Raw genomic sequence first — 576716 nt, forward strand, 5'->3', positions numbered from 1 at the left:
TGCATGGAAACTTGCAAAAAAAACCCAAAAAAACATTCATTTCTCTCCCTGCCCCCCAACCCCAAACTCTGCCCGTTTAAAAAGCTTGGCTAAACAATCCACCAGGTGGGGGGAAAGCTTTTCTATGTGGGCAGCTAAGTTTCTGGAGCCCATACCTTGGAAATTAGATTAACAGGAGAAATGTGAATAGCAAGGACCAAAACGCCTCCGCTCCCTTCATGCTTTCTACCATTTAGAGCACTTAACCCAGAGCAAAATATCTTGAATGGTGACAGTAAAAAAAAAATATGGATTTGTGAATTGTTCTATGCTGAAAATGGAAATGAGAGAGGATGAAAACAAGCCAGCTTTATTTTTTAGAAAGCAACACCAAGCGATTGTCGCACTTGGTTTTTTGAGAGAGGGGCAGAAGTTATACATGATCATAAATTTGCACTGTTGGTATGTTGATCAGCTTTGCAGTTAACTGGCTTCAATACTCTCTAATTCCTTTCAAACTTTCAAAGCTAGAGGACAGTGACCCCACAGTAATTCTTATCTTCCTGAATTGAGGAAGTTAGGGCTAACTTCTGTAACCACGATCCCTCTACAGGCTCTGATTTTGAGAAATCCTTTAAGACATATTCTAACTAAACACATGTATCAAGAATCTACTCACTTTGAGAAATAAGCAGTAAGAATTGAAGCAAATGAACATTCCCTCAGAACACTTACCTACAAGGAAAATTATTGGTTTTGCCAAATACCATTTATACTTTTTTCCAAAGCAACTTTCTTTCTGTTTATACCAAAGGAGAACATCTCTGTTTTCACATAAAATAGACTTCCATTTCTTTTTTCCAGTTTTTTTTTTTTTTTTAATATTTATGTATTTATTTGGATGCTCCAGGTCTTAGTTGTAGTAGGTGGGATCTAGTTCTCCGACCAGGGATCGAACCCTGGCCCCTGCATTGGGAGCACGAAGTCCTAGCAGGGAAATCCTTAAAATACATTTCCATTTAAAAGTTAAAGAGGCATTGAGGGAACGTGTTAGATTTTGGTCATTGATTTTCACTAGAAGAGACACTGTCTTTCTCTTTCATCTGAACATTGGTGTCTTTTCCAAATGTCTAAAATGTACTGCTTAGGGTCTGCCAAATAGATCTAGCAGCTATTTCAGAAATGTTGCTTCATACCATATTTTGACTCAAAAATAAGTGCAACTGCTTTCTTCCCTTCCCTTGGTCTAACTGTTCACCATTCATTCAACAAACAATCCTTCCATATCTACTGACTAGGAGATGTAGCACTTGGTTTTTTGAGAGAGGGGCAGAAGTAGGTTCTAAGTGGGATTCAGAGTGACCAGTGTGATTAAAATCCTCACCTGACATCCTTCCTATAACTACCATTTGGGGCCATTAGAACCTTCTCCTGAAAGCTCAGCTCTATTCAGTCCTGCCTCTTAACAGGAAATATCTAGGAAACTTCATGCATGAGCTTCAGGAACTCAGTCTCCCCATTGCTGTTGCCTTCTGCATGTGATGAAGGTTTCCAGGCTACCTTAAGAGACCCCTTGCCCCCGAAGTTCCCATATGGTTCCTCAGCCCCTTCCCAGATCACCTGACTGCCCAGAACATAGGATATGCCTTCCTCTAACCTAGTGATCTTCAGCCAGGGGGGCAATTTAACAGTGTCTGGAGACATTTTTCTCTGTCTGGGAAGGAAGAATACACTACAGGTATCTAATGGGTGGAAAGTGAAAGTATGAGTCACTCAGTCGTCTGACTCTTTGCGACCCCATGGACTGTAGCCCACCAGGCTCCTCTGTCCATGGGATTCTCCAGGCAAGAATACTGGGTTAGGTTACCATTCCTTTCTCCAGGGCATCTTCCCAACCCAGGGACTGAACTTGCATCTCCTGCATTGCAGGCAGATTCTTTACCATCTGAGCCACTCAGTTCAGTTTAGCCACTCAGTCTTGTCTCTTTGTGACCCCATGAACTGCAGCACGCCAGGCTTCCCTGTCTGTCAATTCCCGGAGCTTGCTCAAACTCATGTCCATTGAGTCGGTAATGCCATCCAACCATCTCATCCTCTGTCATCCCCTTCTTCTCCCGCCTTCAATCATTCCCAGCGTCTGAGCCACTAGAGGCTAGCAATTCTGCTAACCATCTTACAATGTACCACACAGCCCCCGCAACAAAAACTGAGGTTCAGAAATCTGGCTCTAAACAGCCTTAGACAACACAGACAGACATACTCTGGATCAGACCACCCTGGTCCAAATCTGCCTCTGCCAGTAAATTAAACGCATGATATCCTACAAGCTACTTTATACTTCTGAGCCTCAATGTCTTTGTCTGTAAAATGGACTTGTTATGAGAAGATAAGGAAATAATATGTATATAAAGCATTAGCACAGTAGTCACTAAATGGAAGGCATAATTTTTGTTGCAACTGTCTTATCTTTCCTAGAAATGCACCCCAATATCCAATCCCCTGATTCCTGTTATTTAATGACAAACTTTTTTTCTGTGAGCTTTCTCCTGGTAGCTCTCATAGTTCTCAAACCACAGATGCCATATGGAACATGGGTCTACAACTTCTGCCACCAGGTCCTGGAAGGCAATGTTAATTAAGAGCAGAAAACTTTCCCAGGCTGCTCAGAGAGGATCTCATCTTGTTATTATTATTGTTATTTTTTGGTTGCACCCCGCAGCATGTGGGATCTTAGTTTTCTGACCGGGGACCAAACGTGTGCCCCTGCAGTGGACGTGCAGAGTCTTAACCACTGGACCACCAGGGAAGTCCCCAGACATGATCTTAAAATCCTTCTCTACGTAGTAGTTTAAATGCAACTATCAATCAGTTGTACTATATGCACACGTACTGTATTTGCCACCTTTCATTAATATGTTACCTCACCAAACAGAGGTTACCTCTTGCTAGAAATAGTAAGCTCCTTATCACTGGAAGTGCTTAAGTAAAGTTACCATAAAAGGGGTTTTATTTTTAACATGTATGGCATTTTACACATGTTTGAATTACCATCTCAGAAGCCTGGGATCTGCACACCAGATCTGCAGCCTCTATGCCCAAAAAGCAAGGTACAAGGAAGGTATTTTGATGGATACAGTAGTCACAATAGGATAAATTCTCTGATAAACCCAAAATCTTATAATAAAAGCTTATTTCTTACTTTTGGCACTGTCCAATATAAGATGGGTGGCACTCCTCCAAGCCATGACTCAGGGGTCTAGGTTCATTCCATACTGTATCCCTGCCACTCCAACATATGGCCGTCATGTCCCAGTGGAAGGAAAAGTGAAAACGATTGTACATGAGAAACTTCATATGCCAAGACTGGAAGTGATCGCCATCACTTCTGCCAGCATCCCACTGCTAGACCAGAGTCCATGGCTCCATCCAACTGTGAGGAAAGCTAGGAAATGTGGTCTGTGTGCTCACAATGAGAAGAATGGATATTGGTGCCCACTGGCAGTATCGGTGGTGGTCAGCAAAAAATTTTAAAAACAGGAGAAAGACTAGTAACTGGCAGCTAGGAGTACTCATCATGGGTCTAGCTTTTGGTAAGGCACATTTTAAACACTTTGCTTTATTTGACACAAAGCAATAGACACTGTTGCCTGTATAAAGCCACACCCCTTTTCCTTTGCCAATTAGTATTTTCTTTGTTCAGAAATCTAACACCCATGTATTTCCAGGAATCTAGGAAGATGACCCTTGATCCATTTGATTAAAAAAAAAAAAGGTAATTCCATTTTTCTTGCTATTGACTGGCTTAGATTTGAGCACCTGGCACTATTCTGGCCAATGAGACCACAGTAGACATCCTCCAAGGTGGGCTTCTGGAAAAGACTTTTTTTTTCCTGCTGATAAAAGGAGAGGGAAGACAATAAGTGGACTCTCCTTCTGCAGGGTGTTGTCATCTTCACGTTGATGTCTGGAACTGGGGCAGCCATTCGACACTGTGAGGCAGCCAGCAAAAGAGATCAGTCAACACACTGAAGATGGCAGAGCAGAGAAAAAGAACCTGGATTTTGATGACATATATGAGAAAACAAATTAACAGACTCTGGATCTGTTATACTTCTGGAATTCTTTTATGAAATAATAATTTTTCCTTGTAGTTGACTCTATTTTTGGATGAGTCTTTTTGCTAACGCAGCCAAAATCATCCCAACAGAGGTGATATGTGCTAAGTACTTTATATTTACACTCTCCAAAATGGAGCCAGTGGAGAACTAAAGTTCATCTATATCTATCTCCTTTTGTCAGAGCAGAGAGGAACTAGAGCTCCCCTCACTCTGGGTCCCTTACCCTCACAAAGTTCACTTCTTTGAAATCTAATATCTACTTCTATGAATAAAGTAAATGTTGGAACTACTGCTTCTGTTTCTTGAGATGACTGTGAAGATGAGTTGATACATAAGCACTTCAAGCAATACCTGAGATTCTGTAGATGCTAAATAGGTGCTCATATCATCATTATTATTATCAAACATAAATACAAAGAATCATAAGAGACTACTGCATGCCAATGTAGTGGTAGTATACTACTACTACTATATGCCAATAAAATGGACAAGCTAAAGAAATTAACAAATTCCTAGAAAGGTACAACCTTCAAAGACTGAATCAGAAAGAAATAGAAAATATGAACAGACCAATCACAAGCATGGAAATGGAAACCGTGATTAAAAATCTTTCAAGAAACCAAAGTCCAGGACCAGATGGCTTCTCGGATGATTACTATCAAACATTTAGGGAACAGTTATCACATACCCTTCTAAAACTGTTTCAGAAAATTGCAGAGGAAGAAACACTCCCAAGCTCATTTTATGAGGCCACGATTACCCTGATAGCAAAACCAGATAAAGATATCACAAAAAAAGAAAATTTCAGGCCAATATCTCTGATGAACATAGACACAAAAATCCTCAACAAAAATGCTAGCAAACCAAATCCAACGACACATTAAAAGGATCATACACCACGATCAAGTGGGAATTATCCCAGAGGGGCAAGGATTCTTCATTACACATAAATCAATCAATGTGTTACACCATATTAACAAATTGATGAATAAAAAGCATATGATAATCTCAATAGATACAGAAAAAGCTTTTGACAAAATTCAATATCCGTTTATGATAAAAACTCTCCAGAAAGTGGGCATAGAGGGAACGTACCTCAACATAATAAAGGCCATACATGACAAACCCACAGCAAAAACATCATTCTCAAGTGTGAAAAATTGAAAGCATTTCCTCCAAGATCAGGAACAAGACAAGGATATCCACTCTCTCCATTATTATTCAACATATAATGGTTCTGGAAGTCCTAGTCATGGCAATCAGAGAAGAAAAAGAAAGAAAAGGAATTCAAATTGGAAAAGAAGAAGTAAAACTGTCACTGCTTGCAGATGACATGATACTATACATAGAAAATCCTAAAGATGCTACTAGAAACCTACTGGAGCTTATCAGTGAATTTGGTAAAGTTGCAGGATACAAAATTAATACACAGAAATCTCTTGCATGCCTATACACTAACAGTAAAAGATCAGAAAGAAAAATTAAGGGAATAATCTCATTTATCACCTCATCAAAAAGAATAAAATTCATAGTAATAAACCTACCTAAGGAGCCAAAGACCTATACTCAGAAAACTATAAGATACTGATGAAAGAAATAAAAGGTGGCACAAACAGATGGATACACCATGTCCTTGGATTGGAATAATCAGTATTATGAAAATGACTATATTACCCCAAGCAATCTACAGATTCAGTGCAATCCCCAATTGCCAATGGCATTTTTCATAGAATTAGAACAAAAAATTTACAATTCGTATGAAAACTCAAAGGACCATGAATAGCCAATGCAATCTTGAGAAAGAAAAATAGAGCTGGAGGAATTAGGCTCCCTGACTTCAGACTACATTACAAACTAAAGTAATCAAAACACTATGGTACTGGCACAAAAAAGGAAATACAGGTCAGTGGAACAGGATAGATAGAAAGTCCAGAGAGAAACTCATGCATCTATGGTCACCTGATCTATGCCGAAGGAGGCAAGAATATACAATGGAGAAATGACAGTCTCTTCAATAACTGTTGCTGAGAAAACGGAATAGCTACATGTAAATGAATGAAATAAGAATACTCTCTAACATAATACACAAAAATAAACTTGAAATGGATTAAACACCTAAGTGTAAGACTAGATACTATAAAACTCTTAGAGGAAAACAGGCAGAACATTCTTTGACATAAACTGTAGCAAGACCTTCTTCAACCAATCTCCTAGACTAATGAAAAAAAAAAAAAAAGCAAATGGGACCTAACTAAACTTAAAAGCTTTTGCACAACAAAGGAAACTATAAAGAAAACAAAAAGGTAAACCTCCAAATGGGAGAAAATATTTGCAAATGAAGCAAAATATATAAATAGCTCATGTCACTCAATATTTTTTTAAAAATAGCACAATCAAAAAGTGGGAGGAAAATCTAATAGACATTTCTCCAAAGAAGACATACAGATGGCCAAGAGAGGCAAATGAAAAGATCTTCAACATCACTAATTATTTGAGAAATGCAAGTCAAAACTACAATGAGGTATCACCTCATCCTGGTCAGAATGGCCACCATCAAAAAATCTATAAACAAAAAATGCTGGAGAGAGTGTGGAGAAAAGGGAACCCTCTACACTGTTGATAGGATGTAAATTGGTGCAGCCACTATGGAGAATAGTATGGAGGTTCCTTAAACTAAAACTAGGGCTACCATATGATCCAGCAGCCACACTTTTGGGGCATATATCTGGAGAAAATCATAATTTGAAAATATACATGCATCCCAAGGTTTACTGCAGCACTTACTTACAATAGCCAGGACATGGAAGCAATCTAAATGTCCATCAACAGAGAATCTGATAAAGAAGATGTCATAATATATGCCCTGGAATATTAGCCATAAAAAGGAATGAAATAATGCCATTTTCAGTAACACACGATGGACCTAGAGATTATCATACTGAGTGAAGTAAGTCAGACAGAGAAAAACAAATATATGATATCATTTATATGTGAACTCTAAAACAAAAAGGGTACAGATGAACTTATATACAAAATAGACATAGAGCTACAGATGTAGAAAACAAACATCTGGTCACCAGGAATAAGAGGTGGGGAGGGATAAATTGGAAGATTGGGATTAACACATACACACTATTGTATATGAAATAGATGACTAATAAGGACCTACTGTATAGCACAGAGAACTCTACTCAATACTCTATAGTGGCCTATATGGGAAAAGAACCTAAAAATGAGTGGACATATACACGTGTATGGGCTTCCCCGGTGGCTCAGCAGTTAAGAATCCGCGTGCAATGCAGGAGATGCGGTTTCGATCCCTGAGTCGGGAAGATCCCTTGGAAGAGGGCACAGCAACCCACTCCAGTATTGTTGCCTGGAGAAGCCCAAGGACAGAGGAGCCTGGTGAGCTTCAGACCATAGGGTTGCAAAGAGTCGGACACTGCTGAATGACTGAGCATGCACGCCTGCATGCATATGTAATCTGATTCACTTTGCTGTACATCTGAAACTAACACAACACTGTCAATCAATTATACTCTAATAAAATTGTTTAAATTTGTGTTCAAATTTTAATTTAATTTTTATTTTTATTTAAATTCTTTATGTATTTAACTAATTTGAATTTAAATAGTCCCACATGGCTGGTGGCTACTGAATTGGACAGGGCACTCTAGTTCTACACTCTGACTTTCTTTTCCGATAAGTTGGACATCTCTGCATCTTCTCTGAGCTTCCTGCTTTCTTTTAACTCCCTTTCCACCATAATTAACCAATTCTGATGCCCATACCTGTGTTGACTTTCTGTCTTATGTCAGCAGATTTTATACCTAAGACATAAAGATTAGCTGACAGGCACCAGTTTTTAAAGCAATTTTTTGCTTTCTGAACAACAGAATTTCTCTTAGTGATGAGTTCATTAACATATATATTTATATTAATACATACATATTTGTGTATATATTAATATATATATACATATTTATATAACATAAATATTTATACTTCCCTAAGGTCTGGGTGGGGATGTGCCAGAGCATTCATTACTTACACTGCAAAAATTAAACATTTACTTAATTTAATGCTGTGAGATCAAGAGTTAGTGTATTTGTGTTCATCTGAGCTTGGTTCCTGTGCTGTGGAAGTTGACTCTCTGTAAACGTAGTCAATTAAGCATATTAGCTAGTAATATCTAATAATGACTAACAATGCCAGTAGAAGTCATCAGCTAATCATTCAAATAAGCAAAGAGAACTGCCCTAGGAGTTATAAATGAAAATCACACAGTCTTTGAGAAAACCTGGGAGCTATCCCATTTGGTTACCATCTAGAGAACCCAACAACACAAAATGAAGAGCTAATAATAAGACTTTAGAAGAGGTTAGATGGAGAAGGCACTGGAACCCCACTCCAGTACTCTTGCCTGGAAAATCCCATGGACAGAGGAGCCTGGTAGGCTGCAGTCCATGGGGTCACGAAGAGTCAGACACGACTGAGCGACTTCACTTTCACTTTTCACTTTCATGCATTGGAGAAGGAAATGGCAACCCACTCCAGTGTTCTTGCCTGGAGAATCCCAGGGACGGCGGAGCCTGGTGAGCTACCGTCTATGGGGTCGCACAGAGTCGGACACAACTGAAGCGACTTAGCAGCAGCAGCAGCAGCAGCAGAAGAGGTTAGAAGAGAGATCAGTGAACTAACCACACTGAATTTTAAGCAGGAAAAGGCCCTTTGAAATGAGGCAGGTGAGTGCTCACGGAACTTGAAGATTTTATCACTCTGCACATATTCTCTGAATGCCTGCCATGTGCCAGGCATTAGGACACAGAGTCAAAGAACATGGTGCCTACCCTCAAGGAGTTCATGGTCTACAGGAGAAACAAATCCACAAATTACTCCAACAGGTATAGTTGCCAGCAAATAAAAATTCAGAATATCCAGTTAAATTTGAATTTCTGATAAACAATTTTTAGTATAAGTGTATCCCACACAATATTTGGGACATACTTGCACTAAAATAATATTTGCTTGAGACTCAAATGTAGCTGTACCTCCAATACTTTTTTTCTGGCAACTCTAAATAGAGGGTAATAAATGCAGTAATAAAGGTGTTAGGTACTACAAGAAAATATCCAAGGGGCATGGACCTCAGAGTACATCAGAGGAGGATCACAGAGGAGGTGAAGCTCAAGCCAAATCTTTCCCAATGAATGGAAGTCAGCCAGGTGTTGAGAGTCTAGAAGGATCCTCAAGCCCAAAGGCACTGTGGTTTGTGAGAGTGGGACATACTTAGGCAAGTGCTCAGTAGGGACAAAATAAGTAATGAGTAAAATTTCAGTAACTGTCTGGGGAAGAGCCGAAGGCAGAACCCAGAGTAATGCTACCATCTAAGGGCTTAGAGGAGAAAATGAGAGTTCGTGAACAGAGCAAGAAGGAACAGTCTGAGGAGGAAAAAAGAAGATCATGAAGCCAGAAGGGAGAGGTCCTCAGTGACAAATACTGAGGCCACATTGAATAAGAAAAGATCATTGACTGCCAGCAGGGAGGGCATCAGGGACACCAACAAATCCACCTCAGTGGAATGGAGTGGCAGCAGGTGAAGAAAGGTCATAGGGGTGGCAAGAATGGAAGGAAGCAAGATTAGGCATTACTCTCAGAAAGTCTGGTTGTAAAAGAAGTACCATGCTTCAACCTGAACAAACAGGGAGCTCAAACTGAGCCCTGAACTTTAGAGAGGGCCCCAGTCTGGCTTCCTTCCAGCTCCACCCATGTCCACATGACCAAGGGGACAAGCTCACCCACAGCCTATATGCTCCCTTCTAGGGTCTGGAATTCATTGTCCAAATGGAACCAAGTCTCTTTTCAAAGCCGACACAAGTCTTTTCCTAGGTCTATCTTCCCATGGGTGGACGATGTCACTAGGGTGCCTCTCCCTGAACCTGAGACATGAACCACATGTCTTTGGAGAGAGGTGCAGGGGGTGTGGATATGCGGACCAGGGGTCCAGACTCTGGGGTGCAGGACCTTCCTGATGTAGGATGGAGTCAGAGTGGGAAATGAAGTAGGGTGGGCCACAGGCTTCCATCTATAGTTTTGTCTCAGGCCTCACAAAAGTTAGAGGAAGTCTGTAAGGAGATATAATTAAAAATGGATATAAGGCCAAGGGAGGGTCCTTTTGAAAAAGCACAGTTTGAAAGAACCTCTGGTGAAGGGGAGATTGAAACTATAGACAGAAAGGACAATGGAGAACAAGGTTCAGTCAGGAGTTCGGCAGCAAGCATTTCCAATGAAGAAGCCACTTACAGAAGTGCAGACGGGGTTAAGGGAATAAGCAAGAGGTACTACTGCACCCAAAGCCTAGCAACAGTGTGAAGCCATTATATCCCATTATATCCCTATGTCTGAAAGGTCAGGAGGTCGACAAGACAATATTGCCAGGGCTTGGTGAACTTGGGAGCTGCAGTTACAGTTACTCACAGAAATGCAACAAAAACCAAGAAGGGAGTGGGAGGAAGAAATATCCCAACCTTTCTCTGCTATCCTTGAGTTGGTGCCATTGGCTCCCACTAACTGAAACCATTCTGTTTCTGTCCTTTATTGTGTCCATCTTTGCATGAAATGTTCCCTTGGATCTCTAATTTTCTTGAAGAAATCTCTAATCTTTCCCATTCTATTGTTTTCTTCTATCTCTTTGCATTGTTCACTTAGGAAGGCTTTCTTATCTCTTCTTGCTATACTTTGGAACTCTGCATTCAAACAGGTATATCTTTCCTTTTCTCCTTTGCCTTTTGCTTCTCTTCTTTTTTCAGCTATTTGTAAGGCCTCCTCAGACAGCCATTTTGCCTTTTTTGCAGTTCTTTTTCTTGGGGATGGTTTTGATCACCACCTCCTGTACAATGTCACGAACCTCTCACCATAGTTCTTCAAGCACTCTATCAGAGCTAATCCCTTGAAACCTAACAGATGCAGAAGATATTAAAAGAGGTGGCAAGAATACACAAACTATACAAAAAAGATCTTAATGACCCAGATAACCACAATAGTGTGATCACTCACCTAGAGCCAGACATCTTGAGTCTTAGGAAGCATGACCATGAACAAAGCTAGTGGAGGTGGTGGAATTCCAGCTGAGCTATTTCAAATCCTAAAAGATGATGCTGTGAAAGTGCTGCACTCAGTATGCCAGCAAATATGGAAAACTCAGTAGTGGCCACAGGACTGGAAAAGATCAGTTTTCATTCCAATCCCAAAGAAGGGCAATGCCAAAGAATGTTCAAACCAAACCACTGCACAATGCATTCATTTCACATGCTAGCAAAGTAATGCTCAAAATTCTCCAAGCTAGGCTTTAATAGTATGTGAACTGAGAATTTCAAGATATTCAAGCTGGATTTAGAAAAGGCAGAGGAACCAGAGATCAAATTGCTAACCATTGGATCATAGAAAAAGCAAGGGAATTCCAGAAAAACATCTACTTCTGCTTTATTGACTACACTAAAACCTTTGATTGTGTGAATCACAACAAACTGTGGAAAATTCTGAAAGAGATGGGAATACCAGACCACCTTACCTGCCTCCTGAGAAACCTGTATGCAGGTCAAGAAGCAGCATTTAGAACTGGACATGGAACAATGGACTGGTTCAAAATTGAGAAAGGAGTATGTCAAGGCTGTATATTGTCACTTTGCTTATTTAACTTGAATGCAGAGTACATCATGTGAAATGCCAGCACAAGCTGAAATCAAGATTGCCAGGAGCAATATCAATAACCTCAGATACACAGATGATACCACACTTATGGCAGAAAGTGAAGAGGAATAAAAAGCCTCTTGATGAAAGTTAAAGAGGAGAGTGGAAAAGCTGACTTAAAACTCAACATTCAAAACATTAAGATCATGGCATCTGGTCCCATCACATCATGGCAAACAGATGCAGAAACAACGGAAACAGTGACAGACTTTATTTTCTTGGACTCCAAAATCACTGCAGATGGTGACTGCAGTTATGGAATAAAAAAGACGCTTGTTCCTTGAAAGAAAAGCAATGACAAATCTAGACAGTGTATTAAGAAGCAGAGACATTACTTTGCCAACAAAGGTCCATCTAGTCAAACCTATGGTTTTTCCAGTAGTCATGTATGGAAGTGAGAATTGGCCCATAAAGAAGACCGAGTGCGGAAGAATTGATGCTTTTGAGCTGTGGTGTTGGAGAAGACTCTTGAGAGTCCCTTGGACAGCAAGATCAAACAAATCAATCCTAAAGGAAATCAGTCCTGAATATTCATTTGAAGGACTGATGCTGAAGCTAAAGCTCCAATACTCCAATACTTAGGCCACCTGATATGAAGAGTCGACTCATTAGAAAAGACCCTGATACTGGGAAAGATTGAAGGCAGGAGGAGAAGAGGACAACAAAGGATGAGATGGTTGGATGGCATCACTGACTCAATAGACATGAGTTTGACCAAGCTCCAGGAGTTGGTGATGAACAGGGAAGCCTGGTGTGCTGCAGTCCATGGGTTGCAAAGAGTTGGACATGACTGAGTGACTGAACAATAACAAATGAAACCAACCAGCAAGATACCTAGATTCATTTTGCTAGTCTCTTAGGGCAAAAGCAGAGGGAGAAGGAGTAGGAGGTAGATTTGGAAGGGCAAACAGGGATTAAATAATCAATATTTATTTATTAAATAACTAATATTTATTTATTAAATAACTAATTCTAAGGAGGCAGGAGATGTGAATAGAATGGAGAGTAAACCAGGGGGAAGGAAATGGAAGGCATTTCTGTCTGATGACTATCTTCTCTCTGCAGTTGGAGGGGAAAGTTGGTCATGGAGGAGGGTGAGCAGGCTAGAGAATGTTCTGCTTTTCCTCCGGCAGGTGGCAGCTGCCAGTTAGGCCCTTGTGCAATATAGGTAATACCTAAAGTAAGACTATTTTCCTCCATCCCTTCCCCATGTAAGAGGAATGTCACATTCTCTCATGCCTCCCTCCAACTTCCCTAAACTGATTGAGCAGAACTGCAGAGCAAGCAAAAGTCTTGGGGGTACTTTTCCTTCTCCCTTTCCTGCAATAACCTGTAAACCACCTCAGCCTCAGGCAAGTAAACCTCCAGCAACGTAAGAGTCCCACAAACTACAGAATACTTCCCTCTTAAGTATTGACTCATGGTTCCAACAGCTTCTCTGACAGTTCCCTCCTCTGACCAAAGCAAGACTCCCTATTTGTCAGAAGAAAAATAATTTTTAAAATTAACTTTCACATTATAAAGAACTGGAAGTCTTACCTCTAATCCTCCCATGGACATATAGATTTAAAAAAAAAAAAAAAAAAAAGACCTCTTTCCCCCAAGGGGCAATCTCTAAATTTCAAAGATGAGTTGAAGAGTTCGAAATGTTTAGCCAAGGATGTTCCCTCTCCTCCCCCTGCCCCCACCTTCTCTAACCAGCTGGCCCTAGGTCTACAATGACTCCGCTTCCTTCTATACTTGAGAACACAGCTTCTGATTTTTTAACATGAAGAGAGAAAAAAGAAAGGAGAAAGTGAAGCAAGATTCCGGTTTAGGAAAGAGGGTCTCAATCCATTGGCAAAAATCTTTGTCCCTTGTTCTTAAACGTTGGGCTAAGGTTTAATATTAAGACAACAAGCTCCCCAGAGGGAGAGAGAGCTTGAAAGATTGGTGCAAACCAGGCAGCATCTATTTCTCACAGCCACTCTTCTCAGAGTCCTCTCTTCTCCAAGTGCGTGTAGTGGAGGGCAATCCCGTTCACTTTTCTGGGATCTGCCACCCAACCAACTAAACCTCCAACTCCCTCGGGGCCACCTCCACCCATCCCACCCCACCCCACCCCCAACACAAACCCAGCCTCCCCAAGAGGCACCTGCTCCCCAGCCGTGAGTCCTTGGGCCTGGAAGGAAAAACAGAATACATTTCATATTCTCTCTCTTCTCTGTCCCACCCCTGACAAAAGTGGCCCTTTCAGGTCCAGAGAAAGATCCTGTATGATTTTCCACCCAGTGTGCCTGTCAGCCAACTTCAGCCTCTTTATCCAGAAAGATTCTGGGACAGGAAGTCAATAGTTCAGCTTGAGATAAGGAGAAAGAGGTGGGGGGGTGGGGACGCTAGGGTGGGGGCTGTGAGGAAATGGTTCATGGAGAGGGGGGCGCAAGGAGTAATTAGGCTGACATATGCACCGCCCAGGACCCAGGAGCCAAGCCAGGGAGGGTCACTTCCTGATTTACCCCTGGCGTTGGGGCACACCTCTTTGCCAGGGTAGAAGAGAAGTGTGCACTGGGAGCCACTAGGGTGAGATCGTGGGTGGGGTGCAAGGGCCCATTAGCCTAAGGGCTCTTAGAGGATCTCCAGATCAGAGACCTGAGGAGCAGAAGCCAAGTCGATCTGCCCTGAAGCCTCTAGCTCCCTCCACGATTCTTCCCTCCCCTCAGGCCTTGCCCCTGGTGCCCGGAAATGCAGTCTATGCTGTCTCCCGGGTCCTCCCTGCAGAGCTGAGGCCTGCAGTGGGCTGACAAAGAGCAGAGTTTTTAAACCTTAGAAGATCAGACATGAAAGGGACCTTAGAAAGCTTTCTAAGGCAATCACTGGTTTCCCACACAGGGACACCTAGGCCCAGGAGACAAGGACTTTCCCCCAAGACACACAGTCAAGTGAAACGGATCCAAATGTAAGTTAAAAGGATATTTAACCCCGCTGTCTTCTGAGAGCCAGTTAACCAAGGAAAGGCAAAAGCAATTTACTTTTAATGGGGGTGGGGGGAGGAGACATCAGCTTTGAAAAGAAGCATTATAAAATTAATTTCCAAGACAAGGAGGTTGGAGTAATGGAGAGAAAAAACACTCAAGGCTCAGCTCACCAAAATTTCATTTTCATTATCTTGAATGGGCACAGATCGCCTCTGTCAACATTTCATGGTGCTACTATCGCTTGGCTGCAGGGCCCAAGTAGAGAGTTAAACTCCCGCCAAGCCGGGCCTGAGCACAGCTCTGTTTTAAAGAGATCCCCTTTCTTTGGGTTTGGAAAAAAAAAAAAGAAAACACACACACACACAAAAAAAACCCACAAAAAAACACAACACACAGTTAACCACCTGTCAGGGCTGAGGATACAATGAGGCTCTTGGAAAAAGAGCTTTTCATGCATGCGTAATATATTTGTTCAGCTATTCACTTAATGAAGCTGATAAATGTGATGCAAGACAATAGTCAAGTTAATCTATTTAGTAAAATGTTTTTGAGACTTTCAGGCTACGTTAAGGAGGGGAGCATTCAGCGACATTTTCATTTAAATGCGCTCATCTCCCCTCTTAGGCTGCACAAGGGGGTTCAGGCAATCTAAGTGAATATAATTTCTTATAAATGTGTCTTTAATGGGTTTAATTCACCCTTGCCAGCTGTTTTGGGGGCTATTTTGTAAGAGCAAAACAAACCTTTCGGGCTTGGAAAGCTAGTTAAAATTAGTTTCGGTCAGCGAGGCCAAGCTATATTTCCTGCAAACCATCTGCTTGATTGGCACAATAGAAGGATTTTCAAGGAAAACGGGGGAGAGTGTGTGTGAAAGGAATGAAGGGTGGGGGGAGACGCTAGAAAGGGCTGGGGCAGCCGGTAGCTCCTTGTGGCCTATTCTGAAGGTGAACCCCTTAGAGGTGTCTTAATAGAGCGACTCGCCTAAAGAGCTGGGGCGGCAGGAGAGCTCTTTCAGCCCGAGCCTCGCTGCTCTCCTCCTTTGCCTCGCCCGTCAGCTCCTCCTTTTGCCCCGGGGCTCTAGAAGCCAGGAGGCGGGTGCTGATTCCGATGCCGCCGCAGCCCGCCAGCCCGCCAACTTGCAAAGCGCTCTTGGTTGGTAGCTCCCGTTGGGAGCTCCACGGCTTTGAACTCTGGCAAAAAGTGTGAACTTGGGGTCCCAGTCTTCCCGAAGCCACGTTCGTTATCTTTTAGGAGGGCAAGGAATCTGAAGTCACTCTTTACTTTGCAGACCCTTCACCTCCCCACGGGTGGCCTGTGCCTACCCGGGCTGGCGCTCGCGGTGAGACCCACTTTGGAGAGGGCGCGCAGCGGCCAGAGAGCTCCGAGCGTGGGGTAGGGACCGCCCTCTCTCCATGGCCCCCGGGAGTAGGGGTGGGGTGGAAACCCCAGACGGGTTCCAGGAGTCCTTTCTGCCTGCCCAGGGAGGCTCGGACAGCTTTGGCCGGGAGGCCCCGGGAGCCCCGGCTCCCTCTGCCGAGGCCTCCCCAGGCAAGCGGTGTGTCCGCGGCACAGACGAGGGCCTTCACCCCAATCCGAGCCTCCGATTCTCTCTTTTCCCCAGAAAGAGAAACAGACAGAAAACCCCGTTCTGGGAGAGAGGATGCAAATGACTTCTCTGAAATAAACTCGAAGATAACGACATTACAATGAATGGCAGGACGCACAAAACCCCGTGGGCCCAGGTCAAACGGCATTAGTCACAGGTCTTAGACGCAGCACCACGCCGCACCGCGCAGCCCCCTAGGCTATGGCGGAGTTTGAAAAGACGCGTTCAAGGAGATCACTTCAAGTAAGATCCTTTCGTCTGATTTCTTGCTTCCTTGGGATTTACTTTGCCTTTTCACGGGCGCCAGCCCTCACCCCGCCCTCACTTTTCCTCTTTGGCGCCTTAGGGATGCTTTAGGAAGCTATGGAGATGGAGCCCGAGAACACGTGGATCGCAGCAAGGGGTTGACCCACCTTCCAAAAAGTGTCAGGCCCCCCTTTTTAAAAGAAGAAACGTTAGTAGTAGTCAGTCTAGTGGGAGGCAGAATGGTCAGTGTGTGTGTGTGTGTGTGTGTGTGTGTGTGTGTGTGTGTGTGTGTGTAAGGGTGGGGATCAAGGAGCGGCTCTACGGGCACGATACTAATTGTAAAAACTACACCAGGGAAATATTAATACCCCAGATGGAGAAGAAGTTTAGAGAAGGGGGGAGGTTAGGAAGGCCCTAGACTGGCTTTGAGTCCTTTCTTCCCTCAGAACAAAATCCTGCAAAAGTAGACTGTCTCCAGTAGGCTGCAGTCAGAAGCTCTAGCTCTGAGCCCTCTTACTTGATGAGAAACCCAACACGGGGGTATGGAAGGAAGAAGGGAAGGAACACAGGAGAAGAGGAGGAAAGGACTAGAATGAAGAAGAGGAGAAAAAGAAGAGAGGTGGGAGGGAACGCACAAACCAGAGCTGTTCTTTCTGCTTCCAGAAAGCAGTTGGTAGGAGGGATGATATGGAATGAAAACTTTGTGACAATGTGAGAGCACAGATGTTCAAATACTTTAAACCCTTTTCTCCCCTATTTATGGCAAAATTTCTAAAAGAGGAACATTTGAAGTTTTTCAAATATGTCTCTCTTTCAATTCCAGGGGATTCCAGTTAACTTCAGCAATGCATTTTCCCTATTTAAGTAGCCATTTATTTAAAAGATGCTGTTTCCTGAGTGGTTTTCCACCTCCTGCTCCCCAGAATGCCTCCATAAACAGCCTTGGGCTCAGAAACTCCATACTTGTGTCCTCTTGGAGCATTAATTCGGCTCCAAGCCCAACTCTAAATAACTTTTTAATTTGAATCAAGGGAGAGCTTTAGCGGGCTCTATTTCTGGTTTAATGTGATATAAATCACAGATGCACTTTTATTGAATGGTTAAAGCAGCGACATGGAGATCATTAACACAAAACGCCCTGAACAAAACCATCGAGAGAAATAAAGCTGGTTAATAAGATTTTTGAGAAAGCTTTGTGTTAAAAAGCAAAAAGGAAAACCAGCTGAAGGTGACAGTTAGTTCATGGTTAATAGGATCAGGGCGGCCTGGCGGGGCTGCACACTTCTCTTTGGGGAGGTTCAGCCACACTAAAGAAATGAATGGGACATTTAACACATCTGTTATCTAGCCGAGGAACGGAATTGAGACTCAGCACCACCCCAGCCCCAACCCAGAGGAAAGCCAAGTGCGGTCTACAGGAAGATTCTGATTTGAGGTACCAAATGAAGTAAGAATCGTCTTTCCTCGTGTGGACCAACATTTTTGGGGACCTCACCCTTCGCTCTGTTTTCACTCATTTGTACATTGCCGTTGTTAAGAAGCAGCAAAACTATGCCCTGGGAAGTGCTGGCAATGGGTAGGACCCTCTCAGGACAAATTCCAAACTTCTGCTGCTGTGGTTTTAAAAGTCCATGCTGTGAGTTTCAAACGAAACTGCCAAGGGCTCCTAGAGGTTGGGAAAGAGCCAGCGGAGCACCCAGAGCCTTCAGGTCTCCTTGCACAAGGCAGCTTCCAGCAGAGGTAAGCCCTGGGAAATGGAACCCTGCCACCTTGCCCCTTTTCGAGGCTCCCCTCTGATCCTCCTCTGGGTTAGCTGTGGTTCATTCCTCTGTGCCACTTCTAAAGACAGGATACTGAAAATTGTTTTCTAAGTTGCAGGGGTTTGCAGGAGAATCATATTACTGTTCAGGTATCACCAACTCTCTCAATTAGTTTCCCAACATGAAATAAACCAAGAACTCCCTCTTCCGACCCCCGAGGGATGCCCTTCAATAGCTCCAAAGCATCGATTTCAAGTTTCCCTAGTATTTTAGAACAGCACTCCTCTACTCCACGTTTATTTAACCCACCCCTCACAGCTGCTTTATGCCTCAGCTGGGGTAATGTATAGGGAGGGCAGAGACCGGAGAAGGAGTATATTTTTATGTTCATTGACTTGAAATTTTTCATTGCCCTCTGCACAAGGGGGGAGGATTATTTTACTGATTGCCTGGAGATGAGTTTCTATGAATATTTATTGATTTATTTTACAGGCTCAGCAGGGGAGCTGCAAATAAATTTAGTGTGTTCTCTAAATAATTCCTTTTCTATAAGGCAAGATGTCATCTGAAACTTCTAAATAGGCATTTAATTAGCCCGGGTGTTGCTCCAGAACAAAAACTCCTGGCGAGAGCTTCGGGGGCGCACTGTATTGCAAAGAGGCGGTCGATACGCAGAATTGATGCGCGCCAGCCTTTGTTGCCGGCCCATTGTGCGGGCCATGCTTATGAAGACTAATCCAATCATAAATTGCACCCCTGCGCCAATCAGATCGCCCAGAGCCTCCGGCGAATGAAGCTCGAGTGGAGAACTTTGTTGAACTTCATTGTCAGAGCTGTCACTTTTCAAAGCGCTTTAACGGGCAGGCCACTATAAAACCATCACCTCGACGGGAGGACTACGGAGGACTCGCAGACGCCCAAGTAGGATCCTTCCTTAAAGACGTTTGCTAAGCCCAAGAGAGAGGGCATCACGGGGGTGGGAGGGGTGGGAAGTCAGGCATTTACCTCCTGGCCATTTGAAGAAGTTTTTCGGCCCGCCCTGCGCCTAAAATGATGTTCCCTGGCCTCCTCGCGCCCCCCGCCGGGTACCCCAGCCTCTTGCGCCCCACGCCCACCTTAACGCTGCCCCAGTCCCTGCAGTCGGCATTTTCCGGTCACTCGAGCTTCCTGGTGGAGGATCTGATCCGCATCAGCCGACCCCCCGCCTACCTGCCCCGAGGCAGCGTGCCCACCCCCAGTATGTCGCCCCCTAGGCCGGGGGCCCCTGCGGCTCTCACAGACACCGGAGCCTCGGACCTGGGCTCCCCGGGCCCGGGCAGCCGGCGGGGCGGCTCACCGCAGACCGCCGTCTCCCCTGCCAGCGAGCCCACGTTTCTGAAGTTTGGAGTGAACGCCATCCTTTCCTCGGCTCCCAGAACCGGTAAGTGAAAGCAAAACGCTGAGGGCTGTTCTGTTCTGGCCTCAGTTTCCCTTATGCAGCGGGTACCCACGCACACAGCAGCGCACACACTTAACACAAGATCCCCGAGGACCCAGGTCAAGCAATGTGACACGTAGGTCCAGACGATTCCCAGAAAGGAAAGCCGCCAGGTTCGCCCCACCCTCAGAATGAATGTGAACACCTGCAGTTTGAGCGCGCACAGTACCTGGTGCAGGGAAATCGAGCGCACGCCCCTGGGCCTCTGCGTTTCTGCCCTCCAGCTTCTGGAAGCCCGTTTCTTAAACCCAAGACAACATATTTACTAGCTTAACAAGTATTGTGGGTCTGCAATTCTTTTCTCCCCCGCTCCAATTCTACCCATCTTGTTTGCGCCTAGGATGATATTGGGGGGAGGTGGGTAAGTGACTGTGAGGACTATGGGGAGAGTTCCACAGATGAGACAGTGTTAGGGAAACATTTATTTTACTCTTTCATTGAGGAAGAAGCCTTTGAAACCAGCCTAAGATGTAATCATGTCATGTGTTCACTGTCCTGTACAATAATCAGGTGACCTAATCAAATTCCCTGTCTTCCTCCTTCTGTTCCTCCTTCCCTCACTCCCAGAAACGTCTCCCACCTTGCTCCAGAGTGTCCCTCCCAAGACCTTTGCCTTTCCCTACTTTGAAGGCTCTTTCCAGCCTTTCATCAGATCTTCTTATTTCCCAGGTAAGTCTCGTCCCCCTTCCTTTCAGGAGGCTGGAGTCACCCCAGCCCCACCCCATCGCTCCCTGCCCCGAAGCCATATTTCTCCGTCCACCCCACGGGGTTACGCTCTGGTTCAGAGGTTGCGAGACGTACAACATTCACGAATCCGTCGCGCCAATTTGATGCCCTATTTAGCACAAGCAGTGACTGCTTGACACTTTGCACCAATTCCCTGCTCTACAAATTAGCAGGAATTGTCATGGTCCCAATTTGAGGCGGTTCCCTTCCCGGCGCGGAACTGTTGGCATCCCTTCACGCCGCCGTTTTCCCACAGAGTCAGTGCACTTGGCCACGATTCCCCACAAAGGTTTCAGCACCATGACCAATTGGTCAGCTCCTCCGGGCAGCCACACACAGACCAGCCCTCGCCCCTCCGAGCCGAGGAGAGACACCTACCAGCCGGGGCTAATTTCTCTTTAAAACTCATTCAGGGCTTCGGGCTTTTCACAAGACCACATGGGGTGCCCTCTTGTGTGGGATGCCTGGGGTCGCCCGGGGGAGGGGGACTAGATCCTCCCACACCCCCAACCCTCTATTTCCAGCCCGACTTCCCAAATCATACCCTCCCCCCACCGCCAAACCGTTTTAAAGACCGTAGAACTCGTAAAATTGGAAGTCGGAGGGAGGTCCATAATTGGGTCCCAGTTTAAAGGAGAAACACCTTAAGCAGGTTCCACGAAGTTTTCATCCTGCAATCCCAGTGATGACTCAAAACTCTACAGCTGGTCAAGACTGAGGAGACGGGAACTCTTATAAAGGGAAGGGAGACTGGGTATGGTCGGGGGTGGGGGGCGGTGAGTAAAACCTCGACAGCACTTCCCAATATCAGCGAAAGAAACACGCAATTGATTTTTGAAAGGGGGAGAGAGAATTCACCAACCGTCCCCCCTCCCACCATTCATGCTGTTGCTGCTAATGGAATTTGCTCCCTTTCTCCCCCAGCTCAATGCTCTAACAAAAACAACCCGAGCTTTATAAATAGCTTTTCATGTCCATTTAATGAAAATGATTCGGGGAAGAGAAGCCTCTGCCATCAGTATTCTCCCAATGGTCTTGGCCTGCAGTTGTGTTTAGTTTGAAAGTGTAAATCTCTTTTGTCCCAGTAATATATGGCTTTCGCTGCTTGTCCTCAGTCTTTTTCTGTTAGTTCATTACTACACAATTACCATTCACGCTTCATTAGAGTCTCTGTTTCTTTTGGGGTTTTTTTTTTTTTTTTTTTCCCTCCCTTAAAGCGAAACTCTCCCCCACCCCCCTACCCCCTCCTTTTATCATGCCAATACCCATTGGGAAGCGGTCAATGTGCTAATTAGCTGCCACTTTTCATGTATTCGGGCCGAATTCTTTACGTTTTGCGGATGAGGGGAGGAAAGATTAATATAAAAAAGATGAATACTGATTGGATTTTTCCAAAAATAAAAAAATCCAAAGCGGATTTTCTCCTAACAAATCAGTAAAGCACCTCATTTTCATCCAAAGAATGCAAAAGCCACCAATGTGCTAAAAGCTTAGGGGGGAAACCCAAGGGGCCTCGGCTGGCTATTTTTACTTTTGTAACTTATTTTTTTTTTCTCCTGCTATATTAGCTGATGCACGCAGGTTTGGTTTCCCTGAGACCGTTGAATGGAAAAACGAAACAGGCTATTGTGGGGGTTGTTTTCTGTGTTTCCGTGGTTTTACCTAATCCGGGTTTGCACGGTTGAAAGGGAAAGTTATTTGGGCGGAAAGCGCCTTTCACTCTCGCAGGTTTGTAGGTTCGTAGCCTATTCTCCAGGGGGAGAAAAAGGAGAGCTTTAAAGAGACGAAGGATCAGAAAGGAAAACCAAAGGAAGCCGCAAAGGAGGGGCGGACGGGGCAGGACACCGCCCACTCACTCACCTAGCACTCCTGGCCTCCGCAGCGTCCTCCAGCGTCGTGCCCATCCCGGGGACCTTCTCCTGGCCACTGGCCGCCCGCGGCAAGCCTCGCAGGGGCATGCTGCGTCGAGCCGTGTTCTCCGACGTGCAGCGCAAGGCGCTGGAGAAGATGTTCCAGAAGCAGAAGTACATCAGCAAGCCGGACCGCAAGAAGCTGGCGGCCAAGTTGGGCTTGAAAGACTCACAGGTGAGGGCGGTCTCCCCGTAGCCCCTCCCGCCAGGCATGGTCCAAATGGGAGGGTTCTAGGAAACCGTTTAGGTCCCAGTGTACAGATGTGGTCAGGACTAGAGAGGATGAAAGGGGCGAGAGCCGGCTTCGCGGAGGCTCCTCGCGATAGATAGCCACTCTCCCTGCCCCGTCTCTCCCAGGCTCAGCAGCGACCCCACCCCCGCCCACCTCGGCCAGGTACCCTAAGACCCGGCGAGAGATGCGTGAAGTGGGTGGCGGGGATGAGATTGGGGGCTGAATGGAAAGTGCCACGTGGCGTCCCAACTCACTTTAAGGGGTGGGGAGCTGGCAAAGACGGTGGCGGGGGCTCCGCGCTAACCTCCCCTCTCCCCTGCTCTCACCCCTTTGGCCCCAGGTGAAAATCTGGTTTCAGAACCGACGCATGAAGTGGCGGAACTCCAAGGAACGCGAGCTCCTGTCTAGCGGGGGCTGCCGCGAGCAGACCCTTCCCACCAAACTCAACCCGCACCCAGACCTCAGCGACGTGGGCCAGAAGGGTCCCGGGGACGATGACGACGAGGAGGACGAGGGCCCGGGCAGCCCCCGCCCCCGCCTGGTCTATCACGCGGCCCCCGCCGACCCTCGGCACCTGCGGGACCCGCGGCTGGAAGCGCCGCTGCCCACCTCGCCCGCGCGCTCAGGCAGCCCGGACAAAGCTTCGGACTTCTCCGACTCCGAGGACGACGAGGAGGGCGAGGAGGAGATCACGGTGTCTTAGAAGCCCCCGCGCCCCCCGGGGTACTGATTACGAGTGCTTTGAAACTGAAGAGGTGGGATTCGGTGCGTGTTCACTCGGCCCGCTGCTGCTCGCTGCTGCAGAAGTCACCTTGTCCGAGGGCACCCTGGCCCCTTCCGTTGCCCCAAACGACATTTCTTTCCCCTACACCCCTCCCTCAACAGCCCTCTCCGCACAAGTTAAATTTAGGTCTTGGTCCCAGCCTTAACTCTTCCACAAGGGGTCCTGTCTATCGTGTTTTATTGCAAGCTATCTTAAACACAGTAGGGGTGTTCACTCCTACAGCCTGGCTTAAGCTGTGTGCCAGGCGCTACTGGCTGCAGCAGCAACAACCTTGTAAGAAAGCCTGTATGAAGTAGGAAACCGAGACAGGATATCTCACAATATCAAGCCTATAACTTCAAGACCCCTGACTTCCCAGACCCCTCTACATCCCCATCTTAGGTAGCAACCACATCCTAGCCAACTCCAAACTCTGGTGACCCAGTCTTCTATAGCAATGGCCTTAGAAAGCTCAAGAACTAAAAAAAAAAAAAAAAAACCCACAAACCTGTGCCTTCTGGTCTAAGCTACTGCATAAACACTAAATCTTTTCCGTGTGTCCTATTCCCAGTGCTCTCTGGGCAAAGAAGTGAGATCTCTAAATGGGAGGAAGAGTCAAGCTGTATTTCTGTCCGTGTGTTTTAAAGTATTTTCTTTACTATTTCAGCATCTATGGTATATGAACCAAGCATTCTCCCTTATGCCCTTTTATCATGACTAGGGATGTTCCACTGAGCATTGGGCCTGAGGTGAACAGATAGAGACCCACAAGCCTCTTTGATTTTTTTTTCATGGAACTTTGCTGTCTTTGCACAGCTTTTATGAACTGTACACTATTTTGTACACGTGTATGGATATTTTATACCAAGGTTATTATGAATGATATAAAGAACTGACTAGATTTCTTCTTTCCTTTTTACAATGCTTTTTAAACTTTAAAAAGGTAGCTGTTTAATTGCATAACTTATGAAGAAATTACTTATTTTGTATTTTTACTGTGTACAAATTTTTATATATGTATATATGTATTAAATGAAAAATGCCAAATAAAAAGTAGAATGGACACAATGATCAAGCAATATCCCTAACTCACAGATTGTTAAAGCTATTCCAGTCTGAGGAATGGAGCTATTCTGGTCCAAGGGCCACTGGAATTTATAGAAGGTATACTCATATTCCAGAGGGACAGGCACATGTCTAAAGCACCCAATTAGTTAGAGGTCAAGCTAGGACTAGAAGCCATTTTTGACTCCCAGGCCAGTGCCTTTTCTGCTTCCCTGAACCATTGTTGTTGTGTTATTAGTCAGTTAACAACTCTTTGCCACCCCATGGACTATAGCCCACCAGGCTCCTCTATCCATGGGATTTTCCAGGCAAGAATACTGGAGTAGGTAGCCATTTCCTTCTCCAGGGGATCTTCCTGACCCAGGGATCGAATCTGAGTCTCCTGCATTGCAGGCAGATTCTTTACCATCTGACTCACCAGGGAAGCCCTACCATAAAATAGCCAAATTCACTATGGTTACAAGTAAAATAGCTCCAGTGAAGTGACACCAACAAATTGAGTCTGGAGTCATCCTTCTCCCCTACTCTGGGGACTGAACTGATAGACTAAAATAAATCAATGAAAGTCACTTTAAATGGTTCAAGTTTGCAATGGTTTTTCTTTCCCTCCTTGAAGGCATATTTTCCTAGTCCCCAGGAAAGCTCGAAGCTGGTTTTGATTTTTGTGTAGGAACTGATTTTATTAGCAATATCATCTACAGGCAGTACTAGGGAACCTGATACAGGTTCTGGGACTCCCCACTGAAACTAAGTTCTTTCAAGATGGACTGTCAGCAACAATGATTTATTTAACCAGCAACCAGTGAATAGGATCAGTTAGAACTCTGGCAAAGGCTCTGTGCCCTTGGAGAGACTGATCTCTGCCATATGGGTCACAGACACACAGTTGGTTATTATGCTAACATATACTCTGACAAAAGTGAAGTGTCACAGCTGAAACTCCAATACTTTGGCCACCTCATGTGAAGAACTGACTCATTTGAAAAGACCCCGATGCTGAGAAAGATTGAGGGTGGGAGGAGAAAGAGACGACAGAGGATGAGGTGGTTGGATGGCATCACCGACTCAATGGACATGAGTTTGGGTAAACTCTGGGAGTTGGTGATGGACAGGGAGGCCTGGCGTGCTGTAGTCCATGGGGTCACAAAGAGTCGGACACGACTGAGTGACTGAACTGAACTGAACTGATACTCCGACAGCCTGGAAAGAAGTTGTCAAGCTTAAATTTCAGTAGTTTGTATTATATTTGAAATTTGAATATATTTCATTCTCAACTCTTTTCAAAAAAAAAAAAAACAAAACAAGCCCCCTCCATGCTAAGGTTAGGATATCCTCCCCTGCTGGGCCCATGCGTGACACTGGGGATCACTTCAGTGCCATGGGAATTTGGAGCAAAACTGATCTTAACTATCATAATTATCTTACTTCAAGAAATATCCCACATTTCCCCCTCAACACATATGAAAATGTTAGCATGGTGTCCTGCATATGGTAGGCATGCAATTTTTCAGACCAGAAACCCTTTCTCTCCTTTTCTCTGACCTTTCAGACAATTTTTCAGACCAGAAACCCTTTCTCTCCTTTTCTCTGACCTTTCAGACCAGAAAACCCTATTTTCTCCTTTTCTCTGCTGTTGCCCGGAGGGATATCTAGAGATGGAATCTTGACCAGAAATGCCCCACCTTTCCCTCTCTGCCAGTTCAAGCCTGCAGTTATTACTTACAGTGAAGAACTATTTGCTAGCATGGGGATGGATTCATGTCTACATCAAAGTAGTCTAGCAGCACACCCGTGTGCATACCAGCATGATCTTTAATAGTTAAGAGGTATTCGTGTTCACATCACTCCCATTATTCACAACAGCTTTTGCAACCCAAATATCTATCAATGGATAAATAGAGAAAAAGTGGTATACACACACAATGGAATATTATTCCACTTTAAAAAGGAAAGGAATCCTGTCACATGTTCTCATTTCAACATGAATAAATTTTAAGAACATTACGCCAAGTGAAATAAGCTAGGAGTAAAAAGGCAAATACCATATCATCATACTTATATGAGGTATCTAAGATAGCCACATTCATAAAAACAAAAAGTAAAATTACAGTTGAAGAGCTGGGGTCATAGGGAAATAGGGAGTTGTTCAATAGGTACAGAATTTTTTCAGTATTGGAAAAATAACTCAAATGTTCGAAGATTTAAAATTCCAGGTCAAAATTATGTCAGGCAAGTGAAAAAACTTGAGGTAAAAAATATGTGTGTGTGTGTGCATGTGTGTGATGTGGCTTGCAGGATCTCAGTTTCCTCTCCAGCGACTGAACTGATGCCAGGACAGTAAAAGCCCAGAGTCTTAACCACTAGGCTACCAGGGAAGTCCCTGAGGTAAGCAATATTATCATAAGGCCATATAAAATTCAAACCAAAAAGTATTCTGTGATGTAAATAAAGTTTTTTTCTATGTTAATAAAAGTTAACTCTTGGGGTAAGCAGCCCGAGGTGACCTCTAAAAATGATGTGCTATTCACTTGACCCAGAAAACCCCACAAAATCAAGCAAAGCAGAGGTTCAAATCCTTGTGTTCACTTTAAGAACACTCATGAAACTGCCCAGGTCCTTAAGGGTATCTGAAAAGTCACCAAGTATCTGAAGGATGTCACTCTACAGAAGTGACATATGCCATTCCATTGTCAGTAGGTTGGAGTAGGTAGGTGTGCACGGGCCAAACAGTGGGGCTGGACACAGGGTCTGTGGCCCAGAAAGAGCGCTGGATTTTTACTGCACATGCTCAAAAATGCAGAGAGTAAAGCTGAACTGAAGGGCTTAGATGTAGATTCTCTGCTCACTGAGCACATCCAGGTGAACAAAGCCCCCAAAATAGGGGCTCACGGTGGGATTAACCTGTACCTGAGCTCTCCCTACCACACTGAAACGATCCTAACTGAAAAAGAACAGACTATTCCTAAACCAGAAGAGGAGGCTGCACAGAAGAAAAAGATATTCCAGAAGAAACGGAAGAAAAAAAACTTACAGTCCGGGAATAATGTCACAAAAAATAAATGCAAATGAAATTTAAAAATAAAATAAAAGTTAAGAAAATCCAGAAAAGGAAAAAAAAATACTCTGGAATTTTTTTTTCTTTTAATGTATGCTATTCCTCTACATGCACAAAGTTTTACTTCCTGAGGATTACAAATGGCACATTTTTTTAAAATTTAATTTTATTTAACTTTACAATATTGCATTGGTTTTGCCATATATCAAAATGAATCTGCCACAGGTATACATGTGTTCCCCATCCTGAATCCTCCTCCCTCCTCCCTCCCCATACATATTTCAATGAAAATGGCACATTTTGGCTCTAAGTAATTCCTTTAGCAGAACTTCACAAGGGTGAGTACCTAGTGTTATGCATAGTCCCTAACACATATTAGGTGTTTGATATGTGTTGAGTACGTAAATAAATTAAAAGGAGGGATGGAGACCCTCTAGAGTCTAAACCATATGTCTGAAAGCTCTAAATCTTTCAAATGAGTTGAAGGGCTACTTAGACCAATAATAAAGTAAAAGAAAAACACTAAATTAACTGGTCAGATGTGTTTTTAAAAACCAAACCAGGGACTTCCCTGCTGGTCCAGTGGTTAACTCTCTCAGCTCCCAAAGCAGGGGGCCCAGGTTCGATCCCTGGTCAGGGAACTAGATCCCACATGCTGCAACTAAGACCTGGTGCAGCCAAATAAATGAATAAATATTTGAAAAAAAAAAAAACCAAACCAATTACTTTAGTCCAAAAGACTAAAATAGTTATAAACCGAAGAATAGTAAATATTAACAGGAAAATTTTTGTTTTGTTTTGAGCACCTGCGACAGGCATGCATTCTGCTAGGGGCCTTACATATTAGTGCTTCTCAAACTTTAAGGAGCATAAGATCACCTGGGGATCTCATTAAAATACGGATCATGATTCAGAGTATTTAGCATTGCTAACCCCTGTTAAGGGTTTACCTGACAGCTCAGTTGGTAAAGAATCTGCCTGCCGTGAAGAAAAGCCCAGTTCGATTCCTAGGTTGGGAAGATCCACTGGAGAAGGGATAGGCTACACACTCCAGTATTCTTGGGCTTCCCTGGTGGCTCAACCGGTAAAGAATCTGCCCGCAATATGGGAGACTTGGCTTCGATCCCTGAGTTGGGAGGATCCGCTGAAGAAGGAGAAAGGCTACCCACTCCAGTATTCTGGCCTGGTGAATTCCAAGGACTGTATAACCCATGGGGTCACAAAGAGTCAGACACGACTGAGCAACTTTCACTCACCCTTGTTAGTCCACAGATCACACTTTAGCAAAGATTTACAAGAAGTTTTATCCTTACAGTAACCCGTCTAACTTAGAAATTATTATCCCACATTACAGATGGATAAACTGAGGCCAGGAGTTTTGGTAATTTCCCCCTGCTTACCTCAGCCAGAATCCAAATTCAGGTGCCTCTAACCTTAATACACCAGCCTGCTTCCTTGACTAAACTGGTAAAAACCCATTTAACCAAACTCCAACCAACAGGTACACTTAATAGAGTTTTAGGCTTTTTAATATTCTGCAGTTATAAGAAAAAAATTAACGGCTATTTAAAAACTTTTCTTATCCACCTGAATCTCTCTTATCACTAGCCCTGCTCCCTGAACCTAAACCAGTGATGCTCAAACTGCAATGCCTTACAGTACCCTTTACACTGTTAAAAATCATTGAACATCTAACAGATTTTTTTTGTTTCTGTTTTATCTATTAATACTTTTGGTGTAAGAAATTAACACTGAGAAAAAATTTAAATGCTTATGTGCTTGCTGTGCTAAGTCACTTCAGTTGGGACCAACTCTGTGACCCTATGGACTGTGTAGCCCACCAGGCTCCCCTGCCCACGGGATTCTCCAGGTAAGAATACTGGAGTGTGTTGCCGGGCCTTCCTCCAGGGGATCTTAGAGTAACAAATGGAAGTAATAAATGCTTATTACTTCATTTTAAAACAATTTTGTTAAATAGTCATATAAACACTATATTTTACAAAAGGTAAATATTGATATATACAAAACAAAAAAGTCAGAAGACTGACACTTTAGATTTCTGCAAAGCTCTTTAATGATTGGCTTAATAGGAGACAGCTGAATTATCTATTTATACAATCTATTACAATAGGAATAAAACTTGGCTTCATAGAAATATGCAATTGGAAAAGAAGTATTTGATTAACCTTATGTGATTGTGGCTCTTTGATACAAGAGCAAAACTGGACAAGCGGTATTTTTTAAAGGTTAGTAGCAATTTGAAATCCAAATTCCTTTCGGGATTTCCCTAGCGGTCGGTGGATACAAATGTGCCTATAGGGGACATGGGTTTGATCCCTGGTCCATGAAGATCCCACACGCCATGGAGCAACTAAAGCCCTCGTGCCACAACTACTGAGCCTGTGCTCTGCAACAAGAGAAGCCATCGCAATGAGAGGCCTGGGCACTGCAGCTAGAGAGTAGCCCCTGTGCACAGCAACGAACACCCGGCACAGCCAAAAATACAATAAATCTTTAAAAAAATGGAGTCTTGGGGACTTCCCTGGTGGTCCAGTGGCTAGGACTCCATGCTCTCAAAGCAGGGGGCCTGAGTTCGATCCCTGGTCAGACAGCTAGATCCCACACGTCACAACTAAGACCCAATACAGCCAAATAAATATAAATAAATATTTTTTAAAAATGAAGTCTCATGAAGAACGTGGCTAGTTCAACCGCACAAGTGCTTTTCCTTAAGTAACCATCACATTTCGGGATGTAGCAGAAATGCTTCATGCACACTTCCCCTGTCATCATACAAGGCACTAAAAGGATTACAAGCATTGGAATTTGATAACATTAATTCTTTTTCCTGCCCCACCAAGCACATTCTTAATGGAAACTGGCTGTCTTTGGGCAACAGTCAGCAGAGAAAGCAATGCCCACTGGCGTAGTGTAGCACCCCTGCCTTGATTTGTGCCAAGGTGCCAGCACTTGTACCAACAACCAGCTTTGAGCTGTCACTAAAAACGTCAAGGTGGTGGTTGAATAAAACCTAAGATTCAAAAAGGTATTCAACACTTTAAATATTTCAGCAGGCTTTATGTCTGTTGTCAAGCATTTCCAGGTATTCTTTGATGATTATCTGTTTTGAATACTAAGGAATACAGAATAGGATGTCTGGGCAGCTGTGCAGATCTGTCCATTTTCAAAGCAAAGGTACAGTTTTGCAGATGGTTTATTAACTCTGTCTTTGATGAGTTACTCTATCATTGGAGATGGGCACCATCATGATTTCTTTTACTGACTGTTCATCCAGCAGGTGTTCAGCATTGTCGGCTTTACAGGGTTTTAATTAGTCTCTCAGCGGTAGAGGGTAGTTCCTTAGCTAATGCAAGACGCTAAGTTACTCAGTGAGTTACTCCAGTGGCCTTTCTGTTTCTAGTCTGAAAATCTGTAACAAACTGTTCTTAATTCTCAAACAGTGTCTTTTGTTTTTGTTTTAAAAAGGCAATTCAGTTCCTTTCTTTACAGTCTGAATGATTGATCTCAGAATGATGTACAATTTAATTGGAACCATCTATTCCCAAATGGTCTGTTGTATAAAACAAGAAAGGCCAAATATTACAAAATTAACTTTTACCATATTTTCTTTCTTTTTCTACTGTTTCATCCAATTTTCATTTTTGTTTTTGTGGGGAATGGGAGTAGTATATTCCTGCCTTCCTTGAACTCTGATATGTTATTTTTATCGGTTTTAGCATCTTCAGAAGTAGACAGTGCAGCAATGGACTGAGAAAGTGACTCTTTTAGTCTCCATTTCAAAAGTCAACAATTCACCCTTAAATATAAGAAAAATATATTGCACATTTTCTTTCATTTTAAAATAAAATATAAAATTATAAAATAATAGTAGTTTTTGGCAAAATCTCACAGAGTGGAACATTTTCCAAAAATTTAAAAATATTATTGCTAAACAAGACAACCACCTGTACTTCTTATGGTTCTGCATAGATGCAAGGAAAATATGGGAATTTCAAAACAGCAATTTACTGGATGATAATAAGGTTACAGATGTCATAGCAGGTATAACTGAAGACAGCTGTAAAAGCACAACAGAAGTACTGAGAAAAAAACTAAGTTAATCACTAAACATGTACATAAATCTAAAGTCACCGCCTTAGAAAATTCTAAGAAACACAAGACTCCCATTAGCCGTGAGGAGACACCACGGCACATGCAGCCTCTATTGTACAGAAAATCCCACTGTGTGCTATGGGAGGATCTCGGGGGCGCCCAAGGGTCCCACATCACACTTTGAGAGTCCATCCTTTAAACATACAAAGTGTTTTACTAGAGGAGAGATGGAAGGGAACTACTGGGTGGGGTCAAAAAGCTTGTTCAGGCTTTTCCGTAAGATCGTACAGAAAAACCCGAGTGAAATTTTTGGCCGACCTAATATTTGGCTAAGCTCAAACCACTCCCACTTAAAAACTCAGACGCAACCCCAGCTGGTGCCTTCCCCAGGTCCTCAGTTTGCTCACTCCTCTGTCAATTCTTCCCTTCCCTCCAGATATCCTCGATCCATCTCCAGCCCATCTTTCTCATTAGCACCTCCCTATCAGCATAGATACGTGACCTTCCCTGCAATGTGCCCTGAAAAATCTCGTTCCTCTTCTGTTCCCCTCTAGCTACTGCCGGATGTCTCTCAGCCCCTCAAGCTGGAGAAGCCTCATCCTTGGGCTCGTCACCCTCTGTATTTCTCTTAATGTAGATATTTCCCAAGATTTTTATCTTTAGTCCCTGATGCCACTTCCTTTATGAGTTACGCCAGTGATCTCCCCCTCTCTCTGGTTTGATGGGGCACCTGAGAGAGTCAATTTCCAGGGAGGTTGATAAGAAGTCCAGGGTTCCCCAGGAGATAGGGGTCTGGAGTTCTCAAGGAGGAGAAAAGGACAAACATTTTTTTCTACATTGCTTTGTCTTAGTCAATATAAAAATGTATCTTGCTCAAGGACATGTTTCTCCTTAACAAGAAACTTCTGACTAATCCTGTCATCTTAAAATGTAAATTGTGGGAGTGGGTCTAGCAAGATCTTTACAACCTTGAGACATTCTTTTGACTTATTGTAAAACCAGTTAAAAAGTATAGAGCTCCCTTGCTAAGACTAGACAGGGGGGGCACTGTCCGTCCCCCCTCTGATGTCTATGTCAGAAGCTTTCTTTGTCCCTTTTTCACTTTAATAAAACTCTGCCACACAAAAGCTCTTGTGTGATCAAGCCTGGTCCCTGGTCCCAAAGCTAAATCTTCTTCTTTGGAGATCACGAATCCAACATCTTTCACCATAAGCTATCACACCCCAACATGGCACTCAGACATCTCTCCCCTCAGCTCCAGACCCAGACAGTCAGCAGTCTTTGGATACCTGCCCTCAGGTATCCTAAGAACCTGTTAAATTCCACCATGCCCAGGACTACTGGCATATTTCCTAGTTGCAACACTCCATTCAAACAAAGCAAAAACAAAACAACAATTAAAAAACTTCACCAAAGTCTTGTCCATAACTCCAAGAAAGCCTTCATTTCTCTTGCTCAAAAATTAGAGACAAGTGCCATTCCCCATCTCTTCCTCTCATCCATTCCATACAAGGGATCAACCTCCAAGGTCTGTCCTGGTACGTAAGTCCTTAAGAGATTTTCTACTGTTCCTTCCATTCTCACTGCCTGTCTTAAATAAAAGCTATTATTGTTGTTGCTGTTATGCTGGTTATTTCAGAGGATCGTACTCTGTGCTAGATGTGGTGATTAGCATTTTATGTACATTATTTCCCTTAATCCACCATGACTACTTTAAATCCCATTTTACAGATGAGGGAACAGACTCATAGATCTTGGTTATCCCCTTTTCCCAGCATTGAGAGCATCTGAGAATGTTTTGTGGAGAAATCTGCCCCAGGTCTTGAAGGATGGTATGATTTTTATGGCATAGGAAGAGGAAACCATATAGAGGGAAGAATGTGGCTGAGTGTGTTTGTGGTCAGTGACATTAAGGTGTTTTTATTCAGCGGCAATGAACTGAAACAAGCAGTCCCTGAGTAAAACATTTCCAAAATGCCTTGCTCCCTTTCTTTAAATATAAAAGAATAACTGTAATGGCTACTGAGTCCTGGTATGCGGGGCATATTGCTAACACTTTCATTTACTTTGCAACTCACATTTACTACAAACCCCCATGGAAGCATCAATACCTGCATACAAAGAACAAGAAAATGAGGGTGCATAACTTTCACCTAATTACTGAGATGGCAGAGACTCCAGCACAATCTCTTTCCACTAAGGGCAGTGGCGCCACAGAATGCAAGCCTCCGCTCCTTCTCCTCACTCCACTACCAATCGCAGCCTCTACGTAGGGTCCTTCGGGTAGATATTCATGCTTTCTTTTAAAAAGTGTCTTTAGCTGGAGACCCACAGTCTGAATTTGGAAAGATGTTGTTAAATAACTATAAAAAGGTTTTTCTATTATCTTCCAATTAAAAACAAATAAATTAAAAAAAATTTTTTTTTATGGAACCTACCTGGCTGTCCAGTGGTTAAGACTCCACACTCCCAATGCAGGGGGCACAGGTTCGATCCCTGGCTGGGGAACTAAGATCCTTGCATGCTGTATGGTGTGGCTTAAAACACAAAAAAGAAATGGTTTTCCTGGCAAAGACCTGTAAGCCTGCAAACTTATGCTCTCAAAAAAAAACAAACAAACAAAAACAAAAAAAATAGTTTCCCTGTTTTTACATTTGTGTTTGGTTTTTTTTTTAATGACTTTGATGTTGATGTAAAAACAATCCCAGCCAGGGGAAAGATGGGGAGCAGGGATAAACTGGGAGTTTGGACTTGACATACACTTGTACTTAGTCATTCAGTTGTGTCCGACTCTCTGCTCTCTGTGACCCCATGGGCCGCAGCCCACCAGGCTTCTCTGTCCATGGGGATTCTCCAGGCAAGAATACTGGAGTGGGTTGCCATGCCCTCCTTCAGGGAATCTTCCCAATCCAGGGATCGAACCCAGGTCTCCCGCATTACAGGCAGATTCTTTACCATCTGACCTACCAGGGAAGCCCATACTACTACTGGAGTGGGGTGCCATTGCCTTCTCCAATTTATATATACACATACTACTATATTTAAAATATATAATCAACAAGGACCTACTGTATAGCACAGGAAACTCAATATTCCCTAATAACCTAAATGGGAAAACAATTTGAAAAAGAATATATACATGTATAAATACAACTAAATCACTTTGCTAAACACAGAAACAAATACAATATTGTAAATTAACTATACTTTCATAGAAAAATTTTTAAAAACATTTAAACAACAAACAAAAAAGCAAAACAATCCCAATCAAATATGATCCCAGGACAGAAAAAGGACAGTAGGTAAAACTAAGGCAATCTGAATAGAGCTTTGATTTTAATTGATAATAATAATAATATACCAATATCGCTTTTTAACTGTGACAAATGTACCATAGTGAGATGTTGACATTAGGGAAGATAAGTGATGATACAGGAACTCTGTACTATTCTTGCAGCTTTGTAGATATCTAAAACTATCCACCAATAAAGTATTTCTTTTAAAAAAATCCAATGTGTTTGTATAGATGTGTTGTGAAGGAGAAAACAGGACCACATTCTTTACAGTTTAAACAGCAGAAGTACTATTAGAGTAAGGTGATTATTAAAAGGAAAAGCGAAGTTTCAATTCTTTCTTTGGTAATCCACACAACAAAAGTGTGTACCCCACCCCCCTGCCCAAACCCAGTGGGGCTGATGATTCTATTATTTAACCCACTCATCCCTACTCCCCCTTCCAAGCCCCCCACCATCAGAGTAATGCCTCCTGGAATTCTTTTTGGCACCAACATCTTGTTTTAGGAACATGTTTAGACTGTGATTAAAAGAGGATTATTTACACCACGTAGGCATCCAGAGCAAAGGAGCAGGCCACCTCCTGCACTTTTCTTAACTTTTCTGTAAATACCACACCCCAGCCATCACCAGCAAACTAAGCCAAGCAGATCAAGGGGCAAGGAAGGGAAGGTTTTATTGTTCTTAGCAAAAAACTTTCATTTCAGCTAGCAGCTGCCACTAAACTCCTCATTCTTAATTCAAAAGGACTCATTTACTGAAACTGATGGTGTACGTAGCGCTAAAGTTTGTATGCCAAGAAAACCCTCCGTTTACAGCTGTATAATGGGAGGAAATGACCAGGAATCAACAGTTATTATTAACAAGGCCTTGGACAGACCAGTTTACAGAGGCCTACTTTACATTCAGGTATTTGAGAAAGTAGGTTCTCATTCTAAGTTCTCACATCATGTTTTCTCCACCTCCACAGCAAATTAACCCCTCACATTTGTTCATAGTTTAAAAAGTTGACCTTACCTCATCTCGTTTGATTTTCACTTCAATCCTATGAGATAATCAGGGCAGGCTTCATTTTCCGCATGTTCCCCATAGGCTCAGAAAGTTGATTGATTTCCCCAAGGTGGCACAGCCTGTAAGCAGTTAAGATGGTACTTGAACCAAAGTTTCTTAACTCTAAACCGGGGTTCTTTCATTTGACAGGTATTTACTGAGTTCCTTCTGTGTGTCTGGATCTCTGGTTGCTCCTGAGGATGGACTGATACTTGAAACAAGCAGGGTCCTTGGTTCTGGAGAAAGCAGGAGAGGGAGAGACTGACCAAGTCAGTGAACAGATGTATATATAATTACAAATTGTGATGAGGGTTATAAGAGAAATAGAGCACAAAGCGAGCTAAGGGAAAGCCTCTTTAAGGAGGTGACATTTTAGCAGGTACTAGTTGGGCACATCGGAGAAGGCAATGGCACCCCACTCCAGTTCTCTTGCCTGGAAAATCCCATGGACAGAGGAGCCTGGTAGGCTGTGGTCCATGGGATCGCTAAGAGTCGGACACGACTGAGCGACTTCACTTTCACTTTTCACTTTCATGCACTGGAGAAGGAAATGGCAACCCACTCCAGTGTTCTTGCCTGGAGAATCCCCGGGACGGGGGAGCCTGGTAGACTGCTGTCTATGGGGTCGCACAGAGTCGGACATGACTGAAGCGACTTAGCAGCGGCAGTGGGGCATATACTGTAGGAAGGATGCTCCAGATGACATATGACAGAGACAGCAAAGGGCTTGATGATGGAGAAAGGAATCAAGAGACATGCAGCGGTGAAAAAGAAGTGGAGTCAGAGGATGCCCCTCAGCTTTGTAGGCCTGTTAAAGGGCTTCAATTTCATGCTACATAAGGCAGGAAAGTACTGAAGGGTTTTTAACACAGACTGACATGGCTTGGCTCAGTTTTTTAAAAAAAATCATACTGAACACTAGGTGAAAAATGGATCGAAGAATAAACTGGTTCTACCTCTAGGCAAGAGTGGAAGCAGAATGATCAGTTGGCAAAACTTAGAAATTATGGTAGGGGAATTCCCTGGAGGTCTTGTGGTGAGAACTTGAAGCTTTCACAGCCAAGGTTGTGGGTTCAATCCCTGGTCAGGGAACTAAGATCTAGCAAGCCTCAGGGACCAAAATAATGACAACAGTGAAACAACAAAAAAATTTAGCTCTGCTACTCATTAAAAAAAGGAAAGAAACCGTGGTGCTGGAGAAGACTCTTGAGAGACCCTTGGACTGCAAAGAGATCAAACCAGTCAATCCTAAAGGAAATCAACCCTGAATATTCATTGGAAGGACTGATACTGAAGCTGAAGTTCCAATACACCAATACTTTGGCCACCTGATGTGAAAAGCCAACTCATTGGAAAAAACCTTGATGCTGGGAAAGATTGAAGGCAGGAGAAGGGATGACAGAGGACGAGATAGTTGGATGGCATCACTGACTCAATAGACATGAGTCTGAGCAAGCTCTGAGAGATAGTGAAGGACAGGGAAGCCTGGCGTGCTGCAGTCGGTGGGGTCACAAGGAGCTGGGCAAGACTTAGCGACTGAACAACAACAGTGGTGACTTGGACTAGGGGGGTGACAGTGAGGGTGAAGAGAGGGTGAGGGTCAAAAGGATCCACAAGCTGTAGGAATGAATGAAGTATGGAAGGTGATGAGGACCAAGGAGTGAACTGTATTGTTTAGTGAAAAAAATCAGCCACAGACTCATACATGAATTCACTTATGGGAAAGAAAGATACACGTGTTAATAAAGACTCCAAAAGGGTATCTAGCTTGAGCTAGGTCAATTTTGGATGTGAGAAAAATCCCAAATAACAAAGGTTTCACTGCCTCCTGTACAATGTTATGAACCTCCATCCATAGTTTTGCAGGGACTCTGCTGACCAGATCTAATCCCTTGAAACTACTCGTCAACAGTATGCATATTCCTCTCCTGTATACAAGTTCTTTGGGGTTGGAACAGCATCTCAGGCCTTCTCTGTCTTAGGGTCTCTGATATAATGACTTATAATAAGAAATATATATTTGGTCTTTGTCCCCCTTTCTGACACAGAGTTCCTAAAACCCTCACAATCTCCTAAGTGGTAAGAGAGTGTCTTGATATCTATAACAAACACCTTTCAACCACATCCGAGTTTATGTTAATAAGGTGACTTCTGGAAAATACCTAAGAATGGGACCGCAGGAACCAACCACGGCGATTAAAAGGTAGGAGCTTTAAGTCCCACTCCCACCTTTGGGGAGGGGAGAAGGGCTGGAGATTGAGTTCAATCACCAATAGCCAATGATTTAATCAATCAACTTACATAACAAAGCCTGCATAAAAGCCCAAAAGGAAGGGGTTCGGAAAGTTCCTAGGCTGGCAAAAAGCCTAGAAGATCCACACCCCTTTTTACATACCTTAGTCCGTGTATCTCTTCCATTTGGCTGTTCCTGAGTTGTATTCTTTTATAGTAAGTCAATAACCTAGTAAGTGGGGCTTCCCAAGTGGTGCAGTGGTAAAGAATCGGCCTACCTATGCATAAGACTTAGGTTTGATCCCTGAGTAGGGAAGATCTCCTGGAGTAGGAAACGGCAATCTGTTTCAGTATTCTTGCCTGGAAAATTCCATGGACAGAGGAGCCTGAAGGGCTACAGTCCGTGAGGTTGCAGAGTCAGACACAAATGAGCACACACACACTCTAATAAGCAAACTGGTTTCCTAAGTTCTGTGATCCACGCTAGCAAATCAATGGAAATCAAGCTGGGCGAGATGGGGACCTCTGATTTACAGCTGCTTGGTCAGAAACACAGCTGAAGACCTGCACTTGCAATTGGCACCTGAAGTCTTGTGGGGCTGAGACTTGCTCCTGGCAGCTGACATATCTGCATGTGAAGAGCATCAGCATTGAGTTGAATTGAAGGACTGCCAGCTGGCATCACACGGTTACTTCCTGTGGGAAAACACTCCCCCATATTGGAGGGTCCCAGGCAAAGAACTGATGCTTTTGAACTGTGGTGCTGGAGAAGACTCTTGAGAGTTCCTTGGACTGCAAGGAGACCAAACCAGTCCATCCTAAAGGAAATCAGTCCTGAATATCCATTGAAAGGACTGATGCTGAAGCTGAAGCTCCAATACTTTGACCACCTGATGCAAAAAGTCAGCTCATTAGAAAAGGCCCTGATGCCAGGAAAGATTGAAGGCAGGCAGAGAAGGGGAGCAGTTTATGGGCTTGGGAAGAGTTGGACACGACTGATCGACTTCACTTTTACTTTTCACTTTCATGCATTGGAGAAGGAAATGGCAACCCACTCCAGTGTTCTTGCTTGGAGAATCCCAGGGACAGGAGCCTGGTAGGCTGCCGTCTATGGAGTCGCACGGAGTCGGACACGACTGACGTGACTTAGCAGCAGCAGCAGAGAAGGGGAACAACAGAGGAGGAGATGGCTGGATGGCATCACCAACTCAATGGACATGAGTTTGAGCAAGCTCCAGGAGATGGTGAAGGACAGGGAAGCCTGGTGTGCTGCAGTCCATGGGGTCGCAAAGAGTAGGACATGACTGAGTGACACGAACATGTCACAACACCAAAGCGGACATGAACAACAAAGCGGCTGTTCTGGCAACCAAACTGCAGAAAGGAGCAAACAGGAGAAGAGTCGGTCTTTTTCTTTGAGGGAGTATCTCTGCAGTTGCACACACCAATTCCACTTCTCCATCTCAAGCCAGAACTCAGTCACACAGCTGCAGACAGCTGTGTGGGAGGGAAACGTTACCTAGCAAGGGCTTGCTGCCTAACACGCATAGAAGCCAATACCATGAGAGAGTGAAGTCGCTCAGTTGTGTCCGACTCTTAGCGACCCCATGGACTGCAGCCCACCAGGCTCCTTCGTCCATGGGATTTTCCAGGCAAGAGTACTGGAGTGGGTTGCCATTGCCAATACCATGGCACTGGCTTTTGAGAAAAGAAAATGCTTGATTAGGGGGTCGACTGACAAGGAGACAGGAGGCCGGGATCAAAGCTGTCTGCCCTATCCAGGGTTAAGTGAATTTTGAACTTGGAAGCTGACTGGCTAGTCTGGAATCAGTCCACCTATGGTAACAGAGCTACTTGTACTGCTTTGAAGCAGGACTTTTTTTTTTTAATATTGGAAGGACTTCTTGCTTCCTAAAGAACTCGGGTGGCAACATTTCTATTCTTTGAGTTCCCTAGAGAGAAGATTCTTGATTCTGGAATCATCCTGGAGACCTGGGCGGGGTGGGGTGGGGATGGGGTGGGGGTGGGGGTGGCGGTCCCATCTTGCACATGCGCAGTGCTAGCTCCGAAGTGACTCCAGGTCTGATTAATCAACAACCTATTTTTAAGGAAGCAAAACCAGTTGAAGCTGGTCAATGCTTTATGTTTCCTAATCTAACTTCTGAGCAGTTAGATTACAGAAGATAAAGGGGAGAGTGGATGGGGGGAGGGCGTGTGGGCAACTCACATGCTCTGCACTCCCCCCCACCAATAAATAGTCCACGTACCTCTGAGGGGAAGCAGAAAGTGAAAGTGAAAGTGGCTCAGTTGTATCTGTGTCTTTGCAACCCCATGGACATGGAATTCTCCAGGCCAAAATACTGGAGTGGGTAACTTTTCCCGTCTCTAGGGGATCTTCCCAACCCAGGGATCAAACCCAGGTCTCCTGCATTGCAGGCCAATTCTTTACCAGCTGAGCCACAAGGAAAGCCTGTAGGGAATTAGGTGATGGGTAATAAAAAGGGATGTGTTATGTTCCTCTTTTGGTTATGCCTGGCTTCATTTCTCTTCTTTGGAAACATATTTGTGTTCTTTTGTTTTTGAACCAAAGAGGGGTTGCAGAAGGAGGAGTGCTGGGACTGGGTAGAGCAGAAGGCACCCGCAAAGGAGATGGAAAGGGGGCAGCCCTCTTGGCAGGAGGAAAACCAGGAGAAGTAGGTTGTCCTAGAGTCAAAGAAGTATGAGGATGCCAATTCTCCCGAAACTTCTGAAAGGGCAGTAAAGATGAAAATAGAAACAACTTCACTAGACATAAATCAGGGACCCTGAGAAGACTGCTTTTAGTCAAGAGATGGTGATGTAAGCTAGATGGAAGTGAATTAAAGAAGAAATGCCCCTGAAACAGAGCCAATACACAAAACCTTGCTGTTTGATACAGAAGGCATTTCGTTCAATGGAGAGAGAGTATGTACTTTGATGAAGGATGTTGGGACAACTGTGTCCAAAATCCTATACACTTGCCATCCTGAGCTCACATCTTATGCAAAAAGTGACGTGAATTGAAAACCCAAAACTTAAATGTGACGTACAAAAATTTCAAATACTTAGAAAAATATATCTTTTTGTAGATGCAACATAGATTTAGTAGAAGTTTAAGAACACAGCCAGAATACAAGCTCAATTTCTGCTTCCAAAGAGGGAGCAAGAGAAAGGGGAGCTGGGTGGAGGCAGTGTAGGGGACATGTTTTTAAGTCCGAAGGACACATAGCAGTGTTAATATTTGTAAATTCTCAGTTGTAACCACAAAGTTGATTGTACTGTCCTTTGACCTTAAATATATTTAAACGTTTCTCAATGTCACAGTGTTAATAGGAGAAAGGAAGTGGAGCAACAGTTTAGGCAGTGTCTTAGTCTGGAGAAGGAAATGGCAACCCACTCCAGTATTCTTGCCTGGAGAATCCCATGGACGGAGGAGTTTGGTGGGCTGCTGCCGTCCACGGGTCGCAAAGAGGCGGACACGACTGAGCGACTTCACTTTCACTAGTCTGTTTAGGCTGTTACAATAAAAATGCCATTGACTGGGTGGCTTATAAACAACAGCAGTTATTTCTCACAGTTCTGGAGGCTGGACGTCTGAGATGAAGGTGCTGGCAGGGTTAGTGTCTTGTGAGGACCACCTCCAGGTATACAGTCATCTTCTCAAATGGAGAGGATGCCTTCTGCACCTGGAGGAAGTAGTGAAGGAGCTCTCTCAAGCCTCTGCTATAAAGGCACTAATCCCATTCATGAGGGCTCCACTCTCATGACCTCATCACCTTTCCAAGGCTCCACCTCCACATATCATCACCATGGGGACCAAGTCTCACATATGGATTTGGTGGCAGCAGGTAGGGTGGTGGGACACAGTCAGTCTATAGCAGTTAGTTAGTGTTTTTTTGTTTTTTTTTTTAATTGAAATGGCATAACATAGCATTGAATGGAATGGAAAGTCTCAGTGTATTTTCCATGAATAATATTTTATGAAATGTTTGTTTCTATTTCATATGTGTGTTTGTGTGACTGTATGTGTCCTAGTACATGTGTGTGAGTGTGGGTGATTGTGTGAGTGTATGTGCTTACACACTCTGTGTGTGTAAAGGACAGGGGTTGCTTTGTAAATTGTGTTTCTTACTATGGGTCATGATCAAAAAGTCTGAAAGTCCCAGGAGACAAGAATAGTCAAGTTTTTCGATCAGGTTGGCTATAGAAAAAAGTAGAGCAATGGAACAGCTGTTGGAAAAGGGATGTGTTGTTAAGGGAGGTTCTCGGTTTGCCTTTTCCTTTGTTTTTTAAGTCTGCAGATTCTGGAGTATGTTTGTGGGTTGACAAAAGATACATAAGGAGAGAAGGAGGGAATTCCCATGCAGGTCAGTGGTTAGGACTCTGTGCTTCCACTGCAGCAAGCTGCATTGCACAACCCCCACCCCCACCCCCACAAAAAAGGGAAAAAGAATTTGGTGATTAGGACTAGAGTTGGGGTGGGAGTGAAGATGAGAGGGAGGTACATGATTGAATGATGTTAGTCACACATCTAGCAGGCTCTGATGGGCACAGATCAGGTGTGTGTGTGGTGGGGGAGGATGCAGAGGAAGACACAGAACACGTTCCCATGCCTGGCACCCCATGCCGGGGCTCACAGTCTTTGTGATGTGACATGGCAGCCACTGAGCAAGTTGGCAAACAGGCAGGCAGGACAGGGCTCTGACAACAGGCGCTTCTGGAGTTCAGGTAAAAGACAAGAACCAGGAGTAATCTAGGTGGTGAAGCCTTCTCTGGATGAATGAACCTTGGGGTAAACTCAGGGATACATGCTGAATGGGGCCAAGGAGCGAGGGGGTATTAGGGAAAATGTGATTTCCCACAGAGGGGGAGTGGGGACAAAGAGGGAGTGAGTTTTGATAAAGCAAAGATGGGCACACTGCTTTGGATTCCAGTCTAGCGGCAGAAACTGGGATATGAAGGTGGACTTCTCTTATTTAAGGTCAAGGTTACAGGTAGACAGAGTAATAACATTTAAAATCTGCTTACTAGGTACTAGTCTACAAATAACCTATTTATTGCCTAAATTATTCCTAATAACAACATTATAAGGTAGATTCTATAATAAACTTAATTTTACACTTACTGATGGGCTTCCCAGGTGGTACTAGCAGTAAAGAATCTGCCTACCAATGCAAGAGATGTAAGAGATGTGGGTTCGATCCCTGGGTCAGGAAGATCTCCTAGAGGAGGAAATGGCAACCCATTCTGGTATTCTTGCTTGGATAAAACTGAGGCTCGGAGGTCGTACAACCATCAAGTGACAAAGCAAAGTTTCAAACCTAAAGAGTCTTGTTCCAGAAGCCATACTCTCAACCTTTACTAGTTTATACCACCTCTGGTAGTGACAACACAAACAAGTCATCAAGTAGCTCATCTAGGATGTGAGCTTTTGACCAAAACAGCCTTTGATCAAACATCATGTTTCCTCCTGGAGAAGGCAATGGCACCCCACTCCAGTACTCTTGCCTGGAAAATCCCATGGATGGAGGAGCCTGGTGGGCTGCAGTCCATGGGGTCGCTGAGGGTCGGACACGACTGAGCAACTTCACTTTCACTTTTCACTTTCATGCATTGGAGAAGGCAATGGCAACCCACTCCAGTGCTCTTGCCTGGAAAATCCCATGGACGGAGGAGCCTGGTGGGCTGCAGTCCATGGGGTCGCTAAGGGTCGGACACGATTGAGCGACTTCAATATCACTTTTCACTTTCATGCATTGGAGAAATGGAAACCCACTCCAGTGTTCTTGCTGCTGTCTATGGGGTCACACAGAGTCGGACATGACTGAAATGACTTAGCAGCAGCAGCATATTTCTTCATCAGGTGATCATGCCTGAAACATAGGTTCTCTGGCATGGCTTATCATGCTCCATAGGTAGAGCATTGCATGCTAATAACTTTATACTTTCTTACCACCTTGAATCATCAGCTTCCCTCTCTCATTTCAAGGTCATCTCCCACTGAGAAAGAAGAGGTTTTCCTCTTAAATTCTTTTCAAGTTGTCTGCTTGGCAGTGTTTCCTGGAGCTATAATGACTCAACTCCTTCCAGCAATCCTAAGGGTGACCTCTTATCTCTGTTGCTCATCATCACTTAGGATTCTTGTGTCCCTCTCCTCAACAGGATGCTGCCACTTCTCCATGGACCAGGCCACGCTTTCCTCATTGCCTTGTCTGTAGATTCTCCACTCCCACCATGCTTTTTGAAGCCTGGAACCATTAAAGAGACAACAGTAGCTGTACACCAAACATAATGTTTCCCCTAGTCCATGGGAACGGGATAAAGGGCAGCCTAGAGATGGTTTGTCCATCAACACATCATCAATACCATGCTCTTTTCATCCTTTTATTCAACCTTCCTTAGCACGTTGGCTTTTGAGTTTTTGAGTTTTTTTCCCCAATGGTGGCAAGATGCCTGTTGTATTTCCAATTATCACCTCTTCACATGACAGCATCCACATATTCTGTCTCATTGGACAGAACTGGATCCAGGTCCATGACCAAACCCATCACTAACAAAGGAGCTGCCGTTTTGGCTTTTGAACTGTGGTGCTGGAGAAGACTCTTGAGAGTCCCTTGGACTGCAAGGAGATCCAACCAGTCCATCCTAAAGGAAATCAGTCCTGAATATTCATTGGAAGGGCTGATGCTGAAGCTGAAACTCCAATACTTTGGCCTTGTGATGTGAAGAACTGACTCATTTGAAAAGACCCTGATGCTGGGAAAAATTGAGGACAGGAGGAGAAGAGGATGACAGAGGATGAGATGGCTGGATGGCATCAGCGACTCAGTGGACATGAGTTTGAGTAAGCTCTGGGAGTTGGTGATGGACAGGGAGGCCTGCCATGCTGCAGTCCATGGGGTCACAAAGAGTCGGACACGACTGAGCGACTGAACTGAACTGAACTGAATCATGGTTCACTTTCTGTGGTGGGGTACATTGTTGCCTGAATGAAGTTGGGGTTCTGTGAGTCAGAAGAAGAGTAGGATAATTATTGGGTGCACAACCACCAATGTCTTCTGCAGCATTTAAGAACTTAAACCCTTCACCTGCTTCCTAACCCTATCCCTCAATTCCGTCCCATCATTATATTTGGCCTCCCTTCAAAAGAGCCTCCCCGCCCCTCCCCACCCCAAAAAAGCCTCCCTCTTCATATATTAATCAGGAAGCCTTCCACTGAATTGTTTTGGAAAATCCTACTCTTTATGCCTAGGGAGTGGTCTCACTCCAGTTCAATCTACTTCTCCCCCTATTTCATGTGATAATTTCCTTCTCCCCAGAATGGGGGCTAAAGAGGAGGTAGCTGCATGATGTGGGGAGGGTGGTTGGACTCTGACTCCTAACGCAGACTCTAGCTCTCAGAGGCGCAGTTTTAAGTACCGGTCATAACTACTGATGACTTCGGGGACCAGGCAGGCGACACAAAGAGAAGGGGCCCAGCACTGGTGAGCCGCAGGACGCAGAGCCCATCCCAAAGTCTGCTGCTCTTTCCAGCTGATTGTTTCCATGCAGGAATGAGGGTCAGATTGCCTGGGGAAAGCAGGAAATCTGGAACTCTAGTGCAATTCCCATTTAAAACACAGGTGAGCAAATGCCTCCTCTCTCGCCCTGAAGTGGGCTTCCCTTGTGGCTCAGCTGGTAAAGAATCTGCTTGCAATGTGGGAGACCTGGGTTCAATCCCTGGGTTGGGAAGATCCCCTGGAGAAGGGAAAGGCAACCCACTCCAGCATTCTGGCCTGGAGAAGTTCATGGACTATATAGTCTATGGGGTCGCAAAGAGTCAGGGATTTTCTCTTCACTTCACTTTCACCATGAAGTCTCTTTGCTGCTGTTGTTATTATTCAGTCGCTAAGTTGTGTCCAACTCTTTGCCACCCCATGGACTGCAGCACACCAGGATTCCCTGTCCTTTACTATCTCCCGGAGTGTGCTCCAATTCTTGTCCATTGAGTTGGTGATGCCATCCAACCATCTCATCCTCTGCTGCCCCCTTCTCCTCCTGCCTTCAATCTTTCCCAGCGTCAGGGTCTTTTCCAATGAGTTGGCTCTTTGTATCAGGTCACCAAAGTATTGGAGTCTTTACTTCACAATATTATGTATGTAGAACTGTTCCTAACCTTTGTTTCCCCAGATTCCTCCTGGTGGTCTCTTTATGCCTTCTTGACAACAGAAGGAGGCCTGAGGCTGAACACTACACCTCTGAGTGGCAGCACTTTTAACCTTTGGCTATCTCCATGGATCCAGGGATGTTTGTCTTATTAAATTATGTTATGATGCATCAGTATCATTGGGTTTTTTTGATGCTCAGACTCAGCCACTGGGAGTCCCTTTAAGCTGGCCTCTGTGACCCTCAGATATGTCTCCAGTAGCTCTTGAGCGCCTCCGTGCTTTCTGGGACAACCAACTTCCAGGCTCACCTTGTAATTTTTCTGCCCCATACCTGGAATCAGCCACTGCTCCAAGAAGCTCAGGATTATTTTTTTAAATGGGAAACGGTATTTAGATATCAAGACCTGGTGGCTTAATGTGTTGCTTTGTACTGTAATATCATTGCTTCTCTGCCCTTTCAGGGGAGGGAGAGAGAGACAGAGAAATCATATTGATGATCTACAGCAGCACAGGGTTCCCTACTGCATGTTTTTAATCTCTCTTCTCTCACAATATGTGAGAATGATTGTTATCGCACACAATATATTTGCTTTAACCTACATGCATTGCTCACAAAACAGTATTGGAATGCAAATATCAATATCACAACCATCAGCACGCCTACAAGTCAATACAAGATTATATTCCACTAAATTATACGAAGTTCTATTATCAGTCTGATGCACTGTTAGGACTGCTTGCTTCTGCTGGTCACCATTTGTCAGCCGTTTTTCTATCCTTGCTGATGGAACTTTATCTCCCGAGCACACCTATGGAGTTTACCTTCCGAACTTCCTTGCACCTGGCTTCCTTCTATCTCAATTTCCTCCCCATTTCCTTCTCATTTTTCTGCCTGACGCAGAGTCCTTTAAACATCTGCATTTCCTTCTATCTTTCTTTATTGTCTGTCCCTATCGCCTTTACTGACAGGAGCCAAGTTCTGTGCCCGGTCCCAGAACCCCATGGTTGTCCAGCACACCTTCAGCTCACCATCTGCAGAGGAGACTCAGGTAACCGGCCATTGCAGTGGAGTGATGGGGACCATGCAGGGTGGGAGCAGAGGATGCCGGGAACACACAGGAAGCCTCTCACCCCACTGTGCCCATCACGGGCTTGTGGGTGGCACTCCTTAGCTGGTTGTCCTGTTGGGATGAAGAGACAATGCCTCTTAACATTAAGTGACTAATATTTACTATTAACTTATGTTAGTTAACTTTAGTATTAACTTGATAATACTTATCATTAGCACTGGGTTAATAAACTCATGTCATGGGGTTGCAGCGAGGATGAAATGGGAAATAGCACAGTGCCTGGCATGGGAAAGGGTTGAGTATCACTAACACGGTTGTGTGATGCTCTCCACAAAAATGCACTCACTGTGGAGGTTCAAGGTAAGGAGGCATTAGACTGGCACAGAGTTTCCACCCCTCCTCGCACCTTTCCCACTTCCATACTGATGTGGGCACCTGTCTAACTTTGCCCATGAGGCATCAGCCCCTCCTCTTGGTTAGAGCGTGTCTATTTGCCTCTGCCAAGCCAGTTTTCCCCACTCTCAGTCGGCATGGCTGGTTAACCCCACACCCAGCTCAGCGAATGGACTCAGGGCTCAGGCACATGAACCTAAAGCAGGCCACTCCATCATCAGCGAGGCCCAGGGTGGCATGGAAGGCCAGGGGCCTTTGTTCAAAATTCAGGAAGAATTTCAAGATGACAGCTGCGTTAAAACAGACTGCACTTCCCTGTGGCCCCAGGACTTCCGCAGTCAGCTCCTAACAGGAGCAGGAGGAAGGATCCTAACCCACAGACACCTGCCAAGTTCCTTCACCATCCTGGTACCTGAGGGGGTCTAGGGCCCACTCACATCTGGACACAGAGCAAAGACATGCCAGGGGAGCAATGGAAGAGGTCAGCAGTTGAAGAGCTCTCAAGGGTGTGGTCCCTCTCTTACATATCTGACCATACTGAGCCCAAAGATGGAAATGTTTCTATAAAGGTCACACAGCAAGTTTGTGGCAGTGTCTGAACTGGAACCCAGGTCTCCCAGAGTTAGGGAACCAGTAGCTGAAATTGCCCATCCTGGCCATGCATGATAATAACACCTCACATGAGTTGTCTCATAACAGGAGGTCCAGATAAAGAACACACTAGGTGGAGAATTTAGGAGGGGCCAAAAGGAGGGAGGAGACTCCAGCCCATAATATGTCCTACCAACCTCCTAGAAACCCTCATGCTGGAATCCATGGCGACTGAGAGATGCATATGCCACCAAAAAGGACCTGAGTCAGACCAAATATGGCACAGGCAAGATGAATGGCACCAAATATGGCACAGGCAAGATGAATGGCCAGAGACAGCCCAGAAAGCTAACCCCATCACCGTGAATCATACGACAGCGAGCTACATGGCAGAGCAGGTCTCCTCGGCTCCTTCACCCTAGGTCTCCACCCTGGCACCCCTTCCCAGTAAAGTCTTTCGCTTTGCCAGTACGCATCTCCTGCGACAATTCATTGCTAAGAGCTCACTCGTACACATGTGTGGCTGAATCCCTTCGCTCTTCACCTGAACTATCACAGCGTTCTTAATCGTCTACGGTGGTGGTTTAGTTGCTCAGTTGTGTCCGATTCTTGTGACCCCATGGACTGTAGCCCGCCAGGCTCCTCTGTCCATAGGATTTTCCAGGCAAGAGTACTGGAGTGGGTAGCCATTTCCTTCTCCAGGGATCTTCCTGACCCGGGGATTGAACGCTGGTCTCCTGCATTGCAGGCAGACTCTTTACCGACTGAGCTACCAGGGGAGAACTAATCAGCTGTACTCCAATACAAAATAAAAAGTTTAAATAAAAAAAAATCTTTCTTGGACCTCAGAAGGGGTCCCTCTTCTGGTGACTAGAAGCACTGCCATCACAGGTGAAGGTGAAAGTCACTCAGTTATGTCTGACTCGGAGAAGGCAATGGCACCTCACTCCAGTACTCTTGCCTGGAAAATCCCATGGATGGAGGAGCCTGGTGGGCTGCAGTCCATGGGGTCACTAAGAGTCGGACACGACTGAGTGACTTCCCTTTCACTTTTCACTTTGACGCATTGGAGAAGGAAATGGCAACCCACTCCAGTGTTCTTGCCTGGAGAATCCCAGGGATGGGGGAGCCTGGTGGGCTGCCGTCTATGGGGTCACACAGAGTCGGACACAACTGAAGCAACTTAGCAGCAGCAGCAGGACTATACAGTCCATGGAATTCTCTAGGCAAGAATATTGGACTGGGTACCCTATCCCTTCTCCGGAGGATCTTCCCAACCCAACCCAGGGATTGAACCCAGGTCTCCCGCTTTGCTGCCAGATTCTTTACCAGCTGAGCCACAAGGGAAGCCCAAAAATACTGGAGTGGGTAGCCTATCCCTTCTCCAGCCGATCTTCCTGACCCAGGAATCGAACCAGGGTCTTCTGCATTGCAAGTGGATTCTTTACCAACTGAGCTATCATAAACTACATTCATCATCACTAGGCAGGAGGTCAAAATAAATTCCAGCCTGCCAAGATCTTGGTAACCTTTTCAGAACAGCGATGACGATAGCAGCTAACATTTGAGCACTTACAACCGTGTCACACACTTCTGGGAGCCTCACAGATCTCAGCTCATTCACCTTTGCAGTAACCCTAAGAAGCAGGTACCATTACTGTCATTTCCATGTCACAGGTGGGGAAACTGAGGCACTGAAGTATTAAATGACTGGCCCAAGGTCACACACCTCTGATGTAAGTGCCAGAACTGGAGTTTAGACCCAGGGAGGCCAATGCGGGGCACAGGGTCTTGGCCAGCACTCCACACCGCACAGAGTATTTGGTGGTGTTGTCCCACGGTGGGCAAGCAACCCCCGGTGGAGAAGCAGCTCCCGTCGGTTTAGTGCTGGCAGCCACCAGGCGCTGCACTCGGCGGTTTACAGGACTCGTCACAGCGGGTGGACCTCCCTCAAGCCTCTGTCAGGCCTCCTCCCAGTGTCTACTTACAGAAACCTGGATTCCTCGGACTCCATGGATTATCTCATTTAACTGGGCGTCCAGAGAGATGGGGGACTCCTGCCACGGATGAGTCAGTGGCTGGACCACAGGACCCGGTTCTGTCTCAGCTCTGCTCCCCTCTACACTGCTTCATCCTCGGGGCGGGGAATAAGATGACTACACCAGGTTGGGGGGTCACCTTTCAGACATGACAATAGTCAGAGGAAGAGGAAGCGTTTCTCCCCTGAGGATCTCTCTTAAGAAATAAGAAACTCTCTCATAAGTGACCCCTTCCCCCAAAGACTTTCCCACAAACTGCATCCTAGGTCTATTTCTGACCCATGCCTTAGGAAATGGACCAGGGTCTTTACGTTAGACCATGACTCCACCATGGGATGGGAGTCAGGCTCCTTGAGTCACATGACCTTGTGGGGGGAGGGGTAGATGCTTTCGCAGTATCAGGGTGTAGTTAGGAAGGGGAGGAAGATGGATGCTGGGATAGGACACAGCATCTACAGGTGGGTATTTCATGTTTATTTTACAGATGAGCAAACTGAGGCTCAGGGAGTAACAGCTTCCTCAGGGTTACGGTTTACAAACAGGGCAGCTGGGATTTAAACCTATTCTATCCAACTCCAGAGCTCGTGTGCCTGATTTCTTCCCCAATTGCTCAGGAAAGGAGGCCAGGACACCTGGGTTCTTGTTCCTGTGGCACCGTTAGCTCAGGATTTGTTCTGGGACAATTTCCCTCCCCTCTCTGAGCTGCAGTTTCCTCCTCTGAGTGCAACAGGGCCTTCTCGGCCTAATATGCGGGACTGGGGTGGACACCAATGAGATTATGGATGTGAGCGTCTCAGCAGCTGCAGGGGGAGGGTGCCTTGTGGTGTAGGAGGGACGCTAAGCTCTGGAATCTGGCTGCCTGTGAGTTCAGATCCTTATTAGTGAGACTTTGCACAAGTCCCTTAAAACATTCTATAGAGTGGGGATGATGATACCAAGTCACACAATTGTTAGGCCACATGAAGGCAAATTACTTGGCTTAATAAGGTGTCTAACACACAATAATTTCTTTTCTTGTTCTCTTTATAGGGAATGCAGCTTCATCCTCCAAGCATAGGATACAGGGAAAATACTACTCAATTTTCTGAGGATAATATCCAGTGGTTTCTTTTTTTTTTTTAATGAGAGAGGGAGAGGGCAGGAGGAAGGAGGGAGAGAAAATTTTGCTGCAGTGCAACTGAGCCAATGCTCTGCAACTTCTAAGCCCAGATGCCACAACTAGAAAGTCTGTGAGCCACGGCAAAAGATCCACCCGACACAACAGAGATCCTATGTGCTGTAGCTAAGGCCTAATGCAGCCAAATAAATAAATGAATAATTAAAAAAAAAATAGATTCTTTAAAAGAAAAAATTTTTGCAAAGTCAGCTCCATTCCAATGGAGAATTGGCATTGCTTGGGCTTTGCTGCCCCCTGGTGGCCATTGTGAGTAAAAGTGAAAGTGATAGTCGCTCAGTTCAGTTCAGTTCAGTTCAGTCGCTCATTCGTGTCCGACTCTTTGCCACCCCATGAATCGCAGCACACCAGGCCTCCCTGTCCATCACCAACTCCCGGAGTTCACTCAGACTCACGTCCATCGAGTCAGTGATGCCATCCAGCCATCTCATCCTCTGTCATCCCCTTCTCCTCCTGCCCAATCCCTCCCAGCATCAGAGTCTTTTCCAGTGAGTCAAGTCTTCACATGAGGTGGCCAAAGTATTGGAGTTTCAGCTTTAGCACCATTCCTTCCAAAGAAATCCCAGGGCTGATCTCAGTCATGTCCAAATCTTTGTGATCCCATGGACTGTAGCCCTCCAGGCTCCTCTGTCCATGGGATTCTCCGGGCAAGAATAGTAGCGTGGGTTGCCATTCCCTTCTTCAGGGGATCTTCCTAACCCAGGGATCGAACCCAGGTCTCCTGCACTGCAGGCAGATTCTTTACCATCTGAGCCACAAGGGAAGCCCCGTGAGTAGAAACGGCTGCCCCTAATTGCCGCCTGGAATGGCAGGAACTGGGAGAGGCCTTGCCGTCCACACATTCTGATTCCCCACGCACTAAAGGGAGGCCGTGTGGTTCCTGGGCTAGGGGTAGTCAGGAAACACTGAGCTAGTTCATTACATAGATGGGAAAACTATGGCCTTGAAAATAGGTGGCCCTCATCCGAGGGAGACACCAGGACAGGAGCCAGGCACTCAGGGCTCTAGACAGCAATGCTCTTTCCACTGTGCCTCGTCTGAAGCAATCTTGCCAAGTAAGCTCCAAAGACCCCCCAAAACTCACCTGCCGACCAGGGCTGGGATCCCCCTGCTGCTGCTGTGTCAGGGGGTCCCTCAGCCTGTGCTTGCTCTTCCACGGTGGTGGGGCACTTACTGTCTTAGAAAGCAGCCTGGTCCCTATTCCTGACCTTCAGGACATTTCCCCTTGCCTGGGCTCCAGACGGGCCTCTCCGCCTCCTTCCATACTGGATCTGGTTCTGCCATCTGGCGGTGAGGCACTCCGTTCCCTGGCACACTGCAGAGACAGCAGGGCCAGGGGAGCTGGAGCTGGGAGGACGAGGAAGACGGAGTAAGTTCTTCGCAGCATGTGGCACCGCCAGATGCATCTCTTCCCTGAATCCTGCAGGACAGGTGGGGTTAGTCTCACATTACCTCCAAGGGGGTTGAGGTGTAGGGAACTGGTGTTACCCTGTGCAAGCTCACACATGGGTTAGTGTCAAGGTGGACACAGCGAATATCCTTGAGTTCTGGATTTGGGAACTTCAGTCTGCTCACGACCAGGCACATCATTCTCCACTGCCCTACGGCACTCACTGGGTGTTGTGGCCACACGGGCACCTGGGGTAGTGTCTACTTTGTACAAACTTATTGTGAAGTAAAACACTCACAAGAAAAAGTGCACAAAGATGCATAACTCCATGATCTATTAGAAAAGCAGCTGCTTGTAAAATCACCACCCAAGTCACCAAAAAAAGGATGCCGCCAGCAACCCAGAGCCTCTTAGCTTTCCTGACCACTATTCCCATCCTTGCTTTTCTTTCTACTGGGTTGGCCAAAATGATGTTACAAAAAACCTGGATGAACTTTTTGGCTGACCCAATAGTTTTACAAACCTACACGCGTGCCCACGCCTGACGGTAGTGTGACCCTTATGTAAATGGAATCACATTTAGCATCATTTTGTCTCTGACTGCTCTCATTCAGCACTCACTCAGCACCCACCCACAAATATTTTCGTGGCTGGGGGACACTGACATCACAATTTTGTCAGTGGATGTGGGAACTGTTCCCAGGTCTTCTTGTACTGACCATGATAACTGCTCTGAACATTTGTGTACATATTTCTTGGTACATATCTGAATTCACCCCTTCATGGATCACTGCCATGTCATGGTGAAGGGGCTTGCATAACTCAATGAAGCTATGAGCCATGCTGTGCAGGGTCACCGAAGACAGACAGGTCATACTGGTGAGTTCTGACAAAACATGATCCTCTGGAGGAGGGAATGGCAAACCACCCCAGTATACTTGCCGTGAGAACCTCATGAACTGTATAAAGGGCCAAAAAGATACACCACCAAAAAGTGAGTCCCTCAGGTCTGAAGGTGTTCAATATACCATCAGCCAATCTTAAGATAAATCAATCCTGAATACTCATTGGAAGGACTGATGCTAAAGCTGAAGCTCCAGTATTTTGATCACCTGATGGGAACAGCCGACTCATTGGAAAAGTCCCTGATGCTGGGAACGATCGAAGGCAGAAGGAGAAGAGGGCATCAGAGGATGAGATGGCTGGACGGCATCACCATGTCCATGATGCAATGGACGTGAACTTGGGCAGACCCCGGGAGATGGTGAGGGACAGGGAGGCCTGGTGTGCTAAGAGTCAGACATGACCGGGTGACTGAACAACAATAACAACATATGTATTCACGTATTTCTGTTGGGTATCTAAGTGTACTTCTTTCCTAGAGCTTCCGTAACTCAGTCTCTCAAACTGGGTGGCTTTAAAGCACAGAAAGTTATTCTCAGTTCTGGAGGCTGTAAGTCTGAAACGAGGTGTTGGCAGGGCTGTGCTCCCTCTGAGATTCTGGGTGGAATCCTTCCTTGCCTCTTCGCAGCTTCTGGTGGAAGTGGGCAGCAGCCATCCTTGCTTTGCAGCTGCGCAGCTCCTGTCTCCCCATCTGCACGTGGCCCTCGTCCCTCATATCCTTCTGCTATCTTCGTATAAGGACAGTGGGCACAGTGCCCTAAGGGTCACCCTATTGCAGTAGAACCTCTTCATTAATTACACTTGCAAAGACCCTGTTTCTAAATAAGGTCACATTCTGAGGTACTGGGGGTTAGGATTTCAACATTTTTTGTTGTTGTTGTTATAGCACAACATATATTTCAAGTGGACAAAAAATTAGTATCAGTTACGACCAAACAACAACAAGTTTCTTACGCTGCCTTTGATTGGGAGCTTCCTTTCCTGTACTTTGAGGTCTATACGACGCTTCTAGAAAATTTACTACTGTGGAAAATGGAGACTGCTTAAATCGAACGGAGGTATGGGGAGACCTGTGGTTTTTCTTTTTCATTAACTGCTGTAATACTGTCCTTCAGGGCAGCTGAAGAGGCTTCATATTTTTAGACATCATTAGGGGCTGGAGCTCTTACAGGACAGCTCTAATGCTGTATGAATTCTGCCACTTTGCTAGCGCTGATGTGGCTCTTGGGTCCACCACTCCATTAGAACTATTAACTCCATTCAGATTAATTTTTGTTACAGATCTTACAAGGGGCTTCTGGATATCTGGGTCCACTCTTCTATTTTAAGGCTGTATATTCGGTTTGCGTAAATTGTCTGAGCCCACGGTGGCTGCCATCTTACATCGCTGTCGCTCAAGATCAACATATGATTTTAGGGAACATAATTCAATCCTTAGTTACAACTCAGAGTGCAGATGCTAGTTGTCTTATCAGATCCCAAGAAAGGACTTGAGTGTAGACTGTTAATCTGTGAGGGAAGCACTTTCGAGGCAGAGGAAGCGCCTGAGGCACAGAGTTTAGGGTGGACTCATTCTAGTGCCCCAGGTGTCTCAGGGCACCGGCAAGGTGATAGGAGAGAAAGCCAGGGAAGCGTTCCTTGATTGCCACTGTGGGCAACTGGATCAATCAATCCCATTTGGGGAGCCTCCAAAGAGCTCTATGGTGCTTCCCCGTGGCTCAGAAGGTAGAGAATCCGCCTGTAGTGAGGGAGACCTGGGTTTGATCCCTGGGTTGGGAAGATCCCCTGGAGAAGGGAATGGCAACCCACTCCAGTATTCTTGCCTGAGAATTCTGTGGACGAGGAACCTGGTGGGCTGCAGTCCATGGGGTCACAGAATCAGACATGACTGAATGATGACATTTTCACTTTTCACAGAGCGCTGTAGAACATGCCTCCCACTCATCCCAAAGAGAGACGGGAAAGCTGGCCATTAATCTACTAACTACTGTATCTTACTGGTTTCAAGTTGTCCCCAAGGGCATAAATCCTCTGTGGGCTGCTCTGCACTTGAGTGGACAGGCTTCTGCGGCACCAGAGAAAGGTCTCAGAGGCAGGTCCTTGCGGTGGGATGCTGTCAGCCTCAGTTGTCCACTGCGGACTCAGGTGAAGCCAGGGCTGTGGATCGAGTCATCGACAGTGTCTGCTCCAGCGCGTGCCTTGTGATGCTTCTCCAGAGAAGACATGCAGATGGCCCTCAGGCACATGAAAAGATGCGCAACATCTCTAATTATCAGCGAAATGCAAATCAAAACTACAACGAGGTCTCCATAAACTAGGTCCTTTGGTCTGAGACGTTATTCACTACTCCATGCAGTAAAGCAAGAGTGTGTTGGGCTTATTTGGGGAAGGTCTATTCTGTTTTTTTGAGTCATCTGTGAGTTCTTGCACCATAGCACACGGACTTCATGATCTTTGAAAGTCCTGATATCTGGTAGAGAACTCTCTCTCTTCTTGGTCTTCTTCCTCATTGACTATGCTTCATCTTTTGCATTTCATTCCTTTCTGGTTTCCTCAGTGTGTATGCCCAGCAGTGGGATTGCTGGATCATAAGGCAGTTCTATTTCCAGTTTTTTAAGGAATCTCCACACTGTTCTCCATAGTGGCTGTACTAGTTTGCATTCCCACCAACAGTGTAAGAGGGTTCCCTTTTCTCCACACCCTCTCCAGCATTTATTATTTGTAGACTTTTGGATCGCAGCCATTCTGACTGGTGTGAAATGGTACCTCATAGTGGTTTTGATTTGCATTTCTCTGATAATGAGTGATGTTGAGCATCTTTTCATGTGTTTGTTAGCCATCTGTATGTCTTCTTTGGAGAAATATCTATTTAGTTCTTTGGCCCATTTTTTGATTGGGTCATTTATTTTTCTGGAGTTGAGCTGTAGGAGTTGCTTATATATTTTTGAGATTAGTTGTTTGTCAGTTGCTTCATTTGCTATTATTTTCTCCCATTCTGAAGGCTGTCTTTTCACCTTGCTAATAGTTTCCTTTAATGTGCAGAAGCTTTTAAGGTTAATTAGGTCTCATTTGTTTATTTTTGCTTTTATTTCCAATATTCTGGGAGGTGGGTCATAGAGGATCCTGCTGTGCATCTTTTGCATTTCAATATACATTATAAAACTATCTTGTCAATTCCATAAAAATTATGTCAATTCTTTGAGCAGGCTTGCATCAGCTCTGTAGACCTTTTTGGTTCTGGAGGAACTGACGTCTCCACACCATTGAGCCATCTAATCCATACACATTGCATTGTTGTTGCTCAGGCGCTCAGTCATGTCCGACTCTTTGTGACCCTGTGGGCTGCAGCACACCTGTCCTTCACCATCTCCTGGAGCTCACTCAAACTCATGTCCATCAAGTTGGCGATGCCATCCAACCATCTCATCCTCTGTCATCCCCTTCTCCCCCTGCTTTCAATCTTTCCTGGCATCGGGGTCTTTTCCAGTGAGTTAGCTCTTCGAATCAGATGGCCAAAGTATTGGAGCTTCAGTTTCAGCATCAGTCCTTCCAATGATTATTCAGGACTGATTTCCTTTAGGATGGACTGGTTGGATCTCCTTGCAGTTCAAGGGAATCTCAAGAGTCTTCTCCAACACCACAGTTCCAAAGCATCAATTCTTCAGCGCTCAACCTTTTTTATGGTCCAACTCTCACATCCATACATGACTATTGGAAAAACCATAGCTTTGACTAGATGGACCTTTGTTGGCAAAGTAATGTCTCTGCTCTTTAATACATGATGTAGGTTTGTCATAGCTTTTCTTCCAAGGAGCAAGCGTCTTTTAATTTCATGGCTGTAGTCACCATCCCCAATTATTTTGGAGCCTCCCAAAATAAAGTCTGCCACTGTTTCCATTGTTCCCCCATCTATTTGCCATGAAGTGATGGGACCGAATGTCATGATTTTCATTTTTTGAATGTTGAGTTTTAAGCCAGCTTTTTCACTCTCCTCTTTCACCTTCATCAAGAGGCTCTTTAGTTCGTCTTTGCTTTCTGCCATAAGGGTGGTATCATCTGCATATCTGAGGTTATTGATATTTCTCGGCAATCTTGATTCCAGCTTGTGCTTCATCCAACATGGCATTTTGCATGATGTACTCTGTATACAAGTTACAAAATAAGCAGGGTGACAATATACAGCATTGACATACTCCTTTCCCAGTTTGGAATCAGTCCATTGTTCCATGTCTGGTTCTAACTGTTGCTTCTTGACCTGCATACAGGTTTCTCAGGAGGTAGGTAAGGTGGTCTGATATTCCCATCTCTTAAAGAATTTTCCAGTTTGTTGTGATCCACACAGTTAAAAGTTTTAGTGTAGTCAATGAAGCAGATGTTTTTCTGGAATTCCCTTGCTTTTTCTATGATCTAATGGATGCTGGCGATTTGATCTCTGCCTCTGCCTTTTCTAAATCCAGCTTGTACATCTGGAAGTTCTTGGTTTACATACTGTTGAAGCCTACCTTGGAGGATTTTGAGCATGGCCTTGCTAGCATGTGAAATGAGCACAGTTGTGCAGTAGCTTGAACATTGTTTGACATTGCCCTTCTGTGGGACTGGAATGAAAACTGACCTTTTCCAGTCCTGTGGCCACTGCTGAGTTTTCCAAATTTGCTGGCATATTGAGTGCAGCACTTTCACAGCATCATCTTTTAGGATTTGAAATAGCTCAGCTGGAATTCCATCACCTCCACTAGCTTTGTTCCCAGTGATGCTTTCTAAAGCCCACTTGACTGCACACTCCAGGATGTCTGGCTCTAGGTGAGTGATCACATCATTGTGGTTATCTGGGTCGTTACAATCTTTTTTGTATAGTTCATCCATGTATTCTTGCCACCTCTTCTTAGTATCTTCTGCTTCTGTTAGGTCCATAGTGTTTCTGTCCTTTATTGTGCTCATCTTTGCATGAAATGTTCCCCTGATATCTCTAATTTTCTTGAAAAGATCTCTAGTCTTTCCCATTCTATTGTTTCCCTCTATTTCTTTCCATTGTTCACTTAAAAAGGCTTTCTTATCTCTCCTTGCTATTCTTTGGAACTCTGCGTTCAGATAGATATCTTTCCTTTCTTCCTTTGCCTTTTGCTTCTCTTCTTTTCTCAGCTATTTGTAAGGCCTCCTTCAACAATCATTTTGCCTTTTTGAAGTTCTTTTTCTTGGGGATGGTTTTGACCACTGCCTCCTGTACAATGTCACGAACTTTGTCTGTAGTTTTTCAGGCACTCTGCTGCTGCTGCTAAGTCGCTTCAGTCGTGTCTGACTCTATGCGACCCCATAGACGGTAGCCCACTAGGCTTCCCCGTCCCTGGGATTCTCTAGGCAAGAACACTGGAGTGGGTTGCCATTTCCTTCTCCAATGCGTGAAAGTGAGAAGTGAAAGTGAAGTCGCTCAGTTGTGTCCGACTCTAGCAACCCCATGGACTACAGCCCACCAGGCTCCTCCATCCATGGGATTTTCCAGGCAAGAGTACTGGAGTGGGGTGCCATTGCCTTCAGGCACTCTATCAGATCTAATCCCTTGAATCTATTTGTCACTTCCACTGTATAATCATAAGGGATTTGATTTGGGTCATTCCTGAATGGCCTAGTGGTTTCCCCTACTTTCTTCAATTTAAGTCTGAATTTTGCAATAAGGAGTTCATGATCTGAAGCACAATCAGTTCCCAGTCTTGTTTTTGCTGTTTAGAGCTTTTCCATCTTTGACTGCAAAGAGTATAGTCAATCTGATTTCACTATTGCCCATCTGGTGATGTCCATGTGTAGAGTCATCTCTCTCAGCTTCTTCAGCATTAGTGGTTGGGGCACAGAGTTGGATTACTGTGATACTGAATGGTTTGCCTTGGAAACAAGCTGAGGTCATTCTGTTGTTTTTGAGATTAGACCTAAGTACTGCATTTCAGACTCTTTTGTCCTAGGTCATTGCTATTTTTGATGCTCTTAAATTGGATTTTAAAGTTTTTTAATTTTAAATTCAGGTGCATATAGATATTAAATAAATTTACACTGACTTTGTATCCAGCAATTTTTTTCAACTTATTATTTCTAATCATTTATCTGTGAATTCTTTTGGGTGACCTAAGTACTGAATGCTCTCTATGAAGAAAAACAGTCCAGGTTCTTGCTTTCCAATCTTCAGGACTTACTTCTCTTGCTTCTCTGCACTGATGGGGTTTCTATGATGTTACCTGGTGAAAGGAGTCATCTTTATCTGTCTCCTAATCTGAAAGGGAACACAGTCAGCATTTTACCATTAAATATAATGCTTTCTATAGTTTTTGCTTTAAATATTTCTTATAAATATTTGAGATATGTCAAACACAGCCTTGTGAGGAACTCTGAGTTTCCCAGCCCCACCAAGCTGATCCATACAAACTGAGAGACGTTCGTTGTTTTAAGCTGCTAAATATGGGGGTAATTTGTTACACAGCTATAGATAACTCACGCAGAAGGATGTATAATTTTCCCCACAAAGTCCAACCTAAAGTGACTGCAGCATCGTGTGGCAGAAAAAGCATGGGTTTTAGAATCAGATAAACAGATATAGTTCTTAGATAGTTCTATAGATAGTTCTATAGATAGTTCTATAGATAGAATCAGATAAAGTTCTTTTGTAGAGTAAATTAATTATCACTCAGCGTCAGTTTTCTCCCTGGAAATGAGATAGCCATCCACCTTCCACCTCTTAGAGATGCTGTGATTACACGGGAGGAAGTGACATCTCAGTGCAGGGTCTGGCACACAGGGTAAGTACTTAAACGCCTAGCTCCCATCCCACCCATGTGACAAAGTCATCTAACTCACTGCGGCTTTTAAACATGCTCATTATATTTCCTGGATAACATCAGAGTATGTTGTGTAGCCAGGGGGTACAATTTTTCTTTACATTTTTAATTGGAGTACAGTTGCTTTACAATGTCATATGTTAGTTTCTGCTGCACAGCAAAGTGAACCAGTTATACATATACCAAATCCCTTCTTTTTTAGACTTCCTTCTCATTTAGGCCAACAGAGCACTGGGTAGAGTTCCCTGAGCTTTACAGCAGGTTCTCATTAGTCATCTATAGTACTTTATAAATAGCAGTGTGTATATGTCAGTCCCAATCTTCCAATTCATCCCACCCTCCCTTCTTCCCCTCGGTATCCATAAGTTTGCTCTCAACATGTGTCTCTATTTTTGCTTTTCAAGTAAGTTCATCCCTACTATTTTCCTCTAGATTCCACATGTTAAGTGATATTATATGATATTTTTTTCCTCTGACTTACCTCACTCTGTATGACAGGTTTATCCACATCTCTACAAGTGGTGCAATTTCATTCCTTTTTTGTGGCTGAATAATATCCCATTTTATATATGGGTAGAATATCTGACATAGAAAACCTTGGAAATTCAGGATATCTGGTTGACACACCATTGTACCAGCTCCCCTTCATTTTGACAGCTATTACAAACTGTGTACTCTCAACATGTAGATTCTTTATTCCGCCCCCCCCCCCCCCCCCCCCCCCGGTTGGGCCACTGCTGCGGGTTACAGTGAGTTGGACATTTCACGTCACCAGCAGTTGAGTCCACTGGGTAGGATCCATTTCCCAATGACCCCACATGCCTCACTTCAAGTCAAGCCTTTACAATTCTTGTTGTTGCTGGTAAAAGTGAAGGCCTAGATGTGATAACATCTCCCATTGCCTGTGCTCTGCGATGGGTATCACCTGCAGTGTGGAATGGCCCCTAAGGTGAGAAGCAGGATTTTGGGGTTGGAATACAGGGCTGAGACTCCAACTCTCTCACTTCTTAGCTTACAGGACCCTTGGCAAGTTGTTTTCTCTGAGCCATTTATCTTTTTTTCCTTCACTTATAAAACGGGAGTAAGAATATTTACCTCCTCTGGGTCATTCTGCAGATTATACTGGAGCATTCAGGAAAAGCACCTGGCCATCTGCAGGTACTCAATACACAACGAGGAGAGTCCATGCAGCAACAAAGGCCCAGAACAGCCAAAGATAATACGTGAACAAAACTATTAAAAAGAAATCTTTCCTGTGCCAAGGGGTCCACTGGGGGAAGGGTGGGGCAGCTGGATACTGATAGGGCTTGCCTCAAAGTGTAGTGTAGGACCCAAGTGTGAGCATCACCCAGGAGCTTATTAGAAACTAAGAATCACAGGCCCCACCCTGGACCTGCTGAATCAGGATCTGCGTTTCCACAAGGTCCTCAGTGACTCAATGCTTGCGAGGAACCCGAAGTCCTGCATTGCTAATGAGCTCCATGCAAGAAATAACCGAGGTGAGAAATTGAGAAGAGGCACGACATTGATGACACAGAGGCAAAGACGGGTTTGCAGATTTGGGGAGCTCTTCCTGTGTTTGCTGCATCCAAAGAAGGATGACTTCTCCCTGGCATGAAACTGAACTCTGATGAGGACGTTATCCAGCACAGAAAAGTCAAACCACTCATCTGAATAAATAAGCATCAATTTTATTGAATCATGAATAATTTAAGACTGGTACAATCATCAGCTTTATTCTCTATGACGTGGGGCATGATCTCCGGCAGATCATTGGCAAATCCAAAAACCTCATGATCAATGAAAATTAAATAGGGAGGGAGGGAGGGAGGGAGGAAGGAAACATACCGTACACAAAATACTCAATTCCTAGTTTTCTCTTTAAAAATGGCTAGAAAAAATTCATCAAAATGCAGCACTTTAATCAATTATTTACAATTTCTATGTTACAATGAAAAAATGTACATCTTATAGAACATATTTCATAAACTGCTCCACTGGAAACAACTAGATCAAAACAGCAAACCTTTCATTTCATATCCACAAAGTTGGATTATTTTTTTTTCTTTTGAAGTAGATTCGCCACGATCAAATCTGAATACACAGAATTTTGAAGTTTAAGCATCAACAATAAAATAAAAAAATGTCCCCAAGATTACAACAAAGATCTAGGTAAGTCTCGTTCCGTGTCCCACCCCTGTCCCACCCACCTCCTTAAATTAAAAGGAATTCCCATCTCATTTATGGCCTGTAAAATTCTCGGCAGTTTGGGAAGAAAACTTTTGGCTTCCATCGGTAACTCAACACAAATGTTGCATAGAATTTCAGACATTTTCAAAATTAGCCTAACTGTAGAAAAAGGCAAAAATGGAAGCATTTCGGACAGAGCCCTAAATGAGCACAAAGTCACTTTGTCAAAGGTGAGCGACACAAAAGGAAAGCAGGACTAAAGTAAGAAATGTGCATATCAGACAACCCTGCTTCCCAAATGTTAGGAAAGACACCGAGCTGTGAATGGTGCAAGGCTACGCTCCTGGACACCACCATGCGGTTGCCAGGCAGCACCAGGGACAGAGGTCTCGGCCCTGGGCCCAGCCCCGGTGGGAGGGGCAAGAAATAAAGAGTGAAGAGGGAGTCATCAAAAGAAACGTTTCAAAGGATATTGGCAGGTGTCTACTCACCAGGTGACTGGGAAAACTGCCCATGAGGAGGAGTAGTTCATTGTGCCTCCTCCCAAATTCACAGTATGAGCGTATAAGGTCATCGCCGGGAGACAAGACTGAGGAGGACTGTTCTTCAGGTTTACACAGAAGGCTCAGGGTGGTGGCCCCGAGGTCACAGGCTAAAATACATGCTTCGAACATTTTATGAAAAACAAAACAGTAAGACACACTCACACACCCAGATGACTCAGGAAGGCTTAGCAGAACCCAGTCTGCTAAGATTTTTTTAAATTAAGATTAAAGAAAAGAGCACGTCGAGAGGTTTGCCATTCACCTGTTAGTGGGACACAGTTCACTTTTCATTTTAAAGAGGAAGTAAATGGTGTCATCCAATGTCATGTGAGTGGTTTCAGGTCAAGCTCTTGTGGGAAGAAAATAACATGTTTGGGAGAGGGACGTTTGGAAACAGAAATGTGAAAAAAAAAAAATGGAGTTAAAAACCCTGATCATTAATAGAGAAACCCCCCCTAGGGGTCTGATAAAAATAAAACAGAAACAAATGACTCAAAGACTGACCACACTCTGTAGAGAAAATATCAGCACGTTGAAGACATGTACCAGCAGAGCATGACTCGGCAATGCCATGTAACACTGCGGGAACTTTTGCCTTTTCCTGCACAAGACAGACTGCTGTCTAGTCAGGGTGTTAGCTGATAAGAACCTAAAAAAAAAATTGATTTTTTTTTCTCCTTTTGCATTTTCCATAGTCGCGCATCCACACGAAAGAGTCTTTCAGATGAGAAAAGTCACATTAACTGAGTTCTCCTAGTGAGTACATGACTTGTTAGCCCTGTTTGCTCTGATGTGGAAAACAGAAAAACAGACCCCAGGCAGGCACAACACTCAACAATGATCACGGTGAATACAAAACCAGTAAGGCATCGCTTTGGGAAGGTCAGCACCGAAGAGGTCAGGCAAGACTCATCACCGGAGGCTGCGGCTTCTGGAAGGGGGCGGCCACCCCCCCCTGTTGACTTGTGTGATGTCCCGTTGGTACTGGGGAAAGTGCAAGTGTTTTGCGAGGTGACCTCCCACCCCGGCCCTGAGGCTGGGGGCTGGCACGCTGGAGGTGTCGACATGCGTCCTGTGGCCTCAGGGACGAGAAGGCAAGGCAAGGTCCCGCTCACCCACGCGCTGAGGATGGGGTCCTGGCCCCACCTTCAAGGGCACAGCGACCGCAGCCCCAGCAGGAGGCGGCGAGTGTGTAGAACCGTGAAGATGGACAACTGAAAACCAAAACTCAGCAGGACCAAACCAAAAGCTAACTCCTGCGGTTCTCACGTTCACCAAAGGATGGATTCTGACCACGAGGGGGAGGAGAGGGGAAAAAAAACCCTTCAAAATCAAGAGTCAGAAAGGAAGAAGTCGACCTCATTTTCAAAGGAGGTGATGGGTTCGCCAAGGTAGACCAGTTCTGACTGTACACAGTGTTAGCAGGAACAAGACTGGACGCGTTTCCGTGGGAGAAGGACTCGGACACATGCAGCTTGGCCTTTACAGCCGCGTCCACTCGGCCGTGCACTCTCGCTGGAGGATGAACCGGAGGCTGACAGATCTGAGAGGTGGGGGTGAGCTGGGACAGGCGGAATACCTCTCGGGTAAGGAGAGCACCATTTCGAAAACAAACAGAAGAGAAAGCACGATTTGCTTTTACTAAGGTCGCCCTGTGATGTGGCTCTGCGGTTTGCTGAGGGCGTCCAGAGCAAGGACCCCGGCGGGCACCGGGTCTCTCTGGGGCCGGCGGGGTGGAAGGGCGTCGGCAGGGTGGAACAGCATCGGCGGGGTTGGGGGTGGGGGGGAGGGTGGACCCGGGCTGCTGTCTCCGTTTCTAACTCTGCTTCCATCTCCGGGCAGCTCAGGGCAAGGAGGCTGCTTGGTCTCAGAGCTTCAGGAGGGTTTGTTGCTGCTGCTGTTTTCCACCCTCTCGTTTCAACGGTGATGGTCCTTTCCCGAGAAGTACCTTTCCGAGGTCACGGCAACAAGACAGAACCGTAATGAAAACGGAAGATAGGGCAGTTTTCGCTGTGAAGGACTCGGGCCCGAGGCAGCCAGCCCGGGGCGTCTGCACCCAGGTCAAGGCTGGAGGGCAAGGAGGGGCGTGGGGCTCCCCGCAGTGCTCACGAGGCGGCCGGGGGCTGGCTCAGGAGGGCGTCTTCGGGGGGCACGGGGGAGGCCGGTGCAGGGCGAGGAGGATGGGGGAGCTTGGACAGGGAGGAGGGCGGGCTCCGGGTCCCGGCCCCCGTCACAGAGTAGACTCCAGGGACGAGTCCAGGATGTCGTCCTGGTGGCTGGTGCTGTTGGAGTCGCTGTCGTAGCTCTGGGGGCTGGAGTAGTTGGCGGCCTCCTGCAGCCTCATGAGCATGTTCATCTGGGGAAAGAGCGAGGGGCGTAAGCGGGCTCCTGGTCTGCGCAGAGCCGCCCACCTCCGGCCTCTCCGAAGCTCACGCCCCATCCTCCAGACTCACCTTGGTGCTGTGGCCCACCGTAGAGATGGTGGAGCCAGGCTCCATGGACTCTTGAGCCAGGCTTCCAGGGTTCAAATCTCGGCTCCACCACCCTGAGCTGAACGACTGGGGCACGTGACTTAACCTCTACACCTCAGTTTCTTCACTGGTCATGTGTGAATAATTATACCTACTCTATTACCTTATGCTGTGGATGACCAGACACAGAGGTCGGAAAACCCAAAGCCCTCTATATTTTCACCCTTGGGAAGAGCACCTCACCCCAGTGTAGCCCTCAGCCTGGGTGAGATGCCAGCCAAGTGCCCCAGCTTCTGGAACGCAAACAGCGGCACCACTGACCTCGAGGCCCATGGCTCCCCTTCAGTAAGCATCCAGCCCGTCTGCACCCCCAGCTCTGTCCAGAGGGCTCCCTAGAGTCACCCGTGGCTTCAGCTCCCACCAAGGCTTCCATGGGGAGGGGGGACAGCACCAGCTACAGGTGGAGCCTCGGAGCCCACGGAGGCCTGGATTCCGACTCAGAAACCTTTGGGGAATTATTTAATATATCTCATCCATCAGTTCCTTATCTATAGCCTGGAGAGAATAGCAGTGCCCATCCCATCGGGCTGAAGGAAGGAACCAAACGATAGGATGTGTGCTAAACCCTTAGCATAGGGCCCAGCACATAGTAACTACTCAATAAATGTGATACATCTGCTATCACCACCATCATCACCTGTCCTAAGAGTTCAAAGGCAATGTTCTTGTATCTCCCCTGATTCACAGTCTGTGGGTCATCTGTGTTGACATGGAGATGGGGAACCGAAAGCGACTCTTATTTACAACTATAAATTGTGTGTGTATATCTTTTATATTGGATCTAGCAAAATTAGGAAGATAGCGTCTCTGAGCTATCTTCAGATTTGCTGCAGCCAGGCATGAAATCTGGCTGCCCCACTGGCCAGCCGCCCCTCAAGATGCCTAGCAGAGTACGCCTGGGTGAGCCAGTCACAGAAGCACCACAGGCTGGTGTCCATCCGCATGGCCACAAGCGCGATGGGGTGGAGCAGAAACGTGAAGGAAAATCCTTCACAGCCAGGATTATTCATTCACTCATCAAACATCCCCTGTGTACCCGCAGTATATGGTCTGGAGTGAAAACAACACAGTCCTGTCCTCCTGGAGTCCTTGGTCTCAGGAGGGCAAGAGGTCAGTAAACAAGAGGGCTATTAAAGCCAAGATCTGTGGCCCTGGGCAGAGAGAACAGGACTTGGGGGAAGCACCAAGTAGCTGACTTGATGTGCAGGGGTGGCCAGGCCGGCACAGATGACCTCTGGGGGCCAGAGGTTGCCAGGAGAATTCTGTGTTACTATTCTAAGAACCCTGGGTCTTACCTAAATGCTTTCTGTGTTTAGTGACACAAATATTTCTGGTTAAGAAAAGACAGTCCAGGGATGAGCTGACCATTCTATCCTCTAGATGTCCCAAATTCTGTTTTTATGTAACTTAGAGTGTATCGGCTTGAATCCACAGAAAGAGTTCTAGGACTTTCGCTTTTAATAATGGTTCCCCCGTGGCTCAGCGGTAAAGAATCTGCCTACAATGCAGGATACTTGCAGCAGATGTGGGTTTGATCCCTGGACTGGAAAGACCTCCTGGAGAAGGAAATGGCAACCCATTCCAGTGTTCTTGCCTGGAGAATCCCAGGGATGGGGGAGCCTGGTGGGCTGCTGTCTATGGGGTCACACAGAGTCGGACACGACTGAAGTGAATTAGCAGCAGCAGCAGCAGAAAGCTGCTAAGAGAGCTCAGGGCTGAATTTATAGCATGACCACGGTCGCTTAACCATGCAAGGTTCTGGTGTATGTGCTTCCACCTTCTTTTATAGGACTTCTGATGCAGCTCTAATTTCACAGTATGCCTACGCACGGGTCTTACATTGGCAGAGAGTACTAGAATTGTAGGGTTACAGCCTCTGGCCCAGGTTCTTCTTAAAGGGCCTTTATTGCTTTAGCATCTGTGGAGTAAAGATGCTCAGGCAGCGTTAAGGACTTAACTCATGTCACTGGCCTGGGGACCCACACTCAGGCCCCCTTGGCCTTTGCTCCACGAGCCCCTCCTGTCCTCAGACCTCCCTCTGCCTGAGCTCTGACACTCTGGTTCGAACTTCTGCCCTTAGCATGCTCTGCCTCTGCTCAGTCACTAGTGGGAGGGTCTAACGGCACAGGACCAGACATCGTAAAGGTGAACTCAAAGCAGAGGGCACGTTTAGGGGGAAAAACCAAATTCATAACCTTTTACCTGCAAACTTTCACGGGGGTCAAAGGCATTAGTGAAAAACTAAATACAAGGAAGAAAATATTGGCCAAAATGTCCCAAGCTTGGGATGGGTCTAACCTTCCTAAGCAAGACCGGGGCTCGGTCATCTCCAAATTTCCAGCACGCCCTGTATCACACCCAGTACACAGTGAGTGCTCAGTGAACGCCAAGCTGCTCTGGAAGCAGGGAACTCACCAGCGGGTCTCCTTCAGCGGCACTGGGGGGCATCTGCTTGCTGGTTGACCCCTCCCGAGGCATGGAGTAGCCGTCGAAGCCAACATCCTCGGGCCGGAGCTGCAGGAGAGGGGGCCACTCATGCTGCTGTGGGCTGGCTGCCCAAGGATAGGTGTCCATCACCCACTTGGCGGGATCCTCCCAGGGGGCCCGCCTTCCATACAGCTGGAAACAGACAAAGAAAGAGCAGTCAGGAGGTGGGCCGAGACCCCTCTGCAGTCCTGGTTTTGCAGCTTTCTGAAAAACTCTCCAAACCCAGCATCATTATGCATACCTTAATGGAGTAATTTCACTTGCAGAATTCTATCCTAAGGAAATCATCCAAGGTGCTGAGACCAAAGGTGGTGTGACCCAGGAGTAAGAACGCTGGAGGAGCCTGACCTAGGTCACCTCACCTCTGCCACTGGCTCACCGTGTCACCCTAAACGCTGAGCCTTGTGATCCAACTTGAAAATCTGATTTGAAGCGTTTGCCAGTTTCCATGGTATAAATACTCTCACTGTGGCCAGTCACTTATCAACGTGATGTCACTGAATGCGGAGCTTGAAAGAGATGCTCTCGTCCCATTGAGGAGGACCCCCACCATGGCACACAGATGGGGGTGCTGGGCATCAGGACCACAGGTGGAAACCACAATGGCCCTGGCTTAATAAGACTCCATTTCCTGAAGGGAGTCTGACTTTCAGGGGCCCTCTGCAGAGGTACTGGTCACTTTTAGAACAGGAAATTGTTAAAGGGGCTCCATGTGGGTCCTGGGTTTGCAACCATTTCTCCTCCCTCATGTATTTCTCAGAATTGTTCAAGACAACTGATTTCCTCTTAAAGAAGAAATTAACACAAAATTGTGTAAGACCAGTGCCATGCCTCCAAGCTCCTTTTCTTAAGTCAGAAATATCTAATAATACAGTGACTTCAGTGACTTCTCCTGGCAATTACAAGCAACATAGACATTCTTTTAAACAACAAAAACCTAGGCTGCACCACTTTCCAAGGCTCAGCTTGGCACATCATACAGACAGGCCCTCTCTGTAGCTTTCCTCTTCAAGGCCACCCCCTCCACCACACCTTACAGCTCACTGCACGCCAGGGATTGTGAGAAACACTTGACAAATATCTTGTTTTACCACCATGTGACTCCGAGAGAAAGTATCACTACCCAAGCGGGCTCCAGAAGGAGAGGAGGCAGAACTGGAATCCAAGTCTGTCCAGGCGTGTGAACCACTGGAGCCTGAGCAGGCATGGCAAAGTTGTGCTCATAGCCAGGATGAGATGTGCCCACCCAGGACAGTGCCCCCTCTGTGGCTCTGGAAGGGCACCCCTCTGTAGGGGCACAAAGAACCAAAGCCCTCTGGACCACCAGGTGTGCAGGGGGCTCGGGAGTGGAGTTACATGTGGACCGCAGCCTGTCTGTCTGTCCTTCCAGGACTCTTACAGTTGAGGCAGGGGGGAGTGTGGGAAGAGAGGGCTGAGAGTACAGCAGAGCTGAGATTTGACAGCTAGAACCACGTCTTTCCCAGGTCACAGGCTAACTCAGCTGGAAGGAACTGGGGTCACCTATCCCAACCCCTTCATCTACTGGTTGGAAAACTTGGGACTTAAAGAGAAGAGCCAGTTATAAAAGGTTTCAGAGCAGAGTTGGGATTCAGAGCTAGGACCCAGCATCCTTGTCTGAGCCTTTCCTTTCTCTACCCCTCCTGATGAACTCCACTCTGAACCACTCAATGGTATCAAGAGTCACGTGGCTCGGCCAAAACCGGCGCCAGGAGATGCAGGCCAGGTATCCGCCCGACGAGGACACGTCACCTGGGCTGGACCTGCTGTCCCTCTGGCCATCTCACCACTGCTAAGCCACCTCTGATCTCTCCGGGAAATGCCTGCCCTGCCCACACTGCAGACAGGCCCCCCTACCTCCTTTCATCCACAGCTGCCTCCGACTCCACTCCAGAGACACAGCCTCCTATGAGCTCATGGCCCTCAGACACCAGGGCCCCTCCCGTCTAGCGCCCTCCAGCCCTGTCTACTGTGAAATCTTCCTTAACCGGGGGCAGTGGTGACTCCGAGGCCGGAGAATTCAGTCTGGCATTCGAAAGGCAATTCACAGTCTGTGCAGCAGGGGATCACGTGAAGGTGCAAGTGTGCACATGTGCGGGTCAGGGAGGAAGGGAAACACAAGCACTTGGGGATTTTTAGAACTGAAGAAGTCTTGGCAGATTAGAAATATTTCTGCAACTTTTAGCTTCTCCCTCCAAGGTCTTTCCCTATAGAGCTCAGCTGACTTTCCCATGCCAGATTTCACGTGTGGGAGGCTGAACCAAACGTCGTTTCTGACAGTTCCTGCTTCTGTCTCCATCCTCCAAGATGAAGAGGAGACAGTCAGAGCTGCAGAATCACAGAGTCTAGAATCCAAGCTCAGCAAGTTCATAGAGAGTCTGGCCCCATGGCTTTTAAATTTTTGCTCTGTTCCCCAGACAGTATTACTCGGTAGTTTGAGGAGCTCTGTAGTTCTGCACAGCCAGGCTGAAAAAAATCCTGGCCCACACTTTTCAGGTTACAGTTGGGAAATCTCAGGTTTAGAGGAGGGAGTTCTACCCAGGATCTCAGAGTAGGTTGGGTCATCTGATCAATGATCCCTGCTCTCCCCTCTTCCAGCAGAAGTCTTTTGAATGACTCTGCAGGCTTTAGATACTTTGGCAAGTGTTAACATCGACAGCTCTAAAGAGGAACAGGGCTGGGCGCTGAGTCATAAGACAAAAGCACTCTAGGAGCATCTAACATCATTTGCAAGAACAAGGAATATTTTCACAAGTCTCCCCACTTGCTGCTAGACATGTTCAAGTCCAAGTGATGAATGGCTGGGTAAGTACCGTGGCAAGCAAAGGATCTATCACAAAGCTCCTTGGTCCCAAGGCAGAGCCCTGAGGCAGCTCTGGGAAATAGCAGACAGCTGTACACACAGACAGACAGAGAGGACATTCACTTTCCCCAAAGCAGGGAGGAGCTTGGCATGACCACTGGGTCAGGAATAGAGATCCTTGACATTGGAAACTGAAACCTCAGCCACTGACTCTGATTTATGACTTTCTGGATGCACATGTTTATCACACACGAGGGCATCAAGGTACAGATTGTGCAAGAACCTCCAAGCAATTGTGAACGCATGCCCACATGTGTGTGCACGCTCACACACAAATTTTATTGGGAAAAAGACTTAGGAGTCAAAACCTGCAATGATATCTGGTATCCACTAGGGGGCAATGCCACATCTCCTCTAGGCAAGGCAGTGCCCACTGAGGGGCTGACTGCAAGCCCATGGTGAGACCTGATTGCAGCGGGGTCTCTGTGTTGTCTACCACCATGGGTAGTCCTGCCTAAGCCTAATCTGGGGGCTTCACCCCTTCTCAGCATATGACCTTGGCCAAGGGCTTGCCTGCTTTGAACCACAGTGCACTCACCTCATGGCCACATCACTCACCTCGAAGGGTCAGGAAGGAGTAAATGGCCCACCAGTGCCCAGCACACAGTAAGCACGGGACTCCAGGTAACAAGCAGAGTGAGGAGTTTTGAATTTTTTTTTAAATAGGAGAATCTTTTTGTCAAATGAAATCTTACGTATAACTTCATGCTATGAAACAAAATACTTGGGTTCCCTGAGCCACCTGAAGCATCTAAGGTATAGAGCAGGGGCCTTAGGACAGCCTGGAAAATCTTGTAAGTAACTGAGAAGTTAGCTACAGGCCACGACGGTGGCTCATCCACACCCCAGCAAGTGAACTGCTGCTGCTGCTAAGTCGTGTCAGTCGTGTCCGACTCTGTGCGACCCCACAGATGGCAGCCCACCAGGCTCCGCCGTCCCTGGGATTCTCCAAGCAAGAATACTGGAGTGGGTTGCCATTTCCTGGGAAAGGGTCAAAACCTCCCGTGAGCCTTGGTTTCCTGTCTATGAGGTGCACACTGGGCTGTGAGAACTAAATGGGATCATGTCTGTCGGGCCCCTGGCACAGTGTCTGGCAGGCAACAGCCACTCAATAAATCTCAGCAAACTTTCCTTCAAAACTAGAGACACAAAGAACATCCCAAAGTTCCTCACGAATCTGCAGATTCTATGGGGTCTCCGGGACTAAAGAACGGCACGAAGTCACAGGTTTGGGGCAGGAGGGCTCATTTTTGAGCAACGTGGTATAAGGCTAACTCTGGCTACCTCCCTGTTGTGTCCATGTTCTTGCAAGACTGTCTGTCAAACGACCTCAACAGCATAAGGAGCGGATGACTTCTCTTGCCTCACAGAGAACGGGTGGGTCTCCTGAGGTGGTGCGTTTCTGTCCCTTGTCCTAAATGGGCTCTTTCACAGACACCCCAAAGCCCTTTCACCTGCAGACTCTTTGATCTTTGTAGGAAAGAAAACTACTGCCCTTATAACCAACTCATCAGCAACCTCTCCAGGATAGGCAGGGAAGATCTCACTGTGCTTTTATAGCTGTGCCCACAGGCCTTCTTTGAAGCTGAGGTCCAAGCAGCAAGGCGTTAGCACCATCCAGCCTTGGTGAGGACCAACGAGGGGCCTCTACCTTACAGCTCACGGCTGGAGCACAGACCGAGCTTCCGCCTCCCCGTTAGCGCCTCTTTCGGCAGGAAACCTTTACTCAACAGCTCCCATGAGTTTTTCCAAGCACACAGAGGATATATTTAGGTAAAGAAGCAAAGGGGAGAAGTAGGTGGTGAGGCAGAAATAGAAGGGACCTGCTTCTCCCTCTGCTGCAGTTCCTTCCGCTTCTTTCCAGCAGTTTGAGTTTCCTAGAGGTGCCTGCCTACTATAGTCCCTGGAAGCCCCTGATGGGAACAGAGAGAGGCTTCTGGAATGAAAAAGACTTCAAGATTCTAGCAGGGGCAGGGAATACTTCCACTGGCCCCAAAAAACAGGAGTGACAGGGTGGCCATTTGGGTTTGTGGTCCTAACAAATCCATTTGAGTAAAGAATACATGATGGTTACTTAACCCAGGCCAGTGAATTTGTCTACCTAGAGAGATTCCACTGCAGAGATCTGAGGTCTTACTCTTTTTTCCCTCATAAAATCCACCTTCAGCGAAATAGAAATGCTGCCATCAATGGGAGAAATAGCTGAAGGGAATACAAACTTTTAGTTGTGAAGTAAATAAGTCTAGTCAATAATATGGTAATAACTCTGCACAGTGACAGATGGTAATGAGATTTACCATGGTGTAATTTCATAATGCATAAAAATATCAAATCACTGTATTGTATATTTGAAATGAATATGTCAATTACAATTTTTAAAAAATATAAAATGCTGCCATTGATTAATGATCTTCAAACAAACTGATTTGGGACTGGTTAAGGGACTGCCTCATTTCTTGCTACCCTCTGCCTTCACAATCACTTGTGGCTTAAATCTGTAGCCTACATGCTCCAGGCCAATGAAATACCCATGACCAGAGGCACACCATCTTCTTTTTTGAGCTCTGGTTGTCCTGAGGGTCTCTGGAGACCATCAGTGCTGTTACACATTACAGGGATACAATGACAGGCTCAGCTGAATATACGCAAATGACAAACCCCACTAAAGTGTGCCATCACCCATATGCACACAGGTGTGCAAGTCCTGTGTGTACCATCACACGTACACGTGGGTGTGCACACAGCACCATCCCCTGAAACGGGTCCTTTAACAGTAGCATGTGTCTCCCGCTGCCCAGTACCAAGCAAACACAGCCCTTAGAAACCCAGCTGCTAAGCTGGTTTCTAGACCATTCAACTGTGTATGACACCTGCTAATTCCTCAGAGTGGTCCTGAAAGCTGACAGCCTTCTCAGGCTACCTCCAGACTCAACAATAAAACTACTGCAAACTCCGATTTACCGCTAAGCCCCTAGCATTAACCCCTAGGCTGAGTGAGAAGTGCAGGGTCTGGGCTTTCCAGCTGCAACTGGGCAGGAGGGATGGACAGTCACATGGGCACCAGAGTCATCTATCTCTGAGGGGTCCTGGTGTCGGGCAGAGAATGCCAAATCCTAGATTCTTAAAGTTTCACTTCCTGACCTTGGGGCAAGTCACTTATTTACTCTAAGTCATAATTTTTTCTTGAAAATCTCTTAAAACTGGAGATTAAAATAAAAAAACCTCTGCCCAAGCCTCATTATAAATGCTGAGCCTGAACCAAATAGCAGACATAAGACTACTTAAGCAAACTGTGAAATGCGACATATTTCCTTTCTTGTGCACTCATGACGCTGAGCACTTGCTGGCCATGATGTCACTGAACCCTGGCAACACTCTTTGTGGTGGGGTGTGATCGTTCTCTCTTCCGTGGATGAGGGCACCGTGGCACAGAGAGGCTGGATGTCTTGCTTAGGGTCACACAGCTAACAATGGCAGAGCCAGGATTTGCAGCCCAGTGCGTCCTACACTGGGCTAGAGGATGGCCTCACAGGTGAGGAGCGGCCACCTCACATCAGTCAGTTTTGGGTTGGGGGGAGATGAAGACAAGAGTGCTGGTCACGAGAACCGTCCTGGAGCTGAGGAGGTCAACGGGCAGGGTGCTCTCACCTGGAGTCCTTCTCTGACGGCTTCCAGGAGGTAGGGGATGATTGAGTAGTTCCACAGGTCAGTGAACCACACCCTGGAACCATCCACGTCGATGGGACACGACAGGAAGAGCCGGGGGCCTGGGGACCACAGGGAAAAGCCGTCCAATTGAAATGGGTGGGGAGCAGGAGAAGCCAGCCCAAGCACCCCTCACAGGAGGGACCCTGCATTTTCTAAGTGACAGCAGAAATACCAGCTGCCACGTGGTGGGCCCTTGGGCTCTCTAACCCTACCCTGGGATCTCGCGCCTGGTGGGAATCACCCCAAGGGAAGGGGAGACTTTCTGGAGAAATACGGTCTCTGTGGTATTGTCTAACCTTTGAAAATGGAAGCACGGCAGACGTCCATGAGAACAGGAATGATTAAGGAAGTGATGGCATACCCACATCTGACTATATCACAAAATAATTATTTCATCTAATTATTTTGGAGAGCAACAAAGAATACTCATGAGACAATGTGAAATGGAAAACAAAAAGAATGCATTGTATGTACACTATGATTGAGAATACATAAAACATGTATGGACACGGACAGAAAAAATAAGCTCAAATTACAATGATTATGTCAGGATGGTGGGATGACCAGTGATTTTCTTTTTTTTTCTTTTCTCTGAAGCCTAAGCTTCAGGAATGTTAGTAACATTATTCATAAAGCAAAGCCAATCCTACAGGGTGGCTTCCATCTGGGGGAGCCCCAGGCTGGGGGCCCCGCACCTAGCCTAAAAGTTTATACCAGCCTAGAGCTGGACACTTCTCTCTGCCTCTCATCAGTGCAGAGAGTTGGGCGAGAGAGAAGGGTAGAGACACAGTCCCAGGATGTGGGTGACTGAAAGTTTGGGGTCCGTCTAGGCTGTGGCCATCCTATGTCCCCTTCTCCATCTGTGTGGCCGGTGCAGCGTCCAGCTGCCAGGGCCCAGGGCCAGCCATCCGAGGAGGCCGGGGCTCCAGGAGCGGCAGTTCCGGCCCCAGCGTGCCCGCCTGCCCTGCCCCTACCTATGGTGACGTCCGAGGAGCTGTGCGCCTCCAGGAAGCGGTTGAGGTGATGCCAGACCTTGGGAATCCAGTCGATGATTTTCACCAGCTCCACGTTCCGCATCCGCCCACTGATCTCCGTCTCCATGAGCTTCCGCCGCAGGAACCGGCCCAGGAAACCCTTCACGGGCTCCGTGTGGTTGGCACAAAGCACCCACCTGGAAGGAGTCACAAATTTTCCACGGCAAAGCCCGGGGTCAACTTCATGAATCAAAGCTCATTAGAGCTGGAAGGTGAATATGCTAATATTGAAATTGGACTCCTCTGAACACTGCACAGATACATTTTTATTTAGTTTATTTTTTAATTGAAGGATAACTGCCTTACAGAACTTTGTTGTTTTCTGCCAATTTATCAACATGGATCAGCCCTAGGTATATAGCCATGTCCCCCTCCCTCCTGAACCTCCCTCCCATATCCCTCCCCATCCCACCCCTTTAGGCTGTCACACAACTCTGGTTTGAGTTCCCTGAGTCATACAGCAAATTCCCACTGGCTCTCCAGTTACATATGGTAATGTTAAGTTTCCATGTTACTCTCTTCATACCTCTCACCCTCTCTGAGGCATGTGGGATCTTAGTTCCCTGAGCAAGGATTGAACCCATGTCCCCTGCATTGAAAGTGCAAAATCTTAAGCACTGAACCACCAGGGAAGTCCCCACTGTATGTATGCTGCTGCTAAGTCACTTCGGTCGTGTCCGACTCTGTGCGACCCCATAGACGGCAGCCCACCAGGTTCCCCTGTCCCTGGGATTCTCCAAGAAAGAACACTGGAGTGGGTTGCCATTTCTTTCTCCAATGCATGAAAGTGAAAAGTGAAAGTAAAGTCGCTCTGTCATGCCCAACTCTTAGCAACCCCATGGAGTGCAGCCTACCAGGCTCCTCCATCCATGGGATTTTCCAGGCAGGAGTACTGGAGTGGGTTGCCATTGCCTTCTCCGACTGTATGTATAGTAACTCACAATTCCTCACAGCAACCCCACACTACAGATATGACCACTATCCATTTTACAGATAGAAATTCCAAGGCACAGATGGAAAATCTCACTTGTTCAAGATCAAACAGCTAGTCAACAATCTTAGAGGAAGAGCTAAGATTAGAACCAAGACAGTCCAACTCCAGAGGCTGAGCTCTGACCACTTAGCTAACTGCCTCCTGTGCTGTGCCAGGCCCTGTGCTGGGCTGTGGGGCTGTAAGCAATGACAGAGACAAGAGTTCCTATTCCCCAGGAGCTCACAGTCTAGCGCAGGAGGGAGATAAAAGAAATGAGACCTGACGAAACCTGGGGAGTCAGGGAAGGCTCCTCAGAGGAGGGGATGTCTGAGCTGAGACCAGAGGGGGCGGATGGAGCAGCTGCATGAGGCAAGGCAGAAACAGAAGGAAGAGCAGGCGTTGGGGTGGGGGTGGGGCGGGCGGTGGGTGGAGTGCAGGCTGCAGCACCAGCAGGGGTGTGAACAACAGCATGGGGCGTCTCGGAAAACTGCCAGAGGTGCAGTGTAACCAGAGTTTAGACTTGACCCGCCAACCCAAAGGGGCTTGGATTTTGTTCTGGGGAGCCATTCGAGGACTTCTCGCATTAGGGTTTAGGGTCAGGTTTGAATTCTAGAATGCTCACTCTAGCTGTCACTGATATAGGGGATGGCCTGCAGGTGGCCCAAGGTCCAGGTAGGCATACTTGTTGGAAAATGACTAAAACAGGATTCTGGGAGATGCGTGGCAGTGACGGGGGAAGGAGGAGGGGCAGGGGGGAAGAGAATGATCTTGAAGGACATTCAAGAGAATGGACAAGACCAGGACGTCCTGGATGCAGAGATAAGCCATGATCCCAGTGACCCAAAGGAGTTGGTATTTCTCGGATAATTACAGTTCAGGTCTACTTTCAACAGAGATGCCAGCAGAGTGGCCATGAAAATGACCGGAGGAGGGGTCTCATCCCGGGTGACAGCTGTTCAACCTTATCTAAGGGTCCAGGCAGGAGAGGAATATACAGAGCCAGCTAAGTGCCAGAGCAAAGGGCATTTTGCAGTGGCAAAGGCAAGCAGCCACAGCTGAGCATAACAGACCTCCCACCCTGCAGTAGTGGGGCAGTGCAGGACGTGGCTGGGGCAAAAGGTTCCCAGCAGCTGGAGCTTGAAGGCCAGAGACCCCGCCCAGTGGAGACACTCTAAGGAGCTCTCACCGCTCTGTGTCACTTGGGACAGAGAGATGAGCCACGGGTGACATGCAGTCCACTTCCCTATAGCCCCTGAGTAGAGCTGTCTCCCAGGTACCAACCGCTACCCCAGGACATAGCATACAAGAGACCCGGGTTCTGCCACTGACTGGCTGTATGACCTCCTCAACAAGTCAACTAATCTCCCCATTTGTAAACTTAGAAGGATAAATTTAATGACTTGAGGCTTTTGTGAGAGTCAAGTGAACTAAGCTGGGAAAAATAAGCATAGTTTCAGGCATGTAACAGGTACTTGAAAAGAGACACCTTACCTGAAGTTGTGATGAAGCTGCAAGTTGGGAGTAGAAGAGGTAGCCTGATTCATCGTGCCAATTATGTAAGGGCTGTGGAGGAAATGAAGGATGAAGGAAATGGAGAAGAGGGTCCCCGTGCACCTAAGCACATGGCTACCGGCTGGTGTCAGCCCCTCCCACAAGCCCCGCCCCAAGCCACGCGCATGCGCTGCTCTCCCGGGCCCGCGACGTCCGGAGCCGCCCTCACCATTTGTGGTCCTTGCAGTTGAGCAGCCCGTTGAAGATCTCGCCCAGGGAGCTGACGTGATGCAGATTGTCCAGGATGATGACGAGAGGCATGTCCATGGCGTTGTTCTCGCTGGCACATTGGTCGGCGAGGTTGGACAGATACTGGCGCAATTCCTGTGGAACCCAGGGGAGTAGGGGGGAAGGAGCTCGTGAACGCCCCCAGGAAGATGCTCGTGCTCGGGGCATCACCTGGGCCGGTACAGGCAGAGGGGTGCTTCCTGAGACCACTCGGGGATCACGTGCTGATCCCCGAGGCACTTCAAGGCCTCAGTCTGGGTGCAGAAGAATGCAGACTGGGGAAGTCTCAGCTCTGCCTTCTGGAATTCTCCAGGCAACAGGAAACCCGGCAAGAGCACTGTGAGGGTGCCCAGGCATGGTTCTGTACACGATCTATCACTCTCTGGAAGTGCTGCCCCTTTTCTCGATATTTCTTACTATGCCAGCCTCCCAGGAAGCTCCTTGAGGGCAGGTGCCTTATACATCTTTGTGCATCCACGGCACCACCTGAGAGCCGCTTATAAGCCCTTGACGAATCAACACAGCAAAGTTTGCCTCTCCGCCATGACCTGCTGATTAGTGTTGGGGCAGACAGACAATGAACAGGTGCAGGGAGGCCATCTCCGTGCACAGGGGGTCTTGAAAGGTCTGAGTGAAAGGATATGCTTTGGTCTTCACTGTGAAGAATGGGCAGGGCAGTGTCTGGAGCAGGGAGTAGAACACAGCCCAGCTCGGCTGGAGTGAGAGGTAAGTCCGAAAAGGAAGAAAAAGAAGAACGTGCAATGGGGAAAGGCCGAAACAGAGAGCTAAGGACCAGCCACTGAAGCCAGAACCACTATCTGATGGTGTTAGTGTCACAGTGACAACGGGCGTGACCCAGCGCCAGGCATGGCTTGGGGCCTCACACATACAAGCTCCTGTTGGTGGGTGCTGTGACCGTCTCCGTGCTACAGATGGGAAGCTGAGGCATCCCTCAGTCAAGTGACCCGCCTGAGACAGCACAGAGGGTGGGTGCAGGGCTGGGCCTCCCTTTTAAGTCAAAATGCGGCTTTTAGCAAAGAAGAAGCCCAGTTTTTAAAGTTACTAGCTATTTTCCCTTCTTTTAGCTTCTCCCCATCATGGGTCCTCGGCCTCAGGCGCCTGACAAGGACAGGGCTCCTGAGGCTAGGAGCCCTCCCTCCCTTATTCAGGCTTACCGGGTACAGCTGGGGACTGGCTGAGGGGAGACAGTGGACGCTGAAATCAAGCCTGGCCTGACAGCCCCAGCCATGTGCCTGGGATCCTCTCTCGCTGGTTCCAGGAGAGGGTGCCTTCCCTGAGCTTATTCTCAGAGGGTCTTGGTTCAGGGGGCTCTGACCACTTCTCTTAGCCCTGCCCTTGTATCCACGTCACTTTGGGAACTTGAGAATGGCATGGAGTCCCAGCCCCACACAACCCACTGAAACAGAACGTCTGGGCATTGCATCTTCAAGGATGCCAACTGATTCTTAAGGTGGAAGAGTTGCTTCTGATTCACCTTTGATCCCCCAGCCCCTTTGCACAGAGGCACTCAGAGTGAAACACCCAGAAACAGCCACTGCACGGATAATGAACAGGGTTGAGAAGACACCTCACAACCCTAAGCTGGGACCAAGGCAGACTGTCCAAGCATTTCCACTGCTCCCTGAGAGGCAGAACCAAGCCTATTTGTTGACTTTGGGGTTTAAGACATCGACTTGAGCCCCAATCCACTGCTCAGTACCATATGAGTAGCCTTAGGTACGTGGCCATCAGCCTCAAGCCTCAGTTTCCTCCTCTGTAAAATGGGATCATGACAACTACTTCCTTGAAGGTCCTGCTGTGGGGAGACCCCTTTCAGGGGCAAGCCATCTGTAAATGACAGCTGTTGTTCGTATTGTTATTGTTGCTCCACAAAAGAAGGTTTCATTTTGGGAAAACAGGAGAATCTAGTAGGCATGTGATGAATTCTTGGTAAAGTGAAATGGAAGCATCTGGGTTAAAGAACTACCAGCTTTGAGCATCATGCCCAACTCATAGCAGGGAAGTAAGAAATAAACTATTGGGTTGGGCAAAAAATTCATTCAGGTTTTTCCGTAAAACCCAAAATGTACGGAAAACCCGTAAACTTACACAGAAAACCTGAATGAGTTTTTTGGCCAACCCAATACATCAACTTACACGTGGAACTTCTTGCTGGCGAGTTTGGGGTCAGAGCCTTCCTTTCCGCTGGATCCTTTCTACCCTCCTTTCCCAGACTTTTATAACCAGCAAAGGTGAGCACTGTAGGAAACGCTGCTTTGCCATCAGGGTGGTGGTGGCCTCAGTAGCTCTGAAAGGGCTGAGCAGCAGCCTCCGAACGACCGCCTCACCTTGCTGGACTTGTGGTCCACGTTGAAGGTGGCGACGACCCCGTCGGTCAGCTCCCGCCCCTCCCGGAGCACCAGGTACTCTGACAGCCGGTTGGCCAGGTAGGTTTTCCCGGTGCCGCTGGGCCCCGAGAGGATGATCCGCCGGTGCTCCACGAGCAGGGACACATAGCGCTGCAGGATGGGCTTGGGGATCAGCGACTCGAACACCAGTGAGTCCAGGCTGTTTTCTGCGAGCCCTGTGTTTGAGAGAGACAGGAAGTGTTCACAGCCTGGCAGAGCGGGTGGCTCTCTGCCTGCCAAAACCCTGGGCTATCCCTTTTCTGGGCAGCCCCCTCATCAGAGACCCCCACCCACCCAGGGACACTGCAGGCTTCCTGCTCCCCAGCAGCCTGTACTCTGGCCCCTGCCTAGGCTGATGGTTCCAGACTCAGGTTTACCTTTCGTGTCTGGACACTTGGTTCTCATCTGTCCTCTGCAGAATTCCTAAGACGCTGCGCTTAGATTGTTTTTCAGGATTTACCGTTAGCGGTGGTGCTCGCTGAGATCTATTGTGAATCTCCCGTGTCTACCTGGACCCGTGGGCTGCCTCTTCACCCTCTTTCTTTCCTGCGTGCCCACACTGAGATACACCACGAAGGTATCAACACTTTTATTATTAAAAAGAGAAAAAATGCAAGCAGGGATCATTTGATTTGGGGATGTAAATACTGGCAGACCTACTCTGAGCCTCTCCCACGACATGAGGATCATTCCCCCTCCTCTCTTGGAACAACTTCATTACTCAGGGCTGTTGGCTTTCTAAGAGCTGTTTTCTTGATATCATTCTCAAGAGAGGATCCAGACAAGGTTACTTGTCCAGAACCTAAGGTAATTCTATTAAAAAAGCACCTCAACTTTCAACGGCTGAGTCAAAGATCTCTCTTGGTAAACGTCGCATTGCACTTGAAAATATATTGGTTATTTTCAAATGTCTTTTGATACTGATTTCTAACATAATTCCACAAGAGAACAGACTCTGTATGATTTCAATACCTTTAGACCATGACATTTTTGCATCTTGTTTTATATGTCCCTAGATATGTTCCACTGTTTCCTGGTTTAGTTTATGGGAACTTGAATAGAATTTATATCCTGCTGCTGTGTGAAAACTGTATAAATCTTAATTATGTTGAGTTGGTTCATAGTGCTTTTCAAGTCTACTATATCCTTCTACTTTTCTGCCTATTCATTCTATTAATTTTTGAAAGTTTGATATTGAAACTCCAACTAAAAACTTAATTTATCTGATTAAAAAATAATAGTAATATAATAGAACTACATATAACTTTGTTCTATATTTTCCAAGTCTTCCTGTAAATGTGTTATCATAATTTCATAATTAAATTTTTTTTAAAAAAAGTACCTCAAGAAACCATTATATATAGGAAAAAATAAATTGAAAGGAACTTATTTTGTTTTATAATAGCATTTTTCCATCTACATAATTAATTCATTACAAACAGATCCCCATAATGCAAGTATATGCTTGTTTCCAATCCTCCTCAACCAATGCAGTGACTATTCCAGTGGCTTCCCTGGTGGCTCAGTGGTAAAGAGTCCACCTGCAATGCAGGAGACACAAGAGATGTGGGTTTGATCCCTGGGCTGGGAAGATCCCCTGGAGAAGGAAAATGGCAACCCACTCCAGTATTCTTTTTTTACTCCAGTATTCTTGCCCAGGGAAATCCCATGGATAGAGGAGCCTGGTGGGCTACAGTCCATGGGGTTTTAAAAAGAGTTGGACACAACTTAGAGACAAAACAAAAAACAAATCACCCTGATGAAGGATCCCCAATGACATCTGGGTACAGGTCTAAAACCTTCCTAAAACTGGTCTCAATAGCGCCTACACTGGCTCAAAGCTTGATGCAAAGTATGGGGAAAGGGGTGGGGTCTCCTGTCTAAACTTAACAACAACACAGGGCAGGGATTAAAACACACTGAAACCCCTCTCTCTGCTCTTCAGTGCTGTTTCAGCCTCTTGCCATAAACTCCAAGGGAAGGAGTACTTTGCAGACGAACTCACTTCAGAGCACATAAAGCCACAGCCCCTGCCCCAGTACCACTGAGGTGAATCATCTGCAGCTCATGGATCTCTTTCAGCTCAAATCCTTTGGTGGTTTTTAGTGCCTTGAAGGCCTAAGTGTCAGGCACTACAGGGAAACACAGAAGACTCAGGTATCACTTAAAAACAAGCCCGAGCTCACCCCTGGAGATGCTGAAACAACCTCATGTGCTGAGAGCAGCACCACCTGCAACTCCACGGTGGGGTGGCCTGGATGGGAGGCAGATAATCCTGCCACTGTTTGGTCTGATCTAAGTAATGGGTCACTCCTTTTACCTGTCAGCATTTCCAGCGTTCACCTGCTCGCCAGCGTGGATGAAAGGCAATTTAAGGTCATGGCGTATCAGGCTTTCCTTAAAGGGTTCTCGGGGTGGACAGCTGTTGTTAGGGTGTGCTTGGCAGCCCTCCCTTCTCTCACTTGCAGTGGGGCTCTTGTAGGGAGTTCATTCCAGCTGTCCAAGCAGAGCTGACCAGCACCTGCATCTACCAAAGCTGGGTGTGTGGCCAGGCTGAGCCAAAGCCTCTCCCTGGTCCCTGTGACTGGTTTGGTAATGTGATGAGTATTTGATTCACAGTGGGCCAGAATCCCGGGTAGTGCTAGTGGTAAGGAATCTGCCTGCCAATGCAGGAGATGTTAAGAGAAGCAGTTTCAATTACTGGGTTGCGAAGATCCCCTGGAGGAGGGCATGACTACCCACTACAGTGTTCTTGCCTGGAGAATGCCACGGACAGAGGAGCCTGGTGGGTTACAGTTCATGGGATTGCAAAGAGTTAGACATGACTAAGCGACTTAGCTTGCACACACGGGCCAGAATCACCCCTAAGAATTTCCTGTTACACTTGTCCTCTTTTAAAAGCTTCCTAAGTTTAGAAGGATGAGTCAGGGCCATTGATCAGCCAGGTGCAGAAAATTCAATAAATAAGCAAAGCTGAGGTAAGCCTGGTCCTGACGGCATTGCTGGAGCTCCTGGTTCCACCTGTGCTTGAAGTCCATGCTTGGATTTTCCAAGTACCTGAGCCTGTGTGTTTCCTTTTGGCTAAAGCTAGTTTTTGAGTAGGTTTCTGTCACCTGCAGCCCAAGGCCACAATTGTGGAATGAATGCTAACAAATAAGGCTGTGTATGTGGCTCAAACAGGAACCTGCTGCTTGTCACCAGAGAAGCAAGACCTTCCTTCCTACTGATGAAGAATGCTGGGTGCTTTCAGAAAACCTCCCAACCAGGAGACAAAGTTTGCATCAAACAGCCCCCAAACTACAGTCAAAATCAGTGCCTTCTGGGGAAGATATAAGATGCTGTGAAGGTTGAGCTTAGAACAGTATTTAGCAATCTCTTCTTTAGGTGGTTCATAAAATATAGGAAAAAGGGGTTTTGCAGTCATATGCATTTGTATAAGATTGGATCATTCAGCCTTTTTAACAGTTAAGAATCAGGACATTAAAGTGGTAAGTGTTACTCAGTCATGTCCAACTCCTTGTAGCCCCATGGACTGTAGCCTATCAGGCTCTTCTGTCCATGGAATTTTCCAGGCAAGAATACTGGAGTGGATAGCCATTTCCTTCTCCAGGGGATCTTCCCAACCCACGGATAGAACCTGGGTCTCCTCCATTGCAGGCGGATTCTTTACTGTCTCAGCCACCAGGGAAGCCCCAGGACATTAAAGGACAGAGGTTTTAGAGAACCCATATGCCTGTTCACCACCCCCAAACTCAGATGGGAATAATGATTATTTGGCCATGAAATTTTTTCCCCCCACATACTCTGTGAGTCTAAAGTTCCAGAGAATACAGTTTGGCCTGAGGTGTAGCCTCTCTGGGTGATGAGGCAATCAGAGGGTTGAGTAGCATCTTGCGTGGGCAGGAGTGTCAGCGCTTCTTGGGGTTTTTCTGAGTGACTCCTCCCTGGCCACAGTGCCCTGTGGCCTCTCCCATCTGTAGAGCAGGACCGTGTCCAAGGCTTGCCAGCAAGAGTAACTCACAGGTATCAGCAGAGCCCCATTTCAACATTAAGATTCCATTATGTCAGAGTCCTAAGGCTAATGGGACCTCTTGTTATGTAATTTCAGCAATAAACTAAAATTGTTTGTTTCCAATGGCGGTTGAAAATGCTGAAGACTGTTGCTTAGGTAAGTGTAACTGTGGTGGCAGGGGGAAAAAAAATACAACCCACATTCACACACACAAATGAAATCCTGGCCACTGGTTTCTATGCCAAGTCACAGAACAAACAATGCAATTCTGGAATCTCCCCTCCTGCACGTGGCCGGATTACCTTTGACCGCCACGGAGATGGTCGTGTTCTCCCCCACCAGGTAGCCGCAGGGAAGCAGTTCGGGGGTCTCAGAGGTGTTGCTGCGCTTGACGTCCCCGATGCTGTAGCCAAGGACGCTGTCAGAGTTCAGCCCCAGCTGACTCACTGGGTCAATGTGAATGATGTACTCCTGGAAAAAATCAAATAAAGACCCCGTTAAAGATGTGGGGAAAAAATCTGTGGAAGACTCACGGTTTCATTGGGTGATTTATGATCATCTTCTCCTCTTCCCCAGCTGATGCCTGAGTTGAAACTGACCTATGGAATGGGGGGCAGAAGAGCTGACTTTCAATGGAGGGGGCGGTGTCCTCATATCACAGGCCCTCTAAAGCACAGATTTATGTGGTTAGTGATGGGAGGGTGGCAAACTCTCACAAGATGGTGAACGTGTAGTCTGGATAAACCAAGCAGAGAACCTATGGTGCCTTTCCTCTAAGTTCACCTGAAGTTTTAAAGACACTGGAGCCTGTGAATGGGGCTGGAAAATGCATGAAGAAGTGCATGAAATGCATGAAAATTCTGATAAGAAATCTCTCCACCAGTCCCTTCTTTTGGCTCAGGTCAAGGGCCATACTAAATGACAAAGGGAACAAAACTCCGGGCTGTTAAAAAAAAAGCAGCTCTAGAGTTTTACATAAACAAACGTGTTTAATTTGGAAAGTGTTCCAAATTAGATGAGTGATTGAGAGGTTTTAGGTCAGTGACCTTGGAACAAAGTCCACAGGCTCTGTGGTAGCCAAACAACTGAGATGGAATCCTGATAACAAGCTGCTGCCTTTAATGGTCTCACTTCTCACCTGTGACACGTCCCTGGCTCTTTTCAGCCTGATCTGTGGTCATTTTAATCCAAGGATGTCCCAACTGCCCACGAACAGAGACAAGGTTCCGGCCGGGGCAGCAGGCTTGGTCTGCCCTAAGCCATTTCCACCCTTTTACCCCGTCCCATTCTGCAGACTGGTCTGCCAAAATGGGAAGCAAGCTTGAGTCCAAGGACACAACTTCCTCTGTGTGAAGCCACCTCAGTCTAGATGCTGGGAAACTAGAGCGTACTAGGTTAAAAGTCAGATTTCGAAATCAGACCAACAACCAGACCAATATGGTCTCTGACACAGAAAAAATGTGGGCTATTATTAATACTTGGGGATGTGATGAATGAACACTCTGGTCACTGACCTACTTTAGGGCAATAGCCCAAAAAATGTACTAAAAGCTGCTTTCAGATCACCAATACATCAAGGTTCACCTAGATGCTCATTAGTTATTTCTCCTTTGGCGAACACCCACTCCAATGATGTGATTAGAACGAACAGAAAAGTAACTGTGCCAACATCCTTGACACTAGCCATGGGTCAGAAGTCAGTGTCACACACAGCACAAATCACAGACTCCGAAATGTTGGCACAGGACCCTGGGCAAGGTGGATCAGATCCCCTCACCAAAATGAAGGGTGGAAATGTGATGTCTTGGCCCCAGCCCCAGAACACACAGTGCAAGACGCACCCAACAGGCCGTTCTAAGGTGAAGACAGAACGTGGCCATTAGCAGTTCACTTTGAGAGGCTCGTGCAACGGTTCAGGGCTGGCGAAACGCCCCTCGCTGGCTGGCCGACCACTGCAAAGGGCAGACGTTCTCGTCTGTTGGTCCTGTCACCAGTCTGTACTTAGCATCCTCCTTGTTCCCTTGACAACCAGGCATAAGTCCCAGCAACGGAAGAATGTGGGAGAGGGGACACAGCCCAAGAAATGACCAGGTTCAGGAAACAAACCACCCTTTCCTTTCCCGAGGCCCAGGCCCCTACTTGGATGGCTGTCTCCACGAGGCACTTACTTTGAAGAGCCGTCTAACCACCCCATCAAGCACGTCCCACTTCGTCTTCCCACTGACTCCAATGCAGCCGATGAGGAAGAGGTGTGGTCTGGAATCCTAAGGGTGAGATGGCCACAGGTGAAAAACAGGTGGATCCTTTCTGACTCAGGCTAGCAGAGGACTCGAATTGTCTTAGAACGCCACCGGTGGCTTGAGAGGGGCTCATAGGTCCTATTTGCTTTAACACCAGATGTGACTTGGACCTAATGCAACTGTCTTAAACACTTTCCTCCTCTATCACAACCCAGGGGTCAGGAAGAGAGGGTCTCCTTTCTAGAATCTAGAACCTTTTACTGAACGTGTACCTCATGTGGATGTCGATCACGTATCCCCTGTGGGGAATACTCTCTTCTCTCCTTTCTGCCATCTCTCCCTTTCCAAATTTTACTTATGAACTCACCTCTTCCAGGAAGCCTTCAATGATTAACACACCAGGCTCAGCAGTCACACTGCTTCAATAGTTCTGTACACAACTTATATGATGATATAGTCTGTGCTTGTTTATTTTGAGGTATTTGTCTTATTTGTCTATCAAGTTTGTCTCCTTGTTATATCTTAAATTCCTTTGGGATTTTTTTCTTTTCTTCTATTTTTTAATGATATTGATTTCTTTTCTTCTAGTTAAAATTTTAAACATGCTCAGTTCTGAAAACCAGTAAGACTCCCAGAAGTTCACACACAAAAATAATATTTTTCTACTTCATTTGCCTCGCTGCCCACAGAGCTCTGCATAGTAGGGGCTAACTGATCACACTGACTAAAGGAAACCAGTAGAACATTCTTTTCTGTTTGGTTTTAAAATACCTGACATGCTGATAAGAATATATAATTAGGAGGGTAGAGAGAAGTGGGGAGAGCTGGGGGTATATTTGCCAGCTGAGCAACATGAGCAGAGAAGAAAGCACCTGTCTTGCAGTGCGATGATCTGGCCCCACCACTTGCCTTAGGTAAGTGATGCTGGGGTCCTGGGTTTGTCAATTGTAAAGTGGAGATGACAAAATCTGGGCAGCCAACCTCATCTAGATGTTGTGGTGATCCAGAACAACACCATTTTGGAAAGGGACAAAGTTTTATAAAGTGTTAGATCTGTTTGTGTTGATGATCATTAGAATAAAAGGCATTCACAGGTATCGTAAATTATAAGAATGACTTCCCCCTTGGTAATCTATCGCTCTACCAGCCGAGCTCTGAAAATGGAGTTATTTATTGGATCTTTCTAAACTAGATGATGCTCAGACCCCTAGCAGCTCCCCTCTTCAGTGAGGCTAGATGGCCACCCACATGTGGAATCGTCTGGCACAGAAGTCTGGCTAGAGACGCTGTGTTCTGATGGCCACTTTGGGCTCCCAAGATCTCAGAGCCTTTAATAGCATGTTGGCTAAAATACTCAGAAATAATAAGCAAGCAAAAACCTCAAGGGACTTACATTAGAGGCTCATGAGGCCTCTTACTTATGGGAGAGGTGGTCATTCTCAGCATCATTTGGATTTAATCAATGACTAAAAATCAACTTTGATTATCAACCCCTGCCCCCCACCCTAAAACAGTCTGATGAGGTTATGACCTCTGGACCCTGGAAGAGAATATATCACTCAGATGCCCCAGCTTCAGCAAATCAGGATGTCCTACCATCTCCACTGCCAGCACCTGTGTGCTCCTGGGCTTGGCCACCTCTGTCTCCCAGGGTCTACTTGGTCAGCAACCTCTGACGACTGGATAAAACTGGTGCTCTTGGTCAGCTGAATTTGGTCAGCTTATTTCTGTACCTTCTGTGCTAAATAAATGTGCTTAGCTGCCTTTGAAGAGTTTTGGGAACATACTAAATTCGGACAAGCCGTTTCTGATTGATGTTAATGTTTAGTTAGATACTTGAAAGTGGGGCAGCCTGGACCAATTTTAAGGAGTCTTTATAGAGTTTCCAAACACAAGAGATAGGGAAGGGCCGTTTGTTCACGTTTGTGGCATCAAAATGCTGCTGGGGATTTAGGGTTAGTTAGGGAAAGCGTTAGTACTATTTCTAAGTCACCCAGGCTCCGAGATGATGGGTGTGATGATGGAATCACTACGCTAGGCAGTTCTACCTGGGGAAGGGGCAGGCTGAGCAGGGTAAGGGATCCAACTAACCTCCTTCCACTTCATTTCCTCCTGAAAGCTGACAACTATCTTAACATGCCTGCCTCCTTCCTTCCGAGCCGAGCATTCACCAGCGTCATCCAGCAACATGTCTGCGAATGGAAAACATCGACAGCCTTAGGCACATGGGACAGCAAAGCCGGCCTCCTGACACCCCCGCTGCTGGTCGGCACAGCAGCAGGACAGACCGAGTGTCGCCGTGCAGGGGCCACAGGGTGGGGGCGGGGGCAGGGGAGGGGGCAGCATGGAGAGTGCAACCACAGAACCAACAGCGGGCCAACCGAGGAGCCAGCGGGCTGATGCACCTTGCTGAATGGAAGTGCGAGGGAGACTCAACCAGAACGATGGCAAGAGCAGCCTCATGGATAAGAAATCAAAAGCGTCAGCCTCGGTAGGCTTACAAAGAAAACCTAGATGGTGCTCGCTAATTATCCAGCCAGCCTAGAATCCAGCCCCAAGGCAGGAAGGTCATAAACCAAGCCGTCATCCCAAGTGGGACCGTTTACCACGAGGGGGTGGTAGGCAGCATACAGCTCGCAGGTCAGCCTCTTAGAATGGATCAAACACAACTCAGCATGGTGGGCGAGGGGATCCAAGCTCATGGCTTGGCGATCTTGGGGCACTGGAGCAAAGCATGACAGCAGTCTAACGGCTGGGCTCATGTTGGTAGCGGACGCACACCCACATACACACAGACACACACAGACACACACCCTAAGTGCACACACGCCTCTGCTTCTTCATTGGATCTGCTGATCTGCTCATCTTGGGGCTCCTGCTTAGAGACCAGAGGGCCAACTGCAGGCCCTGTGACCCCACTCACCCAGGCTGCTGGACTCGGCGAGATTCAGGCTGTGCTGGGACAGCCCCAGGGACTGCCTGGGGGAGGCGGACAGGGACACCTGGGAGGGCGCCCGGCTGCAGCCACTGCCTTGAGACTCTGACTTCAGCCGGTCATTCTCAGCCTTCAGCTTCTCTATTTCACTCTGTAAAGGGGAAGGCAGAAACTCACTCACTGGGCGGATATACTGTGACCAAGCCTTTTCTGGAGGAGGAATTTGAAAGTTCCCTGCAGGGATCAAATGTGCATCCTGGCCGAGGTAAAGTTACACTCTCAGAGACATTGTTCAACGTGGTTCCTTTGCTGTATACAGAAGGCCTCTCTGGCAGGGGAAGGTCTGAGAGCTGGCCTTCTTTGACAAAGGCCTCAGAAATCTTTCCCAGAGTAGGGGTGGTAGGTGGAAGAATTCATATCTAAGAAGTCTGAAAACCTCTGGGTTTCTCAACCCAGGCCTTTACTGCAGGACTTGATATCTCAGAGCCTTTAACGAGCTGGTACGCATTTTAAATCTGAGAGGCGCACAGAGCATGCAGTATCTCTCAAACAAATTTGATCAAGGAGCTTTCTTTTCACACAGCCTCTTGTGGAATGAGTGTTCCATGGAACCTCCTTTGGGAAACACTGCTCTCCAGTTGAGGTCCGATTTGGTAGAACCCACAGGGGTCTTTTACTCTGTATTTGTGAAGGACCTTCTGTGTGTTAAGAACTGGTGCTCACACATCCAGAGGAAGGGACTCAAAAGAGAATAGCTCAGAAGACGCAGATGCCTTCAGTCTGCATCAGAAGGTGAGAGGAGCCGGGGACAGAACAAATCTATAGGGATTCAGAAGAGGGCACCGCACTAACACTCCCAGCTGCAGGACTCGAAAGGGCTTGGCGCAGGAAGAGGCGTCAGGCTGAGCCTTGGGCGAAGGGTCCAACCCGGAAGTGCAGAAGGCTGTCCCGCGGGGGGGGCGGGAGCTTGGCAGGAACAGCTCCTCCCCTGCAGCCTGGGGCTCACCTGCATCCTGTTCATGGCCTCCCGCAGCTGGTCCAGCTGGTGAGCAGAGCTGAGGGCTTCCAGGCGGATGTCGGTCAGCTTCATCTCCTTGTCTCTCAGTTCGTTTCGGAGCTGCATGACTGTCTCAGCTTCGCTGTCCATGCACTCCGAAATGCTAGGGAAAGAGAAGTGTTGCTGACCAAGGTAGCTCTGAGTGCAGCTCCTCTGAGTTGCCCCCGGCCACTACATCATCAGGTTTGTTCAGGAGTAATCCTATATAAAAGGGGCTTCCCTGGTGGCTCAGACGGCAAAGGACCCCGTATATCCAACTCCCTGGTGCTTCCCGGAAGTGAAAGTGCAAGTGCAAGTTGCTCAGCTGTGTCCAACTCTTTGCAACCCCATGGCCTATACAGTCCATGGAATTCTCCAGGCCAAATAGCGGAGTGGGTAGCCTTTCCCTTCTCCAGGGGATCTTCCCAACCCAGGGATCGAACTGGGGTCTCCCGCATTGCAGGCGGATTCTTTACCAGTTGAGCCAAAAGGGAAGCCCAAGAATACTGGAGTGGGTAGCCTATCCCTTCTCCAGCAGATCTTCCCTACCCAGGAATTGAACTGGGGTCTCCTGCATTGCAGGTGGATTCTTTACCAACTGAGCTATGAGGGAAGCTTCCTGGAAGTGACAATAGCAAGAGCACCTGAAATTCACAGACTTCATTGCTTCTCTACACTGTTTGCAGAGTTCTGGCAATCTGAATGGTATGCCCTTTAGCCAAATTCCAGAGATTCAGGGATAAACAGAAGCCAGCCAAAGAGAACAGTAACTTGGGGCTTTGACACCCTCTGTGAAGTATACACAAGCTGGGCCCCTATAATGACACTATATAGCCCTTGATATCAAAACCTACTCAGAGAAACAAGGTCCACTGTCTATTTTAAAGATTAGACCCTCCAGGCGCAGATAGCTGAGGGTGATTTTTATTTGCCAAAAAGGGGAAAAAACCGACAGATACAGGTGGGCGATGTTAGTCTGTCTCTGGTCATGTTCTGAAGCCCATTCCTTTAAAGGTGTTCAGAGAGAGAAACATTCTTTCATTCCCCCAGCCGACACTGCTTAATAAGCCCATGGCAAGGAAGAAAAAAACATCTCAGGTCATTAGCAGAGAGGATGGTATGACATGAAAACCAAAATTTTATTTGAAACACAGTGGTGAGCAGTCCTACCCCGGCTGGACACCAGATCAGGGGACTGTGGGACCCCGTGAGTCCCTGTTTTAAGAGGTGGTGCTTCCAGACTGGGTTCCTTATTTGATTACTGAGGTCTGTCCTTCTGCTACCTGGCAAATCAGCACAAACTGGGAGATCATAAGAGTAGTGATGAACTGCAATGTTAGAAAAGACAGTTCAATTTAGAAAAGGTTCTGTTGATTTCAATGATAGGAGCTGAGGTGCAGGGTGATCCAGAAGAGCAAGCTTGGACATTTCTTGGACCGAAAACAGAAAAAAGAAAGAAAGAAAAAAAAAAGAAGCCCAAGTTCAGAAAGTCACAAAGCTGAAGCTGATTATCTCTGAATGACATGGTGAGCATGTGGTCTGCAGAAATAATCATGCGAGCCCTCTCTCCAGGACCCAAGCACTAGATGTGAGGTCAAAGCAAACCTGACCTGTGAAACCAGGAGAGAGACTGGACATATTAACTGCCAAACAGGAGGCCCGTGATCACTGTTAAAAGAGACGCAGTTGTATTTGGGGGACCGAAAGGACTAGAAGAAAAATTTAACACCTGAACAGGCAAATCTTTTTGTGGTTGTTTTCTTGACCTGCACCCTGAACTGTTTTGAGAGATACAAAACCACCTCTTTTTAAAAAGTTGTCAGCAGCCAATAAAACTTCACTTCAAAAATCTTCGGAGACCTCCAACAGACCCTTGAAAATCTCCTAATTATTCCCATTTCATACCTGTGAGAAACAGATTTGGGGCCCACAGATTTAGGACTAAGACAGATTTGGGCTAGAGAGACGGTAATGTCTTTAGAAATCATATCCTCCCCCTCTGCCCACTGCCACCCTCTCCCAGCTCTCTGTGACTGTGGTCTGTGGGGTTTAACTATATAGTCACATATATATAATATACATATATTTTTTTGGTTTGGGAGGTTTTCAAGGGGATCTTGGAAAAACTGCTTCATTCTTGAGAGAGGACTATGGTTTCCTGGTTTAAATGGAGTGTAAAGTCTGAACAAAATTCCACTGTGACACTCTGGTCTTAGCCAAACCCTGTCTCATCCAAACTTGAAGATTCCAGGTCATTGCAAAGAACAATCGGCTTTGGTTCACACTGTCTGTCTGTCACATGGCAAGGCATTTTGCTCCAGTCTCCTTCACATGGTCTGTGCTTTTCCCCAGAAAGCTTTCTCAGCAAAGAGAGACAACATTTCCTTGGCACCCGCTTTGTGGAATTTATCACATGCATTACTCTGTGAAGCTTGGCCAAACAATAACTTTACAAAGGAAGAAAGTCTGTTACGAGTAACCCTACCAAGAATTCAAGGCCGCCCCATGAACCTCCCTCCACCACCCCCAAATAGGTCACTTTTCAGAAACACAGCATGGCAAGGCTGCCCAGGAGGGGTGCCCTACAGCTCAGAGATGATGCTGAAAATGAGCCCCAACTAAGAGTCAGTCCCTGTGCCAACTGCCCACGCCAGATGTTCTCCCTGGTTCCCGCCTCCCCTAGACTTCTGCTGTGTCATCAATAATCGCTCCCTACACGACTGCTGACTCCTCTAGGACCAGGATTCTCGTCTGTTGCATCTGATCACACTGACCCCCACGTAACAGCTACTGAATGCATGGACCACTGCACTGGGCATCTGCAGCATACTATTTAATGTACTACGGATACTACCAACTTCAGGAAGAGGTGCTACAGTTATTTCCGTTTTAAGAAGAGGGAGACTGAGGCATAAAGCAATTGACATGCCTATTAAAGACGTGAGAAGCACAAAGATATCTGGTGGGTCTGCTTAACCCCAGGGCCATGCTCTAGAACTATATCCTGCAGGCACTCAACACACGCTCGTCCCCTCCGTGAACTGCTTACTGAAGCAACTTGATATTAATTTTTCCTACTCTGCCCCTAACACTTAATGCCACCATATTCCTGCCATCTTGCCCAGGAAGCAGGGTTGGGGGCATACCTAATTTAACACATCCCGAGTGTGGGAAGCGCTGCCTTCCCACATGGCCATTCCTTCCGCCCACGTTGTAGGAACTTTTCCGAGCTCCGACTCCTCTGCCTTTGGTATCTTCTTTGAACGCCCTCTCATGTCTAGATCTGCACATTCTTACAAACCCTTCAAGGCTGGAAAGAACCATTTGCTCTCTGCCCACCCTTTGGAAAACCAGACCCAAAACAAACATCTCCAGTGTGCGCGGATGCTGTGGAATGTCAGGAAAAGGCTGCCGAGCCAAGAGTGGGCCCCACCCGGTCCCTCTGGGGAAAGTGGTTTGGGTTTGGAGGGAGCGCTCTGGCTCTGGGCTCCAGGAGCCCCACAGGCTGAGTGCATGGCTGCCACCCTCGCCTCAACGCGCTTGGCTGCCTGGCAGCTTCTGGCCCAGTTACTCCTCCCTCCTCCAAATGGACTCTTCTCTCTGCCCCTGGGTTTCCACTCACCTCCCTGGCTGCTCTACTTTCTCTTCCTGAACGTCAAATATCAGAGAGTCCCAGAACTCAGTCCTTATCCCTCTGTCTCTCCCCCATGTCTATTCAATTCCTTAGAGGATCCCTCCAGTTTCCCAGCTTTTGAACCACCTGTGAGCTCATGTTTCCCAAATCTCAACCTTTAGGAACTTTAGGCCGGTTGGCATTTCCACAGGATGTCTCCTGGGCATCTCACACCTCACACGGTCAAACCACAGCTCCTGTTCCCCTCCTGGCCCAGTGTGTGTCTCCCACTCATCCCAGAAACAATACCTCCACATCCCCAAGTCCTCAAGTTGCAAATCTAGGAATATTCAACATTTCTTCTCTTCCCTTCACATGCCCCATTGCCGGGTGCTATCAGCTTTCCTTTCGGAATATATCCTAAGTCCACCCAGGACTCACCATTAGCATCAATTACTCATTCCACCTAATATCTGAATGCCTGCAAAACCAACAGGGTACCTAACTACATGGAGCTTCACCTGGAGACTGGAGAATTGGGGCAAAGAAGAGATAACCAAGGAGATGCTCCATAACAGCAGGTGATATCTGCAATGGTGAAGGGGACTGTTGGGAGTGCTGGCTGGGTGTGGTTTCACACGAGGTGCCTAGGCTGGGCCTTGCTGATAGGGTAACACTGAGCCGCCTGTGCCAGGCAGAGGGCACAGAAAGGGCAAAGGCCCAGGGGTGGTGACCGTGAGTGGCAAGTTCAAACAGCAGGAAACAGGCCAGAGCACTGGGGGGTGGCGGGGGCTGGGCAGCGAGGGGAGCGTGTTGTCAGCCTCTGCTGCAGTCTCCCTCCTCACACTCCACTTGTGAGATGTTAATTCAGACAATCTCACGTTCCTGCTGAAAACTCTCCAAGGCCTCCGCAACACACAGGAAATCAGACGCAAACTCACCTACAGCTTCAAAGCCTCACATGTTCTAGACTGGTGCCGCCTCCTCCCCACGACTTTCCACATGCCCACGATGCGGCAGCCACGCTGGCCGTACCCAGCTTTCTCAGACACACCAGGCCTGGCTCCGGGTGCCACCAGGAAAGCTGCCCTGCTGGCTGGGAGGCGGAGTCATCTACGTGTTCACTGAGGGCCCCCACCCCCACCCCACGGGGCACACTTATTTCACTTCTCCCCTCCCAGGTTGTAAGCCCTGCTCAGTGGTCAGTGGGAAGAGGCCCGGTGCACCCTGGCTGCCTGCAGGATTCCCACACTGTTCCCTCCCTGCCTGAGGCTGGACACACAGAGGACACGGGCCCACAGGACAGGCGGAGCCTGGGTGCCAGCATCGCCACGTGGCAGGCCGCCTGCTCAAGGCGGATGTCCGTGTTAGGTCTGGAGGGAAGCAGCGATCGATAGCCACGGGTGAAGCCTCTGACTTTGGGACTGAGTCTGTCAAAGCGTTACCAACAAGAACTAACCAGGGATCCCTCCTGGCACACAGGTCTTGGCTGAAACATCACCTCCTCAGAGGGGCCTTTCCAGGCCACCCTGTCTGCAGCTGCGGTCAAGGTCCTCTGCATCCCAACACACTGTTTCAATTCCCAGCATGAACCCTTCACACTATCAGATTCTTCTCATTTATCCAGCTTTCCATGTTTGACAACCGTCTCGCCCCCTGACACACGGGGTCTACAATGGAGTGGGGACTTGACTCTCTTATACACTGCTGTCGCTGGAGCCAAGAATGGCGCCTGGAACAGAGCAGACCCCAGGAGTGGAATCAGCTCCACGTGGTCATGTCCCCACGAGCCCTAATCCCCAGCGGTGGGAATTGGGTAACATCCTCTTTGGTGTCTCCAGAACCATCTCAAACAGTGTCCTGCTCACACAGGCTGACATATGAGAAGTCCGTATCAACCCACAAAGAACAGATGAGGGCTCTCCTATTCTCCTGCTCAGGAAACAACTGGACCGGGATGATGGCAGGTGAGCCATGGGCAGCTGGCCCTTTATGTGCCTCCTGGGCACCCTGCAGGGCAGACGGGACCGTGCTCCAGAGAACTGGTTTAACCCGTATGCCGGCACACAGGGTGCTGGGCAGGAGCCACGGTCCAACCCTCCGTGCTGCCTGGGCTTACACCTTTGCACAGAATGGAAGTGCCCATCCCCACCTTCTTGCCAGGGTACCCCCCACCAAGAGAAGAGCAGTCGCTGATTTATGTAAAATGGAGACCATTCTTCACTGGAGGGTGGGTTCATAAATAAAAGTCTGGGCCCTAAACTCTGCCTCCTCATTCCCACTGCCTGTCTTCCGTGTGGTCTGAGCAGGCGATGGGCTAGTCCTGGCTCACCCTCTCACCTGCCTTTCCTGTACCCGTCTGGGTGAGCTGGACTTGGGATGCTGGTGCAGGCCTCTGTCTTCTGTGGGCAGGCTGGCTGGCTGAGTGGGCTTGGGGGTGGCCCCACAGCCCTGGCCTCCTGAGACAGGAAGGAGGTGGCCCTGCATGCAAGGGATCTGACTCCCCCGCTCAAGAGAATCCAGTGACGGAGATGGAACTCATCCCTCTTTCACCAGTGAGGAAACTGAGGTGTCCACCACCTCACTCAGGTGTCTACTCCCCACCCACAACCCCTAGCTCACTGGCTGATCTGACCCCAACCGCAGTGGTCCGCTTCTCCCAGGCACTGTCTCGTCTCATGGGAACTGCCCTTGCAGCCCGCTTGAGTGCCAGTTCTTCTTCCATTTCTTGCCTGGTGACACCAAGGGCTCTGAGGGAACTTAGTCCTGTGGGGCAAGGGCAATCTCTCTTGCTGCTGCAGGGAGTCAGCTGAGCCGCCTTCTGAGCAGATACCCGGGTCCCCGCCTGTCTGTCCCAAGCCATTCCTGACCAAGCTTCTTGCCCCCAGAGTCTGGGCCTCATGTTTTGAGATGGGACACAGAAGTGTCTCCCTGCGCACTGATGGAACGATGATGAGTGGGTGCTCAGTAGAAACCATGGGTGCTTGTCTGGGCAAGAGCAGATGATTCTTCCTTTCTATGTAACTCTGTGTCAAGGGGAACGGCACCTAAGCCAAGGCCAAGTGAGCAATCGCCTGTCTCACTCAACCAGCTGTGTTCCCAAAGAGCTCTGTACAAACTGACTCATTTACAATCAACTGGGAGAGCTCAGGGTGTTGAATCATGCTACAACATATTGGTAAAGAGAATGGTCACTGAATCACTCTGTTTTTTAAACTTCTAGCTTTTGCGTGCTGACCTTAGAGAAAGAATCAACACTAAATTTTGATCCAAGAAGGAAAGTGTAGTCTCTCTCAGCCCTGCCACCCAAATGAACCAGAATTTCAGCCCAAACTGCCAACACTTATACCATCGTCCCCCCAACAGAGCATACCGGCTGCAGCTTTTCACATCTACTTATTTGTTCAATCCTTAGGACAGGATAAGGAGACAACCACTGTCCCAATTTGAGAGAGAAATGGAAACAAAGAGAGTTTAAACCACTTGCCCAAGACCAGCCAGCTAATTATCCACACCAATGCCAGCAGAATGAAAAACTTTCCAGTCCTGAAACATGGAAAGAACATGCAGAGTCCCAGGAATGCAATACACAAAGGACCCCAAAGAGCAGAGACAGCGTAGCAGGACTCCTAGCCATTGCTGTTGGAGAGAGCTCTCAGGGGCCAAAGATGACCAGAGCGACCCCAGCAGGCAGACTTACAGAGAATTGGAGTGAGAGTTTCGCAGCAGGGGAGTGGAGCCCGTGGATCCATTGTGTGGTAGCTTCGGTGAGGAAGGCAGAGAAGAATCCGTCATCTCCTCAATGTCTGAATGGGAGGACGCTGACTTGGGGGACTTCTTCTTCCCGAAGGCTTGCTTGAAGGAGCTGCGTAACTGAATACACAGGACTATCAGGCTGGCAGATGCCGGGCCCACCCCTCAGGCCTCAGCAAACAGACATGCAGAACAGCAAATTACTTCTCCCGCGCTCTCCTCCCAGCCATGGAAAAGGTTCCCCACAGCTCTCTTGAATCAGTGCATTAAGGGAAGAAGAGTTATCTGGTGTTGACAGCTCAGGGGACTGGTCCTGCGGGTGACATTCCATGCCTACTCTTGGGTCAAGACTAGATGCCAACAGCAAGACAGAGCCTGGCTCAGCAGACGATGTGGGGAGGAGGGGGTGACACGGCAACAAAGCGGGGTGCTCAGACACGGTGACGGATGCGGGTGAGGTTAGTCATATCAATGGATGGGTTAGCTTGGTATCTGATATTCACGTGGGTCTTGCTTACCTCATTGACCTGCCAGAGAAAACGCAAGCAAAAATGGGGAAGGGGGAGGAAAAAAGACACATTTTTAACAGAGAAAGCCAGAGACGGGGAAAGCTTCGGACTTTTCAGACATGGCATGGCTCATAATAAACACCATACAGAGAGGAGGTGTCTGGTAGGACCAGGGATCTTTCAAAGCTTAAGAGTTATCTTCTCCAATTATGGAAGGAGAGAAACAGCGTGTCTGGAGGTGCCTACAATCTAAGCTCTACAAACTTCTTTGGCTGGCTGAAATGACGGCCCCATCTTCCTACACTCCTCATTCTTTCCCACCTCTAATCAGTCATCTCTAAGTCTTTTTTTTCTTTTTTAAGCATGTCTTCTTTTCTCAGCAAGGGTAGCTTTATTGCTGCACCAGTCCTAACATGGCCGCATAGCTCTCTATGTACTCAGTAGCTCCTACTGTCCTTCTATACACATAGTAAAAGCAGAAAATTAGCCATGTCGATCCTTGCTCCAAAAAAAAAAAAGATATTTTAAAGAAATGTATTAACCATATTGGGAAAAAGGAACTGGTATATCACAAATTCCCTAAACCATGAAATGGATCTGAAAATTCTGAGAACATAAAAAAATTACAAGTATGATGTTTTCTCTGAAAGCCATGATAAGCACATACTTTCCTAGGACCAAAAAATACAGCTTCATCTTGAAAACGTTCTTTTAGAAAGTAAATTTCTTCTTCTAAAGTTTTTTTTTTCCTTCCGAAAACACATTCTGGGAGTTTCCTTAACCACTGTGAAATTCAGAAAACGGGCCGTTCAGAAATAATGAGAATTTTCTCCCATCAAAGTTTCACCCATAACAAACTGCACATCCAGCTTCTGGTCAAGTCTGGATCCCATTTCTCTCCCATTTCCTACTTCCAGTCTTATTTCCAGAGAGTAGTCAGAGAAACGGAAGGATCTGCGCACATCCACCTAAATCCTTGCTCAACCTCTGGTAAGATGCCAGGTAAAGGAGGAGCTTACAAAGATCAGACAACATTGACCTTTGGGATTAATGAGGACGCCAACTGCCCATCCTCCCCAATAGCACTGATAATCAAAAGCTGTCTTAAAAACTTTAAGTTTTATTTCCTTAATTAAGGAAAAAGGATAGTCACATTTTTTCATAGAAAATAATTCTCTCATCACTTTGATAATCAGACCATATTTAGCAACAGTGTATTAGAAACAAAGCATGAGTTAATTTTATTTAAGTCACAGCAAATGAGTTGACAAAAAGCCATCAGTAATGTAAGGAAAGATTTAATCAGAAAGATGAGAGAATCACCCGGAACTGGCCTTTCCGCTTGCCTCCAATGCAAGTCATTAATAATCAAAATGACTGAATCCTCAACTCCTCCATCACCAGACCTCGCCACCCATCCAAGATAACACAGAATGAATGAGAAGTGTATGGAATGGATGCGGACACTGAAGCTACTATGAACACACGATGCTGTGAGCATTGACAAACGGGGCTCTGTGAGTCCTGGCCAAGTTCAGATCAACCTGGGGTGTCCCTGCACTGAAGTCGGGGAGCAGTGAATGTCAATCGGAACTCCATAGCCGGTCAGCAGAACTGAAAATTGAGTGGGGAGAGGACAGTGGCATTTTCCATGAAGAATGGGAAAAATCGTTCAAGAGGCCATTGTACAGAAAGTCAAGTAGCTGGAGGGAGTTATGGAAACATGGAGAAACACTGCATGGGAGACTGCTTCTATTAAATTTGCTGTTTTGAGTTATGACCTCCGCCCCCCCTCCCAATTCAACCGCTCACTAACTGCTAACAACCACTTCATGAAACTTTTACTTTCAGCAAAGGGTCAAAAACATTTTAAACAGAAGGGTGGGTGATTTAATGCTCTCATAGGCAATCATGTAAATAAGTAGATAAGGACTACGGTTAATGATGGGATGGCCAGTGATACACACTCCAAAAAACACTTTGGAACTAAGGGGAAAAAACCACGTAATAGTAGCCCTGCTCTAGTATCTGGAACTTTGTGGCCAGCCTATGATGAGGAAGAAATGACACATATGAAATAAAAGACGAGCGCTTCACATAAAGTCTTGTGAGACAGTAAAACTACAAGGAGGCGGTTATTTCATGAATCCTAGTGCTTGGCTGAGCACGACACTGACTTTAGTAGAAACCTGTCCACAAGCCACTTCACTGGATCGACTCCCAAGGGTCTATGCTGTGAAGTTAAGAGCTTTATATCCGGGGCACACTGTTCCCGAGACCAACTCTGTTAGTCGGCATGACAGTCTTTGGAGGCACACTCACCCAGTTCTTTCTCTTCTTCTTCTTTGAATCGGTCTCTATGTTGCTGCCCACGCTGGAGTGGCTAGTGGCGCTGTTGATGCTGGAGACGCTGTCGGAGGAATGCTGCCTGCGGATGCGGAGGTCTGTGGCCTGGGAGCTTCCATTCCCTGGAGACCCAAGATCCAAGACGTCAGGAGCTGCTGACTTTGCCCTTTCCTTTGCCCCAGGATTTACACCCAAATTCACACACCCAGGGACTACTAGCTGTTTCCCATTAGACCTCACCTGCTGTTCCCAGATGCTGAGTTTAAGGTCCTTGAGTAGGTGGGGGCCATGCCCTCTTTGATCAGTTAAAGGAGAACTCTTCTCATTTTGCCCAACAGAAGTCAGGGGAGGCTCAGTGAGAATTCCCCCACACCTGCTCTCTTGAGCTTTAGACACGACAATGTGCCCCCAATTTGCAGCAACAGTCACTTGTGTTGTGAGCGCCCCCTCCTTTGCTCTCTCTGCTCCTGCTGCACCAGCTTTTTCATGCCCTTGGACATGCCATGCCCATGTCCTCTCACCACCTAACAGCTACTATTCTCTCTTCCTGGGATGCTCTTCTCCATCTGTTCTGCCTGGTCAGCTCTTATCAATCCTTCTCACGCCACCCCAGCCTCACTTTTCCAGGAGGCCTGCCATCTGAGCTGACACTGGTACCAGAAATAACACTGCCCCAAAAGCAGTGAGACCAAAATAAACCCTGCAGACAGTGTTCCCCACAAGCACAAGACGACACCAACAGCTCTGTCTTTAGAGCTGGTTTCAGGGCAGACGTGGGTTCTCGTCCCATTTCTGTTTCTTACATTCAGTGGCCTCAGGATGGGATCATCGGCTCTAAAACTCATTATTCCCCTCAGTACAATGTGGAGGGAGGACCAGCATCGCCCTCATAAGCATGTTGTGGACAGAAAACGGGTTAACGAAATCATTAAAACACCGAGCGTAGTGCTCAGAACACAGTGACTGTTCCAAAAGTGTCAGCTCTATCACCTATCAGTACTCTCCATTTCATTTTTGATGTAACTCCTCATGCCTACCTTTTCCCCCACCACCCCAAGTAACATACATAAGGACAAAGCAATTCCTTCCAAAATGTTTCCCGGGACAAATGAGGGATGAACCCATTTCAGGCAGCCCCACGTCAGTAGGCAGAGTACCAAAGAACAGCAAAGAGAAATAAGAACGCCTTCTTAAGTGAACAATGCAAAGAAATAAAGGAAAACAGTAGAATGGGAAAGACTAGAGATCTCTTCAAGAAAATGAGAGATAACAAGGGAATATTTCATGCAAAGATGGGCGCAATAAAGGACAGAAATGGTATGGACCTAACGGAAGCAGGAGATATTAAGAAGAGGTAGCAAGAATACACAGAAGAACTATACAAAAAAGATCTTCATGACCCAGATAACCATGATGGTGTGATTACTCACATAGAGCCAGATATCCTGGAATGCAAAGTCAAACGGGCCTTAGGAAGCATTGCTATGAACAAAGCTAGTGGAGGTAATGGAATTCCAGCTGAGCTATTGCAAATCCTAAAAGATGATAATGTGAAAGTGCTGCACTCAATACGCCAGCAAATTTGGAAAACTCAGCAGTGGCCATAGGACTGGAAAAGGTCAGTTTTCATACCAATCCCAAAGAAAGGCAATGCCAAAGAATGTTTAAACTACCTCACAATTGAGTTCATTTCACATGCTAGCAAAGTAATGCTCAAAATCCTTCAAGCGAGGCTTCAACAGTATGTAAACCAAGAACTTCCAGATGTACAAGTTGGATTTAGGAAAGGCAGAGAAATTAGAGATCAAATTGCCAACATCCGCTGGATCATAGAAAAAGCAAGAAAATTCCAGAAAGACATCTACTTCTGCTTCATTGACAATGCTAAAGTCTTTGTGTAGATCACAACAAACTGTAGAAAATTCTTAAAGAAATGAGAATACCAGACCACCTGACCTGCCTCCTGAGAAACCTGTATGCAGATCAAGAAGCAACAATTAGAACAGGACATGGAACAACGGACTGGTTCAAAATTGGGAAAGCAGTATGTCAAGGCTGTATATTGTCACCCTGCTTATTTAATTTATATGCAGAATACATCATGCAAAATGCCAGGCTGGATAAAGCACAAACTGGAATTAAGATTGCCAGGAGAAATATCAATAATCTCAGATATGCAGATGATACCACCCTTATGGCAGAAAGTGAAGAGGAACTGAAGAGCCTGTAGATGAAAGTGAAAGAAGAGAGTGAAAAAGCTGACTTAAAACTCAACATTCAAAAAACAAAGATCATGGCATCTGGTCCTATCATGTCATGGCGAATAGATGGGGAAACAATGGAAACAGTGACAGACTTTATTTTCCTGGGCTCCAAAATCACTGCAGACGGTGACTGCAATCATGAAATTAAAAGACACTTGCTCCTTGGAAGAAAAGCAATGACAAACCTAGACAGTGTATTAAAAAGCAGAGCCATTACTTTGCCGACAAAGGTCCATATAATCAAAGCTATAATTTTTCTAGTAGTCATGTACAGATGTGAGAGCTGGACAATAAAAAAGGCTGAGTGCCAAAGAATTAATGCCTTTCAAACTGTGGTGCTAGGGAAGGCTCTTGAGATTCCCTTGGACTGCAAGGAGATCAAACCGGTCAATCTTAAAGAGAATTAGTCCTGAATATTCATTGGAAGGACTGATGCTGAAGCTCTAATCCTTTGGCCACCTGATGAGAAGAGCCAACTCATTGGGAAAGACCCTGATGTTGGGGAAGATTGAAGGCAGGAGGAGAAGGGGACAAAAGAGGATGAGATGGTTGGATGGCATCACTGACTCAGTGGACAGGAGTTTGAGCAAACTCTGGGAGATGGTACAGGACAGGGAAGCCTGGCGTGCTGCAGTCCATGGGGTTGCAAAGAGTCCGACACGACTGACCAAGTTAACAACAACAACACGTCAGTCTGTAAATATCAAAGCATTAGTGAAACTAAGGCTGTGGAATACTCTGATACTTGGTCAATAGAGATACATCTTCTTCCATTTTGAGATATATCAGAGAAGAGGACAAGCCAGAACAGCTCTCTTCCTAGAAGCTGTAATTAACTGGATGCACCGTGTCTTCTAAGACCTGTCCAACTGACACAGACTCCCACCCTCTGGAAGGGTGGTTGCATCATATGTTGTCAGGGGAGGGTTCCTAAGGGCAGGCAGGTCTCCAGACTGAAAGCTGTTTTTCTTCCTTTACCTTTGCAATTGAGCTCCGGGGTGTTAATTACTCCATTAATGGCAGCCTGGGCAGCTGCGTTCTGTTTCTTCAGCAACTCAATGGTTTTTCTTAACTCATTCAGTTCTGAATCCTGAGGAACAGAAAAAAAGACTGGTCATCCCCAAATCATTCTGTACTGAGTTCAACTGAAGTCAGCTTAGCATCAGCTTAGAGGAGAGGAGAGAATGAAGGAGCTGCAGGAAAGCTTTGTCACAAACATTAGCCTGGATCAGTTTTCAACAGGCGTTTGTGAGCACAGGAAAGCAAATAGGACTAAGATCTGTTGCCAGTGCAGTTACCACCACTCCATCCAAGTCATATTTTCACTCAATAAATCCTGTTCTTTCAGATTCAATTCCAATAGTCCAACAAGCACACTACAATCTATACAGTTTCCTGGAATAAAACAGGATCATGTTTTTAGGTCTGTTAATTCTAAGCAGGGAGGGAAGAAGCACCCTGTTTTACCTTCTGCTCAGCCGTCATGGTTAAGCTCTGGAGCCTGATGGTCATGTTTCCAAGACTCTGCTCAAAGGCTGCCACGAGGTGAGCCTAGAGGGGAAAGACACATTTCCCTGCGGTTACATTATCTTGCAAGGTTTGCTGTTGCTGTTTAGTCGCTAGGTGGTGTCCAACTCTTTGCGACCCCACGGACTATAGCCTGCCAGGCTCCTCTGTCTGTGGGCTTTTCCAGGCAGGAATACTGGAGCAAGTTGCCATTTCCTCCTCCAAGAGGTCTTCCTGAAACAGGGATCAAACCCATGTCTCCTGTTTGGCAGGCTGATTCTTTACCACTGAGCCAGCTGGGAAATCCACCTTGCAAGGCAGGCCTGCCTAAACGGTGCCAGCTCTTAAAGAAGGAAATCTTACCGGGGCCACGTGGGTGAGCTCCTGTCGACTTCTTCAGCCTCTTAAGCCCCCACTCCCCACCACTCTCTGCGATCTGGTTACTCTATCCTTTCACGTTCTCCAACATCCCGTGCCTCTTCCCACCTCAGGGCCTTTCTGCGTACTTTCCCCTCTGCCCGGAATGCCCTTCCCCTAGCTGCCTCCCCAGCTGATTTTTACACACACGTCTCGAGAGAGCTCAGCACATGTCTTCATGAGACTCCCAGATTGGGCTGCTTCCCTCCTGTTCACTCACACAAGCACACTGGTCTACTGTGTACTTTGTGGGATCACAGTCACACACACACACACACACTTGGGATCACTAATTTACGCCGGTCTCTACTACACTGCAGGATACCTTTCGTTCCCCAGGCACCGAGCTCACAGTAGAGGCTCACGTTAAGCATGTTTACAGAATGGACGAACAAAGTGGTTGGCAGATGTTGCCTGTTATAATCCTGGTTAATAAAAAGCCACCAAAAGGCCCATCTGCTACCACCTCAGAGAACCTGCCCCCTGTTCCCCCTGGAGTGAGGACTTTCCCTGGGGCTCCCCTGCACTTTTATATATCTCTGTAGAAGACAGCATCAGACATGCCATTATCCTATATATTACAAAGACAGCTTTAAAAATGCTGCCAATTATAGTTGAAATATGCATCCAATTTTAAGAGATGTTAGAAACATGAAAAAAAAATGTGTATCTTAGAATTGAGAGATGTGATGCTCCTTTGTCTGCCCCTTTCTCTGGGGCAGACAATCCTCTTCAAGGGCAAGATGCAACTCTGTGTTCCAACACTAAACCTTCTTCCATAGAGCAGTAGGTGAGAGAGCAGTGAGTTGACTGAGGATCCTGATAATATTGTTAAAACCAAGGATAAAGAATGGATAAGTCATCTAACCCTGCAGGCCTCAGTTGTTTCATCTGTAAAATGGGAGCCGCATCTCTGTTCCTCCCAGGGTGATTCTGAGCGTTGAGTGACACAATGTGGTTGAAAATGATCTATAAGCTGTTAGGGAATTGCAAAACACAGGCATGACTAGAGACTGCGGGAACAGATGGGGTTTGGGAACAGATATTCTGAGAACACAGGTGTAGAGAGATGAAGAAAAGGTCCTTGGAGTGGGGTGGGTAGATACACAGAAGGTCACAGGAGGAACCAGAAGGACCAGCAAGGTACCTGAGTCTTGGGAGAAGTGAGACCTTATGGTTGTGGAAAATTCTCGAGACAAAAATGATAGATGCACAGAGTGAAGAAGACAAGGGTGGGAGAGGAGCCATCACCCTAGACTGTAAGGGGATCAGGGTCAGCACACATTTCAGATTAGGGAGGAGAGACTTGAGGGGTGAGTGGGAGGCCTCTGTTACTAGACTTCATGAAACAGGGAGATTGAGGATAAGACACCTCTAGGATCAACTGTTGAGCCTCTTTTCCACTGGCAGTAGGAGCTGGCAGGGGACAGGAGCACTTGTGATACAAATGTTAAATGGATTGGCCAGCTTCTTTCCGATTGCATGCCCTCTCTCATGAAAAACTGAGAAAATGCCTTTGCATTTTAAAATAAAGTGATACGCTTTAGTCTGCTCTGGAGAATGTGGCAGGACAAAAGCCAACCAGATTGGAGACAGTCACATAGTGAATGAAGACAGGGCATGGAGGTGAACAAGTTGACTGCTACCCCAGCACTTCAAAGGAATGACAAGGTCAAATGTAAATGACTGAATTTCCATTTATTTCAATTCCTCATTTGACTGCCACCCAAGATTCTATTTGTGGGCATGAAAACTTTTTCGTTTAAAACAAAAGCGAAAACCTGACCCCACGAAGACTGCTTATCGAGAGAGTATTTTTGCAAACTCAAGAAGAAACCACATGTGCTCCAAAGAACCAGAGGATCGCATTTTGCTGGTGAGCAAAAGGACTGAGTCATGATCTCAGTTATGAAAATACGGGCCAGGAGGCTGGTCCAGAGCCGCACAACAGCCTTCTCAGCAAGCAGCATTCTCACATTCCCAGGGAGAACAAACACAAGTGGGATGAAAACACCCAGAGAAGGTGGCTTTGAGGAGTGTGTCCCAGAAAAAACAAACACGGCTTGGCCTGCGAGAAAGATGGCAGACAGTGAAACACGTTAGCACTGCCTGTGGTGTGTGGCAAGACTAAATATTTACTTTAAAACAATATGGGATTCAGTGGCTTTTATGAGGAGCAAACCGGATTAGTGAAATAAGAGTAATGTGAGGGATCTCACTCTTCCTCTTCTGGATCACAGAGGAGAGTTCCAAATGGCCCAGTGAAAGGTCCCTTGGGGGCAGCATGAGGTCACTGGAGGAATTAATCAAGTTCATTGATAAATAAATGACTATTTTTCAATTAGTAAGGGGCAGTCATTGACAGCTGTAGTTCTTAATAAGGGCAGTATTTCCAAATCACCTGCTGTCAAACCTCATGTGTTTCAAGGAGACCCCTGGCTCACTGGTTCTGGTTTGCAGACATGCATCTGATTCCTGAGATAATGTCTCAGTCTTTGAAAAAGACTCTAAAACTCAAGTTCTAGATCTAATATCAATTTCTGATCTTTTTTGTGTGTATTTATTTATTTATTTGGCTTCACCAGGTCTTAGTTGCAGCAAGCAGGATCTAGTTTGGTTCCCTGACTGGGGATTGAACCCTGGGCCACCGGCATTGGGAGCATGGAGGCTTAGCCACTGGACCGCCAGGGAAGTTCCAAATTTCTGATCTTTTAGGATACAGTAATAGAGAAAAAAGTTAAGAAAATAAAGAAGGATTAGAAAAAACACACAATAGCCTAGTATACTAGGGTTTAGGGGAAAAAAAGCCAAAAAAAAAAAAAGTGGGGGGGAGAAAAAGCAAAAAAAAAAAAAGCACAGATTTCCAGAAATGTAAGAAAGCACAGGAGAATGACTAGTTCAGAGTAGTTAGCAATTACTGAGCCTATAATTAAGGTCTAGCACTCTGCTAGGTACTTCATGTGCAGACTTTAAAATGAAATGGAAAGTTTCCCCGAGTCGACTCAGGCTCAAACCAGGAATTACATGGGCAAAAGCTCCAGATATTTACTAATTACAGTCCTGGTCCAAGGAAGACAGCTTTTTGCTTTTCATTTTAACAGCGTGCTGGGATCACGCAGGTGGCTTTCTGACGGGCTCACACTCACAATCTATGGTCCTAGACGGGTTGTGCGCTCCCAAGCAGGAAGCCCTGCCTCTGAGGCATCTCAGCACCTTCCAAAACCTCAGGCTCTGAGCCGCAGCCCTGACGACTCACAGCCCTGTGGCAGGGCACCTTTACAGACTGGTCTGATGTGGTAGGAGATCTCTGCCTCTACTCTGACCCCGCAAATCCTGTAACCACATCACAGTTAGGAAGCTAACTTAACCACCTAACAGATGAATGTGTTCATGATGTGGCCTGACCTTTGCCCTTCTTCCATGCTGCCCTCATTCCCACTTCCTTCTCCCTTCCACCCCAGCCCTCTTCCCCCACATCCACGCCATCGATTCTAAGCACACTGAGCTTCTTATAGTTTCCAAATGCAGCAACATCTTCACCTTGGGCTTTTGCACAAATTACTCTCTTTGGTTAGAATGCTGTCCTTCCCATACATCCTCCCCTACCCAGCAATCTTAAGATGTAACCTCCTCCAGGAAGCCTTTCCTGACTTCTCCCAGCCCCATCAAAACTGATCTAGGCATTCCTCTTAGGTATTCCCACAACCATCCCCCTTTATTGCTATCATAACAGCTATCATGTCATAGCAAAACTGTTTTGTCTCTCTGCTGTACCACAGAAAGAACATTAAGATGACAGTGATTATGCTTGTTTTGCTGTTGAACCCACATTGCTCGGGGCATAGTTGGCACTTAAACAGCTGCTGAATTGAATGCTGGTTGGCAGTGCCTCCTGAACACGTAATTGTGTATATTATATAATAATTACAGAGCAGTCAGCCATTTATTGTGGAGTCTTAGATTTTCTTCTTTTTCTCTCTTAAGATGAAAATTTCCAGAAAGAGAAAGGAAAATGAACCATTTTGAGCACTTAATCTATTTCAGGTACTGATCACATTACGCCCCTGAGAGCTGAGTATTATCATCTCCCAGCGCACTGAAGAGCAAAGGCAGGCTCAGAAGTGAAAGAGTCTGCTCAAAGCACAGAGCCAGTAAGTGTCAGAGCTGACACTCACACCCTCGATACCAGAGCCCGTGTCTCTCTCGTTACACCACTCTGCCTATATAATGCTCAGGGGCGACAACGGCTACCGCTCTGGGTCTACACTCACATTTGCTGTCAGCTGGGTGGTCAAAGCAGAAACTTTTTCTTGGGAGGCATCCAGTTCCCGCCGTAGTTTGCGGATCTAAAGATGACAAGGAACAGAGTTACTTGATTTGGGAGTCCACTTCCAGGATGAGCTGGGAGAAGGAACTGACCATAGTGAAAGACGAAATCCAACTAGCAAAATGTTCCTTACCTCTGACTGGCATTTTTCTTCTGGCTGTAAAGAAAAACATAGAAGAAATTAGACCAGTTGAGGAACAACTGGAGGGCCACACTTGGACACTTGCAGCAGTCTTAAAGATGCATTAGTTTCTTTTCCAATGAACTTCTCTAAATAAACCGGTTCAATTCATGTGACCAATCAGAAAGGCCAAATACAAAAAGTGTATTATTTTAAGAAATTAGGAAGAATTAGGAAATACTCTAGCTATGTTGGTTGTGAGGAGCCCCCTGCTTCCACGTGGAGATGACACGGAGACGGGGTGATGAGAAGGGGATAAGCCAGGGGAAGACTTGCCAGATTTAGCAAATTAAAAAAAAAAAAAAGAAAAAAAAGAACAGGGCACCCAGTTAGATTTTTTTTTCTTTTAGTTTAAATATGTTCCATGCAACAGTGAGAACACACTTATACTAAAAAATTATTTGTTGTTTACCTGGATTTCAAATTTAATTGGGCATTCTATATTTAATCTGGTAATCCTACCTGGGAGACAGGGAGGACAGCTCATAGGTTAATTCTGCCCCATTTTATTCCTCCCTCTCATCTCCCTAGGGCACTGAAGCAGAAACAGCAGCAGGGCAAGAAGGTTCCAGAAGTGAAGGGGACTGGGAGGCCCCATCAGCCAGCCTGAAGACTCCCCAGCTTATAAGAAGGAAGATGGCCGGCATGTTCCTGATGCTCCATCTGGAGCCCCCAGTTACCTGTGACCCTGGGGAGTAAGGACAAAGCCTGTAGACTCTCTTACTGGAAAAACATTCCATCCGGAGCCCTGGGTCTGTGGTGACACAGCAATCAACCAGCCAGAGACTATAAGCTACTTATCTCTTCCCATAGGGGGAGCCCATGTAGGTTGGGGGGAACCTATTGCAGGGGGAACCATTCTTTCTCTCTTCTGGAGTTCCTGTAGGGGCACATATAAGAAGAAACCCACAACCTCCAACACAGGCTTTCTTGGAAATGTTGTAAGTGTCCAATGGCCTTCTCTCCACACGGCACATCTGTACTTTCTTGGGGTGGAGCAGCCAGGTAGGTGAGTGAAGATCAGTAAAGACTCTATTATGTCCTGAGTCCTCTATGTGTGTCCTAATCCAGTTTCACTAGTGGCAAACCCATTACTTTTAAAGATCAGCATCTGACTCTGGTGTCTCCTCCTGCCGGTTAGAACGCAGAGGGGTATGATTCATCAGGCCCTGCAGTTTCCTATACCCATCAGCTGGGACAAGTGGGTAGCTGGTCTGACCGCCCCTCACACCTTGCTCCCCACCTGTGATCTTGCCCCAGAAGGCCCTCTCTCCAGGCTGATTCCCAACAGCAGAAACTAATTTTTAGGTACACTGTGACCAAGTTAGTTAATCCTTGCAGTGACTCCACAAAGTAGGATGGTATTCCTTTTGAGGTTCAGAGAGGTTAGGTATCTTGCCTAAAGTCACACAGCTGGACAATCTCCTTATCTAAGACATGCTTTCAGAAGGTTGGGAGATGTCCTCACTGCTTACTCTTCCCTCTCTGATACTACTCAGCCATCCCTCTTTGTCTGCCTGCCTGCCTGTCCATCAATTCATCCCCACCACCACTACCTATCAAATATTTACTGATTTCCAACTATGTGTCAAGCACCGTTTTAATAATCTGGGATACAGCTATGAACATGACCAAGTCCCTCATGTCTCATGTTGTTTACATTCTGGTAATAATAAGTAGCATTTTATTAAACACTTACTATATGGCAAAGACAGTTCTAAGCACTTGACATTTATTATTCATTGAATGCTCATAACAACCCTTTGAGAAGGTACTAATATAATTTGCCCATGGGTGACAGCTGATAAGTGGTAGAACTGGGATTGGATCCAAGGTAGTCTGGCTCCAGAGCCTATGATCTTAACCAGCACATACTCCTGGCTCTTTGACTATAGTGACATTCTCCTGGAGGCCTTCCAGAAATAAGGCCCTGGCTTCTGAGTCTGATCCAAAGGAGAAAAGTGAATAGTGATAACGTCACAGCTATCTAACATTTGGGAGGCGAATGGGAGGTCTGTTAGCAGGCTGAACCATCCACAGAGGACCAGCCCTACTTCTAAGCACTTCTATCAGCAGAACTAATGCTCTTTACTCAGGCTGCTACCACTGTCTGTCCCTGTGCCCACTTGTCTCTGGGGTTGGGCCCAGGGTTCACAACAGCAGCCTGGAGAAATCGTGCGTTTTGTATCTTGCCCCCAGCTGCCACCGCATTAGTGTACATCTGGGAACTCGGAGTGAAGCTCTGGGTCTTGGAGCTTCCACTGAGCAGTTCCCCTGGGAACTCAGCTGCCGCTCCCTACTGACCAAGAAAGCAAGTCTAATGCCAGATGTGCCCTCCGCAATTTTTTTCTATTCTGAGAGCTGGCCATGACCTCTCTGTGGCATTTGTTTAGCATCAGGCTGTCTTTTCTTTCCTTTGTAATTAAAATTACAGGCAAATTTCAGCCAGAATGAACATTCTTGAGCATCTAAGAATTAGAGATTTCGGGGGGGGGGGGGGGGGGGGGGGGGGGAGGGGCCGGGGGGGAAGCATGTTATCATTCAATAAGAGCCCTTAAAACACCAGGGTATTAAACAGACTCTTTGGTCTGAGTTGGTGGCAACATAACAGACTCCAAAGATTTCTTTCTAGACAACAAATACGAACTTGTTTACCTTAACATTTGCAAAGGCGCCTAAGCATCTGTTTCAGCATTTCATCATCATCAAGGAGCTAATAATAGATAAGGGACCACACACCACTGTTTGGTGGTAGCAGTCTGGTCAGACTTGAAGTTTTCCTTGGAATGAGCATCCCACTCCATCAATGAAAACATTCAAAGGTTAGACTATTTTTTTTTAAGTCTGCAAAAGCAACTTATATCCTCAGAGAAGGCTCATGGAAAGGACAGTACATGGGAACCCTTGACTCACTGACCTCAGAGACCACCTGGCCTAGCTCCCTGAGGCCAAGGGTAAAATGGAGAATAAAGAGGTAATTTGTCCAAAGTCATACAGTAAGAGAAAAAACTAGGGTTAGGCCTCAGGTCTCTTGCTATCCAGATAAACATGGAATTAAAAAGTATTAGTATTATTAGGTCTTTGGTAATTTGTGAATTTATATCAACTCCAAAAGGACAATTTCAAATTTCATGAAAACACCAGCTTCAGGTCCACACACCAGAACAAGAGCTACCGAAAGAGAGCCTGTGGCTGGAAGAACTCCCAGTGGTTGGCATGAACGGCACGGAGGGGCAGCAGCCGGGAACTGCACGTGATAGCTTCCTGCCGTCGAATTCTCACAGGTGAAGAGCTCCTGTCCTTTTTGCTCTGAGGCTGGCTGATGCAGGCCAGCCCCTAAGTGTTGCTTTTCTGAGTGAAAAACGTGTGGCCAGGAAACCCTGGGAAAACTTGGGGCTTCGGCACCAAAATGTCTGCTGCAGCAACACCACACCAAGCCTGTGGAACTGGAGTCCCACGTCCCCTGCCCCGTGCCTTCCACGCCTCTGGACTCTGCTTTCCGCAGCAGGCTACTATCCCCACCTCAGAGAGGAGGGGAGAGACCTCAGGGCTCAGCCCAGAGCCCAGCATGTACTTGGGGCCAGTAAACACTGTGCAGGAAGTGACTCCAGGTCTGCAAGTACCCTCTCTGGTACCCACGTCACAGAGCTTCATTCTAGAGGGGAAGACTCAGAGGCCTCAACTGCTGACCGTTAGAAGGCCATCCTTGTGCTTTCCTGGATAATGGCTTGAATGACCCCTTTCCAAAGTTACTATATATAAAGCCTTTAAGATGAAAGCCCAGACTCTGATAACATTTCAGACAAGATGACGTAGCAGAGGAAAGAGGTTATTTTGGAGCTGGAGGAACAAGGTGGTAGGAACAGAAGAGAATGTTTCTAGGTCCTTCAACTCACACCACGTCAAGAACCACTGAAGTCTGTCTGCTCGCTGCATGCCCAAGAAGGAACAGTCAGGCCCTGGGCTCTTTAACTTGATTCTGGGATGGCCTTTAACTTACAAGGGGCTATCTACAGTTTGGCCCACAACATAGCCCAGATACCTGGCATTACCGAAATCTGAGTTATTAAAACATCTGTCCTTCATGGAATGAAGGTCTAAAGAACCCCCAATTTCCAATTAATCAAATGTTTTTTTCCTTTATATGAATTCCCGAATGAAAGTTTTTAAGATAAATAGTCACGCATATAGCTACAGAAAGCATCCTGAACAAATCCAGTACTACTTGGTCACATGTGGCTTTTTTTCAGTAGCCCTCTCACGGCTGACAGCTGTCACTTATGAGAGCTGCCTCTGTGCTGTGTGCATTCTATTCACTGCTTTACCTGCATTTTCTTATTTCATTCAAACCTGTTCTTTGAACACTATGTGCTAGGCCCAGTTCTAGGCACTAGGAATAAAACCAGAAAAAAGTCCTTGTCCTCCAGGAATTTATGTTGCAGTGAATAGTAATCTTCATATATTTAATTCTCAGTACAACTCCACAAAGTAGGGACTTCTATTCTTTCTACTTTACAGACAAAGAAACAGGGAGATACAAAGTTGAAAAAGCCATCTTGGCACTTCCTTGGTAGTCCAATAGTTAAAGAATCTGCCTTCCAATGCAGGAGAAGCGGGTTCGATCCCTGGCTGGGGAACTGGAATCTCACATGCCACGGAGCAACTATGATTGTGTGCCACCCTAGAGAGTCCATGTGCCACAACGAAAGATCCTGAATGATGCATGCCATAACTAAGACCCCATGCAGTCAAATAAGTGAGTAAATATTTTTTTAAAAAAAGAAAGAAAAAACAGTAGAAGGAATCTCATACATTCTAACCAGTTACTACCTGAAGCACAATGCCACTTTAACAAAAGTCAGCCTCTGATTTATTGGTTGGTACATTATAATCAATAGCTGTTTGTAAATTTCAAATTGTGTTCCCTAACTAATTGATCCCCTTATGATGGAAATACTTTCTCTAGGAGACATGCTTATATTTTATTTTGACACACATAGCCATACAGCATTGATTTATACTCACTGTAGAATAAATTGATGACGTGCTGGAAACCAAGGAGAGTGAGGATCCATGAACTATGAGAAAAAGAAAAAGAAAAGGTCAATTGTACAGCTGGCTACTAGGCAGCCCGAAAGTGGAAGGGAAGGAGAAACTAGGCATCAGAAGACACACCAGGCTTGGAGCAACAACCTCACCGTGACCCAACCTTGTCTGGTTCGGTGATAGGTCAAAGTCAAGTAAGGAATAATTTTCTATGGGAGTCATTTTTCTGTTGGCACATTTTATTTACTACAACCTTCTAAATACTTTCCCCTTCTGACTATCAAAATAATACATAATTAATAAGTTAAATGTTTCAAGTACAGAGAAGTGTTAAGAAGCATATTCACTGCCATCAATTGTGTGACTCAGTTCTATTACCCAGAGGCAAGTGCTACCTGCTTTGTTCCAGCAGATTTTATCCCTTTCTTTTTCCTTATGTGTCCCTTAAGGTTAAAATTGTGTGGCAAATGTATTTTATATTTTGCTAGCATCCGTCCTTTGTACAAGAAAAAAGATGATGAGCTGACTATTCTGAATATAAGAGGCTGGCTGTTGGCTACAGTAAATTCATTCAAGATGATCATGTAGTAGAACATTGGTTAGAAAACATATCCACTGAAACTTAGGTTCTTCCTCTGATTTTTGTCATGTTTACAAAGTGTCCTCTTCCTTGTTTGTGACTGGACTTTGGGACTTAGAACCATCCTGTACTTTCCTCCTTCACCTCCTGCCCCCCACGCTCCCCTCTGCCCCAAGCCATGGAAACATTTTATTATCTGTTTTCATATAATTTTAAGCCACGGTCTTTATCAGGACTAGGTATTCTGGCTGACTTCTCTTCTTGGAAACCAGACTCTTTAATGACATTTTCCTAGTAATCTCCCAAAAAACTGCCTGAAAGATAGAAATATGCCTGTGGAGAAATCACAGACCTTTGCATTGGTCACAGGCTCCCTGATCAGGAGTGGAATGGCCCTCCCCTCCCCACCACACTGCACTCTCACCTGTGATCTGAGAGTGGGAAGCTGGGGAGGAGCGCACATGTACTAAACAGCTTTCACTTCCCACCCAAGGAGTGACCTCAACTCGGATCGGCGGTCAGCGGAAGCTACCTGCCCACAGATGTCTCATGAATGGCTGCGCCAACCTCCCTGGTGCCTCCACAATGTATTCCCAATAAACGTCCCGATCCCCAGCCTTCCTTCAGGCTCTCCTATCACACTCTGAATCCTGCCCAGCTCCCTCACGCATGACCTGTGAAGTTCTTTGCCATCTCACAGTCTCTTCCAGGGCAGCTCCCTTGGTTTAGGAAGTTTCCCATCCCTGCCCATTCAGATCTCCAGCAGAATCAGCTCAAATGTCATCTTCTCAGGAACCCGACCTCATTTCCCAGAAGGCCACCAGGGCAGCCTCCTCTCTCCTCGGACTACACAGATCCTGGGCTTGCACTTCTGGTCCTCTCCTCTCTCAGAAGTTGCCAGCTGCCCTAAGGCCGTCCCTGCATTGCTACTTACATCCACCCTCCTCAGCAATGCCTGGGGTTCTAGATCTTTCCCTCTATTCTTCCTCCATCTATCATTTACCTGGCCTGTGCCCATAAAAAGTCAATTTAAGGTGTTAATGGCCAATAATGGCTTTCAGTGTTAATATGTCCACACATTAAAATAAGTCTCTCATGCCCCAACCTAGTGGTCTAATGATCCAAAAGGGTAAGTTACTTTAGCCCCATGACACAGACACTAGGGGGGAAATGACAGTGGAGGCCAAGTTGGAGGAAGAGATGTGAGTAGCATGGAGCCGCCCTTCCATCACACTGCCCTGCCAGACGCTGGCTCCAGAGGCCTGCACAGGGCTTCTGTGTGGACTTTGGCTGCTGAAAAATGGAAGTCTGTCTCTTATTTCTCTCCCTCATACACATGGATTCACTGACACTGCCTTCAGCAACATCTCAGGGCAAGCTTGGGGCCGCACGCAGAGAGAGGCACATCTGGCAGGCTTCGGGTAGAGGTAATTATTTTTCTCTATAATTAACTCCTCTTACTCATAACTAGTAACAGCAAGGCTGTGGTCCGAAGGAAGAGTCCTTGCTTTCCAGATCAACCCTGAGCTGAGTGTGGCTGCCTGAATCACTGCAGCTGGCTCTCCTTCAAGTACGCTGAGCCAAGGCAGAGCCTGGGTTATGCGGCTGGGATACTTCTGGACAACAAAACGCACACAAGACTTAAAAAGCCCACAGCAGCAGAGGCATGCCCTGCAGCTTCCTCCCTAGACCTATACTTCCCAAAATCTGAAGGTACAAGGAACCAGAGAATATCTAGGCTACCTCTGCCACCGACTATCTGAAACCCAGAGAGGGTAAGCGACCCGTGTAAGGTCCTACAGCATTCAGGAACAGGATCTGCGGACCAGAAATCTGGAGATGGCTTTGCCCTTGAGTGACCTCATTTACTGGTTTCTGAGGTTTACTTGTCTGTTTTTGGTAAAGCCTTCTGGTATATTTAGAATGGTTTCCTAAAGCCCTCATTCAATCTACACAGGCACAAGCCGGGACTAAGCAAGCACACAGAGTGTGTTTGAGAAGAATGTGACTTCACCCCAACCTAAAGGACAGATAGGAGTGAAATCACATGATGGAATGACAACTGGGCATATGCTAGCCAACAAAGCAAACAAGAGCCTCTGCTGTCACACTTGGGCATCACACATATATATATAATGTACATATTCAGCTTCATACTAATCAAAGCACTCTCACTTATACTACTGTTTGAAGTGATCCTCAACATTACAGAGAATGTGTAGGTAATATTCCCAGTAGGGCAGGAATTTCCACCCCTAATGAACGCAGGAGTAAACTACGGTCCAGAGGGGTTAAGAGATGTGGTCAAGCACACACAGGTAGTCAGGAGTGGAGAGAGAACGCGAATCTGGCCATCGCACTCTAGATCCCCCTCTGCTACTGGGGGCTGTGGAAGGAGTCAGTGAGATGAGATGCGGTTCTCGTGGCTACTGGGCCACCCTCTCAACCAGCTAAGAAAGCATAACTGAGACCACACTGATGAAGGTTCATGTAAGAGAGCCCAGCTATGGCCAAGGAAAAGTGTAAAGTAGGATTGAACAGAAAAAACAGAGGGCTCAGAGTTCAGGAGTTCAGGACCTAGTAGTCTGGGCTGCAGAAAGTCCCCAAGTCACTTCTGTTCAATTTTGCCATAAACAAAACAGGGTTGAAATGGCCCACGGGGAGAAGGATAAAACAAAACATACAACTGTTACAGTAGCTACCACTGACTGAGTACTTACTAAAAACCCCTTTCAAAGTCATTCTACCAAATGCCTTCCAGGATTTATGTCACCTCATCTTCATGTCAGTCCTTTGAAGTAGGTACAATTATTTTCCACATTTTAGTGAACAGGAAATAGGCTGACCAAAGCAAGTCCCTTACCTAAAGTCACTGTGCTAACAGTGGAGGTACCAGGACTTGAATCCAAGTGTAACTCAGGGGCGAGAAGCACAGGAGAGCTGCAATACAGGATTTATTTACTAATAAGTGGCTTTGTCTCTGTGGGCTCCAGATAAACTGGTTTAGACTGCACCAGTTCTTAGGGATGATTGGTAAAGTTCTGGATTTTTTTTTTACTCCAAAGACATTCATTTGAAAAATGCCTCAAGCCTCTCTCTAAAGTTCGCTATTAAAGCTGACTTGAAGATTGCATAATGTGCCTGATGGAAATTAATTTACCTGAAATAACTTTGAAAGGTTGCACCTGGGCCGTGCTTGTACTCATCTACATATTTATAACTTTTATTTCCTTCAAAAGGCAAAGTGTTAATTAAATCCTACAAAAACCTCACACAAGGACTTGTGCTAATTCTTCCTAAATTTCTATTAATATTTGCTTTCTGGCATATGATATACCTAACTGCCTCTTATGAGGAGGTTCTATTTGGTTCAAACATGAGATATGAATTTTTTTCCCAGATGTTTCTGCAACACCAGGAGTTTATATATTCAAGAGGTGGGGAAAAAGTCTTCAGCCAGTGGAATTAAAAACACCTAACTGCATGAGCCCTATTTTGCTTTTGTAATTTAACAGCTTTGGAAGAAATATAATCAATCTGATATCAAATTTCCCAAAATAGACATCGACAACAGCCCCTACTCCTTCTCCCTGAATTTGACTTTACCTCTGCATGTGAGTTCCACGTCACCATGAATCATCAGGGTTTACAAAAGTCTAGACACTGCTTGTGGGCAAGCCCTTTTTATCAATGTCACTTTAACATCCCAGATATCCCACAGTTGTGCTGCCTGACAGCAGCTTGATTCCAGATGGAATAAATAAAAGCCATCTGATGATGACACTGTAATGGTCCTGGACCTTTTATGAGATGAAGTGCGCTTGTTTGGACAAGCTGCAGGACGGAACACTGTTCACTCAGCTACATACAGGACAGAGCAGATGAAGAGGGCACACTCCAGACTCGAGTCATCATCAGGAGGGTGGGGAAATGCTTCGTGGCCATGCTCTGCTCGCCCACTCAGCAGAAAAAAGTTCAAGACAAACGACCTACTCCTTCACCTTAGGATCAACATGCCCTCCTCTATGCTCTGAGTGGTTAAAGCACTGATTTCTAGCTCTTAAATCCAGCAAAACATTCTCAGTGACTCAGGCTCCACTCCTCCTTAATCCACCATCCCAGTGGGTTCCCATATATGGATTTACAGACTAGTTAGTGTCTGATCCCTGGATGCCACTGGATGCAAACGATACAATCAGAGTGGAGAGAACGAAGGAAGATCAACCAGGGGGCAAGTGCTCTGTAACTAAACTCTAAAACTTTTGTTAAAAAGAACCCTGGGCAGAGCAGAGACCAACGTCCTGCATTTCTCCCCCTCTGGACTTATTTAGGCATTTCCTCAACAACCACAACTTCATTTGTTCTACCTGGAGGACGCTGGGCACATTCTCCCACTCTCACAGGGGCTAGGAGCAGAGGGATGTGCCTATGACTCCCCTCTCCATTCTGTCGCTGGCAAAGAAGGTACAGCCAGGGCTAGGGCTCTCAGCCTCGTTTGGCCCTCCTCTGGCTGGGGACTTTCAGCTGCCAGGACATCAATGCTGAAGCTGAGTGTTCAGGCTACGACAGGTACTAGCAGTATTGGATTAACATTTATAAATATATATTCTTGTTTAACTCTCAGAATTTCAGGACCCAGGTACTCCTAATTTTTATCAGTGAAAATACAAAGACACAGAGAGGTGAAGTTAATTTGTCCAAGATCATATACCTAAGAAGTAGTGGAGCTGGAATTCAAACCCCAGTAGTATTACCCCATGTCCTTAACCATGTTCATCACTGGTAAGACACCAGGGATGATAAGACACAAGTATATTATCAACTTCACCTTTGCTTTTTGGGAGGCGGGTGGGGGGACGTGCCTGACATTTTGGCTGCTGACTCCCCTAACTCACACCTTGCCTGAAGGAAGAAGAAAAATGATTTGAAGTAGGAAGATGGCTGATGAAGGTGCCCACAGTAGTTTTCTCCCCCAAATTCTGATTAAATCGAACAAAACATAAAAATCCTACCCCAAATATTCCCAGTTAGCAAGCAAAGAAGGAAAAGGGCAAAACTGAATGCAACAAACTTAAAAAAAAAAAAAACTGGTGCTTGAGAAAAGAGATAGAAGATTCTGGAGAGAAGTGGAGAAGTATGGCAGCCCACAGCTCCCCAAAGTGATCCAGGTGCGTCGGCACAGAAAAATGAACTTTCTTGTAACTGGTGTTGCCAAGATGGTGCGCCAGCAGCTGAGCCAGAGCCTCACAGTGGAACTCAGTGAACTCCAGGGCTCACCAGGGTTTTGTCAGCAGCCTCTTCCCTAAAGACCTGCAAGGTTAACTGAGAGTCAGACCCTACTGTTCAGATCTCCCCAGCTCAAGTGGGTGACTTGGAAACTCAGGTGGGTGGGCTCTTGCATTGACGACGCGAATTCAGCCTAGAGGACCGCTAACCACTCTGCACGCCAGGAAAGAGGGTGAACCTCCTGGCTTGCTTACCTTCCTCAAACCCATCCCGGAATGAGCCTGAGCGGCTCATGGTTCTGCTCTTCTCGTCCAGGGACATGGAGCTGTTGCGGAAGCGGGTGTCGGTGTACGGGTCATACTGCCCATCGGCATTGGAGAGGCTGTGGGTCCTCAGCATGGTCGGGTTGGACAAGCTCATCTGGGTGACGGTGGTGGGACTCGCTGCAAGGAAAGGAGTCAGTCAAAAGGTTGGAGGCTCATGTCCCTAAAGGGGATGGAGAGGAGGCTGCTGACGATCGGCCATCTCTGGCTCCGTCAACTCCTCTCCCTTTGTCTGTTTTCTCAAAGGTAGTCACATCAGCATTTGAGAAACACACTTAGAGCTAAAAATAAGGGAGGAAAGGTGGGTCAGTTCCAAAGCAAGGCTCCGGGCCCCAGCTTTCCCACTTGGCACGTTCAGACAAGCTAGTGTCACCTCCCAGCCATGAGCTAATTACTCTCTGGGCTCATCTGGAACAATTCTCTCTAAAGCCAAAAGCCCAAAATAGTTCAGCTGGGCTTTTGATCAGATGGGAAGCATTTGTGCATGACAAGAAACTCTTGCTTCAAAGAGTTACAGCTGAGAAAAGAACAACAGGAACACAGGTCTCACTGTCTCTGATGGGGAGATTTCATAGTGGTGCCTGCAGAGCTTCAGTGCAAAGGGGGTGCATGTACTTTAGCTGAAACTGGCTTTCTTATTAAACTCCTGTCCACTCAGTAATGTAAAATAGTTTAGAAGTGCATTCGGTTCATTAAAAATGAAGAGTTAAGCCTTCCTTGATTAGAAGTCCTTAAAGACTGAGTTTCTTATTCACAATAATCAGAAAAGGCTGCCTCTCTGAAGAATGAGATGAGACTGGAAAAAAATACTTCCCTCTGTATCCATCTTGGAAGGCTCAGCTCTCATCCTGCCACCTCCATGTAACCTTCTTCAGTCATTCAAGCCAGGACTAGTCCTTCCTTTCTCTCTGTATAATACTTGCTATTAGATCACATTCAGTTTTTACATGATTTCACATAAAACTTTGTGAACTATTCTCATTTACCTGTTGATGAGTCTGTGTGGGTGTCTGCCTTTCTAAAAAATCATCCGTTGACATGCCAGCAGGGACTGTGTTACAAATTCTTTTCCTTTCCTCATTGTGCCAGTCAAAGCCTTATGTCACCAGTAGGCACTTCCAAGAATACTCATTCAATCAAAACTTGATCTTTATTTCCGGTTTAATAAAGCAAGGAGGATGACCAAATATGGGATATGCTGTGGAACGTACTTCTTCAGAGATATTAGAATACATGCTTTTCATTCCATGGATAGTCTGCCCTACCTACATCAACCATGTAGAGAAAATAACTGGTAGAGAAGCAAGAAACCTTTCTCTTTCCTTTTGGTATCAATTGCCTGTAATCAAACTTCACTGCTGAGGGCTGATCAGATACTGAGAGCTACATGACCACATGTCTCTCAAAATGCAAGATAACCTCTTCCCCAAGGTGCCGATCAGCATCGTTAAATGCCAAGTGGCTACTCACCCAGCTGAGAAAAGTTGAATCTTGTTCCAGAAGGAGAAGTTACACTGGAGCCAGAGGAGAAAGGGGAGTTGGCGGTGGTGTCCTGCAAGCCTCCTGCAGAGTGGGACCGTAACCATTCTTTTGCGTCTTCTTGTGTGCGGAGCTGGGAGGTGGGGGTGTACCTGGACAGACAGAAATCAGGCTGGGATTAACTAGGAACAGCGTTCATGAGAATGAGCGTCCTGGAGCGGATAATAAACATATAAAAAGAAAATGGATAGCCAAACATGTAAGAAGAAAGTCTGAGGTTTGAAAAATCAGATGGCTACACATTCTGCAACTCACAGATTTTCTCCAAACCTTTCTGGCTACTTGGCTGTCTTTGGGGTAAACGGCAGTTCCTAAAGGGAACTACATAAAGGGGACGAGATTGGTAAATGCTCAAAGAGCCATCCCTGGGCGTATCTGTAACATGTTGATTCATGACGATGTCATTTCAAAGCCCCCACCTTGACAGGACTGAGGCAATGAAACCAGCTGCTGTCAGAGCTTTGAGGAAGTTTTAATTAGATAGCTCCTGGCATCTGCATTCTGAAGCGCAAATAAGCGGCCATGAATCACAGAGAATCAGAAAGCAGACACGGAGCAGAAGGTGTGAGACCAACATTGACAGCAGCGGCTGTAATCTGGCAGAAAAGCGTCTTCAGAAGGGGACCCCAAATCACTGGGTCTCACACGAGGCCCACCTCCTCGTTGCTTCTGAAACGAATTTGGTCATGATTTACTGAATGTCTCCAACACGCCGGGTGCCTTCAGAGACATTATCTCGCTGAAGCCTGAGACTCGCCCAGCAAAGCAGGTGCTATTATTCCCGTTTTACCGAGGTGTCAATCCATATGCGCCTGGTCCCCAAACCCATGCTCTCTTCATTATGCCCACAGGCAGCATCTCAAATGTCCAAAGTGCCCAAGTGACCAGAGTGCTCTGGACTTATAGACAGATTCTGGTGGGATGACTACCGGATATGTGTGTATACAGAGTGGGTGAGCCAGAAAGGGAGCCCCAGTGAGAATTCAGAATATAGACATGGTTGTTCCTTAATGTTTTTACTAGATTGGACTTTCCAGGTCCCATTAATTGGCTGAGGATACCATGTCACATATCTCCATTCTGAGTTAAGAAAAAAAAAAAAAAAACAATTTTTAAAAGCTAGAGTTACATAATTTTATAGGATAGATCTGCTCCGGAAATATACGCAGGATTATGAAATGCTAATATTCAGAAGTGAGCTTCCACATGAAGCAACAGTGGGGCATCAAGGTCAAACTCACTTGAAGAGTGGATATGATTTAAACACTAGCCCGAGTGCCAACAAGTAGCTCTCACAGGCATGATGAAAACTGTTAAATACAACAGGCCTTGCCAGCTTCCCCCTCGAAGGCCACAGGCTGAACCTTCCTCCCTCGGGAGGCCTGCTGGGGAGTTTACAATACTTCTTAGGTTCTTAGATTTGGCTGCACTTGGAGCTCCTGTTGAAAGGAAGCATTGATACCTACCTTCCATTACTGGTCAAAACGCTCTCAGCCTTAAGAGCTGCTGGATATTAACTACCGACATACATGACAGCAATGAAACATTTCATTCCAACTTCCATGTTTCGCGAAAGCTCTTAATGCTTAGTGCGGGGTGAAGCTGATGCTACAAAGAACGAGGTGCGTAGAGAGCGAGAGAAATGACAGCTGCAATCACATGACATTAAGATCACGGGACAGGCGGTGGGACTGAAGTTCTTCTGGGTGGTAAAGTGAGGTGAACGGCGTGAGCAGTGGTGACTTATAGCATCTTGTTACACCAGGACCAGAGTCAAAAATGAGCCATCACTTATAGTGAATGAGAGGACACTCCCTCTTGGAAAGAAAGTCTTTTCTTTCTTTACATTAAAAAAAAGATCACCCCATATCTTGTGGAGCATTGAAAACTGGCCTGGTTTTTTATTAGAATATTCAGACAAGTGCAAAGCATTTGTCCTTAGCAACTTTCTATGGGCCAAAAAGTCAGAAATCCTCAAACTGCAGGTGGGGAGGGAGGGGAATATTTCTCTCCTTTGCTCATGTCCTGGCTGACAAATCAACATGCTACAAGTCATATCCTTTCTCTCAGAAGACAGCCCGTGGATGGAATGGTCATGGCGAAGTGATCAGCGATTAAACCCACTGGCCCCAGAAGTAGCAGTAACTGCTCTCCGGGTATGCTCAGGGATGGTTGTCATGAGATGGTTTGACCACAGTAAGCCCGAAAGAGCACAGCCCCTGCTCAAGCAAAAGAAGCCAACAAATGGAGAGATGAGAACAAGAGGGTTGCAGGGAGAGCCATAGTCCACAGGGTCCTGCCGCATGGGCCAAAGCGGGGGCCCCCAGCCCACCCGCACCCTGATCAGCCATGAGCGAGTCACACAGCCAAGCCCCAGAGCCACAGCAGATGGCACGGATGCAAGGAGGAAACACAGATACCTGAGTCCTTTTTTAGGCAAAGTGTTCCTATCAAGGTGCGGGTCACTGTAGGAAAGTTAAAACAAACGTGAGAACCTCGGAGAAGCACAGGGAGGGCAGGCAGCGTGAGGTGGGAAAGGCTCAGGGGGGCCAAGAGATCTGGAGGAAGAGACTCACTTCACCGGGGAGAAGTCCACTGCATGCAACACAGCCACAGCGACAAAGGAAACCGAGGCCCGTGCTCACACCTGGGCGCCTCCAACCCCGGCACCAGGGGGCCCGAGCCACTCGGCCCCGACTGCTCCTTCCTTTTCCACAGGTTCAGAGCCGAACCCAGGGGCTGCCCCCACCTTGAAGCAGTGCCCACGCCTTCCTCGGCCCGTCGCCCATCGGTACCGCCAGCGCTTAGGGCTCCCTGCACCCGTCACCACTCTGGCCCACCCCCAGATGCCTCCGGTGATGACTTCAAGTGAAAGAAGGGATTTGGATGGTTTCAAGAGGCCAGCAGTCTGCATATTTGGAATTCATCTGTAACAAGTGGATTCCGGATCCCTCTCAGTTTTCGAGGCCCTCATTGGGTGGAGCTAGAAGCTGAGCCTTGGGCAGAGTTGGGGCATGTTACAACTTGCTGGCTGACAAAGTCACAGCATTCGGATTTCCAAAGACGGAGGTTTAAAGGCTTGGTCTCTGAGTCCGAACAGAGCAACGTTCGGATTTCCAAAGACCGAGGTTTAAAAGGCTTGGTCTCTGAGTCCGACCAAAGCAACGTTTTTGCTATTGACATGGTGAAGAGGGTTTTCGCTAATTTTTTTTTCCCCTAGCATGAAACAACATCTGCTTATTATGTTTGGCCAAGCCATGGCTCCCCCACAAATTCAAAGTCAATAATCCATCTCTGAGGCCCACCCACAGGGCAGCTGGGGGCCAACAGTACTCCCCATGTTCTTCTTATCTTTACAGAAAATGGGCACCCAGAACACAACAGCCCGCGAGACACAGAGCCAAACTGCAGCAAAGGCCTTGGAGAGGGCAAAGAGCCAGCTGCGTGGGGAGAAGGGGCAGAGGGGAGACAAAGGTGAGGGCCAAGCCGCGTGGTGGGTGGTAGATCATGTCTGGGCCTGGAAGGGGAAGGGAGGGAGGCAAAAGGGCAGGAAGCCAGGGAGCAAGGAGCATGCCACGGGGTAGGCTGACATGCCAGTGAGAGCTTTTGCCGCCCCTTTCCAGGTGGCAGGTTTGAGGTTCCTTCCCAAGCTGGGAGAAGAGGGGCTGGCCCCAGTGCACCTCTTCCCGAGCTCTGTGGACAGCGGAACTCACCCTCACGGGCATGTCTCAGGTTGGGGGTTGGGTCACAGAGTACAGCGGGGCCACGAACACAAGCGGAAGCCACAGGCCAACAGCCTCACACAAAACATCCGGCTCGACACAGGGTGGGGCAGAGGATGCTAGAGGCTCGGTGGGGTCCCCGGCCTACGATGTCATTACCTGTCCTGTTTCCGGGGCAGAGTACTTCTGCAGAACTTAGGGCTAGCGGCAGGGGAAGAGAGAGGGCTAGAAGGCCAGGCAGGTGGAAAACAAGAGAAGCAGCATTAGATCGGAAGGAAGGGGGCAGGGCGTCACACACAATGACCAGAACATTTTCCTCATTCCCAGGGCTGATACTGGCTTTCTTCCCCATGTGGAGAAGGCAGATATGTTATCACTGCTACAGTGAGATTCGAAGCTCTGGGGAAGACTCTGGGTGCGTAATTTCCTATCACTCTGCCCAGCAGCCCTGTGGTAGGAGGGTGTTTGCCACGTCGACTCAGCTGCTTAAGGAGCACCCCACCACACACTCCATGGATGCAGCCGCCACTGATTCAGCCCGCACCATTCCAAGGGCAGGGAAAGAAGCAGGTGATGAACAAACAGGATAAAAAGGAAGGATCTCGCAGGTGGAATGCCATTTTAAAACGGAAGCATGAAATCTGCCCCCAGGAGACTTGCAGCAACTCCACGCACTGAGAGTAACCACAGTGAGAAAGATAACAGGAAGCAGAGCCCAGCTTACTCCAACCCAAACTGGCTTCCCCCTGGAGAGACAGCAGTGATCCGAAAGAGAGAAATCGCCCAGCAAAGGTAAACAACACCTGGGCTTCCTAACATAATGTCTGGACTCTCGGAGGGGCGTCTTTCGGGGAGATAAAGGCAGCCAAACGCACAGCACCAACCTTTCCGACAGTGTGGTCTTCACACTGTTGGTTCTGACAAAGGGGGTGAGGGTGTCGTCCTTGGAGGCAGCGATGAGGCCGGTGGAGGAGTTGTGACTCAGCGCCCCTCCGCTGCCCAGGGAGATGTCAATGGACTCGCAGCTGGTGTGGAGGCTGCTGACCGACTGGAAGCCCAGGCCGTCCTTGCTCACGGCCGAGGAGCTGCTGGCGTTCGTGCCCCAGGTGAGGCTGTTGGAGGGACCCGAGTGGGCAGAGCTGGGGCTGGAGGCCAGGGGGGACTGGGTGCTGTCCACGTTCTTACTGTAGAGAGGGCTGCTGCTCCCGCTGCTCAGGACACCGCTGCCCGAGGGGGACTCTAAGTTACCCTGCTGGCTCAGGGTGGCATGAGGGTTGGAGATGACCACCGAGTTTTTCATGTTTTCGGCTGTGGCGATGGGCACTTGCTTGGTAGGCTTCCCACCAAAGAGTCTGCGAAGAGACAAAGGGTTGTGTGGGTTGAACACCCAAGGCCAGGGGGCGCTGGGCTGTCAGAGTAGAGTGGGGCGCAGGAGCCAGTGAGAGTCCCTGGGGAGGGAGGTGGGGTCCTTCCCAGGGCTGGAGGTGGTCCCCTGGGAAAGATACAACAGGCCAGGTGCTGGCGAAGCAAAGGCTCCACCTTCAAGTTCTAGGCTGCCGCTGAGACCCTGGATCTGAGCGAAAGGGAGACGGGCAGTAATCTTCTACTGGCCTATCCTTCGCTACTTCAAGATCTTGCTTCTCTTTCTTTACATAAATAAAGTAACTAGAAAACTGCCCCTCTCCAGGGAACATCTAGAGGGGAAACCAGTTGTCTTAATCATCTTTGTATCTGTGACCCCAGGCGCAAAGCACGCCCTCATTTATGACAGTTCAGCTCCGAAGGATTTGGTTTTTCTGATCTCTGAGCAAACAGGCAGCATCAGGAACAGGAGTCTAGATCTGGAGGCAACCTGGGCAATGTATCCTCCAGATTCATTCTTGCATGAAAGCCGGGCAAGAAGGAGGTGTCTTTTAGGGCCAGATAGCAAGTGCTGCCCAGTGATATGCACAAAACCTTGCGGGGTTCACAAGATGTCAGACCAGACATGCCAGGTGTGAACGGTGTCTCTGAGACAGACACACAGAAATGCCCTTGCACGTCATCTCCCCCACTGCTCATGACCAAAAGTGTGCTACCAAGGACAGAGGGAATGGCACAAACACTCCCCTTTTCCGTAGGCAGAGAGTTCTCTGGTAGGATGGAGCAACTACCTTAAAGTCAAAGCACAGTCCATGCTCTTATAACAATGGCCTGATTCCATCCGCTAAAACTCTTATGAAACAGGCATCTTGGAAAAGAAATGAAACCCACTACATACTAGACAGGCTGCCTTCTACCCAGCTAGTCAAGTCATGTAAATTTGATCTTCTATCCTCTCCAATGGAGAAGGAAATGGCAACCCACTCCATTATTCTTACCTGGATGGACAGAGGAGGCTGGCAGGCTACAGTCCATGGGGTCGCAAGAGTTGGACACAATTTAGCAACTAAACCACCACCACCCTCTCTAAATAGTCCTTGTTGTTTAGTTGCTAAATCGTGTCCAGCTCTTTTGCGACCCCATGGACTGTAGCCCGCCACACTCCTTTGCCCCTGTATTTCCCAGGTAAGAATACTGGAGTGGGTTGCCATTTCCTTCTTCAGGGAATCTTCCCACCTCAGGGATCGAACCTGCGTCTTCTGCTTGGCAGGCAGATTTTTTTTTTACCACTAAGCCACTGGGAAGCCTAAACAGTCCTTACAGATCTCAATTACTATAGAAAAAAATAAACATCATCCACCCTCACTACAATGTCTCGTGACAGGAGAAGAACACTTTCTGCCTGGTGACAGAGAAAGAAGTATTCTGTTGCAGAACCTTGGCTTTAGACTACTCACATGCCTGCAGTGACAGGGCCCTCACTGCTCTACTCCAAAGGCTAACTGGCTTCACTGCCAAGCACTTCCAGTTGTTACAAAACCAAAATCGAATCCACCTTTTCCTGACTTGTACGCATGGCTCCTAATCCTATTATATGTAACTACACAGAAAAAGTCCAATCTTTTTTCTGCTAGTCCTTCACACCACTTGAAGAGAGCTATCACACTTCACCTAAGACTCCTCTCCTTCATATTCATGCACAATGAGAGAATTCAGAACACCTAATTTAGGAAAAATGTAATTGCTTGGAATGGGCTGCAAGGTGCTCAGTTCAGAACCTAAGAAGCTGCATGCATTTTCAAGTGTTCTATTACACTAGCCTCAGGGCCTAGTAAAATGCCTTTGTAGCTACTAAAGGAAATCTATAATACCAAAGAGAGAATATTACATATAACACTTGAGGCAAGAAGCAGAGAAAATTTTCATTTACAAGGCAACCTGTTAAAACAACAAAGAACAGCCCAATAGAACCTTCCCCTGAAAAAATAATCATTACTGAAATTCTAATAATCAAGTCTAGACAAAGAACAGTGAACTGCTTCATTATACCCTTCAAGTGGAATGCTTCTTCTGAAGGCTCTGCAAACATTCCTATCCATTCCCAAATATGTACATGTGCACATAAGTTTTATTTTTCCACTGCTAAATTTTCTATCCTCGGGATTTACTCTTTCCTGAAAAGGTAGGATGAACGTGCCCTATGCGGCTGCAGTTCTAAAGATGGCCCACTGTATGTTATAATGTGGCAAAAAGTTGTGTAAACTGAAAGGAAATTCTATTTTTCAGAAACGCTTCTGCTGTTAAGAATTGTTTTTTTTTTTTCTTTTTTGTAAAGGAAGCTAACATTTCAGAGACTAATTTGGAATCATGCATGCAGTATAAAAAAACGTGTGTGGGGGGATACTGGATTATTTGGGGAAAAGATCAGGCTAAGATCACTATCTGGCATAATGATGAGGAATCTGAGTTACAGCTTTAAAAAAAAAAAAACCCTATTTTCCTTGACCTCCTCTTCTAGATCTAAGGGTATGTTAGGAACTCTTCTTCGATGGTAACTAACTTTTACTGAGTACTTACTATGGGCTAAATATGGCTACATAGATTAATGGTCACAGGTAGGTATCATCATCCCCATTTTACAGATGAGGAAATGGAGGCAGAAGTATTAAGAGAGGTTACATGGTGGCTACCTAAGGTGGACCTAGGATTCAAACGCAGGATGATGGATTTCAGAGGCTTGTGTTTTTCACACCAACACGGGAAAATACTCAAAGCTGCTGGCAGCATCCGACCAAACAGCTTTATTCGAGGACTGAAGCAGAGAAAACCAGAGTTGGTTTCAGCTAAGAAACAGGAAATTATGAATCCGGGATGCCATTCCACATCACATATTCCAGTTCCACTCAGTGCTGTTCAGCCACTTACCTGCGGAGCGTGGGAGAGGCCACATCAGGGTACTTGGCCCCTGGCTGGAGAGTGGCCTGAGCCACACTGGACACAGGCTGGGGTGCCGGGTTCACCTTCACCGAGTTACAGGAAGCCACGCTCTCGTTGTCGGAAGAGATGCCTTTCTCCTTATCGGTCTGGTTGACCAGACCTGGCAGAGAGCTGCCCAGGGCTGTTTTGGAAGGCTCCCTCAGCTTGGGCACCGGCAGGCCGGCTGACTTGCTGCTGATGTTGGAATCTATGCTGCTGGTACTAGACCTGTTCCCGGCCCCGTTCCGGCTGGTAGACTTGCTGGGCCTGGGCAGACTCCGGTACTGTAAGTTCGTCCGGGAGCTGAGAGACAGATACCCATCGTCCTGATTCTGAGCCCCGTCCATGCTCGTCTTCCGACCAGTGGACCGACCGACAAGCGCGGATGACTTTGGGATTTTGCCCAGTGTGGCTGACCTGCTGGTGACGGTGGCCCCGCTGGCTGTGATCATGGCCAGACCAGCGGCAGAGCCACTCTGCTTCTTGAACCCAAAGCTGTTGGCGTTGGCGGTGGGCGTCCTGGAGCTGCTGGGGAGGGGTTTCTTGGATTCATCACCACTGCTGCGGCCGGCATCTGATGGGGAGCGCTTCACCTGGGCGGCTTTGGGTGACAGCCTTCCTTTCTCAGACACTTTTGCATCGTCTGTTTTTCCTGCGACAGAAATCAGCAAAGTTAGCCTCCATATTAAGAAGCCAGCTCAGTCAACTCAGACTATTTAAAATTCTCCCCTACTCCAAAGAACTACTTTGCTTTCTCCTGGGGAAAGCAGTCCCCTTGGGAGACAGAGGAGAGAGCTTTTTATAAAGATAATCTCATCTACGACTGTCACCATGAGCCTTTAGGAGATGTCAGTGATTTTCCTCATTTGCAAAGCAGTCTACATTTACCCAGAATAAAGCAAAGCCAGCCAATCACTGACACATCTGGGAAGGAGACCTTGTCTTTTACTGACCATTCTCCCTCTATCCATTAAAAAGCTATCCCTAACATTTTCAGTGGGTATCCTGCCTTCCTGCAAAAACTCTGCCCTTGTTTATACACATCCTTAAATCACGGGCAATACTGACTCAGCATATCAACAGCTCATAACCATGTGCCCTTGAATAGTCTTCACTGGGTACCTTAACTCAGAGCCTGACCATGCTTCAACCAATTGAACACGTCTCAGCAGCTGAACCGTCCTCAGATTTTAAGAGGCTCTCATGCTCACAAATTTCCACTTGGAAAAAGGCAAAGATATGAATCTTTCTGAAAGCTGGCTATGAGCAGAGTCCAAACCCTAAGAAGTAATACCTGAACATTTACAGGGACTTGAAAACATCAAGCCCTGCTAGCGTGACTGCTTTCCCGGTTTTGAAACTGACAAGTGCGCATGCGAGAAAGCGCGAGCCTCTGACTCACCGGTTCCGGGGGTCTTGAGCGTGCCTGTCGGGGCAGCCGGCTTCGTCCTTGGCATGGTGATGCCGACCTGAGCCGTCATGCCTCGCCGCCACGAGCCTGTCTGTGAGATGACGGGGTTCTTCTTGCCTGACGTGCTTTTGTCGGACTCATCAGACACGTCAGACGGGTTCCGCCTCCACTTCGACCCGGGCTCCATCTTTATGCCGCTGTCTGAGCCCCCGTCTGACTTCTTGACATCCTCGCTGGACCACAGGGAACTCCTCTCCACCTGTGAGTGTTTCTCGGCGTCAGTCTGTGAAGGAGACCCTCTGAATCAGTCTTTCTCAAACCCCAGGCTAGGGAGCCCCTCACTCCAGAGCAAAAAGGCCCATGCCCTGGACAAGTTAGGGGGAAAATAACACATGCCCACTTTAAAATGTTTAAGCCTTTGTACTGGTTATCTTGTTAGGAAGCCTGATCTGTTGGGTCCAAGGAAAGTGAAGAATATGAATATGTCTGAGAAGGGAGGGGGGAGGAGAGTAAAAGGAGCCAGAGGAAAAAGAGAGGGAGAGTTCCACGCAGGAGAACCAGAGGACGGGGCTGTGGCAAGAACTGAGGCCCCCAGCTCTGCCCTTGGCGACGTGCCTCCTCTAACTCCAGCAGCCCGAGCTCTCTGCAGCTCCCAGTCCCCAGCCCAGGTCCCCTTTGTTCTGCCAGCTCCTGAGCACCACAGTCTATCACACAGAGAGTCTGACACAGAGAGTGAGGAGAGACTGAGGCCGCTAGCTCCCCTCGAATCAGGGACAGAGAGGGGCTGAGAGAAGAAGGGACTCCTCAGAAGTCACATCCCCGGGTGCTACAAGCCAGAGGGTGCCTGCTCCCAGCCCAGCTCCATCCATCTGCCACGGCTTGCTCCTCTTGTGGGATTCTGTGCAGACAGGGGATATAATTAGCCAGCTTTCTTTGGAAGAGGCCTGACCTCCTGGCCATTGAGCCCAGGAGGGGACAGAAGTGTGATGTTAATGATTTGCTGCAGTTAAAAGGCGTAACTTGCTAACCAGAAAGCAAGCTTTGGGGGCCTCCCTTGGGGTTGGGACCAGTCCGAGCAGACTTCAGCAGGGCGAAGGAGTGCACTGACCAGGGAAGGGAAGCGAGGTCAGAAACACTTTGGGGTGGCTCCCCTGAGATACAAGTCCCGTACGTGCCACACTTCACAACCAAGAGTGGGCAACATCTGCAAAGAAGGAAATCAGAATGACCCCCTGGCAAGAATCTGGCCCGATGCCTGTCATTTGAGATCGGTACTGATGGCTTCCTCCAGGGAATACACTGGCTGAATGGGAACAAAGCTCCATACAGACAAGCAGCCCAAGTTCAACCACCTCTCTGTCACCACCACAGCCGCCCCTCTCTCTCCCTCTGCCATCTCACGGGTGCCTTCGGTTACTCGACCATTCTTTAAACATGCTGAAGTTCCCGCTAGGTACGAGGCATGGAGAGAAGAGGACAGACACACTCCCGGGCTATGAGAAGCTCGTCATTCAGCTGCGGCAAGGGACACAGACAGAGGCATGTCCCCAGCAAGTGAGCAATCAAGGCTCGATGATTAAATGAGTGAAATCAGTGAACACATGCTTCTCGAGCTATCGCACACTTTAACAAAATGACCTCATCCAATCTGGACCACCACCTGGTCAAGGAGGGTAAGAAGGTAAGTATTACAGAACTGTCTTCATCTTCATCCGTTTTACAGAGGAGCAGAAACTCATGGGACTCGCTCCGTGTCCCAAGCACCCCAGCCTGCAGTCCTTCCTTAACCTTCCAGTGCATTCATTCAACCAGAATTTCCTCCATACCCATGGTTTGCCAGGCACCATGGTAGGTCTGAGGATCTGTGAGTAAGATTGGATCTCATCCCTCCTGAAGCTTGGAAATACAAGACATATAAATGGAAAAGGACAAGGAGTCTGAGAGAGTATTACAAGCACTGATGTAATTTAGATTATGACGATGGGGATAGGGAATGGCAGTTTGGTAGGGCCTTTTTGAAGATCTGTCCTAAAGAATGAACAGAAAGTTACTGAGAGAAGAGATTAAGGGAAGAGCATACCAGGTAGGGGGCAGAGTACATGCAAAGGTCCTGAGGCAGAAAATATCTTGGCTTTGGAAACATTCACTCAATAAATATTTACTTGATACCACAATGTATCAAGCAAGTTTTTAGGTACCAGAAGTACTATGCTTAATGAGAACGAAGTACAAATCATTAACCTCCTGGAGCTTATGTTCAAATACATTCTAACACATTCTTTTATACACTAAGAGGTACTAAAAACTTAGCACAAACCACATCCTGGGGTACTGCATTAATTATTCTTTTAATGTTCCTATACCTTATTTTCTCTGATCAAATTATAGTGATGTTAATAGCAATAGCAATAACAATTAAAATTTATTACGCATTTACTGTGTGCTAGCACTGGGCTAAAGTGCTTTACATGTATCGTTTAATCTTCACCAAAAAAACCCTGTGAGGAAGTTTCAGTTCATGAGAAAGCTGAGGCACAGAGTGGAAAAGAAGATTGCCCAAGATCATGCAGTGCAAGGATTCTGGGGAGCCTGCGTGCAGAGCCCGTATTTTAGCCACCATGCTATGCTGCCTTCCCAAATGATAAGCCCAAGGATGAGGGGATGCTGCATGGCCAGGGTGCCTAACACATCACCTACTCTCAGAAACTTTTCTTTCCAACCTGGTTGGTCAGTGGTTCCCCAAGTCCAATTCTCGAGCAGTTCCTGCCTCTGGGTGGGACCCCCAGAATTCTGATTCCCTACCAATGGCAGAGAGAGTCTACACATGCCCAGTCTAACTACAGCTTGAATACCCCTCTGGAAAGAACAGTCATCCAACCATCAGAGCCCCAACACGGTCCAGGGTGGAAGCTATCCCAGCTGCTCTCTGCACTGCAGCGTGTGCCCCCAGACACACTGCTGGCTTTGAGTTCACATCCCCTTCCGAGCTCTGGGCCAGATCACATGGTGGCACCAGGAGGGATTAAAAGACGAAGAAGGGCCAGCCTCTCTGTTCCCAGAGCTTAACACAGGAGGCCCAGCAAGACGGCCACGTGGAGACGCACCCTCCCCTTTGCCAACTGTTCCCTTCTCAATCGGTACCTCCTTTAGATAGATTTCCCTGCGGCCCCTACCTGTAAGTCCACTTACTCATTCAATAGTCAAGAGGGAAGTGGAGAGACCCATAATCAAGGAGGAAGGGAGAGAGCCTGGAAGATGGGAGAGTTCTTCCCTCGAGAGCCCAGGCTCCTGAGGGACTGTGGAGAGGGGGGTCAGTCTTCTGAGAGTGAGGGAATGGAACCCAGGCACTGGGGAGTGAGGTGCGGCCGTGGGGCGGGATGTGGGGGGAAAGCAGGGGGTTGGGCTCTGACAGACTTGAGTTCAAGTCCTAGGTGCTGCCACTCCTGTGCGTGTGTGACCCTGGAGGAAGTGGCTGAACTTCCCTGAGATTGCAACCTTGTGCGTGAAACAGGGATGGTAGTCAGACGAGTGTCTCAGAGAGCTGACAGTGGTTGCCAGGAGCTCAATGTGGAGGGCCCAAGAGTAGCTTTCTGTCACCAAGTGTCCTGCCTCTGAAAATCTCCAGCATGTTAGCATTTAACCTAGTTCTGTCTTGCATGAAGGTAAACAGGGAATTTGTCTCTCTATTATTAAGTTTGGCTCCAAGAAAGCATGTTCAGATAAAGTATGTCTGTATCTCTCTCACACTCACCCTTCAAGATAAGTCTTAATTACTGTGATTTTTTTTTTTTTTAAATGGATGAGGAGGCAGAGGTTTGGAGAGGTTGAGCTCATCCAAGGATGTCACAGAGCTGGGAGCTCAACCCTGACTTCAAGGCCATGTTTTTTTTCCCTGTCCCTACAAGCAGACTCCCCAGCTTTCTTGGAGAAAGTCAATCAAGAGGCGGTCAGAGCTCAGGCTGGGGGACTCTCTGCCTAGCACACTGAGGAACAGTGAGCAGAAGTAAGTGCTGGGTACCTGGGCATGGGTGCCCCCATCAAAGACCCTCCCTGTGCTCCAGCACACTGGAGGAAACAGTCACCCACAGACAAAGGGGATTTCCATCCCCAAGGATCACTCCTCCGGGACCCAGCTCCTCTCTGATACAGCTAAATGAGGCTGCTGCGTAGGCTTCCAGGCGATTGCTTCCCTGTTCCTTAGATGTTGGCTGGTCCTCAGAGGCTTTTCAAACATGAAAACCTAGGCAGGCAACCTGTCCTCAACCTGCTTTCCCGACACATTGGACCACTTCTCCCTGCCTCTGGGATGGTCTGTGCTGCCCGTTTGTCCAAGGAAACCAGTGTGTGACGGGAACCTGAATGAGCCCTGGGAGGATGGCAGCAGACACGGTCCCGCTGCCTGATGCTGCCTGGAGTGGAGTAATGGTCCTTAGCCTTCCTCAGAGTGGCACAGGGGAGGAGAGAAGGAGGTGATTTATGTGGATCAGATACTCAGGGATGCTCCCTGGACAGAGACAAAGAGATACCAAATAAACCAGCTCAATAGGAATCTTAGTAACTGTGGTTACAAATCTACATTTTATTCTGGTATCTACTTAATTTTACTCAAATATTTTAAACTCAGGTAGTTTTGTAGCAAAAAAACAAAATACAAAAAACAAACCCAGTCCAATGAATCGTAAACTCCTTACAATACTCTTGACATTAACTTTCTGCTCTTGATCAAAAGATATGCTTGTGTCATATCCTTGAAGCTTTTCTGATGTAACCTTTGCTAGATGAAAGCAAAGAGCTGATCAGAGAGGAGGGGGTCTTGGCATTAATCAAATTCAAATGCATCATTTGTAAACTCCAGATGTTTACTCTGTGTCGGTGTGGAAAATAGATTCTAATTCCAGCTCTGTGAGAAGGGAACAAAGACAAGGAGATTGTTCTGACAGTGTTCTGTTGGCTCAGCGAGCATGTCAGGAGCAAGCTTCTTCCTGCCTTGCAAGTGAGCAAATCTACTTTACAAATCGTTCTCTCTCTCCTCTCTGTCTGTCTGTCTTTCCTTCTCTCTTAGTTCCACAGCTCAGTTTCTAAGGACAGTCTAGAAGCTTGATGGTGGTTACCTTGAAACTAGAAGGAGTCTCAAAAAAATCATTTAGTGTCCACAAAGAAAGGGAAAGGGTAGGTATTATAACATTTGGCAAGTGGTAGGCACACAGTCTGGCTTGGTGTCTCTAATCTGTATCTAATAACTAAACACTCATCCCTTGAATGGTACGGCTAGGTTTTTTTAATCAAGTTTTAAAAATTGAGGTATAGCATTCATACACTAAATGGACAATCTTAAGTATATAACTTGAAGAAATTGTATGAAATTAACATATTTACGTAAGGACCACTCAGATCAAGACATGGAACATTTCAGCACTGCTTCCCCAAATCTTTATGCTCCCTTTCATTTAGGCAGCTTTTTTTTTTTTTTTTCCCCTTAACAACCACTACAAGCCTCCCTCGTTCACCAACAATAATTAGAAACTTGGGCTAAAAATGAAAACTCAAGAAGTCACAGGCAATCCCAGAAGCAACACCTCACAGATTTCATCAGGTGGCCAGTGTTTACATTTCTGTGGGACAGAATGACTCCCACACTCTGACACATCCTTTATTTAGCCCTGTCCTCAAAGAAAAAGATACCTTTGAAAGCAGAGAGACTCTGAAAGAGGCTCCTATCTGTCCAGCAGAGAAAGGAAGCGGATGTGAAAGGAAGGGAGTTAGAGAAGGGGGATGTGCCATCTCTGCCCTCGCGAGGCCCTCCTGGGAGATTCTGTCCCCATCGGACCTTTACAGGGGTTCACCTGAGGCCACAGCCCCCACAGGTGGGAGGGACTCATCATGAAGAGGGTCCCAGCCCACGTGTTCCCGGGTTACCACAGCCGGTCAGTCCCAGCGCAAGCAACCAGGTGTGAGGATGGTCACTTCACCTGTCCACTAGTAAATTGGGCTCATCAGAACCAACCCCTCTGACCGCCAAGGGATGCTGTGAGCGCACACAAACACGCCCCCACAAAACTGCTTAGGAAGCACTGCCTCTGAAACATTAGCTCTGAGAGTTTAGAGCAGGGGTGGGAAACCTCGGTGACTCGGCACAGTTAGGCAAGGGTGCAGCTGGCCAACACGCTGGGGCATGGGTGCCCTGTCCAAAGCGTGTGTGTATGGGGTGGGGGGATGCTTGGACACTTGTTGGTTGTGGACAATGCCTCAAAGAGGCAATACCGTCTGATTTTTCAAGACAAATCAGAAGCTCACTTTTTATGTGAAATAATGAACTTATAAAACCTTGAGTGATACTGTGGCCCAAATAAAACACACTGGCAGGATAGGACCCACCAAGCAGCAGTTCCCAACCTCTGGTTGGTACGTACTGGTCTTCTGGGCCAGGGCTCTAGCCCTGCCCCCACCCCGCGGCTCTCAAGGCCCACCCTTGTCCTGTGGACATACATTCCACGCTAAGAATGGCCAATTGAGTCCAATATCCCTGTTGCTGTTGTTTTCTAAATAGATGATGAAACTGAGTTCCGGGAAGGAAAGGTGATTTCTGCCAAGGCCACCGCTGTGAGAGCAGTGAGTCCCCCCGACTCCTATTCCAAGCACCCCGCTGCCCACCCCCCCTCTCCCTGCAAGGAGAGGACACAATCAGGAGACAAGACCACAGGCAGTGAGCAGGAGGCTGGGCCTCTTCTCACGGACCTGGGGACTCTGCCCACCCTAAATGGCTCCCGTGGCCCACAAGCCCAAGGCTCTCCACTGGCAGGGGCCTTGGGGGAGCCTGGGAGGAACCCTGTTCCTTACCTGCACATCCAGGTTCTTGCGCGAGGAGGCAGGCGTGTTGGCATAGGAGCTGATGGAGGAGCTGGTGTTGATGTCATCCGTGCTGAGGTTGTCTATGGTGTCACTGATCCCGCTGCTGACGGAGCTGCTGTCATCCCAGCTGCCAAGACAAACACACCCTGAGCACGTCACGCCGCACCAGCTCAGCCTGACGATACAGACGGACGTGTACCATCCCCAAAGGCTCCTGGTGCACAAAGCCCCAGACAAAGCTCCTTTGCCTCTAATGTGACTCATCTTCAAGGGTGACATCCAACTGCTTTCGTCTGGCAGCTGGGGAAGTGGGTGTTATGTGTCTTCCCCTAAAAGGCGGTACTTTCCTGAGCAGAGGTGACTAAACACATACACACTACCTACCCCATCCTCAACATCACCTGGGGAGCTTTCAAAAGCCAAGGGCCACCTCCAGAGACAGAGGAGGAGCAGGGAGTTTGGGGAATGGAGCAGAAAGTGGGCAGAGAATGAGTCAGCAGGGGTGTCCTCCCTGCGGCTCAGAGGGGGAAGAAGAGCTGCTGTAGGATTCTCTGGACCCCACTCCTGGCACAGAAAGCCAAGAGAAGGGAAGTGCAAAAATCGGCAGAAACCCATCAACCCTATTGGCAGTTCTAACTCTAATAACTGGAGAAGGGAATGGCAAACCACTCCAGTATTTCTGCCTGGAGAATCCCATGGACAGAGAAGCCTGGAGGGCTACAGTCCGTGGGGTCGCAAAGAGTCGGACACGACTGAGCGACTAACACAACACACACAACTCTGATAATATCTCAAGATGCATCAAAAATAGAGTCCTTCATTTCTCAATCCTCAAATCCGTCAAGACCCTCATCCTGCACCACTCAAGTCAAATCTCTGAGCAAAGATTCCTCGTTTTCCTTCTACCATCTCCTGCTTCCCATTACCAAGACATCCGGGCCACCCCCTGGTCCTCCTGCCTCTGTTTGCAGAGTCTCTCCCAGTGTGCACGGCTGCCCCCACCCCTGCGCCCAGAGGTTCTGGCTGCTTCTGCCCTGCCTGGTGACTGCCAACAGGCCAGCTGGGCTCCAGGCTCCTCTTCTGGTCCCCAGCCATCTAGTTTCCCCACAGCAGCCAGAACGGTCTCTGTAAAACGCAAGTCAGATCTATTGCTCCGCTGTTTCAAATCCCTCAGGGCTTCTCAGGACTCCCTACTCTGGCCCTCAAGACCCTGTGATCCAGCCCCTCCTCCAGTCAGTCCTGCCAAGGACGCCCATCTTTACTGCTCACCAGCTCTGGGTTTTCGCTTTCAAGGCTTTGCATTTACTGTACCTCTTCCTGGATGCCTTCCCCCTCCTCTCTGAAGAGTCACCTCCCCAGAAGGCTTTCCCTGGTCCCTCTATCCGTAGCGTCCCCTCCTCCCACCTGCTCCCTATCCCCGGCAGCAGGTCTGGTTGCAGGGTGGTAGGTACACAGCAGGTGCTCAATAAATACCTGCTGATTTAGACACATAGAGTGGGAAGTTAAGGAACCTACAAAGTAAGCTTCTAGCATAAACCGTGACACTGCTCTACTTGACGGAGTGGAAATAGCTAAGTATTACTGTCTTTCTAGGCCACAGGTAGGGAAACCAAGGCTGAGGAAGGTATGCCACCTGGCACAGAGTCAGACAGCATGCCGGGCAGGACCTGAATCCAGCTGCCCCTCCTTCCTGTGACGACACACGGCTCTCTATTATGTCCACTGTCAGTGCGCACGGGCAAACGACAGGGCCCACTTCCCCGGGAGGAAGCCCAGGCTCGGGAGCTGGCGTGTCACGGAGCAGGAGTGGCAGGGCCAACATGTGCATCCGGGGCTGTGTGATGATAAAGCATTGACGTAACCACATTTCTCCACCACTCAGCCCTCCACAGGGAGCTGTGCCTCACCGAAAGGCCCGCAGAGCGGCTCTCTGATGCCTCAGAATGCCAGTGTCAGAACAACTCCACTCCTAGGTATACATCCAGAAAAACAAACATAGTAATTCGAAAAGATACATGCATCCCAATAAAGCTGCATTATTTACAACTGTCACGATATGGAGGCAACCTAAGTGTCCATCAACAGATGAACGGATGAAGAAGATGTGGTATGTACACACAATGGAATATTACTCAGCCATAAAAAAGATCAAAATTTTGCGATTTGCAACAACATGGATGGGCTTGGAGGGCATTATGTTTAGTGAAATAAGTCAGAGAAAGACAAATGCTACAGAATATCACTTACATGTGGAATCTAACAAAATACAACAAAGAGGTGAGACAACAGAATCTCAAAATACAACAGAAAGGGATAGACTCACAGAACAAATGATGGTCACCAGTGAGGAGAGCGAGTAGGAGAAGGGGCAGGACGGGTAAGGGATTAAGGGTACAAACTATGTATCAAATACATCAACTACAAGGATATATTGCACAGCATAGCTAATACAGCCAACATTGTATAATAACTATAGATGGAGTATAATAATCTTTAAAAACTGTGGCATACATTATATATATATGCATATATACACACATACACAAAAAGAAACGCCCCTGAGACTTAGAAAGTCAGGAGCATCCCAAACCACCGCTCCCAAGTAATGAAAAGGAAGTTCTGATTTGTTCCGCCAGCTCATAGGATGCCTATCTGAGCTCTGCTGATCAGGCAGGAAGACGAAGCTTAGTGGAAAGCTGTCTTCATCACCTTTCCCTTCAGCCCACCAATTTGGCTTCTAAAGCCCACCTGGAGGGTCCCACACAAGTGCAGCGGAAACATGCAAAGGTGGTTCTCACGCAGGGAGGGTAAAGGCGGGCAGGGTGGGGGCTCAGGGGGAGGCTCACTAAGCATGAATTCGCAGGAACTGCAGTTCCAGGTCTCAGGCAACTTCCTGCCTGTGATTCCACTGGCTTGGCCCGGCCTCCATCCGGTCCCAAATCCTCCTTTAAGGCCTTCTCCAAATATTCCAGCCCACCCTGACAATCCCCTCCTCTGAATTCACAGTCTGCCGCATTTGGGTTCATTCTGCACGCTCTTGCAGTTTTCCAGTCGTTCTCTCTTTGATGGTCTGTCTTACTTTCTAAGCACCCGCAGGGATCCGCCCAGTGATAGTAAGCAGTGCATCCTGGGCATCAGGCATCGGGCCAGGTGCTTCCGATACGTCGTTTCTATCTCCGCTCTTCACATCACACCTGCAAGGGACCTGTTCCCCTCCCCAGTTGATGGGTGAAGGGACCAAGGCTGAAAGAATGAGTATCTTGCCCAGTGCCCCCCTTCAGTCCCCTTTGGAATTGGGTTTAAGGCAGAATTGTCTAATTTGAGAACACGTGCTCCCTCTGGCCTGCATCACCTGGCCGTTCGTTGAGCACTTGCCAATGCCAACTCTTCAGTACCTGCACGTATTCTCAGCCACGCTCCTATTCCCTCACGGGTGGCTTTAGCTTCCTAATGAGGACACAGGCTTTGAGAGCGCCGTCCAGGGCTCTCAGCAAATGCAGGGCAGGGCTGGCTGGGAAACTCTCCCTGAGCCCAATGCCCACCCTCCCCACCACCACCCCCCAGGGCAGCGGTACAGCAGCAATGCCAGCCTCCCCATCCCCCATCTCCAGGCATACAGCGTGTATGCAGGCCAGGCGGGGCACATTCTGATGCAAAGGCAGCCCCAGCAGTGGGTTCTGAGCCCGCTTCCCTCCCACTTTGTGCTCTGACATGTCACAACCGCTGTGCCTCAGTTGCTCTATGGGTGACACACGGATGTGGATGACACAACCTAGGCTGGCAACCGTTTAAGGCTCTGCTGGGAAAAGGGTGACAGCACAGATGGAAAAGGACTCCGACCACTCATGATGAGAAGAAACTCCCGAGTCTCTAATTGCATCTGCTCTCCGGGGTTAGCCACTGAAGGTATCTGAAATTTCCTATAATCCAAGGATGAAGAAAGAAGACATGCAGGAGAGGAGCGTGGCTGGAGAGGAGGAAGGGGGGAAGTTAGTAACAGGCGCCCACGAATCCAAGCTCCAGATTTCCTTGCCTTGAAACTGTACCGGCTCTTCCTCTGTGCCCTCTGAACACTGAGATGCTGTCGCAGGGGGACATGCGGCACTCCTCACGCACACACTTCTCCCATGTCTCTGCACAGAGCATCACGGGGCCACCCTGAGCTGATAGGGGTCCTAGCAACTAAGTCAGCCCAGAAGGGGCAAATCAAGGATCTACCCCGCAGAGAAGTAGGAGTGGGGAGACTGAGAAGGAGGATGAAGGAGCAATGGCAAGAGAGGTCTATGCTGAGCACGAGCTGCCCTGGGGTCCCCAGCGCTGTCTGTGCACCAGAAACAAGAGCTGTCCCCGAGCTCAGAAAACTAGCCACGTCCCCCTCACTTCTGGCTCTCTGGGGACACTGGCGAATCTCTCTAGATATAAAGTCACTTAGCTCCAACTTGTCCCTTCTCTAAAATTCAGGATATTTGAAATGGTCCTGGGCCACCAAGATCACTGTCAGGGAGTTCCAAGAAGCATCCTAAGGAAAACTAGTTCCATAAGATGCTCTGTGATAACAATGTGGTCCCAAGAAGAGAATGCATGGTATGCTAGCCCCCTCTCAGAGATTCAAGTTGCCCATGAACTTCTTATAAAGTGCTGGCATAATCTCTTCAACGTTGCCTAAAAGAGCAGTCCCCACACGGCAGATGCTGAGAATGATGCATAGTCTGGAAGAAAAGCAAAGGAAGCCTAAAGCTGTGGCTGGGCCCTTCATCCTTGGCTGCCTCTTAGGCAGCTAGCAGGGAGGGAGGGAAGCAGAAGCAAGAGCAATGACACCACATGAGCTCCTGCATCCAGCAGATTAGAAGTCAGAAGCCACCTCTGGGAGACCAAACAGTGAGATCTAATAAATGTCTTTCTTTTACTCAAAACTAGCTTGCTTATGCTTTTGTCACTTGGTACGCCGGTGCTAACTAATGGGGGATTGCAATTTGTTGGTAAAACGACTCCAGACGCGTGGCTGAAAGTCAGATGGGAAAAATGTGGAAAGCATGTAGAATTCATTCAGGCAGTAAGAACATTCGTTGAATCCAATCAAGCGGCAAAGGAAATTAGGTACAACGTGGGACAGGGTATAAGTCTGTTGACCCAAGTCAGAAGATAAATGTTGAAAGAGGTTACAAAACCTGATTATGGCTGAAATTTTAAAGTAACTCAGAGGATTTGGGTTTGCAGTGTCGTGACACAAAATTCCAGTGAAGGGGATCGAGAGACGGAAAGAACTGCAGTGCACTCAGCCATGGCCCAGAACAATCATTCTGGAAATGCTTTGGCCATTCCTGCACCCTGCTCGTGAATCTGATTGTGAAAATCCACGTGAGGGTTTTGAGCCCACTCGGTAGGATGAACTTCCTCCCCTCTGGGGAGTAAAGTGATTTTAAATCCTTGGAACGGTCTAAAAAGATGAAGGGAGATAATGAAATAAATCCTAATATTAATGCTTCATTTTATAGAGTAAAAGCTTGGTGATCATTGGGATAATCTATATAATTTATACTATTTTTAAAAATATATGGCATGTTAGAGAATCTAAAAATGTCTTGTGCTTTGAATCTAAATGAGTACTGATTTTTCATTTGAGATTTTTAAGACGAAAGATTTAAGAATTGGATTCAGACTGTACAAAGAATTGTTTTGGACAAAGTGAAGTTACAAATGTCATAAGTTATTTGATTTGCAAAGGTTGTTTAAGTGCTTAGAAAGATTTTGCTTGTTAGGCTACTAAAGTCTATCCAATCCAACGTTTGAAGAACTTGAGGAAGCCAGGTATGTTAAGTTTACAAATGTGATCTAAAGTATTTCAGGAAATTTATCTAGATTCGCAAATAGTACTAATCAGTCAAATACAATTTGTTAAGTTTGAATTAATAAAGTACTAATCAAAATAACAGGTGGAAACATTCTTACTTTATGCAAAGTACTTGACTTACAGATAAGATTTGTAAGAAAACACAGGTTTAAAATTAAAGCTTTAATAAATTGAATAGTAAAACCTAATTAATTCTAAGACACTCTCTTTGGGTACAAAAGTGTTCCTCAGACATTGAGAAAAACATTAAAGAAGATTTCATTTTGTGAATGAATGAATGATTTTTATATATGAATGACCAGAAGAATAAATGAACACAAGACAGATCTATTCTCTTTACCAGTTTTTCCTGTTCCACTTCACCTTCACTCTATATTGTAAGATTGCCAAGATTACTCAAAACTGCTCCAAAAGTGTTAGTGGAAACAGCACTGTGGTCAACAGCCTTGGGAAACAACCAGAAGAGCCCCGAGGGCCTCCTCCTCCCCAGATTCTATAACAGGAAACTACAAGGGGCATAGGGCCCACAGCTTGGCTGGTTTCCCTTTTTTTTCCCAAAACAGCATATGATGTTTATGCCCTATAAATTCTTTGGCTGGGACATCTAGAGAAATGGCAAGAAGATGCTTCTGTTGACTTCTCAGAACCATCAACAAAAAGCATCATTTCCTACCCAGATCACGGCCGCGTACTTTTTTCTCTACTCAATGAAAAGTCCTCCACTGGTGGTCATACGTCACGACTACAGGCATAAGTGATCAGACTGGAAAACGACCTTCACGTATTTTTGCCAATGGTGGGTGGAAAGAATTCCATCAAATACTTGCTATTTTTCTTCAAGACTCCTGAACTCCAGTGTTTTTGAATCCGGAACCAGGGACCTTGAATTTTGTTCATCTCACCCTGTCAGCCAGCACCCTCTACGTGCCAGGCACCACGCAAGGTATCAGGGATACGAAGATGACTCAGTGGTCCCCACCCTTGATCGCAAAGCCGGTAGATGTGGCAGCCAAGAAGGCAGAGCTCAGAGCCCGAGGAAAACGTAAAACAGGAAGGTAAGCAAAGGACACCAAGCGGAAACTGCACCGGTTTCTGACACTTCTACAGATTTCAACAGCCCCTCAAACCACCAACCAAGTGCCAGCATAAGGCGCCAGTCGGCAGCGTGCCAAAGCCCAGGCCCGCTGGCGCTCTTTCTCTCCTTCAAGGCTTGCAGGTGGCAAAGCCAAGGAGCCAGGAGAGCCCGGCCCTGGCCCCTGCCCTCCCCAGAACTGCCTCCTAGAAGACTTCAGACACCTCACTTACCCTCTAGTTCTCTGTCTCCAGTGAAGGAGCTGGACACAGCGATCCCAGAGGGTGCTTTCTAACCAGCATCCTGGGGGGGTTAAGCTCAGAGAAAAGCTAGTAGAGGCAAAGGGCGCTGAAGGTCCCCACTGATCAGAGCATCTCCTTTCGTTCAGCAAAAGCTGCCAAAGAGGTCACTACACTTTCTAGTCTCTGGGTTTCCTCACTGCTGATTTCATCTCATAGTGATTCTTTTTGAAGCCCACGCTGAGTCTTTTCAATATTTGGGATAGGTGTCGATATCTTACACACAGGAGGACTTAGGGATGAGTTGTAACTGCCCTCTATAGACAGACCTCAGCTTTCCTATTTGACACCACCCCAACCTGAGCCTTTGTACTCATACAGGCTACTTGAATTGGAGCAAGCTCGGGGAGATGGTGAAGCACAGGGAAGTCTGGGGTACTGCGGTCCATGGGGTCGCAAAGAGTGGACACGACTGAGCAACTGAACTACAACAAGGCTACCTGATTGACCCCATAATACACAGGCATTACAACCCAATCCACAATAGAGGCTCTGCATGACCACACTATCCACAAAGGAACAAGATGCAATCTTACCTAACGTATAAAGCCACCACTGGCAGTGTTTACCAAATGCCAGGCACTATACTGGGCATGGTTTGTGTGCGTTGAAGAGTCATCCAACGACTCATGAGAGGGAGAGGACACATACGTCAGCTTTGAAATCTCTGTCTGCTAACCAGCCTCGTCTGAAAAGAACCTCCAGTGACTGACAGCAATCACGCATAATATCAGAGAGACCCTGTGTGGGCCAAGACACAGCATTTGAACCACAGTCAAGGCTCTCGAAAGTGACCAGAAAATTTATTCAAAAATGGAAAGGCCCATAAAACAAGGAGATCCAGTTTCAGAGTCTTACAAGAGATGCTGACATCACTGTGTCAGGAATTCAAATGCCACTCAGAGGACTTAAAGCACAATTTTAACAGCCCAAACACAAGCTATCAGCTATGAAAAACGCAGGTGAAAGAATCATAAATTATTCCAGCCTCTCACACTCCCTGTTTCCCTCACTGTTGTGGGGAGTTAGCATTCCACAGAACCTGCTTTCACCAGGCTCCCCTGAGAAATCACCTCTAATCTGGACAAATTTTTAATATCAAGCTCTTCTGGGGAGTCTGTAGATACATCAGGAATCTGTAATGGTTCTGAATTCATGTGGTATTGTATTTACAACTTCATCTCAACAGCAGGAATCTGCAATGGTTCTGAATTAATGTGGTATTGTATTTACAACTTCATCTCAACAGCAGGAATCTGCAATGGTTCTGAATTCATGTGATACTATATGTACAAATTCATCTTCCATGAAGTAAAAAGGCAAAACCGAGCCCCAAGGTTAGAAGGATGATTAAACAGATTTTTCCACTAGGATTTACACGCCCAGGCATGAGGAATCCTGGCTTTCAGCAAAAGACTCTTGCTCTGAGAAGAGGAGTTACTGAAGGATCTGGAGGGTCATTAGACTTTCCAAATGGACTCCCTGTGAGATAATGTTGTTTATGCAAGGGAAAGACATGCTTAAATGATGTTGTAAAAAAAAAATCGGCTTGTAGAGAAATATTCGTTCCCTGCTCACTAATAAACCACAGAAGGTTAGAAGAGATGAAGTACTGTAATTCTGGTCCTCAAAAGCAGCCTTCACTAAGCAAGGGATCTTAATCACCCTCCACCCAAAACCCCCATCCAAAGACTGGGTCTACTCCAGAAGGCCCTAAACATTCTCAGGAACTGTCTTGGCCAGCCCCCGCCCTCCCGCCTGCCCCTCTCCTGGTGACTAAACTGTAGAGCCACCCAGGGCTGGGTCGCGGCTTTACCTGCTCACTTTTCCAGTTCTGCTCCGGAATCACGGCAGAACCCATTTCCAGGGCCCCGTGCCCCCTGCCAGACAGCTGCATTCACTTGCAAAACCCCAGACTGGTGGAACTTGTTTTCTGGCTATTGTTCAAGGCAATTGTTCCCGTGAAACCCCAGGGCCCAGCGGAATGAGATCCTTTGGTGTGGATGAGTGAGCAAGTCCAACCGGGGCTTAGCAGTAACCCCCGGGGAAGGGAAAGGGTTTGGCTACCTTCACTTCCCACCAGACAGGTATGTTAACTATTTCCTCCCCAGGAGCTTTTCTCAGGAGCGTCACCTCCTCTAACCACTGCTGGGGCCCCTTAAGAAAATCCACCTTCAAAGAATCCAACAGGACTCCAGCAAAATCCTTTTGCTGCCTATCTGAGAATGATAAGAGCCAACTTTAATTGAAGTTTAAAGCTGCGCCAGACTCCGTGCTAATTATATTACTTGCATTCTTTCATTTAATCCACCCAACTCTATGATAAAAATAATAACTAGTGTTAAGGGCTTACCTATATTTTCTCCTGGGTACCATGAGATTGAGACTAATTCTATACCCATTTGAGAGATGAGACAACTGACCCTTGGAAAGAAAGGCCCAAAGGTCATACAGCTAGGAATTGTTGAAGCTGGGATTCACATACAGATCCAAGAATGCGCAACCATCTTGTTTATCTATTCAACTGACACATTTTCATGAACACTTGTCATGTGTATTAGAAGGGCGTTCAAGTTTCCCACATGAAAAAATATTAGTAAATAAAAGAGAGCCACTTGAACAAAGCTATGAGCAAGCAAGTCGCCCTTCAGGTTTTCCCCCTGCAATCAGCCTATACAGTTTGCTGTTGCAGTACAAAATAACCCAGAACCGGAGTTCGAGTGAAAAGCCAGGACAGAGTTAGATACTAATCCAAATAAATTAAGTTTCATCCAGCAGTGGGCCAGGGTACCATAAGCCTCTGAAGCTCTAGATGGAGGCAGCACATGCTCTGAAGAAAAAAAAAGTAAAATATTGGGCTGACCAAGAAGTTTGGGTTGTTCTGTAAGACGCTTTGGAAAAACCCAAATGAACTTTCTGGCCCATCTAACAGATCTCGGTGTGAACCCGGGCCCTGCCATTCACTTTGTCAGTATCTTCACCTCCAGAAGACCCAGACTTCCTCCTCTGTGACCTGGTGCTGATCAACACCCAGGCCCCTGAAGCCTTTCCTGGGGACCAAACCAGAACTCCAGGCACAGAGGAGATAGCCAGCTCCTGTCAGCTGCAGGGTGGGATCCAGGGACTCTGCAAAGACCACAAGAAGGAGAGGCAGGCCCACAATATGAAAAAGATGATGAACTTCTAGTGCAAGAGCTCGCTGCCATAAATGGGCAGGGTCCCGGGGGAGAAGCAGCTTCTACAGACGGTGCCAGGTGCAAGGCCAATCATTTGAGGTGGAGAGAGGGAAACAGGAACCCCATAAAGAAGGCTCCGAGGGGATTTAGTAGCACTCAGAATGTCAGGGGTTGAGTTTCACCCCACGGCACCTTTGTCCCATTTTGGTAACTCATTCCCTCAACAAGTAGGTGGTCCCCTGAGTAAGCGTGAAATTCCTCCTTTGGCTCCAGGGGCTGGTTGAGCTACCAAACCCAGGGCTCTGGTCCGGATGCCCTCTACCCTCATTGTTAGCATAGGCACCAGCATGTCTGCTGGCCTCAGCTGCACAAAGGCCTCTCTCCTCCAAGGCTCCACCAGAGAAAGCTGCTGACACTTGGTCCACAGCCGCCTGGCTTTTGCCAAAGATTGCAGCAAATTCTGGGATTCTGCTGTTCTGTGTACCAGAAGATAAGAGTACCCTAAACATCAACAGAATTCAGCATATCATATACAGCTCAGCCTATCAGATGGCTCATGAAAATACTGGCGAACAGAAGCTAAAAAGCTATAACAGTGGGCTCCAGGGATTTTGCTAAAGCACTTTACATTCATTACCCCACACACTTCTATTAGACTATAAGGCACAAACCACTGATGTTCCCTTTTACAGATGTGAAAACTGAGGCTTACAGAGGCTATGGTGACCTGCCCACCGTGCCAGAGATAATAAAAAGAGCTGGATTTGAAGCTAGATTGGCATGGTTCTAAAACCCAAGCTCTCATTCTATGTAAGAGCAGAGGCAAAGAGGCTTTCAAGGAATTACAGTCAAATAAGAACTCAGAACTCCCAACTGCTATGCATAAAGCCCAGGACACCTTTTTTTTTTTTTTTTTTTAAATTTTATTGTCTTGGAATATAGCTGATGAAAAAGTTGTTATAGTTTCAAGTGAACAGCAAAGGGACTCAGCCATACATATGTATGTATTCATTCTCCCTCCAAACTGCCCTCCCCAAACCTGGGACACCTTTTAATGGAATCAAAGTATTCTCCATGTAATTATAGAAAAGCTGGGGTAGGGAAGAAATCCCAGACTGGCTGCCCTAGGTCTAGAGTTGTTGGTGAAGGAAGATGTGGTGGTTCCATTACCACCACCCACCCACCCACACATACTCCCAGTCACCTCCCAATACATCTTAGGCGTCTGGAAACCTGAATGCCCAGGATAGAACAACAGTTGCCTCACTCAGGGCAACTTGTCAGGGGCCTACCCTTCAGCTACCCTTTCTAAGGCCGATGGGATGGGAAGGGAAGGAAGCCCAAGTCAGGAAACAAACACTCTAAATCAGCTCTGGGACCCAAAAACAGTTCCACCCTAGCCAACTAGCCACCCCAGGCACACATGTGAGCGACTACTGCCAAGCCTGGGTGAGCCTTAACACGCCGGGGTGGGGACTCCGGGACTCCAGCAGCCCCAGGCCAACTTCAAGGCTACTGACCTTCCCACGTTTGACTTTCACTTGGGCTTCCGCCTCCTCCCTCAACCACATATAAATCCAATGAGCAACAAATCCAGTCACAGATTTATTTAGAGTCCAAAAGCCTCAAAGAGATTAGCAAACTCTCAGGTAGGTCTTGCTGCCAAAGTGCAGTTCTTTTTGATGCCACCCCTCTCCAGAAATGAGCCGAATCGGAGAGGCCCAGGCAGGCCATGCTTGCAAGTATCATGTGTACATTGGCACGTCCTCCACAATAAAAAGTGCCCTTCATCCAGCTGAACCCACATTTAAACTTACAGATAAAACCATCCTGAGCCATCCGCCAAGCCCAACAAGGAAGGCAGAGTGGTGGCCAGTCCCACCTAGTGTCTGTGTGACCCTGAGTGCATTCCTTAGCCTCTCCTGGCTCCCACTGCCTCACCTCAAATTAAAAATAATATTGTTGGCTTTGCAAGAGAAATTAAATGAGACAATGTCTGTTAGATACCTGGCCAGTAGTAGGTGGCAATGAACATTGTTTCCTCTCCCCCTTGTCCGACTTAAAAATAGAAATGTTCCTCTTTGGGCAGCTTTAGAGCAGTCCTAACAAACAAGAAAAGGACTCCTACTTAAATCTATGCCATCTTTCCTGGAGCCTAGTTTCCAGAATAATAAAAAAAAAAAGGTCCTACCCGGTAATTTGCAGTATTAGTAAACACAACCACAAGTTCACCCGGCTTCTTAGATTCCAAACAAAACCAACTGCAAGTCGTTTTAATCAGAGCCCTCTGCCCCACCAGCAGTCCTTGCCCGGGGCCCAACGGTGTCTCTCTCCAGTTCTCCCGTCCCCCCACCCCACCCAGGCTCAAAGGTCTCCCCCTAAAAGCTGAAATACGGACCTAAAAGAGCCAGTGTTTTGGTCTCAGCAGCTTCATTTGATAAGATGGTCTGGAATACACTGACATTACCCAAATGTCCAGGTGAACCAAGGACATTTGCTCCAGCTGCCTTTAGGACTATCAAGGTTAAAATAAAAAGGGATGGGGGTGAGAAGGAAAAAGATGATGAGTTTCCAGACCCGTGACCAGCCCCCCCAACTACGTAGCCCACGGCAATTTTGGCAGCCGTACCGCTGGCTGCTCTGCCCACTCTCCAGTGCCACCCAGGGCAGCAGGAGCACCACACCCTGCCCCAAGCCCTAGGAGTTTCAGAATATCGTCCTACCTTGTCAGGTTCCTAGGCCAGAGCATTCTACATTGTGATCCTCGGAGGAAGCAGACAAAGAAGCTGAATGAATCTCACGATGGCAATTCCGTCAGCCAGCCAGCCAGCCAGCCAGCCAGCCAGGCAGGCAGCCGAGCCAGCCCACACCGGGCCAGGGAATCCCAGGCACCAGCAGTCGGCTACTAAAGTACCAGCTTCAGGGGGATCTCCATTCCCCTGCCCAGGAAAGAAACCGGATCCACCAACAAAATTAACCCCTAAAGTGCCAAAGGAGCGAGAGGTCAGGCCAGAGTGCTGGTATCAAGTCAGCTGTGAAAAGTTTCAGCAAAGCAAAAGCTAACACCAAACTTGGAAACTGTTACCGTAAAGCACCTAGTGGAAGGGCCCTCATACGGTCCCAAGGGAGCCAGGAACAGTTGGTCAAGCTGAATAAAATCTAGACGTGAAAGGATATTCTAAACACCCGTGGATTGTGCTAAAATGTTAGGAAAAGTCTCTCCGCCAATGCTGCGGCTATTAACGATGACACAGAAATCGCTGACCGTAACATTTCTTAACTAATTCCACCCACAACTGAATGCGGAGCATTTGATAGAAATGATTAGCCTACAGAGATAACTGCGGAACCTGGGAAGGAAGAGACACCTATTTGTACAATTAACAATGACGCAAATTATTTCTGGTGATGTCAATTTTGAGGCAGTGCCAACAAAAATATGCATTAATTTCTTGGTTTTTGTTTTTTTAAAGGAAGCTCGGTGTATGCATGGCTACTTTAAACATTATGGTATATAAGCTGGGAGGGGAGGTGGGATGGGAGAGAGTTCCAGTTCTGGGATGGGAAGGGGTTGCACCAACTAATCCCTATTAAAACCTGTAATCAAGGAATTCAGGAGAAACTATGTAAACAGATGCAGAGAACAATGAACAACTGTTTTACTAGTGAAAATTCAAAAGCAAAATAATGTCAGAGCCACAAGTCTTTATTTTAAAATGAAGGACTAAGATGCTCTCCAAAAGCCCTATTCCCTCTCCAAATATCCTACCAGTTGGCTCCCGGCTGCTTTCAAAGGCTTTCCCAGAGAAAGACTCTCCCCCTGGCCGGGCTGCCTCTCCAATCAGAGTTCAGGGTCGGGGGACTTGGGGAGGGGGTAGGGGGTTCTGTGTGAGTGTGTGTGTGTCTGGGGAGGGGAGAGGGTAGGCAAGGAAGCAGTAACTGGCCCAGAGCAAGGTCTCAGGGTGGTCAACATTTGTTCAGCAAACAAAAGCCTTTCAAAGGGGGAATGAAGAGCCACCCCCACCCCAAAAGGGGGACAATAAAAGGTCAGCTCAGAAAGGAAGTGAGGGTCTAGTGGGGCTTCCCAGGTGAAAGAAAAAGCAAGTGTGTCCAGGAGCCGAGATTGTAATCTTGAAGGAGTCTCGACCAAAGTTAATCATTCACCTCTCATCCCTTAGGGCCCTCCCCCAGGTGAAAACCTGTGGCCAGAGCCTGTCTCTGCAGTGGTGAGTGGAAGGCTGAGGCCGGGACCCGGAGGGGTGGGTTCAGGGGAGGGCAGTGTAGCCTAGATTTACTGAGACAAAGTCAGGATGGACTCAAACTCTGGCTGACAAAGATGCTTTAAACCATCCCTGTCTCTGAAACTGAATTTATCTTTACAACATGACTTATTTGAGAATCTGGCTGACCTCTGGGTTACTTTAGGTGGAATGAGACTACATATATGGAGACATACATACAGAAAGACACATATACATACACACAAAAAAATTTCCACTGTTTGCTGCAGTTGTTCTTTGTTATAAGCTAATATAATATGTAACCATCCACATTAATTGCCAAGGTAACTAATTTATTCATTTAACTGATATTACCAAGACCCTGCTATGCAAATCAACAAAATAGACAAAACATTCCTTACTCAAATGGAACTTACTGTTCAGTGATAGAACTACACAATCAATGAGACAAATGTAAATTATAGAGTATGTTACAGTGATCAGTGCTAAGGAGAAAAAAGTAATGTAGGAAAGAGGCTGTGATTTGTCAAGGAGGGTGTCTGAAATTTTACATAGGGTAGCTAGGGAAGGTCTCCGGAACGGATGAGTCCTGCAGATCTGAAAGAAGTGGGGCAGCTGGTTAGGTGACTATCTGGAGGTAAGAGCCTTCTGAGAGAGGGAAAGGTCAGCGCAAAGGTCCTGAGACAGGATACAACTTACACATTCAAGAACCACGTGTAGCTGGAGTAGAGTGAGCAGGGAAGCAAAGGAAACCAAGGAGGTCAGGTCAGAGGGTTAAAGGGAGGGAGGAGGGTCCCTGAGGAGAGCCTGGCAAGTCAGGCTTTTCCTCTGAGAAAGGACGCACTGGCAGGGGAATAAAGGAACCTCCTCTCATGTACAAGTTTCTGTAAATCTCCTTCAGCACTGAATATATAATTTCAATTATGCACAACTTTTTCAAGGGTGACTTTACTACATGAGACAATGCAGTTTAAAAGGGTCTTGGTCCTCTCCCTGCTGTTAAAAGGTCCCATCTTTAATACAAAACGCTCTGAATTCTCTGCATCTGCAGGGTAAGGTTTAGGTAGGGCTTTCCCATGCTCTGAAAGGCAACACACACTATAGCTAAGCGTTCCAGCAATAGGAGGAGATAAGAGAGGAAGGCAGGTCAGCCAACCCTGTGGGAGCAGATGCCCTTTGACTCTTTCCAAAGAGCCAGTCTTCCCCTGTTATTTCTGACCCTGGTTTCCAAACAGGCCAGATTCCAAAGACCTTCTAGGACACATAACATTCTTCTCCACAGAAACAATGTTATCAATGATGTGAAGGTTCTCAGGTTAACTTACAGAGCTATTTTTTAAATCAAAATGCAGCTGATCAACTCTACCCAGGTATCAAAGAGCAGAATAAAACTGCATTCTTAGAATATAGCAGGTAATTACAGAAAACAGAAAACCACTGAAATGAATCTAAAAAAGATGTTCACTTATTTCTATAAATACTTTTATTAAAATAATACTAATGAGTCTACTTTGTTCATCTTCAACATCATCCGTTTTTGCCCTTTTTACTGGCTCTTCCCCACTAACTGGCCAAGGAAATATATCACCTATTTCATCAAATAAAATTTTCTTTAACCCCACGTCCATATTCTCCTCCACGACTATGTTACAGCAGAACACGTCAAAGAAGCTGTCTCCATCCCAGCTTCTATGGTCCACTGTCTCCTCCACCTGCCAGGCAGACTTGTGTTCCCATTACCCCACTGAAACTGTTTTGTTTCTCCCAAGAACATCAGTGGTTTAAGTTTTGCCAAAGATCCTTCTGCTGCCTAAGTGTTCAGCAGCATGCAGCCAGGTTTGGCAGCGTCTTCCTTCTGGAACGGGTCTCTTCACAGGTTTCCATGCCATCATCTGCACCTGGCTACTTCCTCCCTCACTGGCTGTGCCTCTCTGTCCTTTTGCTCAAGCTCCTCCTCTCCAGACCCCTCGGGCTCTGTCTCTTGTCCCCTGCTCGTTCCTACCTAGCCTTTCCCTAGGTGATCTCATCCACAGCTTCAAAGACTAGGCACAGACCACTCTGAAGTTTGCTTCTCTATCCTGACCCCCTTGGGTGCACGCAACACATCTCAAATCTAACGCATCTCAGGCGAAACGATTGTTTCCAACTTCTAATTGGTGTGCATTCCACTCCCAAATCGGAATCCCCCCCTTCCCAGTCAATGTACCACTACCCATCAGTCATCTCTTAATCAGTATTTCCTTCATAGCTCCTATAAAATCCCCTAGCAAGTTCTTTGCCTATACGTCTCCAATACACCTTGAACCTGATCACTCTTCAGCATCTTCTGTAAGATAACCTTGGTCCAAGCCACCATTGCCTCTCTCCTTCAACAACCACCTCCCTGATTGCTTGGCCTTCCCTCTTGCTCTGCTAGGATCCCTCACCCACACGGTAGTGACAGTGATCTGACTCAAGGAGACATCGGGTCAAGTTGCTTTTCTTCCTAAAACCCTTCAGTAGCTTCCCTGGGAACTCAGAATAAAATCCAAATTCATTAGGATAAAATCCAAATTTGTTCCCTCAGCCTAAAAGGGATCTGACTCCTGCCTACTCCCTCTGCCACTCTGCGCCTCTCCTTCATTAACTTCAAGTACAGGGCCCACATGGGCCTTGGCACATACGAGGTCTCTTTCTATTTCATAGGCCCTGCGCTGAGTTCCATTTGCCTGTGATGCTCTCCGTCCACATCTCCCCATGTCTGCCTCCATCTCCTTGTTCAGGTCGTGGGTGGAATGTCACCTCCTCAGGGATTCCCTCTAGACTCTGAGCCAGTTACCTTCCATAACACCCCATGGTACTTAACCAGTCAGCGCATTATTTGTTTATTTTTAAAGAAAAAAAAAAAAACAACCAGTAAGCTCCTTGAGGGCAGGAGTACTGTCTGCTTTCCTCCTGAGAGATCTCCTCCCAGGGCCAAGGGTAAGACAAGATGTTACCCATTAGTAACAGGTGATCCTGGTGCCGTATCAGTGAAGGTGCTGTCAGTCTGGAGATGTTTCCAGTGTGGCTTAACTCCTCCATTTCCCCCAGTTCTTTGCTGGGGCTCAGAATCTATCGGATAAGTGAAAAATCTCCCTTTCCTGCTGAGGGGCTTATGGCTTATTCTCTGCATTTACAGATAGTGGGTCCCACTCTCCTTTTCCAGGGAAGAGGATACTTGAAGGCTACTATCCTTCAATCTTACTATAAAGACAGAATGAGCCACATTTCAGTGTCGGATGTTTTATCTTGAGGGTCTGCAATTTCTGTTACCTTCAATTTGCTAATTCTTGGGGTTTGTCTGGAGCTCACACTTGTGGGTCCTCATACGCGAAAGCGCACACACACTCCTCTGTCTCTAAACAAAGGGCTTCATTCACCAGGAAGAGTACCCACTCTGTTATCTGTGTTTATCTCCCTCCCATTCTGAATCTGAAACTACAGGCTTGTTAGCAAAACCCTGGACAGGGGAGGCTAGAGAACATGACCCCAGGTGCCAGCATCTTTGGCCTAAAATCATAAACCTAGACTTTTCATCCTCGATCCAACATCAGAGATGCCTTTTCTAACAGGGTGCCAATCAACAACAAACCAACTCCCAAATGGCAGCATTTCCAACAAAAGACACACGAGGTCAAAGCTATTTTCAATGATAAACAACAATTCAGATCTATACACTTTACTGTCTATACATCTCAATTCTCATAACTAGGTGGACACATTCATTATTATCTTTATGTCATAGAAAAACAAACTGGAACTCAGATAACCTAGTTGTCTTGTTCACAGTCAAAAACTATAAGGGACCCATAGCCTCAGAGGACAAATCCTGCCCATTTTCCATGACCCCATGTGCTCAGAATAGCAAACATTTCCAGGTCACTGTGCCAACAGATGCCACTACGACATTCAGTGGGTCAGGGCCACTGTTAACAGGTGACCTGGAGTCCTTTAGCTACTTCTAATGTTGTTGGGCTTGGCCCAAATTAGACTTTTACCAAATACTATGACATCATGGTTTCCACAAGGAAAGTCATTCTGGATGCTATGGGAAAAGTGATAAGATAATAAACAGGGTATAGGAAAAGAGAGTCACCGGAGGCACTTCCTTTAAATAGAGTGGTCAGAAAAGGCATCTCTGGAAGTGATATTTAAGCTTTTCTCCTTAAAATATCGGCTGGGTGCTGACCTTTATGCATCAGGCACTGTGCAGGGGAAGCAGCAGTATGAAAAAGAGAAATGGTCTCCCTCTCTTCTTCATGGAGGTTATAGTGAGGTGTTTGTGGGGATTTCAGACATTCAAATAAAAAAACACATGCATTTAGTTGCAAGCCGTGATACATGACATGAAAGAAAAGCATAGTAAGCTGTGGAGCACATGAGAGGAGAAAAGAGATTACTGCTTATAAAGCCAGAATAAATCTGTGCCTAGGCTGCCTGTACAGGAATGCTGTGCCATGCTGAAAGTTGACAATTTGGTGCAACATTTTAAATTTGTGCCTATTTATAGCTTTCCACATAATAAAATCTCGATCATCCGATAAAACACCATGCCAAACACCCTAGGCTAATAATAACAGCCACAAAGATTCCTGTCATTATCCCCACAGCCAATAAGGAGTAATAGCAGACTGGAAGGTTAGTATGTCTGGTGTTTGGGGAATAATTCAGTTAGGCCTTCCTGCATCTGTGGTGATGGTAATAAATCCGGTTACTTAGAACAACAACAAAAAAAAAACCCAAGAAGCAAATCCACTTGATAATTTGGTCTTTTAAAAAACAAAGCATTAAAGGAAATTGAAAACAATACCATTGGCCATAAGGGGTTGGATGCATAGGGAAAACCCCAAGAGTTCAAATATTTGTTTTTCAGCTGGGATATCATCTATCTCTATGAAGATGGATGGGTAACAAATAAAATGTTTCAAAGCCACTCTGGCCTTTTTTTAACACGTGTCTCCAGCTGCAAGGACATCCTTGAGTGTGTCCGGTGTAGGGTGAGATAATGAGCCGGGGACGGGGAAAAAGCTGGAAAGGGAACACATAGGGGCTAATCACAGGCAGCCTTGAGCGGCTGGGATTTAAGCCAGCGGTCGGTTGGGAGACTCCAGTCTTGTTACTCCACACACCCAAGATGCTCCCTCTGGCCCCAGGTCACTCAGCTCTCAGGCTGGAGGTGTCCCGCAGAGCAGCAGAGAAGACACTACTCAGGGCCGAGTGCAGCTCAATCACTGCCTGATGGAGGCTCTCAGATTGCTGGCCTGTTCAGTGAGCTGACCACCACCTCAGATGTTCTCTAAGACCCCTCTAAGCAGGAACACTTATGCAAGTCTACACCCCTAGATCTCCTGCTGAAATCCCTCTGCAAGAAAAAATTCATTCGCCTTGTGGATTTGAGCTCCCTCTGTGTCCTGCTGGGGACAGCCCCTGAATGGACTGTAGACTTTCTAGGTGTCAGGTGTTATCCTCAACGCTGTAAAAACCTCATCCCATAGAACCTTTCTCACAACCTTGAGTCTCTTGTAAGAAGAGCTGTCCTGGCCCTTAGTTTGGTATGTCATTGTTTCCCTTCTGAGTTTATAGGGAGTGTAAAATAGGTTCACAATCTCTGAACCACAATCTTGTCTAAGTCAAAGGGAAAATAAAAGGTTTGGCCAAGAGCCCAACTCATTTGCCTAGTGGAGAGGGTAGCTAAAAAGTTAGAGTGGTTAAGAATTACATTCTTTCCACTTGACCATCAGTCTCTCAGAGGAAAACTGTTTTGAATGAGGGAAGAGAAATAAAACAGTTACTGGCATATAGTAAGTGTTTACAAATTTTGCTACAGGTACTGAAAACCAACTGTGTGCCACGGATGTCCACTGTTGATACCAAAACTCAAAATAGTCTAGTAAGATAGATTTTTTTTTAAATTATCCTCAATTCACAGACGGTCTACAGCTCTGCCACGTGAGATAAGCTATGGAAGGCCATAAAGCTAATCAGTGCTGAAGAACAGGTCTGCCATATGCCTAGGTCAGTATCCTTCTTGGGATTTCTTTTTAAGCTCTCATTTTTATTGAATTCTTATAATGGCAGTCAGGTGCTAAATTCTCCAATCTTATCTTATTCTTCTGACATTCCCTATACAGTAGGTATTATCTCCTATGTACTAGGAATTACTATCCCTAAAATACATAAGGATGTTGAGAAGCAGTGGGGTAAGTAACTTGCCCAAGGGCACACTGCTGCTAAGACCCTATTAAGCAGAGGCCATGGTTGAAACCACCTCATCACCTCTGAGTTTTGGCCTTGAGCCTGGTACTTGGCACACTGGGGAGAATTTTCTTCATCACCAATAGCCACTTCGCCCATCGAGTATTAAGTACACTGACAATAGCCTATACGATGGGCCCTGTATTTTCTCCCCCTCCTCCTTCCCTTTTTATAGGAGTAGTTGGCTCCAAGGGTAGAAAGCATCATAGGAGATCCCAGTTCTGTACTCTTCTTGAAGTTTAGAGAGAAAGACAAAAACACTCATTCAATTCAGAGCATAGTACAGGCTGACACTAAATTTGCAGGTTCAGCTGCAGGCAGCTAGCTGCACCCAGACAGAAACTCCATTCTTCAGCCAACCTTTCCCCAAACATGGTACCAGGAACAATGGGATGCGGGGACGAAAAGTGTGTGAATGGTTCAGGGCAGCCCCATCACCAGTAGCCAGAACATACTTAAGACTATGTTCTTCTAACAATGCCCAAGAGTGTCATCTGCATGCACAAATGTCAGAATTATAAGGAAAATATAGAATACAGTCTTTATTTGCAGCTCACAGTAGAATGCAAACATTTAGCTCCAAGAATGGCCTCTGCATTGTTCTTTGTGATGACAAAAGGAGTGGGACACCCTGAAAAACCCTCAGTGGGGAAAGAGTTCATCTGATTATGGCTCCACTATTGAATGGAAAGCTGTCAAAAATGATGCCGATGGATCCTGATATAAAAAGGTGTTTACACGGTAGTGTCAAGCTACAAAAGTAGAAGATAAAAACTCTTTTCATTTTTTAGTTGTTATATAGTACAGCAGTTAAAATTAAGAACTATAGAGTTACAATCCCCAGCCACTTCTAGCTCCCTGGCTTTGGACATATTGCTTAAGCAACATATAGTGGACATATAGCTTAAGCAACATAACTCCTACTCCTAGAGTTACTGTAAAAATTAAGCAATTCAATATAAGTAAAGAGTATAGAACGGCACCTGGCTCATAGCAAGTGCTCAAGAAAATTCTTTTTTTCCCCAAAAATAAGATGAATAAGGGCTTCCCTGATGGCTCAGATGGTAAAGAACCTGCATGCAATGAGGGTGACCTGGGTTGGGAAGATCCCCTGGAGGCCGGCATGGCAACCCACTCCAGTATTCTTGCCTGGAGAATTCCATGGATAGAGGAGCCTGGTGGGCTACAGTCCATGGGGTCAAAACGAATCAGACACGACAGTGACTAAGCCCAGCACAGCACAAGATGAGTAAGCTGCTTACACGCACAGAAAAATAGTCTAGACATCATCAAGGTGCTGAGGCTGCCTCTCACTGGGTCATATGTTATGATGACATTTTGCTTCCCCCCCTACTGTTTGCTTGTCTGTATTTTCTATTTTTCCATAATAAAACATGTTAATTTTTTTTAATAAGGAAAAGAAAAATTTTTTAATTAAAAAAAAAAACAAAACAAAAATCTGATCTTTATTGAGAAACAGAAACCTCACCCAAATGTGTTTTTTAAAAAAGCTGTAGACCAGGCCAAGTAATTACAAAACCTGGAGTCTGGAGAAACCGCATGGTATTCCCTGGTCTTTTCTAGTTCAGTGCCCTAATAACAAGAAAGATTTGCACCCCAGCACCTCTGCAGAGCTGGGGAGAGGAAGAGACCAGAGAGACAGGAAAGCCTGGTTTCATTCTTAGCAATCCACTTAGTTTAAAACATCAGGAAGTTTAGAGGATTAAAGGTATTATAGCCGCTATTCATAAAGGTGTTTTGTTAGAACTTCCAAATAGCAATCTGGTGAAATAAGCCTTGCACAGCCTTAAATGAAAGCCTGTTACAGAACTTAAAGATTCCTAGAAAAGGCAAAAGAGCCCCAGGTATTAATTTACCTAAAGAGCAGCTGCCTGGAAGATACTGTAATGTATCGTATGTAGCCAATGTTATAGGTTACTAGTCACAGACCAGGAAGTTTGAGTCCAGATCACTCCGTGGAGAACTGCAATTAGCAGTAATGAGAGGTATGTCTGTGTTCTGATAAGAGCCACCGCTGCACACATATTACAGACTTGGGTCCCTTCCTATAAAGTCCAAGGACATTCAAAGCTGCTGGAGGGACTTTCCTGGTGGTCTAGTGGTTAAGAATCTGCCTGCCAATGATATGCTCTGGGGCAACTAAGCCCGTGCGCCACAATTACTGAAGTCCTGACGTCCGACAGCCTGTGCTCCACAACTAGAAAAGCCGCAGCAATGAGAAGCCCGCGTACCGAGAAAGTAGTCCCCACTTGGCGCAATTAGGGAAAAGCCCTCGCAGCAGCAAAGACCCAGCACAGCCCAAAATAGATAAATAAGGCTGCTCGAATCCAAAATGTGCACACACACACCCCTCCCCCCAACAACCAACCAACCAAAATTGGTGCTGGAATCCAAAATGCGCGTGTACACACAGACACACACACACCAACCAATCAAAAAAGTACCTAATACCTAACACAAACACATCTGGGATGGGAAGGTCATGGCAAACTCTCGGGGGATAACAGCCTATTACTGAGCCCTGTTAGCACGGTGGGCTCTGCGCTGTTCATGTCAATCAACGTTAAGTTTCCTCGGGTCCAGTCTTACACATGGAGCAGAGTCTTGTGAGGCTCTAAATCAAACATCTGAGACACAAATTCCATTTTTTCTCCACAATTTGTTTCTTATGAGATTACAGAAGATGTCTCAAGAAAAAGAAAGTGAAAGTGAAGTCACTCAGCCGTGTCCGACTCTTTGCAACCCCATGGACTGTAGCCTACCAGGCTCCTTAGTCCATGGAACTTTCCAGGCAAGAATACCGGAGTGGGCTGCCATTTCCTTCTCCAGAGGATCTTCCCAACCCAGGGATTGAACCCGGGTCTCCTGCATTGCGGGCAGACGCTTTACCGTCTGAGCCACCAGGGAAGTCTGTCTCAAGAGAGGTGGACTTTAAAACTAGGGGAAGAGGGGGTCAAGGTGAGAAGTCTTAGAGCAGAAAAGAGGTGGGGTTTGGAGACGAGCAGCCCTGGGAGTGATTTCTGGCTCCACGGACAAGCTGAGCTGGGTGAGCTAACACTCATCTACCTAGCTGGTCAGCCTCTCATTTGGGCAATGAGGGTATGATGGTAAGTCAGGCCTGGCCCTCAAGATGCTTGGAGTACAGGTGAGGTGACAGGCAAGCAGCAGACATTTTATAATATGCTGTGTTTAGTGCTCCAATAGGGCAGAGTTCCAAGGTACTAAAGAAGCAAATAGGAGGATCAGCTAATCTGGCCTTGGGAGTTGGGGTGGTTATGGAAGGCTTCCTGGAGGAGGTGACACTTAATGTGAGCCTTGAAGGATAAGAACCAAGCTGTGGGTGTGGGACAGAGATGGAGGGAACAGCCTCTGCAAAGCAAGAAAGGATCATTTTCAGAGAATGGCAACCAGTTCAGTGTGGATGCAGAGGGGAGCGGTGAAGGGGCAGTGAATAAAGGGAGCTGAGGCTCACAGTAAGCCCAGTAACAGAGTTTAAACTTTACCCTTACAGGGACTGGTAAGCTCAGACACCTTCAGTGCTTCTGGAAAAGCTCTGGGAAGCAGGGATGCAGATATACCAATGGAAAGTTACCCAGCTCCACTTCCCAGTTCAGAAACCTCCTTAAGTGGCTTGCATTTTATGTAATTTTTTTTGACAAGCAATTATGTCCAGCCCATGGGAGCTCCAAGTCACACCAGGATCTCCCAGCTCATCGGTTTTAAGTTCTGAAGAATTCTGTTCAGACTTTGCTGAATTCAACAAGCACCCACCTCCATGCAATTCATCTGTAATCACCAGACTCCAAATCTTACACAGGGTTGGCTATCTGATTAAATGAGGTCACTCTAGAAGTTCAGATCTGAAATGAAACTTATGTGCCATGTGGCTCAGTTCTCTCACTTTAGGGGTGAGTTCAGGCAGAGAGGAAGTAACTTGCCTGAGATCAGAGAGTTAGTTTACTGACAGATCCAAGGTGAGACCTCAGATCTCCAGCCCCCAACCCACATTCCGCTTTACTCCTCCCCACTCCATAGCTCTCTTCTTATAGACCAGGGATCCCCAGTTCCCATCCCACAATTAGGGAGGTCTCACAGACACCTGTGCAGCCAAGCGGACCCATGAAATCTCATTTGCCAGCAAACGTTGCAGGAAGGAGCAGAAAAGATGGCTGAACAGGATGGAAGTGATAAGAAGGGAAGCTAGTTAGAGTGAGCTTATCCATTAAAAAAAAAAAAAAAGCAGCAACACCACAGCAGTCGAGGAAAAGAATCAATTCTATTTACGCAAAGCACTTTAAGGTAATGAAAAGAGCTTCCAGCATTACTGTATTTCAAAACATTTATCAGATGCCAGGGAAATTAAGCATGTGCCGACACACACAGCTCTGTGCAAACGGTTTATCTAGAAAATAACCAGGGGGAAAAAGATCTGAGGAACTTCAATTTTCAACTGCCAAGGAGATCAAAGACACAAGAAGCAGAAAAAGAAATACACAAATCTAAATTTAGTCATCTCCACAGCGCTGAACTTCTTTTCCAGAGTGTGTTGGCTACCCGGTGGACATGGTGTGGTGTGAATGATTTTCATCTGAGCCTCTGTCTTTGCCTGAGCAGAGTCCTGTGTGTAGCACTGAAGGTGCTGATTTGCAAGCATGCTTTGCTTGTGTCCCTGAAATCTCTGTTGGCTGTCAAGGGGTCAGGGAAAGCTCTGGAAGGTTTTATACCTCAAGAAATAGCTGAAGAAAGGACAATAAAGGTGAGAGACAAAAGACACCGAGACAAATGAAGACAGACACACAAACTTTAGTAAAATGAAAAGTCACTATGAGAGAAAACTGAACATTTTAATACACATTTAAATAAGGAGGCCTACCTAGTAATGCAAAAGCAGATTAATTGAGTGAGGCTTCAAATACACAGACTAAGATTTCTGAAACATCTGGGTTCTGCTCTCCTGCCTCTGGGCTTCCTTCGTAGCTCAGGTGGCAAAGAATCTTCCTGCAATGCAGAAGACCTGGGTTTGATCCCTGGGTCTGGAAGATCCCCTGGAGAAGGAAATGGCAACTCACTCCAGCATTCTTGCCTGAAGAATCCCAGGGATAGAGGAACCTGGCAGGCTATAGTCCATGGGGTTGCAAGAGTTGGACACGACTTAGGGACTAAACCACCACCACCTCCTGCCTCCATGAAACAGGGCTCCAGCACTGACGCATTCTCATAAGACCAGAGCAAGGAGTAAAGCACAATGATGCTCTTCTCCCATTCTGTGGACAGAAAACATTTTGACAAATTCTCAATAGCACCGCAAAGCCAAGATCCAAAGTTCGGGGCTGGGTGGAGTAGGCAGTTACCCTAATGCTGGCTGATGGGGCAGACCCCAGCAGAGCCGCCTCCCCGTACCCAGCACTCCTGCTGCAGCCGCTGATCCACAGGCTCACATGAATCAATGGAGATAAATACTGAACCTGACTTAGGAGAACTGATTTCTTTAAGGACTGGCTTTTGTCCTCCAGCCAACCTGTCAAACCTATCTTTTCCTGGTGACCATGAATACCATGAATACACTCTGCTGCCTAAATTTAGACTTTGAGAGCCTTTTCTAACCTGTCATTCACTCCAGAGAAGGGCAGATCTCTTTCTTCAGTGATAATAACACTGCCAGCCCCATCGGCATTGGAGAGATGTGGCTAGGTCCCAGGGGAGCTCAGGGGTTCCTGCACGCTTGCCCTATGAGTGAGCGAAGGCACTTCAGTTGTGTCTGACTCTTTGTGACTCTGTGAACTGTAGCCTGCCTGCCAGGCTTCTCTGTGCATAGGATTCTCCAGGCAAGAATACTGGAGTGGGTTGCCACTTCTTTCTCTAGGGGATCTTCCTGACCTGAACCCTTCTCTCTGGCACCTACCTGCACTGGCAGGCGGGTTCTTTACCACGAGTGCCACCTGGGCTCATGGGTCCCTGCACCCTTGCCCTACAGCTCCAGGAAAATTCCTTTTACACACTCTGTGCATGTGGACAACAAGTCTCATTCTAAAGATCTCTAGGAAAGGAAGGGCCACCATTTTCCTTAATAATCTAATTCTTCTGTATTCTACAAAGTGCTTGCTAGTGCTTTCTCGAAAACAAGAAGAAAAATGGTCTATGGAGACCAGGGTTCCAGTCTCAGCTCCATCTCCAACTACAGATTATTTAGCAACCTTGTACCTTACTTTCCTGCTCTGCAAAATAAGCATACCTCAAGCATACCTCATTGAGGCCTAAGTGAGGAGATTTCAGTAAAGCACCTGCCTCATAGTAAGTCCTATATAAATATTAGCGGCTGCTATTACTTCTTCTAATGTTACTGCTGTTATTACTGCTACTACTATTATTTCTGCTGCTGCTACTATAATATGATTAACCCAGCTCCTCCAGCTGTCTGACCTCACATAAGTTCACCTCTCTCCACCTCATTTAAGTTTCCTGACGTGAAAAGTAAAGGTCACACTGACTTTGTGGGAAGGAGTTTGGCAGGATGAAATAAGCTGAGACCTGGAGCCTTTAGCCTGCCATCAGGCACGCAGGAAATGCTCAGAAATGTCAGTTCCCTTTGCTGCGTTCCTCTCCAAATTGAACAGCTCTCAGTCCAGAAAGGACTCATTTCCCCTTGTTCTGCTTTTACAACACGAAAGCCATCTATGGTGGGATATTTTACATCACAGAAATTGGCAAACTCTACAATTCAGGATTTGGTTTCTTGTTTTGTTTATTGTTTTGTCTTCAGAAGTGATGGAGAAAATGTTAATAAAGTAAATTTAAAAAAAAATAAGCAGAGCCACTTGGCATTGAAATTATTTACAGACATGGATGGGGCTTCTAGAGCGAGACATTTACCTCCCAGGACCTGGTTGTTAAAGTGTTAAGACAGACACAGAGGGTCTTTATGGTCAGAGGCTCACAGTCTAGCAAACATACAACAGAAGGTAAGTTCTTTCCTGCCCTGCCTTGGAGCTGAATCTTCCTTCTGAATAAGTGCTCTCAATTATTGGGGTTCTCACTGGTGGGTCTCACACCAACTCCATTAAGAAGGGCCTCTAATTATTTGTAGTAAGTTACTCTAAGTCATTTGGTTAGCAAGTGGCTAAGCAGGGGTTGGGCTATGCAGACCAAATTATTTGGGTGATGGGCTATTCCTCTGCTCTTAACCACTACATTTTGCCTCGGGTTTGAGGTCTTGAATCCAAAGAAGCATGAGAGTAAAGGAGAGGCAAGTGAGGAACTCTGACTCCCCAAAGCCCATCAGAAGGCACCTGGAGAGGGGCCAGTGCAAGTTTGGGGAGGAGGGAGCTAAAGCTTATAGCCTGTAAAGCAGCCCAGTGGATTTAGATGCTATCTTCTTTCAGCACCACCTCAAGTTACACTCAGGCCCCGGGTCAGGGAAAGGGAATTTATGAGACTAGTAATAGTAAGACTGTGCCTCCCATGGAAGGAGGTTCTGAGAGAATTAACTGTAACCTGATCAGAGCATCGACACTGCCAGCCCTCAGCACATCACTTCATGTTCCATTAGCACCAAATCTCCTCATTGGCAGCAGGGAGGGTCCCGGCTGCTCTGGTCAGAGCCCTACTTGGTGAGCTGCACGGGAGAGGAGACCCCAGGACGTCATACGCCCATTTCACAGAAGGGAAAGCAGAGTGCAAAGGAGGAGTGGATTACCCTGGAAACACCGGTCCTCTGAAGGACACCTAAGCCTGGCGGGCTCCCCTCCGACACACAGCAGGAACAGATTAAGCTTTTGGAGGTGCTGCGGGGGAGAAAGTAGGGTCGGCACAGTGACCACCGCTGCTGGGAACCCAGCTGAGATCCTGGAGAGCCAGCAGGCGGCTGTGCCTCTGGGGTGCAGAGCCCCACACTGTTTGAGACACACTTTCAGGGCTTCCAGGGTTTGCCAGCAGGTGAGGCTGGATGCATTTCTGGATGTTTTCTTTTCAAATATCTCTTAACTCCACTCGAGTTCTCTATGGGCTTAGTACCCACTAGACACTATTACCATTATTGTCGTTATTAACAATATGACAAAACCAGAAGCTAAAAACCCTAAATCCCATGAATGGAATGGTAGTTTTACTCATTGAAGAATGGGAACAGTGGATTCTAATAAATCAAGATGACTGGTGACAAGTGGGCTTGTTGAGAGGGCTTCATTCTCATCCCCAGCTCTCAAGAGGCTTCATTCTCATCCCCAGCTCTCAAGAGGCTTCATGCCTACAGCCCTGGTCTGGCCCTTCCAAACCACTAAGAAGCGTGTGCACAGGAGGTTGGGCGTGAACCCCCAACGTTTCCCACCAGGAAGTCCCAGTGGCCTCCTTCCTGGAGAGTCAAAAGGCAGAAACAGGTACAGGTGTGATTCTTTCTCCTGCTGGGCTCAAGTGGTAACCTAGAGATAGTAAGCAGTGGTTACAGATAGGAGAGGCAATTTCCCACACCTGGCCCTTTGAGTCCCTTGACCCCCTCCGAAGAGTGGCTGGGGGCAGTGTGTGGTCATTTGAGATAATGAAGAGGGCTTGTGCACGCAGGCCAGATGACCTGGGACTAGTTCTGCTTGCTGTGTGACTCCAGACAAATGACCTAGCCTCTCTGAGTCAGTTGCATTATGAGACTCGAAGGTGGTGGTGATAGTTTTCCCCTCATAATGGGTATGCAGATGAATATAACATAAGACCTCATTTGAACCCAGCCCCATGGGTTACTAGCTCTATTTCTCCGTCTGCAACACGAACTTACCACCAGGCTGGGATGCACACTGATGCACACTAATGCGTCTAACACAGCAGAGGGGAGGGAGGCACTTGTTATTTTCCATTCTCAGTGACCTCTGAACCCCACCACTCCCTCGCCCCACCTCCCTCTTGGTGGCAAGTGAAGTTCTGGGTCTGTTCTCTGGGTACCTGCCCCAGGGCTCGTTGCTTAGGGCAGAAAGCATTTCTCCAGCCTCCTTTCCTCCAGTTGGTGGGACAACAGCTGTTGCTCCCCTGCCCCCGCCCCAGTCCAGGGTTTACAGCCCGTTTACGGCGGGACACCCTGGTCACTGGGTGTTTGTGTAGTGTTTAATCATTAGGAGGAGGTCAGTTCTACTACGGTGAGCCCCAGGGTATCTGCAGATAGGTCAGCTATTGCCTCAGTCTATCAGCGTCTGTTTTCAGAAAGCTCCTCTCAAAGGGCACAGAGATGACCTCTGCTGCAGCCTGGAGCTGGGAGAGGTGACTTCTGAAGGGCACAGGGGGACATGGCTACTAAAGGTGAGGCTTTCTGTATTGAAGCAAAGCACTAGCCAGCCTGGAAAACACACAGTCAGCCTGCAGAGACCGGACTTCCTTTCCCTTCATCCCATTTCCCTCCCTGCCAAATCTGCTGCTGCTGCTGCTGCTGCTGCTAAGTTGCTTCAGTTGTGTCCGACTCTGTGCGACCCCATAGACGGCAGCCCACCAGGCTCCCCCGTCCCTGGGATTCTCCAGGCAAGAACACTGGAGTGGGTTGCCATTTCCTTCTCCAATGCATGAAAGTGAAAAGTGAAAGTGAAGTCGCTCAGTTGTGTCCAACTCTAGCGACCCCATGGACTGCAGCCCACCAGGCTCCTCCGTCCATGGGATTTTCCAGGCAAGAGTACTGGAGTAGGGTGCCATTGCCTTCTCCGCCCTGCCAAATCTAGATGGCTCTTTATCCTCCTCACCACTCAGATACCCAACTTGTTTTCCAAGATCCACCTAAACGTCCCCTCGACATTCCTCTGCCTACATCGTCCTTTCATGAGCTGGTCTTTGAGATAATGGAGAAGCCTTTGGTATTTTTAAAGAAGGCACCACTCCCGACCCCTGGGTACCCATAGGGTCAGCCCAGAAGCCCACATATGCTAAGTTCCCTGGTAAGTGCTCCACCGGATGGAAGGGACAGCCATGCCTGAGTCATCTCAGTCAGACTGGCACCTGATCTTCGATGAAGACCTACTCTGTGCCACCCATGCTGCTAAGGGCTGAATCAGCACTCAGGAACAAGAGAAACAACCGTGTCCATAGTGAAAAGCCAAGGTCTCCGGCTGGGGAGACGTAACTCATCTGATTAAAAAGCAGGAGTTCAGTTCAATAAATGTTGACTGAGCACCAACTGCATGCCAGACACTATATTATCAGGTCCTAGAAACTCAGCAATAACTAAGATAATCCCTGTTTTTCAAGTTTAGTACATTAAAAAAAAAAAATAGTCAAGATTTTGTCAGAAGTTAAAGAATTGCACAGGGCCGTTTGGGAGCTCCTTGTAAGGAAACTTACTAAGTCTGAGGTGCCAAGTAAGGAAACATTGGAAATGAATGCTGGAAGATGTGTATGTGTTAGCCTGGCAAAGCGGGGTCAGAGAGGGCATTCTCAGCAGAGGGCATCCCATGGGCAAAGGCACAGAGACCTGGAACATTGTGGAGTGTGCGGGCGGCTGTGAAGGTTTGGTGCTGCACGGGTTACGAGGCTGGCGTGGCAGCTGGGGCCAAGGCTGGATGAACCATTCCAGGTGCTTCTCGGCAGGTGAGTGGTGCACACGATCAGATCTGCCTTTGGGGAGATCACTGCGGCTGTGCTGGGACTGATGTGTGGGGTAACAGCATAGCGGCCGTGAGAGCTGAGGGTCAGTGCCAGGAAATACAGCATGGGAGACCATGCCATGAAGTGGTTGGGTGGGGGTTGTGGAGAAAGGGGCCCGGCTCTCTGGCTCCAGTGGAGCTCAGATCTGAAGTCTAGGATTGACGTGGGTGGGGGCGGGTGCTAGGGACGGAGTGGTTGGTCATTAGCATGATAAACACAGCTTGTGGACAGAGGCCTTGGGCTCCAGCTCCAGACTTCCTGCAGGGACATTCAAGGCCAGCGCCTGCATTAGCTCTACCAGCTTGCTGGCTTTGCTCTCTAGCCTTTTATTCCAGATCATTAAGAGCACAGCCCTCTGGGAGGCTATGTCAGGCCTTTGTTTAAAGTGAGAAGCAAGGGCATTTAATTGCCTCAGCTCGACACCCTGCCTTACTCCCCGGTCCCCTCCCCTCCATGCACCCTGCCTGGTCTGTACCCCAGGCCCTCCCACCCACAGCACCTAGGGCCCACAGCTTGTCTTGAAACATAATCAGTGTGCCTTCTGAGGCCCTCCTCAAATTATGGCTCTGATCTTTACTTCTAAAAGCAGAGCCGGAATTATAGCTTGGCTTAGAGAGACATTTAAATCCCCAGGGTCATAAACCCTTTCAAGTTCTGTTTCAAGACCTTTGCTGAGGATTTGAACAGGTTTGCACCTCTGATGTTGTTCTACTGTGGTGAGGCTGCCAGTTTCAAGAGTGAGACCTCTTGTCTGGGCATGCTGACTACTTCAGCTTGTGCCAGTTTCTCATGGCAGGGCTCAGGCCTTAAATGATATCTTCCGCTTTTCCTCCTGCCAGAGTTCCTCCAGGATAGGAGAAGCAGGGACACGGGAGCTGAGACTGCCCCAAAGCAGAATCACAAAGAGAAGGGTATTCTGCAGGAGGGAGGTGATGGGGGCAGGGGGTCACAGTGCTGCGAGGGGGCCTGCAGGACCTGTGCTCACATCCTGGGCCCGCAGCTGAGGCTCTTCAACCTTCCTGTGTCTCTCATTCCCCATGTGTGTGACTGGCACTCTAATCCTTTACAAACCGGTTGCTGTTCATGGAGGGGATTTAACTGGGCTCAGGCACTGTGCTAACATTACCCCTGCACGACAACTCGACAAAGTGGGCTCATTATTTCTATTCTACAAACGAGAGCACAGGGGCTCAGGATGGTTAACTGATCTCGGTCATGTGGCTGGGAGGTGGTCAAGTTGGAGTCTAAACATGTCAGGGGGTCATAGGTTTGAAATCTTTTTCCAAGAAAGATAGTAGGCTAGGTCGAACCATTTGGTCTCCCACCAGAGAACCTCCTGGACACTAACAAACCCAATTTTGAGTCCAGTTTGGGGCTGTGGTTAACTGAAGACTGGACAAGGCTGCGTGGGATGGATCACTGTAAGCCACAGCTCTAGAACTGATTTGTATCGGCGGTTAAGAGCTGTTTACTGCCACTGATACCTCATTCTGATTGATCAGTGCCTGCCCTGGTCAGTTGGTGCCTGCATCTCACTGGTTTTAAGTATTCTGCATATTGGCCCTGCATCACAGAGCCAGTCAGTCAGTTATTCACAAACATCTATAATGAGCACCTTCTGAGTCAGGTACTGTGCTAGGTAGGAGATTCACTTGCCGACAGAACTAACCTAGTTTCTGTTGTCCTGATACACACAGCCTAGTAGGAAGACATAGCAGACAAATAAAGAAAAATCAGCACAAATGCCATCAAGGGGTGTGAAATAAACTGGATGCTGCAAAAGACACTAACAGCTGAGACCTTGAGAGAGTGGTCAGGAGTCATTTCGGAGAAGGGGGTGAAGTATTTGAGTTTAGACCTGAAGGATAAGAATGAGCCAGCCTTATAAAAAGGGGGGAAGGTGAGAAGCACATTCCAGGCAGAAGGAATTGCATATGCAAAGGTTCTGAAAGGAGATACTCGGCAAGTTCCAGGACTTGAGTTGGGGAGAGAAAAGTGGAATGAGGCCAGAAAGATGGAAGGGGTTGGGCTTCCCTGATGGTTCAACAGGTAAAGAATCTGCCTGCCATGCAGGACACTCAGGAGATGCGGATTTGATCTCTGGGTCGGGAAGATCCCCTGCAGGAGGAAATGGCAACCCACTCCGGTATTCTTGCTTGAAAAGTCCCATGGATAGGAGCCTGGCAGGGTACAGTGCAAAGGGTTGCAAGGAGTTGGACACGATTGAGCACGCATGCAATGGAACAACAGAACGCCTCCTACTCTGGAGACCACGCTAAGAAGTCTGCATTCCATTCTATGTGCAGGGGAAATCCACTGAGGTAGTTAAAGGCAGGGGTAGTGGGATCTGTGTTAAGAAGGTCACAATGGCTGCTGGGTGGAGAAAGCACCACATGAAGGTCATGGAGGAGACAGTGAGCCCAGTCAGGAGGCCAGAGTGAGCGTTCAGAGAGAAACCATGGCAGCCTGGGCCCATGTGATGGCAGACGAGATAGCAAGCAGCAGAGAGATTTGAGAGACCACTTGAAGGGACTATGCCCAAGACTCACCCATAAACTAGATGAGAAAGAGAGGAAACCTAAAGATTCAGTAAGTCTTATTAATCATTCTTAGGATAGTATTAATTAACTAATTATACAGCAAACATCTACTACTGTATATGCCAGGCCTGTGCAGAGTCCAGGAATGCTAAGTAGAGTAAGACAGCATTCTGGTTCCTCCCTTTAGTTTAGCGGGGGATACCATACCTGTGAGTGCTCAATCACTCAGCTGTGCTTGACTTTTTGGGACCCCATGGACTGTAGCCCACCAGGCTCCTCTGTCCCTGGGATTTTTTTCCAGCAAGAATACAGGAGTGGGTTGTCATTTCCTCCTCCATGGGATCTTTCCAATCCAGGGATAAAGTATCTTTCCAATACAGCGTCTCCTGTGTCTCTATATTGCACTGAGACACTGGGAAAACACAGCCCACACCTGCTGCTGCTAAGTCGCTTCAGTCGTGTCCGACTCTGTGCGACCCCATAGACGGCAGCCCACCAGGCTCCCCGTCCCTGGGATTCTCCAGGCAAGAGCACTGGAGTGAATTGCCATTTCCTTCTCCAATGCATGAAAGGGAAAAGTGAAAGTGAAGTCGCTCAGTCGTGTCCGACCCTTAGCGACCCCAAGGACTGCAGCCCACCAGGCTCCTCCATCCATGGGGCTTTCCAGGCAAGAGTACTGGAGTGGGGTACCATTGCCTTCTCCACAGACCACACCTAGGAGCAGACAATTCCAAAGGCATGTTAAATGCTACCGGAGAGCAAAACATAGGTTACCGGCAGACCCGGATGGATGAGAGGTCCCCAGAGGACCCTGTCTGGGGTTAGAGAAGGAGAAGAGGGGGCAAGGAGGCCTCCTAGGAAAGACAGGGCTGGGGCCAATCCTGGAGCATGAATGGGGGTTATGCAGGTAAGGGAAGCCAGGAGATCATTCCCGAAAATTGCAATACCCAGCAATACCCATAACTACTCAGCACTGGCACACCCTCCTCCTTTAGAGACGGGCAGCACAGTACCCCAGGGAGAAGATGGGGTTGGAATCTAAGCTCTTCTGCCACTCACTGCCCATGTGCCCCCAGGCAAGTCACTTAGATCCACTGACCCAGGACTCATCTGTGAAACGGGGCAAACTCCTCACTGGGTCCTCTGGGAGGTTAAAGCATTTAGGGGGAGAATCCCTAGAAGCGTAGCCATTGTTGACAATGAGGCTCAGAGGCCAGAGCCACAGACGGCAAACTAGCAAGAGTCCGAGGGAGGAGCTGTGACAGCCTCCCAGGGGACCTCCATCCCTGGTGTACCCAGAGCCCTGGTGAGCTGTCCCACACCACAAATCGAGAAATTATCATTTCTTCCTGCAGGAGCTCCTGCAGAACAAGGCAGCGGGTACCTGGAGACCCACTTACGTACGTCCGCATGGTACTCGGGCCAACAGGAGGACACCCTGTAGGACTCACCCTCTGGAGCCACCTGTACCTGTACAGGATGACACCCCAGACTCCTGCCCAAGCCGAGATGCCCTGCGGGTCTGCTGCTCGCTTCCTCTAGGGCTTAAGCCACTGCACCCTCGTGAGGGACCCATGGGTCGTGTCCTGGAAGCCCACAGAGGCAGCTAGGGAGGATTATTTTTTAAGCCTCATTTTGCCACCCAAGGGTTTGTGAGTCCCTCTCCCCACATCTCAGGGTAAAAGCTTAAACGGAGAGGCAGCAACAGAAATCCTCAAGTCAAGGGCCCTGAGCCCACCGAGCCATGCAACCATCTCATTTCCCTCAGTCCCCATTTAATCTCCACCACACAATCTTGCAACATCCCTCAAAATGTCAGAGTCCCTCTTCAGATCTCATTTCAGGCAATTTTACAGGACTGAGCACCACAGATTAATCAGGGAGATACATCAAAGCACGCAGAAGATGAGGGAAAACAATAAGGCTGTAGCTGGCTCGGACAAGGCCGGCCTCCTCTTCCTGACGTCCTGAGACAAAAGCCACCGGGGTCCACGGCAGAGGCCACTCCCGGAGGAGACAGACCCCGAGGGCCACTAGGTGTGACCAGCAGGACCAACGCAACTCTGAAACCTCTGCTGGAAGCTCTGGAACCAAAGAAGTCAGATGTCCCTAAGAGGAAAACATCACTCCCATAGCTTCAAGCATCCCTATACTCTGCTGAGGGAAGGGCTAGAGTTTTGGCTTGGGCCACACCCTCAGGCTTTCTTAAGACTGAGCCTCCTGGTGGAGAAAATCAGACTGGAAAGAGCCCTGTCTCAAAGGTCCCCGGGCGGTCACCTTTACAAGCACCCTCAGCCGGTGTAAGGTCCTAAGGAGATGATCACCCCTCACTCATGGAGCCTCCAGTGAGGGTCCCTTCTGGAAGGATGGCATCGAGCCTTTGAACAAACAGGGAGGCAACCTGGATGATGGAAAGCAAAGGTTTCCGAATTCAAATCCTATCCTTGCCCCTTACAGCAATGTGGCTTTGGGAAGGAATGTCACCTTTCAGAGCCTGTCTCCTTATCTGTAAAGCTCATGGTCTTGTTCAAATCCACTCCTAGTTTTGCTCTGCAGGACTCTGGTAGACCATACAAAGCCTGCCAACTGCATGAAAAAATCATAGTGCAGGAAGTCCCCCCACCCCCCAATGGCTCATCCTCAAGGCAGCCCACTCCCCTCTAGACAGGCAGGGCCCCCGCTAGTGCTGATTTAGGGAACAATGTCCTTCCAAGTCTAACTAAGTCCTGAGTCAAAACATCCACCAAAATAAATACAATTCATGGCTTATCAGTCACTTGGAATTTTATCTTGATGAAAACAAGACGACAGTCCCATGAACTTCAGCTCCTAATATAGTTTTGGTGACGCTCCAAGTTTAGAGCAAAACCCATTATCATGTATAATGAACGGATTTTCTCCAAAGTGTCAGGAAGGTGCAGGCCCCACCACTTCTGATCACAGCTCTGTCTGCCCTGCCTTCCCCTTTTGCAAGATGTCATTTGGTCCTTCAGCCTGTGCCTGCCATGAGCAACACTGCTACCCGCCTCCCTTGCTAAGTGCCTCTTGGCTTAGCCTTGAAGCACAGTGAGGATGGACCTTGAGGCTTTTTCTCCTCTGGAGGAGATCTGCTACATGCAGAAGAGGGGTCTACACACACCAGGGACCAGGGGCGAGCACTGTATTCTTACTCGAAATGCCATCACACAACAACAGCTGTCATCGAGACCATCAGAGCTGAAAGGTTGGTGGGGTCCCGGCCCTGTGTGGATGAGCACAGTCCTGAGTCATTCTGTACTCTGTCCTTCAAGTGACAAACAAGAACACCAAGTCTGGGAGCTCAAGGACTTTAAACATCAGTAGGTCAGACCACGTGGATGAAGGAACAGGGGTGCAGGGAGGGGAAGCATCTTACTCAAGATGCTCAGTGATGGCAGAAGAGATCTAGGACAGTACTCTTGATTCCTAGAGCACTCCATCCCTTCCTGCATGGACTGCATTCATCTTCACCTAAGAGATAACGTGCACTTTCATCAGTTACTTGTTCATGCTCTCCAAACTCTCGCTGAGGCAGCTTTGCTCCCCAGAGCCTGGAGGACAGAGTGGTCACTGGACCTCTAACAATCTCCCCCGGCCTCGATTTCCTCATCGGCAGAGTGAGAGGGCTACAGAGGGGACCCTCTCATGCCACCTTGCACGGTAAGCTTCTCTTCGAAGAGGCAGTGCTGGGAAAATACGTTAGAATGCCAGGTAACCTTGAACAGAAACTCTGAGCTGGCACAGTGTCCCGTATTGACCAGCCTAAAGGCTACACTTAGCCAGAACACTTTCTACAGCTGGCGTAAGGACTCCTTCTACACCAGGCTTATTTCATCAGCTCTTATATTTCAGTAACAGAAATCACAGCTAGGCTGCTCTTCAAACATGACAAAGATATTAAAGGAAACAAAAGGAAAATCCCAAACAGATAATAAAATAAGCAGGCCTATTTTGACACTTGGGTAGTATTTCTAAAGGATCTCTCAAATCATCACTGACAGGAAAAGAAACCTCTTGTAGCTTATTACAGTAACAACAAGTTCCCGTCACAGGATGACATTTAGCCCCCAGGGATACTCCAGTCCTTCCAGGTCCCATAAATCTCTTTGGCACTTAGCATGTGGCTTACTGAGGCTCTGCTCTCCTCAATTTGATTGCAAGCTTCTTGAGGGCAGGGAGCAGAGATGATGGTCTGATTTCCCTTTGGATCCCCAGGGCCTAGTGCATGGGAGATGCTCCATCAATATTAAACAACCATCAGCATTTTCTATAAACTGTCATGTATCAAGACACAGTCCAAATACTTTGCTGAAATACAACTGACCCATAGCATTGCCTAACATTCATCAGCCAATTCAGTCAACGTGGTCCTCATCTATGTGCTCACGCTCTCCCATCTGGTTGATAGTCAAGGCCATCAACCAGACTAGGCAGCATGGTGCCCAGCTTCTGATAGGTATGTAGTAAATATGTGATGAACTGCATGATTTGGAGTTGGTTACATAATGGTGGGGTGGGGCTGGCATTAGGCTCAGACTGCCACTTACATGTGATACACAGTGATGGTCACTAAGCACTTCTCCCAGGTCCCCAGCAAAAATGTACTCTTGATCTCTGTATTTAAGTGTAGCCCTGTGACTTCCTTTGGCCAAAGACAAATGAGTGGAAGTTATGGAGGCCATTCCCAGGTAGGAGCTTTTAAGAGAGAGCATGTCTTCTCTTTGCCATGGGGATGGTCAGTCCTCTAAACAGTCATCTCTTTGGCACTCTGGGTCCTAGGGTGAGAATGATGTACATTACAGTCTCCCACTGACATACAGTGGCTAGATACTGAGGGCAGGTTTGGGGAGTTGCTTGTTACACGGCACAACCTAGCCTATACTGACCGATGTAAAGACTTGTCTAGGTACTCGGATGGAAACATACTATTTTCTGTTCCAGAGCACAGGTGTAGTCAGATTCTGACCTGGGGTGGGGGGCCTATGCTTCAGGTTGCTGGGGGAGGAAGCACAGAAAAAGGTGCTCCGTTTGGACTTTTTTCTTTGACCTCTCTTGCTTTCATATTGCTAGATATTATCTCATCCATAGACAGAAGAACGATCGAGTCTCCAAATTACCTTTAAGCAACTACTGAAAAGGAACCACTTTTGGAAAAAGTACTTTGGAGAAGCAATTGTCCTTTCCATCCCCCAACACACACACACTCCACTGTGCTTCTCCTATGGTGTAACCTGGAACAAAGCTATGAAGTTGAGCAACATTAGGGAGTGAAATTGTGGGGCCACTATACAGCTTTTTTTTTTTTTTAAGTGAAAACACTGCATACATGAGAAATGACACCCCGCAGACACTGGATGAATTCTTTCTCTTCTCTTTACAACCCCCTGGGAGAATTCCTTTGTAGCTTAAGGAGCAGATGGCTTGCTTCCTGTCAGCACTAGCCCCCTGTTCAGCACACGTGGCCTCTGCCCACCCATTCCACAAGCAGACACTCTCCCTTAAAAAGGAAGGTAGTGGTACCAGCAGAAAAGAGGCACCTGGGAAAAGCCAGTGCAGTAATTATTACCCTGTTACCACGGAAATACAGGTTTGCCCCTGAGGCTCCTTTAAGAGCTTTTAGATTAAAATGACTTTCACTCTCTCCTAGTTTCTGTTCTCTTGCTACACACAGGGAGGAGAAAGGGGGAAGGGGTGGAAAGCAAGCACAGCGGAGATCCCTGACGCTGGGCACTATGCTAGAGGCATCTCCTCTCCCCACGGAATGGAGTACAACCCTGGAATGCAGGAGGAGGAAAATGCTGGGCGCACTAGTGGACACAACAGGCAGCTGTAAGGCAGTAAGAAGGGGCAGGCCAGCAGAAGGAGAGAGGAGAGGGGAAGGGCTGGGGTGACAGAGCGATCGAGAAGGACACAGAGAGATCAACTGACTGTCGCGAGCAAGACAAGACAAAGACCGGAAAGGTGGTGGCGGAACAAGGCAAAGCTCATTTCACTTAGGCTGGTGGGAAACTCCATGGTGAATTACCACGAAAATATGCAACCACGGAGGACCTTATGTACACCTGTATTCTCAATTTTCTCCCTTTTTTGTATGTCATATTCTCACTTACACTCCCCTGCCCTGTCCTAATGCTTCATTATTTTAATTTACGATTGTTCTTTCATTATACATCGTTACTCTAAGCTGTTATAGAAAGAAGAGGGCTTAACTATTAAGTAATTAAATATAAAGAAAACAGAATGGCAGAGGGGTAGAGCCCAGATTGCCTGGAATGGCTTGCAGGACTGAGGAAAAATCAGTGCATTTATCTTTGTCTGGTACTTCTTAAAGGACTCTCCCTACCTTCACCTCAGGCCCTCCTTACAATGGTCTTGTGATGCACATACCACAGTGACCCCAACTTATTTGGCACCAGGGACTGATTCCATGGAAGACAACTTTTCCATGGATTGGGGGTGACAGGGGATGGTTTAAGTGCATTACATTTATCGTGCATTTTATTTCTACTATAATGCTGCCACTGATCTGACAGGAGGTACTAGTCCGTGGTCTGGAGGTTGGGGACCCTTGCATGTGAATACTGTCCTCATTTTAGAGACAAAGCCATGAAACTCAGAGGTATTGTCTAGCCACTTGGTCCGTCCACGGCAAACCCCACAGCTGCCTCTAGAAATAGCAATGAGCTGGTTTATAGTAGCACTACCCAAAAGAACTCTCTGCAGTGATGAAACGCTGTCTATCTACTGAAGAGTGTCTGTGTTTTCCAACAGCGTAGCCCTGAACCATGTGGGACTTGGGAGCACCTGAAATGTGGCTCACGTGACCAAGCAACTGACTTCTAATTTGGATTATTTTGTGCTGCATGGCCATACCCTCCTTGGGGCTTGAGAGTCCCACCGGGCAGTGGGGCAGAGCAGGTCTTAAGTCTCTCACTCCCACCACTTGGATGTGGGGAAATAGCCAGAGATGGCATGAAATGTGATGAGATAAAAGTAGGCGAAACTTTGCCCCTTTGCCTTACTTGGTGACGATGGGAAGATTAGGAAACGACAGCCACAAAAGACACAGAGGGGAGAGAGCAAGGGGAAGGGAAGGAACATTTTAGGGGAGCTCTCCTTAAACCACGGCTCCAGCCATGCACCCTTGCAGACCCCCAAACTCTGGGTAGATGAACTCCAGCCATGCTGCAGGGACTACAGTGGTAAGTCAGGAGCAGGGAGAATTCTTCGAATGACTGCAGATTCTCTGTAGATTCTGGGGGCCCTGGTTTCTGGGATCACTCAAGGGAAGGACAAGCCTGGCCGGGAATCATGAAATTGTGGACTCTGGCAAATGGCACAAGTGGGCAGCAGGTCGGAATCCACAAACATGGACCCCTCCTCCAAACCTGCAAGGAGACCAAGGGGTAAACTGGCCCAGCATTGTATAAGAGCAAGCCTTCTCAAACGGAGATGCAGACACAGAGAATGGGCTTGTGGACGCAGCAGGGGAAGGAGAGGGTGGATGAACGGACATATACACAGCACCGTGTGTAAAACAGACAGCTAGCAGGAAGGTGTTTAATGCAGGGAGCTAGCCTGGTGTTCTGTGACCACATACAGTGGTGGACGGAAGGGTGCATGGGAGGTTCAAGAAGGACGGGATATATATACACACACACACACACACACACATAGTTATAACTGATTTGAGTTGCTTCATGGCAGAAACCCAAGAGAACGCACTGGTCATAGCAAACACTCTCTTCCAACAACACAAGAGAAGACTCTACACATGGACATCACCAGATGGTCAATACGGAAATTAGATTGATTATATTCTTTGCAGCCAAAGATGGAGTAGCTCTATACAGTCAGCAAAAACAAGACTGGGAACTGACTGTGGCTCAGATCATGAACTCCTTATTGCCAAATTCAGACTTAAATTGAAGAAAGTAGGGAAAACCACTAGACCATCCAGGCATGACCTAAATCAAATCCCTTATGATAATACAGTGGAAGTGACAAATAGATTCAAGGGATTGGATCTGATAGACAGAGTGCCTGAAGAACTATGGACAGCAGTTTGTGACACTGTACAGGAGGCAGGGATCAAGACCATCCCCAAGAAAAAAAAATTCAAAAAGGCAAAATGGTTGTCTGAGGAGGCCTTACAAATAACTGAGAAAAGAAGAGAAGCTAAAGGCAAAGGAGAAAAGGAAAGATATACCCATTTGAATGCAGAGATCCAAAGAATAGCAAGGAGAGATAAGAAAGCCTTCCTCAGTGATCAATGCAAAGAAATAGAGGAAAACAAAAGAATGAGAAAGACTAGAGATTCAAGAAAATTAGAGATGCCAAGGGAACATTTCATGCAAAGATGGGCACAATAAAGGACAGAAATGGTATGGACCTAACAGAAGCAGAAGATATTAAGAAGAGGTGGCAAGAATATACAGAAAAACTATACAAAAAAGGTTTTCTTGACCCAGATAATCACGATGGTGTGATCACTCACCTAGAGCCAGACATCCTGGAATCTGAAGTCAAGTGGGCCATAGGAAGCATCACTACAAACAAAGCTAGTGGAGGGGATGGAATTCCAGTTGAGCTCTTTCAAATTCTAAAAGATGATGCTGTGAAAGTGCTGCACTCAATATGCCAGCAAATTTGGAAAACTCAGCAGTGGCCACAGGACTGAAAAAAGTCAGTTTTCATTCCAATCCCAAAGAAAGGCAATGCCAAAGAGTGTTCAAACTACTGCACAGCTGCACTCATCTCACATGCTAGAAAAGTAATGCTCAAAATCCTCCAAGCCAGGCTTCAACAGTATATGAACCGTGAACTTCCAGATGTTCAAGCTAGTTTTAGAAAAGGCAGAGGAACCAGAGATCAAATTTCCAACATCTGCTGGATCATGGAAAAAGCAAGAGAGTTCCAGAAGAACATCTACTTCTGCTTTATTGACTATGCCAAAGCCTTTGACTGTGAGGATCACAACAAACTGTGGAAAATTCTTCAAGAGATGAAAACACTAGAACATCTTACCTGCCTCCTGATAAATCTGTATGCAGGTCAAGAAGCAACAGTTAGAACTGGACACGCAACAACAGACTGGTTGCAAATAAGAAAAGGAGTACGTCAAGGCTGCATATTGTCACCCTGCTTATTTAACTTATATGCAGAGTACATCATGAGAAATGTTGGGCTGGATGAAGCACAAGCTGGAATCAAGATTGGTGGGAGAAATATCAATAACCTCAGCTATGCAGATAACTCAACCCTTATGGCAGAAAGCGAAGAGGAACTAAAGAGCCTCTTGATGAAAGTCAAAGAGGAGAGTGAAAAAGTTGGCTTAGAACTCAACATTCAGAAAACTAAGATCATGACATCTGGTCCCATCACTTCATGGCAAACAGATGGGGAAACAGTGGCAGACTTTATTTTTGGGGGCTCCAAAATCACTGCAGATGGTGACTGCAGCCATGAAATTAAAAGATGCTTGCTCCTTGGAAGAAAAGCTTTGAGCAACCTAGATAGCATATTAAAAAGCAGAGACATTTCTTTGCCAAAAAAGGTCCATCTAGTCAAAGCTATGGTTTTTCCAGCGCTCATGTATGGATGTGAGAGTTGGACTATAAAGAAAGCTGAGCACCAAAGAATTGATGCTTTTGAATTGTTGTGTTGGAGAAGACTCTTGAGAATCTCTTGGACTGCAAGGAGATTAAACCAGTCGATCCTCAAGGAAATCAGTCCTGAATATTCATTGGAAGGACTGATGCTGAAGCTAAAGCTCCAATACTTTGGCCACCTGATGCGAAGAACTGACTCATTTGAAAAGACCCTGATGCTGGGAAAGATTGAAGATGAGAGGAAAAGGGGACGACATCACCGATTTGATGGACATGAGTTTGAGTAAGCTCCAGGACATGGTGATGGACAGGAAAGTCTGGTGTGCTACAGTCCATGGGGTCACAAAAGAGTCGGACACGACTGAGCGACTGAACTGAACTGATGGCAGAAACCAACACGACATTGTTAAGCAATTATCCTCCATAAGTAACGAAAGGGCCTTCTCCTTGAGGCCTGAGATCACGACAGGATAAAGGATGAGGGTCAGCCCATCTGCAGCGTCCCTGGGTGCAAAGTCTGGGATGCAGGGAGAGCAGGTAAGAAGCATCTCCTCTTCCCTCTAGTGCAGACTGTTGTCCGTTGTCCCTGAAGGATGGAGTTCACCTTTCCAGCCATCTGGGCACTGCTTACATTTTTAGTGAGCAGGGCCTCATTCAATGAGATGACACCGAGAGAAGGGCTAGAGCTAAAGAGGAATCCACGCACAGGGGGCTCCCTGAGCGAGCAGATGAGTGGGCCAGATGGTAGGTGGTTAGAGCCTTTGGCAGTGGAGGGGTCTGCTGGGCCTGGGTTTCAGTCCCAGCTCGGACACCAGCCAGTCAGGTGTGCATGTAACCTGCAGTGAGTTTACGAACCCTCTCACAGACTCAAGTCTATGAAACTAGGATAATAACTCCTTTCAAAGGGTCAAGGTTAAAAATTAATGACCAAATGTTTGTAAGGTGCTGGACACAGTTCCTGGCATATAGCACTCCATCAGGAAATGGCAACTATACCTGTTATTATTATTTTCTGATAAAAGTTTGTATTTGTTTTCCATTGTTGCTATAACAAATTATAATAAACTTGGGGGGGTTAAAATAATAAATATGTACTATCTTACAGTTCTTCATCTGAGTTGAGTCCCAACGACTGAACTCACAATGTCAGCAGAGCTCAGGTCATTTCTGGAGGCTTCAGGGAGTATCTGTTCCTTTGCCTTCTCTGTATAGAGGCCACCCAACCTGTGTTCTTTGATTGTGGTCCCTTCCCTCATCTTCAAAGCTAACCAGGATGGACGGTGTACCTCTCAGACCTCATCAGTCTGCCCTCCTCTCCTGCCTCTTCCACTTTTAAGGATCTGTGATTACACTGGGCCAACCTGGATAACCCAGGGCAATCCATCTAAAACGTCAGCTGATAAGCAACCTTACTGGGCTTCCCGGATGGCTCAGTGGTAAAGAATCCACCTGCAACACAGGACACATGAGTTTGATCTCTGGGTCGGGAAGATCCCCTGGAGGAGGAATTGGGAACTCACTTTCATATTCTTGCTGGAGAATCCTATGGACAGAGAAGCCTGGCAGGCTACAGTCCATGGGGTCACACAGAGTCGGACATGACTGAGCATGCACGAAGCAAACTTATTCCCTTGGCCACAAGTCATAAAATATTCACAAGTGCTGGGATTAGGTCTTGGGTGTCTCTGGAGGGGCTGTTTTTCTCCCTATCCCAGGCTTGAAAGGGAAGACAATGGGAGAAGTTCCCCTCGGTGCTCCCTCCAGTCTGCATATCCCAGCAGGGGCGATGCCTAAGAAATAGCTCACCTCACATGGTGAGGGCGCCTACCAATTCCAGCTGCTGGTTGGGGAGCTCTGTCCTGGATTCACCTTCTCTCTCCAAGTCGGGCCCGAATCTGTGAATGCACTTCTGGGTGCCAGGAGGCCAAGCTGTCCCACACAAATCACAAAGCCAAGCAGAGTCCTGGGCTTGAAGATCCTGCGACACTCCCAGTGAGGGAGGGGGGCCTGGCTTGGCAGGCTGGTCAGATACCAGGTTGTACAGTCATATCCTCAAATTGCAGGACTCCCTGTTCAAGCTGAAGCTGGGATGGGTCTGAGCACTGAGGCCTGGGTCCCAAATGCACAGTCAAGTTGTACAATGACTGAAGCCCAACTGAAAAGCCATCTCCATAAGTAAACTGTACAGAATTTGGAGGGCAAAGAAAATCTTGTAATTTAACAAGAAAAAAAACAAAAACAACAAAAAAAAATAGTTTCTCCTTTATGTTTGGTGATGTTAGAGGGAAATTTTCATTTTTGTTCAAGTCTCAGGCTGATGTTTTACCATATGACATTAGTTGGTTTTTTTTTTTCTTACTACCTAAATTGTAGCTCAGTCAGTCAAGAATCCATCTGCAATACAGGAGACCTGGGTTCAACTCCTGGGTCATGAAGATTCACAGGAGAAGAAAATGACAACCCAGTCCAATATTCTTGCCTGGAAAATCCCATGGACAGAGAAACCTGGCAGGCTACAGTCCATGGGGTCAGAAGAGTCGGACGTGACTTAGTGACTAAACCAAATGAACAAAAGCAATTGGTGTTTTAAGGGTTGAGAAGAAAGTTACCAAGTAACTGCAAAGTCTTGCTCGGGGTCCACGTGCACAGGAGCCTGGCTTCTGTCTTCTGCGTGCTGTCAGTGACAGGTACGTGACCTTGAGGGGAGCATCTAACTGCCTCAACCCACTGCACACTACGGCACTATGCATGCAGGGAAGGGCCACAGCGTGCTTTCAAGGGACAGAGAAAGGGACCTGAGAATGGAAACTTTCCCAGAGCTGAGCTTTAATATTTGAAAGCACTCAACCTGCTGAAGTTCAAGAACTTTCGACGGGTTCCCAGGAGACAGCAGTGCCTGCAACTGGCCTGAGTTCCACAAACCCTGTGACTGTGAGCTCAGCCCCTGGGCCCTCCTTGTCGTATCCCTTCCTCCTCCCAGCCTGCTAGTCCACAGACCTCCATGTCACAGCTCTCTTTACGTATCTGTCATCTGGGGCCAAGAGCTTGTAATAAGCCACCTCCGTTTGTCCCTTTTGATCCTTCCTTCAGAGCCGGCTGGCTCTAGTTTGCTGAAAGTCTCCCCGATGACTATCAGGTCAAAACGAGAGCCCACGGGTGGCAATCCTAAAGAGCGACAGGAGATCAAGGGCAGGCTTGGCATCCTGAATTTACGATCGTCATTTATTATTTCTCAGAAGCCGGCTGGTGACATACGAGACTCACCAGCAGACATGGTCTCTGTCTCCCAGGCTCCGAAAGTACACATTCCTATCAGTTACTTTTAATAACCCTGAAGATACCCCAGCCACATCCTGCCGCCAACAGCCTCAGCCTGCCTGGTGAGTGGGTGGGTGGGTGTCCTTCAGGGCCTCCCTGGGAGCTGTCCTCTGGGGCTGAAGGGCCAAGGTCAGTGATGTTCTTGCTTGTAAGTGATGGCACAGTGGGCTTGCCATCCCTTTGCTGAGGTCTCATCAGAAATCATCTCTTAGTTTGTTTCCTATTTCTTTTGTAGAATTCATGTAATTTACTGCTTGTGTGTGAATCCTTAAGGACTGGGCTTTTTATTAAAAAAAAAAAACTCATGGAAGTATCTTAGCTCTTTTTTTAGGTTAGAAGGGAAGACTTCTGGAAAGGTTCTTTGCATTTTTTTTTTTCACTTGTCTAAATTACTTAAACAACATATTTCTAGTTAGGGATAGGAACAGGATGACCTAGCCTGCAGCCATGTGCATGGTACTTTTTATTTTTTAATATATCTGCACACCATCTGTGATATTATTCCTTGATATTTTACATTAAATTGTTCCAAGTGTACACTATCGTGACCCTAAGAAATGTGTGTAAAATCATAAGTTTGAGATGCTAGTTGCAAGGTTTTTGTTTTTTTTTTTTTAATTAAAATGTAATTGTTAAAAAGAAGTATTTCCCTATCTACCATTTAAAATTATTTCTGTACCAATAATGTTAGTCTTGCACTTTGTGGAACACTCATTAAATGGCAACCCACTCCAGTATTCTTGCCTGGAGAATCCCAGGGATGGGGGAGTCTGGTGGGCTGCTGTCTATGGGGTCGCACAGAGTCGGACACGACTGAAGCGACTTAGCAGCAGCAGCAGCAGCAGCATTTAGAACATAGTTTTAGGAAGATTTACAAGAACAGGACCTCCCAGGTGGCGCTAATGGTAAAGAACCCATCTGCCAATGCAAGAGATCTAAGAGACTCGGGTTAGATCCCTGGGTTGGAAGATCTCCTGGAGGAGGGCATGGCAATCCACTCCACTATCTTGCCTGGAGAATCCCATGGATAGAGGAGCCTGGCAGGCTATAGTCCATAGGATCACAAGGTGTTGCACATTACTGAAGTGACTTACTATGCACATTTACATGAAGAATTTGGAAGAAACCAATCTACTACTATTTCAACTGAGCCAAAGCTAAAGCATTATTACAGCCTGTTTACACTAACTTTGAAAAAAGTAATTTAACATATCCAAGAATAATATAGGAGCTTCTCTGGTGGTCCAGGGGTTAAGAATCCACCTGCCAATGCAGGGGACACAGACTCGATCTCTGGTCCAGGAAGATCCCACGTGTTGCAGAGCAACTAAGCCCGTGCACCACAGCTACTGAAGCCACGTGCTCTGGAGCCTTGTGCTCTGCAACAAGAGAAGCTACCACAATGAGAAGCCCACGCATCTCAACCGCAAAGTGGGCCCTACTCATTGCAACTAGAGAAAACCTGTGTGCAGCAACGGAGCCCCAGCACAGCCAAAAATAAATAAATAAAATAAATGGTAGTGCAGTATTAAAAAAAAAAGAGTAATACAGAATATCTCACTGCCTACAGGTCCAAACTTACATAAAATAGAAGATTTATGAGCATTACTAAATCTTTTTTTTTGTAAGCCACCTGAATTCTTTCTTTAAAACTTGGCTCATTATCCATTTAGTCTTAAATGATCACATCTGAGCAATTCCAGTTTGGGGAAAACCAGAAGACACTGTTGTCTGTTTTGTTAACCGTGGAGACTGAGCTGGAGCAACGAAACAAATGCCGCCCGTCTTTCAGCCCAAACCCAAATCTCCCACCTCCAGGGGCAAAAGCAGGCTCAGCTGTGATCCGTAATCATGTCATTAACCCTGCACTGAAGCATTAAATTAAACTGCCTGTGCAGACACTGCTTTTGCTACAAGGGGAAATGTACCTTGTAAGGCCATCACTTTATGCTAATAGATTTACCGAGCAATTCCATGTTTACAAGAGAATACCAATAAACAAAATAATTTAACTAGTTGTGAACGCTCCAATGGGGGTGTTACAACAACTGATTTTTCTTTTGCTAATATTTACTCTAAAGACTTTGGTCATAGAGAGTTTTAGCCTTAGAGTAGTTCTCAAATGGTTTGTCTTTCTATAGAATTTTTAAACCAATACTTTAAATGAAATCACAGGGGAAAAGCTAACTTGAATTGGCACTGTAGTGGTAAGTCTCTAGTCCTCTCCGGTATAAATCATACCTTGGAGGTGGAGGAGACTCTGAGAAGGACATGGTTGAGTTGGTAGTTGAGCCTAGGCCTTGGGCAGGTGCCAAGTTCCTGACAGCTAATTCAGCACTCTTCACACCAGCCCAAGCCTCCAAGTCTTCCCCAAGAGAAGGTGAAGATTCCTTTTCAGCAAATTCCATTTCCGGGGGAAACTTCAGGGTCTGTCTCTTTAATAATGCTGCCCTATTTCTCTGAAGCCAGGGAACTACAGAAGTCATCTCACTCTCTGTTAGAAACTATGTCCTGCTAAGAGAAATGCAAGAAGCTGGTTTGGTGCAACAAATATTTGGCCTTCTGACACACGAGTCTTCGCCTCCAAAAAGAACAGAGTGATTTCAAACCGCTCACATCTAAATTCCATGTTCTGTCTCATCAACCCAGATGTGGCAAGGGGTCAAGTATGCCAGAAAAAATCCTTCAACAATCAGATCATTAAAGGGTATTGAAATCCAGAAATACAGCACATCAGAGCTGGAAGGGATCTTGGAAACCATACAGCCTAAACCCCTTCCTTAACAGATAGTTCATAGTCACAGAATCGGCTTGTGTCAAAGACTAGAAACTTGTAGGCCAAATGTTCTTCTTTATTACAGAATTTTCTGACGCTCTTCTTTGTTTCTGAAGCAATGAAGACTGGTCAAGCCCAATCATGACAACCACTCAGCATGCAGTGTATAAACTACATGGTTAAGCCCTGCCTCTTGTCACCAGGCAACAGAGAGTTAGGGGGAAGCCTGCTCAGCCATGGCCAGGGGAACTCTCTTCTGCACACAGACCTTCTGTGCATCACCAGGGACTCTGTTCCTGCCAAGATGCAATACCTAGAAAGCTGGCTACTGGAGGAAGCAGAGCAGATCCCCAGGGCCTGCTGAACTGATAAAGATGCAGTAGCAACAGTAAAACAACAACAAAAAGTTTCCCAGCCTGAACTCCCTGGGTTCTTGCTGTCAGAACCATCATCCACCACCTAGAGGCAGGATGCGAGAGCCGGTCAGGAGCCCTCTTCCACCTGCTGGGCCAGCTCCTAACCTCAGGCCTGGCTTCAAGGCCTCCCAGCCTCTGGTAGGTTAAAGCAGCACACGTTGGCTCTCACTATGACTGCCCTCGTTTCTCAGGCCCCACTGGAGTCACCTCCACATCTGGGCCACCCCAAGTGGAGCAGGCTTACCTGTCAGCGTCTCCGAGGCCCAGGGAGGTATTTCTTTGCAGGGTCTCTCGCACCACAGCCATCCCATCAGGGAGCCGGTTCAGGCGGCGGGTGTAGAGGCCAAGTCCACCATCGGTCATGTACCTTTGAAAGGAGAAAGGGATGATGCAAATATCTGGTTAAGGGCAACTCATGGACCATCTTGCCGTTCATATCCAGAAGCCCTGCGTGGCCATCTTGTGCCCTAAGACAGAAGGAACCAAGGCTTTCCGGAGGTTCTGTCACTGATCACAGCCTAGAGATAACTCAGCTGATTCAACCCAAAGGATCACCAGCTTGTTGCTGCTGCTGCTGCTAAGTTGCTTCAGTCGTGTCCGACTCTGTGCGACCCCATAGACGGCAGCCCACCAGGCTCCCCTGTCCCTGGGATTCTCCAGGCAAGAACACTGGAGTGGGTTGCCATTTCCTTCTCCAATGCATGAAAGTGAAAAGTGAAAGTGAAGTCGCTCAGTCGTGTCCAACTCTTAGCGACCCCATGGACTGCAGCCTACCAGGCTCCTCCGTCCATGGGATTTTCCAAGCAAGAGTACTGGAGTGGGGTGCCATTGCCTTCTCCACACCAGCTTGTTAGCAAAAATTAAACTCAGATTGATTAACCCAAACTCACAGGGATCTATGGAGCAGAAGGGAACTAGTGAAAAAATGCATTCGTGACATTCTTTTTAATGTCAGCAATTACAAAAGCAGGTGTTTTACCTAAGTACTCTGAAGGGAACTGACAAGTCACTGGCAAATCATAGGGGAAAATATTACAGAACAGCATAGGGGAAAAAGCAGGCAAGATTTTAAGAAGGATGGTAAGAAAAGATGGAGGATACAAGAGCCAGCTTTGTCATCATGGGCAAGTTCTGGATTTTTCATCTAAACTCTATGAATATCACAGTCTTCCTGTGTCACCAGATGGGCATGGGAATTAGTAAGATAAGGAGTATCAAAGTGCTCTATAATTTGTAAAGGATCACATAAACAGAAGATGTTATTAAAATAGTGATTATCTTAAAGTATGTGCAATGGTAAATTTCACCTTTGATACTGATGTCTTAGGGGAGTGTCCCAGCTCTCTGAATAACAGTAATGTTACTTATCTAAACTTTAGGTTGATGCCACAGAGCTATGTTCCTATGAAATCAGTGTTGTCATGGGAAGGGAAGACCCCTCGAGCCTTTCTGCATAGATAACTGACTATCCACCAATCAGATCAGCTCCTGAAAGATTAACTACCAGTAGCAAGTAGTTTGGCTCCCCAGGTGGTTCAGTGGTAAAGAATCTGCCTGCAGGAGATGAAGGAGACATGGGTTCGATCCCTGGGTCAGCAAGATCCCCTGGAGGAGGAAATGGCAACCCGTTCCAGATTTTTTGCCTGGGAAATCCCAAGGACAGAGGAGCCTGGCGGGCTACAGTCCATGGGGTCGCAAAGAACCGGACATGACTGAGAGGCTGAGCATGCATGCATGCATGCACGAGGCAGTACTTCAGGTCCAAAGCAGCTCTACTTCATCCACCCTGGTTACTCCAAGACACCCCTCAGAGGAGACTGCTTGTGCCATCATCCCCATCTCCAGAGGAGAATGCACAGCAAAACTTGAGCAGAGCCAGAAATCAAACTCAGAGCCCTTTAATTCCCCCATGGGCCCCATCAGACTTACAACGCATCTGAAAATACAAGTGATTTACTTTTTAAGTCCAATAACAGGGCGTGAGAAGACCAATGAATGAGTGATTATTTTGCTGCAACAGTCAGCTGAGCTATCAGTACATCATGGAATGTTTCACTGCCTTTGGTATCTTGGCTTTAGAATATATGGGATTGATCCTGAGGGTTCTCAATACTTGAGATTCTTCTATGTCTAGCTTAGGAACTTCCTGGAATATAATCTTAGAAAAATGGACTTATAGGGTGCTGTGGAAGTTTTCCAGAACCAGTAGGGTCACAGAAGAAAGTTCTCACAGGAGCCGTCTTGGGTGAGGGCTTCTGCTTCGGGTCACGAGAACTCTCCCTTAGGGCAGCGTCCAGGATACCGCATCTGAACCGACTTCTCTGGTGGCCCCTTTCACCCCTATTTGTGACATTAATGATCACAAAGCCAACATAACGGAATATCTGTTGAAGTCGGTCAAACCAGTTGTTTGTGGTTGAATTGTACACTTTAAAATGATGAATTTTAGGGACTTGCGATGGTCTAGCGGATAAGAATCCGCTTGCCGATGCAGGGGACTGGGTTTGATCCCTGCTCTGGGAAGATCTACTATGCCGAGGCGCAGCTACTGAACCTGCGCTCTGCAGCCCGTGCTCTGTGACAAAAGAAGCCATCACGGTAAATAAGCATCCTGCACACGTGGCTCAGACGGTAAAGCGTCTGCCTGCAACTGCGGGAGACCCGGGTTCGATCCCTGTGTCGGGAAGATCTCTAGAGAAGGGAATGGCAACCCACTCCAGTATTCTTGCCCCCTCCCCAAAAGGGGCTCAAAGAAAAGGGCTTCCCTTGTAGCTCAGTCGGTAAGGAATCCGCCTGCAGTGCAGGAGACCCAGGTTCGATCCCTGGGTTGGGAAGATCCCCTGGAGAAGGAAATGGCAACCCACTGCAACCCACTCCAGTATCCTTGCCTAGAAAATCTCATGGACAGAAGAGCCTGGTGGGCTGCAGTCCATGGGGTCGCAAAGAGTCAGGCACGACTGAGCGACTAACACTGCACACCACAAATAGAGAGCCATTCTCCCTCGCCAGAGCTAGAGAAAACCCATGCACAGCAACAAAGACCCAGTGCAGCCAAGAATAAAAAATTTTTCAATTAAAAAAATAAAAAGAATTTTATGGTACTTGACTTAGGCCTCAATAAAGAAGAAAAAAGAAAACCCAAAAAATTCCAGCCATCATAGCTATAGTTAAATAATGATTTGTGTAATGACTTTAAACTTTTTTATTTATTTGTTTTTGGCTGTGCTGGGTCTTTGCGACTGCAAGGGTTTCTAGCTGTGGTGTGAGGGCTTCTCATTGCAGTGGCTTCTCTTGTTGCAGAGCACAGGCTCCGGGCACTCAGGCTTCAGTAGTTGTGGTATACGGGTTTAGTTACTCCACAGGGTGTGAGCTCTTCCGGGATCAGGGACTAAACGTGTATCTCCTGCACTGGCAGGCAGATTCCTTCCCACTGAGCCACCAGGAAAACCCTGTGTAATGACTTTTTGATTCTTGGTTCCCACACTAGATAGTAAGCTCTTTGAGAAGGGACTATTTTATTTTGTTCAAATCTATTTTCCACGTCCTAACACATACTAAGCGCTTAACAAGTATTGCTTTTGTTGAATGAAATCCAAAGACACTGTCATAGGGCGAAGTTTAGCAAAAACGTGTTGGGAGGAAACCAATTACAGGTTTTCCTTCCTCTTAAACGTCAGAAAATTTGACATCTAAGTCATATGGCAATTGAACTGTCTACCTGCCAGTCAGGGGCTTCCCACGCAGCACTAGTGGTAAAGATTCTGCCTGCCAATGTAGGAGATGTGGGCTCGATCCCTGGGTCAGGAAGATCCCCGGGTCGGGAAGATCCCCGGGTCAGGAAGATCCCCTGGAGGAGGAAGTGGCAACCACTCCAGTTTTCTTCCCTGGAAAATTCCATGGACAGAAGAGCTTGATGGGCTAAAGTCCATGGTGCTACAAAGGTTCAGACACAACTGAGCACCTGTCAGTCAACCCATCTGTCCATCCATCCACCCACTACCCAGTAGATACAGTGGTGAGCTCCATGTGTGCATCCTACAACTAGCCTAAGGAGGAACAAAAGGACCTACACCAAAATGCAGTAACTCTGCCAGAGGCTAGACTTTCTAGATCAAATGTCCTTTCAAGGAGATTTCGGTGGAAGCTGTTCAAAACACAATCTACTGCACCATTAAGCAAGGCAGTTAATTTCGATTTTAGCAAAGCCTGCTCAGCCATAGAGATAAACAAAAATTTTTCAACTGGGGAGATCTTGTCAAAGGACAAACAAACTAATTAAAGCCTGCATTTCCCTGCTGCATTTTTTTTTTACTGCTGGTGAAACAACACACACGGTCGGGCAATCACACGTACCTGGACATGTAGATGGAGGCCTGCACATATATAGCCCTGGCTTTCTGTGAAGGCCAAGAGCAGAGGTTGGTGCGCTTCCAGAGCTGGAATGCTGAGATGTGCTGCAGCCTCCAGCCTGGTATTGCCAGGTGCAAGGTGTCAAAAACTGACCACTGATAAAGGTGGGGGGCCTTAGAGAGATGTGACTGTGTGACCGAATAGGCTAATTTAGCTTGGCAGCTGCTACTGGGAATTCTGATCTTGTTTAGGCAGAGAGATGACTCCTCCCCAGTGGAGGAGTCAGGGATAAATCAGGATCCTCTGCCTTCTCAAATGGACCAAAGACTGGAAGCCAGAGTTGAATGCTACCAGCGTGATACAATCCAGTTTCCTTACAAATCTATTCCATTCATTTTATGGATGTATGCATGTGTATGAGAGAAAGAGAGAGGCGGGGGGAGGGAGGAGTCAGGAGAAGTGGTTAAGGAAAAGAGGGAATTTACCTCATCCTCCATAGGTTTGTAAAAATGTATTAAATCATAATTTTTAAAATAATATTCAAAATAAATTTTATGTCCTCTCACTGCAAGTTAACTAGCCTCACACTCAAGAACTTAAATTTCTTATTTCTATAATTATGATTCCACCAAATACAGTATAAAAAGCCCTGAATATATCTTTAAATAACTCTTCTGGTCTCAATAAAAAATACACATACTTTGGTTCAACCCAAATTTCGTACTGAATACATTAATATAGACGTTCATCAGTTCAGTTTAAGGAAGCATAATTTAGAGATGACGCAGTCATTGGTGTGTTGCACTAGCCCTTGAGCAGAAGGGTGAAAAGGTTTGTAGTCCTGAAGGCTCAGGAGGCTGGGTGGGATGGCTGGGTCCCATCTTGCGAGCTTTATCAGAGGCTTGCATTGGGTGGAGATGCAATGAGTTGCCTGAGGTCACAAGGAAGGGAACCAGCTGATCTAGGGACCAAATCCCTGAGCATCAGGGCCACACTTTCCTTCTCCTTGGGGAAATAAATCATTAGTGCGGGAGCCTAATGAGGTGCTGGTAACATCCTAATGTTTGCTTGCTGGGGTCCTGGCTAAGCCACCAAGCACCTGCACGATTTCAACACTATCCTCCACCTTCTGCTGCTTCCCCAGAGGTCCCTGGATGGAGCGGAGGGGCCTCTGTTAAAGAGCCAGGGTGTCTGTGGGTGTTTTTCTTGCTTTTCAAGGCTAGGGTGGCTCATGAACATCAGAGCTGGGAGCATGGCTTGTGTCATCAGTGAGTCCTGGGTTCAGTCTCCCCAGCCTCATGCCAGCTGAGGGCCCTTGTGTGCATCGCTATTAGCAAGTACTAAGGGTTACTGATGCTGGCTGGATGCTGTGCTAAGTGTCTCACAGAAATCCTGACATCTTCAAAAGAGTCTTAGCAAGTGTTAATTTTATCTCTATTTTTTAGACAAAGACAATGAAACAGGTCAAGATCACCGTGCAGGTAGATGGGTTCAAATTCCAGCTTTGTCACTTTTGGGGGCAGGTAATTTCTCCAAGTTTCAGCTTCCTCATCTGCAGGATACTTGGAACTACTGATTAATCCCACAGGGCCACGGTGGGCTGACTGAGACATTATAATGCTCAGGGTCTGCTACCTCAGGAGCCCTTTAGGAGATCAACCCTGAATATTCATTGGAAGGACTGATGCTGAAGCTAAAACTCTGATACTCTGACCACCTGATGCAAAGACCCTGATGCTGGAAAAGAGGGAAGGCAGTGGGGAGAAGGGGGCAACACAGGATGAGATGATTGGATGCCACCAGCGACTCAATGGACATGAGTTTGAGCAAACTCCAGGAGATGGTGAAGGACAGGGAAGCCTGGCGTGCTGCAGTTCATGGGTTCACAAAGAGTCAGACATGACTTAGCGACTGAACAACCGTTACTCTAAGCAGCAGTGACGGCCTGTGTCGCTGAGTACTGACACCGCAGTCCCTCCTCCCCTCCAATTCCACAAATGCTGTGTACCAGGCCCTATGCCAGGCTGGGATTACAGAGATCTCACTCCTGCCCGGCCCTGGTGAAGCTCAAAACTGACAAGGCTCTCAGACACGTAAGTAGGCAGCTCTCCTACCACATGATGAGCGGCAGTAGATAGATGGACAGTACAGACAGATGCACAACAGGCTCTGCCCACACAGGGGACGGAGGTCACAGAGGGATGCTGTTTAAGTTGGCCTTTGAAGGGTGCACAGGAGTCTGCCAGTCAAAGGAGGAGGATCCATCTAGGCACATAGATGACAAGTACAAACGCTGGGAGGAAGGTAAGAGGATGGCAAGTAGTTCACTGTTCCCAGAACAGCAGGAACAAAGACAGGAGCTGGGCTGCAAGGGGTCTGGGGCCCAGTCAGGAAGGGCTTGGCGGCCAGGAGGGGCTGAGACCTTTGTCTGGAAGCTGGGTAAGCCATGACGGTAGTAAGCTCATGAATAATGGGTTCAGGCTTTCGTTTGAAAGAGAACACTGACTTTTCGATACCTCCATCATTCAACACTCTATTTTTGGTGAGCAATGTCTCACTGATATTTCCTCCTGTAGATTTTCCAGAACATGCTACTGGTCTGGATCCCATCTGAGGCACCCCAGACCTTCAGGGAATGATCAGCCTTGCAGAGTAGACCTCACCATCCCTCAAACTGAAGGAGACCTGCGAAGGCAACATGCCTAGGACAAGGAACTTTATCAACAGAATAGGTGCATCCCGAGTAACTGACGGGAGCTATGAAAAAGCTCTGGACTCTCATAGGACCTGTCAGAACAAATACGCTAGATTCTGATTCCAGCGTTGTCGACAGATCTCGTCACCTTGAAATGTGCGTGGTGAGGCACCAATGTCGAACAAGTGAAACTGGCATGAGCCACCTTCAGAGCGGGGGGAACAGAGGACCCCTCGATCCTGAAGTTCCCAACATGGAGCATAAGGAACACAAAGGGGCTCTCAATAATCACAAAGGAAATCACTTTTTGACAAGAATTGGGGGAGGTAAGAGAAGGGAAGGGAAAGCAATTTGTACATTGACTGAGTCCAGTGTATTCCTATTAGAGCACAACATAAAAAAGTGAAAAACTCTCAGATGCAAAAAATGAAAGCAATACAAACAGAAAAAAAAAAAAGAATCAAGCCTAAGTGATTACTTTTCTTCAAAGACATGGCAGCGTGTCTGTGTTTTTTGGACACACTTTTGGTTTAAATGTGAACACAGCAAAGAAAAATGGAATAAAAGAATTGCATACATAAAAGCTATTCCCTGCCAACATCAATATAAATATATGAACACATGTATCAACACATACTTTGTTGTATAAGGTTAAAAAAAATGATGTGGGCTGCTGAAAAGTCCTTGCATTTGAGTTTTGGCAGCAGCCAAGTCCTCAAACAACAAATGCTTTCACAGTGCTCTTCACTCCATGACAAAAGGCCTGACATTTATATTTGAAGTTTATTAGGATGTAAATTGAGTTTCTAGACAAACCTGTAAAAGGATCCCTTTAGTTTAGAGCCTCTTAGAAGTGCGATGAATAAACTCCACTCTGGGTCATAGAAGGACAGACCAACAAGTGAGTCTAACAAAGCCGCCCGAATCCTTTTGAAGAAAGTTGATTTCATGACAGAAAACAATCTGCTACGTTGAGCTGAAGCGGAGACATATTTGAAACGCAAAAATATGGTTGGGGAAAAAAAACCAGATTTTTAAATTTTTCAGTGTTCTTTTTGGGAGACTTATGAGAGTTCAGTTTTCCTCTCGAGCAAAATAAGAAGACTGAAGCACTAAAATTTAGGCACCTAAAATGTTACTATGGGAACCACTTTGCCCTCAGTTTTTAGGCATAAAAGCTGAGACAAATATCACACATTTACCAAGCCACCCCCCACTGCTTCCACCTTCAATGACAAGAAACATATCACAGAGCAATTCTCAGCTCTTAGCCACTACACAGCTTTAACACAAAAACCAGATAAAGGTGAATCCTAATCAAAGAACACGGTGCTGCTGCTTCTCTATCGTGTGTGTGTGTGTGTCTGTGTGTGTGTGTGTGAGTGTTAGCTGCTCAGCTGTATCTGATTCTTTGTGACCCCATAGACTGTAGCCCTCCAGGCTTCTCTGTTCATGGAATTCTCCAGGCAAGAATACTAGAGTGGGTTGCCATTCCCTTCTCCAGGGGATCTTCCTGACCCAGGTATCAAACCCAGGTCTCTGGCATTGCAGGCAGATCCTTTACCATCTGAACTACCAGGGAAGCCCTATCATGGATCATCCCAAACTGACATGCAATGAAACAAAACCCACGGCAGCCTCTGGAGAAAAAGTCTAAGGTTCGAGTGTCTTTCTTGGTTAGGTTTCCCTGCAATAATAAGATTTGATGCATAAATAATACAGATAGGCAACACGAATAATCAAGAAACATTTCTATGGTGTTCATGTCTTTTGGGGAACTCCTCCAACAATCCTGCCGGCAGAGGGGAGGAGGTGCAGATCCACAGGACCAGTTTCCTACCTGTTTGCCCAGCGCAGGGATGGGGCACCACCTCCCACTGTACTCTAGGACGGCTGCTTCTCCAGGAAATCCCCAAGCTGTATCTTGCACTTTTAAGGAGGATAGGAGACTTCAGTTTCCCTCTCTAGCAGAATCTGCCATTATTCGCTCACTCCTAGAGTGCCCACCTGGGCTCAGAGCACAGAACAGGGCCATGGCAGGCAGACATCACTTTCACTGCAGGGAAGTTCCTTCAACGGCCAGCAGCCGCCGACCTGGAGCATCCACAGCTCCAGGGGCACCCGCTTCTTCCATGGCTCATCTGTATCTCACTCCATCTTACAGAGTCCGTCCTGGCTGTGAAGCGAGCCAGAAGTCCAGGCTCAATTCTCTGACCCTGGTGCAGCAGGAAAGCAAGCCTGTGACAGAAGTGAGTCGGCCTCAGGAGGTCTGAAGCCTACACTGGCTACTTAGTCACCAGAGCACACCTCTCTGGGGAGTGCTGCAAAGATGTTGCTAAGCTAGTCAGACAAGAGCTCAATCCTGGCAGGCCACGGGGACAGAGGTAAGAGCAGGAAAAGGCAGGCCTGAGGGAAGGAGGAGTCAGAGAGTCCCAGGGGGCCCAGTTAAGCGTCACTAGGGGAAAGTGATGTCATAGACTGTATTTCCAAAAGACAGGTGCTGCGAAGCTGCTTGAAGAGAGAAGAAGGCACGCTGCGGGGGTCATGCCACAAACATCAACACCTGCTTCACCCTCTACCCACCGCTGAACCAGCAGCTTCAGCATCACTTGGCAACTTACAGAACCATGGTACCCTAGTCCTCCTGCATCAGACTCTGCAGTTCAACAAGTACCCTAGGAGGTTCTAATATGCATGAAAGAATGGAAAGCAACGACCTCAGGCAGTGGTCTCCCTAGTGGGGGGCATAAGATGACCCACAGTGATGAAAACTAAAATGCTCCTGTTTTCTTTCTTATCATGTCACTTGTAAATCCTGGGTATAGGCAGGTATCACAGTATACACAGTATTTCAGAGAGAAAGCACATATATGTTTAAAAAACAAATACAACGTCTCACAGAGGAACAAGCTCTTTTTTGACACAACCAAAAATAGTCTAGAGATCATTATCTAAAGCAGAAATTTCTAAATCTTCTTGAGTTGTGGATTCCTTAGAGAAACCGGTGAAAGCTGTGGAGGTCAACCTCACATATACACAAAATGAGTATCCAGTTCTAGTTAGCTCACCCACACCCACCCCAACCTGGCCCCATGTTAGTGGCCCCTCTGCAGAGTTAGAGCAGAAGTGGATCCCAGCTGGGTCTGTCCCCTCAACATATATAGTTTACAAATAGCAAAGTGTTCACTTGTCTTTGCTGTAAATGGACACAGCAGTGGCACATGGCATCGCTATAACTCACAAGTCACCTTGAATTTTAGCATACAGACTCTACTTTATCACTGCAGTGGGTTTGGGCTTGCCCCCACCAAACTTCCAGCGGAGGAGAGACTGAGCAAGTGGTAAAATTCCTGCGTGGTGATGACAACACGCTGTTATAGTTCTTGCATCTTCTGCAAGATGCAACGTGGATTTTCACAAGCTTAACAAAATTCCATCTAGCGTGATTGCCAGAGCATTTTGGTTTAACTTGCCTAAGGATCCTGTAACTGTACTAATAAAATATACAATCACACAGAGAGCCCAGGATTACAACAATTAACCCTTATTTATCACTCCTATTGAAATAAATTTTTGTTGTTTAGTCGTTAAGTCATGTCTGACTCTTTGCAACCCCATGGACTATAGCCACCAGGCTCCTCTGTCCAAGGGATTTCCCAGGCAAGAGTACTGGAGTGGGTTGCCATTGCCTTCTCCAAGGGATCTCTCTGATCCAGGGATCAAACCCATGTCTCTTGCACTGACAGGCGGATTCTTTACAACTGAGCCACTAGGGAAGCCCACTGAAATAAATACACACATAAATTTTCCATTACAACCTGTAACTATGCTTGTTTTAAATGGGCGTTGGCAGGGCACCCTCCTGAAGAAAGGCTGCATGCTTTGGAAATTTGACAGTCCCCATGTCTGGAATTTGGTCTGGCCTGAATTCTCTTTATTGTGGTTCAACTGTCAGTGTGGGATCGCAGCAAGTATTTCTAGCACAAGCAGGAAGCTTTTTGTCCACCTACTGAAAGATGAAACACATTCTAGCACACAGGAGACAGCTCTCTAGACAAAGCCCCTTTAAGCTCTTTCTTGGAATGAAACAGATGGTGAAAGGAGATTGACTGATATCCAGGAATTCTCAAACCTGAGAATATACCCAAATCATCTGGGGAACCTGAGAAAAATGCAGACTTCAAGGCCCCAGCTTCACAGATGCAGAATGCCATTAGTGGGGCCCAAACCCTGCATTTTTAAATAGACCTTATATTTTAAGAGCATTTTGAGGTTTACAGAGAAATTTCACGGAGGAAAATACAGAGTTCCATTAAACTCCTTCCCCTCTACTACCAGTTTCCCCTAACATCTTGTATCAATGTGGTACATTTATTAAAACTGAAGAACTAATACTGACACATTATTATTTGATACTAATAATTATTTGATACTAACAACTAACATTATTATCAATCATATCGATATATTATTAACCAAAGTCCATAGTTTACATTAGGGTTCACTGTGCTCTCAGGGTTCTGATAAATGCATAATAATATGTATCCATCATCACAGTCTCATACAGGTAATGTTGTATTGCCTTAAAGATGTCCTGTCTCCCCTATTCATCCCTTCCCCCAAACCTATATTTTTAACAGATATGTAAGTAAATTTCTCTCCCTTTCTCCATCCCTCCTTCTCTCCCTTCCTTCCTTCCATACTTCCTTTCTTTCTCTGGTAAATAATTTTCCTGTAGTCAGGATCAAGCTTTCAGAAATGCTGCCTTAAATCTGGAGCCCTGGATGGAGGAACTGTGAGCTAGACTGACCTCAGTTTCCCTAAGAGCTCAAGAGTCACCAAAACGTGACTACAGTGTAACAGTAACTTAAATTTCTAATCCTCACAGTAACTAGTCTTGGCCCTGCATATTATGGGAGCGCGTGCATGGTTAGTGTACCCGATTCCTGATTCCTAATGGCCTCTCCATCTCAGATCAATGCCTGATAAGAGTTTTTAGAACTTTACGGCCCTTCTAAAATATTATCACTTGGTTGTGGACTTGCAAGCCTAAGTCCAACTGTGGAAGCCCAGACAGGGAAGGGACAGGAGAGAACGCAGAGGACCGGGGCCATCTGCGGAAGGCTCAGCAGGGGCATCATAACTAGATGCCCTGACCCTGAAACAGCCTTCTGCTTGCTCAAGAGAACCTGTCTGTCCTCCTAGGCACTTCTTATGCACTGGGACATGCTTGCCAATTTTCTGGCTGCTGCTACACCTTATCATTCCCATGATTTCTGACATGACTCCCGACCTCTAAAGTTCTCTACAACACAAATTCACTTGTCACCTTAAGTCGGTAGAATCTGTGCCAGCATTCTGAATTGTGTGTTCCTTTCCAAGATAACTAGAGCTCCTGGTGGTGGGAATCAGACATCCAGAGTCTCTTTCCCTTTTGGTTCCTGGTAGACACCCCTTAGTAATAACCAGAGTTACCATCAAACTGAGGAGAAGCCAGCTGGCACTTGAATTTCGGTTCATGTACGTTTCACTTTGTCTTACCTAGACCCCACCCGAAAGAAATGCCCAGCAATACTGAGAACAGGTGGGGCTTCCTTGGTGGCTCAGACAGTAAAGAATCTGCCTGCAATGTGGAGACCTGGGTTCGATCGCTGGATTGGGAAGATCCCCTGGAAAAAGTTACCCACTCTAGTATTCTGGCCTGGAGAATTACATGGACTGTATAGTCCATGGGGTTGCAGAGTCAGACGCAACTGAGCAACTTTCACTTTCACTGAGAACAGGAGGACCAAGGTGACTAATGTAACTGGGAGGCAAGCTCTTCTGAAGTCTGAGGCATAAAGCAGGCCTTGGACTATCACCCAGCCTCAGCAAAGATTTCTGCAAACAGCTGGGGGGCCACAGGGAGCACCACACTAGAGCCATATGCAGGCTGCTATCCTAGACGGTCCCGCTTTTGAGCTGGTTTCATTTGTTTAATAAATATTTATGCAGCCCCTGCTGAAAGGCTGGTGCTGGCCTGGGTGCTGGGGATACAAGAATCAGATCCACTCCTTGACCCTGAGGGGCTCAGTGTTTGGGTGGGGGAAACAGACGTGTGAATGTTTACATGGGCTTCAGCAAGAGCCAGGCCAGGGCGCGGGGCCAGAAAAGGCTTCTTAGAGGAAGGAACCCTCGAGTGGCAACTTGTAGGATGAGAAGGTATCTGCCAGGAAGCCTTGGGTTGGAGCAAGTAAATTAGTTCACACAGACCTCCAAGTGCCACTACAAAGGATCTAAAGTGTACAGTGGGGTCTTCCTTGGCGGTCCAGTGGTTAAGGATCTGCCTTCCAATGCAGGGGACACAGTTCCATCCCTGGTTGGGGAATTAAGAGCCCACATGTGGTGGGGCAACTGAGCCCGCGTGCCACAACTGGAAAGTCCATACACCACAACGGAAGAGAAGCTGTGCGTGCTGCAAGGAAGACGCGATACTGCCAAAAATAAACAAATAAATATTTTTAAAAAGTAAATAAAATGTACAGTGGATTGATTCACTGTGTGGTCTTAGATGATAAATTTCTACCAGGTAACAGTTTCATTAAGAAACTCATTATTCTGGGCACTCACTCTAAATGGAATTCAATACATATATTTCCAACCACAAAGAAATATGTATATAGGCCTCTGGCCTTCAAACACAGGGATTAAGCCAAAACTGAGTGTCTACAAGGATACTCGAATTACCTGCCACTAAATCCGGCAAGCTCAGTAGACACAACAGCTGACAACACAGGATGCCCGACCCTGTGCACTTTTCCATTTGTCCATGAACACCAGTCACCTTCAGAATCAGAACCCAGGCAGCCTGGAGCGGCGGCTCTCCACGGGAGTGGGCCGCAGCTGGGGTGGGGCAGGAGTTTGAAAAAGCATATTTGATGTTATAAATCTACCATTTTAAACAAACAACTAAAAAGGCCCAATGTTTTTTATAAAGTATTCTATAAAGTTTGGCAGAATTTTGGTTCATGTGGAACTACTAAAGAGACATTGATTCTCTAAAGACACACCTAATCTTTTTCTCACACCCCCTCTCCTCTCAATTCAGAGTGTGCTGCCTTTACATTAACGGATATTAATTTTTTTTTAACATCCAAAAAACACTGAGTTAAAGTTTTGTGAGGAGGGGAACCAGTCATTTTCTTTCTGGAGAGTTCAGACTGAAGTGTGTAAGCACCAGCCCTCCATATTAAGTGAGGTCATCTAAGCATGCGTTGCACAGTCCCAACAGTAGCCCCGGATACATTCACATGGAGAGAACCAGCCTGTGGCTGAGAGCACAGAAGGGCCCTCCCTGCCCTGAGCCATGGCAGGCAGATCTCATGGCTACCTCTTTGGGGTGCCACCCCTTCCCCCCAAACAGCTGCAATGCATAATCCTTTCCTTGGGTAAATCACTTAAACAGGGCATGTCGAAATTCTCAAAAACCCTAAAAACAAAACAAAATCCTAAAGTGAAAAGGCTTCATGTACAAACTAAGGGCCACTGGGAAAAAAAAAAAGGGAGCCCAGCCCCCACCTGAGCATACCCCAGATAATACCTGAGTCCCTGAGCCACAGAAAAATGCCCTTTTCTACCAAAGCTCGTAAAAGTCTATCCTACTCCAAAATGTGCCTTGGGGTCCAACGTGGTACAAACTCCAAAAAACAAATGATGTGCTCCTCAATGATTAAAACACCATGCTTGAGTTGCCATATGATTCAGCAATCCTCCTCCTGGGCATTTATCTGGAGAAAACCATAATTCAAAAAGATCCGTGCACCCCTATGCTCGCTACGGCACTATTTATGATAGCCAAGACGTGGAAAGAACCTGAGTGTCCATCAAGAGAGGGAGGGATAAAGAAGACATGGTCCATATATACAGTGGGATACTCCTCAGCCATAAAAGAGAGTGAAATAAAGCCATGTCCAGCAACACAGATGAAACTAGAGATTATCATACTAAGCGAAGTAAGTCATAAGGAGAAGGACAAATACCATATGATAACATCTGTACGTGCAATTGAAAATATGACACAAATAAGCTTATCTACAGAAACAGACTCTCAGACACAGAGAACAGACTTCTGGTTGCCAAGGAAGAGGGGCACGGGGGAAGGATGGCTTGGTAGTTTGGGGAGAACAGATGCAAACCATTATACACAGAATGGATGAACAACGGGGTCCTACAGCATAGCACAGGGAACCGTATTCAATATCATGATAAACCAGAATGGGAAAGAATTTCAAAAACCCCTGTGTTCACCTCTACACTGACACGCAGCGGTCTCATTTCACCATACTCTGCCTTCTCTATCATCTTGGTGTTGAAATATCCGATGTTTTTTTAAAAAATCATCTTCCCCACCTCCCACTTAGGATACCAACCTGAAAAGGTTGTACCTCTAAAACTTTAAATGCAACCAGGCATTAAGAAGAAAACCTGTAATACACAGTCTTACGGAACAACAGAATATTAGATCAGGAGTTGGGGGGAGGTCCGCAAGATTACTTGGTTTGAGGATTTCTCAGATGAGGAACTGACACTCAGAATTTAAGTGATTTACTCAAGGAAACACAGCTAGGAAGTAGTCACTGCTGTGTCTTTTTGTTTTAATATATTTTTGCGCTCAATAAATTTATCATGTTCAACAAATCTTTTATAGTAAAACTGAAGTTTGGTTTCCCTATTTTCCATTTTGTTACAGCTGTTTTATCTATTTATCTCCTTGTGTTCCAGTCTCTCAACAAGTTCAATAAGTGTAGGACCAGTATTATTATAATTATGGTTATCATAATTATTATTTTTGAGCTTATATTTTTGCTTCACTGCCCACAGTCCCTAGATTGTGATTAGAACTCTTGAGATAGGTACCTAACAAATGTTCTTCGTGGACTAAATGAAAGAATAAATAACAACCCAGAATTAAGTTGTTTTAATATAAATAAAATATGTGTCTTAAGGATTTAGAGAATATAAAGAAGTGAGACATCCTTGAATCTATTTAGAGAAAAGTTAAATATATTCACAGAGGCTAGGTTAGCTAAAGGCTTCAAGGAAGACTTCTAGGAAGTTGGGGGCCCCCCACGCAGGGAAAGCTAGTAAGAAAGGCTTGGAAGGAGGGGTCACAGGTCCCATTATAGGGACAGCATGGCATGAACAGAGTTCCCCGTGTAGGGAACAATGTCAGTGCCACTCTCAGTGACTCCTGAACCGGAGCTGAAGGCAGTCATGTTGTCCCGTGGCTGAATTCCCATTGTCTGTGGTTTTTCTAAAACGGAGTAAAAAGTGAAACCAGCGGAGCAGGGAGTTCAGTTGGAAAGGCAAAACTACCCCTCGAATTCAACATGTATGGACCTGGACAGTGCCACAGACATGTTTGCACGAAGGACAGGGGTGCATCTTCCCCCAGCGAGGCAGCTGCTGGAGCTCAGGGGGTCACGTGGGCAGGAGATACCCAGGAGTCCAGCATCCAGGCAAACGGGCCAGCCTGGGGACAGACAGAGCCGCGGGTGGTGCGAGGAGGGAGGGGCGGGGCACCCCCTGGGCAGCTGGAGCTCGCTGCTGGGAAGGGCGGGCCTAGAGGGAGCCGGAACCTGGAGCAGGGACCTTCGGAGTGGGAATCAAGCAAAAGCTGGTTGTCTACAAGGATACTCGAATTACCTTCCATCACGGCTGTAGGAGCCGCAGTCACAACAGCTGCACAGACAAAGGAATGGGGTCCCTGACTTTCTGAGGTTTCCACTTGTTCAAATGTTTCTACTTTCATAAGAATGAGAGATGGATAGGCTGAAATAGTCATTCAAACTGAGCAGGGGCAAAGCAGAGACCCCCAACCTTGCATCCTTAGAGCGAGCTTACTCCATACTGTAACCTTTTTACACTTTAAGAACCTGTTGATTTCATTACACAACCGAGAGAGTGTGACTCTAGGGAACATCTGGGCAGGTGTGCAGTCGCTGAGCTGACAGTGATTCTCTACAGGCCCTCCAAAAGCCGCCAGTCCAGAACCTGCAGACGGGGAAGGAGGCGGGTCTGATTTCTGAGCTTATCTGAAGGGGGCTTGTGTGAGAACATTTTCAGAAGGAATAGCTTTGGTGCCGGCTACCACCCGCAGGCCAGCGTGACCTGCGGAAACCTGGCTTGTCAAAGAGACCTTCTCCTGAGCCCAACACCCAGCTCTGCTCCATCCTTATTAGAACCTCAGTGATTTCCATGGGAACCGAACACCCTGAATCTTACGCTGGGAAGAACTTTTACAGGTCCCTTCTCTCAGCTTCTCATCTCATGCAACAATTCCTTCTGCAACGCGTGGAAACAGGTTTCCGGATTCTGCTTGATTACTCTCAGGAACAGGAGGCTCACGTTCTTACAATGAGCCCAGCCCACTTTGGATAGCTTTGATTTTCGGCATGTTTTTTAATGGTCACCTTTGTGTTTAGGAAATAAAAAATGGAAGTCTAACCTACAGTCTCAGCTTGGTCCTTTTGAACCTGTTGCTCTTCTAAGCATTTTCCATGTCAAGCAGATCTAGCTTCTATGAACATGTCTATGACATTCAAACCCTTTTCCTTGCTTGTCACCCTTCCCTAAACAAACCCTTGCCTGATTCTGAACTTCTTCAAACCTGGCACCAAGAACAAAAGAGACACTGTCTAGCCAGCAGATACTCTGTCACTTCCCACATTATTATCCTACCAATCCAGCTGAAGGCAGGATTTATATCTTTATAGAGAGATATCTTTATAACCTAAAACCCAGCAGGTGGCAGCACCAAGTCCTCAAGCTTCCTGAAAATGGCTGTATTGCTTAGTAGCCGGATGACCTCGGACAAGTGGCCTCTTTTATCCACATTTTCCATGTGTATAAAATGGGGATAATAACAGTGTTATCGGCCTCCTAGGATTTCTCTAAGAATTCAATGATATAATGCCTGAAAAGCACCTGCCACATTAAAAGCAATCCACTGGGTGCCGTTATTAGCAGCAACAGCAGGAGCATCAGTACCAGTGGTACCACTGTTATAATTACCCTCTTTCTCTCTCCCTTCATTCCAAACACATCACTAAGCATATACAGCAGGTCTGGCAGGAGATGTTAGAAATGCAGGTGTGAAAAGACACAATTCCTCTGCTCACAGATATACTAATCTAGGGGACAGACAGTTATACAAACAGACAAAGCAAAAGGAACCGAGATGAGCCATCTGCAAGGCATTACCAGCTGTTTGGGACCCACCGGAGGGAAGCTGACGTCTGCTGGTATCGTCAGGGAAGGCTTCCCAGCTTCAGCAGATTCTTAAAGGACTGCAGCAGGTGGGTGGGAACGGAGCAGGGAGGGATTTATGGACAGAGAGAGAGCAACCACGTGTAAAAGGCACAGAGGTCTGAGCGCATGGTACATCCACCAAGGAAAAGGTCAGTGGTCCAGAGTGGCAGGACCAGAATGCCAGTGGGGGAGGAATGGGCGTTCAGGGGACAGTGGAGAGGACAAGACGTGGGCCAGGGCAAGCAGATCCCTCATTAGTTCCCCATGAAAAGGAGGGATTCCTTTGTGCCAAGCACTGTGCTGGGCACAGGAGATACGTGGTCAGTGAGACAGACAAGCTCTGTCTTCACAAAACGTAGCCTCCAATGGAGGACCATGGAGGGCCGGGTGTCTCAGCATGCTGGACAAGGCACGGGGTGGGATGGGGCAGATATACTTTCCAAAGACGGCTCCACAACGTTGCCACCCCGAATGGTCTTCTTCAGGGTGCCCCTGAGAGGTGGGATCTACACTCCCTCTAGTGAATCTGGAGGCCTGTGACTGCTTTGACCAACACAGCTGGGTGAAAGAGACACTCTGCAACTTCCAAGGTAGAGGAGAAAAGGCCACCTTTGCTTTGCTCACGGTAACACTTGTCCTTGGGGCTTGGAGGCTTCCAGGTTCAAAGGAAGCCAAGCCACAGAGAGAGGTACGGGTGTCCTTACCTTCAAGTTGTCCCAGCCTAAGTGCCAGACGTGTGAGTGAACAAGTTTTGGAACAGCATGCTGCTGCTGCTGCTGAGTCGCTTCAGTCGTGTCCGACTCTGTGCGACCCCATAGACGTCAGCCCACCAGGATCCTCCACCCATGGGGTTTTCCAGGCAAGAGTACTGGAGTGCGGTGCCATCGCCTTCTCTATGGAGCAGCATGGACCCCCACTATTAAGCCAGGTCCAGCCCTGGGGGCCTCCCCACTGAGACTCCAGACGTGGGGAGCACGGACAGGCCGTCTCGGCCGTAATCTTGTCCCAATCCTGAGACAGAGACCTGTGAGCATCATCAAACACTGCTTTCCAGCTGCCAGATTTTGGAGTCATTTATTAAACAGCCACAGAAACTCAAGAGTTTACCCGCTAGACAAGGTGGAGCCACTGAGAAATGATAAGCAGGGATCATGTAATCAGATTAATACTCTAGAAGGAGTTTTCTCACCCAAGAGTAGGATGGACTTGTTGGATAAGCACTGGGATCCGAGATGCAGAAAGCAAGCAAAGGGCAAATGGAGTCATCTGGGGGAGAAACACGAGCAGAAAGACTGGAAGAAACCACGGTAAGAGACAGTGAAGAGAGCGAATCCACTGTCCCTGGTGACCAGCCTTCCAGGAACAACAGAACAGAAGAGTCTGAGATTCTTTCTGATTTTCTGGCTGTGGAAGAGAAATGGATATGGAAATATAAGAGGAGAAGCAGGTTTGGGGGGGAGAAGAGGGGTTAGATTTTTAACATGTTTACGCAGATTACAGGGTTCTCAATGAACACCCTGAGACAGGGTGGATGCCCTTCTGCTTTGCAGTCAGGTGTGTGGGAGTCCCGGCTCCCTAACTCACCAGCTCTGTGACCTTGGGCAAGATACGGATGCCCTGCGGGTCCCTGCATCCCTGTTGGGAGGAGCGGACGACCACATGGACGACAGTGAGGCTGACAAGAGACAAGGTGTATAAAGCGCCCCACACCAAGCCAGGCATTTAGAAACGCTCTCTAAACAGTAATACAGGGTAGCCGCTATTTTTATCACCATGATCCTTATTGTTAACTGTTCTGCATACTTGGTCAGAAGCTTTGTGCGCAGGAGGCCTGGCTGCAGGGCATTAAACGAAAGCCGTTCCCAGGAAACCTCACACACACCTCTGGAGAAGGGTTTATTCAACCGTAAAGCCTATGTCCACCTCTAAAATAGCTGCACCAGCCTGCCAAGGCGGGAGGGAAGCCCGGCTGTTAGCTGTCTTCAATCTCTCTGTCTCCCTCCCTCTCTTCCAACTCAACGGTTGAGTGGTTTTAATTAACAACTCCCACAGCGTAAGGCAAAAGTCACTCGATTAATAAAGCTCTAACGTGCCGTGCATGGTTCTGGGGTCTCCGGGTGGCGCTGAGCTTGTAATTGTATGTTTTGTTTGGGTTTGCGGCGGGTGGGAGGCTACACGACTACAATTTCCTCAGAGAAGTTCACGTATCACATGCACAAAGGCTGGAAACCGCCAGTGACTAAAACGCCCACTTTGATGAGACTTCATGGCCTGAAGCCACATTGCAGTGAGGTGCTTCAAGAAACCACCATGCAGGAAGGGCTCAAACTCTGAACCTTCCTGACTCTGACCAGCTCACTGGTTTTTGTTTCCAAAACACACACATCAGTTTTGCCCCCACTCACTCACTGTCTGCGGGCCAGTACCTGGAGACTGTTGATACAAGTGTTTCTAATGCTATAGCAAAACCTGAGCCATTTAATTGAAAGGAAACTCAAAACAATGCTTTTGAGGCAAACAAAAGTATCCATTTTTGCCCCCACCTCAGCCACAGCCTCTTTGGTCCTTCCACAAGCATTGGCCAAGTGAAAGTCTGAATGCAGCTCAACACTCCAAGCCTTACCCTTTGAACATCACCCTCCATCTGTTTATATGGTTTCAACACTCCCTAATATGGCACAGGGAAAACAAGGGTTTGTAATGTTCACAGACGCCCACTCCTCCTTTTTGGTCTTGCCCTCCATATAATTAGAGATATAGCAAGAAGCCATACTACAGCGTTCTGGAGCACAGGCTCTGAATTCAGCCTGGTTAAACACTTGGTCCCATCAGTTACTGTAATAGGGAAGAACAAACGTGACTCCATATTGGATCTGTTTCTTTTGCTTTGTGTTCTATTACTTTTGCTATAAGTTGAGAATGTTGTCTATAGCCTGAAATAGACAGGATACTTCTCAAGGCTCACTTTTCCATTCATATAGAGAAAAACAGTTGTAGAACAGAGGATAACATGTGTCTTATTGAGGATTACAGGAACATAGCATCTGACTGACAGTGGGCTGCTGCTGCAAGAGCGAAGGATTCTGACCTTAAGAAGTCTGCACCAACCAATCACGTGCCCTCTCTTTCAGTGTAAACAAAGCCTGAACTCCAATTTGGATAAGACGGTTCTTTGGGACACTAGTCCACTATCCTCTCCATCTGCTGGCTTTCTAAATAAAGTTGCCATTCCTTTACCCAACAACACATCCCTCAATATATTGGGCTGCTGTGCAGTGAGTGGTACCAGTCTGGACTGAGTAACATTACCAGCTGTGTGACCTAATCAAGTAACCTAACCTCTCTGAGCTTGGTCTTCTCAATCATAAAGAGAAGATGAAAAGCAGCCCTTATCTCAAAAAACTGATGTACAGGACAAGTGAGATAATGCATGTAATGAGCTCCACTGAGCGCCCAGCCCATGAGAGAGACCCCAAAGCAGCTTAGCTGTTGTGAATTCCGGTACCACTGCTGCAGGACAGGCAAAAAGCCGCATGCTAGCAGGCGGGCTGGTTGACTTCTGTGGCCTTTTCCCATCTCAGCAGAGCCAACATCACATTTACTCTGTCCCACGTTCCTAACAACTTGAGATGACTTTACCCTTTAAACTTCATTGTCCAAGTATGTGAGATTTCTCATTTCAAAACAGATGCCTGCTCAATGACGAGTACAAAGCTCTGGGAACTGGGACACGGACTCCAACGTTGCAGCAGAGAGAAACACAGACCCCCGTCTCCAGCTTGTTATAAGATCAAGAGGTGAATATGGGCTTGATTTATAGCTGGAAGATCCTGGAGACAGATGTGGGCCTCTCCTCAGACTCTGAATCCTATTTTACTCTGGAGTCTCAAAAAAAATCATCATCCCTCCAGAGGCGCCCATGTCAGGATTAAGAGGAAAGATCAAAACCTCTACTTCTCGGGGAGATTTCTTATCAGGACCTGGGAATTCTGGAGGGGGTGTGATGATTTTCCAAGGCATGCACAGACTCGTGATTTGTGGTCATATCCCAGGTAGGATGTTTTAGCCTCGAGCCCTCACAGATGTTTCTACAAGGTGTGTTGCTCTTTGTCTCTAGACCACAGGTAAGCTGCCTCCTGACCCAGATGACTCATTCCTACTGATCACACTACACAGCCTGCTGGCAGACTGTAATGGTTAATTTTATGGGTTAACTCAGCTAGGCTGTGATACATAGACACTTGGGGAAATATTAGCCTAGATACTGCTGTGAAGCTGCTTTTTAGAGGGGATCAACATTTAAACTAGTACACTTTGAGTAGAGCAGATTTTGCTCCAAAATATGGGTGGGCTTCATCTAATCCGTTGAAAGTCAAAAGAGAATAAAAGACAGATGTTCTCAGGGAAGAGGAAATTCCACCTCTAGGCTGTCTTTGGGCTTGAGATGCAACACCGTTTTTTCCTCTGACGAACCCTAATACACAGACAGACTCTCACCCACTTAGCATGTATCTGGCTATCGTGCTCAAGAATAAGAAATGGTATTACCTCATCTTAATTAACATTCTAAGTAGGATAAAAGAGCAGGAAAGCAAATAGAGGCGATGATTCCAAAACCCCAAAAGGAACGACCATTCCGTATGTGCCAAACGCTTTCAAAACACTATCTCCTTTCTTTTTCTGTACACTGAAGAAGCAGGCTATCACTGAATAAGTGGGAAACAGGCTTAGAAAAGGAACCCAATTTGCCAAGGTCACACAGCTGGCAAGCAAGGAATACGAAGGTCAGATCTTCTGACCACGAATCTCAAGTTTCTTCCATTCGACCATGTCTCCAGAGCAGCATGGTGAGAGGATCATGAGTTCCCAACAAAATTTCAGTTTCTTATCTTGATCTCAGTTCAGGCACATATGGTCTATTTTAGGGCCAAAATACTCCCAACCTCGTCCAAATGGTTCTTTTCATCTTTACCTCAACTCGAGCTTGGTGGCCTCCAACCTTGCCATCATAAATCTGTAGAGCCACTCTGTAGCTGCTGGGCCTTGCAAAATAGCTGGAAAGGGTGCTTTCGGTGCTCTATAAGCTGAAGACAAAGATAAATGAGACTGGGTTTTCTAGATGAGAGCCATGCAAAGGCTAAACAGGAAATACAGAGGACCTTCGGGTCTACCTGTGACACAGATCTCTCCACTCAAGGTACGCGTGCAGATCTCCCTGGTCCATTGTTCAAGAATCTGCCTGCCAAGGCGGGGGACACAGGTTCGATCCCTAGTCTGGGAAGATTCCACATTCACAGGGCAACTGGGTCCATGTGCCACAACCACTGAGCCCGCCCTCTGGAGCCTGTGAGCCGCAACTCCCGAGCCCACGTGCTGCAGCTTCGGAAGCCAGCTCACTGTAGAGCCTAAGCTCCGCAACAAGAAAAGCCACCACAATGAGAAGCCCGTGTATCACACCTAGAGAGTAGCCCCTGCTCATCGCAACTGGAGAAAGTCCACACACAGCAACGAAGATCCAGCACAGCCAAAAATAAGTAAACGATTGAACGAATTTTTTTAAAAAAGGTACCTTTGCAAAACACTGAGTAGAGACAGAGGAGCCTGCAGACTCTACTAGAGAGGGTAGTCCTGAAGAAAGCAGAAAATACTCTACTAGAACAAATAGAGGAACCAAGATCACAATGAAATGCCGGCACACGAAGGGAAAGAAGGGAAGGGCAGCCATCTGTTAAAAATCTCGTTCATGGGCTTAAAAGCAATGAAGTTAACAATCAGCCTCTTGGCTCTTCATTTTTCTTATTAGTAAAATGAAAACATCCTATAAAGTTCAGGAATATATATAGTACCTGGCACACAGAAGATGTGTGATATACATTGGCCCCTACTCCATCATCCATCGAGAGCTGCGGAGTAGGCATATGTTTTTCCTGCATGTGTAAGCATCCTTTGGTAACTGTGAGCTCACAGTCCCCGCTTTATCCTGACGAGGACCTATATTGATCAAAAGTGAGATCGCAAAAGAAGGAGTACCACATGGTCAGCCTGAGAACTGATCCTGTCGGTCAGAGACCCCAGAGCAAGGCCTGGGATGGAGGAGACCCTCGTTAAAAATGTGTTGACTTGAAATAATTAAAAATGCAGTCTCTTTGCAGCACAGATTAATGGAGACTTTCCCTTGGTTGGATACGTGGGGCTGATCTGAGTAAGGCCAAAGCGGCTGCGTTGATGATGCTCACCAACGAAGAGCCCTGTGAAGGGCAGGAAGTCTGTTCCAACAGAAGGGCAGAAGGGAATGGGATATAGTGCATACTGTTACCCCGCACCAGGCTCTGAACTGGGTATTATATGTGCATCCTATCCCATTTAATCTGGGCAACACCATCACTATTATGAGAACGGTGTGGAAGGGTCTAGCAGTTCTGCGCATGTCACCTCATTCAATCGGTCACCGCAACTCCAGGCGTTAATATTCTCATCTGTAGATGAGGGAAGCCTGGTCCCCAGAGAAGAAAGTGAGAACAGAAGAGGTCCCCTCGGGGCCTGCCCTATTGTCAGACCCCCCACATCTTGCCTCCCACTGTGAACATTTACCACCATCTGTCTTGGGTTAGACTTAACTACTGAGCACAGGTCAGCCTCCCCCTTGGGCCTGGAGCAATTCTCCAGGGCAAGAATTGGAAGGCTGTGGGAGTGGGGTTTTCCTAAAGCCCAGGGAACTACATTCCAGAGGCTGCCACATACTCTGCTGAAACACTCAGCCGGCCCTGGTCCGGGGGTGGCCTGGAGGCCTGAGACAGTCTAAGGGCAGTGAGCGGTGCCAAGAGGCAAGAGGGCAAGCTGGCAAAGGATGGACAGACATCAGCTATTTCAGACAGTGCCGCGCAGGCTGGAGCCCGGGAGCTGGCCTTGACTCTCTGGCGCCTCCATGCCCCCAGGTCAGGCGGAGTTTTAGAAGAGAGTCTCTCTGACCCCATGTCCCCATTCCTGGGGCCTTGGCCTTACCCAGAGCTGTGTCACCCGACCCTGGGCTCTGAGAGCTCCTGGCCCGAGCCCACCCCCACCCGTCTTGAATCTCCAGCCAACCCACCCCCAAACAACGCACCACTCTTACAGAACTACACCCCGCACCCATTATGTCTTCATGCCTTCGTTCTTGACCTCGGTCTGCCTGGCTGCTTGCTTATCCTTCAAGGCTCAGCTCACAGGTCCTGAAGGAGCTATAGCTGCTGCTGGTGGGGGACACCACACACAGTGCTGAGTGCTCTGTCCACGCAGACTCTGGGCCAAGTTCACGGGCATGAACTCACTGAAGCCACACAAGAGCTCTGAGACGGGCCCGGGAGCGTGCTCCGGGGCACCGAGCCCAGAGCAGAGCAGCCAGGCTGGCCTTCGTGCCACGGCCCCCAGCTCCCAGCACACCCTCGTCTCCACTCACTGTCCTCTTGGAAGGCACTGCAGCTTCCCTTCTCCGGAGCTCCCCGCCCTGACACTGACCTGTCACCTGCCTGTTCCATGAGCATCCTCAGGGATGCTCTGCATCTCATTCATTTCCCTCAGCCTTCCTGTCTTCGGCACAGTCTCCAGTACACAACAAACTCCGTAAACACTTTTTAAATGGCAATTTACTGCCTTTTGCCTGGAGCCTCCCCAAAAGGCAGGCCCCAGGAAGGGTTTCCAGGTCCAGGGGAGCCCATGTGTGGGAGGATGTCGCTGAGGATGGGCGAGCAGGCGGCGGGCAGTCCCTTCAGAAGACTTTCTTCTCTCCAAAGCGCCCACTTTCATTCACTCCTCCCCTTCCTTCCCTGCAGGATTCTGCGGTCAGGGGTGGGAGTGGGAAGGGATCAAATCTCAAAGCAAGCTAGGAATTTCCCAAGCAGTCGGGGCCCAGTTTTCCTAAGAAGACAAGGCACCCCTCTCCCCCCACTTTTTCCCCCTCTCTTCCCCATAAATTACTAAGCCAACATTTGCTCTTATGAGTAACGGTCTGAGCTGCCCATGTCAAAGTTGGACCACACTTCATTTCTCCACAGGGCTGTTCTCCAGGAAATCTTTTTTGCGTTCTGTCCTCTGCCTGCTAAATCTATCGTCACTGCCGACAGTGGCGCGAGCAGGCTTGGGAAGCTGGAGAATTTCTCTACTTTCACCATGTCCTGAGCTCAACTGTTCTTTCTCCTCTGATTAAACTGCCTGCTCAGCTGCCTACAAGGGCTGAGTGATTGCCCACACTCAGTAAATCAAGCAAGTCTGCGGTGTGGGGAAGAAGACGTGCTCAAAAGCGATGCCACCCCAGCCACTGGGGACAGACTACTCATCTTGGTAGCCAGGGCCATCAGTCCGCAGCGCTGCCCGGGTCAGATGACATCACAGCCAGGTGAGGAGAGCTGGCGTGTGCTCACCGACACTTCGGGAAATGAATCCTGCCCGCTGCACGACCCCCTGTGCTCGCTCACTCTGCCCAGGGAAACAGGGGTCACAGGGTTTGCCTATGATTTTTAACACCAAGGAAAGTATCAGAAGGGGCCAAGCATTCCTGGTTTCTGTGAATTCATACACTGCTAAGACTTGTATAAATCACCAAGGGAAGTGAGGAAACACCAAGGGAAGCAGGGAGGAACAGAGAGGCTGAAAGACTGGGAACTGGCCCAGTTCCACCACTGGCACACTGGGCTACCCCGGGCCCAAGGCTTCACGCTGGAGCACCACTGCAATTTGTTTTTGTTTTTTGACATCACATGACTTGCAAAATCTCAGTTCCCTAACCAGGGATTGAACCTGTGCCTTCCCCACTGAAAGTAAAGAGTCCTAACCACTGGCCCGCTAGGGAGCTCCCTGGATTTTTGATGTGTGAGTGTGTATAAAAGGAATGCAGGGCATTAGGGACAAGTGGTCTGCCCAAGGCCCTACAGATCTGTCTAGACAGCAGTCTCCACCTTTCCATGGCAGTTCAGCCTCCTGAACATCACTGAGACCTGACCAGTGTCCGACGGGAGACCTGGAACTCCCAAGCCTTCCAGGAACCCCAAAACCAAGATCACTTCAGAGGGATCAACCTGGAGAAACATGAGCCCACCTTTTCAAGTCTCAGAGGTACCTGCCACATCCGCTGGACCCTATCATGACTTAGCGCCTTTCAGGACAGCCTCACCTAAAACTGTTTCTCTAGGCTCTGGCGTGCATTTTGGCCAAAAGGAGTGTTTTGGCTTCCTTCCCTATCAGTTTGCCAGGAACAACAGCCTGTCAAGGTGACTTAAGGTCTGGCCTGGAAAGACCAAGAGAAACATTTAGCAGAGAAGAAACAGCCCGGCTGTATCCTATGCTGACTTGATGAGAAACGCTTCCCTCATTTGTCCCAAGACGGTCTCTGAAGGAAGGAAGAGAGGAACAGGGCAACTTCGCTCCCGTCCCCACTGCATACGGCCTTCGTACTTTCTTTCCCTTGCACTGTGGGTGTCCAACTCGCTGGGATTGAGGGAGGCACAGGTTTGGAATAAATAGAGCCATGGAAAGGAAGACCATGTGGCCAGGGCGTCAAGCTCAAGGGGCTTCAACCTGAGGCGCATCTTCTTTCAGAGGCCTGTGACCGCTCTTGTTTCACTGAAGGTCCCTGTAGCCTTTAGTCAGTGGGTATCGACTGGTCACTTACTATGGAACAGGCACTGTGCTAGCCAATGCAGACAGGGGAGCCCGTAAGACAGACTGCACTTTGACCTTTAAGAGCTGGTAACAGGCATGGGCTCTGTCCGTTTCTCATAATCAGTGTACTGAAACAATCTGAAAATGTGTTTTGTATGGATGCCTGGTTTGATTTTATACACACATTATATATGTGTAATAATTCTGGTGCAATGCTGTCAGTGCTATTACAGGTATGTCGAAGATGATCAGAGCCCAGAAGAAAGAATCACTGGCTCTGCCTGGATAGAATCGGGGAAGGCTTCCTGGAGGAGGTGACCTGGCAAGCAATGATGGGAAAGGCAACACAGGGTGCTATGCATGAGAAGGATGCACGGAAGCATAAAACACCCTGTGTGGTTAAATGTCTGTGTTTCCCCCACCCCTGAAAAATCATATGGTGAAGCCCTAGTCACCAGTTTGATGGTATTTGGAGATGGGGCCTCTGGAAGTTAAATGGATTTGAAGAGGTCACAAGGGTGGGGGCCCCCAAGTGGGATTAAGGCCCTTAGAAGAGGAAGACACTCCAGACCTGCTTCTCTCTGCTTTGGGAGGACCATAGCAAGCCAGCAAGGGGTGCTCACCAGAACGTGACCATGCTGGTACTTTGATCATGAACTTCCAGCCTCCAGAACTATGAGAAGCAGATGTCTGTTATTGAAGTCACTCAGCCTATGGTATTTAGTCATCACAGCTGGAGTGAAGACATGCCATGACATTTCTATGGAGGGGTAAGGATTCGTGAGGACGGGTTCCTCAGCTTCAGAGGGGTGAAGTCTCCCAGCAGGCATGTGTGGCATCTGTTGATGGAGTAACCCCTGACACCCAGCAGAGAAGACTGCCATCATCGAAAAGCCAACTCTGAAGACGTACTTGCTCACAGCCCCGTGTTCTCTCCTGCACTAGACTTCTGGCCAGGCCACATTCAAAGAGGAGCCAACCACTACACTCTCCACTCTCTCAGTCTTGAATAACACCAGCTCTGAGTTGTAAACCAATAAAATGATTCTTTGAGTTAGAAGCAAGCAAAACCACTGCATCACACCCTGTATGCGCCACTAGGTGGAGCTATGCATTGCGCTGAAAAGAAATACCAGAGGCTAAATTGATTTTCTCTTGAGTGTTCTGTAAATAGAATGACTGCCTAACACAGTTGGTGGTGGCAAGTTATATAAGCCCAGAGTCCTGTGAGGGTAGGCATGAAGGACAGACCATTCACAAAATATTTGTTAAATTCCTACTTGTGCTAGAATCTGAGACAAATCACGGGTACTGCCTGCCTTCTGGGAGCTCCACGTGTGGCGGAGGACAGACACGCACACACACGTTGTGCGTGACGGTTCTCGAGTATCCGGGACTCTCCCAGGCGATCCTCAGGGTCTGTGTCTAATTCTCAAATGAAAACTTGTTCTTAGTTCATTTGGCAGAAGTGAAAGTCGCTCAGTCGTGTCCGACTCTTTGCGACCCCATGGACTATACAGCCCACGCAATTGTCCGGGCCAGAATACTAGAGTGGGTAGCCTTTCCCTTCTCCAGGGCAACTTTCCGAGCCAGGAATCAAACCAGGGTCTCCTGTATTGCAGGCAGATTCTCTACCAATTGAGCTATGAGGGAAGCCCTCATTTGGCAGAGGCAAGTTTAAATCTCAAATCTGCCTGCCTCTCAAGACCATACTCTTTCCTCAACACAGTCCCCCTCAAACACTTCCTGTGCAAAGCAAAAGATTCAAGCGCAAGGTTGGGTGTGGATCAAGGCCACCAGAAATGAGGCAGAGCTGGCTCTGCCTGAGGGAGTCTAGGAGTGCACCACAGAGGAGGTTTTTCTGTTTTGAAAAGTCAGATAAGCTTGAGGGGAAAGAAATTCCAGGGAGACAGAGACAGGTCCTATGGCACAAGGCTTTGCAAATGCAGGAGACGACCGTGGGTAACAAACGGCACAAGCCGGACACTGGGGAGTACCGGGCACCTGAGGACCGACGTGGCCAGGGTGCAGGCTGGGAGGGCGGCTGAGGGAAAGACCATCAGCAGCCTCCCTGTTAAGAAGTTGACATTTGTTCCCACAGGCAATGGAAAGCCATCAAAGGCTCTTAGAGAAATTTCTGATGTTGAATTTAAATGGTCTTTTCTTTTTTCCAGGAAGGGAGGTATATTCATAGTATGGAACATTATTACAACTCAACGACTCCTTTGAAAAGAAAAAAAAAAACTTTCCAAACATATGGACTCTAAGTCTGTCCCTTTAATTTCCCTCTATACCATATGGTGCGCTGAAGTTTGGGAGGATGAGTAGATGGATCGGCTTCACAGACCAAATCTTAGTAAGAGACATCTACGTCTGTTACTTTTAATTCCTTTTCCACTAACCACAGCTGAATTCCAATTTATCAGTCTAATAAAATGAAGTGGTGAGGTCAGGCGGTTTCTTATAAAGTACTTAGACATGCCTGGCACATGCTAAGTGAAATAGGAGGGTTTAGTGAGTACACGCACACAGAGGCCAAAGGCGTGTGCCCTTAGTTCCTTAGTAAACTCCATGGAAATCACGTAACGTCAGCCCCGCCTTAGGGAAACCCTAATGGTACACAGGTGCGCATGCGTTCATATCCAGGAGCAACAGGGAGCTGGAGACATCAAAAAACAGCTCTTCGACCAAGCTGAGGTCCAGCGTCATTTTAAAAACAAAGGCCATGGGTTTTCCGAAACTAGAATTTACTTCCACATCAGTCTTACTAAATAAACTTGCTGTAAACTTTTACAAGAACTTTCCTCAAAGAGCCTCCACACTGATTTATAGAATACTCATGCATCAAGGCTGCTTCCACTAAGTCAAGCAAACATCTGGGTGAAAACTGTAGTCATTTCACGGTTCCCAAGTGCTGGGATCTTTGAGGCTGATATGACATCTGAACGCTGTCTGAAACTGTGTGTCTTCATCAGACATTTGCCATTAATTAGATAAAACCTCAAAGAGAAATCTAACTGCAGAAGGTTAGAAACGAAATTCATTGTAGTGCTTCAAGGCTTCGGGAAGCTAACTAACGAGCTTCAGTGTCATAGAGTTCAGCAGTGGTAGAGCGGGATTCAATCTTACCTGATATTCGTCTGTTTTCTTTCCACTACACCAGCTGCCTCAGCAATCTGGCTTATTGGGCAGATTCTGAAGCACAGACTAAAGGGCCGGTCCTTCAATATCTACAGCCTTGTCGTGTTTATAAAAGGAAAAAGAACGGAGTGCAAAGGACATTAAATGGTGTGCCCTGAGCTCTGCATATAAAGGCAAGCGGGTAACTGAACCTCAAAGGAGAAACTCACACGCACTTCCATAGAGTGGAGTTGTGCTTCACTAGTGCTCTAGAATGTCACGACTAGGAGGAGTGTGAGATGCCATCTGGGCCGCCTCTCTTCACTGTGCAGGTAAGCCTCTACATTAAAAGTAACTGGTGGGGGGAGAGGGAGGGAGTTGAAAACAGACCAGCGTGCTCCGATTTCAATAATTGGGTGGTTTGCTTACATTTCCACACTTGTATCTACACTTGCTCTAAGTGCTATCTCACTTGCTAAAAATGTAAGCTTCCCAAAGCAGGAAGTGAAACGTAAACATTTGTGCTTTTTAGCAGGCATAACAGCTCTGGTTTGAATAGCTAAAGAGACTAGGAATGTCTCCCTGTAACATCCCTAAGGTTCAGTTTAGGGTGTTTCAATGTCGCCACCTTGTGGAAACTGTTGGTAGTACATGAAAATAAACATGCCTTCACTTATTAAAAGACTGACCTGACAAGAGAATAAATGTTTCTTTAAATAAGAAAATCTCAAAATAATCCCAAAATGTTTGGTTGTATATCACAGTAGGAAGTGATAAAGATAACCCTGACACCATGCTGAATACCAATGGTCTTTTTAACAATAAGAATTAAAATAATTATTAAATAAATTTAACTATAAATTATTTTAATTTTAATAAAAATTTAATTGTAAATTATTAAAATAATTTAAAAGATTAAAGTATATGCAATTTTAGTAATACGTATATATTACTGTTTTCATGGGCTTCCTAGCTGGCGCTATAGTGGTAAAGAAGTCACCTGCCAACGCATGAGACAAGAGAGATGTGGGCCAAGCCCTGGGTTGGGAAGATCCCCCTGGAGGAGGGCATGGCAACACACTCTAGTCTTCTTGTCTGAAAAATCCCATGGACAGAGGAGCCTGGCGGGCTCCAGTCCAGAGGATCGAAGTTGGACACGACTGAAGTGACTTGGCACGCATGCTCACGCACACTGTTTTCCTGTTCATGTAAAACTAGAGACACGAAATGATGCTCTAAGTTTACGGGATCATTTGATTTACCGTTAACTGTCCCAGTTATGAGGGCAGCAGAAAGCTATTGCATAGTAAGAGTTTGGAGGCGCCTGTCTTCCAAGATTTCACCGTGGGATGGTTCTACAAGCAACAGGCAGAAAGCCAAAGTACCCCTATCTCGAAGCTTTAAATAAAAGAACACTTCTGGACAGACAGGTAGAACTAAGTAAATCAATTCTGAAATAAACTCAAGTAGCTGTGCTATTTCAACACAGCAATGAAATCCTGGAGAAGATAGGCCGGTACACTGGTTAAGGAGCTGCGTTCAGGAGCACTAGCCCTGAGCCCTGCCTCTTAACTACTCAACTTGGGCAAGTGGTTTAACCTTCCTGAGCCTCAGTTTACTCTTCCATAAGATGGTGATTTATGATATTACCTACTTCAAAGGATTGCTGTGAGGGAAGAAGATAATATATATAAAGCACAATGCTTGGCACGTAGTGGGAAGACGAGCTATTATTAAGAAAATACTGACTCACCCACGGGGTTCTTGATCACTACATTCAGGAAAATGAATGGCATGATCATCATGCCTGATTTTTATTATCTGTAATTTTACCTGTTAGAATGTTAGAGGAGGGAAAGATCTTGAAGGACTTCTGGGCAAGCCAGGTTAACAGATGAAGGGATCACAGGCAAGCGGGGTAGATGAATGCTTGTTCAGCTTCCACGGGGATCTGCAACTGGGGCAAATGCAGGAAGCCAAGCCTCAGGCCACACAGGGTCACGGCCTGGCTCAGACACCACCTCCTCACTCCCCTTATCTTCGCATGTTACAGGGAGGTTGGGCTTGCTCCTTCATCCATGCAGCTGTGTGCTTGCCAGTTCAGCAAAGTTTATATACTCCTACCTGTACAAGGCACTAGGGATTCAGTGGTGGGCAAGCCGGATTCTCCTGCTGCATCATGGCACTTACTGCTGTAAGCAGGAGCAGGCGGAGAGACAATAAAATACAAACCCATCCTGACAATAATCACATGGACGAAGGAGCCTGGCAGGCTACATACCATGGGGTCGCAAAGAATCAGACACGAGTGAGTGAAACACACACCCAGGATAATTCTTAACACTGATAAGCTTCCAAATGAGTATAAATACAGTGATGGAGAATAGGCCTGGGACAAGTCACATACAGGACTTGAAGTTGAAAGGTCAAGGAGGACCCTTTAAAGAGATGCTGGCAGAGCAGCCAGAAGGAACCAGTATAGAGATCTGGGCGACAGGACTGAGGCAGAGAAACAGTGCAAAGGCCCTGCAGCAGGGAAGAGCTTGATGAGAAGGAACACAAAACCAGCTGCAGCAGCAGGAGAATGGAGAACAGCCAGCCCTCAGAGGCAGGTACTGACCTGCCTCCTGAGAAACCTATATGCAGGTCAGGAAGCAACAGTTAGAACTAGACCCGGAACAACAGACTGGTTCCAAATAGGAAAAGGAGTACGTCAAGGCTGTATATTGTCACCCTGCTTATTTAACTTCTATGCAGAGTACATCATGAGAAACGCTGGGCTGGAAGAAGCACAAGCTGGAATCAAGATTGCCGGGAGAAATATCAATCACCTCAGATATGCAGATGACACCACCCTTATGGCAGAAAGTGAAGAGGAACTCAAAAGCCTCTTGATGAAAGTGAAAGAGGAGAGGGAAAAAGTTGGCTTAAAGCTCAACATTCAGAAAACGAAGATCATGGCATCTGGTCCCATCACTTCATGGGAAACAGATGGGGAAACAGTGGAAACAGTGTCAGACTTTATTTTTCTGGGCTCCAAAATCACTGCAGATGGTGACTGCAGCCATGAAATTAAAAGACCCTACTCCTTGGAAGGAAAGTTATGACCAACCTAGATAGCATATTCAAAAGCAGAGACATTACTTTGCCAACAAAGGTCTGTTTAGTCAAGGCTATGGTTTTTCCAGTGGTCATGTATGGATGTGAGAGTTAGACTGTGAAGAAAGCTGAGCGCCGAAGAATTGATGCTTTTGAACTGTGGTGTTGGAGAAGACTCTTGAGAGTCCCTTGGACTGCAAGAAGATCCAACCAGTCCATTCTAAAGGAGATCAGTCCTGGGTGTTCTTTGGAAGGAATGATGCTAAAGCTGAAACTCCAGTACTTTGGCCACCTCATGGGAAGAGTTGACTCATTGGAAAAGACCCTGATGCTGGGACGGATTGGGGGCAGGAGGAGAAGGGGACGACAGAGGATGAGATGGCTGGATGGCATCACTGACTCGATGGACATGAGTTTGAGTGAACTCCGGGAGTTGGTGATGGACAGGGAGGCCTGGAGTGCTGTGATTCATGGGGTCGCAAAGAGTCGGACACGACTGAGCAACTGAAGTGAACTGAACTGAAGGGCCAGACCCACCAGGCTCAGGGGTCTGGATTCTACCCATACGGTTTGCTAAAGGACTGACACAGTATGGTCTGGAGCCTGGTTGGGACCACCCAGCGAGTTACCGCCAGGCTTGGACTGCAGCCCAGGTCGTGTGTCTCTCGGCCCAGAAGGCTCCCCTCCACAGCACACAGCCTTCGACATGGACAGGACATGAGGAAGGCAGTTTGCTCTCCCCCAGAGAACATTGGACTTCCCTGGTGGCTCAGACGGTAAAGAATCTACCTGCAGTGCAGGAGACCCCGGTTTGATCCCTGCATCAGAAAGATCCCCTGGTGAAGGAAATGGCAACCCACTCCAGTATTCTTGCCTGGAGAACTCCATAGACAGAGGAGCCTGGCGGGCCACAGTCTGTGGGGTCGCAAAGAGTCAGATATGACTGAGTGACGAACACCTCACTCCAGAGAATGTTAGGAAGTCCCGCAGAAGAGAAGGCAGGTGCCAGGCCGCCACTCCATGAGAAGAGCAGCAGCACAGGTACTCACCCGCTGGTGATGTCGTCCGCCCGCATGTTCTTGCTCAGCACATCCCCGTCGCTCATGTACCCAGGCGCATCCACGCTGATGGCCTCCAGGTCCATCTCATCTCCCGCCTTGTCCGAGACGTCCACGTGGCAGACACTGCTGCCCCTGGAGGCCAGCTGCCTCCGCAGGGGGGCAGAGTACACGTAGCGGCCTGACTCGGTGTTGATGAAGCGGCTGGCGTTGGCTCGGGGAGGGTACCCATTGCCCATCGAGGGGGCGTCTCCCGCCTGCAGCCGGGGGCTGGACTGGCCGAGCCTCCAGGCCAGGGGAGTGGGCCTGCCCGTCAAGCTGAGGATACTGCGCCCGCTGATCTCTGTGGTGACGTTGGTGTCAAACGTGGTTTCCAACGTGCTAGAGACATAAAATCGGCCTTGCGTTAGACCCCGATGTGCCCAGCGGTCTTTGTGTTTACATCCTCTTTAATTTCTTTTCTAGAACCACGAAATACTTCCCATATACAAAACAGGATCAAAAAATAAGGTACCAACGTACCACCCAGTGTAGTTCTGCTGTTAAAAATGAAAAGATGAAGCTGCATGCCTGAGTGACATTGCGAAAAGCCCAGTGGGGACTTTTCCCCTAAAACGTGGTACAAGTGCCCACGACCAGTTACTTCATTTTTTAATATTTACTTTTCATTCACTCATTTGCCGGTGCCGAGTCGCAGGTGCAGCACGAGGGATCTTTAGTTGCGCCATGTGGCATCGAGTTTCCTGACCAGGGATCGAACCTGAGCCCCCTGCATTGGCAGCATGGAGTCTTAGCCCCCGGACCACCAGGGCAGGCCCCCAGTTACTTTAAAGAAATGATCTTAACCAGTCTTCTTTGTAACCCAGGAAGGGACACAGACCATGCTGGACTGATAACGATGGGACATAGCGCCTGCCCGCTTGTCCTTGGATGCTGCCTTTCATCTCTTCCTTCCTAAAGGCGGGAGGTACCCGTCCTCCCCGGGGTCCTAAGACATTTCACGCCCTCAGCTCTCTCCAGACCGAGCAGGTGGGGAGGGCCCTGATTTTCTCACTCTGTAACATGCATTTCCCCCACACATTTGCTTCTCCCCTCTTTTGTCCAAAATGACAATTAAACTTTGGGGGCAAAAGACCAGAAATGAGAGATGAGTGTCTGGGCTGGTGACGCATGAAACTAGCTGGGTCTGAATCTGCCAGGAGACTGAGCTCGTCCCGGGTCTTGCCACACCATCAAGATGAGAAACACGGGGTCTCTTAACAACTAATCGACCAGAGAGGTATTAATACGTCTTTGGTTACCCGAACGTTATTGATGGGAGTGTTTCGATATTCACTGATGTAACAAATCGCTGGCCACAGGTGCTAGTTTCTACAAAAATCCCCCTGTCAATAATGTGTTAACTAGGCAGAGAGAGTGAGAGTCCTTTCCTACAGAAGAAAGCATGGACGCTTTCCCTCCTCTCATGATCAGCATCTTAGCTTGAGCCGAGAAATCCACCAAACTGCTGGAACCGACTTTCAGTCAGTCTCAGTGATGATGGTGGAAGGACGGAGGTGACTTATCTCATCACAGAGGGGCAGGCCAGTGCCTGGCTCCAGGCCAGCACCATCCCACCCCGGGGTACTCACCTCTGAAAGGAACCAATTAGGTACCCCAGCTGCTTTTCTTTCCCTCCGATCCGGGAAGCAGCCTGCCTGACATTTCTCATCTTGGGAACCCCTGCGATTTAGGTGGGCTTCCCAGGCAGCACTAGTGGTAAAGAACCTCCTGCCAATGCAGGAGACATAAGAGACGTGGATTCCATCCCTGCTCAGAAGATCCCCTGGAGGAGGGCATGGCAAGCCACTCCAGTATTCTTTCCTAGAGAATCCCATGGACAGCAGAGCCTGGTGGGCTACAATCCATGGGGTAGCAAAGAGTCGGACAAGACAGAAGCGACTTCACATGCATGCAAGGTTTAGGCCCTGGTCTTCAAGAACCCATGGTGCTTAATCCTATTCTGCCAAAGCTGCAGGCAGAGGGGGAGCCCAGCAATCTCCCGCTGTGTTCATTTATCAAAAAGACTGAAACTGAAGAAGCAAAGGAGACCTCCCTGACCTGGGAGCTCACAGGGGTAACTAGGCCTCTACCTTGATCGTCAAGGCCAAACACAAACCGTAAAACCTGGTTCTGCCCAAATCATGAAGGATGCCCAGGGCTGCATCCTCTTCACCTTCTCGCTCAACAGTGAAAAGAAGCTGATAAATGTTTCCAACGTAATCCTAGAGTTCATCCAACGAAACTGTGGTTTAAACATGATCCTCCGCTTTTATAAATATTTCCGTACGTGCTTTATACACGTGCATGACTAACAGCGTTACAGAGTGCTGGGGATCAGAAGAGAGGCAGGAATGCGAGTTACTCATTTTATCACACAGGTCAAGTACAGTTCACCTGCTCATTTTAACAGCCCAATATCATTTTGGAAAACGCAAGCAAAGGGAAATTTCAACGCAGCTGGTCTGCCACATCCCTCCTGCTTTGGGAAGGAATCCGTCTCTATGGATTTTTGCTCCTGACACTTCTGCATGCCATCTGGTATGCTCAGTGAATTTCAGCACATTGGCAATCCAGGTTATTTATTCCATTATTAACTAAATCACTTATGTGGCTAGAGCAGGAACACACCACGGCAGGAGCAGCCATGTGATAATCAAGTTACCAGCCGACTCAGGGAAGTGATTCACGCTCCAGGTACCTGTGTGTAACCTGAGTTCCCCGTAAACTGGACATGGTCTCCTCCAAATTCTGCCGCAGATCAGCAATATTCTTCACCGTCCGCAGTCGCCGAGCCTCGGGATCCTCCCCTGGAGAGACAAAGGTGAAGACTGTTTAAGTTCTCAGGTAGATGGGGAGATTCATGGGAACAGCAGTCGTGTCCATGACCATAACCATGCTGCCTGCTCGGGACCTGGCTCATCACACATCCTCAAGAAGGATTTGCGAGTGAATGAATGAATGGATGGAGGAATACCCGAAGGAAGGCATTAAACCTAAGTAGAGAAGTCTGTCATCTCCCTGCAGGTCCCTCCAGCAATAGGTGAGGTCTAGCTTATGAGACAAAGACAGAGTCTGAGACAGTAAACACATTCCCACACTGTCTCCCATAAAGACAGACACATGTTAGGTCTGAGCCCTGCCCACAGAAGTGGGAAAGGCCTTTTGCTTTCTCCTCCATAGTAGGCGCTGCTATCTACTGACCCAACATTACTTATTTATGTATTTTGGGCTGTGCTGGGTTTTCACTGCGGCTCAGGCTTTCTCCAGTTGTGGTGAGCAGGGACCACTCTGTGGTGCTGTGCAGGCTTTTCATTGCCGTGACTTTTCTTATCGTGGAGCACAGGCTTCAGTAGCTGTGGTTTCTGGGCTTCGCTGCCCCGAGGCATGTGGGATCTTCCTCTGGGAAGGGATCGAACCTGTGTCTCTTGCATTGGCAGGCAGATTCTTTAGCACTGAGCCACCAAGGAAGCCCTGATGCAACATTATAGATGGCTCATTTGTAGTGGCTAAAAGATCTGCACCTATTGATCATTAATATTTCTACAGAGAGAGGTTTGCCTTCTTGGCCTGATTTGTTACGTCATCTCGAATTCTGGCTCCTCTCCTCCCTGGCTGAGTGGTCACAAGGAAGAGGAGAGGTCACCCTCTCTGCCCTTCACACGCCACGGTCCTAACAGAAGACACTGGCAGTGCTGGTCTCAGTGGACTGTGGCAGGACTAAATGAAGATCCCGAAGTGCAGCGCCCACCTGATCACGCCAGCTGGTGCTGCCGAGTGGGCAACGTTCCAGAAGAGTCAGGCTTCTCTCTGGGGGACGAGGGACTTCCATTCCTGGGCAACATTTCCCACTAAATGTTCCCAACAATTCCCACTTCTCCACTGGTCTGGAGAGGTGAAGCTGGCACAAACAGCCCAGGAGAAAGAGGCCACATACAAGCTAGGAAGCCACACCCCCTCTCAGAGAAGCCTCGGCCTGGGGGTGTCTGGCCATTCTGTCTTGTTTGGGCTTATGGGGGGAGAAGAAAAGTTGAATAACTACAATAGTGATGAGAGGAATCACACATCTTTCCCTCAGAGTAATTTCAGGAGAGCTGAGAAGACCACCATCAAGGGTCTTTTAAAGCTGATGACTATTTCAAGTACTGAGCAGTATTTCTAAATTAAGCTCCATACAGAATATGGTACACATGGGCGACAGCAAGTGGGATTTCAGCAGACACCAAGTGGAACTTCCAGCAAGTGTCATCAACAGGGCAACAGGCAGCTAAGAAAAAGCATAGAATTAACTCTCCTTCTGAGACAGATGACCACTTCTTAGGTTATTCTCAACACGGTGGTGCCTGGAGGCTGGGTTCAATGATTGATTCTATGAAGAAATTTGCCATAGCAAACTCTCTGGCCTTGAAAACGTCAGTGTTTTCAATTTTCTCCCCGCTCCTAACCAAGAGAAATTTGAAAGGCATTTTTCCCTTATCTGAAAAGTAGTCAGACCTGCATTTCCCACCCAGTTCTTTAAAGTACATACGAACGTCCATGTTTTTAAACGAAAGCAGTGATGAATGTCTACTTTACCTTCCCCTAATGGCTTTGGAGGAATGTAATTGCATCTATCCACAGGGCCATCAATTAAATATCTTTCACTGCCAGTTTGGCCACATTTTATCTGTGTAAAGGCTGCCAAAAAAAGGTACTGATCTTTTGGATGGCTCCAGGCCCTGCAGGGAACATTTATTATGAAGCTAAGTCTAGGCACCAGTTTTCAAATTATCTTCATTAATTAACTTAATCATGCACAACAGTATAATAACTATGTTTACAGGCACACCTTGTTCTATTGTGCTTTGCTGATACTGTGATCTTTACAGACTGAAGGTTTGTGGCAACCCTGCTTTGACCGCGTCTGTTGGTGCTGTTTTTCCATCGGCACTCGCTTACTCCGTGTCTCTGTGTCACACTTTGGTGATTCTGCCAATATTTCCAACCCTCCACCAGCAAAAAGACTATGACTCATTGAAGGTTCAGACAATGGTTGGCATTTTTTTAGCAATGAAGTATTTTTCAATTAAGTACGTTGTTCAAAAGAGTACGTTGTTTTTTTAGACATAATGTTACTGCATACTTAATAGACTAGAATATAGTGGAAACACACAGCTTTTCATGTCGCTCAGTTGTGTCCGACTCTTTTGCAACCCTGTGGACTGTGGCCAGCCAGGCAGTTCTGTCCATGGGATTTCCCAGGCAAGAATACTAGAGTGGGTAGCCATTTCCTTCTCCAGGGCATCATGCCTGGGATTGAACTTACACCTCCTGCATTGGCAGGTGGGTTCTTAACCCTCTGAGCCACCAGAGAAGTGCACTGGAAAACCAAAAAAAATCTGTGTGACTTGCCTTCTTGCAGTCTTTACTTCACTGCAGTGGTCTGGAACCAAACTGGCAATGTCTCTGAGGCAGGTCTGTATATGTCCACGTCCCTACTGACGTCTTAATGACACATTTGCCTGTGTTAAGTCTCCTAAGACAAAGGTCTTTGACACAGAGTTGTAACTCACCTTTGTTCGTGGTAACCCCCACACAAATCTAGATATGCTCAAGAAATATTTATTGCCCCAAAAATGTCTGGTCAGTGTAGGGTGAAAGAGAAAGGACAGATTGTGCACTCCAACAGATAAAGGTTTGCACAGTGGCATTGCCACTTATTAGCCACTTGCTGCTGCTGCTGCTGCTGCTAAGTCGCTTCAGTCGTGTCCAACTCTGTGCGACCCCATAGACGGCAGCCCACCAGGGTTCCCGTCCCTGGGATTCTCCAGGCAAGAACACGGGAGTGGGTTGCCATTTCCTTCTCCAATGCATGAAAGTGAAAAGTGAAAGTGAAGTCACTCAGTCGTGTCCGACTCTTAGCGACTTGACCTTGGACAAATCACTTATCCTCTCTGAATGTCATCTGTAAAATGGGGATAAAAGTCCTTCCCTTAGGTTAGAATGATCAGATGAGATGACACGTGATATCCCTAAGCAACTGACCAAATAGTCCCATAAACGTCCATCCCTAAATACATCCATTTGTTGTCATTTCAAGGAACTGGCTGTAGATAAGCTGGATTCAACCTCATACTTACAAGCTACGACGTAGTGTCTCCATAAAATTATTCACTGTACAGCCACACACATGATACAACCACACACATGAGTTTCACCGCTTAAATGTAGGGCTCATTGAATCTGAATGAACTGTTTCCCCCGAGGAGTCCCACTGGGAAATATATGCTCCCCTCAAAGATTCCAAGGGCAATGTAGACGCACAGACTAATAATCCACCTGCCTTGCTCAGGTGATGATGTTCTAAACTGCCCATTCTGCATGCTGGAAGATGGGCTCAGTATAAGATCTCCGTCCCAACTCACTGTCTGAACAAAATAAACACACGGCGTGCCCCAAGGGAAATGACTGGGCCCTTGAAGCCCATCTACTATGAACCATTCCATGTTTACCCGTGACTCTCCTCACCTGCCCAAGGCAGTCCCCTCCCAAGCCAGGCATTACGATGGAGAGAACAGCACGTTCTAATCACACAGAGCAGATGTGAGGATGGCAGGGTGTTAACATGGGGAACACGGATAGGACTGGGAGTTTTTACTTGGAAGAGGGAGGCTAGGGGACACACTGCTGCAGGAAAGGAATGGAAATTGTCCGTGAGCTTCAGGAGGCTGGATTATGTCCAGTGATTTAGAAATGGAAGGATAAAAGACTCCATTACCAGGTAAAGCCAGCTAGGTATGGAAGGGCTGCCTCATGAAGGAATAGCTTTTCCATCACAAGAAGTATTCCAGCAGAGGCTGAAAGACAACTCGTCAGTGAATGACAGAAGGGATTCACGGACTGGATAAGGAGTGGGTGTGGTTCCTCCTAACGCTACAATCTGAGCTGCATATCTCACCTGTAACTGTGTGAATGGTAGAGCACCACAGGACAGTCCACCTACTTGCATGAGTAAGGGGAAAGAACTAAGCAACAGATCAAAGAGTCTCATAAATGGCAATTCCTGGACACACACATTTGTGGTCATTTCAAGCGACTGGCTGTAGATAAGCTGAATTCAACCTCATACATGCACAGTGCTGTGTGATGTCTCCACAAGACTATTCACACACATGACACAGCCACGCGTGTGAGTTTCACTTCTTACATGTAAAGACAAGTTATCCCGATTCAGAAAGTTTCCTTAGCGACTAAAACCCTTCGACTTCACACCGAAGAGTGCTTGATTAGCCATGACTGGCTGCACAGTTCTGGTCCCCAAACCCATAGACAGCATCTCAGGCTTTCTGAGCTCTCACTTGGTTGCTGTCCTGATGCACAGGAGACATGGGGAGGAAAAGAAAAAGGACTGAAAAGATCACAGGCTGCCATCCGTCCCTCTGAAATTTAAGTGTTACGTGGAATGGTCTCCGGCTGCCGCCCTCACTTCTCAGATGTAAATTTCACTGAGCCCCTGGGTCTGACATGAATCCACACTCCTCCACAAGACACACGTCTGACCCATGCCAGCTGCTGGATCACTGGCCTGACTCTTTTGATGTGTGCACATATGAACACGATCTGGAATGTGTGTGGAGACCTGAGCAGTCATTAACCCCCATACCCTTCTCCTGAGAGCTGACCCTTTTCCTGCACCATCCAGGTTCTCACATGCAAGGGAGCTAAAACCTGAGAGAGAAGGAAATGTAAAATCAATCCCAAATGTGGGGCCCCAAACCGCTGCAAGATGGATCACTTACAAATGGCTGGAAACTTCTCTGTCTCCTCAACGTGCCCGGCCAGCAAGAGCCAGAGGGAAAGAGCTAAACCTCTTAGATCCTCTGAAATGAACACTCAGAGTTAATGGTCAAACGGGTGGATGAGTCGATCATACGGGCTGCATACCAACTCCACTGCTGTGCCATGGCTATTAAAATGGGGCGGTCACAGATACTTAGTCTAATAAATGGATTTTAAACATGGATTTAGTTTTTAACCCAACCCAGGAAGTGGTATGATATGCAAAGAATAACACAGCCACTGCTCAGTATATGGCTTCCCACTCACTTCCCTGATTATAAGTTGCTGGGACGCAGGGCACAGAGCTGGGAACAGGGATAAGCACAGGGAGAGCGGTGGCTCAGAATGCGCTGCAGCAGGAATTCAATTCTGATGCTACTTCTGTGTCTTTAAATGAACACTGTGACGGTATAACGCTAATAAATATTTGTGGAATTAACTGTATGACAACTGCAGATTTTATGTTTTTATATGATATGACATCCTTTAATCATCATTCCTGTCTAGTGAAAGTGTTAGTCGCTCAGTTGTGTCTGACGCTTTGCGACCCTGTGGACTGTAGCCCACCAGGCTCCTCTGTCCATCGAATTCTCCAAGCAAGAATACTGGAGTGGGTTGCCATTCCCTTCTCCAGGGGATCTTCCCGAACTGGGGAATCAAACCCCGGTCTCGCACATTGCAGGCAGATTCCTTAACACCATCTGAATGATTAGGGAAGCCGCTCCTTGCTAGGTTACATTTAAATAAAATTTAGACTTTTGTTTTTGGTAAAAGAAATATGCTGAAATCTTCTTTCCAACTGTCTGAGGATGCTCAGAACAATTTTCAATCAGTGTTTCTAGAAAGGAAATTTGAAAAAAGTCAAAACATTTTAGAGTTCTAACTCTTTTTGGAAAGCAACTCTATCTGAAGACTGAACAAGGAGATTTAAGGTGAAGTGTCCCAAGCCCAGAGCCCTACCATAAGTGGGGTGGAGTATGGCTTAAAGCAGAATTCACCAACAGGTAAAAGACTTTTTATAGTCTGGGAAGGAGGGAATAGTGAGAGAGAGAAGAGGGGGAAAAAAGGAAGCAGGAAGACGGAAAATCAGTCTGGCTCATCAATCAAAGCAACAGTGAAGCAACTTCACGACGAGCTGGGTTCAGCACTTCCAGCGGTGGTTGCTTGGGAGGCCTCACTTCCCCGAGACAGGGAAGTTCCAGGGCTCTGTACTCACCAGTGAGTTCCTCCAAGGCAGGCTGTCCACTCTTGGTGTAGTGGCTGGGCTCCATGGTCACACCCCCTGAGCTGGATTCGGCAGTAACATTCCCTTCGGTGTCTGTCTGGGACCTTCACACACAAACCAGAGCAGACATACTTGTCACAAGCAGTAACTACCCCATCTGGACCACTGTGCTCTGATCACAACCCCTGTGAGCCCCTCCTTTGGTGAGAAGCTTTAGAACAGAGCAGACCAGCAGACAGATTCTAAATAATTCATCGATGCACATGGAGCGATGTCCCAGAAACAGAGAGAGCCACCGAAGTGTAAAAGATGAAATATTCATCACCCAAATGGAGGGTCTGCAATCCTTCACTGGGGAACGTGTCTCTGCGTCCCCTTTGGGGAGCTAGATCTAGCCAGCGAAAGGCTGGCAAGTACCCGACGGTTTGGATCATTTAACCTGTGCCAAAGAGCCACTTCTAAGTAACCAGCGATGCCAGCAAGCCAAGCATGAAGATGATTCCACTGGCAGCCCCGTGCGCCACCCCCGCCCCCCGCTCAGATCCTCCTGACACGGCTGTCTCTGGAGAGGTGACTGTACAACCGGCCAGGAGTGGGTGCCAAGCAGGTGTGTTTGCCCTCCAGGTCTGATTCAGAGCTCAGATCTCCTGAGATGAAAGGTCTCACTGATCATTATTTCAACACTTGACTGAAATCTGTACTTCCCCAAACCTTCTCCATGCCCTTATTTGTCAAGCAAATCGAGACAATCAAGCAATGTGCTCTAGCCACAATTACCTCTGCTTATTCAGGCGTGCCAGGCAAATATAATTACATTCGGATACATAACCCTGGGTGTAATGTTATTCATTCATCGGCATCCTCAGCTAATTCAACCAGATTTCACTCTCTATGAAAAAGTGTTTGCCAAGAATGTGAACTGCCTAAAACAGACTGTGGGGGAGGTACCGATAAGCCCCACATCATCCATCTACACTCCCCCCAACCTCTGCCTTCCTATTGACGCCATCGGTTCCCCATTCCCATCATCTCTGAATTTAAAGGATTTCCATGCTCTCTGTGTTCCTCTCCTTCTTTTGACCAGAATCCAAGCTTTCATCATCTCTGCCCAGGCCTGTGAACAGGTATATTGCCTCCAGCCATAGAGCTTACAAATGACAGCCAGATATAGAAACCAGCCCACGGATGATTCTTACTGGTCTGCCTAGTATCTTTCAAAGCTTTTGAATTCATGTCCACATTTAAAACTGGAGAGAGGTCACCAAAAAAATCTGGATTTCTGTCCTTTTCTCAGTAAAAGCAAGTCTGGAAGGACTGAGCTCACTTTCTTGCAGGGCGCCACCTGCTGGTGAAAAGTGGTGGCGGTCCCCTTTGGGGAGGCGTGAGGATCCCTTTCCCGGAGTCCCATTCACCCTGAACCACTCAGGGTGCTGCTTCTGTGGTATCACCTCTGCGGGCCCAAGCAGGCACCTGAACTGTGATCTCTGTTTTAGACTGTTTCCAGGTCTTGTCCACCCCCCATTCTATTCTCCACTGACCTCAGTGACCCTGATGTGATCTTTCATCTTTTGATTAAAGGCCTCTAATGGTTTTCCGTTGCCCGCAGAATAAGACCTAAAGTCCTTATTGTGATAGAGGATGCGCTACTTCACAGGATTCTTCCTCCTTCATTTCCAACCCGTCTCCTGGCGCTCCTGCCTTTACACACGGCCCTGCCCTGTGCTCCACCCACATGTGGCTTCTCTCCAGTCCCAGCTCATACCCAGCCCTTCACAATTTTGTCTTTGTAGTCACTGTGCCCTTTGACTGAAGGCTCTTTTCCTCTTTCTTCCTTAGTTTGCTCCTGATCTGCCTTGAAGGCACAGCCCCGGTGTCATCTTGGTTTGGAAGCTTTCCCCAATTCTTGGCCAGCGGATGACTCCACCTCTTGTGCGTTTCTGTTCTCCTGATGTCTACTTATTACAGTAAGATCTAATTAATAAACCTTTCCTCCATTAGATTAAGAGCTCTCTGAAGGCTAAGACTGGCTCTTTTGATGTGGGCATTTAAGAACACTGCTCCAATTCATATGCTAAGCAGGCACTCAGGTAGGGTGTGCTGAATGGATAAATGAGTTTTTAAGTCTAGAAAGATTCGGGGTAAGAGAAGGAGCATTGGACTTGGAGGTCTGAACATGGAGCTGGCTGGAGTCTGCAGTCTTGATAGCCACGTACATCTCAGGAAATCACTGCACCTTGTAGAGAGGCGGGACCCTTATCTGGACATGGGATTACAACAGCGACCTCCCCTGGCTGCTACAAAACTCACAGGTGAAGCCACACAAAAGCACTTAGCGAAGTATAAAGCAACAGAGGTGTCCAGTGTGTCTTCTGAATTGGTAACTATAGTTCATTCCAAGTGATTTTTTTAAAAAAATGATTTATTTTCCTTTTCCTCTTGGTAACATCATTAACATGAGAGGTTCTGGGGGGAGCACTGTTAAGTAATAAACAGTGAGCTGTAAACTTGAGAGAGAGAACCTGGAGCATAAATGGAGTCTAAACCACTTTCTAAAATCCTCTGATCTAGTCCTGTCTCCTCAATTTACAGATGAGGCTCAGCACGAGGGAGTGATTTACAGTCAAGACTATTTCATGGTTAAGTACTGGGTCCCTCTAGGTAGAGAGACTTGGCTATAAGCACGAGCTCTTCTGACTACCAGCTCTTTGACGTAGATCAAGTTATTTAATTATTCTAGGCCTCAGTTTGCTTATCGGAAAAATGGGGATAAAAAAGGTAGCCAGCTCGTGGAGTTGTGAGAACGATCCAATGATCTGGGTTTCTGCACACATGTGGTGCACACTCAGCAGCGGTGCCTGCAGCCAGGTCCCAAGGCCACACAGGGACGCACAAGTGAACAAAAGACCAAGTCAAGCAACCTGACTCCTATCCCAGGGCTCTTCTCTCCAGCCCCTTTCCAGGCTCACCCAGAGGAAAGGCACCTCAGAGGAGGAACAAGGACATCACACGGGGTGAACACAAACTTCTGGGTTCAACACACGGGAGGCTTTCTCCCTCCCATCTGTTGGACTTTAGCTCTTTACCATTAAGAGCTTTTCCTCTCATAGAAAAATCTTGAAATATTAAAAGAAAAAAAATAGAGGTTAAATGGTTTAGAATCTTTCAAATGATTACAGCCAGGAAAAAAAACGGAGAGAGTGGAATTGACCGTGATCAGACTGTCACATATTTTAATTCTGAAAATGCAAATCAAAAATCTGGGAATAGCAGCCTGAATATGCCTGACTTTAAGATTATCCACGTGACCGCAATAATAAAAATTTCACGGCAAGCAATTCAGTTGCCTCCACGATCAGAAAACAGTTGTATAAAAAGTTGAGCATGGAGACCAGTGCTGAATCATTATCTAAGCCTTGGTACCCTTCTCAGGACTGTTAGCCGAGCTGATGACTTGATTTAATACAAAGATGACCACCTCCCATTTAAAAAGATCTGGTGTGACCCTCCCTGAAGGGGAGAGTGAACAAGGAAAAGGAAACAGCTTCTCGTCAGAAGCCTGACCTTCCCTCACGGGCTGGATGCTGTGGGCTTGACTCTGCAATCAATCGCTTGAACCAGTCTTCCTATCAACTCTTGGCAGGAATGGTAACAGAACTAGAACTCACCTCAGGCAGAGAGAGCAGAAACATCTAATTCACTGCGGAACCATGCAGACTGAGGAAGCGGAAAGTATGGCCATGAGTCTGTGCATATGAACAGGTATGCGAACACACGTGTGAATACATGCATAGGTGCATGCACATTTCATGTGTGAGTGTGTACTTGTGTCCTTATTTACGTGTGACTGACCATGATGTGCACTCACGCCTATGGGTATATGTGTGTGTGTGTGTGTGTATATAAGCTGCGTAGAAGCTGTAAAGGAAGAGCCTGGACTGTGACACTAAACCATTGGTCCCCTCGGTGCTATAGACGGCTCTTAGTTATCACTCAGCTGTGCAGAGTGGCCCACTGCCTGGCAGGTCTCGAGCACAGGATCAAGCTGAGCACTGTGAACAGGGCTCTGGGACCCCCAAGAGCAGGGCTGGGTGGCTTCCATCTGCCCAGACAGGACTCATCGCAAGAATCAAGCATCACACAGAGACGATGTCCCCCATCCTGTACAGGTGCGTGGTGTAACCAGAGGCTCTCACAGGCCACAACACCCAGAACAACAGCACCGGGCTCCCCGTGGTCTCCTGTGGTCCCCTGGATGTGCCATCAGAGACAGGCAGAGGGACTGACCATGGAAACACTCAGGCTTGTCACCCCAAATACAACCCAGGTTCTCTGGTCCTTCTAGAACTAGTCCTTCCTTATGGTTACCCTTCTTCCTCATCCTGTTCTCCCCTCTGAAAAATCCCAGCACGTAGCAGGGACTGAAAAAATATTTGAGTTCCCTGGTTGCCTAGTGGTTAGAATTCCGGGCTTTCACGGCTGTGGCCTGGATTTAATCCCTGGTTGGGGAATTCACAATCCACACAGTATAGCCAAAAAATAAAAATAAAAAAAATTTTTTAGAAGAAAAGAAAAAAAAATACATGCAACGGGGTAACAAACTGAGGTTCTGGAAGTTCAAGATGAGCCTCTCTGTGAGAAGTCTCAGTTGCGCAGCAAGGTGGTTTTGTGTTTCATCGTTTAGAGTACATTCAGGATGCTTTAGGACTGACCTCGGAGCCTGTCAAGTGAAACCAAACCACCCTCCTAGCTATTGTTCAGGCTGCTTCTGCCAAGTCCCTGGGTCCCCGTGTGCCTGGGCCACTCCTCTGCATCTTAGGATCACTCACATTTTCCTTCCTATCTTTAGCTTTCTAACCTACCCCCACGCCCCAGCCACACTGAATTAACTGTCCCTCAAGCACACCACATATGTCTCTATCAGGAGCTGATCACGGGGCCCCTGAGCTGTCAGCCTCAATGTTCCCGGAAGACCCCTGCCCCCGAAGACCCCTTGCCCAGGGCTGGGCAGGGCCGGGGAGGGGGGCAGCTGCTCCTACCTGTACAGGAAAGGCGCCACGGTGGCAGTGTTGGGGTGGCTGTATTGCTGCTGGGGCTGAGGTAGCTGGACACTGACAGTATTGCTTCCTATGGTCTGGGTGGTCCCCACGGACGCACTGACAGTCTGGCTGCTGATGCTGTGGTTCAGGCCGGTCCCTCCGGGGCCTTTTCCTTCCGAGGATGCCAGGCTGGAGGAGGAGCTGGAGTGCCTGCCGTCCAGCGGGGGCTTCTGCTGGGGGAGCCCCGAGCTCGGCTTCCCACCCCGGGCTCGCTCCCCGTCCTTGGAAGGCGTGGGGGCACTTGGGGATTTCCCAGGCACGCTCTTCATCCCTGGTTTTGGTATCCCGCTGTGGGAAGGGGCCGGGGCCTCCTTCTTGGCACTGTTGAGCTTCCCCCCTTTGGGGATGAAGCTGGCGATCTTGGAGGACTTTTTGGGCATCTCGGTCAGGGCGGCCCCGCTGGGGTCTTCTCTCGGCCCCTCTCTGAGGTCCGGCCTCTCTGTCACCGAGGCTCTCTTGGTGAGGTCCTTGCTTTTCTCCTTCTCACGCTGTTGTTTCTCCTTTTCCTTCTCACTGCCTTTCGGGGAGCTCTTCTTGTTGGTCAACGCCCGGCTGAAAGTCCTCTGGGCGATGCCCTTGAGGGCGATCTTGGGGCTGTTGGACGGGGGACCGGCCGCGGACAGCGGGCGTCCGCCCGCCTCCATCTCTTCGCTCTCCTCGAAGCTGGGCAGGATCTCCAGCCGCTCGCAGCTCGTGTCCCGCGACCCCGGGCCCTCGCCCGCCTTGGAAGCCCCCTTGCTGTTGAAAAGTTTTAGTTTTTCCAGCATGGACCTCTGATTGTTGGGGGCCGGCTTCAGGGCTTCAGGGGCGGGCCGGGGGGGCTCCGGCGTGGGCGGCTTGACGGAGAGCGCGGCGGCCGCGGCGCTGTGCTTCACGCTGACTGACTTGCTGCGCCAGGGCTTGGAGGCCGAGCCGGGCTGGGGGATGGCCGAGGAGGCGCCGCAGCTAGCAGGGCCACACCCGCCGCCTCCCTCCAAAGCAGCGGGCGCATCTTCGCTCATTGCGGGGTGGGAGGATGCAGGGCTCGCCAAAGGCTCTGCGGAGACGGGGAAGAGAGGGAGACCTGAGTTACATGCATGGACCTGCACTCATCACGAGAGGGCGTCGGCCACGGCTGGGCGGCCGATCGCTCCAACCCGGATGCCACGCAGCTCCACTACCTGTGTCTCAATTTAAATTCCACCTTGACTTTCTCCCACGCTCCATCAAGCACTGTTCACATCCCCTCCTCCCCCCCTCCCCCCCACCCACCCCCCACATTTTGGCATATGCTATGTGAATGCACACCGACCTTAACATCCACATGCATGTGGCACAATTAAGCACACACTTCATGGGAAAACAAACAAAAATCCACACCACCACTGATTGTGCGGGAATGGTACAAGAAATATCTCCTGTCTTGAATGATTCAACCCATAACCCGGTTATCCAACTAAAGGGAAACAATGGAGGATTATCCAACTTTAAGAAAACAATGTATCAGAGACAAACAATGGAGGATTATCCAACTTCAAGTAAACAATGTACCAGAGACATTAACACAGAACAGATTCCAAAAAAAAAAAAATCCAGAAAAAAGAGAAACCAAGGATAATCTTGACAGACGTAATTACCCACAGAAATTGCTAAATCCCATCAAAGCATATACGTTTTCCCTATGTTGGCACTTTTAAAAGAGTTACCAATGTGGTGCAGGCTGGAGTTTAAAAAAAGGCTTTCGAGCTTAAGAGTATGAACTGAGCACGAGGCTTCACCGTCAGCAGGAAAACACGCAGGTTATCTCAAAGTCAAGGCTTCCCCCTTGGCACACAGGGTGTAGTTTCCCAGCCAGCCCCTTTTCTCAGAAAAGCCTCAAAACATTTCCAAATTGGAACTGGAATTATTCGGAGACGGGCAGGTTCCAAACTGGCACTCTGCTAGGCACCGAGGCAGCCTAGATTGATGACCTGAACGTCAGAGCTCCCTTGCTCAGGCAGCAGGCAAAGCCACACAGGGCCATCCTCCACGTAGGGACAGCTGTCAGAGGGAAGGGGGCCGGGACACAGCTGTGAGCCCATCCCCGCGCCCACCCACGACCACGCCTGCCCAGCGCAGACAGGGTGCAGCACCTCGGCCCCCAAAGAGCCCGTCCCGGCACTTGCAAAGTCACAGGGACACGACTTACCCGGCCGCAGTCACTTTCTCCCGCAACGATTCCCTAAGAAAACTTCTCCAACGCGAGAGGCTGTCCTTCCGATTGTCACAAGTGTTTTCGGTTAAACTGCTCATGTTTCTAATTAACTTTTGTCATCCGCAACTGCTCCAGTGCCCAGAAGCCTGGCGGGATTAACGGCTGCTTCTTCTGCTCTTTTTTTTTTTTTCCCCCTTTTTAAATACCTACGTTCCACCGCCTTCGAGCAGCAGAGTAAACTGTGTATAAGAGCGGCTTTTTATGATTTAAAAGTCAACGGCCGCCAAAGCCGAGCGAAGGCAGCCCCTTGTGGGACACGAGCCGGGAGCACTCCCGGCAGACGAACTGGCCTCCCTTCCCTCTCAGCTGCTCCGGGGGAGGGGGGGCGGTGCGGCGGGAAGCCGCAGCTCCGGGGTGATCCAACGCAGACCTCCCAATGTTTTAAAACACATACATCTTCCTGACTTCCCGGGGATTCGGGTTTGGAGCAGGGGCTGCTGTGCGATCCTCCCTTACAAAACACACGGCGCATTGCTGGATCTTTTCCTGGGGAGAGCTTGGGGACTGGCTGGGAAACAGGCTTGCGGAACCCACCCACACCGCCAGCCCCTCGGAGGGTCTCCTCGGGTGGGACACGCTGCTCATGGAGGGCCTCCTGGCCTCAGGAGGTATCGTGCTAGGCACTCTGAGAAGAGGGGCTCACTGCCCCAGTCTGAAGAATGGGGAGACTGAGGCTTGGAGAGGGCTATGACTGACCCTCCATCACACCACAGGAGATGGTCCAGTGTGGGATTTGGGCTCAGGTCTCGCGACACAGTGCTCTTTGGGACTGCATCCCAGCTACCTCCCGCGATAAAGAACACTAAATGACAGCCACTTAGATGACCAGAGGACTTCAGGGCATCTACCTCATCTACTGCTTGAGTATATTCACGACATCCATGGTGGGGAACAAACCAGCCCAGCCACTGGATAGGAGGCAGCCTATGCCACGGAGGCCAGCTCTCTGGAGGGCAGCAGTGACCCTCCAATCGCGAGTTCTACCCTCTCAGGACTGCTGTCCTTCCCTTTACTTGGGCTCAGATCTGAGGCAGAAATATTCATTCATTCGTACATTCAGTATATTCATTCATACATTCAGTAAATTCATTGATATCAACATTCAAAGATGGGTCGTCCCTGGTGGCCCAGTAGTTAAGAATCCCTCTGCCAATGCAGGGGACACGGGTTCCCTCCGTGGTCTGGGAACTACGATCCCACATGCGGCGGGGCAACTAAACTTGAGCCACAGCTAGAGAGCCCTCCTGCCGCACTTCTGAAGCCCCCATGCCCCAGGGTTTGTGCTCCGCAACATAAGAGGACACTGCAATGAGCAGCCCGCACATCGCAGCTAGAGAGTAGCCCCCGTTTGCCACAACCAGAGAAAGCCCGAGGACAGCAATGAAGAGCCCACGTGTCACAACGAAGACCCACGGCAGCCAAAATAATTATTTTTAAAAAATTAAAAACAAATCTAATGAGTGCCTAGTATATGCCACACGTTTTTCTAGGCACTGGGATACATCAATGACAACGCGGAGATCCCTGCCTTCATGGATGTTACACTCTAGCGGGGAGGAACAGATAATTCATATAATCAATACATACATTTTATCACTTGGTAGAAAAGAAGTCCCAGAGAAAAGGGTTTTGAGTGGGGCATGGGAGATTGCAACAATGTCCTTATAGGAGCTACAGCAAATCGGGATCAGAGGTTTGCTCTTCTTTTCTAAAGAAGTTTCAGAACTACTCCCTACTGAGCAGAAGCACATGCATCACTGTGACTTCTCTGCTCCCACACATTCCCTGGAACTCTTACAAAGCTCGCCTGAAATAATTTGGACAAGAAATGCCCCTGCCTAGCATTTCTGTGTAATTTTAAATCTTAACATGCACAGCTAGCAATCAGTTGTTACGAACCAGTTAGAGACTGATCCAGAGTTAACCAAACACCTGACTTGTCTAAGAGAAATGTGTAGGCCAATCAAAGACGTGTGTTTCCTTCAGGAAGGCTGCCAGGTGCAAGAAGGGGCTCACATGATGGATGCATCGTCACTTCCCAGGCTGTCCCCAGATGGCTCCCAGAAACTCCTGTCTTTCAAACCCCAGCTCAATGCCTTCATCCTTTGTCAAGCTCCCTGAGACCCTCGGGCTGAATGAACTACCGGGTTTGCATCATCACCTGGTATTTTTACCTACTCTGCTTCTCCAGGACACTGTCCAAACTTCCCTTTTTATAAAAGCATTTGGAGGGCCACCTACTTACACCAGGCACTGGGAATATAGCCCCTGGCCTTTAGGAACTCACTGTTCAAAGAGGCAGCAGACCTCAAAACAGAGCACAGAAGCAATGTCAAGGCTGTAGAGGGCGGCACATAGTTCCGGGAGACCCGAGGATTGGGATCTCCTGATTCTCCCCAGAGACTCTGGGAGAGCTTCATGGAGGAGGCACTATGGGTTTGCTTGTTCCCCTGGTCTGTGAATCCCTCCAGAGCAGAGACCTGCCCCCATACATCCTTGTTTCCCTAAGCCTGCCAGAGCATAGAAAATACTAAATGGTTTCTGAATTGTTGGTGGGTAGTTGTAACATTTGCAAGTCACACTTAAGGCAAGAGAGACTCAAAATCTGTGATCAGTCATTAGGGTTTTATTACAACCTTTCAGTCCAAACTAAGGATTAGGACTCAGAGCTTCAGAATTTCCACTTGGCATTTTGCCTGGGTTCCCCTTGTTATAGGATCTTGGGGACATTTCAAGGCTGCTCATTATAGCTGTAAGACATAGTCCGAGGGGATGGTTCTGAATTTGGTTTCTGGAACAGAAGTTCCCTGAGTAGGGCTACTGGGCACCAGAGCACCATCAGACCATCAATACTTTAGAATTAGGTCACAGCCAGTTGCTGCTGTTGTTCAGTCGCTCAGTCGTGTCCGGCGTTTTGTGACCCCGTGGACAGCAGTATGCCAGACTGCCCTGTCCTTCACCATCTCTTCCCCTAAACACTGAAGGGGCTCCAGGTCATGAGTGGTCTTGTGCAGGTGAACTGGACACATTTCTGTCATTCCTGGGGTATCACACCTGTGACCTCAGACCTTGGCTGAGGTGGAAAGCAGCCATTTCTAACACTAGGCTTCTGTGATTCCTACCAGGCTTCTGAGTGTGTGAGATAAATGCAGGAGAGGCCCGGGGAGGCAGGCAAAGTGGCCAGTGTGATACCAGCTGAGGTATACCACTCCGCCCCTCCATCCCCCATTTGTAAGAGGGTAGGCTTTTCTCTAGAGTCCTTTCAGCTCTGCTTCCATTTGAATCTCAGTGAGTCTCCAAGAGGCCTGGAGAGGCTGGGCCCCAAGAACACAGCTAGGCTCACTTGCTAAGTTCTATGGTTACCGCCTGCTATGACATACAGGTGTGTCTTTAACTTCAATCATTTCCCTTACCAGTAAATGCAGAAAATGGGCCGGGTCAAGGTATACTCAAACTTTTATTTATTTTGGCCATGTGGCATGCAGGATCTTAGTGTCCTGACCAGGTATCAAACCCACGCCCCTGTGCCCTGGACCACTGGACCGCCAGGAAAGGCCCAAGAAATACTCAACCTTGGATGAGCTGCTAGTGAATTAAAATCTGGTGTTCCAGGAAGACAAATGAGGGAGAGGGAGGGTGGGGTGAGTCCTTTAAAATTAAGAACACTTCTCTCTCTAATAACTCTAGAGAGAGAAAGGAAGAAAGCATGAAAGAAATGCTCTGACCACCAGCATTCTCCCAACAATGGTATGTGGTCCACGGAAGGAAGTGAGATGAACACTTCTGATGACACATGGATTCACATGTTTATATTTTAAAAGTTACCTATTTATCTGCTGCATATCATAAAAGACAAGCAGTTCACATATAAATCAGCAGTTTCATGGGACGGTTCAGACGCAGATTTAATTTGAGTTGATTTAAGGAAACTATGAAACAAATAAAAACACAAGCAGTTTACTGATTTGGCAAGACTCGCACAGCAAGCTTGTGAAAGACTAAAGTTGGGGAAACACTGCTTCATTAAATCAGAAATACTGATTTTATATGTAAAATATATAACTATTTTTAAAATATTTATTTCATACTCAATCTATTCTTTTGATAAATGCAATCAATCAAAAGGAAAGTGAAGTCGCTCAGTGGTGTCCAACTCTTTGCGACCCCATGGACTGTAGCCCTACCAGGCTCCTCCGTCCATGGTATTTTCCAGGCAAGAATACTGGGGTGGGTTGCCACTGTCTTCTTCAGGAGATCTTCCCGACTCAGGGATTGAACCCGGGTCTCCTGCATTATAGGCAGATGCTTTACCGTCTGAGCCACAGGGCGGAAGGCCCCAAAAAGGACTAGGTTTAAAACTAATCTGAAATGGCTACTGTTACAGCTTTATTTATTTATATGTATTTGTTTAGCATGACATTTTGCTGGGAATTGGTCAGATCTGGGAACATAATCAGGTCTTTGTGCCAAAAGTAATTCTAAGGATAATGGTCTTAAGTTTCAGACTACTGAATATAATAAGAATAATACATTACATCATGCCCAATAAACATCCCAAATATCCATATGCAAAATTCCATGACTTATTATATGTAATAGATGTTGGTAAATTCTGCCCTAGTTTGTATTTTATGTTTTGCTACACCAGGTCTGAGTTGCAGCAGAACTCTTTGTTGAGGCATGTGGGATCCAGTTCCCTGACCAGGGATCGAACCCAGGCCCCCTACATTAGGAGCATGGAGTCTTAGCCACTGGACCAGCAAGGAAGTCCCCTAGTTTGCACTTGGAATGCTGATCACAGGGCCCCCGAACAGAGTTTGTGAACCACGCCCCGTGGTCTGATCTCAGCTTTAAAAGGCCAGCTCACCAGGTTCACCCACCACCAACTGACAAACCACCGCAAAAAGGAAAAGTCTCATTTGAAATGCTGCAGAAACAGGAGGGCTTTGAAGAAGAGAAAAGGCTTTTTGAAGAAAAGAGTTTAAGGAGAGCATTAATCCTCCTGTGGGTAAGGGAAAATTTGGTTTTTCTGGCAACCAGCCTTTAACCTTCCCTGACAGTAACCAAAACACTTTCTAAATGAAAATACTGTCCAAGGCAGATAAACAAGTATTTCTTCCTCTCTTCCTCCACGAGGACCAGCAGTGGCCCCTGGTCCCTTCTGTCCCCAGCTTCCTAGTTAGGGAGATGTTGGTGGTCTGGCTGGGGCAACAGGCACCCAGGGAGCACAATCTAGGTCAGCTGATCTTAGTTCCTGTCACCCTACTGTGATTTTAAACCTGCTCAGAGGTTGGGTCTAGCCTGAATCTTCAGGAAAAGGTCTGACCATTGGGCCTATAATTTTGGGCCTATACATTGGGCCTATACAATTTCCTATAATTTGTTAAGATGTCAGTGTTGAGTATACAAATTTGTTAGGATAACTGAAACCAGTTTTGTTTGTTTGCTAGTTTGTTGTTAAGTGCATGGACTCTAGCCACACAGGCTGGAGATTACTTTCAGAGTTGCTCTTGTTAGTTTCTCTACAACCATGTTAGCCACCAGACCACAGAGGGACACGTAAGTGGATCTCGCTCAATCCACTTAGTGGTTCTGCAGGATTTCTGTAGCCTGGCCTGAGAAGCCTTCTCAATACTGCTGTAATCAATGTCTAATATTAAAGGCATGGGCTCAAATATAGTTTCTCTCCAACTCCTCCCTGGAGAGGAGCCTTGGAGGTACAGAAAGATGGAGAAAGGGGTCAAGAGAATTGCCAACAAAAGTGGTCAGAGAGGGGAAAGGCATGGAGTAGAAGGAGCTGGGCTCTGAATCCATATTTTCTAAGGATCATTTTGTGTCTATAATTCCATAGGCTCCCAACATCCAAGTTAGAATAAGAATGATGATTTATATAAACAAATATTTTATTTAAAGTTGCTCTGTTAAGTTAGTCCCTAATAAAAATCCCAATGATGTTTTTGTTGAAATAGAAAAATCCATACAAAAATTCATGTGGAATCTCAAGGGACTCTGAGTAGACAAAGTAATTCTGAAAAAGAACGAAGTTGGAGGTCTCATACTTTCTGATTTCAAGCCTTTCTACAAAGCCATCACTGCAATACTGACAAAGGCAATCATATAGACCAATGGACAAGAGCCACCAGACACAAACCTTTGCGTATACGGTCAAATAATTTTCAAGAATATTCAATGGGGTAAAGGTCATCTTTTCAACATATTTTCTGGGAAAACTAGATGTTCACATGCAAAAAAATGAAGCTAGGTTCATACCTTATACCATATTAAAAAATTAACCTAAGATGGATCAGACTTAAATGTATGAGTTAAAACTATAAAACTCTTATGGGAAAAACACAGGGCAAAAACTTCATGACACTAATTTTGGCAGTGATTTCTTGGATATGACACAAAAAGCAGGAGCAAAAAAACAAGTAAGCTGAACTTCATCAAAGTTAAAAAAAACTTTTCTGCATTAAAGGACATAATCAACAGAATGCAAAAAACAACCTGTGAGTGGTAATAACTGCAAATCATACATCGGATATCCAGAATATATAGAGAACTCATATAACTCAACAACAACATGATATAAAAATGGGTAAAGGACTTAAACAGACATTTCTCCAAAGAATATATACGATTGACCAATACACACACAGAAAGATGTTCAACATCACTAGTCGTCGGGGAACACAAACCAAAACCACAGGAGGATACCACTCCATACCAATTAAGATGGCTATTATTTTTTTTAAAAAGAAAACAGCAAGTGTTTCTGAGGATGCTGAGAAATTGGAACTCTCGTGCATTACTGTGAGAACGGAAGATTGTGCAGCCATTGTAGAAAACACAATGGCAGTTCCTCAAAAAATTAAACATAGAATATGTCCTACCAGTTCCACTCCTGAGTATATACCTGAACGAGGTGAAAGGAGGAACTTAAACAGACATTTGTACACCCAGGTTCCTAGCAACATTATTCACAATAGTCAAAAGGCAGAAGCAACCCAAATGTCTATCAATGCATAAACAATGGATACTGTTTGGATGAATGAATGAATCATCTAAGTGTGAGATATATCAATGTCTCTTTCTTTATACACACACACACACACACACACATACAATGGAGTATTAAATTCAGCCTTCAAAAGGAAGGAAATTCTGACACCTGCAATAATAGGGATGTCCCTTCCATTAGGAAGCTTCTACAAGCCCCTTATCCTTATCCATCAGAAGGCAGACAGAATGGAAACCACAATTACAGAAAACTAACCAAACTGATCACTTGGATCACAGCCTTGTCTAACTCAGTGAAACTATGAGCCAGGCTGTGCAGGGCCACCCAAGACAGATGGGTCATGGTGAAGAGTTCTGACAAAATGTGGTCCACTGGAGAAGGGAATGGCAAACCACTTCAGTATTCTTGCCTTGAGAACCCCATGAACAGTATGAAAAGGCAAAATGATATGACACTGAAAGATGAACTCCCCAGGCTGGTAGGTGCTCAATATGCTACTGGAGAAGATTAGAGAAATAGCTCCAGAAAGAATGAAGAGATAGAGCCAAAGCAAAAACAACCACAAGCTGTGGATGTGACTGGTGATGAAAGTAAAGTCCGATACTGTAAAGAACAATATTGCACAGGAATCTGCAATGTTAGGCCCATGAGTCAAGGCAAATTGGAAGTGGTCAAACAGGAGATGACAAGAGTGAACATATCTGCTGCTGTGGGCAAGAATCCCTTAGAATAAATGGAGTGGCATTCACAGTCAACAGAAGAGTCCAAAATGCAGTACTTGGGTGCAATCTCAAAAACAACAGAATGGTCTCGGCTCATTTCTAAGGCAAACCATTCAATAGCAAAGTAATCCAAGTCTATGCCCCAACCACTAATGCTGAGGAAGTTGAAGTTGAATGATTCTATGAAGTTGTACAAGAACTTCTAGAAGTAACACCAAAAAAAAAAAAAAAAGATGTCTTTTTCATCATAGGGAACTAGAATGCAAAACCAGGAAGTCAAGAGATACCTGGAGCAAAGGCTAACAGACTTTTGCCAAGAAAATGCACTGGTCATAGCAAACACCCTCTTCCAACAACACAAGAGACAACTCTACACATGGACATCACCAGATGGTCAATACTGAAGTCAGATTGATTATATTCTTTGCAGCCAAAGATGGAGAAGCTCTATTCAGTCAGCAAAAACAAGACTGGGAGCTGACTGGCTCAGATCATGAACTCCTTATTGCCAAATTCAGACTTAAACTGAATAAAGTAGGGAAAACCACTAGACCATTCAGGTATGACAAATCCCTTATGATTATACACTGAAAGTGACAAATAGATTCAAGGGATTAGATCTGATAGACAGACTACGTGAAGAACTATGGACGGAGATTCCTGACGTTGTACAGGAGGCAGTGATCAAGACCATCCCCAAGAAAAAGAAATGCAAAAAGACAAAATGGTTGTCTCAGGAGGTCTTACAAATAGCTGAGAAAAGAAGAGAAGTGGAAGGCAAAGGAGAAAAGGAAAGATATATCCATCTGAATGCAGAGTTCCAAAGAATAGAAAGGAGAGATAAGAAAGCCTTCCTAAGTGATCAGTGCAATGAAATAGAGGAAAACAATAGAATGGGAAAGACTAGAGATCTCTTCAAGGAAATCAGAAATACCAAGGGAACATTTCATGCAAAGATGGGCACAATAAAGGACAGAAATGGTATGAACCTAACAGAAGCAAAAGATATTAAGAAGAGGTGGTAAGAATACACAGAAGAACTACACAAAAAAGATCTTAATGACCCAGATAATTACGATGCCGTGACCACTCATGTAGAACCAGACATCCTGCAGTGTGAACTCAAGTGGGCCTTAGGAAGCATCACTACAAACAAAGCTAGTGGAGGTGATGGAATTTCAGCTGAGCTATTTCAAATCCTAAAAGATGATGCTGTGAAAGTGCTGTACTCAATATGTCAGCAAATTTGGAAAACTGTGGTGTTGGAGAAGACTCAAGAGTCCCTTGGATAGCAAGAAGATCAAACCAGTCAATCTTCCACCTGGGCTTCCCTTCCTCCACCCCCATCCCTTTAACTCCCTTCCAAATTCAGAAACATTCAACGTAAGGGCGGAAGTAGAGAAAAGCAGAGACATTACTTTGCCAACAAAGGTCTGTCTAGTCAAAGCTGTGGTTTTTCCAGTAGTCATGTATGGATGTGAGACTTGGACCATAAAGAAAGCTGAGCACCAAAGAACTGATGCTTTTGAACTTTGTGTGATGTTAGAGAAGACTCTTGAGAGTCACTTGGACTGCAAGGAGATCAAACCAGTCAATCCTAAAGGAAATTAGTCCTGAATATTCATTGGAAGAACTGATGCTGAAGCTGAAGCTCCAATACTTTGGCCACCTGATTCGAAGAACTGACTCACTGGAAAAGACCCTGATGTTGGGAAAGACTGAAGGCAGAAGGAGAAGGGGACGACAGAGGATGAGATGGGTGGATGGATGTTATCACCAACTCAATGGACATGATTTTGAGCAAGCTCTGGGAGTTGGTGATGGACAGGGAAGCCTGGAGTGCTGCAGTCCATGGGTCACGCAAAGAGCCAGACACGACTGAGTGATTGAACTGAACTGACAACAGGGATGAACCTTGAAGATGTTACGCAAGTCACAGAAGGCAAATACCATTTGATTCTACTTATAAGAGGCCCTTGAAAAGCTGAATTCATAGAGACAGTAGGTAGAAAGGTGTTTAGGGTCTAGGGAGAAGGCAGGAATTTTCACACACACACACACACAAAGAAGTCTGTAATTGGGTCCAAGTAACAGAATTCTGATCACCACAGCCTAAATAGATGAGGGGTTTACTCCTTCTACTTCCAGTGGTTTTAGCACAGGGTCTGGCACACAATTTGTTGCTCAGTGGCTCAGACGTGTCCAACTCTCTGTGATCCTGTGGACTGCAGCGGCACACAATAAGAGCTCAATAAATATTTGTTAAAGTTTCTCTGTCAGTTTGATGGTTAACACATCACACAAAAGTACATAATTTTGATTGCTTTACAAGTATTACTTTATTCTACCTTGGAAAAAATAACATCTACTTCAAAGAAGAGTGATCCTTCTGAAGAAACTGCAGCAAATTACACCACTAGGCTTTTTCCTCCTCACATGGGCCATCACTGACTCCTTGATGAAGCTTCTGACTGCAGTACTTCCTTGCCCCCCTCACTGCCCCATATCCCTACCTAGACATATCCCCCCCAGTCTGTTTCTTCTAGGAAACCTCCAGAAACCAGAAGCCATCTCTTTTCATCTAAAGATGCAGAAGGCTCTGCCAGGCCTTCTCTGGGGTCCTAACCCTTGCTGCCCCATGTTGCAGTGAGTGGTCACACTTAGCTTAAAAGAATAACTGATGTGCCAGGTCCCAGAAATGCTTGTTGGAAATTCATGCCTTGGTCCCTTTTATGACTGACCTGTTTCACTTAGCATAAGTGGTGCAGTGACGGGTGCCCAGATGTTAATAAACAAACGACAATGATCACCCACACTGAATCCCTCCATATGGCTCCAAGTTAAAAACCAGGCATGCCTCACTTATCCCTCTTGGCTAACCCTGCCAGTTTTCTCTTACAGCTAAGTGGACTCAGAAGACTAGAATCCTTGGTGATGCTTTTTCTCCCATGAATGGTGAAATTTTTGCTATACCAAGTCACCAAAGAGATTGTGTTCAAATAGGCCAGTACCTTATGAGGGTGTAACCAAAAATAAATGTGTGGAAGGTAAAAATGCACTCTCCTAGTGACCTGAAGCCAACTCTGTTCCCAGTTCCCCCTCTGTGACTCTCCCCCCAGAAGAAATAGAAGAAGAGGCCCTTGACAGTTGCCACCATTACAGTTATGTTCTGTTTTAATGTATGACAAGGTAATTCTTCCTCTTCAGTGGCTTCCTTTGGGTAAAACCAAGTGAAGCTATGGCTGTGCGTGCATGCATGCATGTGTGCTAAGTCACTTCAGTCGTGTCCAACTCTTTGCAACCCTATAGACTGTAGCCCCCCAGGCTCCTCTGTCCATGGGATTCTCCAGGCAAGAACACTGGAGTGGGTTGCCATTTCCTCTTCCAGGGGATCTTCCCGACCCAGGGATCGAACTCGTGTCTCTCATGTCTCCTGCACTGGCAGGAGGGTTCTTTACCACTAGCACCAAATGGGTAAAGAGGTTATTTGTTTCCCTAAATGGAGCTAAAAGGAGTCTTATTTTCTTATAAGAGAGTGCCATTTTCCTGCATAGTTATTACCACATTTTCTCCAGTTTCACAAGGTACATTTTCAAATCCTACTTACTGCCTTAAAGAACTGGAAAACTTAACAAAAGTTAACTTGCTGGAAATATTAACATACAACTGGGCTTATGGTTGACCTGGTAATAACACCTTAGAAAGAGAATAAACTCTTAAAATCTTTCTCTCCCTCCCATATATCCTTTACATCAAAAGATGCCCCAGGCATATTTGTAAATCCTCCCACTCCACTGGGTAAGGAGACAAATCATTTGACTCTTGACACTCAAAGGAAGATCTCTTTAAAAATAAAAAAAAAAGGTCCTATTTTTATCTTTCGCATCTTAAAGCCATATCACCCTCAAAACAACTCTTTTCTCTCTCTTGAACTTATTTGTTCAAAATCCTAAGCAATATGTTTCAGAAGAAAGCTTTTGTTTTAATTTGTCAAGCCATTTCTCTATCTTGTACCATATATGGCTATAAGAACATACAAAACTGGCCGTAGAAAGCCTTCTCCCTTGCTTTAAGGGTGTATGAAATTTCACAGAGACGATAAACACTTTATGGGGGCAAATCTCATTCTCGCAGGCCACTATCCACAGCTAACAGCTCTTGGCAGAACGCGATGGTTGTATGCTATTATAAATACACTCTTCCCACCTCTGCCCCCCAAGACAGAGCTGGCTAAAGAATGTTACAGGCTCTCCTTGCCTAAGATGCTGGTCCAGTCTTCTTGGTTTTTCTTGGAGCAAGGGATGGGCTCTTTAAAACAGGGGCCTCCAAACCAAGTATTAAACCAGACAGTACAAACAGGCAGCAACAGAGAGAGGGGCCCTCGGCTCAGGTAAGTTTAGAAAACAGATGGCTAAAGAGCAATCAATGTTCTTGTCTTAGGACTTCTCAGAGCCTTAAATATGCCCACTTGCCCTGGGGATATCCAAAATGATACAGGATAGTATGAATCCTGTATGTATTTTTGTCATAGAACTGATCTTATGGGATAGCTTAAAGGAATAATAGCCTTATCACAGGATGTATTCTGGTAAACTGCCCTAATGGAGGTGGGCAGAAGATAGGTACATAACCCAAATCAGACAAGACAGCAGTCCAACAGGTAACAGTCACTAACCAGGAGAGCTACGCACAGGAGAGGGGAGAAGAGGCGTCTTTATACCCCCTGGGAAGCTATAATCTAGTAGACTGCAGAATGTTCTCATGCAATCATGAGATTTGTGCAGTGACATGCATTTCTGAACACTAAATATCCTTAATAATGTACCTGTTCCTTTTCATTTCAAAAGGATTAGGATAAGGCTTGGCACTAAAGTCAAAAGGCTACATGAAAACAGGAAGCAGCAGTCATGGCTGTGAAGGGGGACGTCAGAAAAGATTTCTATCCACAGGCTCACTATGGCTCAGTCCTGACACACGGCAGCCACGAAAACTGATGTGATCTCGGCTTGTATTAACACAGGGATGGCATTCAGAACAAACAAGGTAAGGGTCTCGCCCAGCTGTGCACAGCTCAGACCAGAGCTAGAACAGGGAAAACTTTAGATTTTGGACCTGGACAGGCTTCTTAGAGATCACTACCTCAGTCCCTCATTTCTGCAAAAAGGAACACATCCTTGGTCAGGTAATGACTTCTCTGAGGTCTCCCAATCAGTAAACGTTATAGCTGGCATTGAACTTAGGACTCTGGGGCTTGTTAAATTAAGCAGCTTTGCTGTCCCTACCCCAAACCTCCCAGTTCAGAATCTCTGCAGAGAGACCCTTCCAAACGGCTGAAGGCCTAACTAGCTTCCCAGGTGACGGGCATCCAGCTATTAAAGAATTCATCTTACTACAACATGCTGGAATTTTTAACTTGCCCAGGATAAGGACTAGAATCTGAGGATGACCGTGAACCATTTTCAGCAAGGAGTGGCCAAAATGATGGAGACGTTCAGCCTGGAGAAGAGAGGATCTGGGAAAAGGCAGAAATGGGAGACACCTTCTTACTCAGGTAGCTTCCTTTCTCTTTGCTTTTCTGGCCCACTGACAGCAAACCATCAGAAAGGGTTACAGTGACCCCAGTCAGGGCAGGTCCGGGACTCAGGTCTGCTCTGTGGACAATGAGAGGTCAAAGACCCAGACAGCTTGGAAGATGGGGGCCCTCGGGGCTCCACGGCCAAGCAGGGGAGTGGACGGGGGAGGGAGTGTTCCCTGCAATTGTGGAAAAGGGGAGCTGAGCCAATCTGCTTTTATATGTTCTCTGCTCCACTTCTACCAGAGCAGCTCTCTTTACGTGTAAGATTTTATTTGACGAAAGGTTTCCATTAGAAAAAAAACCTTTAACAACGTTAATAATCCTATATTAATAAGAATAATAGCCAACACTGACAGGTCTGCACTTTATGCAGACACCATGCTAGAAAGCATTTTTATTGTATTGACTTTTTTCATTTACCTTAAAAATCTAATGAGATAGATAATAACGATTCCACTTTGCCAATGGAGAAATTGAGGACAAGGTGTTCAGTGCCTCAAGATCAAACAGATTAGCACCAGGCAATTTTATTTCAAAGTTCACACACTTTGGCTACACTCCCAGTCTACGTGCCTGAACATGAGACCCTAAACTGGACTGTCAAAGTACATGCTCCTTTTTGGGTATAAAACAGTGGTATTTTCATCAACTCTTCTGTCAACAGCTCTCAGAAATGCTACATGGAAATTCTCTGACCTTTAACTCCTTCCCAGAGGAAAGAGAGAATTTTTCTCTCTAGGAGGTTCTTTAAAAAAAAAAAAATGGGAATGTCAAACAGCTGGGCAATAACTTAAGTATGGCTTTTGTTCTTCAGAATTTAGGATGCTGGCAAAATGTAATCTTTTTGCTGTTATCTTTTCTGCCAATCAAAATCAGCCACCAACCAAAGGACTAACTTATTATATTTCTCCAGGGGAATCAATGCAGAAACTGAGAGCTGAATTGGACTATTATTCACTATCTATGATTGTATATGCCCAACATGTAGGAACAGGAGGGGAAAAAAGCAGTCATTTATCCTGATTCTGCCAAGTATGCAGACACGTGGTATCAGATAGATCAAATAATTCCGGGGCTTCGTGGCCATCGCTGATCTACGCCCAGCTCTACCGACTTCTGAGCCTTTGCACCTGACAGTCGCCTTCTTAATGGAAAAATGGATTTTTTTCTTCTGGGGGGTGGGGGGGAAAGACACCCATGGAGGCAGAAAATGTCCCTAAAGACTGCTCATCAGCTTTATTCACCCAAATCGGGAAGTGATTTCCTCCAGGTGTCTATTTAGTTCTATACAGCAGGTCTAGCTGTGACAAGCTGGGGGCAGAGACTTCAGTTTTTGTAAGTGGAGCACTCATTTAGATAAATCTAGTAACTCTGCTGTAAAGTTGAGACATTTTTTCAGAACAAGAGAATCGTGATGCAGTAGCAAGAATGGGAAAGTAGTTGTTTTATTCTGCTCTGTGCTACTCAACAGCACCCTTAGAATCACGCCGGACAGAATTTAATGAATGGGGTCAAATCCAATTTCATAACCTTGACCTAGTCATTTAGTTTGGTTGAACTTCAGCTTATTCATAAGTAGAAACAGAACTAATGTCCCTAACTACCATTCACTGAGTGCTAACCAAGTGCCAGATATTGTACTAAGTTCATGCAATATTGGGTGGGCCCAAAAGTTTGTTTGGGGTTTCACAGCCCAAATGAACTTTTGGGCCCACCCAATAATTTCATTCACCTAATTCATTTAATTAATGATTTATTTGATTCACACACAAGCATCTTATGAACCAGGTTTATTGCAGTTCAGAGATGTTAGCAACTTGCTAACATGGCTAGGAAGTGACCAAGCAAGAATGTGAACACTAAAGTTCATGCTCTTAACCCGTGCACTCCACTAAACAGAGATGGTGACCGAAGTTCTCTTCCTTCACTATGAGGAGCAAAGGAGTAATGATGGGAAAACATTTTGCAAAAATACCTACATACATATTCACGTTTATCCCCCTACTAATATTGGGCTTTCTTGAAGTCAGGGACAGCCGTAACCAGTACTGGTGGAATTACTGTCTTCATAAGCGGAGCGGGACCAGGGGGCACCCTAAAAGCTCTTCCTGACCCAATTTCATAGAGAGAGGAAAAAACTGCTTCCTGGGCCCTGTGCATTCCAAAGCACCCAGGGATGGCAAGAAACTTCCCACGGCCCCATCCAGGCTGACTGCAGACCGCTGGCAAGCTCCTTCTGATCTCTCCGAACCAGGGCCCCGTGCAAGGCAGGCCTTGGCCTGTGTACCTCGTCCATCTCCCCAGGCTCGCTGGAGACAACCCAGTTAATACACAGCTCTCACTGTCTTCCATGATGACTCAGACACTCCTGGCAACATGTACTCTGTTTCTGTAAGACTCAAAAGGCTCTTCACGTGAATGACGGTGAAAAGGATTCAAGAAGCTTCTTACCCGCGTGCAGAGCTATGATATATAATGTGGAAACCAGGCTCGCTCACGAACTGGCTTGGAGGTTTTAGCACACACTTACACATGCCAAAGCTTATTAAATGTTGTTCCAGGGGATCTTTGTCATCTTGAATAACGAATTCTGGAGGTACAGTAACCAGGGATGTGATTGAGGCTCAAAGTTATTTGGTGATGTTTCTACTTGGAATCCTAAAACAACCACAACGTGTAGTATCTGTTCCTGCATCCATTAGATCCCATCCCATCCCATCCCTCCAACATTTCTGACTCTTCTAGTCCAGGTCATTTCCCAGGTGCTAGAGATAAAGCAAGGGACATAAAATCCATACCTTTAAGGGGTTCTAATTCTTATGAGTGAAACAGACCATAAAGCAGAAGTAACAACAAAGTGTGAAGTCACTGTGACAGGAGAATGTTATAGAACTCTGGGTGGCAGAGTGGGTTACTTCACTCAGTCTGGGAGCAAGAGGCAGTCCCAGAAGTCATGCAAACTATGTTCTGTCACCCTTGCACAGAACTTTAATTTTTTCCCCACATCTTTTAATTGTTTAAACTTATTTTTGGTTGTGCTGGGTCTTCAGTCCTTTGCACGGGCCTTCTCTAGTTGCGGCTAGCAGGGGGCAACTCTTTGCTGCAGTGCGCGGGCTTCTCATTGTGATGGCTTCTCTTGCGGACCACAGGCTCCAGGCACATGGGCTTCGGTAGTTGCGGTGCGTAGGCTTAGTTGTTTTGAGGCATGTGGAATCTTCCCAGACCAGGGATCAACCCCATATCCCCCGCACTGGCAGGCGGATTCTCATCCACTGTACCACCAGGGAAGTCCCTGGATGGAACTTGTAGAACTTAATTCTTTACAAAGTATTAAAAGGAAATAAAGTGTCCAGGCACCCAAACCAAATGATTAAAATTAAAATATATAGATTCTTCACGTGATCAAGGTAAAATCTGGTCAGCCAAAGGCACTCATGATACTAATTACAACCAGGAGTTCCGAGGGCATAGCCATTGCCTCTGGGCATAATGAAAAATGGGACATATAACTCAATCAGAATGTTATCCCTCTCTGCTCACCCAGCACACACGTACTCCCTTTATTCGGCGCACATACTGAATTTATTTCCACAATGAAGGCTCCTTATAAGTCATTTCTCAGTCCACGCTGGAAAAAAACAGACATGCAGACACCATGCTCATTCTTCGTGAAATTTGGCTGAGAAGCCAAAACAAAGCTGATGGTCTCAAATAATCTCAAACCAGCTACTGATCAAGTCCCTCCCAACGGTCAGTCCAGAAGCCACAAGTTGAAGGCAAATGGCTAAACTTCCTCTATCAAGAGACATGTAGCACAGTAACAAAGATGTAAACGAGTGACAGAGACCCAAATGCAAATTTATGCACCCCACCTGGGGCTTAGCGGAGGACATGAGGCAGGAAAAGACAACTGGCGTTAGCCCCATACCACCTAGGACCAAGCTTGGCAATGAGATTTTCCCCCTGAGTTTTCATAACGAGGAGAGCAGTGTCGAGTCTATTTCACAAAACAACAAATCCGGCTCAGGGAGATCAAGTCACTGGCCTGAAAACACACAGGCAAATGCAAAGATGAAATTCAAGGCAAGGTCTAACGTAGAGGCTATAGCTGGCAGCCCCACCCTCACTGTCCGTCTCTCTCTCTCTCTCTTTTTAAAAAATAGCTTAATTAATTTATTTCTTTTATTTGCTTCGTTGGCTTTTAGTTGCATCAGGTGAGATCTTTCACTGCAGTGCATAGACTACCAAGTTGTGGTGTGCGGGATCAGGAGTTCTGGTGCAAGGCTTAGTTGCTCTGCTGCCTGTGGTATCTTAGTTCCCTGACCAGGAATCGAACCCACATCCCCTGCATTGCAAGGCAGATTCTTAACCATTGGACCACCAGAGAAGTCCCCCATCACTCGCCTTTGAAAAATTAATAGACCTGGGTTCAAAGCTCTGGAGTCAAGGGTGGGTGTGGGATAAACAGTGGGTAGTAGCCTATTTCTGGGAAGGCGCTGTCTATTAGGGTAAAGGGAACACCAGAATTTTTGTTAGAATGGGAGACTGTATCTGTAGGGAGATTTTCCTTAACAAGCTACCTGGGCCAGAGGCTGAAGTCCTAAGGGAATCTGTATATGTTGCAGAAGATAAAAGAAATAATTGCTTGGTTCCATCAAAAAGAGAAAAAGAGGGACATGAAGTGGGCAGGAGAAGCAAGCTAGGGGACACATGATGTCAGCATGTCATTCCCTGTGACATTACCATAAACTGCCAGAAAAGCTACTAAAAAACTGGAAATGTTTGCTGTAAGTAGGTGTTTCTTGGAAGCCAGCAAGGAAACAGGCTTCAGTGTTGAGGCTGCAGGTAAAACAGAGATAGCCTCCCCAGGGAGCATCTGGGGCGATGCAGTCTCCAGGAACTCACAGAAGTCCTCAGGTGGGTTCCAGGAGGTTCCATCAGCTCTCCCGAGAGCAGGAAGTTCTTTGCCAGGATCTGTGCTGGTTAGTGCAGGTCCGGGACAGCTGACCCCGGTTACCCCAGCATCACCTACTTCGGCATCAAGCCACGCAGCTCCTCCTCCTGGTCTTGGTTTGCTCTGTTTTACTCACCCAGCACTCCCACTTCTCCTACCCATGGCTCCCGGTGAGGCTCACAGTTCAGATCACCCTCTTCTTATCTCTCTATCCTTCACAGGTCTTAGCACTTGGTGCTGACCTCGCCTGGTCCAGACTCACCTCAATCTAAGTACCTATCTCCTCTAGGACAGAGGGCAGCAAACCAGGGCCTGATGGCCAAATCTTTTATTTTTTTTAATTAAAGTACAGTTGCTTGTTCTCTAGCCTTTTTGCACCAGTTCACACTCCCACCAACTGCATAAGAGGTCCTACTATCCCCACATCCCTGCCAAAACTTGGTTGCCAATACTTGGTATTCTCAGCTTTATTGTTTTTGCCAGCTTAGTAAAGTAATATCTTATTATTTTAAAAACTTTGAATTATTCTGATAAGTAGTAAGTTTGAGTAAGACAGTTCTTAGTTATAAGTCATTGCATTTCGTGGCCAGCAAGCCCCACTTCTGGATATATGTTTCAAAAAAAATTCCACTTAAATTCACAGGATGACATCACTAAGAAGGTTTATTCCACTGTTTGTGGTGGTAAGGAGCTAGAGGTGACCCAACTGCAAAATAAGAAGGAGTACTGTACTACAGTTAGAAGCAACAATTACACATACCAGAGCAATATGCATCACGCCAAGTAAAAACAGGAAGGAAATAATGAGACTTAGAGCACATATCACTTATATAAATAAATATACCATACCCAACAGACAATAACATCTTACAAGAACACGTACAACTGAAAGAAAGCACATACACTGAACTGGATGGTTTTCTGTAAGGGGAAAGAGGCAAAGACCTATGGGAAAACATTAAACTCACCAACATTCTCATTATAGGGGTCCCAGGAGGACAAGAGAGAGAGAGAAAGGACCTGAGCAGTTATTTGAAGAGATAATAGCTGAAAGTTTCTCTATCGTAGAAAAGGAAATGGTCACCCAAGTCCAGGAAGCACAGAGAGTCCCAGGTAGGATAAACCCAAGGAAGAGCACACTGAGACATGTAGTAATCAAACTGACAAAAACTAAAAGCAACAAGGGGAAAATGACAAAGAACATTCAAGGAGACTTCTATAAGGTTATCAACTGATTTCTCAGTGGAAACTCTGCAGGCCAGAACAGAGTGGCATGATATGTTTAAAGCGATAAAGGGAAAGAACCTACAACCAAGAATACTCTACCCAGCAAGGCTCTCATTCAGATTTTTTTGAGAAATCAAAAGCTTTACAGACAAGCAAAAGCTAATAGAATTCAGCACCACCAAGCCAGCTTTTCAACAAATGCTAAAGGATTGCCACTAGGCACAGATAAGACTAGCAACTTAAAATAACCTTGCACACATATAGACTGCTATATCAAAACCTCATGGGAACAGCAAACCTCAAAACTACAATAGACACACACACAAAAGAGAAAGCAACCCAAACACAACATTAAAGATGGTCATCAAACCACAAGAGAAGAGAACAAAAGAGGAAGAGAAGGAAAAAAAGACCTACAAAATCAAAGCCAAGGGACTTCCCTGGTGGTCCAGCAGTTAAGAATCCACCTTCCAATGCAGGAAACACGTGTTCAATCCCTGGTCCAGGAGGATCACAAATGGCCCATGCATCACAACTACTGAGCCCATGAGTTGCAACTACGGAAGCCCAAGCACCCTAGAGTCTGTGATTTGCAACAAGAGAAGCCACCACAACGAGAAGTCTGAGCACCTCAAGACAGCCTTCATGCAGAAACAAATTATTTATATTTTAAAAATAAAATAAAATTAATTAATAATAAAAATAAATAAAATGGATAACCAACAACAACAACAAAAATAAAGTACAGTTGATTTACAATGCTATATTAGTTTTAGGTAAAGCAAAGTGATTCCATTTTATGTATATAATATATATATATTCTTTTTCAAATTCTTTTCCATTATAGATTATTATAAGACACTGAATACAGTTCCCTCTGCTATACAATAGGTCCTTGTTGTTGATGCCTACAACTTTGTAAATAAAGCTTTATTGGAAAACAACCATGCTCATTCTTTTACATATTGTCTATGGCTGCTTCCTCAGTACAATGACAGAACTAAGTATTTGCAACAGAAATCCCATGCCCCGTAAAGTCCCACATATTTACCATCTGGCCATTTAAGATATGGTTTGCTGATCTTGCTCTAGAATGCTAATTCCTCAAGGCCAGGGGCTCTGTTTCACTCATCTTTTTCTCCTCAGTATCAGATACAGGATAAATGTTGCTTGATCAAGTGGTTGAATGCATGCATAAGGATTAGATAAACATCATTCGGTTGTTACTGCAAAGATGCTAATTAGAAATGCTTTAAATAACTGAAGAGAGATATTCTAGCTAACTGTATTTACTAGTTAAGCCAGTAAACAGCAGAAACAGAGGCTTTTATGTTTCAGTGCTTATTGATTTGGTTTTTTCTCAAACGCATGTTATCCCATTTCTCTTCCTTAGGACCTGGGTCTATCTGAAAGCTCCATGTGATGCTTCAAGCTGCACTTGTAAACATCAGTATCTATTACTGAAGAATCACAGACATAGCTTTAAGTGTTATCTGGAAAGAGGATAATTTGCCTTCCAGTTAAATGCTGAAAGTTGTTGCATTTTGATACATATACCAAAAAATATCAGTTTACTTCCTTATCATTTAACGCCTCATGATTTAGTCATTAAAATAGCTCAATAGGGACTTCCCTGGTGGTCCAGTGGTGAGACTCTGTGGCCCCAGTGTAGGGGGCCCAGGTTCAATCCCTGATTGAGGAACTAGATCCCACATGCCACAACTAAAAAGATTCTGTATGGTGCAACCAAGACCTGGGGCAGCAAAATAAATATTAAAAAAAAAAAAATCCCAGCTCAGTAACTTATTTAACATATATTGTATAAAAGGCACTAATCTAAGTAACTGACTTTCATTGTCTAATTTACCCCTCACAATAATCTGAAACAGTAGATCCTGCAACATCCCCATTTTACAGATGAGAGAACTGAGGCTTGGAAAGATTACGTAGCTGGTCCCACGTCAAAGGAGAGGTGCACGTCTACTGGCTCCAGTGTCTGAGCTGTAAATGATTATCTTGTAGTTGAGTCATGAATTCATTCATTTACTCTATGAACAAATATTTATCTAATGTCTCTGGATACCAAGTTATGTGATGGCAATGGACAGAAAGGAGAATGCAGCTGAGTCCCCACCTGCAAAGGAAGGATGGACAAGATAACCACAGAGCATGATGACCACTGGACAATACAGTAGGAAGTTAGAGTCTTAAAACAAAACGTGGTCACTGAGGAAAACAACGGAGAATGCTGTGGGAGCACAGAGAAGGGGGTTCTCACTCAGCCTAGCTAAGGCTTTCTAGAGGAAACAAATCCAAGCTGGAACCTAAAAGGTGAGATAGGTGGGGGTGGGGGGAAGAGTGAGAACGAGGAGGGCAGAAAACAGCACTGACGGAGGCTGCCTACTTGAACAATAAAAGCCCCTGCATGAAACCGCTAGCTATTCCACATGGCAAAAGAGCCAAGTGAGACGGCAGGCGAGCTCCCTCTAAACAATCAAACACGGGAGAGACGGTAATGACGTGTTCCAGGTTTCACTTACAAGTCTCCCCTTCTCAACACAAGTCATTTTCTTCATGAAAATCAGATAACTTGTGATCTCGGACTCCCTCCCACCACAAACTACGTCCCCGATGGACTTCATGAAACCATAATGGTAGAAAGTCAACACTCAACACATGCACCAAATGAATGCACTAAATTGACACAGCAAAGCTGTGCACCAGCTTAGAGTTAAAAGGAATTATTTTTATTTTTTAAGATAAGAAGTGGATTATTCAGAGATACACATTCCATAGGCAGAATGCGGTCTGTCTCGAAAGGCAAGAAAAGCCCTGGGAGAAACCCACTTCACAGAACGTGGGCCATCTTGGAAGGTGAGAGGCCAAAATGAATTATTAACTGGAGGTGGTTAGCTCCCAGGCTTTGGAGATGGAGGAATGTGAAAAAAAAAAAACAGTAGGATTTTAACAGCTGGTACCAGAGTTCGTCTTAGAAGCTTTGTTTAGGAAATATGTTGGATATGGGCCACCCTGAGTGGGGAAAATGCGGCTCTGGTGTATGGTCTGGAAGGAGCCAAGAAAACATTTAGAGATGCACTGCTCAGCACAGGAGAGGAGGAGGACAACTGAACAAGAGAGTAGGAAGCTAGAGCCTCAAAAACAAAACAAAACATGGCCACTGGAAATTGCCAGTGGCAGGGAAGCCAGAGGGCTTTTTAAGAATAGGAACATCCAGTTTTCAATTTGAAGGTGTTTGTTTGTATTACAACACCATAACCCCTCCATGGCCCTAAACGTTCAGAAAGAAAATCTAGACCCAAAGCCTTATGTCACTCTTGAAGACAGAATGACTGGGGGGTGGTTCCAGTGCTAACAGAGGGATACTGAACACAGGACGGGGAGACTCGTGATCCACAAGCTCGAGTATGTCAGCAAAACAGGAACTCCGGAGAAACACTGCTGACCGACAGCAATGTAACCCCAGCCTCATCCCAACAAAACAAAATCAGCAACACGTAACACTTTCAGAAAGATGACGCAGGACTCTGGGTCTTCTTCCACCCGTGAGTCGGCAAATCAGTTGCCTCTGAATCCTGTGGTAGGCTAGTGAATATCTAACAACTCTGGAAGAAGACCAAAAAAGTTCTGATTTACAGTGTGTGCTGGTTTCTGCGGTGTAAATACTACCATCATGGCAGCTACCGAGCTACTGACATGACAGTCAACAGTCCTGTGAGAATCCTAACAATTTCTAAGTCGGCTCTCCGGCATGGGTACAAGTTGGGTCATTGTGCCCACACAGCTGGTATCCAGGTTAAATGGCAGTTTGTTCCCATAGGCGAAGTCCCTGCTTTGGCTCTGATAAGAAAAAGTTTTATCCTGAGCATTATTTGCTTTGGGAGACCAGGCAATACCTACATTCGAGCTGACAGGCAAATGCTCAGTCGGCTGGGGTGATGCCCTTTTTGAAAGAGGAAGAACCTAAGGTCTAGTGTACATGATTGATTACTGCTCAAGGTTACTCGTCAAGTTAGTAGCTGACCTTGAACTGGAACTAGGGTTGCCTGCCTCCCTCTCCTCTGTGCTTCAAAGTCCTCTTCTCAGGGAAAGGCAGGCATGAGTTGGGTTTGCAGTGGGGCAGGCACAAACGTGGGCAGATCTGGCTAAATTTTTACTAGCTTATTTTCCTTTGGAGAACTTCTGACTCTCTAGATGGAGAGGAAGAGCTCTGCCAGGGATCTGGGTGAGTTTAAGAGATCCAGGAAGCAAAGACCCAACTAGGGTGGCCAGCAGCAAAGCTTGGAGCAGACAGAGTCTCCAAGAATTTCCAAGAAGGTGGGTGGAAGCAGAGGGTGGACAGGATCTTTCCAATTGTGAAAGGATCCCTCCTCATTCCCATGCTGGTCAGCAGGAAATAGGAAGGGCAGAAAGGGAGGTCCTTTTGTCTTCTTAATACGTCTCCAATCACAAAAACAAACAATGTACCAGACAGTGTCACCCTCTTATTGAAAAGTAGATCAAATTAGGCATTGTCAATGTTTTTCAAATGATTTCTGACCTGGTTATGTTACAGAAAACAGGGCAGAGTGATTCAAACCTGCTGTCAATACAGAGTAAAGGAGAGAAAAATGCCAGCTATTCCACAGCTGTCCAGGAGAATCCTGGAGGAGCTGCTTTCATGACAACTCTGATGAGCAGAAACAAGCCAATTTCCAGAGCAGGAGTTAAACCAAATAAACCTGAAGGATATCAGTTTAGGAGGAGAGTCTTAAAATAGCAGCCAGGAATGCATGGTTTCCCTTGGACAACTCAAATTACATGACTTGTCCCTGTCTTAAATAAAACTATGCACTCAAAGTGTCTGCTTCATCTAAGTTTCCCTCTGAGATGCCAATAAATTTTCAGCTCATGGAAGCCAGTCTGGAGGCAAATATGCTGGGTGAACAAATGCACAACGTGATGGTCCTTGCAAAGGCGGGCAGGGTACAGGGAGAAGGAAGAAACAGCCTGGATCCCCAGAAAACCATCCTAGGGTTAGGAAGAGACACAGCCACAGGGTCATGTTCCCCAGGGGAGGATTTCCAGTTAAACTAATGGGATGGTGTTCATGAGGATGGGCATTTAAAGTGGACTCTCCAGAAAGGGAACCCTCCTACACTGTTGGTGGGAATGTCAACTGATGCAGTCACTACAGAAAATAGTATAGAGGTTCCTTAGAAAACTAAAAATACAGCTACCATATGATCCAGCAATTCCACTTCTGGCCAAATATCTGGAAAAGTTTATCTGGAAAACTCTAATTTCAAAAGATACATGCGCCCCCAATGTTCACAGGGGCACTAGTCACTATAACCAAGACACGGAAGCAACCTAAGTATCTATCAATCGCTGAAGGGATAAAGAAGATGTGGCATATACCTATAATGGGTCATAAAAAAGAATGAAATATTGTCACTGGCAGCAACATACTCGAACCTTGAGAATTACACAATAAGTGAAGTAAGTCATACAGAGAGAGACAAGTATTACATGATATCACTTATATGTAGAATCTAAAAAATAATACAAATAAGCTAATTCACAAAACAGAAACAGACTCACAGAAAACAAACTTATGGTTACCAAAGGGGAAATGTCGGGGGAGGGCTAAATCAAGAGGACGGGATTAACAGATACACTTTACTATACATAAAATAAACACCAAGGTTCTACTGGAGAGCATAGGGAACTATATTAAATATCTTAATGCAGGCAATGCAGGTTTGATCCCTGGGTTGAGAAGATCCCCTGGAGAAGGAAATGGCAATCCAGTCCAATATTCTTGACTGGGAAATCCCATGGACAGGGGAGCTTGGTGAACTACAGTTCATGGGGTGCAAAGAGTCGGACACAACTTAGCGACTCGACAACAACACACACACACACATATACATACCTACAACTGAATCACTTTGTCATACACCTGAAACTAACACAATACTGTAAATCAACCATACTTCAATTAAAAATAAAACAAAATGAACTCTGCAGGACACAGTAATTCACTGAATGAGTATCTTCTGTGCCAGGTTATAGGAACACAAAGAAACACAGTGACCAATTTGGTGTGGATAAAGAGGCATTCTAAAATACTACATTTAAACACACTTCTGTTTTACTTAACACTTCAGTAGCAGTATAGACACTGAAGTCCACATATGTTTAAGGGGAATATAAAGATCTGCTCCATGCTGTGGGCATTTGAAAGCAGAATAGCCTTTTCCAAGAGATACAGAAATGCACGAGCATCACGCTTTTGCAAACAAAGAGGCCAAAATGTCCTAGAATCCAGATATAAATTTTGCTTCTACTTTTTTTTATCTCAAAAACATTGGCCCTAGCTCATCTTGCTTTTGACAGTTAACTCATCTTTCTTTCTCCTCAAACTTAGACATTTTGCTCAGAAATTAGAATGCAGGCACTAAAGAAGCCCTTTGGTTGAGATCTCACTGAGTAGAAATTCACTGATGAACCCTGCAACCCATCATCTCACCCATCAGGACCGCCACGGTTGGCTGCAGAAGCCATTGCGTGTGTCCGCAGACACTGAAACTCATTGGGATTTAGCTGGCCTGGGATGTCACCACCACCCAGCTCGGTCACGTTCCTTGTGTCCACACATAAAACCATCACTGGACCACAACGTGCCTTCTCTTTCACTGAAAGCTCATCAGGTCAGCAAAACTCCTTGGGCGGCTCTGCCCCCATGCTGGGATTTCTTTGGCAGCAATGTTATAAAAATTGATTTCTGTCCTGACTGGCCCAAGTCAGTATACTAGGTCATTAAAAGGATTTGAATACTAATTTCAGTGTGAGTGTGTTTGTGTGTGTGTGTGTGTGTGTGTGTTTGGATGGGATTCACCTCACCTCCCAGCAATTCTCTGACACCAGCTGGGTGTCCTACTATTTAACTCAATTCTAACACTATCCACCCGGAGTTAGTGATGGATTCCACACGTTAAAGGTTCAACCCCACCAGACTGCTTCCCACTCCAAGCCGTCTACCAACCTCAAACTTCGGTCACAAGCTTGCATTTCTGACTGGCCGGCTAGATTGAAGGCTCCCACAACGTCCTCCTTGGATTCTACTAATTGGCTAGAGCAGCACACAGAACTCAAGAGAAACATTTTACTTACAAGATCACCGGCTTATTATTATAAAAGGATATAATAGCCAGGTGTTAGAGACACCTAGAGCAAGGTACCAGGAAAAGACCAGGAGCTTCCATGACCTCCTTTCTCCCCATATCTCTATTGGGTCACCAGCCTGGAGGCTATCCAAACCCTATTCTGTTGGGTTTTTATGGTGGCTTCATTACAGAGGCATGATTGATTAAGTCCTTGGCCACTGCTGCTTGAAATCAGTCTCCAGTCTCCAGGCCCCTCCCCTCCCTGGAGGCCAAGGATAGGACTGAAAGTTCCAACCCTTTAATCCAGAGGTTGGCTCCACTGGTCACCAGCCCCCATCCTTAGTCACCTCATTAACATAACAAAAGACACCTTCAACAGTCTCAGAATATAGGAAACTCCAAGGGGGTTTTAGGAGCTCTCTGCCAGAAATAGGAATGAAGGCCAAATAAATATTTCTTATTATAAACCACAGTATCATAGTCACCCACTGTCCAAGACCAATTTGGAATTGTCCGAGAGTTCAAGAGTAAGAAGACTGCCCAGAACACTACACAGATTCAGGAAACCTGGGTTCTGATCCCATTTCCACCACTAGCTGTTCTTTTGGCAAGGATTTCTTAAACATGAGGCATGTTCCCTGCCTGCTTGGAACTTAAGAGTCTAGCACTGATCTGCTGGGTAGAATTAAGATCACTGTGCCTGCTTCAGAAACATGCAGAAAGCTCTCAACTTCTGTTCCCTTGATTCTGTCACTCTCTCTCTCACCCACCCCACCCTCCCCACCTCTGCAAGCTGTTCCCTCTGCCTAGGTGGAGAAGACTCTTGAGAGTCCCTTGGACAGGAAGATCAAACCAGTCAATCCTAAAGGAAATCAGTCCTGAATATTCATTGGAAGGACTGATGCTGAAGCTGAAACTCCAATACTTTGACCACCTGATAACAGCCAACTTCACTGGAAAAGACCCTGATGCTGGGAAAGACTGAGGGCAGGGGGAGAAGAGGGCAGCAGAGGATGAGATGGTTGGATGGTGTCCCAACTCAATGGACATGAGTTTGAGCAGGCTCTGGGAGAGGGTAAAGGACAGGGAAGCCTGGTGTGCTGCAGTCCATGGGTTTCAAAGAGTTGGACGCAGCTTAGTGACTAAACAGCAACTGTCTAGAATGCTTTCTCCCCTGTACTTAACTTGCAACTCATCCGGCATGTGCTAGTTTTGGTCATAGCAGCAGCTCCAGTAATTTGCACAGTGTCTGCTATGTGCCTAGTCGCTCAGTTGTGTCTGACTCTTTGCAACCCCCTGGACTGTAGCCCTCCAGGCTCCTCTGTCCATGGGGATTCTCCAGGCAAGAATACTGGAGTGGGTTGCCATGTCCTCCTCCAGGGGATCTTCTCAGCCCAAGGATCGAACCCAGGTCTTCTGCATTACAGGCAGATTCTTTTACCGTCTGAGTCAACTTGCACAGTACCTGACACAAAAAGGGTCTCGTTGATTGGTGAATTTAGTCAAAGCTAGCTTATATGAGAGCACGGTGATTAAAGGCAAAATACCAGTTATGAAATCAAGCAGATCCTAATTCAAATATTCACTCTGGCCCTTCCCAGCTGCATGACATAGGCAATCTATTCCACCACTCTGAGCCTCTGTGTCTGTATCTGTGAAATGGATCAGACACTGACACTCCCTGGTAGTGTTGTGAGAGACTAAATGAAGCTATGCATGCAAAGTACCTAAAACACTCATAGGCACAGAAGAAAACCTGAAAACCCAGCAGCTGCCCCGACTGTTATCTTCATGACAATTGTTAAGAGGTCCTTTTCTGTTCGTAGTCCACCGTCTCACCTACACCAAAAGCAGGCCCCGGAGTTATTTATAAGGCAGGCCTTTGTAACAGCTGCTTGCTGACACTCAGGTAAGGCTTTCTGACAGCCATGAAGAGGAGGCAGAGGAAGATAACAATTACTTCCTCTCCTGTCTCTGATTTTAGACACTTTGACAGGCCAGTTTTACAAAAGCCCACACGAGAGGTGGGAGAAGAAAAAGACCAGCACAAGCCTGCTCCTGAAGAAATGGACTTCCCAGAGACACCACAGGCTCCCCTAACCACAGACCACGGAAAGCTGCCGGGCATTTCACAACCAGGAATCTCTCCTTGCCCCTGCGGAATCTGTGCACTCGCCGAGGGTACGGAAACCTGTTCCTGTGCATTAGATCAAATGACAACTCAAAGTTACCATCGGCTTTTATCTGGATCAAAGGCAGAAAGATAAATATCTCAGCCATGACTTAAAATTCCTACTCCAGCAACCAAAAGCTTTCTACATTGTGGTTCCAGAGAGAAGAGACAGAGCAGGCTGTTCTGCTACCCACCTCAAAGCTTGGCTCACTGTCTGGGGCTCTCCTGAAACTGGGGGAGCTTCTGGAACTGGGTTCTTAGAAGGTGGGGGCTCATTCTCTGTCCCAGGGATCAGCCCCTCTGACCTGGATTAAAGCTAAATAGATACAGGGAAAAGAGGACTGGAAAATCTCTTCTGCTTTACCCTGGTGGCAAAGGCAATACCCTTATTTTATTGAGGGCAAACAGGCCCAGGAAGGGGAAGGTGCTTAACAACAAAACCCACCGAGCAGGAGCAGAGCTGTGGTCAGAACGCCTGCTCGAATGTGGAAAGAAAGGAAGCCGTTTCTTAAAAAGCCACTTTGTGTGCTTAGTTACTCAGTTGTGTCTTACTCTTTGCGACCCCATGGACTGTAGCCCTCCAGGCTCCTCTGTCCATGGGGATTCTCTAGGCAAGAATACTGGAGTGGGTTGCCATGCCCTCATCCAGGGGATCTTCCCAACCCAGTGATCGAACCCAAATCTCCCGCATTGCAGGTGGATTCTTTACCATCTGAGCCACCAGGGAAGCCCATGAATACTGGAGTGGGTAGCCTACCCCCTAGAGAGACATAATTCATGATCTTTATATTTACCCACTAAAAGTGTGTAAGTCACTGGTTTTTAGTATGCTTATGAAGTCGTGCAACTAATCTTGAAACATTTTATTATAGCAAAAAGGAAGTCTGAATCTATGAATAGTCACTCTCCACGCCCCCTGTTTGCCTCCACCCTGATCCCTAAGCCCAGGCAACCACACAGCTACTCTCTGTTGCTATAGACCTGCCTACTCTGGACATTTCACATAACTGGACTCATACGATGGTCTTCTGTGACTAGAAAGCCATTCTCTCACGATGCACTTCAGCAGCAGACCCTCTGGTGGCTCCGTGAACTAGAACCCAGAGAGGTGCTTGCAGTGTAGCTGCTAACCGCATGTGGGCGTCCAAATGATTAACAGTGGATATACTAAAACTTCAGTTCCTCAATTCTCGGCAGCCACAGTTCAAGTGCTTAACAGCCCCCTGTAGCTCCTGGCTATCACATTAGACAGCACAGATGTGAAATACCACCATCACTGCAGAGAGTTCTGTTGGACAGAGCTAACTCCAAGGATACCCAGGTATTTGCTCCTTAACCCAGTGTCTCCGAAATGCTTGTTTCTTCAAGTGTTGAAAAGTTATCTTTGCAGATGGAGAGTGAAGGTGAGAAAGAGGTAAGGGGAGGCGGGGTGGTGGTGGAGGGGCCGGGCAGCGGGAATACGGAGGAGTTGGGAAGGGAGGGAGGGAGAGAGTGGTGTGCCAGGAAGAGCCAACCTCCTCCTCACACCTTCCCCCACCACCTCAGTGTTATGCCGGGTGCCCAGGGAGCTCCCCCGGCCAGGACCCAAACCTGAAAAGCTTTCTGTTTAGTGAAGTTCATCCAAAAGGCAGATATGCCAAAGCCTTTGGAAGCGCTTCAAGGAATCTAGCTTCTACCTCAGCTGTTTGATGATTTCTGAAGTGTTTCATGCCAGGGGCTGAACTGAGGGACTCCTTAATGAGCGTGAACAGTCCTGATCGATTTCCGGCCAGCAGCAGCTACTTTGGTTGCCAAGATGTGACCACTACGGCTGATGGACACCCCAAGGCTACAGCCATGGAATCTTGGTATGCCCGGACAGAAGGGAGCCCAGGCTCTGAGTTCCACTCCTCTCCTTGGGTTGTCACTAGTTCAGCTATAATGTCTTTCTTCTTATTCTCCAAAGATGTCTCAGTCACTGGCTCCCAGGAGCAGGGCAGCAGGTTATTTCAAACTGCTGTTTTAGATGCATTAAGATGATCAGACGACCCAGACTGATGGATAAACAAAAGGAAAAACAGAATCACATTCAGCAAGAAATCCTTTACCGATCCAAGGGTCCTTTGTTCCAAAACACTCTGCAAAAATCATCCATCATGACCTTTAAAGTTGTTTTAGAGGAGTATTATTAAGTTGGCTAATGTCCTTTTGCTTAAAACTCTGCTGAAAGATGTATCTTCTTTCCCTTTCTTTAGTAGTCAATTTATTTAAAAAGAAAGAAACAGGCAACCTAATGAATGTTTCTTCCAATGTGCCTGCTTGTCTAAATCAGTAATTTTGTCTTAAATTGCCCCTCCTTCAATGAGTGGCAGTGGGGGGATTTAAAGAATCAATAGACTATATTTCTAAGATACCAGGACCAAAAGAGAACCAGGTGAATATTCACCAAGCTATGACAAGAGTTCATTTGCTAACAAGCTGTTCTTTCAGGGAAGGGTACTGCGTGTTTCTTGGTCTCTTGGTTTTCAGAAACATCCTTCACCATGGAGATGTAGCTAAGCAGGAAGAGGTTCTATGAGGGGGCTTTAGACTTTTGATCCTAAGCAACAGACCAGGTGTGAAGAACCGGCTCTCTGGAGTTCTCAGTTCAGCCACTGCCATTACTCTGCCCCTTGAAGTCATTCGTGACTTTCATGACTTCACACATTCAGTGAACATTATATCCATAATTCAGGGTGTTTTCTCCCCTATGTTTTAGCTCTGGTAATCCTCTCAATAACTTTGCAGTTGGTGCCATTCTTTCTTCCATCTTAGAGCTGAAGAACTGGAAGTTTAGAGATGTTGAAGAAGCCATCAAAGTCACACAGCCATCAAGAGGATTTGCTAGGGCCAGACTCCCGGTGTCTTGCATCCTAGGCTGACATTTAGACCATCTTCCTTATGTGACAACTTGTGCCAGTTGGTATGGAAAAGAGAAAGCAGAAGAGCAAGGGGATGTGAAGATCAGGGATCCCAGAGGCCTGAGAACAGGCTTAGGCTGTTACTTCACAGGTAGTTTCTACTGTGGGCAAAGGAGGGGTGGGTCTCATAAAGTAAGGTGGCTTTCATCCTTGCAGTGAATGGCTTGTGTCTGCTGGTCAGAGAGAATTTCCATGGGACTAAATAACCAAGGATGCTTCAGCCACTCTCCCCCCTGAGAGTTTGCAGAACTGCGTGCCCTCAGCTTTACCTTTAATGAGGTCACCATATTCTCATTTTCTTTCTTTTTTTTATTTGTTTTGTTTTTATTTTTATTTATTTTTTAACTTTAAAATATTGTATTGTTTTTGCATGTATCAACATGAATCCGCCACAGGTATACATGTGTTCCCCATCCTGAACCCTCCTCCCTCCTCCCTCCCCATATCATCCCTCTGGGTCGTCCCAGTGCACCAGCCCCAAGCATCCAGTATCATGCATCGAACCTAGACTGGTGACTCGTTTTATATATGATATTATACATGTATTTTCTTGTGATTGCAGTATAAGTTACCTCGACAAGTCAAATCAATCTAATTAATATCAATACAGATAAATATATACATATTTATATGTGTGTGTGTATATATATACACACACACACATTAAAACTTACATACTTCAACTTATATAGTGTGGGACATTGACTGCAAAGACAGCCTTAGGTCTCCAACCCTCTCTGGATCCTGTATGTTTTGCAAGGTGATTTCAGAGCATCTCCTCCTTCATGCACCTGGGTAGACTGGGTGGCCTGCTTTGGCCAACAGAGTGAAGCAGAAGAGAACTGAAGTTGTTTTTCAGAGCTTAGGCATCAAAGGGCCTTGCACACGTCAACCCTGTCTCAGAACTTGCCCACCATCATGGAACAGCCAGGACAGCCTGCTGGAGGACGAGAGACCAGCAGAGAAAGTTGGTTTGGCTCAGCCAAGGCCAGTACAACCCAGCCAACACCACAAATACCAGCCAGGTGGCCTCAGACGTGGGAGCAAGCCCCACCAGGATCACCAGAGCCTAATGACGCCTCAACAGAGCTGACTCATCGACCTATAGGCTTGCAAGCAATAATAGCTATTATTTGAAACCAGAACTTTTAGGGCCAGAGGAGATAGGAGTCCAACCAGTCAGAACCTGCTTCACCAACCTGATCAAGGCTAACGTCCCGAAAAAGGTTCACTCCCACAAGGTTTAGATCCCACATGCATTTGAAGATGCTCCTGGGGAAACAATCACTGTTTCTGATGGGAGGGTTTCGAGACCAAAATTGCTCTGAACTTGGCTAAAAGAGCAAAAGCTTGGAGTCAGGCAATCTGGGTTAGACTCCTCACCCGAGCACTTGAGTCCTACGTGGAAAAGTCACTCTGCCCCCAGGGGTACTCACTTGAGACCAGATGAATTTAGTATGAAGCAAAGTAATCCTGGCTGGCTAAGGAGGTTTATTACCAAAGGGCCAGAGCCTCATTTGTGCATGAACAGGACAGAATGAGTCTCAGGTGCACAGAATTCTTAACAAACAGGGCTCAGGTTCTTCCTAGAAGGTAGACTCTGTCTCTGGCTTTCCCTAATGAATGCTGCCCCCTACAGCACATACATAAAATAGGCTTTAAAAAACAATTGTGCAGGGACACCTTCTATCTTCTGTCTCAGCAGAGGGATGGAAGAGCCTGGTAGGCTGCAGTCCATGGAGTCGCTAAGAGTTGGACATGACTGAGCGACTTCACTTTCATGCATTGGAGAAGGCAATGGCAACCCACTCCAGTGTTCTTGCCTGGAAAATCCCAGGGATGGGGGAGCCTGATGCCTGCTGTCTGTCTATGGGGTCACACAGAGTCGGACACGACTGAAGTGACTTAGCAGCAGCAGCAGCAGCAGAGGGCAAAGAAACGGAAATGAGTTCAATGTTAGGTGGCTAAAACCAAGCACCCATAACTTCTCACTCGGTGGTCACAGCTATTTCCATCTGGCAGGGATCCTCGTCTGTGGCCTCTCTGATGGCCTCAGAACATGAGTTTGGCCAATGTATCTGAAGTTAAGGGAGAAATCTTCCCCAAGTATGTGAATGGAGTAATGGAAGTCATCGCAAATCACATACAGGCTGTTATCTGCATGAATGCAACTTTTGCTCACTAATGAACCCTAAAGGGTAAGCAGCATGAAGAATAAAGCATATGGCTGGGATGAATGGAGATCTTCAATGGAACCAATCCAAACGTGGGGCTTTGGAAACCCCAACAACTGTGGGGGAGCATGTGTCACTACCAGGCCCCTCTAGGACCTACTAAAATCACACCAACTTTACCCTTTGCCTAGGATCATCAAATCCTCTCTTTTCAAGGGATCTTAGGGAGGATCTGTTCCAATCTACCTGCTAATGTAAGGAATCCTCCTTATAAACCTTAGGGAGTGATGACTTAGCCTCCATATCTGTTGCCCTGGAGTCAGGGGACTCCCTATACCCCAGACAGCCTTTTCAACTGTGAGAAGACAAGAGTGACAAACTTTTTTGTTTTTAAAATGAAACCCAAGTTTGCCTCCTTGTCTTTTTTTATTTCTGCCCTCTGTGGCTCTGTGTGTGTTAGTCACTCAGTCGTGTCAGACTCTATGACCCCATGGACCGTAGCCCGCCAGGCTCCTCTGTCCATGGGATTTCCCAGGCAAGCATACTGGAGTAGGTTCCATTCCCTTCTCCAGGGGATCTTCCTGACCCAGGGATCAAACCCGGGTCTCCTGCACTGTAGGCAGATTCTTTAGTGCCAGGGAAGCCCTGCCCTCTGTGGCTAGAGGGAGAAAAAAAGCTGGTCCAGTATACAGACCATTTCTAAAAGGAAACCGGTCTCTTTCCATAAAACAGGTCCCTCTCCATGAGATTGTTCCCTATAACACCTTTGTTCCTAACTGTTGAGTGGGTGAATGGATGTTCTGAGCAAAGAATATCTCTCTGGGTCTCACACTCTGATGAGGTTCTGCCTAATCCAGAGACTTAGGTTTATTCTTCCTACACTCTTCCTCATAGCTCTTCTCTTCTTCTCAAGAGCCAGTATCACACGGCGTGATGAGGCCACCTGGGCTATGTGTAACAGCTGTCTCTTCTACCAGACTGTCGGTTCCATGAAGGCAAGCATCATTGTCTGTTTTTTCACTTTCAAATTTTCAGTTACTAGCGTGATGCCCAAGACAGAGGAGGCACCTGAACACATGCTGAACAGATGGAAGAGTTTCAAGTACACGAATACGCAGCCAAATAAGAAGAGGGGGGACTATTACTCCATACTGTACAGTCTGGCTGGAATTCCCCACCTCTTAAAACTGGAGCCAAATCTAGCATAACTTTTCTTGCAGCAAAAAGCAGCAAGTAGCTTCAAAGACCCTTATCCTTAGGGTGAATCCTGAGTCTTGAATCCACCAGCTGGTGGCCCACTGGAGGGCGAGAGTGGACATCCTTGCGGAGACTGACTTCAGTGCTGGCCTGTTGTCAGCTCCTCACCACTGGAGAGGAAGCTTTCCCACCTTACCACAGCAACCTGATCACGCCACGATGTGGGTTTTATTCAGTCCTCATACATTCTACAAAACTGTGAGAACAACTGGTTGGAAGACTCTGGAAGAAAATGTTGAGACAGTCTAGAGTCACCCTCCCCCTAGACTCGAACACGATACAAAACCTGGGCAGTAGGGGGCAGCAGAGACTCACTGTCCTGGACTATTCTGAGCTAAAGGACTTTTTTCTGTATCCTTGCTTTATTCAAGGTGAGTTATTACGGATCCCTGATTGCCTACTCCTTTTCATCTTTCATAAAAATGCTCTGATTCTCCCATTTTGCAAAAGGCGGAGGGAGCCTCAGATATGGAGAGGGCTTCTTGACCTTTGCTCTTATGAAGGAAGTAGGACAGGCCGCTGATGGAAATCTCGAATAAGAGATTTCACTGAAAAGATCTCTGGAATCTCCACTAAGTCTGGGGAGCCTTGCCAATCCCATGAATCGACACGGCTGCCACCGTTGATGGCAGGAGGTCCTGGGACACTAAGAATGTAAACTGTGCCCACAATGCCTTGGCATAAGCCGCTGTGTGGCACAACCATTTATCTCCATGGGGTGGCACCGGCTGATGGCCCATGCATCACTTCCACCACAGCAGAGATGGACTGTGACCATTATGCCGGAGACAAATGTTCTCAATTATCCTCAGTTGACACCCTCATCGGAAGACGGTTCTCTGACATGTGATGGAATCCTAATGAAATGCATAGACTCGGAAGCTTGCAGACAGCAAGCTGCTGCTAAGAAAGAGGCATTTTATCTGTCAGGTTCATTTAGGCCTGAGGATGCCACGTCCTCAGCACAGAGGCAGCCACACGTGTTCACAAGGAACTCCTCACCTAGTTGGTGCAGCTACATGAGCTGTCAAGGCTTTTGTTTTTAATATGTATTTATTTGGCTGTACAGGGCATTAGTCACGGCACACGGGATCTTTTTAGCTGCGGCAAGTGGGATCTAGTTCTCTGACCAGGGATGGAACCTGGGCCCCCTGCATTGGGAGCACAGAGTCTTAGCCATTGCACCACCAAGGAAGTCCCAAGCTGTCAAAGTTTTACTGTTCAGGAACAGTCCCTGTTCTAACCAGCATTCTCTTCTTATACTGTGCATTGTGAATACAGTCCCCATATGCTCATAGAAAAGTTAATCTCATTTATCCCTACTCATATTTATCTTTTCATGTTAATAAACACTGTCAAATACCTAACTTGGTGAAGGAAAATATTTTTCTAAAAAAGAAGAACATTAAATGAACAACTAAACTAAGCCCTGGCTGCAGATGACACCTGGATAAAAATGACCAGGGGAGCCCCCAGAAACATAAATACTTTTCCTTACCAATGATCCTTGAAATTAAATTGAATCTGTGTGTGTGTGACACTTTCCACACAGCAGATGGAAGCGAAAGAAATACTGAAATTCATCACCTGAAGATGAGATGAACATCCACCAGTTATTTTCAGTTCCTGACATAAGACCAATCAAATAGATCTTTCATCTTCCTAAATGGTTTCTTTTCTTTTTCTCGACTCATTCATTCTGTAACAAAAATCCAGGTTTATCGTATTTTTGAGGAAGGATGTATAGCAGAACCATGAGCTCACGCATGGCTTTGAAACACATCCATATTTAGAGAAAAACAAACATGGTTACATCCTTCTTATTCTTCTCCCTGCAAAAACGATGGCTCGAGTATTATTAGTTTGACACTTTGGAGGGACTGATGCGTCTCCTCCTTTGAAGGCTCTTCTGAATTACACAGTAGATCAAGAAAACAGCTCCCGAAGGTGGCCAGACAGAGTGCTTTCACCTTCAGGTCTGACTTTAGTTTAATGCTAGAGGTGCAGGACCGAAGCGAGCACGGAGCATGTGAAGGAAGGAGCACCATAAAGGCTCCTCCCCAGGTGGTCCTGCTGGCACTCACCCTTCCTCTCACCAGACATATATGAGTACATGTCCTATACTCTTATAAGAGTTATATGTCTTATACTCACCAAGTAACACCAGACTCTCCAAGTGCAGGCAGACAAAGAGCCAGAAGATGATTCTCCACGCAGAGAGCGGATGAGCCACCGGCTCCCTGTGACCACCTCCTTGCCCTGAGTTCCCTGTTACTGTATCTAGATTCCACAGGGGCAACTCTCCTTTTTATATTTCCAACCGAAGTCTGGGATCCAAATCCATCTCCTTATTTTCCATTAGCTCAACTGAAACAAGGGAGCAGTGAATGATTTTTTTTTTTTTTTCTAAATTAAGAACTTCACTAGAGATTAGTGAGGCAATAGCAAGAAATCAAAAGATCCAAAGACCCTGTGCAAGGTAGGTAGGTCTACAAGTATAACGTGCTAACTCCTAAGACTAAACGTGAATACGTGTACAATAAAAAGCACGCACATCAAATAATTCTAATTACATAAAAGTGTCCTGCATACTATAAAGTGATATTCAAATGTGTTAGCAAGTACTAAGACCATGTGTTTTTAGCTACATTTGAAGACTTTCCTGGTGATCCAGTGGTGAAGACCTCTTGCTTCACGGCTTCGAGCGCTGATAAGGGAACTGAGATCCTGCAATGCCAGTGTAAACGGTTCCCGATGAACTGAGCTCCTGCTATATGCTAGGCATTAGTCTGGGTGTCTTCCTGCGCTCATCTCTATTACCTATTAACAACACACAACAAAGTAGTTGCTGACAATTGCAGGGCAGTTAGAAGGTAGCTTGCCCTTTAATTGCCCGACAAAGGGGACCCATGAATTCCCCCTAAGAGAGAGGTTCTCAAACTTCAGTGATGTAAGAAGGATAAGGGTGTAAAATCCAGACTTTCCGACTCTAACTCAGAAATCTGACCTAGAAGGACTAGGTTTGTAAAGCTTCAGGATTTCTCTCTTAAGCAACGACCTCAAAGGATGCTGGTGCCGGAGGCCCATTCATCAGACCTTGAGGAATGATGGAGTCTTGAATTCACGGTCCCACCAGACCATGGGACGTGAGCTGTTCACCTCGGACTTAACAGAGAGACCATGTGGGGCTTGGTCCCTCTCCCATCACACCAGGGCCATCTGCATACACATGTTGGAGCATAAAAATGCCACTGTGGAGGCACTATCCTGGAAGAGGTGCCATGTGTTTTAGGACTTCTCATCTCTTCAATTAGGCAACGTCGATAATTTGTTTAGAACAAGAGGGAACCAGGGTGTGAGATGCAAACTAGAAAAATGAAACCTGCCTTTACTGCAGGAGCCATAACCTCCACCCTCTGACCTGTGAAAGGGCACCGTTAACAGCAAACCAGCTGACTCCACAACACTGAGAAAGATCAGAAGGCATTAACTGTTTCAAGCCACGTAAATGAGCACGATGCCAATAAACTCCAGCTATTAGGAAACAAGTCACACCCTGCATACAAACGTCTTCAACCAACAGAAGAGACAAGGAAAGAAAACTTGAACTGAACTCTACAAAAAAGGAGGAAACAAACACTTGGTATCTGACTTTCTCCCATCACCAGGGCTAGGGCAGCCTGTTGCTGCTTCACAGATGAACATATTGAATCTCTGCCAAGTGAGGTGACTTGATGTTGGGAAAGGATTAACAAAACCTTTCCCTTTCTGCATGAGAATTTGACCTTGCGTTGACCTTCTATCTCTGTTTCCCCTGGAAACTTGATAAAGATAGAATGTCAGCTATGTTACTAAGCAACACTGCTCATGATAAAAATGACCCTGGATAGTTACACTACAACTGGACAGACAACAGCTGTAAATGAAGACTAAATGCCTGTTGGAGGCCACCATCATTTTGGACTTCTCTGAGTGCTATGACTACCGATCGGGCCCAAGTCTTGCGGGAACCCTAGAAGTTAGGCAGATGGAGCTGTCACAGGAAATACTGGCTCCTGTGGGACACGCAGCTTTTAAGCTAGAGGAACTCCTCCACCTGCCCCCTGTGGATCTTGTTTCTTCACACCTGAGCTGTCACCCGAGGTAGGAGGGGGCAGTGATGGGCCCTGGATGCTGCGTGGACTGCTGTCTACACTGCCGGGAACAGAAATGGAACATGGAACAGAAATGCCCACACTGCCCTGCTTACAACCTTCCTGACAGTCTCCAGTGGAGTGGAAGGGTGCCAGGTGTGGCCTCTGATGGTCTCAGTGAGACCCTGAGCACATGCCCCGGTGAGCAGTGCCCTTGCCCAAAGCCACACTCCTGGGAGATGACAGGGCCAGAACTCAGTCAGCTGGCTGCCTTCAAGAGAAACACTTTCTGTTTAATTGCAGGGCCCAAAACTTTTCTCCTGAAATAACTGTATTCTGGCCCAAGAGACTGGTGCAGCTGGTGCAAGGCCCTGCCAGACCTGCTTTTCCCCTTCAGTGCCACGCGAAGTCCCTAGATTTGGAAGCATCTATTTCATCCTGCCTGCCCACCTTAACAGCTGAGTCACTGAGCTTCACTGCTAGATGGTTCTCTCAGCTCTTTGCAGGAAACCCCCTCAGCAGGAAGCCCCTTTTCTTGTCACTTTAGCAAAGTGACATTGTAACTAACTTTTAAACCCAGCACCCCCATGACCTACTCATCTCTGGCCCGAACACAGTTTTCAGATCTATTGATAGATAGATAATACTCTGCCTAACATGTTGGTGGTTTCTGTTGATCAAAGAAGTAGGAATGAAGAATAAGTAATTAACGAAGCAGATCTCTGCCCTAGCTTCCCCTTCAGTAATCTTCAGAAATAACTGTGTGACCAAGATAACATCTAGAGGAAGACCACAAGGAGTCGACAAGGCTGCACACAAGTCTGCGTATGGGGGGATGGTGAGGACTCTGACCCCCATCTTAGTGATTAACTCAGGTTACTTCCTTGTTTCCCTCTAAAAGCTTTCAAGGCTTAGCTGAATCTTCAGAGGTGGGTTTTGGGGGAACAGTGAGTCAACCATCTCCCCAGATTGCTGGCATTCTGGTCAAAGGTACCTTTCCTTTCTATCAACATCTGTGAGAACTGATTTTGTAAAGCAGCGAGCAGTGGAACCTGACTCATTAGGTAACAGGAGAGACTTCTTTAAACACAATGATACCCTGGTTCAAACCTTTGAGATGGCTCAATGATGGCTTCAGGCTGAAGGGTAGTGGTGACGTCACATCTGATCCCCAAACTGAGGTGACTATTACCCATGAGCCCAGACAGGTACTCAAGCTCTCCCCTTGTCTGGGGTGACAGCTCTGGCATGGCAGGGGTCCCCTGATGACCCCTACCCCAACACTGAAATGATCTTGCAGAAGTTTCCCTCTGCAGGACCTTGTGAGGCTACTAAAACGTGAGGCTACTAACACCTGAGCCCACACAGGTCCTCCCGACCGGAACGGTGGATGCGTCATTCCTTCCCAAACTCCCCTTCCTTTGCTCTCAGCAAAAATATTCAGATGGAAATCGGGACAAATGATATTGCCTCTCTTCCTCAGCCTTCTTCTTCACAACTCTGAGCACATCCCTATTATACCACAAGGAACTGTGGTGTTGGAGAAGACTCTTGAGAGTCCCTTGGACTGCAAGGAGATCAGACCAGTCCATTCTAAAGGAAATCAACCCTGAATATTCATTGGAAGGACTGATGCTGAAGCTGAAGCTCCAATACTTTGGCCACCTCATGTGAAGAGCTGACTCATTGAAAAAGACCCTGATGCTGGGAAAGATTGAGGGCAGGAGGAGAAGGGGGTGACAGAAGATGAGATGGTTGGATGGCATCACCGACTCTATGGACGTGACTTTGAGCAAGCTCCAGAAGATAGTGATGGATAAGCGTGGTGTGCTGCAGTTCATGCAGTTCAAGACTCAGACTCGACTGAGCGACCGAGCAACAAGAGTAAGCACCACCCCTCCCTCAAGCGGTCCAGCACCCAGTCCTCACTGTCACAACCTCCAGCCCAAAGTTGGGCACAAATGGTGATGAATAAGGCGACATGAAACACGGGCACAGCAGCCATGCGCTCTTTTGCGTGACCTGGACCACTGGATCAGCTTCATCTAAACTGTAATTTTAGGTCAGTATCTTGATTAACAGCAGAACATGGGCCACTTTTTCGTGCTTCCCTGTCCCATTCACTAAGCCTGATAAAGAGCTTGCCTTGCCAACCACCAAGTGACAAGTTTATCAGTTCAGTTCAGTCGCTCCGTCGTGTCCGACTCTTTGTGACCCCATGGACTGCAGCACGCCAGGCCTCCCTGTCCATCACCAACCCCCGGCGCTTGCTCAAATTCATGTCCATAAAGTCAGTGATGCCATCCAAAGACCCTGATGATGGGAGAGGTTGAAGGTGGGAGGAGATGGGGACAACAGAGGATGAGATGGTTGGATGGCATCACTGACTCAATGGACATGAGTTTGAGTACACTCTGGGAGTTGGTGATGGACAGGGAGGCCTGGCATGCTGCAGTCCATGGGGTTGCAAAAAGTCAGACTTGACTGAGCGACTGAACTGAACTGATTCCGGTCCATTTTAGTTCACTGATTCCTAAAATGTCAGTGTTCACTCTTGCCATCTCCTATTCGACCACTTCCAATTTACTTTGATTCATGGACCTAACATTCCAGGTTCCTACGCAATATTGTTCTTTACAGCATCAGACTTTATTTCTATCACCAGTCACATCCACAACTGGGTGTTGTTTTTGCTTTGGTTCTGTCCCTTCATTCTTTCTGGAGTTATTTCTCCACTGATCTCCAGCAGCATATTGGGCACCTACTGACCTGGGGAGTTCATCTTTCAGTGTCATATCTTTTTGCCTTTTCATACTGTTCATGGGGTTCTCAAGGCAAGAATACTGAAGTGGCTTGCCATTCCCTTCTCCAGTGGACCACGTTTTGTCAGAACACTCCACCACGACCCCTCTGTCTTGGGTGGCCCTAAACAGCATGGCTCATAGTTTCACTGAGTTAGACAAAGGCTGTGGTCCTCTGTCTAATCAGTTTGATTCGTTTTCTGTGATTGTGGTTTTCATTCAGTCTGCCCTCTGATGGATAAGGATAAGAGGCTTATGGAAGCTTCCTGCTGGGAGAGACTGACTGTAGGGGAATCTGGGTCTTGTTCCGAAGGGCGGGGCCATGCTCAATAAATCTTCAATACAATTTTCTGTTGACGGGCAGGGCTGCGTTCCCTCCCAGTTTTTTGACCTGAGGCCAAACTATGGTGAAGATAATGAAGAAAATGGGATCTCCTTCAAAAGGTCCCGTGTATGCACTGCCATACTCAGTGCTCCTGATCCTGCAGCAGGCCACTGCCGACCCACGCCTCCGCCAGAGCCTCCTGGACACCCACAGGCTAGTCTGGGTCAGTCTCTAGCGGGGTCACTGCTCCTTTCTCCTGGGTCCTGGTGCGCACAAGGTTTTGTCCGTGCCCTCCAAGTCTGTTTCCCCAGTCCTGTGTTCTGGCGGCTCTATGGTGGGGTTAATGGCGACCTCCTCCTAGAGGGCTTATGCCACACCCAGCTCTGCTGCACCCAGAGCCCCTGCCCCTGCAGCAGGCAACTGCTGACCTGTACCTCCACAGGAGACACTCAAACCCTCAAAGGCAGGTCTGGCTCAGCCTCTGTGGGGTCTCCTGGTGCACACAAGGTTTTGTTTGAGTCCTCCGAGGATCTCTGGTGGGTATGGGGTTTGATTTTTAAATGTGATTTTGCCTCTCCTACCATCTTGCTGTGGCTTCTCCTTTGTCCCTGGACATGGGGTATCTTTTTTTGGTGGGAACTAACATTATCCTGTCGATGGTTGTTCAGTAGCAAGTTGTAATTTTGGAATTCTTGCAGAAGATGAGTGCGCATCCTTCTACTCCACCACACAGATTCTAAATCAATGGCTCCAATGTTATTCAGACATGACATTGTGCTAAATGCTCTTAAAATCCTATCTCCAGCCGTGTCTGGCTCTCCTTGTCTGCTCAGGACAGGCAGAAGTGAACAAGGAAGAAGAAAGTGACACAGAGAATGAAGACTTGAGAAAGGAACCCACTAGAAAGTGCTGGTGGAGCCAAACAGCCAGTTAAAATCAAAGAATTCATTACTTCACAGTGACTCAGTGACAGAGAACTTTAGACCCATTTTACAGAAGGGAAAGCTGAGGCCTGGAGAAGTGTCTTGAGTGCTAGGTAGGAGTGAGCTGGATCTCAAACCCAAGTGCTTTTGCGTTATGCCACAGTCACCAGTTGTGACTCTCAGCAAAGTACCAAAATTAGTTTTTAGCAAACGATTTTGTTATATATTTCAGCATCTTAAAATAATTTGCTTCATTTCTAAGACAAAATATTTTTTTCCCAAGAGAATGAAAATAAAAGTGTCAAATGTGGAGAGAAACTAATCCTCTCACACACTGTTGCTTGAAATTATAAATAGGGATAACTTTTGGGGAACAAAATTGGACACTGTTAAAACATGTAAAATGTGCACATACCCTTCAAAAAGCAATTTCACTGAAACAGTTGTATACATGCAAAAAAGACACATGAGGACACTAACCTCAAAACTATTTATAACATCAAAAAATTAGAAGCAATCGAAATGACCGTGACTGAAAATATTAAAGTAAGTTCATACAATGGAATACCATGCAACAATTTTATGAAGAAAGAAAATGAATGATCCATTAAAAAATGTCTGTCCATGATTTGTTGATTTTATTTATAAGACTTAAAGTGTCCTATATAAAGCATTTCAAATAGTTCCTGGCAAAGAGTGAACATTAGGAAAAATTTATCAAAATGTTACAGTATATACATTTAACTATGATTTAAAATGCATGAAAAAAATGTTGTTTAGTCATTCAGTTCTGTCCAAGTGTTTTGCGACCCCATGGACTGTAGCCCGCCAGGCTCCTCTGTCCATGGGATTTTGCAGGCAAGAATACTGGAGTGGGCTGCCATTCCCTTGACCCCGGGATTGAACCCACGCCTCTTGCATCTCCTACACTGTCAGGTGGATCCTTTACCACCGAGCCACTGGGGAAGCCCAAAAGAGGAATATGAATTAAATGGTAAACAGTAGCTTTGTTTGGGAAGTGGGATTACATAGGCTTTTTTTTTCTTTCAATAAATTTGTATTGCCTGAATATTTTAATTATTTTTGTATTGAAAATAAAGATATTCTTTCTATAAAATGAAGAAAACATTATTATTCAGAAAAGAACATTCTCCTTATGCATAGAATTCGGTCTAGGAATACTAAGCATTCCAAATTTCTATGATGGACTAAATATTTTAGAAATGTATTAAATTTCTGGCAGTGTTACCCATTCAGAGGATATAAGTGAGGGAGTGGAAGGAAGAGAAAACAGATCATGCCACATATGTTGGGGGGTGAAAAAAAAAAAAAAACAGCTATTTCATCTCCCCTGAAAATCTGAAATTCTGGCCTGGAGCCTTAAAGTCGCTCAGAGCCAAAAGAGGAGGTGAAGGGCCACCCTAAGTCCCTGCCATCCCTTGACAGACATTTCACAGCTGATGCTGCAGACGCATTCTGCAGGGTCCTCCTGTCACACTCAGGCCAGGCAAGGCTTGGCCTGGTTGTTGCCTGCAGGAGTGCAAATCCAAAGGTGGATCCAAACCGTGAGAGTGATAACGATGCAATAGGCAACCAGCAGGCTTTCTAAAGCCTAAGGCTCTGCAAACTTTCTTCCAAACCTGTAAAATCTGGAACCTAAATCTCTAGGAAAACGAACAGGATGTGTTGCTGCACAGAACGTTTCTGGGTTTTGTGTGTCACCTATGTCCTTGGCCACCCTAAGGGACAACGTAATGAACTCTGTGAGTCCTGACGTTTTTTTCCTAACTCAGAAGGAAGTACTATCTGTTATTTTCTTTTATTTTACATCTCAGTTGATTGCTCAGTATAATCAGAACTAAATTCAGTGAGGATGACAAAAGGGGAGTTTGTATTTTTGGACAAGATTTTAAGAGGAATGCTTTAGCACAAAGTATAAAGTGCTCTGGGGTTTTTGAAAAGTTGCTCATTACAATTTCCTTTTATTCCTCTTAATCCTTTTTTAAAACTGGGACTAAATGTTGAAATATTTTTGTCATTTATTGACAGAATAATGAACTTACTGATATGATCAGAGCAAACTCTAGGACTGGAAATCCTAGGTCCACGGGTCACAGAGAAAAGCAGACGACCTGGTTCATCTGAGAGTGAGAAGCCAGAGCACAGTGCTGCCCAGGTCTGACTGACCCACAAGAAAGCTTCAAGGAAGGACAGGTAATGAGATTCTTATTCTTATCCCAGACTTGACCTCACAGGAAAGCAGTCCACACCTCAACTACAGCTCCAACCACACTGAATGGCAATTTATCTGCTCATGAGGGTTTCTCTCTCCAAGCTTTCTCCAGGTGAAGAATGATACCTAATGCACGTAAGTACCTGTTGTGTCTTACACATGGCCAGGTGGCTGAGTTATTTCTGTTCCCTGACCACAAACTATATTTTGCATGCAAGCTGCCAACTTCAGTCTGCAAGGTCAGATTCAAGGGAGAACACAGGGGCCATGAAGAAAGGAGGAGGAGATAATGACAGTCTCTGAAGGTAAAATTCCATAACCCTTTACCTCAGGACAGTGGAAAAGTAATAAAAAGTACTCTGGCCTGTCCCAAGCTTGCTCTCCCTCAGCTCCTCAGGGCAGGAGAGGGTTAATAAATGTACCTCACGTGCACCTGACCCTCCAAGCAGTAATTTTTATCACTGCAAATCCTTACAGGATTGTGAGCATGTTGCAGCTTCCAGAACATTCTCAGGCATATTCCCTCACTTGACGCTCCTCACAGCCATCCCAGGGGACAGGACAGAGCCGGAGTTCAATTCTAGGAGCTAGACGCGGACATGAACTGCAGCACTCAACTACCAGTCAGGGAAAGTTACTAATCTCATTTAGCCTCATTTTACCTATAAAACGGAGTTAATATTTACCTCATGGAATGTTTGTGAAGATCAAGTAATATCGAGAAAATCAAAGTCCCTGGGAAATACTACGCGCTCCACAAGTAAATATGACTTTCCTTCCTTTGACGCTGGAGTCCTTCCCTGGGACGATGCCTCTGTCAGAATCCACAGCCACTGTCCTGCAGAAGGCCTCCCAGCTGTCTGCTCGCTTGGGGTGCACATGGCAACCCCCGCCCGGGACAGAAGCAGACTGGCGGCCACCCCCGTGTCAGAGGGGAGCCCCGGCTGGGCTGCCTGAGTGACCCTGCGTCCTGTGGGCCCTGGGACACAGGTCCGGCCACCAACCCTGCACCCTCCTGCGTGTGTTCCCTCCACGGCGAACCTTTTCCTTATTTTCTCAATTTTTGGACACTGGCCTCACATCCATCCTTGAAACTTTTTTTATGTCTCTTCTCCCCAAAGGATTATGGAACAAGGGCAGGCCAATCTAGCAGAAAGTCCCTGCACAGGCTTCCCCAACATCTTCTCCTTTCTCCCCACCTCCTTCAACCTGCACACCTCTAACCAACTCTCAATGAGCAAAGCTTAGAGCATTTCCTTTCTACTTTCAGGAAAAGCACTGTATAAACTGTGATTCTGGAACCAAAGTACCTGAGTTCAGTTCCATCTCCACCTCTCACTCTCTGCTGTGACTTCAGGAAGTACTTAATCTCTCTTTCCCTTAGCTCCATCCTTTGTAAGGGGGGATAACAATACAACTTGGGGGGATTCAATGAGGCACATGATAGGAGCGCAACAAAATCAGTTCTCTTCTATCTTATGTATGTATATAAATGCATCTGGAAGGTTATGCACAGAATAGTTTATACTGGTGTCCTTCAGGGAACATATGAAGGAGAACTTTTCTTTGATATAAACTTGTACCATTTTACAAGCATATATTGTTTTTGTAATTTAAACACACTTTTAACAAGAATATTCTTGGGTATGGTAAAGAAAAGGAAAGAAGCAGGGGGAAGGGAGGTGGACCAGCCCACTTTGCCTGGGAGGAATAAAGGAGGGCTCTGCTTGTTACTGAAGACTCTTCAAAGCTGTCTCAATTTCCCCATTTCTCCAATGTCTCATGAGACACAGACTGCAGCAAGCAAAGGTCTGTTTTATTAGCTTCTATGCAAGAGTCCCCACGGGGCTATTTACCTTTTCCGCATAACCTAAAACTTCAGTACTATGCACGGTCAAAAAAAGAAAAAAACGTATCCTTTTTTGGTAAGAGTTATAGTATCAGCATACCAAGAGGAATGCTGCCTACTCCTTCTGTGTAGCCAAGACATTCATTTAGCCACTCTACACTTCTGACTTTTTCAAAGGGGGAGAATCCTCTTGTTCCTAATTGTCCTCACATCACTTCTGATGAGTAAAAACCTATCAGCTCACAAAGCTTCATTTCTAGAGAATCGTCTACTCTATAGAGCATGTTCTATGAAAATTTATTTTCAAATTGCGAACTCTTATATTGCTTCTATGAGTCTTCTGGGCCCTACCCAGACAAACATAGCTATTCCTGCTGGAAACTATGAAAATGTAATATTTTCCCCACCTTATTAATACCTCTGCTAATAAAGGTCCTGCCAACCAAGCATGTTCTTCTGAACAGTTCCCCTCACTGTATTTGCAATCCCACACTTACCCCAAGGAACTGGATCTGCTATAAAGGAAGATGTCAGAAAGGACCCCCAAGAAAGTGGCTTACCTTTCTCGTGGCTGCTTGATGGTGGGGGTGGGGAAGTGACCGGTTTAGACTTGTCATAGTTGTTAAAGCTCTGGCTCCGTCGGTTGTTAGCAGTGGCTGACCCTCCGCGTGTCTTGGCCTCGCTGCCTGCAGCGGATACCCTCGCGGTAGGACCTGGAAGTCTAAAATGCAAAAGCAACGGAGTCATTGCTTCAGTCTCAGGAAAACAGCAGCATCTCAGAAGAAGGAACTGCAGCCATGCAAGAGGTGAGAGAAACCATTCAAGACATCGGATCTGTGGTGGCTTGCTAGTCCAAGGACTCAGTGAGACCACCACAAACATCTAGGCTATAATGACCTCAGTCCAAAGGTAAAGTATGGGCTGTTTTCCTTTGAGCACAGAAAGAGAAATATACGACTATGTTTGCTGGAGTTCCCTGGTGGCCCAGTGGTTAGGATTCTGGGCTTTCAATGCCATGCTCCCTAGTTCAATCCCTAGTCAGGGAACTAAGATGCCACAAGCCACACAGGATGACCAATAATAATAATAAAGCAAAGCTCATCTTCGTTTTTCTCCTGGATGAGTAATTTTAATTTTCAATAGGACCAAACCATGTCATCTCAAATTCTATCAAGAGTGGAACATAAAGCCCGGTTAAGACACTAAACTGTTTACTTTATGTGTGCATTTCTTCTGAAAGATATTGAAAATGGTTTTTTTGGTCATAATCTAGGGATGTTCAAGAAAAAGACTTAACTTATGATGGACATAAAAGGAACTGCTACCTCAGAACCTAACACATCTGCAATGAAAACTTATGGCCTGGATGGAAACATTTGTTCAGACATACATTTTCCTTCAACCACCTGACAACCTGTCTCCGTAGACATTACTCTGAGATTGAAGCCCAGCTTCTCTTAAGTAGATAGATAAAATCATATATTCCTTCTGTAAAATGAGCAGGAATCTGTTAGCCTAAAGACAAACACACACTTTCCCTTTAAATAAAACACTTCATTTTTGGGGTGGTTTGGGGAATAAAATCAGTAAACTAATCTTTAGTAATGTGTCTAAAGATATTACGGCCCATTCCCCAGAGAGTTACGGCTAAGACTCCCCAGATCAGAATTTTTGTTCAGGGACCACTGGGCAGACTGTTTCCAATCATTAAAGTTGAAAGATGAATAAATGATGAAATATTTAGTCATATCTTTCAGCTAAAACCCACTTAGCAGTGTTTAAAAGCCCCTGGAACCTCAGTTGACCAGCATTAGATTTAGTGATAAGTCTGAATTTTCATCTCATAAAGCTTTCAGCCTTCTCTTTCCACACAAATCTGTAAGCACCAAAGAAGTCTGCAGTCTGGAAGCATTTTAGATAGAAGCAGGCAAACACTTTAAACTTTTTTCTTGTTGGCTAAGCAAGAAAGATGGTTGTAGAGTAAGCAGAGAACATGAGCTGGTGTGAGAGGACTGTAAAATTCATACAGTCAAGAAAAAGCTGGCCCAGTTCCTTAACTGGGAGCTAGGAGAGAAGGAAGGGGGTGAGTTTTCCCCCAAAAAAGTGGCGGAGAGAAGACCTCACTTCTCACTACAGTAGGGGGATTTACCTCTCTGTTAAGTTTCCCCATCTCATTTGGAGAAGATAGTCACCCCGTGAAGACAGGCACAGAGTGGGATGCAGAACCAGCAATGTCAGTACCTGTGTTTGGGGACTAGAAGTGCCAGCTTAACCAATCAGAAGAGGCCCAGCAAAGGGATCTTGGTACCTCGAGGTTCTGATTCCAGTGCAAACAACATCCTGTAAAGCCTCCAAGATGGACAGTGTTATCTGAGGACTCACAGCCAGAGGTGGAGCTGCTGCAGGTGCTGACGTGGGGCTCCTCCAGGCTGGACTCTGCACGAGTTTTTTGCCCACAGATAGGCCTGGAAAAGGATGATGGACTTGTTCCAAGATGATGTCATAGTAACAGTTTTAAGTGGTGCAGGCTAACACAGGCCACAGCCGTTTATCCAGTGTGGAATTGGCAAAGAAAAGGGAAGCAAAAAGCATCGAGGAGGGAAAAGAGTTGCCAGAGAGGCCTCCCTGCTCTAACCTGGGACTGGACCACAGATTTTTCAGGGCAGCACAGAGCCTTTACAGAGGCAAGAAATCAGGAATGGATGGCATGGCCACATCTTTGAATGAGGTGGGCAACCCGGTCCTCTGTGAAGCAGTGTGATATAGTGGATAAAATGAGCTTTTTCCTTTCAAATACAGACATAATATGGGGCCAGTGTTATAATCTGAGACTCATATTCTGTGTTTGTCACTTTGGAATAATAGTAAAGTATCCCATGGGATAACTGTAAACTTGAAATGGGACTTAATGTCCAGCCTGCTGTTTAAGTACTCATTGCAGGTTGGTTCCCCTCCTCCTCCTCTCTGCTAAGCGTAGATTCCTAAAGGAACTGGACACGGTCATAAAGAAAACATGCAATGGTATAAAAAAAGAATCACACAAATAAAGAAGGAAATAGATTTAAGTTAAAGAAGCAGAAGAGACCTGGACAAAAATCCACACACAAGAGTTGGAGATCAACATTTCCAAAGGGGCATGGCAGGCTTTGGCAAACAGGATTCATCATTTCCCTAAGGAACAATGGAGAAGAACAACTCCTTCATCCAAGTATTTGTGACAAAGACTTACACCTGGGGTACCTCTGAGCCATCTGTGAGCTCCACTCCCCAGACTGAGACATCCTCAGTCCTGGATTAACTGAGACAGCTCTGGTTTCCCAGGTGCGGTCACCAGCATCTCCTCCTTGAGTCAGAACCCAGAGGTGCTACACAGATGGACCCATCCTTTAAACGGCTGCAGGTTGTGCCAAGTTTTCTGAGACCTGGAAGAGGAGGTCTGGAAGGCCTCAAGGGCAGCTGACATGGCAAATAAAGATGGGTAGCACATACCGAGCCATCAAAAGCCACCATAAAGCTCAAGCCAACTCACATCACTCTCTACCTCACCACCATCACACCCTAGTAAGAACAGCACCCTTAACTTGACCAAATGGGAAAACTGGATGGAGACCAAGTAACTCCTTCTGAGTGTCAGAAGGAATCCTTGTGAACACTGTACTTTAAAACTTGGGTTCTATTGTGAATGGAGTGGGACAGCTGCTTGCCCCAAAGCAAGCCCCTCCTTTCCTCTGAAACTTTCAGCAGAGTCTGCCCCACAAACTAAGGCCACAAGTGAATGTGTAGCGGGTAGGAAGTAAGGAAAAGAGCTTCAATTGGATCCACCCAGGAGGGAACCGAAACATCCCTTGGGATGAGTCAATCCACAACTCAATTCATTCAGACTGAATTGAAAGCGCAGGATTTCAAAGCCAAAGGTGTCCATAAGAACCAAAGATACCTGAGCCATCTGCATGAGGGCACTGGACTTCACAAACTGAAGAAGGGATATGCTATGTCTGTGTTCCTGAGTCCTTCCTTACCCCAATTCGTATGCTGAAATTGTAACGCCCGATGTGATGGTATTAGGGGGTTGATGAGGTCATTAAGCAGAGCCTCATGAATGAGATTAACACCCTTATAAACGAGGACCCAGAGCGCTAGCTCGCCTCTTCCACCATGCGAGGACAGAGCAAGAAGTCGGCAGCCCACAACCTGGACGAGGGAGCCTTTACCAGAATCCAACCAGGCTGGCACCTTGACCTTGGGCTTCCAGTCGCCAGAACTGTCAGCCATAAATTTCTGCTGCTTATAAGTCACCCAATCTGTGGTGCTTTATTATGGCAGCCCCAAAAGACCACCACAGGGTTCGAGCTTGGTCTTATTTAGATCTTAAGGGCTGATGGACTCTAGCTAAACTACATATGTGTTGATAAAAGAATATGAAAGGTGAGAAGTAATTCTGGTAAGGAAATAATGACCTTGGAAGTTGGTGGATGGTCAGGGAAGGTTCCAAATAAAAGCAACTCAGAGAAAGAATCGGTGTCTGGAATGTGAGTAGAGGGCAAGAAGATAAGGGGCAGAGGGCTTATGAAGAGGGAAGCTTACAGAAAAGCACAGAGGAAAGAAAGGGCTGGTGTGTGCTGGGTTTTGGGGGGGCAGTGCGGGAGGAAACGAGGCTAGAAAAGCAGGTGCGGCCAGCCTCAGCATCACACTATGAATACTGGACTTGGTCCGGTCCTCCAGCAAGGCAACAGTCATCCTGGAGGCTGAGAGTAGAGCTAGAGCTGAAAAGCAGAGTAGTTTCCAGTCTCCAATGATACAGGCTCCCAGCCAACCTTTTGAAGCTGATTCTTGTCAACATCCTTGCGCATCAGGACCACTTCTCTCCTGGCCTGGGAGCAGCTGCTATCTGTCCATTTAGCATCCTTCCAAAGCAGAGCTTCACTTTCACTTTTCACTTTGCTGCATTGGAGAAGGAAATGGCAACCCACTCCAGTGTTCTTGCCTGGAGAATCCCAGGGACGGGGAGCCCGGTGGGCTGCCCTCTATGGGGTTGCACAGAGTCGTACAGGACTGAAGTGACTTAGCAGCAGTAGCAGTAGCAGCAAAGCAGAGCTGGGTCTTGCTCATGGGGAACAGCAGCAGGTACCAGAACAGATGCTGCCCCGCAGTGCCCGACTCATCAGAACAAGCAGAGAGAGTGCAGCAAGTCAACCTCAAATCATCCACACCCTGCCTCCTCCAGAGTGCCGGAAGGTTCCAACAGCCCCATTGCGAGAGGGACTCTGCTTCCTGTGACCATTCCGGGTCTAGACAACAGTTACGAAATGAGAAGACACAGATGGGTTCTCTGAAACACGCATGTTGCTTTTTGAAAAAATGATGTTTAAGGGAAGAGGCGTAACAAAGAAGCAGAAGGAAAACCCTGCTGCTCTGGGAGCCCGTGGTCAATGTCTCCAACACGTATGTGCAGAGCCAAGTGGGCAGGGCGGTAAGGCTGTCATTCCTGGCACATAACCTGCGTGTGTGTTCTGGCTCCACTTGCTGTACTTGCTAATGAGAAGAAGAAAGTGGTTCTCCCACAAACCACTTCAAAGGCCAGGAGCAGATGTCCCACTCCCCATCCTGGAAAGATGGCAGCTTGTGTGCACGTGCTAAAGACCTCAGTGGGCAGAGGTCATAATCGGAGATGCTTTTTGCTAGACAAGATGATTAAATGCCAAGTCTCTCAACTCCACAGCATCTGCTTTTCAGCAGCTGGGTGGAGAGGACTGAACTATTAGCCACATTGATTCCTCTCCACCAGATGGTCATGTAGAGATCAGCCCTGTTGGACACCCCAGAGCTGGACCAGATCAGCTGAAATCATCAACAGTAGCCTATCTGCTAGTTACGGTGGACTGATACATGCCAGGCAGCAAAGGCCTGGCAATGGCTTTATTTAATCCACACAGCACTGTGAGTGAGGCAGAACTACTTTTTACCAACAAGGAAACACCAACTCATGGAGATTAACTAATCGGCCCAGGTAACATAGTAAGCGGTGAGCACAGGGTTTGCTAGGTTTGACTGCAAAGCTGCACTCTTAGTCACCAGGCTTCAAGCCTCCCACAGGTAGAATAAGCCTAAATACCTGAGGCTCACCAGGGATACCAAGATCTCTTATCAACACAACACAGTGATCAGAGGTGGAAATTCATGGAAATTCTTCATCCCTGTACCAGTTCCCTCCATCAGTTCCTTCCCTGTAGACTCAAGGTGAGGTTTCCCTCCCAGCTCAACACCCCTGGTGCCTGTCTCGGTGTCTGGCTCAGGCCGGTATTTGCACCTGAAAAGAGACTTATTTCCAGAGACTTCATCAGTATTTGCACCTGAAAAGAGGCTTATTTCTAGAGCTCTGGAAGAGGTGTCCAACTCAGCCAGAAGGGTAGGCAGGGCTGTTTCTTTTGGCAACCGAACTTTACTGCAACTCCCCGGTGGTGCCTGATCAGCTAAAATCTTTATTAAGATTTTGCTCAAGGCTAGTGGTGGGAAAGTGGGGGTGAGGAGAAGGCAAGGAGGAGTGTCAGGCAAATAATAGAAGAAGATGTCTTTGGTCAAGCAGGAGACGACAAGAGTGAACATCGACATTTTAGGAATCAGTGAACTAAAATGGGCTGGAATGGGTGAATTTAATTCAGATGATCATTATATATCACCCACTCAATGGACATGAGTTTGAGCAAACTCCAGGAGCTAGTGAAAGACAGGGAAGCCTGGTGTGCTTCAGTCCATGGGGTCGCAAAGTGTCAGACACGACTGAGTGACTGAACAACAACAACAATCCCTTTATCAGGCTCATCAGAAACAAAATGCATCCAAAAGGAAATCTAGGTGAGGGGCTGGGCTTGCCTAGTGGCTCAGAGGTAAAGAATTGCCTGCAATACAGGAGCTGCAGGAGAGGGTTTGATTCCTGGGTTCGGAAGATCCCCTGGAGGAGGAAATGACGATCTACTCCAGTATTCTTGCCTGAGAAATCCCATGGACAGAGGAGCCTGGCAGGCTGCAGTCCATAGCACCAGGACTCTGATAGAAAGCCAGAACTTGGCTTTGGGTCAGTTTGGAAGTCCTGTGCCCAGCACGCCTCCAGGGCAGCGCAGACAAGCCCATTATTCAGTTCTTCCTCTCTTCCCACCCCTCCCTGCAACTCCACCTCCTTCCATCATCTGGGACTGATAAGACATCATTCAGGGGATGCGCATGTGCTTTCAATTAGATTATTTCCCAACTAGCTCCTGTCTTCTCTCTCTTTCAGAACTAAGCACATCGTGGGAACAAACACCAGATTTCAGGTTTCCTCCACGATCCCCACCCCCTTCCTTTCCTGCGTATGGACTTTGCATGATACACACACACACACACACACACACACACACACAATGGGATCCCAGTTCACTGTGTGTGGGGGGGCAGTGGGCATCTATCTGGCTCGGGCCTCGTGCAGTTAGGGAAAGCAGTCGCTCTGTGGCACAGTGCTAAGGACTGCATGTCTGTGTTCCCTTCTCCCCAAATGCAGACATTGTCATGCCAGTGTGATGGATGTGGAGAGAGGTCTTGGGGAGGTGATGAGGTCATGAAGCTTACAGGGGAATAGCAGTTAGCCAAGATGGCGATAGTCAGGCTCTCTTGCCCCACATCCTATAAACAATGACTTGGCCTGGTTATGAAACGGCTATGGTCATTTATGGCAATGCGCACAAGTATCATGACGTACTAACTTGGCCACGTGCCACCTTTGTTCACGTGTACCTATATAAACACCACCTGAAGCAGCCCGTGCGTCTGCTGCAACGGCCACAGCAGAATAAAGCATGTCTGCAGTTCCTATGGCTCCTCTCATTTTCTTTCAGCTTCCCCACTCACGCCTTGCCTACCCTACGTTCGGCAATCAGCAAGACAAAGGTGGAGCTGCCTCAGAAGAGACAGGAGAGCTTGCTTCTCTCTGCTCTCTGCCATGTGAGGACACAGAAAGAACACAACCTGTTCTTTCCGGAAAGCAGGAGGTGGGCTCTCACCAACCCAACGGGGTTGACACCCTGATCCTGGATTTCCCAGCCTCCAGAGCTGTGAGCAATAAACCTGTGTTGAATCACCAAGTCTACAGTGATGCGCCATAACAGCATGAGCAGACTAAGACACACAGCTATGAGAGGCAGTGATGACGGCAGGTCTCCCAGTACCAAGTCTGCCTAACAGGCTGACTTGTTCTACAGAAAAGCAGCTGCCCTGTGGCTTCTCCCCACAGCCAGGTGGATCCTGAGTTGGGCCTCCCCACGTGTAAGCTTGTTAGAAAAGTTAACTATTAGAAAAGGCACTCAGCCAGAGCCTAAGAGAGTCGGGGGCGGCAAGCAGACCTTCTGTAGCCATGGGTTACACGAATACGGAGAGAAGCACAGTCTGGGCATCCCTTTAGCTTGAAGTCAGATTCAATGAAAAGAAATACTAGCTGAGAATAATGAGGATGAGATTCTATTTCTGTCAGGATGCTACAAGGACATCATGAGGCAAAAGGCCAGGAGGAATGGTTGAAATGTAAGATTTTAAAAACCAGCATCAACAACCCCTGGTGTGCTCTGCTAAGTCGCGTACCAGAATTCATGGAGGAGGAGGTGGAGGGGAGAGCTGCCCCGAAGTGGTTACACTGAGGTCTGGGGTAAGATTACCTGGGCTCAAGTCCTGCTTTTTCTGCTTTATGTGTGACTTTGATCACTTACCGAACTTCCTACATTTTCGTTTCCTCATCTGTAAAACGGGGATAATAACATGACCTACCGCAAGAAGACTGACTTGAAGATTAAGATAACGCATCCATACTGGGCCTAATACACATTCAATAAATGTTAGCTGTTGATACCTTTAACACACAGTAGGTACAAGGATATAACTGGCGTTTCCCGTATCCTGGCACGGGTCCTCACAGGATGCGGTAGACGCCAAGCTGAGTCAAGAGAATTAATCAGTGAGCAGGCCTAGTTTTTATTTTCAGGAAACTGAGGTGATCCATCCATGTACACAAGAACATCCAGAAATAAAAATGAGACATAGTTGCCTTGTTGCTTCGTCTCCTCTGAACAATTAGATTCATGCTTCAGGTCTTAAACACTCAGGAGAAAACCAACCCCACGTTAGCCATTTTACGACAGCACCAATAACAAAAAGCATCACACACATAAAACAAGATGCAGGTGAGGTGGGATCAGGGCCAGGATAGAGCAGGGAGTCAAACTCATCATAAAGTTACTATAGAAAGCCATCTAAAAACTCACCTCTCTAAATCAGAATGGACTTTGATGTCCAAGCAATCAAAGACAAAAAGACTCAATGAGATGCAGAAACATTAAGTACAACTAAATCTCACACACACACACACACACACCCCTTCAGCCCCAGGCCACTCTCAAGTCTCTAACACTCAGCACTTGGTCATCAGCCAAAGCATGTTTGGTTTTCCCAAACCGCAAACATGTCAGGGAGCGGAGGACCAAAAGGAAGTGCAGCCAGGACAAAGGGGATGAGGGGCCGGGTTGAAACCATGCTTTGCAGGACGTGGACAAGGTCTAACCTAGAGATCTTTTTCTGACCCAGAGTGAAGCGGATGATTTTGCTTTGTGATGAGTCCTTGGAAGATGCACTGCATGACAGGAAAGAAAAAAGTGGAAGAGATGCGTGAGAGGAGAGAAGATGCGTTAGACAAATTATCAACAGGAGTCCCGAGACACAGCAAAAAAGCCTCCGGGTTTCCCTCTGCCCGATTTTTCTACAACATGCAGCCTTCTTCTTAGGTCTAATTTGATAAAATTCCAATGTAAGGAAATTGCTGTTCAAGATTATCTAAGAACTTTTGTGGTTTTCTTTTTCTTAACTCCAAATCTCTTTTCTGCCATCAGTCACTACACAGTCTTCTACAATGAGACCCTAAAGCCAGGGGTCTCTGACAAGTAAATTTTGTACCTTTCTAAAGTATTCAGATGTTTCTACTCCACATGCTTATTCTACTGGAGTGCTCTTTGGAGGAATGTCCTGAATATCCCACTAAGCTGACCCTAAATAAGGGTGGTATGTGTGCTCAGTCATGTCTGACTCTTTGTGACCCCATGGACTGTAGCCCACCAACCCCCTGTCCATGATTTTCCAGGCAAGAATAGTGGAGTGGGTTGCCATTTCCTTCTCCAGGGAAGCTTCCTGACCCAGGGATCAAACCCACATCTCTTGTGTCTTTGCATTGGCAGGCAGATTCTTTACCAGCTGAACCACCCGCAAAGCCCAAATAAGGGTGGAGATGTTTTCAAGTTTTGCTGGTCTTGGGAATGTTTGCTCTCCATGGTATCAGCAATGACCATTTCAAATCTTCTGAACTTGCTATGTTCTGGGCTTTGAACCATAAACTTATGAATATAAAGAATCATGGATGGACTTAATAAATGGCTCAACTTATTTACTGCCTTATGAAAGAGAGAAATATTTATCTTTCTTGTGTCCATACCACCTATAACATGTTCATAACAGGATCTGAGGTGAGAAATACAATGTTGGTGTCACAAAACCTAGGATGTGAAGGAAGACAGAAGAGAATGAATTTTTAAAAAAGCAATTCTTTTTGTATTTTTTTTCTAAAAAGCTAAATATTGATACGATGTACAGGAGACACAGATAGAGAGGAACTTCACGAGGTAAAAGATGGATTGACTTCTCAGCCATCATGTAAATTAATGAGAAAAGCTGATGAGAAGAAAAGTGAGTCTCCATTTAGTTACCATGGAGGAACTACTTTCTCCTTCATGCCAGTATCTCAATTTTCCTTGCTCAGCTTCCACAACTCTTTTTTTTTTTTTTTTAATTAATAAACATTATGGAAAAGTTGTCAAGTTTTAGTATTTGCTCTCTTGAGAGGGATGATGTTTAGGCATGTTTGTGCCTGGTGGAGCTCTAAGGAAGGATCAACACAAACCTGGTATTTGGGGGTTGTATCAACATTTGACATTAATGATCAAGGGTCTGAACCATTACCCTTGGGATCTGGGCTATCAGAATTCGGGGATAGAAATACAATGGAACTAAGCCAGAGAAGTGACTTTATTGTTTTTAAATTTACAGCCAGTGCATGAGTATGGAGTATCACATCTCTAGACTTTGAGAACAAGATTATCCTCCGGAAGGAAAACTAGAAAGCATCAGTATGTCACGGATAAAACCAGTCATCTGCTAAGGTAACCCAATACGGGCCAAATAAAGGGTGAAGGAGGCCAAGTAAAGGGTGAAGGAGGACACAGAACGATTCCAGGGCCCGACTTGTCTCATCACCACATTGCAGGGTCGGGGGGGACGATGGCAGGAACCACTCTGAAAAAAATGGACATTAAAACCTGGCTTAAGTGAGTGTGGCTGTTCTTTAGGCAAAGCATCTATTTTTCGCTCTTGCAGTTTTTTGACCATACCACACGGCATGCGGGATCCTTTTTCCCTGGCTAGGGATGGAACCCGTGCGCCCTGCAGTGGAGTGGAAGTCTCAACTATTGCATGGCCAGGGAAGTCCCCCTAGGTACAACATTTATGAACAAGAGGATGCTTTTTCTTACTGGGAGATGGGTATCCTGACTGAGACATCTGGTTCTTTTGAGAGGACAAAAGCTTACTGTGGCGAAGGATGCCTCGGGCTATCAAAGCTCAATGACACAAGCCCAGTGTTTTTCAACACGTGTTCCTTGGAACCATATGCAATGAGACCCTCTTATAAGAAGAGTTCCATGGCTCAGTTTGAGAATGCTTTCTACATCTTCTTCTGAAGATTCCCAGGGTACACATGTCCTTCCCCCTACTCCCCCCAGGTTCCTTATCTCAGTAAATGCCACCATTTGCCTAACCACTCAAGCCGGAAATCAAGGACTTATCTGTGATTCCTCCCTCCCTCACTCCAGTCAATCTACCTGTAGTCCTGTTGGCTCATCCTCTAAAATAGCCTGAACTGGTCTACCTCCATACTTGCTCTTCCACCTTGATCTAAGCCGCTGTCACCGAGAGCAGGGATTCCCCCGCCTCTGAGAGCTAATGCCTGACGATCCGAGGTGGAGCTGATGTAACAGTAATAGAGATAAAGTGCACGACAAATGCAGTGTGCTTCAATCATCCTGAAACCACCACCACCCTGCCCTGGTCCATGGAAAAATTGTCGTCCACGAAACTGGTCCCTGGTGCCAAGAAGGTTGGAGACCGCTGACCTAGAAGATCACAAAGCCTCTTAAGCTGGGGTCATTCCTTCTATTCTTGACCCTTCCACAGTCTTATTCTCTAGAGAGAAACAAAAGTGATTTAAAAAAAAAAAACAACCTGTAAATTAAGTCTCCTTCCTGGTTAAGACTGTCCACTGGCTTAGTTACCTTTAGAATGAAATACCAACTCTTCAGCCTGTATAGCTGTCACTATGACCTTGCTTCAGGGCTATGGGACTACACAGCTCCAGGGGTGACTGGTCACACTGTCTTTCATGTCAATGGTGGCAGCTCTCTTTGCTTATAAGGCTGCCTTTCACTTCACACTCCCCTTCGCCCACGGAGCTCCAGCTACACTAGCCTTCTCTCGGCTCCTCCAACCTGCCCAGCTTACTCCTACCACAGGGCCTTTGCACCAGCTGCTCCCCCTCTCCCTGATCTATGCCACACCTGCATGGCTAGCCCCCATCACTCCTATTTCTACTTTGGTGTCAGCTCCTCAGAGAAATCTATCAACCCAACTTAAATTATGAACCCAATCCCTCTGAATCCCATTATCTTATTGTACTACCACTTCTGATATTTCTCTTCCCACTTTTGCCTGCCTCCTCCAGTAGGATGTAGGGAACAGGCACCAATTTCCCCCCCATAGAACCCTTCCCCTGCAAGTTGCTCTCCAGGGAATATGCACTCTGCAGCATGCAGTGTGGGATATGATGCCCAGATCATGTGATCATCCTGACCCCACTAGGGATCACAGAATGGCTTCATCCAGGGGGCCCTTCAGGGCAGAGGTGTGGAGGCTGGCTGCCTGGCTGTCCAGGGCTCATTGCTAGTCCAGGCATCCCTACTGGCCCACAAATTTTCACAATGAAATTGGATATAATTAGATAATTAATTAGGGGTTCTGATTTACATCACATCTGTCACTGCTGGTTTTAACACAATCACAATTGGGAAGCAGCACTTCTCCTGGGGAAATACAGCTGTGACCATTAACCATCTCGAGGGCAGCTGCTTTGTTTCAACCACTTTGTGCTTCGCCCAACTACAAATGGCTACCAAGGGTATGACGGTGTGTGAGAAAACCTATGATTATTAGTGCTGGTACTGGAAGGAAAAAGCCATCAATCTGTAGCACATAGTCAATGAAATCAACCAGTCAATTTGAGTGGTGGCATTTAGGCTTGATAGCTAAAGTGTTATAGCTTAAAAAAAAAAGCTTTCTCCAAAACTTTGCTATGAGTCAAAAACTTTCTAGTTCCTAATCCCCTCCTCTATATTTTCCCCCTCATTAAATGTTTTATGAGGTGATTTTTTGCGGTGTTGTTTAGGAATGCAGCTATTAGCATGTGAACCCAGTAGACGGTAACTGTTCTGTCGTCCTGCTGGTATACCATTGTTGCAAGATGCTCTGGAAACACCAACAAAAACTCGGTCCTGATCCAAACAGCAGAGGGCCATAGCAGACACTGCTCCTCCGTCTCCAAGGTCAACAAAACCCAGGCATACTGACTGGGAACGGCTCCCCCTCAGGAGATACTGGCCCACTCAGAGGAGTGGGCAGCCTCTCGTCCTGCTAAAAAACACTTGCTATCTTTCTTCTGGGTTCTCGGGATTTCTCTTCTGGCAAAACAGAGGTATCTGCTGGAGAACTTCTGCCTCCACTAAGCGAAACTGCTTTGTATGTATAACACTGAACACCCAGCCTGTAGGCTGACACGCAGAAGAAGTTTGAAGTCTATTTTAGGGGCTGTTTATTGCCTATGAGCATGTGTGTGTTAACAGGCTAGAGTTTAAGGCAGGAGCGCCTGGCGACTCTGATCTCTTAATAGCCCCCATCTCCACCAGGCACATCCATTTCAAGGTCATGCTGATTCCCCACAAACTACTGGTAGTTCTCAGACCTACAGAAGCGCAAATGCGAACCACATGGGGCGCAGGCTAGAAGGGGGTCAGTGTGAAGAAGACCCTGAGAAAAGCCGAATTATCAGTTGATGAGGAGCACCCACCTGGACTGCATCTCGGCTTGTGCTTTTGACGGCTGATGTGGCGCTGGTTGGTGAGGCTGGCACGGGGCTTGGGGGGTGGCTGGCACCTGCTGCTGAGGAGGGCCAGCCTGGCACTGGGAGGGGGCCCCTGCCACCTGGGACCCGGGGGGTGGCAGTGGCGAGGGGAGGTGCGGCTTCTGGGGCGGCGGTGGCTGCTGCTGCTGCTGCTGCTTGTACCGGGAGAGGCTGAAAAAGAGGCCTAGGATGGCCTTGAGATTTCCATTCCTGATCTCTGCAAGACAATAGGGAGATTCTGGTTAGAGGAGGAAGCCCTTCTGGGGAGCCCTGTCTCGCACCCTTTTAGGAGGCAGTATCAGCCCCCGCATGAGTTTTAATTCCTCTAGGATAGGACAGATTTCCTGAACACTTAATTGGTATCACAGTCAATTAAAATCTGGCCAGAGAAATTAGCTGATTTCTCCCCACTGGGATTAGAGTGGGTACCTGAGGCAAGTTGCAACTGGGATGTCTGGCGAGCGCGAGAAGGAAGTTCTCAGTAAGGACACAACCGAAAAAGACAGAGTCCCGAGCAAGACTGTGCTTGTCCAGAACGCAGAGGAAGGGCTCGAGGGATGGAGGCACCAGGGGAAACTCACTGGTGTCTACACAGCACCCCCAAATCCCAGTTCCATGCTTCAAGCCACCCGGAGCGTGCCAAGTAGCTGCCGGCCCACTCCAAAATCCTCACCTAACCTTGCTCAATCATCCTGCCCTCAGATACATGGCTGTCTCCTGTCCATCAAATAAACAACTTGAGTTTGGGGTGGGTATGGGGATAAGCCATAGGGCTTGCTTCCGCAAAGAACTCACATTAAAAACATTTTTTCCCCCTACATTAAAAAAAAAAAAAATGTGTGTGTAGAGTGGGGCTAAGAAAATTTTTCATTCCAGATGGAATTTTTCAGATTTTAAAATGTATTTGCCTCAAGGCGTGCATAAAGAGCTTCAGAGAAGGAATGAAATAGTTATTTCCAGGCAGGAGCTATGGATGTAATGGTATATCTCCTTGGGCAATCCCTCCTTTTCTACAGTTCTTTTAACACCAGATGCTGATGGCCAGGGTCTAAAGTGACCCTGAGGGTAAAACAATATGGCCACCCAGCATGTGGGACAGAGAAGGGGGAACCTGGGGGCTCCCTCTGCTTCATTTCCACCCTTCAGTTCAGTTCAGTCACTCAGTCATGTCTGACTTTTTGCAACCCCATGGACTGCAGCACTCCAGGCTTCCCTGTCCATCACCAACTCCCAGAGCTTGTCCATCAAGTCAGTGATGCCATCCAACCATCTCGTCCTGTTGTTCCCTTCTCCTCCTGCCCTCAATCTTTCCCAGCATCAGGGTATTTTCCAATGAATCAGTTCTTTTATCATGTGGCCAAAGTATTGGAGTTTCAGCTCCAGCATCAGTCCTTCCAGTGAATATTCAGGACTGATTTCCTTTAGGATTGACTGGTTTGATCTCTTTGCAGTCCAAGGGACTCTCAAGAGTCTTCTCCAACAACACCATAGTTCAAAAGCATCAATTCTTCAGCATTCAGCTTTCTTTATGGTCCAACTCTCACATCCATACATGACCACTGGAAAAACCATACGGACCTCTGTCAGCAAATTAATGTGTCTGCTTTTCTCTACTTCCACCCTTAGGCTGAATGTTTCTGAATTGGGAAGGGAGTTAAAGGGAATGGGGTTGGAGGAAGGGAAGCCCCCACCCCCGGTGTGGGTAACACACATCTTCAGGTTACCCAAGGCTTGGCAAGAGGATGCTGATAAAGGAACGAGAGTTTCCTCCAATGGCCAGCTGAAGGGCAGAAGGCATGAATGGGGTTCTTTGAGAAGCAAGGCTTATCCCCTGTTAGCCTGCCAGTGCCCTGGGTGTGATTTGCTGACTAGGTCAGGCTGAATTACTTCCTGTTGGAGAGCTCCTCTTTCCAGGCTCTTGAAGAAAGTGATAATACAGACTACTAGAATCCAGCTTTCACTCTTTGGGAGCTAGCTTGTGCTGACTGTGGGAGAAAACCATCAGGAGCCCGGCTTTTGGAAAAGCAAGGCTTGAATTTCAGTCTGCTTCTACCACGTTCTAGCTTGAGCAAGTCACTGAATCTCTCTGGGCCTCACCTGACAACACTCACAGCTTGCCCTGCTGCCAAGGTGCTTTTGCAGATCAAATCTGAGCAGACAGGGGAAGGCACACTGGTAAACGTCTTTCACCAGTCCTGGTTCCTATAGGACAACCACAGCTCCAGAATCCTGTGGGAGCTTCCATAGAGCTCCAGCTACACGCCTTAAAAATAATGGCTTCTGCAGAGAATGGACGTGTGGACACAGTGGGGTAAGGAGAGGATGGGATGAACTGAGAAAGTAGCATTGACTTATAATACACTACCGTGTGTTAACAGACAGCTAGTGGGAGGCTGCTGCATAACACAGGAGCTCAGCTCCGAGCTCTGTGATGACCTAGACGGGTGGGACAAGGGCTGGGGTGGAACGGAGGCTCAAGAGGGAGGGGATATATGTATACTTTTAGCCGATTCACATTGTTGTACACCAGAAACTAACACAGCATTGCAAAGCAATTATCCTCCAATTAAAAATTTAAAAAATAATAAAAAGGCTGACTTCTAATCAGCATTAAAAAAATTATGGTTATTTTTTTTTTTACTATGTGACATCTTATCATATGGCATTTTTGAGAGTGAGAGGAAGACACTCTTAATTACATTAGGACAACAGGTATAAGCCAGGGCTCACATGGACAAGTCAAGATGCTTATAAACCACTGTGTGCGATGCAGGGAGCACAGAAAGTTCACCAACTGTGGGAAAATCCCCCCCTCTCCCATTTCTTTGGGTAAGCTCAGCTTTAACCATTCACCCCTGCTTCCTTCTCCATCCTAAGGAAACCAAAGCAGAACACATCCACGGCCTGCTCTGCCGCTGCGTCTAAATGTTTTGACAAGGACACCAATGTCACAGGACGTGAGGTCTGGATGGGATGATTCAGTCTATAGACTGAGGTTTTGCAAGATGCAACCTCTGAGTCTCCATGTTCTTCTTGAAAATGGGCATTTTCCTCGTGGGAAGGTGGAGGGTAAGGTGATGTCCCCCTGGTTAACTCAGCTGGACAATGACAGGGGGCAGGGCCAGAATCAAGGGCTGGCAGGCAGGGCAGGACCTGTTAAGGAACTTGGGAAAACAATTTCCTCTAAAAATAGAATTCCCTGGATGATGAAAATAGAGCTATAATCATGCTAGATGAAATCTATGTAAGATTTCAGTGTCTTTTATAGAGCTATTACTAATTAGCATATACCAATGAAGCTTTTCACATACATGATCTCATTCAGTCACCCAATATGGTATAACTTGGCTTGCTTACATCCCCATCACATGTCATGAATTTAAAAGCACCCAGATAGTGGATAGTGTTTTACTTATTGTTAGCTCACAGGCACAGAAATATTCTTTATTCTCCTTCTATAATAGAAGTATTCTTTTATTATGGAATGTGTCAAACATTCCATAATACATTTTTTTAAAAACCACGCAAGAAAAACAAAGGCAGGAGGAACTAACAATTCCACAGCAAAGCCAGAGGATCAGGAGTTGCTCCTGCAAAAGGTAGGTGTGTCCATGCCAGCTCCCTCACAATCCACCTGCCCAGCCCAGGGCAGATGAATGGACCCGGCTTTGTCATAGTCTCTCCCTGTGACGTTCAGTCATTTATTGCTCAGAACTGTTCTACTCTTCCCGAAAACCTCTTTTTATTTGTGAAAGGGCCCAGTGCTCTCATGAATACACTGTTTCTTAGGAGGAAGCATTTTTACTATATGGATCACTGATTGTTAGAGCCACAAAGACCGCGGTTTGCATTTCTCAAGTCCATCATTTGAAGACTTCAAAGTTTTTCCAAGAGTTAACCTCTCTGAGCCTCATTTTCTTCTTTAAATGTGTGCCACACCTTCCCCATAGGGATGCTATGGAGATTAACAGGATTAAATGAGAAAATAAAAGCCTGTCTCTGTACTTCCTTGTTTGGTTCAGAAAAGAAGGTTGTTGTACCTGCTGCCTTTGGAGGGTACAGGGCTCTTCACCTACAAGAAGCCTAAGGAGCTGTCCCTCCTTCCTACACATCCCCTCCAGATAGTCATAGGCCTCAAGAAGAAAGCCAACCATGATCATCTCATTTTAGAGAAAACTCAGTAAGCATCTCTTTTTAAAAAAGAAATCAGCTCTATTGAGGTATAATTTACAACCACAAAATCAAGTGTATAATGATCTTTAGTAAATTTAGTAAATTCTAGTTTTAGATTCTCCAGCACCCTGAAAAGTGCTCATCTGTAATCAAGTCCCAAACCCATCCCCTCAGGCAAATTCTAATCTTGTTTTCATTGATTGGCCTATTCTGGGCCAATTTCCTGTAAGTGGAATCATGTGACCTGTAGTCTTTTGCATCTGGCTTCTTCCATGGAAGAATTCAGGAGACCTGGGTTCAATCCCTGGGTCAGGAAGATCCCCTGAAAAGGGAATGGCAACCCACTCCAGTACTCTTGCCTGGAGAATTCCATGGACAGAGGAGCCTGGCGGGCTACAGTCCATAGGGTCAAAAAGAGTTGGCCATGACTAAGCAACTACACTTTCGTTCTTCCATGGAGCATGTTTTTAAGGTTCACCTGCGCATATTGCTAGGCGTTGTCCTGTTATATGGATAGACCACGTTATCCATTTCAGAACACAGACTCAAGCAGAGTGAATGCTCTGTTTGGAGTTAAGAGACACACAGTTCATGCCATGGGTGGTCTTTAACAGTATCCAAAATAGTTAGAATTGTGTTCTTTTCTTATTTCCAAATGGCATTTGTCTGTGTGCCACAAGGCCTGGTAAGCTGGCTACACAGGCTCTCTAGAAACAAAATCCACCAGCCCACAAAAATGTTCCCCCATGACACTCCCTACTGCTACTGCTACTGCTAAGTCACTTCAGTCATGTCCGACTCTGTGTGACCCCACAGAGAGCAGCCACCAGGCTCCCCTGTCCCTGGGATTCTCCAGACAAGAACACTGGAGTGGGTTGCCATTTCCTTCTCCAATGCATGAAAGTGAAAAGTGAAAGTGAGGTCGCTCAGTCCTGTCCGACTCTTAGCGACCCCATGGACTGCAGCCTACCAGGCTCCTCCGTCCATGGGATTTTCCAGGCAAGAGTACTAGAGTGGGGTGCCATTGCCTTCTCCGAGACACTCCCTAAGGCTTTGGAAAAACAGCATCATTTTATTTCTGATCAACTATCCTCACTCTCTTGATCTTTAGAAAGAAAGAAAAAAAAAAAAAGTAGACCTAGAGAGAGATGGGCTTCCCTGGTGGCTTAGATGGTAAAGAATCTGCCTGCAATGTGGGAGACCTGGGCTTGAATCCTGGGTCAAGACGATCCCCTGGAGAAGGGAAAGGCAACCCACTCCAGTATTCTTGCCTAGAAAGAGAGAGAGAGAGAGATGGCTTGTCTAAGGAGACATGAGCTAGCGGGGCATTGGAACCAGGACGAAAGCCCTGCTCTGGTTTCTCTCCTATGGCCACCTGCCCATAAACTGAAGAATAAACTGTACAGACCATAGGCCAATTCCCACTAAAATTCAGTATTGCCTTGACTCAATCGCCTTGGGTTCTGACTGATCTCTACTCCCACTCACCGCTCCTAATCTGCATAGATGCTGTAGGGCATGTTGGGCATGATGGGAGAATAACAGAGTTATTTTCTTTCAACATTATTTAAAAGAGACCTCAAGTCTGATTTACTTAGGCACCAGCATTGGAATAATTGAATACAAAGAAAGCTGCTTTGTAGGGAAGGGATTGGGAGCCAGAGGGAAGGCTGCCTAGACTGTAGACTCAGAATTCCTATTCAATCCCCTTAAGCCATGGTGTAAGGTCACCCAGCTGATTTGGGGCTGTGGATCCTATCTGTGCCGTCTTGTAACCCCACTGGGGAAGACCTTCTGTTCATCAAGCCCATCAGTGCCCACAGGGGAAGTGGATGAGGCGGTGGGAGTAGAGCCCACAGCGCCCCCTGCTGGCAAGGGACAGAAACGGTCCCGCTAACTGCAGAACTCCAGAGACCCCGAAGGAGGACAATGGAGACAATCCGCCTGCTGCTTTTACCCTAAGGGTCCAAAAAGACCTCCGGATTCCTGGCTCCAAATGAGAGGAGGAGAGCTCGGCATCAGGTCTCTGGCTATCAGGGCCACAAACCCAGGTTTGAACTAATCAAGTCAGCAACCTGGGATTTGCGCTGCTTAGAGAAGATTCCTTTCAGGGGGGATCTTCCCTTCCCTTCAGGGGATCTTCTTGACCTAGGGATCGACTTCATGCCAAACCCCTATACTCCTTGTCAGAGGCATCTGGAAGCATCATCCTGCCTGCAACCTGCAAGACTGATAGAAAGCAAGTCCTCTGTGCCCATCACATTACTATGCCCTAACATCTATCTAAATTCCCCTTCACCTTCCCTTTCCGATTGGTGAAAGCCTACTCATCTTGTAAAACCCAAGGGAAGCATCACTATCTCTGTGACGCCCCCTGACAGCCCCAGGTAGAGCTGACTGTTACCTTTCTTTGGGTACCACTGACTGGATCCTGTACATCCCACCGGCACAACTCTCTTATTAATTGGAATTGAAGCTGGTTTTGTACGACTGACACGACTCTCCATGTACCCTGGTGCCTAGCACTGCCCCTGATATAGGATGTGCCTGGCAAATGTGCGCTGGATAAGAAAAGCCTTCCCCTCGCAACCTCTGCTTCCTCATCCCGGGAGAATGGGCTTAGGGCCAGGCAGCGGAGATGCCAAGTGTTCTCAAAACTCCCAGGTATAATCTCAAAGAGAGACATAGAAAAGTGGAATATATGAGTAACAAATAGTTCAGATTTTAATGGAATCTGATCAGCCAGATGAATAGTCTAAATTGTATTCCTACAAGGAAAGTTGATAAGAGCACCTACCTCTCAATCACTTGATTATTATCAGATCTTTCAATTTTTAATCATCTGATGCATGAAAAGTAGGTGTATCAGGTTACTTTAGTAGTTTCCAGAATGTTAGGTGAAGCACTTCTTCCTATGTTTAATGGCCATTTGCATTTCCTCTTCAGAGAATAACTTGTTGTATTGATATAACTCCTTTTCTATTGAGTTTTTAGGATCTCTTTATGAACTCTGAAGATAAACTTTGTCTCTAATCAGTGAACAATTGTTTTTATTAAAAAAAAAAAAGAGAGAGATTAGATTTGTGGTTACCAAAGGTGGGGGTGGGGGAACTGGATGAAGGCACTCCCTTCATCCAGTATAATGTACAATGTACCAACTTCCAGTTTTAAGATAAATAAGAACTAGGCATGTAACGTACAACATAAGATAATTAACACTGCTGCATGTTATCTATAAAAGTTGTTAAGAGAATAAATCCAAAGAGTTCTCATTGCAAAAGGAAAAAAAACCCAACACTCCCAGGGATACAGGCCTTCCTCCCAGGGACAGGTTTACAGACAGTGGTGACAGAAGTGTGGTAGGAAAGGGGCTGAAGGGATCTAGACAATCACCCAAGGCAGAGTGAGGCCCAAGCTCACAGGACTCTGGCCAGTCTCCAGGAGCAAGTGGATGGGTCCGACCTTTGGAAACACCGAGGAGGTGCGAGAAGCTGCAAACTAGCAGTGTCTCCTCAGGGCTCACCTTGGCCTGCAGCCGTGGCTCACAGGCTTTGGCTGTGTTGCCCTGGAACGAAGGTTCCCTGTGGCTCTCTCACAGGCAGGTAGGTCAGGGCAGGGCCCTGAGCTGCTGAAACGCTTCAAGGACAGGTGCATACACCCTCCCGGCTTCCAAACCTGCTTAAGTCACTGGGAAAGAGTGGCGATGTGCCTGTGGGGCTTTCCAACCACTGATTTTTTTTTTTCAATCAGAGGAGGAACCTTGGGGTGCTCAATCATCTTCAAAAGCAAAACACAAAGCATTAATATGACATTATTCTTTAAACACTATAATGATTTTCTAGTGGTAATGCACGTGGTTGGAAGTGTGGGTAGTGGTGAGCAGTAGACAACACCAGGCCTTTAAATCAATAGCTGTCAGTAGCTTGATCAATGCTTACCTGCGGGCCTCCCTTTTGCTACATGTAACATTCTCTTTTGGCCTCAGTTTCCTCATCTTTAAGACGGGGTAATATAATCCTAACCTCAGAAGGTTGCTGGGGTATTAAATCAGGTAAAAATTGTGTCTGGCTCTCAGCCCAGTGATAGCACATGGTGAGTTTTCAGTATATGATTTCCTTTCCTATAACTGAACAGTATGTCAAATGGAGGTATTTCCTATAACCCTGAAATTGTGACTAAGACTCATTTGAGGATAAAATGCTCTCAGTACTCTTGATTTGTAAGTTCAAGGAACTGACAAAACTTGGGGCCAGTCACCCGCTCCCCCACCCCCACAGGACTGTGCTAGTCCAGAATCAGTCTTACCATCAAAGACCAGTATCACCCACTTCGCCCCACCCAACCCCAAATCAGGAGAAGATCCAGATGAGAGAGTGGCACTGAGGGTGAGCGAGGGTGGTCGTGACTGATGATCTGAGAGACAGGGTATCCCCTCCCGTCACCCAAGGAGGAAGAAGGTGGGGTCCGTGCACTTCTTCAAGTCAAGGGAGTAGAGGCCCCAAGAAAATTTACTCCAAGTGGTGGGGCTGGCACCCCAGGGCCCCTTGGGGACACCTGCTTAGAAGAGACTTGGCAGAGCTGCCTGTGGGCCTCCTAAGCTGGAAACAGCTGGAGAGAGACCATAAGGTGGGGACATCCAGGTGCCGGGAGGTCTGTTCCATTGCTACAGCCAGAGGACAGAGCCCACACATCCCTGCTGCTCAATGGTGGGTAAGGCAGGACCCACGAGGCTGAGGTCTACAGCCTTACTGGGACCACCTCAGTGTACGGACAGAGAGAGTCCTAATCAGGGGGGATGGGAGGTGAATGCTGCCAGCTGGGGGTGAGCTGGAAAAGCTGGTCAAATCTCCCACCAGACCACCAAGACCACCAGACCCTGGAAGCAGCGTGGGATTGAGTGCCCGGTCGGCTGGGCACACAGACACCCCCACCCGGGACAGTGGCAATGATAGTCACCCAAGAGAATGACAGCAGCTTCATCACTGGCAGAACTCTGCTTCTCTGCTCTGGCCCCGATCCTGGCTGCTCAGGTGCAGGGACGAGGGAAGGGGAGGGAAGGCATCATGCCCCACCCCCCTTCAGTCCTCCAAAGCCACCTGCTCTGGGGGGACACCAGGAAAAGGCTTTGAGTTGGAGATTGAAGTTTAAAAATGAACAAGACTGAGTCTTAAATATTGACATAAATCTACTCTTAAATTTATGACATAAAGCCTTAAAAGCACGTGCATGCATCTGAATCTTTCGCAACTCCATGGACTAAGGCTCAACAGGCTCCTCTGTCCATGCAGTTTTCCATGCAGGAATAATGGAGGGGGTTGCCATTTCCTCCTCTAGGGGATCTTCCCGACCCAGGATGGAACCTATGTCTCTTGCCTCTCCTAATAACTGTGCAAGACTAAAGAGAAATAGGTTCTGGCCCAGATTCTAAATGAGCCTCAACCCAGCAGGAAAGATGGGGGTTAGCATAGCACAGGTGGGGGCAGTTTCTGAAAAACTCACTTCATGGTTATAGCCCAGTGACTGATTCTCAACCCACTGGTTCCAGTCTGTTCTTCTCTGCTCAGAGACTCACAGGGGCCACATCCCACCACTGACCAGGGGCCAGGGCTGGTGCCTCTGCAGGATGTGCCTCTGGGAGCTGCCCAGCATCTTCTGAGACAGTGTCTGCTAGAACAAAGGTTCTGCATCTGTTTTGATTGCTTTCACCTGTACATGGCATGCTTGGATTCAAGCCGCTGTCCCCAGACACCATGAACGTGAGCTCTGAAATCACCTGGGTTCAACACCTTGCCCTGCCACTCACTCACTATAGGCTTCACAATTCCATTAAGGCAAAATCTCCTCATCTATAACTTGGTCTATTGTAAATTCCATCACCTGTTGTGAGAGCTGGAGCTGATGCAGATAAGAGCCTTCAAAGCATGTGCGTGCGCACTCAGTCGTGTCTGACTCTTTTGCGATTCCACGGACTGTAGCTCACCAGGCTCCTCTGTCCGTGGAATTTTCCAAGCAAGAATACTGGAGTGGATTACCATTTCCTCCTCCAGGGGCTCTTCCTGACCCAGGGATGGGACCCAGGTCTCTTGCATCTCCTGCATTGGCAGGTGGATTCTTTTCACTAAGCCACCTGGGCGCAGTTGATACTTATTCATTCAACAAACATTTGTTGAGTAGACTCTCTATGCCTTAAGGTATAGAGAAGATGGGGCAGGTGGGCGCGGGGGAGAGCCAGGGCAGGCAGAAGGCAGGACAATGGGTAGATGGATGGCAGGGTGGCTAGAGTCACCTTCAGACCACATGAGATGGAGCTGGCCTACGGTCTACATCCCCTGGAGCTCCTTCTGCTACGCATAACTTGTAGAAGCCCCTGATGATGCTCTGCTGTGAGGGCACACGCCTGGGATCTAATCATGCCCAGGAACTAGAAGGAATGTGTGCCCGCCACCTACACCAGCACCAGCACCCTCTTCCAGGAAGAAGTCATGTGCTCCTTGGAACAGAAATTTGCATCTCCCTATGTCTCCATGAAAATACCACCAACAACCGCCACGCCCCAGCAAGGTGCATGCCCCATGCCATTCAGCCCAGGTCTCATCCCCGGTGGAGGAGGGCCCACAGCCCAGACCAAGCAATCCTCCGTGGACCCTTCTCTCTGAGCTGAGATGAAGGCTGATCACCAAGAACTCACTCAGAGACTTCTGGAAGCAGCAATGTGATCGTGTCTGACCCAGGACAGCCCCAGCCTATTAGAGGTCCCACTTGGGGAAATGCCATCAGAGACATAAGATACCAATAGTGGCCGCCCACCTCCAAAACCGAGACTACAGTCCAGAAACCCAGCCAGGACAACCAAGCTTTCACCACGCAGCAGGGCAAAGGTAAGGAACAGGGCCCAAAAGGTTCACGTTTGCAAACTTACCTGCTCCACGGGGCTGCGTCTTTCCTCAGCGCTCCCCGCCTCCCCACCCTAACCACCCGAGTTGACGCTAACAGGCAACTTTGCGAAACACAAGCATGCTAGGGTGGTGTCATCTGAAGCCCACACGGCTCTACCTGTTCTGGGAAAACTGGAGGCAGGTGCAGCTTAATGAGTTTGGGAGGATGCCGGGGCCTGTGGCAGCCTTGGAGCTGGCAGCTGCTTGTATTTACAAACAGGAGACAGACAGAGAGAGAGACAGCGAGTTTCCACAGCGAGACGTTGCCTGAGGAGGCTAAGAATTCAGACCAGCCATCTCCAGACCAACACTTAATTGAACAGCAAACCACCAGCAAACACTAATGTGTTAATTAGCCACCAAATTGGAGTTAATTAAAAACTAATCAGGATGTCAGAATGGAGCATCTCATTAATAAATCACGTGCTTTTTTTTTTTTTTTGGAGCTAGGCAAAGTGTTGCTTCTTCTAATAAAAGTAAGAGATAAGGATTAGGCATCTTTCCCTGGGAACCTGTACGATTTAAATATGTTCTGTGGTTAAGTGTTCTCTCTCCCACAGATAAGGCCTGGCTTGATAATTAACTGACTCTCCGGTCATGTGAATCAAATCGGCATTGTGTGATGAAACCCTTCTCAGAGAGAACCAGCTCCGTCTTGACTGCTCCCTCTGTGCCAGGCGGACAAGGCTGGCGTGGTTGGACTGGCCCTCTCGGAGTAATTCTTCAGGTTGTCCAAAAAGTGGCATCCTCAAGTGTAGACAAGCATTGAGCAATCTCACAACCAGAAAGAAACAGGACTGGAAGAGCCTACCAGGACCCACTGGCTGAACTCTATAAACATCATCAATAAGTAACAGCTGGGCATTTCGAACAGTGAAAGGGTACCTTCATGACAAGGGCTCACTCACCTTCTGCAGAGAGTCCCTGGATGTTTATTCCCTTAGCTGCCAGGAAATTCAAGCAGGCATCTATGTTTTCAATCTAGGAGGAAAAAAAAAAAACAATAGTATACACTCATTAAATGTTTAGCCTTCTCCAGAGCCATCGCTTATTAGGAACAAGAGGCTATGTCAGAGAGAGGGTTTATTGTGCATTTTGCTAAGTTTCTCGAAGAGGAAAAAAATGACATGAAAATGCCAAATGGACAGATGGATGGATGGATGCGGGTCAGGACTCTCCTTTGTCTATACTTGCACAGGAAAAGGTTACCTAATATCCTAACCACACACAGTGCCAAGAGTCGAGGCCTTGGATTGCTCATGGCTGCCAAAAATAACCAGGGTGAAATCGGAGCTCTCGTGTGGATCACTGTCACCAGCGCTATCCTGAACGCTTGAGCAGCTGCCAGAAACATGGAGGTGGGGATGAGGTTAGGAGACCCACCCCCCCACCAGCAGCTGGGAGAGGTTTCCAGCCCCCGAGGAGGCGAACAGTCAAATATAAAAAGAGTGAATGGGAATTTCAGCAGGAATCTGGGTAGTGTTGACTCACAAAATTCTCAGGATGGCAGGCATCGCAGAGGACCGAGGAGAGCTGCCAGCTCACCCAACCTCTCTGTCCTTTGTATCTTCTGTGGCAAGAAGGGACCCGGCCCCACCCGAGTCTGGGAGGCCTTCCAGGCTTTCCAGGGTGGACGCTACCGCCAAGGGCAAGCTCACGCCCCCCCTGGCCCCCCCACCACAGGAGAGAGCAATTAGGTCATTCCCAAAGGTCTAATTTGACTTCAGTTGTCAGGGTTAATTACTTTTAGGTCTACAGGAAAATGTTCAGGCTTGATTCATGTCAGTGGTAACCATAAATAAAAGAAATTGCTTCGGACTTGACAGAGGGAACTTTGGATTTCACAGAGTTTGCATTTCACGTCTTCCTTACCTCTACAACCCCCCAGCCTCTGCCCGACTTCCCAGGCTCCAGCCACATACTTATGAGCTCAAACCAGTATCTGACCCAAGGGGTTTGTTCTGGACCCATAAATGACTATCACAGTGTGCTTGTGACCATTCTCTCCTCCCCCAAGCAACATCCTGATGGCTCCTTCGTAGCCACAGAGTAAAGTGTCTCCATTTTACGAGCTCTCATTTGGTACAGTCTGGCTCCAAGACAGGCTTCTTAAAGTTCATGTCCACCCTCCCCTGATGTCTGGCATTCTCTGCTCTCAGTCTTCACAGCTTCTAAACATGTTAAGTTAAGCTTGGGGACACCTGAATAAAACTGCATCCACTGAAAAAGAATCTGCTCCATCCTCGCATTTTTTTTTTTAAAGCTCAGGTTCCCATCTCTTTCCCAGCTTCCAGGGTCTTCATCTGGGAGGCATTCTTTCATCTCTAGGAAAAGGGGTAGAATGCAATTTCCCACAGATAAAATAAATGCTGATGCTATGGGTTTTGCCTGCCACCATGGCAGAAAGTCGTATCTTACAAAGCGGGAGGAAAAATGAGATGGCTTTAAGAGCTCCTTTCTTCTTTCCAGAGCAGGGTGACGGACAGTGACAATTCAGGTGCTTCCATCTTGGAGGCAAGTGGAGGGGAAGGGGGTGGTCGAAGAAGGAAGAGAATGGCTGGGAGGATCCTGTGCAAAGGTGTTTTAGAGCAGCCAGCTTCTGTGTAGAAGTGCAATAAAAATCCTCTAAGTGTGACTGCACTCTATTATGAAACCCTGCTGTTGAGAATTCATGCTATTGTACACAGTGGTAATGGGCCAAAACCAGTCAAAAGGATTTTTGCCTCCATACAAAGGCACTAATATTGAAATCATGGTAAAATGATAAAATTCTCCTGCTACCACTTGTCTCTTCCTATAATCCTATCCACTTTTTTTGGGGGGGGGTGTGTGTATGTTTATTTTTTTATTTTAAATTACTTTTATTGAGGTATAGTCGATTTACAAAGTTGTATTAATCTGTACGGCAAAATGATTTAGTTATATATACATTCTTTTCCATATTCTCTTCCTTATAGTTTATCACAGGAACACTGAATACAGTTCCCTGCGCTACACAGGACCCAGACCTACTTCTTTTAATATTTTGTGGTGCTCAGCTCAGAAAGGAGGTTTTGGCAATCATGTCCCCATGGAAAATGAGAAGCAGAAAAGGCTGACTGCCCCTGAACTTAATAATGCAAAATCAAAAATAGTGTATTTGTTATTTATCCTGGGAAGTGTCACGTGGGTGGACTGAGATGGTAGGTTTAAGTTTTTTTCACCAATACTGTGGCAGTGTGATACTGAACACAAAAAAAAGGACACCTACCAAGATAGTCAGGGAAAGCTCTGCTCTACTGCTGCTGCTGCTGCTGCTAAGTCGCTTCAGTCGTGTCCGACTCTGTGCGACCCCAGAGATGGCAGCCCACCAGGCTCCCCGGTCCCTGGGATTCTCCAGGCAAGAATACTGGAGTGGGTTGCCATTTCCTTCTCCAATGCATGAAAGTGAAAAGTGAAAGTGAAGTCGCTCAGTCGTTCCCGACTCTTAGCGACCCCATGGACTGCAGCCTACCAGTCTCCTTTGTCCATGGATTTTCCAGGCAAGAGTACTGGAGTTGGGTGCCATTGCCTTCTCCGTCTGCTCTTCTACAACATGGCAATTCTACAGAACTTCCCTTCCAAGGAGCATATTTATGGAGCATTTAATGCATGTGTCATCATTTAAAGTCCATGGTAATTTCTTCTTGCAAGGCTAGCCTTGGTACACTTCAATTGATCCACGGGTTTTCTTTTTAAATGTTAAATTCTGTTAAGGGGAGGAATACATGGGTTACCTAGAACACTTCATCTCTCATTGATTTTTTTTTTTTTAACAGTCCTATCACTCTGTCAACGAATTTCATAATTTAGATCAGTAGTTTTTCGCTGAGTAAAGGAGACTAGGAAAGGAGGATTTTGTGCAACCCTCCCCGCCCAGGGGGCATCTGGCCACATCTGGTCACATTCGGGGTTGTCATAACCCTGAAGGGAACTGACATCTAGTGTACTGACATCAGAGGGTACAGATGCTACTAACACAGATCCCTCCCAATAAAGAATTATCTAACCCCACATGTCAGCAGTCCCAAGAGTGAGAAATCTGAGATGACTCTTTTAATCACTCATTCAATCAAGGTAATTATGCGATGTCTGCTTTGTGCCAGGTACTACGCTCCATTCTTTTGCTGGTGTTGGTGCAGAGCTCTCCTCCCAGTCCAGGAGTCCACATTTACACAATCGTCCTCTTTAGGGTCCACACACACCCCGACTCCCCTCCGTTTCCAGGAGAACCAGAGCATCTAATAAACAAGGGAAACATTAGGATCTCCCTCCATTAGGTGAAGAGAGGAGGCCCCAGGGCACCAGGAATGCTTTCTCCTAAAGAGGAGATGAAACGGGAACACTATCCAGATGGCTGAGCTGCACTCCCAGAAAACATAAAACCTAAAAATAAGAACTTGGTTCATCATTTAAAAGACGATTCATAAGCCCGTCAAGCGCCCTGAATTTTTTCTCCCCTTCTACCATGAATTCTCTGCTCACAGGAGGAGTTCAAAACACATTCCTCAAGTTTCAAATCCATTCTTTAATAATGTTCCATTAAGGTTAAAACTCATGCCTGACAAGGCAGCAGAGACCCACGCTCTTTTCATCTGTACCCCAGGAAGGGCACGGGGCTGGGGAGCAAGGTCAGATGTGGATTCCAACCTCCCGCTTCACTTGGAATGAGATCAGAAGGGGAGACTGTTTCTTTGATCCAGGGTCTCTTGTGATTCAAAATCACCTTAAGGTTTTCTTATAAACACTGTTCAGGTACACAATCCAGCCTCCTTTATGACTGAGACTGCACACTCCCACCACATCATCCCTGGAGGGGACTGGCCAGTGGCAGCCCCTGGGGTTCCCATCAGAGCACAATGAGGTGCCCATCTTTAAAGAGGCTCGTGGTTCATATGGGATCCAGACATCTAATGCAGGATGCGGATCCTGTTAAAGTTGAGAGGCAGAGCGAGGGAAAAGACTCTTCACCAGCAAAGTATGTAAATAGAACCGAAGTTGTTCATTAACACGTAGCAGCCAATATAAACTGCTTTCCAAAATTAGCTGAAAAAAAAATCTGTGCAAAGTCTGACATTCCAGTGTTGTGGAGGGGGTGAGGAGGGGCACTGGGTGAGAAGGCTGCTGTAGCTGTTGCCATAGAAATGGGTCCAAGAGCTCTGAGATCAAGCTCCTGGAGTTTGTAATGCTAGCTGGAGTGGAGACGGGAAGCTGAGAAATGGGACCACTACACCAGAGACCCTGGGAGGAGAAAGGAGCTGGATGAAAGAGAGGGCAGAGTAAGGGGACAAACTGAGACCAAGATGCACTCCCAGGGTTTCCCTTGCTTTGGGGCCATACGTGGCCTCCACCCTGTGTGGTCCAAGAACATCCGAGAGAGAAAGGCTAGCAATTTTAAGCCTTTCCCCTCACTCTCAGCCAGGATCTCCAACCCATAGTTGAATAGCTTCTCAACAGTCTCTAAACATTAGACCTGCAGGGCAACTTCATGGACCAAGTATGCTGTAGCCTAGCTCTCCCACATCCAGAAATACATCTACATCCAGGCCAGGCAGGGAGCAAGGAAAATCAAAACAAATGGCAAACAACTGGAAAGAGAAGGGAGGGGGCTGGCAGGCAAATGGAAAACTTTACACTTCAGTCCTGGTTCAGGCCGGACTGGGTCTCATGATAATGTAAAGTATGCAAACCTCAGAAGCACTGCTGTATATCTCCTCTGTAGCTTAGAGACTGATCAAATACCATCTGTTGTGGCAGTTGTCATGGTAGCATTTCACTCGGAATACCAGCATAGCTGACTGCAAAGTGCATGAAACTGATTAATCCAGATGAAGACCATCTCTACCACAGCCCAGGGGAAGGTAGGCTTCCAAGCAGACCGAGTAAATGGGGTGCTAGTTTTGATTAGTTTCTCACCAAGCCCCTTGGAGGTCTCCATCTTGAGAAGATGAAATTGACAAGAGAGGCAAACAGATGCTGCTTTCGAGTCAGGCTTGGTCATAGTCATTAAAAACAAACAAACAAACATGAAATCTCAAGAGCTTCGGGAGTGGGACACCCGGACCTCAGACAAGGCTGAGCAAGAACCTGTAAGTTCTAAGGACTTGAAAAGCACTGTATGGCTTCTTCTTGAGCCTCTTAGCACAAACAACTTTCTTCCAGAAGTATGTGTGATCCTCACACCTGATACTGCTACTTGTCAACAAAAACAATTATCATTCATCCATCTATTTATCCATTTCTTCACCCATATCTACTGAGCACCTTCAGGGTGTTAGGCAGTGTGTTGGTACTGGGTATACAGTGGTGAATTAAAGAGACATAATTCCTGACCTTGTAGAGTCTACAGTCTAAGGTAGGGGAGCTGGCATTAAATAAACAGATCACTGATAGCATCTGTCATGTACTAAAGGACTTGATCAAGCCTGGAAGGATGGGGGGTCAGGTGAGAATTCAAGGAAGAGATAGAAAGTTGGTCCACAGAAATAAGGCCTTTGTCTGTTCTCTTCACTGATGTAACCCCAAGCACCCAGAAGAGCATAGGGTGCATTGTACACACTCAAGATATGTTTGTTGAAGGGAAATTTGAGCTGAGACGTAAGAGTGAGCCAAGGACTGAGAGTGGGGAAGAGAAGAACACCCACATCACAGGTTTCATGCAGGATGCGGCCTCGCACATTTTGGGAACCAAAAGAGAGTCAAAATGGCTAGAGGCCAGGGAGCAATGGAGAAGAGCAGAGAGCGAGGACCCAGAGCCAAAGCAGAGCACTGGGCCACATTCAGGAACGGAAGCAGAAATGGAGAGAAGGCAAGGGTCCTTCTTGTTCTTGGGGAAGCCTTGGCACTCCGTTACCATGGCAATAGCAGCCAGGTCAAGCCCTTCCAGGCTGGTCTGAAAGCTTCAGGATGGATGAGCTATGCTATGTCAGGGATGGATCAAGCAGTGCCTTTAAGGTGGGGCTTCAGTGACACCCGGACTGGGCACTGAGATGGGGAGGGGTGGGAAGGGCAGGGCTGCGCCTGTGGTCACATTTACTGGGAAGGTCTGTTTCCTATCTACCAGGCCTCCATGCTCTCCTGACACTCCTTCCCATTGCCAGTTTCCAAAAACAAAAATAGAAGGAAAAAAATAAAAGAAATCCAACCATGAAACCAGACCCAAAAGTACTCTGGGGAACTGTCCTCCTGAATGCCTGTCTCACCAGTGTTGTCTTTTTGCTCTGCATTTCTGGGGACCACGACCTGATGCGTGATTGCCCAGTTTCACATTTTTCTCCACCTATGTCAGTGTTCAACCACCTCAAATGGTCACATGGTCACGGGCCACAGCGTGGTCCTGGGGGTGCACACCACTGCAGGACACAGCAGCAGGGCCCAGACAAGGTAGTTCTAATTTTAGAAGGGAGCCCCAGAAAGAAGGGAGGTAGCCCGTGCTTCCAATTCTCCCAGGTGGGGAAACATTCAGGAGTATCTCCCTTGCAAGCCCCACATGCTGCTACATGCTAGGCAGACACATAAGGACATCTTTGGCCACAGCACTCCATACCTGCTGTCCCAGCTCTGGCCATTCAAGCTTCAAAGCTTTCAGAAATTCATCTCTAGCTCTCTTGGTGGCTTTGAAAGAGAAAGCTTCAGAATGAGGGACTCAGGGGCTGGATGGGGCTTGAGTGTTTCTGTCAGACTGTTTCTCTGCTGCTTTAACGCCTTGCCCAGTTGCTTCCTTTAATTTGGCAATGGTATCCTCCTTATCTTTTAAGATATTTATAACTTGGGCTTTCTAAGATGTTGTCAAGAATTCCTTTTTAACAAGATTTTATAGGAGCCTCTCTGCTATTACAGCAAACGGGTAAGTCCATATGGATACGGAAAAAAAACTCTCTAGAGAAGAAAATTGAAAACAAGAATCTCGAATTCCTCCAGTAGCTATCTTTTTCCACTTTGCTTCCAACTGCCTAGGATGGTTTCATTGCCCAATTATTTTCTGACTTCTCGATTTTCCCCTTGAAACAAAGAGAGAGACCTGGAAGGGGAGCCATGGCTAAGTTCTCCAAATCAGCCCTCGTTCTGGAGGCCCCAGATCAGATGCTTAGAGTTGAGCTCCGCAATGTGTCTGCTTCCAGACTCAGCGGTCCTCCTGAAGGCGAAACGCCCTGCGGGGTTAGTATCATGGGAGAGGCCCAGAGGATGCCTCTGTGCGTGTTTCTTCAGGAAATCATTCTGCACGTCATTTCTTCTGCTACAATGCCAGAGTAACGATCCCTAACTCCTAGCACTCCCAAAAGGGATTGATTAGTCCAAGTGGAGGTCTCGTCAAGAGCTGACACAGATGCTAAGAGGAGAGTGATGAGGGCTTAAGGGGTGATATTTACAGGATAAAACACAGGCTTTGTTGTTGTTGTTCAGTCGCCAAGTCACATCCGACTCATGGACAGCAGCACACCAGGCTTCCCTGTCCATCACCAACTCCCAGAGTTAGCTCAAACTCATGCCCATTGAGTCAGCGATGCCATCCAACCATCTCATCCTCTTTCACCCCCTTCTCCTCCTGCCCTCAGTCTTTCCCAGCATCAGGGTTTTTCCCGATGAGTCAGCTCTTCACATTAGGTGGTCAAAGTATTGGAGCTTCAGCTTTAGCATCAGTCCTTCCAATGAATATTCAGGGTTAATTTCCTTTAGGATTGACTGGTTTGATCTTCGTGTTGTCCAACGGACTCTCAAGAGTCTTCTCCAGCTCCACGATTCAAAAGCATCAGTTCTTCAGTGCTCAGCCTTCTTTATGGACCAACTCTTATATCCATGCATGATCATTGGAAAAACCATAGCTTTGACAATAGGGATCTTGTCAGCAAAGTGATGTCTCTGCTTTTTAATATGTTATCTAGATTTGTCATAAGCTTTTCTTCCAAGGAGCAAGCATCTTTTAATTACATGGCTCCAGTTACCACCTGCAGTGATTTTGGAGCCCAAGAAAATAAAATATGCCACTGCTTACACTTTTCCCCCCTATTTGCCATGAAGAGATGGGACCGGATGCCATGATCTTAGTTTACTGCATGTTGAGTTTTGAGCCAGCTTTTTCACTCCCCTCTTTCACCTTCATCAAGAGGCTCTTTAATTCCTCTTTACTTTCTGCCATTAGAATGGTATCACAAGCTTTGGGGTCAGACAAATCTGGGTTCAAATCCTGATTCTGCCATTTACTGAATTACGATCATCAGCAATTTAACCTCAGTGACCTGATCTGTAAAATGGGCATTACACGGATCATACAGGGTGGTGGTGGTGATTACATGAGAGGAAACGTGTACGTGGTACTCAGCAGGTGCCCAATAACTGACAGTTTCTGTTAGCGTGTTGTCACTTCTGATATGACTCTCCCTTGGCAATAGTGCTCAGGCCATACATGCCCAGTGCCGTGTCTGGAGTTGGCCTCTGGCAAAACAGAGAGAATTAGACAAGCTTATCTGGTCTGCCTTCTATTCCTCCTCCTGGGATTTCCTCTCTATCACCTAACATGTAACTGTCTCTTAACAAAGATGCTGATAAACCACCTCACGCCAAGACAGAGGGACCTGCTACTATCCTCTCACCAGTCCGCTCTCCTGGAGGTACTTGCATTCTATCACAATTATTAGGTGTCCCCTAATTAACAGAGTAATGGGATAATTAGTTTGTAGATGAAGGCCAGCCTGGGGACCAGTTCCCTCACACTAACCTGAAAAACTCAGTTTTGTGGCTCAGCCAACTTGCCAGTGTCCATTGTTTATGCTCCTTGTGGGTTGTTCATGAGTATCTGACCCGTGGACTAATAATTGTCCCCTAATCCTGTCCGGATCTATTGATACAGATTTTGAACTCTACACTAGATTTGAGTTCCCTGAGAAACTACTCTTAAAAACCTAAGAAAACTGTTAACTGCATCAAGTCTCAAAGTCATCATCTGTAGCACAGGAATGCTGATATTAATAACTATTTCGTAGGCTCCTCTGTCCATGGAATTTTCCAGGCAAGAATACTGGAGTGGGTTGCCACTGCCTTCTCCAGTTTTTGTCATATTCCCATGCTTAAACTCATAAGACACCACAAAGTCTTCAAGAGGCAGCAGATCATAAATGCAAAACAAAGCCAAAGAGTAGATCCTTGATATACCCGAAGAGTGCAGTAAATCCTCAGTTGTGGAGATACTGCTATCACCCACAAAGCCAACACATACAAAAGAACAGAGTAATGGGATAATTAGTTTGTAGATGAAGGCCAGCCTGGGGACCAGTTCCCTCACACTAACCTGAAAAACTCAGTTTTGTGGCTCAGCCGACTTGCCAATGTCCACTGTTTATGCTCCTTGTGGGTTGTTCATGAGAATCCAACCCATGGACTGGGCTTGCTCAGTGGTAAAGAGGTGGACAATGCAGGAGATGCAGAGACACAGGTTCTATCCCTAGGTCAGGAAGATCCCCTGGAGGAGGAAATAGCAACCCACTCCAGTAATGTTGCCCAGAAAAATCCCATGGATAGAGGAGACTGACAGGCGACAGTCCACGGGGTTGCAAAAGAGCCAGACACACAACAAAGCTGATCCATGGATTCCTGCCCCACAGTTCCGAGGATAGCATGACATATTAATAACCGAGTGCAAGATGTATCCTGGTAGCACAGATAACCAGGGAAGCAAAGCCAACCAGATACATTTAAATGTTTTAATACTCAACTCAGAATCCTGCAAGACTTCGCACTCTCACTGTGCTGAAGGCTGGAAGGAAGGGACGCCAACTGCTCTGTTAGCCTCTCCTTGTTTTAATACATATCACCTGTTGTGTTAATTTCTGCAGAAGATGTAACTAAAAAATCGCCATTAGGGAAAAAAAGAGAAATGGCATATTTGGGGATTTCCTTGCAATTCAGTGGTTAGGACTCTGTGCTTTCACTGTGAGGGTCTGGGTTCAATCCCTGGTTGGGGAATAAGATTCTACCAGCCGTGAGATGTGGCCAAAAAAAAAAAAATCACCATTGTGCCCACTCCAATTTCAGATGCTGCTAGGCATAATACCATTATCACATGCCAAGCATAATATTAGGACCTTTCACATACATCACACTTAAATCCATTTTTTTATTCACAAGCTGTTATGGCTTCCTAGTGAACATTAATAAAGAATTTGGGAGATTTTGCAAGTAGTACACCAAGAAACGAGATCTGGTCAATAGTTTCAAGTTTCAAAATCTGTGATCAAGGCAAAGAGCTACTTGTCAACCAATCAAAAAGTATATGAAATTTAAAGTAATTAAGAATATAATCAAGAATTAAAATAACTCAGCTCTGTTTACTGCTGCTGCCAGAGTGTTGGAGGTGTGGGCAAAGTCACTGAAAGAGGAGAGCAAATGAGACAAGGAGGCTTCTATTACAGGATATCCTCCAAGTTTCCCAAGGCTAAAGACTGCTAGTGCACCTGTGAAGAAATGGTGACAATTCTTGTCATATAATGCTAATCTGTTACTATTTTCATCCTTGTCAAGTATTTAACTGGACCAGATAAAACTGCCATTTTTGTAGGTAGAAAATAGTTAAAGACTGGCTATTTCATATGGTTCTCTCTGTTATCAGCATATTAGGAAGATGATTCCCCCTAAAAGCTAAAATTATATTGCCAGGTGATCATAAGAGTTCATCACTTTATAGCCACTGACAAAGAATCTATAAATTCTGAGACTCAGAATCAAATCTCTGCAAGTGTCTCTCCAAGGAGTTTCATAAGGGGACATCTTGATTGTATATACACAGTCAGAAAAAAATACAGCATCCATAAGCTAACCCCTCAAAGGCCCTTTGCTCTGGTTCTAAGAATTTCTTCTGCACTCTCCCCTTAGAGCAACAGACTGGGGCCAGGGGAAGACTTTCATTCCAAGTTGCTGCATCTCGAAACTTCCCACCTAAGGCGAGCACTAGTCATCCTTCACAATAGTGAAGGGAAGCCCAGGTCACAGGCCCTCTCCTCTCTCCTTCCTGTTCCTTCAGGGGAAAGTGTGAGAAAGCAGCAGCTCTGGTCAGGTTCTGCCCTCCTATTCAACTCTACATGACTGTTCCCACATTCGCACCAACGTGGCAATCTACTCTGCAGGAAAAGCCAACTCATGCCACGGAGTCATCATTGGCATTGTGACAGCATCAGTACTAAGAGGATATTTCAAAGGAGGAGATGTGAGTCAAGGAGTTCTCAGGACCAGAGGTGAAATCTGAGGCACCACACGTTTCTCAGAGGTTCTTGGCTCCCTCTAAGCAAAAGTACTTAATTTCCCCAAGCCTCCGTTTTCCTTTTAGTAAAATGGAGATAATTATCCCTTTCTTGAAAGCCTTATAGACTCCTCCCAAGAAACTAATATTTATACTCTTAGAAAACATGAAACACTGGACTAGATTCTTCTCCATACATTATTATTTCAATTAATTTTCACCACTAGATATGATAGGTATTATCACTTTTCATATGGGGACATGTAGGCATAGAGTGTTTAAATGCCTTCCTAAAATCACAGTTATTAAATGGCAGGGTTGGAACGTGAACACTTACTCGATGTTTTGTAAGCTATGAAGCCTATACACATGGGCATTAACAACCAAACAGCTGGAGTTCAGTATTGCTGCGGAGGAGAAGAATCATCACCCAGTTTCGTCATTCATTTCCTTGGAGAAAGATAGGCAAATAATTAATCCATTCAAACTAAGCCCAATCTTTACATCAGAAAGATGAAGAGCACTTCACAGAGGAGGGCGTGACTTCTCCAACATCCTTCTGGACATGTTTTGTGGACGATATTGATGTTCTTTTACAGTGTTTTGAAATCTTCTAGGGCAGGAATTATTTAAATCAATATAAAGATTACAGCATTATTTTGATGTCAAAATGCTCCCCAAAAGGATTTTTTAAAACCGCCATATGCCAGAGTTTAGATCTCCTAAGAAAGATCAGGAATTAGAACTTATGAGAACATAACAGTTTGCGGGTAAAAGACCTCAAATGTGTGCAGGAAACAGGTAGGCAAAAACTAAGTAAGAAAGCCTGGGTGTAAGACAGTAGGGAACGGTGGGGAGTGTGGCTAATGCGGCCTGTTGCTGCTGCTGTTCAGGTGCTCAGTCGTGTCCGACTCTGTGACCCCCACAGATCGTAGCATGCCAGGCTTCCCTGTCCTTCACTATCTCCCGGAGTTTGCTCAAACTCATGTCCACTGAGTCAGTGATGCTATCTAACCATCTCATCCTTTGCCTCCCTCTTCTCCTTTTGCCTTCAATCTTTTCTAGTATCAGGGTCTTCTTTAATGAGTTGGCTCTTCGAATCAAGTGGCCAAAGTATTGGAGCTCCAGCTTCAGCATCAATCCTTCCAATGAATATTCAGGACTGATTTCCTTTGAGATTGACTGGTTTGATCTCCTTGCATTCTACATATACCTAAAGGAGGCAGCTGGCATGCAGGTTTAGTCAGTGGAGTATCAATCCAGGACTGACAACTTTTTTTCCCCCTAAAAAAAGTTGGAAGATCACTGTTTGTGAAGTATATTGATTTTTATCTAACTGTTGGCAGCCATTTAGTTTTTCTTATAAAAGTGCTTCTGGAACCTGAATTCAGCTTGCTGGCCACTGTTCTCTACTCTTTGCTTAAGTGAGCACACTGGCAGTCCTCTACTGACCAGTTCCTAATGAAGGCACCACAGGCTAACTATGCCTTACCAAAGGGCCAACAAGAATTTCTCACTAAGTTCTGGTTCATAGAAAAATAAACAAAATACAAAGATGAATACAGGAAAAACACCCCTTTGGGGCTAGTCTGAAACATAAGAAGCCCATGAAGACATGCACAGGGAGATGGATCCAAGCGTGAAGCTGGATGACTTTTATATAAAGCACAGTCCACACGGTTATAAATCACCATCCAATTTCTCTTTCAGCTCAGGACGATCTGAAGCTCTCCTCTCCCCACCCATTCTCACATTTGCTAAGCTCTTTAACCATATTGAGCACCACATGTTGACACTTAAAATGCCTCAGTTTCAAAGTAGGTGTAATGGGAATTTCTTCAGTTAATATTCCCTGAGCATCCAGCAGATGCCAGGTCATGGTATGGGCAGATGGACAGGGACCCCCCTCAAAGAAGTTAACGCCAGGCAGTTAAAGACAACGTGCTAAAGGATTATCACCTGGGTTTTCAATGGAACAAACCAAGGGTCACAGAGGTTAAGTGAGCTGGAAAGTAGAGAAGACACTTGCAAACTCCAAGACCACAGCCGCGTGTACAATTCAGATCCTACCGATTTAGAACTTACCATTGTTCTCAGACAGAAGGATGTCTAATGCATCCTCATCTTTCCAAAAGTAAACTGATTGATTCATCCAAAATATTTAGTTAGACCTTGCTGTGGTGATCATTTCACAATATACACAAATGCTGAATCGTTATGTTTGTACACCTGATACAAATGTGACGTTACATGTCATTTATATCTCAATCAAAAATACACAGTGTTTGCTATACTTAAAATGGATAACCAACAAAGACCTATTGTACAGCCCATGGAACTCTGCTCAATGTTATGTGGCAGCCTGGATGGGAGGGGAGTCTGCGGGAGAATGAATACATGTCTACATACGGCTGAGTTCCTTCACTGTTCACCTGAAACTATCCAAACACTGTTAATTGGCTATACCCCAGTACAAAATGTTTTTGGTGTTAAAAAATTATATCAAAACATTTAAAAAATAAAAATTACATAGTGTTCCTAAAAAAATTAGTTAAAATTAACCTTTAGATAGATTAACTTTTAAATTTTTAAAGAACTTTACAAACTGATAGATGTTGAAATGCATGTTTGCAGTCATATCCCCAAAGAGAACTTTTTTACATCATCCAAGAGCTTGGCTTGTTACAAATGCAAATTATCGAGCTCCTTCCCAGACCTACTGCATGGGACACTCTAGGGGTGGGTTCCAGCACTGCTTTTGCAAGCCCTCCAGGAGACCCCCTGTGCACTAAAGCTGGAGCAGCCTGGCACAAGAGGCTTTGCAGAACCTCCAATCGTGGCGTCGTTTCCACCCACCTTTATAACAAAGTTAAAAAACTGAGAAAGAAAAGACTGGATCTGAAAATTTGGGGGCCTAGGATGACTCAAGTTTCTTGATAGCATTTAAAAGTTCATAGTATATTTCACATATTAAAACTTGACAGATACCATCGTCCCACTCTCTGGAAAGCTCCCGGAGATCTGGAGAATTTACTGTTTAGCTCACTCATCTGACATCATCTGAGCACTTTCAATATACCTAGTTGCAAATATGGAACTTTTCATTGAACTAAAAGATAAAAACAAGAAAAAAAAAAAAAAAAAAAACCCCACGCTATATGTACTACAAAGCTTTGATGGGATTACCTAAGCTTATAAACTGTGTTTCTCAAAAAGTGTGCTTAAATGTCATATTGACTACAAGACAAACGTACATTTGCTGTGGAGCATCAGGAATACCGTGTATCCACCTCTAAACAGTAGATGAAATGGCACTTGCCATTCCCACGACAGCTCGGTATCTGAGGCGGCCCACACATGGTCACAGTGCTGGAGACTAAATGTGGGCCTTCGCCTCCCACACCTTCCTGCAATGACCTGTGTTAGTGTACAGATGTGCACATCTCCATTCTGAAGTGTTCCATGGAGGGAAGCAACTTCCAATCAACTCAGGAACCAAGAGGCTCACAGTGGTAAAATGAGCCTCTGCTATAAATAGCTTCCTAAAACAGTAAGTTACTTCCTTTCAATCCCATAGTGTATTAGTTTCTTATTGCTGCTGTAACAAATGGCCTCAAACTTCATAACTTAAAACAACATATATTTATTACCTTAAAATTCTGGAAGGTCAGAAGTCCAGAATCAGTTTCAGTGGCTGCAATCAAGGAGTCAGCAGGGCTGCGTTTATGCTGGAGGTTCTAGCGGAGAACCCGTCTTTGTCTTTTTTTAGCTTTTGGAGGCCACCTGCATTCCTTGGCTCATGGCCCGTTCTTCCATCTTCCAACCTCGTTCTCTCTCATTCATTCTCTCCCTCTGCGCTTCCTCCTGCCTCTCATTTTTCCCTCCTCTCCTCCTCTCTCTCCTCTGACCCTGCTTCTGTGTTCCATGGTCACATCTTCTCTCTCACCTTCCTGCCTCCTGTCTTGGGAGGACCCCTGTGATCACACTGGGCCTGCTCATTTAATCCAGGATAATCCTCCTCTCTTGAAATCCCTAATTTAATCACCTCTGCAAAATCCCCTTTATCATTTAAAAGAACATATTCACAGGTTCCAAGGATTAGAATGTAGACATCTTTGGGGGTCCATTGTTCAGCCTACCACACCAGTACCTACTTTTTGAATAGGAAAGACCTTTTTCATGCACAAGTCAATACTTGGGAAAGATGGGACTTGTAAACAGGGAAGGAAATGACAGTCTCATGTGCTCTCTTCATGAAACAGGATGATGCCAGGTGCTTCTATTACCACCTCTCACTTATCTCTGGCCACCCTAGAGGGAGCTTCCATAATCATCTGCCTTTTACAGATGAGGGAAAAGATTCAAATTTTCAGCAACTTGCCCAGCACAACTGCCCAGTATGTGAGACCCGGGTCTTTCTGATTCCGGGGTCCAGGCTTATTCTTCTTCATCCCAAATCTTCTTCTCTGATGGAATGCCTCATCCCAAAACTCTGCCCTTCCTTATACAAGGAGATAGCATCACAAATCTAATTTTTGCACCTCCACATGTTTGTTTTTTTTTCCTTCTCCAATCCATTTCCTTATATGTAGACTAGTATAAGACTAAAGGGAATAACGTCAGGCTTCCAGGGTTCAAACCCCAGCTCATCATTTATTAGCTGTGTGACCTAAGATAAGTTACTAAACCTCTTTCTGCCTCAGTTTCCTCATCTGTGAAATGGAAATAATAAAGGTATATGCTCTCAGAGAGTTTTATGAAGATTAAAAAAATCAGTTATAATGAAAATAAAATGTCTAGAACATTGTTGCACTTTCGTGTGTAAGTATTTGCTATTAATATATGGGCTTCCCTGGTGGCTCAGATGGTAAAGCATCCACCTGCCAACGTAGGAGACCCGGGTGCTATCCCTGGGTCAGGAAGATCCCCTGGAGGAGGAAATGGCAACCCACTCCAGTATTCTTGCCTGGAGAATTCCACGGACAGAGGAGCCTGATAGGCTTCAGTCCATCGGGTTGCAAAGAACAGGACACGACTGACTAACAACACAATAATATAAAATCATAATAATATAAAACCCTGACAGAACCCGAAGGCAGAAACCCTAGGCTGCACAGAACGAGGGGAAATGGACAAGTTTCTTTAACATGACTCACACGTGGCCCCTGGCACAGCACAGCAGATGGCATCAGACTCTTAAGTTCTCCATACCCTTCAGTGCAGCGAACAAGGTATGTTCTTCACTCCATAGGGTTGTTATGTGAATAAAGTGGATTAACATCTATACAGCACTAAGAACAGTGATTACCTTCATTTTTATTATCATCTGTTAACCATCTCTGGTAGTTGTAAGGAGGCCTAAAAACGCTTACCTTGAGCAACATAAAATAATGCAGTCAGTGAAAAATTAGCTACAAGGTCCTTGGATCTTCTGAATAAATGAAGGAAGAGAAGAATCAAGAGAAGGAAAGATAGTTCTAGAACAGTGCTAAATATCCATTTCTTAAATCGAATGAAGAACTTCCAAGTGAACACTCAAATCACTGCTCAATAGTAGATAATGATATGAGAATAACACTGTATTATAATCCTTTAACCCCATGAACACATCCAGGCCAGCTCCTTTTTTGGTCTTTCCGTCTGTCCATCCATCCATCCGTTTATTAAACACCTACTATATACTAGTATTTTAAGTGATAGATGCTTAGATCCTCAGGTGAAAGACACAGCATCTCCTTTAAGAAGACAATTCAACGACAACCACAAAGAGCAAGTTATGACACACGCAGGCACTGGACATCTGCGGACACAAGGGGCAAAGACACCGAATTATCTCAATTACTTAACAGCTGACCTGAATATTAAAGGTTACATCACCCATTTGGGACACTCATCAGGTCTCCTGGGCAGACTGGACATCTTGCATCAAAATGGGAGGCATGCGAGTACATGGCCTCCATGGGGCACTCCAAGTCCAGTGTGGCTAAGGATACAGTGTGAGTGGCCAAGTGGCAGGAGATACCAGTAACTAGATCGTGAAGGCCCTTCTTTGTGAACTCAGTTCAGTCGCTCAGTTGTGTCTGACTATTTGCAACCCCATGAACTACAGCACGCCAGGCCTCCCTGTCCATCACCAACTCCCGGTGTTTACCCAAACTCATGTCCATTGAGTCGGTGATGCCATCCAACCATCTCATCCTCTGTCATCCCCTTCTCCTCCTGCCCTCAACCTTTCCCAGCATCAGGGTCTTTTCAAATGAATCAGCTCTTTGCATCAGGTGGCCAAAGTATTGGAGTTTCAGCTTCAATGTCAGTCCTTCCAATGTGTACTCAAGAGGATGCAAATTTCCATGGGGAGCTAACGATGGTTTTGAACAGAGAAGTGACCAAAGAGGTAAGAAAGAGACAGATGTGGAGATGGCCATCATTTTTGAAAGAGAATGCTGGCCATAACACAATGATACTGGCTGTGCTATTTGAAGAGGAAGCAGTCGGTGCTTCCTGCCCATCTTTGCCCTGGACTCTCCAACCCTCCACTTTAAGTTCTAGGGGACCTGTGGACTTTTCTTTATTCCTTCTTGGTTCTGTAACGTGTGTGGCCTTAGGGCCATGTAAAAATAGGACCAAAGGCCTAGGGACGAGGCAACTCAGCTGCCCAAGGATCTCAGACACTCCCCAGGCATGTGGCTGGCTTTCTGACAGCTGTTGGGAGGGCCCAAGGTCACTGGGGCTGGAAACCTGATCTCGTTGCAGACAGTCTTGCCCTAGCCCAGGAAGCTCCATGGAGGACACGGCTGGAGGTACTTGGCGCCAGGGCTCACCCTGGGCATCTCAAGAGACTGCCTTTCTCTGGGGGCCACTTGCTCCTTTTTCTAGCTCTTGAGTTCCACCAACAGGTCAACTCAGGCCTTCTCCAGAAATACTCTGCTGCCTTCTCGCTAACTCCCGGCTAAATCCAGCTGGTTCTACGGCGTCTACCACTGAGAACAAGCAGAACAGGGACTGGGAGGTGGAGACTGTTACGTCCCTTCTTTGTCCTCTGTCACAGAAACGACCATCACAGGCTCTCAAAACAGACAGTCTTGGGTTCAAACTCCTACTCTGCCTCCTAGGTGAGTGATCTGAGGCAAAAAAATAAGCTTTTAAAGTTCGATCTCCATGTGCAAAATATAAACAATAATTGCCTCTAATCATAAAGCAGTTATTATTCCCCACATTTCCTGGGGGAGGAAGAGCAGTGCTGAGAGGCCAAGTGGATGGCCCAGGGCCATGCTGTTTAACCAACGCTTCACCCAAAGCTGGCCATTCTTAAAACATCTATTTCTTGAAAAATACTGATGCTCAGATGCTTCCTCATGTCCGACTCTTTGCAACCCCATGGACCATAGCCCACCAGGTTCCTCTGTCCATGGAATTCTCCAGGCAAAAGTACTGAGGTATCTTGACAAACCATCACCCTATTAAGAGCTAACACTGGCTGCATGCTTCCTCTGTGCCCAGCAGCGTGTGGGCACATCATACAGACCATCTCACGCACATCTTAAAACCACCCTGTTAGAGAGACGGGTCCCCTAAAAACCACCTGTTAGAGAGACGTGTCCCCTTAAAACCACCCTGTTAGAGATGGGTCCCCTAAAAACCACCCTGTTAGAGAGATGGGTCCCCTTAAAACCACCCTGTTAGAGAGGCAGGTCCCCTTAAAACCACCCTGTTAGAGAGATGGGTCCCCTTAAAACCACCCTGTTAGAGAGATGTGTCCCCTTAAAACCCCTCTGTTAGAGAGGCAGGTCCCCTTAAAACCACCCTGTTAGAGAGTCATGTCCCCTTAAAACCACCCTGTTAGAGATGGGTCCCCTTAAAACCACCCTGTTAGAGACGGGTCCCCTTAAAACCACTCTGTTAGAGAGGCAGGTCCCCTTAAAACCACCCTGTTAGAGAGATTTGTCCCCTGGGAGCCTGAGGACCATGTCCTATGCCAGGAGCAGCTGGCCTCCAGGATACATGCTTTTGGTCTGGATGCCTTGTAACCTCCACAAGTCAGAGGTGAACATGGCCTAGTTAATGGTTTCTTTTTCTAGAGGAGATTCAGGAGGACCAGAGGATGGGCTGCTGCTGCTGCTGCTGCTGCAGCTGTCACTTCAGTTGTGTCCAACTCTGTGCCACCCCATAGACGGCAGCCCACCAGGCTCTGCCATCTCTGGGATTCTCCAGGCAAGAACACTGGAGTGGGTTGCCATTTCCTTCTCCAATGCATGACAATGAAGTCGCTCAGTCATGTCCGACTCTGTGCGACCCCAGAGACGGCAGCCCACGAGGACCCCCCACTGTCCCTGGGATTCTCCAGGCAAGAACACTGGAGGGGGTTGCCATTTCCTTCTCCAATGCATGAAAGTGAAGTCGCTCAGTCGTATCCGACTCTTCGCGGCCCCATGGACTGCAGCCTACCAGGCTCCTCCATTCATGGGATTTTCCAGGCAAGAGCACTGGAGTGGGTTGCCATTGCCTTCTCCAGAGGATGGGCTAGACCTGACTACAGCTGGAACCTGATGTCTGGGTAGGGGGCCCTAGGCTTCATTGCACTGTGTATTTTCAGGAGCTGGTCTTCTGAAAGAGGGCTTCAGGGGCAAATGTGAGAGTGGGGAAGGGGAGGGAAAAGGCTGGTCAAAGGGAGATCTATGATGGTCCTCCCCTTTGCTGCCTAATCCCATGTAAAGCGGTCATTCAGTTTTTATTACTTTTACATGTGGGGTGCCACATATCATTTTATTTTGGGGGGAGGGGTTCTGCTCATGGAACAGAAGTTTGAAAGCCAGTGTGCTATCCTTCTGTAAATAAATTAGTTGCTCAATCGTGTCTGACTCTACGCGACCCCATAGACTGCAGTCCCCCAGGCTCCTCTGTCCATGGAATTCTCCAGTCAAGAAAACTGGAGTGAGTTAGGGGCAAATTCCTCTTGTTTTGGGAACTTAGGTGCTGACTTTTGTCCACAGGGGCCCCCTGAAAGGACAGGGTGAGGAGCAGACCTGTGCCCTAAGCAGCAGGGGCATCAAACGTGGGGTCTGTGGAGCCCCAGAGGCCTTTGTGACCCTTGAGTGGCTCACACCATATGCAAAATCCCAGGGCGTGAGTGAGTCAAGAAGAACGCCAGCAGATCTTCTCAGATTTCTGAAGGTTTTCTGTCCCCTAGTTCCTGACTACTAATATCATCATGACTGGAGAAACACCCTTGACTGAGTGCTGACCACGTGCTAAGGAGAATGGGGGCAATGAGGTCATCTACCCCAGAGAGCTGCTGGGAGGGTATTTGTGAAGCACTGAGGCACCCGGCACACTGCAAACACTCTGATGGGCCTTAGAGTTTATTTTCACTATTACTACTCCCATCTATTATCATCACTTCCACAGCCTCGTTGGTCCTCACAAAAACTTTATGAGGTTTGTATTATCAATCCCACTTTATAGAACAGGAAATAGAGGCTTCAAGAGATTAAATAATTAGCTCAAGGCCACAGACAGCAGAGAAGGAATCAGAAAGTGGCCTGTCTGGTTCCCAAGCCCAGGCAGGCCCTAGGTCTAGAAGGGCTGAGGGAAGAAGGCAGGACTCCCAGAGAGCCCAGGAGGAGGTTAGCAGGCAAGGCAGGACTAGGAGGCCTCAGATGACCCCAGGCCAGAGCCAGAGGGGAAAACAGGCCGGGACTTTCCGCTGAAAGGGCCTGAAAGGACCCGCAGCTTTGCTAACTTTGCACCTCTCTGAATCAACAACACAAAGCCAAACTACTTAAAATAATAATGATGAAAACAGAAAGCCACCCCCTGCGGCGTCCTCTCCTGGGCTCCAAAGTGAGCCAGAGTCTTGGAGTACAGTGGGTTCAAGGCGCGAGGCACTGGCAGACCCAGCGCCCGCTGGCTGCGCTCCAAGCAATGTTTCTCCTTCCAAACACACACAGAACTCCGCTCAGCACACCACTTGAAAGCCAAAAAGATGCCCCAAGGGTTGCCATGGCAATGCTAAACAGACAAAACATTTCAACCAGCTCTGACACACAGACACAAACCTATTTAAGGGCCAAATGGATGGATTGAGGGGTGGGGTGGGCAGTGTTGTTTCTACAGCTCCATCTCCGAGGATTTGGCCCCTAAAGCATCTAGGTCAGACTGAAAGAGAGCAAAGGACTCCTTCAACGCAAGCTGAGGTTGGGCTCGCTTGGGAAAGGGAAGCCGCCGTCATGCTCCCTGCATCTCGCTTGCAGACGCAGTCCTGTTTTAGGAGGGCTACGACAGGGCAGCAGGAGATGCCCATGGCCCTGGCTCTGCCTGTCCCTGAGGACAGCCCTCTGCTCCCAGCACCAGGGTCTCTTCAAAGAAATGGGAAGTGATATGCTTTCCTATGTGAAAGGTCTTAAAGCAGTGAATCGATGCATGTGAGTGCTGATATCAACCACCATTCCCCACCTGCCATCCACAGGGGTTGATTACCATGGATAATTTCCTTTAGAAAACTTCACTCCAGGGTCCAATGGAGCTATTCCCTGAAATGCTGCCACCTGGGGAGTGATGATGACTACAGAAGATTTGGTCCAGGCCTGAAAAGACCGCCATGTCTATGGGTTTGTCTTAGTTTGGGCTCTTCCATGCTCTATCCGTCACCTCAGACACAACAGGACAAAGGGCTGACCTCGGTAAAAGCCCAGAAGAGTCTCACCAGACAGAGCTGATGGCACGTGGTAGCACCCCTGTGCAAATGCTAAGAAACTGCCTGTGCAGGGCCCATGACATCCTCAGGTGAACAGCATGTCCAGAAATAGGAATCCTCTTCCACTCCTTATCCCCCATGGGGAACCCTCTCACCTTTCAAGACTCACCCAGTTATTCCTAAAGCTCCCCTTGTCCTGGAGTGGAACAGACCCCATGTACCACGCATAGATGTCTATGGGAACAGCACTATTCTGGTGTTCAGATGGTTCTCCGGTCTCCTGCCCACTCATCACTGAACTCCCTGAGGACAGGGATCCCATCTCCTTCACCTGGGTACTCATGAGGCCTTGCTCAGCGCCTGGCATCGGTGGGCACTTTGTGAGCCTCTGCTGATTGACGGGCTAAAAGCACTCAGGGCCATGCCCACCGTGATTCTGCACCAAGGCCCCAGGGCATTCTCTAGTCCATAGGCCACAGTTACACGCTTTCACTTCCACATTCTCTGGGGAGAGAGCAGAACCTGAAGCTGAGCCTGGAGGGCAGGAATTCGAGAGTGGAGCTCCAGGTAGCCTGGTGGGTCAGGAGGAAAGGAATAGGAGAAGAGGAGGGGGTGCCCCACCTGCAAAATCGAAGCTCTCATGCAGGACCACTGATTAATGAAATGATTTGCCCCTTGAAAGCTGAAATAGCACCCATTTCCCCTGCTCTGAAGCAAACCTGATTCTGGCTCCATTATTTAAGGCCCCTGAAGATGCTCTGTTCTCTTAGGGTGGAACAACATTAGCCCTACACAATCACAGCTACCTTCCCAGCAGGTACGCTCCCCAAATCCCCCCTCCGTGTCATCTTCCTTTGGTCAACATGAGGCTCTCCATACGCATTGCCTTCTGGTCTCCTCCAAATAGGCAACATTTAGCAAACAACAAATCTTTATCACTGACCGCCCTAACTGGGAAGCCTTACTGGGAGTTTGACCTTCTAGGAATCTAGAAATGGTGGCCCGTCCACTATGCTATATTCCCCAGTGGTGCTTCCCACGGGTAGGATGCACGTGCCCACACGGGTGTACACAGAGCGTCCTACCGGCCGGAACGACGCCCGTGCTTATGTGTAAGCTGCACGGGCCGTGTGCCCGAGGCGAGTGCTGCCTGCGGGATCTGTCATTGTGATGTAGGTGAAAGGACAGGGCCCCTGGAGCCCTTATCCTCATCTTCCTCACTTCCCACGGGATGGAGGGGCTGCGGCACAGGTTCTGACATTTCCCTGGACTCGCATCCTGTCTGCTGAACTACCCTCTGCCACTTTGACCACCAGACCTGGTCTGCCGCCCCACCTCTAAGCTGGAGCTAATTATCATAGACAATTTTAGAATTTCATATTCCAGTGTTCTTAAAAAAAAAACACACAGTCCATGAAAAAAACAAAACAAAAACCCAAGACTTCCACAGCTGAAAGAGTTATAGAGAAACCACAAAACTGTTGGTGCAATGTGGCACGGATACATATTTATTAAGTTGGCACAGAAGAATCCAAGGTGACGGGTATGACCTCTGAAGCTTGAAAGTAGACTTTAACAACAAACATCTCAGATAGAAGGTACAGAAAATACAGATGGACCGAACACAAGAAAAGGTTCACGAGGTTCACCGGCCAGGTCCACATCTGCATTACCGTGGACTGGAACAAAGGCATCCATTTCTACCCCAGAGGGAAATACTGCATCTCTTTCATGGGATGCTCTGACTGCATATGTAAAATGCCTGCACTAAAATTAAGTCTTCTATCTTCCAAATTTTCTCAATTATTAATACACCAGACAGCTGCAGTAGCTCTAGCAAAAATAGCAGCCAAGCTTTCCCACAAGTCAAAACAGCCATGAGATGTCTGCACGGGGACTTTCCTACGTGAGGACTGGCTGCTCTCTGGGCCAAACAAGAAGAAACACAGTCTCCAGTGGAACAACAGAAAAAGAGAAACTTGTTTTAGAATTTAACATGAAAAATGACAGCCCTTCTTCCCACCCCTACCAGAGACATTCACTTCTCTTTATAACAAGGAACTGTGTGTGTGAAAAAAAAAAAAGTTGACTGAAAAGCTATCGGTCCACTCATTGGGATAACAATTCAGAAAATTAAACAGCTAACCCAAGGAATGCCAATCACTTCAGTGTATTCTGGAATGAAACTATCCAATCGTGCCTACTCAACAGGAGCAGGGTGAGGTTAGAAAAACAAATTACGTCTGTTTTTTTTTTTTTTTTTTAAGATTTTTGGAAGCAAAATTAACATCCAGGAAAAAAAAAAAAAACCTGTCCTTCAGTTGCCACCTTCATATTTTAAACGTATCACAGTGTCATCTTAAAAGACTTGTGTGAATACATTTTTTGTGGAAATACATTTGAAAAGCACTGCAAAGGGGAAAACTGAGTACTCGGAGTATCACCATTCAATGGTCTCTGAACTCAACAGTGATCATGAATTTTAAGTCAAAGATTTATGTGTAGAACATGAAACAAGAATAAAATAGATTTCAAAAGATTTTTTAAAGCTATAATATCAGAGCTTAAGCATATCACACCAGAGGGAATGTCACTTGTCACGGTCACGTTGCGCGTGGTCTGGATGGGATCAAACATTTCACACTGCCTGTCACAGTTCTGATTTCACATCATTCTAACCTCTAAAGGCAACCAGAACACATGCCCCAGTTTCTGGGTCATATGATCCCATCACTCTGTGCCCCAGCACCACACACAAACAGAAAAGGTTGTAGGTCCTTGAGGAAAAAGCAAAGAGTCCTAGCGGCCCAAGTTCTAAACAAGGATATGTTTGCACCAGTTCTGTATAACTTGTTTCTAAGAACAAGGACCGTATTTCATTTTCCCTGTCTCACGACCTACGTAAAAATCACAGTTATTTTTCAGTAAACGCCAACAAATGTCAGAGAGGCAAACCATGGCTATTTGGAAATGGCTGTTAGTTTATTAATATAATCCCCCAGAGTAAAGCTCGTGGTGTGAATGTTTTCAAGACAGCCACTATCATTTAGAGGCGGGGCTTACTAACCTAACACAGACACTCACTGCCCGTGTATCACTTACCATTTGCGATCTGTTCTTCGGACAGCCATTGATGTCTTCGATCTTCTCATTTGCTGAAAAAAGAAACACAGGTCAGAAAAACAAATTAATTATCACAGACACTGCAAGCAGGGATGTTCAGGACCCTTGAGGCCAGGCAAATCCTAAGGCCCATTCTGGGATTTGTCCAACCAGCACAGGCATGTGAAATACTGAGACGCTTCTAGCAAGCTTCAGGACTTAACTCATCGAGCTGCTGTCCTCCAGGGACAGCTGGGGCAAGGTCGCCGTCATCTAAGGCAGAGACAACTGCACTGGCGACAGTCTTGGAGTGATGGGGCAGGGTGGAAATGTTTGCACGCTGGGAAATGGACTGAGCTATGACTGTGCTCTAGGCTCTGAAAAGGCAACTGCAACTTCCCCACAGAAGATGGGGTGCTTCAGAGTGAGATCCATGTAGCCACACTGCAGCTTCTGGGGACAAAAGCCACAGATGGTAGCCTCTCACTCCATGTTTAGCCAGAAATATTAAGGTTGCTTTTGCCTGTCCTGATCCTATTCCCAAAGTGGATCTTATTCCCATTGGGATCCTACTCCCAATGGAAAAACAAGAGAGTGAGACTTTAAAAATGACACATCCATGCCATTTAGTATGTCCAGATTAAATCTGGAACATATTCTATTGAAGTCAAGAGAGCGCCGACCTACTTAGAGAAGTGATAGAAGAGACTGAACTGCATGAGCTGGAAATCAAATAAAAACAAGGAAGAAAGGCCCAGCTGTCCATGGTGAATTTCCTCCTCAGGCTAAAGGAACCCTTGTAAGATACAGCCAAGGACACCTGGGTTCGCAACTGCAGTGCTACAAGAAAGGCAGTATGTATAGAGGTTTGGAGGCAAAGATACCCCAGTTTGAAGCCCAACTTTACAGCTTCTGAGCTGTGTGATCTTAGCCATGTAATACAACCTCTCTGTTGCATTGCCTCACCTATAAAATTGAGTTGGCTCATCTGCAGAATTGAGCTAATACTACGTACTTTCCAGGAGGAGCTGTGAAAAGAAGATTATATGATGCCAGTAAAACGCTTAGTGCAGTTCCTGGCACGGTGAGAGTTCTGTGCATGGTTGTTGTCATTCAGTTGCTCAGTTGTGTCTGACTCTTTGCGACCCCATGGACTGTAGCCCACCAGGCTCCTCTTTGTCCACGGGATTTCTCAGGCAAGAATATTGGAGTGGGCTGCCATTTCCTTCTCCGGGGGATCTTCCTGACCCAGGGACTGAACCCAGGTCTCCTGCATTGAGAGTTGGATTCTTTACCTCTGAGCCACCTGGGAAGCCCTCTTTGTATGGTAGCAATCATTAATCCAAGTATACATACTCTTTATCATCTGTGTAAAAATACATAAAATAAAATTTTCCTTTTTGATCTTTCCATCTGAGTTTAACCCAGAAACCTAGCTAGGACTTCACAGTAAAGGACAACAGATTTGCGTTCTCTGAAGACTTTTTAAGATTCTTTCCCAATCCCACATCCCCTTACATGTCACCACCCCAGCAGGATAAGGCCCACTAGGTCTCTCTGCTCTCCCAGCACCCTGGAAACTGCCTCTATGCTGCTTTTAGCCACCTAATGTGTAACTCCTTTTCTAGCCTCCCCCAGCTATGCAGACAGGTAGATTTCGTTTTTCACACTTGTATCCTTACAGCTCAGTAAGTGCTTGCAAAATTTATATATATCACATCCAATTTTAATGACTGTAACATCTAAAACTTCATGAAAAGACATTTTAAAAAAGCATCTGAAAAGGATAACAGAAACAGTTTCCCACGACACTAAGGTTTTAGAACACCTGTACTTAAATATAGTTCACTGTTATCTCCATTGGGTTTATTTTTTCCTCCAGCATTTCTACCTTGAGAGAGGAGTAAAAAATAAGAAAGCAAGCTAGTGGCAGGACATTATTTAAAAACCTAGTTGCCAGAGACAGGCTGGTTAGTATATATTCAGCCTCATCTACCCCTTCTTTAGAATTTGCCCAGAGTAATAGATATTTAGGCCTATGACCCATCTGGGAAGACTTTGGTCTTCCGGGAGCCACTTGAGTTTTCTTAGCTCTTAAGAACACTGGGATAGGCATTTTAGGAAGCTTCTTCCACCTGGTTTTCCCTCCTCCCCAAAGAGGTGCCATAAAGCCTTTAAAAAGCACATAAAAGATGCCCAATGAATGGGATGACTCACAGATATTTGTTATTCAGTTCACCAGAAAATACAGTCAGCCAGAAGGCATCACTAGCATGTAAGTTCCACAGAACCAAGGACTTTCATTTTGCTTTGGTTTCTGCTATAAGCCCAGAGCCTAATGCAGTGCCTGGCGCATAGTAGCCACTCAACATGTATTTGTTGAGAGGAACTAAGGACTATTCTGAATATTTCAATGAATCGAAGTTTTACTGCCTATTCTGAGGCAGCTGCCCCTTCACTTGTGTGTATATAAATGTATGTCCTGAAGGTGGAAAAAAAAGAAAGCTCCTTGACACCTGGCACTCCTTCATACACTGGAAATTATGGTAGGCTAGCACTCTGACCTTGGATTTTGATATACAACACTGGAAGAATAAATATATGGCTTTTGAGAATCAAGGCCACTCCAGGTATCTTCCAGTTGGACACTCGTGATGGCCAAAGTTATAAGTCATTGGGTTCCAATCAATACCCAGCTCATTGATGCTCATTAAAGTGAAGGATGGATAACTGTAATCCTGAGAAGTCATTTTAAGGATCATTTATATACCTTTGACTTCCCTGGTGGCTCAGATGGTAAAGCATCTGCCTATAATGCGGGAGACCCGGGTTCAATCCCTGGGTCAGGAAGGTCTCCTGGAGAAGGGAATGGCAACCCACTCCAGTATTCTTGCCGCACCCCCAACCCCACCAAAAAAGGGGCTCAAAGTAATATTTTGGGCTTCCCTGGTGGCTCAGAGGTTAAAGCGCCTGCCTGCAATGTGGGAGACCTGGGTTTGATCCCTGTGTCGGGAAGATCCCCTGGAGAAGGCAATGGCAACCCACTCCAGTATTCTTGCCTGGAGAATCCCAGGGATGGGGGAGCCTAGTAGGCTGCCGTCTATGGGGTCGCACAGAATCGGACACGACTGAAGAGACTTAGCAGCAGCAGCAGCAAAGAAGACCCACTCCAGTACTCTTGCCTGGAAAATCCCAAGGACAGAGGAGCGTGGTGGGCTGTAGTCCATGGTGTTGCAAAGAGTTGGACACGACTGAGCAACTTCACTCTCACTTTTCACTTTCATGCATTGGAGAAGGAAATGGCAACCCACTGCACTGTTCTTGCCTGGAGAATCCCAGGGATGGTGGAGCCTGGTGGGCTGCTATCTACGGGGTTGCACAGAGTCAGACATGACTGAAGCAACTTAGCAGCAGCAAAGAAGACATGGGAAGAGGTCAAATGACTCAACCCAAACTCAAAATAAATACTTAATAAAAATTGCAAAAGCCCAGACCTCCTAGTTACCAATTTCATGTAATATAAATACTTCTCCTTTAAATTCTCAAGAATTTCTGTGAAAGTGAAAGTGTGAAAGTCACTCAGTCAAGTCCGAATCTTTGCAACCCCATGGACTATACAGTCCATGTAATTCTCCAGGCCAGAATACTGGAGTAGATAGCCTTTCCCTTCCCCAAGGGATCTTCCCAACCCAGGGATAGAACCCAGCTCTTCTGCATTGCAGGTAGATTCTTTACCAGCTGAGCCACCAGGGAAGTCCATCAAGAATTTCTGCAGTGGTCATAAATACTTAAAGCAATAATAGAAGCTCTCATTGTGCTGGTAAGAAGAAGAGCTTGGTCTTCAGAGCTGAATTTACTAACTCAGCATAGGGGGTCTTTGGCTACAGCCCCAAAGTAGAAAACCAAAGAAGCAAAGCCATGTCCCCCAAAGTCCTCATTAAAGTCATTAAAACTGGCATGCTGAAGTGCCAGTGGTATTTATTCCAGCAAGCTCTAATATGCGGACCTGTCTGCACGCAAGGTGACAAGTTAGTCATTGGAAAGCATCAGTGCACTTTAAGAAGTATGGAATCAAGCTCGTCACTTCTCAAAAGACCTCCTGGGAAGAGTTCAGAGCATTTCAGGAGCCCAAGCATCTATGCTTGGCACCTATGTATGTTCAGGGCAGTTGGCCATCCTGCCAATGTCCAGAAAGAGAAACCGCCTGCCCTCACTGAAAGGTGTATGACTTACCCAAGGTCATGCCATGGTAGCAGGTCAAAAACAGAAAGTAGAGTCCCGCAGATTGTGTGAACTTCCTGGTTGTGCTCAGAGGCAGCCCAAATGGTGGTCGAGAATGAGCTGCTATCAGCCCTCGTCACCTCTGATGGGAATCTCTTCCCCTCCGTCTTGGCTTCCTCCTTCTCTCCAAGCCTCTTTTGTTTATCCTGTTTCCCTCTCTCTCTTCTGTCCTCTCTTCCTCCCGCCCCCCTTCTCTCCTTTGCTCACTCCAACCCCTTCTGGCATCCTCCCTGAGTGACAGCAATGTAAGCAGAGGGAGGGAGGCCTGTCTCTCCCTCTTGATTCATGCTGTTTATCCTGGCCTCGTAAACCTTTCTAATAACTCACGGACATGGCACCGTTGATGGGCTGGCAGGCAACTGCCGGCTTTGGGCAGCTCAGGACTCAAGAAGATAATCATACTAATAAGAGGCTGAACACAGACACTCAACCCTCAGTCACCAGAGCAAGGGCAGCAAGAGGCAGCAGCAGAGGGTTCATTTTCTGCCCAACGGGTAGAAGCCAATGATGCAAAAGTGTGGGCCCCAAGGTATCCCACTATCTGGGAAGAGGGGGATGGATAAATAGAAGGCTAGGGCCTAGGACCTATCTGAGCTCGATGAAGACTTAGTTAGGAGTAGCATCTGTGAAGAGCATTGAAGGTTTTCCTTCACATAAAACATCTTCGTTTTCAAAGGATTCCAACTCTCCACCATCAGAACTAGCTGAGGAAAAGGTTAGATTCCCCAACCTGAAAGTCGAGTCTTCAACCACTGGCTTTGTTCCTGGGTTAGCCCTGTACCTTGCCTTACTTGCCTTGTTGAGTGTCTGGCTCTCTACCCTCCAGCATCTCTGCACACTATTCCCTCTACCAGGAAAGCCCTCCCTGACCACTTCACCCAGCTAACTCCCAGTTTGAGGTCTTGGCTTATAGATACATTCCTTGATGAAACGTTCCTTGATTCCCTCCTTGCTAACCCAGCATCTCCTTTCCCTAATCATGGGTCAGGCCTCACAGCACATGAGCCCTTTATCATTATGCACAATCTTCCTCCCTCCTAGATCTAGAAGAGGCTGTGACTTAAAAGGACAATCTCTCTGCCTGCAAGTTTTGATGGACCTTTATGTAGGTGAGTTCTTTTCAATTATTTTAAAATAACTTCAAACCTTCAGAAAAGTTACAGGAACAGTACAGAGAATTTCCTATAACATCATCCATTCTCATTTTCTCCCTTCCTCTCTCACACCCTCCTTCTGTCTATAGGTAGTCATTATTTTTCCTGAATCATTTTAGTGTAGGCTCAGTTGTGTCTGACTCCTTTACAACCCTGTGGACTGAAGCTCACCAAGCTCCTCTGTCCATGGAATTTTCCAGGCAAGAAAACTGGACTGGATTGCCATTTCCTACTCCAGGAGATCTTCCCAGGGACCAAACACGTGAACCTTGTGTCTCCTGCATTGGCAGGCAGATTCTTTATCACTGAGCCACCTGGGAAGCCCTGGTGGCTCAGACAGTAAAGAACCTGCCTGCAATGCAGAAGACCCCAGTTTGATCCCTGGGGTTGGAAAGATCCCCTGGAGAAGGGAATGAATGACTACCCATTCCAGTTTTCTTGCCTGGAGAATTCCATGGACAGAGGAGCCTGGCGGGCTACAGTCCACGGGGTCACAGAGAGTCACACATGACTGAAGCAACTGACACACACCCTGGGAAGCCCTAGTGTAGCCTCCAAGGGTCATATCCCTTATTCTTGGTGTGTACTTCCAAAGGACAACGATATTTTTTTGCGGTACGATTCTAAATTTCAGAAAATTTAACATTGCTCTAATTCCAATATTCCAATTTAGTCAATTGACTCAAAAATGTCCTTTACTGCGTTTTATTCCCCCGAATGGGATCCAGTCCAGCATCATGCAGTGCATTTAGCTGTCAGGTCTCTTTAGTGTCCTTTCTTCTTAAACAATTTCTCAGCCACATTTTTTTGTCCTTCACAGCACTAACATTTTGGAACAATTCAGGCGGTTTTTTTTTTTTTTTTTCCAATAGAATGTTCCACAATTTGGGTTTATCTGAGAGTCCTTGTGATGGGCTTCAGGCTTTCTAACCCCTGAGTACAATACAACGTGAAGTGATGTTGCAATCTTTCTGAGGTATCCTATCAGGAAGCACATGACATCCAGCTGCTTCTCATCAGGGATGTAGTCTGGTCACCTGGTCATGACACCTGATTCTCCCATGTGGTAACTATATTTCCCTTTGCAACTAATACAGCATCCGTGAAGAGCCACGTTGAGACCACGCACACAGCTGCTCTCCATCAAACGCTCTCCCTTGGATTTCAGCTCCCACTGGTGATTCTTGCCTTAACGAACGTTTACCATCACAGCTGCAACTCCTTCTCCTTTCATCAGCCAGCATTCTCCTGTTGAGGCCTCTCTTCTCTTCCATTGATATATCATCTGTTTATTTATCTAGCAGCATATAGATTTGTACACTCCTATTTTATTCCATGGGTATAATCCACAATCAGATCAGATCAGTCGCTCAGTCGTGTCCGACTCTTTGCGACCCCATGAATCTCAGCACACCAGGCCTCCCTGTCCATCACCAACTCCCGGAGTTCACTCAGACTCATGTCCATCGAGTCAGTGATGCCATCCAGCCATCTCATCCTCTGTCATCCCCTTCTCCTCCTGCCCCCAATCCCTCCCAGCATCAAAGTCTTTTCCAATGAGTCATCTCTTCCCATGAGGTGGCCAAAGTACTGGAGTTTCAGCTTTAGCATCATTCCTTCCAAAGAAATCCCAGGGCTGATCTCCCTCAGAATGGACTGGTTGGATTTCCTTGCAGTCCAAGGGACTCTCAAGAGTCTTCTCCAACACCACAGTTCAAAAGCATCAATTTTTCGGCGCTCAGCCTTCTTCACAGTCCAACTCTAATCCACAATGGCCCTCAGTTATACTGATGCTCTAGTTGTCTCAAATCAGATTGCTCTTTGGAGCCCTGGAGTGTAGAACCAGCACTTGCAGGGAGATACTACCATGGAGGGGGCAGATTTTGACTTAATGAAAGAAGAGCTTTTAAAAGACTCTAACTCTCCATCATTAGAACTAGCTGTGGAGGTAGTTAGTTGCCCATCCTAGGAAGCATTTAATAGAGTCTGCTGACTACTTTTCCTAGAAGCAATTCATACATCAGGTTGAGGCTTTTAAAAGCTCAGAGGTTAAAGCATCTGCCTGGAATGCGGGAGACCTGGGTTCGATCCCTGGGTCGGGAAGATCCCCTGGAGAAGGAAATGGCAATCCACTCCAGAACTCTTGTCTGGAGAATCCCATGGAGGGAGGAGCCTGGTAGGCTACAGTCCATGGGGTCGTAAAGAGTCGGACACGACTGAGCAACTTCACTCACTCACTCACTTCCAAACCTTAGAGTTGCAGCCCATCCTGGAAAGGAGGAGGGTGACAAAGAGGTGAGAGGAATACTCAGGAGAACACTACACACTGAGAAGGGGAAACATCCAGGCCACCTGTGGGAAACAAGCCAACGCAGGCTTAGGGAAGCCATGGCTGCAGTGAGCGACACTCTCATCCCTAAACTAATCAACTCAACTTCTTGTGAACATCACTGCACACCAGACACCACGTTCAGTGCTGTGAACCCAGGAAGGAAGATGACTCAGAGCCAGACCTATGGAGAGCCAGGCCCAATACAGCAGTCAGTGGGATGACAGAGGAGGGTCCCCTCCAGCTCTGCCTGGGAGAGAGCTAGGTAGGGGATCGGAGGGAAACTGACTTTTCAAGAATCAGTAGGAGGAGGTCTCCAGCCAAAGAGCAATTGTAACCACTGGACTTCTGTTCAGCACAAGATGGAGTCTCTAGGACTCCAATTCTGGGAATTGGTGGTACTAACTTGAGCCTTTGAAATCACAGTCTAGTAGCTCAGGCTCAGAGAGGTCACTGTCTTGGGAGTTCATCTCATCAGAATAGATTCAGGGAAGCATCCTCCTGAGCAATGATAAAAACCGTGCTAGCTTACATTTCCATGGAGAAGGCCCGGGTTCGATCCCTGGGTCAGGAAGATCCCCTTGAGAAGGAAACGGCAACCCACTCCAGTGATCTTGCCTGGAAAATCCCAGGGACGGAGAAGCCTGGTGGGCTGCCATCTCTGGGGTCGCACAGAGTCGGACATGACTGAAGTGGCTTAGCAGCAGCAGCAGCTTACATCTCCATAGCTTATATTTCCATAGCACTATGCTTAGTAAGTTTGCCATACACATTCACCAACTCTGGGCCCTGACACACATAACTGGTCTATCATGACACACTCTGACATCGATTCCAAGGCCTCTTCATCTTTCTACACATACCTTTCGAGGCAGTGGCTACCAAGTCCTATCCAGAAACACTTCACAGTATCCAAGCATGTTTCACATCTGATGTCTACTTTACACTTCACAAGATTGCCACAAGATCAGACAAAGCAGGTATGAAAGTGAAAGTCACTCAGTCACGTCCGACTCTTTGCAACCTCATACAGTCCACAGAATTCTCCAGGCCAGAATATGGGAGTAGGTAGCCTTTCCCTTCTCCAGGGGATCTTCCCAACCCAGGGATCGAACCCAAGTCTCCCACATTGCAGGCAGATTCTTTACCAGCTGAGCCATAAGGGAAGCCCAAGAATTCTGGAATGGGTAGCCTTTCCCTTCTCCAGGGGATCTTCCCAACCCAGGAATCGAACTGGGATCTCCTGAATGGCAAGCAGATTCTTTACCAACTGAGCTATCAGCGAAGCCCAAAAGCAGGCATGGCTGTGCCTATTTTATTTCACTTGTTTTAATTGCTTTTTAAAAATCATTTTTTCCCCTTTGGCCGCACCACATAATATGCGGGATCTTAGTTCCCCAATCAGGGATTGCACTCCTGCTCCCTGCAGTGGAATCACAGAGTCCTAACCACTGGACCACAAGGGAATTCCATGTGTCCATTTTAAAGACGGGGAAACAGGTAGCAGAGTCCATGTTCAGAGACCCATGTCTCAAAGAACTGAGAGGGTCTTCTAGGAGATGGGAGTGGCCTCAACAATCTGAGCAAGCTTGACCCTCCTACCCAGTCAACTCCAGATGAAAACTTACCCTGGCCAGCACCTTGACTCTGGCCTTGCAGAGTCACCCAGCTAAGCCGTGTGTGTACCTCTGATGCACAGAAATTGTGAGGTAGTGAACAGACGTTCTTTTACGTCATTAAGTTTGTGGCAATCTGTTATATAGCAACAGCAAACTAATACAGGGAAGGAGAAAAAAAGGAAAGAAAAAGAAGGACCAATGGAAGTTGGTCTTCAATCTTAGGACAGTGAGGAAGCATCTTTCTCTCTAAACGGCACTCTGAAAGTTTCACCTTAGGCCTACTTGCCTGTATTTTTAGGTACGATCTCCACAGACGTGAGCAGAGCTACAGCTACACACGGCTGCCTCTCATACTTGAAGGATAAGCAACTTTTCCATAACAACACGCCCGAGGGGCTGGGGCTTCTTTTTTTTTCTTTCTTCTCCCTTGGCATGAGTTGGCTGCCGAGGCTGCCAGCGACAACAATCAGCCTAATGCCATCTAATTGACCTCCCGCCTCCACGGTCTGCTCTGAGTTCTCAGGCAGGACCACTGGGGTGCTTCCCCGAAGAACCAAGGCAAAGCTGTGCACAGCCTCCACCCACGTGCCTGCCCAGAATAACTCCTCTTCTCCTGCAGCACACGGCCAAGGCATTAAAAATCCCGCTGCTCCAGTTCCCTTCCCCCAGTATTAAAACCAGAACCAGCCCTCTGCAGAGACTGAGCCTTTGATTTCTGAGACCCAATTAAAGTTCACAAGGAAGAAGCAGCCTCATGTTGCCTTTTCTTTTTTTGGAAATATTTCCAGAATAATCCACAAAAAAGCACATCATCGAGGGGGCAATAAGAGAGCCAGAAAGATGATAGGAGGGAAGAAGGGGGACAGACAGCCCCTCTATAAACCACAAGCCTTTCCCCCCAGCCATGGCCAGTCTCTTCCTGGAGAAATCAAGATGAGATTGCTCTGTAGGTGATCTTATCAGGCAAAACGAGCTGGTGCCCAGCCTCCTCCGGCACAAAACAGAGTCAAATAAACCGTCAACACGCGGGACACAAACACTGCCTTTTCAGATGATGTCAGGGTTCCATCCCCACTTGCCAGACTCGACCCCTGTTGGACTGGTCTCCACGGTAACTCATCCACCCACCCCCCTCAACCCCACCCCCTGAGGTCAAATCTGCTCTTACCTACAACCTGGATAATCTGGGCTAGGAGGACACCGTCGGTCACATCTTGCTGGAGATCCTTAATGAGACGCTTGTGGCCTGATTTGGCTAGATAGTGATTGGCCCAGTCCGTGTAGATCTGCAAGAAAGCACACGGGCAACTTTAGGAACCCCGTCAGATCCCATCTCAGCATTCCCAGCAGCTGCGGGGCCAGCACAGGAGCCACTGTCCCGCCAGCGAGCTGTCTGGGGCCAGCCCTCGCCATTAACATGCAGCGCATTGTGCCCGTGGAGCATTCAGCTGGCCAGAGCCGGGCTTTCACCTATTGAGAGATCTGCCGTCAAAGGCTCAGGAGAAAGCTAAAGAAAGCCTCAAAACACGCAGAGGTCTGAATGGGACAGGGGACACGGAACTAAACAGTCGGCACCAGACGGCTCTGAGAGGCTGAGGCTCTAAATGCAGGCGCGGTCTCCCCCACCCCACCGCCCGACCCGGCCCCTTCGCATCTTTTTCTCTTTATTGAGAAAACGTATGGGGAGGTTACCACCCAACGGGCAATCTTTTCATGGGCCATTTCAGGGAAAGGAGTTCTCAGGAGCCTGGGTCCCTTGTAAGGGAGCCAAGTACCAAAACACAGCACCCTTCAATTACTCTTGTGTGAGTGGAGTTATTAATGGCCTCACAATCATCTCAGATCTAATCAGCTTAATTTAAAAGCCCGGCATCATGTTCACTGTTGGGATTCTGTGAACGGCAACAACAACAAAAATCCCCCAGCAAATTCCAACACACTTAAACACAGCATTGGTGAGCACAACCCGCAAGGCAGAGGCTGGGCGGCCACGGGATCAGGAAAGCAGACCCTTCTGCGGGACACACAGACCCACCCCTCCCAGTCACAGAGCCACGGGCACAAAGAATGTTTTCTTCCAACAGGCCGACAAACCAGGAGGACTCTCGCCTGAAAACTTTCTCCCACGGTGACACAAGCTGAAAACAAAACTGAAAAGCTCCTCATCAGGTCTGCGTGCTAAGTTTCCTATGAGGACTTGTGAATTTGTTGGGGGAACATCAAGGTGTTTATCAGAACCTTTTCTTCTTTTCCCCCAGGAGGGAAATGAACATATGGCTGCTCATTAAGAGAAGTGTCCCCTCTCTCAGCTGGGCCATGTCAGCGGCTGCAGTTCATGCACTAACCCATTGGAGGTTTCCACTGCAATGATGCAGCCCATCATTGCACCTCCATCAGCCGGCCTGCTCTGAGATCTCGAGGGACTCACAGAGCAGTGGAAGCCCTACCCCTGCCCCAGCCCTGCCCCCTCCATCCTGCTCTTCCCAACACTCTGCTCATCAGAGGAGTCTCATACAATGGGGTGCTGCCCTTCAAAACTCCCAAAATGTGGGTTCAAGGGCCAGTGCCTGGACTTGCAAAGCAGGACCCTTCCAGGGAGGGGCGCCTCTGACTACTCCCAACTGGGACAGTGAAGGCCTCTTCTCAAGGGTGGACAAGGTGGACGTGCCCTTTCTACTTCATCAAGTGCTGGGAACAGAAAACTGCTGTTCATTACTTTATTCCCTCAAGACTCCCAAGTTGTCAGATCAAAAATTTAATACAGCAAGATCATTTTTCAATTTCACAAGCACTGAGAAATATCTAAGGAAGTGGAGTGCCATCTTGATCACTACAATGGCCAGTCTGAAAGGTCAATGATCCCTGGATGAAACTGTTAAGAGGGAGAGAGGGAAGGGGAAAAACATTCAAAAGGAAAGAGAAAGACCAGGGATCAAGTCCCAACTCTAGAGGCTTCCCAGGGTTGGGGTTTGGGGTTGTTTTGTTCAATGATGTAGCCCAAGGACCTACAATAGCAAGAGGCACGTTAGAACTTCCCGATAGGCAGGTGTGGAGGAATGGGTGTCTGACCTTAGCTGAGCACTTTAACTCTCTGAGCCGAGGTTTTCCTATCTGCAATATGGGATCGATACTGTGTACTTGTCAGTTCTTATGAGGACTGATACAACATATTTTTTAAAAATAGTGGCTTACACAGAGTAGGAGCTGAGTAACAACTAACACGGAGCCTAATACATGCCCCACACTAGTACAAATACTTAACACATATTAACTCACTGCATCCTCATTCTGTGTGGTAGATGCCACTCCTGCGTCTATGCTTCAGAAGAGAAACCTGAAGTGCAGGGAGGTAAAGGAACTCATCCAAGGTCACCGGGCAGGGGCAGAGCCCAGGATTTGAACCCAGGCTGACTGGCTCTAGAATCCTTTAGATGCGCTCAACACTGCTTCTCTGAATATGAGTATAAATTATTCAAATCACTCAGCCCCTCCATGACACCCTCCTACTGACAAGACTCATTCCTCTGTTCAGTTATGTTCACGCTAAAAGAACTGTTTACATATAGATAAAAGCTCCAAGTCGATTCCTTGCTGTCACGTGACTTTTCTTAGCCAAGTCACTTGACTTTCCTGGGCCTCAGTTTATCCAGCTGTAAAATGGGTACAGCCAGGCCTACTTCAGAAGGTAGTTGTTTAGAATTCAGTGAAGTGCCACCTGGAAGCCCCTGGCCTCACCCACGTGGGGCTCGGGAAGCAGAGGCAGTGGGTGGTCATGAGGAGGCATGAGCAGACAGCTTTAAACATTAGCTGCCAGGCTGCCTAGTACATCTGTGACCTTTGGCCTGGGTGTGCTCACGAGGGAAATAATAACACCTACACATCATCAGGTGATTATGAGGGTGAAACAAGTCCATATACATAAAGAACACAGAATCCGAGACATGCTACTGCTGCTGCTGCTAAGTCACTTCAGTCGTGTCTGACACCGTGTGACCCATAGACGGCAGCCCACCAGGCTCCCCCGTCCCTGGGATTCTCCAGGCAAGAACACTGGAGTGGGTTGCCATTTCCTTCTCCAATGCATGAAAGTGAAAAGTGAAAGTGAAGTCGCTCAGTCGTGTCCGACTCTTCGCGACCCCATGGACTGCAGCCTACCAGGCTCCTCCGTCCATGGGATTTTCTAGTCAAGAGTACTGGAGTGGGGTGCCATTGCCTTCTCCAGAGACATGCTAAGTGTCCAGTAAATAAAAGGAATAACGAGAAAGGTGACTCCCAGCATTATAAAATGGGCCAGGACAAAACCAGCCACAGCCTCTACCCTGAACCTCCAGGACACAAATGAGTCAAGGACTCACTCCCCTTCTCTTCCATCACAAGGTACAATTTCAAGAGTCTGGAGCACTCTCTCTGCAATCACAAACCAGGGTAGATGGAAAAGACAAGCAGGCCAGAAACCAGCCAGGCTGGTACGGACAGTGAGGCATCCATCCTTAAGTAGGAGATATACCCCCAGGGATGTCTCAGGCCCTGGAGGGATCCTACCAGCTGAGGGTCTGAGGGACCAAGCTGCTGCTGGTAAGTCGCTTCAGTTGTGTCCGACTCTGTGCGACCCAACAGACGGCAGCCCACCAGGCTCCTCTGTCCCTGGAATTCTCCAGGCAAGAATACTGGAGTGGGCAGCCAGAGACCAAGAGAATATCCCAAAGCTTAAAGCCATCTGCCCCACAACCACCAGCTGAGGTGAGAACAGGCCATAGGCAAGAACCCCGCTGAGTGGGAAGCAACTCAGGTACCTCTGCTTATTCCCTTCTTAGGTGATTAAGGGTATTTTAAAACAGACATACTCTCTCTAAAGCCAGCCCTCCATGTGTGTGCACAGATCAGCAGGAAACCAAGGTTAAGCAAGCTTCTCTCAGCAAGTCCAGGGGTACCTACACACACACAGTGTGGAGTCCTGGGGAGGCCACGCAGGTATCTGGTATACCAGGGAGAACTTAATTCTACAGTGGCCAGCAATGGCTCTGCTAGAGAAGTGACCGTCTCTACTCAAAGCTGTTTAAAACAAGAGCTCTTCTTCTCCTGTAGGTGAACTCCTGTAGGTGGTGAATCCACCTACACACCACTGCATGTTCCAACAGCACACCTCTAATCCTGTCACCTGCTCCAAAAATCATCAACGGCTCCCCACTGAGCTAAAGGTAGACTTTTCACACTGGCTCAAGGCAGTCTTCGCATCCACCCACTCTTCCCCAGCCAGTGTCCAACCTTGCAGGGCAGGTGGTGTGTGTGAAAGTTAAGAGCGTGGGCTTGGGCACTGACCAAGCCAAGCTGGCCCTTGGCAAGTGAATTTCTGTCCACCTCTCTGTACCTCAGTTTTATCCTCCATAAAATGGGGATCATACCAAATACACAATAAGGCAGGGACTGGCCAACTGTACACAGGCCAAACCCAATGGGCCACCTGCTTCTGTAAACAAAACTCTGTGGGAACCCAGCCACATCCATCTGCCATCTGTAGCTGCTTACACACCACAATGGCACAGCTGAATAATTGTGATACAGACTTCTGGCCCACAAATCCTCAAATATTTACTGTCCGGTTCTTTACAGAAAGAAGTAGCCAGTCTGTGTCATAGGGACTGAATGGTGTAATGTGCCTACATTGAGCAAGTGCTCAGGAATAATTACAATTATTATTACCCCAGGAAAACTGGACCTCACACTTCCCCCACCTCTGAACTCCTGCCACCCCACCCACCTGAGGGCCTCCGCCGGGACCACGCAGCAGAACTCCATTCCTATGCTGGTCCTCCATGAAGTTCACTATTGATTTCCCAATTGCATCCCAAGCTGCATACAAAGCAGGGAACCTGTACGCTGGCACCATCACCTCACCCCCACTCGCAGATTGGGGGCAAAGATGGTGTCCTGTCCGTCACTGGGCCCAGACGTGCCTCTCAAGAAGGGGGCACAGGAGGGGCTTGGTAAGTGGTTGTGGAGTTGAGCTGAGAAGAGAGCAAAAAGGCAGATCCTTGAGAAACTGATTACACTGGTGACTTAACGTGAGCTCTCAGCAAATACTCAAACCAGGATCTCAAGTCTCTTTACTGATTGAAAAGAGGAAGGAATAGAGAAAATAAATCACTCCATAGTGCAAGCTCACTAATCAGGACCCAAACAAGAATCATTAATTTATCTGGAGTTTCCTCTCCCTAGCTCTCAACTTTCTGAAGAAATGAGTCACAGGAAAATGCCTAGATTCATTTTAAGAAATACAGTTTTTATGGGTCATGCTAAGCACTGACACAGCTCAGGGCCCTCCCCCTCAATTACTGTTTCAGTAGCCCATGCAATAACTACCATTCTTCCTAGAAGTACCTTTGAAAAATAAGCTCACCACATCCTTAGTCATTAAGGACTTCATCAGGTTCAGAAACTCAACAGAAAATGGAACACAGTGTGTTTAAAAGATCTTAAGCAAGGGCGATAGCACGCAGGGCATCCTCTCTGAGCCTCAGGCATCCAGAATCAACTTCTCCAGAACCTCTCCTTCCCCAGGGTTCTAGAGACTTAGAACTGCTGCTGCTCCAGGTGGGCTCCCTGGAGCCCACCGATCCTTGATGGGTGACCTTTCAGTAGAAATGCGCAAGGCAAAGAACCACACAGTTTTGGGAAAGAGTAAAACCATCATCACCACATCCAACTCCAAATTATCACATCATTCCAGAGTAAAAATTCTAGAGGAACAGGCTCTAGAATTGTCTCCCACTAGTATCTGCAGGAGTCTTTCCCACTCTGACTCGTCTCACTGAGTTCACCACTCTCCCCACAGGCTCTGGTGGGAGACTTCGTCAGTGCTCCAGAAGCACTTGGTGAGGGAAAGGAGTTCTGTCAAAGCTCAAAAAGAAAAAAGGGGAACAAAGACAATGACAGCTGAGAGCGAATTCGTTTTGATTCACTTTATGAGCCTTGACAGGATTTCAAGCAGCGTGTCGTTTGTTTGCTTACAGCTCCACCTCATTTCATATCAAACAGGCTGAAATCAAAGAAGGAAAGTCTTGACAGATCAAGTGAGGTAAAGAACCCGATTATTAGCTGTAACAAGAAAACTGATAAAAATTGCACTGTTGTTAAACCAATGGGGAAGGTGCCAAGTTTCTACTGCAATTAGCTCTCCAGTGAAGGGGGGATGGCTAGCACTGGAAGGAAGAAACCTCCCCAAATTCTATACAATAACTGCACTTAAAGTCGTTACCCTAACAACTCTTAAGTCCAGACCAACATGTTGGGCTGCCTGATGGATCCAAAAGGCAGAAGATAGAATTAGCACAGCAGTTACAGGAGGAAAAGGGTGCAAATGAATCTCTCAGCAGGAAATGCCAGAGTGGAGATTCAAGATACACTAGTCATTTATTAATAGCATCTGAGGTGGTTTCCAGCCAATCAGTTGTAAAGAGAACCTATTGTCTGGACTCCATTCAAGGTCTCACTGTAGACTTCAACATCATATCGCTTTCATGACTGTGCAGTGTGTGGTTAAAATGGCTTAGTTTTGATTGTCCCGAAGCACAAAAATGACATGGCAACAATCGTACAGTGTCCACCCAGCACCTGAATACACAAAGAGTGATTATTCAATCAGTCACAGTTTTAAGAAAATCAAAATACACCATTTGTTACTAAGGGCAAAGCTAGTTACCACAGTCCCTTCTGCATCCCTAGCAGCTAGCAAGAAGCCTGGTCCTACCCCACAGGTGTGGTCACATGTCCACAGATCATTCCAACCGCCTGGTGTGAAGTGAGGGGCCTGAAGTTATTAGCTGGTGGCTTTTTCCCATGTTCCCGCTCTCCCCATCACAGTCTAAGATATCCTCTCATAAGGTAGACCCTGCCTTGATTAAAATCACTGCCTTGAAATAAACATTCAAACAGGCGAATGATGCCCCAGCCCTATACACTGGAAAAAGACAGGGAGCCCAGAGCAGCCAATCTTTTGCTCAAGGCCATAGAGGACAGCAGAGGCTGAGCCCAAACACTGGGGCTGCTGTTTTCTCAAAGGAAGAATCCGGTTTTGCTTGGTGACTTTGATTCTTACTACATACTCACCCTGGAGGGCAATGACTCTTCCATCCATATCTTTGCCATCCAGCCCGGTGGCCCATGGTGAGTCAGGGGGGCCCTCATTAACGTGGTGGTGATATGCAGGTATGCCTCATAGACACAATGAGAGCATGTATGTCAGTGGTTAACACAGCGTCTGGAGCCCAACACTGAATAAATAGTGGTTACTCATGTTCAAATGGAGAAGGGAATGGCTACCCACTCCAGTATTCTTGCCTGGGGAATCCCATGGAGAGAGAAGCCTGATGGGCTATGGTCCATGGGGTTGCAAAGAGTCAGACACGACTGAAGCAACTTAGCATGCACGCACGCATGCATTCATATTCAAATTAATGTATGTTTCAGGGGAATATGTCATTCTAAATTGCTGAGAGCTTCCTCTTTTGAAAGCCACCGTTTTTAACTATGTCACTGGGACTCTTTCCTAAGATTATCATGAATCGTGCTTTTTAAATTAACCCAACTCCATGTTTTCCTTGAGGACCCATGGATATCACTATGAATAGCATTTTGATGCATTCCAGGATGCCCTTAAGGCTGCAGAGTTACTGGACTGTCTTTAAGACCCCAGAGTCCTTTAAAATTGGGTGTAGAGTAAAAGAAGTACCATTCAAGCCAGGGCCTTAATGGGACTTTTCCACTGAGGAGAATACATCTAAGTGTGCAAGCTTTCGTGGTACCCCTCTGATGCTCTGAGGGTCAGAAGGGGAGGCCTCTTGGCTCTTAGCTGGTTTCTAGACAGTGAGACTGCTAGTAAGCTGGGCTCCCAGAGCACCAAGATGTGACCAGGGTCTGTATCTCCAACCCAAGCATGTGCCGAATGGTACTGCCAGTCCCCACGCTCAATATACATTTTGGAACCGGATTCACAGAACTTGTTTATACCAAGGAGTATGTATCCCTGTCTGGACCCAGAAGACAGCAGCAGGCTGACAAAGGCGCCCACTGCTGGTTCTCTCTGCTTCTAACAGGAGTAACCTCTGGCCACTGCTGAGTTTTCCAAATTTGCTGACATACTAAGTGCAACACTTTAACAGCACCATTTTTTTAAGGATTTTTAATAGCTCCTCTGGAATTCTGTCACCTCCACTAGCTTTGTTCGTTGTGATGCATGCTCCCTAAGGCTCACTTACTTCTCACTCCAGGATGTCTATCTGGCTCTTGAGTTATCTGGCTCTTCATGACCTTTCTTGTATAGTTCTTCTGTGTATTCTTGCTACTGCTTCTTCATCTTTTTGCTTCTCTTAGGTCCTTACTGTTTCTGTCTTTTATCGTGCCCATCCTTGCCTGAGATGTTCCCTTGATAGCTTCAATTTTCTTAAAGAGATCTCTAACCTACTTGCCTGCATAACCAGATGCACCCTGACACCAGTCCACAGGTATACACTTGTTCCAAAGGGATACACACATGTCAACACAGAGCAGGTAAGTAGAGGAGGGCAGAGCTTGCCACTAATTTGAATTTCCACCCCTCCCCTCCCCCACCTCCACAACACCTTTCTTTCTGCTTTACCCCTGAATGATGTCAAGTCAACATAAGGTGCTCAGAGCCACAAGCATGCCACAGTGCATTGAGCAAACTCTGCCAGAGCAGCTGCCTATGCTAGATCTCGCTCTTGTACAAGATGCTACCTACCATCAGCCAAATTCTACAGTGAGCTGATAAAAGGAGAGCGCCTTTTAGAGTCAGACTGCTTATGTTTCAGACATGCCTCAACCACTTCCTGCAAGTTATCACGGGCAAGTTCCTTAAACTATACATCTGGGCCTTCATTTTCTCATCTGTAAAATGGATCAACTCGCTATTCAGGTTCTTGTAAGACTGCAAAGAGGACATCTAATAATGCCCAGCGCATAGCAAGGGCACACAGCATGGTGGTGCCAGTTAGTATTACCATGAGGACGATGCCATGCACTGTGAGCACTTGCCCAACAATCGACTCCTTTAGTTCCCAACTCATTGTGAGGCAGGTATCATTTCTCCCATTTTACAGATGAGAAAACAGAGGCTGAGAGGGGAAATGACTTTCCCAATTTCACACACAAGAATGCAGCCTTTGAAAGCAGAGACTCTGGCTCCTAAAGAGGCCACACAGCTCCTCAGAGACCCACGTGGGAACCGCCGGCCACAAAAGGGAGAGCATCACAGCTGCGTGGGAAAAGCAGGCAGAGAGCGCAAGGCTCATTGCACAGCAGCCACCTCAGTGTCCCTGGCTCCTGCCCCTGGGAACAGAGCTGGCCACTTGTCACTCACGCCTAATGGACCCAAGACGGGGGCTGACACTTTCCCACGTCACCAAAGCACAAAGCCAACATCATAGCAGTGTCACTATCACAAAAATAAAAAGGCCAATACAACAGGGGTTCCCACCGCTGGGCTGTATCCAGATGGGAAATGTTCAGGAGTAAACTCGCCCAGTTTCTCCAGCCTGAAGTGAGCCAGGGCTGCGGGGGAAGGGCCCACAGCCACACAATGGTGGCATTGTCTTGCGGGAACACCAACCAGTCACAGGTGGGTGTGTACAGCAACTCTGGAGGTTTTGAAACTGTGCCTCTAGAAAAATACACCAGGCTGGCGAACTTGTTGGGAGGCCCTGGCGAGATCTCGGGGAGGAGCACACAGGTGCCTGCTCACCCCACACCTTAGGCTGAGTCACCTTTGATGCCTGGGATGCCCCTGGCGTGCTTGTGCCCTGTGCTCCTGGGATGAGTGCTGCTCTGCACCACTCTCGACAGGACACACAGTCCTTTCCTGTTCATTTCCCAGCTGATGGCCACCACCTGTGCACAAGGGGAGCTGGGCTGCTGTTGAGAACCTGCTGAGTGCCAGGCGTTGCGTACCTGTCATCTACAACGTCTTCCCACACCAGAGTGACAGCTGCAGGAGAACAGAAATTCTTATTTTGCTCACTGAATTTTTCCAAAACATCCAATATGGTGCCTGGCACACAGTAGGGACTCACCAAATACCTGTGGACTAAATGAATCATCCCCATTTTACAGGCCGGAAAACAGAGGCTCTAAAAGGTTAAGAAACGTACACAGGGTCACACAGCTAATAAAAGGCGACGCTCCATTTGACCCAGGCCGCCTGGTCCTACGGCTACCAGCTCTCACCTCAAATATGCACCCAGATCTCCCGAGGGCCTCCCTGGAAAGTCAAACAAGGCCACATAAGGATGAAGACCTACCACCAGAGGCTTCAAAATAAACCCCCCGCTGTACTCCCTCTCACCCACTCCAACCTTAGAAGATCTGAGTAGCTTTTGACCAGGATGTCTAGCATCTCCAAGAAAGTCAAATGTCAGAGCCCACTTGAAATTTCTCTAGTATTTTCTCTCCCTTCCTGTGTTCATTAGTTACTGACTGATAAGAGATACTTTCTCTCCAAGTGCTTCCCCTTTGGCTGTGATGGGAACCAGGCCCCTCCAGGAGGGCAAGGAGGGGAGGAAGAGACGGGGCTGCCGGTAGGGGGAGCTGCTGAGCACACTCTTGCAGTGTGAACGTTCCCAAACTCAAGAGCTTTTGAGAGCAGGCTGGCAGGGTGGCCACCTGGTGACACCCTGGGTAACAATACAGACCTCCCTCCAGTCTGGTCATGAAACAACCTTCTAAACTTCAGCCTCCTTCCGGTCCTCCAAGCCTGCACAGTTCCCCTTACCTGCAGGCTGCAGGTAAGGGGATGCCGACCATTGTTGCTTGTCACCCTCTGTCCTGCCAGAATGCCTCAGTTTAGCTCCCTAAGCACAGGCTCCCCAGGATTTTGGCTCCACTGGGCCCAGTTACCTTGGAGTCCTAGGTAACTTCTGGCAGGTTGCTTAACCTCTCTGAGTCTCAGTTTCCTCTTCACAGGACTGCTGAGTGCATCAAGTGAAATGTTAGATCTAAGGGACCGCACATATTTGCACAGTATGCCAACGCTTTGTGACTTGAGCAAACCACTTTCTGAGCCTCAGTTTCCACATCTGTAATATGGGATAATTATCTACTACAAGGACTATTGTGAGGACTAAATGAAAATGTTTGCAAAGGGCTTAGCACAGTGCCTGGCATAAAGGTAGAACATTTAAATGTGAGCTTCCTCTCCTGCCTTGTCTCCATGCCCCCCACCCACAGATCCCTCTGGTACGCCACTCACACATGGGCTCTCTGCCATGTTAACCTTCGGTCCCCACCTGTGGGTTTTCTGGTCTGGTGTGTCCTTCCACACCCCTCCGTTTAGCAGGATTCTCTTTTCTGGAAACCAGCCCTGACTGCCAGGCTTCTCTCCCTCCTCTGAACTCCTAATACACCTACAATTGGATATACCTGTGTACAAGCTCCCAGCCCTGTGCCTCTGCCCACACCATCCTCTCTCCAGCAGAGCCATCTCTTCCCCACCACCTGGCAAATGCTTATTTGGTGTCTTACAAGCCCAGTCAGGTGTCAATCCCTGTAAAGCCATTCCCAACTCACTGTCTCACTCCCATCAGGAAATTCTTTGTTCCCTCTTCTCTGGCTCCAAAAGCACTCTGCACATGTCTTCATTATGGCTACTATAACCATTCACATGTCCAACAGGGTCTTCTCCAGGGTAAAGAACAAGTTTTCCACACCTCTGAAACTCTAGCACAATGCCTGACTCACTACAGGAGCTCAATAAACAAGTACTTACTGATTTACTGCAGAGTCAATGAGTGGATGGATGGAAGAGAAAGAGAGGGGTAGATTGGTGAATGTTCAGATGGACAGGCAGATGAATACAGGGGATGGATGAATGAATTTGTTCCCCTTCACTGCCTATAACATAAAGCTCCTTAAGTCAAGATGATGATTCATGTATCTTTCAGACCAGTCTTAGCACAAGGTATCGAATGGGCACTGGTAAGTGACACTTCCCTGGGAGAACTTCCAGCAACATAGTAGCAGGACCCACTTGACCATGGATATTAAAGGGAAAGTGAAGTCGCTCAGTCGTGTCCGACTCCTAGCGACCCCATGGACTGCAGCCTACCAGGCTCCTCTGTCCATGGGATTTTCCAGGCAAGAGTACTGGAGTGGGGTGCCATTGCCTTCTCTGGATATTAAAGTGCTATTTAAAAAGACACACACACCCCCACACACAATATGCTACAGCAGCCTTGCGCTAGCTCAGGAGAGTTGATTGGTTAAACTTTCAGGAAATCTGTGAGTTGGTTGTTAACCAGCCATTAGTGATAAAGGAATTATCAGAAAGAGAAATTTAAGAAAACACTCCCATTTACAGTTACATCAAAAATAAGATACCAAAGACTGAGTTTTCACCTTTGGGCCGCACTGTTTTCTGGTTGTCCAACTTTGCATTACCAAATTAGCCTGAAATTTATTCAAAACATTCTCTGAAAGGATGAATAGGAAATGATGCGACATTCCTGATCTCCATCAGTAGATATTCCTGATCCCGATACAGTGCTGTCTTATGAGGCGATTCTGAATCCCAAGAGACCAGTTAATTCATCCATAATCACAACGACAGAATTTCAGTGACAGAAGAACCTCCAGTGATCTAACTCTAAAGTTATAGTTGAAGAAAGTTAGGATAATTTAAGTTAAACCCCTTTTATGTTATCCCCAAACTTAAATATATGGCCCTGTATGGACCTAAAAATATACAGTCAAATCAGCCATGAGATCACAATAAAATATACATGAAGCAAATAAAAATGTACTCTTTTGTATGATAAAGCTGAACTTAGAAAATGGAACATCCTGAAAAAAGAAAATATCTCATCTAAAATTGTTTAATTTAAAATTCTTTTTCTAATTTTACTGAGATTTAGTTTATATCTAATGACCTGCATATATCTAAACTGTACAATTTGATGCATTCTGATCTATACAGACCCATGAAACCACCACTACAATCAAGATAACAGACATTTCCACCAACCCCAAGAACTTCCTTGCAGCTCTTTGTAATCCATCCATCCCTCCACCACTGCTGCAAGACTAACACAGATCTGCTGTATGTCATCACAGATTCACTCAGGCTTTCTGGCCTGTACATAAACAGTATTATATATACTTTAAAATTAAATTATATAAACTTACAATTAAATTTTTAAAGGTGGTCAGAGTCAAAACTCATCACTTTCCATTCATCTTTCTACATTTTACTACTGTTTATGTTTAAACTGATTTACATCTATTATATCCCTGTTACAACCCACTCCAGTACTCTTGCTATCTGTATGAGGGAAATAGTATTATGCACATTTCTTGCTGGGAAATATTGAGACCAAGAAGAGAAGGCAGCGACAGAGGATGACAGGATTGGATGGCATCACCGACTCAATGGACAGGAGTTTGAGCAAACTCCAGGAGCCTGGTGTGCTGCAAAGAGTCGGACACGACTGAGCCACTGAACAACAACTTGCGAACTCAATTCAGAGATGCTGTTTGGTAGTCTGAGGTCAGCCTCGGTAGGAGGACTGATCTTGGAAAGCAGCGAGTGCTCTCTCTCAGTTGTGAGCCCACTGTTGACCACCAGTAGGCATACACAGGTAGGGGGGGATATTCGTTATTTTTCCCTCTCCCCTTTACCCCACAAGAAGGTGGAGGGTTTTTTGTTACGTAAAATAGTGGGTATGAGTGTGCAAATTTAGGTGAGTGCTAAAAGCTTAGCATTAGAAAGAAAGAATTCAGGGGGAGAGAAACAAGAGGTTTGCAGCTGGACAGGCTGGGAAGCAGAGAAGCTGCGTGGGTGGGAGGAGGGAAGAAGCCCTGGAAACGAGATCAAGGGGGCATTTGACAAAGTTGTACATGATATAAACTCTATCCTTTGAAATCTTCAATAAAAATCTATATTCTTACCAGTGCTTTCTAGGGCAAGTGGAATCCTTAGGAAGGCCTAGAGGTGCCAAGTCCTGCGTCTCAGTGGGTGACAGGACAGGAGAGAGCCACGATTAGGTGACTCATATTCAAGAGTGAAGAGCTTTGTCCACAGGGCCAAGTGGGTGGACGGCCAGCTCTCCGTATCCCTGTGCGGCACGGAACAGGGTGTTCGTGGACAGGCACTCACTCCAGGAATGCTGGCTGACGGGCCCTCTTGGCTGCCTCATCCTCTCCTGCACAACAGTCTCTTGGATTCTGGCTTTAGTCTCCCAAATATTTATGGTCCACAAGCTGCCTCACCCCTTCCTGCTCCTCACACTGACTCCGCCACCCACCAAGGTGTCCCGACTGGCTCAGCTCACAAAGCTCCCGGTGCCCAGGCACTGGGTCCTGGCCCTGTCTCAGCCTGACCCTGGCGATCAAAACTCACCTGACTAGTATTCCACTCCATTCCACCAGGCTTCTGAGGTCCCAGGTACGCAACTCTGCCAGGGATGGCCTGGTGAGTCACTGTTCCCAGCCAACATTTACATTCCCAACGGGGTCATCAATATTTTACTGTCAGGATATGGATACAGGGAAAGGCAATCACACTGGCAAGTTTGGGAGAGAGGTTTTCTTTAAATGTTAAAAAGATTTTTCAGGGCCAATCAGATCACTGCAGGTGAGCGGCTTATATAAACAATACATTGTTCATTAAAATTCACAACCCCCAGGACAAACTGTGTGCATTCTTGGTAATTATTTAAGGATGCTCCTTTACCCAGGAAACCTGAGGATGATAGTTGAAGGATTTCCCCCAGGTCAGGTTTCTTGAGACTCAAGAGCCAAAACACACTGATTCATCAGGGAAAAGCAGGTCCAGAAAAGACCCCATACATGGAGGTTGGGGCAGGCTCCTTTCTTGCATCAAGGGCTGCGATTGGAGGCGAGGACAAAGGAAGGTGATGGGGTTCTCCTCTGGTTCCACCTAGAGAAAGGGGTCAGGGGAACAGCTGAGCGGCCCTGGAAAATAAATGGGGTACCACATCTCCTTGCTCCTTGCTCACTTCCAAGCAGGTTTATGGTTGGCACAGGAGAAAGACAACATCCACGAATTTTTTGAATTTTGTTAGTGACCAGGAAACAATGATGTGCCATGGTTACAAGGGTGAGGCCAGATCTGAGAGCAAATCCTGGCTGCACCTCTGAATGTACCCAAATCTAGGCAAGTCACTTAAAGGCAAGCTCAGTTTCTTCATCAGTAAAACGGAGACAGTGGTACCAAGTGCTTGTGTGTGTGCGCTTAGTCGCTCAGTCATGTCCGACTTTTTGCGACCCTGTGGAATGTAGTCTGCCAGGCTCCTCTGTCCGTGAAGATTCTCCAGGCAAGAAGACTGGAGTGGGTTGCCATGCCCTCCTCCAGGGGATCTTCCCAACCCAGGGATTGAACCCAGGTCTCCTGAACTTATATTAAGAATTGATGAGAAAAATGTGCAGCCCCTCTGAGCCCATGCACACAAGTACCCAAGGAGGGATGACAATGCTTATCAAAGAAGGTCCAGGGGCTCACAGGTGAACCTTAGAAGGTCTGGCATCCTCAAAAACTATCAGAGTGGCATCCCATTGGGCAGAGAGGCACTAGGCCTGGCAAGGACAGCACAGTGCCACTTGTGGGAAAGTTGTGTGACAAAGGCTTTAAAAATCTCTGGAGGCAGGCAGTTCCCAGCAGTGGCTGGCATTGCTCCGCCCCAGGACACGCTGCCCTGCTCAGTCTCTGTTTAGTAGGAGTCTCCTTCCTTTCTGAGCAACTCCATGGCCAAGAGACTTGGCCACAGTGGAAGTGGTCGTTGTGCCCTGGGCTTCTCTCCAGCCCAGATGTCAGAGCTCTCAGGCCTGGGGAGTCTTGGGGTTTCTGTGTTTTGTATTTCTACAATAGGCTTTCACTAGGAAGACTACCAGATACCAAGCTGGCCCCCGGGAAAGAAGGGGCCAACCTGGCCCACAGCACAAAAGAATGATTTGCACAAAGATACTATTTATTCTACAAAGTCCTAGAAGAAAGCCCCAATTGATTCGTCTCAAGAAGAAGAATAAAGTCCTAATTACAGCTCAGCCACTGCCTCCCACCTGCGGTGCTTACAGTTTAGAAAGCTCTTCTGTAGAGACAGTCTAACCTGAGCCACCCCACAATTCTGGGGAAAAGGGGAGACTGCCACATTGCTTCTCCCCACTTGACAGATGAGGAACAGGAGAGCTGAGCCGATTAAAGCTGAGCACCAGCACGGCGGCCCAGGTGTTCTCACTCAGCCCAACCATGGGGATGTAGCTCGGCAGGAACAAACACCAGGCCAGGTCGTTGGCTGGCTGGGATGGCAGGAAGTTCTAGGACAGAAGGGGAGGGAATCCTCTTCCTAAGAAAATCGGGATTTGAATTCCGTGTCTGTCCTGTCAGACTCAGCAGCAGATGGAAATCCCCATGCAACACGTGAGAAGTGTTCACTGATGCTCAGAACCACATACCACAACTTCCTCCTACCGAAATGTCTATTTTTAACATCCTACCTCAAAAGAAATCTCTTCCCTGGGGTAGTGGGCCTAGGTCCTGGAGCTGAAAAGTCACCATAAAAATAATAACCCAAAGACACTCCCATCAATCACGCTTGGCCTGGGTGTGGTTAGACCTCTAAAGCAAAAGACACAATGGTGTCCATGTACCAGCAGGGCCCGGCCTCTAATAAGCCAACATGCCTGGAGGAGGGAGGCCACGGAAGGAGCTAAAAAATACCTGGAAGGCTCCATAGACAGGTCATATGGAAAATGGCCTCCAAGTTGCATCCGAAGATAGCTTCATGCAGGGAGATTTTTCCTCCATCGTTCATGCCAACTTCATTCATACCCTTGCACGTACAGGAAGGTACAGACTACTTGCTGATCTAAGCAAACATGTTGCAGACTTATACATTTTACAATCAGGCATTCCAAGGTCAGGTACACACAGTAATCACGAGACAAATAAGGAAAACACACTCCCAGAAAATAAGCCCTTACTATACCTTATAACATAATGTTGCCTAGAAAGCTGGGTTGGGGGAGAAGACAATAAACTACACCATTGTTTGCAGACTAAAGGAAACATAGCCAAGTGACCAGTCTGATCCACCCAGAGAACCCCTCGGCCACAAGCATCAGGGTGGCCATCAGCCTGAAGGTCACGTTAATGCTCTAAGGGTGAAGGAGGCAGAAAGGAAAAGAAGTACATTTTGCCTTTTCGCTGTGTGGCAAGCTCCCAAATGGAGCCCCCAGGATCGGTGGAAAGTCACAGAAGGCAAGCGCCATCCGGTCTGAAACAGCCTGTCCAGGTTGCCCGACCAGGGCTGGCAGAGGTCAGCAGTGTCCCTGCCTGGGCCATTCCCACTCTCACAGAACGAGTGATCGCTTCCCAGACGGATCCTTTCTACAGGGAAGCCCCTGAGTACTCCCTTATACCTCTTCAGCCACTTAACAGAGGTCAGTCTCACTCCCGGTTTGCACCTGCTGAGACCCACAAGTGAGAACACAGGCCTAGGCCTGCCACACCTGTTAGCATCTTCGACCTTCCCCCGCCGCCCCCGCCAACCCCAACCCCGGGGCTGTTGCCTTTGGTTTAGGCAACTGTATCTTTTTCAGGACATCAACAATTTCTAGACAGATTCTTCCCATCTGCTCTAAAAATACACCACTGGGTCCTCACCCTGTGAGGACACAGGAAGTACAAGGCGACAGCAAGGTGACAGCTAGCTCAGCGAAGCCTTCTGCAGATGAAAGCGCTCCTGGTCCCAGCTGGCACAAAAAACAAACTAGAGCTGTCTCCAAACACAAGCCCAGATGCAGACAGACTTCATCACCTCCCCCAGGGCCCCTGCCGGTGGCCCTCCAGGTGGCTTACCACTCTATAATGGTCGCAGGACTCCCGACTCTGGCCCCGGGCAGGAACCCACAAGTTGATGCTTATAGGCATGGCTCGACCCACAGCCCGCAGTCCCTGCAGTCCAGGGCCTGCGCCCGCCCAGGGTGTCTAGTTCAAAGCACTGCGGAGGCGTGTGAAGCCTCGAAGGTTAATTTTAGTTGAAGTCACGCTCCTGCTGTGGTCAGATTTTCTTACACAGGCCACCTCCTGAATAGTGGCCACTTGTGTTACCCCAAAGCTCTGGGCGGCCCGCTGGCCCTCAGCCCCATCCTGCGGCCATTTTCCCCGCCTCCAGTTCCCCCATGGCATGCACTTTGCCCTCCAAAGTAATCAGACTGTGTTTCTATTTTCATGACACACTCGAGGAAAAGAGATCACAGTTCCTTTTGCTGTCCCAGACACACGAACCTGGGGACTCGCTCCCCTCTCACTCAGGTCTGGCAAAGGCTGAGGGTTGAACAGACTTCACTTGAACCGGGCGGCACAAGGGAAGAAGCCTGATGCTTCAGCTTTTGCAGAGGGGTTTTGAAAACCTTTCTCTAAACCATTAGTTGTGTGGTACCCTCGGGTGTGTTTTCTTCTTCCTGACATTGTTTTTGTCAAAGAAGGCACAAGCATGCCTGCCTTTCTATCTCTTCTAAAAGGCTGATGGACAGAAATCTGCATGTTTCTACCCAGAGATCTTGCTCCTGCAAAGGAAAAGTGTGAGCCTTCATTCAAATTTGCAGAGGTTTTGAAAAGGCTACTGGGCATGTGCAGGGCCCTTGGATTCCAGATTTCAATAAGCGGAGGCTTCAGGAGGAAGGTCCCTAGAAGTTCTTCAGGCACGGCTCACTTCCTGTTAAGTCTAGCAATTGAGACCTGGGAGCTCACCAAACCTTCTGTGCTCAAATTGCCTGTTAGACTCAATCCTGACTTGCTCTTTAGATCACCTGTTTTCAGTGGGGACAGGACCATAAAAAGGCTATGGAAAAATTAAGCAAATCTAGAGTGGCCTACCAGTCTCCCAGCTGACCCCACAGCCTATAACTTTGCAGCAAAATGTTGGTGTGCGGTGTCTGAAGCAAATATTAAGGCCATGCGCAGAAACTGCTCTGTGTAGGATGCAATGAAATGTCTTTCCCCACTTGAGGGCTACCTATTACACTCCCATGGCGTCCTATGCCCCTCTCTCCGAAGACTCACTATGCTTGTATTGATTACTTCATTCATTCAAGTACTCACTGAGCACATACTCTGCAGCAAGTATCCCCTCTAGGTTGGGAGGAGGCAGCAGTAAGAATACTCTATGGGGCTTTTTTCTACGGAGGACAAGAACTGGGAGAGACACTCGACAATAAACTAATCAGCAAGTTAGTATCAGAGAACAATGCTATAAAGAATGCTATAAAGAAAACAGAGATGAGAATTCCCTGAGAGTCCAGTGGGGAGGACTTTGTGCTTCCACTGCCAGGGGCGTGGGTTCAACCTCTGGTCTGAGAACTAAGATCCAGCAAGCCTCAAGGCACAGCCAAAAAAAGAGAAAAAATGCAACAGAGACTGAATGGTGACAGATGGAGTGACGCTATGGCAGGGAACTCAAGAATGGCCTCCCTAAGGAACGGACATTGAAATCAAGACCTAACCGCAAAACGGCAGCGATCCTGCAAAGTCTCAGGGCAGCAGTTGTCCCAGACCAGCAGTATCAGCATCACCTGGGAACCTGTCAGAAATGCAGCTTCTCAGCGCCCAGTCCAGGCCTCCTGAGTCAGAGACGCTGAGGTTGGGCCCCAATGGTCTGGACTTGAACAAGCTCTCCAGGTGATTCTCATGCAACTGCGGTCTGGGACCCACGGATCTAGAGGACGAGCATTCTAGGTGGAGAACTCTAAAAAGACAGAAATCTGTGGGTTTGCCCCTGGCTGGAATCCCCAGCCACCAGCCCAGTGCCTAGCACATAGTAGGAATTCACTATTTTTGACTTCTTGCTGAGTTTTAAGCCCCAGCACCCTGGAACAACCCCCCCCCCCCCCCCCCGCCCGCCCCCAAATAACAGAAAGATATGAATCACAAAAGTGTTAAATTCCTAAAACTTCAGCCAAAGTACTTAAAAAGAAATAGAGGAAGTCATTTAGAATTCCAGGTGGCCAGGGGGAAGCTTTCCGTAATGCCTGAAATGCCAGCTGCTAATATCAACTCTTCCCAATTTAATAAACCTTGGCATCACAAAGTTGGCAATTAGATTTCCTGTAAAAGGCTAAATGCGGCGGCCTTCTGCTTCCTGGATTCTAAATTTCAGTAAGAAAGGCATTAGTGTGTGGCAGCTGGGATAATCATTTAATTGATCTTTTCCATCCATGGAAGTCTCCCTTCCCTGCTTCAGCCCACTGACTTGTAAATCAATGTCACCTTCATTGTAAACATGAAAAGGCAGGAAAAAACACCCCCTCCCCAAACCAAATAGGAGTCGGTTTCCTAATGGAGAACTGAGGCTCTAAATGGGTGCTGCCGTTTCGCCCCCTCTGGCCTCCTCCTGGGCCACCCACACAGCTGCACGCAGGCCAATGGGAGCTCCAGTGACATGCAAAGCAGGAGACCAGGCACTTCCTATGGTAGGGATTCCTCAACAGAAAGGGCGTGATTCCCACTCAGTCAGACCCAGTTCAAGTCTCCAAACTGAACCATATTTCTAAAGCATCTAGAAAGGCATTTGGCATGTAGGAACAGTTCAGTAAATCACTTTTCTCCTCAATCATGCTATATGTAATTTTACTCATTCATTCAACAAATATTTATCAAAGACCCACTATAGTACTCTTGCCTGGAGAATCCCACGGACAGAGGAATCTTTCAGGCTACACTCCATAGGGTCGGAAAGAGTCAGACATGACTGAAGTGACTTAACACATCACTTATATATATATAATGTATTATACACACACACACACACACACACACACACACACACTTACTGGGGATAGAATGACGATCAAAACAGACATTGGAACTTCTTGTCTTGAGAGAGTGACAGGCATTAATCAAATAAAGATATCAACTAAAAATAAAGAAAAAGATTCAGAGGGCACTTGTGGCAAATGCTATAAAGATGAGTGCATGGCACATGAGCCTATGATGGAAAAATCGGACCTGTCTAGAGTTTATTAAAATACAGATGCCTGGATCCCAGGTAGGCATCTAAATCAATCTCAGGACATGGGGCCGAGGCACAAGGGTGTTTAATAAGTTTCACAGGGATTTCTCACTGCTGGAGTGGGAGGTTTCAGATAAGCAAGGGAGGAAGGCTAAAATGATCCATGTGGTAATTGATTTGAATTGGAAGCTCTATATAAATTATAAACTATTTTTAGTTTATAAACTAAATAACGGTTTAGAGTTTCAATACAACTGCATCTGTTTACAATAGCCAGGACATGGAAGCAACTTAGATGTCCATTGGCAGATAAATGGATAAGAAAACTGTGCTACATATACACAATGGAATATTACTCAGCCATTAAGAAGAATGCATTTCAATCAGTTCTAATGAGGTGGATGAAACTGGAGCCTATTATACAGAGTGAAGTAAGCTAGAAAGAAAAACACCAATACAGTATACTAATGCATATATATGGAATTTAGAAAGATGGTAATAATGACCCTATATGCAAGACATCAAAAGAGACACAGATGTAAAGAACAGTCTTTTGGACTCTGTGGGAGAAGGCCAAGGTTGGGATGATCTGAGAGAATAGCACTGAAACATGTATATTATCATATGTGAAACAGATCGCCAGCCCAGGTATGATGCATGAGACAGAGTGCTCAGGGCCAGTGTACTGGGATGACCCAGAGGGATGGGATGGGGAGGGAGGTGGGAGAGGGGTTCAGGATGGGGAACATACGTACACTCATGGCTGATTCATGTCAATGTATGCCAAACACCACTACAATATTATAAAGTAATCACCCCCAAATTAAAATAAATAAATTAATTTAAATAAAAAAATACAACTACATACTGACCTATATGTCAATAGTATATTGTTATAAATTGCTGCTGCTGCTGCTGCTGCTGCTAAGTCACTTCAGTCATGTCCGACTCTGTGTGACCCCATAGATGGCAGCCCACCAGTCTCCCCCATCCCTGGGATTCTCCAGGCAAGAACACAGGAATGGATTGCCATTTCCTTCTCCAATGCGTGAAAGTGAAGTCGCTCACTCGTGTCTGACTCTTCACGACCCCATGGACTGCAGCCTACCAGGCTCCTCCGTCCATGGGATTCTCCAGGCAAGAGTACTGGAGTGGGTTGCCATTGCCTTCTCCTTGTTATAAACTAATGTTTATCTTAACTTAGATACAGTATCTATAGACACATGGATTAGTAGGCACACATTTATTTCCTTGTTTCTAAAGGATCTAAAACCAAAGATATCCCAATAGCAACAAGCACATACAGTGTCCATATCCTGGTTTTTCATACCATATACCTACAATATAAGGAGCCACAGTTCCTTGGAGAAATGGCTGATTATCTTGGAATGCAACAGAAAATATTCAAGATAGGCCTGGAGTATATTATAGTGCCAGAAAGGAAGGATATGTCCCTACACCAAAAACACGTGGATGGGGTTTGTCACCAGGACCCAGGAGCTAAATGAAAGCACCTAATGGCCAATGCTGGAACAACTGACCAACAAGAGTAAGGAAGCATTGGATTAAAACACAAAGTAATAAACAAATATCCAGGAGTCCACATGCGTGTGTCCATGGAATTTTCCAGGCAAGAATACTGGAGTGGGTAGCCATTCCCTTCTCCAGGGGATCTTCTAGACCCAGGGATTGAACTCAGGTCTCTCACATTGCAGGCAGATTCTTTACCATCTGAGGCACCAAGGAAGCCTGAGAAATAAAAGACTGAATAAATAAATAAATGAATGGAGAGAAGAGAAAAATCTCCCATGCAAAGAGAATTACAAATAACTTATGTCAATATTCTGTTCTCAAGGGGGTGCAACATGCACTGCCACTCCTTTTAAGCGTGGGCTGCACAAAAAGAACAATATGGAAAGGGTGGGGAAGAGTACCTTTTTGGAAAACCTGACAAAGACCAACCCAGAAGGATGAGCAAAGTCAACCTCTACACCTGTCAGTCATGTTGACAGCAGGTGCCCTGACAGAGGGTGGTGAGGGTGGCCCTTGACCTCTGTGGTCTTTCTCCCCAAAACCCACAGTCTGGGTCTCATCATGAGAAAAGCATCAGAGTGATCTCAATTGGGAGGGGGCCCCTTTACCAAATATTTCACCAGTACTCCTCCAAACTGTCAGGGTCATCCAAAACAAGGGAAGTTTGAGAAAGTGTCACAGCCGAGAAAAGCCTAAGGAGACACGGCAACTAAATGCAATGAGGTGTTCTGGATGGGGTCTAGAAAAAATAAAAGACATCAAATTAAACAAAGAAAAAACCTTAAGAAATCTGAATAAAATGCAGACTTTAGTTAATGATAATGTTTTAATATTGGCTCATTAATTGCAGCAAATGAACTCTAGTGATATATTGTTAAAAGCAGGACAAACTGGGTGTGGAGTATACGGCAAGTCTCTGTGCTATCTTCCCAGCTTTTCTGAAAATTAAAATCTACTTTAAAAGTTCATGTAAGAAGATAAAATTCAAGGCTCCACAACTGACTATGCTGCCAGGTTTGAAAACTGAACTTTGAAACACCCATGGATAGATTATGGATTTAGCCATGTCAAGGGCAGAATGCCTTGCCTGAAGTTAAACCTGGGGCTTCTTCCCTCATAGCTCAGTCGGTAAAGAATCTGCCTGCAGTACAGCAGACCTGGGTTTGATCCCTGGATCGGGAAGATCCTCTGGAGAAGGAAATGGTAACCCACTCCAGTATTCTTGCCTGGAGAATCCCATGGACAGAGGAGCCTAACAGGCTACAGTCCAGGGGTTCGCAAGAGTCGGACACAACTTAGCGACTAAACCACAAAGTTAAACTTAGGATCACAAAATTTCAGAAACATAATTTATACACACTCACACTCTATTCACGTATGCCATGTATATAAAGTCTATGCTTCCCTTATTATATACAAGAAACTTCCTGCAAGGGTGAATTTCCTAGAATGCTCATTAGTAACTGTTAAGGATAAAAGGACTTAACAAAAAAAGGGGGCCATTCAAAACTCCAGGTTTTGCTTTGATCCTTTCAAAAGGGCCATGAAAGAACTATTTGTGCCCAAAGAATGTGTTGGGAATCTCCTAGTTAACAACCCTGGGCCCCAACCCAAAAGATCCCATTTGTTCTTAAAAAAAGATTCTGCATTTGATTCTTCCTCACCTTTAAAAGGAGGAATCAAAATGCCTGAGGTTCTCTCAAGTTTACCAGATCAAAATATGATGTGAGACGTTGTAATAAACAACGTAATTAGAATACACCATATCCTAAGATCTTCAGTAAGTAAAAAAGTCTCCGAAGTGCATTTAATTCACAGTGGCCCCATGATTTGAGATTTTTAAGAGGGGAAAAAACCATCCTTCCTATGATTGGAAACACAAGCCAGCTTTCACCAGCAGTAGGTGGCAGCATTTCTGTTTTTCTGGGCTACATTCTACATAATTGTACCAACTAACAGACAATTACAAGACAAGGGTTTTTCAAGGCCCTACTGCATATCCCATGTTTTCCATTAAAGGATACACTCTTTCTACAGATCACTTTTGCCAGAGATAACAAAATCACATCTCTCTCTTTTTTAAAAAAACAAAAGAAAAAAAAATAAAGTGACAAATTAATTTCCGCCAACATAATACAACTAATTCAATCATGTTGTACTGGCCATCTGCTTCACAGATGCAAATCTAACTGCATTTTCTACTGCCTCATAACTTGCTTAATTCTGTTAGCTCTGGTGACCCTGCTTTTGTGAGCATTTCTTAATGGGACCGTCCCTGGAAGCTTCTAGACAAGGAATTGGCTGAGCCAGAGAAGTGTTTCTCCAAGCAGCAGCAGTGACGGAGCCCCTCCGGCTGGCTGCCCATCAGCAAATGAAGCTTTAAACAGGGCAGCCAAGACGGACAGAGTTTCAGCTGCGCTAAACTGGATAACGGGTACCAGGGAGCACTTCCTATATGTCAGGCACTAAGACCTTGACAGGTATTTGTCATTTAATCATCACAATCTGAGTTAGTAACTCATAAGGCACCTGCGGTTCGGAGAGATTAACACACTTACTCAAGGTCTCCAAACAGAGCCTGTGAGATCTGACAGCCCATCCCACAGGCTAGTATGCAGGTCGCTCAGCATGACAAGGGACTTCCCTGGTGGCTCAGATGGTAAAGCATCTGCCTACAATTTGGGTGACCTGGGTTTGATCCCTGGATTGGGAAGATCCTCTGGAGAAGGAAATGGCAACACACTCCGGTACTCTTACCTGGAAAAGTCCATGGATGGAGTAGCCTAGTAGGCTGCAATCGAAGGGGTCGCAAAGAGTCGGACACGACTGAGCGACTTCACTTCACTTCAGCATGACAAAGTGGTCTGCCTCTAAGCCAGAGGCACCAAAGGAAGCCTGGGACAAATGTGCAAAATGCAGGATTTCAAAGAAATCCTGGAGAGCCAGCTGCAAGACCTTCCCTGATCCATCGGAGAGAGAATATAAAGAGATTAAAAAGCAGACAAACAGGATCTGGAGAAGGAGGCTACAACTTCAGAACTCTGTGTTATAAACACATGCTGTACCCACTACTCAAATCTGGGTCGGGGTGCTTCAGTGGAGTTCCTGGGGAGCCCAAGATGAACATGCCTGCAGTTCGGGATGTTGTGCTCTGAGATCCAGCTCTTGCCCTGAGAATCCAGAGGGAGTGAGGGTATGCCTGACGCTTTCTGTGACGGAGTCAGGAGATGATTACAGGCTGATATTAGCCTGCAGCCCCCACTGCTAGGAGCTTCCCTGGTAGCTCAGATGGAAAAGGATCTGCCTGGAATGCAGGAGACCTTGGTTCAATCCCTGGGTCAGGAAGATCCCCTGGCAAAGGGAATGGCTACCCACTCTAGCAGTCTTGCCTGGAGAATTCCACAGAGGGTTCATGGGGTTGCAAAGTGTAGAACATGACTGAGCAATTAACACTTTTCACTTTCACCCACTGCTGGGACAAGAGATTTGGTGTTTTCTTGGAGGAAGCACACACAAGGGTTCATCTGGGGTCCTACAAAATGGCCCTTGAAGTGCTCCACAAAAGAAAGACATAGCTTTCAAGAGCAGGCAGTGAGCTCAGAAAGGACCAAAGGACCCATGGAGTAAGGACCTTTCTTCTCTGCCTCCCTCCTGGGGGGTGGAGGAGGGTGGACCGCTTTCACTCTTCCTCTGCAGGCGCCTGGATTCACGTTCAGGCTTTGATTAATATTGGGATAAAGAAGTTGTGGTACATATGTACAATGGAATATTACTCAGCCATAAAAAGGAACACATTTGAGTCAGTTCCCATGAGGTAAATGAACCTAGAGCCTACTGCTCAGCATGAAGTAAGTCAGAAAGGGAAAAACAAATGGCACCCCACTCCAGTACTCTCGCCTGGAGAATCCCATGGACGGATGAGCCCAGTAGGCTGCAGTCCATGGGGTCACTCAGAGTCGGACAGGACTGAGCGACTTCACTTTCACTTTCCACCTTCATGCATTGGAGAAGGAAATGGCAACCCACTCCAGTATTCTTGCCTGGAGAATCCCAGGGACAGGGGAGCCTGGTGGGCTGCTGTCTATGGGGTCGCACAGAGTCAGACACGACTGAAGAGACTTAGCAGCAGCAGCAGCAATGCATATATATGGAATCTAGAAAGATGGTAGTGATGAGCCTATCTGCTGGGTAGCAATGGAGATGCAGACACAGAGCACAGACTTGCGGGCACAGTAGGGAAAGGAGAGGGTGGGGTGAATTGAGAGAGTAGCATCAAAACATACATGTTACCACATGGAAAATAGATAGCCAGTGGGAATTTGCTGTGTGATGCAGGGAGCTCAAACCCAGTGCTCTCTGACAACCTAGAGGGGTGGGATGGGGTGGGAGGGAGGTTCAAGAGGGAGAGGACATATGTATAACTATGGCTGATTCATGTTGATGTATGGCAGAAACCAACACAATAGTGTAAATTAATTATCCTCCAGTTAAAAATAAATACATTAAAAATATTAGACGGGGTATTCTAATTTCTCATCTGAGGCCGTCTTTGCAAATTAGTTGACCACAGGACTGTCTGTAAAAATGAATAGAATGGTCAGGGGCTATGACAGCTTTCATCCCATGGCAGGAAAAAAAAGAAAACTCACAGGCTTTGTCCACAATCCATGCATGATATTTATCCAATATGCTGGTTACATGAGCAGTGCAGAGTCCCCTGGGGAGTTTTTAAAAAAAACCCAGATGCCCACATCCCACCTCCAAGGAGTGATTCAGTAGGTTTGAATGACCCAAACACCTGCCTTTCTTTTCAAAGTTCTCTAGAGAATTCTGATGCCCTGGCAGGACTGAGAACTAGCAGATCATGCTTTACATACAGATTGCCTCTGAAAGGAAGAAAGAAGAGCATTTCATCAACACCCAAGTTACTTCTTAATATTTAGAAAATCTGCATTATTCAGCGAGTAGGGCAACACGGTTATTAAGTATGTCCTGCAAAAGAAGGTTTCTAACACTGCTTTTTCACATCTCAAAATATTAGCAAGTGGTGGCATACAAAACCAATATGAGGGAGGTAGGGGAGGGAAGGACTGGGAGCCTGGGATTACTGACTTCTATTTTTAAAAATATATTGTCATATATAACATATGCAGAAAAGCAATCAAAGCAAGTTTTAAGCTCTGGAACACATTTTTACAAGATGAACATGCTTTAGGGCTATCCCCAGAATAAGAATCACAACAGATGATGGCTCCCTGAAGCTCCTTCCTTTCCCCTCTGTTACTAACCTCCCTCACCCCTTACCCTAACTTCTGTGTGCTTGATCGCTCAGTTGTGTCCAACTCTTTGTTATCCCATGGACTGCAGCCCGCCAGGCTCCTCGGTCCATGGGATTTTTGAGGCAACAATCCTGGATTGGGTTGCCATTTCCTCTTCCAGGGGATCTTCCCAACCTAGGGATTGAACCCAAGTCTCCTGTATCTCCTGTACTGCAGGCAGATTTTTTACCCTCTGAGCCATCCTAACTTCTAACTCCACAGATAAACAATTGCACTTTTCTTTGATAACCTGAATGGCTTTTTCAAGGACAGAATGCCCTCTGCTAATTAAGTTTACTTCAAACGATACAAATAGAATTCACTGTTCCCAGAAAAAAAAAAAAGATATGAAAATATTATAATCAATTCTCCACCCCCTCCCCAGAAATGAATCTTCACTTTAAAGATCAGAGAACGGAGATACAGAGATGTTATTTGCTTAAGGTCCAGCAGTTAACAAGAAGCAAGGCTGAAACTCAACTCAGGTCTTCCACTTTCAAAGACCAGGTACTTAACCACTACACCTTCCTCCTTCTAAGAGTCGCCATTAACATGTTATAGCAATCAAGATGTTCTTTTCCCCTGGTCCCAGGCCTGATCATGTTTCAATGTTTAGGGTGAAGACGTACAGGTGCTTGGGATGAAAGAGATCTGATGACACCAGAGATGACTGGTGCAGGACCATTTCCTCCTCAGCACTTCAATGTCATGGCCACGAAGAAAGAGTTATCACAAACCACGTAATATCCCTTTGATGGAGAAACAGAATTCAGGAAAGGAATATTTTCCAATGAGAAGTTCACTGGAGAATTCAGCCAGCTACAGAACACACTAGGTTATAAAGCCAGAAGGAATCTCGCCTGACATTTGAGGGCCTTGTTTATTTTCATCTAAGGGTGTGGGAAAGAAACTCCATGAAGATGGAACGCTGTGACTACCCAGGCAAATTCAGCATGAACACACTTTTAAAAATCGCATGTTCAATCAAGTACTTAACTCCAAGCGACTGAACTATCAGGGGACAAAATAAATAAATAAAACCCTCCGGGGTGACACTCCCAGTTCAGAAATCAGACACGCATGGCTTCATGGAAATTATCCAGGCTTTGAAGCCAGGCAGAAGTCGGTTTGAATCCTGGCTCTGTCGCTTACCGACTGACCTGGTGGCTCTGGCAAGCAATTTACCTTGAGACACTCAGCATTCTCTTCTGTGAAATGGAGGTGCGAATACCCCAGTTTAGAGGGCTGCTGCGGGAATGAGAGGTCCCCTGGGGAAAGTCACAGCCACCAGAACACAGAACTCCCTCAACGTTCTGCAGCTCCTCTTTCTGAAGAACCTAGCTAAACACAGTTAGATGTTTCAAATAAATGGACAGAGACAACCAGATAAGGAAAGGCGGCTCCCGGCACATGAAATTTTAATGTCAGCGACAGTTCAGGTTTGGGTCTAGTCAATAGGAACCATAAATAGCTGTCACCTAATGGCCATGTCCTCTTGAAAATGGGTTATTCGTCTGAGTCGGTCTCCCAGAGGACAGCTGCAAATACCATCAATACTGGCACCAAGCAACAGCCTTATTTATAGCCAAGGGACAGATTCCAAAGATAGAAGAGGTCATGGAGGCTGAAACCCCTTCTCCGAACTCCCAAATTCCTAGAGGACTGAGAGGTGAGGCTGGAGAGCAGGTCTTACAGGAGTGTCTGAACACAGTGGGAAATTATCCATAAGAGTGAGAAAAACTGAAAAGGAAGGAGAGGTTTGGAAAGAAATCAGCAGCCATGAGAGGAATCGTGGGTGATGCTACGTAAGCCTGGAGCTGCTAAGTCAGCCACGACCCTTTGCGAGACTTGCCCCCCAATCTCTCGGCCAACACCTAACTTAAAAAGTGGAAGCCCTGTCAAAATCTATCAGCATGTTCAAGGAGGGCCAGAAAGCCTGCCCTTGGCCACACCTGCCATTGAAAGCCCTCTCTAGTGCCTACAGAGTCAACTCTCAAAGTCTAAATTTGACTTTCAAGAACTGTTACTTAAGCCTCTGCTCCTGATTTTCCAGTCTTCCCCTTGAATTTAGTCCAGTGCCACCACTGGCAATTTCTTATAGAGAACCACCTCTTTCCAGCCTCTGGGTCCTTGATCCTGCAGCAGGAATGCACAGGCTTCACACATTGGAATCCCGTGCATTTCTCAAAGACCAGTTGATTCAAATACCACTCTTCCCCCTAAAAATTTTCCTTAGGCTTTCCATCTAGGTTCTTAAGGGTCTTGACTCCTACTTTACATTTGAAGGGCTCTGAGGGCAGGAGTTATGATCTTTATCTCCATATTTCTTTGCAAGTTGAGTGCCAGTAAGTTTTTGTTGGATAGATGAGTGGATGGATGAAAGGACAGAAGGAAGAATGGAAATGATGGATGAAGAACATGAACAGGAACATGACTTAGAACAGCGGGGAACATGATGGCCATTTGTCCACAATGTCATTTGTCATTCAGTCGTTTGCCAAGAAATGGAATGTCCTGATTATCACAATATTCTGATTAAGGAAGTGCTTCCCTCCCTGAATACTGTTCACAGATTTGATCACTGGTAACTGACTACCTCAGTTCAGTTCAGTTGCTCAGTCGTATTCGACTCTTTGCAACCCCATGAACCGCAGCACTCCAGGCCTCCCTGTCCATCACCAACTCCGGGAGTTTACTCAAACTCACGTCCATTGAGTCAGTGATGCCATCCAACTATCTCATCCTCTGTTGTCCCCTTCTCTTCCCACCCTCAATCTTTCCCAGCATCAGGGTCTTTTCCAATGAGTCAGTTCTTCACATCAGGTGGCCAAAGTATTGGAGTTTCAGCTTCATCATCAGTCCTTCCAATATTCAGGACTGATCTCCTTTAGCATGGACTGGTTGGATCTCCTTGCAGTCCAAGGGACTCTCTAGAGTCTTCTCCAACACCATAGTTCAAAGTGAAGTGAAAGTGAAAGTGAACTCACTCAGTCGTGTCCGACTCTTTGCGACCCCATGGACTGTAGCCCACCAGGCTCCTCCGCCCATAGGATTCTCCAGGCAAGAATACTGGAGTGGGTTGCCATTTCCTTCTCCAGGGGATCTTCCCGACCCAGGGATCAAACCCAGGTCTCCTGCATTGCAGGCAGACGCTTTAACCTCTGAGCCACCAGGGAAGCCCCAAAAGCATCAATTGATTACCTCAAGATGGGCATAAAATCTACCTTGCATTTCAAATGCAATAAACAAGACTGTCATTTCTTGATGACTCACGAAGCACCTGGATATCTTGCAAGACTCAGGCTTAGGAATCTCAATGGCCATTGCACTGGGGTGTGAGAGAGATGGTTTGCACAGCACTGATTAAAAAAAGAATCCTAGACAATTAGACATAAGTTGGCTGAAACCATAATTGAAAATAAGTGTTTTTTCGACAATCCCTTCTTCACTAGAGTCTTACAAAGCTAGGATGACCATTACAAACTTTCCACCAGATAACCCTACAAAGCAGCAGAGAAGTGAAGAAATCCACCCACCCACATCACCCTGAAGTGCATGTCGGGCTCCTCCCCTCAGACCTGACCAGCAGACCTGAACTCAGAACATCAACAGTGGAAGTCATTAAGCACTTGGCCACAGATGACATCAAAACATCTCACCCTTGTCTCACACTTCATCCCACCCTCCCCTCCTGCAAGTTCTTCTGACCTTTGCCAAATGTTCCTAGACGAGGCCCATGCTTGTTTGATCATTTCCCAATTCCACCAGCCACAGATGGGGAGAGGCAGAGGAAGCACACGCCAAACCAGTCAGGCTGCTATTATTTTTAACGTGGCTCCTGGGTGCTCGCAGGCAGAAGAACCGGTTCTGCTGTACACAGTTTCTCCACTGCCAAAGCCAGGAGAAGCACTCTGGGCTTCCTGGGCCTGTGGGCCTCCGCCACTAGGGTGTTTCCAAGTAGTCATTGGGCAGCTCTCGCTCTCATCAGGCACTTTCCCGAGCCAGGGCGCTCTGTGTGTGCACTCAGTTGGGTCCGACTTTTTGTGACCCATGGACTGGAGTCCACCAGGTTCCTGGGTCCATGGGATCTTCCTGGCAAGAATACTGGAGTGGGCTGCCGTTTCCTCCTCCAGGGGATCTTCCCAACCCAGGGATTGAACCTGCGTCTCTTGAGTCTCCTGCATCGGCAGGTGGATTCTTTACCACGAGCCATCTGGGAAGCCAGGGCACTCTGCTTCCTCCCAATTAATTATAGGCAGCACCTCCGAGTCCTCACTGAATCCTCTGAGGCAGGGATTACTACTCCTGGTACAGAGAAGGACACGCTAAGAGGTAAGAGACTCACCTGAGCTGCGCAGGGTTTGAATCCACATCTGTCCTCATCAAGAAGCTATGCTCCCACTCTTTCTCACTGCCAAGTGCTCCCTTGTCCTCTGCCCCCATCCCAAACTGAGCTGCTGTGGCAACTTCTACAACTAGGGAGGGGCATGAAAGGGTGAGCTGATATTCACCAGAGGACATGGGCCCCTGCTTGGGACAGGTGCCCCCTACTTAAGGCACTCTGTGTGGTCAGAGGCTCCATCCGAGTGCAATAGATATACTCTGATTCCACTGCAGAGCTCTGATAGATGCCCACCTGGGAGCTGGCTGGTGCCAAGAACCAACAGAAGGGAATGTACTGCAGAAATATTAACCTTGGCAGTCTCCTGCCACGGTAAACCGCTGGCTGAGCTTTAATGTAATCATGCACCAGAGCAGAAACATCTGTATTGCTGGTTAAAATAAACCCCAGTCTGGAATGCACAACTGTCTTTGCACAAGGACATGACAAACCCGGAGAGAAATGGAAAGGATGCCATTCGCTGCGATCACAATGACTGTTTAGAACCAACAGAGGACAGGCCTGCTCACCTCTGTGCTCCAGTCAGGCTTACTAGCTTCTATCAGATGAAGACATGTACTAAATTTGAGCAACCCAGGCTTTCCCAGCTGGCTTATTAGTGTGGGAGAGCAAAAGTCCTGCAAACTGCCCATCCCCACCGACCCTCTCTTGTCCCCACAAAAGCATTTCCCAGGATGAACACACATTAGGCAGGCACAATGAGGCCTAACTGCTTTGTTAAGTATTCTGAATAAATCATTCATCCAAGCCAAAATTAAAGCATGGACATACCCTTAGTTTAAAAGATATAATGATAAGAAATCAGTCTAAAGATCACAGGGGTCAGGGGAGGCCCCAGCAGTGCCATAAAGTTGCTGTAAAAGTGTGACATCTTCTGTGCTAGGTGGCCTTCCTCAAAACACAAACAGCACACAGCCTCCCGGAACTGGAAGTAGAGTCAGTTGTAGAGTTGGAAGCCCTCCTGCCTGATCTCCCTCTGCCTTGATACAAAAATCCACTGCCAAGTTTATCTAAACTCTCAACTCCTAAGGAGGCTATCTGACACTGCCTCGAGAGCTCTTCCTTTTGTTAAATTTTGGTTTTGCTTGCTGGGGTAGAAGCCCAGGGATGAATCCTTCCAGCCCTTCAAGGAAAGAAGGTGGCATAATAAGTCTTCCGTGAGTCTACATATAATGAAAGTGTTTCAACTTCCCCTGAACAGTCTGTAGAACAAAGCTGCAGTCCTTTCCTACTTGGCTGTTCTCCAGACAGACGGTGATGAGGGACAATGATGACGATGACTATTAAAAGAAAAACAATTATCTTAACTCTCATCTACTCAGCCCTACTGTGTGACCTAACACTATAAGATGCTCTTGACAGGTGCTTAGGCTGAAATCCTCACAGTTGCAATAGTTTGGGACTATTATTCTGTCCATTTTACATTTTGAAGAAATTGAAACTCAACAGGTGACATAACTTGCTCAAGGCCATACAGTTAAGTAAGGAATGGGGTCAGGATTCAAATTCGGACAGACTCGCTGCCCTCTGTCGTCATGTCCAAAGAGGGCGCCAGCCCAGCCGCATCCTTCCAGTGGTCCATGATGTGGGCTACTGATGTCATACTGCCATGAGTGGAGCCTGAAGCCAATTTTCTCTACTGGGAAAGACAAGGATCCCGAGCAGCCCTGTTGGCAACCTACCTGGGGAGAGGGAAGCCATAAAGGGGGAAGAGGAACAGGAAAGTGGGAGGTGGAGAAGACAACCTGTTTACCATTTAACAATCTGGCAGGATGCTTGGAGGAGACTCAGCAAAGTTCTTAGCAAAGGGAGAGGGTGGGAGCAAAAGCCTTCTCCCCACAGCAGGGGAAGGCTGGCTGGAAAGCTGCTTGCTGGGAGACCCAACAGGTACAGGGAGCAGAGGGCCAGTGTGTTGACCAGAGTCAGGGGCAGGGTCCCTCATCACAGCCGCCTTTGTGTCTGCCTTTCTCTACCCTCCACGCTGGATGGGACCCTGCGGTTGCCAAACTGGTTGGACTAAGCCACAGGCAGCAAAGATGACCCATCTGGCTGCCATATCCCTGATCAAAGCTGACTCATTTCAAAGGCGAACTGTCAGCAACCTGGGAGATTGCAATCGGACAAGGAAAAATAAATTGGAAGCTTACTTCAGGGGTTAAAACTCAAACCCCCCTGAAAAAATAAAAGTTCTCTCTTGTGCTTCTGAAATTCTCAGGCCTAAGAACTCCATGAAGAAATGTATTGGACACTAACTAAAGAATACTTTGGGTCCTGAAGTAAGATCCCAGCGTTCATCTGGCCTCAAGCTTTGTCCAGAATGGGGGAATATTTTGCAGCTGCAAGCTTACAGAAATGACCCAAGGCTAGAGTCTGGGATCCCACGTGTTTGGAGATTCCAACTCTGCTTCCACACAGCCTTACGTTTTAATCACAGTACAATGGAAGCACAAAGAAGTTCCAAAGAAAATACACACACATCTGTGCATGCACATACACACAAACCTATGCTAAGGTTAAGATCGGGCTTCCCTGATGGCTCAGTGGTAAAACTGAATTTTGAAACACCCATGGATAGACTATGGATTTAGACATGTCAAGGGCAGAATGCCTCGCCTAAAGTTAAACCTGGGGCTTCTTCCCTCAGAGCTCAGTCAGTAAAAAAATCCACCTGCTGATGCAGGAGACATGGGTTTGATCCCTGGGTCAGGAAGATCCCCTGGAGAAAGAAGTGGCAATCCATGCCAGTATTCTTACCTCGGAAATCTCATGGAAAGAGGAGCCTGGCAGACTATAGTCCATGGGGTCCCAAGATAGTTGGACATGAGAAGGGCACAGCAAATCACTCCAGTATTCTTGCCTGGAGAATTCTAAGGACAGAGGAGCCTGGTGGGCTACAGTCCACAGGGTCGCAAAGAATCGGACATGACTGAGCGATTAACTTTCACTTTAGCAACTAAAGACCACAACAAACAAGCTTAAGATCAGCTCAGGGCCTGGATTTTCAGAGTAAAACCATTTGGTCAGGAGAGGAATTTACTACGCCGGTCACAGGGTATCTACCTAGAAATGAGAAGAACTGATTTACCTTTATACGATCGAGGAAACGGGAACGTTTCTTGTTTCTCAAACCCTGGGGATTTAAGAATAGCGAAGATCTCTAAGATGTGTTTAGGAGGGAGCAGCAAGCCGGAGCTCTCTTTCCTTTTGTGAGGCTGTGGGCCATCCACTAAGTGCTGGAACATCCAGAGGACCCCACAAAACCCCACTGGGCTTATCCAAAGTGGGCCCGGTGCCACTGTCTGTACAGAACCGCCAGCGAGCACAACACACTCAATTCCGGCCGAGGGGAACTTGGGTCAGGCTGTGGGGAGGACAGAGGAGCAGCAGGGTGAAGGGGAGGGTGCTGGGGTGGGGACATTATAAAACCATCACCTGTGTCCCTTCTGCATCAAGCAAAGTGTGTCAATTCAGTACAAGATGAGGGTCTCCCCTGTGCTCTGAAAAGCCGCCAAGATACGCTCCTCTATCCAAGTCTGAGGCCCTGGGCAGAAACCCAGGGGTGAGGAGTTCAAACAATTTCTCCATCAATTTACTCTCCTGAAAAGACGGGTGTTCCAGCCTTCTCTTGACTGCTCCGTCCACACACTCGAGTCCACATGAAGTCAAGTCTCTCAGGGCTCTGGGGCCCTCGTCAATATGTGTGGAACAAGGCAAGGAGGAGACAAAGAAAGGGTCTGAAAGGCACCCACAACCTGCTCTCTTCCTGCTACCGCTGTGTCTAGGACTGTGCTCCCTTAACCGTTTTCAGATGCTCTGCAGGAGGAAAAAGCAAATGCTGGGCTGTCCTGGCCAAGGCAAGGGCCAGACCTGCTGAAGCTCCGGGGGATCCCCAGGTCCCCGTGTCCCTCACACCAGTTCAGATGTCTGGTCAGCTGCAGCATGCCACCTAGCTAGGCTGGTCTTCAGAGACTGGGCAGGGCAACTGATGCCAAATCGTAAGCTTCTGCCCACGCTGGGACCCCTTGTAGGATTTGCTCTACTTACCTGGCATTGCTGCTGCTTAGCAGAGTTTTGGTGACAGGGACAGAACATGGAGTGTTTGTAGAATGGATTCAGTGAAGATATGTAATCCAGAGGGCTCTCTTTACTCTCCCCCTTACCTCTAAGTCCTATAAAAATGTTCTCCTCTGGTTTCCCCAAATATGAGGGCCAAGGATCCCCAAGGATCTTGAAGGTGTAACAGTAGGGTCTCTGAGAGTTCACAAGAGCATAAGAATGCTTCCAATCAACCAAGAGAAAGAGGATAAGACTGTCCCATTTGCCACAGGGTGGGCCTTCAATAACTGCTCAAGTTGATCCATGTCATTCCCCTTCTAAGACGTTCAATCTTACTGCATGACCTGAACAGGAAGTCCCAACTCTTGTGTGACCTTGGCCAAGTTTTTCAGGGGCCCAAGCCTGTGCTCACCTCTCTAGTCTGGAGGAGATGAGTGAGTGCTGAAAGGGTTAAAAGAACACCAGCAAGGGTAGTCCCAGGACTTCAGATCCACGGATTTGGGGATACACTTTCAGGAACCCATAGATAAATGGGAGGCAGTCAGGTGTACTGGAAAAGCTACAGGCTTTGAAGTCAGTTAAACCTAGACTTAAAAATTCACTTCCACCATTCACTTGGTAACCTCAGGCAAGTTGCTTAAGATATCTGAATCTCAGTTTGTCTTCTATATGTGCAATGGGCATCATGTGAAAGGAGCTTCAGGATAACCTTTAAAGCACCCAACACAGTGCTTGGACAGAGTGAGTTCTGAACCCCAAAGCCCTTTGCAAGAAGCCCCCTTCACTTTCTAGTTACCCCCACACATGCACGAAGCACCCTCTGCCCACATCCCTCTAAAACCATTTTCCCACAGCAGAGGAGACTGGCAGTGAGATTTCAAACCAGATTTACGAAAACTCATAACTAGAAGATTAAAATTCCAAATGTCATCTGGATAAGATGGGCCAGATGCTTGGAGAATTGCAAAAGCCTCGAGCTTCCCTGCACCGGCAGAGAAGTGGGAGTTGTGGAGGAGCTCGTGTCAGAGGGTTTCACTGATTGAGAAGCAGTGCACTCCCATCTGTGATGGCAAAGGAGAGACGCATCTTCAGGACTGGGTGGGGGCACTGCAGCTGTGAGATGAACTCAAACACCAGCACGTGGTGTTCGGTGAGGGCTTTTATTCACTGGGAGGCAACCGTGACCCAGGGTTGGCTCACTGGCCCTTCTCTTGGGCAGCATCTGGAATGTGTCTCTGTCTACCCTGAGGCTGTTGGGGACCAGAGAGAGGGGTTCAGACCAGGGCCACTAGGAGAGAAAACCCTAGAAGGCTGAGTCATTTGGACCAGGTACACACCAACTGACTGCAGCTGGTCAGCACCACCTCCCACCACTCCCAAATAGCAGAAAAGGGAAGGTGAGCCCGACTTTCCAGAACTCCTACCATATGTATGCTAACCACATACATGACTTCACTGAGTCCTTCCGACCACTGGATGGGGGGCTGCACTGTATCCCTACTCTGTAGAGAAGCCCGGTGCTCAGGGGAGCTGAAGGGGCCCATAGTCCTATAACTCCCCAAAAGAGGAGCAGAGCAGGAATTTAAACCAAGTATTTCTGAACTGAAAATACATCCACTGTCCAAGCACTGGCTCCGTTCAAGTAGAACTGTCATACCTCATGGCCCATTTCCACAGAAGCTGGCCCACTCCCACTGACTACCCTGATCACAGAAGCTCAGGTAGGAAGTTAAATCAAATCATCAATGTCATTGTCAAAGCATTTAAAAAAAAAAGTATAAGAGAAAGAGAGAATGGCTTGTATTGGAATGTTGATCCTGGGCCATAGTCTAAGATCAGAACAATCAGTGAGTGAAGGGAAAATGCTTTTCAGAAGGAATCGGCTTCACCAACCAAAATGAAACCTACAATCACCTGCAGGAACAGTTAGGTAAAGAGTTCACCATCTTTGAAAAACCAGTGATGAAGAAGGGAAAAACCTAGAGGAACAAAAGCTCATCTACTGCCGCCTCTGGCCTTTTCTCACATGGATCAAGACCACATTCTTCCGCTAGATCCATGGGGCAACCCCACCACATCCAGCTCCCTCCCAATCTGCCTGTTAGTGACCATGCTTATCCTTCAGGATCAGTCCAGAGTCTGAAGCCTGGCATTTGTGGCTCATGATAACCTGGCCTCAGTCTCTGCTTCAGCCTCTCTTCCCTCCTGCTTGAGAGAGGCAGTGCAGCTCGGTCACCGGGCACACGGGTCTCAGTGTCAGTCTCACCTGGGCATAGCATCAGGGCTCAGCTGTCTAACGGACGTGCAAAGTCTCACGGTGAGTTATGAAGGACCTCTGAGGAGAACAACAGGAGAACAATAACAAAGGAAAAACAGAAATACTCCACGTAAAATGTATCCAGTATAATGCATGGAACCTAGGGCCCTTTCAAGAAAGAAAGGTACTGTATAGATTTTTAAGCCTTCATGCCAGAAGATAGGTTGGGAGCATTGCACTGCCCCACCTCTGGCTTTCCTTGATCTAGAACCTCTCAACCACACCCGCCTGCACACCCTGACCAGAATTCTGCAAGGTCCAGTTCAAGTCAATACCGGACTCTCTTACTTATGACCTTGCTGGTATTGCTTGTCACTATGTTACTGGGATTTGCACACTTACCCTGGTTAGTTACCTGCCTTACTCTTCCATGGTTATGTTGCTTACTGGCATTCATTTCTGCCCCTGCTACATTCTCTTCCACCTCCATACTGCAGAGTTTGAAAGCATCACCCAGACTCCCTTGCAGCTGGGGTTCTGGGTGTGATTTAAGTTCTGCCCAATGATTTGTACCTGCATGAGGTCTGGAAGGCAGGCGTGAGGCAGAGGGGGCTGGCAGGCAAATTACAACAAATGGGAGTGATTGTGGAGTCAGACTCCAGGTTTCCGTATCTGGTCATCAGTTTGATAGGAATCAGAGGTGGGCAGGTGGAGTATAACAGCTCTAGAACATAACAAGCGCTTTAAGTCACAGCTGTGATGGTTCAGTCTTGACAAGCCCAATTGTACCTTCCTAACTCCTGTCCTTCCTAACAATTTTGTATGTTACCAATTCCCTATATTAAATATCTTCCTGCTTGAGTTACCTAGTACAGTTCCTAGCTCCTGGACTGATACCAAGTTATTAAGTCCCCAATTTGTGCTCTTCAGCTTCCCAAGCTCAGTAATTATCACATGATGTAGATGTAGTTTAACACTTAGCTCTGGTTGTAGGAGCTACTCACTACATGAGTCCAGAGATCCAGATTTATTTTCATCCCTATACTTGACTCAGCCTAAGTAGGCATCTTCCCACAGTACCTCTCAAAGCTCGATCCTGTGGAACTGACAGACAAGAGTGTATATTACCCAACAGTTTGTGTCCACAGCCAAGGGCTCCAAGTATCTACAAAATCATATGCTGGGAAAAAGAAATAACCGCCAACATTTGTCCCAAAGCAAATCTGGATGACAAAAGCAGACCTGTCCCTCAGACAAATTTTCACATTTATGAGGTGGCAAACTCAGCACTAAGAGATTAAAGCCTTCTGACCATTCTGTGAGCTTTAATAGTTCCTCCTTCTTTCCCTGGTCTGTCTTCCTTTCTCTCTGGTCAATAAGAGTTAGATTTGCTTTATAAGTCTGTATTTCACAAGAGCTGTAGATGAACCCCTGGGGGTATGCTTTGTAAAATTTTAGACTGCACACTGGTGAATCTCTTATTTTAAGCCATGTACTTATTTTTCTGATTACTTTCTATTATGCCCAGTGTTTCTGTTTTTGCATTTGTAGATGAAATATATCATTTGCTCTTTAAACAAATTGCTTTAAATTAAGTAGTCACCATGAAGAAAGATGGTAAGTAAATAAGCAAGACAAGTGGTAGACAAATATGGCAAAACTATAAAGATGGCATCAGAATGACTAAGCTTGGGCGACTTTGACTTAAGTCCAATCTTACAAATAAATTTTCTGGGGAATTTCAAATGATCTTATCAGGATAATATGAGATGACTCTGAGAATGTTCATAATTCATTTTACATAACTTTCTGTCCCACTTCTCAGGGTCTTGGAAATAATCTGGTCTTCCAGGAAGACTGACTGATAGCATCAGGAATATCAACAGGCTTTTGAGACTGTGGTCCTGGGCAGGTTATTCAAGCCCCTTTGCCTCACTCCTGAGCCTGGGAAGGGAAGCCAGTGAAGCGGCCTCTTCATTCCACGGGGTGCTGAGGAAGACAGAAAGATGCAGCTACATCTTCTAAATGAAATCATTAATTTCAATGATTGTTTTTAGTTGAACTGATTTATCTAAATACAATTTTCAATACATATAATCCGAGGGTTGGAGGAGAAAGGCTTGTATTAAATTATTCCAGGAAATGAATGTTAATGGAGGGAAAGGTTAGTATCTGGATATACCCTTTTGGAAACTACTTGTTTACTTTGGATCCTTGTGAATATTCATGAACATAAATGATCCTGAAGCTAGAATGAACAGTCTACCTCCCCTCCTTTGCAGCCAGTGTCAAGTGGGAGATAAGGGCTTCGGAGCAATACTCAGAGTCATAGGTTTCTTCCCTTCCGACTGGATGCCCCCTTCCTGAAACTGGAGCAGGTGTGACCACAAGGGGTCAAACGCCCTCAGTGGGATGCAAACACACCAGCTCTCCTCTGAGAAGTTGGCTTCTAAAAAAGACAAGAAACAATGTGTTGGCATACAGTTGGTGCCAAATAAAAGCAGCACTTGGCTGGGGCTGACTCCCTCAGCCATAGAGCTATGGCTGAAATCTCAGATAACCCCAGGATGCATATTCACTATTAAGACGGGGAAAGGAGGGGCGTGATTTTCTCCCTAGCCATCCCACAGAAATGCTACTGGCACTTAAAGAGTTGCCCAAAACCCACTGTAAGAGGACATAGGAGTAAAGATTGAGAATAAGGCCAAGGAAGTAACTCACCGCTAATTGGGCAGGATAAGTCCAAATTCCCTGTGGACCTACCATGGTCATTTTTAGCCGAGATGCCACAAAACACATCCTAGAACACATCTGATAAGGGAAAAAGTTTTCTGGGGAAATGTTTGTAATAGTCACTGTAACTAACACATTGGCCCGTAACAGTTTAGGGGGACTGAGGTCATATTCACTGCATAAGGCAGCGAGGTTGGGTTCTTTGGCAGCTACAGCTTGTCCACAAGACTAGGACCTCAGAGAGGACATGAGAAATGCAATGTAAGACTCCACATGCAAAGTAACCCTTGTAACAATAGTACACAGGGCTTCCCAGGTGGCTCAATGGTAAAGAATCTGCCTGCCAATGCAGGAGATGCAAGAGACATGGGTTCGATCCCTGGATCAGAAAAATCCCCTGGAGGAGGGCATGGCAATCCACTCCAGTATTCTTGCCTGGAGAAACCCATGGACAGAGGAGCCTGGCAGGCTATGGTTCCTATGGTTGCAAACAGTTGGACAAAACTGAGCAACTGAGCACCTGAGCACACACACACAGGACAACAGTATACTTGATGTGGGATGCTAAGGACAGCTAGGGGGAAGAGGAACACTGGCTGGCTCAGGTGACGTGAAAAGGATGCCTCCTTCCACCTCCAAGTACAGATGTTCCCTTTCAGAGGACCCTGCGAAGTACTTTGCACATTCATTTGGCCATTTGTTCATTTAACAAATATTTATTGGCTTCCACCTTTGAGCCAGATATTGTGGTAGGTATCAGAAACTCAGCAGAAAACCAGAAAGATATGTCCCTGAACTCATGAAACTTACCTATAAATTGAGTGAGATGGACGATAAGTTAATACATTAATAAACAAGATGTGTCCGTGCATGTGGTATGTCACAAGCGAAGGAAAGAGAGTGACGGGGTAGTGATTGCAGAGGGCACCGCTACGATGGAGTGTGGTGGGGAGCACGGCAGACTTCTGAGAATAAAAGGAGAGGTAAGTGTCATGTGAAGAGCCAGGGAGGAATATTCTAGGCAAGGGAATAGTCATGGAAATAAAAATAAACAAGTGGATCTAATTAAACCTAAAAGCTTTTGCATAGCAAAGGAAACTAGAAACAAGATAAAAAGACAACCCTCAGAATGGGAGAAAATAATAGCAAATGAAACAACTGACAAAGGATTAATTTTCAAAATATACAAGCAGCTCATGCAGTTTTCTGCATACCAGAAAAACAAACAACCCAATGAAGTGGGCAAAAGATCTAAGTAGACATTTCTCCAAAGAAGACATACAAAGGACTAAGAAACACACGAAAAGATGCTCAACATGGCTCATTATTGGGCTTCCCTGGTGGCTCAGAGATTAAAGCGTCTGCCTCCAATGCAGGAGTCTGGGTTCGATCCCTGGGTCAGGAAGATCCCCTGGAGAAGGAAATGGTAACCCACTCCAGTATTCTTGCCTGGAGAATCTCATGGACAGAGAAGCCTGGTAGGCTACAGTCCACGGGGTCGCAAAGAGAAATGCAAATCAAAGGTATATTGAGATATCGCCTCACACCAGTCAGAACGGCTATCATCAAAAAATCCACAAACAATAAATGCTGGAGAGGATGTGGAGCAAAAGGAACCCTTTGGCACCGCTGGTGGGAAGGTAAACTGGTACAGTCACTATGGAAGACAGTATGGAGATTCCTCAAAAAACCAGGGAATTCCTCAAAGAACTACCGTATGACCCAGCAGTCCCACTCCTAGGCATATACCTTGAGGAAACCAAAATTGAAAAAGGCACATGTATCCCAAAGTTCAGTGCAACACTATTTACAATAGCTAGGACAAAGAGGTAACCCAGATGTCCATCATCAGATGAATGAATAAAGAAACTGTGGTACATATATGCAATGGAATATCACTCGGCCATAAAAAGGAACACATTTGAGTCAGTTCTAATGAGGTGGATGAACCTAGAGCCTATTATACAGAGTGAAGTAAGTCAGAAAGAGAAAAACAAATATTGTATTTTAACACATATACATGGAATCTAGGAGGATGGTACGGATGAACCTATTTACAGGGCTACAATGGAGACACAGATGTAGAGAACAGACTTATGGACACGGGCGTGGGGAGGAAGGAGGTATGGGACGAATGGAGAGAGTAACTTGGAAGCATATACACTATCATCCGAAATAGAGAAGGCCAATGGGGATTTGCTATATGGCTCAGGGAACTCAAACCGGGGCTCTGTAACAACCGAGAGGGGTGGGGGGTGGGAGGTGGGAGGGCGGTGGGAGCGAGGGGACGTATGTATACCTATGGCTGATTCATGTTGATATATGGCAGAAACCAACACAATACTGTAAAGCAATTATCCTTCAATTAAAAGTAAATACATTTAAAACATTTTTTAAAATAAGTTTGGAAAAATAAATAAGGGGGAAAAGGCATTGTAATGAACACTTTTAATATTCCAGAAGGTAAAATCATGGAAATAGACTCTATAAATCTTGTCTCTATGGAAAAAATAAAAGAATATTCTGGGCAAGGGAACAGCCAAGACAAAGGCCTAGAGGTGGGAAAGAGCTGGAAATTATGAGAACAGGAAATTATCCCTAGTGCCTGCTCTCAAATAGAAAAGGGTAACATGGGGTGATTTCAGGAAGCAGGCAGGAGCGAATGGCACAAGACCCCACAAGCCACAATAGTAGGGGGAGGGGATTTTATTCGACACTCAACCGGCAGTCATAGGACACTTTAAACAGGGAGCAAAAGGATCTAAGTTTTCAAAAGGTCACTCTGGCCCTCGTGAGAGGAATGGACAGAGAGCTGGGGTCAGGACTGGAAGCAGGGAGTCTAGTTACCTGGCTGCTGGAATAGTCCAGGTGCAAGAAGCTTAGGCCAGGGGACAGGAGCGGAGACTGAAGGGAGTGCAGAAAAATAACTGAAAAAGCTTCGGCAGACTTTGGCACCAAATCAAAACTTCCTGGATGGATAAATGATGACTTGGCTGAAGTTTTACCTGATTTGATTGGCTTTTCTAAAATTGTCCATCATAAAAGTGAAGTTAACCATATACCCAGGTACCAGTTCTAAGTCAGAGATGGGCAGCAAACCTCTTCAAATTGAACAACAATCAATTGCTGTTCTATAAAGGAGGCATCAACACAAGCTCAGGGCAGCGTTTCCATCCGGAGTAAAGAAAAAACAGCTCAATGGAAACTGGGCTGTCAGGAGCTCCCTGTCTGTCTTCCACTGTCTCCTACCTGCCCCCATGATCTGAGCCAATTCTCACTCTGCAGTTTCAAAGTTAAGAGCCCGAAACCTCCCCAGAACGAACTGTAACTTCCAAGGAAGAATGTGGTTTAGCATTATGCTTCAGTAAATGCAGAAGGCAGGCAGAGATAAGAGAATTAAGGGTACCTATTAAAGGAGCCGGAAGTCCTGAAGAAAGAAGAGCCTGCACCCGGCCAGAGGCTGAGTTCCATCACTGCTGGCAAGTTTGCAGAGAAGACCTCTGCCTCCAGGCTTCCTCAAAGAGCAGCAGAGGGGTGGCAGTAGGGAGGAAGAGTTTTTTCCTTCATCCCTCTGGAAGCCTAATGTGCGTGCCAGTTAGAACGTGGGTCACCAGTAGTCCTAGAGAACGGTGCTTGTTCCCAAGGAGTGCTCGCCCTGGGAGCAGACCACAGAGCTGGGCTAGACACCAAGAAGGGGCCATGCTTTCTACCACTTAGAATCAAGTTCCCCTGGTAGTAAGGGCTTTGACTTCCAGCAAACCTTATAAGGGAAAGTGCAGAGGCTAAGGGACCCATGAAGATCACTGGCACAGGAGTTCCTAAAGTCAGTGACCTGGACTTAGATATGTATTTGGTATGGAAACAAGCAAAAGTAAGGTTCTCCTTTCAGGTTTTGAATTCAATCACCTCCCACTATCTGGTGGCTCAGACGGTAACGAATCTACCTGCAATGCAGGAGACCTGGGTTCGACCCCAGGTTGGGAAGATCCCCTGGAGGAGGGCACGGCAACCCACTCCAGTGTTCTTGCCTGGAGAACCCCCATGGACAGAGGAGCCTGGAAGGCTACAGTCCATGGGGTTGCACAGAGTTGGACACAACTGAGCAACTAAGCAGACAGCCCTACCACTTAGGGGTATAAATGAGTGGTGTGTGAGAAGAACAAGTACTCCGGCAGGCCCAGAGTGGTCGCTCCCTCCTGGGGGGCCCAGCAGTGGGGCTGCACAGAGTTGGCAGAAGGGGAACATCTGCAAGGCAAATCCTGGGTGCCTGGCACCTCTACTCAAGTCAGCACACCACAAAGCCCCACTGGAAATCCTCTTCGATGGGGAGGCACGACTGCCTCCGTAAGAGAGGGGAGTCAACGAGGCCGGCAGTCATGTAACCAGTGGGCAGCAGGACTGAAGTCGGAATGAGTCAACCCCAAGTCCCATGTGCTTTCCATCCCTACCAGCCCGCACCCTCAGCCCAGCCACACTCTCCCCTGGGGGACTGAGTGCCTGCCCTTCAGAGGTCTACAGCCTGGGCTTCCATCCCAAGCATGCAGCTTGCCCCTGGCTCTTACCTAGCTTAGGGAAGGCGACCAGTCCCAGACGTTCTCACCTGTGAACTTCTCGAGGCAAGCGCTCAAAGCGCCCTAACTCTCCTACTGGCAGTATTCACCCACAGCCATGGGACAGGGTCGCTCTCCTCGGCAGATTAAGATGTGTCTTAGAACAGCTCTCAGGCTCAGTTTCTTCCTGCCCAGCCCCAGGCCTGCAGATCACTCCCCACGGGCTCCGCACCTGGGCAGGAAGGGTAACTTGGCGGGCTGGGCACGCTCCCAGGCTACAGCAGATTGGTGCACGTGTGCCTGGGCTGGGCGGGAGGGCAAGAGGAGGAGTCCTGGACTCCTCTGCTCTGCCCGCTTGTCACCTGGCAGCTGGGGAGGTGGTAATGGTTAACCTGGGAGAGTGCTCCATCTTCCTCTGGTGTCCTTGGTGTGAGTGACGTCACCACCCCCACAGGACTCACCTGCAACTGAGGCCTGGCACGGTCCCAGCAGTGACTGGTTAAGGGTACAGACTTTTCAAGCCAGCTTGATTTGGATTCAATAGTGTGGCTTCTTCTGTCACTAACTGTGTGGCTCATGGTAAGTTTTATCCTCTGAGACTTAGTTTCCTTAGGCATAAATGGTGAGCATAGCACTTATGTCATAGGGCTATTGTGCAGATTAAAGGAGACAATGTGTGCAAACAGGGCTTGCCACCCAACAAGTACTCAATAGTTGCTTAATAAAAAAGAAAAGCAATGTTCTTTTAAAATAAGTCATTGCAACTGCAGTTCTTCCCTGGAAGGGGCAGCAGATTCAACCCCGAGAGTCCTGCCTTCTGGAAATGGAAAGAGAAAGGAACAACTTAAGCATCAACCTGGTGGTAGATGCTGTGTCTGACTACCTCCCAAACACAACATTCTCAAATCTGTGTAAGTGGTAAAAGATCTGGCCATTCACTCAGCACCTACTTATAGGCAGGTGCTTTATATGCATGTCTTCTGATCTATTCAACAATCCTGTGAGGCCAGAATTATTCCCATAGAGGAGGAAGCCAAGGCTCAGAGATGTCAAACAACTCGCCCAGAATCACACTGCCGGGGAGAAGCTGGAATCACATAATAATAAACACTAGAGCAACATTTTCATAGTCCTTATGCTATTCCAGGTATTATTCTGAGATCTTTACACATATTGACTGATGTAATTCTCAATACACCCCAGGTACTGTGATTATCTCCACTTCACAGATGAGAATAACTGAGGCCCCGACAAGTTAAACAAGGTCATACAGTGGACAGCTGGGCTGGAACAAGAACCAAGATAGGTTGGCTCCAGAGGCCTTACTTTAACCATTGCCCTATCAAAAGAAAAAGAAAAAAAACCTCCTTGCTTTGCCCACAGCACTACCCTGCCTCTAAAAAAATGAAATCTCATGAGTGCTGAGGACACTTTTTAAATCAGAGACAACTGTGTTGGAATCAAAAAAATACAATGGGCTGGAGCTTGGAGACGTTAGGGTGTGAGAGGAAGCAAATCACTTTGCTTCTATGGATGTCAGCTGGCCCAAGAATGAAAGGATTGGAGTGGACTAGCAGTTTGTACCAAAATGTCACAGCTCTAACGGTATATGGTTCTCTGAAATGGGCCTTCCTCCTTCCTGGGAAAGACCACGAAGTCCACAGAGCTGGGAGCAGAGCTTGCCAACAGGCCCTCCCAGGGCAGCCAAGGCACATCAAACGGAGGAGATGGCATGAGGCCGGAGCACAAGAGCCGCCCACGAGCGAGCATCTGAGTCTGGGAGATCCTGGGCAATTTACCAGGCCCTTGGTTTTTCCCCTTTGGCAAAGACAGGGAAATAACTCGCCTTCGAGGGTTGCTTTGAGGTCATAAAAACGGTCATAAAGCATTTTCCCAGATTCAAAGCCCGGGTTTGCAAAATGCTCTTGAACTCAGCCATGAGAAGAGTCATCAGAGAAGTCGGGACTTTGCAGGATTCCCAGAAAGCAGTCTGAGAATGTCAAGAATCTTCATTACTTCTCCATGCTTCTTACAGCTGAGTCTGGTCCAGAAAGAGGAGAAAAAAATGCCCCAATACTAAATCAAAGCAACTCAGAAGATATTCAAAACAGTACTATGCTGTTTAGCATAATTATATGCTCTCCAGTTCTTCAAAGTCTTCATCTCTCCCATCGGATAGTAAATTCTTAAAGGCTATGAAATTTGCCTCTCTCTCTAATCATAACCTGTAGATTTGCTGAAACATTCCCAAGACGAGACCCAAATTCACTTCCCTGTGCACTGACCTTCCTAATTCTCTTTTTTCAAGTGGCCTGACTGAACTCAAGTCAACAAACATGTTCTGAATGCTACTATGGGCCAGGCAGCATGTCATTTGCATTACACTCCAACTACTTTGAAAAACTACACAACAATAACAGCTGAAAATAGCATCAGCATCTCAAGACTGGAGTTGGGGCTGGGGGAATAATCAAACCATCCCTATTTGAGGAGATCAAAAAACGGTTTTGGAATTTCAACTACTCGGTTAAAGTCTGCTTATTTTATTCATTAGGTATTCATATAATACGTATTATATAAATTCTTACTACAGAAGATTGAGTCATTCATCCATTCAACAATTTCCTGGGGCAGCTGCTCTTTGTTAGGCAATGTGCTAACAGTCCTGAGAGGTTCAAAGAAGAAAATTGGTATATTACTTATTTTATTGGAAGTCTAATTTCAGAGGTCTGCGGCTACCAATTTTAAACTAGAGTAATGGTGTCTCTCTTCCTCGAAGGTGATAAGATTAATTCATTCATTCAGTCAACTCATATTGGGCATCTTTCTTGTGCCTGGTACTAGAGATAGGCTAAGAAGCAGTCAGGCATGTTTCTTGCCTTCATGGAGGCCAGCCATCTAATTAAGGAGGCAGCCAATTACTAACCGCAATAGATGTGATGGAGGAAGAAAAAAACAAGGGACTGAGATTTTGAAGGGAGTACCTGTATAAGATAGATAGATCAGGGAAGGTCAGGTCTCCATTTAGGTTGAGTCCTGAATGATGAGAAAAGGGTCAGTCATGTAAAAAGTGGGGACAAGAGCATTCCAGGTCAAGGGAACCATAGATGAACCGCGCCCCCACCCTCAGGTGGGAAAGACATGGTGAGTTCAAGGCAGGATGGTGCAGGAGCCCCGTGAGCAGTCAAAGGAGGGAGAGACAAGAGATGGGGAGGTAGGCAGAGCGCTCGGTGCAGGCGCCTCTAAGCCAAGGTGGTACGTTTGGATTTTATTCTTTGTGCAAAGGGAAGCCACTGAAATGTGCTTGAAGCAAGAGAAGGAAGGGGTAGCACTCTGCTGCTGTATGGAGAATGGACTGTAAGTAGGCAATGGTAACACCGTGGAGACTGGTCAGGAGACCACTGCAGCTCTCTGAATGAAAGATGACGGTGCCACGTGAGGAAACGAGAAGTGGTTAGATTTTAGATCTGTTGGCAAGGCTCAAGCAGAAGTACTTGCTCTTGGGATGAAGGCGTGCAAGGGAGGAGGACAACAGGCTGGGTCCTCAGTGGCTGTGAGCCTCCGGTACATGGAGGACCATTTACTGCAGTGGTTCTCAATCAGCGGTGACTGTGCTCCCTAGAGCACATCTGGAAATTTACGGAGACATTTTTGACTGTCATGACTTGGTCAGGGGGAGGGGTCCGCTACTCAATATTCTAGCATAGGTCGAAGCCAGGGATGCTGCTATAAATTAGAGTTAAATAATTGTCTGGCCCCAAATGTCTATAGTACCAAGGGTGAGGAAGGCCAACTTTCAGAAGTGAGGAGAGGAGATGGTGTGAGGGGTTACTTAATGCCGCATCTGGGACATATTAAATTGGAAATACTCATGTTAAATTATCCTTGGAACCACACTGCTTAGAAATGAAGAAAGTTAAAAGCAGGACTGGCAAGCAGGCTCCTTGGAGGAGGAGAGAATGTGAGTCCTCTCTCTCTGGTCTCCAAAAACCCAGTGGTCCTACTCATGATCCTCTCTGCTGCTAAATTATGAAAGAAATTTCGTAAAATCAAAACACGAGAGTCTCAGAAGTACAGATTGGGAGTTTGGGGCGGACATGCACGCACTGCTATATTTAAAATAGATATCCAACAAGAACCTACTGTATAGCACAGGAAACTCTGCTCAATATTCTATAATTTGGAAAAGAACTTTAAAAAATGGGAGTCTCTTTAGACTTGCCACTCACCCTGTTTGCACTCACCTTCCTTTCTCCCGCCCCCAGTTCTGCCTATTCTGCAAGCTCACTGCCAGGACCCAGGTTTCCAAGGTTTCCCTGCGGTACCCATCCTTGCTGTGTCTGAGTTCAGCAGGGTCTGACTTCTCTGGCAACTGCTGTGTATTGCACCTCTCTATGTATGCCATCCTGCCACTACCCACGTTTCTCCTCAAGATTTCTCACACCCCTTGGAGGAAAGGATTCTACCCATCTTCCAGATAGAGAAACTGAGGCTCAGACAAGTAACCTCTGGAACAAGTTGATGGCAATGGTGACAGGCACCAGGTATGTGATACCTGCTGCCTGCATCAATGCACCAGACAGGCTGCCTCCCTCTCTTCTCCTACAGCACTTAGTCTACAGCCTCAGGATGATGACGGAGTCCTGTTTTAGACCATGGCTCTCCTATGAGTGGCTGGCACACAGCTTGGGCTGTGCCCAAGCCTCTGTAGAAGCACGTTAGCCCTGTGTGAGCCTGGCCTTTCCAGGTGGCCGACTGAGAGCTTGACAGCAGGGAAGCACGTTGGGGAGGAACAGAAATGTTCCCCTTTTCTCTCTTTCCCAAGATCCCACCAGATCCACCAAAGAAGGAAGCACCAGTAGTACTTCTGGCTGTCATCTGCACACCCACGGGACACGCTGTGTCTAAGCTGGCCTGGCAGAGACCGGTGCTCTTCAGGGTCCCGGTTACTGATGGGTGGAAGGTAAGGAACTGTGTTTAAAGGCAGGAGTTTAGTCCATGCAGCCTCTTTTACTTTTGGGGTACAGGCACCTCTGACCCATTTTCTCTGCTCAATGTCTCCATCTGGGAGTCCAGTTAGGTCAACTCTGGCCAATTCACAGAAGACAAGGCAGGAAGCCTTCCTTTGGTCTCAGATCTATGTCATGATCTTCACGATTTATCAGAAATCTTGGATTTGGGGAGTTAAATGGGGCATACCAGGGACTTCCCTGGTGCTCCAGTGGTTAAGATTCTGTGCTACCATTTCAGGGAAGCAGTTTAATCCCTGGTCAAGGAACTAAGATTGAGCTTGCTGCACAGCCTGACCAAAAAATAAATAAAAATAAATTTTTAAAAAGTGGCGGCATACCAGAAAGTGCTTATCCAGGTTAGTGAAGGCTACCTATCTTTGTCCAGGTTAATAAAGGTCACCTGTCTTTGTCCCTAGGGCGGGAAGATGAGGGAGGGCACAGCCTTGATTTATGTTGCATTCACATCCATCCCCCTTGCACAATTTGGGCCACAGTTTACATAAGAATTCAATAAAAATTCAAAAAATGATATAAATAACTCCAATATGGCGCAGCCAAGCCAATCCATCACATTCCGTTCTTCTCCCTCTCTGACCTGCTCCCCTTCCTGAGATCCTAATTTTGCGCAGTGATAGGGCAACAGCCTGGCTTTCCCAGGATAAAAGCCTCAGAAGTCTTTAAACTCCCCTTCTTCTGACAACCTGCTGGCCAGCCCTGGCAATCTTGCTCCAGAATAATGCTCCTACCCAAAGAATGCCTTTCCCAGGCCACTACTTGAGCTTTCACTCACTCTACTGGGAGCTCACCAAAACATAAACCCTGGGACCAAAGCCATGACATCGCCATCATCTTTGTCTTCACCAGAACAGAGCATGGCCCCTGGGACAGACAGCATGTTCACGACCTGGAGCAGGTGTAAGACCACGGTTCCAGCTGACAGTCTTGGGCCAGGGAAATTCAGAGGGCCAGGCAGCACGACCTGCAGCTCGTCTTCTTGCGCAGGTGACACCAAGGAGCAGAATCAAAAGGGCCTCTTCCAAACCTACACCCCCTCTACTCCCAGAGCGAAACTATACCCCACACACAGTACAAGGTGAATGAACTCCAAAGAGCTGAGCCCCAAAACCACCAACTCCCAGCAGGGACACACAGGAAAACCATGAAGATAACTGAACCTCAGGATGACTTGAATTCCCATTTAAAGGGCCTGGTGATTTGCTCCAGGCTTCAGTCCAGAACTCTATTCTCCAACAAGGGTAGGTAAAGGTCTCATCTTTTGTGCACGTGTATGAGGAGGAGGATGGAGGGGAAGGAAGGAGATGGGGAAAGACTACCCCCTGGGGAGGCCAAGGCAGAGCCCCGTATCCACACCGCTCATGCTTCCCAGGCCCAATACCCCTGGGGAGCCACTGGGAGCCATGACATCAGAAACCTCCTGGAATAACGGCCACTCTCTTGCAGCTACGACACCCCAAAAAAGTCAACCCACACTGAACCTGGAGGGGACCTCAAGTGGCAGGAAAAGGAACTGCAGCCAGGACCCAGACTCGCTGGGAACCACCAGAGAGAACCCAGGAACCTCTGCAGCTCAGATTCCCTCCAGTTATTTCACTAACCTTATAGTACGCAACACCACATTTCACGTGATTCCACACCGCTTTACGGGGGTAGGGAAGGACTGGGAGTTTTGAATTAGAAGATGTAAACTATTACATATAGAACAGATAAACAACAAGGTCCTACTGTATAGCAAGGGAAATACATTCAACATCTTATAATAAACCATAATGAAAAAGGATAGGAAAAACAATGTACATATGTATAACTGAATCACTCTGCTGTACAGAAAAAATTAATACAACATTGTAAATCCACTATAAAACAGAATTTTTAAACTAAAAAATAGCCATTGCCTTATCATTAAAAAAAGAAAGAAAGAAAGAAAGAAAGAAAACTGGTGACTTCATAGTTGCTCCATTCATTGAACAGGTTTGTGTGCCGGGTGCTATGCTGGTTGTGGGGAAGGCAAAGATGTTGAAGCCTCAACAGCAGGCACCCTGCAAGCATCTGCAGAGTCCAGGCAAGCCAAAAGCAAGGTGGGGGCATGAAAAGGGGATTCTTTATCCACAGTGTCTTCATCCACAGTGGCTACTCTGGAGATATAATCAACAGTGCTCAGCATCTGAAACATCTCGGAACTGCACCATACACAGCCTTGAAACCTCTATTTTCTCCTTGAAAAAGTCTATAGCTGTGTATCAATCTGTACATTCTTATAATATAGAACACTTCCAGGAACTAAGTTAAAGGATAATGCACCAAACTTCCCAGGTGATACCATGGTAAAGAACCCTCCTGCCAATGCAGGATACGCAAGAGACTCAGGTTCGGTCCCTGGGTCAGTAGGATCCTCTGGAGTAGGAAATGGCAGCTTGCTCCAGTATTCTTTCCCGGAGAATCCCATGGACAGAGGCACCTGGAGGGCTATAGTCATTGGGGTCACGAAGAGTTGGACGCAGCTGAACACACATACACACACACCAACCTCCAGATTCCTAGCATTATCTGATTATATACATGCTTTCTCTTTTTTGACTAATTTGCTATCTGAGAACTCTTCTTTTCTTTACCTTGTATAAAGAAGATGTGCAGCCAACCTTCACTGAGTGAGAAGCAACTTAAGAAGGTGAGAGAGCAGAGGGCATGCAGCATGGATTCAGGAAATACAAAGTAACTCAATAGCTGTCCCCACGTTGTCCTGGGTCAGAAATCTGTGTGTTCAAATATGGGCCTCTTTAAACCAAAACCTAGTTCAATCTGGAATAGTCCCCTAACTAGAGAGGCAGTGGGACAACTTCTGAAGACTGAACTCTCCCATGTCTATAGCTCCTCACTTTTCCCCATACGGCAGCCAGACATTACTTTGTGGAGAGACCATTTACTACTGCAGTTAGAACTTGAAAAAACAGCCAATCAATGTAATAAACCCAGTTCACTTCATTTCAAAACATGAACTCATTGTTATCTCAGGAAATATCACCTTACTCTTTAGATTAAATGTTAGCCCAAGTCTAGGAGGCATTCAACAGTGAGAAAGTAATATACTTTAGTTGGCTTCTCCAGGCTCAAGTTTCACCAAAACAAGTTTCATACAGAGATTCGCCAAGTACCGGGTAATGGGATATGGCGGGGTTACGTCATCTGTGGCCCATTTCCAAAGAAACGTGGCTTTTCCAGGTGGAATTCTAAGTGCTCTCTCTTCTCTTTATAATTTTTGTTGCACCAGTTTGCATGATGAGTATTAGCAGATGCATTAAAACTGGCGATAAGCTATGAGGCCTTGAGGCGGTTCGTTTCATCTGTCTGGGTCCCCACTTCCGTCTTTGTGAAGTGGATGGTTGGAAGCTACTAGTCAGGGGGCCCTTTCCTGAGCTAACATCCCAAGATAGTCAGTCCTGAACCCCACTGTCCAGCTCTTCCTGTGGTTGCCTTGGCACAATGTCTCCCAACCAGACTTCGAGTCCAGCACCCAAACATGTGTTAAGTCTTCCATTCTCTGAGTAGGGATGGAAACAATTACCCAGCAGATTGACTCAGTTTATCTCCCAAGTCCACTGCTCAGCCAAATAGTCAGTCCTGACATTCATCCACCTTACATATCCTCAACTGCTTCCCAGGCACAGGTAGAGATACGAAAAAGAACAATCTGGGCCCTCAATCTGGTGATGATCATGGTAATGAACTGTTATTCATTATGCAACTGTTTCAGGTCCTGTACCGAATACTTTACATGCATCATCTCATTTAATTCTCACAAAACCCCTCTTGGGTATACAGAACATAGGAGGGAACTGAGATGCAAAGAGATTAAATGATTTGGCCAAGATCTCACAGCTAGAAGGCGGCAGAACCCAGGATTTAAACTAGGCCTGCCTGACATGATACTATGTTCCAGCCAGCCTTGATACTTGCAATAACCAAGTACACACAGGAAAGCATCTCACTTTGCCCAGGACAGGACTTGATTTACATCTGTATCCCTGTACAATTCTTCACAGTACCCTTTTTACTCTCAGAAATGTCTTAGCTTGGATAATAAATTATCCAGTCACCTACTTACAATGTCTATTACAATGAGGGGTGATAATAATGATAATTGTTATTATTACACAACCAGGTCGCATTTGCGGTAAACCACTGCTTAACCACTCTAAAGAGAGAAACCTCTCCCAGACTCCCTATCCTTCTGCTTACTTTGCTGGATTTTTCTCCATAGCATTCATCAACATAAAAAAATATATTTTGCTTATCATCTCCACTACAATATAAGCTCCACACAGGGAAAATAGCTTTTTGTTTACTAGTATATCCCCCAGTTTGTAGGAAACATTTCATAAACACCTGTTGAGTAAAGAAACACATTATTGTCACTGGAACAAAAGCAAACATTTCTCAAGCAGTTACTAAGTGCTTTGTTCTGCTCAAAACCATGTGTGTGTATGTGTGTGTGTGTGTGTGTGTGCGTGCGTGCGTGCGTGCGTGCTGCCAAGTCCAACTCTTTGCGACTTCATGGACTGTAGCCCGCCAGGCTCCTCTGTCCATGGAATTATCCAGGAAAAAATACTGGAGCGGGTTGCCATTTCCTACTTCAGGGTACCTTCCCGACCCAGGGACTGAACTTGCATCTCCTGTGTTCTGCACTGGCAGGCAGATTCTTTACCACGAGTGCCACCTGGGAAGTCCCTTGCTCAAAACCCCTGAAGTTTGATCACTTTATAGAGAAGAAACGGAGCCTCAGAGAGATGAAGTAATAGTCTCCAAGGACACACAGACTGGTTGGTGGCAGAGCTGGTAGGGAAGCGATGCTGACCACCTACACCCCAAACGCCACTCTAAGTCTGGGAGCAGAGACACAGCACACACACAAGCAGCACAAGGACTCAGGGCAGTGTGCAAAGAAGGCTAGCACCACTGCCTGTCAGAGATCCCAGAGGGCGTGTGGTCAGCTCAGGGCAGTGTGCAAAGAAGGCTAGCACCACTGCCTGTCAGAGATCCCAGAGGGCGTGTGGTCAGACAGGGCTTCTTAGAAGAAAGGAGACTTGATTTGAGCTTTGGAAGACAATAGAATATGGACAGATGGAAGAAGCATTTAGTCCCAGGGAGCAGTGAAAGCAGAAAATTACGGGGTTGACCATGCTGATTAGAACAAACAGCTTCTATCTGGAGGCCCTACAGAGCAAGATTTAAAACACTGCTGTCACCTAGAGGGCCTTGAATGCCATGGAGGAGTCGAGTTTCATCCACTAGTAAACAGGATCCTATCATACAAGAGCTTTCCTACCAGGAATGAGGTAGTGGGCAGTCTGGATTCCTGAAACTTCACCAAGGTAACAAGGCCAGAGAAGTTGGCAGGAGCTTCAGTTGTGAACCAGGACACCCCCTGGACCCTCTGCAGATACACATCCAGGGCACATATGTGAGCTGGTAAATCTCTGATTGAAGCACCTTCCTCCCCATAGATTTGTGTTTTGGGTCCTAACATATTCCTGTGAGCCCACATCCCTTCTCTGCTACAACAGAGATAACGCATAATGCTTGTCCCACTCCAAAGGGTTCTGAACGGATGCAATTAGTATCCGTGGTGGCAAGGACCATCCTCGCCTATCCTCCCAGCCATCCCATACATCCCCATAACACCTTCTTATTACACTGTTTAAACAATATCTATCTACTTTCCACTTTCATGCATTAGAGAAGGAAATGGCAACCCACTCCAGTGTTCTTGCCTGGAGAATCCCAGGGACGGAGGAGCCTGGTGCGCTGCCGTCTATGGGGTCGCACAGAGTCAGACACGACTGAAGCGACTTAGCAGCAGCAGCATCTACGCATTCTATCCTCTCTTTTCACAGCCTCGCCACCTCCTTGGCTGCTACTTTGTAGTATGAGCCAACAAATCTGCAACATCTGGATCAAAATGAAAAATCCTTGGGAACAGCCCCTGTGTCACCTAGCCAATAGCCCTAGGCTCGTAGCTAGATGGATGACGGCAATCTGGTCCACATATCCTGGACAGCCTAGACACCCTGAAGACACCCTGAAGCTTAGCCACATGCTTTCTGGGTGACTGGAATTTTATGACAGAAGCCAGAAACAAAACATATACGTTGTTGTTGCTGTTGTTCAGTCGCTAAGTCGTGTCCAACTCTTTTCAACCCCATGGACTGCAGCACGCCAGGCTTCCCTGTCCGTCACCAACTCCCGGAGCTTACTCAAGCTCATGCCCATCAAGTCGGTGATGCCATCCAACCATCTCATTCTCTGTCATCCCCTTCTCCCCTTGTCCTCAATTTTTCCCAGCACTAGGGTCTTTTCCAATGAGTGAGCTCTTTGCATCATGTATCTTCTCTCTTTCTCTCTCTCTCTCTCTATATATACACACATATATACACACACACATATGCAAAGAACTGACTCATTGGAAAAGACCTTGGTGCTTGGAAAAATTGAGAGCAAGGGGAAAAGGGGACGACAGAGGATGAGATGGTTGGATGGCATCACTGACTTGATGGGCATTAGTTTGGGTAAATTCCAGGAGTTGGTGATGGACAGGGAGGCCTGGAGTGCTGCAGACCACGGGGGTGCAAAGAGTTGGACACGACTGAGCAACTGAACTGATATGTATTTTTTTGCTGGCTCCACATAAAAATAATTGCAGAAGTAATGTGAGCACTGCGGGGTCACCAGAGGGACCAATTATAAATCTCAACAACCATATCAACACAAAAATGAAGGAAAACATGTTACCTTAAAAAGTTACCTTAAGGAAAAAAAAAAGATACCCTAAGGAAGTCACTTACTAATTTCAAGTGTTTTCTTTCCTCCTCTCCTGATATTCATTTCTTTATTTTCCCAGTAGAGTCAAAACCCTCCTTACATGCATTGGTTTCAATTCCAAAAAGCATATCAAGGTTATGATGGCTCATTACTCACAGCAGAAATACACATGAAAATGTTCCTGGTTTCTCCAGGAAAGGATAGAATTTCTTGTTCTAGAGACTTTTGAAATTAGCAAGACAATGGACATGACGATTTCAGTACCTGGAAAATGGTAAAAATCTATGCCAGTTACAATTAGTGGAAAGCAGGAGAAAGTTCTAAAAGTTTCTGAGAGCTGAAATTGCTGGTATTTTCCAGCAGAAGAGGGGAATACCTTCAGATTAGTGGTCAACGAGCTCTATCCAGGGAAGAAGCCAAAGTTGTCACTACAAGAGTAAGTCCATGCACAGAAAACTGAATAAGAGCTGAAGGATGATTGCATTTGAAACACAGAATCTGGCTGCTCACAGGCTCTGCAGCATCCGTGGCATCCTTACCTTTGGGAGGGAGCCGTATAACTGCAGAAAAGCAGACGGGGCCCTTTAACCCACTGACCTCTTTTAATCTGCTTGTTAGCCTGGCTGCGGGCAGGACCAGGGGGCCTGTGATCAATGCCTCTCTGGGGAAAGGTCAGAGGTCAGAGGCACAGTCCCTCATCATCATTATTCTCAATTATTCTTCATTCAGAGCCACTTTCTCCCCACTTTTGAGGGAAGGCCCTGTAAGCATTTTCCAGGACACTGAAGGGTGATGACCCGGCCCTGCATACTGTGCTTCTTTTCCTCCCTACCTCGCTCACTGCATCTCCCTGATCAAAGAGGATAATAGTGGGTAGAAACTCACAGAGAGGCCCCTGCAGGAAGAAATCATAGCAGTGAGCACAGGCCTGTACACAGCACACTCACACATACCCAGCTCAGCAGAAGGTCTTGCTGCTCCCCAGGACCGACTCACAGTTTTATGACAGAGCAATTCAAGGCAAGGCCTTTGCCATCAGACAAGACAGAGGTTCTATGAGTTACTAACCTTGGAATCTTTTTTTTTTAATTAATTTATTTTAATTGGAGGCTAATTACTTTACAATATTGTGGTGGGTTTTGCCATACATTGACATGAATCAGCCATGGGTGTAATTAACCTTGGAATCTTAGGCAAGTCACTTACCTAACTGAACTTTAATTTCCTCATCTCAACAACAGGTATAACAGTTTCTCTCGCATAGTGCTATGGCAAGGATGAAATGGAATAAAGCTCAAAGTAAATGATCAATGCATGTTAGCTATTAATATGCTGAATGTCAATTCTATAATTGTTTTGGCAGTACAATTTTCTGTATTTCCTTGATGATAAATGTAAATAATGGTCATTGCACAAAAACTGAAATATAAGGAAAAGTATAAACCAAAAAAAAAAAAAAAAAAAATTCTTGATAATCTACCCCCAGAACTGAGCACTGATAACAGTGTGACTATTTCTGTCAGTGTTTCCTCTGTGCAGAGACACACACACACACTACGGGATCATCTTGTAATTGCAGAAACAACTGCTTGTCAACTCACCGGGCCCTGAGTTCAAAGTCTGACACACACTTCTTTCTAATTCTCATTGTAACTCTGTGAGGCACTGTGATACCCAGTTCAGTTTCAGTTCAGTTGCTCAGTCGTGTCCAACTCTTTGCGATCCCATGGACTGCAGCATGCCAGGCCTCCCTGTCCATCGCCAACTCCTGGAGTTTACCCACACTCATGTCCATTGAGTCAGTGATGCCATCTAACCATCTCATCCTCTGTCATCCCCTTCTCCTCCAGCCTTCAATCTTGCCCAGCATCAGGGTCTTTTCAAATGAGTCAGTTCTTCGCATCAGGTGGCCAAAGTATTGGCGTTTCAGCTTCAGCATCAGCCCTTCCAATGAATATTCAGGACTGATCTCCTTTAGCATGGACTGGTTGGATCTCCTTGCAGTCCAAGGGACTCTCAAGAGTCTTCTCCAACACCACAGTTCAAAAGCATCAATTCTTCGGCGCTCAGCTTTCTTCACAGTCCAACTCTCACATCCATACGTGACCACTGGAAAAACCATAGCTTTTACTAGACGGACCTCTGTTGACAAATGTGATACCCATTTACAGATGAGCAGAGCAAGGCTACAGAGGCTATGCAACCAGGTCCCAAGGCCAGCAGTTCCTGAACAGAGCTGTGGCTGCGGGCCTCTCTAGCTGGAGTGCCTACCTCTCTGCCTGAGGACAGGCAGCAAGGGCGCTCCCCGACCTCCTTGCACTTTTCCTCTCCTCATTCTTTGACTCTGCCGCTTCTCAGAAGACACAAGCTGCTCCAGAAGTGGCATCATTTTCTTCTCCCTGCCCTGCCCACGTTGAAAGAATCTCAAAGAAAGGAAGCAGGGTGGGGAGGGCAGTGATCAGGATGTCAGAACCACCCACATCATGCTCTAGGCCTGTGCCTACCCCTCCCAGGGGATGCTTCAGGCCTGAGCAGTCACCTCCTCTCACTTTCATCAAAGGCTCCATGACCCTGTCAGATGGGATTTGGACAGAGAAGACTCTACCAGCTACTGGCTTCTACCCGAGGTGGGCAGGTGCCTTTCTGACATCCCCCTGCGGAGATAATACATAAAGATGCAAGTTTTGCTTCTAATTACTCTTAGCCTTATTTTGATCCAGTTAACCTTAAAATAGAACATGAAGCAAAACCTTTGGTTCCACTACTCAATCAGAACGGTGAGTTTGCAAGCTAAGGGTTAACTGACTTCATGTTTATTGAACTGCACCAGAGATAAAAGTTCAGGCACCCACCTCTGGCCCCAGGCCCCATTCTGGGATGGTTATTCACACACAATTGACTTCTTAGAGTTCCTTCCTGCAGAGGACCACTAATGACTCAAAGGTTTAAAAAAAAAAAAAAAAAAAGGTTTGTTTTCTTCAAGCTCATTAGAAGATAAAAACCATTCATCCAACTGCACAATGGAGAGCAGAACATTTACCTTTGAAGAAAATAACAATAACAACCACCATTGTTCCCATTTTTAGACACCCAAATATCAGACTTGGGGCTTCCCTGGTAGCTCAGGTGGTAAAGAATCCACAGGCAATGCAGGAGACCCTCCTTTGATTCTTGGGTTGAGAAAGATCCCCTGGATCCCCTGGAGAAGGGACAGGCTACCCACTCCAGTATTCTTGGGCTTCCTCGGAGACTCAGATGGTAAAGAATCTGCCTGCAGTGTGGGAGACCTGGGTTCAACCCCTGGGTTGGGACGATCCCCTGGAGGAGGGCATGGCAATCCACTCCAGTATTCTTGCCTGGAGAATCCCCGTGGACAGAGCAGCCTTGTGGACTATAGTCCATGGGGTCGCAAAGAGTCAGACGCAACTCAGCGACAATGCACACAGCACATATCAGACCTTGGTGCCAGATCCTGTTTCTGAATTCTCATTTCATCTGTTCACACCTGGGGAAAGGGGCTATAAAACTCTTTTACAGAAGAAGAAAATTGATTCGGAGATTAGTAAGTGACAAGGCTAGAATTCGAACCAAGAATCACCTGAGAGCCAACTCTTTCCCAAAGAGCACAGCCTCCCACCATGAAAGGACTCTCTGCACAGTGTCAACGTACAACAAACGGGTAAATCAGCAAATGATGAAACACAAAACAAACTAACGAGGTGTCAGCTAATGACGCGGCCGTGGTTTCGAGGATTCTGCAGAAAAGCTGAGGGCCCATCCTTGAGGGTAGCAGAGGCTCTCTGAATGTCCAGGTGCACTCCGTGGCTCCTCCTGCCTGGGACAGTAGCTGTTGCCTCATCCAGTGCTCCCAGGAGGTTTCAGCTCTTCCAGCCCCTCCAGCCCCTCCCCCACCTGGCACAGGGGTACTTGGGTTGAACCACAGCTAGCTTGGGTGGTCCTCACAGTTCATTTGAAAAGTGAGCCTCAGATCTGAAGACCCAAGACAGACCCAATAAAGGCTGACCTTTGACCCATGTGGGGGAATGCTCCCTCCACAAGCTAAAAAGGGGCAGCTGTTTTGGAGCCACGAGGACATGCCGGCCCTTACCATAGCCACCTGCCACCAAAGCTGTAGAAAGCATCCCCTGTGATGCGCCACATTTTCCCTGCCTGGGATATAACTTCTTTTTTTCTTGAGAACTTTTCGGTCTGGTTGTCTATCACTAGCCAGCCCAGACCAGGACCCAAACTTCCTGTGCTGGATCTTAGAGCAGCATCTCAGGTGTAACTTGGAGGGAAAACTCTGGGCTCGCCCACAGCAGTCTGGTTGGAGAAAGATTCCAGGCAAGGATTAGGGAGCTGGAGTCCTGACAGTGCAGTGAAGGTGCATAATGTCCGCTCACGTTACAGCACATTAAACGAAGTTGTAAAATAGTAGCTGAAAGTGAGACAGGCCAAACATAACACAAGAAGTATGAAAAGCAAGGTGCCGATTTTCCAACAAATAAGTTCATTATATGAAGAACCAGCTTAGGTTGACTTAGCGTCTTAGTATCCAATACAGCTGCTGTGAATTTTTTTTTTTTTTTTGGAGAGGGGGGCAGCATCTTTAAAGAGTTCATCCCATAAAGTATTAATTCCAGTTTATTAATAATACCTATTCCCTACTGAGCCCTTAGTTTTGGTGAGAAACTTACAAATATGATTTCTTATGCTCGCAGTCCGCTCAACAAGGTGAAAACTTGCCCCAATTTAGTGAGGAGACTGACATTCAAGGGGGTAACTGACTTGGCCTCAGTTCTGGCTAACTTCCACGGGGAATTAAGGTCCCCGCCAGCTGAAACCATCAGATAAAAAAGTCACGAAAGCAAAACCCATGAAGAGCCTTCCGATCACTTTTTATCCTTGTTATGGAGAAACCATTCAGGCTTCCTAGAGCAGAGAGGAAAAAACGCCGCTCTCCGCAGTCGTCCCCAGAGTGATGGGCGGTTATTTTTGAAATCGGAGGAGGGAAAAAGTACCTGCAGCCTAAATGGTTCTCACAAACTTGAAAGAAAACGAAGGCATTGTGAGAGGCGGGAGAAGAGGTCGCGGTGCATATTCAAGCTGGGCTCAACGTTTATTTGCCCCAACAAGCCAACCCTCAATAGAGACCAACACTCGCGAGCACCCCTAAGTATCAAAACACAATGAGGGCGGGGTGGAGAGAGAGGCACAGACCACGCTGAGCCGGGACCCGCCTTGAGAGCACAGACCTACACGCAGGAGACAATCCCTGGCTTGGACAACCCCAGAGAGCCCCAGGAATTCCTGGGTGGAAGGGTCTGGGAGATAATGCAGCCCATCCCACCCGCCTTCAATCACTCACACACACGCATGCACATCGACTTTCCTGGTTTAAAAGGAAACACCACCTGAAATCTATTTTCAAAACAATAAGGGAAATACCAAGAACCGGACGCACTTCGGGGACTTTCCATCATGGGAGACAGCCCTGATGGGGATGCGGGGCCGGGGTGTGTGGGGGGGTGGGTGGGGGGCCGTTGGTGGGGAATAAAAAGCAGAGCAGTTCCCTAGGAGCGAGGGCTGCAAGCCACTCTTACCAGCTTCATGGTGGTGTTATTCTGGTCCCAGCGCCACAGCATCACGCTCATCTTACTTCAAGGCAAGGAGGGAAGGAAAAGAGGAAAAAGAAAAAAAAAAGAGGGGGAGGGGGCCGAAGCACCTGCCCGCGCGCCCGGCAGGTTGGGCCGCCTGGTCCGGAGTCGTTCTCTCCGCCCCCGGCCCCTCCGGGCATCCCCGGCGCCCGGGGCAGCCGCCGCGCGCTGGGACCCTCCCCGGGAGCCCGGCGCCCGCGCTGCCCGGCTCTCGGGCCTCCCTCGCTCGCTCCCCGCCGGCCTCCCCGCCTCCGCCAAATCAAACAGCTCCCCCTGCGTCCGAGCGCCCGCGCCTCGCAGCGCGGGGGCCGCTGGGGCCGCGGCGGAGGGGGGTCGGGGCCGGCGGGCTCTCCGCCTCCTCGCCGGCCCGCGGGCTGCCTCGCGCGGCCCCCGGCGCTTCTACCGGCCAGACCCCCGCCGCGGGAGCGGAGGAATAGGGGCAGGGGGCTCGGGGGAGGGGAAGGGGCAGAGGTGGTTGCGGAGGAGAGGTTCTTCAGCCTCTCCCGGAGGGTGTGGGTGGGCGGGGCAGCCAGGCAGCAATTGGGAAGGTCCGAAGGGGCAAGGGGGCGCGGGGGCGGGAACCGTGGGGGTTACCCGAGCGCAGTCGGTGGCTACCGGGTCCTCGCGGGTCCTGAGCCCCGACACGGCCCGCGCCCCTCTCCACGTGCGCTCAACTCCGTCTACATTTTGTTTCTGCACCGAACTCACTCAAGTTGTCCGACAGTGGTCACTCTGGGGCCGCCGCACCCCCAGAAGCAACTGGAGGTGGATATATCATTGCTACCCTCTCCGCTCCCTGTCACCACCGCCCCCCCCGCTCCGCCCACCATGCACGCACGCACACACACACACACACACACACACGCTTCCCAAGAGCAACTGGAGGTGAATATGCCATCGCTACCCTCTCCGCCCCCTGTCACCACCCCCACCACCACACACACACACTCACACACACACTCCCCACCCCAGCCCACACGCTGCTCCGCCAGCAACATTTATTTCCTGCTACGTGAAGGACGCGGTGTGTTTTCAAACACACCTGGCTGCTGCTGCCAAAGAAAAGACATCCGTGGAGGGGGTGGGGGCAGACGAGGACAGGCGGGCCGAGGAAAAGGCGATGTGGCCTTGGTTTCCGCTTCTGCCTCCTCCACCTGCCGCAGACCGGGGACGGGTCCCCTCCACCCTGTGCCTTCCTCTGAGATGTTGGGGGGCTGGCATCTCTTCACCTTCCTGCTCAACCCTTGGCTTGGGTCCCTTAATATAGCACTGACTCTCCGAGTCTCCCTAGCAATGTTCAGTACCCTGAAAAGGCTCAGGAATCCTTCTACTCCCCATGGCAAGGTGGCACGTGCCATCCAGACCTCAGTGCTGTATCCGATTCGGGCTGCACTGACATCTTGGGATGGAAATTCTGGTTCTGTCCTGCTGATATAGAACTCATGCGATTGCCTGATTATGCATTCATTTCAGGAAGTCAAAACCGTTCCCAATGAGGGGAGGTGATAAAATGGGTACTGGTCTTCTCAAAGTGATCTTTAAAACATCCAACTAGATCAAAATGCTGCCTTACCTCACTACATTTTTCAGGATTTGCTTTCCCTTCATGGTTGAAAAATCCTAACTGTTTCTGTGACTTGCAGCTGTATATCCCAGCCTCTCCCCCTGACTTCTGTGCTCCAGCAACACTGGCCTTCTTTCTTTTTCTCACACATGTGGAAATCGTTCCCACCTCAGAACCTTTGCACCTGATAGTTCCTCTGCCTAGTCTCTGTTTCCCCTAAACCAGCCATGGTCTCATTTGCACATCACCTTCTCAAAGGGACTTTTGACTTTTCACATAGCGACCTTCTCCTTCCCAAACTCTTCTACCCCAGGACTGTCATCTTTCCTTCCGCGTTCTACTCACTTTGTGAGTTTAAACCACCTGTATTCTTGTCTGTTTTCTGCCTCATCCCATTAGATTAGAAATTCCACAAAAGCAGAGACCTTGTCTGTTTTGTTCCCCCAAAGTGCCTGGAACTGTGTTTGGTGCAGAGTGGGAGCTGAAGGAAATGAAAACTGTTGACAATTGACCTTCTCTAAGTTCATGCAACTTCCTCTGCAGTGAGGACTGAGCCAGTCCCGGGCAGCACAGCCCACATCCCACATCCTGCTGGAGGCCCTGACCTAGACCGAATGTCTGCAAGGGACCCTTTAATGTATATCTCCACATATATTTCTGGACAGTGAAACACAGACAGTCATCTTTGCTCCTCCAGGGAAGGGGCACATCCTAGGGAAACATAGAAAGGGGAGAGCGGGTGTCATTTAAAAAAGCATATTCCACATTAAAGTATACTTATGTATTTGGAAAACAAGATTCTAAAATAACTTTTTTTTTTTCCTGAAAATAAATCTGGACAAAAGCTTATTCGCTGAGAGAGCAAAACACAAGCTCTCTATTGCAGCTGCTTTAAGCTGGGGTTTCTTGGAGTCCAGAGACCTTCTGGTTGTAAGAAAATGTTATGAGACTGGGTGTTTGTACATTTTCTGGGGAAGCATCTACAGGTTTATCACAGTCTCTAGGATACTTAGAACATTAAAAAAAAAACACATGTCTCTAGGAAGCCACTGAATGAGCATTTGGTTCCCAGTCAAAATCTGGCTGGTCAAAGATGGAAAACACCACTCCTGGTGCAGGGAGGAGCTGGTGGGGGTGCCTTTTGAGAGGGTACCTGCCCCAGCTTTAATTAAAGAGAATGAATCCCGTGGCCTTGGCTTTCAGATCTCACACCCATCAGATCACAGGTGTGCTAGCTTCTTTAGCAAACACTCCTTGATCACCTACCATGATTCACTTGCCCAGCTCTGTGCTGGGTATTGGGAATCAACAGAGGGTGTGTGTTCACACCCCTACCATGCACATATACATTCTACTGGAAGATCAACACATATACAACTAGTTGCAGTGCAAGGTAACAAGTGCTTCAAAAGAGGGCTGTACACGGCTGTATACGGCTGGGCCAGAAAGAAAAAAGTTATGAGCAAGACGAAGAAATTCAGGGAGGTGACACTGATCTCCATCGGGAAGGATGAAGGCAGGCTGGAAGAGAGGAGGCATGCCTCCCAAGAAGACAGCATAGCACGTTTCAAGAGGACTGAAAAAGCATGGCAGGTTCTGTGTGGTCAGAATGTGAAGATGCAGTGGCAGGAAGTGGGGCGATGTGTCAGGCTGGAGCAGGCTAGGTCCTTATGAAGGGGACTCTGCCTTTAATTCTTATGAACTGAGAGTGACTTGACCAAGTTCCCATTTTAGGTGGACCTCTCTATTAAATAACAAGAGGATGGCTTTGACAAGGTAGAGGCTGGAGGGAAGGAGACCAGTTGGAAGGCTGTTGAAGTCACAGAGGGAAGACAGAATAAGGACCTGAATGAGGAGTGGTGTGTGGAAAAGAAGACTGACGTCACAGCAATCCACAGACGCCCTGAGTGACTCCAAGGGGTAATGGCTGTGCATTCACCAGGTGTCAGGACTCTGCAGATTTTCAGAGACAGACATGGCACCCTAAACCTCCTATCCCTTGGAGAGCTGTTTCTCTTTCACCAGGTGCCTCTCCCAGAACTTTTCTTCTTCTTCTTCTTCCTCCCATTTCTGTCTTCTCCCACTGAGGCCTTAGCTGTGAATTCAGAGAAAGAGATCAGCCTCTCTACGTGTGAATCACTTAAGACTAAGCTAGCGGGAATAAAGTTTGTGAGGGTCTGCCCTGAAGTGGGGTCTGCTTCCTCCCAGCTGCTGGCCTCTCTTTTCAGGCTGTGGTCTTCTGACCTTGCCCTGGGCCTGACAATTCAGCGCTGACCCTCACAGGAGGTGACACCCTCAGCTTAGCCCAGCTCCCTGAGGGTGGCCTCTCTTCCACTCTCAGCGTAGCCACGAGGCAGGACTCCACATCCTAGTGTTGGGGCAGCCCCTGGTGGTGCTGAAGCCCCAGAGGCTGAGTTCTGCCCTTTGCTAACAGTGTCCTGTGTTCTAGATCTTTCCATCCCCAGCATCCAAGAGATCCATCTCATACCATCCAGCACTGGCTCATTCCCATGTCTGTCTTCCCTCCTCTCTACTCAGAACTGCAGCCCAAGCTTCGGTGGACACTTAATACATATCTCAAGAATGAAAGTGGGGGTGTCCATCTTGTTCCTCAAGGCAGAATGAAGAGGAAAGAAGAGTCAGGCCAGAAAGCACAGTTTGAGGCTTAGAATCTCAGAGACCAGCTCCTCTATGAACTTTCTTTGCCTCGCTCATAAGCACCTTCTCACTCCTAACTCCTGCAAGTCCAGCTCCTGTCTGATAAACTAATTTGTGTCCAGCTGTTAATGGCTTAATGTGTTTCCCAGATAACGGACTTCAGTTTAACAGGGGTCTTCCACTCTCCCAGCCAAAGCAGTGACTAACAGGGGAAAGTTCAGACGCTGTGAAGGCTGGCCCAGGCAGCAGCAGACAACACGGGCTCTCCAGACGGGCCTGAATGTGCGCTGGGGCCTTTCCACCCACACATGAGGCGGACTGTGGGGACATGCCAGCTTTTATGTGGTTGGCCCAAGGCTGACAAAGTTTCGAACAGAAGCAGTGTGCCACCACAGAGTGAGGGATAAGCCAGTTAGCTAGACAAGGGGAGTCCGCTGTTCCTCCCCACCCCCGCCCCCCACAAATAACCGACATTGAATAGGAAAGGACCACAGAAAAGTCCAGCACCAGCTGTCAAATGAAAATCCTAGCCATATTAGCAGCTATTTATTAAGCGTGGCACAGATCAACTTCCACTTACTTATTCATCACAGCCCTGCTAAGAAAGGTCAGAGAGGGAGAGTGATTGACTCTATTCAACCAGCTCAGACACCTCCAGACAGGTCAGTCTGCCTGACCCCCTATCTCTGCAATGTCTGTGCTATTGTCAAACTACATACAGGAAATGAAAGCCCAGAAATGCCATCCCTGGGATAATGAAGAGGGCTTGTGAGCAGAAATTTTTGCCAGAGGCTCTCAGGCTTATTTGAAGTCTCTGTCCCACTCTGGAAGGGCCCTATGATCTTGGCTATGGGGAAAGAAGGTGTATAAAAATTAAAAGGTTTGAGGAAGTACTCAGCTGGTAGGCTTTCCAGACTTGAGCACCCAAGTTTAGAAAAGCACTAATCCTTCCTGAAGAAACAAATTCTTGCCAAAAGCCAGGGACAAGGAAGGCCTGAGCATGGGAGGTGCCGTCTCCCCTCTGCCAGCCTGAGTAACCTGAAGGTCACTGAGGGGGTCTGCAGGGGGCCTTGCAGAAGTGATTGGAGGGTTTGAGAGTAAGCTGTATGGCTTTCAAGGGGGCAGACACCTTGTCACAGTGACAATCTACGAATGAATGAATGAACACGCCCCTAGAAAAGGCTGGGCTGGCTGGGCGAGGCAAGGACTTCTCTCCACTCTTTCCTCTTCCCTTTTTTCTTAAGATAGAGAATTATGTAAAGGCATCTCCCAGCATACAAACTGCCACTGCCTGTCATATGTTCCATGAACAGGGTTTAATTGGTTGCTTCCTGGCACACAATTTTCTTTCTTCCTTCCGGTGACAGGGGTCAGGTGGTGATTGAGGATTTCTGGATGGAACAGGGTCCCCAGTCACTCCTCCCAACGTCCTGGTGGTCTGTCCAGCCCCCTGGACTAGGCTACCACCTAGCCTGTCCAACCCCCTGGACTAGGCTACCACGGGCACACCGCCACACCCTCGCCTGGGCTGTTCCCTCAGGTTGCACGTGCTTGTCCCTCCATTCTCTGCTGGATGATAACCTGGAAGAATGTTGTTCCTTCAGGACCCTGAGCAAAACTAACGCAGTGGGTGAACTTCTCTTAAATCCCTGCCCCATCAGAACACACCCTCCTCTGTGGTCCCCAGCAGTCTGTTTCTAGCTTCTTGACAGCCTTTATAAAAATAGCCCATCCTCTTTTGGAGTTAGGATGGTATATTTTATTTGCTGTTATGGATATTCGTATTTATTAATGTTGTTACCACTAGATTTTAAATTGCTTAGAAACACATGCTCTATTTTATTCATCTTTGTACATGCAGAATAGCGTTTGGCTTATCATTGGTGTCATGAAACACAATTGACAAATTCAGAATGTCAGGGCTATAGGGGGCATAAAGATCATCCAGTTCCCCTTCCCCCCATCTTCCAGAAGAATCCCTGTGTATAACTCCTTCCACTAGAACATGCAAAATGTATGGAAAATAAACCCAACTGAACTGGGAGGCTAGACGCACCAGACACGACGGCATCTTGGGAAGACCCTTGGGAAGAAATCAGAAATCCACGGTTACTCAGACTAAAGGATCACTTGTTTGCTGAGAATTTGGATATCTGATATTTCCCTTTAAAGGTTACTAGAAGGAGAGCTTTTGAAGTTCTGCCTTATATTTCCCTATAGTCAACCTAAACACTGCTGAACACATAAGGCGCACGGGGTAAAAAAATCAGGGTGAACAAATAAGGAAGTAAAGGCTAACTTCAAAGCTCCAGGGCAAGAGGTTTTGACTTCTACAGGGCAGCCGAACTGGTCCCAAACAACAGAGGACACCTCTCTGAAGAGCGAGCTTGTTTATTCCTCGTATCCGAGGGTTGCCAGGTGCCCCTGGTATTTATTTGCTCTACTCAACACCCCAGGCCTGGGGGCTCCTCCTCCAGCCCCTTCCCCTCCCACCGCCTCAATGAAGCTGATAAAGGGTAGAAACTGCACAATCTTTGGGTGACCTCTGACCCCCTTTTGAAGGGCCTCCACCCAGTCCATCCTCCCTCTAACTCCCACCCTCTGAAGAGTACCATCTCCAGCTCTGACCTGAAGGAGCTGTCAGGGCGGGGGACCCAAAGATGTTTTGGGAAGTGACTTAAAGACTTATTTGGGGCTTATCTAGCCTACTCAGTTGGGCTAGGGGTTCACATAAGGTGAAATAAATGACTTAAGCAAAAAAAAAAGAAAAAAAAATTTTTTTTTTTTAAATTCTGCCACAAAACTGCGGGCACAGAAATATGGAAAGCTATTGTCAAAGCACTTAAGAAAGTTCAAGGGCTTCTAATTTTTGTCCTCTGTTCTGGTTTTGCATCTGAGTGATTCAGAGAAACAGTTTGGAACAAATCTGCCCTCAGACTCACTGGGGTGTGCTGGGTCGCTGGGTTTTGCTTTGTTTGGTTTTCGGTGCTTGTGGTTTGGTGGGGGAGAGGGTGGTGTGGTTTTGTTTATTTTATTTTCCCTGTGGGATCAGCCCTTTCATTCTGGGCCAGTGCTGGTCACCGGGGATTAAGGTTAGCAATTTAAGAGGCAGTATCTTTCCCAAGGGGCCGTGGTCTACACTTCCTGGAGACTGTTGAGGAACCGAGCGCCTTGCTAATAACTCTGCTCTTGGGAGTGCAATTGATTTTCACGGAGAAGTTACATGATGGAACGATTAAAGGGCCACACATATCCTACAAGTGGGCTAAAAATTATTCCCCAGTGGGTTTTTTTTTTCCCCCCTTAGAACAAAAATGGTAGGTAAATTGATTCCACTCTTGTTAGGCATCCTGATCTCACAGGGAATGGCCACACACACAGCCGTGTACACAGTCCACCAACAGGGTTCCTCCCCACCCCATTTCCACCCCCCAGAAAAGGGTGACCACGATGAATGCCCCTGAGGACAGGGTCGGGCCTGGCACTCTAGATCCAGGACACGGGGTCTGAGATGAGGAAAAACAGGAGGAAACAGATGTCTGAGATGCACCAGCTGAGAGAATGTGTGTACACAATCACCCTCTATTCCAACGTCAACAGAGGACAGCCCGGGAAATCCCAGAATGAGGGCGCTATTGTTTAGCAAAGGAAAACTCCCAGCACCACTAACTCACGTCTGGCTTCCGTGTAGGCCCATGAAATTACTCTGACCTTAATTACTGCTGCTGTTGATCAAAGGGCCTCAGCAATTGAGGCCATTTCTCAGATCCTAGACTAAGAGTAGAGAGGTACTTTCAAGCCAGCCCCCTTTCACAGCTTTCTCTGGTCATGCTGCAGTCAAATGTGAGCATCGACGACACAAGGTGATCTGGTATTATGTTTATCAAAGCACTTCCTCATCAGTTACCCAGGTAACTACTTTTAGAACTATTTATGAACTACGTTGGACGGCTGGCATGATTTTCCAAGGGGACCCTGAGGCACAGAGAGGGTAAGTCAACCATTCAAAGTTACACAGCTGTTTAATGAGAGGCCCAAGCTAGGACTTAGATCTTATTGGCTGCTATCCAAATCCACTCTCATGGGTTCTCAAGACAAGTGGACTTTACATAATAAGAGTATTATTAGCAAAAGCAATAGCAGTAATAATAATTGATGCTTTCACCAGTGAATTTCTATGTGTCAGGTACCATTCTGAGGACTCTGCATGTAAAACCTCATGTGAAACCTTATGAAATAGATTTGAAAATTACAGAGGGGGAATCAGGACAGAAAAGTGAAATAACTCACCCAAAGTCACAGAACTGGCAACGGACATCTCTTGGAATTAAACTCTGTTAAGATGCAGAATCTACACTCTTAACCTGTGCTGTTCCATCTCTCTTTGTGGTAAAATCATAATATAATGTGACCCTAACATGAAAAAATACTCTAAATGTAGTCCACTGAAATGGTTTTGATAAAATAGGTACCATTTCCATTTAGTGGGGTTTTGTTTTGGTTTTTGGCTTGTTTTGCTTGGTTTTTATGATTGTTGTTACTACAAATAAAATTCCATCAAATGCACCAAATTCTTTCTCAGATCATGCAATGGTAGGTTGTTTTTCAATAGCTCTGTGACCTGGGGCAAGTTATAAATCTCTCTGTCTCTTCTTCTATAAAATTGAGTATGATTATATTTACCTCACAGAGTTGTTTTGAAAATCAGGTGGGATACTATGTTTGAAGGCACCCAGAAGCTGTAAATTCCTAGAACTAGTTTTCGAAAATTGATAGTTAAGCAAAGTTTACTTTGTTCAACAGTTTGCATATGTCTCTTAACTGCAGGACTCCTGGGAGGCTTAAATACGCTAGTGAGCATCCTGAAGCTCAAATAGGAACCAGAAATGGAGTACTTCCCAAAGCTGACTACAGAACTCTATGGAGGAAGCATTTCTCCAGCTATAATTCCAAGCAACCCACTTCACGATTTGTCTCCCACAGAGTGGAATCTGGCATGTGCTTTCCCAGAGGATCCCTTTCTTCAGCAACATTCAGAACAGCTCCAGGCCATCTGAAGTCACTCCTAGATTCTCCCACTTTATTTTGAGACTTTGCAGCAAGAGACTTAAGTCTGCACTTCAATTATTATAACTATCAGTTATATCTTCATAACAGGATATGAGTTACAAGTGAGAGGGGCTCTGGGACTCCAACAGAAAAGGGGCAAGAGACCTTAGATGATCCCATTCTAATTTTTGTGTCCTACATGCAAGCTGGCTCCTCCTGCAGAATCACCCCTAGTCACTCAGAATATGTGGCTGGCCCCTGACATAAAACCAAGATTTGAAGGCTGGCCCCACTGCTGATGAATCCCCATCCTTCCAGCACACACAGAGTATATGGGGAAAGAATAACATGGGACTGGCCCAACACATGGGGTGTGGTTGGAGGAGAATGCATGCCTTTCTCTGCTCTGATACCACTGTCCCATGGAGGTGGACATGAGATGTCTAAAATCCCCATTGTTTTATCCTAAAAATAAAAGTTACTAACATTTATTGAGGACTTGCCTACTTAGCATGTCCCCAAGACTGTCTAAGCTAATTACCATCTTCCAACCTCACAATAACTCTTTGAAAGTGGTACCATCAACATTTTACAGAGCAGATAATGGAGGCACAGAGATGTTAGGTAAATTGCCAATCATAATAGCTCATAAATAGCGTAGCTGGGATTCCAACATGGGTTTGCCTGAATCCATAGCCTTAGACCTAAGGTTTTAGGTTGTCTAGAGCAGTAATCCTCAAAGAGTGGTCTTCAGACAAGTAGCATCACCAATACCCGGATACTTTTTAAATATGCCAATTTCTGGGTACCATGCCAGGCCTACTGAATGAAGAACTCTGCTTGTTGCTGTTATTCAATTGCTCAGTCATGTCTGACTCTTTGCAACCCCATGGACTGCAGCATGCCAGGCTTCCCTGTCCTTCATCATCTCCTGGAGCTTGCTCAAACTCATGTCCGTTGAGTCGGTGATGCCATCCAACCATCTCATCCTCTGTCATCCCCTTTGCCTCCTGCCTTCAATCTTTCCCAGCATCAGGGTCTTTTCCAATGAGTTGGCTCTTTGCATTAGGTGGCCAAAGTATTGGAGCTTCAGCTTCAGCATCAGTCCTTCCAATGACAGCAATCTGTGTTTTTTACAAGCCCTGCTGTTCACTCTGAGGCCCACTAATGATTGAGAACCACTGCTCTAGGGGCAAGGGCTTTGTACCAGGTGATGGCATCATATTACCTGAGAAAGGTAACACAGCCAGCCAGAATGAGTCATTATCTAGTAATGTCACCCAGCAACAAGCAGGGTGCATTAGGCCAGGGCTGGGGGGTTAGTAGTTATTGTGGGAAAGAAAAGTAACAGTGAGATTGGTGGTCCCAGGGCATTAAGGCCAAGACAGAATCGGGGGGAGAGCCGAGGTCCAGCTTGAGGGCAGGAAAAGGCCAGGGCAGCCAGACCTGTGAATATGCCACCACTCCCATCCCATTCCATCCCATTTCCCACCTTCTCTCTTCTTACAACCACAGACTCTCAGGGCAGTGCGGTCCTCAAGGATTCCTGGGTTCCCTTTCTACCAGAGCCTCTGCTTGGACCCCTGCAGTGATAAAGCACTCACTGCTCACAGGGTGGTTCTTCTCCTTTCTGGAAGCATCTGCTTGTTACATTACGCTTGCCGTCTATGAGATTCCTGCGTGTTTCCTGACACTATTCCCTGCCTCCCCTTCCTCCACTCCATGGGGGCCATTCCAAACTCATCTGCCTCTGGGCAGCCCCTCAGATGTTTGACAAGCCCAGGCTTCCTGGGTCCTCTCTGGTCCAGGACTAAGGCCACAGCTCTATCAAGAAGTCCTCTTCTACTCATTTTCATGTCCTTTCGCCACTGTGGGCCACCTGAAAAGGCTTGCATCCAGAAGCTCTTATCTGCCACTTCCTGTTGGCCGAAGTCACCAACCTCCACCAGGCAGGATAATACCAGGCTCTCTGAGCAAAGAGCCCTGCCCCGCAGCGGTGCCTCCCCATGCTGTGCTGTCCTGCAGTGGGGCTGCCCAGTGCCCTTCCTGAAAGAGGGGCCGAGGGGAGGGAGTGCTGACTGCTTTTCCTTCTCTTCTTCCTGATGAGAACATGGAAAACGACAGCCCTGCCCTTCAGAGATTGCCTCTGTTCTTCTGCTTTCTCAAGGAAATATTTCTCTGAGACTCACTCCACATGCAAGGAGAGAGGCCCACCAGTGAGAAAGTTCTGCCCCCCTCACCTGACCCCCTCCCCCCCGCCCCCGTCACCTGGAGGAGCTCCTATTTCCTGCATCTCTCCAGTGTCCCACAACTGAGGGGATATAGGAGCCTGTTGGAACCCTTGGCTCTCGGAGTTGGTAGACATCAGGCTATGTCAAGGCCCCACAGCCTCTGTGCAGTTGGCAGGGATTGAACCCTTCTGCAGAGATGAGATAGTGATGAATCTGTCTTCTCTGGACAGACTGTGGTTATCTTCTCCAAGGAAGCCAAGGCAGAGGCTGGACTGGCAGCCTGGAGATCGGGGCTCTAGGCCCCCATGGTCCCGGGCATCCTCCGGAAACAAACTGCTTAAATTCAGACTTTGGTCCACCCTGGCTAGCTGTGTGACCTGGGGCAAGTTATTTAACTTCTTGTGAGGCCTATGATCTCATCTGCTCATGGGGACATATACATGGAGTGCTCTCTTTCAAGGTTGCTGTTGAGGATCACATATGACACGCATGTGAACACTGGGCACAGTGCCTGCCACGTGGTCAGGGCTCATTGGATGTTTCTTGTTTCTATTTCACACAACTTGATTAGGGATCAAGTCACACATAACTAGAGCCTTTTTAACTTTGCAAAGACTTTCTTAATTCCTTGGTGATCCTAATAACTCAGTGAGATGACGATGTCAAGACTTACTGCTACCATTGTACAAGTGAAAACACCAAAGCCAGAAAGGTCAAGTAACTAATCCAAAGTCACACAGCAGACTGGTCATCAGATCCCAAGCCGTCTGACCTCCTGCTTCCAGCTCCTGAGGCACAGCTGTGATGGACAGTCTGGTTTGTAATACCATTGCAATTTCCCCATTGTTCTACACCTGTCTTATTTTCTAAAATCAAGAGCTATACTCTTGATCTTGGACATAAAATTCTACAGTCTTGACAGTAAACAGGCTCCCCTGTCCTACACTCCCTAGTTTCTATCCTAAGGGGCATCCAAGGAAGAGATTCCTATATCTTTTCACTTCCCGACTTGGCTCTTGGGGCAGTGGTGGGTTTGACTGGTGTATGAGTCAGTTTACAGCCAACCTCACTGCTTGATCCAAGGCTCATTGTCTGACCCTGAGCCAAAATTTGAGGATGTTGGCACCAAGTTGCCCAGGAGTCCTCCACGGGACCACCTATGCAGCATCCCATCCACCCCCTAGCCCAGCCTCTCTTTTGCAATGACTTCTGGACTGGAACAAGGCATGGAACAAGACCAGGTGGGAGTGCAGGGTGGGAGAAAGGTATACCTGCCCGCTCTAGATGTACCGCTCTCACTTGCCAATCCAAAGGGACCCCTCACAGGAGATTTTGGGGTGTTTGTGCCTGGGGCTGGAAGTCACTATGTTCTATTCAGTGGCTCCAGAAATACCAGACCTTTCCACCATGTCCCATCTGGGCCTGATAAGCACCATCTCTTCAATGTCTCTACTAACTGGATCGTGGGCTGGCTTAGCTGTATATTCCAGGGAGGGACAGTTTATCTCAGTGCTCTTCCTATGGTTCCAAGAGATGCTTCTCTCTATCCTCAGGAGACATCAGGAATTGGCTCCACTGAGCACTTATCAGCCAGGGATGCTCCAGTGACGTCAGCTTCCTGAGAGCTGGACAGTTCCCCTCACTTCAAAGCCTGGCTTTGCTCCCTTCCTCCCTCTGCTCCTCCCCTGCTCACACTTGGATTCACCTTCAGACCCCACGGCACACAGAACTGGCTTCTCACACTGTCACCCAGGGCACAGCGTGGTGTCTTCACCTGATCTGTCTTCACTAGCCAGAGCCCACAGGGCTGAGTGGTTATAAAGAAGGGCCACCTCGCTGTGCATGAAGGACATTACAGGGGCTGAAAACTATCTGGCAACAGAACTTTTTTTTACATTTATTAACTTATCCAACAAATAATTTTTGAATGACCACTAAGCACCAGGTTCTATTCTGGGTGTTGGTGAAAGAACGTGGAGCAAGATAGACAGCTTGCCATCAAGGGGCTGACATTCTACAGTGGCAGAACTGCCAAAGAGGTAAATGTATAGGACATGATACCAAAAAATGGGTACAGCTGGTTGAGGGGCAGTGTGCCTGCGGGCAGGGGCAAGCGCCAAGGAGACACCTGCTGGCGGGAACTTGAACAAAGGAAGGAAGTGAGCCGCGAAGTGTCTTGGGGAAACGGGGTTGGAGCGTGCCGGGCCCTTAGCAGAAGGTGGCGGTTGTGCTCATGGAGAGCCCGCAGGCCGCCGAGGCTACAGCAGAGTGAGCAAGGCAGAGGGTGAGAGGTGGGCTGGAGAGAAAGGACCGGGCCGGCTCGTGGAGAACAGGGTCAGCAGCCAACTATAGCCCCTGGCCTGTTTATGTCAGCCCATGAGCTAAGACCAGTTATTACATTTTTTTAAAAACTGAAATATGGATTGATATACAATGCTGTGTTAGTTTCAGGTGTACAGTAAAGTGATTCAGTTACACACACGTACACACATATTCTTTCCCAGATTCTTTTCCATTATACATTATTACAAGATACTGAATATAGTTTCCTATGCTATACAGTCAACAAAAACAAGACCAGGAGCTGACTGTGGCTCAGATCATGAACTCGTTATTACCAAATTCAGACTTAAATTGAAGAAAGTAGGGAAAACCACTAGACCATTCAGGTATGACCTAAATCAAATCCCTTATGATTATACAGTGGAAGTGAGAAATAGATTTAAGGGCCTAGATCTGATAGATAGAGTGCCTGATGAACTATGGACGGAGGTCCGTGACATTGTACAGGAGACAGGGATCAAGACCATCCCCATGGAAAAGAAATGCAAAAAAGCAAAATGGCTGTCTGGGGAGGCCTTACAAATAGCTCTGAAGAGAAGAGAAGCGAAAACCAAAGGAGAAAAGGAAAGATATAAACATCTGAATGCAGAGTTCCAAAGAATAGCAAGAAGAGATAAGAAAGCCTTCCTCAGCGATCAATGCAAAGAAATAGAGGGAAACAACAGAATGGGGAAAACTAGAGATCTCTTCAAGAAAATTAGAGATACCAAGGGAACATTTCATGCAAAGATGGGCTGGATAAAGGACAGAAATGGTATGGACCTAACAGAAGCAGAAGATATTAAGAAGAGTTGGCAAGAATACACAGAAGAACTGTACAAAAAAGATCTTCACGACCCAGATAATCACGATGGGGTGATCACTCATCTAGAGCCAGACATCCTGGAATCTGAAGTCAAGTGAGCCTTAGAAAGCATCACTACGAACAAAGCTAGTGGAGGTGATGGAATTCCAGTTGAGCTACTTCAAATCCTGAAAGATGATGCTGTGAAAGTGCTGCACTCAATATGCCAGCAAATTTGGAAAACTCAGCAGTGGCCACAGGACTGGAAAAGGTCAGTTTTCATTCCAATCCCAAAGAAAGGCAATGCCAAAGAATGCTCAAACTACCACACAATTGCACTCATCTCACACGTTAGTAAAGTAATGCTCAAAATTCTCCAAGCCAGACTTCAGCAATACGTGAACCGTGAACTTTCTGATGTTCAAGCTGGTTTTAGAAAAGGCAGAGGAACCAGAGATCAAATTGTCAACATCCGCTGGATCATGGAAAAAGCAAGAGAGTTCCAGAAAACCATCTATTTCTGCTTTATTGACAATGCCAAAGCCTTTGACTGTGTGGATCACAATAAACTGTGGAAAATTCTGAAAGAGATGGGAAAACCAGACCACCTGACCGCCTCTTGAGAAATCTGTATGCAGGTCAGAAAGCAACAGTTAGAACTGGACATGGAACAACAGACTGGTTCCAAATAGGAAAAGGAGTACATCAAGGCTGTATATTGTCACCCTGCTAATTTAACTTCTATGCAGAGTACATCATGAGAAACGCTGGACTGGAAGAAACACAAGCTGGAATCAAGATTGCTGGGAGAAATATCAATAACCTCAGATATGCAGATGACACCACCCTTATGGCAGAAAGTGAAAAGCAACTCAAAAGCTTCTTGATGAAAGTGAAAGTGGAGAGTGAAAAAGTTGGCTTAAAGCTCAACATTCAGAAAACGAAGATCATGGCATCCGGTCCCATCACTTCATGGGAAATAGATGGGGAAACAGTGGAAACAGTGTCAGACTTTATTTTTGGGGGCTCCAAAATCACTGCAGATGGTGACTGCAGCCATGAAATTAAAAGACGCTTACTCCTTGAAAGGAAGGTTATGACCAACCTAGATAGCATATTCAAAAGCAGAGACATTACTTTGCCAACAAAGGTCTGTCTAGTCAAGGATATGGTTTTTCCAATGGTCATGTATGGGTGTGAGAGTTGGACTGTGAAGAAGGCTGAGTGCCGAAGAATTGATGCTTTTGAACTGTGGTGTTGGAGAAGACTCTTGAGAGTCCCTTGGCCTGCAAGGAGATCCAACCAGTCCATTCTGAAGGAGATCAGCCCTGGGATTTCTTTGGAAGAAATGATGCTAAATCTGAAACTCCAGTACTTTGGCCACCTCATGCCAAGAGTTGACTCATTGGAAAAGACTCTGATGCTGGGAGGGATTGAGGGCAGGAGGAGAAGGGGACGACAGAGGATGAGATGGCTGGATGGCATCACTGACTCGATGGATGTGAGTCTCAGTGAACTCCAGGAGATGGTGATGGACAGGGAGGCCTGGCGTGCTGAGATTCATGGGGTCGCAAAGAGTCAGACACGACTGAGCGACTGAACTGAACTGATGCTATACAGTGGGTCCTTGTTGTTTATCTATTTTATGTATAATAGTGTTCATCTGTTAACCCCAAACACCTAATTCATTACCCTCCCTCGCCTTTCTCTTTTGGTAACCATCACTGAAGACATGGTATGCATATACAATGGACTACAACTCAGTCATTTAAAAAAATAAAATAAAATAATGCCATTTGCAGCAACATGGGTGGGCCTAAAGAGTATCATAGTAAGTAAAGTAAGTCAGACAAGACAAATATCATATGACATCACTTATATGTAGAATCTAAAAAAAAAAGAAAATGGCCCCAAGGAACTCATTTACAAAACAGAAATAGGCTCACAGACATAGGAAACTGTTACAACATTTGTAAAGAGTTAGGAGGAGACAGATGGAGAAAGAAACAGACGCAAAGATGAAGGCAAAGAAGAAGGAGGTGATTTTGCGACAGAGCCTATGTGGCCCACAAAACCTAAAACAGTTTCTGTCTGGTGCTTTACAGAAGTTTCAGTTCAGTTCAGTTCAGTTTAGTTGCTCAGTCGTGTCCGACTCTTTGTGACCCCATGAACTGCAGCACGCCAGGCCTCCCTGTCCATCACCATCTCCCGGAATTCACTCAGACTCATGTCCATCTAGTCGGTGATGCCATCCAGCCATCTCATCCTCTGTCGTCCCCTTCTCCTCCTGCCCCCAATCCCTCCCAGCATCAGAGTCTTTTCCAATGAGTCAACTCTTCCCATGAGGTGGCCAAAGTACTAGAGTTTCAGCTTTAGCATCATTCCTTCCAAAGAACACCCAGGGCTGATCTCCTTCAGAATGGACTGGTTGGATCTCCTTGCAGTCCAAGGGACTCTCAAGAGTCTTCTCCAACACCTGAGTTCAAAAGCATCAATTCTTCAGCGCTCAGCTTTCTTTATAGTCCAACTCTCACACCCATACAAAACCATTGAAAAAACCATAGCCTTGCCTAGACGTTTAGTTCTCCCCTAATACTGAGATCTGAAGGACATTAAGCTGTTTGGGCTTCATTTCCAGTACTATAGAGAGTCACTGAGCAGGGGGATGCCGGGGGCCCTGCTCAAGCAAATGGCACAACCTGAGGTCTCCTTGTCAGGGCTTCCTCTGGCCCCACCACAGGAGGCTGGCTGTAAGGGCTCGGGGTGCTGCTGGCACATCCACCCTGAGTGAGAGGACGGGGGCTGTGTCTGCGATGCGAGTGGTGGCTGTGGTGAGGATTCGGTTTGGGGGGAGTTTTTGTTTGTTTTATTTTTATTGGAATATTGTTGATTTGCAGTGTCTTGCTACTTTCAGGTGCACAGCAAAGTGAATCTGTTATACATATAAATATATCTACTCTTCCTCAGATGATTTTCCCACGTAGGTCATTCCAGAGTACTGAGTAGTGCTCCCTGTGCTGTACAGCAGGTTCCTATTAGTTATCTACTTTGTGTATAGTAGTGTGTATATGTCAATACCAATTTCCCAACTTATCACCCCCCCCACCCCACCCCCCCACCAATCTTACTTTCTGGGGCCTGGAGAAGGGATAGGCTACCCACTGCAGTATTCATGGGCTTCCCTGGTTGTTCAGATGGTAAAGAATCCACCTGCAAATGCGGGAGACCTAGGTTCGATTCCTGGGTTGGGAAGATCCCCCTGGAGGAAGGCATGGCAACCCACTCCAGTTTTCTTGCCTGGAGAGTCTTCATGGACAGAGGAGCCTGTCAGGCTGTAGTCCGTGGCATCACAAAGAATCAGACGTGACTGAAGCAACTCAGCACAGCACCGCACCTTACCCCTGGTAACTGTAAGTTATGTTCTACATCTGTAACTCTCTTTCCGCTTTGTAGGTAAGTTCATTTGTACCCCCCCTTTTTTTAGATTTCATATATAAGTAATATCATATGATATTTGTCTTTCTCTGTTTGACTTACCCCACTCAGTGTGTCAATCTCTAGGTTCATCCATGTTGCTGCAAATGGCATTATTTCATTCTTTTTTATGGCTGAGTAATATTCCATTGTGTATATCCACTTCTCTGTTGATGGACATTTAGGTTGCTTCCATGTCCTAGCTATTGTAAATAGTGCTGCAAAGAACATTGGGATGCATGTATCTTTTTGAATTACGGTTTTCTTCCAGTGTATGCCCAGGAGTGGGATCACTGGATCATATGGTAGCTTTATTTTTAATTTTTAAAGGAATTTCCATACTGACTATATCAATTTACATTCCCACCAACAGTTTAATTTGTGTCATCAATTGAATATGAGATGTGAGGGAAAGAGAGGCATGAAGGATGCTTCTAGCTTGAGCAACTGGGCAAATGTTGGTTTCATTTACTGACATGCAGAAGGAAAGCAGTTGGTAAGACAGGTGTGAGAAATCCGAAGTTCAGGTTTGGCCATGATCAGTTTAAGATGATGATCAGACATCAAAGTGGAGATACGTATAAACACTGTCTAGTTGCTAAGTCATGTCTATTTGCAACCCCATGGACTGTAGCCTGCCGGGCTCCTCTGTCCATGGAATTCTCCAGGCAGGAATACTGGAGCAGGTTGCCATTTCCTTCTCCAAGGCATGTTTCCAACCCAGGGATCGAACCTGAGTCTCCTGCATTGACAGGCAGATCTTTTACCACTGAGCCACTGGGGAAGCCATACATGGACAAAATATACAGAATGTCATTTTCTTATACCAAGATAATAAATGCTATGTATGACTTCTTTAAATTTACATAGTGCTACAGTATATTAATACCCTGTGAACTTCAAAAAACCAAATATATTTACAGTAGTATTATTGATCACCAAAATGAAGGGGAAGGAGACTTTACAACTGTAAGAATGTGCAAGTGTCCTGTTAAGCCAATATTGATCCAGATGATCATTTAGCATCTGCCACCTCAAATGCCTCAGTTCTGGAACGCCCACTGTGACAAACATCACATAAAATGTAAAGAACGATGATGTTACTGATGTAGTTGGATAAAAGAATATACTAAAGACTTTTGTGTGAAATAAGATATTCACACACATAATAGTCTACAAGGAAAATGTTCTCTATTTGTCTCTTTCATTGATGAGAAAAGTCAAAGTGAAAAGTGAAGTTACTCAGTCATGTCTGACTCTTTGTGACCCCATGGGCTGTAGCCCACCAGGCTCCTCTGTCCATGAAATTCTCCAGGCCAGAATATTGGTGTGGGTTGCCATACCCTCTTCCAGGGGATCTTCCCAACCCAGGAATCAAACCCAGATCTTCTGAATTGCAGGCAGCCTCTTTACCATGTGAGCCACCAGGGAATCCCTAATTGACTGAGAAAACTGAGGCTTAAAGAGTTAAACAGTTTCTGGAGTTAGTTGTACATGGAGTTCAGCGGTGGTAAAGCTGGGACACAAAGTCAGGAGTCCGAGTTCTTCACCCCACATCCACTAAACTGAACACAGCCGTGACCGCTCAGGAGGGCATTCTTCCTTTTCTGGTGTTTGTGTCTGGGCATTTTCATTCGGACAACATAAAGGACAAACTGAGTTCCTGATTTGATCCTCTAGTCCAGATCTAATAAAATATTCTTGTTTTCTACCTCTGAATTTATTAAAATTGAAAATGCATATTTTCATTATAATACTTTTTCTTATACTTTTTAACTGATGAAAATGATACATGCTTATTAACTAAAATTGAAAATACAGAGAAATACAGAAGGGGAAAAATAGAGAAGAGTGCCCAACATTTAAGTATACTCATGACTGAATATTTTGGAGCTTTTTAAAGCTTGCATACATACTATCTGCTCTACAGATAACAAGTAACTTCTGGGGTTCAGAAATGTGGGCTCAGAAAGTAAAGAGGGCCCGAAAGGAGTCAATAAAGTAGATGGTAAAGGCTCCAGGTAATAAATGATTAAAAAGACTGACATTTTTTAACATAACACAAAGATGTGCATCAAGAATTGTGCTTAGTGCTTGAGGTGCACGACCTTGGCTAATTCTCACACCATTTTACAGTAGAGGAAACTCTTAAGCAGCAGAACTGAGACTTTAACCCAGAGCAGGAGCTCTTCAGTCTCATGTCATTCTATTCTAGAGAACAGTGATGGTCCACCATGAGGCTAGTGGGTGCTCAGTAAATAGTTCTTAGACAAATAAATCAAAACTAAGGAATCTGATAAATTCAGAATGAAACTAAAGGAGAGGAAGATAGTATAAATGGGGGCAACCTAGGATAGACATTCAATAAATAAAAATGCATTCAATAAATATTTCCTGAGCATCTGTAAGTGCTAGGCACTGAGTCAGACACCAGAGACCAGCAGCGAAGGTAACAGACCAAAATCCTGAGCTCAAGGTGCTCACTATTTTGTAGCTGGATCACTGTGGGTGGTTAAATCTGGGAGCCACTCAGCGTGGCTTGCCCTCAGGTCCTAGAAGTCTATCTTGTTTCTCTCTGATACAGAGTCACCTTGCATCAACCAACTTCTAAAAAGTAAAGAACTTCAGGAATGGAAAATCTAATTATGGAGCATTTCTATTTTATTCTTCAGACCAAACACTGCCTAAGTTGTACTCCATTGTCATCTCTATTTCTGCACAATTTCCAATCAGATCCACTAACTGGAATTTTTAACCTGAGGCTATGGCCCTCCTTGGTCTACATGGATGGGAGAATGTTATATGAATATACATTTTACGGAGGAAGAAGGGGCCTGGAGGGGAGGCCCACTGCTTTTGTCAGATTTTCAAAAGGGTGAGTAACCTCAAAAGTGTCGCAATCCATGGCTCTAATCTTTTTCCACTTCAGTGATACTTCCCATGGTCTGTGAATGTTGCCTCTCTTTTCCTATAACAGGCTCTCACAGAGCTGAGACTGAGTGGCACGTGGGCTTTGCTTTCAGGAACTCTGTAAGTACAGCACTGGTATTTTTCCAGGCGAAGCAAAAAAAAAAAAAAAAAAACGGAGCTTAATTCATTCACTTCCACATTGACACAAGGGGAATGTTCCAATTCCTCAGCCACTGAGAAAGGCAATGTCCCCCACCAGGCTTCACACAACCCTCTTTCACTTGATTATTATTGGAGTCTCACCCCTGGCCCTGACTCCACACCGTGGGTCTACACCGTTTCCCTGAGTACACACAGTCTTAGACTCCTTCCAGCCAAAGAAAATAACACTGTTCTGATAGTCGAAGGCAAGAACAGACTTCCTAAGCAGGTTGTGCATCTGCCAGAATTCTTGCTTGCTATGCTTATTCTTCAACTCCAGATATCAATCACCATCTCTATAGGGTAGAGAAAGGGAACAGAAAATACAGTCTCCTGTTATTTCGTTCTGTTGAAAGCAAGTAGCACGTTCAAGCAGAACATTTCAGATTCAAGGTCTTTGTAAGCATCCCTCCCTTTATCACTTCAACGAATACATCTGAAGTACCCACTGTGCTCCAGACACTTCCTAAGTGTGGAGGACACAGCAATGAACAAGACAGGCATGGTTCCTGCCCTCCTGGAGCTCCTGGACTAGTACAGACTAGTACAGGAAAGAGACATCACAAGTAAATACAAGTGTGCTGAGAGGTATAAAAAAAAAAAAAAGTGAAGTGCTAGTGGGACCAGGAAACTACAAGAATCTATGTAGTATTACAGTGTGGAAGAATGAGGAAGCCATCCCTGCTGAAGGACCAGCTATGCTGCAAGACCTGAAAAGTTGCTGAGGCCAAGAGGCATGGAAGGAGAACACATCAGGAACCACTGAGGCTTGTGCAAAGGCCCTGAGGTCAGAACTAGTACAGCATAATGGTGGAACTGGATGAGAGACTGTGCAGCCAGAACGTGGAAACTGAAGCATGGCTAGAAACAAGTCTAGGGGAGGAAACAGGGGAGCTGCATAGATAGGGCTTTGTAAATCACTATAGGAGAGCAAGAGGTGCCATGAACAAGTACCAAGGAGGGATGCGTGTGTATGTGTGTGACACATGGTCAGATCTGAGGTTTTAAAATATTCTGAACATGATGTGTGGACTAGATCTAGGCAAGATTGCATGTGAGGAATCTGCTTTAGGAGTTTCTTCAGTGAACGTGGGGAGACAGACGGTGGTTTGGATGAGGGTGAAGGTCATGGACATGAAGAGAAGTAGACTCACTTAAGAGAAAACTCACCTAAGAGCATGAACCAACAGAACTTGATGGTAGGTTAAATGTGGAGGTGGGAAGGACAGAAGGATTAGTCCTCTGACCAGTCATTTCTGCTTGTCCCCAAAGTAGTTCTAGATATTCCTGGATACTCCAGTTGGGGTTATAGTATGCCAAGTATAAAGCTGAAACAAGCCACTAATTCAAGATGCTCCAGAGACACTGGCCATTGTCAAGTTCATTGAACAAGGCAAGCCTGTCCCTGTTTAGCGCTTTTGTGTTGGGGATTCTACTGCCTGAACCAAGCTCCTGGCTCTTCATAACATTAGTGCTTCAATTTTAAAGCTGCCTCCCCAGACTGGTCTGCACTGAACAACTCTTGAACACATTACCCTTTCTAGTTTCTTCATAGAATTTACCACTCTCTTACTAATAAACGTATTAATACATGTGTTTACTTGTGTTCTGTCTGTATCTCCCCACAAGACAAAAAGCAGAGACATCACTTTGCCGACAAAGGTCCATCTAGTCAAAGCTATAGGTTTTCCAGTAGTCATCTATGGATGTGAGAGATGGACCATAAAGAAGGCTGAGCAGTGAAGAATTGATGTTTTTGAACTGTGGTGTCGGAGAAGACTCTTGAGAGTGTCTTGGACAGCAAAGAGATCAAACCAGTCAATCCTAAAGGAAATTAACAATGAATATTCACTGAAAGGACTGATGCTGAAGCTCCAATACTTAGGCCACCTGATTCGAAGAGCTGATTCATTGGAAAAGACCTTGATGCTGGGAAAGACTGAGGGCAGGAGGAGAAGGAGGTGACAGAGGATGGGATGGTTGGATGGCATCACCGACTCAATGGACATGAGTTTGAGCAAATTCTGGGTGCTAGTGAAGGACAGGGAAGCATGGTGTGCTGCAGTTCATGGGGTCACAAAGGGTTGGACACGACTGAGCAAGCGAACAACAAAGACCAAACCACCCCCACCTGGGTGATCTCTGACATCATGCTGTCTCTGGCTATGGGCCGCGGCTCAGATGAGTAGCAGCCCCTGTGGGCAGATTCTGCACAAGGTCCTTCAGACTTCACTCTGGCCTCCTGAACACAGGGCTCAGGTGAGCAGCGGGTTTCCAAGAAACAGAACTCTCATGGGGATTTCCTTTGATTTCTTTTCCAAAGCAGAAGAACCACCAGCACTGGTACCTTTCCAAACTCCACACCTCAAGGCACAAACCAAACTCAATAGGATCCTGGGACAGAAATCCTCACGCCCATGACTGGGAGAGCACACAGCAAATACTGCGCATGCTGCTGATTCGTGGCTTTTCTCCGCTAGTTCTCCCTATAGATCTCAGGGCCAAAGTCAACTGCATTTGTGCTTCATAACTGGTTCTTTTTAACCCAGATATTGGACAGGATTTGGTCCTCTCAGCTAAATTCTATCTGGCAAAGAGTTCTCAATTCTTCTCACTCTTCGAATTTTATTTTGAAAAGATGCTGTTTTCATAACAGAAAGATGGGGACTGCTTTCTGCAGAGAGGGAAACAGGGCATGGCAAGCCCCAGCCCCTGCAGCCCCAGCATCAAAGGAAGGAGCTGATGCTAAGTCACCAGTGGATGGTCAGTTATCAGAGCCTGTGCGTCAAAGGCTGTTGTGCATGGATCTTCTGATCCTATAGTCTCTCTGAAGCCAGGAGGGAAATGACTAAGAACAGACATCCCTGTCAAATGATGATTTCAACTGAAACCACAGCACCAATCTGTTGAGATAAAAGAAACCATCCCCTTACCATACAAGAATCTGCCTGCAATGTGGGAGACCTGGGTTCGGTCCCTGGGTTGGGAAGATTCCCCTGAAGGAGGGAAAAGCTACCCACTCCAGTATTCTGGCCTGGAGAATTCCATGAACTGTATAGTCCATGGAGTTGCAAAGAGTTGGACATGACTGAGCGACTTTCACTTTCACCACCGTACAATACACCTTACTGCGTTGCCCCAGGATTGAGTTGTGACGGGATAAAGGATGGGCTCTGTTACAGCCGGGTTAGGCTGGACACCTCTTTCTTCAGCCTGTCTCTCTATGGAGCCACGTCAAGGCTTACACACTGGCATTAAGTATTGGGGTTGCTCTTTTCTTTTTTTAATGTGGGCCATTTTTAATTTATTTAATCTGTTACAATATCGCTTCTGTTTTATGGTTTTGGTTTTTTGGGCATGAAGTATGTGGAATCTTAGCTCCCCAACCAGGAATCAAACCAGCATCCCACCATGCATTGAACCCCTTGAACTGGAACGCGAAGTATTAACCACTGGACTGCCAGGGAAGTCCCTGGGGCTGCACTTGAAAGGAAAAAGACTGACCTCTGTTCCAAACCTCTGATTCATATGCCAGAACTCTTGCTTCATGGGCACTATTTCTCTTAGAAATGGCCTTTCAGGAAGTAGAGGCAAATGATAAGACAACAACCTTTTAGAGGGAAATTAATCAAAATCAACTGTGAGGGATGCTATGGAGGGCTGAGCTCAAGACAATCACATTTGTAGACCATCTTGCCATCCCTGAGCATTTTCCTATGCTCTGCATCACTAAATCACCTCCATCTAGTACATCTGCCCCCACCCACAATGGTTAACAGCAGCAGCCATTCATTGAATACTCACTATGAGAAGGGCACTTTATATATGGTACTTTATTCAGTCCACATGAGCTGTGTCCATTATTATCCATATTTTACAAGTTAGGAAACTGAGACATTATATCACTTTGCCCCAGAACACACAGCCAGTAAGTACCAGGTGTGGGAACCAACCCCTTATCTCAGACCAGCAGCCCTACTCTGCTCTACTGCCAGCCTCTCTTCATTCAAAGGGTCTCTTTTACTCTGTTTACTAAATCAGAGAAGGTGTATTTGTTTTTTAAATGTTTCCCCTAGAAAGACTCACCAACAATCTTTTATAACACTAAATAAATAACACCTGAGCCTTAGTCTCGTCTTCTGAGTGAGTGTGTTGAACAAGATTGTACCTTTTGGGCCCAGAGTTCTATGATTTCATTCTGGTCAACCACACAAAGCATCTTCTTCGTCTCAACAGGGGGGAAAATCTCATTAGGCTCCTTAGAACACCCGTCAGCAATTCTCTGTAAATGGCGCACGTGTGTTAAGTCGTTGCAGTCATGTCCGACTCTTTGTGACCCCATGGACTGTAGCCTGCCAGGCTCCTCTGTCCATGGGATTCTGGGTTCCTACAAAATCTGTAGTAAATGAAGATACACAGTCTACTGGGGCCTGAGTGAAGGTGAGCAAAGGAAGTTGCTCTGCCTCCCTGGGGTGGTCTTGATGCCCACCTACCCACCCACCGAGGAGGTTGCCCACCAGCCCACCCTGCCCTGGCTAGGTCTGGCTATCCTCCCTCACCAGACACGTGACCAATGACATGGCAGCACAATCGCCCTCAGAATCAGCTTCAGCAGGAAGGGGTCCCTGCTCCACGCTGCCTCTTACAGGAGTCACCTGGCTTTTCACCATGGCCACTGCCTCCTGTTCTCCTGACCCCCACCACCCTTGCTCTTACTCCCTGAGTTCCTGTCTCCACTCCTTCGAGCTCCCTCCTCTCTGTTCCCTACAGACCTCTGCTGTTCCCCACCTGAGACAGCTTCTCCCCTATGCAGTTCACACAGCTGCCTCTTTCTAACCTTCAGGTCTCATGCCTTCCCAGAACCATGATTTGAAATTGTTTAGTCTATGTATTTCATCCCCTGTCTCCCTGGCACAAAAATATAAATTCTATGAAGGCAGGAGTCTCCCCGTTTTGTTCACTATTGCTCAAACAGAATTGGAGGTAAGCAATAACTGGAGTGAACAAAATCTTCCATCTCAAATTTCCTCATCTCTAAAGGGGAGGTGATAATATTTGTATCACAGGGCTGCTGTGAGAATTAGAGGCAGTGTATTTTCAGGTTTTGTCTAAGAATCAGTCCCAATAGCCAGTTTTAAAATCATTATGATTAACTAAGAGAAGAAGCATACACTAGAAGTGAAGCCTACAGGCTGCTAAGCCTGAATTTGGCCTTCACAACCAGCTATTTGACTTTCAGCAAATTACTTAACTTCTCTAAGCCAAAGTTTCCTCACCTGTAAAACAGAGAAAGCAGTAACATAAATCCTGAGGGCCACTGTGCATCAGATACTGGGCTTCCCTGGTAGCTCAGACAATAAAGAATCTGCCTGCAGTGCAGGCAACCAGGGTTTGATCCCTGGGTTGGGAAGATCCCCTGGGTAAGGGAATGGCTACCCACTCCAGTATTCTTGCCTGGAGAATTCCATAGACAGAAGAGCCTGGCGGGCTACAGTCCATGGGGATTAAATACTACAATCCATGAAAAGTATTCAGGACAATGTCTAGCAGGAACTATACCCTCAATAAAAGTAAGCTATTCTTATGTACAGATATGTGTGTGTGCATGCAAAGTTGCTTCTGTTGTGTCCCACTCTTTGTGACCCTATGGACTGTAACCTACCAGGCTCCTCTGTCCATGGGATTCTTTAGACAAGAATACTGGAGTGGGTATGCCCTTTTCACAGGATCTTCCTGACCCAGGGATTGAGCCTGCATCTTTTACATCTCCTGCATTGGCAGACGGGTTCTTTAGTTACCACCTGGGAAGCCATAGAGGGCTACACATTTCTCATTATGCCCTCTCCTTATATACTATACAGCCTTCAGCACTGATGTGAATTCTCTCAGCTCTTGCTTCTGAAACCCCATGAGGACTAGGAATTATCCACTTTATTTCATAGCTGCAAAAAAAGGATGTTCAGAGAGGTCAAGGAGTTTGCCTGAGATCCCACAGCTAGCCAGAAGCAGGGGAAAGCCTCTGAATCAGGAATTCAAACTCTCTTGTGGTCACCACACCATGTTTGCGTCCCCACCCCACCTATAGCCCCAGAAGCTGAAGACATCATGCTGGGCTCAGGATGGAGAAGCCCTGCCATGCTGCTTGAGTTCCTGTTCCAAATAAGCAGAAGCCCTAGGCTCCTGCACACCCACTGAGGCGGGTCTGTCTCTCCCACGCCCGTATCCTCCTAGGCCAGTTGAGGGCTCAGCAAAGCCACAGAAGCAGATGGAGCCTGTGGCTTCACTCACTAGAGCAGGCCTGAAGTTCCAGGGCTCGCTCAGCTTCAAAGTAACTTTAAAATAGCCCAGCATTGGCTGGGGGTGGGTCAGAGCGGGGCACTGAACTGGTCACTCAGGGCTTTGTCATCTGTTTGCAGCTGGCACATGAGTTCACTGGGCAGCAGGATTTTGCCCAGGGATCAGCCTGGCTGATCAGACTCTCTGGGGGATGGTGGTTGGGGCAGGCGGACCTGTCCTGACTCGGTCCCTGGCTCCTGTCCTTGGAAAGGTTTTCAGAGGTGGCCTGACCAGGCCCTGGCAGCTCTTCCTACACTGGGGACAACTCAGGAAAGGGACTCTGGGCACAAGTCCAAGGAACTCAAGGGGCTGAAGCAAGGGAGCCATACTGCACTCCCTGGAAAGAAACTGGTGTCCCGTTCAGTCTTTTCAGTGTCCAGTAGGAGCAGATTTGTTGTGACTAATGCATTAGGCTTTGGCCAGTTTCATGGGGCACAGCAAGGCAAAGTTTCCAAAAGCGCAAAGTCTCTGAAAGGAAATAAAGGAATAAATTTCGTAAACACCCACCTGCGGCAGGCAGCCCACCCTGTTTAAACTCTTTAACAAAGCAACAGGGCGCAGGGAGCTGTGAAGAGAACTACTCAGAACCAGTCAGATGTGAAGTACGCAGGGGGCAGGGGTGTTAATGGGTGGAAATTTGCTTGGATCCTGTCATCCTCATCAAAAGGCCTTCATGATTGTTCCTTGCTCACAGTCTAACCGCCCTGCCATTACCTTTTGGGAATTACATGAACTGGTCCTACACTGGGCTGAATGGTGTCTGACCAAAGCTTCATGTCCTCCTGGAACCTCAGAATGTGACCTTACTTGGAAATAAGGTCTTCACAGATGTAGTTAGTACTGGATTAGGTGGTGGTGGTTTAGTCACTTGCTTGCAACCCCATGGACTGTAGCCCACCTGGCTCCTCTGTCCAGGGGATTTCTCAGGCAAGAATACTGGTGTGGGTAGCCATTTCCTTCTCCAGGGGATCCTCCTGACCCAGGGATTCAACCCAGATCTCCTGTATTGCAGGTGGATTCTTTACCAACTGAGCCACCAGGGAAGCCCCACCAGGGAAGTACTGGATTAGGGTGGGCCTTAAATCCAGCCATGAAATTAAAAGACGCTTACTCCTTGGAAGGAAAGTTATGACCAACCTAGATAGCATATTCAAAAGCAGAGACATTACTTTGCTAACGAAGGTCCGTCTAGTCAAGGCTATGGTTTTTCCAGTGGTCATGTATGGATGTGAGAGTTGGACTGTGAAGAAGGCTGAGTGCCGAAGAATTGATGCTTTTGAACTGCGGTGTTGGAGAAGATTCTTGAGAGTCCCTTGGACTGCAAGGAGACCCAACCAGTCCATTCTGAAGGAGATCAGCCCTGGGATTTCTTTGGAAGAAATGATGCTAAAGCTGAAACCCCAGTACTTTGGCCACCTCATGCCAAGAGTTGACTCATTGGAAAAGACTCTGATGCTGGGAGGGATTGGGGGCAGGAGGAGAAGGGGATGACAGAGGATGAGATGGCTGGATGGCATCACTGACTCGATGGACGTGAGTCTGAGTGAACTCCAGGAGTTGGTGATGGATAAAGAGGCCTGGCTGAGCGACTGAACTGAACTGAACTTAAATCCAGTGATTGGTGTCCTTATCACAAGATCATGAAGACAAAGAGACACCCATGGAGAAGAACACCATGTGAAAACAAAGACAAAGATTGAGATGATAAGTCTACAAGTCAAAGAATTTCCAGAACTGCCAGCAACCACCAGAAGCTGGAAGACAGGTAAAGCAGATTGTCCCTTAGGCCTGCCAGAAGGATCCAACCCTGCTGACATCTTGATTTCTGACTTCTGCTTCCAGAACTGGGACAGAAGCAATTTGTGGCATCTCAAGCCACCCTGCCATGGGTATGTTTTTTATGGCAGTTCTAGGAAACTAATACAAGTCCCTACATACATGTTTATTCCTTCTCCCATCAAAGTCATCCTCCTCACACTTCACATACAGGAGATTGTTATTATACATTTTTCTTTAAATACCAGAATTCAGGTCTCACCTCTGCCATTCTGGCTGCTATGTGACTTTGGGAAAAACAATTCACTTCTCTTATTTTCAGTTGTCTAATTTATAAAACGAAGACAACAGAAGGGCTGTCATGGGAGTTTGAGAAAACAGACATATAAGAGGAGGGATACTATATAGCCACCAGAACTTCTCTTGGGGATGGTTATACATTTGTTTGGAAAATAAAGCAGGAGGGTGGATCTCAAGGGCTCAGGTCAAGAAATTAGGGGTGGAGTGGGGTGGGGTGGGGAGGGCTGTTGATTAACATGAGGGATTTGTAGCATGTAGGTTGGGTGGTAAGAACTGACTGATAAAGGGAGAGGAATGTAAAGGGAGGAGAAGAATTCAAGAGATAAACAAGGCCAGCAACAGTTGGGGAAGGAGGGAGCAACCCTTCCCTTCCCTTCTATATCATGGTGTGGCTAAGGAGGGCTTCTGGAGCAAACAGAAATGTCTACTGGGTATTTTCAGTTGTTTGTGACATTGGAAGGACTGATGCTGAAGCTGAAGCTCCAATACTTCGGGCACCTGATGGGAAGAACTGACTCACTGGAAAAGACCCTGATGCTGGGAAAGACTGAAGGCAGGAGGAGAAGGGGGTGACAGAGGATGAGATGGTTGTATGGCATCACTGACTCGATGGAGTGAGCATGAGTTTGAGAAGTTCTGGGAGCTGGTGATGGACAGGGAAGCTTGATTTGCTGCAGTCCATGGGGTCACAAAGAGTCGGACACACTGAGCCACTGAACTGAACAGAAGTGAATACAAGATAAACTCATTCCCCTACTTCCCTGACAAAATACCCAGTAAGACTAATATGGGGTACCAACATTGTCATGCTTATGGAGTTTTTTTCTGTTTGAACTTGGAGAGGTACCAAGCTGGAAGGTTGGGTTGTCACAAGGGAAAAATGAGGAAAGCCCACACTGACACCTGAGCTAGAGACCCAGGGGACATCCAGTTCACCCACACACGCAAGCAGCAGGCACTTTATGAACATTACACATGAATGTCTGCTTCAGCCTCAGTCCTCACCTTCCTGCCCACGCCTGACCCCTGCCTGAACCTGGAATGACTCCTCTTCCTCACCCACCCAAATCCTCCCCATTCTTCAAGGATCAGCTGCCTTCCCATGACACCTTCACTCACCTTCCCAGCTGGAAAGGGACCATCTCTCTCCTCCCATCTTTGCACAGCCTGTGTTTCCACATAACAGGTATTGTATTCTCTCTGGAGTTAATCAATGAAGAATGAGACAAAAAGTCGTGTGGAGGCCGATAAGGGAAGATGAACTCGGGCCAAAGAGAAGGGAGTGGGGGAGGGGAAGAAATTGGGAGGAAGGGGCCCTGAAGAGCTCAAATGGCCAACTTCATTCACGGCCACTGTACCTGGGCTAGGCGAGAGGGACAGAGCCGAAAGGTGATATCACAGGCCGAGCCTTTTGTAAAGCTGAAATTCAAGCATGTTCCCTGATTCTGGAGTGTCATTCTGACGCACAGTGAAAACAATGGCTCTGCTGGTAACGTGGTTTCTTGGAAGCTCTCTATAGCCACATGGACACAAATTATCAAAACCTCCATCTGCTGAGTCTTCTCCCTGCCCTTAGCCAAAGCAAATAAATATATCCACCGTGGCCTGCAATGGGCATTAACCACAAAAGTGAAGCACTCTGATCCACCCCCAAAGGGCTCAATAAAGGAGCTCACAATGGCCTGGAACAAGGAAATCATTCCATTTATCTATTCGGCCTTCCCACCTTCCCACCCTGGCCCTCAGCACTCGTCCTGAAGCCCAGCTGCGGAACCGCCAGGAGGTGGAGGCACAGGAATGAAAAATACACTCTTGCTGTTCCCAAGGAGGTCCCTGTGCAAGGGAAAACAACCCAGCAGGCAAGTGCAGGGCAGTGTGAGTACGGGAGTGACAGCCCGAGGGGTTATGACCACCTCAACCCAGGGAATTACTCTTCAGCTGAGCCTTGAGGGATGACGAAGAATAATGATATTTCTCAAGTCCACGACTCACTCCCATCACAAATGCACACACTGGCTGTTACAGTCATTGCCATTCAATATTTCAGAAATATTAAAATGTAAGGAAATGTCTGACTTGGAGGAGGAAAAAAAAAAAAAAACCTATGACAAACACTTGGAAAAGCCTGAGGGGAAAGTTGGCAAAGGGCTATCAAAGCCGAGGCAACAGAACATGCAAAGGCCCAGAGGTGGCCATGTAGGTACCATTCTAGTGAGTAAGGGGTCTCAGTGAGGCGGCTGCCATAGTAAAGCACCAAAGACTGGGCAACTTAAACGACATTTATTCCTCATAGCTCTGGAGGCCAGGTGCCAGCACGGTGGGGTTCATGGTGAGGGCACTCATGGTTCACAGAGAGCTGTCTTCTCACACGGGGAAGGGGCGGGGGCAGGCAGGCTCTCTGGTTCCTTCATCTCCTTGTAAGGACACTGCTGCTATCATAGAGGGTTTACCCTTGTGACCTCATCTCATCAAAATAAGCTCCCCAAAGCCCCCTCTCTTAATCCCTAACCTAGGGGATTAGGGAATCAACATATGAATTTGGAAGGGCTGGGGGTGGGGGCTGCTGAGAACAACATAAACATGCAGACCGCAGCGTTCAGTTGTAGTAACTGAAGTTAATAACCATGAGAATAATCCCTGTTGGTCTAAGATATACCAATGAGAAATTCCATCACATCTGTGATAATCTAGAGTTGGAGACAACATAGAATGTCCAAATGTGATGAATGAAGTATGGTGCCTGCATATACTAAATACTCTCCAGCTAATAAAAGTGACTCTGCATAGGCATATTTAGTCATATGGAGAGATGTCCATGACGTATTAAGTTTCTTAAAATGTAGGTCAGAAAATACATAGATGCTAATTAGTAGGGGAAAAAAACAAGACTGAAAGGAAACTGACCAAAATAGTCACAGTTGTTGTCTCAGGGGTGAAGTACTTTTTTAACTATTCTTTTACGCTCTACTCATGTGTTCTAAATTTTCCGCAATAGACTTGTAAAATGTTTGAAATCAGAAAGGAAGGTGTGTGTGTGTGTATGTGTGTGTGTATGAGAGAGAGAGAGAGAGAGAGAGGATGTGTTTACTGCCAGGCATGACCCAGGAAAAGTGGGAGACAGCTTCAGTGTGACCCTTGGGTCAGAATGAATTAACAGGCCCCCAGCTCAGGATCCCTGGAGCTGCTCCTTCGAAGGCTGTTACCTGAATCTCCTCGTATTTACTTCTGTAAAGGTCACACTCAATCAGCCCCAGTCATCCTCTTAAAGAGTTAAAGGACACAGCCACACACTCACCTTCTAAGACGGGAATGTAATCAGTTCTTGAGGTCAAAGGTTCCTTCTTAAAATGTTTGATTAATTATTTGTTAGCAAATCAGCATTGACAAATGTGGCTCTTGGCCTGTTTGAGGGGGGAAGGTGAGAAAATGAAAGAAACAGCTCCAGGGTGGAGAGAGCATGATGATAGTGGTAGACTTCGAAGATTCCATGAGATCACAGAGGCGAGGAGAAGCCCTTCACCTCTCCAAGTGAATCTGAGCTAGCAGTTGACTGCCTGAGGCTACGCTAAGAACGGTGGCAGCGGGATGGATTCATCATTAAGCTCTCCGTCTGACCCCTCCTCAGTCTGCACCCCAGGGCCAGGATGCTGAAAGGACACACCTTGGACCCTGGAGAGAAAAACAGATGGCTCACGCTTGTGTGCTATGAAGACAGGCTGTGACGAGAAGCATGAAAATAAACTACAGGAAGTGAACAGAGACTGCTGAGGTGCTGTTTTTGATGAGCTGGTTAGGGAAGAGCACAGACAAGAAGGGAGGGAGGGAGCAGACTCTGTGTTGATCTGTGGAAAAGCATTGAAGGAGGTGGGAACGGTAACGACAAAGGCCCTGAGTCAGGAATGAGTTTGGAAAAACCCCAAGACGACAAGGAAGCCAGGGTGGTTGGAGCTAGTGAATCTGGGCAATGCTCCCAAGACCGCCAGGTCCAGCCAATTAGATACGCACCTCTGCACGGGGGCACCTCACACCCCACCGCCATCCTGTGGACCAGACACAGGAGGTGTCTCGCTCCACCTCCGCCCAAGAGGATGAGTCTGAAAACTTGGCCCTGTTAACTATACGGGGTAATGGCTGAGTTGCTGTCACAGCCTCGCTGTGTACCCTTGGGCAAGCTGCTTAGCTTTTATGAAGCCCAGGGGCGCACTGGTACACTGGATCTCCTTGGGGAAAGGATGCAGGGGATGGAGAAAAGCCCTCGTTTGTAGCATTCACCCATTTCTGAGGTGTATATACTCCTGTTTCAGTTAGCAGCATGGAATCACTGAACACGGAATTGGGAAGAGACACACATTCGGCTCTCAAGAGCCAGCGCCTGCCAGGCCAGCATACCATCGCCTCAGTCCCTCCATCTGTAAAATGGATCTCACCTCACAGAGTACTTGCTGAGAATTAGACCAAGTATATGTTAAAATTAGGGACTCCCAGGTGGCTCAGCGGTAAAGAATCCACCTGCCAGTGCAGGAGACACAGGAGAGGAGGGTTCGATCTCTGGGTTGAGAAGATCCCCTGGAGAAGGAAATGGCAACCCACTCCAGTATTCTTGCCTGGAAAATCCCATGGACAGAGGAGTCTGGTGGGCTACAGTCCATAGGGTTGCAAAGGGTCAGACATGACTGAGCGCGCACACACACACACAGAGCACACATGTTAAAAGCACTTACCATAATGCATGGCACGTCGCTGATACTCTATAAATGAGAAGTACAGTTTGTGCTCAGTGAGGATACTGATTCTGGCCCAGCACTTGTATGTAGAAATGATTCTGGAAAGTAAAAAGGGCCAAGAAGAAGACTGGGACCCTCTTGTGACTGTCTCTGCCTCTTGTGTGGTTTTGGGCAACTGGCTTTCCCTCTCTGGGCTTCCAGTCATTCTACCTGAAGCGAGGGATAGAGCTCTTGTTTAAGTCCCTTCCAGACTGGACATTCTGGAGCTTCCTACTTTGGGGACTGTTCTGGAAACAGCATTGAAAGAATGAGTGGCTGAAGGCTACCAACACGGCGTGGGGAAGTTTGCTAGATTCTCATCAGTATTGCAAGCTACTGGGACAGAGGTGGCAAGCGTGTGCAGAGCCTGGGATAGCAAGTTCTTTCCTGGCAAAGACTAAAGAATTGTTCAAAAGGCCAATGGAAGTGAGGGGAAAATATATGAGAAAACAAAAAACCCCAACAACGAGACCTACAACCATGGTGAGAGAAAAGGAACATTGATATAAGTAACGTTGGGGTTGATGGGCTTTCAGAAAACATCTTTAATAAACATGTTAAAGTGAAAGTGAAGTCGCTCAGTCGTGTCCGACTCTTTGCGACCCCATGGGCTGTAGCCTACCAGGCTCCTCTGTCCATGGGATTTTCCAGGCAATAGTCCTGGAGTGGATTGCCATTTCCTTCTCCAGGGGATCTTCCCAACCCAGGGATTGAACCCGGGTCTCCCACATTGTAGACAGACGCTTTACCATCTGAGTCACCAGGGAAAGGAACATGTTAAAAGGAAGGCTATTTCTGCCAGACCTTGTCTGTAAAGAGAGAAGAGAATTCAGAAAGGAGCTGTTGAGAAAACACTTGGGTGAGATGAGTGAATCAGAAGCGAAGAGAGAAAAAGTAAGGTGAGAATAGGGACTTCCCTGGTGGTCCAGTGGTTAAGACTTCACACTCCCAACGCAAGGGGTGCAAGTTCGACCCCTGGTCAGGGAACTAGATCCCGCATGCTGCAACTGAGAGCCCGCAGTCCGCAACGAAGACCCCCGAGGCATCAACAAAGACCCCAAGTGTTGAAACTAAGGCTAGGCACAGTCAAATAAATTAAAAAAGGAAGGTGAGAATGATAACGCCCTTTAAGATGATCCCCATCAGGCACAAGCAAGGCAGAATGAGCAAGAGGTTAGCTACAGACATCAGCAGTGCCAAACTTCATCGCCTTGAAGACGGAGTCTGCAAAGCAGAGTTCTTTGGGCCTCCAATGTCCTCATTAGAATCCCTTTGAAGTACATCAGACTGTAATTTTCAAGAGTCAAGAACAAAGCTGCATCTAGCCTTTGGCTCGCACGGCCCAGCAGAAGGAACGAAGTCTCTGACATGGCTCCCCCGAAGCCACAGACATGAGGCAGGCCTCCCCGCAGACGACAAGCCGCCCTGAAATATTTTGTGGACTTTGCACTTTTCTTCATCAAAGTCTCTGGACTCGCCTGAATTTCTTCTCTGGGGGACAAATGAATATCAAGTCTGAATGCTGTGATCCCAGAAATTGCTTTCCACTGGCTATTATGGTTTGGAACTCAATTTTCCTCACAAACGAATAGTTTTCTCAAGCAGCCCTGAGAACTCGCCGCTCTTCTAAGTCGTGGCAAGTAGGTAACTTAACTGAATTTCCATCTCGGTACCCTCTCTCCTAACATTTTGGGGTCAGGTATTGTTCCCCTAAGGAGCTTAATTCCGATGCCTTGACATTCAGGGAATTGAAAGGGAGAAGTTGCAGAATGTACTTCATTCTGATTGGAGCCAAACTCTTGACAGGTGAGCTTAATTACTGGTTGCCTCCCGGTCCTCATCAACCAGCTTAGGACAGAAAGAATAAAGTTATAATAAAACATAATGACAGTTTAGTCAAACCGGGAACTCAGTGGCGGGAGCCAGTGACTGGAGTGGAGAAGCAGACGTTTAAAGAGGCGAGGATGAACCCCTCCTCTCACCTCTCGGTTTCATCATTTTAATGATGACACAATGAGTTCCAGGCCTGTGGAGTCAGGAACTATAAATGCTGCATTAACTGTGTCCATAAATAATTATCAACTGTAGCCTTTAAGCTTATTAAAAATAAATTGAGAAATGAATCAATCATTGTCAAACGCTCAGTGAGATGCTGCTAAAAATAAAAGTCCATTTGAAATTCTAAGAGCATCTTACAGCAGATGCCTGTAACAATCTGTCGGTGAAACTTAAAAGAGTAAAAGACGACCTCGGAAGAGTCCAGGCATGACAGTTGGAGAGTTAGAATCTCGGGGTTCCAATCCTGTCTTTTGCCAGGTACCAGCCTTGTAGTATGGTCAGTCCTTCCCCCATCTCTGCCTGTCAGTATCCTCGATCGTGTTGACCTACATCTTTGTCTTTTCAGCATCGTGATCTGCCTTGGGAGCCCAGCTGAGATGCCCTGTTCTCCTCTGAGGCTGCTTCTCCTTGGTCTGCAGTTCTCTACAGCAGTGGTGCTCAGCCCGCCAGGGAGTTTTAAAGCCCCCATCCACACGTGCTTCCCATGATCCCCAACGCATTTCGCCCACATCGTTACACTGAATACGCACAATGTTCGCTCGTTGCACAGGTGTTTATCCAGCACTTACTCTGCACCAGGCACCTTCCAGGTGCTTGGGATAAGATGGACAACAGGGCAGGCACAGCTCCTGTCTTCAAGGAGCTCATGGTACAAGTGATATCACACCCAGTTTACAGGTGAGGAGACTGAGACTCAGAAAAGGCTAAATAGTGGGAAGCGGCAGAGGTGGGATTCAGCCCCAGCCTATGCTGTTTCACTCCCATTGTCACAGACCTTTCTTTTCCCCCTCTCCCAGACTCCTTGGAGGTGGGCTCTGGGTTTCCAGTGCCCGGCTCCCTGTCTTTCTCTGAGTTGCTCAATAACCAAGGCTGGCTTAGCTGAACTCCACAACCCCTGGTGACCTACTCTGTAAAATGCACAGAAACAGGTCTGCATTGCCCTCTCTCGGGGCGGATGTGAAGACCCCAGGCCACACGTGGGCATCTGGAAGGGCCTCTGAGCAAGCTGGAGCCAAATGTAACTTGGAGGCCATACCCTCTGCAGGAAATTCAATCTCCCTGGCTCCACCACTGCGTTGGTCAGCCCTGCCCCAGGCCTCAGTGCACATCGGCGCCTTCCCACAAAGCCTCCAGAAGGTCTCATTACATGCCCAGCACATCCCGCAAACGCTGCGCTCAGGAGCCCATGCGCTCGGGTTTCCTGGGCTGTGTGCGAGCTCCCTGCCACCAGGTCAGGGGGGCCCCGGGGACAGCGGGCAGGGGCCCTGGCAGGCCGGCCGAGTCTTCCAGGCCCTCCCAGGTCTCCACCTGGGCAGAGAGTTCTCGGTTTCCAGATGGGATCACTGTCAGGAGGGAAAGCGACACCGGCTATTTCCTGGAAGGGAAATAACTGCTGAGGCGATGCATTAAGTGAATAGCCTACCCCAACGCTACTTGAGTTTTAGTTTAAAATAAAAAACCAAACAACTTGAAACCAGATCAATACCACTGCCTGGACAGAGTCAGGGAGAAGCAAAGGAAGCCGGGAAGGGGACAAGCATTGATTTGCTTCCTCCCCGGGGCAGCTCAAACACTGGATGATCTGAGCATGCAGTTAGCCCGTGTCCCAGGTCCTGTCCGCTCCCAGCTTTCTAGTGAGCTGGCCTGACTCAGCCCTTTCCTGACCGGCATCCTGCATAAGAAGGGCACAGAGTGAAGGAAGGTGGTAAATCTGAGCCCTTCATCGGTGCTGTGTGACTTCAAATTACTGACCCCACCTCTGTTGAGTGTCAAGTTTCACATCTATAAGCTGGGTATAATTATCCCTACCCCAAAGCACCACTGACAGGTAAAATAATAGGAGTGAGGACATAATAAGTATTCAATAAAAGGTAGACGATAATGATAATCATCATCACCGCTTTTTTAAGAGGGACATAATGAAAGTCTAGCTTCACAAAGCTTAGTCCTGTGGCTCTTCTCAGGGCTAGGGAATGTTCTAGAAGGTAGATATGACTGACGGACGCTGTGCACAGGGCAACAAGAGGGGAGTAAGAGCAGGATTCCTAAAAGAGAAATGGAGGGGACGTGTGGCAAAGAGGTTCGATGAATGAAAAGACTGTGGAAATCAGACAAAATTTAAATTAAAAAATTCTAATTTTGCCATCTGCAGCTCCTATTAAATCTGCCTTCTCTTGAACAGTCCTCCTTCCACGCTTTCCCAGCATTCTCCTACTTAACGACAGTAAACACACTCCATAAATTAAAAAAATATAGTAGAGAGGTAATTAATGCTGAGCCATCTAATTCCGAATTTCTAATCATGCTCTGCTTACATTAAAATGAGATTTCAGGCATGTACAACAATCAATTTTACTCTAGCTAAAAAAAACACACACACAAACTAAAGTCAGTTATTTAGGGAGAGATTTGAGAAGCACTTGGCTGCCATGTGTCATCCAAATATGTGGAGCTCCGCTGGCGAGCCTGACAGGCTGTGGCACGGTCCTTGCCTTGCCTTCTGTAGAGTCGCGCTCTTGACTATGTTCAGAGAACTAAAGCGTATCGTGAGATCTGGGCTGAAGCTGGGCAGCAGAGCTGGCCCTACAGGAGTGTTTAAAGGGAGCTGGGAGCAGCCGACTCTACAGTTCTATTTCTACTGGCCATAGGTTGTAGCAAGTCATTTCTCTTCTCTCTGTATCAATGTCTCTATTTCTTCATCTGTAAAATGGGCCTAATATTGATGACCATGTTGGTGAAAACACTCTTGCAACTGCAAATTTCCACTGTTCTTAGTGTTTGCCCCAAAGTACCCTGGTGCTTTATGTGATGGTCAGCTGTGTTCAGATGGCCTGAATTTCACGCCTTTCCAGTGTCAAAAGCCAGGGTCAGGGAGAATGACAACAGGAGGGAAGCAGGTGTGTGGAGGCCTCACTTGGGGGCCTCTTCCAGGGCCAACTTACCCAGTAGGCATAGTGCTTGCTGCTGCTAGGTCGCTTCAGTCGTGTCTGACTCTGTGCTTAGGACCATGGAAATATTTTTTTTTTTTTTTTGCAATCAGAAGAAAAAAATGCATACAATCTTGCCTGGATTATACTTGTTTTATACCAGTGAGGTCATAAAATCCACTTTTTTAATATCTCTTTGATGGAGGAAGAGTCCATAAAGGCAAGAGGGCAGAGAGCCCTTTCGAGTCGTAACACAGCCCCAACCCAGTTGCTAACAAACGCAAATGGGCTTCCGTTCTTACCTTTTCCAGAACCCAGACTTGTTCCTCTGGGCCTGATGTCTGTTCCTAGACCTCGAAATCTTCCAGAGACAATGCCCAGGTCAAGGAATGAGTGGGAACTCCTGACACCATGGCTGGACAGAAGAGGAGAGTCCTGAGTGGGGGCAGGAAGGAGAGTTCTTGGCTGCCTCTGGAATCATGTCTTCTAAGCTGCTGTCCAACCTGATCCCTGGACTCATTCTCCAGGTGGAGATACTTTCTACTCCCACTATTGCTGGGAGTATAACCTGGCACAAACTTTCCGGAGAGCCATCTGGCAATACAAATTTAGCAAGAATCCAAACAGTATGTACTCTGACCCAGCAATTCTGCTTTCAGGAATCCATCTTACAGTTCTTCCTGTGCAACGATAAAGGTATAATGAGCACACTGTTTAAGATGGTTTGTTGTTTTTTAAAAAAGAACAAGCCGAAGTGTTCACCAGGAGGGCCATAGCCAATCAGCTGTGTAGCATCAATAGCCACTGTTTAGCTTGCAATAAAGCAGTAAAAGAGAGAGCATTTGATCTCTGTGTCAAGAGAGGGTAAGGAGAGAAAGAGCTCTGTAGGGGGGTGTGTATATGGGGAGACTCCAGCTGGGGGAAGACACACAAGTTCAGAAGCACCGGCCTCTCTTTGCTGCTGCAACCTCATAACCACTGCCTCTCCCACTTACGGAACCCTCTGCAGTGTCTAAAGCCTTTCTTCGGAGCCTCATTGTTTTGTGAGTAGATGAAGGGAAGGGTTTTCACTACGTCTTAGATAAGACACAGACTCACAGTTCAGTCATTTGTCTGAAATCCCAATGAGGGGAGTGGAATCTGAACCAGGCCACAAGACTCCTCTCACTGTGCTGTTTCTCCTAACCTTCTCCTGTTTTCCCTCTCTGGATCTCAGTTTTGCCCCCAGTACTGTGAGCACGTTGAAGCGGACCTTCACTCCCTAGAATGCCAGGAGCTCTGTTGCCTATATGGTATTGTTGAAGTCTCAACACCTGCATTAACGCAAACTACCACCAGATGGCAATAGCAGCCACAGCTTCCCAGGCCCTGTTGGGGAACTGGGGCTCCTGGGCTGCCCGTGGGGGAACTGGTCTGGATCAGGGTAGGGGTGTGGCCTGCCCGTGGTGAATTTGTCTGGATCAGGGCGCCGGTGCCTCTCGATTCTCTGCTGTCTGGACACCAGGACTGAAGTATCATTACTCCTACTATCTAGAGATAGGCAGGGCTGACACACCAGGCCAGGCCGCAGTGGAGGGGAACCAGCTCTGGAAACCTTCCTGGCACCCGTGCCCCAGGATACAGGCATTGGGCAGAAGAAGAACGCATCCACTGTTAGCCGCCAGGTCCTACCTGGAGCATCCCAGGTGGAGGGCAGCACAGAGTCCGTAAGTCCACCCTGCAAAGCACATACACACCCTTGCCAGTCCTGGAGCTAGGCGGTGACCACATGTGAAATTAATTCTGTCTTCAAAGCAGCTGTTTATTGGGTACCAACTATGTGCCAGACCCTGTGTTAAATGCCTTGTACTTACCTCCTTCAATTCTCACAACAAGCCGGGAGGGCAGGAGCTATTATCACCTATGTTTTACGGATGAGGGAAATGAGGCTAGAGGAGGTGAAGTAACTTGCCTAGAATCACCAGAGGCAGGCAGTGGTAATCCAGAATCTGCCCTAAGCCCATGTAACTCCCCAGCTCATGTTCTTCCAAAAGGGTTTGGCTGGACTGGAGTATAAGGGCCCCAGTGTAGGGGAGGGCCTACACTTGGGAGGGCTAAGTAGGAGAAGACAAACTGTTAGAGGAGGCTGAGGCCATTCAGATTCCCTGGGAGCTCAGCTGGTAAAGGATCCACCTGCAATGCAGGAGACTCCAGTTCGATCCCTGGGTTGGGAAGATGCGCTAGAGAAGGGATAGGCCACCCACTCCAGTATTCTTAGGCTTTCCTGGTGGCTCAGATGGTAAAGAATCTGCCTGCAATGCAGGAGAAGTAGGTTTGATCCCTTGGTTGGGAAGATCCCCTGGAGAAGGGAATGGCTACCCACTCCAGTATTTTTGCCAGGAGGATCCCATGGACCCAGGAGCTTGGTGGGCTAAAGTTCAAGGGGTCTGAGGCCATTCTGGAAAAGGTCCTGACTCCAGTCTTTGAAAATGGTGCCATTATGGATCTAAATCACTGTCTTCACCTCTTACCATGGTGTCACATCCCTGCTGGCTGCTATCAGGAGCAGCATGGGGCAAAGGTCAGGGGTGTCGGCTCTGAAGTCAGACACCTGGGTTTCCTAGGTAGATGACTTTGAAGGTGACCCTGAGCTCTTTGCATCAGTTTCCTGCTCTGCAAACATGATTCTAATGATAGAAACAGTATCTCCCTCACAGGCTTATTGTGAGCATCAGAGGAGCTGATATATATATATAATGTGCTTTAACCCGCCCTGGATATACAGTAGGTACTCAATAAATGTTTATTAATATTACTGACTGAGCTACCAAGGCAAGGATTGCCGCTGGTTCGGTTCTCCTGGCATGATCTTCTTTGGTCTGCATCTTCCGAACATCAGTACGTCTCCTTCCCTGAGTCTCCTGTGTTTTCCGACCGCCACGCCTCTGCTCGTGATGTTCCCTGGACATGGATCACCATGTACCCTATTTCTTTTGAGAAAATACCCTCCAAATGTCAAGGCCACCAACAATTAGTACAGTTTGCCTTAATGAATTTGTAAATAAGTTTTATTGTTCCTTAATGCTTGTGGGCAGTCATCGTGCCCAGCACTTCCCGCAGCACTTTGTTCATAGAGGGGTGTCCCCAAAGGGCACAGCACAAATGCCCCCTCACCATGGACTGAATGGCCATCTCCCAGGTGTGTCTCCTTGGAGCACTGAGAAGTATGGAAGAATCTTCCTTTTCCTCTGCAAGGACCGGATAAAGCATTTCCGTACCCATGTTCCTCTTCAGATACGCTGTGAAACCTAAATTCCCGCAAGCTGAATTTTGAGCTGAAAACCCAAGGCTTTGAAAAATTCCTCAGCCCAGCTTGGCCAAGTCTGGAGCTACCAACCCTTCTTTCCTACTAAGAGGGGAAAAGAGGGCCATCTCCCCCTCAGGACACTGTCACTCCTTCTAACACTGACTCAAGCAAAAGAAAGACTTAGTCAAGAAGAGTAAACTCACATCACTAAAGGGGCCATGCAGCCCGCTGGGTGTGAGACAGCTGGGAGTGGTGGGGACTGTGGTGAGAACACTACCTATAGTTATTCCCAAAAGCTTTGCCAAACAAGCAAATGTATCCCCAGACCTCATGCAGCCTAAGGGCCATCAGCTTGCAAACTTTACCTTAAAAATTTGCCATCGATCCTCAGAACAGATGGATTCAGGGTCCTCAGTATGACCGCTGATGTAATTCTTAAGGTGGGCAGACCAGAGTTTGAATTCCTACTCTGGCATTTCCTATCTGTGACCTTGAACACCTTACCCTCTCTTTACCCATTTTCTCAACATTAACATGGGAATCAAGTGAGAATCTGTCTCATGGGGTTGCTATGATTAAATGAGAAAACATACATGAACAGACTAGCATAGAACCTGATACATGTGAACTATTTTTAAAACATTTTTCGTCTATTTTTGGCTGTGCTGAGTCTTTGTTGCTGCACATGGGCTTTCTCTAATTGCAGCGAGTGGAGGCTACTCCCTAGTCGTGGCGCTCGGCTTCTCCTGGCAGGGGCTTCTCTCGTTGCAGAGCACGGGCTGTAGGGGTGCGGGCTCAGTAGTTGTGCATGAGCGTGGTTGCCCTGTGGCATGTGGGATCTTCCCTGACCAGGGATTGAACCGTGTCCCCTGCATTGGCGGGTGGATTCTAAACCACTAGACCACCAGGGAAGTCCAATACACGTAGATGATTTGAAATGTTACTGACCAAGAGGACTATAAGGGGAGAGGGGAAGATGGGTTTATGTTTCTAATTACATTGTACCTCGTGGTATAAGCTGTGTGTTCTCTCCAGCTACTGAGCTACTGTCTCTTCTCCAACCGGTACAATGTGTGGCCCAGGGGACAGCACCTAACTTCTTGTGCTCAAAGGGTGGCTCTGGGCTCTAGCATAGAGCCCTGCATTGCCACAGGCAGCCAAACAGCATAGCAGCAGAAGCCTCCCATTGGCAGTAGTTAAGACACCTTCAGAGAACTGCTGTCAAGAGCCCATGCACCAAAACCCATGTGACCTCCTGTATGGGGAGAGGCTGGGATGTTCCCTCTCAGTGGCCGGGAACTGTCCTCCCTGGTCTCTCCTTACAAACAAGCCCCATCTGCCAACGGCAGCCACCACACCAGGGGTCAGGCTATCCGGTTTAGGTGTCAATGTTGGCTGTAAACACCACCTCCCCCTTGAGAACTCAGCCACAAGTTCCTCACTAGGAAAAGCCACCACCTACTGATCACAGTCTCCCTACTTTCTCCAGAACCAAGCAGATGGAGCTGTCTTTTCATCTCCTGCATACGCCTCTCCCACATCTGTCACCCATATTTAAGATCTACAACTCCCAAACTGGAAATCCAGCCCGGACAAGGCTGACAGGCTCCAGACAGAGCCTCAGCACACACACATCTAGGGCCCCTGCTTTGCCTGGCCCGGCCACATGACAGGGAAAACATAACCAGCATCTAAATTCGTATTTTAGTCCCTTTTATCCCCCTCAGAAGTTCTGTGCTATATATCCTCACCTTCTCAAAAGTCAGAAAACATCAGAGAGAAGTTAACCTTCCCTCGTGGCTCAAGGAGCATCACAACCATCATTAATTTCTCTAAGGGCTGAGGAAACAGTGGATTTTTCAGTCCCCTCTTCCTGTGCAATTTTACTGCCAGCTGCTGAATGGACGGTCAGAGCGTCCACTTACCCCAGACCTCCTCCCCACTTGCTTTGGATCTACTTAAGTCTAAGACGTCAGATAATAACTAGTAAGAGCCACCATTCAGTGAGCACCATATGTGGGTCAGATTTCCTACTACGGGCTTTCCCTCTGTGCACGATTTCATTGAACCTTCCTAAGCACTCTGGGAAGCAGGAACTCTTATCCCCATTTTTCAGAAGAGCAAACTAAGCTGGGAGGTGAAGCGTCTCGTATAGCGGCACAGAGATAGGAAGGAGCAAGGGAGGTTCTTGAGTCCAGCCTTTTTGACCCCAAAGTCTAAGATCACGATATTCTACCTCCCACCGTGTCACTGTGCTTTGGAATTCTCTAGTAGACAGATGGCCCCTTGCCTCCTTCCTCGTTCCCTGCCCTCCTCCGTGTAATGGTGTGAGTCATGCCTGTTTTCCTCACCAGGCTCTAAGATCCAGGAAAGCATGGATTCTGTCCTTCTTATTCACCTTACTCTGGTCTCCCCTTCCCCACCCTACCGAACACTATACCTCATAGAAGATGTTTAATAAACATACTCCCTTCTTCCTTTCTTTCCCCCATAATTTCTTATCTCTGTGCTCACTATTGTCCTTTAAAGTAGGCTTTTGAGTATCTTCCTAGAAATTATCAAAGACTCCGTCTAGAGCCTGACACCAGGCAGTGTACCCCACCTAACACCTGGAAGCGGGGGGCTCCCTGTTCCCAGTTCTCCTTTCAGTGAACCCTCTGAACTTCTACCCACTCGTGGTGATGACCAGATGTCCCAAGGAGCTCCAGCAGTTACCCCAGTGATGGCCTGGGCTCCATAGCTGGGCCCCAATTCCAGGGAAGCAAGAATGTGGATCCTCCTAGCTGGGGTCAAAGTTCTTTCATGGAATTATATGAGGCTGGCCTGTCCAAATGGCGCTGGCATGTTGGCTTCTGGAAAGAAATTTTCTTTATGTATTAGACAAAAAGTATTTGTCGGGCCCTCTAAAGCCTAGGGGAGGCTTTGCCTAAGCTATCTCTAAAGGAAGGCTCCACCAGCGTTTTTATTGATGAAACCTGACTAAAGTGAACACCAAGGGTAGCTGCGATCAACACCCAGATCAGCAGAGTTGGGGGAGAGGACGTCATTGAATCTGGGCTTTGGAGGTGGCAGGTGTGTCTGGATCTGGCTCTGCCAGTTTGCCGGCTGAGCAACCCGGGGCAAGTTCCCTTCCTCTTTCTCCTGAGTGTAAGCAATTTGGATAGGAGCTTCGTGAGTTTCTGAAAAGGTCCCCAAATCTTCCCAAATGATAGTTGACCCTTAAACAAGGCAGAGTTAGGGGCACTGACCCTCCACAGAGTGGGAAATCCTAGTACAACTTGTAGTCCGCCCTCTGCACATGCAGTTCCTCTGTATCTGGGAATTCAACCACCCGTGGATCGTGAAGTACTGTAGTATTTATCAATGCTATTGAAAAACATCTGCATGTAAGTAGACACATGCAGTTCAAGGGTCAAAAGTGCACGTGCATTTTGTTGCCTGAATCCAGGTGGCTGGGGAAGGCAGGCTGGCGAACTACTAGTGTAGACACCTAGTCCAAATCCTGGTACTGCCACCAATTAGTTCTCTGATCAAGTCAAATATACAGAGTGACCTCCAGGTATCCCTTCTGTGAAATGGATATACCAGCAATTGTAATTACCGTGTACGTGTATTATGAGCAGACATGAGAAATCTTATGTATAAAAATCACTTAGCCCATGGTAGGCATTCAACAAATGATGGTTATTGAATTTGAAACCAACCTCCAAATCAATCAGTATGTTTGCTTAGCACAAACCTAGCACAGATGCCAGGTGCCCCAGGGCATTCCTGAGAAGGACTGGAATATTCCCTAGGTGTTTAATGCTGACAAGAGTTCTCACTGAAGCTCAGATCACATTTTGTTTAAAGACTCTGCTCTTGTCTCTTTATCTTCTGCTTCAGCAAATCTCCAGGGCCTGGGACAGCCAAGAAGGTCCTCAGAATTGTGCCCAGCAGCCCTGGAACCCAACAGGAGGTGGCCTAGAAGGCAGACTGACAGTGAGTAGCTCCAGTTTTCCTAAGAGGAAGCTATTTTTAATCTTAGCAGCAGTGGAAACTGCATACATTAACATAATCTCAACCTCACCAACAACTTCTAGTTTTTCATTAAAAAAAAAAAAAAAAGTGTTTCATGATCAAAAGCCATGCCCAGTTTGTTTGGAGCTGGTTGATACAGAGAGGCTGAGACAGGGACACTGCTACATCTAAGGGACAGTGTGTTTTGAACTGCCACCACCAACCATGGACCTCTCTCTGCCCCTTGAACTGCTTTGAGCCAAAAGCTCTTTGGAAAGGTGCTCCGTTTCTGATGGCTGATGCTGGCGGCCAGACAGGTGCTGGCAGGTCAGGCTGATGCAGGCCCCAAATTGGGCAGATGGCGGCAGATGGCACCCAGGTGGGCAGCGCCCAGCACTCAAGCTCCCTCCTCCCCACAGTGTCAGCCTCCCAACCTCAGTTTGTTCTTCCCATCCCTGCAGCTTATTTTTACCATGCAGGGGAAAAAAAAAAAAAAGTGACGCTATTTCTCTGCATTTTACCCTGAAACAAGTCACACCAGCTCCCTCAAAAAAGCACCCAACAGATGGCTCTGGTCCCTTGCGCTCGGAGAAATAGCAAAACCTCCCGGGCTGCCGGGAGGTGATTAAACTCTCATGCATAGTGTAGAGGAAAAGGCTTCAGACTCCTTTGTTCAGAAGGCATAGAAGTGAGGTGTTCGAGTCCCGCCTCTGACCTTGGCTGTATGAGTCCTGGCACAAGCACCTGACTTGGCCTGCTGTGCCTGTCTCCTCCTATGTAAAACATGGGTAACAGCAGTGTTTTATGAATAGCTATGAGGATTACATTAATCAGCCCAATGCCTGGCACACCCTACGTGGTCTATAAGTATTGGCTAGAACTATCATTGCTGTTTAGTTGCTTAGTCGTGTCCGACTCTTTGAGACCCCAAGGCCTGTAGCCCACCAGGCTCCTCTATCCACGGGGATTCTCCAGGCAAGAATACTGGAGTGGGGTGCCACGTCATTCTCCAGGAGATCTTCTCGACCCAGGGACCAAACCCTCTTGGAAAGCAGATTCTTTACCACTTTACCGCTCTGCTGCTTGGAAAGCAGACTCTTTACCACGAAGCTACCAGGGAAGCCCCTAGAACTATCATTACCTCTGATGGAAGCCTCTGCAGGGCTGGAAAGGAACTCTATAAGACCCTGTTTAGGATGCCAGGGAACAGGGCTGCTCCCAGAGCAACACTCACCCCCAAACCACCCATGTGTTTGGCTGGGAGAGCCAGGGAGAGCGGGCAGGGGCCCAGGCTGAGCTCACTGACGCCAGGGGCACCAAGCCGCCAGGTTACCCGGCTTAGTCGGAGCACCCATGAAGAAGTCTTCAGTCTCCTGGAAAGGCTCAGGGTGGGGCTGGGATGACAACTGCAGCTTACATTTAGCGAGCACTTACTATGTGCTGGGTCCTGGGATGAACATGTTACAGGCCTTCTCTGATTTAGTCCCCCATCAATGCTATGAGGAAGATACTATTACTATCTACATGTTACAAATGAGAAAAGTAAGGTCACACAGAAGGAAGCATGAGGTCAGGAACCAACTCTGGCCCAGTTAACGGGAAATCCCATGCTTACAATGACTACATACCACGGAGATGGGGCTGGAGGGCCAAGGGAGGTTTCCCGCACTCCCAGCCTGAGAAAAGGCTCACGGGCCTGGCCCAGGCCTCCACGGCAGACCTGGAGAACATGCGGTTCGTGCCTGTACTGTCTCCTCCAGGGGATCTTCCCCACCCAGGGATCGAACCCAGGTCTCCCACATTGCAGGCGGATTCTTTACCATCTGAGCCACCAGGGAAGCCCTGTGGATTCCAAGCGCAGTCAGAGACTCCAGCCCGCTCACTGTATATTTTTTGGGGGTGGGGGGATATGTAAGCCCATCCTGGCCCTGCCCAGCCCACAGGGGTTTCCTCACTTCTCCACCTCCATCAGCCAAGCTTCTGAAGATCTGTTAAAATGCCATCATGAGACCTAGAAGGAGGGATACTTCACTCAGCTGGAAGAAATGCTTGTGCGTGAATTGCTTTGCATCAGACTGGGTGTGAGTAGGAAGGAAGGGCAAAGGGTTCAAGAAGAAGGGGCCCAGGAAGTCACGTTTTGAGGCAGCACGCTGTCCTTATGGAAGGAAATGGAGGCTGGCACAAGCCTCCGTCTCAGGTGCCCTTCTCTTATGCCATCGTCCCCGTCCTGAAGCCGATGACGTCATCCATGCTGAGACATCCATGTCTGGCATTGGTGCATTATATTCTGCCTTTCAAATACTGCATTTACGTTTTATCTCATGCACTTAGGAAACTACGACCTTGCCTCAGCTGGCTGGGTGGTCACCTCACCCATAACTACCAGCCGGGAAGCTGGCTCCTATCAAAAAGCAACAGCTTTCCTTGGAGTCATTACACAGCCTCCCCTCCTTCATTCATTCCTCAACACGGTTCCAAGTCCTGAGCTTATGTTTCCTCTGGTGATTCTTAGATCTACTTGTTCCTCTCCAGCCCTATTCCAGGCCTCTATTGCCTCTCTGTGCCAGCTTCCTCATCTGTAAAATGGGGCCGATAATAGTGCCTTCCCTGTAAGTCCACTGTGGTCTTTTAACAAGTTAGTACAGGTAAAATTCTTGGAATAGCATCCAGCACACGAGTGAGCACTCAACAAATGTGAGCCGTGTGCAATGTCACCATGGCCATCATCAACAGTGGTACCAAGACTGCTGACAGTCCCTAGTCAGGCCTCCAGTCTCCATCTTTTTCATCTTGGTGTCCTGAGATGAACCCCCTTAGACACTATTTTCAGCCTGCCCTCCCTTACGGAGAATCCCAGTATGGCTCCCCATTCTCTGGGACTGAGACCAAATGTCCCTGACTGGCCTCCAAGGCCCTCATTCTCCAGACTGCCTTGAACACCACCTTCCCATATAAATATCTGTTCAAAGCAGGCCTCTTCAGTGTCATCCGTCAGGCACAGCAGACATGATCATTGCTGCCTCTAGACCTTGCACAGGCTTTTCTGGCCTTTGGACCACTCTCCTTCCTCCCTCCATGTATCCAAATTCCTTTACTCCTTTAAGGAAAGAGGGAAAGATCAGAAACCAGCTCTTGTCCTACTTCCCTTAGAAGCTTGGGTCCTCTGTCCTGAGGCTGGGCACTGCATGGCACCAAGTGGCTTAATGCCCACTGTGAGCTAGGAGGAGCACCTGAGGTCCCCAGCCAGCACCTCCAAGATGCCGCATGCAGACCCACGTGTAGCCAAGAGAAAGCCAGTCATGGGTGCCAGAGCCAAACACTCCTGAGCCCAAAAGCTGGTGCTACCATTTACCAGTCACTTGACAAATCAGCTAGCCTCTGCAGCTCATTTTGCTCATCTGCAAAATGGGTCTAAGGCCTGACCCTGGAAGGTAGTCAGGGGACCGAACCCAATGCTGGCCAGAAGTGCACCCCAGTGCTGTGCACACAGGAAGTTCTCCCCTCCCCTCAACAACCATGGACTATGGACCATTATCTATCAGGAACCAGAGTACCAACTACAGGAGCAATGCCATCCGTCTGCTCCCACAGGAGGGTGATGCAGTCGGTGGAGAGGCCTCTCCTGTGAGAGCCCACCCCGACCTGCTCCCCAGAAGTGCCCCCTCTTTTCAAAGCTGCTTTTGTGTTCAAGACAATAAAAGCAGCGTCCCTGCCAACAGCATAATAGTGCGGCTATCAGCTGACAAAAGGTTTAAGAGGGTAATAAAAATGCCCACATCTCAGACTTCAAGCCCAGCAAAGGAAGAATGGATGTCGTGAGGCATATAAACCCTCAGGTTCCTAGAGGATGCTCTTTCTCTCTACCTTGCAGGAGGCTGGGCAGGGCACAGCCCAGCACAAGTGGGCATGCCAAGATCTTAGGGAGGCAGCCAGGTGTCTGGACCAGACCACAACGGGCGAGGAGGGCCTGAACCCAGAGAGGAGGCTAGTCCCCAGAGGGGCATCTGGATGAGAGCTAGAAGCAGAGCCCCTGAAGACTAGGTGACAGAAAGGCCTCCAGAGAAGGCAGGGGTGCAGCCTCCACAGCCATTCCTCCGGCTATGCCTCTTTAGGCGGGTTACCTAACCTCCCTAACCATCATTCCTCCACCTAACAATACCACCTCAAGGATGTTTCAATACTCAGACACAGCCTGTAGCAGCTGCTCACTTCCTGGGGACTCGCAGTGTGCCAGGCTCCACGCTAAGTGCTTTATCTGACTGGTCTCTTTCCATCGTCTCAATGCCTGTGAGGCTCCGTTTGACAGAGAAGACTAAACCCAGAGAACTTAAGTACTTCTGTGAGGTCACAGAGTGAGAACCCAGGCTTGTTTGAATCCTCAGCTCAGGCTCTTAATCATTATGCTCTGCAAACTGTAAAATACCATATAAACATCTGATATCACTGCTATTCCTCTGGGACAGAAGGAGAATCAGAAAAAAGACTGACAATAACAATGCCAGATAGAGAACCAGCATGCTGAGGGAGTAAGGACAGAAGGGCATGGAGCAGGCAGGGGGCCAGGCATTCCTGGCCCCTCTTTGTTTCCCCTCTCCTTCCACTCCTGCATTCCACACCCCGACACACACACACACACACACACACACACACACACACACACACACACACACAGACTCTGTCTAGAGCCCTGCATTGGCAGTACATGTTCACATTCACCATTTTACTTGGAATCTCACACCAGTCCTAGAGGTGACATATGTTGTTCCCACTTAACAGATGAGGAAAACTGAGGCTCAGCGAGGTTCAGTAGCTTAGCCGGGGCCACAGGGCTAGTCAGGATTTCTAACTCCAAGGCCCCTAGTCTTCGTGTCAGCCTGGTCACGCAGGTGTGGGTGAGATGCCCTCCTGGGGTCCAGAGCCCATGTGTGCCTCCCCCCACCACCCTCAGCGATCATGGCTTGCTGAATCACAGTTGCTCTTTTGTTCACTGCACACTTCCCCTTCTAGCCTGTAAGCTCCTTTGAGGGCAGACACCACATCTGACTTGTTCATCATTGAGTCTCCAGGCTTCAGCCCAATGTGACAGGGAGGTGCTCAGTAAATAGTCCCCCACTCAAAATGCATCCCAAAGCTTCCTTTTCCACTGCGGGATTTGAGGGAGAAAGACGCAGCTCGTGGAAGTAGGGGTGAGGAAGAGAACTGGGCAGTGGCCGCCTTTCAGTAAAGCACCTACTGTGTGCAGCCTCCAGCACCCCAGGTGTGGGAGCAGGAGGTGCAGAGTCTGTGGAGGAGAGGTCTCCTCCACGTGGCCCTCTCAGCAGCACAGAGGGAAATATAGCCGAGCCCTGGTACCCCCACACATGTGCCCATCACGGCTCCCTGAGATAGGACTGTCAGACTTAACAACTGAAAACACAGGGCACACTGTTAAATGCGAATTTCAGATAAACAACCAATAATTTTCCAGTTTAAGTGTGTCCCATGACACAACAGATGGACCCAAATCTTGGTTCCGTCTTTATTGATTGTTAATATTTGATATGTACTTAAAATGGGCTTCCCTGCTGGCTCAGCTGGTAAAGAATCTGCCTGCACTGCAGGAGACCTGGGTTCAATCCCTGGGTTGGGAAGATCCCCTGGGGGAGGGCATGGCAACCCACTGCAGTATTCTTGGCTGGAGAATCCCCATGGACAGAGGAGCCTGGTGGGCTACAGTACATAAGTTTGCAAAGAGTTGGACGTGACTGAGCAAGCAACATATACTTAAACACAGTTTTTAAATTATCCATTATTTATCTGAAATTCAAACAGGACTGGGTGCCTTGTGATTTACCTAGCCACCCCACCTAAGTTGTTGGCTGCTACTGCTAAGTCGCTTCAGTCATGTCCGACTCTGGGCAACCCCATAGATGGCAGCCCACCAGGCTCCCCTGTCCCTGGGATTCTCTAGGCAAGAACACTGGAGTAGGTTGCCATTTCCTTCTCCAATGCATGAAAGTGAAAAGTGAAAGTGAAGTCGCTCAGTCGTGTTCGACTCCTAGCGACCCCATGGACTACAGCCCACCAGGCTCCTTCGTCCATGGGATTTTCCAGGCAAGAGTACTGGAGTGGGGGCCATTGCCTTCTCCAAGTTGCTGGAGGGGGCTTATTTCTTCAAACGATCTGAGAATGATGACCGTGAGGACCAAGGGGAATCTGGAAAGGCCCCCCACAGTCCCCAGTGTGGAGGGAGCAGGGCCCAGCCCCGGGCAAGGACGGAGGCTTAGAGCTGGCCTGTGGTGGCTGGGAGCCGGGTTCCCAGTCCTCCCGGCACGGGAGGGGCGTGCGGCCCGCCCTGGCTGCTCCCCGTTAAGCGGAGCTGGCATTTCAGAGCGCGTCAGAGGCGCTGGCTCCCTGCCCTGGAAGTCAGCATCTGGCCTCCGAGCCAGCACCGCTTGCCCGGCCCCAGCCCTCTCACCTCAGCGGACCCAGACCGGGGGTCCCAGCTGGCCATTGTCATCCTGCCTGCGCCTCAATGGGGCCATTCAGGGGCTCTGCAGAGGCCCCTCGGAGGGCACATCCCCCTCCCCGTCCGGGGTGCCCTTGGCCGCAGCCTTCGCCTGTGTGGGTGGGTGTCAGGGGTGGGGGCATCTGGCTGTGGCGAAAGCAGTTGGCAGCCAGGGGCAACATTACTGAAGATTGGATTGTTGACGGAGGGCACAGAAATGTCCCACACGTCACGGGACCCCGGGGCGCGCTGCCCTCCCTGTGCCCCCCGCCCCCAGCCGGGGCAGTGGGGCTTCCGAGGGGCCCGCACCTGAGGGCAGAGCTGCAGGGCCTCCCCTCTGTGCGCTGAGACTCTCGGGGCGATTAACTGGAAGCAGACAGAGCGAGTCCCAGCCCCGGCTTTGCCCAGTCCTAGCTGTGTGGGATTAGGCAAGTTGCTTTACCTCTCTGAGCCTTTCTCCATTTCTCAAACGAGACTCCAGGTATCCACCTCCAAGGTGGGGACTAAAGGAGGCAAAACATGTGAGCAGGTAGCACGGAACCTGGCACACAAGCAGGGGTCTCCCCTCCATCCCTTCTTATTTCTAGCTCTTTCTAAGCCACTGGCAACTCAGGAAATGTGCTCTTCGGTGACACAAAGGCCACTGCTGGGAACTATCTAGGTTCAGGCTTTAACGAGGGGACACCAGGCCCCTTGGAGGCCTGGGACACTGACTAAGGCCCCATCCCTGCTCACGCTGACGCTCAAATACAGCACTGTGCTCCTTCTGCCACCCCGCTCTGGGGCCCTGAGGATCTCACGCCTACTTTACCCTCCAGGTTTCCCTGCCCCAGGTTGCTCCTGAGCTCTGATTTCTGAATGAGCCAACAGAGGGACAGATGCTGAACTCTATGGGCACTGCCAGGCAACCTACAGGCAGCCAGCCTGGGCCTTAAGCAGAGGATGAAGGGACACATACTCTGGGTTCATGGTCCTTCACCAGGAGTCCTGGTGAATGCTTTCCAGGGGCTGACATCCAGTGTGATGCCCACCCTCCACAGCAACTCCAGCCCCCGGCTGCAAGAACAGGAGCCAGGACTCCCCATCAACCACAGCCCATTCTCCTGCGCTCAGCACACCAAACCCTGAAGATGTTGCCCTGTTTTCTTTGCACCTCGCATCTCGCACATTTCCTCTGCATCTCACATTCAAACCTAGCTCCTCTCAGCTTATCCGGGTTCCCATCCTTGCCTGCCCCAACTCACCTAGCTCCCTCCTTCTCTTTAATCATCCAAGTTGATATTTCCCTCTGGACCAGCCTTTGTCAGAGAGTGGTGGCTGTGGGCCATCTTCTGCAAGTTCACTTAATCATACTTACCTAAAATATAAATTCTCGGGCCTCACCCAGATCTGCAAAATCAGCATCTCTGAGGCTAAGGCCCAGGATTCTGCACTTTTAACAAGTACCTGGGTTGTAAGGATGCACAGTGAAGTTTAAGAACCACTGTCATGAAGGGAGAGAGGCATGCTTGGTACCTCTTCTGGTCCCACAGGACCTTTCTTTGCACACTCCCGTTTCCTGTTAATAACTGACTGAAAGAATGAATTAATTGGTTTCCTTATTGCCAAATTACATTAATATAATTGAGCTCTGCCATCTCATTTCCCAATTGGATTCTCCTTGGACTTCCTTGAGAGGTTTCTATCCATATATGAGAGTACAGCAGAAAATACACACACACACACACACACACACGCATGCACGCGCCTGAGACCAACATTTATGGAGAGCTCATATGCCAGGCATTGGCCGCATGCTTCCTGCACCGGAACGTTCACAGCAGCTCTGTGACGCTGAGACGTTCATGCCTCTAGAGCAGATGAGAAAGAAGGGGCAAGTGCGTCAGCCATTCACCTTACCTGGGCACAGCTGGAGTCTACGCCCCGGTCTGTGTGGTCATGACCACTTTCTCTTACCTACTTCATGGTCCTGACTTCTCTGAATGCCGGTCTCAAATCCAAGAGCTCCCATCCCAGATCATGCATTGGAATCCCCTGCAGAGCCCTAAGAAATACAGGTACAGAAGCCTCACCCCAGGCCTGTGTCTGCAAGGGAGATGTCTGGACATGTGTTCTCTTTTTGACAGCTCCACGTGGTCCTGGCAAAGAATGACTGGCCATGTGCCCAGGTCACGTGGCTTGTTCAGGAGGGTCTAGAGAGAAAACTCAAGCTTTTTGACTCTGAGAACAGTGCTCTTGCAGCCTCCTCACACTGTTCACATGCTATGGTGTGGCCAGTGGTTGGAATGGACTTTCTCCAGCCCCTCTAGGAACATCTGGACATACACGCACACACGCATGCCTGTGCATGCCTGTGCCTGCACACATCCCCATACACATATGCACATACCTACAAACATCTTAGCATCAGACTCATCACCCTTCAGTCACTGGACAGACTTTCTGTTCCCATCAGGGCTCAGTGGACTTGAGGGGGTGGGGGATGTCCCTCCTCCAGGAGACTTGGATGGGGTTAAATGAGACAAGTCTAGGGGAGCTGAGGAAGGAATAGAAAGCCCCCCTTGATCTCCTCCAGGGCCTCCTCCCTCCTGTGGACGCTGGAGCAAGCCCACTAAGTCCTCTTCCTACACATACAGTGGCCCCTGCCCGACTGGGCCAGGAGCGTGTGCAGGGATGGCTGGTTTCTATGGTACCAGTGACTGTGTAAGCAGCTTTTAAGTAGCTCTGATTTACACAGAACGAGCTGGGGAAAAAAAAAAAAAAGCTCCCACCTCTAAAAGCATTAGACAATAATTTCACCAAACAGCCTGATTCAGGGGCTCAATTAATCTGCTCTGCTCTTATCAATGGGCTTTCTGCAAATCAGGACCCAACCACAGCATGACTGAAAGAAACGCCTCAGCAGGGAGACAGATTACATTTGCACACCACCTGCCCATTGACAGGGCTTCTCTAAGCAGGGATAGAGAGCCCAGCATGACCACCAGAGCCAGCCCCTCCCCTTGGTACTCTGGGGCACACTCCTTCACAACATGCTGGCATCCTGCAATGCAATTTCCCACTGCAAATCAAGGAGAACTAGGAGACTTCCAAACAGCAAAGGATCCTGGGAGCTGGGCTCTATTCAGACTGAGGCAGGGGCTGTCCTCCCTTTGCTGAAGGGGCTAGAGCAGACTTCCCAGCCGATGGAGGGCTGCGATGGGACTGGTTCCAGTTGCTGCCAGATGCTATCTCAACCAGCCCAGAGCTCACTGCAAAGAGGAGAGCTGAGGTCCTCTAATCTTTAACGCCCAGGTCAAAGACAGGACTTCTCTTCCTTCTGCAGCTACCAGACAGATGCCAGCCTTGCATCACACTGACCAGGCATTAGCCACAAAGCCCAGTGAATAAGAGCTTCCCTGGCGGCTCAGATGGTAAAGAATCCACCTGCAATGCAGGAGACCCAGGTTCAATCTCTGGTTCGGGAAGATGCCCCGGAGATGGGAATGGCTGCCCACGCCAGTATTCTTGCCTGGAGAATTCCATAAGACACAGCAATGTAAGATACGCGTCAGCTGCAGATTCTAGAATCTGCAGATACCCTCTTTCAGGGGGTGTCCTGTCCATCCCTCCCATCCCTAATCGGAGGGGTTATCAGAGAAAACAGGGTCTATGCCTCCACACAGAAGAGCAAACAGTATTTACAGGAAGGAAGTTTCTCTTCAGCACTTCTGACGAGTTAAGGGCATAATTGCTTTTCTGCTCCTTAAACTTGAATTTGCCTATGAAATATCTTGAGTTTGGGTTCAAATGCAAATTGTGATTCATAAGGTCAGAGGCTAAGCCCAAGGTTCTGTGTTTTTACCAACGCTCCCGATGATGCCATTATAGCTAGTCCAGAGATCATAGTTTTTATTAACAGGGGTTAAAGTACAAAAAGGAGCCAGAATAAAGAAAGGAAAGAAGGAAGGAGGGAGGGAGAGGGGAACAAGGGGTGAGGGAGAGGAGAAGAGAAAGAAGCAAACCAGAAGACAAAATGGAAGCAGTGTATGTTGGCAAATCCAATTCTCAGCTCTCTCTCCTACTGTGGATCCAGCCCTAAACTTGGACCAAGTAAAAGTCTGCTCATAGGGTAAGACTTCCCCAACCTGACCAAAAATACTACCTTTTTCGAGCCAACCTAACTCACCTACATCTTGAGGTTAAGACAATGATCTTTGTGCTAAGATACTCATCCATCCTTTTCAGTAAGAGTCCCTACAAAAGATGCAAAATTGTCAAAGGGAGAACATTTTAACCCATTCCCATCTTAAGAGACACATTGTAGATTTCTTAGTAGCATCTAGAGAAGTAGGTGTAAGTAAGAATCTTGGATTTGGAGTCAGACCTAGAGGCTAGTCCCAGCTCTGCCTGAAATCTTGCACAAGTTCCTATTGTTTATTTACTAAATATTTCGTAATCACCTACTAAGTGCTGGACATTGTTCTAGGTGTGGGGGAGATAGCTGTGAACAAAAGAGGTGAAGCCCTAGTTCTCAATGAGCTGAAAGTCTAATAGAGGAAGACACAAGATACTAAATATATAGCATGTCTACAGTAGACTGCTCTGGTTCTGGAGAAAAATAAAGCAGAACAAGGAGATATAAAAGAATGGATTGTTCTTTTATATAGGATGGTCAGAAAAAGTGCCTTTGATAAAGGGGCATCTGAGCTGAGGCAGGAAGGAGCTGTGTCGATATCTGGGGAAGACATTCCAGGCAGCAGGTGCAAGGACCCTGAGGCTTGGCTTCATTGTCTATAAAATAAAGAGGTAAGGCAACAAGGTCTTTGTGACACAGTTCTGAGGTTCCAGAGTCTTCCGGTCAGGAGCAGGAGGGGCTCTGGAGGTGGGGGAAATAGACCTGTCCTGTGCAAATGGGCCAGGGTGGTGAAACCTCCAGGCCACCTCAACAGCCTCCTCCTTTTTTACAGTCTTTCCAACTCTGTTTCTAGGAGCAAGTCACCTAGTTGTTTTTAAGAAACAAAAATAATCTGTCCTGTTAAGGGAGAGATATTTTAAAACCACTGAATGGATTTTTTCCTTCCCAGCTTTTGTTTTTTATTGATACATCTCCTCTCCTTCCAGTTCTAAAATAAGCCCCCTGTCTGCCCATGCACTAATCCAAAGGCAACACGGCGCAGATGGCCTGGGCCTGGGCAGAGCCAGGTGGAGGTCGCTCGGAAGGCACCAGACCCCGAGAAAGACACCAAGACAGCCTGGCCAGCCTGGCCTCACCCATGGCCTGCTTCCTCCAACTCCAGGTGACGAGACGTTCTTAAAAACAGCAATGGAATGTGGTGAGAGCTGGCATTTGCAAATGACAAATTTCTGACTGAATTCCAGTTCTCTGGAATGGAAAACCAGCAGCTTCCTGTTACAAAATGTACCAACAGTTCATGCCTAATACATGGGTGTGGGCAATGCATATACTTCAAATCTAAATTTGGCTTAAAATGTAACAAAGCCAGCATATTTTTAGCCAGGTAAACATTTCTAGGGACTAGGTCAAATTTATATTGGTTTCTGTTCTGCAATCCAGAGAAGATGATTCCAAATGAGTGAGAAGCAGGGACCCAAGGGGAAAGCCACACAGATCCCCAAGGCAATTGGGAGTCACTGATTCCTAGTGAACATCTCCAGTTTGTGAGAGCTTCCCAGGACAAAATAGTTTTGTCCTTTCCCACTAGAGTTGTGTGTGTGCTAGCTAAGTCACTTCACTTATGTCCTACTCTTTACAACCCCATGGACTGTAGCCTGCCAGGCTCCTCTGTCCATGGGATTCTCCAGGCAAGAATACTGGAGTAGGGTTGCCATGCCCTCCTCCAGGGCATTTTCCCAACCCAGGGATTGAACCCAGGCCTCCAGCATTGCAAGCATTCTCTTCACCTATTGAGCCGCCAAGGAAGCCAGCATCTTTTAAAGAACAAAGCCCCAGCTACTTTAGGAAGGCAAGTCTTATCTGGGTTTTACTACCTCTCATGCTAAAGAACCTTAAACAGATTGTTTTCCGTCTCTGTGCTTTCGTCTCTCCTCCCCACCCTCAACTAGAATTAGGAGAGGCACAGAGAGAGGACCATGCCGTGGGGGAGGACGCAGACTCTGTTAGCGTTGCTGAGTTTTGGGCCTATTTCCTCCACTTGTAGGCAGGTGACCTTGGGCAAGTTGCTTATGCTCTACCTTCCCTGGTTCATCTGTAAAATGGAGATAATAACCAAAGTGCCTACCTCAGAGATTATTGCTTTTATAATAATTAAATGGGAAAATCCATAGAGAGTGCTTAGAAGAATGACCAGCACATAGCAAGAGCTCAGTAAGTCACAGTAGATCTTATCTGCCCCATACCAGACAGTCTCACACACAGTATTGTTTTGATCTACACGGCACACTGAAGTGCTATACTTTCCCTTGGGCAGCTGAGGCTTAGTGGGACTGACTTGTCCAAGTTGCAGTTCAACAACTATTTACTGAGGACTTACAGTGTGCCGGGCCCTACACCAGCACTGGGGAAGTTAGATGCTTGGTAAATAAATGGGGAGGTACGATCTTAACCTGGGTCTCTCTGACTTCCAGCCTAGGGGAGCAGGGTCTAAGATGCTGGGCAGAAAAAGCACGGATGTGAAAGTAGAGAGTTTCAAAGCTGACTCCATGCGGTGTCAGTCACGTTACTGACCTTCTCTGAGCCTCAAACATGAAACGGATGAAATGCCACCAGCCTTATCTCATTGTGGTGAGGCTTAAATGAGATGATGTATGGAGAGTGTCTGGCCCGTGGGAGATGTTGAATGGTGGTCTGCTGCCACAATCATGCCATCCACAAAGAAGTCCTAGTTTTGTGATCCACTGAGCCAAATGCAAATGCTTTCAAATATGAAAGAATGAAAAGAACAGACTTGTGGTTGCCAAGGGGGACGGGGCTGGGAGAAAAATGGACTGGGAGTTTGGGATTTGCAGTGCAAACTTTTATATAGAGAGTGGATAAACAACGAGATCCAACAAGTACAAGGAACTGTATTCAATAAATATATATTTATATATATATGGCAATAAACCATAACAGAAAAGAATATGAAAAGGAAGGTGTATATATATATATATATATGTATGTATGTATAACTGAATCACTTTGCTGTACAGCAGAAATTAGCACAAGATTGTAAATCAGCTATACTTCAATAAAGTAATTTTTAGGAAAAGAATACTTATCTTAACTACTCAGTAGATGGAGAAGGAAAGAACATAGCTTAAGGCTGGTTCCAATTCTTTAAGCCACCAGGCCCTTCAGAGCAGAACATCTGACTGCCATGAGAGAGGTGGGGAGAACACTGGGCCTGGATCCCAGGTTTTTGCTCTGCCCTCCGAGCTGGGTGACCATGAGCAACTCACACCCCTCTCTAGGCTGTTTCACCATTGGCAATGGAGCTATGGAAATAGATGGCCTCCAGGGTCCGTACTGGCTCAGAAACCCCAAATATCCAGTCCATAGAGGCACAGATCACTAAGCAGACATCCCGAGTGAGCCTGATTCTTACAAATCTGGTTTCGTCGCCTAAATGGTATTTTTCCCTCCAGGGTTTCCTCTGTCCAGAGATAGTTAACAAGCAAAGTCCACAAACTGGAAGGTCTGACAGTTCGGGGATGCTTTGTGGCCCACATACTTTGACGTCAACATGCGTCACTCCCAGGTCTGAAAATAATCAAAGCAAATCAGCATGCAATGGGAACTGTCTGCAGAGCTGCCACAGGAGGACAGGAAAGAGGTCCTGCCAGCTGTCAGGCACATGGACCTGCTGGGTTGAGCAGCACGGGGGTGACCTGGGGGACAGCAGGCAGTGAGAGGAGCCTGTGCCCAGACTGCAGCAAGATGCGAGCCAAAGCCAGTGGAGCTCCTCACTTGGTAAATGCAGAACCTCTAGCAACAGGCTGGGACAGGCACAGAGGCCCCGACAAGAAGGAGACAGTGGGAAGGTCAAGGCCAGGGTAACAGGGAGCAGGTTCCAAGGAGCAGAGGGCTTGGAGATTTGATTTTTTTTTTAAAGCAGTACCCCAGTATGGGACTCAGGCCTCTTCTAGTTACTGGCAGAAGAAGACAGGGGTTAAGAGCACAGATTTTGGACTCAGAAACACCAGGTAGGAATCCTGCTACTGTTCAAACCAGCTGTGTGACCTGAAAAAGACCTCTCTCAGGCATCTCCCCATTGACCCCTCGCTTTCCTCCTTCCTGGTAAATCAGGCTCAGAAAGTGAGTGTGAAGACTGAGATTGAGTGTGAAGATTGTGTGGAAATGGCACACGAGTGGTTGCTATCATCCTTATTCCTGGAAGGCTGGTCCTATCCTCTTGTCTTAACCAACTAAAATCCTTTAGAACACTTCTCAGTCCCCCTTTCCAAGTTGTTGGTGGGGGGATCTGCCAAAGCCCTCCAGAGCCCACAGTGTCCTACCCGCACAAACTTTCCAGTCTACTGAACCCCCATGATCACATCCAGATAGACCTTCCAGTGGAGCAACCACAGCGTGGATGCAGTAGACATCCTTGTGTAAAGGAAACGTGTGTAAAGCAATCTGCCTCTTCCCGCTACCCAGCCAGGCAAGTTTCCCCGAGACCTGGTTGGAGAGCTTTGACACTGGCTTCACCCTCTGTCTCCTATGCTTGGCCACCCACCACCACGGGCTCGTTTGAGCTCATACACCGACAGACAGTTCTACAGGAGCCATATGGCTGAGCCACAGCTTCGTGAACACAGCTGGTGCTCAACAGACACTCAATCCTGTTTTTCAATTCTTCCTTTTACCTTCCCCCTCCTTTCCTTCTTTCCTTCTGGAATATGAACCAAGAACTTACTACGTGTTGATGCATTCCTGCTGATGTAGCACGGGCAGAGATCATGAGAGTCACCCCCCCGACCTCATGGAAGTTGTGGTCTGTCTAAATAAGCAATCATAGTTCAAGTTACAGGAGCTCAGAGTAGGCTATGGGAGCACACAGGAGACAGACTACCTTCAGACCATGGTGGTGGCAAAGGACTTCCTGGAGGAGGTGACACTAAGCCTGACCTTGAATGGGTAACGGATGAGAAGGGTTGAGCCAGTCAAAGGAATTCTAAGTAGTGAGGAGAGAAAGAGGGTTAAAGCAGAGAAAGGACCTTGCTTCTGTTCAGACTCCTTGCCTTCTCCATGCCTTGATGAGTAAAATTCAACCTGGTGTTTTCATATTTTAAAAAATTTCTTCATTAAAAAGAATCTCTTTTGTACTTTCAACCTTGGAAACGTCTTAGATTTTTATAAGAGATTATCAAATAAACTTGGATCTTATGATTTCCATAAAATTTCCACAACCATCCTCATAAAAGAAGAGGAATTAAGCCAAGATTCTCACGGTATACCAGAATGGAGATAAGAAGTCCAGATCCCAGTGAAACAAACTTGGCCAGGCTCTTTATTGTGAGTGCACACACACACACACACACACACACACACACACTCTTACTTCACACACTCCTACCTCATATATGTTCTCATGGATATACCACAGATGTCAAGGGGATTGCTAATGTAGACTCTTTTGCCAAGGCTTTCTTTTTGTTTCCCAACATTTTATTTTGAAAAATTTCAAACAAAAGTTGAAAGAGTTGCACATGTATCTAGATTCACCAGTTTTAAACATTTCACAACATTTGCTTTCTCCCTCTATCTGCACATATACTTTTTTTTGTCCTGAACCCATTTGGGAATTAGTTGCTGACACACAGATACCTCACCTCTAAATACAGCATGTATCTTCCAAGAAAATGGACATTTTCTTACATTATTTCCAACCATTAACAACAATGGAGTAATCATGCTCAGTCGCTCAGTTGTGTCCAACTCTTTGTGACCCCATGGACTATAGCCCACCAGGCTCTTCTGTCCATGGGATTGTCCAGGCAAGAATACTAGAGTGGGTTGCCATTTCCTACTCCAGGGGATCTTTCCAACCCAGGGATCAAACCTATGTCTCCCACATCTTCCCACATTGTAGGTGGATTCTTTACCACTGAGCCACCAGGGAAGCCCCAGTGGAGTAATACTACCTAATACACAATCTGCATTCAAGTATCTCCCATTGTCTCCAAAATGACCTTTCTAGCATTTATGGCTTTGCTTGTCAAGGATCTCTTATTGGATTTGGTTATCATGTCTCTTCAGTCTCCTTTTCTAGAATAGTTCCCCATCTACCTTTTAATATTCTTCTTGTTTGTTTTTCATGACATTGTCGGTTTGGAAGATCCCAGGCTCAGTGTCCTAAAGAATGACCCATAATCTGAATTTATCTGATTGCTTCTGCAGGCCAACAATTTATCAAATACCCCATTTTTCCTTCTTCTGTCCAGAATCAGCCCTGCCAGTTACACAGTGATTACACCTTACTGGACCTTGGGGCATGAGAGCACTTGGAATTCTACAAACCCCAGAGAGGTTAAATGATATGATGAAGTAGCTAATATTTATTTAATATTGAATGAATATTTTCAATATTTCTAAACTCTGGGGCAGAGGGGAGGAGCCAGATATCATATATACCATGCCAAAATAAATTTTATAGCAGTTTACTTTGATTCCATATTAACAACGCCTTTTCAGATTTTTTTTTTTAAGTGCTTTCATACTTGCTATTTCAGAGCCTTGACTTTGAGGTCAAACAGTTAAGGGTTCAAATTCTGGTCCACAACTTAACCAGCTGTGCTACTTGGAAAAGTAGTTTAACCTCTCCTTGAAGGGTATTAACTGTGGAAGATGATGAGGTCAGTGTCTCATGCATAATAATCACCTCTATTAAGCATCACAAAAACTCTCCAAAAAAAAAGAGTAGAGCAAGTATCATTCTACCCATTTTGTAGATGAGGCAACTGAGGCTCAAAAGAAAATGTAACTTACCAAAGGTCATGCAGCAAAGTATCTGAAGAACCAAAGCTGCTGATTCCCAGGACTGTCATTTCTGTTCTCTTGGGGAAGTAGCGTCTATCTAACGGGGTGTTGTGAGGATTAAATGAAATGACGCATGTCCAGTGCCATGCTCTGTCAGTGTCAGTTCCCATTATTATAATCATGTTCTTGTGAGTATTTGATTTGGTTCCAAGGCTCCAAAAGAACCTCACCATTATCTTGACCCAGCCCCCACACCTACAAACCAAAATTCACGGGAGGTACTGAAGTTTCACTTGGAGAGAGAAAATATTCTGAGGCTGTGGGGCCATTGTTTGCAAAACACAAGAGAGGGTCTGTTTTCCTTGGGAAATGGAGCACTAAGTCATGAATCATTCTTTAGGTTCTGTGTGGGCGACTTGGGGTTCCTGCGAAAACTTTTAGCTGTCACTCACTGCTGACTTGTGCGGACTGAAGCACAAAAGCCTGACCCAGTTTTGTTCCCAAAATCACATGAACCATTCTGCCCAAGACATTCCAGGAACACATTGTCCATCTCTTTGAACAATGTGACCAAGAGACAGAGTCACCATTGAAAGTGGCCCTGTGGCTATTAGTAAAACACTATTGGGCACCCAGCCATGCCTTGGGGCACCTTAATGACCAACCTGATCACAAGGTTTAGCTCCCACCACAATCATGCCAGCCCTAAGGGAAGAGGGCTTTCCTTCTGCCTTTAGAACAATGAGAAGCCATTCAGAAGCCAAATCAATGGGATTGTTCCATTCTTGGTCCCGGGCAACACAATCAGATTGGCCAGTTCCATTCAACCACCTTGACAGTACCAGTTCAGATTGGGTGTTCAAAGGAGGCTTCCCATAAGTTTGGTTTGCAGCAGATCCCTCAGCTTGGTTAGTGCTATAGAAATGGCATGTTTGGAACCAAAATGTGAAGATTTCACTTCACAACTCTGGACACGACTCATTTAGAGGACACTGTTCTTAACTTACTCTTGCTCCCCATTCATCTAACAAAGGCTCCGCTACGCTCTCTGCTTTCACAGGGCAAACCACCTGTTCTCCATATAATTAACCATGCGCTTGAGAGGTAGAGAGGTAGGGTAGAAAGAACATGAGCTTGCAATGAGGCAGATCTGGTTTCCAAACTTGGCTCTGACCTTGGGTAATAAAAAGAGGCAATATCACATATTTTTCGCTTATTACATACCAGGCTCTGTGTTAGCAACCTCCCAGTATTATCTCATTGGATTCTTACGGACAATGTTTAAGACTCATTGTTTCTGCTTTATAGATAAGGACACTTACATTTAGAGATGTTAACTTGCCCAAAGCCTAGATTTGAACCCAGGTCTGTCTCTCAATTAAGCCTAAGCAACCATCTTAAAACTGCCTTCCAGGGACTTCTCTGGTGTTCCAGTGGCTAAGACTCCATGCTCCCAATGCAGGGGGCACAGGTTCGATCCCCAGTCAGGAAACTATATCCCACGTGCCACAACTAAGAGCTCACATGCCACAGCTAAGAGTTTGCATGCCATAACTAAAGATCCCACAGGCCACAGCTAAGTCCTGGAGCAGCCAAATATTAATAAAGCAATAAATATGAACAAAAACTGCCTCCAGGTGGTAACTTCCCTTGGTTTCATCTTCCTCCTATGAAATTCACGGGCCACTTTACATTTTACCCAGTTTCTTGTGCCTCATACTAAATTTTATATACATAATATATATATAATATACATTATACACACACACACACACACGCACATATATATATGTATATATATATATAATCCCTGCAGACTACTACCTGGCTTATAGTAGATGTCCCATAACTGTTCCCTTCCTTGGTGCTGAGACTGATTTTAAGAAATAAGAATCTCTCAAGCCAAATGTCCAAAATCTCACTAGGTGTTTCGGATTTTGCAGACTGGCTTCACTAAGTCTTAGGAGTTTCACTAAGGCCTAATTAAAACACCTCTCTCAAAGCTACATCTCTTACATCTTATAAATAAATAAAATGGGACACCAAGACTTGGTTCTTCCATCTCGGTCACAGAGGAAGGGAGTATGAGAAGCGGGGAGCAAATCAAGCTATTCTGAAAGCTGGAAATTGAGCTGTAATTCCTCCAGTCTGGCCTTTGATGTGTGTGTGCTCACATGTGCTTATTACTTTAAGCTGTTCCATGTGTATAGATTTGTATATGTGTGTGTATTTGTGTATATACACATAACCAGAAGTTGATGCATTTATATACACACATATATACACACGTAATGATACTCTAAATGAGCCACCAGTCCCACCCTTAAAGTGTTTTCAGAAAATTAACCCATGAAATAAGCAATAATACGTGAACTATAAACATTCTTGCATGTTGGCAGATAACCATACTACACATTCTCCTCCAAGAACTGAGGAAGAGAAGAAAGGGAATAACACAATAGCAGAAAAATGCACTAATCAAATCCATAATCAACTTTGATGATGGAGCAAGGATTCTAATCAAAACACAATGGGGCAAAGTTGCAACAGGTTGCAAGCTTGGAGCTGCATTCTCTTCCCGGGGGGCCTTGTCTGTGTTTTTTTTTTTTAAACATCTAAAACACCCACAGAGGATTTCCATCACTTTTAATTACTTTTTTAAAGAAGTGAGCTGCAAGTTGAACACCAGGCTCCTAAAAACAGGAAATATCAAAGTATTATATATATATATATATAATTTTTTTTCCCTCTGCAACTGCTTCTTAAAAATAGGCTAACCTCTCCTCAAATAGCTCATGAGCATTCCTTATCTGAAGGTCGGTCGGACAGGGTTTCTGAACTAACACAGAGCAGGTCTCTAAAACAATTCTTTGCACATGGTCATAATTTATACGCCATGTTAACAGAGCAGATGCTATAAATGTTCATTCTTGGGGGGAGGCCCAGGTATCCCAGCACCAGGAGGGGGACTTGGGAGGGATGTTGCAGCTGCAGAACAGTTCCTCTCTCTAGGGGTCGAGCCCCAGCTATAGGTTTGTGGGAGAAATTCAAGGTGAGGGGCTTGGCGAGCGGACAGGGGCGCTGCACCTAAAAGTTAGTTGCTGGCTACATCAGGTCTTTTCACACTTGATGGAGATGGAGAACAGGCTTGGGGGAGAATGGGCCATCACTGGCTGAAATAAGTTGCTGCCTAATATAAGCCATGAGAACTGTCTCCTTTCCCCATATCACACCATGTTAGAGATTCTGAACCTTAAACTAATAATAATAATCACTATCATTTCCCAAGGGTCTGCTATGAACCAGGTCTTTTATGGACACCATCTCTCCATAACTACCCGCATGCTCAGGATCACTATCGACCAGGAAGGCAACAGGCAATTCCAATTTTTCAACTGCAAGAAGCCTTTGTTCTTTGCTCATGCTCACCTTTTGAAAGGAAGATACTAAATATGAAGTCATCACCTGTTACGTGAAGGCGTGGCTTCCCTGTGGCTACACCCACTCCTGCTCTGCACCACTGCATGCCCTCCCCCTTCCCCACATGTTCATCTCACCCCCTCTCCTCCCCACCCAGCTATTCCTGCCCATCGCGGAACCCACCGTCTCCAGCCCCCTCTGTGAGGCTCTCTGGACTTCTCCAGCCATCGTGGCCTTTTCCTTCCTTCCAGCCCCAAGTAGCCCTCTCAGCCCTCTTTGTGCTGTGCCCCGACGTCTTCAGTCCATCAGTTATACCTCCCATCTAGACTATAAGACCTCCAAGGCCCAGACCATGTCTAATGTACCCTCTCCTTCCACCAGAACATGAAAGAGGGAGGCAGCTATGCAGACGGGGAAGACCACCAGCCTGCAAGCCAGACCACCCACAGCTGGACTCCCTGCTTGCCACCCTGGAGCAGGATGACCTGGAGACACTCACTCAAGCTTGCTGAGTCCTGTTTACTCCTCCAGCTCAGTGGCTAGAGCAGTGGTCTTATAAGTCAGGGCCTGTGAGTAACTGGAAAGTCCCTATGATCTGCTCTCTATAGCATGCTGGTTAAGAACAGGGAGTCCAGAACCAGGCTGTCCAAGTTCTAATTCTACTCCTGCTATTCATGGGGTCACTAACCCAGCCTTTGCCTCAGTTTCCCAAGTGTAAAATGAGAATAATAACACGTCTCATTGGATTGTTGTAAGAATCAAATGAGGTCTTTTAGAACAATTCCTGGCATGTCGGAAGTGCTATGTGATGACTTGCCATTATTATATTACTGTCGTTGAAGAAGATGTTACATGAAATTATTGTCATAGGAAGTCATATCTGCTTTAAGTGTTACTGTGAGGATGAAATGAGATCATACAAAGAAAGCCTGGCACGTCAGGCACTTCCCTCACCTTCCCACCATGCCTGGTACTATATTAGGTATGTGACAGATGTTCTGTAAACCCTTGTGAACTGAATGATACCTTCTCAAGGGCTTGACAGAATAAGCTATGCCTTTTCTCACTGAGAGGCTATTAGATCTACATTCAACAATGCCCCATCTCTTGGTTTAGCAATATAAATGGCTTATTTTATTGTTTCCTATTTGCCAGACACTGGGCTTTACATATCTTACTTATATATGTATATAAATATATATCTATGATGTATGTATATGCGTATATACAGACAGGTGTATATGGCACTTTGCAAATGTTATTTTTCTTAAGCCTCTCACAATTTGTGTGGTCGTTAAATGCCCATTGTTACAGATGGGAACATTGAGGCCCAGAGAGGTTAATGGACTAGGTCACCAGCTTGTACATGGTGGAGACAGGACACCTTGGATATCCACCTGACCTTTAAAGCCTGTGCTACTGACCATTGCACAGCCCAGCCTAGTAAAAGCCCCTGAGTAACAAAGGGAGTCAAATGCCCCAAGATATCATTTGCCACTTAACTCCTCATCTCCGGAGGATCTTCTAGTGACAAATATCAGGTTTTGAATCTGGACTACCAAGCCTGACCCTGTCCTCAAGCTGCATGGAGAGGCTTTCCTGGATGGTGCACATGCACTGCGTCAGGCCCAGAGGGAGAAGACTTGTCCGAAGAGGAAAACCCCTTTGCCAGTGATTCTCTGATGCCAGGGCGAGGCCATGAGAACAAGGATCTGCACCTGCCACAAAGAAGAACCACCAGGAAGCCCGGCCATGAATGAAAAAAAAGGGGGGGAGGCAGGCTGTCAAAAACAGGTAGCCCACTGGAAGGTCCATCCAAACCACCCTCGTGGTCAGTACACAGGGCCCTGTTGAGAGCAAGGGAGGCGGGGTGGGGGCAGACAAGGGACTGTGGGCCGTGGGTGGGGGAGGAGGAAAGCCTTGAGGGAACCGGACCACACGAGCCCCTCTGGCAGCAGCTGAAGAGCATTTTTCTAGAAAACGGTAATGAATCACCTTTTCAGAGCCTGCCCATTGAAAGTCCTCCAACCCAGTGTGTTAAGTGAAAGGTCGAATGGACAGCGGTAGAACAGCTGCCTGGTCGCAATGATCACTGAGTCCACTCTGCCCTCATTCCTCAGGCCCTCTTCATCAGGATGGAGGGTGTGTGTCACATCCCCGAGTCACCACTCTGGCCTCCCACATCCACTCCATCACACCCCACCACACCCCATCAGCCCTGCCTCCAAGGATGGAGGGGACACTCTCACAAGAGCACAGCCCCCAGGCTCACTCTTGTTTCAGAGACCACTGAACAAATCCTGTGATGAACGGCAGAAAAAGAGCTCAGAGCACAAAACCCTATAGCAGAGACAGGCCCAGCAGCATTGGGGGGAAATCTTGCCTTCCTCCCACACGCCATCACTCAAACCTGTCAGCTTCCAAAAATGTTTAGCAAGTGCAGCAGCAAGGGGCATGCTTATCAGCCTGGTGTGGGAGCGTAATCTGCTTTGAGGGCCTTCTCCAGCCCAGAGTTCCAAAAGTCTGCTTACAATTAGCTTCCAGCTTCAGTTCCTCCATCAGAAAGGCTAGGAATGTGTTGAGTTCTAGCCTCTGATCAGAAAAAGCTCTAGGAGAAGGTGGAGACAGGGTCAGCAGAGATTAAGTGCCAAAAAGGTCAGCTGGTCTGTTGCCACTTCCCTGACACCAGCCCCACACTACCTCCCCCGCTGGCTTTCCGCCTCTCCTGACTGGGACAGTCACATCCGTCAGGTCGGCCTGTCCCCAAAAGTCCCTGCTGACTAACTGCCAAGAAAATACAGCGTGCCCCTGCTCCCTCCTACCAGGAGAGGGAGGGGGGAAAAAAGGAGCAGGGAAGGCAGGAAGCCAGGAGAATCGGATTGGCCCTTGCTGATTTCCTTAAAAGAGATTGCATGGCTAGGGCCTGTCACCCAGCCGAATTGGGTGATGCGAGCTCGGTCTGGAAAGGTAGAAGTCATCAATTCTGTTCAAGCCACCCCCACACCCGCACCCCCCAGTCACCCGGGCTACCGGCACCGGGATCTACTACCCAGGAAGGAGGGGCTTAGCTTTGGGCCGCCATTCCAAGGCAGCCACCCCCGCCCCATCGCTCCAGCCAGCCGAGACGCTAGGAGTCTCCGGTTGCCTGCCTCCGCCGGTGCACCCGGCAGTCCTACTGCAGTCCCAGCACCGTGCCTGGAATGCTGTCAGCCCAAAGGATGGGGCAGGCCCGAGTATCTCCAAGCCGAGGGGGGCCGGTGCACTGCCACCCCTAGACCTCTTTTCCTGGATCTTGCATCCAAGCCAGGGGGGGAGTGGAGCCCAGCGAGGTCTCGGACCATTCCTCGGCAGGGACAGAATCTCTGCAGAACCGACAGACACACAGCCGCTGCAGCAGACACTGTCTTCTTGGGGCCAAGCCCCTTGACATGCAGAACCTGACATCTCCAGTGTGGCACATGGTTTTTTGAGGACACCCTGATCGTGCCCCACCCCACCGCGCCCCCAAAAGGAAGCCGCAGGCAGCCCGCATCCCGTCTCGCAGAGCTCCTTAAGGCAAACCTCGGTCACCCGGGCCACACCCACTGGCCAGCCCACTCTCCAAGCGCAACCCCCAATCTACTGGCCTAAGTGGAACGGTCCCCTTCTCAGCCCACAGGGTAGCCCTTTCCCCTCTCCAGCCGTGTCAACCTCCACCCTCAAAAAAGTATTCACCCTTCCCCCCCAGAACAGTGCCCCAGGCACACAGCACCTCTCACCTGGGTATCGAACCCGTTTTCCACCGAGCCGCTCATCCGCAGCGGGAGCCCCTCCCCCGCCGGCTCCTGCAGCCCCTGCGATTTCAGGGGGATCTGGCTAGGGTAGGCGGTCTTGCTCACCTCCACCTTGCTTCCCAACTTGAGATAGCAAGGCTGGGGGCCCGCCCGGGCTGGGGGCACGTGCAGGATGGGCGCGGCGCTGTGCACGGGTTTGGGCAGTCCCGACTTCATTTTGGAGGCCACCAGGATGGCCGGCATCTTCTCCCGGGGCTTCGGCTTTCCCAGCACGTCCCTGGAAGCGGCGGCGGAGGCGACCGCTAAAGGCAGCGCGGGCAGCAGAGCAGGCGCCGGGCTTCGGCCCGAGAGGCGCCCACCACCAGCCGAGGGAAAGAAAAAAAAAGAAAAAATCCCCGGGTCGGGGATCTCGGAGCAATCGGACGAGCTGGCCTTGGCGGTGCGGGAATCCGGCGGAGGACTGATCGCGCGGCGCTCAGCGGGTCCCACCTGGACGGATGCTGCCGCCGGATTTCACGCCCCTCCTGGGTGGCCCGTTCAAGGGCTCTGGGCGCTCAGGTTCTGTTGCCTCTTGCGATTCTCCTCCTGGGACCCTGAGGCTTGGACGCCCATATTAACTTGTCATTGCATCTCCGAAGTGAGGAGGCCCCGCTCGAAGAGGGGTGGCGGGGACCCACGCCTCCCGCTCCTGGGAGGTTGCGGGTGTGATCCGGCGAGCTAAGGGGCTAGTAACCGCGGATGGGAGGGAAGGAGCGATAAGAGGAAGGGAGGGAGGGCGCACGCAGCCCAGAACGTCTTCAGCGAGAGGCAGCTGTCGCTCTGATCGCAAGCACCGCAGTGTCCCCCCGCGACGCAGAGGCGCGGCGAGAGCCCCCGAAAGGTCTCTTTAGGTGTGACAGTCAGTCACCACTGCCAGAAGCCCCCCGGGGCAGAGAGCACTTCGGCGCCCGAGGGTCTGCACATGCTCCGTGCGCTATAGCGCAGCAAGGCTGTGGCCGCGGGCCGCGGGCACCTGGACGCGCGGCTGGAGGGCTGGGCTGGGCAGGGCAGGGCAAGGCAGCGCTCGCGAGCGGCAGCCGCGCTTCCCGGGAAGGCTGCGCTGGATGCGGGGCTCAGCGAAGGGGAGGACAGGCTGCGACCCGCGCGGCTGCGGCGCGCGCTGACAGCCCGGGCCGCCTCAACGCGCCGATTGGTCCGCGGCGGGCCAATTGGCGGCCGCGGCTCTTCTGCAAAGGGGGCGTGGCCTCAACTCCCAGGGCCGCCGCCGAAACTCTGGGGCCGCGCTTGGCCGCAAGTACAAAGCCGGCTGGTGGCCGCTCTGCAGCGCGGCTCTGGCCGCGCGCTCCCCCGCGGGTCCACACCCCCCGCGTCCTGAAACCTTTTTGAAAAATGCCCTTTCGAACGCAAGCGCCCGCCTCGGGGCCCCGCGGGGAAGGCTCCGGGGAAGTTTGTTTCCTTTTTTAAATTGTTCTGGTCACCTTAACGGTCTGAGGCTTCCGGAGTCGCGCCTGCAGCCTCGCGGCCCCCCATCTGGTCTGGGCAGGGCGGTTCCTTAGGCTCCCGCGTGAAGGACGCGCCAGCCATTTCTTCTCTTTTCTGCCAGCTCCTCCAGGCGGGCCGGGGGGCCTCCGAATGGCTTCCTCTCCAGCTTTCAAAGGCTGCACATTTCACTTAACTATGTGAAGTATTTATAGGCAAATACAATACCCCCGCGAAGCCTGCCGACCCCAGACGGTTCCTCCTCGCAACCTACCACATACTGTAATTAGAGTGGCCAGAGGAAGCCCGGAGAAGCTCCAGGACCCCGGCCGGGCTCGGGCTAAAATCTTGCTGCGTTTCGGATAAGAACCCCTCTCTGTCTGCGCCTCGGACGCACTGACCCCACAGGTTCCTCGACTTCAATCCGCTCGAGGATTTCTCTCCTGTCCCAGGCGCTCTGTGGGTTCCTAGCAGAGAGCTGGAAGAGATGACACAGGCAGGCCAGACCCCTCGCGATTCATAGATGAGGATTACTCCCCCGCCCCCACTCCGTCCCCGTAGAACTTCCTGGATTTAAATCGGGCAAGTTCTTTGACTTAGATACATCTTTACAAAGCTTCGGTTATTACTGGGAGTAAGGAGGGGAGTTGACGACATTATGTTATTGTTTGGATAAATGAGATAGTTCATTACAGTCACGTAGCATGGGTACTTGCCTGGAGAATCCCAGGGACGGGGGAGCCTGGGGGGCTGCGGTCTATGGGGTCGTACAGAGTCGGACACGACTGAAGTGACCTAGCAGCAGCAGCAGCACGGGTACTTGGCAATGTGAAAGACCGGTAGAAGTTAGTATTATTATCCCTATTATTAAATTACTGCTCCTGGTATCCCCCACGCCACCCTCCAGTCATTTCTATTTACGTAAAGTTGTTTCACTTCTCTGTCTCTGAGATACAGGTTTTTCACAGTATGCCCACCCTATAGCCTAATTTTCAATGTTGATAGCATTGATTTGTTATTATCCTGATAGTAGGAAACTTCAAAGTTTTAAGATAGTCTCTTAAAACAGTATTAAGAAATAAGGTGCCTCTTACCCTGGCCTGCTCCCTCTCCCATTTTACCTCCATCCATTCTATGCAGCAACTTTCTTCTCTAGTTAGGCTGAACTGCACACAGTCTTGTATGCAATTCCAGGTATTCCTCCCTCTAAATTACACGTAGTCTGCCATGTCACTTACTTAGCACTCAGCCCTTTTCTATCTGATGCTACCTTGTTGTTTATTGTTTCATGTTTATTTTCTTCTTAAAGAGAAGGCCTCTTGAAGTCAGGAATGTGTTTTTAACCTGCATTAGATTCTCTCAGCATTGAGTATAATGCTGTGGACAGAATAGCTACCCAGATTGTTATCAGACAGATGAGTGAAAGATGCCAGGGGCAATTAACCAGAGGGAGAGCCCTTTAGATCCAGGTACATAAAATCATAAGAGATGCTATGCTCTGTTAAAACTTGGAGCCTCTCCTATCCAGAATTCTGGTTCTGCCAGATGTAGCAAGAGTTATGGAAATATATCGCAGTCTTTGACTTTAAAGATTATGGAGAGATTCCAAAGTATTTCCATGGCCTTAATGTAGTTTTTCTCCAAATGTGGTCCCCAGATCACCACCAGCAGCATCAACACCTGGAAGCTTGTTTGATAAGCCCCACCCCAGATCTGATAAACCAAAGTCCCGAAGTTGGGGCCCAAGGATCTAGGTTTACCAAGTGTTTAACCAAGTGATTCTGAGGAATGCATCAGGCATTCAGTGCTCTTTCAGGTCAGGGCTGCTTAAATTTTGATATGTTGCTGTTGTTCAGTCACTAAGTTGAGTCAAACTCTTTGTGACCCCATGGACTGCAGCTTGTCAGGCTTCCCTGTCCTTCACCATCTCCCAGAGTTTGCTCAAACTCATGTCCATTGAGTCAGTGATACCATCCAACAATATCATCCTCTGTCATCCCCTTCTCCTCTTGCCTTCAGTCTTTCCCAGCATCAGGGTCTTTTCCAATGAGTTGGCTCTTCACATCAGGTGGCCAAAGTATTGGAGTTTCCGTTTCAGCATCAGTCCTTCTAGTGAATATTCAGGGTTTATTTCCTTTAGGATTGACTGGTTTGATCTCCCCGCAGTCCAAGGAACACTCAAGAGTCTTCTCCAGCACCACAATTTGAAAGCATCAATTTTTCGGCACTCAGCCTTCTTTATGGTTCAGCTCCCACATCCATATGACTACTGGAGAACTCATAGCTTTGACTATAGGACTTTTGTTGGCAAAGTGATATCCCTGCTTAATATATGTAATATACCTTAATATACATAAGAATTACTGGAGATCTTGCTAAAATACAGATTCCATTCAGTAGTTCTGGACTGGGGCTGAGATTCTGATTTCAGAATAAACTCCCATGTGACACCCAGGCTGGTGGTCTGGAGCTCACACTTTGTGTAGTAAATTAAATCATAGGTAGCAAAATGGGTTCATCTCAAGGGCCATCTCTAGCTAACTGACTTTTTGTCACCCTGTGCTAAACGGAATTCCAAAGGTGAGTATATCTAATTAAGTTGGAAACAGCAGCCTGATCAATTAATAATGTCTGTCATGGGTACAGAAATGGATGGACATAGTGATGTATTTACTATGTATTTGCCATCTTGGGTTTCCCATTTAAATCATATTTGCACCAAGGTCATTTTCTGGGTTCTGAGACCCTCAAATAGGTACTAATTTGAAAAACAGTGCACTCTTTTTTAAAAAGTACCTCTTCCTAATACTCTAGGATTTGGTAAATATATGACCATGCACCTTAACTTGTGTGATTTATTTAACTTAAAGTCCAATGACTTCTCATCTTTCTTGATGGAAAACAAGTGAATCTTTTAGTCTGTTTCCAAATTCTTTCCCGGCCTCCACATCCCTTTAATAACTTTATTTGCTCTTTCCTGGAACAGTTTTCATCTCCCTTTATATTTTTCCTGTCTTCCCCTCATTTTCTTTCTTTACAGCAAAATAATTTTGTCATTATAGCAAGACATGGGAGGAAAAGCTCTTTTTTTCCCTGAGGCAAAAGAGATAATTGCAAGATTCCTCCTTAAATAAGATCATCTCAAATTATAAAAATGTCCTATAAAGTTACTCCTTCCACATAGATGCTGTGTTAACATGAATGAAGTCATTTGAAATCAATAAGTTTGGCAAGCATTGGTAGCTAAAGGAGTCACTGGTTTCAGATACAGCAAACTGCTTTGGAAAGAACACACTATCCAAGTTTCTTTTTATTGCTATTTTTTAAAAATAATATATATCATGGATAGTCCACTATTTTAAATCCCAACTTTGACAACCCTTCTCTTTTTCTCCTGTCAGACTCTCAACTTTCAAAACCACCCAATTTGAAACATATTGCCAAAGCTCCCAGGACCACTGAATCAGAATCTGAAGGGTTTGGCACCTCTCTGGCTGTAAGAACCACCCTTAGGTCAGGACGTGCCAGCTACACTGCTTTCTGATCCTATACAAGAGCCACTGGTAGATTAGTTGAGTGTAAATTGGTCTTTAGGGCTGATCTGCAAGTGACCAACCCCATCAACCCACCCTTTATCTGTGTTAAAGACCCCTAGCTGCGCTTACCTCCCAAGAAGACAGTCCTAAGAGAGACTGAAACATCTAAACCACAGCCTACCACACACACAAAAAAATATGCAGGGACCTGGGGAAGGAATCAACAGGCTCTTGGAGACCCTTACTATAAATTATGAAGGGACATATTGCAACTCTCCAGAATAATATAAAAAGCAAAACATTCTTGAGTTTATTGGGGAGTAAAAATAAGTTAGAAAGGCTTATTCTCAAATATGCACTTTTCCTTAGTTTTCTATGACATGGGTTGGCAACTTCCAATAATATCTCTTGCTGGCCCCAAATGCTTATCTTTTGGTAATGGCTGAATTGAGAGCCCAGCCATCTCAGACTTCAGGGAAACTGGGGTAAGAACCTTAGAACAGCTGTTTAGAAAGTCTGCTCACCTTCCCTGCACTTGCTTCTAATCTACCTTCTTCCACAGATGGATGTGTGCAGATCTGTATGCCCAGCGGTGATCCCTGCGTTGTATTTTGAGAAGTGATGACTGTGGGTTTTCCCACTTGCAAGGCTGGTGTGTAAGGAGTATGTGTGAATGTGTGTGTTTTTACAAGGGTTTGAGACAATTGTTGTTGTTTTAGTCACTAAGTTGTGTCCAAGTCTTTTGTGACCCCATGAACTATAACCCACAAGGCTCCTCTGTCCATGGGATTTCTCAGGCAAGACTGCTGGAGTGGGTTGCCATTTCCTTCCCCAGGGGATCTTCCCAAACCAGGGATCAAACCTGCATCTCCTGTGTTGGCAGGCACATTCTTTACCACTGAGCCACCTGGGAAGCCCAAGGCAATAGCCCTGACTAAATGTCAAACAATATTTAGTAAACTATTGGTTTGTTGGCTCTGGGCTTCCCTGGTGGCTCAGGTGGTAAAGAATCCGCCTGCAATGTGGGAGACCTGGGTTTGATCCCTGGATTGGGAAGATCCCCTGGAGGAGGGATAGGCTACCCACTCCAGTATTCTGGCCTGGGAGAATTCCATGGACTGTATAGTCAGTCCATGGGGTCGAAAAGAGTCAGACATGACTGAGCCACGTGCAATTTCACTTTCACTTATCAGCTATGGTATGCCTCAATCACTAACTCAATGAATAAATTGTTGAGAGACATCTATATGCTGGGCATTATGATAGGGAACAAATAAAACTTACATGCTTAGCCCCTATTCTCAAGATTCAAAGGATGATGCAACCACTGTTTCTAGCCTGAGGGTTGCCCTTTTCAACAGCTGAAAAATTGAGAGAACAGGGCAAGCAAACAGGGAAATAAATGACAAATAGTAGATCTTACACTCCAATAAAAGCCTAAGAATCACTGAGGGTTAAAGGAACAGAACCCTAATCACACACCCCCAGCAGATCTAGAATTCTGAATCTGTGTATCTGTCTTTTAAGCAAGAACTCAGATGACTTTGAATCTGTGGATTCTCACACTTGACTTCACAGCCTTGGCTGTCCATGAGAGTCACTTGCAGAACTGGAAAAAACAGGGCTGCCCAGGCCCCATACTAGGCCGATAAAATCAGACTCTGGGGATGAGGCCCAAGCATTTTTCTGTTAGTAAAGCTCCTGGGTCGTGCTTCCCAGGTGACTCAGTGGGTAAAGAACCTGCCTGCAACGCAGGAGACGTGGGTTTGATCTCTGGGTCGGGAAGTTTCCCTGGAGGACGGTACGGAAACCCACTCCAGTATTCTTGCCTGGAGAATCCCAAGGACAAAGGAGCCCGACAAGCTACAGTTCATGGAGTCGCAGAGAGTTGGACACAACTGAAGCGACAATGGGCACGCACACGCACAGCTCCTGGGTACAGGCAAATGGAAAAGTGTCGCTGTATGAAATGCCACAAAGACTGCTCCCTCAACATTTTACAGTGGGGGATGACTGAGGCAAAAACCTGGACAATTTCAATCAATGTGAACGGCCAATCTGGAAAAACCCAGGCCTTCTGTTACTTTCTGTGCCAGGTTTGTTTTTTGAGAGAGACACACAGCCACTCTAGCTGCCCGTGCAGCCCCAAAGCAGCCGGGTAATTGCCCAAATGCTGCCTGAGAGTCAGCCATGCAGATGGCATCAAGCAGCCTGACCCCTGGTCAGTGTGGGCCCCCAGGCGAGAAGCGAGTATGCTCTGGCCGCTTCCTGCCCACATTTCCTCTTTCCGTTACTGTTTCTCCTGTGAGCCTTCCTGCCTCCCTCTGCCTCTGCCCCAGGCTCATAGCCTGGTGAGCATCTGCGGCAGAGGAGCTCCTGGCCCCGGGAGAGGTGGGTGGTGGTGCCCAGGGTTCAGGGCTCTCGGAGGAGAGCTTGGAGCACGGTTAACTCTTTACGGTCTGTGCTCAGAAAAAGGTATGGTGGCATGAAAAAAAATCTCAACAGTGGATACTGAAAAAAAAATCATGTAGCCCTTCAGTATGTATTTTTCATTCTTTCTCCTTTATTTAAAATGTATATGTCATGGCGATATTTACCTTATTATTTACATACATGTTTGGCTACTATTTACATACATGTTTGACTTCCCTGGTGGCTCAGACAGTAAAGCATCTGCCTACAGTGCAGGAGACCCGAGTTCAGTCCCTGGGTCGGAAAGAAGGAAATGGCAACCCACTCCAGTATTCTTGCCTGGAAAATCACATGGACAGAGGAGCCTAGTAGGCTACAGTCCACGGGGTCACAAAGAATTGGACTTCACTTTGGCTACCATTAAAATTTGCTAATGTATTTGTGTGTTTACAATGTATAAATACATACATTTATTAAGAGAAAAGAGAAGGCAGGCATCACACCACACTACTAATAGTAATTTTTTGAGGAGCAAGTTAGGGGACTAGTCATTTCTTATTTTTCTATCACTGCTTTAAAGGGTTGGAATTATAATTGATTTCAACTTACTTTTCCACGGGATTTTTCTGCATTTTTTCAAATAAACATCTTTACTTGTTTGAATCTTTTATTTATTCAAGGAAAGCTCATTATCCTCTACAGAGAACCAAAGTGAAGTGAAAGTCACTCAGTCCTGTCTGACTCTTTGTGACCCCATGGTCTACGCAGTCCATGGAATTCTCCAGGCCAGAATACTGGACTGGGTAGCCTTTCCCTTCTCCAGGGGATCTTCCCAACCCAGGAATCAAACCCAGATCTCCCACATTGCAGGCAGATTCTTTACCAGCTGAGCCACAAGGGAAGCCCAAGCATACTGGAGTGGGTACCCTTCCCTTCTCCAGCAGATCTTCCTGACCCAGGAATCGAACTGGGGTCTCCTGCACTGAAGGCGGATTCTTTACCAACTGAGCTATAGGGAGCCAAGCCTTGTGCCAAATATTGGTCATAGGGAAGTTAGCTGGCTTACATCCACTTCTGCCCTCTGCCTTTTCAGGTAGAGGAGTTGAGTCATCTCCCAAACAGACAGAAACTTTGTTAGCTCTCAAAGAAAGATTAAAATCCAATTTTAGTTCAAATCTAGTTCAATTAAATCCAGTTTAGTTATATATATAAGATCTATATACAGTTGGCCATCTGTATCCATGGGTTCTGCATCCACAGATACAACCAACAGCAGATGGAAAAAAAAAAAAAAAATCCAGAAAGTTCCAAAAAGCAGAACTTGAATTTACCATGCCCTAGCAACTATTTACATAGTATTTACATAGCATTTACATTGTATTAGGTATTGTAAGTAACCCAGAGATGACTTACTTAGGAGGGTGTGTGTAGGTTATATGCAAATACTATACCATTTTATATAAGGGTTTTGAATACCCTGCAGATTTTGGAATCAGAGCATCCTGGAACTAATCCCCTGCATTTGCTGAGGGATGCCTGTCTATCTAAAGTCACTGACAAGCAGGGTTCCCTCCTTCTAAGACAGGCAGGAACAGTTACTCCAGACACCCTCCCTGTTTTCCTTCTCTTCCAGGGAAACAGCTCCTAATAGAATCCTCCTCTGCAGAAGTGCCAAGACCACCCCTGAGCAGAGGGACTAGGAAATCCGTCCTTTTCTGATTGTCCTACCAAACTGTCTCTATAAGCCATCATGCTAGCCTGAAGACGGAGTCCTGATCTCGCAGAAGGAGAGAAGATGGAGAGGAAAGTAGGTCCCAGTGTGCTTGAAATGAACCCTGCTGGGCACATGTGAAAAGGAATTCTCGTTCACACTACCCCTTGGCTGAGCTCAAAGCTGGTCTCAGAACTGTCAACAAAGCAGAGACACCCGTGAGGATCTTTTGCGCCCTGAGGTCATTGGAAGCCACTAAACATAAACAGCTGTGCTGATTTCCACTCGCTCTCCCAATCCAAGGCAGATAAAACCTTAGAGCTTGAAGGGTGGAAAAGAATAAAATATACAAGGATTTTATTATTATTATTTTTTGGCTTAGAAAGATGGTTTTACAAACAATGGGGCAAGACACCATTCAGTCTTTTACAAAAAAATTGGCATCTTTCTTGAAGCTCCACATTGTGCAAGAATTTTAGACATGCACTGATATATTTATCAAAATTTTTTCCTCAAGGCAGTCTGGACATGCATCAAATATGAATCTAACACACTCAGACTCCCTAAGGCTGCAAAGCAGACTGTCAAGCATATCACCCTAGCTTCCTTGTTTCCACAAAGACTGTCGTCAAATTTGGGGATGGCAAATGAATTCCTACTCACAGTCATTTGCTTCTTAAGGTTTTATCCTTCCCAAGGCAGAAGGAGAAACCCTGAAGAGCTGAGTTTGGAGAATGGAGAATCCAGTCTTCCAAGGCACCTGGGTCTTCGTGGCTGACTTCCTCCTGAATTATCAAACACAGGTTTCTAGAATCTCCTCCCATGACCATTTTAGCTCTTTCTTTGACTTTGGTCCTTTATTCTTGACTTTCAGTCCTGTCTGGTACCCACAAACCCATTTTCTTCTTCTTTCCCTAGAGCAGAAGCTTGGGCTATTTATCACTGCTATTTTTTTTTTTCCTTTTTTTTTTTTTTTTTTGCCCACACCACGTGGCTTGTGGGATCTTGGTTCCCCAACCAGAGATTGAAACCACACCCTTGGCAGTGAAAGTCCTAGTGAAAAGTCCTAACCTCTGGACAGCCTGGGAATTCCCCCCCTTATCACTGCTTCCTGTTTCCAGGTTCTTCTCTGAGTGACGTGAAGGAGCGAGAAGACTGGGGTGGAGTCAGGCAAACCCATAAGTGAATGTTGATTTCACTTCCCACTGACTGAGCAAGGGTCACTTCATCTCTGGCCCTCAGTTTGTTCATCAGGAAAATGGGAATGATGGTAACTAGCTCACTGGGTTGTTGCAAGGATGTGGGATAATGGGAGTACAGGGCCTGGTGTGAGTCTAGATTCTTGTAGGTGCTCTATTCATTCATTCATTTACTTAAATCATAGTTCAGTGCCACTGAATACCAGACAGCATGCTAATCACTAGTGATAAAATGTTAATAAGGACCAAGGCTTTTTTTTTTTTGTCATAGAACTTACAATGTAATCAGGAAAATGGACAATATTTACACAATCACATGGATGTATAATCACTAAGTGAGGCAAGTGCTACGTTAGCAGGAAAGAACCTAGACTGTTGAGGCTGTCACGGCTCCTGGAAAAGTGATGTGGGGGTGATGCTGGGGTGAGGTCTGAAAGGCAAAGGGGCAGGGTTGGGGCTTTCCTTCCTGCCTGCCACTGTGCTTGAGGTGGAGGGTTGGGCAGTGAGCAAAGACCTGGGTGCCCCCAACGCATACTCCTCCCTCTTACCCATAAGAGATGATGTCAAGGTTTCAGTTGCTCTCCTGGACGTCCTTCAGTAGTGAAAAGAGTCCCACAGATGAGCATAGATACTTAACTGGTTGTGTGACCTGGGCTCGTCACCACATCTCTCTGAGTCTCAGTTGTTTCATCGATGAGAGTTGGACCATAAAGAAGGCTGAGTGCCAAAGAATGTATGCTTTCTAATTTTGGTGCTGGAAAACTCTTGAGAGTTCCCTTGGACTGCAAGAATATCAAACCAGTCAATCCTAAAGGAAATCAGTCCTGAATATTCATTGGAAAGATTGATGCTGAAGCTGAAACTCCAATACTTTGGCCACCTGATGTGAAGAACTGACTCATTTGAAAAGACCCTGAAGCTGGGAAGGATTGAGGGCAGGAGGAGAAGGGGATGACAGAGGATGAAATGGTTGTATGGCATCACCAACTCAATGGACATGGGTTTGAGTAAGCTCTGGGAGTTGGTGATGGACAGGGAGGCCTGGTGTGCTGCAGTCCATGGGGTCGCAAAGAGTCAGACACAACTGAGAGACTGAACTGAACTGAACTGAACTGGGAGACAATAAAGGACAGGGAGGCCTGGTGTCCTGCAGTCCATGGGGTCAGAAAGAGTCAGACATGACTCAGCAACTGAACAACAGCAACAATATGCCATCTGTGGCAGGAGGTTACAGTTACCTCCTGGGACTCTGGAGCAAGATTAAGTAGGAGAGGCAGTAGAGGTGGGTACAGTGGTTGAAAAGAGGATAACTTTGGAATTAGACTGCATGCGTTTGACCGCATGGCCTTGAACTCTGCCACTTACCAACCATGTAACCTTTGATGAGTTATTTAACCACTTAATGCCTCAGCTTTCTCATCTGTAAAATGGGGTTTATAACAGTACCTCCCTCCTACAGTGGCTAGAAGGATTAAATGAATTGATATGTGTAAAGCACTAATCAGTGCTCATGATCACTGCTACCACCATTATGATGATGGTTTTTCCTGGTATACAGTAAGTTCAAGCAACAGTTCTTCCCCATCAACCGCATGTCACCTGCCCCCCACCTACCCTGGGGTCACCGCATGACACCTTGCTGTGGTTGTGTCTGGGTATGTGGACATTTCCATTGCTAACACACTGAGTGAAGACCCAGAACCTGAGGCTAGGGTTCAGTAGGGACCCCTACGTCTCTGAGAGGGGTTCATGGACACCACCCACCATCACCGGGACAGGGATCCGTATCCCCAGATCTGGGGCACACACAATGGGCCAGGCAGGGGAAAGAAGCTAGAGAGAGGTCATGGAAGCTGTCTGCAAACATCTGCCTTGCAGTTCTGCTCACTGGGAGAAGCACAGCGGGGTCTAGCACGTCTCACTGCAGCCCCAGTTCACATCTGCCCCCACCCCACCTGGCCTCCTGCCAAACTCCGTTGGTTGAGAGGTACACAGGCAGGCTATGAGCATACGCGTTCTACCCAAGACATCCATTCAGGGCACTGTGCCATTCTTCTGCCACAGGGTGTCAAATGTGGGTGTCCCCGACATGGTTGCTTTCCTCCCAAACGCCTGGGGTCCTGAGGCCATCCTCTCCACAAAGATGCCTTTTTGGGAGAGGCAGGTTGTGCTTTCAACAACCACCTCTTCATCCTGGTACCTCTCTGACTTCCCAATCCACAATTCAAATCAACACACAGTATCGGCCCAGGGCACCTCGGGAATCCAGGTGCAGGAAGCCACTGGGATGGGAGCAGGGTTTGGGGTGGGAATGAAACAGTTGTATGTCAGGGTAGTCCTCTCATTTAATGTCTTCAAATAATCCAAAATGTCTCCCTTTTTACAGATGAAGAAACTAAGGTGCAATAGTAATTTGTTCAAGGTCATCCAAGAAGCAGTAGAACTGGGATTCAAAACTTTATTGTCTGATCCCAAATGCCATGGTTTTCCATGACACCCTATTTGACAAGAGCCACCCGGGACTGAGTCCCTGACTCTGTTGACTGAAGGCTGGGCAAATCATTGCTGCAGAGCAAAGTGGCTCACACCTTCCCGCAGCAGGTGACTGAAAGTAGGCTGCAAAGAACCTGGGCAGAACGAGGGCAGCTCTGTCTGAGTGACAGGGCAGGGGGCTAAGCCAGAGTGTACTGGGGTTCAAGTATAAAAAGAGGTTCTGGACAATCTGGACTCTTCTGTGTGTTTTTCTCCTTCCTTGTCCCTCTCCTTATCCTCTACACACACAGACACACACACAGACACACACACCGACACACACACACACACACGCAGTCCTCATGCAGCGTGCATCTGGCAGAAAGGCATGCCAGCCGAGGTGTTGAAATCCATGGAGAGTCATGGTTTGGCACCTGGAGTGCTTTTCAGCACTTTGGAATGACAGCTTATTCGTCCACAAAACCCTTCCAGAAAGGTTGTATCTGTGCCATCATGGAGGGAGAAAGAGCAAAGGCTAGGAGTGGCCAAGGCCAAGCCTGAGTTGAACTTCTCACCCCTGCTCGGTGAGGCCTCTCAAAGGTATCCCCCGCTCCCGGTTCTGCTGTTCAGATTCCAGGTGACCCTGGAAAAGCCATGGATCCCTTTCAGGCCTCCGTTTTCTCAGCTGCAAAATAAGGGCCTCTCATTCTGGGCTATCAAGACCCACAGGGGCTTGGGATACAGTCATGGCCATTAACCATAATAAGAGCTGTCATTTGCTCAGAGTCTTAGACACTATTACCAGGGGTGTTATGACTGATAGCTCCAATTTTTAAAACACACACTTGCAAGGTAGGAATGGTGACCCCATTTTACAGATGGGGAAACTGATCTTCACAGCAGTTAAGGGACTTGCCCCCAAATCACGCAGTTAAGCACCGGAGCTGGGATTCAAACCCAGGATCACATGTTTAACTGTTACCACCTACTGCTTCCGAGGGGCTAGGCAGCCTCTGTCCTGGCTTACATCAAGGGCAGGGACGCGGGTTTCTGGTTCTTCCGTGGCCACCCTCACCCCTGTGCTCTGATGAGCTGCACCCGGCAGCTGCGTGGGAAGGCTGTGGTGGGCACCGGTGCTGGGGAGGTCATGCGGCTTTCAGGGAAGGAAGGCACAGAGCCAGCTGCTCTGGGGCTGACCCGTGAGGTCCAGATAACATGTTGAAGCAAGAGTTCAGTGGGGAGAAGGAGCAGGAGGTCCTTCTCACATTCCTCCCCACTCAGCACGGAGCTGCTGTCAGAGCTGATTGTCATCACCGAGCGCCTGCACCTCCGCGCTCCCTTCCAAAACACTGACCTACTTTCTGTCATGTAGAAATGTACCCCAAGCCCCCTAGCTAGTGGCTTCTTGCTCTCATTGGTATAGGTGGCAGGTCTTGCGCTCATTCACTGGATAAAATCCTGTCTTCTAGTCTGGGCGCCCGAGGCCCTTCCTGCCCTGCCCTAACCCACCTCTCCAGCTTCCCCTTGCTAGTTTCTCTTGCGCCACTTGCCCCCACCAGCCAGGCCTGCCAGTCCCTCTCACACTTCCATGCATGAGGAGGCAGGACAGTTCAGTGGTAAGTGCAGCTCTCTGGAGGCAGAGCGCCTGGGGTCCTACGCCCTTTCCGAGATGTTAAATATCCTTGGGCAAGTGACTCCTGCTACTGTGCCTCAGTTTCCACATCTTCAAGATGACGACAGTAGCAACATTTTGGAAGATTATTGTAAGGATTGAGAAAACACACCCACAAAGTAGCTTTTTTTTAAAAGCTCCCAGGGCTTCCCTGGTGGCTCAGTCAGTGGCAAAGAATCTGCCTGCCAACGCAGGAGACAGGGTTTGATCCCTGCTCCGGGAAGATCCCACATGCCTCGGAGCAGTTAAGCCCATGCACCAGATTACTGAATCTGCACTCTAGAGTCCGGGAACCACAATCCCTGAGCCCACGTGCAGCAGCTACTGAAACTGGGGTGCTCTAGAGCCTGTGCTCCTCAACGAAGAGTAGCCCCTGCTCTTTGCAACTAGAGAAAAGCCTGTGCAGCAACAAAGACGCATCACAGCCCAAAATAAATAAATAATATATATTTTTTAAAGCTTCCAGATGATTCCGCCATGCTGCTGGAGTTAGGGAATCTCAGGTATCAGACTCCAGTCTCCAACAGAGTCGAGAAGGATATCTTACTGTGTGTATTTCACGGTCTTGGTGCTTAAGTAGCACGGTGTCCGGCACAAAGCTCGCCTTCTGGGAATAGATTTTGAATGAATGGATGATTCTATTTATTTGGAAGATTAAAGGACAAATGATCCTTTCCCCAAAGCCAGGCATGCAATCACTCTAAAAAGCCAATTTCAACCTGAAACCAGTAAACCCATGCTCCTGGTCATCGAGACGTCCTGCGCTTGGGAACTCGGCTGTGAGATGCTGAGCTCAACTGAACCCCGTCTCAGTAAATAAAGTCAGTATTTAAAACTGACTCCTGGACAGACTAGGAAGAACAGACTCAATGAGATCCAAACAACACACAAAAGGGAAAAAAGGCTTTCAACAGGAGACAGATTTGGGGGTATTTAAGTGTTTGGATGTTTACTCTAGGTTTCTTGGTTTTTTGTCAGACTTCCAAGTTTCAGAGCCCATGCCAGCTTCAGACTCAAAATGGACAAATGCGCTTTCTGAATCCTCACACCTAATTCCAGATGGAAACATTAGGAAATGACTCTGACCAGCTCTACTGCTGGGAGAGAAGTTATTCTTAGCACAATGGTGTGGGTGGCAAGCCAGGGTTTTTTTTTTTTCCTTATGTGATGGATGTTCAATTAGGCTGCTGAAAACTAGGACAGTGTTTCTATGTATGGGGGAGAAGGTTGGAGTGGGGCAGGACCCAGAATCTCCTTGTCTTGTAGTGTTTCGCTTTTTCTCTTGTGGTGTGCCATCCAAGAGGGCTCATGTGAGGAGCTATCAGCATATGGAGTATAATGGACTTCAGTGGAGAGGGCCAGGTGCTAGCTCTACATTTGTCAAGATCAATGGAGGAAAAAAAAGCAGGCCATTTGTGTTCTTGGACAGCACTCAGAGAGTAACCCAAAGGGACAAAACCTTTCAAAACACATGACAATAAAGGACACATTTCTCTGGCTTGTACCTTGCACCCAAGCAAGACCAGGGCAGCTGGACTGAATTACACACAATGACCCAAAGTTAAGACAGGTAATGGGACAGGAAGCAGTGCCAGCAAAACCAAGGGAAAACGGCTGGGACCAAACATTTCTCAAATGCCCACTCCGTGCTAGGCACTGCCTGATAACATCTTATTTATTCTTTGCAGGGTAGAATATTGCCGTTTCCTGTTTATAGATGACAGCATGGAGGTACAAAGTCAAAAAACCACTCCAGTTAGTAAGTGGATGAACAGGAGTTATGAACTCCAACCCAGCCTCCAGACTCTGTGTCCTCCCACTTCTGGGCTGGAAAGCTCTGACTCAGCTCCCTGGGGGAAGGCCACCGAGGGCAAGTGACCACACCTGGCCAGGGAGGGTGGGCGGAGGCAACAGCTAGAGGGGATGCCTTCCCCACGTATTCTGGTGCCCATGCGTCCCTTGGTCTGGCTCAGCTTGGAGTGAACTCTGGATTACAGCAGCGATTGCCTTCTCAGGCAGTGACCTTGCCCAGCACTTTGCCATCAGCCATGGCCGTGGGAGTGGGAGTCACCCTTGAGTCAGAGGACAGCCTCTAGGCCCCTGGAAGGAGACATCTGAGAGCAGATCTCACAGAGCCCCTTTACCCACCTAGAGAGGCACATGGGAGAGCTGATGTGATGAAAAGTCCAGCTCCCTACTTAAAGGACTTCGACCGGTTATGGCTGTCGGACACTGGGGTGAGCCCCGCCGTGCCCTACCCCTGCTATCCAAATCCCTCCAAATGAGACAAGTAGATTCTGAAAACTCAGTCTAAGGGAAGGATGAGCCAGGTGCCACCAGCTTGACCCCTGTGACACTGGAACTGCCCCCGAGAGGATGACAGTGGCCAATTAGGGACAGCAGAGTTCTGGCCCTACCTCTTCATGGCCAGAGCTGAGTTCCTTTTATCCTTCTAAACCTCAACTGCCTCACGTGTGAAAGGGCAATAAAATGAGCTCCCACCTCCAGCGGACTCTGAAGGTGTTCTGCCTGGAGGCCAGGGCCCCCTTACTGTTTCCGTGGCCCTCCCCTCCCTCGGATTCCACCTGCTTTGCCTCCACTGGTGGTACCTCTGATCTTGCTCACAGGCCGCCAGTGGCTTACTGGAGCCCCTTCACCTAGGTGTGCAAGAGAGTCCAGGGAGCCTGAGCGTGGGCTCCTGGGGCACCCATTACCAGTGACGGCCTGTGGCCACACAAAAGCCCAGCTCTCTTGTCTTGAGTTACTGAGAGGTAACTGAAGCTCTGCAGCTCTTCATAGGATGAGCTGAGACTTTGCCCAAAACACATACCCTCACTTGGCTTCATCCCTGTCCCTGTCCTGCTTTTTTCCTGGGAGTACTTCTTTAAAGAAATCACAAATCCTCATCTTAGAGTCTGCCTCTGGAAAAGACACCATGCTTTGGGGATACTGTGAAGATGAAATGACATCATTGCTGGAAAGTGCTTAGCTCAATGCCTGGCACACAAGCAGGAATCAATAACTAGTAGCTATTGTTCATTTTCAGATGGAACCATTATTGGAAATCACCAATAATGACTATTTGTGACTCCCAAATGGTACTTTCATATGGATCGTTTAATGATATTTAATGATAGATCCAGTCTCCTAACATTCTCTCACCAGCTACAATGACAAACTTTTTCTAATGAAGACCACAGCCTATTCCGGTGGGTTCCCAAGACTGTCTTTTCTCTCTGTTCTGTCCCCTTCCTAGAATAGGACTGGCCTCAAATGTCCCCTCCGTGGCTGGCTTTTGGACTCTCCTGGGCTAGGTACAAATACATTTGTTATTTCACCAGAAGCCCATGTGAATTGGGACCCCACCTAAAACAGGAGGAAGGGCAGGGGTGTGGCTGGGAGAGAGCAATCAATATTTGTCAAGTGGAAAAAGACTAGATCATAAATAGGAAAAATGTTTTCAACTTTTCCCAAGGGCAATGTTTTGTAAACATATTTTTGTTTTATTTTCCTGAAAAGATGACTTTGGTGGCCTCTTAGAACAGGCTGTTGTGAACCAACTCTTTGAAGGGCCATGGTGTATTTATGGCACATTTCAGCTTCAAACACAGAACAAATGACTCCTGTGTTCATGTCAGCATGGCACACCTGACTGACAGAGACAAGAAAAGTGCAGGGAAAATTGTTGTTTATATTTCCTCTAGCTATCACTGCTCCAACCTCATGACAATGGGGAAAGTTTACGGTGCAAATAGTCCATCTGCTATCTCACCACAAACACAGCCTCCCCTCCCGTCACGAGGGGACCCTATGGAGGCTGAGCATCACACATAGTCATGGCTTCAATCACAGAGGAAACCAAGAGCCAGGCAGAGATGGGCTGGTGGCAGATAAGCGACAGAGAAAATGAACCTGAAAATATCGGGGCAGGCGGGCACCAAATGATCTGCTTAATTGGCAAATCTCAGCCAGAAGGAACTAGGGAGCTGTTGAGCTTGGAGAGAAGGTATCGGTCAGGCCCCCAGGCAGCAGGGACCCTGGGCAGGGAACAAAACCTGTTCTGAGTGGGGGTCAGCCCACTGCTGAGGAGTCTCAGCTGCCCAGTGGCCTCAGCGTGGGGCCCATTAAGTGCACATCAGCACCGAGAATACTTACTACCAAGCTTATATGTCATTTGCTCATTTCTTGTTCATCCCTGTCCTTCATCCCCTCACCTCAACACACAGGCACACACTTGGATTCAAGTTCCAAAAGAGTGGGGACTTCTTTCTGACGTATCCTCAGAACCTAGAACAATGGCAGGTACTCGATATGTATTTGTCGACTGAATGAATGAAATAAAATGGCCTATACGATCAAGACGCAAAAATGTCTGTGGAGGCAATAATGACAGCCAACGATTAGATAAGATCGGATTTTGCTCATTACACTCCACTTGCTGAGGCAGAGGAAAAGTCAATCCAGGTTTAGGAGGCTTTGCAACCATAAGGAATGAAACAAGGAACAGTATCTGCTTTACTGGAAAACTCCATTCATCAGAACATCCCTGTGTAGATGTTTTGTCTGTAGAGCACAGCATATTTAGATGTTCCCAGATATTCATATGTTTAGCATTAGATAGCACCAAACTATGAGCTTTCTCAGACAAAAGCAAGAAAATGCAAACATTTGGTCAAGGAGCCAAATGCCCCAGCTTCTCAGACATGGGCTTCCAGGGGAGTACATGTGGGTACATGTGAACAGAAGGGTCTGGTGAGTCACCTGCAAGCCACAGATTGGGGAAGATGCTTGTAGCTTTCCTTCTGGCTCAGACAAGACCCGAAACCGCCCCCAGTGAGGCCCCGGGCCGGTGCGGGGATTCCTCCCAACCAGTGTGTGAGCACGGTCAGAGCTGTCGGATGATCCATTGATGTCTCTTTGGCACGAGCAGAACCGCGCCCGAAGTCACAGAGGGCCCACAGATGTCATGCTGGCACTCTGCCATGGAATCACGGCCTGTGTCTCTCACCGTCATGGTTGGCCCCACAGAAAAACCTTCCAGCCACCAGGCCAGACAGTGGCAGGGCTTGAGCTGTATGGAAAGTATTCTCAGTTGGGCTCTTCTAATTGAGAACAGAGCACACAGACTCTCAAGCATTTAATTGTATATTCCGACACCACTGTGCCAGTCACACAGAGGTCTTTGGGTCCAGATAAACCCAGGGTTACCCAGATAAAGAAGGGAAGGTGAGTTTTGGCCTTCCTTACTTGGCTTCCCAGGTGACTCAGTGGGTAAAGAATCCACCTGCCAATGCAGGAGACACAGGCAGACACGAGTTCGATCCCTGGATTGGGAAGATCCTCTGGAGGAAGGCATGGCAACCCACTCCTGTATTCTTGCCTGGAGAATCCCATGGACAGAGGTGCCTGATGGGCTACAGTCCATGGGGTCACAAAGAGTTGGACACAACCGAAGCAACTTAGCATGCACAGGCTACCGTATTCACAGGAAGCTGGGCTGGTGCGGCCCTCGGCTGCTATTCTTCAAGGCTTAGGGCTGTCCTCACCCACAAAAAAGGTAAAAGAGTGGGCTAGGTGGGCCTACCAAAGTGGGAAAAGCCAGAGGAAGATCCAAGATGGTTACTGTCAGCTGGTGCAAAGGGCTAGACCCACAGAGGGATTACCTATAACTGCCCTGCACCCAATAGCTACACGTGGCAACCTCATGCTTAAAACACAGCAAATCTGAATGGAGATGTGCTCTAAGGGTAAAACACACACTGAGTTTTGAAGATTTTGTATGAAAAAATGTAAAATATCTCATTAATAATGTTTATACTGATTATATGTTAAAATGAGAATATTTTGGATACACTGGGTGAAATAAATGTATGAAAATGAGTGACATTTGTTTCTTTTTTAATGTTGCTCCTAGAGAATTGAGAATGACATATGCAGGTCATATGATATTTCTATTGGACTGCACTGGCCTAGAGCCCTGTTAGGCCAAGTCTGATCCCAATTAGCAGCATCACCTGGGAGCTTTCAGAAATGCAGATTCTTAGGTCCACCCAGACCTGCATTTTGAACAAGATGCCCAGGAGAAGCATTTGCATGTTAAAATCTGAGAAGCCCTGGCCTAGGCCATTGTGTAGGACTCCTGGCTTCCTCATGGGTGAAGCTCAGCTTTGATGGTGGAACAGACCCCAGGAAAGAAAACTCTGGTCTGTGCAGTGTTGTGACAGGAGCCCTAGTTTCGAGGTCACTGGATCTGGCTCCTATGCCTGATGCTGCCTGGAAACTGCTGTGTGACCTTGGTTAGGTCACTGCCCCTCTCTGGGACCTGTTTCTCAACCTGCAAATCAAGAACCTGGACTAGAAGACCTTTAAAGCCCGTCCAGGAGCTTTCCCTCATACCTGCTGGTGTGACTGGAATCTGCTTCTTTCACAAAGGTTCCCAGACAAACCCCAGGGAAAATTTCCTTTTTGTAACTTAAAAACATTTTTTATTTGGAGGATAACTGCTTTACAATGTTGTGTGGATTTCTGACCTACAACAACATGAATCAGCTATATGTATACATATATCCCCTCTCCTTTGAGCCTCCCTCCCACCCTCCTGAGTCATCACAGAGCACCAGGTTGAGCTGCCTGTGTTATAGGGCAACTTCCCACTAGCTATCTGTTTTATATACGGTAATGTATGTTTCAACGCTACTCTCCTTCCCCCACTGTCTCTACAAGTCTGCTCTCTAATATCCATGTCCCTTTTCCTGCTTTGCAAATAGGTTCATCAGTATCATTTTTCTAGCTCTGAGGGAAAGTTTGGCTTTCACTTTGGCTTTTGCATCCATTCCACTCAAAACAGTCACATACAGTGTTGAATTGATATATACGTTTTCATATGTTCTAGTATATTCTCCCTTGAGTCCTGAGAAATTTAATTAATTTTTTGTTACAGTATTTGATTGAGTGATTACTATGTGCTGGGACTGATTCTAAATACTTTACATGTGTTGTCTCACTTAACTCTTGCAATGACCCCAAGAAGTAGGTCTCACCATAACTTTACATGTATACATATCAATTAAAGCACAGAAAGGTTAATTAAATTGCTCAAGATCATACACCTGGTAAGTGGTCAAGTCTGGATTTCATTCCAGGTAAGCCCAACTTTTCATCCTTAACCAAAACAATAAACTCCTTCTGGGGCTGCTCTGAAACTCTTACACATTTTTTTCAGCCCCAAACTGCCAGGATGCCTCTTTTCAACTTACCACATTTGCTTTCGGCTTCCAGGGTTCAGAATCTTCCCCTGACACTGCTGAAACCAAAACCGCAGAAACCACACCTTGCTGGTTGTCCCCTTGGCCTCCCAGCCCTAACAGTGGATTAAGGGGAACAAGACAGAGTAGCCAGGGTGCCATATTCTTGCTCCATGCAAGGAGCAAGCATTCAACACAGGTGTGTTGGCCCTGACTTTGGCCATGAAGTCATTGGCCAGGAGAGGAAAGGTCCAGAGAGGTAGCCTGAGACTGTTAGGTGGCAGAAATAGGGAGGAAAAAGGAAAGTGTTACAATTGATACCAGTGAATCTTCTGCAGCATTTGCCCGATTCCCATATGATGGTCCATATCATACATTGGCAACCACAACAGTCTCTTTCTTTGAACTCAGCACCCACATGACAGACGTCTTCTGGGAAAGACATTCTGTCCGGTTGCCATACTGACATCGATACCCAGTACCCACACATTCTGACAAGGCTAGTTAAAATGGATGGGGCAGGCTGATTAATTTGTCCCCAAGGAAATAATCAGAAAAGGGTTAATGCTAAAATAAGCCCTTTCCTTTTTAAAGATCCCTCTCTTCCCTCATGAATAAATTTTTTTATGAGTAGTAAAAATAATTACTCATAAGATAATCATAGCAAGGCCACCGTAGCCAGACATGAAAAGGCAGTTTCGCTGGCCAATTGTGAATGCAGTCTGGGGTGTGCTTGTCCAGCCTGGTCGATGTCTCCCACCCAGCACATCCCCTCTTGCGCCAACCCTCAGCCTCGAGTGTTGTCACAGCCTTCGCCCAATTCCCAAGCCCTTGCTTCTACCTGGCACACCTCTTCCTAAACTTTTATCCTATTCCTGGCTCCAGGCTTCTTGCCTCATTTCCTGATGATGCTTTTGTCCTCATCCCTTGGAACTGACACATCACCTTGACTTTGGCAATGCCACCCTCTCAGACTAGAATTTACATTGTTCCGGTAGATGATTCCTCTTTGGCTGCTCCAGAAACTGGCTGAGGCTGGCTCAGCCTGCTCTCTGTGACTCTGACCTGGCATTGTCACATGATCTGTGTCCACAGCAGGTTTGCCTTGACTTGGGGTGGGGTGGGCAGGGGCCAAGAGTGGATCACTGGAAAGACCACATCGGGATTCTCCAAACAGATCCCAGAGTCTCTGGGAACACCTTTCGGGGACATACAAGGCTTACCCTCTGTTGAGTTACTCCCAGCTAAGAACTGAGCTTCCAGGCCTCCTCCCATGATCTTGCTAGGTTTGCAGAGCTAGAATGACTATATGATTTTTCATCTAAGTTGGGCTCCTTTGGCAGCGGAAATTGATGCTATTAATAATCACGCCTGGACAATAGGCATAAGCGGGGACTGTCCCAGGCTAACTGGGGGACTTTATAAAGTACCCTTACTCAGAGCCCAACCTCCTTCTCAGTGATACAGCCTGGTAATAACTGTCTCCCTATGTTGTACACACTGAACCAATGCCTCCTTTGGTGAGTCTCACTGAGACTTGTCCACAAAAAGTAACCCTAATGGCTGATGTGTTTTCCAGGTGACTGATGAGCTCTACAATGGAACCACCTAAAGCTTCCTGACAACAGCTCTTTTCTTTGAAGTCTTGGAAAGGTAGACACATTTTGTCATTCTATTTAATAATATATCCTCATTTTGTCTTTTAAAAAATACCTATAGGTTCTATTCTCGAAATGTAAAGTGAAATTGATGCCCAGGAGGACGCTAGCTGTGGGTTTACCCCGGGGCTTTGTGTGCCCCCTAGTTCCACAGTGTCATCTGAGAAGCACGACAACAGCCTCACACCTGGTGTAGTAGGAGGGTGGCCACAAAACCACTTAAACTCACCATGTCCAAAGTGTTTGTGGGGATGAGTGAGAATTCTACAGACCAAGGTCTAGATCAGTGTCTGTGCTTGCCGAAGCACTTGACCCTCCCCTGTACTGAGTCTTCTGATCCTCTTTCGTTGCTGTTCAGTCACCAAGTCATGTCTGACTCTCCACGACCCCCTGGACTGCAGCATGTCAGGCTTCCCTGTCCCTCACCATCTCCCAGAGTTTGCCCAAGTTCATGTCCATTGAGTCGGTGATGCCATCCAACCATCTCATCCTCTGTCTCCCTCTTCTCCTCTACCTTCAAGCTGTTCCTCTACATATGACAAATATAAGGCCAACAACCAACCCCCCACCCATGCAAGGGTCTTGGGGGCTTCATGATCACGCAGCTCAAAGTCCTAGGTGGGATATTTTTTCCCCTTACATAGAGACGCTTGAGCTTGACAACAGACCACCTCTGAAGGAGACCCTTCTCAAATGGGGGGTGTTTCTGTGGGCCCCATCTCCCCTTTCATCCCATTCCGTGGTTTCTGAAGAAACCAGGAAGCAGTTCCCCCAGCAGTCACATCCAGAGTGCTAAAGTCCCCAGCAGTCTCATCTGAATGGAGGCTGAGGGGCGGCCTAGGGCACAGAGGCTCTGGGCCCAATCTCCTAGATTTAGCTGAGTGTGACTTCCTCATGAGGCCTGATCTAACCCTGCAGCGAGGGCAAGGCTCTCACCTTTGTGATCTCACAGTCTGGAACCTGCAGCCATTTGTCATGTCTGAGGATTTAGTACATCTAGTGTTGAATTCCTTCCTCCTCTCCTCTACCTCCTTCCAGCAGACTTACAATTTCCCTGGAGATGAAAGTATAATTTAAAAAATAACTTATTTTCCCAGTCTTTCTCTATAGCTCCAGGAAATATCCTCAGATCAAAACACACAGGTCCTGGAAGGTAATGATTAGGAGGGGGCTTGATGGGGACGCTGGTTGCTGATAATGTTGTGTGTCTTGACCTGGGTGGTGATTACCTGGGTGTGTTCATTTTGAGATGATTCATTCGCCTCTATACGTATAATGCGTGCTCTCTTCTGAATGCATGTGCTACTTCAATGGAAGTTTAAATTTGAAAACTAGCACAGGGTGAGAGGGAAGCCTTTAACTGGAGACCTGCTGTCTGGACAAGAAATCTTTCCAGCTCTTTTTTCTGGTTCTCACCTATTAATACAGTTGCTATTGGGCTGCTGGAGCTGCCACAGTTTCAAAGATGCGAGGATGAAGGCTGGCACTGTCTCCCTGCTTCCAGGAAGAAATCTGTATTGACAGCATAGTTGTCTTTAATTTCATGCTGCCCCTTCTAAGACTCTAGGCAGACTCACCCTCATGGAATATGGTGAGGAGGTGAAGAGCCTCTGTGCCCTTAGATAAGGGGCAAGGTGGTTGTGAGCTCACAGTCTGAGATGCACCAAACTATGGTGATGACAAGAGGTGAGTTATGCAAAGGAGGAGCAGAGGACCTAAGTGTTCAGAGGCGGACAGACAAACCTGTGTTGAAACTCTGACTCTGCCACTTGGTAGCCATGTGACCTTGGGAAAATGAGATGAACTTGCTAATCTTCAATTTCTGCATCTGTAAAATGGGGCTAATGACAGTGTTGATTGCTGTAGGAATTACCTGTACTGCATATAAAGGGTTTTGCCCAGGGCCTGCAAAAATATAAGCACCCATTAATGACTATATGTTATAATCCAGTCCAACCCCCTCACTTATGTGAGACGAGTAAGACCTAGAGAAGGGAGTACCTTGTTGAAGGTCACAGAGCCAGGATGTGACAATGACAAGGATTGTCAGTCTGGTGCCTCCTTAAGGGCACAGGCGACATGGCTGGGGACAACCTGGGGAACAAGAGGGTCCTGCCTTCCTGGGAGATGGTGGGTGGAGAGACACCAAACTATGATGATGACAAGCAGGAGATGGGTTATACAAGGGAGAAGCAGGGGACCTAAGAGAAAGGAAGAGCCCAGAAAGAGCCTATGGGGAGGCGCTAGGGTGAGGTGGGCACAGCACAGGGAATAGAACAATAAAGAGGCCAGTGTAGTCAAAGCACAGGGAGCCAGGGGAGTGCACAAGACCTCCTCAACCTGCTGGGAACTGTGGACTTTACCCTAAGGGATGTGAGAAGCCACCACAGGATTGCAAGCTGGGAAGTGATATAATGAGATTTGCTCTTTGGAAAGGAGCTCTGAGTGAGCCCAGATCCAAAGGCAGCAATGGGTACAGGGTGGGATCCTGTAGCCTCATACAACTCCCGTGGCCGCAGCAGCAGGTCCCCTTAGGGGCCAGAGCATCTTCACTGGACAGATGGGGGAACCGAGGACCAGAGAGGGACAGTGACTTGGCAAGCGTAACACAGCAGCTTAGAGGCAGAGATGATAGGTCTGCTTCCCCTGTCTCCAGGAACAGTCCCTGCTGCACCCACAGTCATCCCTGACTTGCATGGAGGTCTCACTCATTTGCATGAAAGTCTTTTAACCCCAAACAGATCAATGGACTCTTAAGTAGGAAAGAACATGTTTTAGGTCTAGACGCACAAAACACATCTTTGCAGAACGTAGGCATTTAGGTGCATGGCCTTTTATGCGGGCCCTCGATCTGTTCCCTAGTCACTCAGTTCTTCCTTCCTCTTCTTCATTTACAGTATCTTGGGGCCCAACCTCATCCTGGCTGCATCAGCAGACCTGTTTAAGTAGAGACTGGGAAGGAGTGTGGCCATGGGCACGATTCCAGCCTGGAGTCAGCTTCCTCACCCCTATCTATGGCTGAGTCTGGACATTCCCAAGGATTGGTCCTCAACTGGTCCCCGCAGATGGATGATATCATGGGCCTTTGAAATAAGAGGAAAACTCCTGCTAGGCTGGAAATTAAGATGATTCAAAGCCAGATGGCAGAGCTTCCAAACAGAGAGGGTAGGACAAGTCATCCAAACACACCAAGCTGAGAAGTTGGCTGGGCCTTCAGGGATGAAGCTGTTGGGGTTGCTGTGGAAGCAGGGCCCAGGGTGGACTTCACAGCTGGGGCTCCTCTGTGGGTATAGACTGGGGTCAGCGTTGGGGCCTTGCCCCCTTCTCCCGTGCAATTCCAGTTTGACCACAGGAAGAATCTTTGGCTTTCTCTGAGAAGTGGATTTCCAGGTCCTGGCCCTGCTTGAATCTGTACTTATGGAGGGAAGGACTTAGGATGGGAAATTAACACCCAGTGACCACCTGCCACATACCAGCACTGTGCTGGGGACCATGCGTATAATGGCCCAGTGTGCAGCAAGGTTCAACCAGTGGCTCTTTAGGCCACAGGGGACAAGACCAGCCTGGGCGTATAGGGAAGCCTCTTCCCTTGAAGGGAAGGGGTATTTCCATAGCTGATCACCCTGGAGGTGCAGGAAATGCGATGAGGCTCTGGAATGGCTGAGGGGATGAAGGAGAGGTGTTCTTCACCATGGAAAACTGCATCAGACCTGCTGTATGGAGAGGCCATGAGGGGTCTGGGGGTCAGTGGGCTGCCCTCAGCTACATGGACACCATCCAGGAGCCAGAGAGCACCTCGCCACCACTGTTTACCATGGTGGAAGCCACAGCAGCTCAAGGAAACAGCAAGTTTTGGTGATAATCAACATTTATGTGATGCTCAAGGGGGCATGACTGAGTATCTGCCTCTCCTCTGAGAAGTGGGAGCAACCCAGACTGACCTTGAGTTGAGGCAAGCACTTCCTCTTCGCCCCTGGGCTCTCAGAGAAGGCCAGCGGTGATGATAGCTGAGCCAGCCAAGCAGTTAATGACCTCACACGGGGTAAGAATAACCCAGACTGTGAAGGACTTCCCTGGGAGTCCAGCAGTTAAGACTCTGGGCTTCCACTGCAGGGGCAATGGGTTCAATCCCTGGTCAGGGAACTAAAATCCAGCATGCTGTACTGCACGGCCGAAAAATTAACAAAAAAATAACCCAGCCTGTGGTGTGGGGACAAAAGTGTACCATGGGATGGCAGAACCCCTGAGATTCCCTCTGGACCACATGTAAAGCAATACACTGGAGAACCCCTCAGAAATAGTGGGGGGACACTGCCACAAGGGCTAATGTCCAATAAAGTAACTCAGACCATAATGGTTGACATAAGAGGAAACATAACTCTATCCTGAATTGAGTTTAGGGACATACAGATTATCTATTACCTCACTTTTTTTTTTTTTTTTTTCACTGCAGTAACCTTTTAAGGCAAACAGACCTAATTCTTATCCCCACTTTATAGACAAAGAAACTAATATTCTGAGTGATCTCCAGCTTTTAGATTTCAGAAATGAGCAAGTTGAAAAACACTGGAGGAGCACACTGGCTTGCTCACTTTTATTTAGTATTCCTAAATTAGGAATGTAAAACCTTCAAATTGCTAACATCTCCATTCACTATTGTTTTTCAGGTAAAAGAAAGGATCTTGTCAACAATGAAGCAGATAAGCTAATGAGTGTAAAGGCTGGTTTTTTAAACTTAATAGAGTTATAGTGTTGAAGATTTAATTGAATATCCTTCCACCGCCTTGAAGACCTGTGAGACGTGGCCCTGTACTTGTCATTTGGAGTGACAAATGTGGAGTCAAGTTGGGATTTCCAGGGACTGAGTGACTCACCTAGCCAAAAAGAGGCAGAACTAGCTGTGCTGTCTTGTGTTCAGGGCAGAGGGGACCTACAGATGCTCTCTGGGGGTGCTCCAGGGCCTTGTCTGACTGTCCTGTCCACTGGCCTCTTGGATGAGCTCAACCATTGGGCTGAGAAATCAACAAGTAACGCCAGCGTGGAGGAGTTTGCTGAACTCAGCACGGCATGGTTTCCTCTGCACCAAGTAGGGCACCTAACAATCCAAACCTTGCCAGGACACAAGTAGCTAAATAAGAAGGCAGCCCAAGTCTCCAATATGGTCAGGCCATACAGGATGCTGGTTCTCTTGCTGTCCGTATATCCCCTGCTTGGCCAGCCCCAGGCTCCACTCATTCGACTGACCTTCCCTTCTAATCATGGAACCTAATCAGTAAATGCCTACATACTTGCCCCCAGGCCCCAGCTAGTGACTGTTCTAATCTTTAGATCACAACATCTCCAGTTTGATAGCTTATCAAAAGGGTAGTGAGGGGCGTGCTTCTCTTCTGGTTTCCCTGGTAACTGACAGCCAATCTGATGTCAATTTCCCCTATATCTGGTAACTCCTCCATCCACCCTCCCCACTGGAAGCGAAGACAACTGCCATGTCCTGCTGGCCATCTGCCGCACACAATGAGGTGTTGCTCCAGGACCTTGGTTCAAACATGTAAGGTCCCCCATCCATTAAACCGTGGATGTCTCTGTCCCTGACTCTGGGCTTCTGCTTCCGTCTTGATGCTGGGCAAGTACAGGGCTTGCAGGCCTCTGGGGTGAAGCCCAATATCTCTCTTTTCTCTTCTAGGAAAACACATTTTTGAACCTTCATCCCCCAGCTGTTGCCATGAGGTTTTCTGCTTCCTGGACACCCTGCTTGGTGGAAACACCAAACCATTCTCTCTCCCTAGCTGTCCTTGGTCAATGGGCTTAGACGGATCTCAGAACAAGACCACCTATGGTTCCCCCAAATCCAAGGCATTCTTGCCTCAGAGAATCACAAAATATTAACACTGCAACAAACTTCAAGGATAATTTAATCCAACACCTCCCATTTTGTGTATAAAAGGCAAAGAAAGCAGCTACTAAAACCCAGGTCATCTAACTTTTAGCCGGGGCCAGGCTATCATAATTGACAAACCACAGAGGGACTTAGGCTGGAGTCTAGGCCTCCTCCATCCTACTTGTGAGACCATGGGCGAACCTTCACTTCTCTGAACTTCAATGTTTTCAACTGAAAACATGCAAAATACATACCAGTCTCCAGGGGTCCCTCAGGGGTTAACTAGGCCATGTTGTCCATCCAGTGCCCAGTCCATAGTTCCTTTTGGGCAGCTTACTAACTTCTTTAAGGCTCAGTGGTTCCATCTGTTAAGTGGGGATAATAATTGGATTACAGGAGCTAATGCCTGTATGTAAAAGGTTTAGCCCAGTGCTTAGCAAGCAGTACATGGAAGCAATTGTTACTAGCACATTAGCATTATCAGCCCCTTCTCTCTGTATGTGTAGATTCCCCAGGTGGCTTCCTGACCATTTGGTTGCAGGAAGTCCTCAGTGGGCATCCATGCAAGTCTCTGGATACTAGACGTGCGCTGTTGTGGACGGAATTCCTGGACCTCAAACCCTGACTTGCCAGGGGCTGCCCAGGGCCTCAGAGTCATAGACCATCATCAGCGCAAAGGATGGTTTTCCCAAGATGGGGAATCCATCGCTAGACTCCAACAATCTGGTCTCCTGTTCTGGAGGATTTAGGCAGACCAGTGGGGCATTACTGTCAAAGAATCAGGTCAATGAGCTTCATAAAGACTCAAATCAGCCTGCTGCCAAGCCAGCCAGCCGTTTCACCGGGAGTGGTGGAGCCACCCCCAACTTTGAGAAGGAGAGGACTGAGTTTAAGCACTAACTTTGCCACTAACCAGTAGCCCTACTCAAAGCCTCAATTTCCTCAGCTGGAAAATGAGGACTATCAACCCTATCCTTAATAAATGCTGTGAAAATTAAACTGAAAGCTGATGACTCCTGAGTTTAGTGCATGGCACACTGCCATTATTTAATGAGGACCCCGTTAAAGCATAGAGCACCCAGGCCAGGGACATCCCTGAGAGACTAGCTGCTGTGCACAATACAGTCCCCTGAAAGTAGGTCGTTTGAATTCAGATCCTGACTCCGCCTCTCCACTAAGCTAGTTAACCTTTCTGTGCCTCAGTTTCTCTATCTGTGAATGGAGATAATAATAGTACCTACCTCAATGAGCTTATGAAGATGGCTAAATTTTTAAAGTACTTAGAACAGTGCCAGGCACATACTAAGTGCTCAGTAAATGTTGGCTATTCATAATAGAACTAAGTGATTTCTCATCAGCTTAAAATGCACTCCGGAAATGTGAATTTCAGGAACTCATTATCGCCCTGCCTTTCTGAAATGACAGATGGGCAGAAGGCATGAGACCCACAGCTTTCTCCTGCATCAGTTCCTTCCCAAGCAAAGGAGCTCCACTTTCTGACAACAATTGCCACTCCTAGGATGCCTGCCATGTGCCTGCTGCTTTACAGATTTTTACCCCCGATCCTTATGATAGCCCTTTAAAGTAGGCATTGTTATCCCCATTTTGTGGCTCTTCAGGTGATGCTAGTGGTAAAGAACCAACCTACCAATGCAGGAAACATAAGAGACATGGGTTTGATCCCTGGGTAGGGAAGATCCCCTGGAGGAGGGCATGGCAACCCACTCCAGTATTCTTGCCTGGAGAGTTCCATGGACAGAGGAGCCTGGTGGGGGACAGTCCACAGGGTGAAAAAGAGTTGGACACAACTGAGACGATTTGCCACTCACGTATGCATCCCCATTTTACAGATAAGGAAGTTGAGGTTTAGACAGGTGAAGTGGCTTGCTCAGGGGAGCCCAGTGGGCAGGGACAGAAGCAGGATTGAACACCAGTCTGTCTGGCTCCACAGCCACAGCTGCCTTGCTTACCTCAGCAGAGTGGGGCTCTGGGTCTCTTTTGTGGGTGTGGGTGTGCCAACTGGTTCCTCAGCATCATTCAGCTCCACTGGGCTGGCTGAGGCGGTTGATATTTTAAAAACTGGAGGGTAGGGAGAAAAGAAAAAAAAAAACAAAACTCTAAAAACAATAAACGGTGATTCAGACTGAGTCTTAACTCAGGCGGTTACGGGAAACTGGCGGGAAGCAACAGCCTTAGTCACTGAGGAATGGCTGAGCCCCTGACTCATGGGCAGCAGGTCACGCTGCTCGGGACAGAAGCCAGCACTGCTTTCAGTGCCAGAAAGGCAGGAAAAAGCTCTGGCCAGAGGGCTTAGAGGGGCTGGGTGGGATGGTCGTGGTGCCGCAGAGCAGGAGATGAAAGGAATGATGACCTGGAGTAAGAAATGCTTTGTAAGGGAGGGACCGGGCTTGCCCTGGCTTCTGGAACAACATCTAAACTCCCAAGTCGGACGCTCCTGCCCCTGTCCATAGCCTCCCCCATCTTTCTCAGCCTGATTTCCTTCTATTCTCACTGAAACATTGCACACTCCAGTCAACTGGGATGGTCCACCATCCCTCGGATGCCCTCTTGCTCCCTTTAATGCCTGGAATGTTCTTGCCTCTTGTTCCCTTCCAGCCCTTGGGTCCACTGTTTGCCTCTTCTTCACTGGGCCTCCTCTCCTGCCTCCAGCTCCAAATTCAGGCCTTGGCTCCTCAAATATTTGTAGAGCACATAGTATACTAAATTCCACGGTAATTGCTAGAAATACAAAGATGGGTTAGGTACAGTCCCCGTTTTCTGGAAGCTCACGTCTTGTATCCCCTTCAGTGAGGAACCAGATGTATACACATAAATGGAGAGTAATCTCCACATAAGAAGAGTTCTGATATGGGTAAACCGACTCTGGGAAGCAGGGGAGGCTTCCTGGAGGAGGGGATGTTTGAGTTGAATCTTGCAATGTAGAAATTAGGAGATGGTGAGTTGGGAAAGCATATAAAATAATCTGTCTTCTAAACTATCAAAAATAAAAATTCAGGCAAGTAATAGAAGTTTTTTGACAAAAAAAAAAAAAAAAAGGTGGGGGGGAGAAATGGAGGAAAAAACCCAGAGAAGCAAAATAACAGTCTCTCTAAATCCCGTCAAAAATTTGGAGCAATTCCTGCCAGCCATCCCTCTGTGTATTTCTATGTGTGTAGACATATACATTTAAAAAGTACTGAAAGATGTTAATCTGTTCTCTAGTCTGCTTTTTACATTTAGCAACATGGGATCTTTTCATGTCAGTATATACCAGTCAACATAATACAGAGGTCATGACTTATCTGCCCCGAGAGAGGTTCTGTTTGGCTCCTGTTCAAAGTCTGCACTTGCACACCTAGTGCTCTGGACTATGGGAGCTTTTTCTTCCCAAGGAGCGTTTTCCTTGTCTTAAATGCGAATGAGATCTGCTCCTTTGTTTACATCGCATGCCTGGCTGGTCCAGGCTCTGACATAGGAGCCCCTGATCCTGAACATTCGTATGGTGATGTCATATTCTAGACCATGAAGCACCTTGAATTCCCTGGCATCTTATCTGCACTTCTCTTTTGACACTGCCAGTTTCTACTGAAAACAGTCATTAATTGTGTAGCTGCCTTCTGTCCTCTGGGGTGGGCTCCTCAGATACAGGCTCCACACCTGACATTTCTCTCTCTCCTCGTCTCTCCTTTTGACTCACAGAATCCAGCACAGCTCCATGGTGACTCTTGCTCAAAAAGTGGTCACTAAGCATTTGACAAAGGGACGGAGAAGAAAAATACAGGGTCACGGCTTGACCTCTCCTAATTCAAGTGAGCTGCCCTCCCCCTTCTCCCAACCCAGATCCTGTAGCTGGTGGAGGACAGGGGCCCCAGAGTAAGCCTTCCCCTGGTTCACGCCTGGTTCCACCACTTAGCAGGCTCTGCAAGTTCCTAAATCTCTCCAGCTTTCAACTTCTCTTGTGCAAAGTGATCACACTAACTGTACCTATCTCTCCAGGTTGCTGTGAGGTTCAATCCTACACAAAAAGACCTTCTAAGAGACTCTGTCACACCATCACAACTGTTAGCTACTGTTTTTACTCTTGATGCTCCCTCCCAGCATCAGGGTCTTTTCCAAATGAGTCAACTCTTCACATGAGGTGGCCAAAGTACTGGAGTTTCAGCTTCAGCATCAGTCCTTCCAATGAACACCCACGACTGGTCTCCTTTATGAGGGACTGGTTGGATCTCCTTGCAGTCCAAGGGACTCTCAAGAGTCTTCTCCAACACCACAGTTCAAAAGCATCAATTCTTCGGCGCTCAGCTTTCTTCACAGTCCAACTCTCACATCCATACGTGACCACTGGAAAAACCATAGCCTTGACTAGATGGACCTTTGTTGGCAAAGTAATATCTCTGCTTTTCAATATGCTATCTAGGTTGGTCATAACTTTCCTTCCAAGGAGTAAGCGTCTTTTCATTTCATGGCTGCAATCACCATCTGCAGTGATTTTGGAGCCCCAAAAAATAAAGTCTGACACTGTTTCCACTGTTTCCCCATCTATTTCCCATGAAGTAATGGGACCAGATGCCATGATCTTAGTTTTCTGAATGTTGAGCTTTAAGCCAACTTTTTCACTCTCCTCTTTCACTTTCATCAAGAGGCTTTTTAGTTCCTCTTCACTTTCTGCCATAAGGGTGGTGTCATCTGCATATCTGAGGTTATTGATATTTCTTCTGGCAATCTTGATTCCAGCTTGTGCTTCTTCCAGTCCAGCATTTCTCATGATGTACTCTGCATATAAGTTAAATAAGCAGGGTGACAATATACAGCCTTGACGTACTCCTTTTCCTATTGGGAACCAGTCTGTTGTTCCATGTCCAGTTCTAACTGTTGCTTCCTGACCTGCATACAGGTTTCTCAAGAGGCAGGTCAGGTGGTCTGGTATTCCCATCTCTTTCAGAATTTTCCATAGTTTATTGTGATCTACACAGTCAAAGGCTTTGGCATAGTCAATAAAGCAGAAATAGATGTTTTTCTGGAACTCTCTTGCTTTTTCGATGATCCAGAGGATGTTGGCAATTTGATCTCTGGTTCCTCTGCCTTTCCTAAAACCAGCTTGAACATCTGGAAGTTCATGGTTCACGTATTACATAGACATATATCCACTCCTCCTCAGATTTTTCTCCTATATAAGCCATTACAGATAGGAAATATTTTAGGCTTTGCAGACCATATGGTCTCTGCTGTCACTACTCAACACACTAGTAGCACAGAAGCAGCTATAGACAATGTAGGAATGAAAGGTCATGGCTATGTGCCAATAAAACTTTATTTACAAAAACAGGTGGCAGGCCAGATGTGGCCCAAGGGCCATGTTTGACGGACCCTTGGGTAGACCAGTTACACCTTCATGGAGTCAGGGCCTGTGGGTTTTCTCTGCTCTGTACTCCTGAGAAATTCCTTTCTTGCCCTGAAAGCTCAGAGTCTTCATCTATCCATTGAGGAGATTAAGACAGATCATGTTTAAGAACCATTCTGTCTCTAAAGTGCAATACCTCTGTGCTTAGTAAGCTGTGTGACATTGGGCAACTCTGTTCTCTCCAGGTCAGTTCTCTCCTCTGTAAAGCAAAGGAGCTCCATCAACCGTTGAGCCTGGACCACGTGCCCAGGGGGAGACTTTGGGCTGGGCAGGCCCTGAGTTTGCTACATAAGTCATGAACTAGTGGCTCAGTGGTAAGAATATGCCTGCCAATGCAGGAGATGCGGGTTTGATCCCTAGGTTGGGAAGATTCCCTGGAGAAGTAAATGGCTATGAACTCCAATATTTTTGCCTGGAAAATCCCATGGACAGAGGAACCTGGTGGGTTACAGTCCATGGGGTCGCAAAGGAGTTGGACACAACTGAGCGACTAAACAAGTCACAGACACTTGGGTACCCAGAGCAACCTCAGATGCTGCCCCGTACCCCTTGCTGCCCTCCTCCCCACTGCCTGGGACCCCTGTAATCTGTCCCCGAGGGCCTGGTCGATGTTCAGCCCCACACTGCGATGCAGCCAGGTTACTCTTGCCTGAATGGCTTGCTGGGAACTCCTTCCATAGCTGGAGTGTCACAGTTCATGTCTGACTACGCCAAGTACCCAGGGCAGCTTCTCTGCAAAGTGCCAGTAGCCAGGCCGGCTGGGTGTGGCGTCACCACAGACTGGACCAGACCACAGCGTGCCTCGGAGGCCAGTGGGGTCACAGAATTCCCTGCTCTGTGAGGCCGATCTTAGAGCCTCTTTGTAGCCGGAAGCCTTCATTCTGTCCTTCAGACATGCTGCGTCCTCTCCTGGCGTGCTTCCTAGGCACACACACGCGCGCACACACACACACGCATACTCACGCGCGCACACACACGCACACAATCACCCTGTGTCTTTACGGCCTAGGAAATGTCTTAAAGATCTAAGGAGAGTCAGGAAGCTCTCCAGACCCAACCAAATGCTGCTTTTATCCCTATAAAAAAGAAAACCAGCTGCTCCAGCCTGACCCATAACAAGGCAGGCCTTAGAAGATGAATTGAGTCAGCAGCGGGGAACCACGGCACCCTTGTGACCTGACCGCTGGGAGACAGGACGGGGCCAGGCTCAGCTCATCAGGAGCTGAGGTGCCAATGGCAATGACACGACCATCAGCCTGGGCAATTCTCCCTAGCAGATGCCTCCACCCCACAGAGCGCGTGACTTCCCATCTTCCCTGGGGTATTGGGATAACAAAGGCTGTGTCCCAGCACCATTGTACAGCTGGGGAAGGCCGGAAACCAAGCCGCAGGAAATGGGTTGCTATGGTTTCCTTGAGCGTAATGCCATAGAAATCGCTTTCTAAAAAAAAAAAATATAAGGTTTCTGTTTTTTTCTTTTTTTTTTTTTTCAGGGAGACGTAAGGGGGGAAACATTTATTTCAATGTTTACTATAATCCAGGCATTGAACTAGGTTCTAAATGCTCATAGTAAGCCACTGGGTTTGGTGGTAACATCTCCATTTTGCAAATGAAAATATGGAAGCACAGAGAGGCTAGGACACCTGCCCACAGACACCCAGATGGAAGGTGGCAGAGCAGTTTGGAACCCAAGATTGTCACACTCTAGTGCTTGCTTCCTTTTCAGTGTACACACCAGGATTTGGGAGATTATATAATCCAGATTATTCTTACCATTGAGGCTCCGGAGCGAGGGGTAGGAGAGAGGAGCAAGGGGACAGGGAAGGAGCTAAATCAGAAATTAGAGAGTGGAGAGAACTTCCCTGGCGGCCCAGTGGTTAAGATTCTGTACTTCCACCACAGGAGGAATAGGTTCGATCCCTGTTTGGGGAACTAATATTTCACATGGTGCCCCTAGGTGTAGCCAAAAATTAAAAATGAAAGAACTTAGGGAGCTGAGGAGTGAGGTCCCTGGTAGCTTCTGATGTGCAAGCGAGCACCAGGCTCCCCAGGCTCTCAGGGTGGGTGGAGGAATCGCAGGATTTGGTAGGGAAGGGCCTGAGGTTAAGGGCCACCGTCCCTACTCTCAGTTTGAGCCTGTTTTCACATCTGTAAAAATGGGCATAATAAACTTACCTGCCTCATAGGGTTTTTATAAAGATTAAGTAAAATCATCCATGTCAAATGTGTGACACAGAGTAAGCACAGAGTGAACGTAAGCATTCTGGCTATTGTTATCAATCATTACTAATTATGCTATTTGTGAAAAGAAACCTATAAATTATGAATTGCTGTGCAAATATCAACAACTTAAGGGGAACTTGGGGCTAACTTAATGGCAGGACCCTGGAAATGGCTGTGCATGTGGCAACTTCCCCCCTCCAAGCCACATGACTGTACACAGAGGCCCTTAGGCCCTGATTTACCGGGGGAGGGGAGACTTCCCAACGCACATCCCTCCGGGAGAACAGCGATGAGAGCGTTGGTCCCACCTACGTTAGTTCTTACTGAGCACCTAGTGTATGCCATGCCTTGTGCCGAGAGGAATACAGAAATATGACATGGTCTCTGCTCTCCAGAACCTCTCGGACTGTGAAGAAGAGAGAGGGGCGAACACACTGGATGTTCACTCAGAGTGTCGCCTCCTCCAGCGGGGCATGTACAATGGTTGTGCAGGGGAAGATCCCTACAGGAGAAAGAGAGAGAGAGAGGGTGTGTGTGTGTGTGTGTGTGTGTGTGTGTGTGTGTGTGATGGTGGGCAGGGAAGATTTCTCCATGAAAGGGGGCATTTAAATTAAGCCTTAAAAGGTACATAGAAGTTCGTCAAGGGAGACGTGCGAGAGGGGCTTCCCATATGGTGCAGTGGTAAAGAATCCACCTGCCAACGCAGGAGATGTGGGTTCAATCCCTGGGTCTGGAAGATCCCTTGGAGAAGGAAATGGCAAGCCACTTCAGTATTGTTGCCTGGGAAGTCCCACGGACAGAGAAGCCTGTGGGGCTATAAAATCCATGGGGTTGCAAAGGAGTCAGACCTGACTTAGCAACTAAACAACACCGACGTGGGAGATGGCAGAGGTGGAAAAGGAAACAATAGCTACAAATATCTCAGGGCATCTGGGGAACATACGATTAGTGTTTCAAGTGCATAAGCGCAGTGTGGAGCTGGGGGAGGTTGGGGAAGTGGGGAGGATGAGAGAGGAAATGGAAGAGAGGGCTGGGGTCAGGTTGTGTAGGGTCTTCTGCGCTATGCTAAGGATCATGGAGGTTTCCTGTACTTAAGACAAGAAGAGGAAGTTGCTGTGTGTGTGAGGGATGTGACTAGAGGTCCACAGAGGCCCTGGGAGAGTTAGGATAGTAGCCGTGAGGTTAGAGGGCGAGCCCCCCTTTATTTTGAGTTCTTATTCTGTGCCAGGATCCCTGCTCATCCCTTTTCATGGATTCCCTACTTTAATCCTCACCCAAACTTCACAGGGTGGTCCCACAATTGCCCCATTTTGCAGATGAGGAAACCGAGGTTTGCCAAAGTTTGACACCAGATTCAACCCCAAGTAGGCTGGCTCTTTCCCCTTCCAGTGGCCGCTGCATCTCACCGTGAACAGGTGGCACATTTCAAAGAGGCCAGGAGAGAAGTTGTGAATTCAGGCACTGGGCCTGAGGGTGAAGGCCGAGGGTAGAAAGCCTGACATGCCAAGCAGAGAAGTGAAGAAATACCCAGGAAGCCCAAAATTCAGGGAAACCTGCTCTCTGGGTGACCTCACCCACAGAAACTTCCAGCTGTCACCACATGTCCATTGAGATTCCTTTCTGGGACTGTCTCCTTTTTCTTGAAGAATCTAAGCCTGGCCCAGGATAACAATCCTGGGAGAACAAACTCCCCATTCTGATGCTGGGAGAAGGGAGCAAAGGAATTCAACCTGCAGGGCTGGTTGCTGGTAACCTTCCATTGAGAAAAACTGTCTGGGAGCTGCCGCCATTCCTGCCTGTCAAGGGCAGCACGCACAAGGGCTGTCTTCCCAGAAAGGAAGGCAGACACATGTGTGCCTTCTGAGAGTTCGTGCTCACAGTCCTCTTGTGCAAAAATCCCTCCAGAGTGTAAATGAAAATAAGGCTTGGGACATGGTGATGGTTAGGCCGGTCTCCGAAGGTCCCCTAGGTAGCCTGGGGAAGAACTGACTGCAGCGCTTGTGATCAGAGGGAACAGAGAAGGTGAGTGGGACCAGCAGGAGAGAGGAAGAGCTTGATGCTCAGCCAAGAGCTCCTTCACTCCCCGGGCCAGAGGCACTTGGCCGCTCATCCCAGGCCTGACGAGGACCAGAGCCACTCTCCAAGTGCCCCTGAGTTGCTCTTACTTAATTAGCTCCGTGGCCATAAAAGGCTGGCTCAGCTCGGAGGAGGTGCCTGGCCCCAAGAAGCAGCAAACTGAGTGTCATAAAAACACAGCCCCATGAAGGGGAAAGGGCAGGGCAGGGCGGGAAATTCAAATCATAATGGATGTGCTGTTTCTAACAGCCACGGCCCATCCTGTCCTGGAGGGAGCCTGGGTCCCTGCCCCTGAGTCCTGCTGGGCCCATGCCTAGCCCGTCACGGAAGGAAGCGAACAGGTCCTGGGAGGACACAGAGCTTTGGTGCACGTGTGCTATTTCATCAAAGCAAAAGATACTGCACGGTGGCTTCCCTGGTGGTCCAGTGGCTAAGACTCTGCACTCCCAATGCAGGGTGCCGGGGTTCGATCCCTGGTCAGGGACCTAGATCCCACATGCCACAACCTGAAAAAAAAAAATCCCACATACCACAACTAGGACCCAGCACAGCCTAATTAATTGTTCAGTTACTTTTAAAAAAAGATAATGTATAAAAACTTTTAATCCTTCCTTTAAAACCAATTCCGGGATTTCTTTATAACTGACTATTATGTCACTCAGTGTCCCCTTCTCCCTCCAATTAAGACTCCATATGAGAAATTCCTTATAGGACTTAGTGTGAAGGAGCCTATTGTCAGAGAAGTTGGGTTAAGAGGGTGGTGAGACAAGAGGTTTAGAATCAAATTCCTCTGGATTTAAATACTAGCTGTGTGACCTTAAGGAAATCAGTTAACCTCTCTGATTTTTATTGGTTAAATGAGGGTCGTTGTTGAAAGAGGATTATTGTTGAATGAGGATAATAATAATATCCACTCCTGAGAATTGTTAAAAGAATTAAAATTCTGTGTATAAGGCATAGGGCACAGTGCCTGCTACATAGTAGATGCTCGATAAACACAGTTGTGCATAAATACGTTTATAAAACACAATGTAGCTCCTCTAACTTCCTGGTCCTGTAAATGGAGATAATAATGTTTATCATCAGATAAACTGCCGTGTGAGAATACCTTCCAAGATAATGGTACTCTTAGTATCTGTCCCCTTCTCTTTCTCTCCCTGGCCTCTGCTTATGCCTCAGCCACAGAGAGGTTCAGAACCAGATCCAATGTCTAATCCAGCTTTTGGGGTACAGTTGTTTCCGACTTCTCTTTCTAGCAACCCTCTTGTAAGCATGTTTCTTGCGATCTGTCTCAAATTTCCTTTGGATAAAGACTGCTGCTGCTGCTGCTAAGTCGCTTCAGTCGTGTCCGACTCTGTGCGACCCCATAGACAGCAGCCCACCAGGCTCCCCCATCCCTGGGATTCTCCAGGCAAGAACACTGGAGTGGGTTGCCATTTCCTTCTCCAATGCATGAAAGTGAAGTCGCTCAGTTGTCGCCGACCCTCAGCGACCTCATGGACTGCAGTCTACCAGGCTCCTCCGTCCATGGGATTTTCCAGGAGTGGGTTGCCATTTAGGAGCCAGTAAATAAACAGACTCACACAACAAGTCTACATTTTGTGCCTCAGGAACTCTGCCCTGTGTCTCTGCCTGACTCTCTGAGACCTAAATCCTCTTTGTCTGGAAGGTGCCATAAGCTGCCTGCTGGGAGCTTCACAGTCCCTGGTCCTTGAACGACTCAGAGATGAAGGGCACTCTGCCTCCCTGCCGGCCAGTCCAGAGCCCAAGCTGGTCTAGGCGGGATGTGTATGCTCTCAGCTTCTGTCAGGATTCTTCCTCACACCCTCCGTCTGCTGCTGTCTGTGCCAATCACCCTCAATGCATCCCTAATGCCCTCCGTGTCCTGGGGCCACACAGGGGAGAGTGCTCTTGCTGGCCACCTTCACGGGGCATTTGCCGAGGGCTCACTGAGTCCCAAAGGTCCCTCCAAGAGGCAGGTCCCATCATTCTGCCTGTTTTATGGGGAGAGAGTTAACACCTGGAGAAACAGAATAACTTGCTTCATTGAGGTCAGGTAGAGACAGAGGCAGGAATACACCCCGCGTCAAGGAAGATGTGCCAGTGGTCACTGTGACCAGCAACCCATTCCCTAGTGGGCCTGTCTCACTGCTAAGGGTTGGATTCAAGCTCTGTGCCTTTATGATAATTAAATAAATATGGAGAAGAAATTAAACAACCACACAAATCTCAAAGATTTCTTGAGTGCCGACTCAGGATCTGGCATTGGCCGGGACTGTGATGGGAGCTGCTCGAGCACTGCACTTGTACTCTGTGCGGGGGACTGTGCTAAGTACCCTCCACTTGGAGTGCCCGGAACACACAGTGCTGGTTTATCCCCGCATACCCTTACTCTGCTGTCCCCTCTGCCTAGATCTCACCCCTCCCCTCTTCCATCTCATTTCTCGATGGATGCTCAGGCTCAGATCAGAGACCCTCCCCAGGAAATCTACATCCCCACAGTTCTCTTGGGGACCCCTATCACCTTATTGAAATGGCCTGTTTGTGAATGTCTCTCCCTCTAGTCAGGACATTCCCTACGGATGTGGATGTGTTTTGTACATCTTTGTCTTTCACACACCTAGAATCACACCAAGCACACAGTAGGAGTGCCTAAAGCTTCTGCTTATCTAAATCAGGAGCTGGCAAGCTAAGGCCATGGGCCAAATCCAGCCTTTGGCCTGTTCTTGAATAGTCCCTGAGATGAAATGCTGTTTACATTTTTTTTTAATGAATTAATTTATTTATTTTACTTTACAATATTGTATTGGTTTTGCCATACATCAACATGCATCTGCCATGGGTGTACACATGTTCCCATCCTGAATCCCTCTCCCACCTCCCTCCCCATACCATCCCTCCGGGTCATCCCAGTGCACCAGCCCCAAGCCTCCTGTATCCTGCATAGAACCTGGACTGGTGATTCATTTCTCATATGATATTATACATGTTTTAATGCCATTATACCAAATCATCCCCCCTCCTCCCTCTCCCACAGAGTCCAAAAGACTGTTCTATACATCTATACTGTGTCTCTTTTGCTGTCTCGCATACAGGGTTGTCATTACCATCTTTCTAAATTCCATATATATGAGTTAGTATACTGTATTTTTTAAAGGGTTGTAAACAACAGAAAAGCAGAAATATGCAACAGAGACCACACCATGGTTCTGCAAAGCCTAAAGTATTTACTCCCTGGGGATTATGCGGAAAAAGTGTGCCAACCCTTGTTCTAAGTGTTGCAACTAAGCCTTGAGGGGCAGGTGGGGCGGGGGAGCTCCTGGGATGGGCAGGGGAGCTCCTGGGATGAGCGGGGTTCAGGCTGACCCCAAGAAGCTTATTTGGATGCAGGAGAAGACAGGAGCCACAGGGACAGGGAGAGAGTAAATAACGCCAGATGCCTTTGGAACGGGGATGCTCAAGACAGATTTCATGGAGGCAGCTGAGTTCAAAGGGTGAGGAGGATTCCCTTAGTCACTATAAATAGGAGGCACTCCCAGCTGAAGGATGACACACAAAAGTTCAGTGAAATGAGAGGCCCCGTATAAAGAAGACAAGACCGGAGAAATCACACCGTCCATCATGGAGGGATGACTGTGAGCACAAGCACGTGTGCGCTAGAGCCCGTTCGTTACCTGTAATGAGCTTTTAAAGGACGTACAGGTTGTTGGGGAGACGAGAAAGAGGCCAAACAGTCTGAGACAAACAGTTGAGAACTAGATCAGAGAAACATAGCAAACGGCACTAATTGATCACCACGCTGTTTCATGAGAGGCTTGGATGTAGCTTCAATTGCCTCTCCACCTAGGCTCCAGCCCCACTCATCCTGCCCATTTGGAGTTGAAGTACATGTAATCAACTTGTCATTTTAGACTAGATGGAGTCCCCAAACTCCATCCAGTTTAACAGGAGCTTTGAGGAGAGGGGCCAGGAGGGCTGGCCTAGCCAGGTGGGCAGCACTGGGGTGGGGCTGGGGCTGGAAGGATGCACGGGGCCCCTCCATTAATTGCCTTGACATTCCAAGGGGGCCAGATGAACCAGATTGTGGCTGGGAAGTGCTTAGGCCATGCTGCCAGAGAAGACAGGGTGTCATTATTTATCCACACAAAGTGCTCCGCGGTTGTTATTTCTTTATTAATAATTTCCTGTGGGCTCAGAGGTGCCCGCAGCCACGGCATCACCTCATCAGCCTCTCCCGCCCACTCCGAGACTCAGCTGCAGCTTCAAAGCCTGGGCTTTTCCTTGCGTGCGGAGGGACCAGGCAATTAGCACACGCATCCTGCCTCCTCTGCCCAGTGAGTCAGAGACGTGCTTGGTCAGCAGCCCCTTTCTGCCACCCTGGCCCCTGAGGACTCCAGACAACCTGGGTGAGGAGCTACAGAGAAGCTGAGCCTTCTCCTTGGAACTGGGCAGGGGAGAGCACAGGTCCCCCGCTCTCAGAGCTCCCCGAGCAGAGGCAGGCACCTGGGCACATGGAGCTCATGGTGTGTGGAGACCCAGCAGAGACACCGGGCATGCAGCAGGGACAAGGAGAGGCCTGGGCCCTTCTCCCGGACCTCACGGGGAACCCAGCGAGGCCGAGACCGCCGGGGAGCTCAGGGTTAGGCCAGGGAGCAGCATATCCAGACTTCGGGGCTGAGAATAGCTAGGGGAGCCGGGGGCTAAGCAGAGATCTAATGGGTCGGGGCAGCCCCTGGAGGGGAGTGTCGGGGTGTGGGTGGAGAGCGTTCCAGGCAGAGTGATAGCAGAGGCCAGAGATGCGAGCATACTGGGGGGACTGAGGTTCAGAAAGGCTGGGTCAGAGTGCAAGGTAGACATGATGAGATCTGGTCTTGGATCTTTGTGGGCAGGAGCCAGATCACATGAGACTTTGTCCCAAGTTGAAAGCAGGAGGATTTCTCCCCAGAGCATCAGTAGTCATGATATGCTGGGGAGAGGCATGATTAGATTAGCATTTCAGAGAAACTTGCAATCTGGATCCCAAGTGGGAGCCCCTTTCTGACCCACTAGGCATCACCCAGGACTAGGCAGGAAGGAGTCCCATCCACGGTGGGCCATCATGGGCAAGCTGGGTCCCCCTGTGGGAACCTGGCCTCAAAAGGCAGTTGAATGACCTGGAGTTTTTCTAAGAAGCAAAGGGAAAGGGACAGGGTAGGACCCTCTGGCCAAGCGCACACCATGCAGCTAGGTACCTCTGGCTCAAAGCCCCTTGCTCACAAGTATTGAGCCACATCACAGGCAGGTGTCTCCAGTGGAGGAAGGTGAGCAAGGCTGTGAACAGCATGGCTCCCCACTCCTGGCACTTAGTGGGTGATCTATAGAGTTAGCACTTGGAGTGGTGCATGCTGTGCATCAGGCATTGTGCTTTGCATATACTAACTCATCCTGTCATCCCTAGGCTCTATGAGAGAAGTGTTACTGTTACCTGCACTTTACAGATGACCACATAGAGGCCCAGAGAGGGTAAGGAACTTGCCTGAGGCTCTAGCGCAAGGAAGTGGTAGAGCCATGTAAAATGAATGTGTGAGGTAAGAACAGAAAGGTCAGCTGGGACTTAGGGGGAAGAAAGTGAGATGAAATGGAGCTGAAGAGACCAAGGTGATGGTAGTGAATGTGGGCATTTTGCAGATGTCTTATGCAACTAAATGACCTTTTACACAGAAAGGCGCAATGCGGCTTCTGACATCAAGGAGTAGCTTGATAAACCTTAGCTGCCGGATGAACCTTCTATGCAGCGGGTTTATCGGCCAGACCTCTCATCTCTTTTAATTGCCATGTGGTCAGTCACTTGCCCATCCCTCCATTTGTCTATCTATCCATCTGCTTATTCTTCATTTTACTGGTACTCGAAGAGGATGGACAATAGATAAAGACCCAAGGTCTTCTAATTGTCTCCCATAGGCCTGCAGTGTAGAGGGAATCATTTAAGAATGAAATGGGACATTATTCTCAGTTTTGAGTGTTTTGTCTCAACAGAAGCCTACTTAATACCCCAGAAGAGACAGCCAGGGAGTTGGCAGTCTCACCTCTGACTCTATGAATAGATGACTTGATGGGAAAGCACTTGAATTCTGGGCAGCCACAGCTTGGGCACAGGGCAAGGTGGCTCAGAGTCTCCTTCCTCAGCTGAGGTTGGAAACAGGGGTATGCGAAGGGCCTCAAATAAGGAGGGACAGAGAGGGAGTATCCCACCTGGACTGAGATGATTCAAGACCAGGGTTAAACTGTAAACACACTTCACACCACTGGGCTATAGAAAGAACCAAGGTTACTTTTCAAGGTCACTGATGGAAATAGCATTTCAGGAAGTGCAAATCTTGTGTATATGTGATTTCTTTAATGTTGTCTTTTATACATTCCCACACAGTTCCCTCCCTGTTCTGGCTGCTCAGAATCCCTGCCTCCTCTGTCCTTCTTCCTCCCTGGAGGTATCTCCTTGGACCTGGGAGGACAGAGGGAGGAGGGACATTCATTGGGATCCAGCATGGGACCTCTCCCAGCTCCTGGTCTGGGAACTGCTGCTGCTGCTGCTGCTAAGTCGCTTCAGTCATGTCTGACTCTGTGCGACCCCATAGACGGCAGCCCACCAGGCTCCCCCATCCCTGGGAACTGCAACCCAACAAATGAGCTGTCTCCTCATCTTCACTCTCTCTTCCCACCTCCTGGTGCCCCTAGAACTCACCCCTGGGGGAATCTGGGAGGCTTCGGCTAAGATAGGCTCCAAGGGAACTGAGAATTACAAGGTCAATGGATGGGAGTGTGGAAACTAAGCAAGCAAGCACCTTGAGATGCATGACTGTGGATTTTGAGTCACTTTCATGGTGTTTGAGAAACACAAACAAAGGACTTGAGCTATGTTGAAATCCCTTTTGGTCTCTGCACTGTGTTCTTTTAGCTATGACATTGCTCTGGACCTAAAGCCTAGAGGTCACTGCTTGTTCATTATAAGCTCATGACAAAGAAACCTATAAAACACACATTGATCCTTGCCCAATGAGTTCTCCAGTTTCTCAGAGACTAGGCATTGACTTGTCTCGTCCAGTCATTTATTCATTGATTCACTCAAGAAGCTGTTAACAAGCACCTAGCATGTTCTAGGACCTGTTCTGGGCACAGGGTACCCAGAATGGTTCCTCCTCCAGCCTCCCAGCCCCAGACCTGGGTCCTGCCGCCCACCAACCAAGATGTCTTCTCACCTTCACTCTTTCCCCCCACCTCCTGGCGTCCCTCAAAGCTCACCAGTGGGTATTGGCTATCCTGACTAGTGTCCTCAGGCCTGAAGAAGTTGCCAACCTTCCCCCTGTGCCTCAAGTCAGATGTCACGTTGAAATTATTTGTGCACACTTTGGTCCTCCCTGCCTGACTATGAACATCACGAGGTCAAAGGCCATGCCTTACTGAGCTTTAAATCCCCAGAGCCCAGCACAGGGTCTGGCACAGAGCAGGCATCAGTGGGTAATTGTGGAATTTTGAAAATATCTGTTGGTTCTCATTCTATCAGCCAGCAAAGCGGAGCAGGCACATCCAGGTTGCACTGGCTCTGAGGCCCAGCTGGTGAACATGGCCGGCACGGTCACTCTGCATGAGAGCCAGTAGCTTCTTGGGACCCTGACGACAGGAGCAGAGAGCAGAAGGGATGAGCCCAGTCCAGGGGTGGGGACGTTGGGGTGGAGAGGTAGGCTGGGGAAGGCTTTCTAGAGGAAAGTGACATTTAAATCAAGTAGGAACTAACTACAATAAGCAGTCTTCAGCGCTGGCTACATATAAAAACAATCTGGAGAATGATATAAAAATACTGGGGAAAGGCCTCGCCTCCAGAAATTCTGAAGTGTCTGACTTGGGGTGAGGCCTGAACAGTCTCTTTTTTTAACTTCCTGAAACGATTCTAGGGCTTCCCGGGTGGTGCTAGTGGTAAAAAACCTGCCTGCCAAAGCAGGACACATAAGAAGTGCGGGTCCAATTTCCAGGTCAGGAAGACCCCCCTGGAGGAGGGCATGAAAACCCACTCCAGTATTGTTGCCTGGAAAATCCCAAGGACAGAGGAGCCTGGTGGGCTACGGTCCATAGGGTCACACAGAGTCAGGAATGGGTGACTAACACACACGCGAAATGATTCTAGTGTGAGAGGCCAGGGTGGAGTCTTGTCAAGCTGGGTGAAGGCAGAGGTGGAGGTCGAGGGGTGGGGTGGGTAAGACTATTCCTCACTAGCCTGTGTAAAAGTTCTGAACTGGAAAAGAGCCTGGTATAGCCTAGGAACGAAAAGAAATACAGTAAGGCAGAGGGGAACACAGGGAGAGAGGGCATCATCGCAGAGCCAGCCGTCAGTGCCCATTGAGTTCACAAAGAATGTCACAAGCTCTGGAAGCTGCCTGGGAGCCTACCTACTCAATTCTGGGGGGAAAGTGAACATCCAGGGCTACCTGTGTGCGAGGTCATCGCCCATGTGCAAGGTCATCACTTCAAATCTCCCTTGACAATAGCCATACTGAGTGGTGGTTATTCTCTGCTGCGGACAGGCTGCTGGAGGAGGAGCTCTGAAAACATCTAGACTGGTAAGGGTTATGCTGGCACCAGGAGCTCCCAATGGTTTCTGCACAGGCTTGTTGTGGTCCTTTATACCACCCCAGATACTGAAGCTAAAGTCAAAGGAGAAAAGGAAAGCTATACTCATCTGAATGCAGAGTTTCAAAGAATAGCAAGGAGAGATAAGAAAGCCTTCCTCAGTGATCAATGCAAAGAAATAGAGGAAAACAATAGAATGGGAAAGACTAGAAATCTCATCAAGAAAATTAAAGATACCAAGGGAATATTTCATGCAAAGATGGGCACAATAAAGGACAGAAATGGTATGGATCTAACAGAAGCAGAAGATACTAAGAAAAGGTCGCAAAAATACATGGAAGAACTATACAAAAGAGATCTTCATGACTCAGATAACCATGATGGTGTAATCATTCACTTAGACCCAGACATCCTGGAATGCAAAGTCAAGTGGGCCTTAGGAAGCATCACTACAAACAAAGCTAGTGGAGGTGATGGAATTCTACTTGAGCTATTTCAAATCCTAAAAGATGATGCTGTGAAAGTGCTGCACTCAATATGCCAATAAATTTGGAAAACTCAGCAGCGGCCACAGGACTGGATAAGGTCAGTTTTCATTCCAAGCCCTAAGAAAGGCAATGGCAAAGAATGCTCAAACTACCGCACAATTGCACCCATCTCACACACTAGCAAAGTAATGCTCAAAATTCTCCAAGTGAGGCTTCAACAGCACATGAACCAAGAACTTCCAGATGTTCAAGTTGGATTTAGAAAAGACAGAGGAACCAGAGGTCAAATTGCCAACATCTGTTGGATCATAGAAAAAGCAAGAGTTCCAGAAAAACATCTACTTCTGCTTTATTGACTACACCAAAGCCTTTGACTGTGTGGATCACAACAAACTGTGAAAAATTCTTTAAGAGATGGGAATACCAGACCACGTTACCTTCCTCTTGAGAAATCTGTATGCAGGTCAAGAAGCAACAGTTAGAACCAGACATGGAACAACAGACTGCTTCCAAATTGGGAAAGGAGTACATCTAGGCTGTATATTGTCACCCTGCTTATTTAATTTCTATGCAGAGTACATCATGTGAAATTCCAGGCTGTATGAAGCACAAGCTGGAATCAAGATTGACGGGAGAAAAATATCAATAACCTCAGATATGCAGATGACACCACCCTTATGGCAGAAAGCAAAGAGGAACTGAGGAGCCTCTTGATGAAAGTGAAAGAGGAGAGTGAAAAAGTTGGCTTAAAGCTCAACATTCAGAAAACTAAGATCATGGCATCTGGTCCCATCACTTCATGGCAAATAGATGGGGAAACAATGGAAAGTCCAGGAGCCACAGGGTAGAAGCTGCTGTCCCTGGAGTGGACACAAGTATGCATACCTCTTGACTTCTCAGTTTTGTCAAGCAGTCATTTTAGCTCTTAAACAATTGAAACAGTGATAGAGTTTATTTTCTTGGGCTCCAAAATCACTGCAGATGGTGACTGTTGCCATGAAATTAAAAGATGTTTGCTCCTTGGAAGAAAAGCTATGACCAATCTAGACAGCATATTAAAAAGCAGAGACATTACTTTGCCAACAAAGATCTGTCTAGTAAAAGCTATGGTTTTTCCAGTGATCATGTATGGATGTGAGAGTTGGACCATAAAGAAAGCTGAGTGCAGAAGAATTGATGCTTTTGAACTGTGGTGTTGGAGAAGACTCTTGAGAGTCCCTTGGACAGCAAAGAGATCAAATCAGTCAATCCTCAAGGAAATCAGTCCTGAATATTCATTGGAAGGACTGATGCTGAAGCTGAAACTCCAATACTTTGGCTACCTGATGGGAAGAACTGACTCCTTGGAAAAGACTCTGATGCTGGAAACAATTGAAGAGGGGAGGAGAAGGGGATGACAGAGGATAAGATGGTTGGATGGCATCACCAACTCGATGGACATGAATTTGAGCAAGCTCTGGGAATTGGTGATTGACAGGGAAGCCTGGTGTGCTGCAGTCCATGGGATCGCGAAGAGTCAGACACGACTGAGTGAACTGAACTGAGATATTGATTCAGGGAATCCAGCTTCCATTATACATGTTGGGCCTCGCCCCAGATTAACTGAATCAGAATCCCTGGCTAGTGAAGTCAGGGGAAATGCTAGAAGTCAATTAATATAGAGGAAACAGCATGTGAATTTTTTTTAACATCAGATAAAACTAGGTTCAAATTCTGGCCCTGAAACTTCGTTACTTGAATTAACACAGATATTTAACCTCTTGGAAGTGCAGCGGTATATTTGCAGAAGGAGATTTATAATACCTCCCTGGTAGGCATGTGGGGGGTTTGAGAATAGCAGTGTATTCGCGGGAGGGAGGTCCGATTGACTGTGACACAAGATTGTGATGATGATGGTGTGGAATGATGGTAATGATGATGCTATTTTTTTCTTTGAATTTACACTGTGAGTCACAATTCTAGAATGAAATAATCAAAGTATGATTGTAATTGATCACAAATACCATATTCATAGTTTAGACTTTGGTTGATTAAAAACGTTCTTTATAAGAAGATTTGCTAAGAACACTCTGCCAAATGTTTCATTATTAAATTGGTTCTATAATGCTTCTCTGCTCTTCCAAGAAAAGATGATAAACACTTTGAATGGTGTGAAGTTCGAGATATGTTTGTCCTCAAATCTGTATCTTATGAGTCAGAGATGAGCAGATCATAAGAGCAATGGTGATGTGTGTTTCAGAGCTCTTAAGGCTTTTACACATATTGATTTTAATATAAGCAACCACCTTCTCAGGTAAATATTAATATCTCCATTTTGCAGAAGAGCCAGATACTTAGAGAAAAAAAGCCACAAGGCTCTTCCTTGAGCCTCCTGAATGTAGCTGCCATGCAAAGAGAGGCTTATAAGCTGTAGGAAGCCATGCGCAGGGGTGTGAGGCAAGCACCGCCCCATGCCCAACAATGCCCCACCTGCTTCTCAGCCTCAGGAATAGCATCAGCTGCAAAGGCCTGAAAGCAGTGAGGGGTAACAGTGAGATGGGAGGAAAAGAGGACCCTGACTAGTCGTCAGCAGCCCACAGAGTCCAGGAGCCACAGGGCAGAAGCTGCTGTCCCTGGAGTGGGCCGATTCTGCTGCTGCTAAGTCGCTTCAGTCGTGTCTGACTCTGTGCGACCCCATAGATGGCAGCCCACCAGGCTCCCCCATCCCTGGGATTCTCCAGGCAAGAACACTGGAGTGGGTTGCCATTTCCTTCTCCAATGCATGAAAGTAAAAAGTGAAAGTCAAGTCGCTCAGTCGTGTCCGACTCTTCGCGACCCCATGGACTGCAGCCCACCAGGCTCCTCCGTCCATGGAATTTTCCAGGCAAGAGTACTGGAGTGGGGTGCCATTGCCTGGAGTGGGCACAAGTATGCATACCTCTTGACTTCTCAGTTTTGTCAAGCGGTCACCTTAGCTCTGAACATGGTGATGGTCTTGGCAATGGCTTTCTCTCTGCTCAGCCTCCCAGGCCTGGGGCTACTCTCCCTGAGTCCTTACCCTCAGGAAATACAGCACAGGTGATAAGCTCCTTGGCTTTCAAGTTGCATAACACCTAGGTCTGAACTCCAGTTCTTCTACTCAGTAGCTGTGTGACTTAAGCAAATTATTTGATTTCTCTGAGTTTAGATTTCTCTTCTGTGAAGAGGAGAGAGTCCTCACAAACTGCTCTGAGAATTGAACATGAGAACAGATATAAATATGTCTTATACACTGCAAGCACATAGTTGGTGCTCAATAAATGTTCATCTACTCCCTCCCCTTCCTTGGGCAGGTGGCGTTCAATATTCTCTTCCTTGGCAAGAGCCTCTTGGTATCTTGAAGCCCTCAGGATGTAGCTGCTGGTTTAGGTTCAACCAGGCTGAGCCTTGAGATTTGAGTGATATCTTGCTCTCCGTTTCTGAAATTCAGAGCTCTACCACCCACCAGAAGCTCTAAGGATGGCGGCCTCTCTTCCTTATTCTAGGAGACTCATTTCTCTGGTCAACTTGTAACTATCCTTTGGGCTGGAGGGAGGGAGTGCTTCTCTAGGCAGCTCTAAGTGAATCTTGGACTCATGGCCTCTCCATCAGCAGCCTGAAGCCCAGTCATGGTCTGAGATATGCAACAAGACTACGAAAGACTCAAGGAAAGCAATGAGGAAACACAGGCAGGGCCAAGAAACTGACAAATCTGGTTTGTCTACAGTTTGGGATCCCCAGTAGCTGCCTCTGTGCTCAGCTGTGGGACCAACATTCTTGTGACAAAGGATTAACTTTCTCCTCTCACTCAAAAGAGCCTTCAACAGACAGTCTAGGCTAAAAGAAGGAGGCCCAGAGAAGGAGTCTAGGGCTGCTGGAAGGCCCACCTTTCAGGCCTGGTCTCCTTCAATGATGGGGATCAGGCTTCGCCTCTCCCCTTAAAGGATGGTCTGGTCCCCTTCCTGTACTGTCATGGCCTTACCCTGTGGGAGAGAAGGAAGAAGGTTTCATTCCATGCAACAGCCTTGCTCAGCTGGCGGTGGCTTTCTGGAGCTCTGTGCTGTGTCTGGGCTCTGCAGGAAGGAGAGCTGTCATTAATTAGTGATGCCTGCCTTGGGAGTGGGAGGGGCAGCCACATGCCACACACTTGTCCTCTCTGTCCTAGGGCAGAAAACCTGCACCGTCTGCGTCCACACGCCTAACATCAAAGGTGTGTGGATGTTATTATATGAGAGGCTTTTTGCTTTGCTGAGAACCTCGATGGAATCTGAGAAAACGTTAGGAGCCAAGGGCTGGGGAAACTTGAACTGTTCTTCAGAACAGAGGCAGAAAGTTTTGGAGTTTCTACACTTATCTGGAAGGAAGGAGAGGAAGATAAGAAATGAGAGTGGGAAGGAAAGAGAATATGTTACCAGGATGCAGGGGTTGTGGGGGGTGGGGTGCTGGATGAAGCAGACAACGAAAAATCAAACCAGTCGGGTGTCGAGGGGGAAGGCCGGGGAGCACAGGAGCTGTTTGGGTGATGGCTCTGAAGTCAGACTGCCTGAGTTCACCTCCTCAGCTCTGCTACTTCCCAGCTATGTAACCTCAAACACATCTCTAAAGTGAAAGTTAAAGTGAAGTCACTCAGTCGTGTCCGACTCTTTTGCGACCCCACGGACTGTAGCCCGCCAGGCTTCTCTGTCCATGGGATTCTCCAGACAAGAATACTGGAGTGGGTTGCCATTTCCTTCTCCAGGGGATCTTCCCAACCCAGGGATTGAACCCAGGTCTCCTGCATTGCAGGCAGATGCTTTATCCTCTGAGCCACCAGGGAAGCCCCTAGCCTGAGTTTAATCTACACACGGGACATAACAATAGTGTCTAATTCCAAGCATTGTAGGGCCAATCAAATCAGATCATGCACATAAAGTGCTTAGTATATTTATTGCCTACCATATGATAAGCACCCAGTAAACATCAGCTTTTGTTCTTTTTGTTTCTCGCCCCCAAACAGTATCTAATATTTGATATGAAAAGTTACAAGCATTTCTGAAATACATACCCCACTCTTTGTCTCGCCAGCAAATCGTTGGTATACTTTACACACATACACATCGCTTTGTGTGAAAAAGATTGGGTTTCTAACCCAGAAAATGTGGTGCAGAGTCAACAGGGACAGAGTGGGAAAAGGACCATTAAACTAAGAGGCGAGAGTGGAGGAACTTAAGGGGACTGAGCAGATGGATCTCTTACCGGGAACCCACTAGAGTTCTAAAATTGACTGAAACTGGGGAGAGCCTTGGACCTCTACAGGGCAGAGAGTGAGGGTCTCAAGCCAAGTATAAACGGTCCCCCAAGTCAGGAGGAGGGCCCTAGCTGGCATCAGGTCACATGTACATGAAATCAGGCGGTAGTGTGGCAAGGGGAAGGTACACCAGGCTGTGGAATGAAGTCGAAAGGCATAGTCCACCTGTCACTGGACCTAGGGCCTGAGTGTCACAGGCAGAGGTGAGACAGGTGGGTGCTGCTATGGGCAGTTCTGTGCTTCTACCTGAATCCTGGAGCTAATGGGCACAGCTTCACCATAGGATAGCCCCTGAATGGAAGGAAGACTCCAGGGCAGGCTTGTCTGGTGCCACTGGAGTGCTGACTCTGCAGGGCCACACAACTGTCCCTCCAGCTGCCTGGCACATGGTGGCTGGCAGGGATGGGAGGACAGTCAGGGCCACGAGACCCACTTGGACTTTGAAAGGTTGAAAGGCGGATAGAAGGAACAACTGCTATTCTCTCCCTGAGGACACAGTGAGCTGGTCATACATTTAATCAGTCTCGCCAGTGAGGCCTCTTTGGGCTGTCTGCTGCTTTACTCTGAAACCCAGATCGACTCTGACCACAGCAAGCAGTCTTCTGGTGTGGGATCAGCTGGCAAGCTTAATATTGTTCTTAACTGCTTTGGACCACAACCTTCTGGTCTTTGATGGTAGGCAAACTAGAAATCTAACATTCATTCAACCATTTTTTCCCTATTATCTCTGCAATGAACCTGTTTTAAAACACACACACAGCAGAGAATCCTTCTCTTTGGAACTTTTTTTTTCCCCCTTAAGGTAAAAGATGCTATAAACTATAATCCAGGCCAGAGGGGGCACATACTTGGCTGCTGGGCCCCTACTGCCCATTCCCACACCCATGGCAGACATTGCTAATTAAACACAGCACTCCTCTACTGCATTCCAGGCAGCCACTGGCAAGCGATTGGGGTTGGCACATAAGTTAAATGTGATCTTCCTGATCCTCCCTCATCTGAAATTCAGGAGACCTGGGTTCTAATCTGACCTTGACCATTAATTCATTGAGTGGTTTAGTCTCCTTATCCATTATAGGAGACAAATATTTCATATCCTACGTAACCACAGATTCTCATTTGAATGAAGCAACACAATTAACAATGAAAGCCATTGAGTATTAAATGTCAAACTGCTCAACTTTTTCACACTTGTTCTCCTATTTAGAATCATAATAACCGTCCACACTGGGCATAATGTCCTCACTTCTCCAATAAGGACACTGTGCCATGCTACATCTAAGAACCTCATTCCAAGCCACACAACTAGTAAAGGGACAAAGCCAAGACTGTAATCCAGGCCTATCTGGCCATCAAACTCCTGTTCTTACCTACACACCTGAGTTTCAAAAGCCCTTTGACAAGTTAAAAACACCGTACAAACAGAAGATACCCATGTATCTCATTATACAGTATTTTTGACTTTGAATCATTTCAACACACCCAATAGCAATCCAAAAAAATGGAAGCAACCCAAATGTACGTGGGGTGAATGGGTAAGCAAACATGCTATGTCCGTACAATGGGACATTATTCCGCCTCAAAGGGGAATGAAATTCTGACACGTGCTATGACACAGATGAACCTTGAACACATTGTGATAAGAGAAATAAGCCAGACACCAACAGAAAAACACTATGATTACATTTCTATGAGGTACCTGGTGGTGGTGACAGCTTAGTTGCTAAGTCGTGTCTGACTCTTGTGACCCCTGTGGACTGCAGCCTACCAGGCTCTTCCGTCCATGGGATTTTCCAGGCAAGAGTACTGGAGTGGGGTGGCATTGCCTTCTCCAATTACTACTACTATACAATTATAATTGGGCTTCCAAGGTAGCACTAGTGGTAAAGAACCAGATGCAGGTTTGATCCCTAGGTCGGGAAGATCCCCTGGAGGAGGGCACAGCAACCCACTTCAGTCTTCTTGCCTGGAAAATCTCATGGACAGAGAAAGTAGTGGGCTAAGATCCATAGGGTTGCAAAGAGTCAGACACGACTGAAGCGACTTAGCGTGGTACAGCGCTATTATAATTAGAAGGGGCTAATTATTCTCCATTCTCTAGCAGGGCTACACCATCACACGTCAGAATCTCAGAGTGGCAGACACAACTCTGGTTATGGGTTAGAAACATATCCAACGTTGCAGTTCTACATTTAGAAACCAGAGTTACCTATTACTTTTGTAATATACCTTGTCTAAATCTTCCAGACTGGGCGGACAGGGAGTCAGAGGGTTGAGAAACCCTGAGTCAGGTATCCGAAGCTGGGGGTGGTTGGTCACCTCTGGCTTCTGTTAGAATCTGCTGGCCCCCGCCCATGTGCTGGCCGCCTCCCCCTCCCCAGTGCCCTGTACCCCTCCAGTCTCTCCCAACCCAGTCTAGTACTGCTGTTCTTCCTTGTTTTCTTCTGGCCCTCACCTCTTGCTGCCCCCTCGATGTCAATTTGGGGAGCCAGTGAATCACTGTGTCCAGGCTGGGAGGTGGTGACTGATAGTGGTGACTCATCCCGGGCCACACCAGAGAAAGGATCAGACAGCACAGGTGATGGGCTCCCGGATGGAGGCCCCACCCACACACCGGGGAGGTCCTGCCCCACTGGGCAGCTGCTGGCACGCCATGGCCTGGTGAGGTCAGCATAAAGCCAGCCTGTTTCCTCCTGTCCAACAGTGCTGTTTGTCTGGCCTTTGCTGTGCTGTCTAACCTGATATTATCTGAGAGCACTGAACCTGTGTTTACTTCGTACAGCTTCGCCTGCCACATTCATGCTGGGAAAGGGAACACAAACAGAGAAAGAAGGGATGCCCATGGTCCTCCTCTTTGGAATGTTTTCTTTCCAAACAAGAGCTGCTTGCCTTGAAAGGCTCCGTTTCTTAATGGCAGGCAGATAAATGATCAACAGAGTAATCCTAAGAGTAATCATTGTTTTTTTGGCAAGGCTAACTAAATTCAGATATTATACTAAGCCCTTGACACAGAATAACTCATGGAAACCTTGCAAGAACTCTGTGGATTATGAGTTCCATTTTATTGATGGGGAAACTGAGGCCCTTAGTGACTGAGTCACTTGTAAAGGGCAACATTGCCAGCAAGTGCTAGGGTCAGGATTTGAATTCATAAAGTCTGCTTTGGGCTCTCATCTTTAACGTGTCAAGGAAACTGAGGTCCAGACGAGGGAACTCTCCTTGATTCCACCCTCTTTCTTGCTTTGCAATCCACATCAATCCATCAGCTTGTCCCTCCTAAATACACCTCAAATGTGTTCCCGTATAGTCTAGGCCACCAGCTTCTCTTGCCCAAGTTCCTGTAATTTCTTCTTAAGAGATCACCCTGCTTCTACTCTGACCATACTCTCCCAGCCCACTGGCCACATGTGAGCCAAAGCCATTTTTCATTGTCAGAAATCAGAGCAGGTCACCCCTCCCATCCCACCCCCAGCACACACACCATCTGGCCATATCTTATGCTTCCTTTGCCCACTACCCACTCCACCTGACCTGACACTCTCTTCCCAGTATTTCACCTTCATACACACACACACACACACACACTCCTCCCATTACCTGGGTCTTGCTGTCTCCTTTCATCCCAGAGGTCTCTGGTGTAAATGTCAACTCTTGACAACCACTTTCCCTGACTCCTTGTACAACCCGATTCTGCTCTGTTTTCTCCACAATATCACAACTTGAAAATGTACACTTCCACCTCTTTATTTTTATCCGTCTTCCCCACTGGACTCAAAGTGTGACAAGATCAAGGACACGTCTATTGAAGTCACTGATGTATTTCCAGAGCCTGGTGTTATGACAACACAGCACACTTGAACTGCTAAGTATCCATTTGTAGAACGTTTTTGCTGATTTCCGTCTTCCCCAGGACCAGTGCAGAGATGGACCTGGTTTCCTGACTCCATGACCTTCCTCTGGCCCCAGTGGAGCGTTCTTGATTCTAAATGTCAGTTCAAGTCTAATCAGTGGTGCACTGGTACCTTGGCTCTCCAGGAAAAAATAATCCCTGATTTGTAGCCCTTGCTGATTTCCATGGTGTGAAGACTCCCACTGTAACTGATTTCAAGCAATAACTGTGACATCTGAGACTGCAGACTTGGGAAGAAATGCATGCAGTTAGCTTTTATGAATCAGGAAGAGCCTGCTCTAGCACATTACTAGGCTCATTCAGACCCAGAGTCCCTCTTATCCTTGGTAAGGGGGTTTAAGGAGTTTGATTTCCACGCTCAAAGGGTATGCCATGAAGTCCCCTCTCTGCCAGCCCCACTTTTGATTAGGTGGCATGGATGGGGTGCTATGGCTGGTGGTTCAAAGTTCAGACAGTAGGGTCTGTAATCCAGCTCCTTGTGTTTAAGCTGCTGCTGCTGCTGCTAAGTCGCTTCAGTCGTGTCCGACGCTGTGCAACCCCATAGATGGCAGCCCACCAGGTTCCCCCATCCCTGGGATTCTCCGGGCAAGAACACTGGAGTGGGTTGCCATTTCCTTCTCCAATGCATGAAAGTGAAAAGTGAAAGTGAAGTCGCTCAGTCATGTCCGACTCTTAGTGACCCCATGGACTGCAGCCTACCAGGCTCCTCCATCCATGGGATTTTCCAGGCAAGACTACTGGAGTGGGGTACATGACGCTTAATAAATAGCAGAGCTTTCTAAAGTTCACTTTATTCCTCTGTAAAGTGGAGATAATAATGGTCCCTATGGTTGTCGTACTGATTACATGAGTTTCTATGTGTAAAGTGCTCACTATAGAATAGTAATTTAAAAAGTCTGAACTCTGAAGTCAGACACCTTGGGTTCAAATCTCAGTTCTGCCACTTATTAGCTGTGTGACCTTAGACAAGTTACTTAACCTCTCTGTGCTTCAGTTTCTTAAGATATAAAATGAAATAATTATAGTATTTGCCTCATAGAGTCATGAAAATTAATTAGACAGTGAATACAGAATCATAGCATAGAATAAAAGCTATTAATATTTGGCATTAAATTATAGCAGTACATATAAAAATCCTTAGCACAGTGTCTGGTATGCAGTAAGTGCTTGATGAAAACAACTTTCTTATTAATAATACCTGATCCTGGGCTGTGTTCCCCAGTCCAAGTCTCCCCCTGTGTCCCAGATGTAATATTTGGGTCTCTATCACCCCATGCCTCTGTCCCTGATGTGTTCAGAAAGCTGCTCCCGTCTTTCAGCGCAGGCTCCTCTTTGGCAAGGTCTCATCACTCCAACTTGTTGTTCATCACACCTCTCAGGGCACCCAGCCCTTCTTCAAAACTCCCTGCCCCACTTCCTGCTTGTGCAGGCCTCTGGAGCCCCGGGACAGCCGACAAGCCTTGCTCGGGGCTGAGGGACATTAGCACAGGCTTCTAGTCAAGGCCCCCTGTCTGGTCCACCCTGCCTGCTATCACTGACCCACATGCTGCTGGCCGGATCAGGATATAGGGTGGCGTGGTTTCAGGGAGCCTAAGGATGATGGGAAATGGGCAGGAACTCAGACGTAGACACATTTCCCTAGTATTCAGAACCCACTTGAAGATCAGCCTTGGGCATGACATAAAAACAAAAGAACATGGACGTGGAAAACTGATTGGAGTTCAGAGTCTCAGCTACATACCTTCCCTCTCTGAACCACAGCTTTTTTTTTTGGTGTATTAGATGTACAAAGTAACTTACACCTGTGTAGTTGCATTGAGAAAGACAGACAAAAACCACACATAGGTGCTTGCCACAAACTGGATGCTCAAAAAGGAATGACCAGGATGGTGGCTTTCCTAGTCTACCCTAGACTCTCTGCTTTTTCCAACTTGAAATATTGGAGGGCCAACATGAGCCCTTGGTCTTATTCTTCTCTCAGTTCAGTTCAGTTGCTCAGTTGTGTCCAGCTCTTTGCAACCCCATGGACTGCAGCACGCCAGGCCTCCCCGTCCATCACCAACTCCTGGAGTCTACCCAAACTCATGTCCATTAAGTTGGTGATGCCATCCAACCATCTCATCCTCTGTCGTCCCCGTCTCCTCCTGCCTTCAATCGTTCCCAGCATCAGGGTCTTTTCAAATGAGTCAGTTCTTTGCATCAGGTGGCCAAAGTATTGGAGTTTCAGCTTCAGCATCTGCCCTTCCTAGTCATGTTCAATCAAAGTTCCCGTGAATTAAATGCCCAGATTTATATCCCCAACCCAGATCTCTCCCTGCAACTCTGAATCTGTAGAGCTAACTCCCTGTATTACCTGGATGTCTAAAAGGCAGCTTTACTGTATCACAGTCAAGACAGAACTCCCCTACAGGCCTTCCCCACCCCAGAATTTTTCATCTGAGTAAACAGCTTCTTCATGGAACCACCTGTTCAAGCTGACCGGTGAGAGCCTGGAGGCTTTGCCTCTCACACCCCACATCCCAAGTATTAGCAAACACTGTCAGCTCTCCCATTAAAATATATCCTGAGTCCGATCATATCTTAGATTCTCACTGTCACCCCTGCAGAGCCTGCAGATTCTGCGTATGTGGGGCAAGGTCTGGGGGGTCTGCATTTCTAGCATGTTCCCAGGTGATACAGATATTGCTTGTTCTCTTGAGTTTACCTCCTTCTACTCTTGCCCACCTTCTCCTCAGTAGCTAGAGGAATCTTACAAAACGAAAATCAGATCAAATCACTCTCCTACTCAACCAACCACTGCCCCCACCCCCAACATCTTTCCTTCCAGCAGGGAGTTAAATCCAAAATGTCAACCTGACCCGCAAATCTCAGCACAACCTGGCTCAGGGCTCCCTCCCCAACCTCAGTGCTAGCATCTCTCAGGCGCCACTGCATTTCTCCAGGATGCCCTTCTCTCTGTCCCTCAAACACACGCACAGGCTGCCTCCCCTCTCAGCGGCTTTGCATTTCCCGGTCCCTCTGCCCCGTGAATTCTCAGCTGGTGAGTCCAGTACAGCAGGAAGCTCTGTGACGACAAGTGAGATGGAGTCCTTTGTGAGATGGGGGATGGGCCCTCACCACCGAGGATGGACCCGGGGCTCCTCCTGCAGACAGTCTCCCCTGGCGATGGAGGTCCCTGCGCACTGTCACTCACTGCCCTGCATTCTGTCATTTCTATTTGCTGTTCAGGGAGAAGCTCGGCTTGAAGCTGTGACATGAGCTAACCATGGTCCCGCAAGGCCACTGGACATGGCACGGGAAGGTCTTCTAAAGGCAAATGCCAAGCAAATGGTCCCCCTGCCCCTCATTGGACATCTGTCTCCCTGGAAACCAAGAGAACAGCTGGACAATCTTCCTCCTCCGATCAGGGCCCCAGAGGTGTGCCAGGCTGCTGTTTTGATCCTGGCAGTCACCCCTAAAGCTCTAGCCTGTCAGGTCATCCAGGTGGAAGGCAGAAAGCAGAGGTTCAAGTCCCAGCTCTGCCAACCAGGATCCTGCAACCAAAGGCAAGCTATGTCAGCTCTCTAAGCCTGGCGTTCCTTGTCTGTAAAATGCTTGCAGCAGCAGTTCACTACCTCACATGGTTATAAACGTATTCATATGCACAATGTGTTCAGAATGGGACCTGGCACACAGCAAGCGCCCAATAAGTGTTAGTTATTATTGTCATGCCTCACTATCTCTGGTATCTTCCAGTAACACGGCAACCGGAGTGGCAGAGTTAGATGGAAAGAGGGCGAGGTTTTGATGCCAGGCACATCTGCGTTTGAATCTCAGCTCTCTCTGTCTGCATGTCTTTGAATGAGTGGCTTCACCTCAGTTTTCTCATCTGCAAAATGAGGCTATTAATAGTAAGCTCGTGGGTACATGAGGAGGATTCATGAGTACACAAATGGAAAATGCCTGGTACTTAGCTGGGGCCTAATAAAGGTTAGTTCCCTCCCTCTTGTCCTCCTTTACCTCCCTCCAGAGCTTGTTCTGCATTCACAGTCTTTTTTTTTCCTCTTTACTGTCACACTGAATAAATGAATATATTAAGTTAGTTCGAGCAGATACTTTATAAGAATCCAGGCTGGTACATTTCCCAGGTTTCGTCGCCATCCATCATGAAACATTAACAAGAACTCTTAAAGAAACACAGCGTATCAGAGAGACAGTGGAGCTTCTCCATGGCTCTGCGGTTCTTGTGCCAAATGTCACATGTTATTAAGGCCTAGGGCAGGAGAGGCTGAGACGTAGGGGGAGCCTTAAGTGGAGCCTGGAAAAAGCATGGTGATTGAGAAGCTGACTGTGCAGGGCTAGGGTTCAATGCTGGGCAACCTTCTGCCTTCCTTGGAGGTTTGTAAATTAAAAAAAAAATGCTTTATAGTCTCAAAAAAGGTGGAAAATACCCAAATAATCATCAACAGGGAGCTAAAGAAATTATAGTCCATGCAAAGTATAGAGTACTTTGCATCCATTAGAAGGAAAGAAGTGAATTTATATGCGCTGCCATGGAAAGCTGCCAAGTGAAAAAGCGGGGAGGAGAAAGCTATGTACGGGATGGTTCCATTTATGTGAAAAAAGCTCTGTAGTTGTATATGGACATATATGCATGTAAACGCATGAACTGTTCGCAGTGGTTACCTCCGGGCAGGGGGAAGGGCATGCAGGGCAGGCAGGGAGGTTGAAGTCACGCTTCCACAGAAGTACCACATATACTTCTGTGTTACGGATTGTTTCACATGTGCATTACCTGGGAAGTTAAAGGAGAAAAAAGGAGGGGAAGAAAGGAGGGGGAAAACAAATATTTCTCATCCGCACACCCAAGCTCATCCAATCAAGAATGCTCAGGGTCTGGAGGAAGCCTTGCCTTAGCACTCCATATCACCATACATTCAGAGATTTGTCCAGACATTTACACCTCAATGCCAATCAATGACATGCTTCCTTGCACATCTGCAGAAGGGCTGGGATCGGGGCTTCTTTGACCAAGCACCCTGCCAGTACTCACACTGTGGCTCAGCTGTGCCTCCTTCAGGCCAGAGGGGCCCTGGGAGGAAGCTGTCCCAAGGGTGCTGGTGGTGAGCCAAGATCCCGCCAAGCACTCCCCCGCAGAGCATCCGGGTACAGACCCTGGATGAAGGTTCCTATCAGCTGGGACCACAGAGGGCACAAATGACATTTTTTCCCCCAATAGGTTTCATTTAATATCGTTAACATCCTAGATCCATCTTGATCAGGTCACTCCTTTCTCCAGGATACTCTCTGTTCCAACATTTCAATGCAAAGCATGGTACACAATACAAAGTCCGTATGCCTGCCCTCAGGGTCCTCCAGGGTCTGTCTTAACTAGATATCCATCCTTCTAGATGAGAATGGAAGCATAGCCTATTATGCTTTGTGAATCCTCTTGCCAGAAATGGTTTTTAGAAACAGATGCCATCTGTCAAGGCTACCATCTGCCCTGCCTTGGCTAAGAAGGCCAAAGGGGATGACCAGCTGGTCTACCTGCCTCATTTTTACACTTGGATCAAAGATAGACTCTTTAGTGAAGCAGGGTTGGTGATAATAATTCAAGTGATAAAGCAAGCTCCCATGCATTGAGCTTCGGCCTCATAACATATGGTGCTAAGGGCTTCCCAGGTGGCTCAGTGGTAAAGAATCCACCTGCCAATACAGGAGTCACCGGTTTGATCCTTGGGTCAAGAATGAAGAATCCCTGAATAAGGGCATAGCAACACACTCCAGTATTCTTGTCTGGGAAATCCCATGGACAGAAGAGCCTGGCGGACTACCATCCATGGGGTTGCAAAAGAGCTGGACATGACTGAGCCACTAAATAACAAAAACACACAGAGCCAAGAGCTTCACATATTTTCTATCTCATTTCTCACAGTGAAATTTCAGAGTATCATGTGCTTCCTTTACAGCTGAGGAAACTGAGGCCCAATGAGCATTAGGTGAAGGGGCTTCCTGACCTCTAGGCAGTCCTGCCTCCCCGAGACACCCTCTTCAGTGGGAGCTCACAGACGTGCGGGCGCCTCTGCAGCCATGGCAGCCTGTTGGGGTGTGCTGTGAGTGCGTCCTCTGTGCTGCCATGGATGTGCCCCCTGCACATCACAGGCTCCACATAGCTCTGTCTCTCTGTCCCACGGGAAGTGCACTGGGGCTCTGCTCCCCGATGGGGCCAGGCAGGTTGAAAATGCTTCAGTCAAGCTCTTACTTAATCTCTGTGCTCATACAGGACCCTTGAGAAAAGACATCCTCCCTGGAGACGAGCTGTGAAGAATGCCTTCCAGGGGAAGGCTCTTCAAGCATGTCAAGAAGGTCTAACAGCAAACCTAATGGTTCTGTACAGTGGATCGGGTGGGGTGTTGTTTTCTCTCAAGGGCTCTCTTGAGTTAAGACTAAGATGATGGGGTTCAGGTTTAGCCTTGGCCATCAGAACTACATGACCCTCGCTTCTTTAGGCCTAGTTTATTGAAAAAAAAAAAAAAAACTTACACAGAGTGCACCCATTTAAACTGTTCAATGAGTCTTTATAAATGCGGTATTTGTGTAACCATCACCACAATCAAGACACAATGTGTTCTGGTCTTCTCCAGGGGGGACACATTCCAAAACCCTGAAACCTCACCTAGTACTGAATCCTGTGGTTACTATGTTTTTTCTTATACATACATACCCATGATAATGCTTAATTTAAAAATCAGGCACTTAAGAGATTAATACCAATATCTGATAAAATAACACAACAATTATAACAACATACTGCAATGAAAGTTGGGCTTCCCAGGCAGTGCTAGTGGTGAAGAACCTGCCTGCCAATGCAGGAGACATAAGAGACATGGGTGTGATCCATGGGTCAGGAAGATTCCCCTGGAGGAGGGCATGGCAACCTACTCCAGTATTCTTGCCTGGAGAATCCCATGGACAGAGGAGCCTGGCAGGTTACAGCCATGGGGTCACAAAGAGTCAGACATGACTGAAGCGACTTAGCATGCAAAGATCCATGCACTGTAACAGAAGTCATGTAAATGAGGTCTTTCTCTCGGAAAATATCTTACTGTACCATAGTCTTCCTTTTTATTCTTGTGATGAAGGGAGATGAAATAATGTCTACATGATGAGGCAAAGCGAGGTGAATGAGGTAGCCATTGTGACATAATGTTAGCCTATGACCCTCTCACGGTGTGTCAGAAGGAAGATAAGGTGCTTAGTATGATCCTGGATCCTCGAGCCATGACCATGTTGTCTGCTGGACATCAGAAGCCGATTATGTCAGCGGTTGTGGATCCCAGGCAGGGCAGAGCAGGATAGCGTGAGCCTTCATCACACTACTGAGAATGGCACACAATTTAAAACTTATGATGTGTTTGTTTCTAGAATCTTCCGTTTAACATTTTCAGACTGTGCATACCTGAACCTATGGAAAGTGAAACTGTGGATAAGGTGGGGGATGACTGTACAGACCGTTCCATCACTCCAAAAGCGCCACTTCCTGCTTTCGATCACTAGAGATTAAATCTGTCTTTTTCTGGCATCTTATACAGCTGGAATCATTCTGTATGTGGTCTCTTTTGCTTGGCTTCTATCACTCAGCATGTTTTTGAGATCCATTCATGTTGGTGCATGGACCAGTAGTAGTTCATTCCTCTTAATTGGTGGAATTATCATATGAATCTAATACAGTTTTCATAGCCATTATTTGTTGAATATTTGGACTGTTTCCAGTTTGGGGCTGTTATGAATAAAGCTGCTGTGATCATAAGTAAACAAGTCTTTTGTGTAACTCCACGGTTTCATTTCTCTTGGTTAAATACCTAGGCATGGAAGTTCCAGGTCACGTGGGTGTGTTGGTTTCCTAGGGCTGCCATACAAAGTGCACAAACTGGGTGACTCAAAACAACAAAAACTTACCATCTCTTAGTGCTGTAGGTTGGAAGTCTGAAATCAAGGTGTTGGCAGGGCCATGCTCCCTCAGAAGCCCCTAGGCAGCGATTCTTTCTTGCTTTATCCAGAGTCTAGCTCCGGTCCTTGACTTGTGCAGTCTAACTCCAATCTCTGCCTCCGTTTTCACACAGCCCTCTTCCCTCTACGTCTGTGTTTTCATGGAGGGTTCTCTTTTGCATGTCTGCGTTTAGATTTTCCCCCTCTCACAGGGGTATCAGTCATGTTGGAGTAGGGCCCACCCTAAAGACCTCATCTTCACTTGACCATATCTGCACATAGGGTCACGTGCACAGGTACCCGGGGTTAGGACTTCAACATCCCTTTCTGATGAGGATACAGTTTGACCTATAACATATGGTAAGTAGGTGTTCAGTTTCATAAGAACTGCTAAACTGTTTTCCAAAGTAGTGGCATCACTTTACATTCTCAACAACAATATAGGAAATTTCCAAGTTGCTTCAGATCCTTGCCAGCACTTGGGAGTTGTCATACTCCTGTGTTTGGACACGCTAACGGGTGTGTAGAGCTCCCTTGTTATAGTTTTATTTTGCATTTCCCTGACTGTCAGTGATGCCGAGTGTCTTTTTCTGTGTATACCTGCCATCCACACATCTTATTTGGGCAAGTGTTTGTCCAAATACTTTGTCCAGCTTTTAAGTGAATTGTTTACTTCTTAATGAGTTATAAGTGGCCTTTATAATATATTCTTTCCAGACCATGTGAAAACCTGGAGTGATAGTCTCATTTCTAAAGTCCCTTAGACCTCCTTGGTTTGATATCAAACTGAATGGTCAAACTGATGGGAATGTTTAACGCACTGACCAGACATAAATACTGAATTGTATGATGTCCTTTAACATAGCACATTTACTCTAGAGGATTTATCCTGAGGAGATATACAAGAATTTCATGACAAGAATATGCTTCCTAGCACAGTTTATATTTGAGAAAAGCTGGAATTAATCTAAATGCCCCCAAAGAGGAGGAGATATTGTAAGTCTAAGTGATAGAATACTATAGATACACTAAAACAGATGCTATAAACATGAACATGGAAAGATGCTTGAAATATAATGTTGATGAAAAAAGCCAGTAATATAATATCATGTGTAATATTCCCCTTCCAAAAGTATTCACAAAAGGCATAGAAAAGTATCAGGTGGAAAGTACACCAAAGTATTAACAGTAATTGTTTCTAGGTGGTGGTGTATCAGTCGCTCATTTGTATCCGACTCTGCAGCTCCATGGACGATAGCCCGCCAGGCTCCTCTGTCCATGGAATTTTCCAGGCAAGAATATGGAGTCAGGTGTCATTTCCTCCTCCAGGGGATCTTCCCAACCCAGGGATCGAACCTGCATCTCTCATGTCTCCTGCATTGGCAGGTGGGTTAAAATTTGGTAATTTTAATTTGCTCTTGACTTATTCATAGGCTCTTGTTTCTCTACATTTGGTTAATAATTATACAAGGGTTGAATTATGGTACTTCCAGGGCATGATTTTCAAAAGACAAACATTTGATATTAGCTTTGTTATCCTGAAGGCTGGCTACAGCAGAGTAGAAAGAAAACACCCTTGTGATTTTGGGGGGACTGGTGCTACCTAACACACCTTAGCTGCATCAGCGATGGTGGGACCAAACCAACATTCAGCCAGCCAAAGAGCCACCGTGAGGGCTGGGTTACCCAGACCCAGGACCCTGACCCCCTCCTCCGGATTATCGGACCCACCCTGAAACCTGACACAGTGGAGGCCTACGTCGTGGTATGCGAGTGAATGTTTAAAAGCTGGGTCTCCAGGAGAACTAAAACCAGCCCTGATTTGGCATGTCTGCCAATTTCTGTGATGTAAATACCACCCTCAAGGCTGATTGCAAGCTACGGATGTGACATCATTGGATGTAGCATTGGGAAGAGCTGAGCACAGCAAACCATTCCACAGTATTTTAAATAGTATTTCCATGACCCTGAAACAGTAGACGTAAATAACTTTAAGAGCACAGGAAGTAGTAAAGGTATTAAGAAGTGATGAGTTTTGAGTATTTATTACCTTCATTTTTAATACAATGCATTTCATTGTCAGGTTATATAATTTAATTTTTAATAATGACTATTTTTTAACAAGGAGCTCACAAAATTGCTGAAAATTAATACCTGGCTCTTATGCAAGGTACTAGCCAACTCCAGCATATCACTGCCAATTAGGGTGCCTGGCCTGGAGAGAGGCCCTGACTCATGCATACGCAAGGAAACTATTAAACTGAGCCTTTCAGTGTTCTCATTTTCCTATGAGTCTGCTGCTGCTGCTGCTAAGTCGCTTCAGTCGTGTCCAACTCTGTGCGACCCCAGAGACGGCAGCTACCTAATTCACAATGGTGGGGAGGAGTGACGGGAAAGCCCTAGCACTGTGTCTGGCACACAATCAGGGCTGAACGACCAAACATTCTCTAATGCCGGTACTGTCAAGAGAACAAGCCAGAGGCACCGCCCCTCCACGCACTGCCCCCCCCCCCCCCCAATCTACTCAGTTCCCACCTCTTCTCTCCCTCTTCATTTCCAGGAAAGGGTGGGTCAGGAGGTCGGACTCTCTGCATCCATTCCACATCCATCAGGGACCAGTGCTCATCACCTAAGTGTGACTAGCCACAGAGACAGCAGGGTGGGTGGGGGTACAGGTTTGATAGCTGGGACAAATGGATGCACACGCTAGCACTGCCGCTTGTTTGTTGAAGAAGCTTCATAAGTCATTTAGTTTTCCTGAGCCTCAGTTTCCTCATCTGTAGAAGGGGGCCAAGCAGCCTGTCCCACAGTCATAATGACGGTGGGGGTTGGTGCTGGTGCGGCTGGGGGTGGAAGCAGACCCCCTTCCTCGCAGATGCTGGTTTTGTACCGCAGCTAGGTTTATGAATTTCTGGGCTTGGGGGTAGAGGGGGACAGGGAGAGTTTTACCCCTAGGTCTGACCAGAGGCCTGTTCTGCACTCTGCCATGGCAACATCAGCAATGCCAGCCTCTCCATGCCTACTGGGAGCCCGTCAGCCTATGAGATCCGCAACAGTGGGCAAACACACGCAGGTGCAAGCCCGTGTGTGCTCAGCCTCGTCCGCATGAGGACTGTGGTTTTCTGTGTGCTGAGGCCTGCTCTCCAAGGGAAATGTACCTGGCCATTCCTGACCGCAGACCCAAGGATGGCAAGCTAGAGCAGCTCAAGCCAGACACCCAGAGGGAAACTGCCATCTCTTACCTGACCTTTGCTTGGTGCAGGAAGGCCTGGCATTTCACAGCACACCTGCCTCCTGCCTACAGCAGACTCTTGAGGAATTCTGGAGCCTAACTGTTGACGGCCAGGGGCAGTGTCCTCTTGCAGTGCTTGAAGGGATGTGGGCTGTAGGGTAAGTCAAACCTGTGCTCAAGGCCTGGTTCTGCCATGTTCAAGCTGTGTGATTTTGTGCAAGTTACTTAACCTCTCTGGGCCACATCAACCATACCTGTAAATTCGGGAAATACTGACCTCAAAGTGTTGGTGATAGGATTAAGGTTTTATAGTTAAAGCATTTAGCATAGTAGCTGGAGCATAACTACTATTTGAAAATTGTCTGATTCTTTCTAAATAAGCATCTCTTGGCACCTGTCTCTGGCTAGCACCACCAATCCTAACATGCACTCCGAGAAATCCCACCCTGGGCAAGCTCCCCAGGCCCTACACCCTAACTCTACTGAGCCCACCCTCCCTTATGCCCCTTGACCTCCAGCAGTTTGTGGCACGTGGCACATAAAGCCACGGGACTTCAGCTCAGATATGGTAATAAATCCACTTCACTGCCTGCCACCAGCAGCTGCCCAACACTTGTCTGCACAAAAGACAAAAAGCAGGAGGAAGCAGGCTTGCCAGCCTCCTCTGCCCCATTTCAAACAATCCTGATGTGTCGATTAGAATATTTATATTAAAAGAAACAGCTCCCACCCCATACATCCATTTTTTTTTTTTTCCTAGCTGGCTTCCCTCTGCAGCCCCTCGAGGTCGGCAATGAAAGACAATTGGAACGCAAACCACGTTCACGTAAAGTCACACTCAGAGATGCTGGCTGTGCGTTTTCTGACATTTGCTCGGGAGGCCATTAGCATTTCTGCTGATGGGGCTGAAGCCCCCAGCCCTGGCCTCTCGCTCAACCCCACTTGCAAAGCCGGGGGATAATCTGCAAGGTGGGCATGGCTCCAGAGAAAAACTCCGCGTCAGGCGCTGTCATCGATCCCGGATGACACTGCTGCCTCTGGCAGTCCGTTCGACTTGAAAGGCCATCACAGCCATGTCAGGAGCTGCCCTGGTTCTCTGCTTCAGCCATGGGCTAGTTTGGGACTTGGTCTGAATTTCTACCGTGTCATTTACCAGCTGGGTAACTTTGGATGAGTCCCATAACCTCTCTGGGCTTCAGTTCTCTCCACCATAGAATACCAGTCACCTTTTCACCCGATCAAAGAGATGTGGTGATAATGAAATGAGACATGTCTTTGAATTACAGTCAGTGCCTGGCACATAGTGAAGGCTCAGTACATCTTAGCTTCCTTTTCTTTTCATCCCTCCCAGTCCGTTGACATCTCTTGTCTAACTCTACCTTTCTTGGTTCCCAGACTAGAGATGGTCAGCATCTGGCATTCTCATCACCCCAATCTGCACCTTCCAGTGCCTTGGCAGATGTGACTACGAATCTATCCCTACTATGGCAGGCAGAATTACACCCTCAAAGACGTCCACATCCTCAGCTCTGAAACCTGTGAATGCGTGATGTGCTGTGGCTAAAGAGACTTTGCAGATGTGATTATTAAGGATCTTGAGCTGGGGAGATGATGCCGCATGATCTGGGTGGGCCCGATGGAATTACGCACATCCTTGTGAGTGTAAGACAGAGACAGGGGAGTCAGGCTCAGAGAGCTGCAGTGTGAGGAAGACCTGACCAGCAACTGCCGACTTTGAAGATGAAGGAAGGGGCCACACACCAAGGAATACGGCTGGTGCCAGAATCTGAAAAGAGCAAGGCAATGAATGCTCTTCTAGAGCCTCTAGAAGGAATACAGCCCTCCGGACACCTGGATTTTACCACAGGGAGGCCTGTGATGGGCTTCTGACCTCCAGAATTGTAAGAGGATAAACGCGCACCATTTTAAGCCACCAAATTTTTATAATTTGTTACATCAGCAATAGGAAACTGATACACTCATCATCTTTCCCCCAGAAGAATCCACTTGGCCTGAGAATTCTTTTCAATATAGCGCTCCAGGCAGCCACCACTGAGAAATACCAGATGCGACCTTCCGTCAGGGCCCCCCTGGGCCACACAGAATGCCAAAAACCGTTCATCACCCAGGGCTCTGATTACAGCCCGTCCTGACCTGATGGCCCATCTGTCCTGATATGCGACCCTCCCAGGTCCCAGCTCTGCTACTGATTTCCCCTTTTCTGGAAACCCAACAAGCTGAGGTCCACACCCCAGCCAGCTCTGGGCTTAATGGCCCTAGAAAACAGACTTCTCCTTCCCGAAGCTTTCTTCTCCCAGCTCTGGCAAGGGTCTGGCTTCCGCAGCTGTCCCGTGACCCACGGCTGGCGGATCCTCTGAGCAAAGGAACCCACATGAAGGGCTGGATCAGAAAGGATGAGAGACCACAGTCTGCCTCCCAGTTCTCACTTCCCTCAGCCTCAGTACAAAGGCCCTCACCACGAGGGGTTTAGGAGATGCATACATTCATATCCACCAGCCTGTGGCCACCAGAGGAACAAAGGCTTCTTGTAACAACACCCAGCACCAAGGACTGCTTCCTATGGGGGAACAAACGGTTCCAAATAGAGATGCTTTTCCTCCACTTCTGATTGTGGAGGAGCTGTAGACAAGGACAAGCTCCCAGGGGATGGCGCCGAAGGGGAGGACGTCATGACTCACTGTTCAAAGTGTCCTGACATCACACACCTCTAGGCAGCACCCACTTCTGGAGTCCACCCTATGCAAATGTAACCACACAGGCAGCCTTCTGCCTGTGAACATGCCAGCCCCTCCAGGACAGCCCGACCCACAGACCGCTGTGTGCACATGTGTGTGTCAGCCCATGGACACATGTGTGCACACACGTGTACCCAAGCATCAGGATGCTCACCTCTGTGATGGGAAAGCACACAGGCGGGCATCACAGTGCACAGACCCAGGGGACGGCTTACCAACCCAAGACATGTAGACACATACGTGTTTAACTACATGGAGGCCGTTAAATAAGCTACATGGTGGCTCAGATGGTAAAGAACCTGCCCACAGTGTGGGAGAGCCAGGTTCGATCCCTGGATTGGGAAGATCCCCTGGATAAGGGAATGGAAACCCACTCCAGTATTCTTGCCTGGAAAGTTCAGTGGACAGAGGAGCCTGGCAGGCTACAGTCATGGGGTCGCAAAGAGTTGGACACAACTGAGAGACTAACACTAAATACCAACTTCATGGTAAACACGTACCCAGACCTAACACATGTACTGAGAAGCCCTGCCATCTCCATCTTGGGGCAAACATACAATTAATAATTGCATCTCCGATCAATACCTCAAAACTGCAGTAATTTCCTGCCCTGCCCTGACACCCACACATACCACCGCCCACACCAGGGGGACAGCCGTGCAGAACACGACCTGGCAGACAATCTCAAAATGCCTTAGTGAAAACAAGGAAAGCCAAGTAAACAGAAGCAAAGGCCTTTGATGTTTTTGTTTCTGCCACAGGACTGCCACCTGACTCAGGAGCCGACTGCTGCAAGCTGCCCACTCTCGCAGCAGGCGGCCACTGTGAACCCAGGGCTGGAGCATGCTGAGAGCATGGTGATCATTTCCCAGGGGCCTTGGGTGCTCACATTTACAGGAGTATGTCTCTCTCTCGCTCTCACACACACATCCCCCTGACTGTTTGCAGCTGCCTTTTCTTTTTAAATCTGTCCTATAATACACTTTGCAATCCAGCCCCCCTCCTGCTTGGCTGGGCTAGACTATTTCGGGAATTGGCACAGATGCTGAGAGCAAAGATATTATTCCGAGATGCTCAACAGAGATCAAAGCTGCTTAATCAAAGCCGTCGACTCCGAGCACAGCGCCTTAGAGCATCCAGAGCCCAGGTGGAGAGGAAGAAGTCAAAGCAGATAATTGAGGAGACAGCGAGAACCCAGCGGTGGAACTCCAGGTCTGACAAGAATGGAGGTATCGGGATCAGGGAGGGCCTCCCGAGGTCATTCAAGTCCCAAATTGGTCTCACTTTTCACCTCCAGATGGAAGTCACTCAAGGCAGCCCCAGAAAGGTGAAAATCAGCCTGCTTAAAAAGCACTCCAGGGAGGAAGAGTTCTTAACACTCTATCGAACAATTCTCATACTTAGGAGAGGGCTTTCTGGTGCAGGTCTGATGAAACACTCTAGAGCTTACTCAGACTGTGGCCACCTCCCTAGAGTGTTACAAGGAGGGGCTGAACCATGCAGGGAAGGGGCAGAGGGGCAAGTCTGGAGGGACCAGCCCCTCATGGGAATGTGGAGATGAAGGAGACCCAGTGGGATTCCTCACAGCAGTTAACTCGAGAGGACACTTCCCCCGACACCCGATCCACCCCCCAACAAACATAAAGTGGTTACTGATTCAGTCATTTTTTTAGCCAAGTTTTGTTAGTACCTGCAATTCACCAAGCACTGTTCCAGTTGGGAATACATGTCACAAAACCAGGTTTCTCCCCCCAGGGGGCTTGCGTTTGAGATGGACATGGGAAGAAGGGATGAGACAGATACATCAGGAAAGGAGAGACAGGAAATAAAAATTAGGCTTCAGATTGTTGTAATTGCTAGGAAAGAAATAGACAAAGAGCTGTGAAAGAGAAGTGAGCAGAGGCAGTGAGGATGGAAGGCTATATTTATGGCTATATTTATTTAAGGTGAACACAGAAGCCTCTGTGAAGTGCCATTTGAGCCCAAACCTGGAGGATGAGTAGGAAGCAGACAGGGGAAGAGCAGAGAAACCCGTGTTTTAGACATGGTCAGAAGGTGAGAGCCTGCTGCAGTCGTGGGAGGCTAATAAGCCTGCAGCCTGGTAAGCAAAAGGGGGAGCAGGACAAGGTGAGATGGACCGGTGGTGTTAGGCCAGCTCAGGAAGGGTCTTGTGGGTCACGGTGAGGAGTTAGCCCTTCTTCCAAGAGTCTTAACTCACTGACTGCTGTGTAAGACGGGTTAAAAGGGGACAAGAGTAGATGTGGAGAAACCTGCTAAGTGGCTGCTAGAGCTCCTAGAGTGTTCTGGGCAGAAGATGACTGGGGAAGTGGTGGTGGAGTTGGAGAGTAATAGATGGATCGGAAATTGGATTGTAGGTAGAAGAGATGGCCCTGCTGATAACTTGAACGTAGATGGTAAGGAGCCTGGAGCATGCTGTCATCTGTCAATATGATAAAGTTGAATTACCTGGAGTCAAACATCCCAGTGTTGGGCTGCTGCTGCTGCTAAGTCACATCAGTTGTGTCCGACTCTGTGCGACCCCAAAGACGGCAGCCCACCAGGCTCCCGTCCCTGGGATTCTCCAGCAAGAATACTGGAGTGGGTTGCCATTTCCTTCTCCAGTGCATGAAAGTGAAGTCACTCAGTCGTGTCCGACTCTTCACGACCCCATGGACTGTAGCCTACCAGGCTCCTCCATCCATGGGATTTCCCAGGCAAGAGTACTGGAGTGGGTTGCCATTGCCTTCTCCCCCAGGGTTGCGAGAGACCTTCAGAATCATTTGTCATCTGGAGTTTGCATTAGCTCCCTGCCCCCACCGGGAGGTCATCAGCCCCTGCTTCCAGATGATGGTATCAACTAGCACAGGATCCAGCCTGCCCATGGCCTGAGAGACAGCAACAATCCCTGGAGAGCTCTCCTTTGGGTGGTGCTAAACACTGCCTCTCCAAAGCACTCAACTCTGGCCCTGGCTATGTTCCTCCCTTAGGGTCATGAGGCAATGGCAAGCCCCTCTCCATAGGGGGGGGGATTTAGAGAATTGTGGGCAGTGCTAAAGGTGTCCTGGGCCATCTTTTTTTCCAGGCCCCAAATCCCTAGTGTCTACAGTTTCTCAGGGCCACCTGGTGTGACATCATTGCCACAGTGTCCCTTCATAAGGTCAGCACCTGGGTGTGGGTCCTGGACTGTAACACATCCAGGTTCAGAGAATCCCCAAAGGACCAGATGTCAAGATGCTATCTTTCTTGAGGCCTACGTTTGTACTCCTTAGCTTACAACCCAGCCACCTGGCCCAGAGAACTGGATTAGCCAAACTCTGTCCCTTCAGTCTTACCTTTTCCCTTGCAGAATGATTTTTCTATTCTAAAATGTTCTCTAGGCCTAGGGAATGGGTGACTCTATCCAGGGCTGTGCTTCCCAAAGCAGGCCCTGAAAAAATGATGCCATCAGATACTGCATGGGAAGAGGAATCTTCAGGTGAAGAAGTGTGGAATGCTGTGTATAATAATGTAAAGTGTTATGTTTGTGTGTATATATACATATATATAAAACATACATGTATACATTATATTAAAATACTATACTATAATCTTCTCTTGGAGTTTCATGATATGCATGAGTAGGCTCTGTCTGAGAAGTCCTAGAGTAAAGATATCCATTCAGTTTGGTTGACTGGGACATTACCTAAACTTATTGACCAAAGCAATCTTTATTCCCGGAACACTTACTATTAATAGCTCTGCTTTAGGGAATGCCATTCCAGATGACTGAGTTATGAGATGGAATTTGTTATCTGTCTAACTTAAGCCCCCAAGTCCCAATTTGCCCTGAACCATTTAGATGTTTTAAAGCCCAAATGGTGTTTTTGAATTCAATTACCTGCTTAATGGATTCTGTTTTTCTTATTGGCACTTACAGACCTGGCTTCATCTACATACACACACAGGTTTTGGCAAGTGAGCAGGAGGCCGTTAGTCACTTTCCTTCTTCCCCCGCCGCCCTGCTGAACTCAGACAAGCCATCCCTTGGCTGCCAACCAGGTCTGAATGGAATTGAATGTTTACACCATGTTGCTGGTTCCTAGGAGGCGATCCCAACGGTTGAGCCTTTTCTCCACGTTTTCCCCATGGATCACTCCTGATCCTGCTCATATACAAGGCCAGTAGGTGGTGGGCCACCTAGCTTCACTGGCACAGGTGGAGAAGGTGGCCCTGGGCCTCCTGGGAGACACCCAGGGAATCACTTTCGCCCGAACCTCCATTTCCCACACTGTCAAAGGAAGCAGGAGACCATTAGGGCGTCTGTTGTCGGTAGTGGGTTTGTTTGAGCCACCTCCACGTCACCGGGCCTGTGGCAGTCAGTTTCCCAGAGAATTAACCTAAAAATATAGCAACGGAAAGTGTCCTCCCCATGCACAACCTTATTAAAAACTGGAAAAACCTCTCAAAATAAATACTTCCTTTGTTGATGAAACATCTAGAAATATTTTGCCATTCTGCATAGGCTGCCAATCCTAAAGTGCAATTGTTGGAGGGTTAAAAATAGGAACGGTGGTGGTGGTGGAAGGGCTCCAGGGGCCTCACGGGGGGCTAGGGAGGCTATGCCCTCCGTATGGGGCTGCTCACAGAGGGTTGAAGCATTTCACAGGTGCTCCTGTGACCAAACCCTCTGCAAAGTACTGAGTCTACTACATCCTCTGCTTCATATAACAGACATGAGGGAGAGCTGTGTCAAGGGGGCCTCAAGCCAAAGCTTATTGTTTGCACAAACATTTCAGGCATAGTGTACCATCCTTATTGGGGAATGGTAGAAACCCTCTGGAAATCCAGCAGACAAGGGCCAACCTTGTGAACAAAACTTGCTAAGGATGGCAGTCTCAGACTGTTATGTTAACACTTTTCTATACAAAGGCCAGTACTCTATTTCCAGATGAGTAAGTTGAGGCTCACGAAGATCATGGCATCTGGTCCCATCACTTCATGGGAAATAGATGGGGAAACAGTGGAAACAGTGTCAGACTTTATTTTTTTGGGCTCCAAAATCACTGCAGATGGTGACAACAGCCATGAATTTAAAAGACGTTTACTCCTTGGAAAAAAAGTTATGACCAACCTAGATAGCATATTGAAAAGCAGAGACATTACATTGCCTACAAAGGTCCATCTAGTCAAGGCTATGATTTTTCCAGGGCTCATGTATGGATGTGAGAGTTGGACTGTGAAGAAAGCTGAGCGCCGAAGAATTGATGCTTTTGAATTGTGGTGTTGGAGAAGACTCTTGCAAGTCCCTTGGACTGCAAGGAGATCCAAACAGTCCATTCTAAAGGAGATCAGCCCTGGGTGTTCTTTGGAAGGAATGATGCTAAAGCTGAAACTCCAGTATTTTGGCCACCTCATGCGAAGAGTTGACTCATTGGAAAAGACTCTGATGCTGGGAGGGATTGGGGGCAGGAGGAGAAGGGGACGACAGAGGATGAGATGGCTGGATGGCATCGCTGACTCGATGGACGTGAGTCTGAGTGAACTCTGGGAGCTGGTGATGGACAGGGAGGCCTGGCGTGCTGAGACTCATGGGGTCACAAAGACTCGGACACGACTGTGACTGAACTGAACTGAACTGAACTGAAGTTGAGGCTCAAGAGATGCCCCCAACCACTTGTGTATGTTTGGGCAAATTATAAATCATGCTGGGCCTCAGTGTCCTCATGGGAAAAAGGTAGGATTAATAACAGAAACGATCTTATGTTGTTGTGAGGACAGATAAGCCTGCACGTAAAGTGTTTGGAATGGTGTCTGATACACAGTAAGGACTCAATAATATTGGATAGTATAATCCTAGCATTAGCATTGTATTATTGATCTAAACTACGTGACTAGTAATTGGCAAATTGAGCCTTTGAATTCTGGCCTTTCTCCACCATATCTGTTTTTCTATACTGCATTATTGCTTCTGCCCAGTTCTGCTTTCTCAAGCTCGAAGCTTGCTGTTTGGGTTCATGCGGTAGAAAGCATGGCTATGAAGGGCCCGCTGTTCTGCTTATTACTGTTCAGACCCTGAGAGAGAAACGGATTCCCTTCTTCCAGTCCCAGTACCAAACTTCCCACCAAAGGGAATGATTGTTTCAGCCTTTGACAAGTGCTCACCCTGGGATCAATCACATGGGCCCGAAGGGGAGGGGCCAGATAGAAACCTGGTAGGTTCTACTGAAATCGTATGGATTTGTGAAAGGGATTCCTAGAAAAATAGGCTTCAGGCAGACAATCCTGTAAGTGTCTGTTACAAGTGCACCTCTCACAGTTATTCTAAGGATCTAATAAGACAACATATATAGAATGCTTCTGTAAGTGTTCAGTAAATTACAGAAATAATGACTTAGTCAGAAATCTATATCTGATAGAAAAACCAGTTTACTAGTCTAACCTAAGAAGTCACCAAAAACCAAGAGGAGAAAAGCACCAGTAGCTATGAAGGACCTCAAAACATTTTGCACGTGTTAGCACTGGCAGGAAATGTTGAGGAGGGTAGGCGTCAGGGGTTTGCAAGCATAGAGGTCAACTGGGGCTGAAGAGAGCATGCAGAGACTGAAAGCACAGGCAAGGCCAGTAGTCAGGGAACACAGAGGCTAGCGGTCAGGCCACGAAGAAATTGATGGTCCTTCAAATGGCCAGAGACCACACCGCAATTCTCGAATGGAGCAGAAAAAGAGACCCAGAGTTACTGTCATTAGCTCCTTCGTGGAAGTCTTAACTCGGAACTGCTGTGCTACACTGGGAGCACATCTGGCCCAGTTAAATATTTTCAACTTCTGGCACTGAAGCTCCCTTAGGAGGAAACTCACTGCCACATCTCATGAGGTGTGGGTCTACATACCAAGTGTACCTGGACCAACTAGATTGTGTAGATTAACCTGCAAGGTAGCCCGAAGTTCCAGCATCCTTCTGAGTAAGTGAAAGAAGACTTAAAGATCATAGAACTCACTGCCTAAGATTCCAAGTAAAGCATTGCCTGCAGAGACGTGAATCCCTTCTCTCTCACAGTGTGGGGCAAGCTGGCAGCCCCCTGGGCTCAAGACCGTGTGGCCAGTAGGGTTCTTTCCTGGACACCCTGAGTTATATGTGGGGCCATCGGGAAGACAGGGAACATAGACAGCCACACACCCAGGGCCCCTTTCCAAGGGGAAGGAAATCTCCATTTTCCCATGAATACTTAGGGACATCCTTGCTTCTCTAAGGGAGACCAATGTGTGGAGAAGTGGACATGAAGAAAAGAGTGCAAAACAGAAACACATAGATGTTCGGAGAACACCACCACCATTTCTAATTTCTCCGAAAACTAGCAATTGCACTGACCACATCTATTGACCAGGTCCCTAATGCATGAGATTCAGGCCTGTGGAAACACAGAGCTCAAATAAGCTGCTTTGTATTGACTGTAATTTCATGAGCTTGAGGTTCAATTAGCTATTGCACTAGACATGAACCCAAAAGCTATTTGAAGCTTTGCTGCAAAGCAGACTCCAATCCATGACCCAGACTGCCTCCCAGGACAATATTGCTCTCTCTCCCTCCCTATCGCCACTGCTCACCCATCCTTAGGGAAGACAGCCTGGGTTACTAGAATGTTTTTCTGACTGGTTCTACTGCCTGCAGTCTCTCTCCCTCCAGTTTATCCTCCACCCTGCAGCTGGAGTCGTTCATCTAAAAAAGCAAATCTGATGATGGCAGTTTCCCATTTAAACATCTCTGATGATGTTGCACAACTTTCAGGATAAAAATCAAAACTCCTGAGCTTGTCTATATAACCCACACATTCTGGTCTTGTCTGTAGTACAGCCACATCTCACCACTCCCTGTCGCTCAGCTTTTGTTCCAACTTTCTTTAGCCCCTAGAACTTCTTCATGCAGGATGATGGAGGTACTACTGTGTACTCACCAAAAGTCATTTCATTCCCCCGCTGGGCTCATGGCTACAAGTGGCTGATTCTAAGGCTATAAAGGATGGCAGAATCAGAAATGGATAGTGTTTGCATCCCTGAATCACTGCACGAAAGAGAGCCATCTAGAGCCATCTGACCAAGAATACCAGTGCTGGCCATTGCATAAGCAAGAAACTTATGAAGTCACTGAAATTTTGAAAATTTTTTGTAGCACTTCATGAACTCTAACACATGGGCACGTTCTCTTAGCCAATAGGCTTGTGTGTGCGTACTCTCTCTCCCTGTAATAATTCTCCCTGAAAATTTCCCTTAATTTTCTGGCTAGAAAATCTCTAATTATCCTTCAGTACTCTGACACCACCTCTTCTGGGAGGACTACCTTAGTTCTCCAAGCTGAGTGAGGACTCATCTCTGAAGTGTCCTAGAAATCAGTGCTTTGCTTCTGCTGGTGTATCTAGTCCGTGGAATTTCTTTCTCTCTTCACTTGTTCCACTTTTCCCATTAGTAGACTCTGGGCAGGGACTGTGTTTTATTCCTGGGGTGTAGGATAGGGCCTTTCTCAGAGGAAAAGTTGAGTGAAGGTTGTTTTTTGGTTTTTAATAAGTGGATGAATCAATGGAGTGAGTTAACACATAGGTTTGTGAATGATCACATATAGATTTGTGATCATAACCGATACGTTTACATAACGCTGCCTTCCTCACATGTGTGCTGAGAGCAATGTGGGGCAATGTGGGCAGCAGCCCAGGTCATAGCAAAACCCACAAGGCAAGACTTCTGGACAGTGGTCGATATAGAAGCCAGAGCTTTGGGTTCTCTGTTGTGCTGTAGACACAGGTGACGGACAAGGGAAAGTCAGGAAACCTCAGCCTGGTGAGGAAGGAGAAAGGAATGTACTTTTATGAAGCATCTACTATGTGCCGGGCAGTTTAAATACATTATTGCATTGAGTCTATTTTGACAGCCATGCTCTAAGTTTGCTACTATTATCCACATTTGGCTCAGAGAAGTCAAGGGACTTGTCCAGGGGCACACAGCTGCAAGCAGCATGGCAGGAATCCAAACCAGACCCACTAGAATTCTGAGCAGGGATCCTCCCAATGTACCTCAGGGGGACAGAGGCCGAAGCCAGACACGCCTGGTTGCTCCGTGACGCCTCAGGCCTGGCCCCTGCACTTCAGCCCTGGCCCGAGCAGAGCACTCAGAATGCTTCCCCTGGCAGCGATCCGTTGAACACGGACCTCAGAGGAGAGGGAAGGAACAGTCTGCTTTTCCCTGGCCCCGGCTCTGTCAGGCAGGCCTGATTTGCGCAGCTGCCCCAGACACTGCGGAAACAAAACAGCGGGCTGTTGGGTCAGGTTCCCCTGATTTCTCAGATGAGGGAGCCAGGCTGGAGCCAGCACATTTCTCAACTCCCAGGCAACCGCTGACCAGGCCTTCCGGGCTCCATCTTCACTGGCAGCTGCGAGCGGCACAGCCGCTTGGCGGGCTGAGCATCCCCCCAGCCCTGCTGGCAGGTGAGGGCCCGGGGCCCTGAATGCCAGGGACCGCCCCTTCTGTCTGGGGAGACAGAGACAGATCCAGGAGTACAGCCAGGAGCCCCAGGCCCCGGTCAGAGCCTTCACTTGCCTCAGCAACCTGGCAGCTGAGCAGAGGGCCCTGAACTGCTGGCAGGGAGATCAGGAAGGCCGAAGTCCTTCTGGGATGTGACGAGCAGGCGAGGTGTGTGGGGAGAGGCTGGGCCGAGTTGGGGGTACAGAATGAGCTAGCTCAGGGGCCAGCATCTCAGGAGGGGCCTCTGCCAGGCATGGTGATGAGCAGATATAGTGACAGCTTCTGCCCACAAGGAGCTCAGAGTCTAGAGCAGGAGGTGGACACAGGGCGCACAGTCCAGTGTCAAAGGCAGGCAGCTTCTTCGGGCTATAGAATTTACTAGCTGTGTGGCCTTAGACAAGTGACAAGATCTCTGGGCCTCAGTTTTGTCATCTGCAAAGTGGGGCTAGTAATATCCATTTAACGGGTTTGGATGAGAAGCATATGGGTTATCGTACTTGGCAAAGCGCCTTGCTCATAGAAATGGTGCTTCCTAAACAGCACGTGGATCTTTACCTTCCCACTTACATGGAGTGTGTGGAAGTCAGGGGCCTGGGCTTGTATTTATTTACAGCGCCCATGGCTTCTAGCCTAGCACTGCTCATTCTGTTTTCTACGTAAGAAAGAGGTCAAACGCATATCCTAATGGAATAGAAAAAAACTGCCATCAATAACAGCTTCAGGATGTAGTCTCTCCCTACTGGGCTTCCTCCAAGGAATCAGCCTCTCTGACTGACCAAGATGAAAACCACTAAAACAGGCAACAGCAGGCGGGGAGAGGTCGGCTTGTCTGATAATCTCACAGTAATGAGTCTGGATAATCTAAACCTGGTAAAAGCTCCTCTGATAATCAACGCCAGACTGCAATGATGAAAATAACTCCTATCTAGACAGCAAAATTTTCAGTTTGCAAAGCCCTATCACAAACATTCTTTCATCCAGGGGAACCCAATAAATATGTGTTGAATGATAGAAGCCTGCAATAGCCTCATGATACAAGGTATTGGGGTCTTGATTTAACTGATAAGGAAGCCAAAGCTTAGAGAGGTAAATTAAATTGCTAGAAAATGATGGCTCCTGTTTGATGGCAAACCCAGTATCTTTCACACCACATCACGTCTCTGCCTACGAGCAGATGGCACATGGAGGGTATGCCGTCACGGACGACCCCCACCTCCGAGCCAGACAGGAAATCCAGCCAACACAGTTGCTCTCAGTGTGCTGGTCTTGGAGATGGGTCTTTAAAGACACATGTGAAAGCCATTCCCTGCACCCCTACCCTGCCCGCCAGCAGGCATGTTCCCTGGTGGGTGGGAGCCGTGGAAAGATGAGAAGAGGGCAATTGGCACAGCTGGAAGGCAAGCAAACAATGGAGCTGGTGAAGGGTTGGCCCGAGTCTCTCTTGCTGATGGAGGGTGTGTAAAATATAGAAATAACAATTACACAACTGAGCTGTCTCCTGGGAAGATGATGGCTAATTAGATGCCTCACAGCACACTGATTCCTCAGCACGGAGCAGTCTGCACCCCGAGCTTGCCATCCCCAGCCACGAGCCAGGCAGGATGCCCAGGGACACAGCCATCTCCTGGGATGCTGGCCGTCACCAAAGCCACTGCTCAGAGGTCACTGTTCAGATACCACCTCCTATGCTGGGGCTTTGCATTCACCACTTGTTGAATACCAGTGTCTTGTTAAAACCCTGAGAGTTTAGTGCTGGGAAGGTCCTCATTTGCTGTCTGAGGAAGTAGAGGTAAGGTGGGGGGGTGTGATATGAACACCCTAGTCTTAGTGGGGAGGTGAAAGGTGGGTGATGACTCCAGAAACAAAAGGAAAACGAGCCCTAAACCCAGAGAGAAAGAACTGGTTTTGCTTTCTCCTTACAAGGGCACTTTCTGGGATGAAATAGATGAGAAGTCCTATCTCCTCAAAGCTGGAAAAGCCCTCAGAGAGCATCTAGGCCAGTGCTTTATAAATTTTTTCTTTTGTAAACAATAGGACCCTTTGTTTAAATGCAATTGAGGGAAAACTTAGTAGATAACAAAGAGCCAGGAGGAGCTACACTCCCAGGAGTGAGAGCCTGCCCGATGGCCACTGCCCTCTTCTCTTCCTGCCCTGCTCCTACCACGGCAGCTTCCTGGAACCCTAGGGTTCCATGCAATCCAGTTTGAAAACCACTGTTCTCGTTCAACTCCTCACACACGAAAAATGAGAGATCTGGAGAAACTAACTGATCTATTCAGTGTCAAAAAGCCAGGGAGTGGTAGAGGCAGAACCAGAAATCAGGCTTTCTGCTGTTCAGGCCAAGGATTTTTGGCTGGGCCAGACAGCTTTTTTTTTTCTGCTCTAAACTACTATGCAGATAGATATAGATGATATAAATATTAATGATATGTAGATAAAGAGAACTAAAGATAAAGATATGTAATTTATTGAGCATTCTTTGCACTAAGCTGTGTGGGTATATTTGAGACCCAAAGTTGGGAAAACATGGGCCCTAATTCCCAAAGAGCTGGGGAGACCAAGAGGAGCGCCAGGATTGCCTCACAAACCAGGGTGCAGAGAGAAGGCAGAGAGACAGGGAAGTGCAGGGTACGATTCAGTGAACACACGGGGCCTTCCAAAACTGGGACCATCCAGTCTTCCCTGCCCCGCTTCCTACCAGGAGCTTTCTCCATCCTGCCCTCCCCACCGCCCCGCCCCTGCCATTCTGGGATCTCTTTGGGGGCTCAGCTTCCTCCTTTCCAACAACTGTCCTGATGATGGGAGGGGGAAGTGGGGGGTAGAGCAGGAAAAAGGAAATTAATTCCTCAAAGCTGGGTGTATGTGTGTGTGTGTATGTATATGCGTGTGATGTCCATGTAAGAAAAAATACCGTTAACATCAAACACAGAAGCTACTCCGCCTTTTAGGAGAGAGGCAGTTAACTCAGAGGAGTTTTTCTGACGTAGCTTTATTACTAACATTGTTAGCAGTAGTAGTTGTTGTCGTCTAGGAAAATGTCTTAATGGGCCTCTTTGGTTCCTGGCCCGAGAGGGGAAGGAGAAACAAGAGAGGACTAAATTACTCTGTCTAAAGGGACATTTGGGCTTAGATCCCTAAGACCTGCAGAGGTCTGATGAGTGCAGGCTGGGGGGAAAGGACTCAGAGTGGTGAGAAAGAGGGGTGTGCAGAGGCAATGAAAACAGAACCCCAAACAGGCAGGGAGTGTACTCTGTGGAGACAGAGAATTGTCACCTGGTTTCTGGGTAAAAAGACCTGTTTTCTGCCCACTCTTATTTTCCACAAAAGCCTGGTGGCCACGAGGTCCCACGGCAGTGACATTTGGGAATGGAGATGGGCACTGGAAGGAGAGTCCTGGCCTCAGGCGCTTGGAGTAAGGCCAGGAAGACTGCTGCACCGTGGAGCGAGCAGCCGATGCTGGCGATGCTGGGGAGAGGGCGCTGGTCAGAGCCGCAGTGACAGGGCTTGAGCTGTTGTATTTGGACAGGATAGTAATGGATGCTTCCAGAAGGCTAAACGGCTAGGGGACTTGGTGTACATGGTTACTTGTGTGGAATTACATGCACGTGCATAATTATGGTATGCACAGTCACCTGTGTATTCATGGGTATCAACACCTGTATGATTGTGTGGGTAAAAGTGTGTGTATTTTTGGGTATGAGTGCATACTCAGTTGCTAAGTCGTGTCCAACTCTTTGCAAGTCCATGGACTATAGCCCGTCAGATTCCTCTGTCCCAAGAATACTGGAGTGGGTTGCCGTTTCTTACTCCAGAGGATCTTCCTGACCCAGGGATCAAACCTGTGTCTTTTGTGTCTCCTGCATTAGCAGGCGGATTCTTTACCACTGAGCCACCTGGGAAGCCGTGAGTGTGGGTAAATGATGGAAATGATTAAGTTATTATATCCTGTGTATATACGCCAGTGCATGCACACGGGGCTGGAACTTCAGCACCTGTGGGTTCCATGTGTACAAATGAATAGAAATTAGCATGTAGCCATGCGGGTGTGGACCTATGAACATGTATCTGAGGTTGCCTGTCAGTGTGTTATTGTGTGTGTGCAGGGCTGTGGGGTTATTTGTGAACGTGTGGGACTGTATACTCTGCAAGGGTGTGCACAGATGCACCAGGGGCCCCATGCAGGCCTGGCTGCCCCTGTGACGTGTCTTCCTCTGCCACGGGGCCCAGCAGGGCCAGCGAGGTTCGGAGCACAACAGGAGGGGGAGTGGATGTTCCCGGCGTGCTCGCCCCAGAGCCCTGTTCCTTGCCCAGGAACATCCCCGATTTCCCATTCCTGGGAAGGAACATAATGTCCACTGGCGCCTCTCCCGCCTGACGAGTCCAACTCCCCGGCTGCCTCGGGCTGCAAGGCACTTCCTGACCAGGACAGCAAGCATCCAGGGAGCCAAAACCCCAGGGGCAGAGTGGGAGGGAGACGCACCGGCTCCAAGGGTGTCAGCAACAGGAGACCCTCCCAGGCATGATGAAAGGAACCCTCATTCATTTTCATGGCCTTTGCCCTGCGCCAGCCCCACGCAGAGCTTTTCACAGGAGTAAACTTATTTCCACCTCCCCACGGCCTCCATGGCCACGAGTTACCATTATCTCATTTGCAGAAGAGGAAAGAGGCTCGGCTTAAGGGACCCGTCTCAGATGCCACAGGCAGTGGGGGGGATGGGAACCTCGGTTCCCCATCTTGGAGCCCGAGCTGTCACCCTGCAGGCAGGACGAGCCGCCCATCTGGCTGCCATCCTCAGGGCACAGACAGGAGCCTGATGGGAGACTCCTCCTCACCCCAGGAGGAGCCCCTCTCTCACCAGGCTTCCTTCTGCTCCCAGCTACCCTCTTGAAAGCCCTGGAAACAGGTGGGCGGTCACTGTGGCAAGGGACCTTGGAGACAATTCTGATTAACCCTCCACTTGGGAAAAGGCCTTACATAAAAGTCCGAGGCACACTGTCCTCTGCACAAGTTGCCTCCTTTCTCCAGTACTGATGAGGTCAGAATTGCAGCTCCTATGGCCCGTGACCAGGGAACTTCACCACAGAAAACCTTCCATTCCCATGGCCAGCATGGACCCCAAGCTGCCAGAGCCCTGGCCCAGCACACACTTGAGTCTTTTGGTCCTTAGCCGATCCTACGCACTTCAGCCAGTCTCGCCTTCTTCACGCACCCCTTTTGCGTGTGAGGATCTACAATGTGCCAGGCCTTGTGCTGAGTCCTTTCAGGTCAGATGCAGCATATATTCTACTTTCCATTGATTGTCTCATTTCATTGCCATAACTCTATTATAAGGTTGATGTTAGTCTCGTTTTGCAATTAAGGAAACTGAGGATCAGAGAGGTTAAGTCACCTCCCAAAGGACACACAGCTCATAAAAACTGAAACCAGGATTTGAATTTGGACTTGATTTCAAAGCCGATGTATTTAATAATGAAGTTATCACCCTGACAATACTCCTGTGAGGTAAGGAATATTTAGCCTTGGATCAGAGACAGGGCACAGATGTGTTAAGTGGCTTACCCCAGAATACACAGGGAGTAAGGAGCAGAGGTGAATATGAATTCAGGTCGGTGAGAAGCATCACTGTGCTTCTGTGCATGGATGCCTGGGACCACATTATAAGAATGTGGGCATGTGTGTCTGGGTATGCATGTTGGTACTGGCGGATCTTTCCACCCTTTCCCAACACCTTAGCTTTAGCTAAGATAGGTCTCTCTCCTCCTGTATCCCAGAGAGGACTTCTTCCTCACACCACTCATCTCTGTCTCTCTCCCACCCCTAACTCTCCCCTTCTCAGGTTTCTCATCATCCTCAGGGGCACCCAGGTACCTACCCTCAGATCCTTGTTCTCCCCAACTTGACTCAGGACTCTTCTGCTAATTTTTTCTTTGGCCCTCATCTTCATGTCAAATCTGGGGCTCCCCATCACCACAGGGAGAAACTCTCCCGTGGCTCTCCCATGGCCGGACCCATGGGAGAGACTCAGACTGTACCAATTGCTTCTTCTAGTGATGAGGACTGGCCTTGAGTCCCCAGGAGCCCACCCATCCATCCAGCAAGTATTTATTAAACACCTGTTATGCTCCAGGCAGTGTTCTAGGTACTTATTTACATCAACAAATAAAACCAGACAAAAACACCCACCCTTATGGTTCTTATCATCCAGGAGTGAGAGAAATACAAAAATAAATAAATAAATTACAAGTAAGTTAGAAAATAGCATAGGGTAAAAGGAGAGTCTGAAGCCCATTGAAAAGTTGACCTTTAAGCAAGACTTGAAGACCTAGCGTGAGCTAGGCATGTGGATATCTGTGGGAAGAGTACTCCAGGTGGAACAAATAGCAGGTCCAAAGGTCCTGAGGTAGATGTGAGCCATTGTGGCTGGAGACTTGGGGACAGCAGTGGAGCAGCAAGTCAGATCACATAGGCACTTACTGGCTACTGTAAGGACTTGGGTGTGTACTCTGAAGAGGAAGAAGACTTTAGAAGTTCTCCCTACCCCTGCCTCCTGTCCCAGATCTTTGTTTTGCTGTCTTTTTTATCTTTTAGGTCTGGACCAAAGCCGTCTCTTCAGAGAGGCCTTTCCTAGGGCCACCTTTTGTAAGTGGTATCCCACATCTCGGGGCTTCCCCAGTGGCTCAGTGGTAAAGAATCCACCCACCAATGTCAGAGACACGGGTTTGATCCCTGGGTCAAGAAGATCCCCTGGAGGAGCGCATGGCAACTCACTCCAGTATTCTTGCCTGGGAATCCTCATGGACAGAGGAGCCTGGTGGGCTACAGTCCGTGGGGTCACAAAGAGTTGGACATGACTGAAGCGACAAAGCATGCATGTACCCCACATGTCACCATTCACTCTTTATCACAATGCCCATATTTAACTTCATGTCCTACAAGTTAGCTAGTATGCATTTCCTTGGTCCCTGTGTTTACTTTCTATCTCCACACAAGAAACTGGAAGTTTCTTGAGGGCAGGACCCGTGTCTGTCTCTTGTTTAGCAAGGAGTCTACACTGCCTAAAACAGTGTCCAAGCATCATGCAGGGAATGCAGCAACCTGTTACCCCCATGGCCAGCCTGCTAATAGCTGATGCGCCTGGGATATCCCAGATCCCTGCTCATGAACCTGCTCCTGTTGGGAAGGCAGGTACATGCTTTCTGCAGAAAGTCCATCCTCCCCCTCCTCCAGTTTCCTTAAATGCCCTCGAACACTGACTAATGTGAAATATGAAGGTTTAAGCCAGCAAAAAGAAAACATTTGGGAAGCTAAGCCCTCCTCTCTGCCCCTCAACTAGGTCATAAAATAAAAAGCTTTGTTCCTAGAAATTCATAGCATTGCATTGCTATTCCCGTCACTAAGCTGTTACCCAGAAAATTCCACAGAGACAAGAGGACTGAAAAGGGATAGAGAATCTGTGAGGTCGTCTCCACAGATTTTATGGTTTAAGCTCCTGAAAAAGTCTGCAATGTAATGCTATTGTACTTACTTCACAGGTGAGGAAACTGAGGCAGAAGTTCAGTAACTGTTCCCGTCTCAATATTATATGATTAGTGTATGACAGAACCAGGACTTTAAAGCCTCCTGCTCTTTCTATACAGGCTTCCTCAGTGCCTCAGCAGTAAAGATTCTGCCTGCGATGCAGGATACGCGAGTTCGATCCCTGGGTAGGGAAGAGCTAATGGAGAAGGAAATGGCAACCCACTCCAGTACTGGGAGAGTCATGGGAAATTCCATGGACAGAGGAGCCTGGTGGGCTACATTGCATGTGGGCACAAAAGAGTCGGACACGACTTAGCTCTTTCTATATGCCTGTGCTAATCCAGCTTCAATTCAGCATGAAAATCTATTCTTCTGAGGACTGGAAAAAAAAAAAAACCAGAAAAGGAAAACAAGAACAATAAGGAACCTGTCTCCACGAGGCTGGGGTTGGCCGAGAGCCGGCTCAGTCCTCAGGCCAGAGGAATCATCCTGAGCCCAGCACTGCCCAAGCAGGAACACCCAGCACCGTGGATCCCAGACGTGGCCCTGGAACATGTCCCCCACCACCACCCCATCATCCAGAGCTCTGGAGGGGCCCTGGGGTCCGGCTTGCCGCCTGGGTGCTCCACCGGGAGTCTCTGCTGCCCGCCTGCCTGCCTTCCAGACTAAACACTCCCATGCCCAGCTCTCCCTGCTTGTCCGGGCCAAAGTATCCTAGGAGAGTCTCAACAACATGAGTGAAGGATAGTTTACACGTGTCTCTGGACACCCTTGGGAGAGACGCAGGCATGTACACAGGCTCACAAACACACACACGCAGGGGAAAGTGAGCCTCTGGACACTGCCTGGGGGAGGCAGAGCAGCCCAGAGATCCACAAACACCACACACACACACACAGTCACACACCCCGAAAGGCAGAAATGGTTCTCTTGGCATACTGGTAAATAGAGGTGGGCTCACACTAAAATAGACACATAAACAGCCGGAAGCCACAGGCTCTGAGCTTCTGAACACCAAGAAGGACACACAGGCCTAACTGTGGACACTCACACACAGGGTGCAGGGCTGTATTTTGGAAAATAAAAAGGGGAAAAAAAAAAGCCTGCCAATGTTTCCACTGTGCGCTGCTTGTAAAAATTCTGTAGCCTGGGGAGACGCCCCCCGAGCCATGGAGCTGTGTGTGGGCTGTCAGATAAAGTGGGGAGTGTAAAAGCAAACAGCTCGGAGAACATGCTGGCGGACAGGCCAGCGTTCTGCTGACAGGGCTGGGCTGCAGCTGGCAGAGGACAGGGTCCCCCAACAGCTGGTACAGAGGGAGCTGGAGCCTCCAGCTGAAGGGCCTATGGGTTTAGTTTCCTGAAAGGCAAAACAAAAAACCAAGCCTACTCTAATGGTTGCTTTGCCAAGATGCAGTGAAATAATATTCAAAGCACATCAACTGGCACATCTCAGGGACTCAGGACCTGAAAACTGTTGTAACTAGGCTTATGGGTGATAGATATGTGAATCATTCCATTGCTACCTTCAACGCTGCCCCTTTCAGAGCTGATTCATTTATAGCACTGCTTGTCTCAGAAAATGTTAATATAATACAGTATTATAGATATATGCTATATTATATAAAACACATATATATTATAGTATATATAAATATTGCATTTGTAATAACAGTAAGTGCAAAAACAACATTTACTGAATAGTCGTGCAGTGCCCTGCATTGTCCTAAGAGCTTTACCTGTATTATCTTATTTGACTTTCATGACAGCCCTATAAGGAGGTAGTATGGTTGTACCCATTTTACAGATGAGGAAATAGAGGCACAGAGGACTTAAGCAAGTTAGCTAAGCGGAGTTTGAATATGAGTGCAAATCCATTTAAATGCTGGAAAACTCAGGGTATACGTGTGTGTGTGCGTGCGCACGCGCATGCGTGTGCTTGTTGTATATATTTACTGTCGAGGGAAGTCAGCCAGAATAGTCAAGTGGGCACTAGCAGCCCCAGCGTCTCAGACGATGACTGCGAATTGCCCATTCAGAGCTTGCCTCGGTTGAGAGCACACAGCCATCTGGTGCCTCCACCACAGTCTGTCTCTCCTCTGGGCAGTATTTTGAGGATGAAGGAATGGAACAGGAGGTGGGCCAAAAGTCACAAAGGAGAGGATCATGTTGGATATTAAAAACAAAAATTTTATAGTGGCCAGAAGGGTCTTTAAGGAGAAGTTCCAGAAAACAGAGGGCACATAGGGATTGGGGGAAGTCCTGACCATAATCCTCACTGTGGCCTGGAGGGCTTGAGCATCCACTATATAGAAGGTGCTGGGGGAGGTTCCAGATGGAGACTCTGAGGAGAACAGGAAAGCCATGGCTACACAGCAGGCACCCCCATTCAGCATGACCTCTGCTGCCCAGCCATGGAGCTGCGTGCCCCTGGATGCCAGCATCCAGAAATGCACCCACCAAGCTGACAGATGAAGTGAAAGTCGCTCAGTTGTGTCTGACTCTTTGCAACCCCATGGACTCTATAGTCCATGGAATTCTCCAGGCCAGAATACTAGAGTGGGTAACCTTTCCTTTCTCCAGGGAATCTTCCCAACCGAGGGATCGAACCCAGATCACCTGCACTGTGGGTGGATTCTTTACCAGCTGAGCCACAAGGAAAGTCCAAGAATAATGGAGAGGGTAGCCTTTCCCTTCTCCAGCGGATCTTCCTGATCCAGCAATCGAACCAGGGTCTCCTGCATTGCAGGCAGATTCTTTACCAACTGAGCTATCAGGAAGCTAACAAGAGATTGTGTTTAGAAGAGAGCGAACCCCATTGTAAACTAGAAATTTGGGGTGATCACGTTGTATCAGTGCAGGCATTGCAACAAATGCACCACCTGCACAGGATGCTGGTCACAGGAGAGGTTGTGGGGTTGGAGGCGGGGCACATTGGGGCATGCAAGAACTCTGTGCTTTGCCATTATTTTACTGTCAACAGAAAAGTGCTCAAAAAATACATTCATTAGAGAGAGAGAGAGATGTGGGAGCCAAAAGAAAGACACAAACCACGCCAAATCAGAGGGCTTCATCTGTGCTTGGAGCAGCCAAGGGGTTTCTGGAAGGTGCCT

At 47.1% G+C, this 576716-nt stretch overlaps 2 protein-coding genes and 1 pseudogene across 5 annotated transcripts; 1 reads left to right on the top strand and 2 right to left on the bottom strand.

Moving 5' to 3' along the window:
- Nucleotides 1-18908: 18908 nt before the first annotated feature.
- Nucleotides 18909-24028, top strand: DBX1 (developing brain homeobox 1). Its single transcript, XM_019955352.2, has 4 exons — nt 18909-19832; nt 20457-20558; nt 22498-22700; nt 23098-24028. The coding sequence occupies exons 1-4, from the start codon at nt 19463-19465 to the stop codon at nt 23458-23460; spliced, it is 1038 nt and encodes a 345-aa protein (XP_019810911.2). The 5' UTR covers nt 18909-19462; the 3' UTR covers nt 23461-24028.
- A 29537-nt stretch (nt 24029-53565) lies between these two features.
- LOC139180598 (ubiquitin-conjugating enzyme E2 variant 1 pseudogene) lies at nt 53566-56692 on the bottom strand (annotated as a pseudogene).
- A 5850-nt stretch (nt 56693-62542) lies between these two features.
- Nucleotides 62543-486526, bottom strand: NAV2 (neuron navigator 2). Of its 4 annotated transcripts, XM_070783120.1 has the most exons (39): nt 485382-486526; nt 350922-351039; nt 340371-340423; nt 315237-315309; nt 303167-303437; nt 298511-298579; nt 289491-289651; nt 239163-240258; nt 234118-234230; nt 227785-227893; nt 225036-225425; nt 190045-190167; nt 139569-139707; nt 132723-133014; nt 131270-131972; nt 127867-128334; nt 127142-127207; nt 125681-125725; nt 123192-123352; nt 121653-121841; nt 115572-115624; nt 110499-110522; nt 110310-110384; nt 105583-105666; nt 105094-105205; nt 101828-101973; nt 98944-99116; nt 91601-91754; nt 90583-90745; nt 89751-89851; nt 87588-87683; nt 85722-85890; nt 81348-81583; nt 78941-79095; nt 78712-78783; nt 76188-76384; nt 75154-75272; nt 68553-68756; nt 62543-65962 (listed from the first exon to the last, which is right to left on the bottom strand). In XM_070783120.1, the coding sequence occupies exons 1-39, from the start codon at nt 485637-485639 to the stop codon at nt 65837-65839; spliced, it is 7356 nt and encodes a 2451-aa protein (XP_070639221.1). In that variant the 5' UTR covers nt 485640-486526; the 3' UTR covers nt 62543-65836. The 4 variants fall into 4 exon arrangements, with proteins under 4 accessions (XP_070639221.1, XP_070639222.1, XP_070639223.1 ...); XM_070783121.1 differs by lacking the exon at nt 127142-127207; XM_070783122.1 differs by lacking the exon at nt 298511-298579 and having other exon boundaries at nt 485382-486525.
- Nucleotides 486527-576716: the final 90190 nt, after the last annotated feature.

This window comes from Bos indicus, chromosome 29 (genome assembly GCF_029378745.1).
Source record: "Bos indicus isolate NIAB-ARS_2022 breed Sahiwal x Tharparkar chromosome 29, NIAB-ARS_B.indTharparkar_mat_pri_1.0, whole genome shotgun sequence".
Taxonomy (NCBI): domain Eukaryota; kingdom Metazoa; phylum Chordata; class Mammalia; order Artiodactyla; family Bovidae; genus Bos; species Bos indicus.

Bases quoted from the DNA above. Each gene is read 5' to 3' on its own strand.
- DBX1 (XM_019955352.2), top strand. From the start codon at position 19,463: ATGATGTTCCCTGGCCTCCTCGCGCCCCCCGCCGGGTACCCCAGCCTC. The intron at 20,559-22,497 runs GTAAGTCTCGTC...TGGCCTCCGCAG, and splicing joins CAGATCTTCTTATTTCCCAG to CGTCCTCCAGCGTCGTGCCC. The intron at 22,701-23,097 runs GTGAGGGCGGTC...CTTTGGCCCCAG, and splicing joins TGGGCTTGAAAGACTCACAG to GTGAAAATCTGGTTTCAGAA.
- NAV2 (XM_070783120.1), bottom strand. From the start codon at position 485,639: ATGCCGGCCATCCTGGTGGCCTCCAAAATGAAGTCGGGACTGCCCAAA. The intron at 298,580-303,166 runs GTGGGTGCTCCT...CCTGTCATGCAG, and splicing joins CAAGCCGAGATGCAGTCCAG to TGCATCTTCCAAGGACTCAT. The intron at 227,894-234,117 runs GTGAGTACAGAG...TTGTCTCTCCAG, and splicing joins TGCCTTGGAGGAACTCACTG to GGGAGGATCCCGAGGCTCGG.